We start from the raw sequence: 477,500 nt of genomic DNA, 5'->3' as shown, positions 1-477,500 counted from the left end.
GATTCAAACGTTCCACAACATGAGTCACGTCAGCCTATTACCTACCTGTACATTCTATAGATTCGAATACGTTCAATTATCATTAATTACTCTTTGATCTTATTTCATTGAAAAACTATTCGATCTAAATTATGTCAAGTATAACGATTCCAAGATATTCAAACAAATCCAGGATATAACTATTATCCGTGGAAAATATAAAATACGTAACGTTACAATGATATACGCATAGTTATAGAACAAGTTCGAAAAGTACATGCAACAATGATTTATAAAGCATCGCACATCTTTTCTCATAGATGCAAATCCCAACCGACCGACTTCACACCTTTCTTCTTTGTATCCTCTTAACAATGCATTTTATAACGGCTAGGCCATGAACCGAGTTGATTTTTAAGGAAGCTGTTTTCGCATCTAATGCGTCGAACAATTAATATTGAATAAGATCAAGTTTCGTTAATGGCTCTTTCTAAGGCTTGCATTCCTAATTATGATAATCGAAGAGTGTCCCATTATCTCTTAACAAATCACTGGGATAGGTTACTCATTCAACGATGACCTAATCGTTATTAATTACTTGAAGATCAAATGTAATCGTATTTGTAAGACGATTGATTCAAATCATACCTGTCTCCCTTGCAAAGACCAGAATCTTCAACGGCCCAATCAACGTAAAGACCAGGCATCTCGTCTCTTGGTCCAGCACCGAAACGAGGACTCTTTGGATCGGCACTGACTTCGACGGCATGTACGGTGACTTGCGTCGACCCGGAAATGCAGCTAAGATGATAGATTTGTAATAAGCGTGACAAATTCAACTCGAAGTGGTCTAAACCTAAATCTAAATTTGTCTCTCTCTCTCTCTCTCTCTCTCTCTCTCTCTATCTGTCCACCTCTACCTCTATCTCTATCCATCTATCTCTATCTCTGTCGAGTTACTCAAAAGATTACGATGTAAAATAAATAAAAGACAATGGGAAGGGGATAACAGTTGTTGCCTTACAGGATCTTTTCTAACAGCCTGTAGCTTGGTCGTTCGTAAAGTATTCATCATGCTGTCTCATCGTGTGCTGTGCGGAATGTAAAGGATGGAAATAAATTTCGCATAGGTCTTCGAGAGCAATTGCGTCACGAGACAAACGTACTGACGTATACCTAGGTAAAGGTAGATGATACGAAGAGACGAACCAACCTGTATATGGTATCATTTTTCCGTTTCTCTTGGGTTTCTGCCAATTCCAACGCCGTCTGAAGAGCCCTGCTCTCTTCCCGTAGAGTCAAAAGCTCGAGTTCTTCGCGACCTAGCCTGTATTCCAGTTCTGCTTGTTGTATGCGAACGTCGATGTTACTGAAATAGCAATCGAGGAGCGAACTTCAATTTTCTCGACTTACGGAAACGAACTTTTCTTGATGCTTTCTCCACGAGAAACACCTGATACGAGTTTCTATTTTCGTTCGTTGAACTTTAGACGTACTTGAAAGAATAAAAAAAGAGAAGGAAAGAAAAACGAAAAAAGCGAAAGAAAGAAATTTACGAAAATATTAACTCCATCGCCTTACTCGGTTATATCCAAACGTTCCAAAGCAAGTTTAAGATTCTTTATAGCCAATCTCTTGTTGTCTGCGTCACGTCTTAGCCTTTGAAGTCTTTCCTCGGTAGCTTTCCTGTCAGCCTCGGTCAAGGGTGGTGCAGCACCATTTCGCAAGGCTAGTCGGTTGCTCAAGCTATTGCACAATTGACCCTTCAACCTATAAAAAGAAGAAGAAGAAAAACGAAAAGAAAGAAAGCAGAAAAAAATAACAATGGACTCGATGCAGGATGAAAGGTTCTTTGTAAAAGGAAGAGAAGGAAGAAGTCCACTTACGTCTGTATAATATTTTCCTTATCGCGAAGGGCTACACGAAGGGCGTCGAGTTCTTTATAATGATCTTTATTACGGTGACCGACGGCAGACGTTATCCCACCAGCTAGACTACCACCCTTCTTTCTTCTTGGCGTTGTCGAAAGGGATACTTCGATGCTCGCCATCTGAACAGATCAAATATAACTCCGAGTTAGGATCTATCCCGATTTATGTTTACCGATGATTGATAAACGGACACTAAAGTTTATTTATTAATGCGCATTAAACTATATATGATTTTATAATTTTTAATAATAGCGTATCGTCAGACAAGTTTTTGTACTGTAGCGCGCGTATGTATATACGTATATCTGTAAGTATATAAATAATTATTATATATATATACGGATAAGTATTAAAAATAAAAAATATATTAACGATGAAAAGCTCCATGTAAAACTTTATGATGATAATAATAATAATAATAATCGGCGAAAGTTCATGCTATTATTTGTTCAAGGCTATAAAAAAGAAAAAAGAAAAACAAAATTTTCCATTTTCTCTTGGAAAGAAACGACGAGGAAACGTTCTCTCTCGAATCTCTTCCGTGATAGTAAAAGAGTCTCCCGTTGATGGTAATATCATTGTTCTGATTCTCTCATGCTTTTCTCCCCACCGTACCGAGAGTACGTTAGTTTCCGGGAAGCTTCAGAGACGGCCATTAGATATGGGAACCTGTGCACGCTTTCATGAAGGGAAAATAATACTCTCTCGATGCACCTACTATATATAAAAGTACATAGATACCTATTTATCCGACTTTCGTTACTACGAGATCTTTTCTGATCAAACTCGAAAAAAAATTGTCTCTGCTCGAGTTTATCTCCCCCCCTCTCTCTCTCTCTTCTTTGTTATCGTACATGCAATATCCGCCGATAAAGTTGTATAAACCAATATAAAATCTCTTTTACATCGTAAGAAATTTTGATATTAAAAAGAATCATAAAATAGATTCATCGAGATCACTTGAAAAACATTCCGAGCGAACTTTCGAACAAATATACTTTGACGAGAACTTTTCTTTGTATACCAACAATCGTTTAATTTTTCTCCGAACATAGTGTTTCATTACTTCATTTTTATATTCTTTCTGGAAACTTCCTTTTGACTTAAGAGAGAGAAAAAGAGATGAATTTTTTATTCGGTATATCTTACAAGGAAAAATGTTACTATTAGATCGAAATAATTTGTAAAATATTCCAAACGCATAGTCGATTTAATTCTTCGAAAATGAAAGGAACAAACGCTTAAAATAATAAATTCGATAAAGAAAATCATTAATATTAATTGACAAATTATCGTCTCAAAGGATAAAAGATAAGTCGAGCCAAACGAAATCAATTTTTTTTACAAATTCTACTTCATGAAATTGAGGGCATTCGAAGGTAACAAAGAAAAAACGAAACAAGAAAAATGAGAAAAAAAGAACTTTGAAAATGGAGACTACTGATATAGGACCTTAACACTTTCAAAGGAATAACAGCTTCGTAAGAGAGAGAGAGAAAGGGAGGGAAATAGAGTTGGGTGTACCTCAGCATTTTTATGACTGGTACCTGTTTCGCAAAAGAACTCAGAGGTACATCGAGCCGTCCCTGAGTAGGTGGTAACCACGAGGGAAGAACAAAAAGCCTGATCTTTTTGTAAAAATAATCGAAAGACAAAATCGAGAGAAAGTTAACGAGCGAAACTTAGGAATACTTAATGAATTAAGAATACCATATGTAGGCACTTGACGAATGAATTTTTATCTTTTTTTCTTTTACATTTTTAACAGATAATTAGAAAAATAAAAAGTTACAACTAGAGGGCAGGAGAAAAATGAACGTTGTTTGAAAAATCGTTGGTGTAGAAAATTAAGGGGAAAAAAAAAGTTATGCGATGGCGTATTCGACGCCATTGCGTATATAGTGATGCGGGTTCCCAAACGCGAGTCGGGCTTTCTTTGCGTCCCGCATCTGCATATAAATCACTGGTTGAACGGCCTTAAGATCTCCCGTGGGGGCTATCGCCGAACCGCCAATAAAAGCGGTCCATCGCCTTCGCCTTTACTTTTTTTTTTTGTTCATTTTTTGTTCATTCCTTTTCTTTCTCTTTTTCTTTTCTTTTCCTACCTCTTCCTTTATCCTCGAAGAAGAAGGAGGAGGAGGAGAAGCAGAAGAAGAGTTACACCTCGATCACGTTTTAAACGACAGTCGACTGTAAACAAACGGACGTGCACGTGTCCGTACGGTAAAACTCTCATCATTCTCATTGTCAAGACTAACGAGGGTAGAATCAGGAAATTCAACAAATTGCGACGATTATAAACTACTTACGACTTTTGCTTAATCAAACTTCCTCGATACTGAGACAAAAAAATTGAGAAAGGATTGAAATTTTTAAAGTTTTTTCTAACCCTTCAGTTATAATCAGAATTAGCATAAAGTTAGACAATTTGAATTATTGATAAATATTTGTCTATTCTTGATCGCGTATAATAGCTAATAAATATGTAAGAATTATAATGACGTGCTATTTAGAAAAAAGAAAAAAGCAAAAAAACATAAATATTGCGAGACCTATGACGAAAGTGCAAGAAAATTTTTTACACTCACCGTATCTCTCTCGACAGGCCGAACGGATTTTACCACTTAAAGTACAGAATTTACGAGCAAAAAAACTGGATAATTCGTTAAATACGTTCCACGTTCTTTGACAGTTCTTCTCGTGCGTACGTAAGTAGCTTGTACGGTTTGCTTCCGCGTTCGATAAGTTCACTCAAAGGGCTTAATCGCGAAATCCGGCTTCGATGAACTTTATGACGAATATATTACCTTCGCCTCCAAGGTCTCCAGTTGCGCCATTCTCGGCTCCAATAGTTGTTGCTGGGCACCGGTATTGGTATGTAGAGCGGTCTGAAAGAAAGTAGTTATTGTTGACGATAAATAATAGTTCCAACAGAGAGCGGGAAATTTACAAAAAATAGCAAGTGTAATCCGTAGCAATCCTGACAAGTGAGTAAAGCCAAGTAAGACTTTCAAAGAAAATAATTTAATTTAAACTATTGTTCGCTTCTCACCACAAATATCGAGCGAAAGTAAGAATGTTCAAAGACACACTTAGACAGACTATATGACTATAGTTAAAGAATTAGGTCAACGTGCAGGACGCGCGATGACCTTTCGCACTGTCCAACAAAACCAGTAACGAACGACGATTACGACGAGCCCTGATCCTTTCGAGAACGATATTAGATTCTTTTCTATTCCGCGTATCATATTTTTTTCAATCTCACAAAAGCATAGTAAAATAGATACGATTTAAAATCAATGTAATCCGCTTCGAAGGGAGCCTCCTTAAAGTGCATCCTCTGCTTCCACTAAGAAGATCAACGAGTTGTGATTCTCACAAATCCTTGTGATTCATCTACGCCCATATAGTATGCGCATAAGCATGTGTATACATGTGTGTGTGTATATATATATATATATATATATATATATATATATATATATACACACACACACACGAATACACGCACACATATATATAATATGCGACATATGCAGTGCCGTTTTCGTTACGAACCGTAAAATTGCATGGCAAGTCGACGTTTGTCCACGACTCCCCCTCCTTCATTGAAGTTTCTCACGGAAACAAGATAATGTCTACCTTTCGTATCTTTTCGTTAAATATCGTTCGACATACCTACCTTCGATGACAATTATAGGATCGATCTGTTAAGGCGACCTCCAATGTCGATACGTTGTTTCATTACACAGGAGAGACATGTACTCGTGCTTGCGAGTGCGTTCGCGTTTCGAGAACATAAAAGTAAAAGGAAAATATTATAACCGGCGGCTATCTTTACTCCGTTAACTCAGCTAAGTCGAGGTAAGTCTAACGATCGTTAGGGGAAATTAATTTAATTCGATTCGATTCGATTCGATTCGATTACGTGAGATTTATAATAAACGACGGACAAATGAAATTAATTTATTCGTGATTTCGCACAGGCAATCTCTCGTATAATAATCGAAAATGTGTACTTGTATGATTTTTCTATCGATATAATAAACTCTGACCGATTAAATCTTATAAATCACAATCGAATAAAAATATGTTCGTTCGATTGAACGGTAGACGTTTAAATGCTCGTTTTATTTTCAAGAGAAAAATATATTGTGTGTGTGTTCGTATATGTACGTGCGTGCTCGCACGATTTGCGAGCGTAGGATGTGAGAATGCACGCGTGCGAATGGTGCACGTAGGACGAGCATAAAAGCACGAGGAAGAGACGAAACTTTAATTCTGGAACAGACACAACAACGGAAGGAAACAAAATATGATAGTTGATAACGACGTAAAATATTCGCAATTGGTTTGAAAAATATTCCATTAAACAAACGGATGACGAGGTGTATGTGCGTATGTGTGTGACCACCAAACAAAAATGAAGCATTATCTTTGTCGTTTCTTTTTTTTTTTTCTTATTTTATCTTCGAACCAGATTTTCTCTCCGTAAATGGCTTTCATGCCACACTATTTCCTTTTATTCTCTACTCTAAAAACCGGTGCCTCCATTTTTTGGCCAGACCTTCCTTGGCTACACTCTATAATTATGATAACTACCTAAGGTCTTTCTATTAAATCGAGGAATTTGCGGACTCGGCAATTTTCGGTTCACGTGACTTTGAAAATTCGAAGGGCTGATGCAAGTTAACACGCTGATACAAAAAAAAACCGATTTTGCAGACGAATCCGTCTATTCGTTTAATATTTGTCGTCATTTCTTTTATAGATAAAAAATATAAGAAAATTCATAGAAAAACTTTGAAACTTTACTATTACTAAAAATGTTATATATCAAAAATAACGCGAATGCATCAGACTTTACTTATAATAATTATCTAACGATTTTCTTGTTGAAAGTTACATCAGCTTCGGTCGTCGCGCATAGTTTGGTGCATCTAACGATAATCATCACGCCTACGGCTCGAAACGATCGAAAGTAGTATTGTTCGCGCAACTTGGAAAATATCTTAGCACTCTTTCGCTTTATAACAAATACACGCGTATCGACAAATAATCGCATATAACATAGAACTCACCAATGAGACCGATCGTTGCTCCAGTTTAACACCACCGCGATCGTCTTTATCGTCGCCGCAATCCGTCGTGTAAAACAATACGCTTTTCTTCGAACCTCTGTAATGAAAACAAAAACAAAAAAAAAAGTATTTATCATAACAGAATAATCATTTAGTCTTAATAGTCCGTAGGATATCTCGTTAGGACACCGTTAACGCTCTAAGATCTTTGTTTATCTCGACGAGAGAATTTCGAAAACGATCGAAAGTCTTTAAAACATAAATCTTTTTAGAGTACGAGTTAGAGAAGATTAACGTTCACGAGCGTGTAACGCATAAATTGATACGATTATCGACTCGACGATGCGAACTCGATGACTTAACGCGATAAACTTTGATAAACTCGTTAATTTTCTGTAAGCTCCCACCTGGAGATGTTGACGAATTCGCGCCACGTAATACGATCGATATCCGAAACGAAATAAAAGAAATAAAAGGATGGAAATATAAAATTAGCAAAAGGGTCAAAGGTTAAAGACGAAGTACCGTCGAAAGACAAACGATGTCTATGCGTTTAAAGATAATCACACCTGAGTGCCTTCCCATTCCTGCTGAACGGTTGACGTTCGGCGAGCGTGGCTGGACCGGTGTAAACCCGGCTCTCGCTCATGGCGAAGATCTCTGCAACATCGCACCTCGTCTTCTTAATCGGCTCACGACGAGGACATCTGTAACCGAGAACCGAGTATATTCCCTCGAGACGAGTCGAGTCGAGTTTCAACCAAGGAATCTTACAATTTTTTTAACATTCGTCTTTACCTTTCAAACATGATCCAAGAAATGATTACTTTAGACACCTATATATGCCATTAATTTATATATATATGTGTATGTATGTATATATACATTAGTTCGCGCGACAATTATTTGATTTAAATCGATCAATCGTAATTTTGCTTTTATCGCGAGACGAAGAAAACTTAACTTTATACATTTTTGAAAACGTAAAACTATAACACACTGTAATACAGATAATACGAAGACGTCGATGGTTCTTGATAAGAACAATTTGATCGAGCATTGTTCGATTTTGTTCATCGCTAGTCGATATCGGAGATAGGCTCGATGTAAGACGCATTAATCATTAAATTGTACAATTGCATAGGTTTAGATAAATAGTAAGATAAAAAAAATATAGAATTAGTTACGTATCGACGAATAGAGATGATCCCATTTTCCAGGATGAGATCGATTCTATTCGGAGGATTTTCGCGAAGAGGAATTACACGGAGGGACCAATGAGAGACAGAGGAGCAGGATCAAGGAGACTGAAGAAGGAGAGATAGAGAGACGCTTCGACCCCGACCCCGACCCGTGGGCCCGAGAGAAGGCCCATTATTCGAGAGCGAGTGAGTGAGCGAGCGAGCGAGCGAGAGAGAGAGAGAGAGAGAGAGAGAGAGAGAGAGAGAGAGAGAGATGGAAGCACGAGGAAGGATAGGAAAAGAGAATGATAGAGGTTAAGCAAGGCGAGCGAAGAAGGCAAGAGGGCTTCCTCTCTTTTCTCATCCGGCTCTCTGATCGCCCACAGCAGCGAACGTATGTGTGCACAATGCGCGCGCGCGCGCACACACACATATGCATCTAGCAGAGATTTAACTTACATTAAACTCGCGCACCTCCCTTTTCCCATTGTTCCCCTCTTATGCGAGTTAACGTTCAATCTATACGTTAAACCGTCTGCGACAAAAATTCAAACCAATTTTTCTCTTTGTTTTTATTCGTCTTCTAAAAATATATAATTAATAATCGAGGAGGAAGAAATATATTTGATACGCGCGATTAATCAATGAATAAGTTAATGATTAAAAGAGATAAAAGAAAAGGGACGATGTGATATGTTTCGCTCGGCCTAGCGAACGAAGAGTTTGGAATTAAAGGGAACGCGTGCGAAGGGAAAATCTTTGAAATATTCTCTAACGGTCGAGTAACATCTGCCGACAGGTGCCTAGGGCGTTACGCTTAGCTGTGCAACCCCCTCAACGAAAGGTACGGAAACTTTTCGCCTCGTTGCGCATCGCGTTATTCCCACCGAAACTTTTCGTTTCGCGAGAGACCCTTGCAGCCACCCCGCCGTATACGATCGGGCATGATTCGTATCGCCATTTAACTCGAATATAAAATTATTAAAAGTACAAGGGACAACGGTGGTTCTCCTTCTCTCTCTCTCTCTCTTATAATCGCGAGATCAGAGTCCATTCCGTCTATTCCGATTAAAGCGATTAGCTCTACCTAGAAAGAAAGAAACTTTAAAACGGATAACGATCTCGGGTCGAGTAAACAGTATTCTAATCGATTCTTTGGATTCCTTCGACGATGTATATCGATATTTTCTCGAGAAGGAACGTATCGCTGCGAGTGCAAGTAGTAAAGCGTAAGCAAGTAAGGGATAAATTTGAAAAATAAAGCGATTCGAAGTTTATCGAAGCGATCCGGATCCGGTTTGCCAGTTTTGTGCTCCTCGAAACTCGACGTAAGAATATCGATGCGTCTACTCGTGCTTCGAACTCGGTTCGGTAGGCGATCGCCGAACGTCCAACCGCTATAAATTTCAAGGCGCTATCTTCGACGAGCCGACGCCACTGGTCTTCCCAGTATTTTTATTGGCCCTTTTCATTGGGATCGAGAAGATCCAGCGGTCGTTTATTTGCCCGTACGTTCGGCGTACGACGACAGCGACGTTCCTTTTCCGGGGTGAATCCGACCTTCGAAATTCGCATTATTCTTTGCGGAGTGAAAAGTGAGAAAGAGAGGAGGAAGAGATCGTAAACGATTTCTTTTATCAACGATCCTCCCCCTGTCTCGCGCTCGCTCCTCGATACGACTCCGAATCGAATAGCATCGAATCGCCCCAATCGCTTTCGTCGAGTTTGTCAAAGGTACCGAATAACGATATCATCTTAGAAGGGTTGAGCGCCTCGCCGGAGCGGTAAGACGCCATTAAAGCGGTAGCGCAGCCCTCTCCCGATCTTCGCGCTACCATCTCCCTCGAGCTTCATCCCGTCGTTCGCGATAAAAGAGAATCGTCGAGGAGGGCTCGCTCCCTCTCGGTAAGATGTCTCTCGTTCAAAAATTCTCCAACGTTCGAAGCATGCTCGAGCAGCAAGTAGCGGCGCTCTCTCTCGACGCTCGCCGCCCTTAATTCCTCCGATCTACGTTCCTCCTCGAACTCCCTCTCGATCCTACGAATTTCCTCGTCCCTTATCCTCCGACGTTCGGCGATCATTCGTTCGAGATCCTCGCGATATCTCAATAGCGCCCGTCTCTTGGCTTCGGCCGTTAATCGAAGAGTTCTCTCGTCTTGGGCCAGTCTCCTCGTGGTCTCCTCGGCGAATTCCCTGTCGCGACGTAGGAAGTTAAGCTTGCAGAGTTCCGTCAAGCTGATCTGTTCGTTCAAAGAGTCGAGCAGTTCCAGGCTCCTCCCGGACCTTGCGTTCCTCTCCTTCCGATCGTTGATCGCTCGGTCCAGCTCCATCTCCAGCAGGACGAGTTCCTCGAGGAGGAGTTCCCTCTCTCGCTTTCTCGCGTCCTCCTCGAGAATCGTAGAGAGCAGCGATGTAAGAACCCGTTCTCGTCGTTCCTCGTGCTCGCTCGCTCGGCTCCTCGCTTCGTTCGCCCTTCGTTCGATCTCCCGCGAATATCTCTCCCCGTCCCTCTTTATCCTCTCCTCCTCCTCCCTCTCGTTCGCCCTACGAATCTCCCTCAGCTCCGCGACCATCCTCCTCTCCTCCGCCCTCTCCGCGCGCAGTTCGAGTTTCCTCTCCAACGTCCTCGACTTCTCGCGCTCCTCCAACCTCCTCTCGACCTCCTCGAGGACCTCTCTCTCCCTTAGCCCTTCCTCCCTCCGTCTCTCTCGCTCCTCTTTCTTCCTCGCCTCTCTCTCCGCGAGCTCGCAGCTCGCGCGCTCTCTCTCCTCGGCGATCCTTCGAAGACGACGACGATCCTCCTCCTCCGACTCGATCGACGCGCGCAATCTATTTGCCTCCGTCTCCAAACGACCCTTTGCCATCTCCAAACTCCTCTCGGCTTCCTTCGAAGCGATCTGTAACTTCAACGACTTCTTCCAATAAGCTCGCTTCAGCTCGTCCTCCAAATTCGCGATCTCTTCCGCGTACTCGCGATTTCTCAAATTTGACGAAAGTAATCTTGCTCTTCCGTCCACCCGATCGTCTCTCTCCATCGTAAATATCGTGCGAAGAAGTTCGGATCAAAGAAAATTAGTAAATATTGTGCTAATCGGCGTATAGATCGAAGCTACTTTACGTGACCGTGTGTTTACGATTATTCTATTTGTTTACTTTCCACTCGTCGATGTAGGCACGAGTAACATTGCGAGGTTGTTCTGAAATCGAAAATTTGTCAAATTGTAGAAAAATCTGTAGCAGACGGGCCAATTCGAGAAAGCAATGCGTCCTCGTTCGAAAATGTTCTATTTCGCGCATTCTCACTCACGTCCGCCATTATTCCCTCCTACGCTGCGTCATTTGAATCGAACGTAATTCGCGCGCATTAACCAACCGTCGAAATGAAACGAGTAGCGAAGTGACAAAACTCGACGAGCGATAGAAAATCGTTAATTGTCGAATCGTACGATCAATGATGGTGCGAAGAAAGACGATGCTAACGAATTAAACAAAGATATCACTTACTTTTCATTCAAACGAAATCCAGCGAATCGACTGCGACATCTCCACCCTTTTCCATCTCCTTCTTCTCCTTGTTCCACAAAAATCTTCTCTGTTCTTGTCCGAATTCGCACTTCCTTCGAGGATCGTGACGGTCGATCACTCCTACTTGCTTATTTATTACATAAATCCAGTTGTAAATTACGTAAATCGAAATTCAGCTAACGCGCACGAACGTACGAGGCGATGGTTCGAAAGCGACTAACCGGCTTTCCTATCGCGCCGACGCTACGTAGTCACAGATGGCGCTTTACAATAAATATTGTCCAATCAAAAGCGAGTATTTAGACGAAACGACATTCGTATCTCTACCAATTTTTAGTGGGAATTACAAAGTTTCTTTCGAATGTCGCATTATTTTTTTTAACGAATCAAAAATATTATAAACATACGACACGCGCATTTTATTTAAATAGCTCAGCTACTTTTGTACTCAAACCAATATATTTTGTCATATATAACCAATAATTTTTTAATATTTCTATATCAAAAGTCAAAAAATATCTCTTTTCTACGTGTAAATGTGCCAAGATTTTTCTCATCTTCCCGCTACTTTTTAAGTTAATTTCTTTAACAAAAAATATTTACGATTTACATCTTCGGTATTACATATAACGCGTAATTATCGTGGAGATATTACAAAAACTGGGAATAAAAATATACGAAAGAATCTAAAACTAACGATTAGATTATCTTATTTATTTAATGATCATTGGCCTATATACAGAAAAAACAGGTACTTTGGTTACTCTCTGAGCAGCCATAAAAAAAGGTTTCATGATTGTTACCTGTTTTAACAAATAATGATGAGCTGTTACTAATGTAATCTCATAAATATATTTTTTTACTCGTAAATATCTTCTCTATCTGCAACATAACGCACTATAAGTCCAGGCGTTAATAATTTTTCCGCGTCCATATCAGGAATCTCAAATCCAAATTCGTCTTCTACAGCCATAATAACCTCTACATGATCCAAGGAATCAAGACCCAAATCATTTATAAAATGAGATTCCAAGCACAACTGTAATACAGACACAGTTCAGTAATAGATTCTACTAAATATGATATATATATATATATCGTTAAGTATGCAGATATTATGCATAACTGACATATAAAATAAATAAAATACAACTTAGTTTTCAATATGATCTTTGTTATATCTTATTCTATCAATACGATACCTTTATATTCTATATAATATGATACGACATGATATAATGTAATATATATATACACGTACATATATATATAAATGTTATTATATATAAAAGCAATATTAATATGTTGCCAATTTTTCTGATTAAACATAAAACTTATATGTACATGTCAGTGATGCACAAGCAGCACGACTCAAGCGAGGTACTAGCCAATTCTTTTTCCCAGGAAGTTATCTTCTAAGATATTTCTATAAATGCATCATTAATATTGTAACAAAAACTATATGGTACAAAAGTTATATCTTGTACCACTTGGTAATTCCAATTTATCTCGTAAAACGCGACCGTTTACAGAAATATCTTATTAACAAAATTTAAAGCATTACTTCTTATAGCAGACAGATACCTTCTTGGGATCAATTTTATCATACAAATTGAGTAATAAAAGCACCCGCTGACGAATTATATCAAGTGTTAATGGAGGCTTGGAGCTGTAGAGGCGCACCTGCTTGACTCGTAGCTCTTCTATATCCTGCAAAATAATGTCTTTTTACAGAATAAAATATTTTATAACCTTATCCGCAGTAACTTTGTCATAGGCACGAACTACTTGTAATACACGTTCTTCGATATCCTTCACTGTTGGCTTTGTCTTATATGTACGAACAAATCCAATTCTAACCTAAATATATTAAATATATTAAACGCTACGCATATAACCAAATTGCCCTTAATTTCAAAAGACATTATCTCTTAGATTTTTTAAAAGATTAACAAATTGTTTCTTCCTCGTGTATCAGATTGTATAAACTTAACTTACGAAGAATATAATCCAAAACACTCGAGAAAGAAAATATACAATAATTTTATTTATACATCGAAAAATCACTTGTGCGTACAAAGTATATGATACATGTAAAATGATATCTGATTTTTGAAAACTTTTTAAATCGTACGATTCTTATATAGGACAAAAGAGTAATGTTTGAAACAATGATAATGTTTCGTGACAGGCATATCTCGGAAAAAAATTTTCAAAATTTTAAGTTATATAATATATGTATTAAAACACGTATCAGATCAAATTATTGGAAAAGCTCGTAGGTTTTGTATAGTTATTACGAGTGTTTACCTGCGATATAAAAGGTACGACATGTTCTCTTGAACGGTTAAGTAATTTTCCGTAACATGTAAGTTGTCCGCTAACTCCACATAAATGCAACCGGACGACTGAATTTCTAAAGACACCGGTATTTCTCGATAAAAGACGTGCAATAGCATAGGACGCCATTTTCCTATTCGATGAATGAAAGGTAACCGGGCTCTACGAAGTTTATCTACAGTCAAAGATCAAATATGAAAGTGATATGCAATGACTGAAGAAAATTTGATTTGACGCGCTATCTAGCGGTACATTTTCAAAACCTTAATCGATTGAAACGTTGGTAACTATGTATATTATTAGAACTACGTGATTCAGAAAAAATTATGCGACTAAAGTCAGTCGATATTTTGTAATTTAGTACGGTTTAAATTCGATACGATCGATCTGTATAATTATTTGTATTTAATTATTGATAATTGTAAAGATAAATACATGTTATCGGATCATTAATCAATTAAGATTAAGATTAAATTATTAAGATGTAAAATAAACGCGTAAGAATTCTTTTAATTATGACGTAGATTCGTAAATAATGGCGGTATAAAATTGATGTCACTTAAATATATAAAATTCGTGAAATCTTGTTTAATGTTTAAAGTCAGTTACAAATATTTTATTTCCAATAATTACAAATCAGTTTTACGTACGTAGCAATTATAAGAGCACGATTCGTCCTTGTACTATATATTTCTTGTACTTATAAGCAGACAAATCTCTCTAATAACATTTTGACGATCAAATTTATTGATTTTCAAATACAAACTTGATAAAACTGTCAAATTATTTATATATTAAAGAATTTATTACTTTAATGGAAAAGAAATTTTATAAAAAATATTTTCTCCTAAAAAATCATTATTTTTGGGTAACAATTATAAGTTATACATCAAAACACAGTCATTCCTTAGAACGAAAACATTTTTAAATACACATTTGGAAGCCATATGCCGATGATGTATAAACGAACAAGCAATGAATCGTATACATTTATATATATTATGAAATAATTAAAATTATTTTACATTTTCCTTTTTACTCTGAGACGTAAAAATGAGAGACAATTTATAATTGATAATAAATAATAATAAATGAACTTATAATAATAAGCAAAAAATTAAATATTGTAATAAATATTTTTATTGGTGGTTTTACCACTAAAACGAAAAGTATCAATCCGTATATATTAGATGATTGTTTAAAATGTTATCTCTTTAACATAATACATAATAATTGTATATCTGGTCTCATTAGTAAATCAATGTGATAGATAATTTGATGTGTTTATACATTATGTCTAACTATTGTATTCTTGGGTTATTTAAATAAAATAAGTTTAGAAACGAAAATACGTTCAGCAGGGTACGCATTCTCCCTCTTTCCTAAAAGACTATGCAACAAAATCTACCACCTGTCTTAAGTAATACTGAATTTCGCTTTAAAAAAAATACTTATCTATAATACAATACGCGTTAGAAAAAGGAACACTCTCTTGATATTTTTGATGAATTTTGGAATAACGAGACGTATTAGAAAAATTAATATGAACAATTGCGTAGAAAAAATGTCCTGGGATTATTCACAAAATGACTTTTCATATTTTGAATATATAGAATACGTCATTCTCTATTTATGGGTAAGTAAAGAGGCACATTAATTAAGAGTTAACAATCGTTTGTATTTTTAACGCAACGAATAGTTTGGATAATATTATGTGTATAATGAATACAAGATGGAATTATGTGAGAATACGGAACTGAACTTTGCATTAATATATAATTATTTTTAAATAATTTTACACGAGAGAAGAAATTTTCCAACTTTCTTCCATTTTCGCATATCTTTCCTTAATAAAATTTTTCTATATCTGTTCAATCTTTGGAAAAAAAAAGAAAAAAAAAAGGAAAGAAAAAATGAGAAACGAAAAAAGATAGAAATTTTAGGAATATTTTTCATCCTCCGAGACGAAACAGACAGAAAAGAAAATAGCATCTGTGTCTCTACTACATATACACAACTGTTATAATTTATTTTAATTAAATTACCTTTTAAAAGAGTAATTACTTACAAAATAAAAATGCAGAAAAAAATTCAAAGTTCGTACCGCGCTCTCAATATTATCTTCATCCATTATTACATGTGTTTTTATCACCACATTAGTGCATTTTTTTTCTCTTTTTTTTTTTTTTTTCTTTTTTTTTCACATTCGGCAATAAGACAAAATTCATAGCATATGTTGTTTTGAACGATTCATTGGTAAAAACCATTTGTGACCGTGACCAAGTTAATGCGTAATAAATTTTGTATTATTACCTTGTCATATTCGTTGAAATATCTCATGCTATCCATCAATGTCTTTTTTTCTTTTTTCATTTTTTTACTTCTTTCTTTTTTATTTTTTTGTTTTTATTTTTTTTATTTTTTTTTTATTTTTTTTTTATTTTTATTTTTATTTTTTATTTTTATTTTTTTTTTGTTCAAGTGATAGATGCACGGAAATTTCAATTCCCTTCACTTCTCAATATTTTTTATAACATGAATGACCCCAGTATGCTTCTAGGCCCCATAAAAAAGCAAATTGGGGCACGAGAAAAATGTTTATCACTTTACCTATTTTTAACTTTGTATATTTTGACCACGAACACAATAACATTTTAATATATGACTCAAATCATACAGACATTTTTTACTTCAGTTCTTTTAAAAGTTTTATTATTTGTTTCATGGAAATGAACGCACTTCGATTGTTCTCTATAAATAAATTAAATAATATCATGAGGTAATAAGACATTTTTCCATTCATGATAATGAGAAAGCTAAGGAATCATTTGAAATTGTAAGGTTAGTATGCATAATCGAGTGACAGTTGATCCATGGGTTACCCTTCATGTTCTATGCTTCGTCTAAGCAAACCCATGAATCACCTATTTCTTCCAGATCTGCATATTGACCTAGAGCATGGCCGCATTTCATCTCAGAATTTATGAATTTCAATTTATTATTTCTACAATTTTTTTATGATCATAAACCAAATACAAAGTATTTGATAATTATATATCAGAATGAAAAGGGGTTTCCCTTCATCATACGGAAGTAAAAAGTTCATATGTACTGGAATCTTCCATTCCTTCGTTACTTTGACAAAAGTCGCGCGCGCGCGCGTGGTGTGTGTGTATTATATATTATATTATATTATATATATATATATACATATACATATATATATACATACATACGTATATATGATATATATATCTTTATTTTTGGACAAAGAAAAAAATTGGAAGAAAAAAGAAAAATACCACAAAAAGAAACCAAAAAAAAAAAAAAAGAAAAAGGAGAAAGCATTAAATTTAAGGACTGACTATAAATAATATCTTACCATACCTTTTTATCGCATAAAAAGGATAATATTATCATACCTCTAACACACAAAGAACACTTGCTATACAAATAATTAATATCCAAACAAAAAATATTCTCATGAATTATTTGATGCACTAAAACGAACATCAAAGAACTAACTAAATAAAATAAAATGTACACTTTTTAGTATGTTAATATAAAGTCAATCCGAAAATTTAATGACTTTATCAATATTTCTAAATATTTCACAGAATTATGTAGCAAGAATGTAAGATTGATAGCAAGATAAGTATCATATGAACCTTCTTAATTATTTTTGGCTACATATCTGGAGTATGACCATTTTAATTACATGGAGTAAATATTTTATTATTGGATCGTGGTTCTATCAATCAAATTCATGCGATATATTAGAATTTGTTGTTAGAACCAGAATCTTGATCAAGCACCAATAAATATTATTCGATTCATTGTACTAAATGTTTAAACTTGAAAAAAAGTCTACCTAATATAAATGATTCACTTTCTAACAGTATGTATTTGTTTGAAATTATTAAATTGAACATTTTCCAAAATTAAAAATCTTTCTATGTGATTCAAAGAATCTTACAAATATCGAAGAATCATATATGACCTCTCATACAACATCCCTAACAATATATAGAGGAGATTCACAAATAATACGGTCATCATTGAAATTTTGCGTGTAATACATCTTCAAGTTCAACGTAAGATAAGTGGGTACTTGTGAATTTTACCTTTGAAAAAATACACAATGACAAAACTTATCAGATCTACTAGCTTACTCAAAGAAACATTCTTCCTTATGCGATTTCTATTTAGTAAATAATATATTATATTACTGGTGCTTGAACACATCTTTATGCATATAAGGCACTGTAAAAGATATAAACTGTACTCTCTTACAAAAAACGCTAGAACTGTATGGCAATCGTTGATGTTTGCTAGGAGCAAGACGCGAATATCCGATGTCTATAAGAATAATATATACGACGTTTATATCATACAATTATGATCGAGATGGTTGCAGACAAAAATTTTCGAGGAAACTTTTGTTTCCTCGAAGACTTCTTGAAATGAGTATTTTTGTGGCGAATAACAAAACACCGTTAAATTTATTCCGGTAACGAAGAAAGTAAAAAACGAGAACGATGAGAATATAAAGTTATCAGGAAATTGACAAACAACTGATCACACTTACGAATTTACCAAACACAATGATCGTGTAACCAAACGATAATTCGACATATAATCGTTATTATTTTGACACTGCGTTTTGCGTAAATTTATAATACTCATGCGCGTATTCGTTCAAGAACGAAATATAATATGATAGATAGTATGAACTTTTTTTACAATGTATCTCGTCTCGCTCATGAATCACGTGTTAAAAAGTTACAACATCAGTTTTCTTTTACAGTGCCTCAAGGCAATAATATAAATTATCAATCCTACATATTTAATTCTTTAATTCCAGATAATTACTTATCGATATTTCCATCCATAATATTATTTTTGACCTGAATGCTAATGTGTATCCCATCTCCAGACGCACCTTTGTCCTTTTTGGGTTGTGAGTTAGAAGCATTATCAAGCCCTAACTTACTTAACGTGCGTAAAGCTGTTAGTGCTGCTTGATTACGACTCGCGTTCGCTGTTGGGCCATTACCATGACATACTTGCGGTGGATCTGTGCTCAGTGTTACAAGCGATAGATATTCCTTGTGTATCGATGCACCCTGCAAAGATTTTCGATATCGGATGACATTGCTATTTGACATTTTACGATAAGCTCAATAGAAGTTTCATACTTGTTTCGTTACCTTGGGGAAGTCACTAAATTCAACATTGAAATTAAATAATTGCGCTAAATATTTTAACTGATCTTTCGGAGATACTCCGGAATTTTGTTGTTGTCCACGTAACTCTTCGGCGATCACTTGAACGCTAGGTCCATTCCCTACTTTAGATTCTTGACCACCATCCACCAGTAGCAAGCCAGGTACCAGTTGACGTCCGATAGTACCTTAACGAATACAAAGAAAAAAAATATCTTTTATATACATCACAAAAGATATCCGATATTCTATTAATTTCGAAAAGAAAATTAATAGAATACAATCGATTGTAACTATATAAAAGTTAAAAGATATGACAAAATCGACAAAATTTACATCGTATTACTTTCAAAAAGATACAAATCTTTTTTACCTCCTACAGGATGACTCTGAGTTTCGTTCACTTGATCATCTTCGAGAAAAGTGACCTTTCTCGGTTTGGTCTCGGTATTTTCGGACTCTCCAGTTTTTATGGATGGTTTGGTTGGTTGTGGTTGCGGTTTGCTGTATCCTAATTTTGCTAAAAGAGCCTCGGCTGCGGCTCTTTTAGCTAATTTCTTATTAGGGCCGTATCCGCAAGCAGAGTGTTGTCCTGTCGTTACTTCTATTATAAATTCTCTACGTCGTGGGGCGCCCTTTTCCTCTATAAGATTATAAACGGGTTCTCTTTCGCGTTTCGCTTGTTGAATTTGAACAAGCCGTGAGACTGGATTAAGTTCATCTACAGCATCGGATTCGGCACGTGGATCTTGATAAACCTTTATCAAATTTCTTGATTTTTTCTTCGTTGCGGGAGGCTTACGTTTCACATTTGACAACCGATTTTGAACGTTCACGAGTAACGGTGGAAGACGCTTTAATTCTTCTAACATTAATTCCGCTGCACGTTTTTTTGAAACCTGAATAAAACATTTTTATCATTCATTTTTATAAAATTGTTTTAACGCGTCATACCAAGCATGCATACTTTTTTCGAAGATCCTTCTCCAACGGTAGACTTATCCTCCACAGTACACTTCGTCACGAATACACGAATATGAGGTTTACCACTTTCGGATATAACTTCGAAACTAACAGGCAGACCACGTTTCAATGCTGTCTCATGGACCAACGATACCGGACTTTTCAAATCGGCATTTGGATCATCGATTCCAGTTAATATTCCATTTCCATTTGTACAATTACTCGATACCTCTTCTGGTAATGGTAACTGACGTAATTGTTCTAATGCTCTTTTCGCCGCGTCATGTCGTGCTAATTGTCCTGTCACACCTCGGCCAGTGAACTCTCGCTCGCCAACCTACAAATTTCATACACGCTTTACTTGTATACTTGATACGCTTCGCATATGTCGTGTGAAAATGAAGTGAGATTCTGGTAATTTCAGAAATATATAAGTAAAAATGTTGTGCTTTTTTTCACCGGTATACCTTTAAAGTAACGATATACATTGCTGGAGTCTCTGTATGGTACCCATGATTAGGAGGCAAACTGGAATGTAATATTCGCGGATAGTTGGTGAATCCATATGTGACTACTGGCTGTAGACCTGCCGGAGGAGCTTGTCTAAAGGTGTAGACTGTAGGTTCTCCTCTCTTCATTGCCAACGCATTTAATTCTACCGTTGCCGGTACGTTTCCTTTAAACGAAGATAAAAAGAAACCGATAAGTTTAATAAAAACACACGATTGAAAAAATTCCTAATTAAAAATATACTTAGAAAACTTCTATGATCTCTGAGAATACACAAATATACGACTACCTGAACCAGGTGGACATTTCCCCGAATAACCGACTCTCATCGCTTTCGTAGGTTTTGGTGGAGGCTGTCTATACCAAGTCTTTCTTAATGCTTCAGCGGCCGCACTGTGTTGAGCCTTCTTTATGCTAGGTCCATCCGCCACGTATTCCTCTTCCCCAAGTTTTAACGTTACGGTAAATCTTTTTTTGTGCGCCGGTCCTTCTTCATTGGTCAGTCTATATTGATGTTGAATTTTATTAAATCGTGCTAACTCATTTAGCAAGCACATTGGTGTTTTTTCTTTCATGTTTGCCAAAGCTGGATTGTTCACATTGGCATGATTTTGCTGCGATGGACTATGATCCCTGGTTTCTCCGTTACCCTTGTTCGTAGGTGCTTTAGGTTGTTCCATGATTTGTTGCTGCTGCTGCTGCTGCTGCTGCTGTTGATGTTGCTGATGTTGTTGATGTTGTTGCTGTTGTTGCTGTTGGACATGTTGTTGTACTTGATTCTGTTGATTATTCTGTTGTTGCTGAAATTGCGTCGGTTGAATATTTGGGTTTTGAAGGGTCACGGAGACTGTGTTTGTCTGATCCTTTAAACTAACACTGACCATAGTACCTGGATAAAAGACTAAATATTACAAACAATGATTAACTCATTGAACCAAGAAGTTCTGATGGTTTGTTATACTATATTTATATGCAATAGCATATTTCATGTATAAGAAAGTGAATTTCACATAAAGAAAGTAAATAAATAAAAAAGAACACCTTTGAAACCTATATCAAATTATTATTCAAAGCTTACCATTGGAATTATGTGCATTCATACTCATCAACATTGGTTGTCGTGGATTTCCATGTGGTGGTCCATGGTGTTGCATGTGATGTAAATGTTGTTGATGGGGGGGCATGGGCAGTATTTGTTGATGTGGATTCCGATGCGGTATTGGATGCTGAGGCTGATGTAAAGGGGCCATACTTGCCTGCTGCATGGGGCGCATTGGTCCTCCCATTCTTTTAAAAATAATAAGTTATAAAAATTCAGGAAAATGTAAGGAAATAATGGACAACATTTAGAACTTATTTTATTTAAAAAATACTGGTAAATCATATATAATACAAATTATAATATTCATATATTTTTAAATAAAACAAACCAAAACTTATATCTATTCACTGTAATACCAACCTATTGTGATCTCTAAGTTGATTTTGCATTGAATGGTGTTGATGGCGTAACATCTTGTAAAAATCTACAAAAAAAGAAAGAAAAAGAAAAATAGAAAATATCAAATTATTGCTTTTCCAAATAGGAGTCAAAACAAAATGACACATTAAAAAATGAAAGAACTTGACAGAAAAAGAACTTCGAGTAATACACGAAGCGTTCGAGTATTTAATAGAAATAAAAATTAAACATACTGTATTTGAATGTCAGAGGAAATAAAGTTTAGATGGTGAAATAAAATAATAGAAATGATAAGTACTGTTTCGAGTCGTTTTTAAACCATTAACCGGTATCTCCCTCATTCAACGTGATTGTTCTTAAGTAAGCACCCACAATCGTATAATATAATGAACACGAAAATGATGCTCATAAATCACTCCCATTATTGCAATGACGCTAATCGTTTTAAACGCAATTTAATCTATAAATAAGTCAGTCGATAGACGTTGGGCTTGGCCCGGTTTTAACGAACACGGAAGTATACGATACGAAATTTCTTACCAAATATTTATTCTATTTCACGAAAATGATTTCGCTTGGATTAACAATGAAATATAGGTCGAAACAGACCGTGTTACTTTAGCGAACACTCCCAGGCCCTTTGCACAGCTATTGGCAAACAACAAAGAAAAGTAGTCTGTAGACTAAAATGCGGCCATTTTGATGTGAGACTGTCGACCAACGTTTCCTGACCCTTCATGACTAGAGACCGCCCCGCTTTACTGATTTTTACAATATCGATACTATCGTTCTCGTTCTCGTTCTCGTTCTCGTTCTCGTTCTTTAGAGTCGAACGAGAACTGGAACAGAACGAGATATTTATGAGGAAATAACCAATCACGCGCAAGGTATATTCGGCAAAATGGCGTCTCTTCCTAGATTATAACCTATCACGATACAGTATAGAAAATTTCATTTATTCGCGCTAATAAAACGTTTGATAATTACGATTAACATATTCTAATAAAAGTTAACATTGTTATTATCAAAAAATATTGCTATTGATAAGTAATTTCTTCTTTTTTCGTTAAAAGTAAATAAAAAAAAAAGAGAGGAAGAATTTTCTAAAACGAAATTTATCGATTCAAGTTCCCTTATCATTCTCAACAAATTTGAAGTTATATATTTAACGTTTCATTTAATCCTCGTATTATCGATACCTCTATTTATATTGTTATCCATAGCAAAGATTGTGTACCATAATAATTTTTTGTTAGATCAAACTATATCTTCACGACCAGAATAAAAAAGATCGTAGTTTCAAATTTTCCAAATTATTCAAGTAATTATTTCAATGATATTTATTTAGTGATTATCACACAAATTCAATTGATATTTTAAAAACTAATATATTTATGATTTTTTAATCATCATTCTTTCTATTGTGCCATTTAGAACTATTATTATGGTAAGAACAAATGCATTCTTCGAACGTCTCTCTGTATTGCTTTCTTTTTTTTTTTATATTCTCTTTTATAAACTTTAGTGTGTATTTAAAGATTCTTTCTTTCGAAAGTAATATGAAATAGTACAAAAAAATATTGAAAAAGGTCATACTTCGCGCGCGCGCCTGATGCTACGTGAGTCCATGATATACATTAAATGTATATGTGTGTCTATATATATATATATATATATATATATATATATATATAATACATATGTAATACATTGTAATATATATATATATATGCATGTATGTATACATATGTATTGTTTGCACGTAGATGAGGAAATCGATATAATCAAAATCAAGCTTTATGTTCTTTTGTTTATTCTTTTTTAAGCTTGTGTTCACCATTTTTTCTAAAATATAAACGTAAAAATGGAACGATCGTTTCATATTTATCTTATGTATGTATGTATATATATATACATACATATGCAATTATATTACATCATACTGTAAAACATACAATCTTTTAAATATCACGAGAAGAAACAATAACAAGCTTTCAATACATAGACAGACTTTGTAAAAACTTAATTGCAAAAAAATATATATGAAAGAAATCAATCTGGATGCGATGTAATAGGCACGTCAGTGCATTGAATGCAATAATATGGCAGTAATATTAATTTTGTAATATACTTTTTAATATTGCATTCAATTTATTATGCTGCTTGAAGCGTAAACGCTTTGTTATTTCAAGTTTAATGAATACAATGTTCATATTTTGTTTAAATTTTCTTTGCGGTATTGTGTCCCTGTTTTATATTGTTATCGACATAAAAATGAGTGGAGTACATCGTATAAAAAACAGTTCTTTCTGATAAAAAAGAAACAAAAAATTGTATAGGATTGTTTGTTAATTTAAGGAAGGGATGTCGTTTATCCAAAATATTTATGTATGGTTTAGAAGATTAAAAAATTGTTTAGAAATATAGTTCACTTACATCAAATCCTAATGTATCTAAATTTTCAATTTTTAAACAAAATATGATTACCTGATTCATTTTAAAAATGCTTAATCAAAAATAGTTTATAACTTTGGCAAAAAATGTTTGTAAAACATAAAATCAATTATGTAATCTACAAATATTTTCTATAGTTATTCAATTAACATATATCTTACAAAATCGCACTTTGTGTTTTATACATTTAATTTTAATACTAAATTGAATATTTTAATACTAAATTCATTTAGTTTGGAGCCAATAAGCGTTTAGCATCATTGTCTTTTAGACTCAGCTAGGCTCCATTATTTACAACTAATCTGTGGAATATTTAAATTTCTCAATCGTTCAATAAATAAAAGTTATTCTATGTAGTTTAAAGCTAAATGATTTACAAGTATCAAATCTATATACATATATCACATAGGACCCCCAAATCAATTCTCAGATTGATTATCTTACTTGAAGTTAAACTTTTTATAAAAAAAAGTCGCTAAACATCAATGATATGTCATGTTTTACTTATTTAATTTTTACCTTCTTCTATTCCAGAGAAATTCTACTATGTTTCTTCGCACTGTTAAAATTTCTAAGATTTTGGAAAGAGAGTAATTATTCAGATTTAAGTTAATACAAAATAAGATAATCATTCTGACAATGATTTTTCAATTAACTTATATAATATTTGGTCAAATTTCTATTATTTTATGTAAACTGTGTGTGATTGTGCTATTTTTAATAATTTTCACAAACAATTCACATGAGTTAATTTTCTCTAATCACATTAAAATGGAAACTATTAATAGAGTAATAAAATCAATAATAATTTAATTACATCATAAATAAGCTCGGACATTTAACGTTTGTCATTAGTTTACTAAATTTGGTAATCATCAAAGTTTTACATATATATTTACATCTTGCACATAAAGATAATGTAAAAATTTGTACAGTATTAATATATTGTACATACTCAGTTTTTTACTTACAAAATTTCTCTTATATGAAAGTCAAAACGCCATGATAACATTATTTAATTTTTTTTAAATATTAATAAACATTACACAATTTAAAAAGGATTTTCTATTTTACTTATGATCTTTCATTCGAATGCTTTTGCATTAGTAGCAGTTCTATGAAAGTGCTTCAATGCAAAGCAAATCGAATATAAATACATTCTTACTTCAATCTTTAATAACGTCAGGCACTATCAACCCTTTATGGAAAATGTTATAATACATTCCATTTTATAAATTATCTTTTGCTAGATGTAAAACTTATTCTTACAACAGTTTTTACGATAGCTACTCTGTCATATACATCGATGGTTTATACACATAGTAAATTTAGGTGAAATAGTTCATTCCAACAAAACGTTTCTACTTTCCATGATATTTTTAATTTAGCAAATTACATGATAAAATATGTACTAATCTTTGAATACAAAATATACACCTATGAAATCTCTGTTTGTAACAGAAGATATGCATTAAAGAGGAGAAAAGGCATAATAAACAAGAATAATCTCAAATTTTCTCTTTATAAATTTACAGAAATTAGATCTCACTTCAACTTTATAACATGAATAATTTATATAACAAAATCTACACAGTTCTTAAAACTGTGTCATGTTGGAGTTTCTTATGATATAGAATTCTTAATTATGATTTTATTTGAAAAATTATAGATTCAAACATATGAATCATAATCAGATAATAAATATAACTTTAGTTATATGATTTTTTTTCTGAATTTGATATGGGCTCTAAGGACTGTACAGCTGGTAGAATACCTTTATTTGTTTGATTTATGTCATATTTACAATTCTCATAGCAGATAAAAAAAAATTTTTACTTGACTATTAAGTCAGATCACAATTCAAATACTATACAAATAAGTATTTGTATAATATAATTGATCTTTAGACATTACTTTACACCTCGAATTGTCTTGCATGCCTGCATCCAAGACTATAAATTGAAAGAAAGTTTCGAGAAGTGTAGATTGCATTGAGAATTGTAAACTGGAGTATAAAATATAATTAATACGCCTACTTAAACGAACGTGTTCACGTAATTGATAACGTTACTGTACATTGCATTTTTTTTATCCAATAATCTACTAAAAGGAAATCATGTAATGTGCATTATGTTATTTCAAATCAATCAGATTTGTCCGACAAGAAATCTTAATGTCTTATTTATAAATTGCGTATATTTCTGTTCGTAATGTTGAAAAATCTGCAAATTCCAACTTTAGGAAGAATTTATTGTCATAATATAAGTATTTAATTATATACAGATAACAACAAAAAAACAAATTTTCTACCAACTGAACACTCATAAAATAAAAATATTAATTAAACGATATAAAAGAGTGGTATCTTCTTGGTTAACACCTAAAGTGCATTTATCAATAGAAATTGCTGCTACTATTCAAGCATTTTGCAATATTTATTTTTGAATATTACTAATCTTCTTCTTCTTTTCTTTTTTTTTTCTTTTTTTTTCTTTTTTTTTTTAAAGTTAAAAGTATGCACAGCATGTGCTTTATACTCTATTGACTTTTTTATAAGTCATTTCAAAAAGAGCTTCATGCCTTCTTTAAAACAATCCTTTTTTACAAGACGATTAATGCCTAGCTTATTTTTGTGGCACCATTGTGATTCACCTTGTGATTCACTGTCCAAACGTCTTCTTGTATAGTCTTAAGATATTCTTCTAATAGTGTAGCTAAATTACGTCTTTTAAAGCGTAACGATTCTTTAACAATGTCTTTCACAAATGCAAGTCGAATATCCAATGTTCCTTGAATTTGGTGCAGATGCGAAAATAATGTTGCGTGATCTGAAATAAGAAAACAGTTTGAATATAAGTGTATGCAAATATATATATACATAATTATGATTATTAAATTAGGAATTAACGACGCCGATATTATCGCACCCTCTCACGCATACACACAAAATAAAAATAAACTTACTTGTTCCCCGTCTTCGTACTTCTTTGTAAACAAGTTCTCTGACTGATAAATTGTGTCTTCTTATATCCTCTAATTCTTTTTTCGACAAGACCTTTTCTTTTTCTATCTTCGGTTCTCGTTTCTCTTCAACATGATTTGTCAATCTATCTTCAACTGCACTTTCAATTTTTACACTATTTTCGCTGCTATCGTTAGAAGGCAGTCTATTACTTTCCACATTAACAAGATCTATCCTTTCACTTTTAACATCACTTTTCAAGCTGTCAACATTATTAACTACAATTGGTGTTAAAGTAGGTGGACTATCCATATGATTATTAACGTGTTCGGCTGAAATAGCTTCAAAAATAGGTATTGTTGGCATTTCCGCAAGTCCGTTCACTAATTTTTCTTGTGAACTTGCACATGGTGTACTTGTTACATGACTTGCATTTATTAAATTTGGTGAAGTATTTAATTCAAAATTTGAGAGCACTTGATTTTTGGTTTCATCCATCCAAGGTATTGGAGAACTTGGAGGTGTATTAGCAGGAGAATATGAAGGTCTTCGTACGATTACATCTTTTGGAATAGGGCCTGGTTTTCTTTTATTTGGAGGTGGTCTTGGAATGGGTGTCCCTCCCCCATCTGAAGGTGGCAAAGAACGCTTTATACCACCTTTTGAAGTAGAAGATGTTGCTCCAACCATATCAATATCTGCTTCATCTACCATCATCCGCTTATCTATTTTAAAAGGATTACCTGGACATTCAAGGTAAAAATATTAATATTATTTCAAAGTAATCAATTAAATAATTAATAAAATAAGCATTTTAAGAGACTGAGTTTTCCAAAATTATTTACCAAACATATGTTGTCTAACAGGTACACTTTCAATCTCTCTTAAAGGTGGTGTCATCCTTTTTAAATATTCTTGATAATTTCCCATCTGTGCTAAAGGCATTGAATGAACATAATCGTCATCCAATAGTTTTGTGTGTAATAATCCAGGTTGCAAAAAATTCGCACGCATTCTCACAACTTGATCCAAAAGCGATTTTCTTGGTACATCAAAAGCATTACGGTAGCTCTGTGCACCACGCTGTTGTTGTTGATTTTTTACTAAACCAACTACAAATCCACCAAATTCATTTAATTGATCTCTAAGTCCTGTGAATTTGTCTTGCAACAAGGGATGTGATACCTGTAAAAAATATCTTATAATGCATTTTTAAACTAAACACACACACACGCGTTAATCAAAACGGATTATTATTAATGCATGACCTAATAAAGTAATACAAATAATTGATAATGTATATAAAATTCGTATATAAATCACTTACCAAATCTTTTTTTAATGGTGTTCTGGGAATAACTCTAACACCTTCCGTTATGGTAGTTGTACTAGAATTTGTTAAATTTTTGGTCATATTAGCAGCTGCAACTTGTTTGGAAATAACTTCGTTGCATAATCTATCAAACTCTATTTTAGCTTGATTTTTCAAGCGTTTTAAATAATTTAAAACACTATATGATAGGGAATTATCCATATTATCAGGTATTAGAGTTTGTGCTAGTGGGGTAGGTGCACCCATTCTAGTTAATGCTCTCCTTAATGACTGCAATTAAAAATCCAAAGAATATTTAAATATAAATTCAAATAAATAGAGTAAATAATCACACTCAATATATGAATTTTCTCTGTTCAAAAAGAATTTCATTTGGATACATAGAAAGAGTAACTTACTGCAGCATAATAAGTAGGCATGGTTCTCATATAATTTTGAAACTGTGTTCTCCATTCGTTTGTTGGTTTTAGCCTATGTACTTTAAATAATTCTTCCAATAAGGGTAGCAACACAGGATAATTATATGGCATAACGAATAAATTTACACAAGTTAAGTTTGTGCTTGCTTTCAAATATCCAAAGGGATGGCCAACCTCACTGGACTTATAAGAATTTGCTACAAATACTTGCCAACATATTGTTGGTTGTTTTCTGGCTAAAATGTACTGTGTTAGTGGGCTAGGTTCCAATTCATATTTGTCAAATGGTAGATTTTCTATCACCATTGGTTCTTGACTGGTACAGGTAAACTTGACATTGGGATGTGCAGATCTTGGTGGCAGTGAACTAGCACTTAAGTCTGGCCAAAAACTTTCTGGAATTGGCCAAAAGCCAACTGCAAATCCTTTCTGTGCCGAACGTGGAACATAAATCAATCTTCTACAAGAATGCCATGCTGTGTTTCCTGGTACTGTTGGGTTTGTAGAATACTGAGTTCGAGGACCATTGTTAGTATTATTTTCATCTTCGTTCTCATCTTCATCCTGATGTTGTACCTCATTAGAAAGCGGCGGAGGATCTGGCCCAATCTTTTCAAAATTTATTACTACGCCGGATTGAACTTTTTGTACTAACGAATCAATGCATTGCATCATCATTCTAAAGGATGTTATGCAGTATGAGCGACCTACAATTTATTGATTCAATTAATCACTTTAATACTACTTCTATAATCAATAATGAAAGAAAATAGTTTAGCTGTTATACCTCCAGTTACTTCACACATCGCATCTATTGGCGATGAATCACTTGCAACTAAACCCGTATCTCGTTCGACGGCCGGTGTTCCCGATAATCTTAACACCAAAGAAAATAGCCTTTGGTCCCATCTAAATGGTTCCTTTGTTAATTCTGATCCAGGTATAGGAGAATGCATTGGCAAAGTAAACTAGTAAAAAAACAATTTTATGTAAAAGTATAGCTACCAATTACAAATCTTAATTCACTAAAACTGAGAAAAAAATCCCGCGAATATAACCTTTGCATCAGCTGCACAATACATAGCAACTTACATCTTGATGTACTCCACTATTGGTCGTATATTTTCCACCATCTGTTATAACAACAATTACAGATGGTTCTAAATAAAACGGACATCTTCCTTGACCATACGTATCAATCCCAGTTTGCATCCGATTTATATTCAATACATCCAAAGCATGTTTTAATGCGGCACCTAAAGTCGTAAGGCCAACACATTGTAAGTTTTTCAATTCGTTCATAAAGGTCGCTAAATTTTCTTTCCAACCAGCCTAGAACAAATAAATACAATTCCATTAGACTCGTATTATGTAGTTTTTCGTAGTATAATATTCAAAATATTCGCGCGTAAATACTTCGATAAACAAAGTGAGAGGGCGCTAAAGACGCTTCCCCGCGGTAAAGCTGTCGCCGCACAGCATGCGGTACCCATAATGCAGCTCTTCCGCAACGGAAGGCGGAAGGTATGGTAGCAAGTGTGTATTTCTCGTTATTACTTCCCCACATAGCTATCAATTGTTCTTTCGTATAACAGAAAATGTGAGCGAGGTTATGTTTGAAAGCGAACCTTCATGCGGCATCATCTTATTGTTTAAAGGAATGCGATTATGAAAACCATAACGAGAATGTTCGGCAAAATGTAGTAGTAGAAGCGCCAGTAGTATGGAATCAGAAGAGTGGAGAAAGGGGGGGGGAAGAGACAGAGAGAGAGAGAAAGAGTAATATAGGTGGGTGAAAGAGAAAGAAGAGACGAGGGAGGGGGGGTGCGAGAAAGACAGAGAAACAGGGAACGTTAAGCAAGGAATACGACGTACCTTGATATTCTGGGGCGGATCTTCGAAGGTCAGGAGCATATAACGATCTCCGCGGCTCTCCGGTGATCTTTGTCGTACCTAGAAAAGTATTTCTGATTTACATGCAAGGAATAACAAAAATTTATCACGATGTAACACGCTGTTCTTTCTTTCTTTATTTCTCTCTCTTTCTCTCTCTCCCTCTCTCTCTCTCTCTCACTCCCTCTCTCTCTCTTTCTCTCTCTCTCTCTAACACACACACGAACGAAATGACGGAGACACTCGCGACAACTTAACGCCCGGTTAGGAAAGCTGTCTATCTAGCGTACCTTCACGAAAGTCTCCACTGCGCTCTTGGCTACATCCAAAAGCGTGGGCCGCCCGCCCAAATAAACCCTCTGATTCATGGAGGCCGATGTGTCGATCAAAAAGACTATTATGGTCATCTTCGCGAGGTGAACCCGCTCGTTCTCGAGGTCGTAACTGCGGCCCGAGAGACCTCCCGTAGTTGGAACTAGCTAGCTAGGAGCCCTACGACGGCGTGGCGCATAGCTGCTTCGACCATTGAACGCTTCTGAACACGCTCCGAAAAACTTCTCTTTTATCGTAACGGCGCTCGTTTGCTCTGTCTGTCTCTGTCTCTCTCTTTCTCTCTCTCTCTCTCTCTCTCTCTCTCTCTCTCTCGCACTCTATCTCCCACTCTTTCTCTCTCTCTCTCTCACTCTCTCTTTCTCCCTCCCACCCTTTCTCCCTCTCTCTCTCTCTCTCTCTCTTTGCTTCTCTCGCGTTGCGTGCTGTTTTCTACACCGATCCGATTTTGCTGCTACGCCGTACGAATCTGATTCTGATATTCTCTCAAATGTATGTTAGCGGTAGAAGTGCGGAATAGCAGCTGAAATACAGGCACCGGTCGCGGATTGCGAGTTGTGAATCGGACAGGTCTGTCTGCCAGCCTGTCCGCCTGGTCTTGTCTTCCTCATGCTTCCCCCACCCTTACTCTTTCACTCTCTATCTCTCTCCTTTGCAACCATACGTTTATCGTAAATCTCTCTTCTTCTAACTCCCCCTCCCTTTCACCATTTGCCCTCTCTCTCTTCCTCTCACTTTCTGTGTATCTATCTGCTTCTTTCTTGCTCGCAACGTGTTAATACTCACGCGCTCGATTCTATTTACTTCGTTTTACTCGCCGAAAAGCTATCGTAATTCTTTTTCTCACTCTTGTTGCTCGAACTTACATATGTCTATATATATATATCTTTTTTTTTATTCGTTTCTCTATTTTAATTAACTCTTTATCATGTTGTTTTGGTATTAAGATTGTGTATTGTGGCATAAAAAATTAAGTGTAAAAAAAGTAGCAATGATTCCACCAATAATATTTCAACATAAAAAATATTAACCAATATTAACTGTGTCTACAGTGATTGGTTGTTGCATATGTCGAGAAGTTGTCACAATTATCAGCGATTGATTATAAACAAATCATATGACTGCAATCAACAGAAACTTTGTAAATTGAAAACTCTACTGCTGTCATCTATATTCTTTCAACGACTCATCTTCCTTTGTTTCTCGATCTCATCATTGGCCTTTCAGCTTTTGTTTTATATTCTTTAATTCGTTTAAAATATTTTGTAAGGTCAAATACTTATAATTAGTAAAAATAATCAATATTTTATATAGAACTTTTAAATAAAAGAACAAGACAAAAAATTAAGGTTCAAAGGCCATCTTCCGAACTGAATATCAACCCATTTAAACCTGAATACAAAACTTCATTCGTTGCGAATCTAAAGTCTTATATTCTATGGCCGTTCAATTTGAATTTTTGCACGAACATTTAAATATGTGTAAATATATATATATATATATGGTATTTTTGTATCGAGTGAATTTGTGTAATATATTGTACAGCGTATTATAAAAACTTGAACAAAAATTGAACAATTGTTTACATTACCTTTAGATCAACTATTTAAACAATTTGTATTATGACGTACTGAGAATTCATAAAAAAATATAAATTGTAGTAAAATATATTTGCGATTGAAAATTATTCTTTCAATGTCAACTATAAAATCTATGAAAATTTTTTGTTTATTTAACAAAACAATTATTTGTAATTAACGAAACGATTACATACAATTACAAATAATAATACGATTAGATGGAATACTGCCTTTATTTTTCTGTCCTTTATTACCCCTTCAATTTATTGATCGAACGTTATATCACGAAAAGCATGCGCATATGTATTACACATATTCGTAAAGAAGGATGCCTTACAGAGATTTATACGTTTTCTTTAATTTTATTGCAATTTTTCACTGCATAAACGGTGAAATTTCTTTAAAAAAAAATGAGAAGCATGCCGATATCGCGAATAATTATGACACCTGTTTTGAAAGTTTCGACGTCCACACTAATAAAATCATTAAGACTGAAGATTCATGTGATCTTGGTGCAAAATATTTGAATGTATTGGACCTTGAATCCAGAGAAGACTGTTTTAAATACTGTTGTGATACAGATAAATGTGATGTCTTTATATTTGAAGAAAAAGTAAGTATCGATATTATTTACAATTTACTATTTGTTTATCAATTCATATTCAAAAGTATAATATTGCATTAATTGCTAGAAACCAGGAAGTTGTTACTTGTTTGAATGTGGACCACTTGAAGATTTCAAATGTAAATTTACCACTCATGTTAATTACACAAGTGCAGTACTTACCAATTACAATATACGCAATCATCCTCAATTGGAAGAAGAAATTCAAATTTCTCAACACGAACACGAGTTAAAATCATTAAGGTAAGTTATATTTAACGTATTAAAGTTTCATATACATATCATATAATTGTATATAGTTTGTATTCTATATTAAATATGACTGATTGAAGATGACCGTTATATATATCAGTTATTATAAACTTTACAGAAAACTTTCCAATATTCCACCAGTTCAATATGCTGTTACAGAACATAGTGTAAAGCCAAGTGTTGCTGTAACATCACGTCCAATTGTAACGACACCACCAGCTAAACAAGGTAATGTGTTTGATGTTTTAACGAAATATGAAATTTATAGTTATAATACTGGATTTTTGTTAATAAATATAGGTTGTAGTCACAATCAATACGAGTGTCGTTCGACTGGAGACTGTATAGCTATATACAATGTTTGCGACGGTATTCCGCAATGTACTGATGGTTCTGACGAAGCAGCAGACCTTGTATGTCCTACTGAAAAGCCGACTGTTCCACCTTCGGTAGTGATACAAAGACCATCCCCACAATTACCTTCTAATGTTATGAAGTATCAGCAAATGATCAATCAACACAAAAAAGTTTATCATCGTGGTTCAGAAAATAATCCACAGAGATGGGAATTATCACAACCGCAAAATCTTCTATACCCAGTACAAATGGAAAAAAGCTTTGGTTCACCAGCATATCAATGGGATTATCAACCATTATATGAACAAAACAAAGATTCCTATGTTCCAGGAAACTCTTATCATGGACAAAATAATTTTAATCCATATGATCGTAAGTATAAAATTAAAGATATCTAATGTTAGACTACAATTTACTAGCAATGTCGGATGTAATGTTATTATGTTAATATTGTATTTTGTTTCTAGAAAACCAGCCTCATAGTTTTAATCACAAAGGATCTAGTGTTATAGGAGAACCTGATGTAGACAGGTAATAAGAATAGAATCTAATTAATTTAATAAATTTTTTTAATGATTTGTAGACTCAATAGTTTGTGTTTTAGTAATGTTTACACAGATTCAAAGAATCCTTATCCATCACACTTTTTATTAACACCCAACAAAGGAATGTTGCAAGAGGCTCAAGTTCAGCTAGCACCGTCAATAACACCAAATCTTCCACAAAAATTGGACAACTACTTAAGTAAAGATACAAAGAATACAGTATCACCACCTTGTGAGGTCAGCTAATATTTTTCATATACAATATATTTATAACATTTATGTAATGTAACGTACTAATTATTTTAGACAGCGGTACAGCATACAGATACATTAATTAAAGATAAAGAGATTAAAGGTAAAGTAGATAAAAAGAAACAAGAAGAAACATCAAATATTAAAATAGATGAACATAGTACAGAAAAATCCCATACTATAAAAATTAACGTTTCCAAGCAAAATCGTGAACGTAAAAGTGAGTTAACAGGTATGAAAAAAGTTGTATATAAGTGTAAGAAGTAAATTGCATAAAAAATATGTTTGATTTTAACTGCAACTGTATATACATTTTGTAGATTATAAAAATATTATAATTTTGGAGACAAAAGAACATGAAAAAAGTTCTGTAGTTGCAGAACCACTTCGACAAGCAAATTCGACAAAACTTCTAAAACCAAAAAGTGCAGTAATTTCCTTGGTACTAGGAGTAATGACTTCACTTACTACTGTTGCATTAATAGCTTGTCGATTATGTCTAATAAAAAGACGTAAACACCGTGGACACGGACCTTATGCTCACGATCCTGATTATTTAGTTAATGGAATGTATCTTTAATTATATCAAAAGAATCCTACAGATAGCTCCCTGATCATATAGTGCTATTAACTTCCTAATATATAGTATTAATATTTATATAATGATAATAAATTTCATCAATTTCATTCGATGAATTTTCAATTTCAATGACGCGTATTGCAGTAAAAAATAAATCATTGTTGAATGAGAAGATTATAACAAATAAAATGTTTTACGCATAGTAATCGTATGTAATGTTATTTTTAAATGTTTCAATTTTATCTTGTACTTCTGAGAATGACGAATAGTAGACAATTTATTACATTTATGTGAAACAAATATAATTTTTTACAAATATAATTAGTATTACAAATATAATTAGTCAAGAAATTTAGTAAATCTTTATATTGAAATATTATTTTTTAATGTATTAACAAGACGACAATGTATGATAAATGATACAAAACATTCACTTTGATTCATATTTGTTAAATATTTCTGCATTACATACTGTTTATTACCTGAGCCATCTTATATTCAAACAGCACGAATCTTAAAATTATAGGACTAATAGTTATGCTGAATATTTTCTATTGTTATTGTACAAATGTTCTGTTATTTCTTTCTTTTTCTTTTCTGCTTTTTTTTTTTTTTTATTTTTTTTCTGAATATATCTTTGAAAACATAGGCCAATATGTTTAGGTGTAATCCATCGTTAATACAATATTGTAAATATATTATTTGCAAGCAAAGTGTCTAATCATGCATTATTTTACATAATGTTAGTTCCTTACATTTTAAATATACATGTCCATTATAAAAGAGATGTACATATATCGAGATTACTTTAATATATACTTTATATTAAAAAAAAAGGATATACTTTGGAAAAGTATCTGTGATATTCAAATAAGAATACAGTGCTTTATATAAACAGTGTTAAGATTACATTTATAATGTCATATCATTTTTATCTTTTTCTCATGATTACAACCATCCTGATTTGAAATTCGATAAGTGCTTGAATTTTTATCTATGCAAAGATTTAAAATATTTATTTAAAATACTTCAATATACTTGTTAAAATATTCAAGACAATCTATTGCATAAAAAACTATATTGCACTTATGTTTGTATGAGATGTATATCATACGTTTATTACCGGAGTATCAGACAAGGAATGAACGCGATTAAATCTACGATTTTTAAGGATTACCATTGCTTCTGCAAGATCGGCTCTTTTACTAAAAAAATCAACTATTGGTGGACCAGTTAATGCAGATGCTAGAAATTGTTCAATAGTTATTGACCAATCAGGATCTGAACAAGATGATGTACTAGGTGGATTTCCATTACGATCAGGCGACTATAAAAAAAGATTATTTTGAAAAATAAAAAAAATATATATATGAAAGACAATATAAAGAATATGAAAATATTTGGTATGGAACATGTTGTTTCAGTTACCGAAGATATGTGTTGTACAGCAGAAGCAGCTAATAATAAACTATCTTCAGATTCATCTCGACTAATATTTAATTTTTTTCCCACATCACCCAATTGTAGCAAAAGAGTACCTAGTAACAGTTTTAACAAGCATGTAACACTTAATTACAATGATTAAACATTACATATTAAAAAAGTAAAATAATAGTACCTATTGATGCTATACTGTGGTATGTTTCTTGTTCTTCTAATTGTGCTGGAAACATATCATAAAGTGTTTTCCATAATGCTATGAAGTGACGTTGAGACATTTTTGGCACCACTTTTAAATCTAAGGGACTATCTCTTGATGCAATCATAGAGCGTAAACTATCCATACTCTGTATTTCCCAGGACTGATCACCATGTTGACTGTTCATGCTTGTTGATCGTGATAATGTACCCACTGTTGGTTCTTCTGCTACACTGACCGGCATTTCTAAGGAAGCCACACTCTGTTCCATACTATCAAAAAAATCTGTTGCTTCTGCTGCTACTTCAGCTCCATCTAATCAGTATAATCGCTTATACTTTTACTACTATATATAATAATAGTTTTTCATTGACGATGTGCAATGAAAATTAATATTTACCTGAATGTGTGGGCGAGTCAAAATCAGCAGGTGTAAGAAGTGGTGGTAAGTGTAGAGTATAAAGAAGTTTCAACCTTTGTGTTTGATCAGCTGTTGCAGTCATCCCAATAGCTTGTACTAATTCTCGAAAATTTAGTAAACCATCACGATTACGGTCCATTAACTAAATGTATAATACTATTTACAGGTGTTCTCAAAATTTATAGTCACAAAATAATCACAAACTTACACGAAATAATCGAGCAGAAAGAGATTCAGCTTGTGTACATTTACCCCATGGCGATAAACCACCAAATAATATTCTAAATAACTCAAAGTCAATTTTATAAGCTTCGTATGGTGGTTGTGTAGGATCATATCTATCAGGTTCAGACTTTCGCTGGCTCATCAATTCTTCCCTCACTAATGCTAACAGTTCCTATGCACATTCGAATATATTCTATATATAATATATTCTATATGTATAATGAAATATTATATATTTGATTATATTAATTATTGTACATCAAAAAGTTATACCTGTAATTCCTCCATTGTCATATATTTATCTACAATAACACTTCTTATTACGTTTTTTTCTATTCCTTCTTCTAAACTTTGAACTACTCTAAGCCTATGTTTTAAGCGAAGCCTTTCAATTCCTCCAATAGTCAAGGAGCCATATCTTACATATGATTCATGTATTAATGTCTGGACAGATATACTCTATAAGAAAAACAAAACAAAAATATTTACACAATGCTTTCATTTTATTTTTATAATACAAATAAACTTACTCTATTAAGTGTAGCATTATCAACTGGTCTAGGAAGAATAGGACCTTCGTCATTATAAACACCTCCTAAATAATCTGTTAACAATTGCATAGCCTCCCCATCATCACGACAATTAAGGAGTTTATCTTGATTCCATTGTAGCACTGTTAATGCTATCTAGTACAAGAAGAAATACCTGTTTAGATCAAGTTATTTTTGTATATAATATATTCTACTATTGCTAGACAATGTTTATTTATAAAATCTGATAACATCAATTGTATTAAATAAAATTTGTTTTGATAATGAAGTTTACCTGGAAAATGACCTTAGCTCCATCATAAAAAAAACAATCCATAATATTTACAGCACTGCTTGTTGGCATTACACTTAAAAATATTGTTAAAAACCAAGAGAGTGATATGACTTTTATAAGTCCAAGATCTTGTAGTCTAGCATGCAGATCTGGTAAATATTCTGCAGCTAATTCTTCTAAGAGACCTTGATCGACGAGAGCACCAACGACACGTCGATCGTAATAATCAGGTAGTAAAGATTCACAAACGTTACACAACTGCCAAAAAGCAGATTCTTCTGAGCAGTATATTAAAAGAACTGAAGCTACTATATTCATAGCTTGACAGTATCCTATTGTACAAAAATGAACAAAATAATTATAAAAATTAAATATAATAAAATACAATAACAATATAGCAACGTTAATAATAATAATAATAATAACAATAAAAACAACAACAACAATAACAATAATAATAACCAATTTGTGGATTTCTCCATGCATAAGCAGATAATACCCTCCTTAAAGCACTGATACCAGTATCCGATTGAAATGCAGGATGTTCTGGTAAAGATCTATGCAAATCTCTCTCTATTTCTTCATTAGCTTGGCAAGATTTACCCAACGATTTATCAACCAAAGATTTATAAAGACCTGAATTGATTGCCATCTCATTTAATGCACCTAATACCAAAAGTCAGATCTTGCATTCACAAAAATTTTCTTAGTACTTTTATATTAAAGATGAATATATTTCTCATTACCAGAAAAAGTAAGCCAAACTTCTCCTCTTAAAGACTGTGGAATTCCTTGAATTACAAGCTTTGCCATTTCTACAGTTCGATACATCGTAATACCTCGTCCATATTCTGCAAAATGAAGTTCCCATTGCTTTTCCTTAGCTTCTTGTTTTAAAGCTGCTTCACTACTGAGTGGAGCTTTAAAAAGTGTCATTAATGGAGGTTGAGGTTTCCATGTTCCTACAAGCTTCATATCCTCAGAGTTATTCAAACTATTTGTTGAAGTGTTTTGCAAACTCAGGCTGCTACCACCTCTACATAAAAACAATTAAGCACTTGCACATATAATAAATATTATTTCTATTATTAAACATAATTTTGTGTGAACTTACAAATGCATTAATTTTGATTTAGCCAAAAGTTCAGATATTTTTTGAACTACAAAATCTCTGTCTTGAATCTGTGCAAATAAAAATGATGCACGTGCTGTAGTTACCAATATTGATTTATCTACAGAGGAAGATTGATTTTCTGCTGATTCAACAAGTCGTACTTCTCTCAAAGGTATGACTAAACTTACTAATTTTCTTACCTAAGAGATGATTAATGATATATGAAAACTTTTTATTAAAATTCATATTATTTCGTTTTAAATAGATATTTACCCTACTGTCAAAGCAGAGATAGTTTTGTGAGAGATATATTTTTCCCCAAACATATCTTTTGTTATACGGAGTCCACAAGGTTGCATCGATACTACCATCTAATTTTTCGCTTCCTGGTAGTCTAAATTGTAACCTGTACGCTTCTGAATGTGCTCGAGCATCAAGATCTCTTTTTAGGAACGATGGTTTCTTAGGTACGTTTTTACTAAAGACAAATAAATTTTATATTTAATAGTTATTAAAAAAAAATTATAACTGCATCAAAGTAACATAAATATACACACCTTAATTTATTCAATAGATCTCTGTCCTCATTGAAACCACTCTTTTCATCAATGAGCCTATGAAAAATTATGTATAGACTTGTACCAGTTTCACCTATAATGGATGGATAAAAGTTCGAAAAAGTACCTTTTCATGGCGATATTTGTAAGTTGTTCCATTAATGAATATGTCTCCGATTTGTGTAGAAACATAGAAAAGTAATGCTACAAAATGAAATAATAGATAAATGTTTGCAGCAGTGACATATCTTGCCGTGGTATATTAATTATTTTAAAATAACAATAACATGTAAATAGAACTTTTTACCTCTTTATTATCACGTGTTACGACACGTATACTATCTGGAATTAATATGGAATTTGTTTTACCCAATTCGATAATATCTGCCCATCTTATAACTAATTTTGTCTCTCTTGCTAGTATATAAGCATAAAAACACATATGATTTACAGACAGATATAGCCATCCTTGCCTAGGTATTCTAGATTTCCAATAACTATAAGAAAGAAACATGAAATTATTTAGTATTAAATTTGTAGTTTCACTAATTTAATATAAATACCTGCAAGAATAATAATTGACCAATTTGTCTTCTTTTTGTATATTAAATAACTGATGAAATTTGAAAGATACTGTCTTAAATGCTGCTGGATCTTCTTCTGCAAATAACATATCCCTTTTATTATATAAATATAGTTATAATAGTATTTATTTACTTATTTGTTTTAAATTATATATATACATACATTTAAAAATAATTAAAAAAAATATAGTATAATAATTTACCATCAGCAAATTGACAATCTGGAATATTATTTGCAATAACAGATTGAATTTTACAACAAACAAATTCTGTTATATCTTCTTCTGTATCAAACGATTGAAGTGTATCCATTAAATTCGAATGAAGCCATTCCCAATCTTGCAAAATTTCTTCATGAGTCAAAGAACATGATATTTCTATGAAGTAAAAGAGAAAATAAGTTTGTCAGATTTTCATACTACAATATAAATTGCCTTAAAACATTGTGTTCAACTTTTAATTTTAACATTTAACATATTACTTTTTATTAGAAAATAAGTCATTGTAATCATTTTTAATGGTATTAATTTATTAGAATAATATGTTACATATTTATATATAAACTCACAATATTTGTAATGTATGTTGCAAATAATGAATAATTTGTTATTAATTATTTTATTACCCCAATAAACTTCTGAGGATGGCGTTTGATGCAATATTCTAAATGGTGCTGGTTTGGTGTCAAATACACTGTCCAATGTTCCTACCAATATAGAAGTAAGGCCTTTTGTTTTCCCATGGCCTTTACGGCGTTGCAAAACAAAATATACCGTTGACTGTTCATTTACCCTATTAATAAATGAATCAATAATGTAATCATAATACAAAAAATGTAATACTAAGAAAAAGTTGATTTCATAAAATTTATATATTAGAAGTAAAATTCAATATGATTGAATAAAGTGAGTGATGTTAAAAACAAACGAACATTAAAATATTTGTTAAGTAAATGAACGAACAAGTAGAAACATGAAAGTAGCTACATCATTCGAAAAACGCGCTAATTTTTGTCCTCTCGAAATGTCAAGCACGCACTTTTATTAACACGTCAACTTTTTAGAATAACATCTGCCGCGTTAACGAGAAAATTTTATTTGTCTTGTTTAAATGAAACTTTCAGGATATCAATGTTTTTAGATTAAATATTTATCATATTTTTAAGTATAACAGAATTTTTATTGCGTTTGTACGATTTACGTTCGTACACATGTCATACATACACGTATGAACAATCGTATAGACGTATGCTAAAGAGGCTTATGCATGAAACGATAAAAATAAATACATATATCTTCGATATTATTTCGTAATCCAGATTGAATCATAAAAGATGTCAATTTCCAAATACAACATGGAACATAATGACAGAGAAGTCACAGTCGGACAGAGAAAAGAAACGATTTAGTTGAAAATGCAAAAGATCTGCTATCAGTTGTATTTGACATATATTATAAACAGCAAGTCCATCTTCAAGTGTAAAACATTAAAGTTTACCACAAAGCATTAGCCAGTAGAACCTCCTTTGGCTTTACCCACATAGCGACTGCTTATTCATCCAGTATAAATATGGCACTAAGGCCACGATCCTAAATGTTTTATCGTATATTAAACAAAAAAAAGTTTAAGCAATCTTATGAGCCTATTGTGTAAAAAAATTTGTCAAGAAGATAAACACCGATACACGAACTTCACAGCATTATCGTTTTACCACCACCACTCGCCATCGTCAGCTGCTGGTCTATGAATACATGAACGTATGTTTGGTCTGCTATGCCTGAAATGATCCATCGACAGTGTCGCCGCTCTTACGACGTTAAATGTTGTTGAAATACATTATCTATCTTTATTTTCTTTTTGTTCGAAATTCAGCCGCGAAAATTCATAATTAGTAGTTTTTAAATAATTTTATGTCCATGATAGTTCATACACTAATGCTAATTACGCTAATTTCAACGAATATATCGTTATTCATTACTTTATATATATATATACATATGTATATATATAATGTATATATATATATATATATATATATATATATATATGCAACGTCTAATGCAATAAATACAATAAAGAAAAATAAATGTTTTGTCAAGTATACAATCTTTTTCTTTTTTCTTTTTTGTTTATTGGAACTATTATTTTACAATACTATCATAATATTTTCTATAGTCTCAATCAATGTTTACAAATTAATATTAACATAATAATGCATCTACATTAACTCGATTTCTGTAATTTACTTTCGTTTTAATCATTTCGTATGTTCATAGATTTGAAAGTTATATCATCATTTCGTGAAATTATTCGCAAGTATAGATTTATCGATTGATATTCATTATTAGTGAGGTAAGCTCTAAAATACCGTGCCGGCAATCGGAGTTCATACATACAATATCCGCTACATTTCGTTCGAGAAAAGAAAATTCACCGAGGAAAAGATTTATTTTTAATAAAAATGTATGAATGTTAAGTGATCATACAAATCTACTTGTCTACATACGTACAATAAAAATGATTTTCTTTGATTGATTATCTATAGAGAGAATTATTTGAAAACGTGAGATTTTATAATGGAAAAAGGTTAGGTTACTTTTTCTATATTTGAGACGAAATTTTAATACCTACGATTGAACATATCTTTAAGTACATTCTTAAGAGAAAACACATATCTTAAAAGAAATTTCGGACAAAGAAATCTATAAGAATCATTAAATATGTTTAAAAACACATTCCAAAGTGGCTTCTTATCCATTTTGTATAGCATTGGTAGTAAACCATTACAAATATGGGATAAAAAAGTGAGAAATGGTCACATCAAAAGAATTACAGATAATGATATACAAAGTCTTGTATTAGAAATATTGGGCAGTAATGTGAGTACCACTTATATTACTTGTCCAGCAGATCCAAGGAAAACGTTAGGCATAAAATTGCCATTTCTGGTAATGATTATTAAAAACTTGAAAAAATATTTTACTTTTGAAGTTCAGGTAAAAACAATTGCAATATAAATCTTATGAGTTAAGATCATTCTAATATATATTTTTAAAAATATTTCTTATTTTAGGTTATAGATGATAAAAATGTACGACGTCGATTTCGTGCAAGTAATTATCAATCAACAACTAGAGTAAAACCATTTATATGCACTATGCCAATGAGATTGGACGATGGATGGAATCAAATACAGTTTAATTTAGCAGACTTCACTCGTAGAGCATATGGAACAAACTATGTAGAAACTTTAAGAGTTCAAATTCATGCAAATTGTCGAATACGTAGGGTATACTTTTCTGATAGATTATATTCCGAAGATGAATTACCAGCAGAATTTAAATTGTTTCTACCAATTCAAAATAAAGCAAAATGTTAAACACATTAGATAGATCTTTTTCAAAGTAGCATATTTTGCAGAACATTTTCATTTTCATAAAAAATTAACATGTGTTACAGCGACTCCAAATAGTGATGCTAATAAATATAATTATTTACAGAATATTGCTTATATTTTATTCATTTTCTCGTTGTTATTTACTCTGTTATATAATCTATATCCTAAATGAAATTAATATTGTAAAACCAAATTTCATACAATACTACACAATTCTATCAAATAAAAAATCGTAATCTTATTTAATTATTAAAAATACCTTGATATCACAATTTTAATCGACGCAATTTTGATGGAAGACAAAAGAAATCGTACGTACGATATGCACCTATAACGTAACAATAATTCAATGAGAACTCTTTAATCTTCTTAAAATCTAATAGAACTGAACAATATTATAAAACGAAATAAAAAATAAGAAAAGAGAAAAATTAAAATAAAAAATTATAAGTAATAATTATATGCAGCTCTTAAACGATACATTAAAATGAAAGAAGAGAAAAGGGTCCATTGGAAAGAGAGGAAGAGGGAGAAGCGACAGGGGAGAAGACGTACGTGGCGCGTGTATTAATTGCTAATTATTAAGTATTGATTTTTTTAAACGGGACATATCCGAGGGGGAGGCTGTTCGTTCGCGAATAACCGGGACTATTTTTCGCGCATAAGAGGAGGATGTCGGGTGGAGGTGAAGGGGAAGGGGTAAAGTACGCGAGGCGCTTCTGTTCGGCGTAGTGATACAAACTCGGCAAAATGGCGGGAAAGATTAGAACCCGGCGGAAAAATTTCGAAAATTCGGAGGGAAAATCGAGATGCACGAGATCATAGATCGCGTCAATGAACGAAGGATCGGATAAGGAAGATCAATGATAGAATAAGAAGTTCTCTCCTTAACGAATCGAAGAACCAAAATATGAAAAAGGTCAAAGTCGCGAATCAGATGGAAAATGGCGGACCAATTAAGAGAGCAGCCGCGTCGGTACATTTTATTCTTTATTTTCGCCGATAGTATATATCTATTCTCGAAAGGTGAATATCCCAGGGCAATGTAGGGAAGTAAAAAAGGTGATAACATGGATGAGAAGGAAAGGGGATGGAAAAGGAATGGAAGAGGCGGGTTTAATTGACGAAAGAGGAAATGCGAGATGGTTTTGACTTCGAACGCGTGCGTCGCGGCGCGGCGGCGAGAGAAATCCATAAATAAAACAATCGGTTATATACATATGTTTTTCAAATCGACGAATGCTATTATATATTTTGTATCGAGCACTCGTTTCGGAGGTAGACGCCGACGCCCGGCGCCGACGTCGTTTTTAACGCGTCGACGAGCCGCGTGCTGTTAGTAATCTCACCCAATCCGAGAGACTCATAAGTAAAAAAAAGGGAAAAGGAAAACGGGAAAAGAGAGGAAGAAAAAAAGGAGGATCGTTAGAATAATCAACCCTCTCTCTCTTTTGACGGGGGGGAGGTACGCGTTGGCACATCGTTAAGATGCAACGGTGAAAAACGTAACTGGTCGTCTTCCGGGGTTGAACGACTAACCGCGTCTTCCGAAGGAAAAAAAGAAAAAGAAAAGAGAAAAAAGAGCGAAACATACCAAATAAGATACTACGAGGGTGGGATAAGGGGGTGAAAAGGAAAGAGAGAAAGAGAGCGAGAAGAGAGAAAGCGAGAGAGAGAGAAAGAGAGAGAAAAAGAGAAAGAGAGAGAGAGAGAGAGAGAAAGAAAGAGAGAAAAAGAGATATGTTCGCTTTGCGGTGAGCACCACGCTTCGATATCTCGTCGCATCGTGCGGTGAGGGGAAGGATAGTAGTCTTTCCTTATAATTTCTTAGTGTCTTTATATTTTTTTCTTTTATTTTCTTTTTGAAATGGGTACAGCCGGTCGCGATTTCGAGCGCGATCGAGAAGACGGACTGCACTGTCGGATTTGTGCGTGCGACGTTAGTGGGAACGACGGTGTCAACATTTTCACCGAGGATGGTAGACGGCACTACCTGCAGACCAAAATACGCAAATATCTCTACATCTTGGTAAGTTGTGCGACCTTGCGAGGAAAAAAGTAACCGATCGAATCGGTCCAAAAGGCAACGAACCGAGGCTGAGTGCGTGTTATGTTATGTGTTACCGGGATCTTTTTCAAAATCTCGACCGCTGGACGCGCGCGCGTCTTGCCCACCAAGATAGTGCATAGTTGTGTGTACGATTCCCACGTGCGACTCGGTACATTCACGATCGGATGAACGTTCCAGTTCGTCTTGCTTTTTATTTTTCTATTTATTTATTTATTTATTATTATTATTTTTTTTTTTGTAAACCTTCTACGATCGGCAATCTTTTTTCTCGCTATTATCTTTTATCGAAATATGAAACAATATAAAACCTATTTTTAGTCATAAATAATCCTGGAAAATTTTACTTGACGATTTTTTGCCTTATGTCGGTACTGTCGATGCACCGGTACAACACTCGACGGAGATTCAAGTAGGCATTAGGAATGCGTTCGATCGTAATGATCGTTAATTATTGTTAATTATCGTTAATTATCGTTAATTAACAAATAAATAGTGCTATTTCTGTGATCGAATATGATAATCGGTATCATGATATTCGCAGAATAAAATGTATCGCTATAAAAATTAATAATAAATTAAAGATTTTTCCGGTAAATATTCTAAAATATACTAAAGTGATATGTATCCATTAATTCTCTAATTAATAATCATATTTCTGCAAAAACAATTAAAAGAGATAATATTTTGATATAAATTCTTAACGAGAGAAAAATTGCATTTATCTTTCGTAAAAAATTCATATTTCTTTTAATAATATTAAATAATGTATATTTATAAATACGAAAAATTAATCTGACAAATATTATTGCTCGTTGAATGAGCTTCATGGCAACCATTTTGTACAGTGCTGTAAAAGTGTTAAAAATTAGCATTTTATTGATTGCCATAAGTATAATGTACTGCATGCGCTGTATAAAGCGATGCGTCTATAAATATTTGAGAATGAAGCGGCGGCGTATTCAGATATGACGTCTATGAAATATTTTATGCAGAAAAAATAGAACATCGAATGTGTTTCAGATATTTATGATATTATATTAAAAGAAAAATACTTCATAACAAACTTTTAATTACGAATTCAATAAAAATTGATATTTTGAAAAAAATTCCTTTAGAAAAAAATTATTATTATAGTTTAGAAAAATGATAATTAATAGAATAAACATAAAATTTATATAATACTTAAAGATAATTCTTATTGCAAGTGAATTGGTAATTAAAAAATAAACAAAATATTTTCTTGTAAAAAAATAAATCAATTCTTTTTAATGAATTAAACCTTGTTTTCCCAATAAAATATTTTTATTCGCACAATTAATTTTGTTTGATATTGTTAAATAAGAGAAGAGTATACTACTTGATTTTTCTCAGGTATCCTCTGAAGATAAACTATCAAAGATGGTTTGTTTAACGTGCATCAAAAGATTGGAAGGAGTACATCGTTTTGCAATGATGGCATATCGTACACAAGAGAGATTAAGGTTACAGTTATATGAAAATTTGGGCAATATAAATTCTGTTCAAGACATGGAGGAACAAAATTTAAAGGATACACAAGAAAGTACTAAAAAAGTAGAAGACAGAGGATTATTGCATTCAATTCTTACAAAAGTATATATTTCAATTTATATTGCAACAGTTTTTTACTTGACTGTTTTATAACAAAAAGACTTTATTCTAGGGTGCCATAGAAATTTTAGCAGAAGGTGAACCACTTGGACCATCTGAATTATCCCATCTATCTGAAGAAGAAAAAAGTCATACTCCAAGTATGGAAGAAATGGAAGTCAAAGTAGATCCAATGTTATTTTTACAATGCGGTATGGAACAATCAGCTTCAGATATATCGGATACATCAGACCTTGAAGAAAGTGCAACCAGAACTCGTTCTCCTGAATTATCGAGTGTAACAAAGAAGTAAATAGTTGAAATTATTGCAGCATGAACAAATTAACATATAGATTTTTGTTAAATAAATTAATGAATTTTTAATTATAGAGATATAAAAATAGAAAAGGAAAAAACAAGAGAGTCTAATGACAATAAACTTAATGAAGAAACTGATGAAGATAATTTAAATACAACAAAACAATATGAATGTACAATATGTACACGATCCTTCATATCAGAGATTGGTTTACAAAATCATTTATGGTCGCATCTACCAAGAGAAAGATGCTTGGATGGAAAATCTGTTTTGAGATCGCAACAAGTTTATTCAACAAACGGTGTGCTGCATACAAATGTTGATAACAATTCATCTGCCAACTTCATTTGTCCAATTTGTAGTAAAAAGATTTCTACAAAAGGAAACTTGAAAGTACATTTAGAAACTCACAGGCCTAAAGGAAAATATGGGTGCGATATATGTGGCCGAATGTAAGTTTGGCATCAGTAGATATAATTTTATTAATCGCAAAGAAATTTCTTTATTGTATAACAAATATTAATTAAAATTGATTTTGTTTTAGTTTCAAAACACAATCGAATTTATGCAGGCATAAAGAATATCATGGTGAAATTAGATTTCCATGTAATGTTTGTGGAAGAGTTTATCCAACAAACTCAACTCTTCGAGCTCATAGTATAACACATTCGGACTTAAGACCACATGCTTGTCCTCTTTGTGATAAAACATTCAAAAGGAATCAGGATTTGAAATTTCATATAAATCAACATACTGGTGCAAGACCTTACCAATGTCCTTATTGTCCAAAAGCATTTGCCAGTTCTGGTAATTGTTTTTCACATCGTAAAAGAATGCATCCTCGAGAGGTACATAGAGATAGACAAAGGGCAGCAGATTTGATGAGATGAGCTGTAAGTAACCAAGACGAAGAGTGGAGTTTTAGCTGAATACAGTATTTGATAGAAACAATTGTATAAACTTTTTTTAGCTGTATTATACAGAAAAAAGAGCTTTACTTTTGAGATTAACGGTGCTAATCCACAAAGTGATGATAGTTTTATATGTTTTTATTCTTTTTAATTTTGAAGTTAAATATACTATTGCTAATGATGTTGATAATATACTTTATTACTCACAAAATATGTATTCTTGTTTGATGTAACAGAATATTATAAGTACACACAATTATTGATGAAAACAAAAATACTTCCGATAGTTGTAATTAATTTTGATTACTACATGCACAAGTAGGTTTGAAATTTCATAGCCAGTAGTAAAAATTAATGTTCCTTATATAGTTTCTTAAGTATATGTGCAGCATTGAATATAGAAAACATATTTTCATTGAAGTATATTAAAGACATTTTAAGATAGTATTCTAAATATATTTATGTTATATAATTATAAAGTGAATGACAATGAATTATGTTTCATTTTTATTTTAATATTCACTGCCAAATACACACACACACGCGCGTATGCATGCATACATGCATACATACGTGTATACATACGTACATATATAGATGTGTGTATATATATATATACATATATATATACATATATATATATACATAAATATATACATATATATGTATAAATTTATAATTACATTAGAACAGTTTTGAATAACGTTATAATTGATGTAATTATAAATGATAATATAGTATGTTTACACACTGATAGTATGTTGAATATGAACTAAGAATGTAGAAAAATAATAATAAATATACAATTTTCTCTTTATAGAGCTGTGATATGTTAATGATTTTTTATACTGGTTATGAAATTTACAACTTACTAGAAAGTAGATAAACACAAAAAAATTATATTACTTGAGAAGCATCTGACATAGTTACTGAATCTTACTGACAGTAACACAAGGTCTAAAATTAATGATAAAATAATATATTGAATCGTCCTTTATAAAAAAAGTAAGTTGTATGTAATCGAAATGATATAGTGGTTCTATAGGAATTTTATATATTGAGTATCTTAAAACTCATAATTAATCTTTGACAGATGAAAGAGGATAAAGTTTTAAAATGATAGTACTTTTACCTTAAAATATTTACCTCTTTCATCCGCTTAAAGATCAATTATCAGTTTTAGAAAACTCTATATATAATGTAAAATGTATAATGACCAAAGACGTTCGTGCAAATGAGAACTTTTTTGTAGCTTTCAACATATTTTTAGCACAATATAAACATTATCATAAATGTTAAGACTGTTTATAAAGAAAAATTTTGTGTCAAATTAGAATAATATAGGTTAGGGAAAAAAGCGAACAATGGCCACAACTACAAACTGTAACAATATAACAAATGAGTTTGATTATAAAACGATACAGTATTAAAAATAAAACAAAAAAGAAAAAAAAAGAAAAGAACAAATGATATAAAAGCTGTAGCTCATACATACACACGCAACACACACACCACATACGTACCGACATACACATATATAACAAACTATATTGTAATATTATTCTTATAAGTGGAATTGTAATTGAAAATAAATGTTAAATGAAGTCTGAGTAGTTCTAGGGAAAACATAGCGTATAAAAAGACTCGTGTAGAGCGTAAACTATACATAGTTTGTGCTTCCATATTATTATATATACACACACTTATGCATTATAGAAAGTAAAAAGAAATAATGTTTCTTTACAGTAGATCGGACTAATTATAAACATTGTACAATAATCGACACATTATCCAATACATATGAAACCAATACGAAATGAACTAAAATGTGTTGATTATTTATTTACAGAAACTTATAGCGTGACACATATAATATGTATTTTGCGATTACACTTTTTTGTGAACGCTTGCCATTGCGTAGTATTAGATTAAAATAATAGTCGTAATAAATATACATCAAAAATAATCAATTTTTGAGAGAACCAATGATCGTTGAATTAACACATCGGTCGGCATTAATGCATACTTAGTCGTTAGAAAATCAAAAATTGAATATTTTTTTAAACTATACTCGTACGTTCACATCGACACAAAAGATTCTTACAGATCAAATAAATATATACATACACGCACGCACTCACGCGCGCTCGCGCGCGCACACCACACACACACACACACACACAGAGCAGAGATACACACAAAAAATAGATAGAATTTCATTAGGAGTTAGTGCCATTTCAAAAGTGCCAGTAATACAGACAATTAATTTAGCGTTATTATACAGCAGACAAATACCAAATGATCATTTATAGAATTGAACAATGATTTAACACTATTGATAATACCATCTGTGACACAATAATAAACTGGTTGTATAAAATAAGCGTATTTATATAATTAATTGATTCCTATTAATTTGTTATATTTTTGAAGTGTTTTATCAAGTTGAGAGACGATGTTGAGCAACGTGACAATTACACACGCGTGTAATAATTTTTATGACATGATTATTCGTCGGGTATATATCGTATTATGAATCATGTACAAAGTAAATTGTATCTATTACAACATTATATTTACAAATTTACATCGCAAACGAATATATTTCTTATGGATTTAAATATTATAAGTAGTATCTATATCACTTGAAAGTAAACTATTTTTGTTCAAGGATATTTCTATTATATTACTTGAAAGATGTTCAACAATGGAGAATTATTCTGACCTCTTAATTTCCAATTCATAAAGAAATATACGAAAGAATATGATTAAGCGCTCGAAATATATTTAGCTCCATATTAGCTTGTTATCTAATCGAGTTTATGCAAACGAAAAATGAAGAATATATAAAGTATTATAGATAGACGTATTAAAATAATTTTTATGAGATATTAAATATAATAAATAACATAAATTTGCCATACCAATTTTATAATTGTTCGAATCATTAGTAAGAATTAATAAGATAGAAATGAAAAATTATGACAAGATATTATCCTCTGGCGATGCCATTTTGTTCGTACGAGTTCTTTTATTTGTAAATAACTACAGGTCATTGAACTAGAACGCTCTTTCTATTTTCAATCGGCCACATACTGATGACGCGTTAAGGCTGCTCCTACTTACGATCCATTTAACAAAATACACGATTGTTCTATAAATGAATTCTAGATGAATCTGTGTAATATAATGACTAAACTGCTTCGATTCCTTTTATTTTGTTCAATATATTAAGATCTCTTGGCAAATAAATCAGAAAAGAGAAATCTGTGAAAAAAAAGAAATACTCTTTAAGTTCGATGACTTCTATAAATGTGTAATGTGGGTAGATAACGTTTAAACGATTACGAGAGACGTATCTAAGAAATGTTAATAAACAGTAATGAAATGACTAATAATGAAATATCGCTTCGTATATCAAAAATATCTGTAAAAGTGAAGTAATGAAATTCTTACATAAATATGCATGCACATGCGATATTCAAAATCAGTGATATACAACATTCTGACGTAACAATTTAGTATTCAAACATTTCCGAAGGTTTTGTACACTTTGTTATTTACATGTGCGTTTTTGCGAGTAATAATATTACTCAAATTACAAAGATTTACGAAGTATTCGTTAAAGGCTTATTAAAATTTTTTTATTTAAATTTTTTTCTTTATAAACCCTTAAAAGATTATTTCTAAGATACAAATCATAGTATTATCAACAATTTTAAACCTTTATAAATTCTCGAAGAAATTGCACTTCTCTCAAAAACAATCTCTGATTTCGATTGTCTCTATTATGAATTAGTTTGCAGGAGGATCATACGATCTATATTATTTCATCCTGTGAATACTTTTCATTTCCACTGTATGCGGATTTTCCTCCTTCCATCGCATTTTCTATGTGTCAAGGAGAAGATAAAAGGAAAAATAAAAACTGTTGTAGAGCGGGCTAACGTTACATGCAAGGTCAAAGTTTAAAGCATCGTGTTGCCCCTAACGATAGGTGTTTAATCGAAACTATTCATCGCCGATCTCACCGGGTGGTACATGGTTATTATAAACGCCCCATACCACTTTCGTGTTATTCTAGATATACTGGAAAAAGTTTTTCTCGTTTCTGCGGCAAATAACAAACAAGATCAAGAAAAACAGAGAGAGGAAGAGGTGGAGATAGAACCGCAGTATTATTCGTCATGTGATCGGAGTCTATCTTTATGTATATGTATATATATATATATATAATATCAAGGAAATATATATCTGGTAACTTGATTTATTATATCCTTAGAATATAATTGCAAGAATTATGCGTATGATATGAAAGTTGAAATACGCTTCTTTTCTCTCCTAATAAATAGTCTGTTTAATAACAATTATGAGATCATTCTGAAGTTTATAAACAAACCAATAGAAAAGATAGATTTTTTCTATTTGTTTGTCTCTTCCCCCCTATCTCTCTTTCTCTCTTTCCCTCTCTCTCTCTCCCTCCCTCTCTCTCTCTTTCTCTCTCTCTCTCTCTCTCCCTCCCTCTCTCTCTCTCTCTTTCTCACTCTCTTTCTCTCTTGAAATACGACTAAAAAAAAGAATGAGTATGAATTTTTCTTTTATTAATAAATGAACATTATGTTTAACGTCTATAATAAAAGAGAATTTTGAAATTAAATGTAAACGCTACAACTGTAAATCTGTATGGATTAACTGCAAGAGCTCGCTATAATTAGAGATCTTATCTAAGAGACCTATGACGTAATGCGATGCGCGATGTGAAGAATTATTACGACGTAAAATTTTATATCATTTCGATAAAAACTACATGTGAAATATAATTGAAGCATAAAGAATATATATGTATATACATACAAACTCACATATTTCTACAATATAAATGCATTTTGCAATGTGTGTGCGTGCGTATATATATATATATATATATATATATATATATATATTATAATATATATATATATATATAATATATAAATATATATATATATAAAATTTCTTTTTTATGCATTTACATTATAAAAATAATTGGCGCCTCGAAATATTTAATATACTTAATATTTAATCGATTTAGCATTTTCTGCAATTTTTTGACGCCATATAGAAAAATATCTTTCAATTATTAATTAATTCGCTTTACTTCATACGTATTAGAGTTGTAACAAATGTTTATATGATAATTGTATCGATACTTGATATCGATCAAACTAAAATAAATTATGTCTGATTCGGTTCCAACATTAAATACGACTAAAATTTTCTGAACACGTGGCATGTTGTTTTTCATGTGCATATATATATATATATATATATACACACATATATCATATATGCATATATGACATGCACTTTGCTCGTACAATAAGTACTAAAAGAAATAGAAAGATAGAGAGAGAGAGAGAGAGAAAGAGAGAGAGAGAGAGAGGAAAAAATGTAAAAAATACAGATACATACAGGTATCGTTTCTTCTATAATTATGATGAACATTCATCCATAAAAACATTGATTGTAGATTGCATATAATACGTTGAAATACTTCATGTATTAAATATTTCATCAATTGACATAATAATTTTCTATTAAAAGTTACATCTTGCGAAGCATTAACCGCGAATTTTTAAATGATCAGTCATTTTTTTCTTTCAAGGTCACACTTTTTTCCATATTTTATTCTTAACTAATGATTAAAAGTGAAATGAAAAGTTCTCTGCTAATGTATAGATAGAATGTGAAATATTGTAGTTCCTCTCTAATACTAGCATACTAGTTACTGATAAGTCACTTCTAAACGAAAAAGAATATGTAAAGCAACGGGCATCATGACTTATTTAACAGCTGATTCGACGACTGGCGGAATAACAGGTCATGCATGTACCGTCTGAACGTCCTTCAAACGTTCCTATCGATTCTAAGAGGGTACGCGATCGTATATTACTGTGGACTTCTTTAAATCATGTCAGTTCGTCAGTAACCGTGAACGACTAAGTATTGTGCCGTGTACATTGTGTAATACTACTAATACTTATATTATTTGTTTGTTGAAGTATCACGTTAGTGAGAAAAAACAAATAAATAAATATATATATATACATAGATATATATAGATATACATATATATATATATATAAACGATATATATATAAAACGAAAAACGCACAAGAAATAGCAGACTGTCCAGATACAAAAGAAAATAAATTTTTCAAAATGATGTCAGATGACGACTGTAAAACATGGTGTCAATTACGGCAGAATGCTGTTGTTCAGCCTCTTTTGACAGGTATTTAAGTAGTCTGTTTTCATGAATAACATGATAAATAATCATTTAAAGCCGGTACTTACAAACTAACCTCCAAACTTTCTTCGTATGGATCATATTTCAATTTTGTTTATATAGTTAATTGAAATATTACGTTAATGATAGTAACTAAATAATTAAAAATTTTTATCTTTTTTGTCGTCTGCAATTTTTTTTTTTTATCAATCTTTTTTTCGGAATCGATGATGTACGATTTATTGGTGCAGTATATATTTTTCTCTTTTTTCTTTTTTTGATAAAGCCAGTACAGTTATTTTTATTATTAATATATACTATTACACAAAAATAGAATTAGAGTTAATATATAATCATTATATGTTAGCATATTTAGAAATAACTAAGATTTGTAAAAAAATAGTCTGCTCATTTTCTTATATTGCTTATAGATTACATAAAAGAATTAATAGTTAAATAATTTTTTAGATTTATATCAAATTACAATGGCATATGCTTATTGGAAAAGCGGTAAAATCAATGATTATGCTGTATTTGATTTATTTTTTCGAAAGAACCCTTTTCAAGGAGAATTTACAATTTTTGCTGGTCTAGAAGAATGTATTAAATTTCTGGAGAAATTTCAGTATTCAAACAGTGGTATATCTATACAGAAAATGTGTATAATAATGATTGATTTATTACAGAATATTTAGTTCTAATTATTTACTTATAATTTTATATTACAGATATCAAATATATAAAATCTACAATGCCAGCAACAGTAGATCCAGCTTTCTTTGATTATTTAAAAAATGTCAATCTAAATGACGTTACTATTTATGCAATGCAAGAAGGCTCTGTTACTTTTCCAAGGTTATTATTAATAATTTAGAAAAATGATTTGTAGAATTTACAATTTACATAAATTATATTGTATTCCTTGAAATAATTATGAATGACTTTAGAGATTTATTAATTTACTATATCTATTAAAGTACCAGATTCAGATACATGTATTAACATATATAGAATTCCATTGCTACGAGTTGAAGGACCATTAATAATAGTACAACTGTTGGAGACAACTTTACTAACATTGGTGAACTATGCAAGTTTGATGGCAACTAATGCAGCAAGATATCGGTTGGTTGCTGGGAAAAATATTACATTGTTAGAGTTTGGCCTTCGTAGAGCTCAAGGTCCAGATGGAGGATTAAGTGCATCTAAATACAGCTACGTTGGTTCGTCATATTCTTAATGTAATCTTATGATATAATACTGTTTTAAGAGAGTAAATTCGTAATTATAAAAAATAAAATCAATACACTGTCTTATTCTGCAATTGTACTAGATAATCAGAATGGTCCAAATCAATATTATAAAAAATAATTACATATAATATTAGTATTATTTATGTTATAGGTGGATTTGATGGTACCAGTAATGTATTAGCTGGAAAGTTATTTAATATTCCAGTGAGTGGAACTCATGCACATTCGTACATTACATCTTTTATAAGTATTGATGATTTAAAAGCCAAAGTGAGTATATATTAAATTAAATATTAGAATATTATTTATCATAAATATATTTATATAAGTGATACTAAAACCGCGACATTTTCATCAAATATTTCCAGACACTTGCTCATAAACAAACAGGAGAAGTTTTTGATCTTTTGGAGTTAGCATCAAAATATCGAGATGCTATTGCTGATGATATAGGAGGTATAGTGTCTGAAGCTTCGGATGGAGAATTAGCTGCCTTAATTAGCTATGCTATAGCTTTTCCAGAGAGATTTACAGCTCTTGTAGACACATATGATGTTAAAAGGTATGTACTGTTACTTATTATTATATTATTTTTAATTCTTTCTACATTTTCTAAATATAATTTTTTATTTTTATTGAGGAGCTTTTTTTTTTTCTTTTTTTTAATGGGACATGATCTGATATTCAATGCTGATTTTCTTTGATAATCTTATCATTAATATATGCATAATTTAGTTTGCTACTAATATTAATAAACTATTTAAAAAATTTATCATAATTATTTCTATCATAAAAATACAATGCAAATTAATATTTCACTAATATACTAAATTTAAAAAAAAATTAATGTACAAAAATAAAATATCTATATAAATTAATTGTAAATGTTAGTAATGACTTTACAAGTAAATATGTTAAGTATTTTAACTATGGATTACATGATTGTATTGTCATGTAACGTACATACTTATAATTTATAGATAATTATACTATACATAAAATATAAGTAATATTCTTAATAATAATTAAGTTAAATCTCTCAGTCTGTCTTGTAATGCTAAGAATTTATCAGGAATTTTTTGAAAGAAATAATACATGGATTATAGAATTTACATGTACATAGAATATATTTCTAATGATAACATGCTCTTATCTAATAGCATGATAACAAATATATACTGTATTTCGCAGTTATTCTAAATAAAAATTTTATACTTATTAAGAAAACATACATGTTTCTTAAGTAGTAGATAATCAAGCCTGTGTATTGCCAAAATAAAGATTATAGTAGGCATACACTATCATATTTGTTGCTGGCTAAGAAAAATGTATTTGTAGCATTGAAGCATCAGCCAAACAAAAGACCTTTATAACCAGCCTAAATGTAAAGAATAAGCTTCTAACTAAAGGATCCAGTGCATATACTCAAAATGGTGTGAAAAACAATATGCTTATATCAGAACCCACTTCGCATCACAAGAACGGCTTTTTAAGACGAGGCGAATTGGGTGAGCTCTATGTGAGGTACGATATACTCTCACTTGTCTGCTTTCTGAGATATAATGGTTTCATAATTATATCGATGAAATATTAAACGTTTTTTTAATAATAAAAATTTTAACGTTCATTAAGTTTGACTAAAGTCCTCATTTCTGTAAAGCAGACAAATTGAAAAATGATAATTCTTCATTGCATCCTACTGCTTTCATAATACAATCATTATGAAGCAAGCTTAACATGTTTTAATCAATGTAAAAGCTTTTTTATGGGATTTCATTATCATAACTTTGTGATCTTATATAGTGCCCTTCCCAATTCAGCCCCTTAAATCTTCCACTTCATTTTAAATAGCTGTAATGTATATATGTTTGCATGTGCAATTATATATAAGTCCTAATTGGGTTAATTGTTCTTATCGATTATTTACTTCACATTAATAATATGTTCTTTAACATATATGTGAATGTCTATTTTATTATTCTTCTATGTATTAGGAGTGGCATTTTAAATTTTTGTGCCGTTGCACTTGCCTTAAATGATTTGGATTATAAAGCTATTGGAATTCGTCTTGATAGCGGTGATTTGGCATACCTTAGTAATGCTACTAGAGATATCTTTGAAAAACTTGCTGTTAAATATAATATACCATGGTTTGCACAATTGACAATTGTTGCATCAAATGATATTAATGAAGAAACAATTATAAGTTTAAATGAACAGGTAAAACATGTAATGACAAAATTTTTTATATTAGCTTTTTATAATGGCTATTTCTAAACCAGGTTTTTTTAGTTTATATAAATGTTTTCATAGAGTCACAAAATTGACTGTTTTGGAATTGGTACGCATCTTGTAACATGTCAAAGGCAACCAGCATTAGGTTGCGTATATAAGATGGTTGAAATTAATGATCAACCAAGAATCAAGCTTAGTCAAGAAGTTGGTAAAATGAATATTCCTGGTAAAAAGAATGCATACAGATTATATGGTGCAGACGGATATGCATTGATTGACATATTGCAAAGATCAACTGAAGAAGCACCACAAATAAAACAGAAAGTTCTCTGTAGACATCCGTTTCAAGAATCAAAAAGAGCATATGTTATTCCAACACATGTAGAACCATTGCACAAAGTAAATATAATTTACATTAATATTCTATTTTTATATTATTGAAATGAATATTCTTAAATATGAAAAGAAATCTAAAATATTTGATATTAAAGGTTGCTATTATTTTATTTAAAGGTATATTGGAAAAATGGTAAACTCTGCGAACCTTTACCAACATTAATACAAATTAGAGATAGAGTACAAGAATCTCTTAAAACATTAAGAAATGATCATAAAAGAAATTTGAACCCTACACCGTATAAGGTAAAAAACATAAAAACGTGTATATGATATATAGATATTACAAGTAATAAACTATTTCATATATAATAATTTACAGGTGGCTGTTAGCGATAATCTGTATAGTTTTATACACAATTTGTGGTTGCAAAATGCACCTATCGGAGAACTTTCGTGAAGCTCTAGATATTTACTGAGTCTTAAATTGTTGAAAAATGAACGATGTTATCTATGATTCAAAAATATGTAAAAGTCATCCAAATTTTTGTGCGATACATTTTAAAAAAAATTTTTTAAATATTAGAGATATATTTTGTACTTCCACGAATTAGAATCACTGTTAGTTCTATAACAATACGAAATATCGTGCTACTTTGATAACATGTACAAATTCTTCGTATGTATATCTAATATTCTATTTATATTATTTTACATACACGCTTCAGTAAAATGCCTTGTTACAAATATTGCAACAATTTGTTACTTTGAGAATTTATGAACTCTTATAGAAATACAAGTAACGTTAATCTGTTTTATTTTTTGAAGGGCAAAGAGATACACATATATAGACACATAGGTATATATATATATATATATATATATATATATATATACATATACATATATATAAACTACTTAAATGCGTTTCTTATGACAAATGATTACTTATTAGTAGCGCATATAAATATATTTATGTTGTATAGTGAAAAAATTAATCATGTGATATAAATGTAAATATTGATTAGAAAATATTAAGCTTTCGGTAGCTAAATCAGATTAAATTTTGATAGTATTTTTTCAAGAAACAATATTTCTCTACCTTCATAGTTTAATTCACACCTACACACAAATTATATAAAAGTAAATTCCTATATATCATGATCACTGAGATATCACAATAATTCACATTTAGTTATAAAAAAATATATAATATTCCTCAATACCTTTAAGAAAGAATCACCAATAAAAATATTGATACTACAGAAAATAAGAAAATAATGGGTAAATTTAGGTATATTTTTAACGATAAGATAAGAATAAAAATAGGTTAGATCAGATGTTCCAAATGTTTTCGATAGGCCCACGAGAGGTATGCTTGCTGCGAAAAAGAGGAAGATAACTTCGAATGCGATGGTTGTTATCGTAGATAATTCTTTATCGGATGTACCGATTTCGCAATAAATTTACTGTATCTTGTGATCGCTTTACCCGGCTTTCTCATTATATACACACACACACACAGTTTTGACAAACATATAAAAATTTATTTGAATTAGCAAGTAAGAAAATAATTATTTAATTTTACATTACCGGTTAATAAATCTTTGAATGGCTTTTTGATCTTTAAATTTTGTATGGAATATTATTTTTTTGATTACAAATAGAAATTAATAAATTAAATTAGATATACAATCGCAAGTATATATGCATTGCGCATGCGTGTCTAAAATGTCTGTTTCAACCAATCATCGCTCTTTCAAATTTACGTAACACTGGAAATTATAACGAGGTTTTACCATTACGTTAATACAGATAATTAGCGTATATTTTCTAATGTAGAACTCTGAATTTTCTGTTCTTTTCACCAAGGGTGGCGAAAGATCGTGTTGAATAGTGATAATTCGGAACCAGAATTTTAAAGTAAATTTGTGGATCGCTGCATACAGCAACTTCACGTGATGAGATCTGTCTCGATATAACTTGTGATATATAGAAATTTAAATCTAGATTATATATATAACGCAAGTACTACCGGGCGAATGGCTGCATATTTCAGTGTATTTTCAATATCTTTTCTCTATTTCTAATTAAACATTAAATTATTTACATTTTATATCACTGAGTGTATTTCGATAGATAAACAGATTACATATAGAAAAATTCTGTTATTGTTTGTTAGAAGTACATCCTAAAAAATTTTATTTTTATTTATTCTTACATGTTCTTACTAATTCTTATTTACTATTTTCAGCTTAAATATCACATTTTCTATTGTACTTGTGCTCATTATATCAACGTATTTCAAAATTTTTAATATTTATTGGTGATTTTCTTTCTATTGTTTTTGCTATTATTTATTATACATATATTTTATATGTATGTATTCTACCCTATCATCGAATTAATGGTTACTTAAGTACTAGATATTTGTATAAATTTAACCTTTTTCGTCAATATCAGTCAAGAATTACAGCTGGATTCGTTGCTGACATAAACTATTATAAAACCACTGGTAATGAACGGTTTAAGGTATTATATATATTTAAATATTTGATTGAAAAATGATTTTCAATTGACAGATGTGTGATTACCCAGTACGAGATTTATCTGCACACACGTAACTAATAAGCAAACAACACAACTTAATATCACTCTTACCACTTCCGTACACACATACGAATAGAGTAAACTATGCCATAAACTAATGAAGTCATAGATCGAAAATTTTATCCCGTTCTATTCCACTGATAATGAACAGTTTAAGGTAACATATTCGTATATCTATTATCAGAAACTATAATTTTTGAAAATAATTAATAAATGATTATTTATATTTCTCTCCTTTATGTAAATATGTATAATATAATGAAACAATCGTACTTTTATAAAATTTGCTATAATTTATTGTTGTTATCTAATGAGAAATAATTTTATATTCAAATGTGCGATAATTTTTTAAGTACATCTAAAAAATTAATTTTTATAGATTGCATTTACAATAGTTGATTAACATACATTTTAATCATAGAAATATAATTTTGTTCATGAAAATGTTTATTTTTAGTTTTAGTTATAATTCTTATCTAGAGAGGCGTCGCAATCCCTCTCTGTTATAATGATAACACAGAACGGAATAAAATGTTCGATCTATGACTTAATTAGTTTATGGCACAGTTTACTCAATTTATTCGTATGTGTGTACGGAAGTGGCAAGAGTGATATTAAGTTGTGTTGTTTGCTTATTAGTTACGTGTGTGCAGATAAATCTCGTACTGGGTAATCATACATCTGTCAATTGAAAATCATTTTTCAATCAAATATTTAAATAAACAAGATATTAATTTTTGGTAATTATTTGTATATACATAGATATTATATCAATTACATTTAAACTCACATTAAGGAACATTCGTAAACACCGCATGTTATATTATGCTTTACTGACATATGTAAAAGTAAATCTTAATAATATATGATAATTTTATTAACAGATATGTGCATATATAAATAGAATAAAAATTATATAAAAAATATAATTTTGTTTTAACTTTACATTGAAATGGATTTTCTGATAAAGTACATTGTTTTCTTAAGTAAACATTTATTTATAAATTATTTTTACATGGGCATTCCAATATTATAAGATGAATAAAAAGAAATTTATATTTTACAGCAGCATAATGCGTCAATTAAAAGGTAAAACAAAAGAAACAAATAAGCAAAAGAAGGAACGCAAAAAGGAATTTCTTGAAAACAAGCAACGAATTTTTACAGTTGTTCTACCAACAATGGCTGCAATATTTATAATGATAGCCGCATATGTTTATATTAAAACTCGGCCAAAAGTAATAGAATATTAATTTACATTACTTTTGTTATGTATTATTAAAAAAGATTTATAACTTTAAAATTGCAAGGAAAGTTCCTGGAATTTGTTTCTATATGCAAAACAGTTTAACTGTGATCGTTATAAATCGAAAAACTAAAATATAAATGAAGAATATGATGTACTGCCTATATTATCAAAAAGATTTTATCATTAATATATGGTAGAATTATACATTATATATTAAATATTAATACCTTAGTTAAGAAAAATTATCAATCTGCTGAAAGTGATAAAATATTAATTAATACAATTATTGAATATGAAAGATTTTTTATCGAATGTATACTGTTTTAAATATTATGATACTATAATAAGACAGATATATCAAAATGCTTCTTTAATGAGTGTTTCATATCTTTGTTTCCTGTATTCTGCATGTTTTGGTACACGCATACACACACATGTTTAGTACAGAGAATAGATTGGCCTATAACATGGTGTACAGATATTAAATGTAATATACTGAATTATTGTACATGTTTGCACCATGTTAATAGCTTGTATCAGAATATATATTGTTGAAGCATACCATATCTTTGTGTGGGAAATTGCTTAAGATTAAATAAATTGTATCTAATAATTGATCTTACGAATTATCAAATGCAATTTATAGACAATTATTTTGTAAAACATTTAAGAAATAAACATGGGTCCAATATGATGAAAATATATTTTTGATATTCATATATCACTTAGTCATATATTTACCCTTTTTATCTATTTTATATTAATTGATTAAATTTAATAAAAAGAAAATTTATTATTAAATATATAAAAAATATAATTCTGATACTTTTTTTTTATTTAAAAATACAAACATTGATCGCGCGAGTAATATAGTATATATTGCTTTATGAAAGCTTTCAATTTTCGATTGTATATATTATTTAATAAAACATATTTCTCCAATTGAATAAATATTATAATTGTTATGTATAATTGTTTGTATAATGTGCGGAAAGTATTTTGTATTAAATTGAAATTTTGTTATGTGCGATAGCTTGTGATGTGCGCCAATGAAAAGTTGGCACGCACGAAATATGAGACTATCTATACAAACCACGTACACAGCCGAAGTTAGATTTGACACATTCCGGTGTTTTTAATAGTATAAGCCATATTTAATTATTTAAAGATGATATTGCGATCGGAGATAGTACCATTGTTCTTCCAAATATTATTAATAAGTTTATTTTCCCTAGGATTTACTACAGGTATATTTTAAAATTGATACTTTTTTGTAATTCATGCGAATGTGTAAATTTTAAGGTTATATTAATTGTAGAAATACGTACTTATGTTGCTAATATATTAGTTTAATTATTGTTTTTATACATTCAAAACATTGTATTGTAGCCAAAGGAACAAAATATGTAACATACGGATCTGTCCTTAAATTAATGAACGTTGACTTCAATCTCAGACTACATTCTCATGATATCAGATATGGAAGTGGTAGCGGGCAACAATCAGTGACAGGTATAGAAGTTAAAGAAGATGGTAATTCATACTGGCTTGTAAAAGCAGAATATGGAAAGCGATATACTCGTGGGTAATGAATAATAGTCATTAAAATTTTATGTTTAATATTAATTTAATATTAATTTAAGTTAACATTTTCAAAATAGTATAAAAAATTAATAACTTGTTTTTATACAATTTATCTATGTTTTAACAATAATAGGAAGCCAATTAAATGCGGGGATATAATTAGATTAGAGCATATTGCAACAAAAAAGAATTTACATTCTCACTTAGTTAATTCACCATTAAGTGGTAAACAAGAAATATCTGCCTATGGGGATTATGAAGGAGAAGGTGATAGTGGGGATAATTGGCAAATAGTATGTGAGACTGATTTTTGGGAAAGAGATGATATTGTCATGTTAAAGCATGTAGATACAAACGCGTACGTTTCTTATACTTGTTTCAAATTTTCATTTATTAATATATATTTTTTAATGGCTATTCAAATAATTTCCAAATACAGGTATTTATCCATTAGTGGTAGATCATACACCCATCTAGTTGGTCAAATGGAAGTAATTGGAGATTATTCTCCTGATAGTCGACACATAGAATGGAAAACTATGGAGGGCTTGTTCGTTCATCCAGCTGATTTCAAAGCACATCATTATGAACATACAGAGTTATAAATTTTCTTCATGTAGAAGTAATTTTTTTAAATAAATTAAGTAATCTATGCGTCAATAAGTAATACGAAGTTCTTATAGAATATGTTGCAGATATGATCCATTGTCTTATGATGTACAAAATCTATTGCTATTACAAAAAGATAAAAAAAAAAAATTTAATTATAAACACAATTGTAAATAATACTGATTTTATTATAGTTTGATGACCTAAGGAAAAAAAAACAAATATTCATTTTATATTTTCTTTTGCATTTAACATTTATAAAATTTCAAGGTAGTTTCTAATTGCGAAGGTTTATCGCAAAAGTTAATACTCGTACGGTTTATGTTATATACTCAATGTAGAGGTAATGTTTTCTGATTCTTTTTGCCTTTCTTATTAAGCAACATCCTTTTTTCTTTATTCTTGTCTAGTATAATTCTTATCTATCAAAGTATAAGCATGTTATATTTTTTCCTTTTTCTTTTTGTGATAAAAAGATGCAATATTATTTTTTACAAATTCGAATCATTTATTGGAAATATCCCTAATTCTAATATTAAAGTACTATGTTTACTATTTCTTAACGTAGTATTATTTCCTTTGTTATATTCAATATGTATACACAAATCACGTATACGTAATATACTGAGATTCTGATATTTACAATTCAATGTTACTTTCAATATTTGAGACGTAAGTTAACTTCGATTATATAAAATTATGCGAATTATGGATTATACAAATAGCATATTTAAATTTATCATTTTAATAATGTTTTTATTATTCTAATTATGATACAGTATGGAACCAATTAATATGTAATTTAGTTATATGGAATAATGTAAATATATAAATCGAAATAATCATTTTATCAAGACTTTATTTAGGTTCGATACTATAGGATATATTTATCAAAAATATAATTATCAAGAAAGAAAGACATTTCTAACGATAATCTTCACATTTATCATTGCATGTCCAATTATATTAAATTCTTAGGATTTTCTAAGAAGAATGATATTTTTGCTATTGCATGATTACACATAAAATGTTTCATAGAAATAATTTATCTTATCATTCCTATTTATATATGACGTACGTTAGATTTTCATTCTTATGTAAGTAAATTGTTAATTTAACGTAGTCTTCGATATTATGTTAAACTTTTCAAATTTTAACGGTCGTTAATCATTACTTTCGCTTTTTATATGTCACACGCATATAACCACGCATAATAAAAGAATCTATTCCAAGGACGTGAATAAAGAAATGCGAATAAAATAAATTTTTAAAAAAGGTAAGTGTATAATATATGAATATCATGTTTGGCACAATATTTCTATTACTTTTCAAATTATTTTATGTAGTATATCGATATCAATATTATATTTATACGCATTAATTTATGCGTCATGCTTTAAAGACAAAAGACGACGTGATATTAGTATCTACTGATGTTAGAAAAAGTCTCGTGATATTTTATTAAACATTACTTTAATATTTTTTTTAATAAAATATCCGAAGAAAGATAAATAGTAGAGAGATATATTTTATAATTATATATAAATATTCGTATGTGTCGCAGTATACAAGTTGCAGATCATCAACTCCTGTTAATTGTTCTCCAGCAGAGATAAGTTTAAGAAAATAAAATGGCCACCAAAGACAGTAACATTTCTAATTGGAAGGAATTGATAAGAAATTTTATGGTATTAACTTTTGTAGAGGAAGAACCAAATATTGATACTATATCATCAGAACAATCTGTTGCACCTTATTCCGAAATCATACAGCAACCTACGCATTGTAAAATAAAAGATGATTCTAACCTATATATACCTAATGATGTATATACAGAGATTAATAAACTTTTGCAGTGGCCAATGAACGTAAAGAACAAAATTCGTAAAAAGTGCAAAAAAAAAAACTATACTCATAATTTTGATACTACATACACAATAGAATTGTTTAAGATAGAAGAAAAAATATTTACTATTTCCAAAATGATAGAAATTATAATTATAAAAAGTTTTGAATTTTCATGCATATGCAAAAAAAATAAAATAAGATATTGTTTTTTTTGCAAACAAAGTGTACTTAATAATTTACAAAGATTTTATGAACATATACGTTCTTTTAATCATGTACAGAATCTTAAGAAAACGATATTAGACCACGAATGTCTTGATATAACAATAAAGTTTATGGAGGAAACCAATAAATATTGGAAATGTCACGAATGTGAAATATTATTATTAAAATATCACAAATCCGTGCATCAACGTGATAAAAATAAAAACTATAATAAAATATTTTTGAAATGTTATGAAGAATCCAAAAATCAACGTAACCATCTGATGAAAGAATTTGACAACTATTGGTATAATATTCAAACATATGCTTGTGTACCTTGTAAAGTACAATTTAAATTCAAATTAAATTTTTTAAACCATATTCATACCTCACATAATACTGAGCAAGATATTATATATGATTTTTGCATACCATGTGCAATATTATGGATAGTAAAGAAAGATAAATGTTGCTATTCATTTTCAATACATTGTGGTAATATTATGCATAAATTTTTAGTAAATAGTTCAGATTTTGTAATTGGAGAATTACCTTCGCGTGCAAAAGAATTACTTGAACATGTGGAAGAGACTACAGAAAACTTATTTTTATTATCAGAGACCATATTAAAATCTGACTTAACAAAGGAAAAATTGCTAAAACAATTAACATCTTTATTAAGTTCTGTATTCCCTAGATTAAAAATATATCCATTTGGATCCAGAATAACAGGCTTAGCCTTTGCAAGTAGTGATATAGATGTATTCATTGACTGTGGTAAATGTTTTTTTCTTTATGAGAAAATAAGTAATTAGTCATCTAAAAACCAAGAATGTTTGTTACAGAAGGGGATGCATATGAATACAATGAATGCGATAAATTCCCATCTTTAACATATTATATGGATATTATCAAAAAATGTTTACAAAATGACAAAGATATTTGGGATGTGCAAGAAATATTAAAAAAAACTAAAGTACCTATTATAAGATTAAGACATAGACAAACTGGATTACAATGTGATATTTCCTTTTCTAATGGCTTATCAGTTGAAAATACTAAATTAATTAAGTAAGTTTATCATAGGATATCACTTATTTAAATCTTTATTCATATTCTTACATAGTCTTTATTTTAGATCCATTAATGAAGCATGTCCATCATGTAGAAAATTAATTTTATTTGTTAAAAAGTGGCTATCTTGCTGTAGTTTACCTGGTCTTAATTGTATTACGAACTATGCTCTTACCTGGCTTGTTATATTTTATTTACAAATTCAGAAGTTTTTACCAAGCATTAATACTTTAATAAAGCGGAAAAATAAATCAAGACGTATTTCTGGTAAGACAATGTGATGAATTTATAGTTAACAAACGTAACTTTTTTTTATACCATATGTAGATAAATGACTATTGTTAGTTTCTTGTTTTAAAGTCTAGCTTTTTTATAGGTTGGGAAACTGGAGTCGACCATGAAATTCTTGATGTAGTTGTGAACAAATCTTTTATTCAACTACTAAGAGAATTTTTTATTTTTTATGGTCATTTTAATTATAGGGATTATGTTATTTGTCCATTGATTGGTGATACAGTGGAGAAAAAAAATTTCATAGATATTTTTACATTACCAGAAGCAATGGATCTTTACATAGAATATATTCAAAAATCAGTCAATAATGAAAGTTTTCGTATTGATTCTTCAATATGTATACAAGATCCATATGAGTTATCACATAATTTGACAAAAGCTGTAGCACCTATAACATTAAGAGCTTTCAAACAATATTGCAAACTGAGTGCAAATATTCTGGATAACATATTGTAACCATAATATGAAATATGAAAATATGTATCAGTTAATATTTCACATTATAGAGTAGATTATTATTAGGTATTATTTTATAAGCTAAGTTATAATCTTAAAAACATAAAGAAAATAATATTAATAGTTATACATTCTTAATAAATTTTCTTGCATGCAAAAAGAGTTAGTAATGAATGTTAAAGTTGGCATATATTTTTTACATTTGTAAAATATTTTACTATACAAATAAAAAATATTTTCTTATATGATATATGTTTTTATATAATTTTTATAAATAAGATGTAGACACACACAAACTTTTTTTTATAAAAAGAACATACATATAGGTATATATTCCTTGCATCATTATAGTAATAGATCAGTTGATTTTTTTAACATTTCATACATTGTTGCTGCAAAGAGAAATAATTAACCGTTTTAAAATGAGCACGTTTTAAAACGAAATCATTTTTATTTTTGGTCATAAAAAGTATACAAAAATCTAATAGATTTTTTATAATTAACTTTATAAAATAGAAAAATGTATACCTTAATTGACATGTAATATCTTGCAAAAAAAATAATAAAATATAAAACCTATTTGGCATAGTTTAAAAAGATTAAAATTCCAACATTTTATTAAAAGTAATCATCAAAATTCATATCATTAAAAAAAAATAAAGCTGTGTAAATACAAAATATAAGTAAAATAGTAAATTTGAAAAAGTAAATTATTATTGTATAATGTGTAGTATAAATGATTAAGATGAATCTGTTAATATTTCTGCACTTTTACTACAAAATATTCTGAAATTATTTAAGGTACTTTTTTTTACCATTACAGTAAGATTATCAGATAAATTAAATGGATCCTGTACACACATAGGCGATAGACAAAACAATTTTGGATTTTTTGTATTTTTAAGATATTGAACATATGGAGCCATATCATTTGGTAATAAAGTTAAATCTGTAAATATTTTCCTTTCTATTGTCTTCCCTAGTAATGGGCAAATTATTTTGCTTCTGTAATCAAATTCTGCATAGAATATAAAAAATCCCAAAAGGAGCTTTATAAAAGGAAATTCTGAAGTGTCTCTAGCACTAAATTTATATGATACTCCTGTTTGCCAGCCTATAAAAAAGAAATAAAAAAAAAATATAACATTGTACAATGAGTAACATATAAATAAAAAAATTACTTATTATCACATAATATCTATTATTAGAAAAACTTACCATCTATAAATTTTGATTTATTATTATCTTGAATGAGTTCGGTAACACTTGGCAATATCAACATTATTTGTAAATAGAAAATAATACACCAGGTTAATGCATAATTACTTATACAAGGAAATCCTGATAGACCGCAAAATGACAACCATTTTTTCAAAACCAAGATTAATTTACGACATGGTAAGTAAATCTCATTGAAATGTCTATAATAAAAATATAGATATTAAATTTGTACAATGGTACAAAAAGGTAATCATTTCTTCTTACTTGATCAAATTTGTACTTTCCACATCAAGACCATTTTTAAACGAAATTGTGCAATGTAATTGCATTGGTATATACCATACTTTCATGATAGTTGTTCTATCATCCAATATAATCTCATTTACATACCAAACTGATGGCTTTGATGAGAGGATACTATCAATTGTTTCAACTGTGGTTTCAAGTGAATAATTTTTCTTATGTACACTTGTCCCATTATATGTATTTACTATAAAAAATACATTCTTTATTGATTATTTTTTTAATTAAATTATTTTAAACATAAGTAATTTTTCATAGATCACTAAGTTTTATTAAATAATAAAACAATAATTTAAAATAAACTCACAGCAGTCAAGAAATATATTAATATCACTATCTGGAAGCCCTGAACCACAAATTCTAGATCCATATGGATAAGCTTTCACTACGTTAAAAGTTGATACTGTATCATTTTTTAAGCGTGTCAATATTTCATTTTCTTTGCTTTTATCTGCGATATAAGAAAACTTCAATAATTCTTCAACATTCTCTTCAACTGAGATCAAAAATCTTTCTGCTTCGGGTGGAAATTTATTTGTGACACAAGTTCCATACGAAATCATAAATTGATGTTTTGGTGTTTTACTATGGTTAGAATAAGATAAATTATTGCCATACCACAGAAGTGAACATGGAACACACGAATGGTAATTAGCATTGCTTGAATTCAAATGTATACCATTCTTATTCATATGTTTGGCAAAACATATTTCTGAAGAAAATTCTATTAAACAAATATCGCAATAATACTTGGTAGTATAATACCAATTATATTTTATAAATGTCAAAATATCATTATAAAATTTTGAGCATGTTTTTTTCCATTTGCAATAATATGATGCATGATCTTTCAACTCAATATGTTTTGATAATGATTCATCAATATTTCTTATCTCAGTATTACATAGCATACAAGTTACAAATTTGTCAATACTATCTTTATTGTCTTCATTAATAGAAGCAAATATAATGAACTCTTTGCGATCTTTTTTAATATTTATGTCAATTAAACGTATAAGATGTTCAATAGAAAAAATATGATCATAATATATTTGAAAATTATTAGATATATCTTTTTGACAAACTAAACAATAGATGTTGTTATTTTCTTTGAATATAGATAAATACACGCTTGATTTAATTTCTTTTGCTGTAAAAAAAATACATTCAGTGTCAAAACTACAAAATTCTGTTTTTTTTTCTTGTTTTGATAATTCTACAATAGGCTGTGTATGTTTATCTTGAAGTGTTTTATTCATCAATTTATTGTTTTGTAAAATGGTTTTTTTTAATTTGTTTACAATTTTTGTTTTATTAAATGCTATAGTCTGTGAAGATCCAGGACTTTGTATCTTTTTTTCTTCATTTGAAATATTTTTATCCGAATAATTACTTGTGCTTGTCAAATGTATAATTTTCGTTGGAGTTGCTTTTGTTTCATTTTGGTTTGCAAATTTATGTCTTAAACGTACATGTCGATTTAAGTGGCTTTTTATGGAGCCTTCATTAATCATAATAACATTACATTTATTGCAATATAAGCTATCGATGAAAACATAAATTTTATCAGTTTCAATTATCCAAATTAACTCTGTAGGTATTTTAAATAAACAATTTTCAATTGGTACTGTTTTTTTAAGTGGAATTATATTCTTAATTGTAAATGTTAATTTTTGTTGACAGTGGTATTTGCCGTTGATATGTTCTTTAAGATTTTTAGTCCAACCTGATATTTTCGTTTGACATATGAAACAATAAAAGAGCTTAGTTTCTAAATATATTATGCAATTAGATACAAAGCTTTCACATTTATTTAATATTTCTGGATTGTTTAAAAATACATCATCTACATTGTTAATTAAAGACATAAAAGTAGTATGTTTTTTATCATTTATATGAACAAGAATATCGTCCCAAGAGAATGGTTCATATATAACTGTACATAAAGAACAATAAAGTTGACCCTTATGAATTATTAGAAAATTTTCGAAATACCGTTTATATTTATCCTTAGGTTTGTACCAAGGGGTTAATTTGTGTGTTTTTGCATGATATGTTATCAATTCCCAAGTACCTGTAACTTGACAAATCTTACATTTTATTGTAATACTTTTTGTTATTTCAAAATATTTTATGAACATTTCCATTGCTTTAATATGACTCTCTTTGTTAACATGTTCTGCTGTTAAATGCTTTTCAGGGATAATTTGATTGCAAACGCGGCAAAGATATTTATTCGCTTTATTTACTTCGATGATTTCTTCAATATTTAAATACGTATTCGCAAGATTCTTTTCAGATTGTGCCATTTTATGCATATATGTATGACAATAGCCTTTGTATATCAAGCTGTGAAAATATACAGATGAAAGAGAATTGAAATATGTTATCTTAGTTGAAAATGTTATTTATATCTTTCTATTATTTATTTGAAAAAAAAAAGCTGAGATTGTTTGATATATAAAATCATTTTTCAGTTACCTATTAATTACGATTAATAATATATGTTGTAATCAAATAAAAGTCACTTTCGTTTATCACTCGTTCCTCAACGACAACGTGCAAAGATGCATATTGCAAAGACACATTTTTTTCTTAGTTACTACAGTTAGTTAACATAAAGTTATTACATTTATGGGAATTCCTCAAATTCATTTCTTGGAATCATGAAGGATTACTGACCGTATATATAAGTAAAAATTTAGATATATCACGTGATACATGTTTAAAATGGCGGAAAGAGTTTCTTGAAAGTCATTGATGGTCACTGTTCATTCTATTATAATATTTAAACATAGCAATCAACAAAAGTAAATATTAGTATGTTATTGCTTTTATGTCAATATATTAAAATTTTCTTATTCTACGTTTTCCATTTTCAAATAATTTATGTTTAGATCGAAACGCGTTCGAAATAGAAATATTTATATACTGTCACTTACATTGTTTTAATTTAAGAAAATGTTGCATGTATACTGTCTTGAATGAATCTTAGTTTCGTGTATATAAATTTGGTAAAGGTAAAGTATCTAAACAATATATGTAATTTGTAGAATTGTTTTTATTTTTTAACGAATTGTCAACCTTATCTGATAAAATATCTTGCTTCCATATATATTCCATTGCATATTCTTCTTTTGGCATACAAGATTTTTTACAAGTAAATATAACAAGTATCCCCCAATCTATAGAATTAATAACATCTTTGTAATTAAAGAAATTCAACAATTGAGGCATGATCTACAAAGAAATGAAGGTAGTTATAGATTATAAAATATTATACGATATGATGCGATACTGACCATCTTTGGAAGTTAACCTACTTGAAACTCAAATTGTCTTTCTGTACCGCACAGAGAACATTTTGGAACATCTTTAATTTTTGTATTACCTGAAATATACAAAATTTGTCCATTTCGTTCGTACCTAAAAATTAGAGAAACATTATATACTTATTTATAAAAATTATAAATATGTTTCAAGTATGATATACCTTAAGACTTGTTCTGGATTTTGCTCAATTCTTGTACGGAATAAGGCAAATACTTCATCTTCATCCGCATTGGCCATTTTTGATAAATCTTCTGTATCTTTCTCAGTTTGAAAGAATCCTGTTTCTTTAAGTTGTGTCATAGATTTGTATTTTGCCATTTCTTTTTCTTCTACTTCGCTACAATCCTCATCATCTTCGTTTGTATTTTCTTCGGTCTCTATTACTAGTTCGTATTCGGGAAAGAGAAAACTGTTACTTATATTCACATTATTACCACAATTATGTTTATGATACTGTTTCCAATCATAAATTTGATGATCACGACAACAATAATTTACAATTTTGCATTTTGAACAATGATTTGGTGCTGCAATTCCACAAACACAACAAGTTTTGCACCAAGTATCGATACCTATAAACAATTAAGTACAAATGTAATAAATATAATTGATTTACGAAATAAATAAATTTGATTAATAATATAATAATATTGTAGTAATATTATATTACTTTTTATACTTACTAATATCCGTTTTCCAGTTTTCTTCTTCTACGGGTGGTTCGGAAGGATAGAAGGGATTAAATCTATTTAGTTGGGAGCGCAAAACCTTTAAATTCCCATTTTCATTTGTTTTACAACAACTTGGATCTTTACATATAAATACATACAACGTTCTATGAAATGCATCATTATCTTCTTCGTATGGAGCATAAATTTGACATAGGAAAATACACGGACGTCTACAATATTCGCATTCAAGATCCTCCTTTCTAGGTATATTTTTTAAATTTAACCAGGCTGGTCTACCACCTACTTTACTTGGAAAAAATCTACTTTCCAATCGCCAAGGTTCACATTTTTCAACAAAACCTAAATCCACTGGCATTTTGTGAGTATGCTTTTAAAAAAAGTTATTTACAATAATTTCCTTTATCATAACACGATTTAACGCACGCCAAGTGGATATGAATCTTAGGTTAGGTCGTTACAAAATAATGTGCCATCTCACGTGAGAATTAAAAAGTTATATTAATTCGATCGATCGGTTAAGTAGATTTCGTTCGGTTCGCTTGTTTTTTTTTTATTTTTAACATAGGGAGTTCCTTTATTATCGGAATTGTGGCAAAGTAGGTAGTATAACAACCTAATAATTTATTGATTCTTAAACAAATATATACCGCACTTATAAATTCGGGTAGCTACATATTTTTATACGACTGTAGGAATATAACACGGTCAATACAGTCTGTATCATTTGTAATACGCGATAGCGATGAAATTTGAGTTTCACGCGAGCCGAATCATTCCGAAAGTGCACGAATTCGTACGAATGTCGGCTGATCAGCACTTGGTTATTTTTACCGCGTACGCGTAGCGAGCGTACATGCGAGAAGATGTTCCCTTGGATCGGTTTCTTGGATCATCTCTCCTTCGCGATAAGTGATACATAAAAAAGTGTGCAGAGTGAATCGATAAGTCTTGTGATATTTTTAAATCTTTATTATCCTTTCATCCCAGGACAAAGTATATTTTCTTCGAAGAACTTAAATCAAGAAGGTATCGAAGAAGTATCTTCGAAAATTTAAATTACGCGGGTAATTGCCGATCTTAAAAGGGAATCTAGATCAACGCGATATGCATTATACGCGAGTTTTCACGCGAAAGATTCTATTTCAAGCGCACGTGGACACACACAGATTTCATTGAAACGAACGAAATGACGTCGTCGCGTGCGAACGTCGACTCTCTCGTTAAAGAATACCGGGAACTTTTGGAGAAGAAAACGCATAATGTATGCGAATATCGCGATTGAGAAGGTCGAAAACGTCGACACGACGAAACAACGAGGACACAAGGGGAGAGAGAGACCGATCATATGGTCTAATTTTAATGCGAGTTGTTTTACCTTAGTGACCTAAAAATATCGGTGAAATTCGATTAGCCTAGAGCCTGCCGTCTTCCGCTGCCTGCGGCATGCGAGGAGCATCTAGCTAAGTATTTTTAGGAAAAACTCTTCCAACATTTTCACGAACGAAATCGTTTTACACTGGATATACATATATACGTATCAGTTGGCTCATCCTTTTGCTTTTACAGCCAACATAGTATCGATGACTTTCAAAGAGAATTCAATTTTCTGTATTCGATCGAACGAAATGCGTCGATCGATCGATCGCTCTTTTGCGAACTAATCCGGAAAGTTTTTTTTTTTTATACCTAAAAGGATGATAACGAGTTTTATGGGATAAAGCATTAACTTGTCGAAACTTTTCGAACCAAGCAGGTACGCGTTTATATGCATACGTGTGTGTTTATATATATATATATGTATATATATATGTGTATATATATATATGTATTTATAAATCATTTCAAAGATTTATGAACGTAGAAGAAAGTAATGGGAAGTAGGATAGAATCGTTATCGAGCATAATAAACGAGAGATCAGCGAAGACGGGAGTGTCGTCGTTGCTATCGTCGTCGTCGTCGTCGTCGTCGTCGTCGTCCTCGTCGTCCTCTTCGTCATCGTCGTCGTCGTCGTCGTCGTCGTCGTCGTCGTCGTCGTCATCGTCGTCATCGTCGTCGCCGTCGTCGTTAGAAGATAAGACCGTTTGTGGCGATTTCATGGGAAGAAAACGTGTATCAACAAAGGTGAAGAAAGAAGAGGCTGACGAAGAAATTAGGGTAAAATTTGATCATCAATTTCATTTTTCAAAATAGATAATTGTGTCCCGATTGGTATCCCGCTGTTTTTTTCTTTTTTTTTTTCGTTATATCAAAGTCAATTTCAGGCTGTATAATGTACATATATGCATGTACTATTTATCTGCATGTACTTTATTATTACGTATATCGCGATCGTCAAACTAGCGTTTGAAAAAGAACAGGAAATAGAGTCGTATCGAGATTCGAATGAAATTTATCGACAGATCAATCCATGCTCGATGATTTCTCATGGTTTTTAATCGACCTTCATCGTGTACAATGATTCTAATTTAACTCGAAATTTTTTTTGCCACGAAACGGTTCTAACGAAATGTTGAGATATTGAGATGTAACGAGATATTTAGAAAATAAAACGATACGGATAATAGCATTTCAAAAGAGAGATATACACACACACGTACACACACACACACACACGGAGTTACGTAGAGCGAAATTGCAATTTTGAAAAAGATTATGACAGCGAGGAAGCGCAAGGATGGTGGTAATATGTCGCTTTCATGGTTTCAAGCATCACGTTATCGAGTATACAGTGTCTCCTCGCGATACCTGTTCGTACAAAGATGAAACGGGGTATACATGGGAGAGAAGCAACGAGTTTCATGTTACTCTCCTTCGCCTGATTTATTCGAAATCATAATAGGTTGCAATACGACACCCACGGATCGGCTCTCATCATTATACCTTTCGCCTTGCGTATTCACCTGGTTGCAATGAATTTCTGCGTGAGATGGTTCTTGGAAAAGTATCGAAACGATACATCCGATACCGATACATCAAATGATGAGAGAAAGAGATAACTTTTGGGGTTGCGAATTTTCGTCGATATACTGTTACACTTAAATGCGTTCGAATTTTATTTCGAATATACGTAGACCAGGCGCGAATTACATAGATATAATTAATTCGAATTCGTTTAGAATTCCAAAATCCAAACGTTCGTGGAAATCATTAGCTACTATCGATCCCGCGCTAGTCGATAGACGTCTATGAAACTATTCGAATTGATCAGAGTACGAGCTTCAAAGCTGCAGCATCTTGACAAAGGAGAATGTACGAGCGATGCGTTCTTTCAAGCGAGATCCAATTTTTTTCTTTTTCTTCTCGTTAAGAATTATTTCGATCCATCGACTTGACATTGAAACGCAGCTCATGACGACTGTATGCGCATATATAGAGACGATTGTATCGATTCAGTTTTGGCACGACCGAATCGAAGAGCCGCATTAAACGAGGAAGAAAAAGGATAAAGAGAGAAGGAAAGGGGAAGCAAAAAGGAAAAAAGAAAAGAGAGAAAAGAGAAAAGAAAAAGGAAAAAAGAAAAGAAAGAAAGAAAAAAAAAAAAAACCGAGAGGAATCGCTAGGTCGGATCGCGTGTCGAGGTGAAATAAGTAGACTGGCTTTTACTTCGAAGCTTGGGACGGGACGACTAATGCCGGGCAGATAGAAGAAGAAATAGTAGTTAATCGATGTTTGTTAATCCGTGGCAAACGACCGGCCACACACAAAGTCCACGTCGATATGCCGATTGTGTTCGCGTGCACTGGGAAAGCGCACCTGCGTGCCAGACAGCGCGAGTACCATACTCCTACAACTTGATAATCGTCTGCTCTATCCTTCTTTCTACGATTCACGGTCTCCCGATGGATCGTTTCGCTTATTAAACGATATTCTGGGATCTGTCGGTACTGCAACAGTGATTTAAACGTCTACGTAGATATACCGTTATATCGATCCGTTTAATATTTAGGATCTGGTTAAATTTCGAAGGTCCTTTATCGATCGATTAGCGCCGATTTAATAATACCATCTCGTTATCATCATTTTCCCCTTATAACATCGAATATATTATGTAAAACAGATTGTATTGGATTCGCAAAGAGTTTCTATTAGAAGATGGTGTCGTATGACTCGTGATTCACGTGATTCGTTTCAAATCACCGTTTCTCTTTCGCGTTTTAAAGGAAATCTTGCAGAGAATCGTTCGTTGGTTCGTCGTTGGTTCGTCGTTGGTTCGTCGTTGGTTCGTCGTTGGTTCGTTCGTTCGTCGAACCTCGGCTGCGAAGGTTCAAGATTTATCGTAGCATATTACCTTCGCTCGACCGTACGATATACCAGCATAAGAAGTGTACGATGCACAGTGTAACTGAAACGAGTCGACTAATGGATTGATCCGCACGCCACGTGATATCCTCGATTTCGTATACCATATATGAACACAGATATACGCGCGTACATACATCGGAGTACATATGCGCGTACTGGTTATATTTATACCCCTCACCGGTACATGTAGATGGACGTATACATGCAGACCTCGGAGTATCACGTTCTGTTTCTCCGCGAAGCAATACGCGAGCGCACCGGTTTTCGGCAAGATAAATAAATAAATTCACCCTTTGTTTTTTTTCCCGTCCCTTTTTTTCCCGTTTCGAACCTAAGTCGGATCCTTAACGAGAATTCAGCGCGTTGGCGTATCTGCAACGCTTATATATACTATACGCGTTCTACCATTGTTTTTCCTTAACGAGGCGGATTTTAAATGAAACCAATTTGTTCGCGAGTATACTCACCGACGCGAGGAGGAATTTTAACGCGCCTCGGATTCGTGCGAATGCCCAGACACTTGTGCGATTTATTTATTTATTTTATTTCTCCGTTAAAGAGCCTTCCGAGATAGCGAACTAATGAATTAAAGAGATTTGTGGCGTCGATGATTAATCATACCGACGTTGATCCTTTTTTCCCTTTCTCTTTTCTTTTTCCAGGAATATGCAGCAACGGCAATGAGTGAATTGTTGGGATGGTATGGCTATGAGAAAGTCGATAGTGGCTACACCAGAGGCTTAAATCTTGATCACTTTGCACCCGTTGCAACTTCGAAACATCCCTTGCCTCAAATGGATCGACAGTTTATATTCAACGGGGCTTCGTCGAGATCGCCGATGGCGACGAATCATCAATCGGCCTTTTCTCATTCTCTACGAACGAAATTACCACCGTCGTATTATTCTAACGAAATTTCGAAGAGTCCCGATAAAGTTCCGGCGACTTCTTCCTTAGAAATCAAAACTGTACCATCTACCTCACGATTACCTTATCACAACGATTCGACTTCGAGTAGTCCAGGTGAATTATCGAAAATGTCGATGTGGAACTTTGATTAGAAAGTTAAATTTTCAAAAATCGAATATCGAACAAGACGTTCGTTCTCTTTCCTTTTCAAAATTAAAGAGAACGTTGAGTCGATCGAACGCAGGATGGGACGATTATGTCAAATCGGAAATCGTGCGCATCCACGCGAACCACGAGCTTCTCACGGAACGGTCCTGGCATGTAATTTTCTCGGCGTCGTGACATGTTACAGATGAAATGACGGACGTCGGACACAGAGTAATATCCTGTTCTTGGTGCGGACGAATCGGTGAGACGTGGGAACCGGGAAGAACGAATCCACTCTCTTGCGGAATGGTCAATGCTTTGGGACAATTTTGTAGCGAGGCATGTTTCGCCGCTGGCCGAAGAGCCGCTTTCAAGAGAGCTCGTACCTGCGATTGGTGCAGACACGTACGAAATCCGATCAGTTACGTCGATTTTCAGGTAAGACTTAACATCTGCTCGATTAACGTTTCAAGTAGCATTTCCGTTATTCCATTCGACCGAATTTCCTTTTTAGGACGGCGAAAGTCAGCTTCAATTTTGTAGCGACAAGTGCTTGAATCAATACAAGATGAACATATTTTGTCGAGAGACCGAGACTCACCTTGCCCTCCACGGACTCACCGCGATACCTTCGAGCGATTCTGGAAAGGGTGGTGGACTGATCACGCCTGAGCTTTGGCTTCGAAACTGTCAATCGCCTCGTAGTTCGACGGAGGAAATTCTGATCGTCGACGACGAATCGATCAGCAGGCTCTCGCCTTTGTCGTCTCAGAACGTCGAAGTCGATCGCAAAGAGTCCATCGATGTTGCGAAATCTGAAAATTTGTCTCTCAAGATAATAAGAAGAAATTCTTTTTGTACGCGAACAGACGTTAATACGACATCGAGGGCATTCATAAGAAAGATGGAGAACGCGGACGAAAAGATGAGCGAGGACGGCGAGAGTGTTCGCGAGACCATTAAGGAATCGTTGAAAGATCAAGAATATCAAAAGTATTATCATTGCGCGAACGATCGTATACATTGTAGGCTTCCTTATTCGGAGTCGAATTTGTTAAACCTGAGCCAATCGGGATCGTCTTTCGTGGATCATAACAAACAACGTATCATGGGAAGCGTGATGGACGGTGAATTGCACGACAGGCATCAGATCTATAAATCTGCTATCGAACAAAAAACTGATATACACGTGAAGGACGTGAAAGGATTGCGAGGGAGAGAATCCAGAAGCCGGGAAAATATTCGATACTCCCAGCAGAGAAAATTTCGTAAATCGTCCTCTTGGATTCCGGAGGCATCTTCCTCGCCGATACGATCGGAGGCGGCACCTTCGCCCGGCTCTTGTACCGACGAATCCAGGCAACGTAAATATCCCTCGGATCTCAGAATGTATACCGAAATGCCATCGGTTCATCCTGGTCAATCTCAATTATCGGCCCAGGCTCCGTCCTCGTCGTTGTTACCTCCCGTGACGATACTCGTCCCTTATCCGATACCGATACCAATTCCAGTTCCTATACCTATACCACTTCCCACATCGGTCTTTGCCAAATTTCTGACTGAGAAGAAGGAAACGTCGTTGAACAACACAGATTCCGATCGAAAGAGTTCTATCTCGGACAATTTAACGGATAGTGTTATCTCTACGACGGATCATACGACATCCGTGAAAACCAGTTCCCCGTCTACTCCCGCGGGACCAGACAAGTGTCACTTTACGGTGGTTTCTTCCAATAGCGACAGTGAACATTCTAGCGCGATATCGAGTAAAAACATCGTTTCGAAAAATTCTACGAGGTCATTGAGAAAAAAGAAACGCGTTAACGAGGATACAGAAAGTGCCGATCGTCAACCAAAGCGAAGAAGTAAATTTCTAACGACCTAGGAATTTTGCGCAGCGTTTAGACATTTTTATATTACTTCGATTCGTTTTGTCATTAAAGTAACTATTTTGACGATGACTCGTGGAGGTACTCAATTAGCGTACTTGTATGTAGCGTGTCCTTTCGTCGTTGTATTTTTTTTTTCTTTTCTTTTTTCTGGATCCTTTACTCTTTACATTATCTAGATCGAGATTTAATAGTCAGGAGAGACGCGTTAACTTGAATTATACGGGGATACTTAAGTGAACTGTTACAACTCAGTGGTAGGAATCAAATCGTTCCTTCTCGAGTTCCAGTTGCGCAATAAGGATAACACGTAATTTAATTTCGACCTCCATTCCATCAGATCGGTTATGGTATCGCACGACAACAAGTTTCTGTAAAAAAGGTAAACGGGGAAGAATATTAAAAATTTCTTTTTCCACATTTGACAAAGCTATCGTATCCAAAGACGTTAAGTTTACCTTACGACAGTGTAAGAAGACTCGCACTCGAGGAGCATACTGTTTTTATCGTGGGGTACTCTTTCTCTAGTGGTTTTAAACATAAGAGTACGAGGTTTGGCACAAAGCGACCTATCCACCACCTGTACCTCGTTGGAGGTGCAACAAGTCAAGTCGATGATGAACAACGGGGGCCTCGAATCTTGTTCCTGCGGGTAGTTCCAGAATTTTAAGAGACTCCCATCGAGAACGCACCATCGTCGATTCCATGCGGCAAATCCTCCGGCTTCGTTGCCGTGCGTCAAGAAACCTGCGTGAACGACCGATATCCGAATCTTACAAGAAAACTCGAGATCTATTATACCTTGCAAGATCGAATTCGAAGGTACCTGTGAAACAATGTTTAAATAAGATGTAGTCTTTAACGGTTAAGAGTTGATGTTTTCAACGTTAAATAAAGAATTCACCGATAATAGGGACCAAGGAGAAACTTCGTGTATATCTTGAAGCGTCAACTCGGCGTATCCCGAAGGTTCGAAGGACGTATCCCTGATGCTCGAACATTGTATCTCATTTTGCCTGAGTCGTGATCTCTCCGCTCTCCTCCATAAGTTAGTGGGCGAAGGACACGAAACGTTATTATTACAAGAATGTCCCTCCTTTTTATCGTAACTCGTGCTTCTTAATTGCAAGCTATAGACGTTGATTACGATCTTAAAGTTCGGACCGAGATTTGGTATGGTTATCGTGTCGGGAAAAGAAATTGTCGTTGGGCTTTCGATGGAATAATTCATAGCGATGGTTGCCCAGACCATTGACTCGTGTGTCACCGTCACGAGAAACCATTCGAATACGTCGGGAGTTTGACTTATCAAGCTTAAAACGTCTTCTTTGAGACGTAAACCGATGTTCGTGATATTAACTTCGCCTTGTTCGTATAGCTCAACGACGTTATCGTTCGGTCCATTGATCCGTTTAATTTCACTCAATACAGCCTGTTTCTTAAGAGTTGATAGAAGCAACAGTCGTTCCGACTCGATGTGTTGAGCACTATGTTGAAACGTTTTCATAGCGTTACATAAGTTCAACGCCTTGCTCGCTTGGTGTATCAACGTTTGTTGTATCTCGAGTTTCTGTAAGAGTTCTTGTATTTTGTCATTATAGTTTAAAATTATTATGGATTCGTCGGTTCGCCCTTCCTCGGTGTTGACGAACGTTCGTGATATCTAAAAAAGAACAAGTCATTTTTGTTATCTTCGAACGACATGAATATTAATTGATGCAATGGGTCCCCTTTTGATTGATATCAATGATCGCTTAGTTTTATAAAGAAATAGAAAGGAAACGAAATAAAAAAGAAATATGTATATATACGCACGAACACGGACACGCACGCGTTCTATTACTCTAGACGCAGGGGAAGTACAGATCCCTGTAAATAATAGTCTTCGCTGCGAGACGTCAACGATAATGTAAACTACTAGCGCCATTGGTGATCAAGTATTCGAACTAATTTTGCTATCGTGCCCCCGACATTAGGCAATATTCGTACACGCCTGTATGCAGGACGCGAAATTAAATTGCAAAGAAAAGTTTACGATACCCTTTTAATTCTTTGCGAAAGAGATCTGAACAATCTCGATTTCCTATTTATATTGCCTTGCGGAGGTGGTTCGCTTGCCAATAGTCTAGGATTATGAATTTGTCCCGTAGGAGGTGTTACGGGTTCCTCGATTCTATTTTGACATATATTTCCTTCGTATGAATTCGTCGTGGTATAAGCGATATAAGAAGTGGTAGAGAGTTCATTGCCAAGATCGTTGTCTAAAAATTTCTGCACCGACGGAACAATATTTTCCGTGAATTCCGAACTTTCACACGAATATTTATCATCGTTCTTCTCCTCCGTCACAAATTTTGACGAGACGATAGGCGTTATCGTTGAAATCGTACTCTGTACCGAAGACGGGGATACATTCTTTTTCGTAAGATCTATAGGAGAGGATTTTCTGGTGGATTCCAAGTTCGGCCTCATTCGTTTGGGTTTCTCTATTTTTTTATTTTTGTTAAATTTATTATTTCTAGAAACGGGAGTAGCTTGATACTGTGACATAGCCAAATCTATCGGGCATCCTTCGTCCAATTTTTCTTCGATACGTTCGGCATTGTGTGATACTATTTCGTTGGAAGTATCTCCGAAAGCTTTGTATTTATCAGGCACGCATTCCGTCAGTCCTTCGTCCCGAACGTTGGAATTGATCCGAAGATCGAGAGGTACTTTCGATTGGTCTATTGGATTAATTTTACATTCTAATTCCATATGTTCCTTCAGATCTTTGATCGCCTCATTCAGACGAGTATAGGGTGTTTCCTTTTTGGTCGTTTCATTCGTTTCAGTCGCCTCGTTTAAATTCTTGTCGGTTTTCAAAGATTTCTCATCGTTTTTGTTATCTTTACGTGTAATTTGCGATTTCTCTTTGACAAGGTCGACATTCGATTCCTCGCCCGGCAAAGCATCCTTCGTTATTCCTATTAATTGTGGAATGAAGATATTATACAATGGTACATCGTCATCGTATAATGTCGTTTCTATTTTTATGTCCCAATTTTGACATTTTTTTGTCATTATATCTCTCTTACATTCGTCTAGGAAAATTTTATTTTCTAGAAATTTACTTGGAATCGGGATATCCTTCGCATAATTTTCAGATTTTATGAGAATTTCCTTATTTAAACAGTCCAAAGCAGTACTAGACAGTCTGGTACATTTGTGTCTGAAACCTGGTTCATATATACATATGTAAAAAAATAAATAAATAAATAAACAACAATAGATTTTAAATGTACGGGATCGATAAGTATTAAAAAAATACGAGGCATTTAAAAAATGCGTACCTTTAAACCGATAGATACTTATTGCGTATAAAATGTTCATTTTTCTTCTTGGTTGTATCGCTGGCGATTCGAAGGACCCTTGTTTTTTTACATTAGCACGACATATAAAACGCTGCGAAACAAAAAGAAAAAACAATCGTCCCACAATCAAAATTATTCTAATGTTATTAATTTATTTTCGATTATTGACTTACGCGCATAAACGATTCTTCCGCGTTATCCATTGAATTTGACAAGACCATAATTCTGTAACAACGAACGAATGGTTCGTTCATTAACACATTACATTTTTATCATTATTCTTTTTTTATCTATTTAAAATTAATCTCATCTAATAAATTAATCTGATCTCTCTCCGCATCTTTTGAAAAAGCACAAATATAAACATCTGATTTACGTTCGTTCGTCTTATTGACACGATACAAACAGTATTGTCCTACATGACATTTCAACATAAATAGATCGTAATATTTCTCGTAATGTTACTACCGATTAAACTTTTTCTTAAATAAAATTAACAATGAAACTAATGATCTATATAAATTTGCACTATTTTTATACGTTGCTTAAATATAATTATGTATTTTAATACAACATTTACCTTATTTATTTTCGATCTCTTTTTCCAGATGATTTCAAATATTTGTAAACACGTGGAACTTGCGATAAATTAACGTTTAAATAATAAAATGTATTTCACCCATGTTTTTAATTAATTATGAATTTATCATCGTTTAAGTTATATTTCACCGTATCTTATTGAAAAGAGCATTGAAACGAATGCTTTAACTAATAGATAAATTCGTCCTTCACCGTCACTCTAGAAATGAAAACGATACACAGTTGAGGATAGGATATGGCATACTAATGATAAGAGAAGAATACCATCACTTAGGATTTTATAACTAGACACCGACTGTTTCAATAATTTTTACATTGTACACTGAGTGATCTCAGCAAATCTATTAAAGATAAATATAAGAATACTTTTGAAAGTACTTCTACAATAAGATTGCTTTTATATTTATACATTTATTTATATCTCCATTAATTGAATTAAACAACGTTTTTAAAAGAACAAGATAGTTTTAAGTAATCAATGTCAATGGTAATGGTAATCATGTGTAATTAACTCCATCTAGTATTAAAATTCCAAACTAGTTTTGAAAGTCGGCCCCCGACAATAGGCAAATTATGTATAGAAGCGTGTCAATAACGAGTTAGTCCCCGACGGTAGGCAAAGTATGTATAAAAGAGCGTTGTCGTGTAAACGCAAATGTGTATATCGATTTGTGACGTTTTATCTATTATTTGGAAACAAGTTTCGAGTTCGGTTAAATCAGGTTCCATTGATTATAATCTTTGATTTTGTGCATTTTCTATATCACATTTTATTCATATAATATGTAGAATAGATATATATATATTTTTTTATATGCATGCATGTATATATATATATATATATATATATGCATATATATATACACACAGACACACACACAAGAAACAGTAATACATAATTCCTATTTAATAGCATTTGAGTATTTTGCTAATTTAATACAACAAGTATATATGAGTGAAGAGTAGAACACACGGTTTGACTTACCGCACAGCGTATATTCATGCGGATACTCTCTTTCCTATGACTACGCGTTTAAATATATAAAAAAATTCTGTGCAAGGGTATATTAGGTACGTACATTAAATATACTAATAAATATAAAGTATCGCTGATAGCTTAAAAGATTACCGAGATACTTTGTACTCCGTAAAAGGAGACATCTTAACCTTACCTGAAAGATAATTGATAATAAAAGAAGAAGCGTGTTTACTATTGTTCCCTCATATATATGTGTGTATATGTATCCATATATGTTTATGCGTATATATGTATATGCATATAGACGCACATACACATACGTATATAAAGAAGAAATACTTTCTCATATAAACTAAAGCGTGTCCTTAACGTCTTTGAAAGTCGATGAATCGTACATATTATTATATATATTATCTCTGAAAATGAAATCTCTCAACTTTCTCTAATAATTAGTTCTGAGGTTAACTGTATGTATATATACTGGCGTTCATTACGTAAAAGGTTGTCTTTTAAATCTGGAACGAACGAATCGGTGCGACATCAAAAAGGAGCCTGTAGATTAATTGCACTGGTAAATGAAAGAAGATTCCTTTTCATTAGGTTACGTAATGGCGTCTCGTTACTCAATGCCGCGTACGTTCGATTATCTCTTATTGTTCGGATTTAGAGCACGCGTGGGCAAGATGTACTCATCTTTCGGACGCGCTATTCCATTCGCTTCCTCTTCCCTTTCACCCCTTCGTCCTAGAGCACGTTATTCCGTGCGTCATCGATCTTCCTTAAGACGTGCCAAATTTAGACAACCTCACGTATTAAACGCGCATCTTGCTTAAAAGGTGTATTATTTTCTCTATAAGTAAAATACGAGATTATTTAACTATCCGTTTAATATTGATATCCACCATTAGCAGCAGCATCACCGCCACTGCCAGAAGGATATCCACCATTACCACCACCACCACCAAATCCATTTGATGAGTAACCACCGTTACCACCGTTACCACCGTTGCCACCGCCGTTGTATCGTCCAAAGCCTCCTACGTAAAAGTAAGAAATTATCTATTATGATAAGGACTGATATATTATTTTGAACGAACAAAGTATCTCTCAAATTGTAGTAGTAAGTAAACCGTACCATTTCCACCGTTTCCTCCGTTACCGCCGGGACCACCGGAAGAATAGCCGCCGTTACCACCATTACCGCCAGGTCCGCCGGAGGGATAACCACCATTACCACCATTACCGCCAGGTCCACCGGAGGGATAGCCGCCACCGTTACCGCCAGGCCCACCGGAAGGATATCCTTCGGCGTTCGCTTCTCCCTCGTACCTAATTTGAGGCTTAAAGCCTTCTTGATCAGCTTCGTATTCAACTATTTGTTTTCTACCGTCAGGAAGCAAAACGTTAAATTCGCCTTGGGCACGATCGCCATCTCTGCTCTCCGTGTGTCCAAAGTCAGCTCCAGATTGATCGTCTTTTACTTCATACGAGAACTCGTACTTGGCAGGTTCCTAAAATAAAATTATATAACGATCGGTATGCTGAATGATCAGTAAATCAACGTAAATCAAAGATTCAACGCTCGGTTGATTTCTTTCTCATAAAATTTCAAGCTTACGTTACTTTCATCCTGTCCGTTGCCGTTGTAACCAGCTCCATTTCCTCCTCCATAGCCTCCATTACCTCCGTTAGAACCGCCAGCACCAGGGACACCGTAGGAAGAACTTGGTTGACCTCCACCGAATCCATTTCCACCTCCGGGAGCTCCGTAACTGCTAGAAGGCCTTCCGTTTCCAAATCCACCGCCGTTTCCACCTCCGGGTGCTCCGTAACTACTCGACGGCCTTCCATTGCCATTGCCTCCTCCGAATCCGTTGCCTCCGCCGAATCCGTTGCCTCCACCGAATCCGTTGCCTCCACCGGGTGCTCCGTAACTACTCGATGGTCTTCCATTGCCATTGCCTCCTCCGAATCCGTTTCCGTTAGCTCCTGGAGCGCCATAACTGCTAGAAGGCTTCCCGTTTCCTGAACCTCCACCAAATCCGTTGCCTCCACCGGGTGCTCCGTAGCTACTCGATGGTCTTCCATTGCCGTTCCCACCGAATCCGTTTCCGTTAGCTCCAGGAGCCCCATAACTGCTGGAAGGTCTCCCGTTTCCCGAACCTCCGCCAAATCCATTTCCACCGCCTCCAGGTGCTCCGTAACTACTTGACGGCCTTCCGTTGCCGTTGCCGTTGCCGTTGCCGTTGCCTCCACCGAATCCATTTCCACCTCCGGGAGCACCGTAGCTACTACTCGGTGGTCTTCCGTTACCCCTACCGTTTCCTCCGCCGTTTCCTCCGCCAAATCCTGGTGGACCGTATTCGCTGGAAGGTCCACCAAAACCACCTCCGTTTCCACCCTGACCACCATTTGCACCAGGAGGCAAGTAAGAGTTTACGGGAGGTTCTGGCCGTGCCAAAGCCAGACCTACGATGATGGTCGCTATCACAAACTACAACAACGGAATGGATATTTTATTATCGCTAATTTCAATCTAACAGAATAATGACATACTTGATCAATTACTTGGAGACAATACGAGAGACGTAAGCGGGATAATGTGAAAAATTTTAATGATACGTAGAAATAAGGTTCATCGAATCTTAGAAAAATAGCTATATCCATCTCTACGATATCGTCTATGTAGAAATTGTAAAAATGCTCTGTGGACGATCGCTTACCTTGAACATTTTTATGCTAACGTATAAATCCGTGTTGAACACGTACGGATCCGTGGAACAACGAGCTCGATGGAATATCTTTCGTTTTCCCCTTTTGGAGGAAAACGTTGAAGTCTTCTCAAGACTATTGACTTTTCCAAGGGTGCTTTAGCACGTCGATGCTCCTAAGGCTCTCCCTGAGAGAGAGCCTCTGTCAGGATGGGGTAGCGATGAGTGAATGACAAACTTTGGTCTCTAATCCGGTTTATATATACCGAGACTCATCCGCGTTTGTGGATCATGGTTTGGTGCAAGCGGCAAGATTTACAAGGAGAATCGGTATAACTATGTCACGGTGGTGTATCGGTGCTCGGTGACGGTGAAGAAGAGTGGGATTAAAGATGCGAACCAGGCAAGCAGCCTATGTCCTATATCTTATGGATTACGAATCCCGTATCGTATCGTTACCAATCGATCTTACATATTACGTCTGCTCCAAGATCGCTTCGTTTTATTCGGATAATCGAGCATTCGAATGCACATCGAGTGTTTCAAATGAAACACTTGTACAGTGAAACTTCGGCTCGTCTTCGTGCGCTTACAAAATATTAAAGATAAATAAAGAAAAATATTTACATATATTTGTATAAAATGTCAATAACTATAAAATATACTTTTTAACGTAGTGTCTTTAAGAGATTAATTAACTCAATGTTAACAATATCGTTAGCATTATTATTTGATAAAATGGACGCTGCGTTACGGAATATCTTTCGCACAAAAGAACGCGATTCGTAATTACATAAAATGTGTAATTTCTTTTTTTTTTTCCTTTTTCTTTTTTTTCAGGAGAAACATGTAACTTACGCGCTCAGTCACGCGAGATGAATCGTAAAAGAAATTGAGGGGAGAAAGCGCGACAGCATCCCACGAGATGTTTATGTACTCCGAAATATTGCACCACTTGAGATATCTCGATTACGGAAGTAATTATTAATACATCGATCGTCTACTCCCATCTTACTCTGCACGATCCTATTAAGTTATCCTTCAATCCTTCTTACAAGCGTTATTTTCAGCGATTTATAAAAGAAATTTACGGTAAATTGTGCGAACGATATTTCATAATAACGTTCATTTTAAAACATATGCGATATATCTAAATATATATAATATAATATATTTTTTTATAAGATCTAATAATTTAATTGTAAGACAAGGAAGCCCGGCGGAAGCCTCATTGAACTCAATATCCGGGATGGGCTTACAATATCTTCGTCATACGCTTACGCCCGAAGCATCGTTCAAGGGCTAAATCGTTTTTGGCAAGGAAGAAAGATCTTCCTTGCGTCTTGAAGGATTATTTCACAAGAGACGATGACCTTTGACTCCATGGACCATACGCAAGAAGGATTCACTTTCATAAAATAGATGTACGTCCAATTGAAATGGTTCGACTGTTAACTTTAAGATCCAAGTCACCTACTTTCGATTTAAGAGATCATTAAAGAGGAGGATGAACTCGATGCGTGTCGAATGCGGTAACAGAAGCGAAACATCGAAGCTCGATGTGCTAACAAGCAAGATTTCTTCTTCTACTTCTTCTTTTTCTTCCGTTTTCTTCGATTATTATAAATCAGATCGCTTCGAGTGTTATCATTGTCGAGACGATGCTCTCAAGCATGTACCTATGTCCGTCCCCCCTTTATATGCAATGTTTTTATGCAATCAGTGCTTCATGGTTGGTGGCAACGTAGGATGCTGCACGAGATAGGGATACATTATGCAAAGTTGCGTCATGGATTTATTGTAACAGTACTTTCATCGACTGTATAAGCGTGGAATAGTAGGATTCGTTGGTTTTTCTAATCGGTTCGACTTAATACTTGCCTATCTACAAATCATAATTTTTTTTCTATAAAAGTGATTTTTCATATATGCACGTATGCGTACTCCGTATCGCCGTTTCATTGGGTCATCCTATACTTTCATTCTAATTAGTATAATATCCTATCAAACATTGTATAGAGGTCTGTTTGGAGAAAATTCTATTTCTTCCTTGAATATATCGATCAATAGAAATCATATTATTTCCTTGTGATAACTACATATATATGCAAAGGTCATATCCAAGGGCCACGCAAATCGTTATTCGAAGATCCGTTTTCTGTCAGTTAAAATGCGGAATTCATCGGTTAAATTTGCCCGCATGTCCAAAGCGTTTCACCACTTCTACTTGATGTGTGAAAGTGTTGCAGGACTTGCGTCGAAAGATGTGCGCTCATACTACAGTTAGGCAATACTCTCTTCACCTGATCCAATTTACTGCCCCTACATCGATCTACAGCTGCCTCGAAGAATTGCAACATCTCGTGACGCTGACGATGCAATGCGGTTATACGGTGTATATCTGTATTATGAGATGACGTATTGTTTGTTAGAATAATTTTTTCTACTACATATAGGAGTTACATCATTTAAACGATTATCGACGAGATTGTGTAAATACCAATTTATTTACAATAGAATTTATAAAAAATTAATATTATAATGAACTCACATGTACGCCATAGTTACATGTAAAAGACATCTAAACGTAAAAGATACCTAATAAATTATGATCACAGATATTTTCATAAAAAGAAAAAAAAAAAAAAACTAACAAAATGAGCTAAGCTTGATCAGCAAGACTTTGATAAACGTACCTTTCTTTGTCAATATACGAAGATACCCATACGATACCTGAGTGCGTAGCGATATTAGATTATTGTTACATGCACTTCTGGATATTAATAGTATGAAAATATAATATTCAAATACGACACGGAGACATTTGAAATGTCTCGATGAAAGAATATTTTTCATCAGGCACACTAACATTTGTTGACTAGTAAGGCTGTTTCGTATATGAAACGAAACGCGACACTCGCAATAACTAACTCCTTTAGCTCAGATTCTTATTAGCTTGGTAACGTTTATATTATCGTTATGGAATAAAATCCGAATTGTACATCTTAGTACTTAAAAATATACTAAATTTTATTATCGCTCCCATCAAAGGCTCTATAAATATTTCTTCTTCGTTCGCCCACTCTTCGTCTGTTTCTAGTTGTAACAAGAGAATGAATGTATTGTGTTAAAACGTTAAAGGGTACATAATCTCAATGGTCTTAACGTTAATGGATGATACTTACTTGGTTTAACAGGTGCAGGCTTTGAAAACAAAGTCACGTGTTGTTTTTTCAATAACTTCTTCTCTAAACAGCCTAACTTAACCAGTATCTACAACAATAAAATTAAATGTTCATTTAATTAATGTTACGATTTTATAATTATCGTTCAATTCAATATTACGATATCACAATATTGAATTATCATTCAATTCGATATTACAATATTATGGTATTGAATGTCGTTTAAGCGACGACACACAAAAATGAATTTATTTATTAAATTAAGCATTTGACGAATACATATTATATTATCTACAATTGCTTATTTTATATCATTAAAATAAATATTCAAACCTCAACCAATTCGCGAGTATGGAACGGTTGTAAAGCTGGACTAAATCTATTTTGTACTTTGGCTAATATAACACCAGGATGTGTTAAACAATATGTTAAAACTGCTCCCAACATGCGATCCAGCACTCTACGATTTAAAACGCCATCTACGCGAATCCAGGGTTTCATGACTACCCTTATTTCCTCAGCAGTACTGAAATCATTAAAAGTGCATTTAACACACACACACACACACATGATTTTTTAACATGTACAATTAAATCTAAGTATATCTTTACTCCATAATTAATAATATCTCGTTTACTCTTACGTAAAATCTAATCTTTTGGCAGATGTATATACATCCTTTTGTGGAAGCAAAGATATTCTCTTTCTCTGTAATCTTTTTGCAGCACATGCATTTTGTTCCTTTTCACTCTCACCAGAGAGACCTATAATTGTAGCATTTTGATCTGCAGTACCATTATCAATTAAAGACGTCTTTTCTTCTTTTTCTTCCTTTTCAAAGTTATTAATCATTGTTACATCTTCACATATTGATGATTCCAATGAATTTTTATTATGATCAATATCATTATCTTTATTATCATCACTATTAATTTCACCAACAGTTTCACTTTCCGTTAAGTATATACTACCTTTAGGTATTGGTAAAAGTGACTCTCTTTCCAAACGAAAAATCTTATAAGAATGTATCAACCAAGGATTTGCATAATGGTGATGTATATATCGAGGCGTAGTTACACCAGAACGTAAAAACAAATAATTTTCAATTAAAAGAGAAACTATATCATACAGCTCATTTCCAAAGTCCTTTCGAAATTTTTGCTGAAATCATTTCGAGTTATAAATTATCATATCATCGCGTCATATGAACTTTTATTATTATATTAATAAATATTCTTACCATCAGTTCTTCCGAACTAGCTCCTATTTCTTTCTTTTCTCTCACAAATATATATATAGCATCAATTTTCGTCCAGTTATGTGATACTTTTCCTTGCATATTTTTCTTGAAATCGGTATATGAAGTATTGCTTTTCGGAAAAATTGCAAATTTATTTAATTCGTTTATGATTTCAGAGACAGTTTTTAATTTTAAAGGTAATATATCAAGCGGTACGGAATGGCTTTTAAAGTCTTCATAATCCTCACGATATTGTGCCTTTGATGATTCTAAGTAATAAAAAATTTTAAACATATTGACGACGAAATATTCGTGGGCGTGGTGACTATCAGTTACTGAGAGTTCATTCAGCTCCTCTCTTATTTTTAAAAGAGCTAATCTTGTATATCGTTTCTGAACGTCATTTGTGTCATCGACTTTGGCATTTGCATTTCCATAATTTTTATCCTCGGATGTACTACGTATTATATTACTTACACGAGTAAATGCATTATCGTATGTTTTTTTATATTCGATATTATTTTGACTCGCATTTTCTGGATTTACACTTTCATTTTCTGTAGACTTAGAGCTTTCAACTGAATTCTCATTCGAAGGCTCTGAATTTAATAAAGTAGCACTTTTAAAATTCCTTTCATCGAAATTAACTAGGCACTTATTTAAATGTGTTTGAATATTACTTTGCGTAACGTCGCTGGATGAATCTAATATGCTATATTGATTATCATCATAGATTTTAGCTTTCTTTGAAGTTGGTTCCATCGAATCTATTTCACGATTATCAGTATATAATTTTTTCTTTAAACATTTCCTTTGTGATTTTTCTTTATCCATAAACATATCAGACGAGGAGTCTGTTAAATTATCAAAATTCTCCAAATTGTTATCTAACTTTTCTCCGTCTGTATTGTTTAACGTGGCTCTAGTTATATTTTCAAAATTTGTTGCATTATTTTCTTCATTTAGATCTTTCATACTTAGATCTTCGTGGTGTAAGTTTTCAAAACATGAATTCGTAAGTTTATCTATTCCACTAAGTTTTAATCCAGAGTAACCATACTTAGCAACTTTTCTTTTTCCTTCAGGACAAGAATTGTGCCCGTCGTCGACATCATTATTTATAACTTCTTCAGGACTGGATGACTCGTTAGCGCGATGTTCAACAATTGTGTCTTTTTCAAATATTGAGATTTTATTGATGTTTTCTATAAAATTCTTCTTTTTATTTGAATTGTCTTTGAAATAATCTAAACCATCTAAAATATCTTTATATCTTTGTGCAATTCTGAAATAAGTTTCATCCTTTTCTGTTAATCTCTGATCTAATGTAATTACTTGATCTGGTATCGCAATATCGAAATCGAGCTTATCCTGTGCCATAAAATCATGTATCATGGCAACAACCCCACCAGTAACCGGAATAATTTCAATACCATTGGAAGAAGCGACATTTTCAAAAGTGTTACTTTTCTTTGACTTAGAATACCATTGAATAAGTTTGAAGAAAGCATCATACGATTCCTTATATAAATCATACGGCCATTTATTTTGAAACTTGTAAATATAATTGGTACTAAACTGATACTGTGAACTACTCATTGGCATATAATTGGCATACTTCTTCGTTAGACACATATCATTCTTTTTTATTGTAACCATTTGATCGGCCCTAATTTTGGCCATAGCGTTTCGCAAAAGAACCTCTGGATACTGTTGATACACTTTAAATAATTGGTACGCCCAAGATCTTTTATCTTTTCCAGAACACATTGAACTATGAATAACAGAATTAATTGTAGCAGAATGTATGTCGTTAATACATCGAATATCCTTAACAAAGCCCGGATTAAATGATTTAGTAGGGTATACCACTTTATAAAATATATTAAACTCTTGTACCGTTTTCGGTACAACGATAGGTTCGTTTGGCCCCATTTCTGAAATATCGTAATACTTTTTAGCTACGTAATCAACGAGATTTTTAAATATTTCAGCTATGCGTTTTTCATACGCGCAAGGATTCGGACATTCTTCTTTAATCTTCTCCGTGATACCACCAAATCGTTTATTAATGAAGAAATTTTGCCTTATCTCTTCTACTCCTAGAGTTACGCTATTAACTGTTTGTGGCTGTCTAAGCATATACAAAAGTCTTCTTTGACAAGCCCGGGATGTTTTATTATAAGAACTGAGAGAATAAGAGCGTAAAACATCTCTGACCATATTAAATGTTACCACTTGTTTTCGAGGATTTGGACACAGATACATCATGGCGACTTTACATACAAGTAATATATTATCTTCGTGTGGTTGCCAATCGACGCGCAATTTATGCATTAGTTGAAGCGCACGATAATCAATTTCATCATATTTCACACGTGATTTTTTTCCCTTCTTAGGTAAAACTCGTCTGATAAATGATTTCTGTTTTGACCTACGAAATGTTGTATATGTCTCGTGCTTTATGGATTTATTTGAAATTTCAGCAATTTTGTTTGATTGCGCTTTCTTTTTCAAATCAGTAGCACTTATAATAGTAGGTCCTGATACTTTCTTTAATCCAGAAAATTCGGTGAATTTGACAGGCGCTGCTTTTATTGTCGATAAATAAGCATCTCTCTTATATGTCATATTTTTATTTCCTACATTTTTTGTTGGTTGATGTCGCGCCATGTAATTGTTATTCCAATTCCAATTACGTTTCAAGTGTGCGAAAAATGCGGAATCGATACCAGCTGCACCTTTATGATCTCCAGGTACTTTACCAGTATCTAATTGTATAGCTTCTTCGGCAGAACGAGCTACTATCGTTTGTATCATGTCGCTCTTTTTACTCAAATCCTCTAATAATATATCTTTACCCTGAACTGCGAGCCTACCCCCTAGAGGAGTGTTAACACATATATTCCACATATCGTACCAATATTTTTCAACTATATACATTTCATTGAAATTATATTTTGTTACGGGGTACGTTTTTTCCTCAATTTTGTGATATCCAGGTGCGGACGAAGTTGTATCCATTAATTCACTTCGACGATTTACATAAAGAAATACCTGATCTTTTTCTTTTAATTTCTGCGGTCCGAACTGTATCAGTCCAATATAACATAATCTAGTCATGGTTTCATGAATATCAAATATATACTTTCGTGCATGTAGTAAAGTATTACGAATATTAATTGGAAGATCCTTTACTAAATAGTGTTTTCTGATAGGATGATTCGTATAATATTCCAAGCCTGATATAATAAATGGGACACTATGGACTTTTAAAAAAATTGATAGAGGAATGCGTAACAGAACATCACACATTAAAGTCCAACCTTTTGGCCAACCTGATATAACAAAGAATCGTGATATATTCATAAATCTTGCTCATAAAATCTTGCAAAGTCCTGCATACTTTGCGCTATTCTTACCATTATGTTTTGGTAAAGGTGGCATAAACATCTTCCATCCTACTTCTGTGGTATAAATTTTACTCATTTCTTGAGCCAAACTGTCGGTGATACTAAAATCATTAGCCCGCAACAGTTGTATTTGTTCATTTTTAGAAAGCGTTTCCTCTCCAGGATGTTCATAAACTAAATAATATAAAAGAACATGAAGTGCTTGCATACGGACAAATTTAGGACTATATCCAAGTCTTCGAGCTGCTTTCTAAAAGTACAAAATAAAGCATTTACGTGCCTTCGTAATTATAATTTTGAAGAAAGAATTACTGCATTCCATTTATTATTACATAAAAATACATTAACTTTAAAAACTTTTTTACTACATACCGGATCATATTTGGAAGTAGTTGGTATAGCCGATAGCTTTTTAGGTCTTTTATCATTTTTATTTGTATTGTCCAAATTATGTAAACGTGTCTTATCCATATTATTTTTGGGATTCGCTTTATTTTTTTGTGATCCCAATAAACAAAATTTAACTTTTGCTTGCTCTACAGCCGACTTTATTACCGTGTGATCTGTGTCAATATTGGGATCGCATATAAAAGTCAAGTGTTTTTCTCTACCATTAGCACTAAGGGTTAACTTTATATTTTTTACCAAATTATCTTTGGCTAATTTCTGCAATAACCTGATCAAAGATTTTTTGTCTATCTTCACATCATAACCTTCCTTATCTTCTTCACCATTTATCATCTGAAATAATTAATGTGAATTTTAACTTATGATCATCGTGCCATTGATTTGATATGACGTTTAACGTGTTTTATTGTTGTGATTTACCTTCATTAACTTAGTCATATCATCGATAACTTGGTGCTCCTTGACAGACTCGATAATCATATTTGCTCGCCTTAGTAATCTGTAAGTAATGTTAGATATACCTTTTTTCTCACTATTCTCAACGTCCTCCATGAAACCAAATATTTCATTAACTGGTTTACCAGTTCGCACCGGATTTTGCGCGACCAAGTTTGTTTGTATACTCTTATATATTGATACAGCTTTAAGATTATTCGAAATTTTAGATATAGCTGTGGAATGTTCAAAATTATCTTTTGTCTCTTCTGTTCTCCTTTCATCTTGTATTGCCTTTTCTTTATGTCTTTGCTCCTTTAAAAATTTTAAGTTTGCCATTTTTTCCGACATATTCAAGGACGTACATTTGTATCTAGTTTGAGATTTTGTAATACGATATTTCCAAAATATTTTACTGACAATATGAAATACTTTTCTTAATTCATCAATGTTAATACAATGTTTCTGCTCTTCGCTATGAGAATGTCCAATTGTATTGTTATCAATAATTGTGGGATAATTTACTTTTTCTATAGTTTTAACTTGATGCATATAAAATTCATTATTTTCTTTTTTCTGTAAATCCTCTTGTTTTGGTATAGCTTTATCGTTCTTATTTGAGATCTGCTTTGTAAGTTCTTTAATTTTGTATATCTCTTTTTGAAATTGCTTACTCATCATGCTACTTTTCTCAAACTTTTTAGATACATATTTCGTTACTCTTTGTCTACCTGCATCATTCATGTATGTTGCTACAATATTTACTTTCACTAAATTACGTAATATAGTTCTACATTGTAATTTTGTTAAACCCATATTTTTAGTTAAATTTCCTTGAGAAACACCATCACTATTGCTCTCCTCTATCACATTATTAGCTTGCTTGAGATAAGGAACATTGTATTTGTGATCAGAGATATCTAATTCTAAAATAAGATAATAGTAATTATTCCAAACATGGATGAAAAGAGATTTATAATATTTTTGAAAATACTTCTAAAATCTCATTTGTACCGAATTGTTCTTCATCTTCGTGTATTTCATCTTTATTCCATAGTTCAGCAATATCAATGTCAGGAGTTATCAGTTGTATTACCCTTATCATTTTTTCCTTCGACGGATCATTCTTCCGTTGCCATTCCTTAGGTTCTGCATTTGGATACAGAGTTCTATATGGTACCTTCTATTAATTAGTAATAAAGCTTAATTAAAAAAATATTCATTTTTAAAAAGATTATTATATAAAAATGAATATACATTAATAATAAAATATTTGAGTTATAATAAGTTTCACTTACCAGATCTGTTTTGACTACTTTTTGAAAAAAAGATGTTTTAACTAATTTTTGTATAGAATTTTCAATTTGCAATTTTTTCTTTATTTCTTCATATTCAGCAATATAATTGTCTTTCATCTTAAGTATCTCAATTACCTGTTCAGCCAAGAAAATGATTTTTGGTTTTCTTTCTACAAAGAATCGTGGTAGATGTAGTAAGCTACCACTACAACTGTGACCTGAACTTTTTTGATGATGCATCTGTTTTGTGATCAATTTGTGACGAAGTAAAAACTTTCTATGATAAAACAAGGTTCTAGGATCTTCTTTCAGCAAGCTAAGACTAAGTTTTCCCTGTGTTACTTCTCCATGATAGCGCGATCTTCCAACTCTTTCAAGAAAACAATAATGCATGATACTTAATTCCAATGTAGGACATATGTTATCACCCATTAATGCATACTCTCTTGCATTTTGAGATGCAACAATAACCAATCTTTGACCATATTCTGTTATCGCCTGCTCTAAAGTATAATTTCGGATATCTGTAATAATAACTTTACGAGTATAATACGTCGAGCAAGAACCTTTAATTCCAGCAGCTTGATCGTATATAGGGCAATGAGGATAAATGTCTTCTGGAACATCATCCTTAAAAAACAATGAACTTAGATATAAAACTAGATAAAATTGATAAAGATTGTGTTTATATCTACTTACTGGCTCAAGTATAATACCAAGATCTGGATCTACAAACTCGTAACGATCAAATATAACAAGTGGTTTTCTTGGCACTTCTAATTTGTAAAATGTAAATTCTTTAACTTTTACACATATAGACCATATTTGGATCATAAACGCTTGTGAAAATGGTAAAGAATCATTAAATCTATATGCCAAACGTAACCATAAAGCTGAAACAAGGAATAATTACTATTTTCTGCGTGTGTATGTATGTGTGTATGATGCATGCATGCGTGTGTTTGTGTATATATAAATGAAAAATATGTAAGCACAACATCGAAGAAATATTGATTTACCTTCTAAAGTAATACCATCCAAACCTTCCAATGCCACTTCATCTATCACAGAATCTATTAAATTAATGGGTGGAAATGATACCATATTGATTATGCCAGAGATTTGATTGAACGAATAAAAATATGTATTTTTTAAAGTCTACACACAATTAAGAATGTTATTATCCTTAATATTAATCCATGTAATATTCATTCAAAATATATATTGCAATTGAAATTGCAATGATTCGATTAAAAGTCAAAGAAATTCATTTTTAAAGTTTGTAAACTTGCGATCAATATAAAACGAAAAATAAAAAATAGAATAACTGTCGCGTTTCGACGGTCTTATGAATATAATTGATTATTTCACTTAATTAACGATATGACAATTAAAAAAAGAATTGACAAATAAACACATTGCACTATCTTTTGAATATAAATATATTCATCCTATTTCATATTTCCATTTAATATAAATTTCGTTAAATACTTTTAAAAATCAGTATCATTTCTACGTTCTGCAAGCCATTTGTTTACAAGTGCAATAGGCACGTGCATATTTAGTTTTAAGGCTGTACTCATTCACACGAAATTATGGCGAATCTCAATGACAAGATTATATCTTCTTGTTTTTCTTTTTTTCTATTAAAAAAGTGTCAAATCAAATATATTATATCTTATATGTCAAATAGATTATTACGTATGTACATCTACGCCCATTAATTCCTCATTTTGGGAGTTTACTGTCCATGTAGTCAAATTTACTTTTTCATCGGTTAATACGTTATTTCAACGTTCCGATTAGTTCAAATATTTCACCGTTAGATGGTGATTTAATACATAACTAAAGTGTCTACTCATATGATCACATAATCTATGTTTTATATCTATAAAAATTTAAAGAGCGCTATCTTCTTGTAATCGAATTTAATAATTAAAGTTTAAATTTTAAAAACAAATGTGATGAAATGTATTTTTATATGTATCATTTTTCTAATTAATTATCTTACTTGTTGTACCAAATAGGAAAATAATTCAAGAAGTTGTCTTACTTTTGTATACATTCGTAATGTCACTTTGAACATTATTACGTGTTATCGTACGTATAATTGATCCATGTCGGATACTGAATATTAAATTGAATAGAAAAAAAGGAAATGATATTAAAATGGATAAAGAAGAGAAAATATTATCCGGAAATATGTTGACGTACGTTTCTAGTGTAAAATCAAATTATTTAAAAAGAAACCTTATGTTATCTTAACCTTAGCAATCTTATATTTATTACATTTTGGAACACTTTTCTTTGTCTAATATTTTTAAGATCGACTAATGTGTATGTTTTTACATATTTTAATTAGGGCAGAGCAACTCATTCAAAATAAAGGTATTAAATATCAAACTTGGAAAGAATGGGAAGAATCCAGAAAAGTTTTACCCAAATTTGGGCAAAAACAATTTGAACCTAATAACTCTTGGTTAGAAAATATTCAAATTGAAAAGGGTATCAAGAATTGTAGAGATTTATTGAGTATCGAAAGGGTAGAACGTATTTCTCAATTAGCAGTTGCAGAATGGTTACCTGAAAGAAGAAAGGCACAAGTTATTAAAAAATCTGGTCAGGACTGGGGTAATTTTGGTATTGAAATAAATAAAACATTACTTTTGTTTCCTGAGGAGGCGTTACTTCTTCTAGAAATGGTATAGTAATCGATTGATATAAATCAATTAATCATTTCTATATGAAAAATAAATAGAAATAAAAAAATAATTTGAATTGATTGTATTTCAGAACTGTTTGGAGCTTACATGGAATGGTGTAGCGTTATCTATTCAGCAAGCGTATGAAATTTTAATAGATGATACAGAATGTACTTTAGAAGAATACAGAGTTTATAGTCAATTAACTCGCTACGGTTACCATATACAACGGTTTTATTACAAGGATTCGATAAAAAATATAATATCTGATGAATTTGTTTCTTTAAAAAAAAAAGTTATTGTGGAACCTAAGAAAGGTTTGCGTATGAGAGACTCTGAACAAAAAATGGATCATGACACAAGCAATCAACTTAAAGTACTTGATAATACTAAAGGAGAACTAAATGTGCTGAAAATAAATAGTAATGTACAGATTGATAAATCCACAAAGATTTTAAGTAATACAATTGAAGAAGATGTACAAAACATTATCGAAAACATTAAAAGTGCAATAGAATGTACAAGTAATTCTACATCTCTTATATCCGAATATTATAATGCAAAATTAGAAAATGATAATATAATGTCTAATTCTGCAAGTTTAAAGAACGATCAATCCAAATTAAATTCAACGCATGAAGAAACAATAAACAAAGTAAACAAAGGTGGTAACAGTAAAACCAATCGCAATTCAAATATTGAAATTATTTTCGAGGAGACCTTATCTGGCGAAGTAAAAGTCATGAAAGAACTTACTACTTGTTCAACGAAGAATAGCACTCCTGTACCAAAATGGCTAGATTCGCGTATACAACGTAATGTAAAATTACTCCCAAAGAGAACTGATATATTGGCAGTTAATAATAAATCTCTATCAGCAAATATTGATCAGAATAACTCTCTTAAGAGGAAAGAATTACTATCTTGTAGTAATGATTTAGAAAATAAGAAATCGAAATTAGAGGTATGATATCTATAGAAAACTCTTGCTAAAAGCAGAGGGATCATATGAATTATTTTCAAATAACTAAGACATGTTCTTATTAAAAATCACGTAAATTTTATTTTGAATAGGTGATTGAACTTTCTGATGATGAAATTCAGATAGTTGTTCCTACTCTAACAAGAATAGAGATGCTTGAGTTACTACCAAATATTGCTTCTCAATCAGTTATTATACAACAGATTTCACGTAACTATATACCTCATACAATAAAGCTTCATAAAGATATTTATCGGTATGAAACAAAAAGATTAAGAAGTTTATCAGAAATTGACAGTAAAATGCGCTCGAAACATTCTAAACAAAATTTACAAGAAATACCACATAGCTCTAGTACCAGTTCACAGGCTAGTAACAAAATTATACAAAGGAACTACTTTATTCCTCTACATAATCAAAGCATGCATACAAACATCTGTGATGTTGTTTTACGTGCATTGTATTTTACACAGTTAACACAATATTCAAGATTTGAATTTTTCCAGTTACCGAATAATAGATTACCATTTTACCGTCAAGCATACTGGCACAATAGAGGTACAATTATTCGAGAGAATCTGCATCGCAATAATTCTCATGCCTTCATGTTTGGAAATTTAAGACATTTCAGAACTTTTAGGAATACTGTACAACAAAACAGGTACTTTTTAATTAAAATATATCTAATAAGAAACATTATTTTCAACATATCTTACAATATAATTTTCAATTCATCGATTTATCATTTTTTCCTAGATCGGTCAATGCATCTGTGGCAAATGTTAGAAGTGAAAAGAATGAGTATCAATCATCATTCAAAGTTTTACCAAATGTCACTTCGTGGAAAGAGTTAAAGAAGAAATGGCACGATGAAAAAACAATTACTATAGATGACGAAGATTGTATTAATAACGAGAATTCTGAAATCACAGAAATAGAAATAGTTAAGAATCATATTGCTCCTCTTATTGGTCCGTATAATGTATCGAGTCTTACGGAAACTTATAACAAGCTTAGGATAATAAAAAATGCACCAGAAAAAATAGTTAGAAGAAAAAGAAGCGAATTGAAAATATCGTATAATGTTTACTCAAATACTCAACATTATAGAAAAGGCAATCCAGGCGAACCACTTTATCGTCTGGTTGTCATAAGGTATTATTTATTTTAAAATTCATTACAGACGCATTACTATATATAACAGACATATTATTATTATTTATTTTAGACAGAAAGAATGTCCATTTTTCGAGCCAGTAGAATTAAATCGTTTGCAACAAGATGCTAAAGGTACGGCGATAATGTTCGCCATTGTATCAATGTCAATTTCATATATTCAACCAGGTATTATTTCAATCCCATTCTTATCGTAATATATAATTAAGATACGCTATACTTATATAATGTTAACAATATATAGTAGATTTCAATAAATAAAAAAAAAGATCATTTTTGCATAATTTCTTCGAAAGATTGATTGTAAAATTTGTTGTTAGTAGTTATACCTTTCTCTCGTAAGATGACATCACGTACAAAAAATAATATAACGGATTGTTAATTCCTACCTTATCGATCTACCCTAGAAATGACTTAAAACAGGAAAACGCGAAATGATACAGTAGAGAGAATTTTTTATGTTTATGGATATAACTTGGAAACCGATATCTATATGAGAATCTGCCTTAAGACTGCGTGAGGTTTCATGGAAACATAAAAGGAGCACTGTTGAATTGAGATCTTAGGTTATACTAGATCGAACGATGTGATTTTGTATTAAAATTACATAAAGTGTTTGTAATAAATAATAAATAAATCAATGATATCTATAAAGAAGATAACGAAAAATGTTATAGGCAAATATCTTTCACGTTTTCATTATACGGAAACACGTAAAAAAAAATCCTTTAATACTGAGCTCACCATGTCGCCCATTCCAGCAGAAGTGCGCCTACAGGTCCATTGATTATTATTCATTTTGTTCATAACTCTAGTTATTGTTTTATTTTATTTCATTTTAACGAAGATTGTTGTACAATCTTTGTAGGTTTTAGGCTCTGGATCTGTGGCAGGAAGCACTTGTTTAATTTTAATCACGGATCATAACAGATATTTGTTCAATTGCGGTGAAGGGGTACAAAGATTATCAAGTGAATACAGAATTAAATTGAGCAAAGTACGGCGTATATTTATTACGTCTGCAATATGGAAAAATTTGGGTGGATTGCCAGGAGTAGTATTATCAATAACAAATATGAATGAAGAGTCAAAAACTGTATCTAATAACAATTTAAAAGTTACTTCTCCTGGAGAAACTAAACAAATGTTAAATATGTTGAAGGAATGTAACATTCTAAAAAAAATGAAAGTTTCTGTGGATGAATTGGATAAAATTACAGAATATAATGATAACGTGATGACCGTTTCGTGTATTCCAATATATCCGATTATGGATAATAAACATAAACATGTATCTGAAAAGATAACGGATAATGAAATAGATAATGATACTTGTCATATCAATAAAAAAAGAAAAAATAATGAAATTAGAATTGAGAAAAGAATGAAATCGTCAGAAAAAGATACTTTACCTGTGCTGTCCTATATTTGTAAATTAAACGACAGGCTAGGTACTCTATGTTTAGAGAAATGCCTTGATAAAGGCATAAAACCTGGTCCTATATTAGGACTACTTAAAAATGGTACAAATGTCACTTTAGATGATGGGACCATTGTAAAACATGAGGAAGTATGTCTTCCAAGTGAAAAGGGTTCAATATTTTTAGGTAATCATAACTTTTCATTTTTATTTACATTATTTTATTTATATTTACAATATCGTATATTTAATATAATTTAAATTTTGGTTACAGTTGTTGACTGTCCAAGTGAAAAATATTTAGATTCATTTGTAGATCAAACTGCTTTTGCAATGCATCAAAAAGGAGTTTCCAATAAGGATGATAAGCCATATTGTATAATACATTTTACACCACAGGAAATAATTGATAATGTAAAATATAAAAAATGGATGAATAAGTTCGATTCAAGTACTTATCATCTAATAATAAATGAAAACAACACTTGCTTGGGTAGTGAGGCAATATTCAAACAACAATATATGTTGAATGTATTACATCCTAAAATATTTCCTTCTTTGCAGTCGAATTGTTTTCAAAATAAGTTAAATGTAGAATGTCAGAATGTAAATACAGTAAGTAATAAAATTTAAAAAGATTTAATAACGATTTAATAAATGATCACTTGTACAAACAACAGTAATTAAGTATTTATCTGTTCATAGGAAGAAGAAAATAGTCCACAAATATATTATGCCAAAACATTACAAACTATTGAGTTGAGACCTAATAAGAAATTCGGTACGGAGAATACAATCTCAATTGATCAAAAAAGTTATATGGATGAACTATATAAAATAGATGATTTTCCTAAAATCCTGGAAGAACTTCACTCTAATATTGATGAACAAACAAAAATAGCACTTAATACGGACGAATATCCTAAATTTGTTATGTTAGGTACTGGATCTAGTATACCTAGTAAAATTAGGAATACAAGTGCTATTCTTGTGAGAATAAACGAAGATACTAGTATATTATTAGATTGTAGCGAAGGAACATTGTGTCAGATGGGACGTGTTTATGGTCTGACTGAATTAAATCATATCCTGACTACAATAAAGGTACATTAAGTATATTTATTTACTTTATCTTTCTTAGTTTTTATTGATAGTCAAAATGAGACTACTTTTTTAACATCTAATATCTAATTTATTCATATGAGATTGAATTTGAAAACTTTTTTAGGCAATTTATATTTCTCATATGCATGCGGATCATCATTTGGGTTTGATGGGGATAATATTAGCAAAAGCAAAAATCACAAAAGATCCTATTTTTGTATTAATACCAGACATTCTTCAGTCATGGTTAAATTATTGTTATGAATTTCATGAATCCATTAAGGATTCTGTTATATCAATATCAAATTATGATCTATTGGCCTTTAGACCTAATAGAACAAAAGTAATGACCCTTAAAAGAGATCTGTGTACAAAATTGAATATTAAGGCAATTGATACTGTCTTAGTAAGGCATTGCCATGACTCTTATGGAATTGGTTTGGTCTTTAATAATAATAAAAAAATTGTCTATAGGTAAGAACATTTTAATATGAAGAAGCATACTTAGTTTTAATATTAATAACATGTTTATAACATTTGTTCGTTATACGTTCTAGTGGTGATACTATGCCTTGTAATAGCATAATACAACTAGGTATGAATTGTGATTTACTTATTCATGAAGCAACTATGCAGGATGAATTATCAAGAGAAGCAATATTTAAAAAACATTCGACCATGTCCGAAGCCATCCAAATTGGCGAGAAAATGAATTCAGGTTTTACTTTATTAACACATTTTAGTCAAAGAAATACGAAATTACCAATCATTCCTGAAAATACCCATCTTGATCTAAGCAAAGTCGGTATAGCATATGATCACATGCACTTTAATTTGTTACAACTTAAATTTCTTTCTCTTTTACATCCCTGCCTAAAGACTATATTTCATAATTATATGATACTAACGGAAGAACGTATACTAAAAAAATTACAAACTAAAATCTAAAAAATTACAAGGATTAAGATCTAAAAAAGGATAAAATAAAATATTATCGTACACGATGAAATATTTTTCTAAATGCCTCATTGAATACCACATTGCCATTATTATTATTAACCCTTTTGGTATATAGTTGCTTGAATAGTTTCAATTTATATACAATATCGATATATTAACCTATCGAAAACATATTTCCTTATAAGTAAAAACAAGCTTTGTTGATGTAAAATGAAGTTTATAGTTTTCATGCTGTAATCCTTAAATACTCAGTATCATTCCTCCTCCGCATACCCCCAAACCTATTCTCCAAATTGACGCTTACCAGACAGACAATTTGTATATAATATATTCATTTATTGTATATATTAAATAGTTCTCCTATATAATAAGTTTTACAACAAAACAAGGGAAAAGTAATAACAGGGCTTTCTGTCATAGAACAAATATTTTCAGTCAATATAAAATTGTTTATTACATTCTTGTTAATAATTCTTAATAAAATTAGTAATTGTTTATGAGATTTTAGTTTAAAGTATCGATAGTTGCGTATAGTATTTAAAAAAAAAAATAAATAAAAAATAAAAAAAAAGTTAAAAAGAAATAAATCTGCACATTTGTAAAAATTCTACACAATGAATAGCAAAAATAGACACAATTTTTATATTGCGCAATGCATAGACAATTAAAAATACATGCTTATATAATATTCGTTCTTAATAAGTTTAAATTGATGACCAATGACGATAAGTAAGTCCTACATATTACATTTTACACTCATTTTTTACTCAAATGTATTCATCCAATTTAATTTCAATGTATTGCTATAAGATACAGATATTATACTTGTTAGCTTTAATAAAGAATTCAAAAAGTAGTGTCTTTTTTATGAAAGCTACACAAGTTTGTGCACGAGTAAATTCTTAGATGAAATTATAGATTTATAATTTTTAGAGGAATAATTTTCATATTATAAGATGAAACGCCATAAATTTTTATATAAATATTGAATTACTTATGGTCAATTTTAATATTAATTTTGAACTTACTCGATACTAAATAGATTAATCCTTAATTCGAGTTCAAATATATGCAAGTGAAAAAAAAAAAAGTAAATGATTGGGGTATTTTTCGTGAGAATTGACAATTTTTAAAAAAATAATAAGTATTATGAATGTAAAGTGTGTTATATAAAATGCATCACATTTTAGTGTTATAAACAAATATTTAATATTTTCAGTTTGAAATTGTTATTTTGGCTTATTAAGAAAGGGATATAATTTAGTATTCTTATATATATGCTTTTGGTAGAGAACAGTAGTAGAACAAAGATTGGTCTATGACCAATGTATGAATGTTCATACTGTTATACTTCCCTTAATTTAAATTATGGATAATCTATGCATATATGCTATTAAAAATGGAAAGCTGTATTAAAGATATCTTATAAATGACCCACAAAGAACATCCTCACTTTTAATACACGACTTTATCAAATATCAAATATGTATTGTCAATGTGCGTTGACGCAATTGAAATTATTTACTTTAGTGAAGCTTATTACGCGATAAATTGATTGTATAGTTTATATAAAATGAAGCATTGCGTATAAAAAAGCTCATAATAATGATTGGCTCATAATAATTCACAGTTAGTATAGCTGTCAGTCTTTGATTTTTGCAAATTTACGATATCTTTTTTTGTAGTTCCATGAAGATAATTCACCATCGATATGTCGTAAATTCGTTTTACGGTGAGGTTTACAAAACTGTTCTTGGTTAAGTACATAGTAGGAACAAAGTGTTTGTTCTTACGTTCCCATGTAAAAAATACGATGAGATATAATCACACCTGATGGATTATGTTTCTCCAAAACTAGCCACATTAAAATTCCCATTTTGTGGCAGAATCATAATCTGTTTCTCCTAAACGTAAAACACCATTTTTACCTGCGGTAAGATATCGACCATCAGTAGATTTAATGCAAAGACGAGATGGTTCGCGCATTTCCAAGTAAAAGCCATCGGATGGTACATCAGAATCCACAGTTACTCCCTCACTATCTGCATGCCAATATTTTCCATTTTGCCCTATACACACACACATATATATATAAAAAGAAGAAACATTTTATATTAAATCATCAAATCTTAGGAAACAAAATATTGGAATACAAATCAACTAATTCAAGAATGAATTATAATTATTTTCAATGCAATAAAGATAAAATCAAAATAGCATTACCTTTAAATCTAACAATATCACGTTCACATCGTTCGACGCGAATTGTCTCATAACTGGCTTTATTGCACTCAAGCTTGGGGCTAGTTGTACTTTTAGGGCCCACAAAGCCTTGCTCACATCGAAGTACTAAAACTGGTCTATTTATCAAATAGAAATAATATTTAGAAGCATCTGAATCACTTCCATTTGTAAGTTCAGCATTTGCATAAAGATGGCCAGAGCGTTTGGTAGCTACGAATTTGCCATTGTTAGCACGCAGTGCTACTGTGCCATCCTCTTGCCAAACAAGATCAAAAAGAGCATTTGAAGACTTTTTGTGATCAGCAGCTTGAATACCACCACCAGCTTCCAAACTCCAATAACGATCTTGCATGGTACGTACGTACCATCGTTTTGTAACGCGATCAAATTCTAGTTGGAATGTTTCATGACCAGAAATTTCATCTTGATTTGCAGTAACATCCACTCCTGAAATATTCGGAGATAAATAATATTAGATATATAGCAAATATATCTAAGTGTTGTTGCTTTTGAACAATTAAAACAAATGTCGTAATACCTTGCTTTACAGAAACATATCGCTGATTCAGAGCAGCAACAAAGGAAGCCTGTGGAAGAGACTCTTCCAAAGAAAAGAGTTCATCGCGTGTTACAGTTGTAGATCTAGACTTTAATACAGCTTTGCTTCCAATTGGTGCTAAGTATGCACCATTGATATCTCTGTAGTTATTAATATTAGTATTCAAATATTACTACATCCACATGGAGAAATATTTTTAAATGTATTATACAAACCTGAGAGCAAGTAATCCTGCATGAAATTCTGCTGCAAAGAGACAATCTCTGGTGCAACTATCTAATAATTTACCATCGCGTGCAAGATACTTATTATTGCAAGTATGAAGAGCATAATGTCCACCTTCTGATTTGACATGATCTCCATGATCATCATCATGATCTGCCATAGCTGCAGGACGAAATTCCAAAGTAAATAAAGTATCTTCACCCCATGGTACTGGGGCATCGACATGAATTTCATCTTGTGCTGCACTTAAGTGAGCAAAACGTTTTCTTCCAGCAGATCTAAGATTTACCTAAAGTAAAATATGAAAGGAAAAATGAAGAAAAATATTTTTACTTTCCAAAACATAATAAATGACAATCTATACCTGTGGTCTGGCAGCAAGGTGTACAAGCCAGTATTCTGCCTCACCAGGAGCTTTAGCTGTACATTTTAACTCATCTTGACTAGAGCCTAGAAAATAACCTCTCTGGATATTCTTTAGAGCCCAACGTCCGCTTCCTACGATTAATAAATATTTAAAGGATCTTGGTAAAAAGTATATATTATACCTTATCTTAGAAGAAATTAATGTACCATCAGAGGCCAGCTGTATTTGGAAAGCACAACCAGGATCATTAACATCTTCTGTTTCGCAAGTCACATTTCCAAACTGATCCACGGCTAAATACCGATCCAGATGAGAACGAAGAAATACTTGTTGATCGCTTCCTTCCAGAGTCCACAATTGTTTCTTTTTTAAGCTTGATCCATTGGCATTGATTTTGAAACCAAAAGTTTCAGCCGTGAGGTACTTGTATTTTCCATTAATCAATCCAACCTGATAAAATTGAAAAATATATTAATCGATCAAAGATTTCCTGGTCTATCAAATAAATATTTATCAAAGATCTATCAAACAAAGAGTATCTAGTATAAATATAAACCAAAAATTGGGAAGGGATATATATATATAGAGAGAGAGAGAGAGAGAGAGAGATAAAGAGAGAATCCTTGATTATAAATAAGTGGAGTATAAGAAGATAAGGTATAATGCCTACTGTCCATCCAGATTTTTCAACACCATTTTCAGGTCCCATATTCTCTGAACCGTTGCTCTGCATTGTTTTCAAGATTAGCAAAAGTTAAAATTACTAATTTGTTTGTTTTCCTCTAAAATTCTCCCTTTTACGAAATTGGTATGTCTCCAAACTGGAGTAGTCTTCAATACGAGATAAATCCTAAAATTAAAAAATTCTATTATTAATATTAAACATAATATTATTTTAAATCGTACGATTGATACATATATTTAATTTCATAAAAACACTTTGTAGAAATTTTGTTTAATTAATTCTCCACTCTCCAAGAAATTAATTTTTTTAAATCAATGCATATAATTTTACTTATCGAACATGAAACAATAAAAACAAATAGACGATCTAAACCGGTAGCGAAACTTTATCGATGTATTATACCTCGCAATGAGATGCTTTCTTTTTCAAGGTCATTTGAACAAATCTTGCTTTCGCATATCCCGTTTGAAATTGCGTGATATTAAAAAGATGAAAAATTCATGAAATGAGTTATAAATTGACCGTATCGAGAATACATCGCATATGTATAAATTTCTCATTAATTATATATTTCTCGTATTTAGTCAGTTTCATATTTATATAATTCATTCAAGAATGATATAATCGACCGAACGATTCCTTAATTATCCGAATTCTTATCCATTATGCGAGGATTAGCAAGGCATATAAAGTTTCTAAAAGAAGTTTTAGCGAAAACGGGACTTTAAAGCGAGGTGAGTGAACTGGACGCAGAATGAAGTATCCTGTGCGACCACCTGTGTACTCTAGTTTCTCGTCTGTTATGACTACGTAGGTAAACCCTATATACCAGAACCAGTCTTTCCGGCAGTAAATTCTTGAAAAATAAAGTACACGGAGTGTATACCGCAAGAGAGAAAATAACGTATACCAATTTGGCATATTTGTCATATAAAAGAAAAAAAAAATAAACAGAATAAAAATAATACGTCAAATTCAAATATCTTGACAATCAGATTACACGCTTGTGTGTTGCGTTACGTGGAGCCCCAACGATCTTTCAACACGCTTGGTCGCATAAGAATTCGCAATTGACGAGGAGCAATAGAAAAAAAAAAAGAACAGAGAGAGAAAAAAGAAAAGACCGGGAAAAATAGAAAGAAAAGAAGAAGGAAAACAATAGGACGAAACTCGAATAATGCTCAACGTTCTAGCGTAAAAGGAAACAAGGAAGGATCCCCGCCCTATCCCTTCCTTGTATATAGCAGGGCGTACAGCCAGCAGGTATTGATCCCAGCCATTCGACAGGACTATATTTCAATTCGTTCATCAATAGTTTCAATATATTCGTATTTAATCGTTCGTATTAAGACGGTCGATTGAAAATCGTTATGAACTTTTTAACGAATCTAAAGAGTGAAAGAAAAAAAAGCACATAGTGCCGTTTAAATTAATTCGATTCGACTCGAATTGTAATGTCATTATGATTATTGCGGTTCCCTGAGCCTCAACGTCTATTACGGTCATTAACCGATTTCAACGTGCCGTTCTACGCGTTACCGTTGATCAAGAGTAGGTTAACGTACGCATCTTACATTATGGCCGCGTTAAATAACATTTCCTCCTTCGACAGACGAGTTTATACGTGAATACGTACGCACATAAGTATGTTTGGAGCAATGATGCGCAAAGAGGAATCATCGAACGGTAGTTTCTCCGATTTACCATTTACTGTTAATCTTTGAACGTATGAGTATTCATGCTTGCGCACAGCCCCGTTCTCTTAATTAAACTAACAGAATCGAAGATTCAACTGATCGAGACACTCGTACATTGACAATTCGCTGACCGTTCATTCGATTCGGTTCAATTTAAACCTTAGTTATTAATATGATTCCGTCCAACTATAACGATATATGAAAACCGAATGACAAGGTCTTTTACAACAGTATTCGTTTTTTTACGAGATAAAATTTAGATTCCTTTCGTTAAGGGAGAATTTTTAATAAAGCGACAGATATATTCTTAGGAGCTACGACAACGCGTAGTGTATCATTAATTATAGAACGTTTCTTAAAACTATAAGTTATTAGTTGTAACGTCAAAAGCCGGTTCTCTCGTTTCAAGCGAGAAATTATATTCCGTTGGAAAGCGGAAATGAGAAAGACGGCAACACACGTTCATTGGGATGTGAAGGAAGACGCCAATCGCCCGTTCGCGTCAATGTTGAATTGTTGATTTAGGAAGTATGTACTCGAAAATCTAAAAAGCAAACAGTGTCAAGTTTATAAAAAGTCCATATTAATGATAACTTCGCAATATTTTGTAAATATTGTTAGCGATAGCGGTTTTGTTTTTTCTTCGAACGATTGCTCTCTCTCTCGGTTCGCACACAACTTTGATTTTCCTGCAATCACGACGATACGGTCGAATATATAATGCGCGATGGCGATAAAAAACCGCACGAGCCGCTCTCAGAAAAGACCATAATATGCTTCGTCAACATAATTATTATGGTTACTGCGACAAGTAACGTGCACTTTGCATTATGATTATCCCCTTTCGCTTTTTCTTTGTCCTCCATTAAGATTTATCGAGTAACAACAAACTACACGCTACTTATTGTTTTTGTTTTCGAATCTAAACACTTTTCCAATCAAGATTACGCCTAATTAAATAGTAATAATATTACACAAATAAGATTCAACATACGTTCATTCTAAATAATAAACACTAAACGCGCTTATATCGTCGATAAATATACTTGAAGATTATAGCGACAAATATTTATGTATAACAACGCAAAGATTCTTAAGATCTTAGTGATAGACAATGTGTGAGAAGAATAAGACATCGCACGAAGGTAGAGAAAAAAAAGAGAGCCAGAGACGAGAGGCAAGCAGGAGGAAGGCAGGAAGGCAGGAACTTCCGCCGGTAGTTGGAAGAACGTTTCGACCGGCCGGCCGGTCGGTCGGTCGACCGGCCGGCCCCACCCAGGCCCCAAGATTCGAGGAGGCGAGAAATGAGTCACTGAGAGCGGCTGCACCGAAGTCACGACCCCCGATCGTCCTCGAAATATAAAACACCCTTCGCGTCATCCCTCCTGCAAAGCTCGCTATGGCTATATCAGCTAAATATAGAGTGCAATGGATGTCTTGGTTAAACGCCAAGTGCCAAGACCTTCGATCTTCGTGCGTGCACGACCGCGTGTCTGTCTCTTCTTCGAAAGACCGACCCTGACCTCGAAACGTTCGACGAACTCTCGATGCGTCGTCTCTCTTACTACCTAACCGTTCGTCTATAATCGTCTTTGAAATAAAGAGAGAAGGAAGAAGAGGAGAAGAACCTTCCACCCTCCTGTACTTCCAGCGTCTACCATAAGCAAGCAAAGATGGTCGTGCGTTCTTTAAATTTGTAGTTCGTAAAAGGACGACGTTCGTAACGTCAAAGAGTTCTTCGCTCTCTAGAGATATCACTTTGTTCTTTGCTACTCACCACTCTCTCTCTCTCTCTCTCTCTCTCTCTCTCTCTCTCTCTCTCTCTCTCTCCCTCTTTCGTGGTACACTCTTTCAAGAAGATGTATGTACTCGAGATTTTAAGAGAAGATGTACGCGCGTGAAATAGTGAGAGGAGGAGAGAATAGAAAAGGAGAGAAAAAGAGATAGACAGACAGAAAGAAAGCCGACTTGGTAGGTATGTTTCGTACTCGACGAGAGTAAAAGGTACTCGTGAAAAAGAGAAAGAACACAACGACAACGACACACGCGACTCGACGCTCGTCGCGCTACTGAGGGCCGACGACCGGCCGACGAGCGTCGGTCCCGTACGACAGGATACTCGGCTATCGCCGTGAGCGCGTAGGGTGGGGGAGGCTTCGCTTGGTTCGAGACGAGGGGTTCGTTCGTTTTGCCTTGAGAGTGCCGAGGGTGCGCGCGCGGAGGAGGTGCGCGTACGTACAGTCGAGAATGCATCCGACTGTGCTCTCTCTCTCTCTCCCTCTCTCTCCCTCTCTCTCTCTCGTTCGCTTTGAAGCTGGTGAACTATGAAGCTGCGTTGGATCTACGATCACGCGCAATTTTCACGGAGCTCTCTCCTCCTGACGGTGTGCTCCCTCCACCGAAAGCTCCAGTACGGATCGATACGAACGCTGTCTCGTTACACCTACCCGTTATTAGTGGACCCGTAGTCCCTTTCGATCGAGTCCCTTGCTTTTTTCTTTCTACGGGAAGATTTAAGTTACGCAACGATAATGTTGTTGCAAGCTCGCGCGTGATCGATGAACGATGAACCAGGAAATTTGATACACGTCGACGACCGCCGATGACTTTCTTCCCTCCGGGAGAAATCATTATTAAACGTTCTTCTATCATTTCCATGGCTATTTGCGGTTCGCGGATAATGTCGATCTAAAATCAAAGTGATATTTTTATAATAAACGAGTATCCACCTTTCGGTGATAGAGTCTTACTAAATAATAGTAGTTATAAATATGAACGAACGTAAAGAATGTAGATGCTATGTCGTGTCCAATTAAGAAATGATCGCTAATTAGACTAAATAACTTAATAGTTTAATTTTATTTTGCTCGGGAAGCGTAAAAGTTTTCGAGCGTGTCTAATGAGCACCGTCTGTTCGTCTCGTAGGAAACAGTGCGTTTTCGAAATTTGCACGAATTTATTTTGTCCGTGATTTAGTTGAAACAATTTACAGTTACCTTTTTCTTTCTGACTGCACAGCAGATCGCACGATTATTCGACACGATTCCTGATTGTTTCCGTTTGCTTCCCTTGCCTGTGAGTTCTTTATTTTTATCAATTTACATTAATCACGAACAACGGTAGATTCGTTGAAATGATAGAACGAATCACGTATATCGAAGAAGATTCCTAAAGCTAGTCAGACACGATGAATTTCGTGTCGTCTACATTGTCTCCTCTTTATTAGGAAGACGAAAGGTTACTCTTTGAGAACTCGGAATCATTTTACATTTGTATCCACAGGAAATGCTCGAATTTCTATGAGCTCTGCAAATGTAACAGCGGTGCTCGTATCGCGAATTATCCAGTATTTCTGAAAAATAAATCCAATGTATTATATCGTTATATACGATTCATTTTTTTCTTTCTTTATGAATTTTCTTTAAGAATTGCATATTACAGATTAAACGTGTAAACAAATTGTATTGTACTTTTCTGAATATCCCACCGTTTGTAAAGTTTATTGTATCGAGAACAAGATAAACCATTAACCATATTTTTGCCGCAACGATGACGGATGAATTGATAAAACGAGTTGTCTTTTACGTTCTCGTTGATAGACGTTGCCAGATATGAACTCGCATGCTCGCGTTTAGCCAAGCATTTTCTGAGAAATAAGTACAATGAATTGAAACGAGAATTTCATTTCGTTCTAACCATTTTTCTTCCATGTGTATATGGTATATATATGTGTATACTTGTTTAGATGGAAATGTCTCTTTCCATATGCGGGAATTTCTTTGTTCTTCGCATTATGTCCAATTTGAACGATGAACCGCGTGGTTATTATATCGCAATCTTTTTTCTCAGAGGAAAGGCACGCTTCGGAAAATTTCCAATCAACCGTGGAGCCTTCGAAAGAGTGTTCTTCGTTTGTTCGCTTAGAAGTATGCTCAATCGATTCATCGATCGTTCTTTTATCTTCCATTAAATGTTTCACGTCCGAGCCTATTTCAAACGAGCATAATTATTAATAATTAAACGCTACATGACACATAGGATTACATAACTTCTAACGTCGATCCTATTGAAAGATACTTTGATTTTTTTCTTCAATCGAATGTATAAGAAATGATTAATAAAGAAGATAAAAAAAAGAAAATACGATCATAAACTTAATTCATTTAGCAATAGCCATAAATGTGATAACATTTAGTACGATATCTCGTTATGACTATTGTATCGTTTGAGGCAAGAGCTAAACAAATAAAAGACATGTAAAGACAACAGAACTTTGTGACTTAAATTTGCTGAATCAAAGTTAGAAAGTTAACAGTTACAAACTTCGTCAAGTAGTCTAACCTCTTTTCAAATTATCGCGCGAATCCGTCAATTGTTCCTCGGCGATAATCGGATTACTACTCCTTGACGTTTCCTCGATCCTCGAGATATCTTGCGATATTAATTTCGTCGTGTCTCCGGTTTCCCCATTTTCCTTCCTCTTAACTTCCTCAGGAAAAATTTTTAATTTGCCTTTCTCTCAATTCTAAGAAATTTATGATTGTGAAAATATTACCTTCTCGATTATTATCATCTAAAGAGAAATCCTCCTTCGATCTTTCCTTCTTTGATATTGTTCGATTAATTCCATTAATCGTGACATCGCTGTCTTTTTGATGACTTATTTTTGCAACAGACGTGGCTTCCGCAGATTCAACTCGTAAAATCGGCAAAGAAAATCGACGGTTTCGAGAAAGTATCTTCGTATTCGTTAGGACTTTAGTTTCGGTCACGTGACCGTTCTCTTTTTTATCAACGTATTTCTTGATCGTTTCTCGAGGTTCCATACATTGACTTCGAATATTAATTTGCAAATCTTGAGGTCTAAAATCCTGCAAAAGATCTACTCTTTCCTTACTCGTCCTAAATTCATTGAAATTACTTTCGAGGCTCGACAGTTTTGAATTCGAATTGATTCGATCTTGTGTATTGACCGTTACATTAGAATTTATCCTATCGTTTCCTACGTAAGTACATCTTCTCAATTTGCGAAGCGCTAAATTTTGAAGGCACACTTGAATCTTTTTAGGAAATTGTTCTTTCGATTTTACACTTTCCTCCATTTTTTTTTTTTTTTTTTTTTTTTTGGTAAGAAAGAATCGAAAATTTTACAATTTTTTAATATCGTTCGTCATGTATGATCAATTGGTACAACGGAATAAAAAAGAGATATTCTTACCAAAACATATGGTACTAATTAATTAGACTTCTGTGAAGGCACGTCTTGAATTAGGATTATCAAGATATATGATTTTCAAACAAAGATCGAAAAACGGAACTTGTGATATCGTGACTTCCTCCATGATTGAAAAATATCGAACGATAGATTGTAATCGATTGTGGGACGTCGAGAAGAAAATCGATTTTTCACTGATCGTTTTCGAGTACCACGAAATTTAAATTATTTTGCGTCTCATAAATTTTTATATAGACTTTGTTTGAATTAATGTTCATATCAATTCATTGTTATCTTATCAAAGCAATTAGCCAACTGATCGTTTCTTTTGTTTTATGTGCTCATTATTTTTTTCAGAATTGCACACTCTTTTGAAAATTGTGAAGGATGCTTCAGTAAATCTCACTCGCATCAACGATGCGATTCTGTGAGAAACGGAACATTTTAAATTGTATTCTATATTTGCTACGGACGTACATTCTAACAGCTTACTGACTCGTCTAAGAATAGGTGACTATAGGAGATTCAAGCGGAGTAGACCATGACCGTGACCGTGATCGTGACCGTGACCAAGCCGTCTACATAGTCGGTGCCATCCAATATTTATCAAAGATTTCAAGAAATTTTGTATTCTTGATTGATGATCCTTCGGCAAATATACTTTATTCTCATGGTGACAAATTTCAATAGCTAACGTCTTACAAAACAAAAAGTAAAAGAAAATAAATAATACAAGTGGTGTACGCATTTACAATATTTTTAGCATCTATTGGATAAATGAGCATTATTAGCGGAAAAAGTTACAAAAGTATTATTTTGGTTTGAGTTTAAGGATAGCTGTTGGGTCAAGCTAGTTTGAAAAGATGTCTGGAAGAAAAAGGTATAAAATGTATATTTAATATACAGCAACTATATTAACGATTACAATATATACTGCACCGCGTAATACAAATAAATACACATAATACACATGAGAGACAATAAGCTACTCGACTCTGCACTCATAATTTTCAAATCTTGCGACATATCGTAACACAATACGTTAGAAAATTATTTTAGTACGGCAGAAAGTAATAATGTGCAAATAGATCGTACGATGGCATTTTTACATGGAAAATATATTATTGAAATAATATTTAACAAGATATTCGTTATAACAGGGGTTTCTTTTCAATCGCATATCTCTGGAAACGCCTTTTAGATTTTGAACGTCCATAACTTTTTATCTATTGCAGCATTGGCTACTATGATTTTGTTTTGAGGTATAAAAGGTCTATTCTACATTGTTGATAATTATGTTACATAGGTTACGGATAATCTTAGCATATACAATGACGTTATTTAAAATGCTGCACAGTCTGTACTGAATGATCCATTGGATATAATCATTTTTACAATTATTAATGTCTGTAATGTGCGCTTTCCCTTGTGATGTCAACATTCTAATATTCTTTTGTATAAATAAACAACATATAAATGAACCACCCAAAAGCAACTCCAATTTAGCAGGCTTATAATAAAGATTATAATTTTCCATGGAAGCTCACAAACAGAAGGTTTATAATTCCAATACGTTCCAGTACGTTTTATCATATTTAACTATGATGCACTCATGATGTATAATTTTTATAAATATACACATACTACAATCAGATAATTATATCTGTATTCTTTCAAATGATCACTCAGACACAGAGCTATATAATCTCTTCGATAAACAAAGTTCACTAATATCGAATTTATATATATCGACTTATGCCCGATTTTATTTTTCTTTTCTTTCTTTTTTTTTTCATTTCACGTGTAATTTTAACTAGAGATACCTCATAAATAAAAATTTGGGAAAGCTTTTCGAATAGTAAAAGTATAAATCCCATTTTTATGCAATGTTAAATCCAAATATTAAGTATGTGTACACATAAACACCCTAAAAATCGCGCTATCCAAAATCCTTACAATGTTGTTTTTATCTCTCCTTTGTTTTCAATAGATAAATATCACCAGACCATTGTTGTATATTATTTAAATTATTCATTCACAAATTATATAATACTTTCCATTTTTAAATACTTTTGTGTTTGACACTTGTAGAATAATTTTAATTTACAATGCGGTATATTTTTCTACTGACCATTCATCACAAACACAATGACATCTACTTTGTGAGTCAAACATTTGTGAATAGCTGATTACAATGGGAAGTGAATGCTAAATAAATACCAATATATGTCACTCTCTTTTCTTATTACTTAGTATGTATAATTAATTCTTATGGTACCATGGACCACAACTCAAGATCATTCGAAACTCATCAAAGTATATATCTACGGTGGTATCCATTATTCTTATATTTATAATTGCGAATGATTGTAAAGTTAAAAATCGTTCTCTCGTGTTTTTTCTTTTGTTCTTTAATGGAATGACAAGGTAGATTTATTCCTTCCAATCTTTCTTAATTTCGAAAGACCATTCCCATTTCAGGTGTTCGTGTTTATCATCGTCAGTGAATAAAGAACTAACACTGTACGAACCTCGTGCCATAACTCCTGCAGGTGCATCTTCGGCAGGAGTGGTATAGGATTGTATTTCAGTTTTTGGAGGATATGATCCAACCATGTGTGTCATTTTATCCACTATAATAAAAGAAAAAAAGGAAAAATGAAAAGATATATAATATAACAAAATATAATAACTTCATATAAATGTAAACAGCCTTCCAACTTTTTTTTACCTGTGACTCCTATCAGTGAAAGCATATATAAATGAATAACACTAGTATCATTATGTATAAGTAATAAATATTTTTTAATAATTTGACAAAGTAATAAAGAACATACCTGGTACACCTAGGCGATAAGTTTTTTGCACATACTTTAATCCATGTACAATTTCACGTTGTACAATAAAATCGATTCTAATTCTGTAACTAACTCCTTCTTTGATAACAAAAGTTTGTTTCTTTAATTGTGATAAGTCACCAGACAAATCCAATTCCATATCAGGACGGTCTGCTACGCAAAGTGCTAATTTCTTAACTATTACTTTTCTAGGATCGTTGGGATCTATAAAAATATATTATAACTATATTATGTATCTCTAAGATATATTTTTCTTAAGGTACATATATATATATACATATATAACTACATACCCACAATTACCCCACCAGCTTTTGCCTCTCCTAACAGCGTTTCTTTATATTTTCTCAAACTTTCATCTTCCTTATCTGCTTCTAAAATTTGTTCAATCGTTTTTTCAGGAGGAGGTTTATAATTTGACTCAACTTCCAATTCATCCTCTACAGCATCCACATGATCGGTAGTAGCATCGGACATTGCTAACATTATAATAGAATATATTTATCAGAATGTAAAATTCTTAATTTTTGTGAAGCTTCATGCTAATAGTGTCTTCGCTAAATGTATATAAATGACTACTCATTAAAAGAAGGGATACTATAAAAAGATCCTTGAATTTAAGTAATCTATATGCGTTACATGTAAATGTATGTGTACATGCATATATACTCAAAAAATACACATACATAGACGAAATATATATCATGGAATCACCGAATATTTTTAGAATGCTTAAATTCGATCTTAAAGAACTAAGAAAGAAAATATGTATATCATTCGACTTTTCATATCTTGATGATGATCGTACCAATAATAATGATTAAAATGATAAAAGCCGAACAACTGCATCATAAAATAACAAACATTCTGAAATATATAAAAGAAATATAGAAATAGAAAATGAAAATAATGATAAAGAAAAAATGCAGATCAACTGTTTTGCTCGATTGATAAGCGTATACTCTATGGCAATATAGTTTTCCTGGAGAAAAATATATTCGAACTTCTAAATTCGAACAATTATACACTTACCGAATAGTTTGATTTTTTAACAAATGAAAAGCACTATAATTGATTTGTTTCCAAAAAAAAAGGCTATTTCGTATTAGCCACGAATATTAATCTTATTTGTTCTGCCCCTCTTCTCGCGAGCTTTGGGCTTTGGCAAGCGGAAGATACGAACAACATGGCGGCAACAGGAGGGCGGGTACTTCCTGTTGTCTTTTAGAAAGAGGTTATGTTTCTGTTCCAAGAGTATTAAGTTGGACAAAATTTGATAAAATCTTTATATAAGTTTACTTGTAAATAAAACCTAATTTAAGTATAATATAAAAAAACAATACTTTTTAAGTAAATCTTATATATTATAAATCAAAATACGTGTGCGCATATTCTATATGACCTTTCTTCCCTGAAGTGCCAGATTTTATTATTATGCATAAATCACATATATTTTTTAAACGTTAATCCTTGATAAAATTTAAGCAGTATTATACTTTCAATATATATTTAGTAAATATTTTTTAACGTTTCATGACAATGGTTTAAGAGTATTTGTATACCAGTTTGATTTCTAAAATTTGTTTGACAATTTTTTAACTTTTCAACCAACAATTCAGGATAAATTTTTGCCAACTGCATCAATACATCTAAAAGAGATATAATATAAATTATTTAAGAAGGGATATACATTAGAAGTTTTTATAAAGTATAATATTTACCTAATACAAAATCTTGAAACTTTGACTCTGGATCATCCAAGTGTATCAACACTGTTGTATACAGGACATCAATATAACTCTTACAAGACATTAAATTGTAATCTTTAGGAATAGTAGACCATATTTCTACAAGGGCCTCTAGAGCTGCCCACCTTATATCATCGCAACCATCATCTAATCTTTTCAATACAACTGCATATACTCTATGAATATGATCTTCTGTTATGCAGGACAACTTGTGTCCAATTGACATCATAAGACAAATAGCACGCAAAGAATAGAGTCTAGTTTTTCTTGCATTATCATCAACAAGCGTAATCAAAATAGGAATAACTCTTTCGAAAACAGATAAATAGTTTTCTACGGTAGAAAATATTGTGATATTACATTCGTTCGTTTCGTTGTTAATTTCTTCCTTTGCAATTGTAACAGAATCCTTAATATGTGTGGAAAGAGTGTCATTTTGTAAAAGAGCACATAAACATGAAATGGAAGCTGTACGCAAAGCTTCAGATATTCTACCTGCTGACCAAATAAGATTAGGGATAATGCATATTTCTAAAATTTGATTTACAAATTTATGAAAATCAACAATGCATTGGAGTGACTGCTTGTTGCATAACAAATATTCAGATAGTAATATTAAATATAACAATCTCAACTCCATGTCTGTATTTTTGCTCATAATATCCTGTAGTATTGGTAGTACAATACTCGTACAATGAGCAGCAGCGGTCGAAGCACGTATTAAGCATGTTCGAAATATTTGATGTTCTGGACTGTGAGCTGTCCATGAATCACAGTTATCACAAATTGACATTAGCATTACTTTCATATGATGGAGAAATACATCTTCTGTATCTTTTAACGATTCTATAGTTGCAAGCACACCGAATAATCGATCTGCTTCTTCGTGAATAAACTTCTCGGTACTCATAGCCAAACTAGTAAATATGACAGTAAATAAATTCTGAGAAATAAGGACACATTCCTGCAACATTAGTCTTCTATGATGTATCAATTATATAGAAATGAATGACAAGTTTCTGAAAAAAGTCAGACCTCGTTGCATACTGTTATAATGGAATTACAGCAAGATAAAAGTTGTTGCTGATAGATACTTTTCTTGCTGCGACAAATATGTGACTGTTGTAAAAAATTGCTGATTTTTTCTATATGAGGTAGAAGAATACTTTTTTCAGTACATCTTATGATAGCAGAAAATGCTCTTAGATGACCTGCCGTAGGTGAACTTTCCAATGTTGGCAATGCTAAATGGCAATAGATCTGTGGAGGTACAAAGTATCCTAAATATTCTGCTGCAATTTCTATATTATCCACAACTCTTTTATCTTCATCATTGCAAGCACTGTTAGAAAACACAATAATATTATAGTCGAATGAAAAAAATATTATGTTTTATGTTAAATCATATATATTAAATATACCTATATATCGCCGGTAACAATTTTTCTATATGCTGAGTTACATATTGTTCTATGTTAAGTATTAAGACACAAAGTAATTGTGCAGAACGAACTCTTATATCAGCCATCCAATCAGAAAGTTCACGTGTTATTCCATTTATAAGTTTGCATAAATTTTCTTGAGCAATAGTACGACATCCTAAGTTTGGTCTGGTAACTATAAAAAAAAAAAAATATTTCAATTAATATTAAGTTACACTATCGTATCTCCTATGCAAAATAAAAACATACTATTAGGTGGATAATGTTTTGGTTCCTCTGTAAGAAAATCCATTTTGTCTTTAAACTTTTCATCATTTTGATTTTCTTTCATATATAATTGACCTGCTTCATCCCACATTTTTGCTGCTGTAATGCGTATTGTTTCTATTTCGTCATGAAGACCCGTTAAAATAAGTGGAAGAATTTTGTGCCACCAGCTGTATCTATCTCTTAATTCAACAAGCCAATGTCCTGCTACTTCGACAACAGCTTTACGCAGTCATTAATTACAATGTATTATTATTGAAACAAATTATTATAAATAGTATATATATAATGGATTAGGATCTTACCTGCTCTAACAACTCCACTTTGATCGAACAGTCTTTCAGCTAAAGGTGTTGCAACTTCTTCCATAGATTTGCTATTACCATATTGAATCACATCGCCTATTGTTTTAACAGAAGCTACTCTGACTCTATAGTGTTGATGACTAAAATTACTTAAAATTGGCTTTATAAGAGTTTCAGAATAGGTATAAAAATGCCTAGGTACAATTTTTCCTAATTCTGATATACACTCGCAACTTTCTCTTTTAGCATTAGGATAATTATCCCTAACAGTTCTTGCAAGAATTCCTATTATTTCATCCATGTATACAGATATATGGTCTTTATATTTTAAAATAATGACTTTTAAGAGAGCAATACATTTTAGCCTTACTTCTTCTGACGGTTCTATATATTCTTCTGGACTTAAACGTCTTGACAACACCGGAATCACGTAGATAATATGCTTGTCATGTGGAGGCAACAAATTCAAAAACTTATTTAATATTTCTACAGCACGATCTCGACAAACTTCTGCTTGGTCATTTAACAATCTTATCAATGGTCTATTTAAATTCTCCCATATTTGTGATAAATCATCAGTATCCAGTATTTCTTGTCCTTCCAATATTGTTTTTATAATTTCATTTAAAGCATGCTTTCTCCTTTCCTTATTCTCAGCTTGTAATGACAAGCAAATTCTATTTATACCAGCTTCAGTTTCCAATGACATTTCTTTTAATGCTATCCTTTTATTTTTAATATCCTTATTAGTTTTTAATTCGGTACTCTTGTCAAAATTCACCTTTAAACTATGATTGAAAAAATATCAAATGAGGAACACAAATACAATCTCATATAGAGCAGTTATTGCCATGGTTACAGACATACATATTGAACTTCTGATTTCTCGACAGATACATATGTATTTTATCGTCTGTTGTGTAAAATTAATTCGATTCTTTAGATCGCTATTATATGTTAAACGCAAAATCTTAATTCAATAATAGACATTTATTCATTTTTGGATCTAGAATACATAATAATTTTTAAGAATGTAAAATTAATAACATCATTAAAATAAACATGGTATGACAAACATAAAAATACTGTTGTCTTTTACATAAGTCAATAATTGTTATGTTATTTTTATTACCATAATTTTTACTATGTTCATATCAAATATGTTTACTGTAAATTATAATATGCTCAAATAAAAAGTTATGATTTCATGGGTAAAATTATATAGTATTTTCGATCATGGATAACAAGTGAATTAGAAATTCGCTTAAGTTAAATGATGTAAGTTCAAAAATGTAAATTATGTTACATAGCATATCTTTTATCATTTATAATTACTGAGCTTTTATCAAATTTTAGAAATATCAAGTATAAGAAATAAACTTACATCTGTTGGTAATTAAAATATTTTATCCTTTTAAGAAATAATCTGTGAGTTATAAAAATAGTATGCACAATTAAGACATAGATATGTTTTATGTTATTTCAATACTGAATAATACGAAGAATTCAGCCACTTAATTGAAATTGGATTTTATGTTTGCTAAATTTAGATTTACTGTAAATAATACAAATATCAACATATTTTCAATCTTCTAATGTAACATTTTTAAACAAATAAGACATTGATTCTTTGTTGTGAATACGTCGAATAGCTTCAGCTAGTAAAATGCTTATATCAACAGTTTTGATTTTTGGACACTGCATTTTTTGTACATCATGAGGTACAGTGTTGGTCACAACAACCTGAGAAAAATATAAAAATCCAAAATATAAAAATTTTGTCACAGTGAACGTTATATCAATATATGATTCAACTTTGCTAAAATTAAATGTATAGGAACTCATTACCTCGTCAATTGGTGACTCTTCGATAAGTCTTGGAGCATCCGAACTAAGTAAGCCGTGAGTGGCTAATACATAAATTTTATTTGCACCTCTTTCCTTAAGTACTTCAGCCGCTGCTACATAGGACTGTACATCATCTATCATATCATCCTAATAAAATTATGATATACATTTAATTATATAAAAAATTAAGTACATACAAGTATTAATTTTTTAATATCGCCTTACCACCATAATGGCAATGCGTCCTCCCACATCTCCTACAACATTGATTGGAGGCTTTTCTTTGGCAGGATGCATAGGTACACCTACACCAACCTCCATTGTTCTTGAGGCTAGTGCTGGTGGAGAGTAACGTCCATCGTTCATATCTGATTCGGCTTCTCTTTGTTCTCCATGTATAACTGCTATTCCTAAACGCAATCTTTCTGCATAACTAGTTGCCTTTTTTGCACTTCCTGGATTTCTCGCAACGATTACAGAATTGTGATAATCAGGTATCTAATAATAACAGGAATATAAAATATAGAATATAGAATAACGTATGTCTAATAGTTATTGAACCAATATAAAAAGGAAGAATTAAGCTATATAAGAAATACTTGAATTAATAAAAGCTATACTTACAGACTCTTGAATATATTGTAATAAAAATGGACTGGCTCTTAAATTATCTACAGGAACATCGAAAAATCCTTGGATTTCTTTTTGATGCAAGTCCATAGTAATAATATGTGTTAAACCACTTTTGCATAACATCTTTGCTAGGAGTTTGGAAACTATGCAACCACGCTTACGCATCTTGCATTGTTTAGAATAAGGTAAATAAGGAATCACGCCAACAATATTTTTTGCTGATGACGTTTTACAGGCATATGCCATGATGAGGAGCTCCATTATATTATTATTAACATCTTTTGTACCAGTTTGAATTATATATAGATCTTTACCTCGTACAGAATCACTTATTTCAACCATAGTTTCACGGTTTGATTTATGGTATACGGAACATCCACCATGCTTTACGCCAAGACGACTTTAAATATAGAAGGTTCTTTAATGTAAACTTTAATGCAACAATTTTTATTTATCAAATTGTAAATAGAAGAACTCAACATGATCATTATTAATTTTTTGAATATATTTAACAGTCATAGAATGTTCATTAACCAATATGTTAAAACTATTTAATTAACCACAGAGAGAATACAATTATCTCTTACGTAAAAAGACGGAAATATAATTAAGATTTAAGTAGAACTTACTTGGCGATTAGATTAGCCAATTCTGGATGTGAATTACCCGCTATTAGAACGATATCCGAAGAAACTGGTTTGTCCATTTCAAAAGAAAATAATTCTCCTTTTTCTTAGGATTCACGTGAAAGTATTAAAATTTCTTTTTATATAAATTCAAATACGTCCGACCGTAGAAGATTATCATGCAGCTTCGAAGGATCGGAAATTGATTAAACATCTATAATAATATTATCTTAAATCGGTTTAGAACTACGCGCAAATTTCAATTGAATATGATGTTGCTCGTTATTCGATATTCGCTATCGGAATATAATTTATGTAATTATCATAGTTCGATTATTATATTAAATAAGAATCAAAGCGTATAAACACACTTAATTGTTCTAAGCTGCCTTTTTACCAATCGTCCGAAGAGCCGCTCACCGTCGCTCACTGGCGCAAGTTACGTAGAAGAGGTATAGTTGGTGCATCGGTGTTTCATGTGACAGAAGGGTAAAGCTCTGTAAATAATATGCGATAGAACATCCAACTGATAGGAAAGGAACTGTTTTTTCTATCACTTACATCCAAATTCAAAATTATGCGAGATGGAAATTTATTTTCTTTTGAAATTTAACGAACTTTTCCATGGATAAAGAAACGCCATTATTTTTCCCGCGTTTTTAACGCAACGTCTCTGTGTGGTGGTTTTAAACGAATGTTCAATTTCAAATTTCAAATTGGCGCCTTTTTTCACATACGAGCTTGCAGAGTTTAGCTTACAATCGATCGTGTATAGTGCAATTCTCCTACGTCAAAGCGCCACCGTAGGTCACCGTATGACATATGGAGCGGCCAATCTTTTTTATTACGCATTTGTCCGAAGTCGTTCATTTTCGGCGAAAGGGATAGAACAAAAGAGTATACGGTACGATTTGGCGGAGATACAAAATGGCATGTTCTTATGGGCGTGCAGTTCTACTTTCATGTCGACGTTCGATTTCTTACAGTACAAGATATTTAAAAGGTGGTAATCCATTTGAGTCTATTTTTCAATTAAAAAGTGATTATATTCTGTCCACTTAGATATCTTCAAATTACGTAATATATTCAGCATTCCTAAAGTACGAGCTTTACCGTCTTGTTCGACGAGAGTGCAGATATAGTACAATTTATTATTACAGAGTGTGCTGATTCGTTGGACCATGCAACAGGAATGGAAAAACGAGAATTACTTGCTAAAGCTGCTGGTGATGATGTAAGTTTTTACCACTTATATCACCTCCTTGTTGTATTAACTAATATTATATTATTATCTGAATTATTTGTACGAATGTTGTTTTGGATTATTCGCTATTAAAATTGTATTAATTATTATTTTGATATTTTTTGAAATACATTTAGTGGATCATTTATCGTATTTCCAGGATCCTTTTAACTTGAAAGTTACAAAACGGGGACCTGGTACAAAAGATTGTCCGAATCTGGTACCAAGTGCATTTAACAGTCGTATGGTTGGATGTATTTGCGAAGAAGATCAATCGCACATAAACTGGATGTGGTTACACGAAGGAACTCCACGACGTTGTGAATGCGGATATTGGTTTAAGCTTGTTGAAAAAGCTCCTCTTTAATAACGCGTGAGAACAAATTAGTGAACTGTTTAAAATATAGAATTAATATTATATTAGATAAATGGAAAGATAATAATTATTTATTGCCTATCCATATTTAATCTTTTTTGTTTGCGCGATGTAAACTTTTGTTAACGACATTGTACGATATGAGTAGCATGCATATTGTACTCATATATCATATATCATATATAAATACATGTATTGACTGTATACGTGTATTTTACCTACAATCATAGAAAATGCAGAATATACATACGTCATTGAAAGTGAAGATGTTAACGAAAATTTAATAAAAATTATGGAAAGTATCCCTCAATGCATTATAATTTAAATGTATTTATAAGAAAAAAATCATGTTTATGATTATTTGCACAGTGATTTACAAAAAAACTGCTTATTTCTATACGATATAAACAGACGTAGTTGTGTGTATATATATATATTCTCTAAAAATAAGTATTTTAATAACACATTCGTTTACATAAAAATTAGTTTATTACATTACACGTTTTCCTCTCTGAATTCTTGGCCGCCGAAAAAGTAAGACATGTGGTTCTGTCAAACACAATAGTCCTTATAATTCTTGAAAATTATTAATAAATTATATAATGTGTAATAAATATACTTATGCGTCTAAATAACATACCTGGACTATGCATCATATAATGAACCCACCTAGGACTTTGCTGAACGCCTAAATTACGCCATTCAGTTTCTGACATCAAGTGTGTTTTAGGTACATGCTTCGCTAAATCAATTGGAAGAATTACATGCCTACGAGTGAAACGGATTGTAAAATATTTTAAACGAATTAATGAAATAAACGTAGTATTACGATACATTGGATCAATGAAGTTAACCTGTACTCATAATTATCATCGGTGTATCTTTCGGAATACTGAATTTGATCGACAGGCATGTTTGTCATAAAAGTCGCTAAATTTTTTACTAAAAATATCAATTATGATAAAAGTGCACTGAACTTATTATTTAATAAACATCCGAATACATAATGCAGTAGGTAGCTCCCATTAACGTACTCTGTTTTGTTTACTATATGATTTGACAATAGATTTTTTTTGGTATTCAATAGAGAGATTTGAACTTATGGCGCGTTTCTATAAAATCTTTGATACATGTAATATTTTATATTTTTTAATATTAAAAAATATATGGCTTCATCATCGTTACTGATTTTTTTTTTTCTGTTATGCACTGTCGTCTTTTTATACGCAAAACATATTTATAAATCAACGTTATACGTGTGCTTAGATACAGTTACATGTTTTTATTGTGCAATGATAAGCCGTCGTTGGTCGTCAACATTGTGGATAGTTGTAAGGCTAAAAGCGTCTTTATTTATATTTTCAACTAATTCTTAAAGCTGGTAGATATTGAAAAAATCGAGTTAACAAAAAAAGTTAAATATTTTTTTAAATAATAATTATTATCAATATATAAAATATTTATTTTCTCTTGATTTTATTAAATATATTCATATATTTTTTGTATATGATTTTCTGCATTAAGAATATCCTGATGCAACGAACGTTTGTTACAGAAACATTAAAACATTAAAGTAGTACGTATAGTAGTACAATTATGAACAATTATAGTTTAAAGTTATAGTTCTTCGTACTTCTACAAAGAGAACATCTACATTCCATTCCAAGCAAAAATAACATGAGAGATCATTAAGTACATAGTTACTGTCATAGTGCTTGTAATCATCACAGGAAAGCCAACTCTGAAAAAAAAAAAAAAAACACTCGAAAGTCACATAATAATATTACTCGCGTCGGTTAAAAGATGTGCATTAGTTGGTGTATTAGCTACGTTTTTTTAACCATGTCGAACAATAATGTATTATAATATTAAGAAAAAATATTATATAATAATAGCTGATCGTAAGAAACGATTATTAAAAAAGAAGATTACTTTAAAAATTGCATAAAAGTGAATCTGTATCCATGCTGTTCAGCTACTCCTGCACAGACAACATTTGCAGTAGCTCCAATCAAAGTTCCATTTCCTGTAAATACCACAACCGTCCATTCAACCAAATAAATACCAGTAACATAATGAATAAGAAAATATATAATTAGAAATCTGCTTACCTCCCATGCAAGCACCAAAAGCTAATGCCCAAATTAAAGGTTGTAGAGGTAATCTAAGTTCATGATTTTTAGCTAAATTTATTGCAATTCTTACCATCATTGTGCTCAATGGTACATTATCGACAAATGCGCTTGCAAATGCTGATACCCACAAGATTAAAAGTATAGCTACAGCCAAACGAGATTCTTCATTAACAGATAGAATAATTTTTTCAGTTTGTTTTCCTATCCAGGCAATAAGACCCAAACGTGACAAAGCCTATGGTTATATCAAAATTAATTATAATACAAACTACTGCATAATAGTGCTACTTAATACTATTTTTTCTCTATTCTCACTTCCATAAGTATAAACAACGAAGCAAAGAATAACAAAGTGCTCCATTCGACTCTAGCCATTAGTCCATCCAAATCTTCACTATCTGCTAATATTAGTAACAAAAGTACACCTAATAATGCAGTCCAGCCTAATGATAAATTCATACCGGGTACACTATGAAGGAAGAATAACGTAATAACGAACACTAGTGTAAATCCTGACTTGACTAACAACCACTTGTCTCTTATGGGATACTAAAATATACAAATTTGATTAATTAGAAAATGATAATTTTAATATCTGCATTTGTCACGTGTAATGACGCCGATATACTTTTTCCTGTAGTTCTTCTAGCGTAGTTTTATACTTTTCAAAAGCAGCGCTACCAGTCATCAGCTTCTTTTTAAGTTGTGTAAGTAAGCGTTGTACTTTCTTTAATAAAGTTTCTCTTACTAAATTTTCATCTTTACTATAACTCGATAGGCTTGCCGCAGCTCTTTGCCAGATTGCTATCTCATGTCTAAGTTCCTAGAAAAATATATTTCATGTATAGAGAGATCAAAGAGTTTTTCAATAACACAAGGAAATATCTCTACCTGTACATCTTGTGGTTCATCGAAACTTAAAACTGCTTTATCACGAAAAATGAAACGCAATTGAGCATATACTACGATCAATACTAGTATCACACCAATGCTCATATGCAATGTAAACGTACTGAAATCTACTCCCTAATAACAAGTTAAACGATATGATAATGCAATCAGTACGATACATTATACTAACGATACTTACAGCATCAATAACATCACGATTAGAGGCAATGATAACATTTGGTGGGTCACCTACTGGTGTAATGGCACCACCTATGTTGGAATAAACTACCATTGCTGTTAATATAGGTACTGGATTTAATTCCATTACTTCACAGAGTCTGATCGTAACTGGAGTCATTAATAACACTGTTGTAACATTATCCAAAAACGATGAGATAAATGTGGTAAAGAAACATAAAGTATTCACTAATGGCCATAATTTACCTCCAGTTATCTAAAGATTATATTATCGATTATGGAAACATAAAAAAGAAAAGCGTATTTTTTAATATAGTTTATGTCATTATCGTACCCTGTAAGCATAAACGGCTAACCAATCGAATATTCCTGTTTCCGCGACAATAGCAACAAGAACCATCATGGAAAATAATAGTAGTAATGTATCTACATCAATCCAAGAAATTAATTCTGTCATATTTGGTCTCTAGTGATGTTAGAAAGAAAATAAAAAGTAGGAAAAAAAAAAGGATCGACGTTAAATAGATAAGTGTAATAGATACCTCATTAAATGCAGCTAATATTGCCACAGACATAGTTGATGCTAGCATCGCAGCCAAAGCTCTGTGGACGATCTAAAATAGTATAGAATAGACGCAATAAGTCCTCTTAGATATTAATGTTATTAGACGTATAAATTGTATACAATGGTTTTACCTCAAATACTATCAACACATATAGACCAAATAAAACGACCGCAGCGTACGGTATACCATCGTCCGTATTTATCGAAGATAAATCATAGGCAATCGAAAGTGGGAAACTATGTTCTAAATTTGTACGTAAATTTATAGATATTGCATTCTCTACCAATTCTTTATCAACATTATCTAATTCAAAGACTTTTTGATGCTTTTGATCAGGAAACAAATCCATTAAATTTTCTGGAAGTACGGGTAAAATCCAATAATCGCTTATATTCTGAAAATTATTTTAATACGTTATATTTTCGGGAATATTTATACTTTATATCAGTTGTTTATTTAAATGTTTTTTTTTTTATTAAAATAATATTCACACACGAATTACCTCTGAACGAACATTACATTCATGTAGACCAGTTGAATCATTATACTCGTTGATCGATAAGCTCAACCATATCGTTAAATGATGATTTGATAAATTTAAGTTAAGATCTTCTTTAATTGGAGGCAGTAACGAACCTTCTACTCTAATGCTGATCCGTTTACTCTCGACCAAACCTTGCAATTTATAATCTGATTGTAAATAAGTTTAAAGAAAGCCACAGCATTATAATTTATCTACAAAAAAAGAATCGATATAAAGATGGAATTTGTGTTTATTGTCATGAAAAAGGATACGTCGAATTTCGTTGCTGGGAATGGAAATCTGATGCATTTTTTCCACTTTCTCGTTCTTGACCATTAATATCACCTATAACGTTTCATATATATGTCGCAAGTAAAAATAATAAATGTTTGCTTGAAATGCTTACAGTAAATATTAGCCAACAACAAGAGAGAGCTATTAATTTGCTATAACGATAAAATGGCTTTTGTTTTTCATGCGTTTGGTCTTGGTCGTGCGTAATATCGTGCGTTCCATCCTCTTCGCAAATATTTTGTTGCGTTCTGATCGAGAAAAGATTTTTAAGCGATTTCCGTGCCAATAATAAGCTAAATTACAATTATAAAATAAATATAAACACCTTATGGGTGGCGCCGATTGTGTACCAAGAGACATATTTACTACTAAACAATCTCTCTTTGTATCGGAGCATCTAACAAACGTGGTGAATGAGTGATAAAACAAAAAAAAATATATATATATACACACACACACACACAATCGATTTGATATATTTAAATTCGTCAAGTTAGATATAAACCTTCTGTCGGTTTGATGAATCCTATCGTACTCTTTTTGAAAAATCGCTAAGCTAGGATCTAAACGAATTGCTTCGGGTAACTGACTCCAAACGCGTAGAACTTCGTCGGGAATTGGACCGAATATAACAGAGCTTGAAATGGAAGATGGTGTGCCTGAATAAAATAGGAAGAACAATTGTACCATTATCGCTTTCCAATGATATTTTTGTTCCATTATAATACCTGGTGTACCACGACTACATCTAGATCCTTTCCTCAGGAACATCGGAGTCCGTAAACCAGTCTCATCTTCGCTCGTATCATTCTGCGACATTGTTCCCAGTTAGAAAATTTATTTCGTCTACGACTATATCGACGATTCGTACGCTTGAGCCACTCTTGTGAAACAACTTTCTCGTACTCGAAGACGAGGAATAAGAACTGGTTTCATACTCTTTAATATTATCGTTAAAGGTCCTTCCTAGGTCGTACTTAAATGTCGCTACTCTCAACGGGAAATGTGTTTACAGTCGCTAATACGTTATTATTTCTATCGAATTATTATCGAGGCATGTATAAAAACAGGTAAGAATCAATACTATTGTTGTCAATCAAAATTACAAATGTAATACATGATAAGATAGGATCGAAAACTATACACAAGCGGACAAAGAATACACGGAGCATGGTAAAAACCATTACAAAAGTTTCGACGATCGATCGAAGATCCAAGTTTGAAAATATCCGACGTCACACATGTATAGAATTTTTTTCTACTTTTATATACACTTCGAGCGTATTATGTATACATATGTGCGCGCGGTTACGGTAAGCAACGAGTAATAAATTGCGACACAAACTTGTTATATTTAACTAGTATATACAAAATTGACAAAAATGTTTAAACATCAATTAGTTCCTTATCTATTACAATTTCAGGGCCCTCTTCGGTACCTTCCATCACAGCCACATTCTGAAATATATCTTGCATTCTGATAGCATTAAAATGATCCCGATCTCTGGTATAACGACAATAAAACCAATAAGCTATCGTTACATTGAAATACGTGGTCATTGCGCAATGCATAGCAAGCTTGGGCCGACTCGTAAATAAAAACGCTAACAATCCACCTCCGATGCCACTGGAGATACCGTATAAAAAACTATTTCTGAAGCAAGGAATTTCTGCGATATTGCGTCCAAAAATAATGACTGGCTTTCGGTCCTCTTCTCTCTGTACGATCGCAGCGGGAACACTCGAATCGTTTTGCATATTTTGGCAAGAGTTTCTCGCGTCGATGCAACGATCGAGCCAAGGTATATCGGATTAACCTTATATCTATGCAGATTATTTACCGGTGGTTAAAAATATCATCGAGATATGTGACACCGTTAAACGCCGTCCTCGAACGTCGGATTGCAATGTCACCTGAAATATATTTTCGATAAAAAATTAAACAAGCCATATTCTTGGCGATATAACGTAATACGTATAATTTATAACCATAAAACCATCGAGCCACTGATGCAAAGCATGTGCGAACCATGTAATTGTAATATCAATCGAGACGAGTAATCTTTCGAGCAATCGAAGGGAACTATTAATTGGGAACTTGTCCACCAGGGGGGCGTTACGATCGAGAAGTGCGATCGGTGCCCCACCTAGCGTCGATACGACGTATCGCATTTCGGAGCTTTTGGGTGACGGTGGCGAGTCTTACCGAGTTCCATCGAATAAAACCGAACGAAAACCGAGCTGAGCCGAATTGGAACGAGCGCGAGTGACATCACGACGCATGTCCCATACTATCGAATATATCCAAATGACAGGTGGTGTTCGGTCTGCTCGACTCTCGAAGGTACGATACGTAACGCGAATTGGCCGAGTGCGATAAATCCTTTCGATACTAACGAATCAAGGAGTTTGACATTAAGTCCGAAAGGATCTAAATCGAACGCTCCATGGTGTGGTGACATGTTGGCGGGATCGGTGCGTCGTTTGTAGCTGTTCTCGCGTTGAGTTTTATGATGCATACCACGAGTTCATACGGATCGCTACCCGGGAGATTCAATTGCGTGAGAAGAGGTGAGTAAACTTATCTACGAGCGATCCTCACGTTTAGTCTTACACATTACTGTGCAATCCTCGTGGTCTACGAGTTTTTCGTACGGATCGATCGAAAATAATGTCGCTTGCTCCTCGAATACCGTCAAATCTTTCGACAAAGCTCAAAAGAAAGAAGTGCTCCCGATGCGGCGGAGGGGTAGGAGGATGAGCAAGGCAATTCTTCTGTCTGTCCAATATAAAGAAGACCGACGACGAGAAGATATTCCTGTACTCGAGGAATCCTCTTGAACGAAGAGGAAACGCGTGACTTGCCATAGCAAAATCTTAACCACTCGTTACGAACGTAGACACACAAATGTCTTTCTTCTTTTCAGCATTTTTCAAAGAATCCTTCGCCAGCCGAGAGATCGAACAACACGGAGTTTCTTTTGTGTGAGTAAGGAAATACGGATTTGGCGTGACACGATGTATATAATACGGAAAATACGATGTAGGCGCGATTGCGGATAATCTACATATCTCTCTAATCGTACATGGTTTAAGGTGCATGTGTACAAGGATTTGGAAATTGATTTTTCATTACTTTCCTCTCGATGAAATCACATCCGAGATATACTTTTATTCTCTTTTTATCCTCCTCCTCTTCCTCTTCTTCTTCTTCTTCTTCTTCTTTTTCTTTCTTTTTGTTGTTCGTTACTTTCGCTTTTCGAATTGCAGAGGAGTGAATTTTCCGCACGAGTACGATATGGCACACAAGTTGCACTTGCTCGCACGTATACGAACGATGTACAAGTGGAGCAGTCACGAATTCGAAATCGACTTTTAACTCTCCTTTAATTGTCATTTTCTCTTATATACCATATATAATTTATTATTTAAAGAGATATAACGACGTAATAGTAATGATATAAAACTGTCACGTGGAAAATTACTGTTTTTCGTACAATTTCATTCGTTTATCGATTACGTACTACTATACAGACTTTTATCGATAAGTGCGGTACATCCATGAGCACGTACATCGATTAAACGTTTCCACTGATGCTAGTCGAATCAAAGTATCTTTCGATTTTGCCAGCTTGGCAAAAATTGAAGAGAGAAAGACAAGGAAAAGAGAATACAAAGTTGATTCGATAAATGAAAAATTTATATAGATTCGTGTGTGACTGTCGTAGTTAATCGATTTCACTTTTTGTACGAGCACGTTTACTTTATTATAGGTAAAACTGGTGATGGGTCCTAATTCTGCTGATCGTTGTTTTGACGATTGATGCGCTTAAATAATTCTCAGCATAACATCTTTTTACAGCTTGATAATCATCAATTAAAACTTTCTTCAATATCTCGACAATCGATATTCGTAATGAACATTCCTAAATAAAATTGATAATCTATTCGACTAGTGTAGTTAACTGGAGACTCTTGGCTATAAATTAACATACAAAGTACTGAGTGATGATGCTTTCCACGATGTTTCAAAAATAATCCTTTACTATCTATGACGTTTATTTCGTACATGCGGATAATAATTAGATGAAATTTCGTAAATTTAGATTGTGCTGGCTCCAAGTTGGCGATCTTACATGGGGCAATGCGTGTCGCGTAAGGCGGGCGCCGTCATCGCAGCATCCGGCCATCACGATTCGCCCTCCTATAGAATTATGGAGAAATCCGCGAAAATTCAGGTAAAAGCTCCACGATTCTATTCCTTTTTCTTTTTGTTTTATTCTTTTTTTTCCAGATAATTATCAAGATTTTTCAATCTTGAATAACCATGCACATATTAACGTTTAATAATCGTAAATTAGTTATTAATTTCTTCCCTTTTCCGTTGGAATCCTTTCTATTATCGTACGATCGTAGTCCTCCGTTCCCATTCACAATTTCTTTACCTATTGTCTCTCTCTCTCTCTCTCTCTCTCTCTCTCTCTCTCTCTCTCTCTCTCGATCATTTTGTTGACCTCAAATTGCGTTCGTCGACTCCACGCGAGGATTTCTCATACATTGCTTTCGCACGTTCCGCTCGCGATCGGTAAAAGGATCTTTTTATTGAACGTATCGCTTCTTCGTACCGGTACTTTCACGTGTACCGAACTGCGCTTTGGTGTTGCCGCTTAAGTAACGACGACCGCGAGTTCTGACTTCGAAAACCATAAAAAAGAGTTCTTTCTCCGAATTCAACATTTTCTTTTTTTTTTAGAGAAAAGCCTTTCCGAAACCTTTGCGCAAAAATAAATCGATCTTACGAGGTTTCAAAGACTCTACGGTTATCTACTTTAATCTCCAAAAACATTCTTGTAACGTTATGTAATATCCAAGTTATTCTTACTTTTCAGTTATACCCCATTCAGTAATTTTAAACATTGGCGTAAACGTCAGATCGTTTATCTTACGCGAATCAACCTTACTTTTTTACGAAAGTAGAAAGGAATCGTACAGGTTTAACGCCAAGAGACAGCCTCACGCTTCGTTTTATCATTCTCTTGTTGGTTCGATTCACAATCGTGAGAAACTTTCGCCATATTCGTCGATATTTTCTACCGTATTTGTTCAATTCGATGTCGGAAAACTTTGTTCTGTAAAAGTATAGTTTATCCAGATTTAATATCACATCGCGTTGACGCACGTTTGCACGTAGGAGGTCCATTCTACTATTACGTGTATCGTCACGACGTACGATATAACTAGGTATAACATAAATTTCTGTTATTACGAGTTACGTTAATGTTACGCCATTGAAATCGCGAATACACGTACTTGCATATATATCTCTATAAGAACGTGCATCTTAGGAATATGCGTGTTCTGTTCTCTCTGTAAATTATTCTCGAGAAGAAATATTTTTTCTTTCACGTTAAATTCATTCCTCGAAAAGTTAAACAAATTTCCAATGCAAACGGCGTCGTATCGGTTTGTCATTTTTTTTTATCTAGAAAAAAGCACGGAATGTGAATAAGAAACTTGTGGAGGAAATACCGATCCCGTAATTAAAATCTGGTTGGATAAGTCGCGAATTATAAGTTATGCCACTTGTGTCTAGCCCATGCTATTTAACTTCACGGCTCGTCTCAAGTTCCAAACGTACAAAACCATCGTATCGTGGTTCTCTCGTGTCGCGCGTGCCGTCGTGCGTGTCTGGTTTATTCGTCTCTATGTATGCGTATGTACTTCTATCGTGTACTGTGAAAAACACTTACGCGACGATTAATCGCATTAGATCATTTTATTCTTCATCGTTGGTTCGTCGTCAGATTGAAAAAAAAGGCGATTGCTTGTTATCTGACGAGTTTTTTTGTTTTAACAAAGACTTCCATGTCGATACAGAAGACAGTTTCGTTTCTTGATTTCTTTATTCGATCGAAAATAATAATGAAGTTTTGGTTAAAGTTCGTACAAATTCATGAGATGATTCGTTTTGTTAAAAATATTTTCTTCAATTAATTCCTCGCCCACGATGGATGCCACTTGAATGGAAACCGATCCCTATCTTCACCGAGTCCGTCTACTTTCCATTGTGTTCGTGTTATGCTCCCTGACTCTAGAATACCTGCCGGAAGCTGGAGAGAGAAAGGGAGAGAAACATAGTGTTGCCTGGGTTCGCTCGGTCTCGAGCAAGGTGCACACAAAACGACGAGTATACGTACGTACCTATATGTAGGCACATATCTACGATTGACCGCCCTTTTTCAACGCTCCAACGTCAGAAGGCAGAAAATTTAAAAATGTTAAAAGACCAAAAGATCATTTCTTTCTTTCGCGGTGTCGATATCGATCTTTTTTGTTTTTTTTTCTTTTCTTCAAACGGAAGGATCTTCGAGAGGCAAGATTGTTTCTTTCAAGATCATTCAAGACCGTACCCTTGACCTCGTACTTTGTCTTAATCCGTAAAAGGAAGGAATCGAGCGTGAAAAGAGCAGCGAGGTCGATGATGGCTAGCGTGCTCGCGCTCGTTACTACTACAGGGGAGATAAAATACAAGTCAGATAGCCTTTAATCTTTCGATTACATCGAGCAAATCATTTCAATATACATCTGTCGAGAGCGAGTATTTCGGATAGAACGATTTCTATGAAATTCTCTAGAATGCACGAGGAGAGCAGGGGAGAGAGAGAGAGAGAGAGAGAGAGAGAGAGAGACAGACAGATAGACAGAGAACTACGCGCGTCCCTTATGAAAAAGAATCACGGTAGCGAGGGTGGAGGGTGGGCGTCGAGTATAGAAATAGGCTGGTAGAGATACTAAGCGATCGTTACAGAGAGAAACAAGTGTCACTCCGGCCACCGTAAGATTCGAGATTCCGGGGACGAAGAATTAAAGAAGAAGACAAAATAAAAGGAAAAAAGAAGAAGTACGTCTTCGCACGTGCGAGTCCTAAGTATAGCACTAAAATCTAGAAGAGAGAGGGAAGTAAAAGAGATAGATAGATAGATAGATAGAGATAGAGAGAGAGAGAGAGAGAGAGAGAAGGAGAGAGAGAGTACACGGACACACCCGCAAAATCGAGTGCCCGACGTGTTCTCCACACTGGCAAAGACACTGTGCAGTGGCGTCGCGACGCCGGCGCAGTTTACCGGATCGATCCGGCGTCCGTTTCGTCCTAAGTTTTCTCTTTCCGACGTGAGAGAGAAGAGAATGCTGGAGTGAGAGGGACGGCAAACCAACAGCGGAGACGATAACGACCAACGCCGACGACGCCGACAACGCCGACGATACGACGACGACGACGACGACGACGAAGGAACAAGAAGGGAACGTGAAAATGTACGATAACAATAAGAATCATACCAATAACGACGACGACGAGGACGAGAAGCGTCTTCATCGTGCGACGTGATGCGTTCGCGAAGACGTAAGGAGAAGAAAGAGAGAGGATTGAATTAAGGGTAGTAAAAAAAGGTAGAGATACAGATAGAGATAGTAGAATTCGTTCATAGAAAAGGGATTAATCGTCTCGTAGAAGTCAACTTTTCTTCTCGACACACTAGCCGGTTAAAAATATTTTCCACTACATTGGCGTGGAATGACGTGATTGCTGCTCTAGGAAAAGACGAGTAAGAAATAGAAAAAGAGAAAGAGAGAGAGAGAGAGAGAGAGAGAGAGAGAAAGCGAGAGAGATATACAGATAACACGTTATTCGGTGTATCGATCGATCGTAAGACCGATCTTTGGAAAGTCTTGGAAACATCGAGTCATCGAAGATGGATTATCGGTGCGCCACCGGCACGAGATACGACGACGATGTCCTGGAGAACGAGAAAGGGTTGTTCGGAGCCACTGCGGTAAGGAGAAGCGCTCTTCCTATCAGCGTGTGTGTTCGTTTCGCTCTAAAAATATTAAAAATAAAACCAATAAAAAAAAAAAAAAAATCAAAGAAAAAAAAAACTACGTATTTCACAAATGTACACTTTGAGAATGTTGTGAGTGTGATAACGGAAAGAAGCGAGTCCATAAAATATTGAACGTTCATCGCACGTAATTCTTATGCGATTGCAATTCTTTATCTTCTTTTTTTTTGTTTCTTCACAGAGTGACTAATCGCGCTTAGCACGCATGCGCGACATTGCAATTCTAACTGTTATGTGCACGCTACACCAAGGTGATCGGTTTCTCCTGAAATAATTCTTTATTAATAACAAGAGAAACATAACATAAAAACATTCGTTTCGACGTGTTATCTAATCGTACAACAAAAAGAGTTGTTCGACGCAGTCCCCATCTCGATCGATAGTTCGAATATGACGACGCTTTTCACGATGGAGTCGTTTCAGTTTTCGATTACAAATACATACTTCACGAAATTCATGAGCTCCGGGAGAGGCACTCGGCAGAGACTTTCGTCTAGTTCGTCGAAACGAAGTCGCGAATGGTTGCTCTATTTCTGGAGTTTCTGTGTGGGGTTGACTCGTTTCCGTGACACGATTTTTTGGATAACTACTTTACACTTTGATAAAACGAACTAACACTACGGTTCTGTAAGCTTTGTCGATTACAATGCACGTACTCATCTGTATAAATCAGTTCGACCATTATCAGCGCCCTTAACACGAACGAACCGAATAAACTCCAATGTTCTAAAGTTACGTTGGCGTTTCGTTGGTTACATTTTCTATTTATTTTACCTTTAACCATATAAAATATAAAGAACTTTTTACGAAGGATCTCAAACTAATTTTTATCTAATAGGAAGAACATCATTTTCCATGCAATGCAAATTTTACGATCTCGAATCGACGCTTTCGTTTCAGAATGACAATAAGGGTGCATCGAAACGTGGCGCTCCGTGTACGCGGGGTACTGCAATGTCGTTCGGCTTTCGTAGAAGACCTACCACCGGAATCCCGATACCGATAACCAACTATACGACGGACCTAACGCTTTTACACCCACGATCCAAGTCAGCCGGTCCAGAGCAAACTCGTAGACGCGACGACGATGTTAATTACCAGGTCGTTCAAAACTCGTCGTCCGGAAGGTCGACGCCACGATTGGCACCGCCGAAAAAGGAAGCCACCGGCGTATCGACCAGAACAAATCGTTTTGGATACAGGCAAGCACAGGGCAGATACACAAATAAGGTCGGTGACATTTGCAATAGTCACACCGTTAGCCACTACAATCAGGAAAGATTTCAACAGCATCAACAACAGCACCACCACCACCATCACCAACAGCAACAACAACCGCAACAACAACAGCAACAACAACAGCAACAACAGCAACAACAACAACAACAACAGCAACAGCATCAGCAGCACGACAGTCACGTTCCTAAACAACAGAACAGAGTTGTACAGGTTTGGATCGTTTTTACTTGATCGATTTACTCGAGGATTTAATGACGGATAAAAAGCTCAAGATATTTTTTTTCCAAAGGTTTATAACGTAGCTACAGGATCGAAACTACGACCACCCTCGGCGCACAACAGCGGCAACAATAATGCCACCAACAGCGACGTCAATCGAAGAGTCTCTGGCATTCCTGAGTCGGTAACAAGGTATACGTTACACGCAAGCCATCTACCGCTTCCTCAGTACGCGGTAAGAATGAACGATACGAATTCGAAAACCGCAAAAACCGTCGCAAATCAAAGTAGAAAAATATCAACTGGTTCGAAGAGCTCGGCAAGCTCGAAGGAAGGCTCAGGTACAGAGGATTCCGGTGTGAGTAGCCATCAGAGTTGTCCGGGTGAAAGCGAAAGGGCCGAAGGTTACGATTATTTGGATGGCTCTGCGACAGGTAGAAGAGCGTTTGGTCGAGCTAGAAATTTAAAAATGGTAGTCAGTGGGAAGAGTTTCGACGTTAGAGACGTTGGGGATGACGACAGCACCGTCACCGAAATATCCGTTATACCGTTGCCAAAGTGCTTTGCGAGTCCTAATTTAAATACCGGCCTGGTACGTGAGAGAGCGACGCAGTATCAAAGAATCGTGAATAAGGACAACAGGTACACCAGTTCCATAACGTCGATGTCAACTACCTCCTCCGAGGGATACGACGAGGGCTTGGGCGAAGAGAAGGTTTACAAAGACAGATCTCGTACCGAGAAAATACCTTCCATTAAGTCGGACTTTAGTTTGCCTAGCTCGGACGATCCCGAATATGGTCACGGAGAAGCCATGGCGGACGAATACTCGTTGAGCTCGAGCGACGAGTGTCAACGTTCCAATTCGAACTCTACGCAGCACATAAAGACGATATCAGACGCGGCTAAGAACGGGAATTTACCGAAAAGTACTCTTCGTTCCGTGCTTCTTACAATCGAGGATCCTGCATTCGCAGCTGCTGCCGCTACCTCGACCGCGTTAATAGACGACGAAACATCGCCGGTTGATAGCCTTTTCGACAGTCCCACAGCCAGTATTACACAATCTGATGACAAAGTGTCGAAGAAGGAATGTATCATGGAACGATCTGGGAATACCATAGACGATGACAGTCCTGGTACTCCTACCAACGCCTCCAACTCGCTCAGTTTGTCAGAGGGAAAAGAATATTTCGACGATGAGATCGCCGATCAGCCTGGCTTGATATTTGACGATAATTCGGTCGTCGCGGTGGAGAATCAATCCGTGGCAATTAATCAAGTGGTCACGGAGAATAGTCACACGTTGGTCGAATCAATCGCTAAATCAAGTAAGATTTTAATCGTTATGATGTAACAAGGACGATGCAGCTGTTCAACCTTTCTTCGGCTACGAGCAATTGATACATCTTTCTTTTCGTTTTTAACAGATGTACAACCTGGAAAGAATTCAGGTATCAGTCCACTTCATGGAAAACGGATAAGTCGTGCTGGAAGCGTTGATACGTTATCTCCGTGTGAATCAATCGCTTCGGACGATTTGATGTTAGATTATGAACGCAGCGATGCGAGTTCCACCGAGGATACACATAATCGGTTAGCAATCGTAGATTGTATATCTTAACGAGATAAGTTTCAATCGTTCCTATTGCTCTAAATATCTTGTAATGTCTTTCCCCAGATTGGACTCCAATCCCGCATTGCACGAATTAGACGATGCTACCATACTTTCTGAATTGGAGCAACAAGGGGAGGAGGTGATGAGACAATGGACTTCGCTACTGGGCACGGCTCAACCTATGCAACAGCAAACTGCTAATTCAAATAGCGTAAACAATAATATCAACAACAGCACCTCGAACAACAACAATCATTCCTCTACGGAATCTGGGTGTGTATTCGCACTTTCGTTGGCTTCGTAGTTGGGCATTTAAGTGTTACCATTTGTTTGATTTTCTTTTTCTTCTTCTTTTCTTTCTAATAGTGTACTGTTTATCGATGTATGTTATTGTTGTTGGAGATGGGGCAGAGTAATTGCATCTGTAAGTAACACGTAACATTGATCCTGGGCTCATATCTCTTCCGACAATGATTCACGATTCACTAAAGAATTTATCGAAATTGTTCTTTTTTTTCTCACCGAGTGACGAATACGAGTAACACGTGGTCATTGCAGCAATTTACAAGTGTGTAGCACTTTGTACAGGATTGATTCTTTTATCATATATCCATATGTACAAAAGAGTTTCGTTTGCTTTACCCATTGATTGTCGTCCTATGGTTCGTGCGTGTTTTTCCGCTTTCGCCCTTTTGCAAAGTGTTCGATTGATTACACGTGAACGTCGTTTTGAAGTAAGACCGAAAGCATGTAACTCTCGCCGAGATTCGTTCTACCTTATTGCAGGGGAATCGTATAGCTTCGCAGAAACGATCATTCGTAAAAGTGCAGATCATTTTGTTCTTCTACCAGAAAATATTACAAGATATTTTCAAACAAGCAACGTACGATAACGTTTCTGTTCAATATATCGTTTGATTCAAAGGAAAGCTCGATGTGTGGCTTTTAACGAGCATTCTTGTATTTAGTCGATTAAGATTTTCTACGTGCTTTCTGTAAACATACCGATCGTTCATATCCTTCCATATACAGACCGTTTAAATGCGCATACGAGCCACAGCTAGTTTTATCCATATCGCTAAGAGGGGGAGCACTTGAAAGGAACTTGAGCTTTTTACGGTAGTCATTTGTATCGTCATTTATAGATAGTACAAATCTTCAAACGAATATTATCTATAGGTGTTAATCGATATCACGGCGATCAATCTTTTATCACATTTGAAACAAGGAGAGTGATTGTACCAGTATATCGTATATATATGCATACATATACATACATACATACATATATATATATATATATATAGCGTTGATCGAAAATGTTTGCTATTCGTAATGAAATTGTGTATCGTATGATTTGTAGTCACCTAACCACGTCTCTGCGAAGATCGACGTGACGTGTACGCAGTAAACGAGCAACCGAGAACGCTAAAAAGAAATATTAAAAGACAAATAAAGCGGCATGAATGCATAAAATTCGAAGGGCGGGCCGACGGTGAATTTCAGCGATAGTATTTTGTGTTCTAGCGCACTAGTAAAACGAGTGAAGCAATTACAAATCCCTGATGAGGACTGCGCTGGTGGGGACTATTACCAGCTGACATATCCTAACTAGCAATCGGAGTTCGCCGGGCCTCCTCTCTCGACAGCTAACAAAGCCGATGTAGAGCAGCAAAGTTCTCGATATTTCCCAGACGGGGAACGGCTTCAGACAGATACGGCCTGACGAGATACGTACGTGTGTTTAGAAGAGAGCGTAGTGAGAGGGATACGTAGTACGTGAATGAACATTAGGGGGGGGGGGGAGAATACGAGAAGATAAGAGAGAGAAAATACGGGAAAGCAAAGAAAAAATAGAGATGTCGAGCGAAACGAGAGGGAGGAAAGGAAACAAGAAAAAAATATATAGGGACGAAAGAGAGTAAAAGGAAAAATGAACAATAACAAAGAAAAAGAAAAAGAAGTGTCCTAAAAAAATTCGTACAAAGATACAAACAGTATACTATTCTTACACTATCGCTGATCAACCAGATACGATGATTGTAATAGTTTACGAGCGTTGCCACGGATCGTAAAGAACGCGGAGAATTATAACAAGATTTTTAGAAATATTTTTTGTAACGGCGCAAGTAATGAATGAAACTATTTACTTGCCAACGGCCTCGTAAATTGCTCCGTTGTTTTCGAATGAAATCGTTACATGACATTGATCACGTAATTATCGTAGTTGCGCCGTAAGAAGTTTGCAGATATTAGTAACATTTAAGCGATTAATCAGGTATGTCAAATTCGATCAGGTAAATTTTTAATTGTAAGTCATAATTTTAAAAGAACTTTATAATAATTATATATCATTCTCGTTCTTAAAATGTTCCTTACTAGCATTATCTTTCGATTACAGCTAAAATTTACACAGAATTGTGTATACAGCTGATATTCCCCTTATTTCTATTTTTAATCTTTTAATATATTAATTTGTTTAAATATACCTCTATATGTCGTGTGTTTGACATGCCTGCAATAAATGAATACGTACATAATATTGCCTTTTCTCGAGCGTTCTCATTCCGTGGTAATAGGCTTAGAGGGTTACTGATAAAATCTAAAGGAGAATAAGCTAGAGATTATTTTTCCAATTTCATACGTCCTTTTTGCCACGTCCGATAATTACTCGTCCTTTCTCGAGATCTCAATGATGGGCTAATCGTAAGATATAGACACACGATATGATATAGACATATATTATACGCATATATATATCTATATATATATATAGACTTTCGGTGTTTTCAAGGACTTTCGAGGTCTCTAATCAACCAGTAAAAATAATCTATGTAGCGTGTAGTTACTACTTTGTTTCTACCGTATCATTATATCGCTCTTATCGTGTATTATTGTAGCGCATGCGTGCATACGTATCTACGAAGAGATCGTTCGATCTTTATATATTCCAAAAAATAATCACATTGAACTATATAAATATAAATAGGAGCGATTCTGTAAGAACGATCGATCGGATTTCTCGAAGCTTCATTTAAATCTCGGTGCTTCCTTTCATCTCGTGAAAAAAGAAACGCAATCGTTATCTCGATTTATTCTCGAACTATAGTTCAGCGAAGGAAAAAACGCGATTAACTCTAATCTCACTGTTGCGATTATCCGCAGAGATATAAACGATTTCCAATTTAAGAATTTAGTTGTTTGATTGATAAACGAAAAGAATAATCGTTGCATAATATCGCTTCCTTATCGAGCTACGATTACGAGAATAATGAAATACTTTGAAATATTTTCAGGATCGTTGAATGACGTGCTCTTTTTAAGTTCAACGTAATAGCCCTACGTGCTTATTTTTCTTTTTCCTCGAACAGATCGGACACCAAGTCCGAATTCAATCAAATTATTGCATATACAAACATACATATATATATATATATAAATATACAAATATCACTATTATTGATTTAAAATATGACATTTATATATAAATGAATATTGCTTGTATCACTGATGCAACGCCAAAGGACCTCACTGATTATGATTAAAAGAAAATTAACTGTTCTCTAAACATTGTTCGTCCTAAAAACATTGCGAAATAATCTAGTCTTCGTATTAGAGTTTAGAAAGCAAGTGCCATAATAGGAAGCGTTAAAAAGCGTAACCTCTGAAGAAACCCAGAGTTTGAGAAAGACAGAGAGAAAAATAGATTTAGGTATACGTTTCCTTCGTGTTCCTAAACGATATTAGGGGAAACGTGTAAACTATTTTTCCTTAATTGATGTCCATGCTACTATTCTCTCGCAATAAAAATATGTCTATATACACAGGTTATTATGTCTACTATAATAAAATACGAGAGTTATTCTCGATATTATCGTCGCGAATATCGTGCCGTTCGCTCGAAGGAAATTGTTTATGTGGGAATCGTTATGTGAGAAAAATCAAAGACTAGAAGAAAGAAGATGAGTTCGAAGAAAAGAAAATCATGAATGGAAACGCGAAGACGAGATTCCACCATTTTTCGATACTATCTTCTACCAATGAAACGCTAAAAAGAAGAAGAAAATGAACAGTTAATCGAATTGGAAGAAAAAAGAAAACAGGACGAAAGAAAGAAATTAGAAATAAAAGAATGATTGAATTTATGAATCGAGCGATCGAATTAATGTTTTTTCGAATTTTGAGAAAGAGAAAGAAATAAAGTAACGAATTAAAATGAAATCTAAGGAAAATGGATTTCTCATTATTCTGGGCGAAAGTATAAGAAGGAAGTTAACGCGAGGGGAAAATTTCAAGAAGATTACAACGAGACGAGATCGTTTTCTTCTCCTCTTCTTCTTTTCCTCCTCGAAGAAAGGAAATGATCGTCTACGAAGAACGGGTAAATAATTTCTCATCAGCTACATATCTGCATTCGCCTCCTCCGTAACGAGTAATGACTATATGAATGTGATTTGTGCATTGTCCGGAAAGTCTTCTCTTCTTCCTCATGTGTGTGTATATATATGTGTATATATATATATATATATATATATATATATATATCATGTTTGAAGAATCTGCAAAACAAAAGAAAAAAAGGTTTTCTCTTTCGTTGCACCAATCGTATGGATCTTGCGCGAAAATAAAGATAATAAATATACATATACATACATATATACATACATACATACATACATACATATATATATATACATACACACATATATATATTGTATCTATATATATGTATCTATATGTATGTATATAATTCATAGACTTCCAGGATAATTGACGGAGAGTTAAAGGGACGATTCCAAAAAAAATTATTCAATTTCGAGTGATCGTCTACGATGGTAATTAATTAATCCTTGTTGTAATAGCTCGTTATTTAATCTCTTTGTTAACAAATATTATCTTCTTCTTCTTATATGCATGCACATATATATTATATATATATATATATGAAGTTTTTTCTTATTTCGAGTCGATTCACTGTTCGTCATTAATAAAGTTAACATGATAAAGAATTTAGTGAAAAGTTAGGTAAAGATTATACGTTGGGAAATACGATAAAGACGATAAAGTTCTGCATTGCTCTGCGATTCTTCCTTTTTCGCGCACGGAACTTCCTTTTTCTCTCCGCTTTATCTGGTTTTTATACGACGCTTATGGCATGGAATATCTAATATAATTCCGTTCGAGTTTACTTTACTATCGTAAAAACTACATTATTTAGTAAACTTGCTTCGTTTAATTGATTTTGATGTGCAAACATTTGTATATCCTTTGAAGAAAAACATCAAATTCATAAAAAGTAGAAGTAAAATGAACTAGATCTTCTTTTAGTATTTCTTTTTATTTTCTTCTTATTTTTATCGTTGTTCGACCAGTGATTACAATACTCTAAAAGCATGAGGTCTTCCCGTAATTTTTTTTCCCTGAATGTCATCCCGAATATATATATATATATATATATATATATATATATATATATATGTTGCATTTTTTATCTCATTGACACGACTTACAATAATGCCAATAGTTCCTAATTTCTATGCAACTAGAATGTTAATCTTGCGTATATTCACCTGCAACTGCAATCGTCGATTTCTTTATTTGACCACAGAGTCATCTTAAATTATTTTCAGATTTATAACGTTGGAAATTAACAAAAACAACGAAAAATTATTTTTGAAAGTCATCGACTCTATAAAAATTCCGAGAAATCAAGGGGCAACATTTTCGAAAATTACGAGTTTATTTCTTAATCAAAGAAATCATATCACGAATTGTAATGTAAATTGAACTTTCTCAAAAGCATTTCCTTTTTACGCATTTATGTTCGCACGTACAAAGAACGCGTTCGTTATGAACCGGTTTCTTCTTGTGCTAATAGCCTTGTCATTTTTATTCTTTTTTCCAAGAGTATAGTGATTTACTATGAAGAGACTTACTAAAATAAAGGACATATATATAATTATAATATTTCGTGAGCGTTTACGGTTCTTTTTGTTAATTATCTATGTCTTGATCTGTTATTAATTAAATCGCGATAAGAACGAATGTATCTTGAATAGATTTAAAAGAGCGAGCCTGAATTAGACCGTATAAAAAAAGTGCTTGTTCAACGAATTTCATAGTCATTTTGCTTTGCCATTTTTTGATATTCTGAAAAGCGTTGCACTTTTGTTTTATGAAATATTATCAGAAAAGTTGGGCGCTATTTTTCTATTGATTACCCTGCAATAAGTACATCGTACATAAGTATGTATGTTCGAATACATACATTTATTAAGTGGTTGAGTCATAACTTGTATTATTTCGTACTACGAAATGATTCATTAACCGACTTCACTTGCTGTGAAAGGATAAAATAAATGACTCGCACGTTCCGCTAACATTAAGAAACTTTTCCCAATTCATTTCATTTCGTTTTAATTTTGAAAGAGATTCAAGCGCGAAGGTTTTTTTATGTCTTTTCCAATTGCGAAACTCTATTTCGTGAGAAACGGTTACATCGATGAGGGAAATCGAAATGGCGGAAGTTACTTAAATAGGTAAGCATCGTAAAGACAATTGCTTACCTCCTATCTAGCTCTTTCATTACCAATCAGAGCGTTACCAGTTAGCGAACTCCGATCTCTTTCTACGGTTTGTTCTTTTAATTCTTTATCTTCTTCACAAACATTGACTTGTCTGGAAAATTAGCTCAATCAAATATATCTCATCAATATCTTGACTTATGCGAGGGATTAAATTTACTATCGACGTATAACTAGAGACATTAGCGCCTTTGTCAATGACGCTGTTTTGAATCAATGATTAGTTTAATCGGACATTGCTGCAATTAATCATAATACGTTGCAAATATGCTAGGTATTTTGTTTGTTTACAAGTACAAAAGAGTACGACATTTTTTCCTCAATAACTTTAGCGAATAAGGATGAAAAAATTAGAAAGTGTTGTACATTGATCGCTCGATTCCTAAACGGTGAAATTTAACGTATCGATATCATCGATCGATGAGTTTAAAAATTACCGAGTGACGAAAAAGTAAAAAAGTAAATAAAAATAAATAAAATCGATCTTCTCGGTCTAGCTTCAGCTTGGCTAACCCTTTGCACGCAGCTAGCTTGCCCTTCAGTTTGCCCTCTCTCCTCGATTAAAAAAGGGAGGGGATCCTTCCCTTTCTCTCCTTCACTAGCACAAACTCCCTGGATATCGAGCGAAACGCTGTATTTTCGCGGAACGCATGCGCCATTTTACGACGCGCAATCCTCTCTTCTTCTTCTTCTTTCTCCTCCTCTTGGAACTTTAACTGGCAGCCGACTAGTCTGTCGATCGTCGACGGACTAACATCGAAGGTCCTTCAAAAGTGTGTTCATCCTCTTCGAGGACATTCCCCGGAACGTGCTCGCTCGACCTTTGCTCGGCGTTTACTCTTCACGGCTTCTCTTACACATGTGTTTACGCGCGTGTATGTGCATGTGTGGACTCTTATCCGTACACGTGTCAAATCTCGCGCATTTTTCGCGCTTGCGAATGCTGACTCGCCAAGGAGACTTACTTCTTCGCCTATTCCTGTGATGCATCATCCTCGTGGAAATGTGAACGAAAGAAAAGAATGACGTGCAAGAACGTTTCGTCATCGGAAGATCGTTATGAAGTCGTATACCATCGTCGTTCGCAATGGAACAATGTCTACGACGAGAAAGAATTTCTAAATGTATAATATCGATTTGTTAGACGTTCGATGTCTCTCTCTCTCTCTCTCTCTCTTTCTTTCTCTCTCATTCTGAAAATAACTTGCCAAGGGGTTGAGAATAAATCAACGAAATTGTTCGTTCCTTTCTTTCACAGTGCAACATGGATTTCTATAGATCATGTTAATAAAAAGAAAACAACTGATTTCATTTAGTCTTCGATAACAATCGTCACCGATCGGACAAAAAATGTTGTTCTTCGTCTATGCACTCTGTCATTCTTCTAATTAAAAATTCGCGATTTTTTCAAATCAATAAATAAAGTAGCGCCTATCTTTACATTGGTAGTGATCTAACCAGTTTTGTATATCGTTTTATAGAGATACGCAAACGATATCTATGTCTAGCCACACGTTAACCACAAAATAAATTAGAAGTATCGTTGGATATCTTCTCTTCTGGATCTGGTTTTACGCGTTTCTCACGCTCGCAAGACGCAATTTAAGTATTCGAGCAGAGAGAAAGAGAGAGAGAGAGAGAGAAAGACAGAGAAAAATCTAACCGATAAAATAAAGTTATTTTATCGTGCACACGCGAACGAACGACGATGGCCTCTTCTCGTGTCTCATCGGGTGCTAAGAAACGAACAGTGCCATCGACGAGAATACGCGAGAACGATATCGGTGGTGGAACGTCGAATGGGAATTGCGAGGATGGTCGTGATTCCGGCTTGTCTTCGGAATGTTCGACACCGACGGGAGGTTCTCCGCCGCCTAGGCAACCAAAATCGAGTGATAATGTTATCACTACCACCACCACCACCAGTACTACTGCTACCACCACTACCGCCACGACTACCCCCACCGTACTTGTCCCAGTATCACGTGCTAAGTCAGAGTACGGCAGGTAGCTTTTTTCTCCTACACTCTCGCAAAGAGAGCACACATTTTTTATTGTACATAAATATTGTTCCTAAAAAACATTGTTGTGCTCTCCGACTATCAAATTTCATAATCTTGATAATTTTTTTTGACTTTTCTTTTAGTACGTAATAGCATGTAGTAACACGTCCATCTGATCTGTAATTATCCGTATTTTCAACGCTGCTTTTGCAAATTCGGAGGATTTATTCAAATTTTGTTTATACATATTATCTTCTTTTATTCTTTTTCTTTTTTCTCTTTAAGAAATATTATCGTACATTATTGAATATAAAAACGTTTTAGCGGAGAAATGATCAAGTATAAAATCGCAAGCATGTTGGTAGTTTATCCAAGTTTTCTATGTTGCAGCGAAATTTTGATCGTTCCTGCGTTTTATCCCACGTTTGCATGTTGCGAAGGTATCTTTTTGCACGAATATCAACATTACCTATAATTCCACTTCGCGAGAATTCTCACGATCGACTTAATTTTTGTAAGGTGTAACATTTTTTCAAATGGTTTCACTTCGTTTATTCGAGTTTTATAAAATATAATAATTTGATATCTCGATATAAAATAATGCAATATAAAATATAACGATCTCTCGAAAGAACACGATACGAGTGAATGATAAAAAATGATCGCTTACTTTGTAATTGATTTCAGAATCACAAATGGGAGAAATTCAAGATTATTGCGAAGCAGGTCTGGTGCAGAGTCTCCACGTTCGTTGGATAGCATTCGTAGTCGTCAGATACCAAGTCCTCTAAGAACACCAAGAAGTGTGAGTGTTTTGCCAAGACGAATAAAAAGTAAAAAGGAAGACGTAATAGCTCGGTTAGATCTATCTCGATATAATTTTGATTTTAGATTCCATCTCCCAGTTTCGACTCGAGCGACGACACAACCATCAGGATCGACCGTGCTACCTTTCAGTACATGTTTCAAGACATTGTCTCTCTTAAGACTATGCTCTTAAAACTAAAAAGAGTACTTCAGGAGGTACGATGGTTAACGTGGCCTTTTAATTTGTTTCCTTTTTTCTATCTAGCCTTTGCACGACTTGGTATTTAAAACAAAAATCGATCATTTCTCAACGTCGAATGTCTCTTTATTTTTTATGCTTTTGTTGTTGTTTTGTTTGTTTTTCGATTAACACTCCTTTTTTATTTTTCATTATTGTACGGTCATCCTTCATTTTACGTTTCAAGTCAGGAGAGAACAGTTTGACGAGGGTACGTTGCATTCGTTATGTCCTTATGTTCTTTTTTCTTTTTTTAAGTTAAACTCTATCGATAAGTCTGTATGTTTTATCACGTATTTTAATTAAAAATGTCAGATTATGATCTATATCAATTGATATATGACTTCGCGCGTTTTATTTTTCAGCCGGAGGCTCTCAACCCATTCGATAATACTGTAAAGGTCAGTAAAATATTTAACGCTAATATCGTTAATTGCCCAATAATAATTGTATTCACTATCGGTAAGCGATTTCCATGTCGTCTCATGTTATATACGCGTAGAATGGTCTCTTCTACACCCTGAACGAAGGTGGTACAGCGGATGTTAGCACGTCTCCAGGCAGCGGAGGAAGCAGTATCGCCGATGAGCTGACGGATTTACGTAGGCAGGTGGTCTTCTTGCAAGGTCAAGTAGAGGATAGAGATAGAACTATACAAATACTTCAGGTAAATTTTATACTATCTGATGTTTGTTTAACTTCATTGATACAAACAGAAAAATGTTCTACCGATTGGGTTTATATTACATTTCAGTTTCAAATGACAAAACTCAAAGCTTCAAACGGTGCAGACATGGAAAGTAATACTCCGTCAGCCAATTTTAATAAATCTTTACTCGTGGATATGTGCAATGCTGCCACACAAACCGAAAAGGTATATTTGTTTCTATTCATTGCGTGATGCAGAACGTAGTAATTAAATAATATCAGTTAATTAGTCACTTTTTAATATAGATACGACCAGTATCGGCAGGACCTTCGCTTCTGCAATCACTTCCCCAAGATAGCACAATAGGGCCTCTCGTCAGGTAAGAAGGTACTTTTATTTCCTCGCTGAGCGTAATTAATTATTTATATATTCGTAGTGACCAACAGGATTTCTTTTTTTAACTTCGATATGCTGTAAAAGAGATAAAAATAATAATTACTGATATTCGATATTGCCAACAACTTATTTCATTATATATACGACTTACTTCTAACGGAGCTACGATCTTTAACCGAGATCCATGGTAAACTAAATTATTATCAACTGTTAGTCTAAGCCCTTTGTTCTACTTTACATAAAGTCTTGTTACGTGCAAACATTCACTGTATTTATATTCGCGATTGATCGGATTGATACATATTCACGTGTGCTATATTTTTACCTCTTCTATTTGATATATCTAGATTGAAAAAGATAATCAAGTTGGTTACGCAACATAAAATCAAACGTATTCTAAGAACTGTTGTAACAACAATTAACAATAATAAAACAGCAATTTCCTATAAATTTTATAAAAGTAAATCACACTAGATTTTATTTATTATGTTATTGCTGTTCAATATTATAAACATCCACCAGACTATAAATTAAAAAATAATCGAGTTTTAATGTTAGAGATAGTGTTAATATTAAAACATATAAATATTAAAAACGTATAAAATAATGGTAAGATACAAAGGACGAATATACTTTTAATCCGCTTCAAAGTAATACATACTTTTCGTATATCCCTGCATTAAATGCATCATAAATAACATGTTATTATTGCTGCTCTGGTCACCTCATGCGGATGATTTCATGCGAACAGCTTCAGGATTGGGAAGGTAGAGTGCACCAGTCTATGTGATTTATTATTGGGATATTTACTTCTTTCTGCACTTAATGCCTTTATATTTGTGCATCTCTTCTATCTGAAAGCTATTTGTTTGATTACATAGTAATGATATTTCTGTTTGTGCTGCATGAAAATCCAATGTTATTTGTGACCCATGTATATATTTTTATTAACACATACATATATGTTTCAAGTACTTTATCATTTCCTCACATTTTATAGAACTTATACAAATGCAAAGTTGATAATACAAGATCTATAAAGGTTTCTTCTTTCGTGATCATTTCTATCATAAAATACATGATTGTGGTTGCTAGAAAATTGATAAATAAATCCTTATTTTTATATGGATAAATTTCACTTTATGAAAGTAATAAGTGCAAGTTTCTTAATTGAAAGATTAACGATATAATGTCTACAGCATGTATTATAAATAGATATATATACATTGTTTTTGGAAATACAAATATGTTAGATAATTTTTCCTCTATTTACTCCAATTGTAATGGATTTACACTTCATAATCTTTCATGCTGCAATAAATAGCCTTGCACGGTAAGTGTGAAAGGTAATATTGTTCTTAAAATTTAGTCACACGTCACACGTCACACCACACCACGCACACATACATACACACACACACACACACACCTTTTTCATTTTATTTGTTTTTTATAAACTCTTAATTTTATTTCTTTGGTACAAACTTATTTAAAAAGATTTTATTTTGTGCAGTTGGAGTGATTCATGGAATTGCCAACGTCCCTCATCACTAGGAGAGCTTAACCATTTTAGGAACCTACATAGATCAACCGACAATTCACAACACGTATTGAGACAGCAGCAATCACAAAGACAAATTGTTAAGACAAATGTGCGAAGAAATATCTCAAGGAAATCCCTTGAGCAAGAAAATAGTTAAGAATCCTACGTTTACTAATTTCGTCGAGTCGAATGACACATATACGTGCGGTAAAAGTAAAATGATGCAAAACCCACTTTATTTACAATAAGTAGCATGCTTATCGATGATATATGAAATCTTTTTCTGAATGAATCAATTTCTGAATTATATCGAAACGAATAGAATTTGTAATTATTTGATTGTTTCTGTACTAATTCTTTTTGCTTTTACCTCACGTTCATACATACTACTTTAAGTTTGCTAATGCAAAACAATGCAAATGGTAAAAATCCCATCTATTATCAGTTAAATAGATGCGTAAATAATACGTACAATAAATTGGCGTCCATTTCATGAATCACTGTTCTATTCGCGTTTAACTCCCACCATCTTTTTATTATATTTTAAATCTTGAAATCCATTTCTTGATTGGTGGTAATGGCTAATGGTCATTAGACAAGGTGCAAGTGACGAATTTTCGATTAATTGTATGTAATATAAATAGCCGTTTTACTACTTTTCAAGAGATACTGCTTAATTCTGCTTTATCTCATTTGTTCAAACTCAAGTATCACATACATAGCAATTCAATGTAATGCGATCTCAAACAGTATGCGTAACGTAATCAATATGGGATTGTATTGATTGAAAAATATATTATTTAGGAATTCATAATATTATTACAATGGTCTTGTCTCTTATTAATTAAATAGAATTTGAAGAAAAATTTAGGAGGTCATACGTTATGCAACTGTTTTTTTTTCTTTTTAATGTACAATCTTTGAGAAGAAATATTGATTTTATACGATTATTATACAGTCAGGGTATTATGTAAGTTTAAATTTATTGTTTTAATTTATTTCATCTCATTAACATAATTCTTGGTGCTATTTAACTGTATCGAATTATTAAGAGATTTCTTTAGGTTTTATGAAAATCTAAAGTTTTAGAGAGTAAAACATAATACATTATATAAGATTCTTTTGTTATAAAGAAGATACAAATTGATATAATTTATAACATCTCAAATGTAGTGCTACTTTAATCTATAAAATTATTATTGATTTTTATGTCTTTAAATAGGTAAACAAAAATTTGCCCATTATACAATTCTATATAAATAATTTATATATAATATATCGTAGGGCAATTTTTACAGATTTCATGCTAAAACAGTCAAATAGAGAAACAAGTTATTGGTAATCAAGTAAAAGTTATTAACATATTCGTAAATGTCTGCATACATATACATATATCTCTTAAAATATGTGTGTACAAGGCGAATTCTACCTAATATTTCGAAGTTATTTTCATGTAAATGTATTACATCTAGACTTACTAGAAATTGCAAAATTTGCTTACTGAAATAAAAGTATATATAGTTTTATTTGCTAAGAAAATACTTAACGATAACCTTTACGATTATTTTGAATTTTTATCATTTCAATTTACTTAACCCTTACAATCTAACGATTCGGCAACTGTCTTACACAAGATGACTCCGAACAGGTTATTATCTAATCCTTTTAAGACACGATTTATTTGTACCGAATTATTTTTAAGGCGAGCGAGTCTAACTTAATCGCTCCAACTAAATAAATGATAACCAGGAGTAAATATCGAATAATTAAAACAGATTTCTTACGTCCAAACGTTTGCTTAGACCCAAGTATCATACGACGAGGACGTATTATAATCAAGGTTAGAATCACCGTTGGTATGACATTACTTTTGACATTCTTTTTTGTAAAAAAAAAGAGGTTTCGTATAGTGGCGCCCCCTGGAACAACGGCACAGAAAAGAAACTCCTATTCCTATTACTGATTTTCATATAAATGCGAAGTATTTTGTTTCGGTAAAATAGACGATTGTTTCTTTTTTTTGGGTGTGTATTATGTACCACTAACATGATTATTTTTTTCGCGCGAAATCTCTCCACAAATCGAGCCTTCGATAATTTGGACAGGTGACCACTCAATACTGAAAATAAGACAACAATACAACAAGAAATACGAAGTGATTTTTCAGTTTCCTTTTTTTTTCGACCACCAATATCGTTTCTCTTTTTTCTTCTGCCTTATAATTCTATCATCAGTTCGTAATATTTATTTTTACTTTTATATATATATATATAAATAGAAGTAAAATTTATTTTATTCCAGTAATAAATGTTCAACTGTCCTTGCAAATAATAACGAAGAGTTAATGCGAGTACATTATTATATCACTCATTCTTTCGACATTCTATGCAAATTATTTCATTTTAGATATCACTTTTGCACTGGGGGCTCTTGGCTGCGCGCGACTTTAACAAAATTGGGCTTTTGATCGATTTCCACAGTTATTGAATTCGCATTAAATTCAGAGAGTGGTGTCTCCTTTCTTTCGAACGAATAGTAGAGGAAACTTCCACGAGCGTGATGACCGGAACACGCGTGAACGTTGCGGGCGAGAGATTAAATCCTACATCCGAAGACTACATTTTGATCTTTAAAATAAAACGAAATATAGATACGATCGATCGTGTCTCGAGATATCTGAAGATGATGGTGTACTCTTGTTGGTTAAGAAGGCTCCCGAAGCAAAAAGGCATCTCGGAATGAGAATTTAAAAATAGAATCTTACTGTGGTGTTACGAAATTGATGGATCATACTCATCACATCTAAACTATTAATTTATAAATATCTGCCATTTACAGAACCTCAAAATCTGGAAAAATTTTACAGATAATTCACTAAATGTATTCTAATGAAAATTAGCTTATGATAAAGTAGAGTTTATCAGCATGAGCAGCTAAAAGTATAGAGAGTGCTATTACCGGCTTTATACCTTTAACACAAGAGAATATTATTATTATTATTATTATTATTATTATTATTATTATTATAACTATTATTATTATAAAAAATAAATAAATAAAATAATTTCTAATGAACAACAAATAATTATTACCCAGATAAAACATTTCACTACACAGCAATCATATAGATAATTACAGTTGTTCATCAACCCTGATTTTATAAAGATTTGTACCAGCAATGAATTCATATCTAATTTTTTATTGATTTTGATGAACAAAGTTTCATTTCAAAGATGATGATTTACGTAAGATCTCTTTTTGAATTTATTAGAAAATTTTTATTTTTATGCATGAACTACTCTCCAAAAAAATAAAAAAAAAAAGCATTTTATGACACGATTTTTTCGAAGAACTACTAATATGTATAATTTATATAATACAGGTATATAATGTTGAAACAAATATAATAATAAATATATTAAGTAATAAAATAATCTATCTATATCTCCACTGAGATACAAGAAATAGAAAATATGAAAAATGGAAAAGATCATTATAGAACATAATAACTTTTAATTGAATTTAAATTGCAGCCATTAGCTCGACAGTACTTGCATTAATTAAATTAATCATATATTGCAAGTAATATCGATTTCCAGGTCTCACCACATGGAGGTTGCTGCATACGGAGACCCACGGGCTAAAGACTCTACTGTTACTATCAATTACTTTGGAATCATATAAAATCAATTTGGTATTATATAAAATCATTATTATAACATATTTAATAAAAATTATTACAAATTTGGAAAAAGAAAGAAAATCAATCGCGAAACGAATCAAAAATTTTTTTCTAATCAATCGTAATTAGACGAAAATTTATGAATCCGTTTAATATCGACCTACCTCCCCGGTAAAGAATAGAATCCTTTATACGGAATTCTATTCCCTTTAAACTAACGTGGATGTCCATTATGCTGAAATCAAAAATAAAATATTTTTGTTGCGTTACATATCTTATCATTTAACATATAATTCTGTACACAATTTCTTCATGTGATGTAAACAGCATAGATATCTGTGAACATAAAACATCTAAACCGTTTCATAAATAAACAATCGAAACAATATGCGAATTTCGTATAATAAATCAGCAGTCATCTGTGAACATAAAACATTCAAAACATTTTATAATTACATAAGAAATATTCGAAATAATGTGCAAATTTCATATAATAAATTAGCATTCTGTTGTTCACAGTCACCTGTAAACATACAACATTAGAAACATTTTATAATTAAACAAGAAGCATTCGAAATAATGTACAAATTTCATATAATAAATTAGCATTCTGCTGTTCAGTCACCTGTGAACATGAAACATCCAAAACATATTATAATTAAACAAGAAACAATTAAAATCAATGTGCATATTTTATATAATGGACAAGTAATCTGTGGACATAAGAAAGTAATAATTTTATTACTTTCTAAAAATAAAATATATTAAAATAAAAATTATTTTATACACGCATATACGTGCACACATACATATTTCATAAAGGAAAAGAACAACCAACGAAGAGTGGGATCGAATCTAGCCAACTTAGATGATATTTCCTGAAACAGAAATTAACTATGTTTAGTTAAAATTGTTTAATATTTCAATCGAAAAAAAAGGTTACAAACAATGTATTCTCCATTGTTTTTTATTTTTTTATTTTCTGATTCTTCATTCGTCATCAATAATTAATTAGATCTCCACATTATTGCTTTGTTTTAATTTTTTGTTAATTAAAACACCTGGGAAACCTGAAACAAAAATTTTGCATGATGAATTCATAATCTTTATCAATTTATTTTTATGTTATATACTATATGATAGTATGACAAATCTTGAAGGATTATTTTTAACACTGTTGTTTACCCACTGATATATAAAAGGATATTTTGCAATATATTTAATCTTGAAACGTGAAAATGACACCTTTCTGTAACAGAAAACTATATAAAAAGGCATATGTGGAAAGATAAAATTTTTATCTACAATCTATGGGCAAATATTTTCATAATCTTGATAATTTAATAAGTAAAAAAATTGTATACATATATATTTCGCCATAGATTGTAATGCCGAAAAAAAATAGAAAATAAAAAAAAAAATAAAGTATTAAAATGGCCATAAAATTGGCACTGAATATGTCGAATTCTCAATGCATTAGAAAATATGTTTTACATTTAAATAAAAATTTGAAATTATGAATGGATTTTATGTACAAATACATAGAAATATATAGAAACACATATAAAGATAGAATTGCATAATAAATTGGCAATTGTTTAATACAATTAAAATACATATTGTAAATAATTCAAGACACGTTATGAAAAAAAAAGAATTGTAAATATTTCACAATATTTAAGAATTAGGTCGCGTAAAAAAAAAAGAAAAGAGAAAAAGGGAAGAGAGCAAAAGTATACTGCACCTTGTGTCGTATTATAAAATACATACACAATTTTGTATACCGCCATAAACATATCCATAACGAGATTAAATATATATTTAATCAATAGATTACATATATCTTATATTATTACGTTTATACTAACGCGAAGTACGCAGTTACATCATGTGTCTGATGTACACATTTCATCGTCTATATATAAGACACCGTTCTATCTATTAAATTATAAAAAATATAGTAATACATTTTCACAATTTTAAAATCATATGGTTTATATATGTATATGAAATAATATGAAATATAAAATCTGAAAGAGGGAAAATAAGATTTTATATATATATGTATATATATATATATATATTACACATATTAAAGACAAAATAGCTTTAGTATATTCTTATATATTATTCTTATGAATTTATTTTATCGCTACTGCTTGCTTTAACAAATCCTAAATTCCCTAACTATATCAAATCTTATAGATTTTTAATCAGAATAATTAGAATCTATATAAGATGATGATTATATTCATACAAGTCATAAAATGACTCTTACAATAAACGAGCCATCCTACAACTTGTGATAAGACTATGTTGGCATTGGATAAAGTATATATATAAATATATAATCATCAAAAGTGAATGTACATAAAAAAGATAAAGAAAAAATTATTGATTTACTAATAATCATATAAAATATTTTAAATTATCCTGATATAAAAATCTACATGCTTGAGTATCCCAGGTGCATTCCTGAATGCAAACCTGTCCCTGAACTATTTTCGCTCACACTCCTGAGTGTGGTACAGCCTTTTTATTCGCTTCATTTATATACCAAGACATATGCACTTTTATTCCAAAAAATAATATTTCTCTAAAATATGTATAAACATTTGCTAATAATCTTTACATCATTCATTATATCTTCTTAACATTTCTTATGAAATTCATATATATAATCAAAATACTCCCTCTTTCTCTCTCTCTCTCATGTATATATTTATTAATTCTGTCATTTCATATTCATATGTTGATAATTTTGGAATAAGAATGTATACCCTCGACATATTTTATGCACTCCTGAGTGCTAGGCTGTTATTTTTGTATCATATCGCTCGCTTAGCAAGATTTATACATTTCTAATCAGAATGATTCAAAATTTCTTTTCGTTCATTTGCACACTACTTAAATATAAATAAGTTATTATATTAGGAAGAGTATAAAATATTCTTGATTTATTATTAAGTAATGTTAAAGAAATACTTTGAGGTAGGAATACTTTAAATACTTATTATATAATACTTTCATATGTGCATTTTCGTTTATGTATTTTTAATCATTCTGAATGAGAAATACATATCCTTACTATAATATGTTCATCTGCATTCCTGAATGCAGGTATGTACTTACTGCGAACTTATTATATATGCACTCCTGAGTGCAGGCAAGCCATTTCAACCGCTTTATTTATATACCAAGGCTTATGCATTTTTATTCCAAAAAATAATTATATTTCTCTCAGAAATATATAAACATATCTTTTTAATATTTCTTATGAAACTTTCGTACATATGATAAAAAAACTCCTTCTTCTCTCTCACTCCTCTCTCTCTCTCATATATATATATCCTTATTAATTCTCTCATTTCATATTCATTTGTACATAATTTTTGAATAAAAATGTATACCCTTGACATATTTTAATATGCACTCCTGAGTGCTGGCTGCCATTATGTCGCTTCATTCATCTAGTAAGACTTATACATTTCTTATACGCATGATTCAAATTTTCTTTTAATTCATTTGCACCATTTAAATATCATTTAATTATTATATATGAAATAAAATGAATTTCATTTATTATTAAAAAAGTTTAATATATTAAAAAAATATCACCAGAGATTGATGTACTTATATATTTCTTCATTAAGTAATTTTATTAGTGCATCCTTTTATTCATCTTTGATCATTCCGAATGTGAAATGTATATCCTTACTATAATTTGTTCATTTGCATTTCTGAATGCAATCATGTACTTACTGTGAATCTTTCTTATGCACTCCTGAGTGCAGGCAAGCCATTTCCATCGTTTCATTTATATACCAAGATTTATGCATTTTTATTCCAAAAAATGATTATATTTCTCTCAGAAATATATAAATATATCTTTTTAATATTTCTTATAAAACTTTCCTACATATGATAAAAAAACTCCCTTTTCTCTCTCACTCCTTTCTTTCTCATATATGTATATCCTTATTAATTCTCTCATTTCATATTCATTTGTACATAATTTTGGAATAAAAATGTATATCCTTGACATATTTTAATATGCACTCCTGAGTGCTGGCTGCCATTTATGTGTTTCATTCATCTAGCAAGGTTTATACATATTTCTTATCAGAATGATTCAAATTTCCTTTTAATTCATTTGTACCATTTAAATATCATTCAATTATTACATATGGAATAAAATGAAATTTCATTTACTTATTGACAGACAAGTTTAATATACTGAAAAAAAAAAAATTATCACCAGAGATGGACGTATTTTATATATTTCTTCGTTTAGTATCCTTATTAGCGCATTCATTCATTCACCTTTGATCATTCCGAATGTGAAATATATATCCTTACTATAATATGTTCATTTGCATTCCTGAATGCAATCATGTACTTACTGTGAACCTTTCATATGCACTCCTGAGTGCAGGCAAGCCATTTTATTCGTTTCATTTATATACCAAGACGTATACCTTTTTATTTCAAAAAATATTTATATTTCTTTTCAAATATGTATAAACATTTATTAATAATCTTTGTATCATTCATTATATTTTCTTATGAAACTTTCATATATATAATAAAAATACTTCCTCTTTCTCTCTCTTTCATATATATTTATTAAGTTCTTCATCTCATATTCATTTGTTGATAATTTTGAAATAAAAATGTATACCCTTGACATATTTTAATATGCACTCCTGAGTGCTGGCTGCCAATATATATATTCATCTGCATTCCTGAATGCAGGCATTTTGATTTGTCATCAAGTCTTGTAGATTTTTAATCAGAATAACCAAAATAAACAGAATAATCAGAATAATCAGATTAATCAGATTAATCAGAATAATCAGAATCATATTGCAACAAGATAATGAGGGTGAAGATGGGGATGATAACGATAATGATTACCACATAAGAGTCATTTTGCAACTCGTGGTAGAGCTGTGTTGACATTGAAATATGCATATATCTCGTATATATACATACACATTATGAAATTATGAACATGAAAGTGAAAAAAATATGATTAAAATATGATTATCCTGAATTAAAAATCAACATGCTTGGGTATCCAAATGCACTCCTGAGTGCAATGCTGCTGCAGGCCACGGATGTCCACACAATATTTAACGAGCGTGACTCTATTTTTATAAGTAAAAATCTACTTCAAGAAAAGATTCTACTGTAAAACTTTAAAATGGAAAGACTCGACTTTCATTTAAAAAGAAAAAAATGCAAAGACTCGACTTTAATTTAAAAAAGAAGATGCAATGACTCGATTTTAATTTAAAAAGAAAAATGCAAGGACTCGACTTTAATTTAAAATGAAAAGAGGGAGGGCTTGACTTTAACTAGGGAAAAAAAAATAAAAATAAAAATAGAAAATGCAAAGGGCTTGATTCTACTCTGAAATGAAAAACTGACTCTACTTTTAAAAAATACAATGACTCGACTTTACTTTAAGAAAAAATTGCAATGACTCAATTAATAACTAACTGCAAAAGCTTGACTTAAAAAAAAAAGAAAAAAAAAATCCAAATTTTCACGAACGCGAGTGCGGGATACGTAGCAAGGAGATGGAATGGTCCATCATCTCCATCCAGGAACAAACTACTACGAGCATAAGTGTCAACGTGGTAAAGGGTAAAAGGGGTTTTGATAAGACCACAAGCCATTAACGAAGGGTTCGACATATCGACCACCTTTGAAAAATGACTTGTAGTCGATAGTTGCCCTCTTGAGCCACAATAAGTGGGGGCCTCTTCAGCACACAGCCACTTCTTGCTTCGTGCCCTAACCACTGCATTGGAGCATTCCTTACGTGCGACGCAAGATAAGTTTACGCATCAAAAAACGCCCTACCGTTCGAAGCAACGCACCCACAAAGATTGACATACTGCAGTGGTTGCTACTACAAGAATGAAATCGTCCCTAAGCTAAACCGACCTAATCCCGACCTGATTTCACTTTACGCCACAAGACTCAAACCACTCGTGTAAACGCACGCATCAAACGAGACGCAATAGTCGCAAGCTAAGGGGTTGGGAAGTGAAAACACATTTTCGCACGCAGGTTTGTTCTGTTTTTTTCTTTTTTTTCTCTTTTTTTTCTTAACCTAACGAGCGGTAAGCGCTTGCGACGTAAAGTATCGATTTCTTCTAAATAGTATAACCACTGTAGTATGGCAAAATTCGCGAATGAATCACCCCAAACGGCACTGACGAGTCCCAACACGTATTCTCAACTGCGTTTTCTATTCTGCCTAGGTGCGTCTCGATTTTCTAACGATTTCTATTTATTTATTTATTTATCCGATTAAAAAAAATAAAAATAAAAAGTAAAAGTAAAATATTCGTATATAAATATTCGAACTAAACCGTAAAACTATCCTAGCCTGTGGACGATTAATGGACTCAAAGAATCCACCAACCGTACACAATAACACAGGCACATTTAATCGAATGCTCCAGCAGATATAATATTCGTTCTAATCGATGAACCTATTACATACTAACATTAACTCGTTGCACTTAGAAGATGGATATACTTTCGGTAAAATGTCAGGATCACAAGAATTGTAATACTTTCATTTTACTTATGCAGGTATAATTTATTTCTAAATAAGAAATATATAGATGATAAATATTTTAAGAATCGCGAAGTGCAAGAATTAATTTAAAACTAAGTATCGAACAAATTCAAAATCCTTTGCTAAGTTCAAAAGATATGGGATGTATCTGATGTTCTCATCGGGTGCAAAGTTTTTCGAACTGTTTGATACTGATATATCGCGCGATGCAAAGTGTCAGCAAAAAATGTAAGAAAAAAAAATTAAAAAAAAAAATACAAAAAGATAAAGTTCAGCCATGCTGAAAGATCGTAAAATTTGCTGAAACTTCACAAATCCCCGGAGAAAGGACTTCCCACTCCTGAGTTGGAATCGCATCCTTACCCGGTCCCTACCTACTTAAAATTAATTGAAACATTCGCTCAGAAAAGTATGCTACCTGCCTGCCTATGACCTATATTTAAAAAGTGCAAACATTCACACCAACACATACACTCCACGGTTCTCTCACACTCCACCAGGGTGCAAAAGCCTACACTAGAGAGCATGCCCCGGGGCACCTCCGACACCCTAGTTCAACCGCGTATTTTTTCTAATATATTGGGAGTACGTACCAGTTGCTGAAATCGACTGCCAAGGCTAATGATTATTGCATATATGACTAAAGCAAAAATACTAGTACATACTAGTATATATATGCATACTAGTAATATATACGAGTATTTAGAATTTTCCACAAAAATGTGGTAACTATTATGCAAACCGATATTAATATAATTATATGTTAGATATATCAGATATCTATTTAAAAGTTATCGCGGAACGATGTACAATGCACTTCCTAAAACGCACATACAAGTGCAAGGTACACCGTGCAATCACCAGCACAATGACAGCCGCTGAAAAGGAAACTTAAAACTAAATCCACACTGACTGTTTCTCACCCACACGAGTAACACCTGGGTTAAACGCATAGATGAGAACGCAGAAAGCATGGGGGGAGAAACGGGTATTAGTATATTAGTGCTGAAAATCCTGAGCTAAAAAATGATTAATTTATAATATATATATAAAAAAATATATAAAAATATATATATATAAAAAATCTAAGCGGACTGTGACTCTAGAGTCTCTTTGCACGTCTTATTAGCAAGAGCTCAAGCAAGGATGGATGATGGTAGGCGGTCACCACATATGAGTGTTACCACCACATATGGGTTTTACCACTAAAAGTGGTAAAAAAATAATAAGTGGCAAAAATAGTTTTGCAACCCCACCTGTATGCACCGCTTAAGGGCCTTTGAGCGACCCGCGGTAGGCAGTCGTTGACATGGAGGGATGAAATATGCACATAGCTCGTATATATGCATACGCATTATGCAGTTATGAAATTTCATTATTAAGAAATATATAATTTTAATAAAAAACCTCGGACGACTCCTTTCATTAAATGGCTGTTCTAATGAAAGAACGGGATTATAATCCACCACTTAACTGCCAGAATCTATCCGTCGCGGAAGGGGTTTGTCTTCTTGCTCATTTGTTGGTAAATCGATATTTAGAAATATCGAAGTAAATCGCGATTAAATGGATTAAGTACGAAGCAATGCATGTAACGTAAACCACGTTATATGCTTTATACGAAATCGGGTAAATGAATGCCCGATTTCATTACTAATATCGCGAGCAAAAACGAAGAGAGAGAAAAGTGCTAATAAACAGCACTGTAAATTAAACGACTTTGAAACAAGAAGACCCTGGCCTGATCTATATATATATAATAATAATAATAATAATAATAATAAAATATGCACAAGAAAATATCTAACTAAACATATAGGGACCACTCGTGAATAAAATCAAAGATTTTAATCACGGACACTTTTGCTCGTTTCGGACATGGGACGTCTGCGAATACAACCAGTAACCCGTGCCGATAAGGACCTTTCATCCTCGGCATGATGGGCACCAGAGGAACTTTAAATTTTTTCACTTACTACTTAAGAAGTTCTGCGATGGCTCCAAAACACTCGTCCCCCTCGTAGGAGGTCGAATGATGTCGTGAAGTTGATTGAAATTATCGTTGAATCGTTGAATTGTTGAATCGATGAATCTGTAATACAAAAAGGTACAAAAAAAGATTAATTATATGTTCCATATCGAACTAATATATTTATGAATGAATGAAAATGATTAAAAAGAAATATATGATTTAAACGACGAACAAGAAAAGTTACGATTGGAAGAAAGAAATATACTTACATGTAATTGTATCCAGATGAAGCTTTACGTTCGTCGGTAAAGATGAAGAGGATGAATTATTAAATTCACACTTTCGACCATTACAATATTTATCGCAACGCAATCCTCTTCCACCGAATAGGCCGAAAGTGTGTTAATTATTCTAACAACGCGGCGAACATATGATTTTAACAAGAATATAACATAAATTCTTGCTTTTGATTTTACTAACGCGACCGAGAAATAAACGGCGAACAACACTGACTCTAATTCGCGATTTTATTTTATGTTATTTTTAAAGCAACCTATTCGGTTGCAAAATAATCAAACTGTTTCGCACAAGCACTGACTCTAAGATCGCATTGCGCGCGATCTACAACTGAAGACCTGTTGAATAAAAATTGTTAAAGCAAGCTGTGGCGTTTACTTCTACAAATTAATACCATATTAAAAATTATATATTATATATTGAATATTAAAATAAATATTAACATAATATTAAATTAAATCTTAAATAATAAATATCATATATCATATATCATATTCAAATTATATGATCTAAAATTATGAACTTATATTACATCTTTTGTATGCTATAATAATTAAAAAAAAATATATTATTCAAAAGATGTAACTGCAAAACTTGTAAACTATATTAAAATAAATGAATATGTAAAAGCAAACGATCAAAATCGCGTTGTATCTATCGTTTAAAAATAGATATAATCGCGATATGGATATGTTCACAGAAGTATACTAATTGCGTGGATACCTATAAATCAGAATAGATATAGCATTAAATAAAACTAAACAAGGAGCAGTAAAATTGAAATTATAATATTTATAATATTAATTAAACGATTAAACGCATCTTGAAATTTTATTCTACTTTAATTTAACTTTTATTATACTTTAATTAAATTTTTATTATTCTCGGTGCTTCTCAATATTCTTTAAATTAAATATAAAATATTTTTTGAAAAATTTTTAATAAATTAAAATTTAATCAAAATTATTTTCTAATACACCGAACGTCAGCCTTTGGCCCGGTAGTGCGTACGTTGTATAATATAAAATATACGAACGTTCGCAATACCGATTTCCGAATCCCACCACAAGGAGGTAGCTGCGTATGGGGATCCATATAAAAATTGTTTAAAAAACATATAAAATCTTATATAATAAAAGTTCTGAATATAATAGTGCATAGAAACTTATAATAAGACTACTATAGAAGACATGAAGTCGTATAACATAATAGATAGTTCGTTAGAATTAATATCGAATTTGTTATATTAATTGAAATGAAATAAAAATATCTTAAAGATACACTTATTTGTGTACACTTACATATGAAGAGCAGGAGGTAGTATATGAAAACTGCTATCAAATGTGTAGGCGTCCAAACGAAATGATGAATATTATATTGCCATTATGACGAATAATAACCTGAAAATATTCAAACTATTATTAATATAGAATAAGATTGCGTATCTATATGTATAAACATGTTATATGTATCTATATTTATATATGTATATATGTGATTTACATTAAAAATTTTCCTAAAGTCTATAGATTATACGTGTAGGACGAAGAGTAATAGAAATTATAGGATAATTGCTATTAATTATTTTCAAGATTAATTAAATACGACGAATAAGAACTAGACAAAATCCGAAAAGATTATTAATAGAGAAAAAGATTAAGTAAATTTATATATATAAATCTGTCCACACATGTGTAAATGTAAGTCGGGTATTTAACATATAATGAAGTATATTGAAGTCCAATATGATATAAAATAAGATTAATAAATCGTAAATGATTAAATCAAGCTTATAAAATATTATATATAATATAAATGAGAAATTTTACGAACCAATATTAATAAAGCAGGAACGAGTCTGAACACGTCTGGATGGCTGCTGGTACAAACAAGAACTGCGAAGAGATGAACTAGGAAGATCGTCCTCTTGATCGTTCTTAGATTGTTTACACGTGTTATTGTCGATACTGCCTAAATACTACGCACAGAGCAGCGTATACAAAAACATGTATATAAATATACATATAGTAGTATATTATCACGTACGATTGTTTTTTCTTTCGTTGCTTGCCGGAGACTCATTACCAAGAATTATTTGGTAATTGGTGGGGGTATTTTAAAGCTATTATTTATATGCTATCTTTCGCTCTTTGTTTAGTTACATTAAAAATATTGAAAAAGAAAACTTTTCGTTGTAAACTGGTAAGACACGATCGTAATCGTAATCTGTAAAGAAATTGTAAACGAAATTTAATAAAACGCAATAGAATAACTATGAAATTATTAGATATCAAATGTATAAATTAACTTACCAATATTATTTCTTAAAAGAAGCGTATTAATTTCTCGATTATCTTCAATGATGCACTGACTCTATACGCGAATTTATTTTAAATATACTTTTATTTAAGCAACTAATTTAAATATAGAAATAAATAGTAACGACGTGAACAAACACTGACTCTAATACTTTGTAAGAAGTAAAAAGCTGAAACATACAACAAATTATAGAACAAAAAAACATAAAACATTTCCTATAAATCATTTCTGAAGGGAACACATTAGAAAATATATTATCTAAAAATCATAATGAATATCTTATACACAATGTAAGAATTCCTATACCATCCTATGAACTAATATAATTTCTATAATACTAAAATAATCGTGATAAAGTTAAAATAAAAAAGTTTTATAATAAAATGCGTAATTAAAACGAAATTAATCAATACGTTTGTCCGTACTCGTCCAAATGTTATATAGGAATAAAGATTTCTTTGGCCTTGAGAGAGAGTCGACACATAACTGTTTTTGTTTTGATCTCATTCGAGAGATTTCTTACAAAGAAACAAATGATGTTTTTTCCATGCCGTATGTTATCTATCTCTCTCTATTAAGCCTCGCTATATGTATTGAAATAAAATAAACTTACATGTCGTATCGAAGAGATGTATAGACTGATATATTCGACGCTCTGTATTGTAGAAATTCTTAGAAAACTGAAAGAAGTAAGATTATATTACTTTAGAAAAAGATTAAAAGTGTACGTAACTGTGTAGGGAATATCAGTGTTGTGTGTGTGCGTGTGTACGTATGATCGAACCCCCTCCACTTGTGTATGTGTGTGTATATATGTGTATGTGTATGATCGTATATGAAAATCGAATTTAATACAAAATATCAATCGATCACAACTATTAGCGCAATATTATTGATCAGAGCATCATTAAAAAGCGAGAGAAGTATCGATATTGTGAAAATAAAACAGGAAAATTGAAGAAAAAGTGCGATACAAGAGCTCTCCGAGAGGCTGATTTTATTTTCGTGAATATCTTTTAAACGCGATGATGCCCAGATTTGCCAACGCGGCCTCATAAAAATCGTGCGTTTAGCTATCGATTGATATATAGGAAGACGATGTACGTTAGAAAAATTTATTAATTACCTGTAATTATGCGGAGCGACGAAACACCGTGTACACTTGTCACTGCGTCTAAGATGGCGACTAGACCACTGGCAAGGAAGGAAAGTAGATCCTGTGACGTCATCACAGGTACAACGCTGGTAAAATCAAATATTACATTTTTCAATTAAAAATAATAAAAAATATAATAGAAATGCGTAAATAGTACGATATGGATGACAAATATAATTAATTCGAATTTTAAACATAGACAATAATTTTCTAATGAAATAATTAAATTTTCTAACGATATAGAAATATTAAATAGATACGCACTTGTATCACAAGTACCTATATTATCTCTATGCTTTATATATTACGCGCGAAATAATGAGCAATTTTTAAATCGAAGTAATTCGATGATTTGATGTATTTACACGTATATATATCTAATATATATGAGTCAAATGTATCTTCTAAGAATATGTAAAAAAATAATACTTCTTCGGACTTTTATTTACACATATCGAATAATTACGATCGTAATAATGTATCATGTGTCGATAATAACTGTATATAATCGAGAAAGCGCGACTATCGAGAAGAAAGGAAGAGAAGAAAGGAAGAAGAAATGATACATATGTAATATGTACTATAGAAAACTAATAAATTGAAATGTATATAAGCAATGCAATTAAACCACGAAAATATGTATTATTTTTAGACAGTACTAACCTATACAAATTCCAAGAACTGGACTGGCTTACAGATTTATATTATTGAGTAGAAAGTACCTGAATTCGAAACGAAAGCAGATGACAAAAAAAAAAGAAAGAAACAATACCGATATTTTTTCACACAGACAGTACACCCATGCAAATGAATGTCGAACTCGGCAAAACACTGACACATTCGTAAAAACCGTACATCCAATGCGCATATATATGTATTTATCTACGCACACATTCTTCGAAAAAACCGAGAATTCGATCGTATTATATACAATCACGGATTATGTTTACTCATCCTTCACAATTACTCAGGAAATACAAAGAAAGAAGTTGACTAACCGGCAGTAGACGTTGATCCTTCAAACAACGAACATCCTCTTGATTCCAGCACAGAAAAACGATGCACTAATACTGATTCTAATTCGATGCTCTACTGTTCTATCTCGTGAAATTCTTGAAAATCTGAAAAGTGTGAAATCTCAATTAATATAGGATACAATTAAAAGTGTATGTAAAGTGTATGTGAAAAAAGGAGAAGATTAGAAGAGTGATGTGTATATAAATGTGTAAAAAGTCCATCGTGTGCGTGTGTGTTTGTATATGAATATATATGAAAATTGAATATAATACGAAATATCGATCAATCATAATTATAAACGTAAAATTGTTGATCAGAGCATCATTAAAAAGCGAGAGAAGTATCGATATTGTGAAAATCAACTGGAAAAGTGAACAAAAATTCGACGCAATAGCTCTCCGGGAGATCAACGAAAGGCCGATTTTATTTTCGTGAATATCTTTTAAACGCCATAATATCTCGACTTGCAAACGCGGCCTCTTAAAAATCGCGTGTTTAACTATCGATTGGTATATAATAATCAGGTGTACGTTAGAAAAAATCTGCTAATTACCTATAATTAACGAGAGGGACGGGGCGACGTGTTTGCTTGATACAAACTGAAGCAGTAATGGCGTCGTTACAACGTGAACTAGTTAGTTAAGCTAGAAGCGGCACATGCATTTGCGTTATTTTAGAAATATAACGCACTAATAAATATATTAATTTTTCTTAATATTTTATTGAAATAATAGCACAGAATATAATATTCAATGGCAAAAAAATCATTGAGAATGGTTATCAAACATCTTAGTGTTTTCTGTAAGTCATAAAATTCCCGCCAAATGCGTAGATTCCCGCGTAATGTACCAACCTATGCTTCTTCTCTCTCCTACTTCGGAAGTCAAGAAATGACTAGGTAATAAATCGAATAATCAATGAATTTAATTTTCTATGATTAATATCTCTTCTAAATGTTCGGAAAGATATTTAATTATATTTGTCTATAGATTGTGCTATAAATACAAATTATTAAATAATTTCTATTCGAAAGTATTTATTATGTACTCGTTGGTAGGCAGAAGTTCTAATGGCTTTGAAACAAAAAGAAGCTGCAAGGAAGAAGAAATTGATCGGAATAAGGTAAGAAAAAACGGAGATTTAGTCTAGATTTTCGAACATTATTGAAATATATAAATTTTGAAAAGCATTAGGATATTAACCAATATCATATTTTGCAAAAATATCTCTTTTTCATCGCAAAATTTGCGAACAAAAATACTCTCACTCGTTGCTGTTACACAGATGCTGCACACATTGATACAAATCCATGGAATCGAGTGTAAAAACATTGGCTACAATCTGTAAAAATACTGACCTGTGTAAATTAGTACGCTTCATTCGTTATTTCGTAAAAAAATTCGTCCTTTTGATACAAAGGTAAGCACAAATACATACTTTTTCATTTCTTGGTACACATTTCCTATGTAGCTACTTAAGAATTTCGAATTAGTTTTTTTTTTATATTCCGATGAGTGAATATCGAGAATCTACCTTTCTAAAGGAGAAAGCTCAGAAATTAATATTTTCTATAATTTTACAATTGTTTAAATACTTTTCATGTATATTCATTACAAAAAAACTAATATATAAACAATAATACATTCGTTTAACAACACAAAGACCGTATCATACGAGAAACAAAATAATTTCAATTTAATATTTTAATACTTGGCAATTTTCGTCACAGCGTCATTGATTTCGTGTAACATACCATACACGACTTTTATTTACTTTGATTATTATTTCGTTAGTCTCCCTTTGTACGCCGACGAGTGCGCAACTCAATACTCGTAGACACACTCTCCGCAAGTAAAAGAGAAAAGTTAATGTAAGTACAATAATCGATCACTCCTTCATTCAATAATCTATACGATTTTTATCTTTGTAGAATGAAACGGAGTGGTGGGGATACTGGGCCACTTGGGGGAAATATAAGGCGGCCGCCTTTGGTAGTGGGTCCATTGATGCCACTAATTTCCACCATTCAAATCTCAATCCTCGTGGTACGCACGCCCCGCAAGTGAGAGAGAAGAGTTAATGTAAGACCATTAATCGATCACTCGTTCATTCAATAATTTATACGATTTCTATCTTTGTAGAATTAAACGGAGTGGTCGGGATACTGTACCACTTGGGGGAAATATAAGGCGGCCGCCTTTGGCATTGGGTCCATTCATGCCTCGAATTTCCATCATTCAAATCTCAATCCTTGCGGTACGCACGCTTCGAAAGTTAAAGAAAAGAGTAATGTAAGTAAATTAATCGATCACTCATTCATTCAATAATCTATACGATTTCTATCTTTGTAGAATTAAACGGAGTGGTGGGGATACTGGGCCACTTGGGGGAAATATAAGGCGGCCGCCTTTGGTAGTGGGTCCATTGATGCCACTAATTTCCACCATTCAAATCTCAATCCTCGTGGTACGCACGCCCCGCAAGTGAGAGAGAAGAGTTAATGTAAGACCATTAATCGATCACTCGTTCATTCAATAATTTATACGATTTCTATCTTTGTAGAATTAAACGGAGTGGTCGGGATACTGTACCACTTGGGGGAAATATAAGGCGGCCGCCTTTGGCATTGGGTCCATTCATGCCTCGAATTTCCATCATTCAAATCTCAATCCTTGCGGTACGCACGCTTCGAAAGTTAAAGAAAAGAGTAATGTAAGTAAATTAATCGATCACTCATTCATTCAATAATCTATACGATTTCTATCTTTGTAGAATTAAACGGAGTGGTGGGGATACTGGGCCACTTGGGGGAAATATAAGGCGGCCGCCTTTGGTAGTGGGTCCATTCATGCCACGAATTTCCACCACTCAAATCTCAATCCTCGTGGTAAGCACGCCCCGCAAGTAAGAGAGAAGAGTTAATGTAAGACCATTAATCGATCACTCCTTCATTCAATAATTTATACGATTTCTATCTTTGTAGAATTAAACGGAGTGGTGGGGATACTGGGCCACTTGGGGGAAATATAAGGCGGCCGCCTTTGGCATTGGGTCCATTCATGCCACGAATTTCCACCACTCAAATCTCAATCCTCGTGGTACGCACGCCCCGCAAGTAAGAGAGAAGAGTTAATGTAAGAACATTAATCGATCACTCGTTCATTCAATAATTTATACGATTTCTATCTTTGTAGAATTAAACGGAGTGGTGGGGATACTGGGCCACTTGGGGGAAATATAAGGCGGCCGCCTTTGGCATTGGGTCCATTCATGCCACGAATTTCCACCACTCAAATCTCAATCCTCGTGGTACGCACGCCCCGCAAGTAAGAGAGAAGAGTTAATGTAAGACCATTAATCGATCACTCCTTCATTCAATAATTTATACGATTTCTATCTTTGTAGAATTAAACGAAGTGGTGGGGATACTGGGCCACTTGGGGGAAATATAAGGCGGCCGCCTTTGGTAGTGGGTCCATTCATGCCACGAATTTCCACCACTCAAATCTCAATCCTCGTGGTACGCACGCCCCGCAAGTAAGAGAGAAGAGTTAATGTAAGACCATTAATCGATCACTCCTTCATTCAATAATTTATACGATTTCTATCTTTGTAGAATTAAACGGAGTGGTGGGGATACTGGGCCACTTGGGGGAAATATAAGGCGGCCGCCTTTGGCATTGGGTCCATTCATGCCACGAATTTCCACCACTCAAATCTCAATCCTCGTGGTACGCACGCCCCGCAAGTAAGAGAGAAGAGTTAATGTAAGACCATTAATCGATCACTCCTTCATTCAATAATTTATACGATTTCTATCTTTGTAGAATTAAACGAAGTGGTGGGGATACTGGGCCACTTGGGGGAAATATAAGGCGGCCGCCTTTGGTAGTGGGTCCATTCATGCCACGAATTTCCACCACTCAAATCTCAATCCTCGTGGTACGCACGCCCCGCAAGTAAGAGAGAAGAGTTAATGTAAGACCATTAATCGATCACTCCTTCATTCAATAATTTATACGATTTCTATCTTTGTAGAATTAAACGGAGTGGTGGGGATACTGGGCCACTTGGGGGAAATATAAGGCGGCCGCCTTTGGCATTGGGTCCATTCATGCCACGAATTTCCACCACTCAAATCTCAATCCTCGTGGTACGCACGCCCCGCAAGTAAGAGAGAAGAGTTAATGTAAGAACATTAATCGATCACTCGTTCATTCAATAATTTATACGATTTCTATCTTTGTAGAATTAAACGGAGTGGTGGGGATACTGGGCCACTTGGGGGAAATATAAGGCGGCCGCCTTTGGCATTGGGTCCATTCATGCCACGAATTTCCACCACTCAAATCTCAATCCTCGTGGTACGCACGCCCCGCAAGTAAGAGAGAAGAGTTGATGTAAGAACATTAATCGATCACTCGTTCATTCAATAATTTATACGATTTCTATCTTTGTAGAATTAAACGGAGTGGTGGGGATACTGTACCACTTGGGGGAAATATAAGGCGGCCGCCTTTGGCATTGGGTCCATTCATGCCTCGAATTTCCATCATTCAAATCTCAATCCTTGCGGTACGCACGCTCCGAAAGTTAAAGAAAAGAGTAATGTAAGTAAATTAATCGATCACTCATTCATTCAATAATCTATACGATTTCTATCTTTGTAGAATTAAACGGAGTGGTGGGGATACTGGGCCACTTGGGGGAAATATAAGGCGGCCGCCTTTGGTAGTGGGTCCATTCATGCCACGAATTTCCACCACTCAAATCTCAATCCTCGTGGTAAGCACGCCCCGCAAGTAAGAGAGAAGAGTTAATGTAAGACCATTAATCGATCACTCCTTCATTCAATAATTTATACGATTTCTATCTTTGTAGAATTAAACGGAGTGGTGGGGATACTGGGCCACTTGGGGGAAATATAAGGCGGCCGCCTTTGGCATTGGGTCCATTCATGCCACGAATTTCCACCACTCAAATCTCAATCCTCGTGGTACGCACGCCCCGCAAGTAAGAGAGAAGAGTTAATGTAAGAACATTAATCGATCACTCGTTCATTCAATAATTTATACGATTTCTATCTTTGTAGAATTAAACGAAGTGGTGGGGATACTGGGCCACTTGGGGGAAATATAAGGCGGCCGCCTTTGGTAGTGGGTCCATTCATGCCACGAATTTCCACCACTCAAATCTCAATCCTCGTGGTACGCACGCCCCGCAAGTAAGAGAGAAGAGTTAATGTAAGTAAATTAATCGATCACTCATTCATTCAATAATTTATACGATTTGTTTTGTTTTAGAACTACATCTTGAAATATTAACCTCCGGATGGCAGCATATTACAAGGTTTTATCTTATATTTCGGGTGGGACCCTTGGGAGGGGCCCAAGGGTGTGGGCCTCCGGGCGGGTTACTCTATCCATAACTTTTTCCTTTTCGTTTCCCTTTTATTCCTTTTTTGCTATAGGTTTTATCTTCGTGGAATCATCGCTGCGCGCAAACAAAACAAAATTGGCCCTGTGACTGTCTTTCACTACTTCGACGAGAGGAGGTTAGTGAAGCAGTGAGACTAAGAAACAATCCCTGGATGCCATAGAAGAGAGTACTGACGAAGATTTTACGCAAGTACAATGTTGTATAATTCTTATTTTCCACTTTCTATACTATTCTTTCTGTTTTAGATTTCCACTTTGCACTTCCCGGGACCTTGACAGTCCATCTCCATGGGGGACATAGAAATTTCCATAGGATGCCATAGGAGCGAGGAGTAACGAATAGTTAATACGAGTATACAAAAGATTATTGATTTTAGACTTAAATGCGAAGTGGGGATACATGCCGTCGAGAGACGACAACAAAGTCGGTGCTTTGACCGACCATAACAGTTACTAGTTCATTTGTGTTTTGGACTTCGACGAGAGAACTTGGAAATTTTCACAGACTGCCATAGGAGCGAGGAATAACGAAGATTTTACGCAAGTACAATGTTGTATCATTCTTATTTTCCACTTTCTATACTATTCTGTTTGTTTTAGATTTCTACTTTGCACTCTCGGAGGCCGTTGACAGTCTTTCTGCATGGGGGACATAGAAATTTCCATAGGATGCCATGGGAGCGAGGACTAACGAAGACTTTACGCAAGTACAATGTTGTATCGTTCTTATTTTCCACTTTCTATACTATTCTGTTTGTTTTAGATTTCTACTTTGCACTCTCGGAGGCCGTTGACCGTCTTCCTCCATGGGGGGCATAGAAATTTCCATAGGATGCCATGGGAGAGAGTATTAACGCATAGTTAATACGAGTATACAAAAGATTATTGATTTTAGACTTAAATGCGAAGTGGGGATACATGCCATCGAGAGACGACAACAAAGTCGGTGCTTTGACCGACCATAACAGTTACTAGTTCATTTGTGTTTTGGTCTTCGACGAGAGAACTTGGAAATTTTCACACACTGCCATAGGAGCGAGGACTAACGAAGATTTTACGCAAGTACAATGTTGTATCATTCTTGTTTTCCACTTTCTATACTTTCTTCTTTGTTTTAGATTTCCACTTTGCACTTCCGGGGCCGTTGATAGTTCTCCTCCATGGGGGACATAGAAATTTCCATAGGATGCCATGGGAGCGAGGACTAACGAAGATGTTACGCAAGTACAATGTTGTATGATCCTTATTTTCCACTTTCTATACTTTCTTCTTTGTTTTAGATTTCTACTTTGCACTCTCGGAGGCCGTTGACAGTCCTCCTCCATGGGGGACATAGAAATTTCCATAGGATGCCATGGGAGCGAGGACTAACGAAGACTTTACGCAAGTACAATGTTGTATCGTTCTTATTTTCCACTTTCTATACTATTCTTTCTGTTTTAGATTTCCACTTTGCACTTCCCGGGACCTTGACAGTCCATCTCCATGGGGGACATAGAAATTTCCATAGGATGCCATAGGAGCGAGGAGTAACGAATAGTTAATACGAGTATACAAAAGATTATTGATTTTAGACTTAAATGCGAAGTGGGGATACATGCCATCGAGAGACGACAACAAAGTCGGTGCTTTGACCGACCATAACAGTTACTAGTTCATTTGTGTTTTGGTCTTCGACGAGAGAACTTGGAAATTTTCACACACTGCCATAGGAGCGAGGACTAACGAAGATTTTACGCAAGTACAATGTTGTATGATTCTTATTTTCCACTTTCTATACTATTCTGTTTGTTCTAGATTTCCACTTTGCACTTCCGCGGCCGTTGACAGTCCTCCTCCATGGGGGACATAGAAATTTCCATAGGATGCCATGGGAGCGAGGACTAACGAAGACTTTACGCAAGTACAATGTTGTATCATTCTTATTTTCCACTTTCTATACTATTCTGTTTGTTTTAGATTTCCACTTTGCACTTCCGCGGCCGTTGACAGTTTTTCTCCATGGGGGACATAGAAATTTCCATAGGATGCCATAGGAGCGAGGACTAACGAAGACTTTACGCAAGTACAATGTTGTATCATTCTTATTTTCCACTTTCTATACTTTCTTCTTTGTTTTAGATTTCTACTTTGCACTCTCGGAGGCCGTTGACAGTCCTCCTCCATGGGGGACATAGAAATTTCCATAGGATGCCATGGGAGCGAGGACTAACGAAGATGTTACGCAAGTACAATGTTGTATGATCCTTATTTTCCACTTTCTATACTTTCTTCTTTGTTTTAGATTTCTACTTTGCACTCTCGGAGGCCGTTGACAGTCCTCCTCCATGGGGGACATAGAAATTTCCATAGGATGCCATGGGAGCGAGGACTAACGAAGACTTTACGCAAGTACAATGTTGTATCGTTCTTATTTTCCACTTTCTATACTATTCTTTCTGTTTTAGATTTCCACTTTGCACTTCCCGGGACCTTGACAGTCCATCTCCATGGGGGACATAGAAATTTCCATAGGATGCCATAGGAGCGAGGAGTAACGAATAGTTAATACGAGTATACAAAAGATTATTGATTTTAGACTTAAATGCGAAGTGGGGATACATGCCATCGAGAGACGACAACAAAGTCGGTGCTTTGACCGACCATAACAGTTACTAGTTCATTTGTGTTTTGGTCTTCGACGAGAGAACTTGGAAATTTTCACACACTGCCATAGGAGCGAGGACTAACGAAGATTTTACGCAAGTACAATGTTGTATGATTCTTATTTTCCACTTTCTATACTATTCTGTTTGTTCTAGATTTCCACTTTGCACTTCCGCGGCCGTTGACAGTCCTCCTCCATGGGGGACATAGAAATTTCCATAGGATGCCATGGGAGCGAGGACTAACGAAGACTTTACGCAAGTACAATGTTGTATCATTCTTATTTTCCACTTTCTATACTATTCTGTTTGTTTTAGATTTCCACTTTGCACTTCCGCGGCCGTTGACAGTTTTTCTCCATGGGGGACATAGAAATTTCCATAGGATGCCATAGGAGCGAGGACTAACGAAGACTTTACGCAAGTACAATGTTGTATCATTCTTATTTTCCACTTTCTATACTTTCTTCTTTGTTTTAGATTTCTACTTTGCACTCTCGGAGGCCGTTGACAGTCCTCCTCCATGGGGGACATAGAAATTTCCATAGGATGCCATGGGAGCGAGGACTAACGAAGATGTTACGCAAGTACAATGTTGTATGATCCTTATTTTCCACTTTCTATACTTTCTTCTTTGTTTTAGATTTCTACTTTGCACTCTCGGAGGCCGTTGACAGTCCTCCTCCATGGGGGACATAGAAATTTCCATAGGATGCCATGGGAGCGAGGACTAACGAAGACTTTACGCAAGTACAATGTTGTATCGTTCTTATTTTCCACTTTCTATACTATTCTTTCTGTTTTAGATTTCCACTTTGCACTTCCCGGGACCTTGACAGTCCATCTCCATGGGGGACATAGAAATTTCCATAGGATGCCATAGGAGCGAGGAGTAACGAATAGTTAATACGAGTATACAAAAGATTATTGATTTTAGACTTAAATGCGAAGTGGGGATACATGCCATCGAGAGACGACAACAAAGTCGGTGCTTTGACCGACCATAACAGTTACTAGTTCATTTGTGTTTTGGTCTTCGACGAGAGAACTTGGAAATTTTCACACACTGCCATAGGAGCGAGGACTAACGAAGATTTTACGCAAGTACAATGTTGTATCATTCTTGTTTTCCACTTTCTATACTTTCTTCTTTGTTTTAGATTTCCACTTTGCACTTCCGGGGCCGTTGATAGTTCTCCTCCATGGGGGACATAGAAATTTCCATAGGATGCCATGGGAGCGAGGACTAACGAAGATGTTACGCAAGTACAATGTTGTATGATCCTTATTTTCCACTTTCTATACTTTCTTCTTTGTTTTAGATTTCTACTTTGCACTCTCGGAGGCCGTTGACAGTCCTCCTCCATGGGGGACATAGAAATTTCCATAGGATGCCATGGGAGCGAGGACTAACGAAGACTTTACGCAAGTACAATGTTGTATCATTCTTATTTTCCACTTTCTATACTATTCTGTTTGTTTTAGATTTCCACTTTGCACTTCCGCGGCCGTTGACAGTTTTTCTCCATGGGGGACATAGAAATTTCCATAGGATGCCATAGGAGCGAGGACTAACGAAGACTTTACGCAAGTACAATGTTGTATCATTCTTATTTTCCACTTTCTATACTATTCTGTTTGTTCTAGATTTCCACTTTGCACTTCCGCGGCCGTTGACAGTCCTCCTCCATGGGGGACATAGAAATTTCCATAGGATGCCATGGGAGCGAGGACTAACGAAGATGTTACGCAAGTACAATGTTGTATCATTCTTATTTTCCACTTTCTATACTATTCTGTTTGTTTTAGATTTCCACTTTGCACTTCCGCGGCCGTTGACAGTTTTTCTCCATGGGGGACATAGAAATTTCCATAGGATGCCATAGGAGCGAGGACTAACGAAGACTTTACGCAAGTACAATGTTGTATCATTCTTATTTTCCACTTTCTATACTTTCTTCTTTGTTTTAGATTTCTACTTTGCACTCTCGGAGGCCGTTGACAGTCCTCCTCCATGGGGGACATAGAAATTTCCATAGGATGCCATGGGAGCGAGGACTAACGAAGATGTTACGCAAGTACAATGTTGTATGATCCTTATTTTCCACTTTCTATACTTTCTTCTTTGTTTTAGATTTCTACTTTGCACTCTCGGAGGCCGTTGACAGTCCTCCTCCATGGGGGACATAGAAATTTCCATAGGATGCCATGGGAGCGAGGACTAACGAAGATGTTACGCAAGTACAATGTTGTATGATCCTTATTTTCCACTTTCTATACTTTCTTCTTTGTTTTAGATTTCTACTTTGCACTCTCGGAGGCCGTTGACAGTCCTCCTCCATGGGGGACATAGAAATTTCCATAGGATGCCATGGGAGCGAGGACTAACGAAGATGTTACGCAAGTACAATGTTGTATGATCCTTATTTTCCACTTTCTATACTATTCTGTTTGTTTTAGATTTTCACTTTGCACTTCCGGGGTCGTTGACCGTCTTCCTCCATGGGGGGCATAGAAATTTCCATAGGATGCCATGGGAGAGAGTATTAACGCATAGTTAATACGAGTATACAAAAGATTATTGATTTTAGACTTAAATGCGAAGTGGGGATACATGCCATCGAGAGACGACAACAAAGTCGGTGCTTTGACCGACCATAACAGTTACTAGTTCATTTGTGTTTTGGACTTCGACGAGAGAACTTGGAAATTTTCACACACTGCCATAGGAGCGAGGACTAACGAAGATTTTACGCAAGTACAATGTTGTATGATTCTTATTTTCCACTTTCTATACTATTCTGTTTGTTCTAGATTTCCACTTTGCACTTCCGCGGCCGTTGACAGTCCTCCTCCATGGGGGACATAGAAATTTCCATAGGATGCCATGGGAGCGAGGACTAACGAAGATGTTACGCAAGTACAATGTTGTATCATTCTTATTTTCCACTTTCTATACTATTCTGTTTGTTTTAGATTTCCACTTTGCACTTCCGCGGCCGTTGACAGTTTTTCTCCATGGGGGACATAGAAATTTCCATAGGATGCCATAGGAGCGAGGACTAACGAAGACTTTACGCAAGTACAATGTTGTATCATTCTTATTTTCCACTTTCTATACTTTCTTCTTTGTTTTAGATTTCTACTTTGCACTCTCGGAGGCCGTTGACAGTCCTCCTCCATGGGGGACATAGAAATTTCCATAGGATGCCATGGGAGCGAGGACTAACGAAGATGTTACGCAAGTACAATGTTGTATGATCCTTATTTTCCACTTTCTATACTTTCTTCTTTGTTTTAGATTTCTACTTTGCACTCTCGGAGGCCGTTGACAGTCCTCCTCCATGGGGGACATAGAAATTTCCATAGGATGCCATGGGAGCGAGGACTAACGAAGATGTTACGCAAGTACAATGTTGTATGATCCTTATTTTCCACTTTCTATACTTTCTTCTTTGTTTTAGATTTCTACTTTGCACTCTCGGAGGCCGTTGACAGTCCTCCTCCATGGGGGACATAGAAATTTCCATAGGATGCCATGGGAGCGAGGACTAACGAAGATGTTACGCAAGTACAATGTTGTATGATCCTTATTTTCCACTTTCTATACTATTCTGTTTGTTTTAGATTTTCACTTTGCACTTCCGGGGTCGTTGACCGTCTTCCTCCATGGGGGGCATAGAAATTTCCATAGGATGCCATGGGAGAGAGTATTAACGCATAGTTAATACGAGTATACAAAAGATTATTGATTTTAGACTTAAATGCGAAGTGGGGATACATGCCATCGAGAGACGACAACAAAGTCGGTGCTTTGACCGACCATAACAGTTACTAGTTCATTTGTGTTTTGGACTTCGACGAGAGAACTTGGAAATTTTCACACACTGCCATAGGAGCGAGGACTAACGAAGATTTTACGCAAGTACAATGTTGTATGATTCTTATTTTCCACTTTCTATACTATTCTGTTTGTTCTAGATTTCCACTTTGCACTTCCGCGGCCGTTGACAGTCCTCCTCCATGGGGGACATAGAAATTTCCATAGGATGCCATGGGAGCGAGGACTAACGAAGATGTTACGCAAGTACAATGTTGTATCATTCTTATTTTCCACTTTCTATACTATTCTGTTTGTTTTAGATTTCCACTTTGCACTTCCGCGGCCGTTGACAGTTTTTCTCCATGGGGGACATAGAAATTTCCATAGGATGCCATAGGAGCGAGGACTAACGAAGACTTTACGCAAGTACAATGTTGTATCATTCTTATTTTCCACTTTCTATACTTTCTTCTTTGTTTTAGATTTCTACTTTGCACTCTCGGAGGCCGTTGACAGTCCTCCTCCATGGGGGACATAGAAATTTCCATAGGATGCCATGGGAGCGAGGACTAACGAAGATGTTACGCAAGTACAATGTTGTATGATCCTTATTTTCCACTTTCTATACTTTCTTCTTTGTTTTAGATTTCTACTTTGCACTCTCGGAGGCCGTTGACAGTCCTCCTCCATGGGGGACATAGAAATTTCCATAGGATGCCATGGGAGCGAGGACTAACGAAGATGTTACGCAAGTACAATGTTGTATGATCCTTATTTTCCACTTTCTATACTATTCTGTTTGTTTTAGATTTCCACTTTGCACTTCCGCGGCCGTTGACAGTCCTCCTCCATGGGGGACATAGAAATTTCCATAGGATGCCATGGGAGGGAGGACTAACGAAGATTTTACGCAAGTACAATGTTGTATCGTTCTTATTTTCCACTTTCTATACTATTCTGTTTGTTTTAGATTTCCACTTTGCACTTCCGCGGCCGTTGACAGTCCTCCTCCATGGGGGACGTAGAAATTTCCATAGGATGCCATGGGAGCGAGGACTAACGAAGATTTTACGCAAGTACAATGTTGTATGATTCTTATTTTCCACTTTCTATACTATTCTGTTTGTTTTAGATTTCCACTTTGCACTTCCGGGGCCCTTGACAGTCTTCCTCCATGGGGGACATAGAAATTTCCATAGGATGCCATAGGAGCGAGGACTAACGAAGATTTTACGCAAGTACAATTTTGTATCATTCTTATTTTCCACTTTCTATACTTTCTTCTTTGTTTTAGATTTCCACTTTGCACTTCCGGGGCCGTTGACAGTCTTTCTCCATGGGGGACATAGAAATTTCCATAGGATGCCATAGGAGCGAGGACTAACGAAGATTTTACGCAAGTACAATGTGTTACACTCACATTTTCGTATTTCTATACTGTTTCTTTTGTTATAAAGTACGTTCTGTGCTTTCCTAGGGTCTTGCAATCTATCTCCACGAGAGGACTTAGAAATTTTTGCATCTTTGGAGGACTTTGAAAATCTTTCTGCACGAGAGGACTTAGAAATTTTTGCATCTTTGGAGGACTTTGAAAATCTATCTCCACGAGAGGACTTTGAAATTTTCGCACCTTTGGGGATCTTTGAAAATCTATCTGCACGAGAGGACTTTGAAATTTTCGCACCTTTGGGGGACTTTAAAAATCTACCTGCACGAGAGGACTTAGAAATTTTCGCACCTTTGGGGATCTTTGAAAATCTATCTGCACGAGAGGACTTTGAAATTTTCGCACCTTTGGGGGACTTTAAAAATCTACCTCCACGAGAGTACTTAGAAATTTTCGCACCTTTGGGGGACTTTAAAAATCTACCTGCACGAGAGGACTTAGAAATTTTTGCATCTTTGGAGGACTTTGAAAATCTATCTCCACGAGAGGACTTAGAAATTTTCGCACCTTTGGGGATCTTTGAAAATCTATCTGCACGAGAGGACTTTGAAATTTTCGCACCTTTGGGGGACTTTAAAAATCTACCTCCACGAGAGTACTTAGAAATTTTCGCACCTTTGGGGGACTTTGAAAATCTATCTCCACGAGAGGACTTAGAAATTTTTGCATCTTTGGAGGACTTTGAAAATCTATCTGCACGAGAGGACTTAGAAATATTCGTACCTTTGAGGAACTTTAAAAATCTATCTCCATGTGTGGACTTAGAAATTTTCGCACCTTCGAGTGACTTTGATAATCTATCTCCACGAGTGGACTTAGAAATTTTCGCACGATGCCGAATTCGAGCGAGTATTAACGAAGACTTAAAGTAAGTATTTTTTTCTATCATATATTTGTTGAATCATTTTTACAGTTTTCATTATAACGATGATACTAATTATTTCGTTTGAATTTTTGTTTCAGAACCTCGTTGCAATCGCGCGCGTTGCAATGATGTAATCGAGTGTTAGTATCGCTAAAATAAATTTATCGCGAAGTAGAAGCAGTGTTTGTTCGTTCGCGTGTCGCGATTTAAACCATAAGTGTTTTTGCATAGACTGCGTGCAATGCAGTCCGTAGAGTCAGTGTTTGTTCGCGTAGTTTTTTTGATTTTTTAACAGTCGCACAGACTGTACTTATAATATATAGTAGAGTTGCGTTAAGTAAATTCAGTGACCGTTCGTTAATAAGTAACTACCGCGAATTAGAGTCAGTGCATCACTGAAGAGGATCTCGACCAACTTCGACGTCGACCTAACTCATTTTCAACCAACTACAAATCGTCCACCCTCAATTTCGACCTAAATCGCGGTCCAGTTTTTCGGAGCCATCGCAGAACTTCTCAAGTAGTAAGTTAATTTTGAAGTCCCTCCGATCACTCAATCGTGTCGAGGACGAAAGGTCCGAATCGGCACGAGTGATTGGTTGTAATTTTTAATAAAAGAGCATTGAGTGACCACTAGGAAATTTCTTTCGATTTTTCGTTTCAGGATGGTTTTCAAGTTTCCTTAGATTTATTGGTTTTCTTCCAAGTTTTAAAATAAGGGTAGTTAATTATGGTTTTCGAATGTTCTATAGTTGTTGGTTGGGCATGAAGCAAAGAAGAGACTATGTGTCAAGAGGGCAGCTATTGGATTGTTGTTTTATTTTGGAAGGTTCGACAGATTAGCCGAAATAGATATATTTTAATTTCTATGTGGTCACCCAAATTGCTCTTATGTAATAATAATTTTGATTTCAGAAACTCGGACGACGTAGCACTCCGTCTTTCATCCCACATTGGTACTCGTACGCGAATGGAATTATTACCTATAGTATTCAATTTTACTATTCAGGTCGACTTGTAAATTTTTATTTTCTTTATATTTTCTCTTTGCAAGTTTTCTTTCTAAAGTCTTCTGAATAAAAGTGCATATGGAATTGATAAAAATGCACCGAAATGCAAGGAAAGTTCTTTCTTTCCCGCGGTACGGGAAGAGAATATTCGTTTAGATTAGGATCGGAAGTGATACATTTTAATTCATTTTAAATTCAGAATTTTATTTTTCATAAGTAACACACACACACACACACACACACATATATATATATATATATGATGAGATGATTGCATACAATGTGAAGGACTGTATATACTAGTTTCAATATTGAAATTATTCCAAATTAATTGTTCCAGTTTAATTACTCTTCTCTCAAGCTTCTCTCGGGTGGGACTCTTGGGAGGGGCCCTTGGGTGTGGGCCTTTTGGCGGGCTACTTTCTCAGTATCTTCCAAAAAAGCTCTTTCCTCTTTTTATTTTTTTCTTCTTTTCTTTTTCGTTTAATCTTTTTCTGTTTCAGGTCAGATCATCGAGGAATGGATCATCGAGGGATGAATCATCGAAGGAGCGGTGAACGTGATATTCATATCTTGAATTATTATACTTTTGTATTTATTCTACATACTTCTGCATATTCTACTTATTATATTTCTATTTGTGTATAAGCAAGCATTTATTTATTATAGGCATATTTATTATATTCATTACATACATTTCTATCGATTATATATATTTCTATTTCTTCAAACGCATAGATATATAATAATTTAAAGGATTATCCGAGATTAAATACTCTACTTTCTCTCGATTTTGTTACTTTGATTTTTCTCGGGTGAAGGGATCTTCAAGATATTCATCCGTCGTTCCAAATTCTATCTTTCTTTCGCACTCTCGCACACATTCCCGGTTTCTTTTTTTCTTTTCTTTTTCTTTTTCTTCTTCTCATCTGCATTTACTCTCTCTCTTTTTCTGTTTCTAAATCATCGAGGGATCGATCATCGTGGGATGTTTACACGGAAGTTAATGGAACCTCGATGCATATAATTAATATTATATTCAGAGAGGGTATGTCTCCTTGCTTCCGTACGCGAATGATAGGGATAACATTCACGCGCGTGTCGGTCGTCACGCGCATGAATGTTCGCGGTCGCGAGATTATAAGTCCTACCGAGGACTTCGTTTTGATTTTTGAAATATAGACACGACCGGTCGTGTCTCGAGATGTCTGAAGCTGACGGTGTGGACGGTGGTGTTTTCTATCAGCAGGGTCTCGTTCATCTCCAGTTTTCCGATAAGTCAGAAACTCCCGAAGCGGAAAGACATCTCGAACGCGAATTTTAGAGTAGAGTCCCCGTTAGCCCGTGGGTCCCCAGATGCAGCAACCTCCAAGCGGTGGGACCTGGGTCGGTAGTACTTGCGATATAGTGAAATCTATGTTTAAATTATTTATAAAATCTATAATTAAATTATATATGTTATCTAAAATCTGTAACTAATATAATCCTATAGCGTAAGTACTACCGGGCGGATGGCTGCATATTTCAATGTTTTTCCAAAATCCCTCTTCTGTTTAATTTCAATTAGACGTTAACTCAATTACATATTAAATTGTTAATTATATTTTCACAGATAAAAAAATTGAACATATCAAAATTATAAATTAATTATTTAAGAAAACGCACAGAGAACTTTTCTATTACAATTGTGTTTGCTGTCAATTTTATTTATTCTTACATACTTTTATCAATTATAATTAATATATAATATATAATATATAAATAAAATTAATATATAAATATTTCTATTTACTATATTAATTACTTTTATTAACTGTTAATTAAAATTGTAAAATTATTAACTTATATTAGTCTCGGGTGGGACCCTTGGGAGGGGCCCTCGGGTGTGGGCCTTAGGCGGGTTTCGTTCTCTCACTAGCGAAAAATCAAACTCAATTATGGTACTTTGATTTTCGCCGAGTGACAAGATCTTCGAGATACACACCTATCGTTCGAAATTCTATTTTTCTCACGGACACATACGCAAATAATCTCAGTTTATTTTATTCTATTCCACTTCTTTTTTTTTCCTCTTTTCTATCTGTCTTTTTCTCATCTTTTTTAACCTTTTTCTGTTTCAGATTAGATCATCGAAGAACCAATCATCGAGGAAGCGATCATCGAGGGAACGATCATCGTGCAATTACATTCTTTCAGGGAACTTTTACAATATATGTCATTTTGCATATAATTTTACATATAATTTTTGTTCTTATATTTAATTTCTATTATCCTTTTAATTTTTGCTTTTTTGTATTAAACTTTTATTAAGTTTTTAATTTTTGTTTTTATATTTTAGATTTATAAACTTTTTAATTTTTGCTCTTACATTTAATTTTTATTACCTTTTTAATATTTGCTTTTATATTTAATTTTTATTATCTTTTTAATTTTGGATTTTATATTTAGCACTACTAATATTTTTTTTCTGTTTCAGATTAGGTGACCGAGGGACCGATCATCGTGAAATTAAATTTTTACAGGGAAGTTTTTCATATAATTTTATATTTAATTTTTGTTCTTAAATTTAATTTCTATTATACTTTTAATTTTTGCTTTTTTGTATTAAACTTTTATTAAGTTTTTAATTTTTGTTTTTATATTTTATATTCATTAACTTTTTAATTTTTGCTCTTACATTTAATTTTTATTATCTTTTTAATATTTGCTGTTATATTTAATTTTTATTATCTTTTTAATTTTGGATCTTATATTTAGCACTACTATCATTTTTTTTCTGTTTCAGATTAGGTGACCGAAAGACGGATCATCGTGGGATATTTACACGGAAGTTAATGGAACCTCTCTGCATATAATTCTTTTTATATGCAGGGAGGGTATGTCTCCTTGCTTCCGTACGCGAATGATAGAGAAAACACTCACGCGCGTGACGGCCGGCACGCGCGTGGGTGTTCGCGGACGCGAGATGAAGTCCTGCCGAGGACTACGTTTTGATTTTGAAATCGAAATATAGACACGACCGGTCGTGTCTCGAGATGTCTGAAGCCGACGGTGTGGACGGTGGAGCGATCTGTAAGCGGGGTTTTACACATCTCCAGTTTGCTGAGAAATCTGAAGCTCCCGAAGCGGAAGGCATCTCGGATCGTGGATTTTAGAGGAGAGTCCCCGTTAGCCCGCGGGTCTCCAATGCAGCAACCTCCACGCGGTGTGACCTGGGTCGGAAGTACTTGTTATATATCGAAATCTTATAAGGTGCAAGTATTTCCGAGCGAATGGCTGCATATTTCAAAATCTTTTCCAAAATCTTTTCCATATAATTCCAAATTAAAAGTCGAAGTTCGCACATTTTACATTCTTTATTACATCTTCCGTATATTCGGCAATAAGTACACAGTCATTTTTATTCATTGAAACGTAAAACTCTGTAATAATTGAGATAATTATTCCAGATTAATTATTGCAGTTCCTCTCGGGTGGGACCCATGAGTTGGGCTCATGGGCGTGGGCTTCTGTGCGGGTCTCCTTTCAGTATCGAAAAATCGTGCTCTATTTTCGTACTTTGGTTTTTCTCTTCTTTTCAATTCCATCTTTTTCACACGTACACGTGTTTCATTCCATCTTACAGACATTCTTTACTCTCCTTCTTTCCGAGTTCTGTCGGTTTAACATGCGCGCACGTTCCGGCTTCCTCTTTTTCTCTTTCTCTTTCTCTTCTTCTCTTCTTCACTGACTTCGATACATCGGCGTAGGTCCAGTGTATCGTCGAATGGTTTGTTTCATATTCGATTGTTAGACGCGAATACGGGTAAGATAGAAAGAACACTTGCGCGTGTGTCGGCGGGCACAGGCGTGGTGTTCCCGGGCGCGATTAAAAGTCCTACGATAATGGACTTCGTTTGATTGCTAAAAACGAATAAATGACCGGTCGTGATACGGTCACCGGATGACTGTAGAGTGAGACGGTCTATGTGCTACTGAGGAGGATGGTTTATGGCTATTTGTAAGGATGTTCAGTCCGTTGACTGACCCACCTTATATCTATAGTCACCTGAGTCCATGGTGAGGTGTATGCAACCCCGCGGGACCGCGAATTAGAGTAGAGTCACCGTTATTCTAGCACTCACGTGGATGTTCGGGCGCGATTAAAGTCCTACCGTGGACTTCGTTTTATTGTTCGATATACGAAAGGCACGAACGGTCGTGCTTAAAGGTGGGATGTGGGCATCCGAGGCTGACGGCCTCAACGTTATCCCCAGTAGGATACCGTTGCGGACTTGATGTCCCTGTTCGCTCATGTTGCCTCGCGAACACCGGGAACGCGTATTGTAGAGTAGAGTTACCGTTGTATTAACACCACGTGAGTGTTCGGGCGCGAATTAAGTGTCCTACCGTGGACTTAGATTTATTTGCTTGATATATAGATAAAATTACGCCGGTAATGCGTATTTTATAGTAGAGTCATTCGGACATTCACGTGATTGTCCGAACGCGATTAAAAGTCCTACCGGGGACTTCGTTTTATTTGTTCGGCGATTATTTGTTCACGCCGGTCTCGCGTATCTTAGAGAGTAGAGTCCCCGTTAGCTCGTGGGTCCCCAGATGCAGCAACCTCCAAGCGGTGGGACCTGGGTCGGTAATACTTGCGATATATCGAAATCTATGTCTTAATTATATTTAAAGTCTGTATCTAAAATATACATATAATTATAAAACGCAAGTACTACCGGGCGAATGGCTGCATATTTTTGTATTTTCCCAAATTCTCTTTTCTGCCCAAGTTCAATTAGACGTTAAATTAATTACATTTTAAACTGTCAGTTATATTTCCACAAATAAATAAGTTGAACAAATCAAAATTCTAAATTAATTTTCTAAGATGACGAACAGAAAACTTTTCTGTCGTTTTTATGTTCATTTATATTCCTATTTATTCTTAGTTACTTTTATTATTATATTTAATTGTTAGTTAAATTTGTTATATATTTTTATTAATTATTCTAATTATTTACTTGTAGTTATTATATTAATTATTTTTGTTAACTTTTCATTGTTGTTTGTCTCAGGTGCAACTCTTGGGAAGGGTCTTGCTGTTTGTACGTTTGGGCAGTTTATAGTTTCAGTATCTTTGCACTGCTGTTTTTCTCTTTTTCTTTCTTTACCACTTCTGTTTTTTCTTTTTCTCCTCCTCTTCTTTTTTAACTGTTTTTTAACCTTGCTTTTTTAACTGTTGCATATAGCACCAGGCAAATAGTTGCATATTTCAATGTTTTTTTAATAACGGAGGAATATTTTCTTTTAAAATCACATTGTGAAGTGGGGATAATTTTCTTTGTGAGTCGAAAACAAAATCGGACCTCTAACCGACTTTAACAGTTAGTTGTGCTTTGGAATTCGACGAGAGCACATGTCAATTTGCGCAGATGCCATTCCTGCCAGTATTAACGAACAGTTTATTCAAATACATAACAGCTTATTTCATCCTAGATTTAAATGCGAGGTGGGGATATTCGGGTTCGGGAGACGACAATAATGTCGGTCTTTCTTATACATCCTGGTTCAGTTGTGCATTGGACTTCGACGAGTGAACTTAGAAACTTTCGCACCGTTGGGGGACTTTGAAAATCTATCTCCATGTGTGGACTTAGAAATTTTCGCACCTTTGAGGAACTTTGAAAATCTATCTCCATGTGTGGACTTAGAAATTTTCGCACCTTTGAGGAACTTTGAAAATCTATCTCCATGTGTGGACTTAGAAATTTTCGCACCTTTGAGGAACTTTAAAAATCTATCTCCATGTGTGGACTTAGAAATTTTCGCACCTTTGAGGAACTTTAAAAATTTATCTCCATGTGTGGACTTAGAAATTTTCGCACCTTTGAGGGACTTTGAAAATCTATCTCCACGAGTGGACTTAGAAATTTTCGCACCTTTGAGGAACTTTAAAAATCCATCTCCATGTGTGGACTTAGAAATTTTCGCACCTTTGAGGAACTTTGAAAATCTATCTCCATGTGTGGACTTAGAAATTTTCGCACCTTTGAGGAACTTTAAAAATCCATCTCCATGTGTGGACTTAGAAATTTTCGCACCTTTAAGGAACTTTAAAAATCCATCTCCATCTCCATGTGTGGACTTAGAAATTTTCGCACCTTTGAGGAACTTTAAAAATCTATCTCCATGTGTGGACTTAGAAATTTTCGCACCTTTGAGGAACTTTAAAAATCTATCTCCATGTGTGGACTTAGATTTTTAAAGTCCCCCAAAGGTGCGAAAATTTTTATCTCCACGCGTGGACTTAGAAATTTCCGCACCTTTGAGGAACTTTGAATATCTATTTCCATGTGTGGACTTAGAAATTTTCGCACCTTTGAGGAACTTTAAAAATCCATCTCCATGTGTGGACTTAGAAATTTTCGCACCTTTGAGGAACTTTAAAAATCTATCTCCATGTGTGGACTTAGAAATTTTCGCACCTTTGAGGAACTTTAAAAATTTATCTCCATGTGTGGACTTAGAAATTTTCGCACCTTTGAGGGACTTTGAAAATCTATCTCCACGAGTGGACTTAGAAATTTTCGCACGATGCCGAATTCGAGCGAGTATTAACGAAGACTTAAAGTAAGTATATTTTGCTATCGTATATTTGTTTAATAATTTATACAGTTTTCATTATAACAATGATAATAATTATTTCGTTTGTATTTTTGTTTCAGAACCTCTTTGCAGTCGCGCGCGTTGCAATGATGTAATCGAGTGTTAGCATCGCTAAAATAAATTTATCGCGTAGTAGAAGCAGTGTTTGTTCGTTCGCGTTTCGCGATTTAAACCATAAGTGTTTTTGAATGGACTGCGCGCAATGCAGTTTTTAGAGTCAGTGTTTGTTCGCGTAGTTTTTTGATTTTTTAACAGTCGAACAGACTGTACTTATAAAATATAGTAGAGTTGCGTTAAGTAAATTCGGTGACCGTTCGTTAATAAGTAACTACCGCGAATTAGAGTCAGTGCATCACTGAAGAGGATCTCAACCAACTTCGATGTCGACCTACCTCATGTCTCAACCAACTACAAATCGTCCACCCTCAATTTCGACCTAAATCGCGGTGCAGTGTTTTGGAGCCTTCGCAGAACTTCTTAAGTGGTGAGTTAATTTTTAAGTCCCTCCGATCACTCAATCATGTCGAGGACGAAAGGTCCGAATCGGCACGAGTGATTGGTTGTAATTAATTAGTAGAAGAGCAATGAGTGACCACGAGTAAATTTCTTCGGAGATTTACTCGTGAATGGTTCGTTATTTTTTGATTTATTTATTAGATCAGGATAGAGTCTTCTTGCTTAAACGCGTTAACAATAATTATTTGAAATTTTAAATATTTGAATGCATTTTTAAATAATTTTGTCCCGCGAGAATAGTACAAAAATCGTGATATTCGTGAATTTTAATAATACATAAGCAAGAAGACATTCGCGATGGATAGTTTCTGGATTACAAGCGAGATTGTATAATTTATTTCCTAATAATTAGAATAATCGCTTGTAAGAAGGAGCGTCCAATGATTTTTCATTACATTTTTAGATAAAGATTAATCAATTTTATTAATAAAAGAAAAGTCTCAATAGAGTCATTGCTTTTGAAAGAGTAAAGTATAGTAGAGTCATTGCTTTTGAAAGAATAAAGTAGAGTAGAGAAAAGACAAAGAGACTTGTAAAATCACTACGCGTAGAACATAGAACAAGTTAATCGATTTTTAGCTTAGGATTTTCAGCAATTAGTATATTAATTCTCGTTTCTCTACCGATGCTTTCTCGATTTTTCGTTTCAGGATTGGTTTAGAGTTGCGTCAGATTTGTTAGTTTTCTTCGACGTTTTAGAATAAGAGATAGTTCTAGTTTCTTGGCGATAGTTGACGATAGTTCAAATGTTCTATAGTAGTTATTAGGGCACGAAGCAAAGAAGAGGCTATGTGCCGAAGAGGCCCCCACATATTGTGGCTCAAGAGGGCAACTATTAGGCTATAAAGTTATTTTCGAAGTTTCGACAGAACACTTCGAGAATAACTCTTAGTCATATTTTAATTATACCATGTTGTCACTCAAAACGCTCTGATATAATAATAATATAATTTTCAGAAACTAAGAAGATCTCTTCATTCCGTGTCCCATTTCACAATGCCATGCGTTTGCGAATAGAATTTTTACGTATTTTATACATTTTTATTACTAAAGTCGAGTAATAAATTTTTCCCATATTTCTTTTCTAAAGTTCAATTTAATCCGTAATTTTATTTTTATAAAATCAAGTTTTATATTAAAGTAATAATTTCGAAACGTATAAAATATGGCAATTGTGAGGACCACTGAAAGTGCATTGAATAAAAGTGCACATGGGAATGAAACAAGAACATTTAAATACATAGCATATTCTCGTTTCACTTTTACTGAAAGGATAACCAACAGGATTCCAGTATCACCCAGCGCATAGCTGCATACTTTAGATTAAACAATTATTTTAAATAGTTGATTAAACTGTTGATTAACTCCTGTATCATCTCTCGGGTGGGACCCTTGGGAGGGGCCCTCGGGTGTGGGCCTTAGGCGGGTTTCGTTCATTTACTAAAGAAAAATCGAATTCAATTATGATATTCTGATTTTTGTCGACTGAACCGACCTTCGAGATACAAACCCATCGTACGGAATTCTTTTTTCCTTTTTCTGTTTCTCTTTTCTTTTCCTATTTTCTTTATATCTCTTTCTCATTCTGTTTCATACTTTTTCTGTTTCAGGTTAGATCATCGAGGGACCGATCATCGAGGGACCGATCATCGTGAAATTAAATTTTTACAGGGAAGTTTTCATTTAATTTTATATTTAATTTTTGTTCTTATATTTAATTTCTATTATACTTTTAACTTTTGCTGTTTTGTATTTAACTTTTATTAAGTTTTTAATTTTTGTTTTTATATTTTAGATTCATTAACTTTTTAATTTTTGCTCTTACATTTAATTATTATTATCTTTTTAATATTTGCTTTTATATTTAATTTTTATTATCTTTTTAATTTTGCATCTTATATTTAGCACTACTATTATTTTTTTCTGTTTCAGATTAGGTGACCGAGGGACGGATCATCGTGGGATCTTTACACGGAAGTTAATGGAACCTGTCTGCATATAATTCTTATTATATGCAGGGAGGGTATGTCTCCTTGCTTCCGTACGCGAATGATAGAGAAAACACTCACGCGCGTGACGGCCGGCACGCGCGTGGGTGTTCGCGGACGCGAGATGAAGTCCTGCCGAGGACTACGTTTTGATTTTGAAATCGAAATATAGACACGACCGGTCGTGTCTCGAGATGTCTGAAGCCGACGGTGTGGACGGTGGAGCGATCTGTAAGCGGGGTTTTACACATCTCCAGTTTGCTGAGAAATCTGAAGCTCCCGAAGCGGAAAGGCATCTCGGATCGTGGATTTTAGAGTAGAGTCCTCGTTAGCCCGCGGGTCCCCACATGCAGCTACCTCCTAGCGGTGGGACCTGGGTCGGTAATACTTGCGATATATCAGAATCTGTGTCTTAATTATATTTAAAGTCTTTAACTAAATTACACATATAATTATAAAACGCAATTATTACCGGGCGAATGGCTGCATATTTCTATATTTTTGCAGTATTTCTCGTCTGTCTAAGTTCAATTAAACGTTAAATTGATTACATTATAAATTGATAGTTTTATTTCGACAGATAAATAAATTTCAATATAACAAAATTTTTAATTAATTTTCTAAGGGAAAGCACAGAAAACTTTTCTATCCCACTTATGTTAGCTATCGTTCGTATTTATCCCGACTTACTTTTATTACTTATATTCCTTAATAATTGTATACTTTTGATAATTACATTAATTGTATACTTTATGAATAGCTATTTTTAACATTTATTAAGTGATAGTCTCGGGTGGGACCCTTGGGAGGGGCCTTTGGGTGTGGGCCTTTAGGCGGGCTGCCGTCTCGGCATCTTTTAGGGCTCTTTTTCTCATTTTCTTTTCTTTTCTTTTCTTTCTATCCATGTCTTCTCTTTTCTTTTCTTCTTTCTCCGTTTCTGATGAAATGATGGAAAGATGAATCATCGTGAGACCCATCATCCTTACATTTATTTATTGAATTATTATCCATTTTTATTAATTATATACATTTAGATTCACTCTAAATTTTTAATAATGCTATATATTCCTATATTTCTTATTAATTATATGCATTTATATTCATTTATGCATTTCTATTTATTATATTTATTTCTGTTATATATATTTCTATTTATTATATTATTCTTTTCTGCTTTTTCTCTTTTCTGTTTCAGGTTAGATCACCGAGGGATCTACCATGGAGAAATTATATTTTTACAGGGAAATTATTGAATATAGATGGCTTTTTGCATATAGTTTTGCATGTAATTTTTACATGTTTATCTTTTCTTCTTTTATTCTTTTTCTGTTTCAGGTTAGGTGATCGAGGGACGGATCATCGTGGGATTCTTGCACGGGAGTTCATGGAACCTCCCTGCATATAATCTCTATTATATGCAGGGAGGGTATTTCCATGCTTCCGTACGCGTATGATAGGGAAAATACTCACGCGCCTGACGGCCGACACGCGTTCATCGCCCAAGGACCATGGAGGGATTTAGATTTTCATACGGGTGTTTAAAGAATCTTTCTACCTCAGGCGTAGAAAGATTTCTTTTCTCCCGTTCGGGTAAGATAGAAGGACACTCGTTTATGTCGGCTGGCATAGACGTTGGTGTTCTCGGGCGCGATTAAGTCCAAACTTGGCTCCAACGTACTCAACATACTCGCGTGAGTGTTTCCGGGATACTCGCGTAAGTATTTGTGAGTGCGGTAGGATTCAATTTTGGGTGCCGGCGTTTGTCGCGAAAGCACGACCGGTCGTGCTCAAGTGGTGATCGAAGCTTCCGATGTTGGATAGTTGAGCTATGCGTAAGTCGGTTCCCAAATGCGGAGACGCATGGGGCTGCAATTTTAGCGTTTGGAGGCTTGAATTCGTCGGGAGTGGAGGTCGCCCCGTTGCTTTGCCTTCTTGATAGTAGTAATAGTAGTAAAAAGTAGAGTCACCGTTAGTCCGTGGGTCTCCACTTGCAGCAACCTCCACGTGGTGGGACCTGGGTCGGCAGTACTTGTTGTTTATCGAAATTTTATAAGGTGCAAGTATTTCCGAGCGAATGGCTGCAAATTTTAAGATTTTTCTAAGATCTTTTCTAAGTAATTCCAAAATATATTTCACATTGCTTCTTACATCTTTCGTATATTTAGCAATGAGTTCACAGTCATTTCTATTCGTTGAAACGCATAGCTCTATAATATAATAATTAATCGAGATTATTTATTATGGTTTTTATCGGGTGGGTCCCATGAGTGGGGCTCATGGGCGTGGGCTTCTGTGCGGGTCTCCTTCTTTCTGCATCGAAAAATCGAGCTGGATTTTTGTACTGTGGTTTTCGTCGATCTTCTATGTTCATCTTTTCTTCCCAATTTCATCTTCCTCACACGTGCATGTGTTCCATTACATCTTACGGATATTCTTTTCTTTCTTTTCTTTTCTGCTTCATCCTTTTCACGTGTGCGCACGTTCTGACTTTCTTCTCTTGTCATTTCCTTCAGCTTTTCTTTCTTTCTCTTCTTCTTTTCCTCTTCTTCGCAAATCTCGATATATCCGCGCGGAATACGGGTAGGATAGAAAGAACACTAACACCTTTGTCGGCGGGCAGAGACGTGATGTTCTCGGGCGCGAATAAAAGTCCTACGGAAATGGGCTCCGTTTGATTGCTAAAACGAATTTATGACCGGTCGTGTGTCGGTTTATGTGCTGCCGAGTAGTATGGTTTGCTATCCGTAAGAGTGGACTGACCCTCCTCCTGTTAGCCGCCTGAATTCTCGGTTGTGCGTGGACGCCGCGAACGCGAATTTAGAGTAGAGTCACCGTTATTCTAACACTCACGGGAGTGTTCGGGCGCGATTAAAAGTCCTACCGGGGACTTCGTTTTATAGAACGCCGATTATTTGATCACGCCGGTCACGCGAATTTCAGAGTAGAGACCCCGTTAGTCCGTGGGTCTCCAACTGCAGCAACCTCCACGCGGTGGGACCTGGGTCGGAAGTACTTGCGTTTCGTCAAATCTTATGGTGTGCAAGTATTGCCGAGCGAATGGCTGCGTTCTCTAAGGCTTGTCTAAAATTTCTTCTATATAATTCCAAATTGAATATCGAAGTACGTACGTTCTAGATTCTTTCTTACACCTTCCGTATATTCGGCAGTAAATACGTAGTCATTTCTATTCATTGAAAGCCACAGCTGTGTAATAATTGAAATAATTATCCGAGAATAATTATCATAGTTTCTCTCGGGTGGGTCCCTTGGGATGGGCCCTTGGGCGTGGGCTTCTGTGCGGGTCTCCTTCTTTCTGTACCGAAAAATCCAGCTCGACTTCCGTACTCTGACATCGGTCCATTCATTTTCTCTTTTCTTTTGTTTTCTTTTCTTTTCTATGTCCATCTTTTCATTTCAATTTCATCGTTTTCACACATGCCTGTGTTTCATTATAACTTATACGGATATCCTTTCTATTCTTCTGAGTTTTATCATATTCACGTGCGCGCATGTCTCGGTTGTCTTTTCCTCTTTCTCTTCTTCGCGGTTTTCGATATATCGGCACAGGTCCGATGTATCGTCGAAAGGTTCGTTTCATAATCGATTGCTAGACGAGAATACGGGCAGGATAGGAAGAACACTCGCACCTGTGTCGGCGGGCACAGACGTGATGTTCTCGGGCGCGAATAAAAGTCCTACGGTAATGGACTTCGTTTGATTGCTAAACCGAATAATGACCGGTCGTGTGTCGGTTCGTGTGCTGCCGAGTGGTATGGATCTGCTATCCGTAAGCGTGGACTGACCCTCCTCCTGTTAGCCGCCTGAATTCTCGGTCGGTACGTGGACGCCGCGAACGCGAATTTAGAGTAGAGTCACCGTTATTATAACGCTCTCGGGAGTGTTCGGGCGCGATTAAAAGTCCTACCGGGGACTTCGTTTTATAGAACGCCGATTATTTGATCACGCCGGTCACGCGAACATTAGAGTAGAGTCCCCGTTAGCCCGTGGGTCCCCAAATGCAGCAACCTCCTAGCGGTGGGACCTGGGTCGGTAGTACTTATGATATATTAAAATCTATGTCTAAATTATATCAAAAATCTATAATTAAAATATATACGTAATTATATAGCGCAAGTACTACCGGGCGAATGGCTGCGTATTTCAATGTTTTTCCAAAATCTTTTCTGTCTAATATCAATTAGACGTTAAATTAATATCATTCTATATTATTAGTTATATTTCCACAGATAAATAAATTTCAATATAACAAAATTTTAAGTTAATTTTCTAAGAGAACCCATAAAAAACTTTTCCGTCCCGCTTATATTAGCTATTGTCCGTATTTATCCTGATTTACTTTTATTACTAATATACCATAATAATTATACAGTTTTGATAATTACATTAATTTTATATTTATACCTACTATATGAATACTCTTACGTTAGCTATCATTCGTATTTATCCTGATTTACTTTTATTACTTATATACCTAAATAATTGTATACTTTTGATAATTACATTAATTATATACTTTATGAATAGCTATTTTTAACATTTATTAATTGTTAGTTTCGGGTGGGACCCTTGGGAGGGGCCCTCGGGTGTGGGCCTTAGGCGGGTTTCGTTCTTTCACTAAAGAAAAATCGAATTCAATTATGAAATTCTGATTTTCGTCGATTGAACCGATCTGCGAGAGACAGACCAATCGTTTAGAATTCTACTTCTCTCACGCGTACATACGCAAATTTTCCCTTCTCTTTTCCTTTTTCTGTTTGTCTTTTCTTTTCCTATATTCTTTATATCTGTTTCTCATTCTGTTTCATACTTTTTCTGTTTCAGGTTAGATCATCGAGGGACCGATCATCGAGGGACCGATCATCGTGAAATTAAATTTTTACAGGGAAGTTTTTGCATATAATTTTATATTTAATTTTTGTTCTTATATTTAATTTCTATTATACTTTTAATTTTTGCTTTTTTGCATTTAATTTTATTACGTTTTTATTTTTTGTTTTTATATTTTAGATTTATTAACTTTTTCCTTTTTGCTCTTACATTTAATTATTATTATCTTTTTAATATTTGCTTTTATATTTAATTTTTATTATCTTTTTAATTTTGGATCTTATATTTAGCACTACTATTATTTTTTTTCTGTTTCAGATTAGGTGACCGAGGGACGGATCATCGTGGGATCTTTACACGGAAGTTAATGGAACCTCTCTGCATATAATTCTTATTATATGCAGGGAGGGTATGTCTCCTTGCTTCCGTACGCGAATGATAGAGAAAACACTCACGCGCGTGACGGCCGGCACGCGCGTGGGTGTTCGCGGACGCGAGATTAAGTCCTGCCGAGGACTACGTTTTGATTTTGAAATCGAAATATAGACACGACCGGTCGTGTCTCGAGATGTCTGAAGCCGACGGTGTGGACGGTGGAGCGATCTGTAAGCGGGGTTTTACACATCTCCAGTTTGCTGAGAAATCTGAAGCTCCCGAAGCGGAAAGGCATCTCGAACGCGGATTTTAGAGGAGAGTCCCCGTTAGCCCGCGGGTCTCCAATGCAGCAACCTCCACGCGGTGTGACCTGGGTCGGAAGTACTTGTTATATATCGAAATCTTATAAGGTGCAAGTATTTCCGAGCGAATGGCTGCAAATTTCAAGATTTTTCCAAAATCTTTCCTATGTATTTCCAAATTACATTTCACATTGTTTCTTACATCTTTAGCATATTCAGCAATGAGTTCACAGTCATTTTTATTCATTGATTCGCATAGGTATGTAATAATTGCAACAATTATTCAAGATAATTATTCCAGTTCCTCTCGGGTGGGTCCCATGAGTGGGGCTCATGGGCGCGGGCTTCTGTGCGGGTCTCCTTCTTTCAGTACGGAAAAATCGAACTCAGTTTTCTTACTCTGATTTAAATCGGGTGTAGCGATATTCTATGTCCATCTTTTCTTCGGAGTTCTATCGGTTTTACGTGCGCGCATGTTCCGGCTCTCTTTCTCCTCTTCTTTTCCTCTTCTTCGCGGATTTCGAAATGTCGGCGCAGGTCCGATATATCGTCGAATGGTTCGGTTCTTAATCCATCGTTAGACGCGAATACGGGTAAGATAGAAAGAGCACTCGCGCGTGTGTCGGCGGGCACAGGCGTGGTGTTCTCGGGCGCGAATAAAAGTCCTACGGTAATGGACTTCGTTTGATTGCTAAACCGAATAATGACCGGTCGTGTGTCGGTTCGTGTGCTGCCGAGTGGTATGGATCTGCTATCCGTAAGCGTGGACTGACCCTCCTCCTGTTAGCCGCCAGAATTCTCGGTTGGTACGTGGACGCCGCGAACGCGAATTTAGAGTAGAGTCACCGTTATTCTAACACTCACGGGAGTGTTCGGGCGCGATTAAAGGTCCTACCGGGGACTTCGTTTTATAGAACGCCGATTATTTGATCACGACGGTCACGCGAATTTCAGAGTAGAGACCCCGTTAGTCCGTGGGTCTCCAACTGCAGCAACCTCCACGCGGTGGGACCTGGGTCGGAAGTACTTGCGTTTCGTCAAATCTTATGGTGTGCAAGTATTGCCGAGCGAATGGCTGCGTTCTCTAAGACTTGTCTAAAATTTCTTCTATATAATTCCAAATTGAATATCGAAGTACGTACGTTCTAGATTCCTTCTTACACCTTCCATATATTCGGCATTAAATACGTAATCATTTCTATTCATTGAAAGCCACAGCTGTGTAATAATTGAAATAATATTCGAGAATAATTATCACAGTTTCTCTCGGGTGGGTCCCTTGGGATGGGCCCTTGGGCGTGGGCTTCTGTGCGGGTCTCCTTCCAGTATCGAAAAATCGTGCTCTATTTTCGTACTTTGGTTTCTCTCTTCTTTTCAATTCCATCTTTTTCACACGTACACGTGTTTCACTCCATCTTACTGATATTCTTTTCTCTCTTTCTTTCCGAGTTCTGTCGTTTTAACATGCGCGCACGTTCCGGCTTCCTTTTCTTCTCTTTCTCTTTCTCTTCTTCTCTTCTTCACTGACTTCGATACATCGGCGTAGGTCCAGTGTATCGTCGAATGGTTTGTTTCATATTCGATTGTTAGACGCGAATACGGGTAAGATAGAAAGAACACTTGCGCGTGTGTCGGCGGGCACAGGCGTGGTGTTCCCGGGCGCGATTAAAAGTCCTACGATAATGGACTTCGTTTGATTGCTAAAAACGAATAAATGACCGGTCGTGATACGGTCACCGGATGACTGTAGAGTGAGACGGTCTATGTGCTACTGAGGAGGATGGTTTATGGCTATTTGTAAGGATGTTCAGTCCGTTGACTGACCCACCTTATATCTATAGTCACCTGAGTCCATGGTGAGGTGTATGCAACCCCGCGGGACCGCGAATTAGAGTAGAGTCACCGTTATTCTAGCACTCACGTGGATGTTCGGGCGCGATTAAAGTCCTACCGTGGACTTCGTTTTATTGTTCGATATACGAAAGGCACGAACGGTCGTGCTTAAAGGTGGGATGTGGGCATCCGAGGCTGACGGCCTCAACGTTATCCCCAGTAGGATACCGTTGCGGACTTGATGTCCCTGTTCGCTCATGTTGCCTCGCGAACACCGGGAACGCGTATTGTAGAGTAGAGTTACCGTTGTATTAACACCACGTGAGTGTTCGGGCGCGAATTAAGTGTCCTACCGTGGACTTAGATTTATTTGCTTGATATATAGATAAAATTACGCCGGTAATGCGTATTTTATAGTAGAGTCATTCGGACATTCACGTGATTGTCCGAACGCGATTAAAAGTCCTACCGGGGACTTCGTTTTATTTGTTCGGCGATTATTTGTTCACGCCGGTCTCGCGTATCTTAGAGAGTAGAGTCCCCGTTAGCTCGTGGGTCCCCAGATGCAGCAACCTCCAAGCGGTGGGACCTGGGTCGGTAATACTTGCGATATATCGAAATCTATGTCTTAATTATATTTAAAGTCTGTATCTAAAATATACATATAATTATAAAACGCAAGTACTACCGGGCGAATGGCTGCATATTTTTGTATTTTCCCAAATTCTCTTTTCTGCCCAAGTTCAATTAGACGTTAAATTAATTACATTTTAAACTGTCAGTTATATTTCCACAAATAAATAAGTTGAACAAATCAAAATTCTAAATTAATTTTCTAAGATGACGAACAGAAAACTTTTCTGTCGTTTTTATGTTCATTTATATTCCTATTTATTCTTAGTTACTTTTATTATTATATTTAATTGTTAGTTAAATTTGTTATATATTTTTATTAATTATTCTAATTATTTACTTGTAGTTATTATATTAATTATTTTTGTTAACTTTTCATTGTTGTTTGTCTCAGGTGCAACTCTTGGGAAGGGTCTTGCTGTTTGTACGTTTGGGCAGTTTATAGTTTCAGTATCTTTGCACTGCTGTTTTTCTCTTTTTCTTTCTTTACCACTTCTGTTTTTTCTTTTTCTCCTCCTCTTCTTTTTTAACTGTTTTTTAACCTTGCTTTTTTAACTGTTGCATATAGCACCAGGCAAATAGTTGCATATTTCAATGTTTTTTTAATAACGGAGGAATATTTTCTTTTAAAATCACATTGTGAAGTGGGGATAATTTTCTTTGTGAGTCGAAAACAAAATCGGACCTCTAACCGACTTTAACAGTTAGTTGTGCTTTGGAATTCGACGAGAGCACATGTCAATTTGCGCAGATGCCATTCCTGCCAGTATTAACGAACAGTTTATTCAAATACATAACAGCTTATTTCATCCTAGATTTAAATGCGAGGTGGGGATATTCGGGTTCGGGAGACGACAATAATGTCGGTCTTTCTTATACATCCTGGTTCAGTTGTGCATTGGACTTCGACGAGTGAACTTAGAAACTTTCGCACCGTTGGGGGACTTTGAAAATCTATCTCCATGTGTGGACTTAGAAATTTTCGCACCTTTGAGGAACTTTGAAAATCTATCTCCATGTGTGGACTTAGAAATTTTCGCACCTTTGAGGAACTTTGAAAATCTATCTCCATGTGTGGACTTAGAAATTTTCGCACCTTTGAGGAACTTTGAAAATCTATCTCCATGTGTGGACTTAGAAATTTTCGCACCTTTGAGGAACTTTAAAAATCCATCTCCATGTGTGGACTTAGAAATTTTCGCACCTTTGAGGAACTTTAAAAATCCATCTCCATCTCCATGTGTGGACTTAGAAATTTTCGCACCTTTGAGGAACTTTAAAAATCTATCTCCATGTGTGGACTTAGAAATTTTCGCACCTTTGAGGAACTTTAAAAATCTATCTCCATGTGTGGACTTAGATTTTTAAAGTCCCCCAAAGGTGCGAAAATTTTTATCTCCACGCGTGGACTTAGAAATTTCCGCAGCTTTGAGGAACTTTGAATATCTATTTCCATGTGTGGACTTAGAAATTTTCCCACCTTTGAGGAACTTTAAAAATCCATCTCCATGTGTGGACTTAGAAATTTTCGCACCTTTGAGGAACTTTAAAAATCTATCTCCATGTGTGGACTTAGAAATTTTCGCACCTTTGAGGAACTTTAAAAATTTATCTCCATGTGTGGACTTAGAAATTTTCGCACCTTTGAGGGACTTTGAAAATCTATCTCCACGAGTGGACTTAGAAATTTTCGCACCTTTGAGGAACTTTAAAAATCCATCTCCATGTGTGGACTTAGAAATTTTCGCACCTTTGAGGAACTTTGAAAATCTATCTCCATGTGTGGACTTAGAAATTTTCGCACCTTTGAGGAACTTTAAAAATCCATCTCCATGTGTGGACTTAGAAATTTTCGCACCTTTAAGGAACTTTAAAAATCCATCTCCATCTCCATGTGTGGACTTAGAAATTTTCGCACCTTTGAGGAACTTTAAAAATCTATCTCCATGTGTGGACTTAGAAATTTTCGCACCTTTGAGGAACTTTAAAAATCTATCTCCATGTGTGGACTTAGATTTTTAAAGTCCCCCAAAGGTGCGAAAATTTTTATCTCCACGCGTGGACTTAGAAATTTCCGCACCTTTGAGGAACTTTGAATATCTATTTCCATGTGTGGACTTAGAAATTTTCGCACCTTTGAGGAACTTTAAAAATCCATCTCCATGTGTGGACTTAGAAATTTTCGCACCTTTGAGGAACTTTAAAAATCTATCTCCATGTGTGGACTTAGAAATTTTCGCACCTTTGAGGAACTTTAAAAATTTATCTCCATGTGTGGACTTAGAAATTTTCGCACCTTTGAGGGACTTTGAAAATCTATCTCCACGAGTGGACTTAGAAATTTTCGCACGATGCCGAATTCGAGCGAGTATTAACGAAGACTTAAAGTAAGTATATTTTGCTATCGTATATTTGTTTAATAATTTATACAGTTTTCATTATAACAATGATAATAATTATTTCGTTTGTATTTTTGTTTCAGAACCTCTTTGCAGTCGCGCGCGTTGCAATGATGTAATCGAGTGTTAGCATCGCTAAAATAAATTTATCGCGTAGTAGAAGCAGTGTTTGTTCGTTCGCGTTTCGCGATTTAAACCATAAGTGTTTTTGAATGGACTGCGCGCAATGCAGTTTTTAGAGTCAGTGTTTGTTCGCGTAGTTTTTTGATTTTTTAACAGTCGAACAGACTGTACTTATAAAATATAGTAGAGTTGCGTTAAGTAAATTCGGTGACCGTTCGTTAATAAGTAACTACCGCGAATTAGAGTCAGTGCATCACTGAAGAGGATCTCAACCAACTTCGATGTCGACCTACCTCATGTCTCAACCAACTACAAATCGTCCACCCTCAATTTCGACCTAAATCGCGGTGCAGTGTTTTGGAGCCTTCGCAGAACTTCTTAAGTGGTGAGTTAATTTTTAAGTCCCTCCGATCACTCAATCATGTCGAGGACGAAAGGTCCGAATCGGCACGAGTGATTGGTTGTAATTAATTAGTAGAAGAGCAATGAGTGACCACGAGTAAATTTCTTCGGAGATTTACTCGTGAATGGTTCGTTATTTTTTGATTTATTTATTAGATCAGGATAGAGTCTTCTTGCTTAAACGCGTTAACAATAATTATTTGAAATTTTAAATATTTGAATGCATTTTTAAATAATTTTGTCCCGCGAGAATAGTACAAAAATCGTGATATTCGTGAATTTTAATAATACATAAGCAAGAAGACATTCGCGATGGATAGTTTCTGGATTACAAGCGAGATTGTATAATTTATTTCCTAATAATTAGAATAATCGCTTGTAAGAAGGAGCGTCCAATGATTTTTCATTACATTTTTAGATAAAGATTAATCAATTTTATTAATAAAAGAAAAGTCTCAATAGAGTCATTGCTTTTGAAAGAGTAAAGTATAGTAGAGTCATTGCTTTTGAAAGAATAAAGTAGAGTAGAGAAAAGACAAAGAGACTTGTAAAATCACTACGCGTAGAACATAGAACAAGTTAATCGATTTTTAGCTTAGGATTTTCAGCAATTAGTATATTAATTCTCGTTTCTCTACCGATGCTTTCTCGATTTTTCGTTTCAGGATTGGTTTAGAGTTGCGTCAGATTTGTTAGTTTTCTTCGACGTTTTAGAATAAGAGATAGTTCTAGTTTCTTGGCGATAGTTGACGATAGTTCAAATGTTCTATAGTAGTTATTAGGGCACGAAGCAAAGAAGAGGCTATGTGCCGAAGAGGCCCCCACATATTGTGGCTCAAGAGGGCAACTATTAGGCTATAAAGTTATTTTCGAAGTTTCGACAGAACACTTCGAGAATAACTCTTAGTCATATTTTAATTATACCATGTTGTCACTCAAAACGCTCTGATATAATAATAATATAATTTTCAGAAACTAAGAAGATCTCTTCATTCCGTGTCCCATTTCACAATGCCATGCGTTTGCGAATAGAATTTTTACGTATTATATACATTTTTATTACTAAAGTCGAGTAATAAATTTTTCCCATATTTCTTTTCTAAAGTTCAATTTAATCCGTAATTTTATTTTTATAAAATCAAGTTTTATATTAAAGTAATAATTTCGAAACGTATAAAATATGGCAATTGTGAGGACCACTGAAAGTGCATTGAATAAAAGTGCACATGGGAATGAAACAAGAACATTTAAATACATAGCATATTCTCGTTTCACTTTTACAGCAAGGATACCCAACAGGTTTGCAGTATCACCCAGCGCATAGCTGCATACTTTAGATTAAACAATTATTTTAAATAGTTGATTAAACTGTTGATTAGCTCCTCTATCTTCTCTCGGGTGGGACCCTTGGGAGGGGCCCTCGGGTGTGGGCCTTAGGCGGGTTTCGTTCATTTACTAAAGAAAAATCTAATTCAATTATGATATTCTGATTTTCGTCGACTGAACCGATCTTCGAGATACACACCCATCGTTCTATTTTTCTCATGCGTACATACGCAAATTTTCACTTCGTTTTTCCTTTTTCTGTTTGTCTTTTCTTTTCCTATTTTCTTTATATCTCTTTCTCATTCTGTTTCATACTTTTTCTGTTTCAGGTTAGATCAACGAGGGACCGATCATCGAGGGACCGATCATCGTGAAATTAAATTTTTACAGGGAAGTTTCTGCATATAATTTTATATTTAATTTTTGTTCTTATATTTAATTTCTATTATACTTTTAATTTTTGCTGTTTTGTATTTAACTTTTATTAAGTTTTTAATTTTTGCTCTTACATTTACTTTTTATTATCTTTTTAATATTTGCTTTTATATTTAATTTTTATTATCTTTTTAATTTTGGATCTTATATTTAGCACTACTATTATTTTTTTTCTGTTTCAGATTAGGTGACCGAGGGACGGATCATCGTGGGATCTTTACACGGAAGTTAATGGAACCTCTCTGCATATAATTCTTATTATATGCAGGGAGGGTATGTCTCCTTGCTTCCGTACGCGAATGATAGAGAAAACACTCACGCGCGTGACGGCCGGCACGCGCGTGGGTGTTCGCGGACGCGAGATTAAGTCCTGCCGAGGACTACGTTTTGATTTTGAAATCGAAATATAGACACGACCGGTCGTGTCTCGAGATGTCTGAAGCCGACGGTGTGGACGGTGGAGCGATCTGTAAGCGGGGTTTTACACATCTCCAGTTTGCTGAGAAATCTGAAGCTCCCGAAGCGGAAAGGCATCTCGAACGCGGATTTTAGAGGAGAGTCCCCGTTAGCCCGCGGGTCTCCAATGCAGCAACCTCCACGCGGTGTGACCTGGGTCGGAAGTACTTGTTATATATCGAAATCTTATAAGGTGCAAGTATTTCCGAGCGAATGGCTGCAAATTTCAAGATTTTTCCAAAATCTTTCCTATGTATTTCCAAATTACATTTCACATTGTTTCTTACATCTTTAGCATATTCAGCAATGAGTTCACAGTCATTTTTATTCATTGATTCGCATAGGTATGTAATAATTGCAACAATTATTCAAGATAATTATTCCAGTTCCTCTCGGGTGGGTCCCATGAGTGGGGCTCATGGGCGCGGGCTTCTGTGCGGGTCTCCTTCTTTCAGTACGGAAAAATCGAACTCAGTTTTCTTACTCTGATTTAAATCGGGTGTAGCGATATTCTATGTCCATCTTTTCTTCGGAGTTCTATCGGTTTTACGTGCGCGCATGTTCCGGCTCTCTTTCTCCTCTTCTTTTCCTCTTCTTCGCGGATTTCGAAATGTCGGCGCAGGTCCGATATATCGTCGAATGGTTCGGTTCTTAATCCATCGTTAGACGCGAATACGGGTAAGATAGAAAGAGCACTCGCGCGTGTGTCGGCGGGCACAGGCGTGGTGTTCTCGGGCGCGAATAAAAGTCCTACGGTAATGGACTTCGTTTGATTGCTAAACCGAATAATGACCGGTCGTGTGTCGGTTCGTGTGCTGCCGAGTGGTATGGATCTGCTATCCGTAAGCGTGGACTGACCCTCCTCCTGTTAGCCGCCAGAATTCTCGGTTGGTACGTGGACGCCGCGAACGCGAATTTAGAGTAGAGTCACCGTTATTCTAACACTCACGGGAGTGTTCGGGCGCGATTAAAGGTCCTACCGGGGACTTCGTTTTATAGAACGCCGATTATTTGATCACGACGGTCACGCGAATTTCAGAGTAGAGACCCCGTTAGTCCGTGGGTCTCCAACTGCAGCAACCTCCACGCGGTGGGACCTGGGTCGGAAGTACTTGCGTTTCGTCAAATCTTATGGTGTGCAAGTATTGCCGAGCGAATGGCTGCGTTCTCTAAGACTTGTCTAAAATTTCTTCTATATAATTCCAAATTGAATATCGAAGTACGTACGTTCTAGATTCCTTCTTACACCTTCCATATATTCGGCATTAAATACGTAATCATTTCTATTCATTGAAAGCCACAGCTGTGTAATAATTGAAATAATATTCGAGAATAATTATCACAGTTTCTCTCGGGTGGGTCCCTTGGGATGGGCCCTTGGGCGTGGGCTTCTGTGCGGGTCTCCTTCCAGTATCGAAAAATCGTGCTCTATTTTCGTACTTTGGTTTCTCTCTTCTTTTCAATTCCATCTTTTTCACACGTACACGTGTTTCACTCCATCTTACTGATATTCTTTTCTCTCTTTCTTTCCGAGTTCTGTCGTTTTAACATGCGCGCACGTTCCGGCTTCCTTTTCTTCTCTTTCTCTTTCTCTTCTTCTCTTCTTCACTGACTTCGATACATCGGCGTAGGTCCAGTGTATCGTCGAATGGTTTGTTTCATATTCGATTGTTAGACGCGAATACGGGTAAGATAGAAAGAACACTTGCGCGTGTGTCGGCGGGCACAGGCGTGGTGTTCCCGGGCGCGATTAAAAGTCCTACGATAATGGACTTCGTTTGATTGCTAAAAACGAATAAATGACCGGTCGTGATACGGTCACCGGATGACTGTAGAGTGAGACGGTCTATGTGCTACTGAGGAGGATGGTTTATGGCTATTTGTAAGGATGTTCAGTCCGTTGACTGACCCACCTTATATCTATAGTCACCTGAGTCCATGGTGAGGTGTATGCAACCCCGCGGGACCGCGAATTAGAGTAGAGTCACCGTTATTCTAGCACTCACGTGGATGTTCGGGCGCGATTAAAGTCCTACCGTGGACTTCGTTTTATTGTTCGATATACGAAAGGCACGAACGGTCGTGCTTAAAGGTGGGATGTGGGCATCCGAGGCTGACGGCCTCAACGTTATCCCCAGTAGGATACCGTTGCGGACTTGATGTCCCTGTTCGCTCATGTTGCCTCGCGAACACCGGGAACGCGTATTGTAGAGTAGAGTTACCGTTGTATTAACACCACGTGAGTGTTCGGGCGCGAATTAAGTGTCCTACCGTGGACTTAGATTTATTTGCTTGATATATAGATAAAATTACGCCGGTAATGCGTATTTTATAGTAGAGTCATTCGGACATTCACGTGATTGTCCGAACGCGATTAAAAGTCCTACCGGGGACTTCGTTTTATTTGTTCGGCGATTATTTGTTCACGCCGGTCTCGCGTATCTTAGAGAGTAGAGTCCCCGTTAGCTCGTGGGTCCCCAGATGCAGCAACCTCCAAGCGGTGGGACCTGGGTCGGTAATACTTGCGATATATCGAAATCTATGTCTTAATTATATTTAAAGTCTGTATCTAAAATATACATATAATTATAAAACGCAAGTACTACCGGGCGAATGGCTGCATATTTTTGTATTTTCCCAAATTCTCTTTTCTGCCCAAGTTCAATTAGACGTTAAATTAATTACATTTTAAACTGTCAGTTATATTTCCACAAATAAATAAGTTGAACAAATCAAAATTCTAAATTAATTTTCTAAGATGACGAACAGAAAACTTTTCTGTCGTTTTTATGTTCATTTATATTCCTATTTATTCTTAGTTACTTTTATTATTATATTTAATTGTTAGTTAAATTTGTTATATATTTTTATTAATTATTCTAATTATTTACTTGTAGTTATTATATTAATTATTTTTGTTAACTTTTCATTGTTGTTTGTCTCAGGTGCAACTCTTGGGAAGGGTCTTGCTGTTTGTACGTTTGGGCAGTTTATAGTTTCAGTATCTTTGCACTGCTGTTTTTCTCTTTTTCTTTCTTTACCACTTCTGTTTTTTCTTTTTCTCCTCCTCTTCTTTTTTAACTGTTTTTTAACCTTGCTTTTTTAACTGTTGCATATAGCACCAGGCAAATAGTTGCATATTTCAATGTTTTTTTAATAACGGAGGAATATTTTCTTTTAAAATCACATTGTGAAGTGGGGATAATTTTCTTTGTGAGTCGAAAACAAAATCGGACCTCTAACCGACTTTAACAGTTAGTTGTGCTTTGGAATTCGACGAGAGCACATGTCAATTTGCGCAGATGCCATTCCTGCCAGTATTAACGAACAGTTTATTCAAATACATAACAGCTTATTTCATCCTAGATTTAAATGCGAGGTGGGGATATTCGGGTTCGGGAGACGACAATAATGTCGGTCTTTCTTATACATCCTGGTTCAGTTGTGCATTGGACTTCGACGAGTGAACTTAGAAACTTTCGCACCGTTGGGGGACTTTGAAAATCTATCTCCATGTGTGGACTTAGAAATTTTCGCACCTTTGAGGAACTTTGAAAATCTATCTCCATGTGTGGACTTAGAAATTTTCGCACCTTTGAGGAACTTTGAAAATCTATCTCCATGTGTGGACTTAGAAATTTTCGCACCTTTGAGGAACTTTGAAAATCTATCTCCATGTGTGGACTTAGAAATTTTCGCACCTTTGAGGAACTTTAAAAATCCATCTCCATGTGTGGACTTAGAAATTTTCGCACCTTTGAGGAACTTTAAAAATCCATCTCCATCTCCATGTGTGGACTTAGAAATTTTCGCACCTTTGAGGAACTTTAAAAATCTATCTCCATGTGTGGACTTAGAAATTTTCGCACCTTTGAGGAACTTTAAAAATCTATCTCCATGTGTGGACTTAGATTTTTAAAGTCCCCCAAAGGTGCGAAAATTTTTATCTCCACGCGTGGACTTAGAAATTTCCGCAGCTTTGAGGAACTTTGAATATCTATTTCCATGTGTGGACTTAGAAATTTTCCCACCTTTGAGGAACTTTAAAAATCCATCTCCATGTGTGGACTTAGAAATTTTCGCACCTTTGAGGAACTTTAAAAATCTATCTCCATGTGTGGACTTAGAAATTTTCGCACCTTTGAGGAACTTTAAAAATTTATCTCCATGTGTGGACTTAGAAATTTTCGCACCTTTGAGGGACTTTGAAAATCTATCTCCACGAGTGGACTTAGAAATTTTCGCACCTTTGAGGAACTTTAAAAATCCATCTCCATGTGTGGACTTAGAAATTTTCGCACCTTTGAGGAACTTTGAAAATCTATCTCCATGTGTGGACTTAGAAATTTTCGCACCTTTGAGGAACTTTAAAAATCCATCTCCATGTGTGGACTTAGAAATTTTCGCACCTTTAAGGAACTTTAAAAATCCATCTCCATCTCCATGTGTGGACTTAGAAATTTTCGCACCTTTGAGGAACTTTAAAAATCTATCTCCATGTGTGGACTTAGAAATTTTCGCACCTTTGAGGAACTTTAAAAATCTATCTCCATGTGTGGACTTAGATTTTTAAAGTCCCCCAAAGGTGCGAAAATTTTTATCTCCACGCGTGGACTTAGAAATTTCCGCACCTTTGAGGAACTTTGAATATCTATTTCCATGTGTGGACTTAGAAATTTTCGCACCTTTGAGGAACTTTAAAAATCCATCTCCATGTGTGGACTTAGAAATTTTCGCACCTTTGAGGAACTTTAAAAATCTATCTCCATGTGTGGACTTAGAAATTTTCGCACCTTTGAGGAACTTTAAAAATTTATCTCCATGTGTGGACTTAGAAATTTTCGCACCTTTGAGGGACTTTGAAAATCTATCTCCACGAGTGGACTTAGAAATTTTCGCACGATGCCGAATTCGAGCGAGTATTAACGAAGACTTAAAGTAAGTATATTTTGCTATCGTATATTTGTTTAATAATTTATACAGTTTTCATTATAACAATGATAATAATTATTTCGTTTGTATTTTTGTTTCAGAACCTCTTTGCAGTCGCGCGCGTTGCAATGATGTAATCGAGTGTTAGCATCGCTAAAATAAATTTATCGCGTAGTAGAAGCAGTGTTTGTTCGTTCGCGTTTCGCGATTTAAACCATAAGTGTTTTTGAATGGACTGCGCGCAATGCAGTTTTTAGAGTCAGTGTTTGTTCGCGTAGTTTTTTGATTTTTTAACAGTCGAACAGACTGTACTTATAAAATATAGTAGAGTTGCGTTAAGTAAATTCGGTGACCGTTCGTTAATAAGTAACTACCGCGAATTAGAGTCAGTGCATCACTGAAGAGGATCTCAACCAACTTCGATGTCGACCTACCTCATGTCTCAACCAACTACAAATCGTCCACCCTCAATTTCGACCTAAATCGCGGTGCAGTGTTTTGGAGCCTTCGCAGAACTTCTTAAGTGGTGAGTTAATTTTTAAGTCCCTCCGATCACTCAATCATGTCGAGGACGAAAGGTCCGAATCGGCACGAGTGATTGGTTGTAATTAATTAGTAGAAGAGCAATGAGTGACCACGAGTAAATTTCTTCGGAGATTTACTCGTGAATGGTTCGTTATTTTTTGATTTATTTATTAGATCAGGATAGAGTCTTCTTGCTTAAACGCGTTAACAATAATTATTTGAAATTTTAAATATTTGAATGCATTTTTAAATAATTTTGTCCCGCGAGAATAGTACAAAAATCGTGATATTCGTGAATTTTAATAATACATAAGCAAGAAGACATTCGCGATGGATAGTTTCTGGATTACAAGCGAGATTGTATAATTTATTTCCTAATAATTAGAATAATCGCTTGTAAGAAGGAGCGTCCAATGATTTTTCATTACATTTTTAGATAAAGATTAATCAATTTTATTAATAAAAGAAAAGTCTCAATAGAGTCATTGCTTTTGAAAGAGTAAAGTATAGTAGAGTCATTGCTTTTGAAAGAATAAAGTAGAGTAGAGAAAAGACAAAGAGACTTGTAAAATCACTACGCGTAGAACATAGAACAAGTTAATCGATTTTTAGCTTAGGATTTTCAGCAATTAGTATATTAATTCTCGTTTCTCTACCGATGCTTTCTCGATTTTTCGTTTCAGGATTGGTTTAGAGTTGCGTCAGATTTGTTAGTTTTCTTCGACGTTTTAGAATAAGAGATAGTTCTAGTTTCTTGGCGATAGTTGACGATAGTTCAAATGTTCTATAGTAGTTATTAGGGCACGAAGCAAAGAAGAGGCTATGTGCCGAAGAGGCCCCCACATATTGTGGCTCAAGAGGGCAACTATTAGGCTATAAAGTTATTTTCGAAGTTTCGACAGAACACTTCGAGAATAACTCTTAGTCATATTTTAATTATACCATGTTGTCACTCAAAACGCTCTGATATAATAATAATATAATTTTCAGAAACTAAGAAGATCTCTTCATTCCGTGTCCCATTTCACAATGCCATGCGTTTGCGAATAGAATTTTTACGTATTTTATACATTTTTATTACTAAAGTCGAGTAATAAATTTTTCCCATATTTCTTTTCTAAAGTTCAATTTAATCCGTAATTTTATTTTTATAAAATCAAGTTTTATATTAAAGTAATAATTTCGAAACGTATAAAATATGGCAATTGTGAGGACCACTGAAAGTGCATTGAATAAAAGTGCACATGGGAATGAAACAAGAACATTTAAATACATAGCATATTCTCGTTTCACTTTTACTGAAAGGATAACCAACAGGATTCCAGTATCACCCAGCGCATAGCTGCATACTTTAGATTAAACAATTATTTTAAATAGTTGATTAAACTGTTGATTAACTCCTGTATCATCTCTCGGGTGGGACCCTTGGGAGGGGCCCTCGGGTGTGGGCCTTAGGCGGGTTTCGTTCATTTACTAAAGAAAAATCGAATTCAATTATGATATTCTGATTTTTGTCGACTGAACCGACCTTCGAGATACAAACCCATCGTACGGAATTCTTTTTTCCTTTTTCTGTTTCTCTTTTCTTTTCCTATTTTCTTTATATCTCTTTCTCATTCTGTTTCATACTTTTTCTGTTTCAGGTTAGATCATCGAGGGACCGATCATCGAGGGACCGATCATCGTGAAATTAAATTTTTACAGGGAAGTTTTCATTTAATTTTATATTTAATTTTTGTTCTTATATTTAATTTCTATTATACTTTTAACTTTTGCTGTTTTGTATTTAACTTTTATTAAGTTTTTAATTTTTGTTTTTATATTTTAGATTCATTAACTTTTTAATTTTTGCTCTTACATTTAATTATTATTATCTTTTTAATATTTGCTTTTATATTTAATTTTTATTATCTTTTTAATTTTGCATCTTATATTTAGCACTACTATTATTTTTTTCTGTTTCAGATTAGGTGACCGAGGGACGGATCATCGTGGGATCTTTACACGGAAGTTAATGGAACCTGTCTGCATATAATTCTTATTATATGCAGGGAGGGTATGTCTCCTTGCTTCCGTACGCGAATGATAGAGAAAACACTCACGCGCGTGACGGCCGGCACGCGCGTGGGTGTTCGCGGACGCGAGATGAAGTCCTGCCGAGGACTACGTTTTGATTTTGAAATCGAAATATAGACACGACCGGTCGTGTCTCGAGATGTCTGAAGCCGACGGTGTGGACGGTGGAGCGATCTGTAAGCGGGGTTTTACACATCTCCAGTTTGCTGAGAAATCTGAAGCTCCCGAAGCGGAAAGGCATCTCGGATCGTGGATTTTAGAGTAGAGTCCTCGTTAGCCCGCGGGTCCCCACATGCAGCTACCTCCTAGCGGTGGGACCTGGGTCGGTAATACTTGCGATATATCAGAATCTGTGTCTTAATTATATTTAAAGTCTTTAACTAAATTACACATATAATTATAAAACGCAATTATTACCGGGCGAATGGCTGCATATTTCTATATTTTTGCAGTATTTCTCGTCTGTCTAAGTTCAATTAAACGTTAAATTGATTACATTATAAATTGATAGTTTTATTTCGACAGATAAATAAATTTCAATATAACAAAATTTTTAATTAATTTTCTAAGGGAAAGCACAGAAAACTTTTCTATCCCACTTATGTTAGCTATCGTTCGTATTTATCCCGACTTACTTTTATTACTTATATTCCTTAATAATTGTATACTTTTGATAATTACATTAATTGTATACTTTATGAATAGCTATTTTTAACATTTATTAAGTGATAGTCTCGGGTGGGACCCTTGGGAGGGGCCTTTGGGTGTGGGCCTTTAGGCGGGCTGCCGTCTCGGCATCTTTTAGGGCTCTTTTTCTCATTTTCTTTTCTTTTCTTTTCTTTCTATCCATGTCTTCTCTTTTCTTTTCTTCTTTCTCCGTTTCTGATGAAATGATGGAAAGATGAATCATCGTGAGACCCATCATCCTTACATTTATTTATTGAATTATTATCCATTTTTATTAATTATATACATTTAGATTCACTCTAAATTTTTAATAATGCTATATATTCCTATATTTCTTATTAATTATATGCATTTATATTCATTTATGCATTTCTATTTATTATATTTATTTCTGTTATATATATTTCTATTTATTATATTATTCTTTTCTGCTTTTTCTCTTTTCTGTTTCAGGTTAGATCACCGAGGGATCTACCATGGAGAAATTATATTTTTACAGGGAAATTATTGAATATAGATGGCTTTTTGCATATAGTTTTGCATGTAATTTTTACATGTTTATCTTTTCTTCTTTTATTCTTTTTCTGTTTCAGGTTAGGTGATCGAGGGACGGATCATCGTGGGATTCTTGCACGGGAGTTCATGGAACCTCCCTGCATATAATCTCTATTATATGCAGGGAGGGTATTTCCATGCTTCCGTACGCGTATGATAGGGAAAATACTCACGCGCCTGACGGCCGACACGCGTTCATCGCCCAAGGACCATGGAGAGATTTAGATTTTCATACGGGTGTTTAAAGAATCTTTCTACCTCAGGCGTAGAAAGATTTCTTTTCTCCCGTTCGGGTAAGATAGAAGGACACTCGTTTATGTCGGCTGGCATAGACGTTGGTGTTCTCGGGCGCGATTAAGTCCAAACTTGGCTCCAACGTACTCAACATACTCGCGTGAGTGTTTCCGGGATACTCGCGTAAGTATTTGTGAGTGCGGTAGGATTCAATTTTGGGTGCCGGCGTTTGTCGCGAAAGCACGACCGGTCGTGCTCAAGTGGTGATCGAAGCTTCCGATGTTGGATAGTTGAGCTATGCGTAAGTCGGTTCCCAAATGCGGAGACGCATGGGGCTGCAATTTTAGCGTTTGGAGGCTTGAATTCGTCGGGAGTGGAGGTCGCCCCGTTGCTTTGCCTTCTTGATAGTAGTAATAGTAGTAAAAAGTAGAGTCACCGTTAGTCCGTGGGTCTCCACTTGCAGCAACCTCCACGTGGTGGGACCTGGGTCGGCAGTACTTGTTGTTTATCGAAATTTTATAAGGTGCAAGTATTTCCGAGCGAATGGCTGCAAATTTTAAGATTTTTCTAAGATCTTTTCTAAGTAATTCCAAAATATATTTCACATTGCTTCTTACATCTTTCGTATATTTAGCAATGAGTTCACAGTCATTTCTATTCGTTGAAACGCATAGCTCTATAATATAATAATTAATCGAGATTATTTATTATGGTTTTTATCGGGTGGGTCCCATGAGTGGGGCTCATGGGCGTGGGCTTCTGTGCGGGTCTCCTTCTTTCTGCATCGAAAAATCGAGCTGGATTTTTGTACTGTGGTTTTCGTCGATCTTCTATGTTCATCTTTTCTTCCCAATTTCATCTTCCTCACACGTGCATGTGTTCCATTACATCTTACGGATATTCTTTTCTTTCTTTTCTTTTCTGCTTCATCCTTTTCACGTGTGCGCACGTTCTGACTTTCTTCTCTTGTCATTTCCTTCAGCTTTTCTTTCTTTCTCTTCTTCTTTTCCTCTTCTTCGCAAATCTCGATATATCCGCGCGGAATACGGGTAGGATAGAAAGAACACTAACACCTTTGTCGGCGGGCAGAGACGTGATGTTCTCGGGCGCGAATAAAAGTCCTACGGTAATGGGCTCCGTTTGATTGCTAAAACGAATTTATGACCGGTCGTGTGTCGGTTTATGTGCTGCCGAGTAGTATGGTTTGCTATCCGTAAGAGTGGACTGACCCTCCTCCTGTTAGCCGCCTGAATTCTCGGTTGTGCGTGGACGCCGCGAACGCGAATTTAGAGTAGAGTCACCGTTATTCTAACACTCACGGGAGTGTTCGGGCGCGATTAAAAGTCCTACCGGGGACTTCGTTTTATAGAACGCCGATTATTTGATCACGCCGGTCACGCGAATTTCAGAGTAGAGACCCCGTTAGTCCGTGGGTCTCCAACTGCAGCAACCTCCACGCGGTGGGACCTGGGTCGGAAGTACTTGCGTTTCGTCAAATCTTATGGTGTGCAAGTATTGCCGAGCGAATGGCTGCGTTCTCTAAGGCTTGTCTAAAATTTCTTCTATATAATTCCAAATTGAATATCGAAGTACGTACGTTCTAGATTCTTTCTTACACCTTCCGTATATTCGGCAGTAAATACGTAGTCATTTCTATTCATTGAAAGCCACAGCTGTGTAATAATTGAAATAATTATCCGAGAATAATTATCATAGTTTCTCTCGGGTGGGTCCCTTGGGATGGGCCCTTGGGCGTGGGCTTCTGTGCGGGTCTCCTTCTTTCTGTACCGAAAAATCCAGCTCGACTTCCGTACTCTGACATCGGTCCATTCATTTTCTCTTTTCTTTTGTTTTCTTTTCTTTTCTATGTCCATCTTTTCATTTCAATTTCATCGTTTTCACACATGCCTGTGTTTCATTATAACTTATACGGATATCCTTTCTATTCTTCTGAGTTTTATCATATTCACGTGCGCGCATGTCTCGGTTGTCTTTTCCTCTTTCTCTTCTTCGCGGTTTTCGATATATCGGCACAGGTCCGATGTATCGTCGAAAGGTTCGTTTCATAATCGATTGCTAGACGAGAATACGGGCAGGATAGGAAGAACACTCGCACCTGTGTCGGCGGGCACAGACGTGATGTTCTCGGGCGCGAATAAAAGTCCTACGGTAATGGACTTCGTTTGATTGCTAAACCGAATAATGACCGGTCGTGTGTCGGTTCGTGTGCTGCCGAGTGGTATGGATCTGCTATCCGTAAGCGTGGACTGACCCTCCTCCTGTTAGCCGCCTGAATTCTCGGTCGGTACGTGGACGCCGCGAACGCGAATTTAGAGTAGAGTCACCGTTATTATAACGCTCCCGGGAGTGTTCGGGCGCGATTAAAAGTCCTACCGGGGACTTCGTTTTATAGAACGCCGATTATTTGATCACGCCGGTCACGCGAACATTAGAGTAGAGTCCCCGTTAGCCCGTGGGTCCCCAAATGCAGCAACCTCCTAGCGGTGGGACCTGGGTCGGTAGTACTTATGATATATTAAAATCTATGTCTAAATTATATCAAAAATCTATAATTAAAATATATACGTAATTATATAGCGCAAGTACTACCGGGCGAATGGCTGCGTATTTCAATGTTTTTCCAAAATCTTTTCTGTCTAATATCAATTAGACGTTAAATTAATATCATTCTATATTATTAGTTATATTTCCACAGATAAATAAATTTCAATATAACAAAATTTTAAGTTAATTTTCTAAGAGAACCCATAAAAAACTTTTCCGTCCCGCTTATATTAGCTATTGTCCGTATTTATCCTGATTTACTTTTATTACTAATATACCATAATAATTATACAGTTTTGATAATTACATTAATTTTATATTTATACCTACTATATGAATACTCTTACGTTAGCTATCATTCGTATTTATCCTGATTTACTTTTATTACTTATATACCTAAATAATTGTATACTTTTGATAATTACATTAATTATATACTTTATGAATAGCTATTTTTAACATTTATTAATTGTTAGTTTCGGGTGGGACCCTTGGGAGGGGCCCTCGGGTGTGGGCCTTAGGCGGGTTTCGTTCTTTCACTAAAGAAAAATCGAATTCAATTATGAAATTCTGATTTTCGTCGATTGAACCGATCTGCGAGAGACAGACCAATCGTTTAGAATTCTACTTCTCTCACGCGTACATACGCAAATTTTCCCTTCTCTTTTCCTTTTTCTGTTTGTCTTTTCTTTTCCTATATTCTTTATATCTGTTTCTCATTCTGTTTCATACTTTTTCTGTTTCAGGTTAGATCATCGAGGGACCGATCATCGAGGGACCGATCATCGTGAAATTAAATTTTTACAGGGAAGTTTTTGCATATAATTTTATATTTAATTTTTGTTCTTATATTTAATTTCTATTATACTTTTAATTTTTGCTTTTTTGCATTTAATTTTATTACGTTTTTATTTTTTGTTTTTATATTTTAGATTTATTAACTTTTTCCTTTTTGCTCTTACATTTAATTATTATTATCTTTTTAATATTTGCTTTTATATTTAATTTTTATTATCTTTTTAATTTTGGATCTTATATTTAGCACTACTATTATTTTTTTTCTGTTTCAGATTAGGTGACCGAGGGACGGATCATCGTGGGATCTTTACACGGAAGTTAATGGAACCTCTCTGCATATAATTCTTATTATATGCAGGGAGGGTATGTCTCCTTGCTTCCGTACGCGAATGATAGAGAAAACACTCACGCGCGTGACGGCCGGCACGCGCGTGGGTGTTCGCGGACGCGAGATTAAGTCCTGCCGAGGACTACGTTTTGATTTTGAAATCGAAATATAGACACGACCGGTCGTGTCTCGAGATGTCTGAAGCCGACGGTGTGGACGGTGGAGCGATCTGTAAGCGGGGTTTTACACATCTCCAGTTTGCTGAGAAATCTGAAGCTCCCGAAGCGGAAAGGCATCTCGAACGCGGATTTTAGAGGAGAGTCCCCGTTAGCCCGCGGGTCTCCAATGCAGCAACCTCCACGCGGTGTGACCTGGGTCGGAAGTACTTGTTATATATCGAAATCTTATAAGGTGCAAGTATTTCCGAGCGAATGGCTGCAAATTTCAAGATTTTTCCAAAATCTTTCCTATGTATTTCCAAATTACATTTCACATTGTTTCTTACATCTTTAGCATATTCAGCAATGAGTTCACAGTCATTTTTATTCATTGATTCGCATAGGTATGTAATAATTGCAACAATTATTCAAGATAATTATTCCAGTTCCTCTCGGGTGGGTCCCATGAGTGGGGCTCATGGGCGCGGGCTTCTGTGCGGGTCTCCTTCTTTCAGTACGGAAAAATCGAACTCAGTTTTCTTACTCTGATTTAAATCGGGTGTAGCGATATTCTATGTCCATCTTTTCTTCGGAGTTCTATCGGTTTTACGTGCGCGCATGTTCCGGCTCTCTTTCTCCTCTTCTTTTCCTCTTCTTCGCGGATTTCGAAATGTCGGCGCAGGTCCGATATATCGTCGAATGGTTCGGTTCTTAATCCATCGTTAGACGCGAATACGGGTAAGATAGAAAGAGCACTCGCGCGTGTGTCGGCGGGCACAGGCGTGGTGTTCTCGGGCGCGAATAAAAGTCCTACGGTAATGGACTTCGTTTGATTGCTAAACCGAATAATGACCGGTCGTGTGTCGGTTCGTGTGCTGCCGAGTGGTATGGATCTGCTATCCGTAAGCGTGGACTGACCCTCCTCCTGTTAGCCGCCAGAATTCTCGGTTGGTACGTGGACGCCGCGAACGCGAATTTAGAGTAGAGTCACCGTTATTCTAACACTCACGGGAGTGTTCGGGCGCGATTAAAGGTCCTACCGGGGACTTCGTTTTATAGAACGCCGATTATTTGATCACGACGGTCACGCGAATTTCAGAGTAGAGACCCCGTTAGTCCGTGGGTCTCCAACTGCAGCAACCTCCACGCGGTGGGACCTGGGTCGGAAGTACTTGCGTTTCGTCAAATCTTATGGTGTGCAAGTATTGCCGAGCGAATGGCTGCGTTCTCTAAGACTTGTCTAAAATTTCTTCTATATAATTCCAAATTGAATATCGAAGTACGTACGTTCTAGATTCCTTCTTACACCTTCCATATATTCGGCATTAAATACGTAATCATTTCTATTCATTGAAAGCCACAGCTGTGTAATAATTGAAATAATATTCGAGAATAATTATCACAGTTTCTCTCGGGTGGGTCCCTTGGGATGGGCCCTTGGGCGTGGGCTTCTGTGCGGGTCTCCTTCCAGTATCGAAAAATCGTGCTCTATTTTCGTACTTTGGTTTCTCTCTTCTTTTCAATTCCATCTTTTTCACACGTACACGTGTTTCACTCCATCTTACTGATATTCTTTTCTCTCTTTCTTTCCGAGTTCTGTCGTTTTAACATGCGCGCACGTTCCGGCTTCCTTTTCTTCTCTTTCTCTTTCTCTTCTTCTCTTCTTCACTGACTTCGATACATCGGCGTAGGTCCAGTGTATCGTCGAATGGTTTGTTTCATATTCGATTGTTAGACGCGAATACGGGTAAGATAGAAAGAACACTTGCGCGTGTGTCGGCGGGCACAGGCGTGGTGTTCCCGGGCGCGATTAAAAGTCCTACGATAATGGACTTCGTTTGATTGCTAAAAACGAATAAATGACCGGTCGTGATACGGTCACCGGATGACTGTAGAGTGAGACGGTCTATGTGCTACTGAGGAGGATGGTTTATGGCTATTTGTAAGGATGTTCAGTCCGTTGACTGACCCACCTTATATCTATAGTCACCTGAGTCCATGGTGAGGTGTATGCAACCCCGCGGGACCGCGAATTAGAGTAGAGTCACCGTTATTCTAACACTCACGTGGATGTTCGGGCGCGATTAAAGGTCCTACCGTGGACCTCGTTTTATTGTTCGAAATACGAAAAGCACGGACGGTCGTGCTTAAAGGTGGGATGTGGGCATCCGAGGCTGACGGCCTCAACGTTATCCCCAGTAGGATACCGTTGCGGACTTGATGTCTCTGTTCGCTCATGTTGCCTCGCGAACACCGGGAACGCGTATTGTAGAGTAGAGTTACCGTTGTATTAACACCACGTGAGTGTTCGGGCGCGAATTAAGTGTCCTACCGTGGACTTAGATTTATTTGCTTGATATATAGATAAAATTACGCCGGTAATGCGTATTTTATAGTAGAGTCATTCGGACATTCACGTGATTGTCCGAACGCGATTAAAAGTCCTACCGGGGACTTCGTTTTATTTGTTCGGCGATTATTTGTTCACGCCGGTCTCGCGTATCTTAGAGAGTAGAGTCCCCGTTAGCTCGTGGGTCCCCAGATGCAGCAACCTCCAAGCGGTGGGACCTGGGTCGGTAATACTTGCGATATATCGAAATCTCTGTCTTAATTATATTTAAAGTCTGTATCTAAAATATACATATAATTATAAAACGCAAGTATTACCGGGCGAATGGCTGCATATTTTTATATTTTTACAATATCGCTCAAAGTTCAATTAAATGTTAAATCGATTACATTTTAAATTGTTAGTTATCTTTCCACAGATAAATAAATTTGAATATAATAAAATTCTTAATAAATTTTCTAGGAGAACGCATAGAAAGCTTTTCCGTCGCACTTAAGTTAGCTATCATTCGTATTTGTCCTTATTTACTTTTATTATTTACATACTTTTATTAATTGTATACTCTTGATAATTACATTAATTATATACTTTTATTTACTGTATGAATCATTTTTATTAACTTTTATTAATTATCAGTCTCGGGTGGGACCCTTGGGAGGGGCCTTTGGGTGTGGGCTTTTGGGCGGGCTGCCGTCTCGGCATCTTTTACTGCTCTTTTTCTCTTTTTCTTTCTTTCTCCTGTTTTCTTTTTCTTCTTCTCTTCTTCTTCAACTCTTTTTCTGTTTCAGGTTAAATGATCGACAAATGAATCATCGAGAGATGTACCATCGAGGAAGCGATAATCATAAAATTTATTTATTTAATTATCATACATATCTATTAATTATATACATTTAGATTCACCATAAATTTTTATTAATCCTATATATTGTTATTAATTATATGCATTTATATTTAGTTATGTATTTTTATTTATTATATATATTTCTGTTTATTATATATATTTCTATTTATTATATATATTTCTATTTATTATATGTATTTCTATTTATTATATTATTCTTTTCTCCTTTTTCTCTTCTTCTGTTTCAGGTTAGATAGTCGAGGGATCTACCATGCTGAAATTATATTTTTACATGGATGTTATTGAATATAAATGGCTTTTTGCATAGAACTTTCTATGTAATTTTTACATGTTTATCTTTTCTTCTTTTATTCTTTGTCTGTTTCAGGTTAGATGATCGAGGAACTGATCATCATAGGATTCTTACACGGGAGTTAAAGGAACCTCTCTGCATATAATCTTTATTATATGCAGGGAGGGTATGTCTCCTTGCTTCCGTACGCGAATGATAGGGAAACATTTATGCGCGTGACGGCCGGCATATCTTCATATTTCTTCTGACTGTTATTGCTGTTATGTTTTATATGTTATATTTTATATCTTACATCTTACGTATTCCTTCTCAAGTAATATCAAGTGAATGTATGTTTAATTATTTATGTATATTTAACTAGAAACAAAAAATATAAAATTAGTACAATTAACAAACACTTTTTAATTAATTTATCTTCAGAGAAATATAACCTACTACCATACAGTTTTTTCTTGCTTTTGACTAATCTATTACTATTTTTATTACTTACAAAAATCTTTATCACATAAATAACCTACGAAAGTTCATTTACCGATATAATTGGCGCATAGTGGAGAACAGTGTTTCCTTATTGCACTTTTAATTCATCGTTCGTCCACGCTTATTACAGTCGCATACTATACGAACGAAAATCGATAAGTATCGATAAAGCAAATTCCTTCTCGAGCAACTTCGAATTGATCGAAGCACCTCCTAGTGCTACTTTTAGGAAGCTCTGTCAACCAGCGTCGTGTTAAACAAGTCATATCTGTCACCATCTCTAAAAACGATTCTTCGTATTAAATTGTTAGAAAATATCGTTAATTTTAATAGTGCCATTGAAATCGTTCGTAGCTTGATTGTAATTAATAAACAATAAAAGTATTAAATTTACGCGTGTATAAAGTTAATTCTGTGTGAAATTCTATTACATTTCAGGACATACATTGTAATCTAACAAATAAAACAGTATAAATATTCCTCTTATAACCTTGTTTGTTATTAAATTTAAACTTAAGATGGAACTGTCGGAGAAAATAATGAATAATCTTACAAATATCAAAGATTTAAATATTTTATCTGAAGAGATTTTCGTGCAGGTTTTAGAAGCAGTAATTTTTAATTTAGGTAAAACTCCTGTAGACTCGAAAGGTAAAATATATACAAAATTATATTAAAAGTAAAAGTAGTACTTTACAATACACTTGAATTATACTGTGAAAATTTATATTAAAATAAAAGGTCAGTACAGCGTCAAAACCAACAGTTCAAAATTTGACATTGCCAAAAATGCCTTTGTCGACTTAAGTTGTCTTTTCGTTGAAGCTGCTAGACATGATGTCGATAAGGAAAGTTTAGAAAAATTTTTAAATACCGCATCAATTGTTAGTCACAGAACAGACAAACTATGTTATAGCTATGCAAATAATAAACAAGAGATTCAAATGCAATTGCAATTAATTGGAAATAATTTACCTCATATAGTAGACACCGATTGGCGTTTAAGTCATTCTATTAAGGTATATTATTGTTTTAAATTCTATTTATTTAACGTTTATGTGTTAATAAACATACTTGAGATATAAATAATAAATATAACAATGAGTATCTATATTTTTTAATTTACAGTATGGATTTCAAAGTTCTATTGGATCCTTTCAGTACCACGTACGATTTACTACAAAGGAACATGCAGAAATAAAATATGTGACATTTACATGTACATTGCAGCAATTACAGGAGTTGTTATGCAAAATTAAAGATGCCATAAGGCATCTAGAAAAAATTCCTAGTAATTAGTAGTAATTATTGTCTATGTATATATAAATATATATAATTATTTTAGCAAAAAAAAAATTATTTTTTTGTTTTGAATGTATTCATTTTGTATTACATAATTTATCAATCTGTTGTTAAAAAAGAAATCGTATTAATAAAGTTGAAAATTTATAAAAAATGTACATGCTAATTATTTGTATACATATATGGCAGAAAATTGGTCACATACATTTAATTAGTGTTAACAAAAAAAAAATTAATTTTTTAATACATCTCTCTTTTATTTAGCTATGTTTTTCATATTCTGCTTTTTGTCTTATATAACAAAATAAAAAAATGATATATTAAAATATTTTTATCAATACTGTAGTAAGATTATAATATTATAATGTATTTAAAGTAGAGGTTCAAGGATGTAATATATAAATTACAGAGAAAATATATATAGAGGTGCATTTAATTATATTTTCATATGAATAAGAAGAAAATCTTCTAATCCATGAAGTTTTATTAATGTAATCCTTGTTAATATATATTTATATATATATACATATATATATATATATATATATATATATATATATATATACATATAATAACTAATTAAAAATACATCATTCTCCGTTGGCCAAATATTTTTCTAAAAATTGATATTTTTTTGTCAGACAAAAAAAATACTATCATTACATTCTTACTTGTTAAATATATAATTATATTAATAATTAATATTTTTCCACTATCATATAATATATAACTTTTTAATCATAATACAATATGTACAAATAAAGCAGGGTATAACCCTGATCTAAAAAAAAGTGATCTTCCATTATTAAATTTCATTTGTAAACTTTGTCACCATGCACTTTCATCTCTTTTTAACATTCCTCCAATTTAATTTGGTATTCTATCATAAATGTGATCTCTTCAACCATTTTTGCAAAAAGGAGGAGGGTAGTAAAAGAGTATAATTTATATGTAATAAATTTTATGAAAGCATGGAAAAGCTTCCTTCTATAACGATATGGAGTTCCCTTTGTGTTAAAATGTTATAAAGATCACAGTATAGCATTGCAATCTAGTTTTTGTTTTCTTGTTATAACTGTCACATTTCTCTCAAATCATTTTTATTGTTCCATATCCGTTACTCAATATGAGATATGATAAGGCCTCTGACATTTCACTACATCTGCCAGTCTTCGAATATTTTTAAAACATTTCTCAACATATAAATATCTTTTTGAAGGATAGAATTAGAAAAATAAAATAATAATCATATTGCATGATATAATTAATCATTAGATTTCAAATAGAATTAATTACTATTGATATCAATTTATACTTTCAGGAAGTACATAAATTTTTGATAAAATTATGTTATTTAATCAATTAAGTGTTCGTTAATATTTTATTCTTATGAAGGTAGCATGTTTAGAAAAATTGATTTAAAAATATTCGATGCTGTTAATTACATAAATTTGTCAACCTATGATATAAAAATGCATTCTTTAGATAACATTATATTAGTTTAATCAAGTATATCTAACATTTCTATATTTATTATTTAATAGTCGCGTATATGTGAGCTCATCGTGTCTAATTTTCTGTGCGCATACCATTATCATCTATTTTTCACAATTATTCATTATCTTTGACTCTTCCTGAATTTTACTGGTAGTCATAATCATCATTTGCATTTAATAAAGTCACTAATACCTACAATGTGTAAAATAATGCACACTAAATGTTACAAATATATGGTATATAATGTAGATTCACCAACAAATCAACATGAACAATGTGTACTGAAATATAAACAAAATACATTATAACATAGATCTTTAATAAAATATCTCTTCAACTACATTATTTATAATTTTTGTATATGACATAAATATTATGTAAATTGCCTTCCTTAGTGAAAAATTATAAAAAATTATGAATAAATTTACGAAAAACAAAATCAATAAATTTTTACTTCCATTTTTACTGTATGTCTGCAATAAAATGAGATAGTGTATACAGAAACAGGCAAGGCTGAAGAACGGTAACATGTATTAAACAATATATTCAAGTTTAGTTGTTTCTATAAAATCTACTTTATTATGCATACACTTATGTGTATGCACTTGTATAACTGTTTTGTGATTAATGATGATGATGATGGTTATGATGATGATAATAATGTTGATATTGATGTTGATGATGATGATGACGATGATGATAATGATGATGATGATGATGATGATGATGATGATGATGATGATGATGATGATGATGATGATGATAATGATGATGACGATGACGACGACGACGGCGGTGGCGGCGACGACGACGACAATGATGGTGATAAAGACGACGTCAATAATAATAATCAGAATGAAAATGATAGTAATGCTCATGATAATTATTCGGTAATAACGCTCTGTTATATATGAATAGGTAAATGGTCGATAATTTGTGAACAAAAAGAATAATAATAAGAATAATGATGATAATAATAATAATATTAATATTATTAATAATAATAATAATAACAACAACAATAATATATACTATTCTCATCATTATTATTATTATTATTTATATATATATATATAATATTATTTTTATTATTAACACGTCCCCTTCATCTCTATGTACAAATATATACAGATGCCACATAGGCCTTTACGTCTTACAAAGGTTATATTACTGTGCAAATGGCGATAGCAGGTGCTTATTGTTTTATAGATAGATATATATTCAAAAATAATGATCATTCAAGCAATTGAAAAAAATGTCTTACCTATACAGCACAGAATTTTTAATAAACATGTTATATAATAACTGATTTAATTATTACTTTAAGTTAAACTATATTTTTACAGAAAATAAAGATACTAATTTCTTTTTATATATGTGTACATGTCTGAATAAATAGACATGACAAGTATAAGAATTATATCTACAACATAAAATGCCAAATATATATTTGGTTTAATATTCTTAAAATTTATATTTTTGTACATATAAAAATTAAAATAGTATTAATAATATTTTTAGAATATTACAAAATAAAACAATATGTTGTTTATTGTAATTTGATGTGCTGTGCAGGTAATATACTAAAGTGTTCTTAATGTAAGTGTTTATAACTACGAACGAAATAATGAAAATAAAAGCACTAAGCATGTACATACAAACTTACAATTTACATTATTTTAATACAATCCATTAAATATGAAATATTTGCAACTTTGAAAAATTCACCAACATCAAAAAGTGCATCTGCTTTCGCATAATTTTATCAGCAAGTTATTCATTTCTTTTTATCTAATAATGCCAACTTATGTAAAATAATTTAATTTTATATGTGTATCTTTATACATTATCTTTTCTAAAGTAATATAGTTATATGCTAATATTCAAAACAAAATATAAGCCATACATTGTTACATATTAATCAAAATTCTTTTACAAGCTTCAACTTTTATTTTAAGAATGCATTGTAAACAGTAAATTTAACATTCCATGACTAAACAATCTTAGAATCTTTACTATGAATGAAAATTTATTCCAATTTGAATAGTAACTATAAAAATCTAAATTGTGCAAAGATTGAAAATATAATCTACATTATATATTTTGCAAATGTATCAAAGTTTCATAATCATAGTAAAATGATTATGTATATATTGTGAAGTTTATCTTACGAAATCTCTTACAATCAAAAATAATAAAATTAATAGAATTACACTGAAACAATATTTTGATCGTTTTTTGTACAGGGCTAATAGTATAACAAAAATCAAATATATGTTATAAAATAATATACACTTTCGATAATACAAATAAGTGTATGCTACTGTACTACATTAGCATTGACAGTAAAATGAAGTATGGCTTATGAGTGGTGATGTTAAATTGAATCATTTCTATGAACAACTTGGTAGATTTTTTATAATAAACAGTATTTGCTATCAATAAAAGTAAAGCTACAGTAAATGATCATCTGTTTTTAACGCGTTCAGGCCTCGTGAATCACTAATGACTCATGCAATATGTTCATTATAATTGTTGAATAAATTATTTTTCATAATGGTTACAAAATTAGAAAAATGGAACATGTTAGAATAAGAAGCAACATAATTTTACTATATCATCTATTTAAATAAAGTTGCATCAGTTCTATTTAAACTTTCAATAGAATTCATTATCAAATCTGCCTAATTTACACACAATGCTCATTGCATGAAATTTGCTATAAATAGTTTGCAACTTATTTTTTCTAAGAAATAATCTTTCCATTATTATATTCTATCTGGTTGTTCATAGACATTAATTAACAAATTTTATTTGATAATATCAGAATCCCTGCATTATCCTTATGACTCAACTTTATTTTTTTGCACATCTGAATTGTTTGTTTGAACTTGTTCATTTACTTTTCCAACATCATCGGTCTTTGATTCATTATTTTCTATTTTTTTAGTTTTCTCAGTAGATACATTACCTTGTGAAACGCACTTAGTCGTTTCATTTTCTTCTTTAGGTACATTTGCTTCAGTCTGATTAGTAGATTCCTTTATCTTCTTACTGTCTATCATGTGTTCATTAATTTTATTTGCATTATCAAAATGATCAACTGTAATATCACCATTAACTTTTACAATTGTTTCTTGTTTTTCCATTTGTTTATGTATATCAGTTGCATCGGTATTATTTCTACAGTCCACGTTTGGATAGTGAATACTTTCTTTCTGGTTTAGAGTCACATCCATCTGATTATTACTATCTTGATGCTTTTGTTCAATAGAATCACTTATGTTTCTTATTTCTGATATCTGTTGAGATTTAACTTTTATAACACTATTCATAATATTCTGTTTACTTTGTGTTGTTAATGAAGTGCAACTAGATGTCACTGTAGAATTTTGTTTAGAATTCTGTGAATCTAATCCATCCACTCCACACGTTTTTGTGGAATTAGAAGAACTGTTTCTTGAAGTTCCACTTTTAGATAAATTAAAGGCATTGTGGTCTTGTTGCGTTACACCCTTAGGAAAATGCACTGTAACATTGTCTGCTGATGTGGTCACAGACGTTTGCGTATTTTCAGTTTTGCTTGGATTAAAGGAAGTCGATATGATACTGGGGGAAGAGGTTTTTGGTGACTTTGGTGATGACGAGTGCGTGCTCGGAGGAATTCTTTGCACTGTTGGAGGTTGTGACACAGGTGAATAACCAGTTGTTTGTGGTATATAACTTGTACGCTGATAAAGCTTATTTATAGTAGGTGGTAAACTACTATGAAAAGCACTAGGAGGAGGAATGCCAATAGGTGATCTTATCAATGGATTTGGAAATCCACTTGCATCAGGAAAAGGTGGAGGAAAATGTGAATATATTAACCTTGGATTTGTATTTGGTGTAGGGGATGGTATAAATGGATTAGTTGAAAGCATATTAACTGGTGAATTTCTTGGTGATATAGGTGAATTTGTATTCCTACACATCTCTCTTGAAAATGGAGTATTCTGATAACTACGTGCATTAGGTGAATAAGGTGGTGGAGAGACAATGGGAGAATTGGAAGTTGAAACAATTGGTGATAATGTTTTGGGATCAATTTTCATCATATTTAAACTAGTGCCTTTTGAGCTTGTCTGTTCTTTCTCTTTTGTCTCGTTTGTAATACCATACATCGGTTTCACACCTGATGCTGGATTACCTAAATATCGCGGCATATTTTTCATTTTAAAAATTTTTGCAGGCTTGGATGGAATGTGTTTACTTGTTCCTTCGGAAACAGCACTTTGTGTACTTTGCATTTCTTTTGTCTGATTTTTAACTGCAACATAATTATTTTTTGATAATGTAGGATTCCAAGATTTTGGTGGATCACGTAACGTTTTATATCCAGCCGATTGATTTTGTTTCTTAAGAGAAGAAATCTTTTGTGATCCATGGGATATTGGCACTGATGTAGATGTCGATGTTATTGGAGCCGTATTAGTATTGTCTTTAACAGTGGTATGAGTATTCTTACTTTCTGTGGGTATATTAGTATTAGGGCTAAATATTGGTACATTAGGAATATTTGGTATGTGTTTAACCGTTGATTCTGGAACAATTGCCGTTCCTTTCTTTGCTATTTTAAGTAAATCTGGAATATCTGATTTATTACGCCCTTCAGCCTTATTTTTTTCTTTGGAATTCTCTCCAATTTTTGCACAAATATCATTTATCTTAGAACCTGATGTACCAATCTTAGCGCAAATTTCGTTTAAGTTTGTGCCCTTTGCTATTACTTCATGCTTACGTACAAATGGTTTCATTAGCGATATTGGTATAGCATCCGGACAAGGTGGCACTGAATAAACCCCACTTATTTCAAAATTAGGTTTGGATAATTCTTGTCTTGCCATTGTTGTTGTTGTTGTACTTTGAGTGACATTAGAATAGCTATTTTTTAATGTAGTGGATATAGAATAAATACTCATAGATGGAGCTTGCATACTTATATGCGGTATGGAACATAGTTGATTATCTGATGGTGTGCAAGAAATATTCATACTTTCGCTACTTACAGGTAAAGACGTTAGTTTTTGAGTGGAACAAGCATTAGAGCTCTTTTGTGGACTTTTTAAAATCGTAGTATTCACTATATCCTGGACTGTATATGGAAACGTTAAAGTTGTTTGACTCGTTGCGGGTGTTGTTATATTATGATTAAGACATGTAGGGCTTTCATTTAATAACGTGTTGTTGTTATTCTGTACTTGTTGTACTTTCACATTCGCATTCGCGTTTGTTAGTTGACTTACTTCTACAGTAGACTCTATGGAAGACCGTTCTGAAGTATTTATCCTTTGGTCGAGTAAACTTAAAGCTTGTTGTACAGTGACTGCTGCATTTTGACTACACTGTGTCGACGTATTTTTCTCAGATGTTTCTTGCACATTAGAAACTGCAATTGCAGAAGAGGAAATTAATGAATTTGTATGTTGTGCCGTTGAGGACCCAGTTTGATTTTGTTGCACTATTGTATTTTGCGAAGTTGTCACTTTCGATACAGATATTGTAGTATTTGTTCGTGTTTTTGTATTATGATTATCCAGCAAATTCTTCATATCCATAGATGGTATTTGTTCTGATTGTTTTGTATCTAATTTTTTGTCACTATGCGAATACACCTTCTTTTCTTTTTTCTCTTTCTTTGAATATGTATTATTAATATGACTTACTTTTGGTTGAAACTGTAATTTCGCACTTAGTGCATCAATCTTTGATCCTGTGTTTACTGTTTTTACATCACTTTTCATATGAAACTTCTCACTTGTGCCTGTACTAATATTATTATTGATATTAATTACTGGCAATTCTTTACTTTCTACATCTACAGTATTAATATGGTCTGTTTCGTTTTTGCTTTCCTCTACTGGATTTGATGTTTTATGAACATGCACTGGACTTTTTTCTGCATGCGAAGGTGAAGTATGTATGTTATTATTCAATGTAGCATCATCCGTTTCTTGTACAGTTTTTACAGTTGTACTAATGTCTTGTGTATGTTTAAGGGTCTTCATCTCGGGGTTTACCCTTTGCGAATTATGAGTGGGAGCACAAGCAGCATTTAAAGAACTTGTCGAATCTGTTTCAGAAATAAGGTCACTTGCTGCAGTAGATGGAGAGTTTTTCAAATTCAAAAAAATATTAGAACTTTTTATAACATGCATGTCACTTTCTAGCATAGCCTGCGTTGTATCTTCGATAGTTTTATTACAAGTTAAATTTGTCAACAATGTTTCAGTTTTATGTGTAGTTTCAACAGTCGATATAATCCCTTCCAGGCCTACTTGATCTCTCACTTCTTCTATTCTTGTACTTCTCTTTAATCCTGAATTCGATATATCAGTAATACTCATCACACCTGCTTCAGATATTTTTAATTGAACTTCTTTCCATTCACGATTCAATTGTTGATTTTCTGCTTCTATATAATCTATTCCAGTGTTAATAAGCGACTTTTTATAGTTAATGTTATCCTCTGATAATTTTATTCGTTTTGGAGAAGATTCAAATATTCTGTAACTTAGATGTAATGGCACTTTCTGAAATTAACATATATATATATATATATATATATATACACAATATCTTTATTCAATTTATCATCATATTGTATCACACATACATAATTAAAATCTAAATAATTTGAATAATCAACAAACAATTACTCACCCGCCTCCAATGATAAATATACATGACATCCATTAATGTATAACTTCCATTCAATGGTTCCTCTTTATACATTATATCGACTCTATGTGCATCACGGAGTCCGTACTTAGCCCTGATTAATTTCTGTAAATGAAATACTGTTACTGCAGCTGGACAACGAAGATATCTACGTGGTAACAACTTTGCAACTGCTTCCTTGGTTATATTTGCATCACTAGTATCTTTTGACTGTGGATTAAAATATTGTAATGAAAGACTGAGAGATTCATCTGGTGAATATATGTGTGATTCTATAGGTTCTCCACGTGCTTCAGGAGACAGTACTTGACTTCGTTCTTCTGCATGCTTCGAATAAAATTCTCTTCTACATCGCATTTCGTCTAAAATATATTAATATATTTATAAATGTGTAAGTAAGTATAGATTCTTTTTATATTTCCATGCAAGTAATTAATAATCTTACTTTGATAGCAACCGGGTACAAGTTTATAAACAATATCCTGCAATGTGTAATCTGGTCTAATATTCAACAAAGGTTTACTTTTATGGACCTGCACTTCGCAAATTGGACAATATTTGTTATTCTCCAAATATTTTACTATGCAACTTCTACAAACTAAAACAAATATATAATACAAAAGTATTTATAATTATATTTAAAAAAATATGTATAATTATAATTAAATAAAACAAATAATCTATTGGAATATGTTAATAAAAAATCACTTACACGAGTGCAAGCATTCAATAATGGTGGTGGCATCAATGAAGTAACCACCGCATAATTTACATGTTAGTTGTTCGTTAAGTTTGGACAAACGTAATTTATGTCCACCACTCTGCCCTGACATTCTAAAAAGCATACAAGTATTTTGGAATTAATAATTATTAATCAATCATTAAAAATTATTTAACGTTGCTTTAATACAAATTTATAATATATTACTTCTTTTTGATAAAAACATATTAACGGTACCACAATAAATACAATAACAATTTATATTCTCTTGCAAGTCATATACATTTATTTAGAAATAAAATATAGGAATAATAATAACCTAAATATAACTTTGTCGAACAATATATTATATGATAAAAAGTAATGAATTATGTAAGTTTTTCTTATATAAATATATATCAGAATTATATTTTTCACGTATAACATACATAAAGATAAAATACCTACTTAAAGAGTAACTTATGAAATTCTGAACGTCCCTGAAGTGTTATGATTTACATATTGGTGTAACACAAAAGTGTCAATAATGTTAGACATAGCCTACATAATATTTTCATAAACATAATAATTGTAATATTACAGACAATTATGATTGTAAGTTTGTCTAATATTGAAAAAGATCTTACAATGTTTTGGAGAAATCTAGTCTAACACAGACTACGTTTTAATTTAAGCCAATAGCTGTGTCGATATAAAGTATCACGATTCAAATTATCTTTGAGGTCGCTCATGTAGAGAAACATTTGTACGGATTCAATAGACACAATTTCTTAGATTTTTATATTAACCAGTAATATTTGTTCTAAACTTACTTGACAAATGGGGCGAAAATCATCCGTTTTATTTGGTAATCGCCATTTGGCCTCAAAAGTCAGGAAAGCTGGGTCAAAAGACGGGGCACCTTCTCACGGATTGTCATTATGGTATCGCCCCAATAATATGATTTTCACATTATTCAGAGAGCACGTTCTTTTGCAAGATTTGTAAATATAAGGGCGCAAAACCCAATTCGATCAAGTTCAATGACATAAATTCATATTAAAGCAAGCCACAATGCCACTAAAAACTGCGCGTACGGCAGTAAAACAAAATGGCGGATAAACAATCATGTAAATGACATTTCTAAAAACATCGCAGTTATTGTCCAATTTAGTCGAAACTTAAAAATGGCTGTCGACATTTCATTATTACGATAGAAGTGTATTCTTTTCTTTAAATGTAAAATATAATTTTGCATCTTGTAATCGATGAGAGCAAAGGAATTTTATGACGATTAATCGAAATCTTAATAAACGCGTAAAAAAATTTCTCTTCGGTTGTGGCCATTTTATGGCGATTTTTCATGAGCGATAAAAATGCAAGCAATGCTTACGATTTCATTGGTAATTTTAAGAAACATTGTTATAAAAATTATCAATTCACGATTACGATTTATATAAGTGTTCGTAGATTGGTTATTACAGGCAAGTACGCGTAGGATCTTATTTTATCATTGGTTAATAAATTTTAAGAAACTCACTTTTATAGTTTAGAGAATTTAATTATATTAAATACTAATATATAACTTATGTTTCTACTATCTGCCACTTTGAGATATGCGTCATTATGGTATGTGTTCATCCTTTAAAGAGAACACTGCTATACTTACCGATTTAAAGATAAAGTTGTTAACTGTATTGTGTTCTTTAATGACAGTCTTTACAAGAACACTATTTTATAGTAAGTGTAACATATGTTAATATAAAAAAAAAAACGTAATGATCCAAATATATTGGAAAACGTAAGAAAAAGGATATTACAGTGAATTTCATATGCTCACTAGTTTCCTGGCGGTTATGATTGTCAAATCGTACATCAAATTTTCCGCTTATTTTACCTTTTTGTCATATATTTACATGTCAATATAATTTTTTATCATCGTGAAGAGTATTGACAAATTTGGATATTATACCATAATTTTCATTCAATAGAAAAGATCCAAAATCGTTTCACAACTTTATTATGCTAGTAGATTAATAATCATTATTACCTGTTAGTCCTATTTTCATCCATAAATATTTCATTGGTGAACCAATCATCAAAACTAATTGCCTGTTTGGATAATTTCATTCTGTTGCATGGTAATTAACTGCATAAGTATATATATATATATAAAAAATCATAAGATAATGACATATGATGCGTGATGCATTTTGTAAGTAAATAAATTAAAAAAGTAATTTAAAAGTACTAATAACAAAATTGTAATGTCATTTAAAGTTAAGTATTGAATATGAAAAAATTAATTTATTATATATTATATATTTATAGGACAAATCCATGGGCATATTGCATTTATTTACTCTTCTATAACTTGGCAACTTTTATATTTTTATTATAACATATAGCAAGTTTTTCTATAGAATTGCTATATGTATAACTCCTATGCAGTTTGGTGAATTATTCTAGTCAAATACAAAAATCAAGGATTATATAGAATTCTAAAAAAATATATAAGTATGTATAAGATATTTATAATATTATTTGTCAATGTATATTTTGTTTTATAATATATTTTATTAGGTATGGAGTGGTTGTTTGGAAAACGTATAACTCCTGAAGAAATGCTCAGGAAAAATCAACGAGCATTAAATAAAGCAATGCGTGATCTTGACAGAGAAAGAATGAGAATGGAACAGCAAGAAAAGAAAATTATAGTAGATATAAAAAAACTTGCAAAAGATGGACAGATGGTATAAATATTATAAAAGTTTTTAAAAGCTATGTTTTCGTAAAGTTAAGATAAACATTTATCACTGTTATATTATTATTAAATTTAATGTTCATAGGATGCTGTCAAAATCATGGCCAAGGATCTTGTTAGGACTAGACGATATGTAAAGAAGTTTATGTTAATGAAAGCAAATATACAGGCAGTTTCTTTAAAAATTCAGACATTACGTTCTCAAAACACTATGGCTCAAGCAATGAAAGGTGTTACGAAAGCAATGCAGAATATGAATAAGTACTAACATATTCCTATTGTGGTTATATAAATTATATATTCTAAAAAAGACTATTTTTGAAATTATTATAATTTACTTACAGACAATTAAATTTACCTCAAATACAAAAAATTTTACAAGAATTTGAAAAGCAATCTGAAATAATGGACATGAAGGAAGAAATAATGAATGATGCTATAGACGATGCAATGGAAGATGAAGGAGATGAGGAAGAAAGGTAATATCAAATTTAGATATTCTGTTCTTATTTACTAGAAATGATCTTATTACTATAAAAATAAGTTTAACATAACCCTGTAAATTAATATTGTTCAAAATAAAATGGGTATGTATTATCTACTTATTTATGGTTACAGCGATGCTGTTGTATCCCAAGTGCTAGATGAATTGGGTTTACAATTAACAGATCAATTGTCTGGCCTTCCTCAAGCTTCTGGTTCTTTAAGTATAGCAGGATCAAAAAAACCAGTTGCAGCTACTGCAGGAAATGACGACGGAGGAAATCTTGCAGATGCTGATGCTGATCTACAAGCAAGACTTGAAAATCTTCGTCGTGAATAAAAAGGGAAAGATAATTAATATTTATATATAAAATTATTTTAAGATTCACAAAATTATTTTTAAATATTACAATAGAATATATTTGATGCTTGTTCAAGTTATGCTTATGTATATTTCAAGTTTATATTTGTTTAGAAAGATTACACTTTTTCAAAAGCTCTTTAGTAATTTGATATATTTTACATAAAAACAATGTTATTTCTATATGATTATCTGTAGAAACACTGTGGCCTCAAGACCAAAAAGTAATGTTTAATATATAATAAAAGATACACTATCTTAAATGATTCTAATAAAATTAATAAAATTGCTTGGGAGGGGGAGGAGTTAAAAATAGAAAATTTCTTTTATAATAATAAGATTTATTTCTTTATAATAAGAGATATAATAATATCTATTAAATGAGAAAAATGAATCTTCTAAATAAATATTATTATTCGTGCAAATGAAACTTAATGATAGAAATTATGATAAAATTCAAAATGTGTTATATATGGAACAAATACTTTTTTGTATTTCATATTCTTGCACAAACTATTATTTTTAGTAATAAGAATTAAGAAAGTATTTTTTGAGAAACTTTTGAGAAAAATGTTTATTAATTATTTTTTACTTACCATTCTAAATCAAATACCTTTTGTAAGAAACATTTTTATTTATTATTCATTCATTAATTTAAGACCCATATTAACACAAATATTGGGAACTTCTATAAATATGTAATATCCAATGAAAAATATTTTCTAATAACCGTTCATATCTTTTACAATTGTTCTTAAATATATTGTGCAATAAATCTAAAAGATTTAATTCAAAAACGTTAAATAAATTGACTAAAATATTATCGACGTCATAACGTTTATTATAGAGAAAATGCTACACTGCGTTTCTTTGGAATAATGTAAGAAAGTGCATAATATTGAACAGCATAAAAGTGATGATCCGTTACTAGATTACAATTGTACAGTTCGTGTGTAAAAAAAATTATACATACTTTTTACATTTTTCGTATATCTTACCTCGGAGGTACGAATAAAGCAAGTTATGGGCAACAATATACGTACAACGAACTACAATATCGTATTTTTTAAACGAGTAAAGATTCGCACTTTATCCAATTACTTTCATAAGACAAAATTTGTTTACATCAAAATAATATAGTAGTAATCGATGCATAATCATAAACATAAATTATATGAAAGAAATATTGATGACAAATCTAAAACACGATGAACAGCATTATAAATATCAAATGGTAGGGCTTATGTCGTCCAAACATAAATATATGTTAAGATAATTCTTAGAATAAAAAAAAAAAAAACATGTACGGTGTATTTTATAAACCTACTCTGCCAAGTTAACCTGGAAGTAATACCTATATATAATTTTTCCTACTTAATGTAATATAATATAAGGTGAGATAGAAGCAAAACAAACAGTTAATTGAGAATATACAAATAACGTAATTGTTAAAACTGACATGAAAAAAATACCATTATTTATTGCTAATATAATTTAATCCTCAGATGGTATTGTGTTTCTATTTGTTATAGATACTGTATTGTCTAAGTGTAGTAATATAGAACAACAAAATTAAATGATACACCACAGATATCTCATATTTGCTAAGAATCCTTACTGCATTATGAATTAATAAGATATAGTAAATTCATTTGTTTCATTACTATATTTTCTATACATTTGAAGTTACTATCATTCATCAGACCTTATATCAATTATAAACAGAGATTACACAATATCAACTAAGGATTATTATTTTATCATTAGGAAAATATTGTGTTTATAAGAAAGAAATTGTTTTTTATATATTTGCAATAAAAGTGATGGTTCACCTATGCCCTATTATAATCATCATTAATACAGATACTCAACTCATTAGACAGTACTGATTTTACGATATTACCAAACAGGATACATCCAATATATTAACTCAATATCTTCCAGGTTAACCAAGGAATATCAACTACTATTTATACTTCCAAAATGTTATAATTCTTCACTACATCTCTCATACTTCAAGAACATGCTCACATTAATCATTCAGCCTGCCTATATAGACAAAGCTCAAGCACTTCATTCATATTTTATACTACTTATTCTAATACTTATATTTGTTTGTGAAACAATGTGACAATAAGCATTATTTACAAAATAACATCACACGACTCTTCTTGATATAAGCTATTTGATGACAGTTGACAATAATCAATTCTGCCTTCCTATTGAGAGTATGGTGATATTGTCTTGAAGTCTTAAATAACTTGTTTAAAAATATTGTGCTAAACTAGAATTACTAGTATAATTCTTCATATTATTGACACACGCCGTTCTTAATTCGTTAATGTCATTTTAAATTTTAAAGGAGTTAGTAAATCTCATTGACAATAAAATATTTTACATTATTATAATTGTACATTTTCATGATATTCTGCTAAACCACAAAACTACAATATTTTCATAAATTATTACATGTATCTAATGCACTAGTGGCAAAAGAAGATTCTTGTACCATACATATGTCGTATGTGGACCACAGTAGCTCCAAAACAGTTTTTTTTTGGAACTCGGTATAGTGTTTCAAAATGATAATACATATTTAACTTGCAGTTTCTGCATTCAATACATCACTGTGACACTGTGCAAAAGGAGAACGATTAGACTATTAAAAAGGTACATCATTCTGTTCTTCCTCTTATTACGAAATAGTTTGTAAAATATTTATATTACTGCTTCCTTCTTCTTCTTCCTCTTCTTCCTAAAACAGAAAACAACATAGCTTTATAGTTTAAACTAATATTTAATGATAATGATGATGATGACAATAATAATGTTGCTTTTTTTTAATATGTCATACATCTTTAAAGCATTGTAAAACATCCTCTGTAATAGAATTTACTTACTTCATCAAAACCAAAACATGTTTCCATTTCTTTTTGTAATTTTGGATCACTTTGTGTATTTTGAGACGAAGATTTGTTTGTGGTACACGATGTCACTGATTCAATTTTTAATTCGTGCATATCACTTTCATCTTCTTCAACCTCACAGCCATCTTCTCCAGTTGCACCTACCATACTATTTTCTTGACTCAAGGGATCTTGCATCACCAAATCTCCGTCTTCACTAGCTACCACAGCCATCTGCTACAAACATAAATGTATAAATGTATGTTTTATTATGTAATAATACTCGTATTGATAATAGCTAAAATATAAAAGCTATCCACCTGATCAGTGCCTTGATTGTCAGCTAATTGAATTACTTCTAATACAACATACTGTTGTCCATCACTTCCTTCTACTGCCATCATATCATCTTCATCTTCTTCCTCTTCATCTTCATAACCTTTAAGTTTAGAAGCTAAATCACCTGTTATCACAACATATGCCCGTGGATATTAGTCAATGATGTGTATCTACATCATATCGTAAGCGTCCTTGTAAAATAATGAACACATACATAATATATTCATTATAATCCTTCATATTTATATAAAATTTCATAGAATTTTTCATTATTTTAAAAAAACTAATATCATTGTACATGTCTAAATTAGGCGTTATTTTATAATCATGAAATTATGTATATGCTCATAAATAATTTAATACGAAATAAATTCAAACCTGATGCAAATTATCATACCTGTCATGACTTCAACTCGTTGACCATCGATAATTTGAATTTTCTTTTGTCGACCAATCTTAAGGGCTTGTTGTTTCTCTTGCAAAGATGATTCTGGATCATGAACGGCCATGTGTCGAATAAGATTTCCTTTGTGTCTGATAAAATAAATAATTGTATAATTCTCTTTCCTCTGCTTGTATAATGTAAAATATAAATACAAAAAAAATTATATCTCTCAAAAAAACATACCTAAAAGGTCTTTCACATTCAGGACACTGATGAGTTTTTTCTTGTGGCGGTGGAGGAACATAAGATGGATTATGATAAAGATTACAATGACGTTTGAGCAACTGCTTTTGTCTAAATGACTGAAAACAATGATCACATTGATATGGCTTCTGATCTGTATGGATCAGCATATGACTTTCTAAATGACGTGCGGAAATTGATGCATATGGACAAAGGTCACATTTGTAACATTTTTCTCCTTCATGTGTTTTACTATGTAACTTATAGCTATACCTACAACACAAAAATAAAATTTCTGGGTGTGATTGCTGAATTTCTATATTAATTTTTTATTTATTATAATCAAATAGCAAATAGTTAAAAAAAAAAAGAAAAAAAAAGAACAAAAAGAAAAGCAAAATTTTATTACTTACCTGTCGGGGAATGTTTTTCCACATCTTTTACATTTTAATGGTTTGTCCGAGGTATGCAATTTCTGCACATGAATTCTAAGATCAGTTTTCCTTCCGCAAGTTGCGGGACATAACTCGCATTGAAAAACAGGTTTGTCACCTACTACGAAATGTATGTTGTTACTTCTGTACATGAATAGTATGTTAACAAATAACAGAGAATGATACAAAATTAATATAAAATTAAGAAATAATATGAAATCAATATAAAATTAAAGAATAATATAAAATTAGATCAATCAAAGAAGAGTCATATTATTATAAACTAAAAAAATATTTCAGCACGTATTTACCATTATGAATTAACTTGTGTGCTTTTAAACTATTTGATTGTGTAAACCTGGCTTGACAAAAATCACACTCATATGGTTTTTCACCTGTATGTATACGAAGATGACGTTTTAATTTAAAGGTATCTGGACTTGCATATGTACAATGTGGACACTAGAAATAATTAAAGAAATTTTTTTAAAAGAATTAAATTTTTGAAACAGAAAAAAAAGAAACTGCAGAAAAATTACTGTCAACTATGCTTATACCTGATATGGGCGTTCTCCTGTATGACATCTTATATGTCGTTTTAATTTAGATAATTCGACTGAGGCATAGTCACATTCCTGACATTTATGTGGTTTTTCATGAGTATGCCTATATCGTACATGTCGTACGAGTTCACCTTAAAATAGAAAATTATGATATTCAATTTTTTGCTTGAAAATGAAGCTGATACAAAATTCATTTAAAAAGCATGACATACCAGATGTAGTGAATGCACTATCACAAAATTTGCAATGGTGGGGTTTGGTCCCAGTATGCGTATTAACATGATTTTGAAGGGAAGCCAAAGTTTTAAATCCCCTTTCACAAACACTACACTTATGTGGTCTTTCTTCTGAATGAGATTTCATATGTCGTGACAGCAAGTACCTATATATTAAATCATGTTTACAATTTTAAATAAATCATTTTATGTTTATATAATTTGAACTGAACGAGTTTTTTTTTTTTTTTTAACGTACCGTTTTGGACTGGTGTAATTACAGTAATTACACATATGTGCTTGAGTTACGGTTTGAGATTTCTTTGGAAGAAACTTAATTATTTTGGTTTTATCATCTTCTGCTTCTGATTCTACAGGAGCTTCATTATCCTCATTATCTTCAAAATCATAAACAGTTAAATCCTGTTCACCTTCTGCCTCCTCTACTTCTCCGGCTTCAACTTCGGCAGGTCTACTTTCTTTGTCCTCAGATTCTGGTTGTTGTACAATCAAAACATAACTCACTTCACCAGGATTTGTGTCGGATGGTACTATAGTAACAGTCTGATATGCATCCCCAGAATTAATTACAACTTGATTATTCCCATTATTTGATACTTGACCCTAAAGATATAGAAAGAAAGAAAAAATATATATATATGCTTATAAAATAAATATGAAAGTAAAAGTACAATAAATTTCTTACATCCTCATCTCCATCAACATTTTCTAATTCTTCTATCTCATGATATTGCTCTTCTTGAGTTACCTCACCCTCTTGGTGAACATCGCTTTCTTCAACTTCTTGAATTTGTACTTGTGTCATTACAGGGGTTTCATCGCTATTAGCCTGATAATAATATTGACCTGATTGATCGACAAAGTAAGTACCACCTTCTTCTCCACCTGATAATCCTTCTACTTGTTGCACTATAATCACAAACATATACATATATCTACATAATTCTTTTTACATATTCGCGATCGTCAAATATAATTTTGTAGTATCAACTAACACTGCACATGTTGTAGTTGTTCTTGTCCACCTTCTATTTCTTTATTAAACGTTTCGAGATAGGTTTGAATCTCTGTTACAGATTCCTGCCCCTCTTCCAATTTTATCGCTGCAACGTTACTCGTCATGATCATACCATTAATTTATACAATGGTATGTTTTCTTATAAGTCTGCAACATTAGTATACGAATATTTATTACTCATACTTGTGAACTGGAAGCATAAAGAAGCTCAAATTATATATAGAAGAACAGATGGAGTTATTATAAGAATAATCAAAATTTCTTATTTTAGCAACTGTTTATATAAATATTATAATAATTCTAGTAAAATATAAAATATCTAAGTAAAATATTCTTAATCGTATGATAATCTTGCGTATTAGATATACAATTAGATAGGAAATTGAAACATATCAATTGCATATTCGATTTTAACACGGAATAAGAAAAAAAATCAATAAGATAAAAGTATATTGTGTAGTCGGAATGCTATATTGTCTCATTAGAATTACTACAAATAAACGGCTTATCTAAAGACTGAAGATTTCGTATCATACGAATCTACAAGTAGATTGCACGAAATGCGCCAGAAATCATTTTTATGCCTTACATCCCACGACCCTCATCCCCGTTTGATCGCAAGGAAAGCATTGAGGGAAGCATACATCTATGAAATAAAGGAAAATAATAATCGATCACAAGAAAAAAAATAATGGAAGAACATGAAGCATGACGAGAACAAATGCCGCGATGATATATGTGAACGACTATATTATGTCGTCGTAAAAGGGAAACAAGAAAAGACACGGGAAAGAATGAAAATAACGCCGATAAGACGGTGCGATAAAACGCGAATCGTAGCAGTATTTTAAAATTAAAGGAAAATCAATAATCATGATAAGAAAAGGAGAAGGTGATTCGCGTAGGAGAGCGAAGAGAGCAAGAGGAGAGAGGGAGGGTGCGAGAGGGAGGAAGGGAGAGGGAAGGGGAGAGAGATAGAGAGAGGGCTGGTTCAACAATAATTTCGAAAGGTATCTCTTACAAGGACGAGAACATGTATTTCGTCGGGCGATCAAATGTGCGTCGTGGAATCGTAATTCCTCGACGATGACGGATCGCTCCATTTGTAGCAACGAGGAAACATAAAAGATAACTCGGGCGCGTGCGGGAGAGAAGAAAGAGGACGCCATGGACGAAATCGAGAGGTCGGAGGAGCGTCGAAGGGGTTCGGTGACGGAAAGGTTGCGCGCGATCGGTAGAGAAATGCGGTCGAGGATGGACCTGGGGGGAGCTCGTGATCGCGGCTTCTCGGTTCTCGACGTCGAGGACCCCGAAGTCGCGCATTCTGTCGGGGAGCTTTTAAGACAACGCGGTTGCTTTCGATTTCAGGACACAGGGGGCATTAACGACAAAAATTTCAGAAAATTATCACCGTCGGCGCTGTCATCAATATGGAGGACGCGACCGAGAGGAATACCTTCCGTACTGCTACGCGCTTGGCACAACTTACCCATTTCCCGCGTTTCTTTCGTTATCGGTGAACGTCGTCACTTACGAGCGTAATCTTGAACGTTCGAACGTACGAATAAATGAACTCGTCGAGCACGCGAAGCGTGGACATCCACGATAGCTGAAATATCGAAATATTCGCTTACCTCGTAAACTCGCGGTCGTTCGTGTGAGGGCGTTGTGTAAGATCCAGAGGGCAATATGGCTGATCGAACTACAAAGTGGTAAGGAAGGTTCAAATGCTGCGCGTTGGCAGCTGCGCGGTGGTACGCGTCACTCGTCGTGTTTACACCGGGCGACTGCTGCCACCATCACCACTACCAATGTTACCATCGTCACCGGTTCGACTATTTCCGGGCATCGAAACATTTCCAAATCACCTTTCGTTCTATGGGACGCAATCGCCTGAATTGCTATCCTCTTATCCAACGAATTCTTTCGATTAAAAAAATTCGTTGAATATGCGCTTTGAATATCGAAACGCGATTGAACCTTTAACAACGTTTTAGATGTGACGAGATCAACGTGTAATCGCCGAATGAAAAATGACGCCACGAAGAAAGAGCGGGAAGAAGTGAGCATTGCAGGGAGGGCACGTATTAGGTTATTGTAGATTCATTTGCAGTGTCGTAACGATACGTTTTTGAACGTTCTTTTGGGCGGGAAGTTTTAAAATTTGATCTCGCTTATAAAAATCATAGATATTGTACAGATATTATTTATAATAGTGTAACGTTTTTAAGACAGTTAATGACTTTACCTCGATGCAAATTATAACATGTTACATAAATAAATATAAATTATCGATGAAATGGAACGTATTGTTTTGAATCGGAAATATTCCAGGATTTTCGAATAGAGGTAAAAAAATGAGTTAGTTATCAGTTTACATTTGAAAAAACAAATGCGGTAATCGTGGCTAAATATTTGTACATCTACATATAATTCATTTTGAATGCTACCATTTTACAATGTATATATAATGTAAAATTTACAAAATATAATCAAAGTTATATAAAATTTACAAAAATAGCTTAGCTGTGATATTTTGGGAAGATAATATTAGGATGAATTTTATAACAAAGCTCACAATATTTATTGGTTAATGTCAAAAAATATGAAATGGGAAAAGTAAACGTATCGGACATAGTCAAAATTTGAGATAAATATAATTCTATAACAATGATCACTTCTTCTTTCTTTTTTTTCCTTTTTCTTTTTCTTTTATAGTAATCTAATAAGAATAACGATTTTTAGCAAAATGTATCCATGCCTAAATGCTTGAATTTTATAAAAACCATATCAAGAAATGGTCTCATACATTTTAGACTAGATTTCATACTTTAACGTATTTTATATACCACGATGAATATGGCAGTTTTCAAGATCAGCATTTTGTATATCGCTTCTTAAGATATATATAACTGCAATTGCCATTAAGACTGTCAATATTATAGAAAATATTTGCAGATATTTTAATTCTTTGTATAATTTGTTGCAATTTTCTTCCAAATGAATTACCTAAAATATTGCATGTAATATACAATTTGAAATACATATCCATAATGATAATGAATTAATTTTTATTCCATATACCTTAGAACAAAGTGTGTCTATTGTACGATTCTCTTCTATGGAACCAGATGATAATATAGAATATGTTTTCTGTACTTCATTGTTCTCATTTGCACCATCACAACATCTTAATCTGTGTTGCTCAGCAGGTTTGCCGGACTATACATGAATACACATAATATTTTATGTTATATAAAAAATGTACAACTACATTTTGTGCGTACCTTCCATATTGTCGTTAATTCTTGTGCGGTTGCAGCAGCATTTTTAACAGGAAGACACATTACCAGAAATCTATCGTTATTTGAGAGACCACGCAGATTGTATCCTGGTTGAAAAACGACTGTAACGCTGCACCGTTCGGAAGGAGATATAATACCTGAACTTGGTCTTACCCTAAATTTCTGTGGTGACGTAGTTTTAATCTAAAATATATAAAACATTTTTTAAATTATAAATAATTAATATACACGATAAATCGTTGGAAATAATAAAAAAATATTTAACTGTACTTTGTAAGATAAAGGCTTATCAGTTGTGACATTTTTTAATATAATTCTGCCAACGATTTCATTTCCTTCTTTGTTGAACGTAACTGCTTCTGGTTCAATTAAGAGCACTGGAAAAAGTAAGTTAAAAAATAAAATAAATTTCTTTTTATTACAATACAATATAATCTTATTGTATATAAATTTTATTACTGTAATTGTCTACATCTATAAATCATATGTACTTACATTGTTCTTCACTTACTTGATCTCCAAATCCACTAGGGGGTTGTTCCGTTAATGGAGAACTTTCAACGAAATGTACCTGCACGTGTAATTTGACAAAATTAAATAAATAATAAAGACAAATTAAAAATTATAAAATTATACTGTTCAATATATTTGAATAAAAAATACATACCTTTTTGTTATCAAGTTTGTTATTTATTGCATTTTCTGTACTTGTTCGTTCTTCCGAAACAAAAGTAAAGGTATAATCATTCGTACCGCCCCAATATTTAAGTATATCATTTGGATCCACAAAATCTTTTAAATTAGATTTATTAACAAATTTTATCTTTGGTATTGCTTTAGCAGGTAACCATGATTTAATTATCTTAAAAGCTGCGTTTAATACCCATGGCATTTCAAATATTATGATATAATTTAGGAAATTTGGATAATAAGATTTGAATAAACCAATCAAGTACTTTGTGAGTTCCATATCCATATTTGAAAGGCCAGTCTCTGCCATATCAAAAAAAATTGATATTTGATTTCCATTTCCTTCCCTGTAAATGTATATAATAGATTGATAAATGCATTTAATTATAAGTTATAATTATTGTATATTTATATTTAAAAAATTAATAACTTTTATTAATAAAAGATAAAATAAATTTACCTTTCTAATCTTTCAAACCAATAAATGATGCATCTCTGAAGTTCTCCAAAGTCCTTTGCTCCCTTAACATGCAGTTTAGATCTAACAATAAAAAGAGTTTTGCCATCTTTATCTTTACCATAACTAAAAATCACTCCTTCTTCTAGATAGTCTTTTTTGACATTATCCTCTGAAATATCTAGATGTTGATATCAGAAGATAATATTGATAAGTTATTACATTATTATTTGATTATTTGTTATAATAATTTTGATTACATATATGAAATTACTTTTAAAAGACTCTTATAAAAATATTATAACTATATTATTTGAATTAACCAAGTAATTCAAGGAATTGAATAAATTTAAGTTAAATATATAATACTTACCATTTGCACCAACTTTTCTTCTCCAAGTACAAGATTCCCAAAGCATAGATAAAGATTCTTGTAGATCATTTTCGTTATGTTCTAAGAATCTCTTCAACCAGTCATCATTATATTTTATTCTATCAATATCTGCCGGATGAAAACCTCCTATAATGTATAAAAATTAACACATATAACTATTATACACAATGTGCATTAACTGGTGCTAAAATAAACTGTTATGATGATAATAGGACATTCATTGCAAAAAGATTACTTCTTGCAATATTTTGATTTGTTATTTACTGGTGCACACTTACAATCAATTATTGTTATAAATTAGGATTACCTAACATACGCGCACGCACACACACACTTACGTGCGCGCGCGCGATAGACATAATAAAAAAGTATACAAATTATTTGTCTATAAATGAAAGCAATTTGATATACATACTAGGATCAGATGGTCCTTCTTCTTCCAATTTTTTAAAGAATTTTTCGCGAATCTCAACAATAAGTTCAGCACGCGTTTCCATCTTTGATTAAACCGATACTGTAAGATTACACTTTGACCGGCTTTAAATTATGACGATGAGGAAATAATTAATTATTCATTCATACGTCGAATCTTCTAGTTATAAATTGTACATATCCGTTGTCCTCGTAGTATTACTTTTATTAAAACTGGTGAAATATAAATATTACATATATTAAATGTCAATCGTATAAAATAAGATTGCAAAATTACTAAAAAAAGCGAATCAAATGATATTCGATATCCATTACTAATCTGTTGCATGAGACATAAAGTTAATATATCCAACAAACCGGTTTGAAATGAGATAGCATATCGAATTAATAACTGTCCTATCCTTTCACCAAGAATGCCGACTCTTTAATTATCATTAAAGATCACACGTGTAATTTCTATCGTAAACAAATATTCTGATTAGTTACGATAACCTACGCATCCAATTGCGAGTTCGTATTGCATAGTAACATCGAATGAAATATTTATTGTACTTTCTTATGGCGTCTCACATTTTGATTGACCAATGAGAAGTCTTTAGTTCTTTAGTAGAGTGCGCCACTTTAACTATGTTTTTAATTAAATTGAATTAAATTAAAAAATGTTATAGATAGAAGTAATCGATATAATTATTCAGATTTATTTTCATCCAAGATCCAATAGATTTTTAAACACAGAAGTATATATATATATATATACACATATACACACATACAAGAAGTAGAAACAGGGCTCAGTACCGTTCACATTCATTGATTGCCGTTTTCATTGGTAATGCGAACGAATTAAGATAAGAAAAATTAATAACAATTTAATAATAATTTAGTCTTAGGTACAAATTGATATCGCTCATAAATTCTACTATTTTCAAATATACACTATCATTAGGTATCATAATACTTTGCACTATTCTTTTTTTGCTATTTATATTGGTAGCTTAATGGAAATTGTGCCTCACACTATCATTTTTGCTTCTGCGCAATGTCGTTGTCATAAATGCAGAGTTGTTACTCCAGTAGAACAGTTGTTAGAAGTGTAAGCAATGAATATATTTCTAGCAAAGATATTAAAGATACTCTTAGATAATCGACACAAATGAATATTATTACCAAAATTTGTGTGCTTATAAAATATATGTAAAACGAACGATTTAAACTAAGAAGAATTTTGCAATTGCGTAGTTCGGAAATCATAACGATTTGCAAAATATCTTGTCTCTTCTCGTAAACTTAACAAAGACTACTTGTATATATAATTCGATAATATAAAAAACTAATAACTCCCTTAGAAAGAATGATCTTTAAAAAAAGTCTCACAAGTATAATTTAGTATTTTTCGATAGCATTTTTATAAAATGTTTACATGAAGAAGTATTTACAAAAATATGAGCAGGACATGGTGAAGTGTAGAAGATAGGAAAGAGGGATGAACAATGTAGCTCGATGAACTTTTTAATTGAGAGTACCCCGACACTGCGGAGCTCCACAAAGGCAGGGTATTTTGTCATCCTCCAATGGAAATTTGTAATCATAAGTTATTTCTTCGTTAACTCCTATCGGTTGTTTACTGTAGATTACAATTTTCTTTTGGCTTTCTATAGTAATCACCTTTGCGTAACAGTTTGGCTGGAAATGTTGAAAAACATGTCGATGATATGACAACGGTTAGAAGTAAAATATCTGTGTAACAAAAGCTGAATTTATTTGGAAATACTCACATTGCAACTGTGATTAATGAATCTTGCTAGGTTGCCACATTTTGTTGCATCAATGATCGTATCCAGATCAATACGGAATAGGTAAGAACTACCGATACCTGTAGCTTCGTATTGAGACTCCCTTAAATCGGCAACGACTGGTCTAACCATTTGTCCTACATATTCTATAACCATTTCATCTGCTGCAATTGGTTCCATAGCAAACAAGCCCCAATCATGAATGCCAGATTTTGCAAACTTCAATTGTTTTTTTCTGAACTGCAATGCAATAGTAACATAATGATACATATTTTTCTTCATAAAAAAAAAATATATGTATATAATAATAATAATAATAATAATAATAATAATAATAATTTTTTAATAAACGAAGCTTGATTTTCATACTTTTAATTGATTAAACTTAAGGAGATCACTGTCCGTGTCTATTCCAAATGCAGTTAATAGACGACGTTGATTACTTCGTGCTTCTCGCGACAAAGCTTGCATCTTACCAGTCAATGCTTTTGTATTACCCTTTTGACCATTTATTATGCCATCTCCTCCTGTATAAGTACCACCACTCTCTTCTACATCATCAGAACGTTGTATGCTTTGTGCATAATGATGCTGTATAACAGATGAAGATTAAATTTAATTATAATAATTAATTATAAATTAATATAGACAAACGATATAATGTTAATTTTAAAAATAATTCATTACTTTATGCTTTGCTTTCTCCCTTAGATCTACTTTATAGTATCCCTCAGTTCTAGCACTTCCAGTTGCATGTAATCTTAATTCATCTCGTTTTCTTCTCTTAGCTGGACTTGGTATGTCTGTTGCAGGATGATCAACCCAATGAGTATCGTTTAACCAATATCCTTGAGCATCGTCCGCTAGTAAAGCTTCATAACTTCTTCTTAAATATTCAACATCTTCTGCATCTATACCTCTGGTCAAGAATTCGTACAAAATACCCATTTCTGACATTAAATCTCTTTCCTTATATACTAATGGTGGTTCTTGGACATTCCTAGGGAATCTTTCATAAACATATTCATTTTGAATATTTTCTTTTTCCCCTTCATGATTCTGAAGATCGTGCATCTTTGAATATTTATTCAACTTTCGTTTTTCAACCTTATGTACTTTATCTTTTCCTTTCGTTAATTTAACAACCTTCGAGGGTTTCATCTTCACTGGTGGTGCATTCATACGTACAACAGGTTCCACGGGTTCTGGTGGTGCCGGTGGTAAGGAATATGAGTGTTCCATAAAGACCTGAGATGCTTGTGAACCAGGTGAGCTCGGGCTTTGTTGGCCGTTTAATCGAAGATCGACTTCCGCTTGGAATCTTAACCTTCTAATCTCAAGGCTTTCTTCTTCCGAATCTGTAGTAGGAATTTCACTAAACATTTCAATTTTTTCAGATTCTTTAAGAATAGGTTCATCATTTATATATTTGGCAGACATTGTTTGAAGAGCTCTAATAATATTAGGCTCAATAGGTCCTGGACTTCTATGTCGTATAATATTATCTTGCCCAGCCAATGTAATTAATGCTTCTGCAGCCGAACTTTCCATTTTTCTCATATCTTGTTGAATCTCTTCTTTCTGTGGTAACTTACCAATATATGTATTCATTTTCTGTTGCACATCCTGTTCTAATCTTGGTTTGTTCGCATTAACATCTATAGGCTTTAATGTTTCCAATTGCTGTTCCTCCATCTTATTTGTATAACTTTCACTCAATCTGTCATCTGTTTCTTTATCACTTTCATATTTTGCTGGAGAAGGCAGTGGACTCTCCTCATTATCTATTTGAGGAAACTCATTCGAATTTTGATCTTTTATTTTTATATCTGGTAGAGGAGTATCTCTGCCCGTTGGAGTAGGACAATCTAAAGATCTTTGAATTGCGAGTTCTGTTAATATATCTGGATCCTCGCTGTTGCAAGCCAAGGGACGATGATCGGACATGCGGCTATCCGTGTCTTGCTATAAATAAGATAAAGAGACAATAAATAAAGATTATATTTTTAAGTACTTAACATATTTTATGCATCTGTATTTACCTCATCTTCAAAGTTTTCTTCATCCGAACTTTCGCTTGAGCTGCTAGAAGATTCACTGGAACTAACTTCGTCGCTAGAACTTTCAGTAGATGAAGATGAAGATGAGGAAGAAGAGCCACTTGGAAGAGAAGAAACTGGTCTTTTAACTTTTTGTACTGGTGGTAGATCCAAATCACTATCACTTTCTATAATTTCAGTATCAATGTGATCCGATTGACGACTGTCTTCATCTTGCGGTAAAGGACTCGGAGCTTTAATTTTACGCTATTTAAAAAAATATAAATATCGTCATATACTTTGGGGGGGGGGGGGGGGGAAAACATTTATATCACATTGCTTACCCTAAATGAAGGCATCTTTGGCATACTGGCTCTGATACCCAAACCAAATCCATCATAATTGAGACCCAATGGCGTCCCTTGTTCCAAAAGTAATGAAAGTCCTTGTGGCTTTGAACTTTCTTCTTTAATGGTATTATTGATAACAGTAATGTCTCCTCCTTGATTTTGATTCTTTTCTGATTTTTTCTCATCCCACCAAACTTCGAATAACTTGAATGCAGTATTTTCTACCATTTTCTTATTAAAATCTTTTTTTAAAATTTGTTTCAATTCATTCACAACTCTGTTTAACACACCGTTGATGGTAGGACCCTAAATATAATACAATTCAGCATACACTTACAGAAATAGCTTAAGCTTAAGGAAATAAAACTAAACGAAATAAGAATAATAAAATGAAAAAAATAATTATATAACTTGCCTGTGGATTATCCTTAGTAATGTTATGATTTGCCATGGCTTGCAAGCGAGATTGGAAAGATGTATAATAACTTGTTCCTTGATGGCTACCGACTGTTCCTGACAAAGATGCTGTAGTAGGTTGATAATGACTTTGTAAGTAGGTTGTTCCATAAGGATAAGGATATTGGGTTGGTCTAGGCCAACTGTAAACATCTCCAGACGGATAATGACTTATATGACCAGGATAACCAGGTCCTGGATATAAGTGACTCGAAGGTTCCGGTTGAGCAATAACCTGTGTCATTAGATTGTTTTTTATTATTTTATAATTAGTTTAACGTTATTTCACAAAGACATTTACCTCTTCAATTTTTTCATCTCCCGAACTCAATGGACTCAGAGACATTCTATCATCATCGGGTGGTGGGGGAGGTGGTGGTTCTTTTGGTGGTTCTGGTTCAATTTCATCGGGTGCTGGACTGTAACTTCCAAGCAATGCTTCATCCTCGCTAGAACTAATAACACTACCTAATTCCTCATCAACAGAAAATTGATTTAGATTGTTTTCTCGTATTTTCCATCTTTCTTTGTTTTTTTCCATCATTTTTTCAAAACAAGATTTGTATGCCTCATGAGAGATAAATGGACTTGGAGGATCTGAAAGCATCTCGTTATCACCTTGTTGTGATTTTTTATCATCCTCAGAATCGCTGCCAAATTGTAAAAATGGAGGTGCCATTCCACCTGCCTTATCTTTCAATAACATTGCTATTCTTGTGTCTAAATCTAAAGTTTTACGAGTTTCAACAGGAGAATCTCTAGATGAATTTTTTATAATGTTTTGATTATCCTTTTCCTTTTTAGGAGTATGATGTTGACTTTTACTGCTAGAGCTTTTATTAGTAGGTGCTGTATTAGAACTTGGATTTTCCAAATTTGTTCCATGTTGACCAGGCCAAATGGATGCAGATGGATAACCGGCAGCTCCAGAATTATTACTCCACCACATACTTGAATTTTGTTGCATTGAAAGATTTTGTGATACATTCTGTGGCATATTAGCTAAATAGCTATTCGAAGGTTGATGGTGATAACCGCTATAATAAAAATCATAGTTGGCAGCTGGAGTAGAATTTTGAGAATAGTTGCTAGAATAATTTAATTCGCTAGGTGCCGTGCCATAACCTAAATCACTGCCGGTACTTCCGCTAGGTGTAGGATAATCCCTATACTTATTGTATCTTGAATTTTCAACATATGGATCTCTAACTTTTTCTACACTAGCAATTGTCTTCTTAGTACTTCTATAATCGTCTCTTTCTTCAGGCACAACTTTATCAATTGGTGTTTGCTTTTCTGGTTCAACATCACACTTTATTTCCTTTTCAACTTTTCTCTCTGGTTTCTTTTCCACAGTTAACTCCTCATAAATCTTTTTACATTCCTCTCCAAAAGCATCAAGAAATACTCTTAAAACCCTACCCATCACAGATGTATTGTTTAACTTTTCTACACAAGCTTTTGACGCTTTTGTAGTTTCAAAGACTACTCTTGCTATTCCAAGATGTTTATTAGTTACTGGATGGTAATATATAGTAAGTTCTTCTACGGCACCGAACTTTTGAACCATGTCCGTTAAAAATGTTTTATCAATATTGTCGTTCAAATGACAAAATGTTACCTCAAGCGGAGGAGGTTCCCCGCAATAATTAGAATCTATTTTAAATCTAGGTACAGGTAAGTCAAGTTGTTCTAGTCGAGTCCATATTCTTGTTAACTGGGATCTGGGATCCCGTGGTTGAACCACAGGATAAGTCGGATCTCCTGGGACTGTTCCATCGTATCTATATAATTTTGTAGCTCCCTTCACTAAGAATGGATCCACAAGTAATTTATAATTCCTTGGTTTTTGTGCTACTTGCGGTATAGATGCTTCCTTTTGAGAATGAGTTACGTGACCATGACTATGTTTCGATGATTGATTTGAATTTTGTGATGCACTCTGTGAATTGCCATGCGAATGGCGATGACGATGCGAGTGTGCATGCGAATGTCCATGTCCATGTCCATGTCTCTCCATTCCGTTCATTGCCTCCAAGCATCATCCATTCGTGTGAACCGCTATCACAAATATTTAAGCAAATTTTGATAACAACGTGTACTTAATATACTTAAATCATAGATTAAACGGGAAAACAGCGCCTGACTGTACTATTTGTCAAAATGGTATATGTAAAATTTCCACAGAAAGCTGTTTTAATCATATCAATTCACCACGATATACGTATCACGCACTCTCGTTTAATGGTAACATAATGTGCCAGTTGTTCTATTTAAAACCTAACTAAAAATTGGACATTAACTTGTATCACTTTAGAGCATTAATAGATTGCAAGTAACAATTAGCGAAATCACGAACCATTCACTTATCAACAATATAAAACTTGATTTGTATATTTATATTTAAAAACTCTTGGAACTCAATGTATTTAGCACAGTTATGACGCTTGCAACATCTGCACTAATTTTAAAAGATACGATATTTCTTTACTTTTTGAACACCTTGCGCGGGTCTCTTTTATTTTAAAAAAGAAAAGAAATGATCAATGCTTAGTTAACATTTAATATGTGTATCCTATAGGAAAACATCTCTTGCAGAAAAGTTTTGCGGTGACATCAGCGAAGATCGAATGATTCTTTTTTCGAAGGAAAGACGTACGTTGGCATTCACGATGAGACAAGATTTATTTTTCGCTCGTAAATTTACATCCAGCTCCTCTACGCTTTCATAAAATGCGGGGTCTCAAAATCAAAGTACGTAATTCGTGTGTCTCGATAACACATAACCTCAAAATTGTTCGGAGTATTTGGGCGATCGTTCTGTTGACGAGCAGCGTGGCAAACGGTATGTAATTTTTACAGTACTCGTTAGCTCTTTAATACGATTATTTCCATCGTTATTTATCGCAATATTACCAGCTTGCACAAGTTAAAAAAAGTCGTCGACTTATGAAGAAACAACAAAATCCTTCGAGGCTTATCGCGATATACTCTCCTTCACTTTTTTTCCTGGATCCGTCGTAATTCGTAAGCTCTGTCTTTTTCCTTCGATTTCCGAGATATATGTATGTCGTGTATGGTTGCGTTAGATCACGATACCGATATCCTCTCTCCCTTATTTAACTTCCCCGTCAACTTTCTTCTTTAAAAAACATAAAGTTTTATTGATACCTGCCCCACGGGCACGCACCAACGCGAAAATACCCACGAACTGTGTGTTGACTATTCACCGATGAGAAGCACTTCGCATCGCAACTTTATTTCAACCGACCTTCCATCGATCGTTCGATCGGTATTATTTCGTCGGTGTGAATTTCAGAATTTCATCCCTGAGACCCTAAAATGGATGGCTCCTGACAAAGAAAAATAATCTTTTCACGCGCTAAAGAAACGAGCCTATAACGTCTGATAAACCCGATCGTGGAACACTTTTGAGTGACGCCATCCTTGTCACATAAGAATCATTACAGAGCTTCCTAGTACGTTATCGAATATCACGATAGAACTTATTTCTATGTGCATAGACAATATCATTATTTCTTTCTAAATATCCTCTATTTACGTAGATATTTTCTTAAGAAAATCTCCTACGCGTTTCGACTCACGGTATATGCTATGTGAACCGAGAACGAGCACCCAAACGTTTTTTTTCCGATTTTTCATCATTCCATTATCACGAATTTCTGAATCGTGGAGAATAATACCTGAGAATTCCGTGTAAGGCTGGCATTTTGTTAATTTGCCAGGAGTCTGCATAGGTAATTAAATTCTGGCGCTGAATAATTGCTGAAAAACTTGTTGCCCGGTGATGTGTGGCATTTAATCCACGCATTGGTCAATTTCCGAGGACGAGAAAGAACTTACAGAAGTATTAACTATCCCATTGGCAAATCAGCTAACGCGCTTAAAAAGAAAATTGCGCGTTTTCATGCGCGAATACATACGCTATCTGTACTACGTGTATGTACTATGTAAACATACGTGTCTATTGTTTTCTGTATTTATGGGCCCCTGTGTACTTGTACTTACATTTTTTCTCTAAAACGGAAAGGAAGATCACTTAAAACCAATTACGGCATTCATCAATTTTTATCCTTGAACGCAATACCCAAGCCATGCTTGAATACGCTTCGTTACATATAAACCGATCGTACAATTGTTTTTTCTTTACTCGATTTCAATTAAATAAATAAAACTAAACTATATCTCCCTCTCCGATGTGTATGCCTTTCTATACGAACATTTACCTATAGTTGCTCGCATTGAATGTGATATTATTTCACGATCCTAGGTTTTCGATTGCACATTCCCGCTCCCCCCCCCCCCCCCCACATACACATTTATTCACGTATTTAATTAAACCAATATTTTCATGTAATACGTTTCTTTCGAATTCATTATTTTATTCATTATATTTTATTAGTATTTTATTTCTTACCGGTTATCATATAGCGACCAATCACGATTAATGTTTCAACAGATGTTCTTTGTTTTCGTTTGGAAAACTGATTTAGCGAACTTCAAAATTCGCCTTAACGAAGATGAGCTAACTTCGTGGTTAGCGAGCGACTGGATAAAATACCGATACGTTTGAACGTAGTTATTGGCTCTCATCGGTGGTAGTGGAGTACGTTCTGTGTAATTTGTTTAAAGTTTAAAGAAATATATCTCTTCTCAAAATATGTCTTTCATTCAGAATTTTATTGGAAATTTTCTACCAAAAGTTAAGGCTGACGAAGAAGACGAAGAGCTAGTAGATCCTCAAACGGTTCTCCGTGTGAGTTTTTAATTATTATGTAATACCGTTAACTTTTACATGTCAATTAATTTATAAAAATAGCGATAAATTTATTTTTTCAACGTGTAATCTTATATTTCTTTCTTCTTTCTTTTCTTTTCTTTCTTTTTTTCAATAATTTTTCGATAACAGTCTATTTCACGAAATTACTCTAACTCGTCCGTTTGTAAGAAGACGTCATAAAGTTTTTTTTATTGATATTCGATGCTCTTCAACTTTAAATTAACACATTAACGATTATATAGTAGCTAAACAAATAGATAGTAATTGTGGGTTCTATCCGTTTATGAACGTTACCGCTTCCTTATTATACTTTAATAACATTGTATATATTATAGGAGCAATGTTCAGCGAAGCACTGCGAAAAATTAAAAGAAATATTGAACACGTGTAACGATCGTGTTAATTCAAGAAAGCAAACCGAAGAAACATGCCTCGAAGAATTGGTAGACTATGTGCAATGCGTGGATCATTGCGTGGCTAAAACTCTTTTCAGCAAGTTGAAATGAACGAATGACAACTATTCTCGCAAATGTTATAGATTAATTCATGTAAGCATTGTATATATGATCCAATAATAGAAATAAAATGTAACTTATACAGGATGTATGTCATAATGAAATAATTATTTTTCTGTTTTGTATTTATAATTTGGAAATTGTTTTAACAAATTTTTACTATCAATAAAGTAGTACAATAAAAAGTACATATTAATGACATAGAATTACACAGACTTTTAGTTTAACATCTGTACTTTTAAAGGCAGATGGAATGACACTTGGTTCGTTTGTATGTTAATTTTGATTTATTATGATCCTTACTCATTCTGCTCCTATTTGTAATACATCAAAGCATACTGCACATACGCGTACCGGCTTGTTTAACCCAAATTTCAAAATGGGAACATCTTGACCTGAACATTTACTACATAGGATTCTCCCGCAGTGCCGACTACAATAAGAAAACGATAGTGTAATAAAAAGCTAAGGATACTTTCACGTTGTACCGATGAAGTAAGATAATTCTTACCAATGATGTTTACGCATGGTTATAGAAAACTTTGTGCCACACTCCAAACATAGATCTTTATCCGCCCATGGTGCTTCTTGCGTTAAAGAATCTAATAATCTGTACAACAATTGCTTTGTTGCAACTTGATAATTAAAAATTGTGATACCATCCTTGTTCATTGAACCGAGACAAGCCCCAGAGCGTACTAGTGTACGACATAAATTGCCATTACCTTTCATATAGGCAATTAACAGTGGTGTATTTCCATCTAAATCTGAAATGGAAGTATTCCAACAATGCTGTGCGTAGAAAAGGTATACGCGCGTAAGACTTAAAAATCAATTTAATCATTGATCTAAAATAAATTATTTTTACCAGCGTTATTGACCGGATATTGCGACATACACTCTAAAAAGAGTTCACATATAGTCGCAGCATTATCTCTTCCGCATCTAGCTAATTCGTGTAAAGGATTTCTGCCTTTAAGATTCACTGCTTCCGCATCCAAAGTACATTCTGTTAATAATGTTCTTACGACTGAAACATGACCTTCTCTAACGGCTACGTGTAATGCATTATCGCCATCTGCATTTACCGCATCAAAATTAATATTGTTCTAAAAGATTAAATATACGTATATAAACATAGATTTTTATAATATCTTTTGTATAAAACATGTTCGTAACGATTAATATAGTACTCGAGTCCTTTAAAATATTCACGAAAAATATATTTACATGCAATAGCGCAGACACAACTGTAGCGTGTCCAGCTTTTGCTGCAGCGTGTAGTGCAGTATTTCTATTTGCATCTGTATCGTTAACACGTGCTTCAGCTAAAATCAAACTTCGCACCAACATTTCATTTCCAGAAATGGCAGCAAGATGTAGCGGGGGCGTTTGTGTAACATCGTGTACTCTAGAATTTACATCTACCTAAAATAAATAAATTCAGATTTTGTATTAATCTATCCTTCTATATGTACATCATAATGTTACTATCGCAGTGGCAATAATCTTATTATCTCGTTGCATTCGTAAATAGCGTATATATACCTGTATAGAAAGTAAAAACAAAATGCTTTCCATATCTCCTTTTTGTATAGCAGTGTGTAAAAAGTTTCTTCCTTTATTATCATATTGTTCTGCAGCTTTTGGTAACCTTTCTAGTATTGCCTGTGCCGCTTTATTGTTACGAACAGTTAAAGCCGCCGCGAATGGTGTTAATCCCTTTTTATCTCTCTTATTCAAATCTATATTAGGATGACACAATAGTAATGATATTATTTGCGAATGTTGATTTTGTATCGCTACATGAACAGGAGTTTTTCCTTCTGCGTCACGTGTATTCACATCGGCTCCGTGTTCAATAAGAGTCTGAACAACTTGTTCAAGACCCCATTGGCAACACAAATGCAACGGAGTACACTCATCCTTCGCTTCATCCCCTCCAGTGCCATTTGGTCCTGGACGCCTAGGAGCGTTTAAATCGCAGCCACTATTCAAAGATCAATATTTAGTAATATTTAAGAAGTATCAGGAACAATGTTCCTGTGTTAATCTCATAAACAACACTTTCATATGCACGAGATACCTTCTTATGAGAAATTGTGCAATGTCTTCTTTATTTTCATCGATTGCTCTGTGCAATAAAGTTTGTAAACATCCATCCGGCCCAGGACCCCAGCAATCGGCATCTGCTCCATGTTTAACTAAAATAGAAGCAGTATCTTCTTGATCCGAATCCAGTGCATCCCATAATGGGCATCCTACTGACGTATCTACGCCCCGCCTACAAAGAGCTTCAACCACCTCGCTAAGTCTGCAGTGCACGCAAAGTTGCAACGGCGTCTCTCCATTAGCTGTCCTATTAATATACTCTTTAGTAAATATAAATATATTCCTTATTAATCTGTTACCGATGTCACTTACTTTGCATTCATCTCTGCATCATTTTCTAACAAAAAAATGGCCGTTGCTGAATCTTCCTTTAATATTGATTGATGTAACAATGTTAGTCCTTCTTCATTGCGCTGATTCACATCGGCTCCAGCTTTTATTAAAGCTAATACGATATCTTTGCCCTTCTTAAATGGAGCTTTTATCGCTAAGCTTAACGGCGTTTCTTTTGTTTTGTTTTTCAAATTTAATTGTAAATTTGCACCTTTAGTGTTCAATAATTCTTCTACAATGTCTAAATAAAAATGCGAAACTGCAATATGTATGGGTGCATCTTCGGTGGTGAGAGTGACCACGTCTGTCGGTATGCCATGTTGTAAAAGAACTTTTGTTAATTGTTTAGAACCGACTTTACAAGCTTCGTGTAAAATTGTGTAACCATCATTATTTGTTTTTGTTAAGCTATCTTTGCAATATTCGGTTAAGAACAAGGCAGCTTCCTCTTTATTTTCTCTGATTAAAACGTGTAAAAGAGTGTCACCTGTATCCTTATACACAGGATTAGGCGTTGCTTTTCTGAGTAAAAGTTCCTTAGCAAAATATGATTGGAATGGATCTATTTTCATTGCTAAACATAATGGAGTATCGTCTTTATTAGTTCTTGCATCCAAATTTATATTTTTGGATGTAACTAATAAATTAAATATCGGCTTGTTTTTCTCCGAGATACAACTATGTAATGCGGTCCTAAAAGATAAAGTAAATAAATTAAATTGATATAGACAATATTTAAGAATTCAATAGAGTAAATATACTACACGCATAATCTTTATTATTAATTACCATCCTCTGTGATCGTGCAAATTAGAATCTATTCCAGCTTGAAGTAATTTAGAAGCAACAGCTATAATATTTTCAGTGTCATGCTTTGTTACTAAATGCAATGCGGTGCATCCTTCAAATTCCTTGTAATCATCCAGATTTTTCATATTATCAGTAAATTTGATAGGTTCACATAATTTCTGAGTATTTCCACTGTTCTCTAATTGTTCAATGATGAATTGAGCAGAATACGAGTCACCTTTTAAAATAGCACTCTCAAGTAAAGAAAGACCTCTAGAATCTTTAGCTGTAAGATTTGCGCCATGTTCAACCAAGGTTCGTGCTAACGAGGGCTGACGTGCTTTCAAAGCTACTTCCAATGCTGTTTCTCCTTTCTGATCAACTACATTAACTGCTTTGGGAAGCTAAACAAATACATGGGAACATAAAATATATCACTCCATTTTCTTTTAAAAAAAATTTTCTGAAATATGATATTTTTTTAACTATTCAACTATTACATAGAATTATTTTCATCACGCTTATGATTTTGATCAAATTTTAAATGATAATAGGGATACAACGAAGATATTAAAGGAGAAAAGAAAAACCATTAATTTTATAATGAACGAGTCATTCGATTTGTTAATCATTAATCCAATTAAAATGATTAAGTAACTAATTGAAATTATCATATAATTATCAATGTCATATAATTAACGTTGGTTAAACAATAAAACTTTATTCGTCGATTACAATTGATAATTGAATATTTCAATATTAATCGTCAATCGTTAATTGAATTACCAACACTGTTAGGCGAAACGAATATATTGGAAAAGTTTGAGAACCACTGTTGGAGAGTAGTCATACAGGAATGCAGAATTGGTCACGGAGGAAGCGTAGAGATTACTTTCCGATATGAATACGCGACGATATACGGGCGAATCGAAAAGAATACGGAGATGATGTCGTAGTAAATGATACGGTTGTTTAACCAGTTGTTTCTCTGTATGTGCAAATTTAACTTAATTTTAAAGATAAAAATGTATAGGAAAGACACTATCTTGCGGTACAACAAATTAAGAAAATAAGTAAAGTAAATATCGATCTAGTGTATCTTGTGCACAAGCATGTATTGCTCATTTAATTCGTTTTAATCCGTTTTAATTCGTTTGAATTGGTGAACTTAAAAAGTGCAATTTCAAAGTGCATCGATACAAGTCAACATAACCGTAAAATAAAAAATCGAAAGAGTCGTGTTTTATGCCATTTTTTGAGTATAATATTTTAAAAATGCATCTGCTTTGACAATATTGATCGAGCATCGAATGAAATACAAAAGAACGTATGATAAAGTATTCGTTTTGAAACATACGAAATACATTCCCGTTTATTTTTTTTTAGCAAATGATAATTGTTTGCCACTGCGAATGATCCTATTTTATGTTCTGCTTAAAAAATATTTTTAAGATGCGAGTGGAAAGTTCGTTAATTCAATTAGTCATTATATTTTTATGTAAGTAGGATTTTCACGTACATTGTACTACATTTATCCCTATTGCAAAACACTGATATATTCATGAGAATACTAGACTACATAATAATTTGTGTGTTTGTAGATATTTTAAAAACAAAAGCAGAAGGCATTATGTGCTACCGTTGTGTAGCAGCATTTTCAGGATATGACAAATCCGAACAACTTTGTTCCCAATTTAATGGAAATAAAACGTTTCAAGTTTCTTGTCCTACGTCAACATTTTGTGTAAAAAAAACTATCTATTATAAATCACAAAGTATGTGTACTTATTAAAAAGGCAATATTAAAAGGGCAAGTAATTAAAAATTACTTTTAATGCTATTTGACACTGTTTCAGCATCCATGGTTAAAACGGTTCAAAGAGACTGTGCTACTCAAAAGTATTTATCTAAATCTTACGATCATGAGAAAAGAGAATGGTACGATACGGAAGAAGTAATAAAAACAGTTTATGAAGAGGGCTGCGCTACTGGCGAGGATAGAGGAGCAACTGGTAGACCACCCGAGTATTGCTACTGCAATTCCAATTTGTGTAATTTCTCTCCTTCAAATAAGACAGTAAATGCGACTACTGTCTCCCTATTGACGTTATTTTTGTTATTTGTTAAATTCTTACACGTTTAAGAGAAATGGTAATGGAATTTTATTGTTCAAAAGGCTAATGCAAATATTGTAATGCATATATAGGATAAAAATTTAAACATTGATTATACGCGAGGCATAATTTCAAAGAAAAATATCTACTATGAGATATATTCAATGCATTTCTTATCATGCAACAGTATTCAATGCAATGAATGCTTATATTCAAGAATGTACTTTTAATATTGTGTATTGTATTTATACAAATTTACATAAAAATAGATATTAATACTTTTGTGATATCATTATGTTTAAGGAAATATTTAAGTACAATAAAGAGAAGCAGAATCTCATATATCATGTTGAACAATTTAACAATAACAAAAAAAATTTAATCTCTATTAAGGATACTGTTTTATTTACAATTTGCATATTATTTAATATACTTCGCGATATATATTTCACCAGCGAATAAATTAATTTAACCTTTTATACAGCCGTTGCATATATTTTTATCACTCACCTCTTTCATTATGGCATATATTTCCTAATTTGCTATGCGGTACGCATAGTAGTTTCTTTACATTGAATGAATGGAAAGTAGTTAAATAAAAAAATGTTCCTTACCTCTGCATTATTTTCAACTAAATACAAAAATACAACGTCCTCCCTTATTAAACGAACTGCCGAATGTAAAGGGTATGTGCTTTTAGTTTGTAATAATTTATATAATAAAGAACCAGGCATCTCTTTGAAATCCTCTCCTGTTAGGTCTTCCTATAAATAAAATTTGGAACTTAATCATCATTCTCCACAGAAATACTTGACAAGAAGTCCTCTGTAGAAATACTTTACCTACCCAGTGCGCAGAGATCAAAGAACTACAGTGATCCCTGAGTTTTTGTACGCTCAATTCTTCGGCAGCTACGTACAATTGAACACAATCTTTAAGACCGACAATGCCGACCAGATACTTTTCACATTGCTCGACCAATTCTGATAATTGAAAAGTTGAAGCAGCCCTCATTAAGTCCAATGTCAAATTCTCTTGGGAAACCTTTCCTGTGTAAATCCATTTCAATAAAACTAATCCTACGCATGTATCTAAACTGCTCCAATCTGTAAAAGGTTTACCCTTTAGAATAATTCCTGAAAGATCGATTTAATCAATCATTCACGTTACCTAACACCGGTGTACCAGCAAGAATAGAATCACCAAAAAAGTCGCTACGAGCCGACAGTACAAATTTATGAGCTGGTATTTCTTGATCCGCTAATTTAATGGTAATATCACTGAAAACAAAAAATGCATAGTTCACATGCACGTAGTTGTGGAATCATTAATGATTCTTTTGACCTGTCATAGAACATATAAAATATTGATATACCTGTAGTTATGTTGATTGTATAAAGACGCCACTGTCGTTAAAAGCCGACCAACAAATCCATTTTCTTGTTTATTTGCAGTTGCAATGGCATATTCACGCTGTAATTCTGCATTTGCATTGTACAAATTGACATACTGTTCTCGCAATAAACACAAATGTTGTTGCCATTTTTGTGCCTCTGTAGTATCTTCTAAAATGCAAACGAAATATCTCCAGTATGTTAAGATCTCGTAAAAGCATACAAGTAGATTTCTAATATTATTTAAAAAATGTTTTCATAAACCCACCCATAATCTTCCGTGTAATTGTTTAAAATGACCTTAAACGTAGGGTAAATCTTTCGATCGACGGCATCCACAGGCCGCTATCTATGGAAGTTTGATTTTATAACGAATGTATAAAAAAGACTGTAAAACTTGATTTTGGAAAAAGACTATATACGACGACACAAACACTTGAAAAAAAAACGCGAGAAAGGGACAATTTATTAAATATCCGCCCACACTATTTACTGCATCTGTCAGTTGCATTCATCAGCGCAACTATCCGATAAACCTAATGCCACACGAATGATGGAAAAAGTTCCTATGTATCATCTATCTTTATAATGATAGATGATGATCTATTTGGGAAATCGATTATACGACGTTGATGGTATGGTCGAACCGTTATTAAAATATTTAACGTTATCGTACAGATTTTAATTCTTAAGTAATTCTTAGTCCAACATCATTATTGCTCTGCATTACTTCGAATTAAAATTAATTTATATACTCATATATAAATGAAGCTAAAATATAAAAGCAATCACAATTTTATTACTGTACGTCATCGTATTTACTATTGCAATTTTTTTTTTAATAAGAAGAAGGAAAATTATTGCACCATTAAGAGGAGATATTTACAATCTTGTGAACGCAGTACAATAGTTTGTTCATACTTTCAAAATTTTTTTCCGCAAATACTAACGCGCCATTTGTGAATAGGTGCGCATTTAAATCGTGGTAAAAACAGTTGATGAGATAATTTGAATCGAAGTACAAGCATCATTATCCAAGGAAAATAAACGATAAACGTTAAAGCATATAACCTCTCGTTCCTAATGGCTATCCATCGGATTTTGATGCCTTCGTACACGGTATTTTTAAAGAGAACTAATCAAAGATTTAAAGACGGTTGATTGAATTTTTAAATTTTATTATCCATTATGAAATAATGTGAAGTCGTAAAATAACGTCGAGCAAAATTGTTGCAATTATTAATAAATACTTCGCATTTTCGACGAAGTTTTGGCTCTTGAACAGTTAGCCATGTCACTTCTAAGAAAGACGATTTAAAAAATGGCGCCGGCGAATTTTTTTGATATAGGAGATAGTCGGTACCTCTTGGTCAGGAAGTTCTGTCATATTTTATGTTCAAGATAACCGCAGCTGGACTGCGACGTTTAGCAATGTCTGCGGTACAAAAATTCGAAGTTTTGTTTGTGTTGGGTGGGCCAGGTGCAGGTAAAGGTACGTTATGTCGTCTTTTATCCGAGAAGTATGGTTATGTTCACTTGTCGGCCGGCGATCTCTTGAGGGAGGAGAGAACCAAACCCGGTTCGGAATTCGGTGAGCTTATCGAAATTCATATTAAAAATGGGAGTATCGTTCCGGTGGAAATTACTTGTACTCTATTGGATCACGCCATGAAAATATCTAAGGCACCGAAAAAAAGATTTCTCATCGATGGTTTCCCACGAAACGAAGATAATTTAACTGGATGGGCCAAGGTATGCGTCTCATCATTTTATAAGAGTACCGAGGACTAGAGTTCGTCGCTAATGTCTGTTATATTTATTCTTTGCGACAGGCCATGTCTGACAAGGTGCTTTTGAAAGGAGTTTTATTCTGCGAATGTTCCAAAGAAGTCTGTACTCAGAGATGTCTCAATCGTGGAGCCAAAGGTAGCGGGCGTAGCGACGACAATGAAGAGACCCTTATAAAGAGGCACGAAATTTATATAAAAAATACATTGCCTATAATAGAACATTATGAAAAGCAAGGCCTGGTATATAAGTTCGATTCTATGAAAGCACCATTGGAAGTATTGAAAGATGTAGAAGAATTCTTACCTAGCATAGGATGGTAAATAAGACGACGAGCTATTATTATATGGGAAGAAATAACCGTACGGTCGATACTTTGTCTTAGTTACTGTATATCGATCATTGATTTTACAAGCCTTTGTTAATTAATAGTATTTCCCTTTATGAAGAAAGAAAATATGTGCTAGACATAGTATGAGAAAAAATTATATTACCCTTATACAGTATATTTTTATTAATTGGTATTTTGGGATTATTTTATCAGGATTATATTACAATCGCGTAATTGTAGAACGAACTGCTCGCTGTAGAAATTATGTGACCTTCATATAACATTCCTTGATGCGCATTATTGTAAAATTTTATCTGGGAGAGAATGTGGGAATAGGAGAAAAGTGTTTTGTTTAAATTGTTGACGATGATAAATAAGATCGAATAGAACTGTAAATTCTTTGATACTGAGTTGTATACACAAACAAGAGATATTGTTATAGTACATACACAAATGTTTTTAAAAGATGTTACCAGAATGCCAGGTATGAGACATACCGATATACCTATACACGATTGTGTAACGATGTAGCGTTGACACTCGCTGCTAAATAGGCAAATTATAAAAATGGGTATAGGAATTATATTATGGTGATCACAATTTAATAACGATTTCTTTTTCTTTTTTCTTTCTCTCTCTCTTTTTTTTTGTACGACCTCTAGGTAAACGACCGCCCGGAGCAACAAGTACGAAATAATTTTGGAAAAGGTGGGAAGATACGACGAGGCGAGAAGAGAAACGTCGTTTTTACTTTACGGTCGAACCGAAACCCTAGAACCCGTTAACAACTCTGAGACGTAAATCGAATTATATCGCGATATCGCGATAACCGAGCATGTTTTAACGTTCTCATTGATTTTATGATGAATATCAATCTCTCGAGAAGAGAAAAGAAAAACTATGTAAGAAGCGAATACCACGACGGGTGGACGAGTACGAAGGGCGGCCACGAGTGGCTCCTTACAGTTGCCCGTTCCTTTATATATGTATCCATCCTGTGTAATATGCATAAATTTCGAGCTCGACAATGGATATTGATATTGGCGACAACGCGATATTATCATTTTTCCAACGTGAACGATAGGACTTTCTTTGAGGTCGTTGTAATCGAAGCGTCGATAACCGAGATTTTCGTGCGTCATTCCAAGTAACTCCATAAAATTTTCACGTTTTTTTTTGTTCGCGTCCGGATTTCGAAACCAGTTTCTTTTTTTCTTTCCTTTTATCCACAACTTTCTCGTACTGTTCCGTTCGAAATTTCATGTCGCGCGTTCCTACACCAACCACCAACCGGCGACCCGCTTTCAATGGGTTCGTCGTCATCAAATTGTACCCACGAGATATAACAGAAACGCAGAACTTTGCCTCTTTCGATTTTCAGCTTCGATACTCGATCGACCTTTCGCACGACTCTTGCTTTTTTCCCCTTTTCTTTAATCTTCCGAATGACAGTCAAGCGTCGTATTTTTTAAAAGAAAATGTTGACAGGTCATAACGCGACGAGTTTCTTACGTACATAACGACGTACTTACTTGCATCGATGAATGCATTAAATCGTGCGCCTCATTAACAGGACGTTGACATTTACTCGAGTAAACATCGTCCTGAATCACCGATAACGTTGTTCCGCCTATCGATTAACGATAATACTTTTGTAATTTTTATCTCGTCCGATTAAGATCTCAAGTTTCTTCCTCGAGTACACATAAATCGAACAGTTTTATTTTACAAAAACAATATCGAGTAAGAAGAAGAAATGGAAGAAACGAAAGGAGGAAAACGTAGCTCGAAAAAGAGTGGAAGATAAAGAATTTTTCATTCTACACAATTTTCTTTTTTTTTTTTTTTCTATGAACGTTCAATCATCATCGAGCATAATCCTGGAAAATTGAAATTTTTTACTAGTCCTAACGTATCGTAAGAAATCAAATAAATAAAAAACGATCAGAGGAAGTTAATCTTTGATCGGAAATCGAATCAGGAAGGAGGATTATCGTCGATTTGGGAAAATGGTCAAATTCTTGTTCTCTCCGGTTCGAGAGAGTATCGGCAAGACCAAGACCAAGACCAAGACCAAGACCAAGACCAAGACCAAGACCAAGACCAAGACCAAGACCAAGACCAAGACCAAGACCAAGACCAAGACCAAGACCAAGATCAAGACCAAGACCAAGACCAAGACCAAGACCAAGACCAAGACCAAGACCAAGACCAAGACCAAGACCAAGACCAAGACCAAGACCAAGACCAAGATCAAGACCAAGATCAAGAGCGAGAGCAAGAGCGAGAGCAAGAGCGAGAGCAAGAACAAGAGTAGTAGGAGTAGCCGTCGGTAGTAGGTTCGTGTAAGAAGTGTAATCTTCGTTACATCGATAAGAGGAGACGCGATACCGTCGGTCGAGCCGAGGTCTCTTACGAGAGCCGAGTACTCCCCCGAAGCAGCAACTTGCTCCTCCTCGTTAGCTCGTCGTTGTCCAATATATAAGTGAACCGTCGATTGACAGTACGTACAGTCTACGTTTTGCCGTGTTTCTCTCGTTCATGCGGATTTACGCGCGCTCACATTGTAACGTTCACGCGACTATTTGATCGGTCGCTCGCGGTGGTTTTCTTCGACGGGCCGAAACAGTTTTTCGATTCTCGTCTATGATCCTCGAGTTCCATCGATTCAACTCCATTTGTATACGTAAGCTCGACGTACGCGGAAACGACAACGCTCGATGTTAAAATCCTTTGGAGAAATAAAAATGGGTGTCCTTCGACTGGCCAATCCTCGTCAATTCGCAAGATTATCTCCTTCGATCGATCTTCCTGTTTTTTTCTTCGCCTTTCTTATTTTTATTTTGACGGTAGCATCGAACGTACAAGCAGGTCCCTCGATCAAGCCAGAAACGATCCTTTTGAACGTTTTCACGCGACCCTTTAAGCCTACCAAATGGAGTACCGACAAGTGTCAGCGAGACAGCGCCATCTACTTGGAGGAACTCGCGCGTTATACACCGTGGGCTTTGAAGAGTGAGTAAATATAGTAAATTTTGAAAATGGCAGAGTTCGGTGCAGCGGCCGTTGTTCTACAGAGCGATCTAGAGAGATCATTGGTTTCGGATCGTCGAAAACGTATCGTTCTCGAAACAATACCGGTTTCTTCGTTCCATTCGTTCGTCGAGTCCGTTCGATCGAAAGACATTGGATAATAAGAAATGGTAACGAGGACGAAGGGAAAAGAGGCGACGAGCGAAATATTCAGACGATAATTGGATGTTATTAATTATCGTGAAATATCGATAGAAAAGGTAAGGTCCGTGTTAACGGAGAAAAGAGATGTGCTCGGAACGTACGTAAAGCGCACCGATCTGTGTAAGTTAACGCACGCGCCTTTACGCCTTTCCTTTTCCTTTTTCTTTCTTAATTTTCCGATAGATCCACGAGTGGAGCTCCGTGTTATCGTAAAGACGCGCACGCTGCCACGGTAAACGGCCGCTCGTTGCGGTTCTTTTTCTTCTCTCTTTACCATCGGCCTATCTCCTGATCGATGCTTCTACGAAAATCTATGATCATTTATCACGATCATTCTCGCGTAAGAAACAACTGGTATGTATATGAAACGGTTGTAATCGGTTTCTGCGTCAGCCGAGAAAACGAAGTGGGTCAATAAGAAGTAACTATGGTGCCGATGACCGTCCTTGTGTATCAGGGTTTATCTGTCTCACTCGATATTAGATAATCGATCGATTTCCCTTACAGCTCTCTCTCTCTCTCTCTCTCTCTCTCTCTCTCTCTCTCTCTCTTTCTCTTTCTCTTCTTAATTCTCAAAGCAATGAAGACGACATTCGAGCGTTTTAATTGTTCGTTTATTCTACAATCGGAATTTCTTTGATCGAGCTTGATGCGCATCGAAGCTCGATTACGAAAAGCGACCTTCGGGTGGTTACGTAACATCGAGATTACGCATCCATTTATTGAATGGTATTAACAGCCAAAAGATTATGCGGATTCCCAACTTTTTATATATTCCTTAATCGGTAAACTAACTTTGTAATTTCGAAAGAACGACAATACCAGCAATATCATCGTTTATTTTATTTTTGCATTTGTATCTTTGAACTTTACCGATAAAGTTTAAAGATATAAATCAAAGCGCACTTATCAATACGCGAATTGTAATGTAAATAAGGAAAGCGCTTCGCTTTGTCGTTTGAAATAGTTTCTCGCATGCATATTCGCCCGATACTCGATCACGTAACGACGTTAACTTATCGCTTGCGAAAACTTCATCGGTTCGGTTCGGAAATGTATCTGGCATTGAATCATCCTGATCGTACATGCACATTTATGTGTATATGCGCTTTACGTTGTTCGCGAATTCTTTGCTCGATGCACACGATGCTTTCTCACAATCGACGCGAGTCGAACGTATTGGGGACAGACGAATATTATAAAACGCTTTTCGATCGTCGTTACAACGTTGTAACCGGTTTTCAAGTTGTTGCGAATTTGGCATAGGATACATTGAAATATCAAGAAGCTTTAAGAAAAACTCTTTATCTCTTCGTTGCGATATTTTTCCAAATATTTATTAATCAACAATTTATTAATCGATTCTTCGAGTCGAATGAAATTGTTTTTACTTTACAATCGTGTTCGCTTCGAAAATCACTTTGACTCGTTTTCTTATTTTTTAGTGTACGACGCCTCTGTCAAAATCCCATCCGGTATCATTACTGGAAATTATAAACAGTTGGGCAATTACGACGAATGTCTGCAGGTTGAGAGCGATCACGGAATTTCCGGTCAGTCTTGTAGTGCCACCATACAATTCGAAGTAGCCGAGGATAATGGTGCATCCAGAGAATTAGACCTCGGTGACTTGCTCGTCAACGTCGCCGTCGCATCCGTAAGTTTTTCTTACATATAGAGAAATGTCCTCTTCCTCTTTCTGTCTCCCTCTCCGTCTCCTTTCGAAAATGTTTTCTATTCGTTCGCAAAAGTTGTTCCTATCGAACGATTTTGGTAATTTCGACGAGAGTATTTAATACATGTATTCCTACATATAGGAAGCAGAAGTGAAATACGACGGAATATAATAAAATGAGAGAGATCGCGCGAGTAATCTTACTCGATTGAGTAATCGATAATGTTTCAATAAATCATTCTTCGTGAACTCTTGGACGCGACCTTGCTAACTGCATCGTGTGTAATTTCAACGCGTGAACGTAAACACATAATAAAAAAAAAGTGTTCCTGCTTTTTGCACTTTTTTCTAAATTTTCTCAAACGCGGAGGGGAAGAGGGAGAGAGAGAGAGAGAGAGAGAGAGAGAAGAGAGCATAGGAAGAACACCCCAAGGCTTCGTTCAATCGACGATAGAGACGATGTAGAGTCGTTGCGTCCGTAAACACAATGAACTCCATGCTTCGAAGGTTCCTTTTGTTCTCGTCGCGAGCGAGTAAAAAATAACTATTTAATAACGCGCACTCGCACTCGCATCGAGTAACATTTAAATATCGTGCGTAAATTAAAACGAACATCGGTGCAACCTAGACCTTCGCATCGTGTGTTTACGTGACCATTTCTTTATCATATCACAACCAAGACCGTTTACTTTTATTTCTTCTTTTTTTCTCATCTTAGAATGCAACGAAATGGCGCTCGGGCAATACGATCATTTACGAATGGATGTGGTGCGTACCATCGAGTTGCAATCATTCGGAAGTACAAGAGTTCTTGGAAATCACATTGGATCCTTTAAAAGTCGAAGGTCGCGTCGATTTCGTGATAAACGTTCCAATCAAGTCTTGTCGTACTTTGAAAACCGAACAAACAACGTTCGATCCATCCGACTGGATTTACATGTAAATAGATAGACTATAGTCTTTACTCGTTGACCGTACCGATGGCTGATTTTTCATTTGATAAAATTACAGATCGATTCTCGTTATCTTTTCGTTGATCATTATCGCTAGCACAACTTTCGATATCGCACGTAGAGGACATTCGAGTTCATTGAATCCAAAAGGTGAGTCTTATCTTCCAATTACCGTTAATCGTTGTATTACGTTATGGCTCATATCTCTTTTTTTTTCCTTCCTTACTCCAAGCGAGATCTCACGTGTTTCTTCCAGGTAAAAAATATATTTTATTCAGCAGCTTCTCCTTTTATACGAATTGGAAGAATCTTTTCAATACCGACAGACATCAAGATTCCGTCGCATGTTTGGACGGATTGCGTTTTCTAAGTATATGCTGGATCATTTACGGTCATACTTATTACATGGAGGTCATGGGTATTAATATGGATCTGACGCAAGTACCAAAGGTGAGTTTAAGTTCGTCTAGGAATTATGAAAGAGAGAAGAAGAAACCGAATCCCGCATTGAGTTACTCGTAACGTTACCTCGATCGTTCCTCGAATTAGATGCACGAAAGTTGGAGTAAGATGTTGGTACTGAATGGAAACATGGTCACCGACACGTTTTTCCTTCTCAGCGGAGTTCTCCTTGCTTACACCGAAGTAATAAAAAAGGAAAAAAGTTCTAGCTGGAAGTTGGACGTTATAGGTCTTTACCTTCATCGCTATTCAAGGTATCGATACTTTGGTAGGAGTATATAGATGCTACGTAGTATAATGGTACATAGATAAGTTAAACGTGTGAAGTTTAAAAAGAAGTCAAAGAAAAAAAGAAATAGAAAAAGAAAAGAAAAGAAAAGAGAAGAGAAGAAAAGAAAAAGAAAACAAAAAAAGAACAAACAAAACAAAACAATACATTCTTTCGCGCAGGTTAACACCAGCGTACGCAATGATGATCGGCTTTTATGCTACTATATATAGCAAATTCGGAAGTGGTCCGCACTGGGACGTCTGGGTCGGTTCCAATCGAGATTATTGCCGTGATAATTGGTGGAGCAATCTTCTCTACGTTAACAACTACGTCAACGTTCCCGACATGGTAAATCGTCGAGTCTTAGCTCTACGAAAGAAAACCTTTTTCCTTTCTCAAGGATCGACTCTCGTTCAAAGCCTTATCAATATTTTAGTGCATGTCCCAATCATGGTATCTGGCGACGGACATGCAATTGATCTGGTTATCCCCGATCTTCCTTTACCCGATGCTCAAGCCAGCTCGAAGAATATTCTTTTGGATCGTCATTGGTTTTGCCTTTGTACTATCGATGCTCCTACCATTCGCCGTGACCTTTATCTATCGATATACAGCGACGATGTTCTATTACAAGGGACAAGAGGACATGGCCAACGTATTCTTGAACGTTTACACGAGAGTTTACACCAGAGCCGGGCCTTACATCATCGGCCTTGCACTTGGCTATCTATTGGCCAAAAGACGTTCTTACGATCTCAAATTACGTAAGGTAAGTGAACGTCTTTGCGCGATTTACGACGAATTCGATCAACGATTTAAATACGCGCGACATTGGTATAGCCCTATATAGTGTCCGGATGGTTGATCGCCATTGCTGTAGGACTGTCTGCCGTTCTTGGAGCACGAGAGATGTATTTCGATAAGCACCCCTACAACAGATTGGAGGCTAGCTTCTACGCTGGCATGCACAGACAAGCGTTCGCTCTTGCCGTCTCTTGGATCATATTCTCAAGCGTCTATGGATATGCAGGTAATCGTAGATCAAACCTGCTCATACGTAAAAGATGATTCACGTGATGTATAACGAGTCGGTCTAACGATAATTTCAAGTACAGTCATGTGAACAATCTTGACCGTAGAGCAATGAAAAGAAAGAATTACTACGATAGATGAATCGATTTGCGAAGGTCCGATCGGAGAATTCCTTTCTTGGCGGGGCTGGACACCTCTGAGCAGATTGACTTACAGCGCTTACCTTTGCCATTACGTCTTTCTATTATCCCGAGCCGGAAGTGTGCGCACCACCGGCGATTTAACGTCGATGAGCGTGGTAAGCATGTGCGATCTTCTGCGATTAATTTTATCATTAAAGAGAACGAACGAACTTACGGATAATCACGTAAACGTTCGATCAAACGATGTTACAGTCGACGGTTTAACAAATAGAATCGATCCTCCGTAAAGTCACGCGCAACTTCGAATCTGCTACTATATCATACTTATATCCGTATATATCCGTACTTTTAATATCCGCACTTTTTCTTTTTCTCCGGAGAAGATTAATTCGATGGTTTTTTTCAGATGTACGCTTTCCTCGGTAATCTATCCTTCACGATGGCGCTCTCCATACTCTGGAGTCTTTCCTTCGAGATACCCTTCATGATTCTGGATCGAACGTATCTCTCTCGCAAGAGGAAAACGAAGGACGATCGCGCGAAAGTGTTCGGTTCGACGGACTCGAAGAAGGAGATTTACAGGACGACCGAGGATTCCTCCTCGTCTACGGTGGCTGAGATCTACAAGAACGTTACGAATAGTGAAAACGTTCGTTCGACCTGTGACTCGGAGGAGACCGTCGATTATTACGTGATCGACGAAGAGGAAAGGAATAAAGGGGTGATCTCGTCCGAAGATAGGACGAAAGATGAAAACTGTGGTGATTGCATTTACGTTATCGGTGCTACCGAGCTCGACGACAACAGAAATTCGCTCGACAGATCTGACTTGGAGGAGGGACGAACTAGGACAGAACGGATATGATCTCTTCCAAGTTTCTTCTATATTTAATATTGTTTAATCCACGTTTCTTTTTAGTCGATAAAACGTTGACGTCTAACGAGACCAAGGTCAAGATACTACGTCCTCGTAACGTACCGCGTAACGAATAGTCGCCTCTTTGTCGCACGAGTCTTACGAACAAGTATGTCCTCTTTCACCGCGATATCTTAACATCGACAGTCCATCCCAGACTTATCGTTCTATCGATAAAATAATCTATAAGCAATTCGTTCTCGCGTATCGATAAATACAAAAATCCGCGATAAACCAAAATCCGTGCGCTTCGACGATATGCCTTTTAGGTTTGTATCTACAGTACTCCGAACGTCTCGTTAGTTTTAGCTAACTATCTCGCATTCGGATTAGACGAAGTAACAAACGTCAAGTGATAATCATTTAATCGTTTGCATCTACCTCTTTTCCGCGTCGTATACAGGAACATTTTAGAGTATGTACTTACTTACTTATTTAGACGCACAGGAAACAGCCGAACGTATTCGTGGCCCATATGAATGGACCCGACGAAGAATATAATACTTCCTTTAGTTTCTTTAAACTTTCCTTTCTTTAAACGCGTTATTCATTTACTTTCGAATACTATAGAATTTGACGTATTTATGAATAAAGATGATGTTTAGGCGTGCCACTTAAATGTCCCAATTTGTAAATACACTGTACAGTACTAGATAATTATTGTAATATACATCGTATGTGTAATCCGTTAGATCGAGCGCGATCGCACGTGCGAACGTTATTTCCAGTCCGTTCCGTCGAGACGCGCAGCGTCGTTTAAAAATAATCGATTGTTCCGTTCAAAGTGCACCTTGCCGAATGTTCTACTTTCGTTCGATTATTCTTTCGGGTCGATTAAAATAAAAAGAAAAAGAAAAGTATTCTCTTTACCTCTCTCCCTCAGTAAGATATATTCTTATTTTTACGTTCAACGAAACAAATCTTCGGCGTACTCGATAACGAATTTAAATGTCCGAATCGTCACCGAGGCTCCTCGGTTGTTTATTTAAGCCACCGTTTTCACGTCTCCCCTTTGACTCGCCGTTGACGACGAGTTTATCCTCTCTTCGGTGGAGGCTTAAGCGGACTAAAGTAAGTCGAGAAAATGACAATGCAAGGCTTGTCCTATTCGCGGAAGTAATCGATACGTCGAGAAAGTCTTTCGAAGATGATTTTCCGTGTTCTTTTTCGGTACGATTTTTTCGAACAGCTATCCCATTGTACGTTTCTTCTATCATTTCGTAATCTAGCAAGCGACGTGATCAAATAATAAGGAATGTTTTCGACGTCGGGAACATCTCGATTGAAAGAACAATCGAAGATCGAAAATCAAAAATCGCAAATCGAGTAACACGTACTATATATTATTTCTAACGATGACATTATTACGACGGAGGACCGTATAATGGAGCAAAGAAAATTCGATTCACTCGTAGGGGGTACGAAAGGGAAATGTTTCGGCACGCGCGGAAAACACCCTTGGGGTTAATGTTTACTTCGTGGGAAAAGAGAGGAGTCGCGTCGCCGATTTCTAAGATTATTTGGCAAAATATCGTAGCGTTATCCCACGACTTGATCGCCTTATAATCGAGCTCGAAGCTAAACGGACGATCGTAAAGACGTGTCTCGGTTAATGTCGAGGAGGCAGCGTCGCGTTTCCATTCGTAAATTGGATACGCGACTGGGTATCTGTCGTGGCGCGATCCAAACGCAACCCCCCGAAGGCACCCCGCAGCGACGGAATAGAAAGGGAGCGAATTTCAGGTTCGGTCGCGTTCTTTTCCTCTCTTCGTGGGTTACCGTCGACGTGTGGTCGACATCTGGGATGCTCGGGACACGTTTTTCCGCAATGAGAACGCAACTGTGACGAATCTCCGAGCCCGTAGAAAAGACGATCTCTCTCTCGAGTAGCATCATCCCCCTATCATTTCGTAGTCATTGCTGCGAAAGTAGTCACAGCGCTTGCTTAATGCGAGTCAAAGACGAACGTCTATTTTTTCTTTCCACGCGTTATTGGTACGGTCAATGAGTCCGAACGGCAACACGCTTCGGGGCTACGAAGAACGATTTAGCCTAAAGATTATCTTTCAGAGCTTTCTGCTCTTTTTCCTTTTTTTTCTTTTCCTTCCTTTTTTTCTTTCAATTCCTCTCATTCTTCCTTTTCTTTCTTTCTTTCTTTTTTTTTATCGAAAAGAAAAGGGAACCAGCAGCGGAGTCGAATAAAAGTTTCTCGTCAACCTGTACTCGTTCTTCTCGTGAGAAAGAGATTTTACAAAGCTAAAAGTATTTAGCTCTGTTCGAGCTCTATTCGAGAAAACTAATTCGTATGTCATCGCGTCGATATAGAAGAAAATGCTCGAAGAAGAAAAGTATCCGAACACTTAAACTTTCCCGCGATCCTTTAAGAAGCGCAACGAAGGATCATAGAAGAAAAGGCTAGATCCCTTCCTGCAAGATGGGTGCTCGGCTCTAGGCGCCAGTCTCTTTTTACCGAATTGCACGACCGACGGTGCATGACGATTTACGATTTTTCTTCGACTTCTTTCTATCGTTGCGCGACGAGTGGGAGAGAGAGAGAGAGAGAGAGGGAGACGACGAGTCTCTGACCGCGCTGACGTAGGTAGTTGAAAAGTCTCCTTCGTCCTCATGTGCAAACACTTGAGGCGCCTCACCCCCTCTCTCTTTTCTTTATAAGCGCCTCTTCGTCTTTTATCTCCTTCGCACCCATCACTACGAAAGATAATAAACTTTCTTCCTTTTTCGCAAAGCTATCGCGCGATAATAGACTTGGGATTCTTCGTACCTTCTTTAATGTTCAACGCTTAAACTACCAAGTTATTTTTGGACAATGTACATTAACTTATCAATTAAAATCTGAAACAAAGTATATAGTAGTATAATAGGGCGATTCGATCGTTTCTCTATTTTACATTTTAGAGAGACATTTTTTGTATATTTTCAAAGTAGTTATACGAAACGGTGGGCTAATTCGTTGACAGCGATTCGAAGGCGTCGCGTGACGATTTATTGACAATGATGTACCGTGACAGGCTCGGCGAGCTAGACTTTTTGCCATCTCGAGAGGCACTACCCTGGGAAAAAGACAGATAAAGCCACTTAAGGCTCCACCGAACTCGAAGCGAACGCCCGGTACATTCGTGTGCGGCGTACTCTCTATTTTCAGCTCTTTTTGCCGCTAATTAGAGCCATTCTAGAGCAGAACGGAATGAATTTTTATCGGCTTATTTCTCTCTCTCTCTCTCTCTCTCTCTCGAGCACTCACAGTCGTGAGGCGTACGCATCTCAAGCGCGATCCACTCTTCAAGTTTTCGACTAATCGTAGTCTAATTCTTCATTAGACGAGACCTTAAAATGCCTGCGAATAATAGTAACAAGGAAGAAAACGTTTGTTAGCTGATTAGAAAAAGAAATCCTATATTAACGTGCAAGAAATATAAAAAAAATACGCGTAACATTAACGTAAGGTGTGTCGAGTAATTATTCCTAAAAAATTCTTTTCCTTTTTTACGATCCGTAGGTAGTACCAAAGGTCTTGCGAGTGTCAGGAAGATTGTTTACGAATCAACGGGACTGAGAATTTACAAAGGAAGACAGATCGGGTCGTTAAAAAATGATTTAAGCACAGATCTTCTCGGAAGGAACTACTCCTTTTTTTTCTTCTTCTCCTCCTCCCACGTAGTATTGTGTTTATGTATCCGACACGTACGAAGACGCGTTACATTTTCGACTTTACATCGCATATCGTTTTCCTCTTTCTTAGCAGCTTCTTCGGCTACCGAAGAACCGTCGGTCGTCGGCGTTTCTTGTAATACGATACCTTTCAAATTTTTATTAACCCAAATTAGGGATACGTTAGCTCAAATACGTAACAACGAGCTACTGTGTATTCCTCGAGGCCGTAAGGATCGTCGTGTTTTTATTATTTTCGATACGATAGTATTTTGTCTCAAATTATAATAACGTAACATTCTTGTATGGTCGTCGATGATGATTATTCGTTACGGAAAAGTTCCGATTGTTACGAATTTCTAAGGTTCTTTCTAAGACGGCACGTGCGTAGAGAGCAGACACGATCCGTTCGTTTTATGAATGAACACCGGGTTACGACAGAACGAAAGAGAGATCGTAGTAAGCAAAATCCAAAAGGGAGAGAAGTCGGTGGCGGTGGCGGTGACGGTGACGGTGGTGGTAGTGGTGGTGGTGGCGGCGATGGTGGTGGTAGTAATAGTAGTAGTAGTAGCCTGGCCTTTCTTAACGAGCCTGCGGTGGCTCATGATATACAGAAGACACGTGCACGTAGCCGAGTATTTACATCCCCTTTGGTTCGTCGCACCGGAACGGAAGACCGAAACAGAAGGCTCAAGCTTTGAACGGAAGAAGAAGAAGAAGAAGAAGAAGAAGAAGAACCGAGTTAGCCTCTTCGATAACTGCTTCCTTCCTCGATGAACTCAGCTTTTGAGTTACTTTCAGAAATGATAATCCTCGTTTCCGTTTTGATCCAAGTTTTGATATACTTTTGGTATAGGAAATCATCTCTTATGGGAACTTACGAAAGATCTCTTTATACTAATATTAGCGTAAAGAGAAGGTTTAGAAGGGAAGAAAGAGAGAGAGAGAGAGAGAGAGAGAGAGATTTGTCGTTAAAAGAAATTAGGCGAGCTCTTGACGGGTCGACGATCAACACGCGAATGTATCTCCTTCGTTTGGTTTTGGTACAAGGACGGTGTCTTATTTACAACAATATTATTTCTCTCGGATTCATGTAGTAACAATTGTTTCGATTAGTTCGTCATAAAGATCGCGCGCTATGTTTTTTTCTCCTTTGGCTGCCTCTCAAATTTGTTTTCTCTCGACTTTCTCGATATCGAAGAGCAACAACATCGAGCCGACTACGTTCGCGTTTCTATAGAAGCCTCCATTAATACCCGGTAACGCAATAAACTATATTTAGGGGGCGGCATGGCGTACGCGCGGTATGATTTGATATCTCGTGAAACGCCACATGGCCCCCTGAATTTCTCCCTTCGCTTCTTGCCTCTCTGTTTCTCTCTCTCTCTCCCTCTCTCTCTCTCTCTCTCTCTCGATCTTTCTTTCACGAACTTTACCGTTTACTTCGGTCTCCTGACTCCTCCTCGGTTCTCCGTTAAGTAATTAATTTTTTAATCGACCGCCGAAGAAACGCGTTGTGATATCGACTACCTTTTTTTATCGCTAGCTCATGCACAAAAGAAAGAGAGACGTATATAAATCGATAAAAATTCCAAAACAGGAGTAGTTGAGCTCTTTTACGTTTCTCAAGTACGATTATTAACCAAGAGATCAAGGATCGAAACATCCGTTTTTTGTCAAATATTGTAGTTAAGGAGAGAGTTAGAATTGGGAGAGAGAAGGAAAAGGGAGAAGGAAGCACGTGTCATCGACGGAAAAATAAATAAATTTCGGTAGCTGTGCAGAGAGAAAGCACAGAAACACGAGCATCGAAAGAACGCGCGCGCGCGCGTGTGTGCGGGGAAAGAGAGAGAAAGAGAGAGAGCATGGTCGAACCTCCTGTTTGCGTCCATCGGTGCTGCTATTCGAGAAGAAGGAAAAAATGGCCTACTTAACGGCGAGAATAATAATTAGTCAAGGTGTCGACGTATCGTAGGACTTCCGGAAACGACGAGCCACGAGACCGGCACGCGTGCTTTGTGTATTCCTTTGATAAACATATTTTTCCCTAAATATTCTCCAACGTCATAGCAAACGAGCGACCTAATTATCAGTACGTTAAAATATTCATTGATCCTCCTAATTATCAGAGTCAAGTCGAGTCGATGCTAATAAATGCAACAACATTTATACGAATCAATGAGTTGTTTCGATAGTTGTCAATTAATTACATAGTGACGTGCGAAAGGAAAATTTCGTTTTCGGTTCTCGCAGGGAATGTAGGAGTGGAAAAAAGAACGTTGTAAATCATACTGGAATGGTTTCTGCGGTTTTCCAGAGCTGACGCGTACGGTGGGAGCGATTAGAAGCGATTAGAGGCGATTAGAGGTGTTCTGGATTGCGTCGCGGTAACGCAAAAGCTACTACGCACCCCTGAACCACAACTAGCTGCCTCTCGAGAAGCGAGAGTAAGAGCACCAGCCCCTTTTACACCCCCGGGAAAGCAGAGACCGAATCTCTCTCTCTCTCTCTCTCTCTCTCTCTCTAGCTCTTTCAAGGGGACCGCCGTTCCGATTGCTGCGAAAGAGCTGATTCGATTGTGCCACTCATTGTCGGCCCCTCCTTTGTCCCTCTTATCCAAACTATCACGATTATTGCTTTATTACTTAATTTAATGAATGATGGAAAGTAGGCGCCTACTTGGACGATTTATTTTCTCACTTATACTCGAGGCTTTTCCTGTGATCTTGATCAAAATGTCATATGTTCAGGCCAAGTTACGAGTTATGTTTTATGATTTTGGTCGAAGGTAAGCGTGGCAGCGGAGCATCAAAGAGACGAAAATTAATCGTCATATAAGTGCTCCTGCAATCTTTGCGGCATTTCCCTTTGACGGAATCTCGTGCTCTGTCAAGAAGCAGCTCCCTGCCACGGTCGGTCGACCACTCGACCAATCACTTTCTCCTCCTATCTTAGTATGGCTAAGTAAGTGTCTAAAAAAAGGATAAGTCTAAGTCGTGCTCGTCTGAGGTGTTCCGGAAGTTTGCGGGCCCGCTATGATGATAATAAGAAAAAGAAAAGACCAGCAAAAAAGAGAAAAAAAAATCTCGTCTCTAGACAAGAAATTCAATTTTTTGTTTCCTTTTAATCGTAGCGCCGTAACGAGAACGATCACGATCGTTCTAAATGCATCCACGAGTGCTATCTGTTATCTTTCGAAAATAAAAAGCCAGATGCCTTTGCCTATCGGCCAGGACTCATCCATTTCTTTTCCTCTTTCTTTTTTCTCTTTCGACTTTGCTGCGATCCGAACGTTAATAACAAAGCACTCGATCGGTTTTACGAAGAACAGTTACGAAACGACGACGCGGCGTAATTTCGATGATCGTTAAGGGATGATCCGAGGACAAATTCTTCTTCTTTTTGTTTTGTTCCTCGTTTTTTGTTTTTTGTTTTTCTTATAAAAAACGAAGGGCGGAAGTTGGCCTTATTTATGCGAGCAGGTTGTTCGCCCAACGAAACGGTCCCTCCGGGACTCTCGCTACCGGTCTCGGTGATAGCTAACCGGTCTCCTGACGAAACTCTTGTTTCTCCTTGCTTTTTTTCTTTAAAGGTCAACCACCCGCCAACGGATATGACGTTTAATTTGGTCATGAATAAGCGCGGAAGAAATTAGATCGATTCGAAATGATCCTTCGTCTCGATCGTTCGCAAATCCTTAAATCCTACCCGCCTAGGTCGCCGCCGTCGTCGTCGAAGACGAAAAGAGGCGCGCGCGCGCGCAGGGTGGAGGGCACGGACGTATCGCCCGTTCAATTTGCTAATTGAATCGGAAGCACGAGAGGCTACAGCTTGGCAGGCAGCATCTCGACAGGGAGAGAGACCCTCCGGAGGCGTAGACGAAACCGAGCTCCGCCCTTGCGATCCCACCCATGATCTCGTTCGCCAGACGACCTTGAGAGCTTTAGCTTCCATGTCGGTTGGCAGAGTAGTCGGTGATCATCCTTCTCAGTGACCCCGCGACTGCATCCGAAAGCGCATCATCGATTCGATGAAGCAACCATTCGCGAGAGAATGATATTCCGTATTCACTGATATTCCGTACGCCAACCAGACCCCTTCGTATACTGCGCGTTGGAACCTAATTCGCGAAACTGTGATAGATTCTTTTACCTTTGTCATCTTGTGAAATTACACTTTTGTTCAGCCTTGTGTGTGTCGTCGCCGAAAGATCGTGCAAGATCACGCGATCGCGATCGCGAAAATGCTCGGTGGATTCGACGCTCAATCGGACTATTATCCACAGTGGCATCAGCCGTGCAATTATGTCACACAGCTTCCTTACGGTACGTTTGACTTTTCACGATGATATCATTATCAGGAGTTTTCGTTTTCGTCTCATTTACCTAAGGAAAATGTCTCAATCCATGAACGTAATCGTTTGATCCTCCTCCAGGTCCACTCGGTGGTCCAGACTCGGACAACCAATCGACGTATTGGGGGGCGGATTCCGGTATCTCCGGTGGTAGTTCGGGCGCAGGAAGCCCGACGGCATCTACGCCACCTCTGATAGAAGAGATCGGCGTTCAGGATTCAAATTACTCGGCTCTTCAGCAATACGTGCATCCAAGCGCGAACGGTGCACAACATTACTCGGCTTTATTGTACCCTCAACAACAGCATCATCACCACCACCATCATCACCATCACCATCATCCGCAGCATCCTCATCATCAAGAGACGCATCATCAGCCGCAACAAGCGCAGCAGCAGCAGCAGCAACAGCAGCAGCAGCAGCAGCAGCAGCAGCAGCAGCAACAGCAGCACAATCAACGTAGAGGGGACGAATTTACGATGGCCGGTATCGGAGGTGCCGGTGGGTCAGCAGTTTCGTTAAATGGCGTCGGCGTCGGCGTCGGCGTCGGCGTCGGCGTCGGATCTCTTCAGCAACATCTTCAACATCAAGCTGTCAGGGAAGGCAACCCGATGGTCAGGCCTAAACGTCGAAATACTGCTAACAAAAAAGAGAGAAGACGTACTCAGAGCATTAACAACGCTTTCGCGGATCTAAGGGATTGCATTCCGAATGTACCGGCGGACACGAAGCTCTCGAAGATAAAAACGTTGAGGCTCGCTGCCTCGTACATCGGATATTTGATGGCCGTGTTGGAAAGCGACGAAAGCGAGGAGCCTCAAACTTTTCGCGCCGAGATACTGTCCAACGGTAGGAGAAACAAGAACGCTCAATCGAGTCAGGTGAGTTGGAATTTGAAACATAGATTCTTCCATTCCGATGAACTTAGACCGTTCGTCCAGCGAGAACGATCCTCTTAGAGCAAGTTAACGCTCTAACCAGCTAACTCGAAATGAGATTTATACTGCTCGTAAACGTTCGACTTGCTTGTCTCGACTAATTTGTTGCCTTCTCCCGACTTGTCACTAAATCTTCCGTGCACGATGATAGGACGAGGACGAGAGTTACCGTATTCCGCTGAATTCGTTCGCGTGCTCCTTCACTATTTTTTAACCTTTTCTGATCCGATGGAGCGAGAGTTGCGTACGTACTCTCGAGCGGCCGAGGACCTTTCTTCTTAAATCTCTCTCATAAAAGCTTTCGGTAAGCGTTACTCCAAACTAAACATTGGCCTCTTTAATCGGGGAGAGATTCCCCTCTACGATGCTCGGCCTTAAATCCATCGACGTGCCTCCGAGACGCGTCGAAAGAGAGAAAGAGAGAGACAGAGGGGTGGGGGAGAGGAGGGAGAGGAAAGAAAAAAATGTTCGTTGCATCAAATTCAAGTGGCTAATGTACGGTCGACTCGCGGATCCACAAGGTTTTTCTCTTCGCGTTAATCGTAGAAAAAAAAGAGAATCGGGATTCGCTCGAAATTATACGGAGCCGAGTCGAACGTTTCAACGAAAGATGAAGAAAACTCGTCGTTTTTATCGACGAATTCTTTTAATCCCAAACATTTTTTTGTTTCTCTCGAACGCGTCCACGTTCGAACTCGTGACCGTCGCCTCGGATCGTCCAATTGGCTCCATTAACTTAATACCGGCGCGTGGAAATATTTTTCTTTCGTCCCTACGCTTTGTGGTTTATCCAATTTTCCATCCGGCTGTACCACCCACGAAGAGCCTTCCCTTCGAATCGAATCCTACCGTTATTCGTGACCGCATCATCGATTCCATCGAAAGTTGCTTCCTTTTTCATTGAAATTCCTTACGCAAGCGAAGCGTGTGCGCCGGTCAGCTAACGCAACTGTCGTTCGAATTCGAGAACACTGTCATTTTTTGTTCTTTTCGTTTCTTGTACTTTCAGAGCGAGACGTGTTTGCAATCTATTTCGAACGTAGCGCACGAAGAATCGTCCAAGAGCAAAGGCCGAACGGGATGGCCGCAGCACATGTGGGCCCTGGAATTGAAGCAAGAATCGCCGACGAATCAAATGCAATAAATCAAAGACCGTCCCGATCGAAAAACTCATTATTTAACGTTCGACTTAGGACGGATTAAAAATTTATTTATAAACGATTATTGTAAAAACGAAAGAGATCTCTCGCGCGTTGTACATATTTCGCGTTTAAATTTATGTGTAAATAGAGAATGCTCGTTGCTTTTAGCTGCTCGTCGATTAAGTATCGTTGCAAGCAATGGAGAGAGGGAGAGAGAGAGAGAGAGGACAATAACGTTTGCGTCCTCCTGACGTTTCGAACGACTCTTTTAAGCGAGTTTAGATAAATACTTGATCTCTTTGAGAATCCTTTCTATTCTTAAGAATCCTCGCTCTTTGATTCGTTTGTAAAGTTTTGTATAAAGCACCGTTGATCCTTAAAGGCTATCATGGCTGTAATTTCACTCCATGAGAATTTTCTTAAAGAACGTAACCAAGCCCTGTACCAAAGACGATGTTCGCCTATTTATTCGGACCGTCAGAAATCTCGTCGACGTTATCGTGAAACATATCAGTTCCTTCGCATACTTTTCTATACCTAAACGTAAGAACGAAACAAAAGTTGATTCGGAATGATATTCGGTGATAGCTTTTAAGTCTTACAAATAAAAGTCTGTAAAAGATATCAATCGGCAATAATAAAAACGTCGTGTCACGAAAACTTCTATCGCAATTTCTTCCATCGCTCGCCACCTCGATTTCGTTTTTCAAAAGGGTGCACGCGCGACGCCTTCGCTAACTTTTGAGCCACACGTGTCCGCAAATGCAGGAAGTCGAGTTGCACTTTCTTCCAAAAATTTTTACGACGCAAACGTGCCTTCCACGAGCGTGCTGCACGCTGAGAAATCATTGTCCAAGACAGTCGGGTCTCGGGTTTCCTCGATATCCTGGCGCCACTACTTTGGCTCTGTCTCTTCGTCGCTCCGATAGGTCCCTGCTCCTCTCGTAAAAAAAAAAAAAAAGAAGAAGAAAACGAGAAACATGTTCCTCCGTCGACACGCAATAACGCAACGACCTTCGATCTCGATAACTTTGAGAAAATTGGACAAACTCGACACCCGAGTGTCCCTTTGCGGGGTCATTTTCGTATTCCCTACGTACGCGATCCAAGTACACACGTATTTACAAAATGAGTCATAATCTTTACGAACGCGAGATATCTCGCGTCGATCGTCCGTAACGCGTTAAGAGCAAGTCAAAGTGTCATCGTTATGAGTTATACTCGATTAAAAAGTATCGCATAACGATCTCTCTCGACGACTCGCTAGCTGGAGACTAAATATTTGCGGGCATCGAATCGAGCTCGTTCGTTGGCACGGAATCGACGGACATTGTGTCGAAGATTACGAGGAGTTCGCTTTGTAAATACGTCGACGGCCAAAGTCAAAGCGTAGTTTGTCGTTTGTTATTTATTTATTGCAATCGGTAAAAAGAACTTATCACGGCACCGTATCATCATCGTATATTTATTCCGATCTTCTTTCATCGACGCGTTACACGGATTTGAAAATGATACTTGCTATCGACATAGCCTCGATACGTTTCATTTAACGTCACCTAGATCGCTCGTGAGCGTTTTTTAATCGCGGGGAAGGAAAGAGCAGCAAAGAGATATATGCTAAGGAAGCCAATGGAAGGTGTTAAACGCAGGAGAGAAGGTGAATCTTTGTAAACTTGTGCTTTGACGAAGCCCAGAACACCTCCCGTAGTCGGACGTTGCGGTGTAAACACTCCTGCGTTACCTAAAGAACTTGGTTATTCTCGGTAGCATCCCGAAGTGATGCTGCCTGAGATAAGCAAAGCGCCTCCTCCGTGAATCCGTGAAAACGAAAGGGTCGGTGAAGGCTGATCGAGCTCGTGGAAAGATTAAGTTACGCTCTTTGAAAATCTTTTTATACATTACGATCGAACGATCCTTTAGTATCCGAATAGTTATTGGAATTTTCAATCGTCGTTGAGATCGTATCTCTCTATACCCTACTACCAGTTCATTCTCTCTATTGTTTGAACCCTTAGCATCCGGAACGATACGATCTTGCAGGACCTTGCAGACTGATTTTCTATCGTTTAATTAATCGACTCGCGATCGAATAGGCTTAATGGGAATGACATAATCGATACGATATGAGAATGTCTCGAATACGTTCTCGTCGAGCGATCTTCTCGGTCTGTAAAGAGAAAAAAAACGACGACAACAACAACAAGAATGACGACGACGACGACGACGACGACGACGACGACGACGACGACGACGACGACGACGACAGCACCAACAACAGCACCAAGCCGCGAACGTTTGTTTGCTTTGACGAGTATCAAAGTCCACGTACATGTATACGTATGCACGTAAGTGTAAGAAGCTGCGGAGCCACTTAAATCCCACCGAAAAAACGCATCGGTCCGCATGTGCGGAGGATCTTCTCCGATCGTGCGAGACGCGTCTTGGCCGTTCTATCGACGTGTATATTGTTTCAACCATGACAAAATATCGCGTCCTCTCGGAAGGGCTTCTCGGATTTCGTAGGAGAAAGAGTCGTAAACTCGACGAAGATGTCGCGAGACGAGAGCCGACGCTAAAGTATCGCTTGCGATACGTATTGTAACTCCGCGTAAAACAGAGAGAAAAAAAAAGATACGAGAAGAAAAGAAATGTAATCAAAGATACGAACAAAAGTGATTGCATTACGAAATATTTCCGTAGAGTCGCTCGTATGGAAAATAAAGAGAATAAAATAATAAGTAAATCCGTTTAACTCGACGACCTTTTTCGAAATGCCGCGGAGAAGCGAAGATCGGTCTCTTATATAGCAACGGGAAGAATCGATCCCGTCGATTCGCAAATTAAATTGGATAACCGAGAGATTTGCCCTTTGCTTTCGAATCGAGTAACGCGTTTCATTTATCGCGCCGTATGGGGTGCGACAAATGCGGGCGTTGGATCGACGAGGATCCATTTCATCGAGTTTCTAAGAAATCTGAAAACAGATATATTCGCGTTATTATATCGCAACGTTCTGTAAACGATATTGAAATTATTTCGTGGATCGGTTAAAATGATACAATCGGAAATAATTAAACGCGAACGTCCGAACGAATATCCATCGATCGTTTACGTTCGAGCGTAACGATCCCTCAAATTCGATAATTCTAAATCAATAAAAATTCTTCCTGAGAGTACAACAGATATATGCAGCAATAACGAGTACCGAGAACACGGAAGTGAGAGTGAAACGTGGGTAGGAGAGAGCTCAAAGGCGAGAAGGAAAGAGAAACGAATTCTCATTGCGTATGGAAGAGCGTAACTTTTGATTCAAATGGAGAGTAATCGCCACGACGCTCACCGAGATTACCCTCGTGGGATTGTTCGATATTCTCTCTCTTTATCTCTCTTAGCGCATTATTCCTCCGAGAAGATCGAGGAGGACGTAGAGGGTGAGGGCGAGGGCGATACCGTGACAACGCCCGGTGATACCTCGGGTCGACCCTATAAAACCTCAGGATCGCCGCCGTATCGGCACCAATTCGTTCCGAGAGCGTCTCGAGGAAACTTGGGCAAGGAACAACGTCCAACGCGGGAGGAAGAGATGATCGAATTCGTTGGTAAATTTCCCTGGACATCGAGGACCTTCTCTTATTCCTGCCTTCTCCTACTTTTCTTCTTCTTGACGTCCCGTACAACCGCGGAATATGGTAAGTTTCCTACGTTCCTTCTTCGTTGTTTTAATCATTTTTCAATCGGTGAGAGCGGAAGTAGCGACGAGTCGGACCTCGTCAGACTTGCCGAGCATGACGCGTCTTTAAAGTTCGAGATCGCTTTTTGGTTGTTTTTGGTTCTCCTTTCTTTGGAGGAGTCCTTTCAGTCAAGCTTTTCTTTTTTAGATTCGAGAGACCTAACGAGCATGTCGAACGAACGAACGCAGGACAACGATTTTCGTTCGTGTACCGGAGGGAAGTGCATAAAGAGGACTACGCAAGAGATGAGCAGCGGGATGTGGTTTGGACCGCGACTTGGAAAACGTCGAAAGTTCGAGGGTAGAACGGACATGGACACGGACTTGGAGACCGTCGGTAATGCTTTCGACGGTTCAGGTTGGACCATCGTCGCTTTACCAGGTAAACGAAAAAATTCGATCGAGGAAAATAGCTGAAACGAAGCTGATTATAATTCATTGATATTAAACGTAACGATTGGAAATTTATATTCGTGGATCGATCGGCAACAGGCGAGAAGGGACGGACGAGTAATCGAGTCAAGCTCGACCAAAAAGGAGACTACGACGCAGACGAACTTCCTCCCAAGTTCTTACTTTCGAAGGACTCGGAAAACGCACGAGACGAGGACGGGACGTTCTCAAGCGAACCATTTTCTTTGGCGATCGCTCGCGGTAATCGTAGAATCCCTATGACGATTTCATCGCGATTTGCCCATCGATCGCGCGTCCCGACGTTTTAGGGAAGAAACAAAGAATGGAAGATACCAGGCCATAGTAACTAAAACTTATACAGAACTTATACAGAAAGAGATTCAATTAAGCAACGTCTCACTGGAACCACATAAGAAATAAAGTATTCACGTTTGTTTGCAATCCTCCATTTATTTCATTTTGATCCTATCTCTCGAAGACGTCAAAAAATAATCACATCGAAACGCGATATTTATGTTCGCGTAGCACAGATAATAAAAAAAGGGGGCGTGTATTATTGCTCGAAGATATTATTGGTAGGAAAAGAAGGAAGGAAGGAAGGAAGGAAGGAAGGAAGGAAGAAAGAAAGAAGGAGGAGGACGGAGCACGGTGCATTTAGGGGTAATTCCTCGAGCAGCGCTCCGTACCGATGGGCCATGTGGTAACGTTAGATACAGCTCGTAATCATAAAACACGAAAACACCGGGAACGGATAGGAGATACGGAGTTAACCCATTACCTCGATTTATTTCGACGACGAATAAAAGCAACGAATCCAGTTAACATCTACGAATGTAAACTTGCGAGCGAAAACGATCGGTAAAAAACAAAATTTTCCGTCTACGAGATACATAAAAGAGACGTTCTCTCTATCCGATCCAATCGAACCGACTCAATGCGAAATGACAATTGAGTGATTCGTCCATCCTAATTATGGCAAAAGAATAAAAAGATCGAATCTCTACGTTCGTTTTTTCTTGTTTTCTTCCTCGTATACGTTGAGCGAAATTGAAGATTCGGGTCGTGCTCGGTTTTTTTGGCTTTTTTATTATTTATATATTCACAAACGTTACAACTTCCAGTTACGCGTACAAGATTCAAAATTCATTCATACGTCACGTATTATCGTCAGATTTAAACGCACGCACACCCACACGCATCGTTCGATCCACCGAGTCGATCTATGGTCGTTAACTGTTATTATTATTATCGTTTAAACTGCCTTTTCTAGCTTAATTTAATTTAACGCAGCATCTAAGTCTTATCGTTAAGTATGTTTATCGTATAACTATATGTACATGGCTGACATGACTATTAATTATCGTGAAACGAGGGATCGCAATTCGAGTCATATCTCGTAATAACAAATACGTACGCCTATGATCCGTTATTTCAATCATTGTATACGGGCTATGTTGTACCTACGTTTGAAAAAATATTTGAAAATTTCGCCAAACGTAAAGGTCGACAACAGTGTTTTTTCTCTTTTTCTAACAATTTTCTATACATTTTACTAACTAGCTCTCTTTCTCCGCCTGTTTATGGTTTCCCCGTCTTTTCTTTCTTTTTTCTTTTTTTCACTCGTCGCGAAACGTTTCCTACTATTCTCGTTCTTTCCTCGACTCTTTCTTTCTCTCTCACGCAAGCTGCATCAAGTATATTTTTTAATATTCTTCCCGCATTTTCGACAACACTGAAAATTGAAACGTGGAAGATGGTACGACCTGTTCGTGAGTATTCGCAAGTAAAATCTCGATTGAAGGCACAATTGCACGAACGAAAACCTGCTGCGCGTTTTACTTTATTTATTATTATTGTTTTTCTTTTCTTCGTTTACGATTAAACTTTATCTGCAAGTTTTCTTTGTCTTCTTCTTCCTCTTTACCGGATAGTGCATTGTTTCCGTTCTCGGAATACTGCGCGACATACGTTTATGCGAACTACTCTGTTCCCGTTGAATATTTAACAAAATTCTCACAACCACGAGTTGTCCGCGATTTATTTTGTTTATTTCCGTACGATTCTACGAAGGATCGAGAGGATAACGTTAATTCCGCGAGTCGAGCTTTACCGTTTATTTTCTTTTTCCTTCGATGATAACTCGCCGAAAAAAGTCAAATATTTATATCGTTATTTAACGAAATGCTAATTGACGTACACGTACAATTAATACGAATGAAATTAGAAAGAAGAAAATGATTTACTACCTATACACAAACATACTACTAAATGAGAGCAAGGAATCGATGAAGTAAAATACGATATATACAACGATAGAAAGTACGTAATAATGAGAGCAGAGAGAAGAAAAGTCGATGTAGGGTGGGGGAGAAGGGGAGGGGGGACAGTATCTGTACAAACTCAAGGCAGTTGATTCAAACGTTTTGCCGGAGATTCGTGACTTTGCTCTTATTTTTCTCCTTCCCTTCGCTTTTCGTACAAGTTAAATAAACAAATAGAGGTCGTCGTAATTTTCGCTCGGAGAGTGGCATCACCGCGAAATTAACTTTACACACTGAGACCGTATAAGTTCTCTATATAATGTGTGTATATTTGTGTATAATATTTATGCATTGTATGTACAGGCAACGGTACAAATTAACCGTATTATAGAAGGGTTGCCTGTATATATAATCATTTCTTTTCAGCAGTCTGCTTGTGTGTGTGTGTATGCGCACGCATTTCTTACACATTTTTTTATTTTATTTTTTTTTTGTTTTTATTAACCGTTAACCTCACCCTTTTCTTATATAATAATGCAAGCCTTAAGTGTAAAATTAAGACTTATTAGCAGCAAAACTAAATAACAATGTATACGTACGAGTCTGTGCATGTGACTCTGCGTCCTGTACGTAAATTTGTGTGTGTCGGCTCTGTATTTTAATATTTTTCTATATCATAGGAAGTCGCTTCTTCTTTTTCGATTTTTTTTGTAACACGAATCGCGATTGTGTGTGTGTGTGTGTGCTTGTTTTTACGGAAATATGTAGCTATTTACAAATGTACTATGTGTTACAAAATTATTCGTATTTTTTTTTTCTTTTTTTTTTTTATACCAGAGAAGAAGACGACCGTGCACCATTTGAAAATAATCCAATGCAAAAGATCTATTTTTCATATTACGATAGGCTCCCGCATTTCGCGGGAAAATATTTTTCATTTAATCTACAACGTTATATGTTATCGTAGATGTAACATATAGATATACGTTATATCTCGAAGGACGCTATAAAGTTTATTGGCTCAGATAAAATCATTTCTTCACCGACTTTTAAACGTAATCGTATGAATCTAATTCTAAAATCTTACATTTGTAGAACGTTGTCATTATCGTAATAGTATAGCGCGCCCGTGATAAGTTATTATTTCATTCGTTTAAAAATAAAACCAAATATCGCCGCTTATGAAATGGCAATTAAAGACTATGAAAGAAATATGTACATTACGAGCCATTCCTTTTTCATTCTTTTTATTCATTGATATTAAGTAGGTAATTATCAGTAGTTTGTGCTAGTTCACGTTTAATCCTTCATCCTTCATCGATGTGTGACTCTTATCGGTTGCTTTCGATTTTACATATTTTCATAATTTTTAAGCAAAAAGCCGATTGAAGATCGAAGAATAATTTTTTTTTTAGATATTTGCTAAAGTTATGCGAGGTTAATTTGTTGGAAGAAAATTGAAATGGAAAAAGAAAAATTATTACAGAATTTTTCCCTTCTCATCTCCTCTTGTCAAGTTCGCGAAGTGCTACCGAAAATCTATTATTTTTATCATTGCAAAAAGGAAGTATGCGTGTATTTGAGATATAAAAATATAAGAGATGCCTAAATGCTTTCTTTTTCCATCAAAATATAGCAAGCGTTTCGAAGAAATTAATCGTAATCGTGTTATAAGTAGTATTTAATAAATGCATCTCTTTTTCTTTATACATATACGATGCAGTATTTTCGACAGTGTTTATTATACCGGTTATAGTATACGATACGTGTGACTAGTGCGTTTCAACGAGAATAAGAAGGGCATGTTTAAACAATGAACGGATTTTCGCAGCATGCATAGTGTGTATCGTTCGTTCTATCTGCCATTTTATATATATACATACATGCATGCATGCGTGCATACATACATATATGTATACATATATAATTTTATTAATTTACGCATATACTTTACATATGTATTATGGTAAAATGCATAAAACGTAGGTAACTAAAATATTTTTCACTTTATCTTATCGGAAGATCAGAAAAGAGCAGTTAAAGAAAGTCAATCGAAAAGAAACGTTTGTCAATTATTACAAATTCCATTTCTATCGTATTCCGTAGTTTTCTCTCTCTAAAAAATGAAAAAAGAAAAAAAAGGTCTACAATATAAATCGATTTCGTCATTTTATCTCTTTCTGGCTACAATCGTACAACTCGATATTTACAAGAGCATTGTTCACGTTATACAAAACGAATCATCCGACCTTTTTAAATACCTTGACATCTTTAAATACCTGTTGCATCAATTTTTTTTAAACGACGAAACATTTTCAAGGCATTATCCAAATTGAAGATGATTCACTCTGCATACGAATACGCGTATATACAAATCTATCGTATCACTTTTATTAAACGGCACGAAATAAATAACAAGTAGATACTTTTAATGATGAACACGAAATCCATCACGGCGTTGAAGGTATGTAATATCATAGTTCTATGATTTTCTGCAAAAAACAGTTATTTCGTTACCTGAGGAACGTTTTTTTCTATCTTATCTTCTCTTTAAAAAACGAAGCGTTCGAACGAGTTCACGCGAAGCGCGTTATTTAATTTACCGTCCTGACTGTTTAACGATATTTCTTTTATCGGCAGTGATTCATATAGATCGTTTAGACGGTGAAATTTCTCTCTCTCTCTCTCTCTCTCTCTCTCTCTCTCTCTCTCTATCTATCTATCTGTCTCTTTCTCTCCGTGTGTACGCGTACGTACGACTATATAAAATTTACAAGTAAAATAGTCTGCACAAATGATAACAAATAGAAAAAAAAAAGTATTATGAGAAGAGGCGAACAGTCGTTATTATTTTATACATTTTTCCTATCTAATCCGATTAGAGTAATGGTAAGCTCTTTAGTATAACCTTAGTACTTTTGTACGTGTCTCGTGTGAACGACAAAAGGAATATTTCTTCTTTCAACACAAACAAACTTGTTCAACGACAAAGATGAAAGAACAAGAGACGTTTCGATGAGACCGGAAAAAAATTAGATATTGTATATTGTAGGCTCTATTGCACGAAATTCGACACACTTCTATAGCATGTTCGTTCGACGCAGTTTAGAATAATAATTCTCTTAGTACCTATAGGAAGAAATTGTGTGTGTATTTGGCAAATTTAAATATCATTTTTTTTCTACTTGCCTTTTTTGTAACTATATATATATATATAAAACCTTTCCTAGCAATTCTATTTACATCACGCTGTACACGCGAATTCTTAGGACGAACAAGAAAAAAAAGAAAAGAAAAAAAGATCGTATATAAATAGGAAACTTCTCCCGGGATATGCATTTTCAGTGCTTACTTGAAAAAAAAGAGGAAAAAAAACAGCGATTTCGATTGAAAACTAACAACTTTTCCCTTCTCCTTGTTTCATGCTGCCTTGATCAAAAACGTGTTGTTTTTACTCGGATCTTTACAACTTTCTCTCTCTCTCTCTCTCTCTCTCTTTCCTTTTTCATTTAACGACAATAATAATAATAATTATTATATATTCTTCATCATAAGCGGCATCGCGTAAGAACCAAAATTTTTTCCAATACGCACTATAAGTTAAATACAGTAAATCAAACTCGCATATAAAATCTAATTAATTGTCCTAATTTTCGTTATAGACTATCAGTTATAATAATAATAATAATAATAATAATAATATTACTCTGATAACTCCTCGATACATCTCCCCTTTTTCTTGCTGTATTTGTTATGATTAAGCAGCTTAGTTCTAGCATAATATTTCATTCATCTTCACATTGACCGTTACCGTTGTAGTACTGTTTGTAGCAACGACAGTAATAGTAGCAACAACAGCAGTAGTAATATTATTAGTATAGTAGTAATAGTAGCACTAGCAATAATAATAGCGATAGTAATAGTATCACCGTTCTTAAATATGTAGATACTACCACCGTATATGATGCTCGAGCGTCACAATTTCGATGAAACATTCATGAATCTCTGCGATCTCTTCTCTTTTGCTTCTTCTCCATCTTAGTTAATTATTTGTTGCTTTCCAAAATGGCATATGTTCGATAAATATGTACAAGCGAAAGTTTCACCGAAAGTGCAACGTTCGTTTATATTTATCAGCCCATCGATAATACTTTATTCGATCAAGGATTAAATTTGTCATTTAAATATTAAGTTGGCTTAACAACGAACAATCAAAGTTCTCATCCTAAGAATGTTTCTTTCGCCATTTCAAAATTAAAAAACGATAAACGTCGATGTAAAAATTTCGTTTATCATTTTAATTAATTGTTAAATGGTAACACGATACAATGGAAATATATAAGAGGATACATTAATTTGACTATAATCAGAACTTGAATTGCGTTAATCATTAATCCAATTAATGCGTAAATAACAAACATAATTGATTGTATGAAATATTGTCAGCGCTAATTATTAATGGCAGACGACATTCATTTAATTATCGTCTCGCCGATATTCATTAAATTATCTAATCGATATATGCCCATTATCATCGAATCTTAAGCCGCGCGAATCTTTAGTAAGCTTAGACCTTACACAATCGTATATGCACAATACACGACCATGCCACTAGCGAATAACTCTATTGATTTCTTTTATTTCTTTATTTTCCTTTTTTCTCCTCCTTCTGCTGCTTCAAAATGTTTCCTTTTATCGTTGCTGCTTGCTACTAAATTTGATTTTTTGTTTTCTTTTTTTTTGTTTTTGTTTTTTTTTTTTTCAATTTTCAACGCGTTAATCAGTCCGTAAAAGATCGATTTAAAAAGAAATTTTAGCTACTCATCCACCAAAGACAAATAATTATGCACGCAAGAGAATAAACAAAATGAGGATTTGGATCTTTCACAGAAACGGTTATGATTGGCTTTCTTACCAATCGATTTTTTCATTCGTTCTCACAGTTCCTCTAACGAAAGTCCTAAGGAATTAGTGGAATCGAGTAAAAATCTTTCACGCGATAACAGCTACGTCACTCTAAGCAAGGATTGAGAAATGGGTTAAATTATCATCTTAAAAGTTAAATAAAATTCTAGAAGATTTTCACGACTGACGACGTACCTTATAATTCGCACAATTCTCGGAGCAGGATGTTTCGCTGCGAGGAGCTTTGAAATACCGGTTTAAGGCTTAAGCATACGTCCCGACAACGACAATCGATCTTTCAATAGACGATACTTCTCGTGTTTACATCCTTGAACGATTTCTTTTGAGAACACCATTATCCCTCTCTCTCTCTCTCTCTCTCGTTCATCCTTTTCCAAGATCGCGAACGTTTTTACACGAGTCCATTTTAAACGACAGACTTTTCCTCACCTTGTCTCTTCTTCAATGTTTCCGCACAAAAACGATGTTTCGTAGGTGATGATACCAACGAGCGAATCACTTTTGATATACCGACAAACTCCCTTCGGCCTTACTCGTTACAGACTTCTGTTCGTTTTTGTTACTGGACTGATGTCTGGCAGTGACTTGAACCTTACTCGTCTCGTAAGACTTTGCGAGGGAACAAGAATTTTGTCTACTCCTCGGTTGTTGTTTACTGAGATCACGCTGACTACTCGACGAAGCCGAATCGTTCTTTCGTCTCGGATGTCCTATTCTTCCGGAACCGAAAGAACCGGCCCTACTACGAAAATGTGACACATTGACCGTGTCAACGCGTGTTTTTTGGTTGTTAGGAACGTCGGAATTAGACGTTGGTAGAGTGACCGTACTGGAACCACCCGAGAGCCGTCGAACTCTACTTATCGGAGAACCATCGGTACCACTGCCACTTCCACTTTCGGAAAGACTTCTGTTACGTCTTTTCGCTGCTTGTGCTCGGGCGTTTGTGGCGAATCCTTGGAGCATTTCGTTAATCTGAGGCTGTTTATAAACATTCATTGAGATTAGTCATCGTACGGGGGGATCGTACACGACGGAGGAAAAAAAAGATAAATATACCTCTACGACCCTGAAGTCTTCGATACTCTTGAATTTGGATAAATATTCTTGTAATTGCGGATCGATGTGAAGGTCGTCAGAGTTTTTGTAGTATTTCAAGAAGGCCCAGAACTTCTCCAGTCCGTATAATTGTCCTGTGGCGCATCGAACGAGAGACGATTAATCATCGATATTTCTATGATAGAGATTGCATGCTTCGATACGTAAGATGACGCTTTGTCGAGTTACGTCATTTTCCATAAAACACAAACTTGCACGGTGTTTAAGAAAAAATCACGACTCCTTTCGCTTTCGCACATCTTTACCATTTGGCTACGAACCGATCATCGTAACCAAACAACCTATTATGTGCAAGAACGTGACTTAACGATTGTGACAAAATCGATATCTCTACTCACCACTCTCATAATCGTATATCGTTTCGATTTGGAAGTCTTTGTACAACTGCGGTCTGAATTTCCTCTCCAAGCCGTAACTGTAAAATCTGAATAAACATTCCAATCCGTAACGGTAGCCCTCCAAGGCATCTTCTTTGGCTAGATTTCGGAATTCCTCGTACATCGTGCGATTGAAATTTTCTCGCAAGAAGAACGACCAGAAGCGGAAGAGCGTGTTCATTTCTTGGGATTGGCCGATACCTAATCTTTTGCGTTCTAAGATGAAAGAAAAATTTTCGTAATGAATAATGCAATGAATGATCCCAAAGGATTGCTACGTTCCGAGCGTAAGAGAAAAAATAGGCTTCAGATTAAAATTCTCTTCACCTTTGTCCCTCAGTCGGGAAAAGAAGACAAAATATAGAATGTTCATCATTTAGCGAATTCGTAGGAGTAAAGTTTAATCCTTAAATAAAGTTTCGTTCCATTCAAATTACCTTTCAAACAACGCGAGTGATATTTGTGATAGACTTGTTGAGTAAATCCATTTTCCTTCAACAAGGCGTGACTGGGATGCTGGAATATCGGCAAAGATTGGGGCGCGCTTCCGTAACTACTTGCCAGATAACTTTCACTGGGGCTCGTTCCAGCGCTACTTCTGTCATTCGTAAATATGAAAACGTATTAATAAGGAACATAGGTACGAGCCGTCAACGAGCCGTTAACAAGTAAATTCGTACCCCGTGGAGTAAGTACGTGGACGGTGTTCCCGAACATCCATTATCCAACCGACGTGATGTTCTACAGGAGGATTATTACTGTGACGAGTCTTTCGTTTACGCGGCGTTCGGGGATCGACCGATGGTTCGTCCTTGACCACCGCGAAGAATCTTGGAACGGTTCCACGTCTTCCACTTCTGCTATTTTTCGCTTTGTCGTTCCAACGATTCTTTTCGTTCTTTCTTTCCCTTTTACTGGGGCCTTCCGACGAGTTAGGAACCTAATTTGGAGCAAGAAACGACAATCAAGGGTCAAGGAGCCGTTACGCTCGATGGCTGCTTACTAAACGAGTTAAAAAAAGGGGGAAAAAAATATGTACTTGAACCGGAGGAGACTGCGAGATGTCCAAGTCCTCGACGGCAGACGGCGGAGGCGGAGGAACTTCGGGATTGGCTTTTCTTGGAGGCTTCGGTGCCATTTTCTCGAAGTCCTCTTGGCTGATGACGTTTACGGTTTTGTAATTGTTGATCGAAGACGACGAACCATACTGCAAATGTATGATATAACAATGACTCGTTAAAAACGACTCCGTGCATCGAACGAGAGACTGGACGTTTTAGCGCGATCATCGATACGTTACCCTTTGCCCATCCTTGTTCCACAGATCCTCTTCGTAATAATACAATCCGTCGTTGATAGCCTGTTCAAGATCTTGCGTCATCTTTACTCTCGTTGTCCAGTCGCCCGTACGATCGTGACCCTCGTGTTTAGGTATCCTCGACGAATTCGGAACAGTCATTTGCGTAACTATCAACAGCTTATTAACGTCCCTATCGGATAATTCATAGTCTTCGTCGTCCTCCGACCTAAAAATATTTCGTTCTCTCGAAACAATTGAACTTATAACTTAATCGCGAGCCCATCGTTATATCGTCGAAAGAACGATTCTCTCACCATTCGGAAAAAGCATTGTGTCGTCCAGTTGGTGGCGGTGTGTCCAATTCTTCGTCAAATTGGAAATCCAATTCTTCTCTTTCCTCGTTTTTATGAATGCCGGGCTTTTCCTTTTCTTCGGATTTTTCTTTGTGCGAATGTTTCACTCTCCTTTTTACCTGCCACACCGTGTGTCATATATAATACCGTGTCATGCCATATCACGCGAACGCAAACGCAACGACGTTCGCATAGAAGCTTGTATCAGGAAATTTGAATTACCTCTTTCCAGCTGTTATCGGACGGCGACGAAGGCGCTAGTGACTTCTCATCGTTGATTTGTACTTTCGGTGGGACACAATTCTCTGTGTGCGTTTTATCGTTCAAGGTTATCGACTCGCTGCTACTCGATTCATTGGTCGACAGTGGAGACAATTCGTTACTCGATGGTTCAGGAAGAACGGAATTTGGTATTTTGACTATTTCATCTTTTCTCGATAGACCGTTTTCTCGTTGTTGACTTACTTGTTTACTCAATGTGAGCTTGCTTGTCATGTCTACGGGTATAAATTCAGGCACGTCCGGATTCAAACTATCGCCCATAGAGGATGAGATACTCTCGGATTCGCTTATTCTTCCTATTGTCGATAGCAATTGGTAATTGGATTGGAGGATTCGAGGAACTGGGGGAACAGGAATCGACGATAAGGGTCTCGCAGCTGGATAAAATTCAACCTCGGATGTAGGATGCATTACTTCGTTTCGAGAGGATACCGATGCGTCGGACGAATCGGAATAAACGGGATTCCCAGCTGCATCCAGGATGGGCCACTTTAATGGATCGATCCTTGTTCTGACCTAAACACAGCGAATGAAGGATCGTTGCGATGAAACTGAGAGCGAGAGCGAGAGAGACAAAGTCCAAGCTACGGCGTCTTTGACAAGCTCGTGTAAGGAGGTCTACTTTCAAACCCCGTTCATTGGAACGGTGTCAGCGAATCCTCCCGAGTTTGTTCTAGCACGATAATTTCGTCCAATCGACTCGTAGCGTAATTGGATATCTTGCATTATTCGTGCACGATCTTGATGGATTCAATTTGGAAGAGAGAAAAAAGAAAATCTTACCTTGAATCCATCAACCAACTCCAATTTCTCCGATTCCGTTATAGCCTCGATCACCACAGACACATCGGTCGTCAAAGTTTGAACGCGATGAAAAGATGCGATCAACGTGATGGGCAAGAAACCCTGAGCATCCATTTTGCGTCTCAAAAAAAAGTCACGTAACAGATTCTCTTCGCTGAAGTAATACTCTCTAAAAAGGCAATCGTTTATGAAACTGTTCATCCATTTTGAAAAACATAAAAGAATCCTAAAGTGAAATTTACATTTGTTTTCTTATGCACTCTTTAAGCGTCGTTGTATCCATGTTGATGAAACTAGCATTACTAAAGTAAAACGTTCCCATGTATGGCATCATGTACGCTGGATCGAGTGGACCAAACTTTTGCATCTGCGAACGGAAATAATTATATGTCGTCGGACGTTTGAAAGTTTGATATAAAGGCGCTAAAGAGCAAAAAATAAATGTTAAGAAAGACCTTACCTGAGCATATTCCGTGGTATAATTGGAATAATCGTAATCGTGTCTATGTCTAAAGTTACCACGAGACATGCCGCCACGCCCACCACGTCCTCTGCCCCTAAAGCTTCGTCCACCTCGACCACCCCTAAAATTGTATCCTGGTCTATCGTATTCTCTATCTCGCCAGGTTTCTCCATCTTTAACGAGGTAACACGAAAACAAGAAAGATATAAATAGGACGTAAGCTACGAGCTAAAATTCACAACCATCTTCGAGATTTCATAGGGGACAAAAAAAACGAGACGGTGACCAACGTACATTCTTTAGGAGATCTTTGGAACGAGGGAAAAGTGCCAAGGGCCAAATACTCACTCACTCACTCACTCACTCACTCGATCACTCGATATTATGGAGAGCATGTCGAGTAAATAATCAAATGCATATACGTAGAAAGGATTACCTTCGTTATTTTTTTCTCTTTGGTGTTGATATTTTGGCGAGCGTTCTCTCTTGCCTCTATTTTTTGTTATATCTATATCAAACGGAACCCACTTTTGTTTGTTCACTGCGGAATCATAAATGAATGAAATTATTAAAAGAAAAAAAGAAAAAAAGGAAAAAGAGGAAAAGGAGAAAATTCGGATCCAATTAAACGTAATCCTAATGTTTACCTTTCTTTCTTTTTTCGCTACTGTCCGTGTGTTCGTCGCTGTCGTCCTGACATTGATTATGCTCTTTGTTTTCCTTTCCTTTACTCTCGATCGTATGTCCATTGCTTTCCTTCGAATTATTTTGCTCGGCAACACCATTTTGTTTCGGAGTTGTCACGGGTGTCTTCTTCTAAACCAGAACAGGCTTTGATATACATAAATACTGGGAAAAATTGCACGAAAAACGTGCTAAGGTATTCCAAAAAACAAATAATAGTGTTATATAACGAGTTGTACGAGCACGTTTGTTTATCAGAGAAAGCAGAATCGAATACTCCGATCGTATAAAGTGTCTCTTATTTTTTCTAGCAAAAAGTATACGCTCGCAGAATAGTATTATCTTTTCTGCGGGCTCTAGCTTTTTGCAAACCAACCAAGGTGTATTTCTAAATGAAATGTTCGTTAATGTAACTAAATATCGCAAGTCCATGTATAAAAAAAATTGAGAAAAGAAAAAAAAATATGCCTAACCTCTTGAGCTCCCAACGTTGGCCAATCTCCGATATCCGTGAAATCGCTCGCCTAAAAAAAACGGGGAAAAAAAATAAAAAAGATGAAAACAACGAATTATTACAATGTTCCTAAAACTACAATTCTCGTGTTTTAACAGCAGAAACATACCCTTTGGTTGACTTTTCTTCTATCCTTCAAAACTTTAACGATCGTTGGCTCGGCAGCGGTGGGAAGTCCATTTTCTAGGAGGGAAAAAAAACCGATTAAGCAAGTAAATATATAAAATAAAGGCATGGATTAACGGAGAAAAAACAAACGAACAAACAAAAAACTCATTGATTTAAAATACTCGAACACAAATGATGAAATAGTAGGAAATAACAAGTATTGAATTATTTCAGTAAGTATTGAGATAATAAGGAATTCGCCGAGTACATGATAAATACAACGTTAAAAGGGATGCTTTCTTGCTAACGCGTTATCGCCCTCGTCGACGAATAACGATTGACACGTGTTCGGAATATTAACAAGATTCCACTTGAATTATTACATTCTTATCGGCACAATTATAACTCGTTCCAAATTGTGACCTCGATTATCTCTCTCTCTCTCTCTCTCTCTCTCTCTCTCTCTCTCTCTCTCTCTATCGGCAACACGTGAACGTTTCTCGAATATTTTTATCTGTAACATCCCACGTCACGAAAGAACGAGAGAAATCCGCGTTCGAGTTGCCGACACCGTTCGAGTAGTGGTTTGACAATGAACATCGTTGCTCTATCTTTAGATTTTTCTTTTTTAACAATGCATATAGAGAGAATTTATCGCGCGCAAATTAAACGTAATCGCTTTGACTCTTCCGAATATGTTTTCGTACCGTCGATTCGTCGAAACAAGTTAAATGTCCCTAGTAAAACGAATCTCGTCGTTAATTATGTTTCGAATTTTGAATTTCCCTCTCGTGAAAGAGGGCGGCAATTTTTGAAAAACCAGCGAGAATCGCGATGGCAGGGAAGTGGGTGGTTGGGGTTCAGCGATCTCCCTCTATTCTGGTCTCTCTCTCAACTGACCATTTCTTGGCAACGTGACGCGTCTCGGCTTTTTATCCATGCCAAACCGGTTGAGTTCGTTTGGAGGACACACGCATCGGAGTGAGAGTGAGAGAGAGAGAGAGAGAGAGAGCCCGACGACGAGGACGATGGCACGTTGCCCTAAAACCCGAGCAGATCGCCACGCTGACAATGCTCGCGTCGACGCTGAAAACAATAAACAACGGCCCTAAATTGGAAAACAAGGAAGAAGAACCCTCTTCCCCGTCTCCGCGCCCTTCGTTAAAACGATAAAACGATTCCATCAAAAACGACGATAAGAAAAGACTCACTTCGGAGATTAGAATTTTCCTTCGGTTTGATCTTCATCGTGAAAACGTGGACGAACGATCTATTGAACCTGTTACGAAACGAAGGAAATAATCAAGGCCGAATCGAATGGTCGAAAAGGAAGGACGCACGACGACGCTTTTGACACCTTTCAAAATCGCGTCGCGAGCCGCGACCGATTTAACTCGCTCCTAGAAAATCAAATCGGATGTACAAGACGAGAGGGAGAGAGGGAGGGTACGAGGTGTACATTTCACGAAAGAGCACTTCTCGCGAGAATTGTCTCACAAGCCGACGATACTAAGATCGCAGTCCGAACAGCGTCCGTAACGTACTGATCGCTAGAGCTCGACCGAACGGTAGGAACGAAGCCCAAGAAGGAGAAGGGGAAAAGGTAAAACGGAAAGAGACGCTGCAAGATTTTTCGAGAGCAATAGGAACGCTCGAAATCGGTTCGCTGAATTTTCAAGCGAGAGCGCGCGATGCACTTGTCAAACGCTCGAGATCCACCTGAAAACTTACGTGTACCCGAGGAGTTACGAAACGCACGAGCCTCGTCGTTCCGCACGTATCTCGTCATCGTCGGCGATCAGAACGCGACGATCCCGCCGCAATTTTCGAGAATTTCCTTTCCGAAGAAAATGCAGAGAGAAGCTTTGGATTTAGCGATACGTTCGATCGCAATATTTCTTTCCTAAGTAAAGAGAAATATATGCGGTATATGTATAAGTAACGACTGAGAGAGATAACTTTATCGTTAGCTAAAAACCTTTCACACGAAGAAGAAATTTTTCCTCCTCGATCGTTCTTCTTCTTCTCTTTCCTACGATCGAATTACACACCCGGCACGTCGCGCGACAGAAAAGCGGGCGCGAAAAGTGGTTTGCGTAACGTGGAACGATATCGAGTTAAAATATGAAAAGTGGCGCTAATAATAACGACGATAAAGATAATAAAACATTTCTGCAGGAGCGCACGACGCAGAAGATCGTTGATACCGACTCGAATATCTTTATAACCCGAGGACGAAAAAGTTAGCCGAGTAATTCCTCGTAATAGAACGGCCTTTAAACGATCGAGCACTGGTCGATCGAACGAGACGATTGGTCGAACGCAAATCCGTTCGTACGTTTAAATGTACTTTCGAGCGCGTCCTTCTGGGAAGGTTCTTTTACGATTCTCCTTTTAATATTCGTTCTTTTTTAACGCGGTACACGAGGAGCACGACGTTCGTCAAGGCTGTTCCTCGGAAAGCTATCGTCGCCTTAACGTAATTCGTAAAATGCGAGTTTACGTTCCGGTCGTAATCGTGAGACAATAAAACGCGCCCGTTCGTTGGCGAATACGTTTTCTTTCCTCCCGGATCGAGGAAAGAAGGAAGGAAGGAGCAAAGAGAAAAAAGAAAATGCGGAAGGAACGGGGATCGTTATCTCGCAGGATCAGATCTCTATTTCTTCGAGGCTCAGAATCTTCGTAGGAAATCTTAAACGAGAATTCTCACGCGATACGATTAAAATCGAAAAGTAGGATATTTCACTGACCTTTCGATTCTATCTCCTGCCCGCGTCGGCCTTCTCTCTATCTCGAAACTGGTTTGCTTTCCTGTACTCTCACTTTCCGCGACACATTTTAACGGGGATCGAAGCAACGTTTGCCGAACACGTTCACGAGCCACGAACGTCGCCGAATCGAATCCAAGACCGACCAAACGTATGTCCGATCTGTCCATTTTGGCTGGAATTGATCTTGGGTACGTATCTCGTCGTTGCGAGCGGATATCGATCGGGGAGGAACGTCAGGAGAAGAGGATGAATAAATATGGAAGCTTCGAGAGAGGCCGAAGACGGAGAACGAGTCCAGAGCGTCGTTTGAAACGCGAACGATGCCGGCTAGAAAGAGACCGAGCGTCTGGAACGTGGCGTGTGCCGTAAACTACGTAACGTCGTTAGGCACGTCTCCGTAACTGCATTACGTGCGCACAGACTCTCTACCCCTCCCCTCCCCGCGCTCTCGCTCCGCTACCCGGTAAAAGTGTCAATGTCGTTGCCCTCCGCACGCAACTTGCACGTTCTCCTATCTCTCTTCTTCGCGATTCCAAGATCGCCTCGTCTCTTTCGATCGGAGATCGGGACGACGATCGACGATCCTACGCTACTGCGACTCGACGTATCTTCCATTCAGCGACGAAGATCGAACCTCGTCGTCGACTTTCCTTCGCGTTTGTCGAAACGTCCGACGAACGCGCATCGGGACTAGTTTTCGGAGCGTGTCTGTCACGTTTACCACGTACGTCGATCGAGATTTACAAAGTCATTGCCAAGAAGAGCACGAGAGCCCGGCCGATTCGATTCGTGCCTCCCGAATCATCCCCTTACTGTACGGCCGTATCGAGGAAAGGGGACCGGTATCGAACAAACAATCCGCGACATCGCAAAGTTTCGATGCCAGCCGTTTCGAGCGCGTATAGATTTTTGGTGGCGTGCGAAGGGGCGCGTAAGAGACGAGAGGAGAAAAAGCAAATTATATAAATTATAGAAAAGAGGCGACAACGTGTCGATTTCCATATCGCCGCCTGTCTACTTTCTTGCCACGTATACCGCATAGTCGTACGTTAACTCGAATAAACGAGCTACGATTGGATCTCTTTCAAGTACACTATTATCATTATCGGCTTATCAGATAGCTCTCCCGTAGCAATTAAACGTGCGCGAATTTTGGCGATCGTACTCGCTCGAACGGCTTCCTTTTCCTCCCGCGAAAGAACCACGTGGCAACAGGATTTTTTCCAAGGGGAAGAAAAAGGGTCGAGTTAGGCGCAAAAACGATCCTTAATATCGCTTATCGTTGGAATCGACGATAACCGCCGCGTTTCTCCGATTTATCCGAATCACCCGTTTTCCGCCGTCCCTTCAGCCTTCCGCGACGTTCGAAGACGCGCTTCTATTTTCATTGCAAGTTTCGCAACGCGAATAATGGAACGACGAGACACGCGCGCGCTTAGAATCACCGATATACAAAAGGCACTTTACAAACGTTCGAGTAATCGCCAAGTAATTGATCGCTCGTAAGATGACGACGCGTTTCCCATCAAGAAGCAACGATCCATCATACCCTCGAACATGGTTAAAAGTCGAGTTGCCTTCTTCGGAATCAGCTTTAAATCCATTGAACGTATATTTCAGGGCGCTCGATCGATTCGTAGGTTTGCCACATACGTTGGAGCAACGATCGCGACAATTGTCTAACGTTGACGGGACGATCACGAAATTTTATTTGAACGAGCAACAAACGCATAGATACGTTCTAGTACAGATGCAGGTCGCGTTCCAACGTGGATGCAAAAAACGAGCAAATATTTGATCCCTCTCGCGGTGCTCGGGAAAATGCCTCTTTGGTATCCAACGCGTAAACTCACCTACTGTTCCTTGTTGCAAGCGTTGCTGCTGAGGCTGCAACACTCTTTTCTCCTTTACGCTTGGTTTGTCCGTAGAGACCGCACTTGCGCTAGGTGCAGCCACCGGTTGCTGAACAGAAGATTGAAGAGGTTTCGTTTTAGTCCAAGGATTGACGGCTGGCAAAGGAGCCTCCACATACTTCACTGGAGCCAACGCTTGGACTTCGTTTTCCTCTCGAGTCTCCCTTTCTTTGATACCTTCCTTGTTATTAAGAACGTGTTCCATGCCGATCCTTTCGGTTCTGTCTCTCTCCTTCGTCGTCCTCTCTTTACTGTCGTCGCTAAGACCTCGCAGTCGATTTCTATGGTCGCGATGTCGATGACGCTCTCTGTGTTCTCTTTGTTGCTCCCTCAACTTTTCTTTTCTCCTAGCGCTCTTAGGAGCGACGGTTTGAAACTCTCCGTCGCTTCCCACATCCCCGTTGTTCAATTTTTCTTGTTCCGGTATCACCGTAGCGGACGCATCGGCTCGAGCTTTGGACTCTTGCGCGGTCTCCTTTCTCATGGAAGGTTTCTCCGACGCGTCCTTGCCAAGTTGGAATTCGTTCTGGCACCTGTCCGCTCCAAGTTGTTGCGGTTGCGTGGCTGTAGCGAATCGTCTCCCAGCTCTCTGATACGATTTACCCTTGGTAGGAAGATTTTGCGAGGAGACGATGCGTTCTTTAACGGTCGCGTTTGACTGACGAGCGGCGAATTGGCCGCCTATATTTTCCTTGTTGTTCCCCTTGCTCGAGGACACTACTCTGCCGGCAGTAGTCTCGTTCGAAGCTGCTTTCGGATTGACTACGCTGGCGTAGGACACCCCGGGGCCCTCCTCTCGCTCGGTACTTCCCTGAGCGCCGCTGCTGACCACCTTCGCCGCCATCTTGAATCGCACGCGCGGAGAGACAAAAACACGAGGCAACGGGGTGGTCCCACCTCCTCGATATGCTCCGTCTCTCTGCTGTCCGTCCGTCCGTCCGTCCCTCTCTTCCCTCTTATTCCCTCCGCTCCTGCTGCCCGTCCGTCCGTCCGTCCGTCCGTCTCTCTACGCGGGGTCTTCTCCTGCCCTCGATCCCTTCACGTTTCTCACTTCCGTTCAAAACTCGTCGAAACAACACTCGTTACTTTCCAACGGCGAAGGAACGTGAGATAACACGAGTACTCGCCGGTTTCATGAATGACTCACCGAACTTATCCTCTCGTTCGTACCGAAGAGAAAAGGCGAGAGCGAGAATCCTAACCACGAGCGTATCCGCGATCACTCAGGCCATCGACGAAGCGAGGAGCGTTAACGTCGTGCCGTGCCTCGAGCGCATGGTGGTATTCGGCCGGTGTGGAATATCGTTAGGAACGACGAGACACCCGCGCGCTCTAGCTTGCCTTTCCCCCACTCTCGCTCGCTCGCTCCCTCTCTCTCTCTCTCTCTCTGCCGTTCTATTCGTCGATTGTTAAATGTTGCACGCAGGGACGACACACACCCAACACCCCCACGCGGTTGCGGCCGTCGTTTTCTTCCTTGCTGTACGTCCGCTGTTATGCCGTGTAGTGTCGCGTCGCGTCGTACTTCTTCTCTTCCCGGTACGAGCTCGCGCACGCGCGTCCTCGGAACCTCCTCGCCAGACTTTTTCTCGACCGAGGCGAAAGTACTGCGGACGGAATGGGTACTGCCAGCACCGGTACGGTGTAGCCACGAGAGACGATTCGAGAATCCCTTCCTCTCTCTTTCCCCTTCCTCTACTCTAACCTTCCACCACGTGCCTTTTAAAATTCTCCTATATATCTGCTATATAATATTTTCTTTTTTCTACCCAAGGGATGTTTGCTTTCCTACGTACTCTGAAATGCACAACGTTGACTCGTAACCGTATTACGTTTTCAAAAGCAGGTATAATAAAGGAAAGGAAGAGAAAAAAGAGTGAATGAGAGAGAGAGATCTCGTTCGTATCCGAACCACGAGGTCTGCCGTACCTTGCGTTTCCTTCTGCTTGCTCGACGACGACGACGAACGATCGCTCTTCCTTCTTTTCGCTTGCACTTCTCTCCGAACGAGTCAAAATACGCCTTCGCGAGTACGTACCGTACGTGCCGAGACGAGTAACGAGTAGGGCAAAAGTAGTGCAACACCGGGAGACTCGTTTTATCTTCGAGAGGAATTTATCTTCTTTTATGGTTATACTTGTACGCCGTGCAACGTTTCTTCTCATTCGTCGTATCGCCGCCGTAGATTTGTTCCTCTTTGACTCGTGACGTCTAGCAACATCGTCGCAGCGTTGCGCTCTCGTGCATTACGTAAACACGGCGCATTTTCGACAATCCTTCTTCACAAGAAAGCAGTTCGCAAAACACATGTGGCCAACGATGCCTCCTGGCCTCTGAGCGAGCCGCTCGACGGACTTCCGGTTCGCTCGTAACCCGCCGCGCGGTGGCGTTGTCGGTTCTTCCTCTTTCGATTGTTCCGCGCGAAATTTCAAACGCAACTTTTCTCGGAAAAGAAAGGCGATATCTCGTACGTGCGAACGAAGGAAGAAAGGGCCAAAAGGAAAGAAATCGAGCTCCTTCGCGTATGCGACGGTGAAATCCACTGGCCAAGACGCAAACCTGATGATCGGACGAAATTGCCGTAAAGTAGTCTTTTATCGCAAAACTTCGACGCTTGGTGCGAGCAAAGAATTTCGAGTCGACGTGTATTTTTAACGTTTTTATTCTTTTCCTTTCCATAACAAGTATCGTAATTATATCGCAGCGTATGGCACCGATTACGTACGGAGAAAACATCTTACAACTTTTATCCCAGTGTAAACATGTATATTCTTATATAAATACGGCAGAGATGTAAAGTCCTGCCCGTTGAAAAAACTTGACAAAAAATACAATTCCATAACGCGGCATCGCCTCGTCGGAAGCGATTCCAACTACTCCATATATGATAAAACTAACGATTTGTCTAACCCACGATTCGATTTACATTAAAAATGTTTACGTTCGAAATGTTACGTCGCAACGCGTTTCCTGTAATATCGCATCTACGAAGATCCTTCCTCGTATCTTCGTAAACAGCATGATTTTTCAACGATGACTCTTTCAACGACGATCGTTCCCCTTGTTTCGAACTATTTCCTCTATCGTAAAAGTATCGCGTATCGTCAACTAACGTCCAGAGGATATTTCTTCAATGATCGCTGAAATGCCTCGGCGATCGTCGATCTAAAATAAATAAAAACGTCGATAAGCGACTCGTACACGCAAGTTCGAATCGATTTCGGATAGGATAAATTTATACCTGAAGACTTTTTGGTGAAGGAGGTATGCGCTCACGTGACCGGCGTCGATGTAGCGTATCTCAGCTCCGGGCCAAATTTTTTCCAAACTCATACAACTATCTCGCGGTACGTAAGCGTCGTCGCGCGCACAGACAGCTATAATGAGCTCCGTATCGACGGGAACTTCAAAATTTTTTAAGTGCGTGCACTCGTCCATTATACCGCGCATAAATTGCAAGGCTTCCCTCTCACGCCATTTGGCGTCTGAAAATAGTGGATGCTTCGGTACGGGTAATAAGCAAACACCTGTTGCCAAAGAAATCTCAATATTATCATGCTTCTGTGCATCTTTGCTCGAGAACAGGGGGGGCGATATTGGAACGTAATATTCCAAGGATCGGTTAATTAAATTCAATTAAACAACGTGCTAAGTAGGGTTATTTTAAAGAAATTGCAACTTACGACGAAATGTTCTTCGTATATACGTACTTGTATACTCGTAAGCAACTGCATACGCAACAAAATATAAAATAAAACAATACAACTTTATAATTATCTAAATCAATGGAAATAATGGTTGTTTGGTTAATATCGAAGATTAGGTCGAAGAGAAAGACGCTAAGGTTTCAAAGCAACGCACTTGCACGTTTCTTACCCTTGAGTGCCTCTAAATCGTTTGATTTGAATTTATTCGAAATAAGGTTCAGAGAAAACAATTTCGCCGCGGATTTTTCTTCGGCTACTTGACGCGTCAAGTCTTTGCCTTTCCTGTACGTATTCCCTGGACGATCGTTATCGATTTTCTTCTCAATTTTATTGTCGTTCGGTCCGCCGTTGTCAGCCGCAGTCGTCAGACCGTCACCCTCGTCGTTACTACTCTTTTCAAATTCGTTCTTTAATCTATTTATTCTGTTCATGCTGGCGGGATAATGTTTGGCGAAATGCTGCCCAGCCAAGAACGCTTCCTGCCAGAAGTGTCAAGAAGAAGATTAGTCGATCCAGCCGGTAGACGAAGAGGCAACATTCGAGGGAGGAGAGTAATCCTCGAAAGGATTGGGACTTACCTCTTGATCGATGACTTTCACCATTTTTGCGAGATCGTTTTGATAAATTTCGTTGGAGAAATATTGGCTCTCTAAGAGATTCCAGTTTATGGAAGCGCTCATCACGCCTTCCGTGAAAACTGGCGAGGCCGTCGACCAAGAGAGACACGGTACCAGAGCTATAGGTTTTGGCCAGTTCGTAGCGGCCAATGATGCCATCTGTTAATTTACGTGACAGACCATTATTCGCAAAAAAGAAATTGCTCTTACAGCGCCGTCGTATCGACAAGAATTATTGCGACGAAGGATACTAACGTGTCCGCCCATGGATAGACCTGTCAGACCCAACGGTCCGAATCCTTGTTGCTCGCACCAATTCAACAAAACAATGGATTCCATTATCAAGCAGCCACCCATAATGAATATGTCGCTGACATTATGTAGACTCGAACGTCTACGCAACGTCGGATGAAAGTTTCGATAAGAACGCCAACTACTCGCACAATTAACGAATAACTTTATCCAGTACAAACCTTGAAGAATCGATTTCTTACATTTGATCTTTCGGTTTTCTCAATCCATAAAACGGATTTTCCAGAAGTACAGAAGCGATTCCAGATTCTTTGAGCAACGGTTTGGCAATCAGGTTCCTCCGACGCCAAAAGAACTAATTTTGGAAGCGAGATATCGCGACAGGGGTTTTTATAGAACGACGTAACGGGGGAAGGAAGAAAAAGAAAGAGAAAAAAAAATAAAGAAAAGACGTCAAAGGTTTCCTCGTTCGAGGCAAAGCGATTAGTTAGTTGTCGATCTATAATGAAACCTACGTGATCTCCTGTACCAGCAAGATGCAAACAAATGGGTTTTACTTTGTACGAGTTCCATCCACGCGGCAAAATAACTTGGAAGTACGCAGTTTTGGTTTTCTCCGGCATCATTCCAGACAGGTATAAGTCGAAAGGCGAAGTGAAAGAACCTTCTATTACGTGGCAGTCCGACCATTGTTCGTCCTGTCGAAAGGAGATAAGAAAAAGAGGAAACGTTTCAAGGAGATTGACTAGAATTTCTACGCTATCGGTCTACGTGACGTACCTTTGTTATGTTTATTGGATAATTACGAGGTATGAGATTGTAACAGGTCTCTCGATTAGCTATGACCTTCCTAAACTCGAATATCCTGAAATAAGAAGACTCGGTAGAATCGTGATATCGTTGTGCGTGGCACTTGCCTTTGATCCGATGAAACTATCGTTGGACCACGGGCTCCATTTACGAACTTTACGTAACGCATGCGAACGAACTCTGATAAACGTTGTCGCGCCGAACGACGAGCGCGGCTTCGAAGGTTCACTTACCTTTTCAAATTCTGAGGGTTACCCCATCCCTTTGTAAAGAACTTTGTCAGAAGAATACTTCTATAAACGGCATCCAAACGACTCGGAGGCATCGTTACGAATCAATCGATATTCGTACGATCTATGATCGGATTCCGGTGGAAAGTAACTTCCACGAGGTTTAATGCAGATTCAAATCCATTTTTGTATTTTGACGATCGAAGATTTTAGCATCACGCCGAGCATGTTTGAGGAGGTTATTATTCGATTAAATGAACGGCATATCGCAATTTGCCCTATTTTTACCCTATCGTCCGAAAAATATTTTGAACGGATAGACCAATCAGAGGAGGCCAAAAAAAAAATGCGTACGTAGACGAAAGCTAAGTACGCGACGTGCGCCTCGTGCGCGATCGACGCGACCGTATCGACTCGTTCGATTCTCGTTTTATTCGCATGACAGACACGCACTCTCCGCGTCGCCCGTTACATTCGCGAAAAGGGATATCACTCCTCGAATCGATCGTTTTGAATCTCGTAGATGCGATTTCCGCGTGGCGGCATCGAAGACCGATCGCGTCGGCTACTTTACGGCGCTCGCGCAATCGAGGCACGCTCCGATTGGTCAAAAAATTGGATTTGATACTTGCCTTTTGATTGGTCGCACGCATGACAACGCGTGACGACGTGCCGTGCGGGGGGAGGGGGGTATCGACGATATCCGACGAACGAGAAATAGCAGCGATCGTTTCTCGCGCCAAGTCTCCGAGAGGTGGTCATTGATTTATTCATTTTCCAAGTTCGATACAAAATTTCTACTTTATTTTCCTCAATATTATCGCCAAGTAATCTTTCCTTTTTCCGAGGAACGCGTTAACGCGTTCGTCTTCGGATACGTACGTTTCATCGTTATATCGAATCAGCGTTACGCTCGACGTCATTTGCCAACGGAAACGTGCAGCGGCGAACTCATAGACTTTTTCTTCAATTCGGCGATCCTCGTGTCGTCGAAATCGAGGGCCTTGTCGAACGACGAGTTGAGAACTTCATTAACGAACGATCGTACAAAGGAATATTTCAGTCCGTATCGTAGAAAATATCTGAAAGAAAGGAAAGATGTGAATACGTAGGTCGTCCCATCGATATCGTAATCGTTGACCGTTCCGGCAAAGATCTATTTACTTGTGCAAGTAGTATTTGATACGTTGAGAATAAGTCAAGGAAGAGTAGAAGATCGGCATTTCGATGCCCACGATGTCGGCGATGCATAACACTATCGTCTCAAAGTTGCAAACGGTCGTGAAGTAGAGATTTCCTTCGACGACGCATCTCGTCATATGTTCCCATTGCGGCTCGAGTCGTTGAAGAGCAGGCTTCGCCAGTTCGTCGATGTACCATCGACAACGAGCTTTCACGTCATCCAAGCTTCCCCGACAAATGTTTATCCTCATCGAGAAGAAAGAAAAAGGGAATACGTTTCTCGCTCGATCGTCCCCACTCGGACACAATTATCGATATTCGATCGAGCTTTGTCGATCTTAAACGTCCCAAGCGTCTACAATAGCCTACACGTATTCGTTTCTCCAAGTCGTTAAATTTATCGAACTTTGATTGAAAACTCGATCTATCGAATCCATTAATTTTAATCGCAGGGACGCAATCGAGCTCTGTCCAACGTCATTTTAAAGGAGGAATTATGAACTCGGGAAGAGGAAGAGCGAGCATAGCCTTTGGAGATAATAGGTAGGAAATCCAATCTCTAGTCTAGGAAAAAGTATGAAATTATCGTGGCTCGGTATTAGAAAGCGAGGATCGTGTCGCGCCGGGTGGTCCAGCTCGGTCCGGGACCGATCGCTTTTCACCTCTGCGCGCGCATTCGTCAAATCGTCGTTTCGCTGAACGCGCGAAAGGATCGAAAAGGTTCAACTTACTCCTCGTCGATTCCCAAGAGATAACCGATGCACCTCCAAACGTAACAGAAATTATCGAGGTCCTCGTCTGTCTTCGGATAAATGCCAAAGTGATCGGGATAAAGTACGGGCAGGCCCATGAAGCCGAACAGAGTATAGGCCATCTCCGATTGATTGATTCTCTTTGCGTTCGCATTCGTGCGTAAATATTTCGATTGCTCCGCGTACAACTGAGCCGACGACGAGTCCGGAGGCAATATCGTCGAAAAGTCATCCGTTATGAATCGAAGGGCCGGGCAGTAAGGGTCTCTTATAGCACTCTTCGATTCCATCTCCTCCCAATCGAATCGATTGACTCTCGTGCTCGCATCGAGGTGCATCCTCTTGACCGTTTGAATATCTTTGTACGCCTTCGTACCTTCGCACCAAGGATCTTCCGTATACCAGTTGCGTACGCGTTGACCGGTCGACAAATATCTTGAACAATTATCGTTTCGTTACTTCACTCGATGATCTTCCCTTCAAAGGCAACGAACTCTTTTCGTTTCAAGATCCATGTCTCGAAGGTCCGCCCACCTCCGACACTTACCTTTTGAACGCTAGATAAGGCGTGTGAGATTTCCGCGTCGCTATTATGGATCTCAAACTGTCGTCATGGCACAACAAAAGGAACAGACCGTAGAGCTGCCCTAGGAAAAATCCTGCGATGTTGTCGCGAGCGAAACGCTGGCCCTTTCGAAACTTCTCTCTATCTAGCCAGTCCGGCTTTTCGGGAGACGACGGTCCATCGTGGTTACCGAGAAAATTTATAAAGTAAAGATTGCGTATATGTGTCTCCGAAAGAAGATTCAAACGTTTCCCAAAGATCCCTTCGAGTTCCTTTCGCGTTTCGTCGTAACTTCGCTCGGTGATCTTATTCCAAAAATCAACGTCGCCATACAACTCCTTCACCAACGATTCGAACTCCTCTCTCTCCTCCTCCTCGTCCTCCTCCTCGGTTTTCATCTTTTCGCGCACTCTTATCGCGTGTTGATCCGTTGCTCGACGTTACAGGACTGAACGATCGCTCGTCTATCAACCGTAATTTATCTCCTTTCCTTTTCTCGTGAAATATTTGAAAATGGAATCATCGTCGAAGACGACTCCTGATTGACCCAAAACGAACTAATTTATCTGTAAAGAATGTCAACATTGCATCGAGTCAGTTAGATTGCGTCAGGGTTCACGACAGATATGTCAATTGGCAATATTTCTATCCAGAAGAGAAAATTTGTTTGTATCCCGAATCTTTCGTCATTTATTGTATCATGTGTTTTCTTTAAATGTTATCGAAGCAGGAACCGTGGCCTCGTCGATTATTACCGCCTAAGATATCGAATGGAGTAGCTTTTCCGTAATGGTCGCGCGATCGCAGCGTAGTCTTCGAGAACGAGAGTACTCGTACGACCGTCGCATTACGTCGCATTAGTTTTTCGAACAAAGTCAAGGTGACCTTGGAACGTCGAATCGACGCGATAAGAAGCGACGGTGGCAAAGAGAATTGGAATTGGAAGAGCTATTACTTCTGACCGTTGCACGTTACAACCGGCCTTTTACCAATCGTCGTACTTACGACCACGAATGCGTTTTCAACAGTCACACTTTTCCCCCGCAAATCCTCGTAAATGCAATGGAAGCTTCAAGCGTATCTATTCTCGCGTCCGCGTTACGTTCGTAGGTGATCCTCGTACGAGTAAATTTAATTCTCTGGGCATCGATCGCTGCACTTGCAATTTTTTAAGCATGCGCCAAACCGTCCGAACCGTCTAGAATAGAATACTCTTCTTCGTTGGAAAGCATCTATCGTTGGAAGCATCCGAATGGAATTACATATCTAGCTTTAGATTCCACTCGTCGGTTTCGATTCTACCGTTCGTATCGGGTAGAAGGACAGGAAATTCAGGGCAAAATATTATTTAAATATTTTGCCCGCGTTAAACGATCCTTTCCGCGGAGGAAACCGATTCGAATTGGAGCAGGCGTCTCGATTCGCGAAAGAAACTTTCGTTCGCGAGCGGGCAACTAAGATCTTCCGACGTTTTACCGACCGATAAAGAATGGATCTTTTCGATATCGACGAGGTAGAGCCCTGCGATATCCGGCGTTGAAGCTTACCAACGGACGTTTCAAACCTTTGCTCAAATGTCAGCTCCGTCGATAAACCGTCGATCTCGAGATATTTCGCGAGATACATTATCGTCGCTCGATAAAATTGATCCGACGATCGCGAAACGCGTCCTTTCGCGATCAAAAAGATTCTTCGTCGTCGTCGTCGTCGTCGTCGTCGTAAATCACGTCGGATCGAAGCGACGTTGAAAGCATTCACGAGTTAATCGTAACTTTACGAAGGAGTCCCCATGGCCGAAATAGCTCAGTTGGGAGAGCGTTAGACTGAAGATCTAAATGTCCCCGGTTCGATCCCGGGTTTCGGCAACGCGCTCGCGCGGACTTTTTTTTTACCCCTCCTTTCTTTCTTCCGCTCGAGAGACGTTTCCTTTCCTGCTACTTTGTCCTGTACTTTTATTCGTTCTTCTGGCTCGTAAAATATAGCCGCGGGCGTTTAGATTTTAATTTGGACGTTACTTCGAAGAAGGCTGGTAAAGTGACGTCGGAGGACGTGGGAGGCGCAACGCGATTCGATTCGACGCGGCCATGTGCGCGCGCGCGTATCTATGCACACGCACACGTGTATCGACTTTCGCGAAAGAAGCGCGTACGATGGTACCGGAAATGCAGCCGCCTCATACATCTCCCATATATTTCCAAGGCGACAGTGGAGCTGAAATTTACGACGTACGCGTAACGCGCGGCCTTGGGAAGCCGGAACGGGAATAGCCTGCGCGTTTGACGTCGAGGGAAGTATCGATCCTTCCGCCGATGGACGAAGACACGACACGGTGCTGGAGAAGACGTCGGGTCGATCGCAATTCGACGACAACCTTTCGATCGAATCTCGAGGGATCGAGCTCGCTTCTTTTCGAACGGGGTGGTTTGAACCGCGCCCTTTCGATTGGTTCGTCGTCGCGCATGCGTGACTCTCTCGTTTCGCTTCTCTGCGCTCGTCGAGCTGTTTCGGTTCTTCGGTCCACTTGACAGTCGACAGTCGGAATTACGATAGAGGGGAAGTCGCGCTCGTTCGTTCTTCTCGCTCGATGAGAGACAACGCAAGGATGCGACGATCGGGCCGATCCTGAGAATTTCAGTCAGTTTTACTCTCCGACGGATCATCAGGCTCCCGGTGGATCGGAATTCCAGAGCGAGCAACGATCGCGATCGAGGAGCGATACGCGGAAGGAGAGCTCGCACTCGTGGGACGCATTCGATAGAACGTTGAGAGTCGTCGTTCGATCTTCGTATCCTTTCTTCCTCCTTCCCGTTTCCGTCGCGAAGAAGGAAGAAGGACCGAGAACGTGCTTCGCGACTCGTGCCTCTGCTCGACCTTAGTACCAGAGAGTCATTGTTTTCGTTCGCCCGCTCGCTCGAGAGAGACAGATTCCAAGAACAAGAAGAGAAGGCGCAGGAAGGAAGGAAAATCGCAAAATGACTACGTCGCGCGTTATCCTCCTCGTCCTTTATCTGCTTCGCCAAGCCGAACCTTCTCAAGCAAGTAAGTTTACGTCGTTGTTAAGCGGGACACCTGTAGTATACCTCGATCCACGAACACGCGGATCGCAACTTCGCGGCGTGCTCCTACTCGCGCGCGTCCTTTCCATTAAGCGTATAGATTCTCGTCGACGTCTCATCCGTTATCGTCTTAGCTGTTCGCGCGTAAAGTTCGCGACTCGATCGACGCGACGGAAATCTTTCTACGTGATTTCTCCTCTCTAAGGGCGCGAACGAAGCTCTCGGATCGCCTCTCCTCGCGTATCGTGGAACGCGTTCTCGTTAGCCTCGTCGAACAGACCGTACGAAATGCTAGCGATTCTCGTTCCGTGGGAAACGATCTCTTCTTATGGACGTCGGACGTGCGACGGAAGGATATTAAGAAGCGGTGGTGGAAGGACAGAGGTTCACGGAAACGCGATCTCTTTCCAAGGTCCGCCCGCCCCGATGCAATTCGATTCCGCTCTTTTGACTCGACGCGCGACGACTCGAGGCGATTCCCTTTCCCGATGTAACGATTAGCAACGACTACCGAAACGAGCAGCGCGCTAGATTCGAACGGAATTCGAAATCTCGGACGCGATGAATTTCCCGAGTCATCGGTTCGCTCGACTCCTTCCGAACGATCTCCCTTCTTCGCTCCTCGTAGGATCGAAAGGAACCTTTCGGTGGGGTGGGGGCGCGTTTGACGCTTTACTCGCGAAATTGGGTCGTGCCGCTCCACGGATTCGATCAAGTACCCGTTGAAAGACTCTCGTTTATCTTCCAACGAAAGAACCAAGTTTCGCCGATACGCGCGCCTGCGAAATTCAACGCTCGACGTTTGGACGACGACGACCTCGCCATTCGTAAGAATCGAGCTTAATCGCTCGGACTCGGTTAAGTCGAATCGTACGCGCTTCGTTCGTACTTCCCGCGAATTTCTCCTCTTCTCCTTTCGCGAATGATCGCTCTTAATCCCGTGAGCGTTCCTCGACGACGAACATCTCCCCCTCCTCTCTCTCTCTCCCTCTCTCCTTCGGAATCTTTTCTACGTTTAATCGCTAATATCGAAGCAACGAGTCCGGTCTTCCGTCCTATCCGATTACTCCTCCACGATACGAAATTCAGTCGATGAAAAAGAGATAATACTCGAAGCTATTACGTTCTGAGAATTTTCTTGAATGCCGTAAGCCACGGTGACGATCGAGAAAGATAGAAATTGCACGTAGACGGGCGCTCAGCCAAGGGGATTTGCGGATTAGTATCGTCCTCGTGTTCCTCCTCGAATAGAAAGACTGCGCGTCCCCGGACGGAAAATGAAGACTCTCCTTCGAAAGCTTTCGACGCTTCGTCCCCGTCTCATCTTTGATTCTCCCTGAATCGTTCGAAACGAGAGGAAGAAATAATAATCATCGATCGCTTACGCATTCGTTGATATAAACGAAACGTCCCGGTCCGTCGAGATGTTCCAAATAATTACGACTTTCGTACGGGGAAATCCGTAGCGAGCGCAAACTTTGATCGCAACGAATAGACATTTCCAAACGAATTGGTTTCGACGGTGAAAAGGCAGTTTGACGTACGTTTTACGTCTCGCGCAACGAGGAACCACGAGGAATAATGGAGCGAACGTCGTTCGAGCTGAGCGAGAAACGTACGTTTACCTACCACGTACCTACGTATACACGCGAGTCGTTACGCGCGTGGAAAATTGGATAGCACGTCGTACCGCAGAACGAATGAAGGCCGCGCTCGGCCCACGCGATTGGCTATCGAGGCGTGCACCCTTCGGCATATCAACCAATCGGGAAAGTGCTTTCGATGCGGCGGCCGGGAGAGGGGTCGGCGAAGGGCCAAGGTTCCTTCTACGATCTTTCGTCCTTCTCGTTGCTAACGCGTCGTAGGGCCGACTTTGAACAAATTATCGGGGGCGAATCGCGCGTTGGTCGGAAAATCGTAAACGGCAGAGAACGTTTGCCAACGTCGACGAGAACGATCTTGCGAACGCATATGCGTCGTGTGCGTCGTATGCGTCGCGTTCGCGATGGCGGACACATACCCGTTCGAGAATTCTCTTGATCGTTGCTGCGAACGACATTCTAATTGCACCGATTAGAAACGACGGAACGTCCTACGCGTATACCAACCAAACTACCGAGATATCCCTTTCGTCGAGTTTATTTTCCATTTCGTTCTAAGCGTAACTTCCTACCGACATGAGAATCCTTTCTCTTCGGGAATTTTATGCGCGACAGAAGATTCGATTTATCCGATAGCCAGCGCGCGATACGAACTCGTCGTTGTTAATTAAATCTCGGCCGTTAAACGGATAGTCCTGATTCCCTATTCACCGTTCCTGGTGGGAACGATAGGTATCTGGAGCGTCGCGCTCGCACGGACTCGATTCCTTTCCGAAACGAAAAGTACCGAGCTCGAGAAAGACCTTTTCCTATACTTTAAAACGACGTTATAAAAGAAATTTCCAAAAGACGCGAAACGGGGGGAGAGAGAGAGAGAGAAAATAAACGTTTAAACTCGTTAATTGTCATCCTTTCGACTTGTCCCAGTACTTTAAGTTCTTCGCAAGGAATTCTTCGTGTTACGTGCAATTTCCAAGTTCCTTTTGTCTCTCTTCGTCGGTTCGTGACGGAAGCATTTTTAATTAGGCTTCTGGATGCCCCAGGTGCTACCCGCCGTCTTCCATACACATACCTATTTACGTTAGTTGTACATACCCGTCGAAACGACTCTGAGATAACGCAGAGAGCTACCGTTTTCCACCCTATACGTTTCGAATATTACTTATCAACTTTACTCGTTTTTCGTTCAAAGGATTCGCGTCGTCATTTGTTAGTCAACGATCTCTCGATCTCCGTGCACATATTTATCTGCGCGTCTGGTATCTCTGTAGAAGCGATGGCGATATGAAAGAAGACGAAAGGAGAAGACGGGCAAAAGAACGAATAAATCGGCTTGATTTTTCGACTCTTCGTGACTCGAGAGAGAGAGAGAGAGAGAGAAATGAAAAGCACTCGTGCAAAACTCAAACAGGCACTCGATTGATCTCAAAGCTTGGCTTTAATCGGTCGATCGTGGTTGCCAATACGGTTATCGTCGATATCGTTTGTACGCGTAAAGAATAGCGAATGGGGAAAGGCAATGAAGTCACGGATGATGGACGTTTACCGGTGTTGCTCGTCGACAATAAATATCAAAAGTTGGGTGTCCCGATTAAACGTGGACCGCGCGTAGCTGAGCAACACCGTGAGGCGCTTGGCCATGAGCTTGACAGATCTGCTAGCTGATCGATATTTACTAGCAACGGCCATTGTTGCGAACGCTTCTCTCTCCTCCCTCCCGTTCTCGCTCTCTCTTTGTCTCTTTATCTATCTCCTTTCTCTTTCCATCTAATGTCACCTTTCATCGTCAACCATCGTCGTTTCCTTTCATCGTCGGATCTCGACGTCAATTTCTCCGTATTATTCAAAATTGTCTCCATCCTATGCATTCATCGGGCAAACCGATATTTCCGATGCTCGTAAGTATATCGGCGATTCTTCCGTCTCTCTCTCTCTCTCTCTCTCTCTGCATCCGTCTGACCACTCGTCGAACGAGCCATTTTACTTAAAAGTAGAGAGACGTAATGGGAAAATCGTGTCGTCCCTTTGCTCGCGATCGTTCCTCGTTGAATTCGAAAGTTATTAAAGGTCGCGTTTGAAAGTTGCGAAGAATTTATAGGAAGAGTTAATGAATTTTCTTTCAAAGGTAAATTTGCAAAGACCGAAAGTTTTTAAAGAAGGAAAAACGAAGAGGAGACGTTAAAAGTCGAGGAGATTTATCGAAAGTTTATGGATATTGTTCGACACGTTGAGTGGACAATTTATGTCCAATACAAATATCAATGACGCAGTTTAAGGCAGAGATCTTTGGATAAACGAGTAATTAAAAAGCAGCGTTCGAAAAGATAAAAATTTTATAATATTGCGCAAGGGGAAAAAACAAACGTGACTCGTTAATTAGCTGTGCAAATAAATGAAGAGAAACTTGCTCGTCTTTTTCGCTCGACGCATTGAAATTTAAATGAAATTCTTCGCGTTTGAATACGGATGCGTTATTACTTTTTATCAGGTGCTCGATAGATATAGGTTATATCGAATATTCGAGGAATTTTATTAATTACGGGATAATACGCGGCGATTTTTACGGCGATCGTTTCGATAAACGCTCCGGCTACTGCCTTAGCCGAGGAAAACGCGTATATTCGTACGTCTCGTTTCCGCGGACATTAAAATGTCGTGACATGTCTTTTTACGGGCATTAGTCGTACGAATAAAGGGATACATTCTTCGCACGTCGCGTTATAACGATTGTGAACTTTTTATCGAGACGTTCGCCATATCGAATGCGCCATTTTGAATCCTCTTTGTTCGACGTTGCATTCGAGCTAAAGGATTTACGAGGACCGGATAAGTAGTGCATACGGTTTTGTCCATGTAATTTATCCGCATACGTTTCGAGTCGAATCGAGAGACGATGTAAGCGTTGCATTTACGAGAGCGACACCGGAGTAAGTGGCACGTACGTAGCTGTCTTTTCTCTCTCCCTCTCCCGCCCCGCCCCCTCCCTCCTTTCTCGAAGCTAGACGATAGGGATAGAGTTGGCAGCACAGATCGATGCGACGATCCTTCGTCCGTTCTCTCGCTCCGAAGCGCGACACACGAGCGAAGGAACGCGCGCACCTATCCAAAGTCGTCTCCTTTTCTAAGCCACGTGAGATACGTGCGGCGCGTGTACGCGCGCCCGCGCAAACTACGCGTCCAACGAAAAAAATCATTCGGTATTACCCGTTTCCTTCGCGATTTTCTTTCTTGTCATATACTTATCGTCGTCTTTCTTCCCTCTACCATCCTTACCTTCATTATTGCGGAAAGGAAGCTTTCATCGTTGTTTCTCGTTGCAGTATCCGGCAGAGGTAACAGCCAGGTTCTTCTCGGAGAAGTCGACATCGCGGTTAGAGACGACGGTTCCGCCAGCGAGATCACCACGGAGGAGCCTTATTTGAAAAAATGTATCGTCGATGGGAACGCCTATTCGCACAGTCAGACGGTACCAACAAAATCTTTAATAATTCGTCTCGCGAGATCATTTTCCATCGTTGCTCTTTTCCTTTTTTCTTTCTTTTTTTCTTTTTTTTTTTTTTTTCGAACGATAATTCATCGGACTCCCGTTTAATTCGCAAAAGAAAACGAATCGAAAACTTTATCCGAAGCGTTTTGTTCTCAAAGGAAGATAAAAGCGAGAAGAAAGGTAAAGTTATTTGGCGCGACGCGCCAAGAGAACGAGCGAATGAAGCATAATATAGAGAACGTCTCCAACATGTCAGGATGGCCGAGCGGTCTAAGGCGCCAGACTCAAGGTTGATACCTTACCCGTTCGAAGCGGGTTCGAGGCTTCTGGTCCTCTCTGAGGGCGTGGGTTCGAATCCCACTTCTGACAAAATTTTTTTTTTTTCGTTTTATCATTATTTCCCATTCTCTATCGACTCGATACGTCGTATATTATCGAATGTAATTTTTTTCTTTTTTTATCGATCATTATATCTATTATATTAAATATCTCTCAAAGCGAAAGATAACGTGCCACGGAGGAGAGTTAAACTTTTCTCCTCGGTCCCTTGGGTCTATGATCTCTATCGATTCGTTTCTTTATACTTTGAAGATCGGTTAAATATCATTTCCTCGTACACGCGCGTTACGAGTTTTGAGAGACGAAGGACTTTTCCGGATAGTCCGTCAACGTCGCGAAAGCGATCTCTTCGTATCTAATAAATTCTGCTAATGGCAAAATTCGAAGCTACCGAAGTATCGGACTCGGACGAATAATAAATAGTCAGGAGCTTTCATGCCGATCGAGACGTATGCGTCTCGAGAGTAATAACGCGGGATTTTTGTGAAAATCCGTGTGTGCTTTCGGATCGTATGTACGTACGCGCACACAGAGTACGCATACGTAAATAGCCGGGCTAGTAGAAGTAATCCCCGTAGTCGCTACTAATTGAAATAGGATGTAGGCATACCCTTATCGGAAAATACCGACGTGGATCTTTGATAATGAATCTGGTAACGTAATAAATTAAATCGCAACCGTGCGCGGTTCGTCTTTGAACGAAAATTTTCTCGTAATTCGATTAATATAACGCGAGTACAAATCTGCACTATCTTCCTTTCGGCAGATTTTAATCGACGTTAATTAAGTTAATCTTTAGCGATCGACGATATCGTCTCGTTCGTACGTAGCATGAAAATTCATTAACATTTATTTGGAAATGCCGGCCCTCCTCCCTGCCCTTAATCTGCTTCAGCAAACAATGCCATTTTAATGCAAACACGGTACACGATATACGCCGACGAAATGAGGTCACGCGAGATTGTAATATCTCGGTTTTACGTATGTACATAAAGCGGCAAAAAACAATAATCTTTCGGTTAATAACGTAACTCCAGCTACCAGCGTCGCACTGGCTCACGCTTTGCCTTATGTTTTATTCATGAAACTCCCTTTTATTCTTAGGATTTATTCGTTGGATTTTTGTCTGCGCGCTCTCCCCCCCCCCCCCCCTTCCTCTCTCCGTTCGTTTCCGTGCGATAATTCTCCAACAATGGCCAAGTGAAATAGGCTTGAAAAGTTCGGACACGAGTGCGACGCGTTCAGAGTACGTCCTAAACTCGAAACTCGAAGAAACAGATTCCAAGGTTTCGAGCGAATTTGTTTCTCGGCTTACTTCGAGGAGGACCTTCTTTTGACCGGAGCTTTCGGTGGGTCGCTATATCGAAAAGTGGACAAAACATGTTCGTCGCTATCTCTCGGGTACGAACAAATCCAAGAAATACCAACTTGTGGAAAGTACGTAAAACGTCTTCCACTTTTTATTATTTCTCCTGTCTCTTCTCCTTCCAACGGCCTACTTTTTTCTCCTTTCTTTTTCTCTTTTAGAAAAGTACGAAAGACATGTATCTCTATCGATAGCCGTATGTTTTGTTCTAGTACGCGTTCTTTCGTCCGGCGAGCGGCAGTCCACCTGTTTATTTTCTTATTCGCTTTACACGTATCTTCGATCGTTTAATGACATCGATTAAAGCGTACTTGGCGATGCTTCGAGCATCTTGTACCCCTCGTATTCCGCCTGTGTAATCGCGCTGTTCGTGCGTCGGAAAGGTCAGGCGATACACGAACCGTCCTCGTAGAAGACAAGGTAAACGATGTACGCAACGTCCGACACGATTTTGACCGATTTTTTTGCAACTCGGATGCTTCGCGAAAGGATGGATTCGTAAAAGCATTCTCGTAAAAATAAATTATTCCCGTAAAATTGATATTACATGCATCTCCGTGCAACGAATATGCGACAGAGACGGGTAATGTCGCCTCGTGCTCCCGCGTCCAATTAGTAACGCAGCAAGTTTCGCCGCGCGCGAAAAGAGGTCGAAAGCTCCCCGGCAATGGCGCTCGTATGTCCTGTCGCAAGATACTTTCTTCCTCCTCCTCTTCTTTAAACGGTTATCGTCGAAACGCGTTTTATTCGCAACCTTTTCTTTTTGCGCTTTTATCTTTACAGAGCCGAGAGAGGAGAGAATTTATTTTACACGCTCGCATAACGTACATAGCAATCTAGAAATCAGATCACCCGTGAAAAATTCCTATTCGCATTATTGCGAACGGTTAAATGCCTGTGTCGTACGACGGAACGACGGTTTAATCATTTGACGAATTTACCGGTACTGATATCATTTCGGTTTCGAAATGCAGAAACGTTGGTTTCCAATTGGCCCGCGTAATAATAATACGGCTGAAGCTGGGTATTATGCAACTATTGCGGTCAGCGAGCTCGCGACAGAGAATTTGGATTTTCGCAATGTGAAAATGACGTTGATATCGAGCGCGTCTTCTCGACAAAGATCGCGCCTATAAAATAACAAAGATTATTTCAAATTTTATTTCACCACCGAAATAATCGCGTTTCGCGATATCGTGTCAATGGTAAATCGTGTTTCTTCGTCGCTCGAAGCTTTCCAATTTCGCGCAATGATCGCTGCCGCAAGAGATAACTGAAAACGGGTGAGAGAGTGAGAGAGGGGGGGGGGGGAGAGCGCGCGGCCGACGCCGACGGTTCGATACTTTGCAATCGACATTTATTACAAAAAAAGAAAGAAAGAAAAAAAGGGAAAAGCAAAAAGTGCAAAATGAAAAATGAAACGAAACCAAACGTGGATAAATAAAAGAGAATCTTTTGCCGTTTCAGATACCGTCATACGACGTCAACTCTCATTGCCTCTGCGTCGCCGGCGAGGTTTATTGTTGGTGGCAAAATTATAATCCGAGTACCGACTCCTCGATCGGTTCTGCCTCGTCATTATCGACGACGTTAGGAAGCAATTATACTCCGATGTTGGAAGTAAGCACGGACACTGCCGATAGTTCTGAAGCTTCTGGTGATTATCTTATCGAAGAAACTCTCGTCGGGCAATCACAAGGACGCGTCGAAATCAATTCGACGTACTCGACTACGCCGTCTGCTCCAACGACGTGCCTCGTCATGGGTACTTGAATTATTTTCTTTCGGAAGAACGTTCGTAAAGAAAATGACGAGATCGAACTTGATCGATCGATGATTCGTCGACGAGTACTGCGACCTTGAAACATACCTTTATTACCTTTATTCGAACGAAACGTTAAAGCTTCTCCTCTCGAACGTACGCGAAATACGTGGAACGTCCCGTTGAAAGATGCATTTAGCGCTAAAACTTGGAAGCTCTTTTTTTCTTTTCGAAAGAGGGAGAAAGCTCGTTGGCGGAGGCCGCGAAAAGGAATCAAGTGGACGAGGAAACGTACCAAAGACGTCTCTCTTTCTCTCTGATTGCAGGAAGGGAGTATCGAGAGGGCGAGGTACTGCCGCATTCGACCGGAAACTGCGTCGAATGCAGCTGCGGCTCGGAGGGTCGGGTCGAGTGTTCTCCTCGAGATTGCGTACCTCTAAGGCCTGAGTTACCGGTCGCACCGGATATACCCGAACCACCCGGCGCTGATTTCGAGGTCTTCGATTTGGCACGAGACCGAGGGATCGACGAGGGATTTTAATAAGATTCTTATTCCTTTTTTCTTCTTCCTCCTTCGTTTCCTTCACCTCTTTCCTTTTTCCACCGTCTATTCGTTCCAGCGAGTGTCGCGATGGCTCTGCTCGTTCCTTTACCAACGTCGTTAACCTTTTAACAAATTCGTTACCCGTCTATATCTCGTCGCTCTCGAAGCAACGATTCCCTTTGAAAAGAAAAGAAACAAAAAAAAACACGCAACGATCTTATCTCTTCTTTTGATTTAGAACAGAGTTCGCGTTCGCAATGGATCATACGGATCACCGCGAGACGAGTGATTCGAGAAAAGATTCGAGAAATCGGCGCCTTCTCTCAATCGAGAACGTGCCTTTCAATCTCTTGCATTTATCGATTTCTTTCTTTCTTTTCTTTTCCTTCTTTTCTTTCTTCTTCGCAGTAACGCCTAGCGTCGACTTTTTCTAAGACCCTTTACGACTCGTAACGATCAAGCGAGATCGTTACACATCCGACGTCTTTTCCAATTTCCACGAACTTCAATCACCTGTTGTTATTACTTTAGTCGGTCGTACCTAATTTTTCTTTGGCAAGAAAAAATGACGAAGGGCGCTTTGCAAAGTGACGGAAGACGTCCCCTGTTGGCAAAGATTTTTAAAACGACACCGAAAGAAAACGATACGACACCGAAGAAACGCCTTCCGTTACTTCGCATGGAAAGAGCTCTTCTCTTTCCAAATAGGAGACTTTCGGTACGTTTAGTGATTTTTCGAGGGATGTTTCCTGACCAAGTAGGAAAATATCTTTTGTAGGGAACGGCCTATGAACGTAATAAGAAGAAAAGGGAGAGGGAGAGAGAGAGAGAGAGAGAGAGAAGAAAACAAAGTAGGAAATCGGCCTACACGATATTAATCGAGAACGAATTTCGTCAGGTAGCTGAGCGAATACACTCGCGCTACGTGCAGAAAAGTCGACATAACTCTCATCTTTATGGATTACGCATTTGTCTTTATCTATTACTCGGATCGTCATACCTTAGACATTTTCTAGTCTAAACATATCGTAACTGTATCTTAGTTGTATCCAAAGTCATCATATCCTATTCATATTCTAGTCATAATCATAGATCACGCGATAACTTTAATTATATCGTATTTCCCTTGCCCGGGATGAGTGTAAAAAAATTATCGAATTAAGATACACGCAAGGCTATACGCACTTGAGTCCAACGAAGCAGTATTATCTATTTTTATATACGTATTTTATTTTTCAGTTCTATATTTTGATTCGATACTTTTCACGCGTACGATGCAATAGTCGCTGATCGGTGCCAGGGACTTTGATCGGTTTTGATCTCTCTTCGTTCTCTTCTTTTATCGAGAAGTATAAAAAAAGGCGGCATACGTTCGTCCGTACATAGTAGCTATAAGTTCCGACGAGGTTACATTATGTATCGCGTATAATAATTTTGGTGCTAACGATTCGACCCTTGTGAATCGTCGTCTCGTACTTGGCTACGATTCGATGAAACCTTGTAAAAATCTTTGCCATATAACGTCTATCGTTTATAAAATACAATAATCCGTGCTCGTATATAGCAGCATTTTCAAAATTCTCTCAAGTAGCGAAGCTGTTCTTGCTGTTTACAAGCGATTCCAATATGTTTTAGGGACACCCTGTATATATATATAAATCCATATGTAGGTATACGTATACGTACGATAGAAACCATACCCATTATAAAAGGAACCAAGTATCGAGATACGACCTACGCGTTACACACGCACACGCACGCACGCACGCACGCACGCGCACGCAGCACGCACGCACGCACGCACGCACGCACGCAGAGGTATTAAAATATATGTATATATACTTGCGAATAAATAGGCGTAGATAACTTTAGTTCGATAGAATTTGGATGTCGTATACTTTTTACAAATGAGTTTTTAGAGTATTTCGTTTGACCGTGTTGAGGATTGCTATCAAACGGTCCCTATTCCGCAAAGATTATTTAGAAGCAAGGAATCGTTCGTTGAAACTTTCGACGGTTTCGACGGCAAGGCACAGAAAATTTTCTTCCGAGCGTACGTGTGCGTTATATGCGCGCCTATGTGCACGTTATACGGACGTGCCTCCACACACGGATACGGCGAATCCTATGAAGAGTTAACGGACTACGCGTTGGAAAAGCTAATTGCGAAAGAAAATGGCCAGAAAAGGGGCTACGATTACGTAATATATTTAGGAACGACGGGAGAGAACATTACCTATAGGTAGTCGTATTATTAGGTAGACTCCAATGTGATATATACACGCGAAAGATAACTTTGTCTAAGAGTTTACAATACTTTTGAAAGGCCTGACCTTTCATCGGGCTCGTTAGGAAGAAACTTAGAAAACGTGGCGTGTACTACGAGTAACGAAAAAACCTCTGTATCCTTCGAGCGAAATTTTGGCCATGTCGCATTTTCTATTAAAACGACGAATATATCCATCGATCGTGCATTCCGATTGCTCGAAAACAAAGAAAGAAGAAAAGAAACGTTGTTTTTGCGAAACAACGATTGGAACGCGATAGGACCACTAACCAAAATGTTCTCGAATCGTACAGAATCAACGAATTAACTACATAGATCCGCGCATGCAACAACTTTGATTCTCGTTAGGATACTTTTATTCGACTATCTTTTAAATAACTTTAAAGACACGATGCTTCGCGTTGTCTCTGAGCTGTCTCCTTTGCCTTTATCAATCGTTGTCGTCGACGTTGCTTTCTTCCGTATCGTGATCCACGAAAGGTTAGTTCGTTGTAAACGCCTATTACGGATTTTAGACAATCCATATCTCTTGTTCCGCAAAGGCTCGATGAGAACAAGCATGAGGATTCGAGGAAAGGAGGGAGAGGAGGGATAGATAGATTTGTAATATAATTTAGTTGCGAATCGCGGTGACGTGCCACGGGACCATCGACGAGGAACGAAGGATGTCGCGCATTGATTTTCCGTTAGTTTTTATATTTAAGTAACGATCTCGTACGTCTTCCAACTTTCCCACACACAGTTATGTCCACCTTGACGTTCGTGGGATCTCCTGTCTTCTCAAAAACAAACGATTGTTGTTCGAATAAAGGAGAATCTTACGATCACGACTTTTTTCTTACCAAACTCTCTCGCATTCCTCTTTCGTACTCCTCGCAAGAATCTGGAAAAATCTTTTAAACGTTAAAAGCAAGTACTTTCGTTCGCGACTCGTTTCGGTCGATCTTTCAGCTTTCGTCTTAGCTCTTTGTTTTACAAGATGGAGCTAGTGACGGTGTCGAGATTCACAAAGATCGCCGGTAAATTTCTCATCGTGGAATATGTACGATTTTATCTTTTATACGTTTTTTCGTTTCCACTTACGCGTATCGCGTCCAAGCACCCAACGCGATACGTACATATATAAATGTATATATATAAATATATATATGTATATTAAGTATATATAAATATATATACGAATATATAGATATATATATATATACGTAAGTACGCATGTACGCGTCGACGTACGAAGGCATATACGCAGAAAATGCAAGCGGTTGGGCAGGGCGCGTCTGACGAGTTTATCAGCGATGTGCAGTTGTCACGAAGCGTTCTTATCGCTATACGGGATGCGTGTCGTCAAACGGTTAGTAAAAACTAAACTAATTTATGTACATTTTGTTCGTTATCGTTTCCTTAGGCGCGTGCGGCGTTCCGTTGGAAATTTCCCCAGCATGCGACAACGACATAACCTCTTTGTACGTTTTTTATGTTGCAGCGACATTGGCTTCCTTTAATTCACGTGGTTGGATATACAGCGATAACGCGAAAGGTTTGCAGCTGTTAGATAATGACTCGACAATATTTCTCGTGGGGATATGCAAATGTTTCATTTGTTTCACGAGTTATCGGCATCAGATGCGTATAATCGAGTTTCTGAAACATTTTTTCCGGTGTACTTGAAACGCCGGAAAGACTTAAATAGAGAAACATATAAATTGGCCAAAGGACTTTACGTTTGGAAAGAGCTCGGAACGCAGAGATGGAAGGAAGTCAAGAATCCTCTCCGTTCCGCAACCTTGTGGAATTGTACGACGGTTTGGAAAATTTGACGACGTGGCCTAGAGTGACACCTTTGAGAGAGTCGACCGAATACGTTTACGAAGGGCACGAGGTACGTTACTCTGGATCGAGATTGAAGAAAGTTGGCAAGGATAAAGCGCCAAGGACGTTGCTTTGTCACGACATGAAAGGCGGTTACCTGGAAGATAGGTAAGGCGGCTAAATTTTGAATCGTTTGATATGCTTTTAGTCGTCGCAGATTTAATGAAATCCCTTTGTGTCAATTGTCAGATTCATAAATGGCTCTAATTCGAACGAGGAGTATCTATTTTATCACTGGAGCGTCGTAGATACGTTCGTTTACTTCAGTCACTATTTTGTGACCATTCCACCTTACGGATGGATCAATGCAGCTCATAGCCACGGAGTAAAAGTGTTGGGTACGGTGATTACGGAGCATGCCGACGGTGGGGTCATTTGGAACCTAATTTTGCGGACCAAGGAAAGCGTGAAACGTTTCGCAAACGCGCTCGTTCACGTAGCAAAATTTTACAAGTTCGAGGGTTGGCTACTGAACGTTGAAAACGGTATTAAACCCGAAGAGATCGATAATCTCGTCTACTTTGTAAAGTATTTGAGCGATCGTATTCACGAAGAAATTGTTGGCTCCGAAGTGATATGGTACGACAGCGTGATCAACACCGGAGAATTGAAGTGGCAGGACGAACTTAACGAGAAAAATAAGTAAGAAAAATCGTCTTAATCGTGTCATTTTAACAGCCGTTAGTCGAATCAAGTTATTCTTTGTCGCAGGGACTTCTTCTTAAGTTGCGACGGAATATTTTTAAACTACAATTGGACGGACTCGCGGTTGATCAACAGTCGTAATCTCGCAAGAGATCTCGAACGAGACATTAAGGACGTTTACGTGGGCCTGGACGTTTGGGGCAGGGGCTGTCCTGGCGGCGGCGGTTTCAATTCTGCTCATGTAAATTGTCCAGTGAAAGGAATTTTCGTTTCTCGTTCGAGAAACGAAACTAAATAATCGAGGGAAGATGCGTTACGTTAGATATCTCTCTGTATTTTCAGGCACTCGAAAGGATACGGAAACAGAATCTATCGGTTGCCATTTTCGCTCCAGGTTGGACGCACGAATATTTCGGGCCCAAAACGTTCGGACAATTGGAGGACATGTTTTGGGCTCAACTCTTTCCTTTCCTATACGTTCATATTCCGATCTACGACAACGAAAGATTCAACACGTCCTTTTGTCGCGGCAGTGGCTCGGCCTACTATCGTCGCGGTATAGTGAGTGAAAACGCGAGTTGTCTCTCTCGCCTTAAGAGCAAAAGACTTTATCCATTCTCTTTTTGCAACCCAGACGCAGCACGAGGTGTTCGACGAGAAGCCGTTCTACAACTTGTCCATGCAAAAAGTGCAAATCTCCGTGGCCGTGCCGCTTTTGAAGATTTTGGGCTTCGCGGAAGAAAAGCCCGTTGACGACGACGACGACGACGACGACGAAAGCTCTTCGAAGAAAGAAGCTCTTTACGTCTACGAAACCGAAAAGAGTTACGTTCGGGTCTTGGGCAACGTGGCGAGTTTTCAACCAAAATCTTTACCCACGAGCGCGAATTATTTCGAATTTTGCAATGAATATTCGTACGAGGGAGGAGGCTGTCTTAAACTGATAACAGGGAATCCTCGCGAATACCACAGGTAAAATATCTTCTTCGCGTTGGATCCTTCGTGACGTACATTATTTCCACACGATCGACAGATTATTCCTGATATACGTCGAGTTCGACCAAAGCATTCAAGGATCCGTCGTTTACAAAGCAGAAGAAGCTAGCACGGGAACGAGCTCGACGATCGACGAACCTACCTTGTTATTGGCCAATGACTCGGGCACGAAGTCCATCGTGCCGTACGAGACGTTCGAGTTGAACGCGAGTTGGAGAAAGTGGTGAGTTTCGCGAAGAAAATAATAGCGCCGTGAACGATCCATCGACGATCCTTCGCTACTTTCAGCGTCTACCTGACCGACATGAGGACCGTCAACGAGATCGGAGTGAAGTTCTCCAGAGAGGGTAGTCGTTACTTGGGGGAGATCGTTTTGGAAGGGAAGCGTCGACGATACGACGGTGAGTTTTAGGATACGGCTAGGTGTTAAGATCACGCGCGACTTTGAGAAAAAGCACGCTCGACATTTTCCTCGACGTTCGACCTACGACGGTACGTGCCGACGATCTCCAATTTGTACGGGTTCGTTCAACTCCAGCTTATTAGCCGCGTTACAATGTCGATTCGCTCACGCTTGTTTACGGGAATCATAGGTGTGGCGCCTACGCGAAACGAACGGTACTCGCGGCCGCCGTACCCGCCGAACGAACGCGATACGCGCATATAAATACGCCGCGCATATGGCTGACTCGACGAGCCTTGACCCGCAACGAATTTTACATTCCTCGCCATTCCATCTGGATTCACGACGCTTTCGTCGTCGGAAAGTCATGCTCGAAACGAAGTCTTTGCGGGCGTACTCGTTTAGTTACTTGGGCAAGCGCGATTAAGCGTTGCGACACGGGGAAGCCTTGCGAAACTCGCGTTGCTACGAGGAGAGGAGTCGGTTAAACGTAGAAATCGCATCGCATTTCTCGTTCCTCCTTGGGTACGCGATTGAACTTGGGTCGCCTCGTTCGTTCGCCCGTCTCTTAGTTTTCGAGGAAGGAAGAGGAAACGTTCTCGAGCGGGCGGGTCGACGCTCGTAGAGAAACGGCGAGCGTTATCGATTCGTTGAGATTCCATGGGCGGGCGAGCCGACCCGAATCACGCCAGTCCCTGTCGCAAGATAGACCCGTCCTCGGTAATCGGAGAGTGTTCGAGGGGGCGCGGGGACTCGTTGACATTCCTGCGGTCGCTCGCTCGAGTTTTCGCGCGGCCCCGTTCGCGTTCTATCGATTCTCCCTCGCGCGATTGCGCCTATTTCGTTCGCCCGTTCGTCGTTTCATCGATCGCAAAGAACCCGTCCTACCTTTTACTTTTCGACGTATGCACTTTGCACGTACGCGCACGCGTCGTCCTTCCAGCGGCAGGGAAATGTAAACGAATCGAATCGAATCGAATCGTTTGCCGGTCGAAGCGAATTACGAACGAACGAAATTGAATGAAACTACTCGTCCGTGTGACCTATAGGAGACGACAAGTCGCGGAGCGATGAGAGATGCCGTTTCGCGCTCGTAGGATGAGATCGGAGCGTTTTCCTGCTTGGCCAAGGCGAGCCGGTTGGGCGTGTTACGGTGCAGAGACAAGGGCGAAGGTGCTCAAAGCGCCTGCCCACGAAGCTGGGAGAGAGGGAGAGAGACAAGTCGCGAGCCGGCGGACGAGGAAGCGTTTAGTCGTTCGATCCGTTCCAACGGGCCATTACGTTCCTCGATTTTGTAAACTCGATCTTGCACCTCTAGACGATGGAAAAGAATCTTTGCGATCGTCCCGGTCGGACGGGTCGCTCCACGTTCGCGTTCGATTTTCAGAAGAAAAAACCTCTTTCTCGAAGCGAGCCATCGGCGAATCGGGTTACGAGCGTAACGACGACCGTCGCAGTCACGTTTTACTTTCGCGGCGCCATGACGAGATACGGCGGGCCGTCGCTCGTAGGAACGTCGCGCGATGGAATGCAAACGTACGCGATCCATCGCGGGGAAGGAGGTCCGTTGGTCTTGCACAGGTAAGTTCGTTGGCCTACTCTCTTAACCGTTTCGATCGCGGCTTCACGGCTTCCTCCATTGACGCTCTCTCGCTCGCTCCGGCGATCCTTTCGAGATTCGCTGCCTTTTTGAGATATCTCTTTTCCTCGATCCCCGATCCCCGATCTTAGAGCACCTGTACGCGACGAATCGATATCGAAAGTAAATCCGACGGTGAAATTCCGTCGGCGGTTAACGTAACTCCTCGACTCTCCGTGACGTTTCTCTTCGCCCTTCCCCGTCGTTCGAGTCGTTTCCGTCACGCGCGTTCGTTCGCGATTAGAAACGCCGTCGCGATTGGGAATCGTTCGACTCTTCTTTCGTCTTTCGCGGTCGGTGGCTTTTCAAGAGAAAAGAGAGACCGAGAAAACGAGTTTGTTAACTTGGAAAGTTAACGGCATCGTTCGTTAAACGAAAAATTCACCGCTTTCCTTCGAGACCTCGTTGGAGCACCTCGATCGGGGTGGGTCGGGCTCGACCGTGGGAAAGAGGAGTTTTAGAATTTCAAGGTCGTTTTTCGTCGGGGGTAGCGTCTGTCGAATCGAGGCGAGGACTCTCGCGTAGAACTTTTTCGGCGAACGAGCAAGTTCGTGACGGTGCCACCACCGGAAAAGAGCCGCGAGGGAACGCGAGTTTGCTCGCGTACGTCCGAGCGTAGCCGCGAAGATAGCGACGCGTACCTGTCGGATTTCGACGGATACTTATGGATCGAAGGAAACTCGTCGGCACTCGCTTCTCGCTTTTTTACGAGGAAACGATCGAGATTCTGGAACGGCCGAGCGGAACGAATATCGCCACGGACTCGCCGGCGGACGTCGTCCTCTCCGTCTTTGTCGTCTCTGTCTCGTCGAAAGTCCGGTTAAAATATCGCACCGGATTTCCGAGAGGCGAACGTAGGAAGCGAAGCGAGACCCGTTAAACGCGCAACGAGGCTCACCGATGCCAGAGGAAACGGTGTCGCGCCGCGGATCGAGCATGGATTTCGCATCCGTCGATTCGCAAAAGCGATCGGTCGTCTCGCTTTTGAAAAGGTCGGATCATCTCGTCTCCGACTCGAGACGCTCGCTCGCCTGGTTCGCGATCGTTTCCCACGTCCGTCGGTTTCTAACGAGCGGCACTTTCCTTACCACCGAGCTAGCTCCAAGCGGGCTCTCCAGGTCCGCAAGAAAATGGCGACTCACGAAGGAACTTTCGCTCCTGGATGCATGCATCTGGATTCTCTTTTCCTTTCTCGGCCATGAATTTACGACGAAAATTTCTTTCGCTTTGGTTCGTTCCCTCCCGAGCCAGCAGCAAAGAATTCGGAAAAATCGAGGGAAATTGTCGAGTATCCTTCGCTTCTCCTGGAATCGATAAGTTGAAGTGTGCGCAAACTCGGGACGAACGATTCACGAGCGTCGGGGCGTTTGACCTCTCTTGCACGCCGCACTTGCGCATTTCTCTCGCGTAAGTCGGGCTTAGAAAGGCGGAGAAACCTCTGGAAGATCGGAGTTTGCGCGCAAAGGCTTCATCTCGCTCGCCGAGTATCGACGTGTACCGGCGGTTGGACGGTAACGAAGCTTCTGCCCTCCTCAGTCGCCATTTTCGCTGGAAACGAAAAGGTCTTGACTCTTTCCCTCTTCTTTCTCTCAGCGCGCATATTCAAGGGAGGCCTTCCGATTCCTCCGCTCGTTCGAGTTTATCGTTGAAGCCGTCGGGAAAGAAACCTCTTCCTCCCTGGCCGGTCATCGGTGGCCGGTTCGGAGGAATCCGCAGATCCTCCAGGCACCTGTGTTTATCGTCAGCTATGCGCGAGGAAGCAACGGCAGCGGTAGCGAAAGAGGAATAAGAAGAGAAAAAGTTCGAATTCGCCGCGGCCGGCTGCGGTTCGCGAGTCGGCGAACGGGAGATATGCTCTCCGACTTTGCTCTCGAGCGAGCGCGAGGCGACGCGAGCGTTATGGCTCTTTATCGCGAGAAGAAAACTTATTAGACGTGCGCGGGCTAATTGCGAGGAGGAAAGGCATCGCGCTCGAGCGAGCCCGACCGCGCCCGGCTCTCTGTAACCTGTTACGCGCGAGAGGCCGCCTAACGTTTTCCACGGGACGAACGAGCGCGCTATCGGATTTGATCCGAAATTTCATCCGGCGGAGGAAAGAGAGCCAAGGATCGATTCCTCGAAGGCAGGCACCTTTGGGAATCGTTCTTTCTTGGCTATCTTTCCGGACGAGCCTTGATCGAGTGGGCGACGGTGGAGGAGCAGATTCCGATTCGAAAACGTCCCAAACGAGCGCGTTACAATGGGCAAGGATAACCGCGTGGCTCGCGAATATAAAATCTCGCCGTGGCAGGTTGAAAAGGAGGGAAAGGTGAACGAAGACGGCGTCGTACGGTGTACGGCGAGCGGGAAAGCGGGATGGAAAGAGGAAGGGAAAAGAGAGAGGGAAAGGGAGAGAGACGTTTGGTACAACACTCGCGATTCCCCTGTTGCCTCTAAACGTTCCACAGTCACAGTACGGACGTGCGATCGATCGGTCGGCGATCGCTCGAGCGCGCGTGCTCCCCGAGTGTTCCCTTAAAAGTGTCCTTGATATCGCGCGACGTTGGACGAGACGACCCGAGCGACTTCGATCGATCTCCATTTTTCTAATTCCTCGAGCTCGGACCAACGAGGGATAGCTCGTCCCGCCGTCGTCCCCGCTCGACGGTCTTTTCCCGAAGGTTCGGAGGAATTTCCTCTTCTACGAAGAGTAGACTCGTGATTCAGGGTTCGTAAAGGAGGATCGACACGCTTCTTTCTTGCTTAATTTACAGATCGTTGCGAGTCGGCGGACTGTGCCAACCGGATCAGCGACTACACCGTGTCTATTGACCTTTCCCGAGCGAGCCAGCAACGCAACGAGTAATACCACGTCGATGTAAGAGTGAGATCGGGAAGGGAGAAAAACCGATAGAATCGAATTGCGAATCGCCGTCATCGCCGATTTCTCGAGTCGACGAATGGATATGTAAGCGAGAAGGCGCAAGACAGTCGAAAAGATCGATATAAGGGTGGGGCTGGGAGAAGATGAAGGAGAGGACGAACGACGCGACGATGGCCTTGGACTCGACCGTCAGGAGTCAGGACTCGAACGATTCGAACGAAACCAAGGACTCTAGCAACGTTGGCTCGAAGCCGGAAAGTTGTATGGAGTCGAAACATTCGAAGGAGATACTGATATCGGAGAAACGTCAGAAGCAACAGAGGCAACGTCACAGGCAGGAACGACGCGACGAGAACGAGGGAACGACGAAATTGGGAAACGCCGAGGCCAGGGACGATTCCAACCCTCTCATGTTCGCGTCCTGCGGACAATTGTTGCTCGGTAAGTTCGTCGAAGACGAGACCGATGGCTCCGAAGGTAGTTTTTTCATATTTATTTTCTCGACGATGATTCTCTTTACGATCGTTGCCGCGGCACGATCTCGGTTAATTCGATCGACGCGCTGATTACCGTCTTGACGATAGAAAAGAAAATATCCATTCGCGTGACACGCACGAGTTTCTACGTCGCGATGCTGTCGATCTTAAGTAGACTAGAAAAAAGAAAAACTCTTTAGAAAGAACCGACGCGCGCGCATACAGAAAATGGCGTAAAAGTGAAAACATTTCACTTAGAAAGTTATAATCGCACGCGTTAAGCCCGCATTAGGATCCGTAAGATCCGTAAACCGTGAAACATCGACGAGTATCGCGAGTTGGTGCATTTTCGTTCGTCGAAAGAAAGGACTCGTCCGACGGCGCGCGCATTCCTTCAGGTGTCGTCTTGGTCGTCTTTGGTGTCCTGGTATTGATCCATGGCGCTTCCTTGGGAGGATCGGGCGCAGGACTATGGGCTGGAGCAGGCGCATTGGTGGCCGGTGCCCTGGGCGTGGTAGCAGCTTTGGCGAGTTCATCCGGCAGGACGAACTATGGATTTTCGACGGCTCACTTGGCCTCCAGCTTGGTGGCTCTGGCGCTGTCAAACATGGCCGCCATCACGGCCCTTACGGCGGTCGTAAGGGACTCTCAAAGGACTCCGGAAGTTACTCTCTTGACCCTTCCCGTAAGGATCGCCGTTTCTTTCGAAGAGCTTCTCCTTTGGTATCTCCTTCCGTCGAGTCGCTCGAGCACCGATTAACGTTGAGCCGAACCCTTATCGATGACCTCCTTTTCCCCTCTTCCATCTTCCGTCCCGATTAACGCGGTAACTCGCGAGTTACTTCGACTACCGTCTTTGCTTACTCGCAAAGGAGACGATCGTCGGAGAAAGTTATCAATGCCAAGGCTAAAATGCGGTCATGAAGCACCATTATGGAATTTCAGAGATAGTCTCGCTGCTCCGATCACAAAATGGCTGTGCTCGAGACAAAATGGCAGCGAGACTCCGCGTCGAACTCCGGTTATCTCGATTGCTCTCGGAAGCGATATCGACGGAAGGATCTGTCGATTCGTGAAAGACGTCTTTCTGATCTCCTTCCTTTTTCTTTTTTTCTTCCTATCCCAGGGCGAAGAGAACAACGTGTTGGAGATGGAAGGTGGTTGGGCCGGTCTGTTAGCCAGCATCGGCTTGCTGATCGGCAGCGTCGCGGAACTGCTTATCTCGGGCTACACGTGCGTGACCCTAACGCCGAAACTCTGTAGCTGTCTGAGGTCGACGAGTCAGCCGGACGAGAACGATTGCGTGGACGGTCGGTTGAAGACTCGTAATATGGTGCAACAGTGGGTCGTCGCACAAAATCACGTGCCCAAGAATCAACCGATCTACGTCGTTCAGCCGGTGATGCCGGTCCATCCCTTGATTCGGGTAAGTCTCCTCCTCGAGAGTGTTCCAAGCATCGAAAACGGTCGTCGAGTTGCTTCTAGTAAAGGGTTCGGGTCCAAGTGTCAGCGACACGAGTAAAACTAGAAAGTTCGGACGTCGATCGCCGCGCGAGGGAAACTCTGGTCCCGTCGCAAGAGCCTCCGGCTATTTCGGCGCCTACATTTCGTTCCTCGTCCTCTCCGGCGATTCTCTCGCGCGGTCTTTTCCCAACGAGAACGAATGTCCCTTATTCATCCTTTGCTATTTTTCTCGTTGCAGTCACCGTACGGAGTACCTGCCGCACCAGGAAAGTATCCAGGATTCATCTCCGCAACGCCGATCGCTATACCGCCCGCACCTTACGGTCCAGTCTCCGTAATTTCACACGTCCCTTGTGCTCAGCGACCGCCGTCGCAAATGGTCAGCGTTGCTAAGTTCGTTTAAATGCATGCGTGTGCGCGTATTAAGGCCATACGCGTAGAATCGACGCGCGTTTGTACGACCCATCGTCTGTCGTTTGTCCCATAGATTCGGCTGAAGCAGAAGCGTCACGGTCAACCGGAACAAGAGGACACCGTCGAAAGGAAACGACCGTCGGAGGGGAAAAGCGAGTTGAAGAGAGTATCCTCGATCAGCGAGGACCAAGTTGACCTGGCTCAGACCTACACCGGCTTGGACAAAAAAATTTCCGAAGAATTTATCTCCATCGCAATGGATCCAGATAGAAAGTCCAAAGCTTCGAGTCATCACGGCAGCGAAGTCGGCGTCGCGAAGAACGCGCGAAACGTTACCGACTCGGCGTTACTCGTTTAAATCTCTTTCGTAACAGCGAGGCGCGTTCGACGATCGCGCGTCCGTTGGAAAGACGAGGGAAAGACCGGCCGAGAAGAGTTCCGACAGGAGGACGCGCAACCCAGACCACCAGCCTCTTAGACAGCGTCCCTCGTTGAGTTTGTGTCCTGGAATCGACCAAAAATCGTATCTTTTCGATCCGTGATCGTCGATCGACGAAAGAAGGCGATTCTGCTTCGGAGACTGCACGCTTTCGGAGAATCAAATTTTCCTTGAATTCGCTACGAATCGATACGTTCGACGAGTCGTTTGCAATTTTCGGCCTCTTACGAACCAAACGGTCGATGAACGTGGAATCGAACGAAGAAACGAACGACGCGCTCCAATTCGATTCCGTCGGTTGCTCCATTGTATTTTCTACTTGTACAGATATTCCTTCTCCTTTTTTAAGACGGGCGTGCAGTTTCCTGCAGCTCTCTCGTGTATATACGTTTGTGTCAACAGTGACGACCACGACGACGACGACGACGACGACGACGACGACGACGACGATGATGATGATAATAACAGCAATAACAATGATAATAATAATGACGACGACGACGACGACAATAATAACGGTGATAACGATTAACGACTGTACCGAATATGGCAATAAGAGTAACCACGATGGTATTAATGCAATAACGTTGATGAAATATATATTATCTACGACGAGGAAGAACGCGCGCATACGCGGGAAGCATGCGCGCACTTTTATATTTTTGCGTCAACGTCGTCGACGTTGTACGTTGCTAAATGTAATAAAATATATGGAGAAAGTTTGTAAAAAGGACTTTGCCGAAGACGATGGTATCTCGTTAGAAACGCTCGCCTCGAAGAATCGCACAGGTATCCTCGGAATTGGCGCATCTCTGATAATCGATGTAAAGGTCGTCGATGATGGACAAGTTTCGTTTGTAAATTCTCCGCTGCTCGTTCAATTCTCTGTCGAGATGTTTCTTCTCCCTTTGCAAGATCCGCGGTACCTGCAATTCCTGCGCCTTTCTTTCCTTGGCCAAGCACCGAAATTTTTCCAAATAAATTCTAAGCTTTGCGTTCTCTTCCTGCAAACGCGACAACTCTTTTTTGAGCCACTGTCCTCGTATGAAAACTTGATGAACGAGTTTATCCGTCGTATCGGGCTGCTCCTTCCTTTCTTGACGCTTCTAAACGACGTTAAAGCAAGCGCTCAATGTCGCGGTTACCAATCGCGAGTCTAACGCCGAAGGATTACCGTGACGATCAATTTCGAAAGTTTCTCCCTGTCTTTGCCGTCCGTCAACCAGTCGAAGTCGGGAGAGATCTCGTAGAGGCGTTTCTTGATTCTCGTTATTCTACGAGCCATCGTTTCGGACAAGGTTCGAAATCGTTCCTTGATGTCGCTTTGCGAGTGAATCATCACGTCCGCTTCGTCCTGTATCTGTGGATACGTACGTGTACGCGTCGGACCGCGTCCGTTAGCAACGATAGAAAGCAGTAAACTATACCCGTCGATCGATGGAATCTTCCACGATCTCTCGAAAATACTGCAAGTTCTTTTCGAAAGTTTCTCGAAGAGCCGCACCGCCGTCCTTCACGTGGTGCATCGCGTTGAAGACGAATTCCGCCGTGTTCCCTATGTCGCCGCAACGTACCCGCTGGATAACGTCCCGTATGCCGGTAACGTCGTTCTGTACGGATCAAAGATGTCACTTGCCTCTGGCGCTAGCAGCCTCGCAGAGTTCTCACGCATTTCTCGTTCGTTTACCACGGGTTCGAGTTGCCTCGCGAGACTTTTTCTCGTAGATGGCACTCTCTGCGGCGGGTCGAGAGCGCGGGAGGGAGAAGCCGGGGAGATCGTTCGAATTCGTCGTGAGCGGATCGTCGGATCGTCGGATCGTCGGATCGTCGGATCGTCGGATCGTCGGATCGCCGGATCGTCGGATCGTCGGATCGTAGGACGAAGGGATGTGGACACGTTAAAGGCAGATTAAACGGCATTAGATTCTATTCGATCGAAACGTACCAAAGTCGAGGAGGGGGCGGTCCGACATTTTTCGGAATAACGTTGGAATTCGGGCGTTTCCCCCAGGCAATCTTCCCCAAGCTCCATCGTTTCGACGCCGAGCATCGCCCGGGATCCTTCTCTCTCTCTCTCTCTCTCTCTCTCGTCTACCTCCTTCGAGCGTATCGAGGACAGCTTTTCGATCCGCGATCGTTCGACGGCAACGAGGAAAGGAAAAAGCGAGGAGCGCGCGCGTGCGGGATTTCGACGTGGATCTTCCTTCGAGAGATTCGCGCGCTCCTAGCCTTCCTCGAGTCGCCTCCTTTATCTTTTTTTCGATATCGAGAACGATCTCTCGAAACGCTCGACGTTTATTTTCATCGATGCCGGCGAAATCGATTCTTTTCTTTTTTTTTTCCCTTCCCTTCCCTTTCCTTTCTTTTCTTTCGACATTTTCTCCGACGAAGGAGCAACGCGTCCGCGACTCTTGCGCTCCGTGCGGACGGCGGCGGAATTCGTTTGATCTAATGCCGTTTAATCTGCCTTTAACGTGTCCACATCCCTTCGTCCTACGATCCGACGATCCGACGATCCGGCGATCCGACGATCCGGCGATCCGACGATCCGACGATCCGACGATCCGACTCGTGGAACTATCCGAAGGGATCGATCGAGACGGGTCGAGATGCAAGGATATAGGAGAACGTGCGCCGATTTCAACGTCGAGGCACGACGTTGCGATAAAATATATCCCCGTGTAATAGCTGCTCGATATAATGGGATATAATGGGGCCGTACAGCGCGGTAGACGCGAGGCGAGGCGTTATTTATGTATGGGAAACGCTTGGTCTACGGATATCGCGCGATCACGTGACCCTTTCGCAACGAGAATCGACTCGCTTCCTCGATAACGCGATCGCTGCTATTAACGGTCTTTTCGCCGAGAGAGCTTCTACGGAACCCGTTTCGATCTCGCCCGAAGGATCCGCCAAACGAATTCCCATCCGGCGACAACGAGTCCGATCGAAGCTTCGAACCGCGACCAACTTTCAACGGCGAATTTGTCCACGAGAAATTTATCGACCGTTCGTCGTCCGCACGCGGAACGACCCTCCTCTTGGTTTTCTCCTTCGATGTTCCCTGGCCGATCGCGCCTCGCGGCAAGGACCGGTGGTCGCGTGGTCGCTCGGCGGCAAGCACCTGTCTCGCGAACTGAACGTCCCGGTCTGCTCCGGGAGAGCGGCTGGCAGAAGGCTGTCAGCTGCGTGCGTCGGCAACGGCAGCTGACGACGAGCAGGCATCGTCGTTCCCCCGAGTTTTCCAACGCGTTTTCGAATCCCGATCTTAACGCAATCTCAGCCTCTCCCTTCCCTCTCTCTCTTTGTTTTACGATGTTTGGATAGATCAAATATACCGGAGAAACCGCGTCCGATCGGGGGTCGGTACAGCGGTATAAGTGCCTTCGATCGCTTAAAGCTACTAATATAACCAATGCTAGTGATACGATTACGGCTAGTGATGCTACTAGAGCTAGTAAAACGAGTAGATTAGATAAGATAGTAATAAACCACGGCTAGTAATGCAACTGAAAGTAATGGAAGAAATAGGCCTAGTAACCGAGCTAAATCTACGAAGGTAAATAGAGTTAATAACAAAACTAGGGTTACTAACGAAACGAAGAATAATAACAAAGTTAAAGCTACCGATGAAACTAAGCCTGATGACAAAAATAAAGTTATTAGTGCAACTAAAGCTAATAATAAAGCTAAAATTATTAATGCAATTAAAGCTAATAATAAAATTGAGACTACCAATTCAGCTAAGCCTAATAATAAAATTGGGAATATTAATGCAACTAAGGCTAATAATAAAACTGAGACCAATATTAAAACTGAGCCTAATAATAAAACTAAAGCTAATAATGAAACTATGCCTAACAAGAACATCATATATTCTGAACAACCCGACCCTAATATGCCAAGTACTTATATGAGAGCAGCTAGAATAAGTGATAGTATGCCTAGCAATTTTAAGGGTCGTAACAAAGTTGAAGTTAAGGATGTTCTTGTAGTAGGACAAGATATAGCTGAAGTTGGTGATCATATTCATCGGATAGCTTTAATTAACAATGGTATGAGGATAAAAGAAAGGACAACTAATGCTACACTTACTGATAAATTAGATAATAAAAATAACATTGATCCATCAGCGAAAACCAAAAACCAATTAAAAAATACCACCAACAATACAAACACCGATATTACAAAATATTATTCACAAACGAAAAACACAAACACCAATAATAATGTTCCGCGAACATACGACACGAAACGTTACAACAACTCTTCTACTGATGAAGGTGGAAGTTACTATAGCTATCTATTAGTCATTTTCGTCCTCATTTTGGGGCGATTATGGAGTTTTTGATCACTTTATAACGATTTCTTATATTATATATAGAAAATATTACAACTTCCACTTTCAACAGTAATTGTTATATATTATGGTTATAGATTATAAAAATATAAAATAAAATATATTTTGAGAGGTTTATTTACAAAATTTATTGTATGATTCATTCGTTCGTTCGTTCGTTCGTTCGTTCGTTCGTTCATCCATCCATCCCTTCCATTCATTCATTTATGTATTCATTCGTTTATTTATTTATTTATTCATTTATTTTTGTAAATTCAATATAAAAATAGGAGTAAATTAGATACTTCAATTTAGATACTCTCAATTCATTTTTACGCGTAAAGAGTTACATGTTGAAATAATTTATTATCAAATTAACATATAGCAATAGCGCTTGCTATTTTTAGATATTTTTGTTGTTGTTGTTGTTATCGGTCCATAAAAAGATTTATTCGTCAAAAGAGATTAGAAAATTTGAGTGTAATTCTTTTGAACGTCTGATGTCATCATATTAAAAATTGATACATTATCGCAGTAATTTTTAGTAATAGAATTTTGTCATTTTAATGTTTCTTTTTCTTTTTTTTTCTTTTTTTGTAGATCAATTGAAAAAATTTTTCAAATTAGGATAAATCGAATTCAAACGAAAATAGGAAAATTTATTTCTACGTTATTAATCATTTTTTTTTCTTTTACTTGTTTTTCATAATTAAAACATGACAACTGATCTGATATTTGGTCGCACTGATGCTGGGCTTATTTAAAAACCTAGTAAAGGATTTATTAATTAGAAGAGATTGATAGTATGAATACTATTTTTAAATGTTTCTCTCCCTTTCTCCCCCCTCCCTCTCCCCTATCCACTCACCCCCATGCCCATACCATCCCTCTCTTCCCTCTCTTTTTCTCTCTTTGATTCTTTAGTAAATAGTAAAAAATTTCCAAACTCGCAGATCTAACGTACGAATTTGTTCTATTTTCAAATCTATTAATAGATAAAGTATAAATGAAACGATAGAAAATATTTCGTGATCCGTACGCTGTGTTAAATATATAACATTTTTTTTGAAACTAATTTTTAAACGGACAAGAAAAATAAAGAAAAAAGAGAGAAAAGAAGACTAATTAAAACTATTAACCAACCATTTCAAGGCAATTAAACTTTAGAGAGCAAAAGATTAGATAAGCAGCATTTAAAAATATATCCATCTTTGCTATTTATATGGTTCGTAATAATAACTAAATACTTTTAATACCGGTGTTTTCTTTAGCTCTTTTGATTCGAAGCAGTTTACGACTAAAAGAGGCGGGTACGGTAACTATCCTGAAACATTCATGAAAGTGTAAACACAACGGGCAGTTTTTGTAGAGAGATACAGATCAGTTGTGGAAGACTTTCATTTAACTTTTAAATAGAAACGATAATTTTACGATAACAATTTTAATGTGCAATCTTTAAAAGAATTTTTTTCCTATACAGTAATAGTATAATATTTAAATCATAATATGCGTAAATCTTTTTTGTTTATCGTAGATGACATTTTCAATATTTGATTTTTTTAATGAAAATTCAATATGTTAACTCTACAATTTTTTTATAAATATCTCTTTTTCCTTTTTTCCGTTTCGTTAAAATTATATATATATATATATGTATATATACATTTCTTTTTACGAGGCGCGGACCCTCCTCCCCCCGAGGCGAGATCGTCCGTTCTTAGGCGAGAGATCTCGAAACGATACGATGCGAGAGATTTATAGCGGCGACGATCGATACGATGGTTTACCAACGATTGATTCGAGATCCTCCGATCCGTCTTATTCGCTTCGACGTCTTACAGCAGCCAAACTCGCCTACGCGTTGGCGCTGGTAACAGAGATTTAAAAAAAAGGGGGATACAAGGGGCTAGAGAGGCAGACACGTGACCGAGCGCGTGTTACAGCTGCACGTTCGTAGTTTGTAGCGGTTTCACCGTAACGGCTGCGGCCGCACCGTAGCAGCTTCAGTCCACGTTGAACCGTCGTTGGCGTACGTCGGCCACTCGGGAGTGGTCAGGACCGTGTACCGCTCTCTCTCTCTCTCTCGCGAGTCCTTCCGTCGATACGACGACGAGTATACGGTCGTTAACGAGGAAGGATCCCTCGATCGTCTTGGCGAGAGCGATTCATCCGTGCCCTCTCGACGCTCTTGCGATGATATTTTGAGGATCGCCGAAGAGAAGAGCGATATCCGAGGAAGAAATTAGCGAGACGATGCTATCAACGAGGGAATCGACGATCGCCTTGCTCGTCGTCTTCGCACTGATCCTATCCATCGACGTAAGTTCCAAAATATTTCCCGACCTATCGTTTCAGATTTCGTCTCTCGAATTTAACGTCGCACGAAGAGCGAAACGTACTTTGCATACCGACTATCCGACGAGCGGACGGACACAGGATGCAAGTTGCGTAAGGCGGAAACGATGATTCTTGACAATTACAACGCGATCGTTAATTTTCGCGTTAACCGACTCGCGCTATGAGACTTTTCGCTTCTTTTTCAGGCAAATTGCCTCCCGACGATAGGCTAGGGCGAACGAAAGGAGAGAGAAAAAGGAAAGAAACGAGAAATTAGAGCGATAAAGAGAGAGAAGAGAAAAAGAAATTCAAGCGATCTCATAGGAACGCTTCCTTTGGAGTCGCGAAGAGGCGAGATCGTTTGTTGGATAAGAGAGTGGTTCACATGAAACGCGCATCCCCGTGACGACAATAGGGTCGGAGCGCGAAGCCGAGGAGGGAGAGAGAAGGGTTGCGCGTCTTGAGGTCGAGCGAGAAAGATCAGGGCTGGTCAAAAGTCCGTGCGATTTGTACTAACGAAGCCTGCGACTCGTGGGAGCCGATTCTAGAAGTGGTAGTCGCTATATCCTGCTTCTCCTCGTGCCTCTTTGCATGTACTTTTCCATTCGTAGGCGAACGAGATAACTGGCCCCGGATTCGTTAAACTTTGACTTTCTGCCCGACTTCGAGTTTAAGCCTTCCAACGATTCCTTTCGTTCGGTCTCCGTGAAACGTAATAGCGTCGTCGAGGTAAATATCATCGTCGTTACCGTGACACGCGACGAAAACGCGAAAGACGCTTTTACTCGCAAAATTTTAATAATCGCAACGATTCTTATTTCAAATCCTTTGAAAGACCTCAAATTCGTTTAATTTTTTGCGCTCCGTTTCTTTTTTCTTTTCATTTTTTCAAACGCGGTATCTAACGACATACTACAACTTTTCCGGGTTAAGCTTGCCCCAGTTTAACCATTCACGTCGGAACAGTTTGAAAAATTAATTAAAAAGGAACTGCATCGAGGTGTTTGTTAAACGCCGCGAACGAGCGCCTCGTTTCGTTCGACGATAGAAATTTCTAAAGATTTATTTTTTTCTTTTTTTGGAGAAAATCAACATAAATTCTTTTTTCGGACGAGTACCGGCGCTTTTCATTACTCTCGTCTTACAAAGTCGAGAGCGCGAGAGTCGGAGTTTAATCGAGTACTAACCTACGTCGCCCGTCGTCCTTATTATCGTCATTTGTCGTCGTATCTCTTTACCTTCGCACAGGTTTTACGTAGGAAGATCGGTTAGGTCTGTTCGACGCACACCGGTTACTCCGCTCTTTGGAATTACTTTACCTCCCTAACGCGCGGCTCTTACAAAATCAAAGCCGAAATGCAAATGTTCTCTCGGGCTCTCGTTGCGAACGCTTGAAAAGCTTTTTTCTCGGTCTGACCTATATCGCGCCAGTCAAAGCTACGAAACTTCTTCCTTCTCTCTCTCCCTCTCTCTCTCTCCGCGTTTTCTTTCCCTCGCTCTTCGCTCCCGGCGAGTTACAAGTCACAGCTCGTCGAGATAAAGAGAAGCGCGCCTCTCGGCGCTCGGACGCGATTGCCAAATATATTTCGGCGTTTCGGACGCTTGTCCGATTCGCTCGGGAACTCGGTACTCCGTCGGGATCTGATCGAAAGCCCAGCGATCGCTTCGAAAGTTGTTGCGAATATGCGTAAAACGCACGCGCGTGTAGAGGCAGCAAGTCGAGAGCGATCGCGATTTCGTCGTTTCACGCGCGAGCGTACGTGCATTCGTCCGTCGTCCCTCGAAAAAACTCTGCGACTTCTGTCTCGGAAACGTTCGAATGATGGAGCGAGATGGATCGAAAAGTTGATCTTTGCCCGCGTAAAAGGAACAAAGGACGGAGAAGAAGAAAAGAGGATCTTAGCCCTTAGGTGGATCGATTTGCTGTGATTTATGATTTTTTATAGCAGACGAATTTCCCGCCCACTTCCTTTTTAAGCCGAGGGCTAAAACTCGGTATAGTAGGTATACGAGCGTGTACTCGTCGGGTACGTGGCGGTCGGGCTCGTTCGAGAAACAATGGGCCTGTACGAGTTTCGTAGATAATTATCGAAGCAGCTGCTACGGCATTCGTTCGACCCTCGAGCAAACGAACCATTTCGACTTTGACTCGCCGATAGCGCGTCCCCGCATAGCTCCATCGTTATTAAATCGTAGACGCGAGTCGTGCGATCGATTTCGAGAATCGGCGAAGATCGAGGATATCGGGACGATTCGCTTCAGTAAAAATTCCTCCTTTCTCACGCACTCGTCTCGACGGGTCTTTCGCTTCCGCGCGTCTCGCACGGTCGCTTTCGTCGAGAGGGATGCATCCCTTTTTCTTGCACGCGCCGGTGCATAAAGCGACGCGGGAGGGGAAAGGGGAAACTTTTCGCTTCTCGATGGCCCAACGTTCGCTCGTCGTTTCTTCTTTTACGGCCTGGGCAAGGAAACGACAGAAAAGGGGGAAAAAAAATAAAACACGCGCAGGAAGGTACAGGACGGCAGTCGCGACAATTACAGCTTCCGGTTTGTCCGCCGTGCCGGAAGTTTCTATTCATACTCGTCACTGCGAGCGCCGCGTTACTTCCGTTATCGTCGATACGGATTTGCAATCACGCTCGACTCGAGCCCTACCCTCTTTCTCTTCTTTCTCTCTCTCTCTCTCTCTCTCTCTCTCTCTCTCTCTCTTTCTCTCGCGTGCAAGGACGACCCTCGAGTACCGTATCGAGCGACGACGATTCATTCGTCGACGTATCGAGAGATTTATCGGTGGAAAGGAAAAAAAACGAAATTGTGTAAAGAGACGTTGTAACGTCCGTTTCGACAAGTACAGGAACGAAATTCTATTCCTCCTTTGACTTTTAAATGGGGTCGACGGAACGCTATAAAATCGCGCTTTTATCCTTTACGTCCGATCGCACTCCGAATAACAATTGAAAGCTCTCTTTCCGAGCTTCGACGTTCGAAAAACGAAATACGTATGCGCGATCGATCGGTGCTCGTGCATCGTTCTCTCTTCGTCGAAATAATCGTTCGATAAGGAAAAACACCGTCCTTCGATATCGATCGATCCGGCCTGACAAATTTTCCGTTCAATTTCGCTCGCGAATCGACAGGGTGGATCCTTACGCGCGTCGTAGCTCTCCTCTTCTCTCCTTCCTCCTCTTTCCCCGTAGAACTCGAGTTCCGAACGAGAAGCAGTCGGTGTTCGGTAAGACGATTCGCTCGACACGGTAGTGACCGTCGGCGCGTGCCAGAAACCGGCTGCCAACAGCTGCTACTAGCGAGCACATGCGCGCGTACGAGACCGTAGGGTCTACGTGAAATTACGTATTCAAGAATTGCGAAGAAACGAGAAAGGCAAAGAAATTTTATGTACGCTTGACAAGCCGTCATTAATATTTTCCTCCACGGTGGAACCGACGTTTTTCGTTTTATTACTCCCCCCCCCCCCCCCCAAAAAAAAAAGAAAGAAAAAGGAACGAAAGGTAACGAGGTTATACGACAGGAGATAGCAGGTGCGTTTAAATACCGAGAAACAAGACGGATTCGATGTACCTAGTCGTTTTTACGAAAAATGACCGCGTACGCGAGAGGGAGGCCGCTCTCGCGTTCTCGTCTTTAGGTATTTTCACATTTTCGTTGTATTTACGGAAACGAAGAGAAAGAAAGGCGCGCAAGGTGTTCGCCTCGAGTCAGGTGCTCTTTATACCCGTACACCTGTTCTCCAACGGTCGAATTTGAATACTAAATTTAGTCGGGGAAGGCTATCTCGAGGAAGATCGTATCTCGCTTCAACGTCTACAACGAATTACGATTGATATCCTTCCGGAATATATTTTTCCATTTCTTTTTCACTACTTTTTCCTTTTGATCTCCGCACGAGAAGGTCGCGTTTGTCAAGATTTACGGTGAAAAGCGTCGAAACTTTGTCGTCGAATTTTTCGTCGTACGACGACTCTACTCGATCGTTTTTCGTCGCGTACTTTTACCTCTCTCTCTCTCTCTCTCTCTCTCTCGGTGCCTCGTCGCTTCGCAAAGCATGCTGCTTCGACGGGGCGTCACGCGATACGAGTCGAATCGAAAGATCGTAGAATTCGTTGACGTCGAAAACATCGATAGACGTATGCTCGACGAAGACGATATCCGCGTATTAACCGTCTGTTGTCCCCTTCGATTCCAGGTGACCGATGGAAGACCTCGTATAAGGCATCACAAAGGGGGTACCCATTGCAGCAGATGCGGTCCAGGTTGGGGCGTAACGAGTCGATGCGTTCGTGGTCGCGACACCGAGTGCGCCAAGTGTCTACCTGGCACTTATAGTCCGCATCACAGCACACAGCCATGTTGGATTTGTTCGAGATGTGGCCCGGGTCTTTACGAAGCTCATTCCTGTACTTCCAAGACCGACACGGTCTGCGATTCCTGCCATCGAGCCGCTCCCGATAATCCGGATTATCTTAGGAAATGCAAAACTCGTGGAAACTTCTTTTTAGCGCCCGAAGATGCCGAGGACACTGCCGAGGAAAGTGTCTTGATAAATCAATCCGATCGAGTGTTTCATTTCGAGGAGAGACAGGAGATTCTCGAGAAGGACGTTGAAGCTGCTGGTTTCCTCGATGAACCTAACGACCAAAATGATTTCGTCGATTACGAGTCGTCCAAAACCATGCAAAGGCTTTGAATCGTTTAACGAAAAATAAAGGAAGGAGAACGAAGGGACGAAACGATCGACGAGTTCGATTCGTTCTCGTATACTAGTCAATTGGTTGGTCGGTGCGTGCCTGCTGCCTGCCTGCCTGCCTGCGTGCGTCGTCTATATGAGATTAACTAAAAAAAAACGCATCGATGTTTTTCCACGAAGGCCATTAACAAGGCACGCTTTGTATACAGCTCTTTTATTTTATTTAAGTACGTACAACAGTTGCGGTCGGTCGTATAAGAAAATTATACTACCAAATTGAGATGCGTACGCACCATACTTTCATCTTGTCTCGCTTCATTTCTTTAGATATTTCGTCTCGTCTTCTTTCTTTAATTAGGACGCTTGATCGCTGTTTAACCTCGCGTAGAAAGAACGTGCTGCGTGTATGCCATCCGCTTAAATACTGTGCGTACGTATATGTATATACATACATATAAACACACGGCACACCGAACGTCCAACTTGTGTATAGCTACGATGTTTATGATTTCAATGTATAACGCGCGAGCGCGTTGTGTACGTGCGTGTGTTTATACGGGCGCGCGTGCCTACGTTTTCACACGCGAGGCTCGCGAACTTTCTTTTCAATTATCTTTCCCTTCAAGCTTTTGGTTTCAAGCGGACGAATAGAGCTAAAAACGAATCCGTTTTTTCTCGAGTTGGATTTCATTGCGTTGCACGGCAAGGTATTACATCCTTCTTATAAAAAAAAAATGTAATTAAACATCCTTCTATAAATTATCCACAGAGCATCGCTTTGTCGCTTATAATCGAATATAAATTAAAGGCGCGTCGTTCGTGCTGGCACCATTTTTTATTTTTTTTTCCTTTGTGAACAAATTAAAGACGATGATTCCGACGAGCGCGAAAGAGTTCTTCGATCGAGCAATTACGAGGTGATTGCGATATCGTCGATGGGGTCTATGTATATATACATACTACCATGTATATATCGTTATTATTACGACGTGATATATATATCGAAAATACACGAGTGTCATAGAAGAAGGAAAGATGGACACGATCCAAGCGAAACGCTTCTTATTGCTCGTTCATGGGCATAGTTATTTCCTTTGTCGCAAATATCAAGCATCGTCATCGATGCGAGAAAAAAGAGCAGATGCACTAGATCGTAGTTTCTATTCCTATTTCATCGTTTCTTTTTTTTTTTCTTTTTTTTCTCGTTCATTTTTCTATCGTACATACGTACGCGAGATATTATTGCGTGCAGCGTCGCTCGAACATACTCTCGAGCGTTTCTTTCTTATTCGTTTGCTCGGTGATAAGAAGGGGAAGTAGCATACTTTCTTCCAAGAGATCGCACGAATACGCGAGTGTCCTCGTTGACAGAAAACGCATGGTGTTACGATCGCCAAGGTACTTCACATCGACTATGCCTATTATCTAATATGTGTTATCATCGTTATTTTATTTTTTTCGCTTAAAACATATTTCAATTTTAATCCTTTATACTACATACCTTGTATATTATAAATAGAGACCTTTTTCGATCCGCGTGTGTATGTATACGTATATGTGTATATACATATATATATATATATACACACACACACACACACACACATATATAATTATTAAGTAAACGTTTTTAAACAATCGTGACACGCTAGGTACGACATAGGAGACGACGCACGTACTATAATAAAAAGGAGAAGAAACGATAGATGAACGTTGTCATCGACTACTCAAACACGTCCGAATTTCGGCATATGCGAAGCGCGCGGATCTAATCGGATAAAGCTACGTAGAAAAATTCGTTGTTCCTATTTACAAAGACTCTGCACTTAAAAGAGAATAAAAATGAAAAAGGAAACGAAACGAGTCGATCGCGCGACGCGCAAAACAAATCGTACGTACGTGCTTGCTTGGTACGATTGTTTAATAATAAATGTTTTTTTTTGGCTTGCACGGAAGCGCTCGTAAACGTTAAACATTCATTCGCTGCGTAGCCAAAAATCATTGGTGCTTTGCAAGAGCATGACGGGTATTTTAGTACCCGTAGCTTTTACTTTATACACGACGAGTCTGTAAATGTAAATGTAAACGTACGATATTCTAATAATAATAGTAAGAGTAACAACAACAACAACAACAATAATAATAATAATAATAATGCGACGGACGTAAGACTCTAATCACGTCGTCGTCTTGCTTTCGTCTCTTTGCTAATTCATTCTTCGAAACACGAACGCGAGTTACCATTCACCTTGATTTTTAATATCGAGTCCTCGTAAATATAGTATATATATATATGTATATATAGGATTTTTAATGAAATATATTTTCGTTAATATTTTTCTTTTTTTCTTGTTAGCCTTCATAGTTTGGCGTACACCGCATTGGTCTGCTTCGTACAATAGAGTTTTTTCGTACTCTGTATCGTGGACCCATTTACGCTTTCGGAGTATTTGGCACGGCACGTTGATAATGCTCTCTCGATGTATAGATAGATAGATAGACGGATAGATCGAACGAATCGATCGATCGAACGATTCGAGGACGTCCGTCTCCATATTTTTCCTTTTCTTCGTTTCACTCGTGTCTGCGCATACTCTCTAACGCATTACGTATAGCATACGAGCTGGAGCAAATTATAAAAATGATGCAAAAAGAAGAAAAGTGTCGAAAAAAGATCGAAATAAACGTTTCTTCATTTTTTTCATTTCTTTTTTATACGATATATCATCGCCATCGTTATTATCATTATTATCGTTATCGTTATCATTAACGTCATATATCGTTCAGTAATATAAATCAATGGCGCCTTAGAAACAATATGTGTGCATATATATATATATATATAAAACTAAAAAATATAAAATAATCGAATATTACAATAAGCGTCTCGCGCTCGATATTCTTGTTCTTAGGAGAGATCCTCCGCTAGCAGTGCTTCAAAGAGGAATAGAAGACGGATTGGACTTTTAATGCTAAAGGAACCCTAAGGTCGTCTCCTCTTTTCGTCTTCTTTTTTTTCTTTTTTTTATTCTTTTTCATCGCACGAAGATTCGATTTGAAAATCTTTGTCGTAGCGATGAAAAAAGAAAGCACTGATTTTTCTACGTGCTCGTATTACGTGAATTAAAAAAAAAAAGAACGAAATATTTCTCTCGTATTTATATGGGGAGGGAATCTATCTATATATATATATATATATTGTATATACCCGCGAGCGCGAAATTTTCTTACGTACACGCACACGCACACGCACACACGCGCGCGGACAAACATGCATTCGACGAATAAAACATTTTACATATACGATTACTTCGATACATCGAATGAACGAGTCTACACTTTCAATTTCTGCATAATAAATGTATAGAAATGTTTCTTTTTTTTCACTTTCTTTTCTTCGTTTTCTGTCCGAAAAGCGAGAGGTACTTTTCTTTCGTTTTCGCGTTTTTGTCAATTATCTTCGATATTAAATAATCCATGACTGGCGATTAATCGTTCAGACTATTCTTTTCTCTGGTGCAGTACTTACTCCGTCCGAAAAAGAAAAAGAAGAATGAAAATGATAAAAGGAAGAAGTAGAAACGCTCGAAATTAGTAATGAGATTCTGCATGGATATATTTTACACATATATAACACATTGAATACTACTAATTGGAAGGATACGACGTATCCCGAATTTCGCAAAATACAATTTTAAATCTCTCAGTTTCATAAACGGACTTTCTTCCGTTTGTCCTTTTGCTTTTTTCTTTTTTTTTTTTTTAATCTCTTGTCGCAGTTAAGCTATCCGCAAGATCGCCTGTAATACTTATTGTCCACGAATATCCGTCGTTTACTTTTTCCTTGCACTTGTTTATCGTTCCTTTGCACTTGAAATCTAAATTTTTCTTTACAGGCTTTTGTCTTTCATTTTTTTTTCCTTTTTTTTTTCAACAAGACATTACTACGCGACGTGATACGTAAGAATGTAGGCATCTTTTCGATTCTGTAAAATTCGTAGACCCGACGATGAAACGCATTTAACCGAATAACTTTGACAATATATTATAAGTTAACATTCACATTCAACAGATATGTATGTATACCATTGTACAATAATGTGGACTTACGATTAAATAAAGAGAAAAAAATATAGGCAAAAGGCATTGAATGCCTTTGTACGAAAAGTACTAGGAGAAAAGAGGGGAAAACGTGAGTGTGAATACTAACGAAAAAGAAAAAAGAACAAAGAAACGAGAAAAAAAGAAAAGAAAAGAAAAGAAAAGAAAAGAAAAAAGAGAGAAGAAAGAAAAGAAAATTAAGTCGAGTGTCTCTCTCGAGGCTACGAGTACTGCGATCTACTGTGTCTCGCGAAAAGCAGCCGCATTAACGGATTGCTTCTAATTATTATAATGGAAATTACTTATTTACAATTGAATAGATCTTTACAATCATCTGGATTAATGATTATCGTCTTCCGTAAACTATATATCATGTCTCAACGCCGCTTAAAGCTGCTCTTTTCTTTTTTTCCCTTTTTCTTCTTTTCTCTCTTCTCTCGATAATATCGTTAACACGTACATATATATAGGTCACGCAACCCTTTGTATGCATAGAAGTGCATTGTAAATATCACCTGTACAATGTACACGCGCGCGTCCATTACATATGTTACTACTGAAATATACATCTCACGTAAAACTCGTTAAAATTAATTAAAGATCGATCTATAGTCATGCTTACATGGAAATTAACTAATTCATCAACGCTCGATTATTCGCCAAAAAGCTACGGCATCTTACGTTTCCGACAATCGTCATCAACGTCAACATGATCGTTATCCGTTTTCTGTATCACTTACGAATCAGGAGATTTACCAGACACGGATCTATCCCGCGCCATTAAATGGATAAAACGGAGACAGCGGAGGGAATTGTGGGAAGTAAGCGGAGAAAAACGAACCGATCGTAGGTATCTTTATCGTCGAGCTCCTTTAAACGCGGGAGAATATTGAAGCTGAATCGACCACTAATATCATGGAGCCCGCGGTAATCGGGCTAAAATCTAGCAATCGTTGCGCGCGACACGATCGCGCACAGCGATGAAAAAGAGATATAAAAAGAGAGAGGGAAGAAGCTCGGGAGAAATCGTAATGAGAAAGGAAAAGACCTTTACCGAGTGGACAGCGGACAATGGCACTTGTGACAAATGAGTGCGTGTGCTGTGAGAACCGATATGTTGCGTCAATGCCGTTACACGTATATCGAGGGATTATTCGGATTTCGTTCGATGCTCGCTATATAAAAAAAACGTACACACGCCGCGCGTACTCGTTTGTTCTGCACGGCACGAGTGTCACTCGCGCGCGCGCATACACACGCAGAGACACCCATCCATCCACGCACACACGCACGCGCGCACAGCAGTAGCAGACGGACAGACGGACAGACAGACAGACAGACAGGATACACATGGAAATGGTCGCTTTCCAAAAAAAAGAAATATGAAAAAACAAAAAAAAAAAAACAACAAAAATTGAAATTAGACACGGATGCGAATAATGATTACTTTCTTCCTTCTCTGCTGGTTGAAAATTCGGACCCAGAAAAGATTTCGAACGTTGGAGGAGAACGTTCACGACGAACCGACACGCGGTATTAGAAACTAAAGGTACATACGTTACGTCTGTGCCGGAATGCTGAGTCTAATAAGATGGAAACGTCGCGTAGAAACGATACACAAAGTATAATGATACTTGCGGCTTATATCATTTAACTTTCGTTTTGTCCTTTCCGACTTTGTTTTCTCTCGTTTATAGTAATCTTACGTCCTAACGCTAGGCTGTTTAGGAAACCCCGTTACTTATATATTTTTTTTTTCTTCTCTTTTACCCACCATCTTACTCGTTATCGTGCCATCAAATATCTCTTGAGAGCTCATCATTTTCCTCGCGTTGGCGATAGATATTATAGCAATCAAAGGTCTATCCGTAAGCTTGGGTACAACGCACGCTTCTTAACGATTAATTATCAGTATTTGCTTCTTCTGGCGTACGGCGCGAGAAACAGTACGGTGCTCTTCCCGCGACGTCGCCCATAAACCAGCTTCTTTCGTCGCTCATGCACGCCTGCTAGGCCTTATTAAAATTGGTCCACTAGCAGGTCACAGATCTCGACCGACATAGACTCTTTACTCGAACGTACGGTTAATCGGAACATCTGAAATCGTGCGAAACGTCTCGTTACTCGCGTATCGTACGTTACGTTTAAAAAAAAAAAAAAATGACCCGAGAAGAAATATTACCTGCGCCTGTTTATTGGGCTCAAGACGTAACAAGCATCCAACTTGCTGAGCTCTCATATGAACTATGCCCGCGCAAACGAAATTGTCGGGATTCGGATCGATCCCGTCCAACAATTGCATTCCAAATCCTTGCAATTTTGTACGGACCTGGGCCAAGTCCATCGGTTGTTGCGCTTTGAATATCTTTTGCGAGCGTTGTTGATTCGCCCTGAAAACGCAAAGAAAATGTTCGTTCATACGGATCGTACACGTATCTCGGCGTGTACATATTCCTCTATTTTTTTTCTTTCTTTCTTTTCGTCAGCCTACCCTCCGAGGTTCTTCCACCGTGCGAAGAAAGACTCTCCGTTCATCTCCGTCGGTTCGAAGAATTTGTTTATCGTTAATGGTAACTTCATCGTAATTTTCTGCGGTACGTTATTGTAAATAAAAGATATGAGCATACTGGGGGCATCTGAAAGATAGAAGCCAAATAAGTATCGGAGCCGTTGGGGGATAACGGAGCAACAGAGATCTACGCACCGCTGTAGTCGTCGATGCACTCGGCATTGATCATCTGTTGAATCTGCGCGCCAGCTTCCAGGACAGGATCGACGGGCTTAACTTGAACGGCCAACTTCGCTTGATTCTCCTCCGACCACGACAGCTGCGGTTGAAAACTATGCAACGCGTACTGAGTTTTGTTGCCGTAGAAAAGCCCAACGCGTCCTAGATTTTGCCGGAATTCGGATTTCACTCCGATTTGAATCAAATCGTTCTCGAAGAGCACCCCGTTGTTTTTACAAACGAATCTACGAGGCAATCGTGAGCACGTCATACATCGACCAAACGCAATACGACTACTTTTCACGAGGCAACTTACTTTTTAGGATTGTACATGTTTTGAGTACCGTTCGTCGCGCCAACTTTGTTCGGCATATTGTATATGTCACCCAGAACGTCCAAAAGGACGCCGGTATTGCTGGACGGCTGCGACGAAGGTGGCGTCGACAAGCCCAACAGATCCGCGGAGGTATTGTTCACGGCGGAAACCGCTGCGACGGACGGCGGTTCGGCGTGATGATTGGCGTTCGGCGCCGGGCTCTTGCTCTCCCTGATCTCGTTCTCCGGCACGCGGCCAGGTTTCTTCTTCTTCAGAACGGCGAGAATCGAGGACTCCCGTTCCGGGAACGCGGGCATTTCCTCCAATACGGTGGCCTGTCGAATTTCACGATATTTTTTTAGTGTCGCGCCTCAACGTGGACCGGTCGTCGTCGTCGTCATCTTTGAAACGTACCAAGACGTCCGTAGAGGCTATTATGCTCAATTGTAGATATTCGGAGGCCCTTTGCTGAAGCTCGGCGTCGGCGCTACGCAAGTTGCTGTGTTGCCTGAACACGTCCTGGATCTGGGTCCGTATCTCGGGGAAGAGATTGACGAACTTGATGTAGGTGGACAGTAGCAAAGCCCGCGTCATCGGAGAGCAGAGGTGATACTGAAAACCGATATCGTTGCGTTATCGGGGGAAGAAGCAAGAACAGGTGGAGCCACGGAAACACGTACTTTGGAATGTAACAGCTGAAATTGTACGGACGGGGACGATCGCTGATCGCCGGCGATGAGATTGCCGAATTCTCCCAAGATGTATCCGCCGACCTTGACCATGTTCTCGTGACACGCCGGCGCTTGCAGGGCCTGAAATTTGTCTTTGTGACGGATCAACGTCGCACAAACCGGACGGATTTGTCATCGACGACAAAGTCGTGTTCGATTTACCTCAAAAACGGTTTTAGCGGCGTATCCTTGCACGTCGTCTCTGTTAATTACGATCTGTATAACTCTATACCAGACTTCTTCCGAGACATAGTCGCCAGCTATCCTGATTAGATTTAGGATAACGTCAACGTACCAGGTATAATCGGTAGCATATTTCTCAGCTAAAATCGCTACCTTGAGAACCATTTCCTCTCTGATGGAATAATCCGCAGTCTCGAGGTAATTTAACATTTCTTGCACTATCTCTTCCGCGTTGCTCTTGTCGCACATGGCGTACAAGAGGTCCACCGCTTGCTGCCTCACGGACACGTCCTTTTCCATCTTCATCGACAATATGACCACCTCTTGGTGCTTCTTCACGGCCTCGTGAGAGAACTCCGACGTGGCTAAATGGCACATCGACTCGAGGGCCAAATAACGTAGGTTCGTTTCGCGATTTGACAAAAATTGGCCCAGCTGATTGCACGCGCGTACCAATAGATTCGGTTCGCTGTCGTTGTGAATAATTAGACTAATAGCCTCGAAGAGAACCGCGTTCTTTGCGTTAGAATGTTGTACTTTTTTGGATTTCGGTGGTTCTTGGGCCTTGTTCAATATGGTCTCCAGGCACTCGTTCAGTCTTCCTCTGATTCCTGGATCCTCGGCTAAACAGAGATGGTAACGTCCTCGTTAATACGTCGTACCGCGTAGAGCACGGTACACGGTTGAAATTAGGCGTCTTTATACCTGGCGGCGTGTAATTTTGCAACAATCTCAATAATTTTACCGACAGCCACGGTGCCGGCACGAAGTAGTAAGTGTAATCCTGCAGGTCCGTATAATTCGACGTAACGATCTGAAGCAAGAGAGAAAAGGGATTACTCGCCGCCTCGCGGGGGAAACCGCGAACCGACTTACGTACTCTGCTCAATCTGGAGACGGCCAGGCTGACGCAGCCCTTGTACTCGTCCGGATTCCTTTTGACGAGCGCGTCTATCAGCGATGCCGCCGCGGTCACGACCCCGAGATGCTGATCGTTCAAGAGATGCACTATGCGAGACGTCCATTCTCCGCTAGGAACGACGTCCGGGGCAGTGCGCAGCAATCGCAGCAGGCACAACGCTGCGCTTTGCTTGACCACGTCCATGGTATCCCTGAAAAAGTACCGACGAAAATGACGACGCTATTCGAGCGGCACGTAAACGACGAGTGCGATCTGTCAAGGTAAGAGGGAGACGTACCCAGAGACGAGTAACTTTGGTATCTCGTTCCCAAATGCCTCTGCCATCTCTTTGCTGCCGATATTGGCGATGCATTGCAGCGCAAGATTTACATGGATTGGATTGCGGGACGCAAGATCGTTCTTTATACTTTGGATTATCAATTTAATGAGATCGCTGTTGGTATTTACTAAAACTGATATAAAAAGATAACCCTGAAAATAATATGGAAATGTAGATCGAAAGTATCAATTAAACGCAATTTAGGTCTCCGTAAGGCGCGCGCATAGACGAACGGCTTGAAAAATACTTACGATTTGTTTCTCCGAATATTTGTTGGAGGAAAGCAAGTTAACCGCTTCCATGTGCCCAAAATCAATGTCGTGACCGAGCAGGAAAATGAACAGCAGCTTGCACACATATTTCTTCTTCTGATAGCCGTCGAGCGTCTTGTCTCCTTTGAACTTGCTACGTATATTTGCCAACTCCTTGTTTATTCTCTTGATTTCTGCTTCTTTGCTTTTACCTAAAAGAAGATAGTTACGTCTTGAGATCTCGAGACTCATACGACTGGGACTTGATCGAGCTCTGTACGACACCACGAACAGACATTCGGTCAGTCATGCCGCTCATGAGATCATCCAAAGGAACTACTCGTAAGCTACAACGGCATTAGGCAGTTTGGTTGCTCGTCGAAGAACCAGAACATGGATTGGTCGGACTCAACTTGGTTTGGACCGCGAAAGTCCTTTAGAATTTACAACGCCAGCTAAGCATGCAAGCGATCACTAGTTCAACCGGACGACAGAGCTAGGATCAACGCGCTGGTTCGTTTTTAGGGCATGCCACGTCGTTCCCAAACTTTATCAAAGTCTTCTGGCGCGTTTGCTTTCAAAACTAGAGCTATCAGCGAGATACTCCGGTATCTCCGTTATATCAGGACTCCGCCCCCTTGTCTCCACGCTTATTTCATACGTCATATAAATTTCAATGGCATCTGGTATCTAAACGAGCTAGTCGACAGAGACGGTCTTGGGAAGACCCGTCGAATTTTAATCTCTAACCGCGCGAGCAAAGCAGAGGGAACAGGAGGGACGAGTTGCTATCGCCGTCGCTTCTCTTGGACGACTCTTGGACGGTGAAAATATGCATTAATCGTACAACTCACAATTCCTAATGTCCGAAATAAAGACGGCTAAACCTCGCATGCCATCGCCTCTAACAGCCGGCATCTTGGCTCCTTTCGCTCGAACCACCTGTAAAGACAGAGCACCAATCGTATATCCCTCTTTCACCATACACCCGATGCCGAACGTCGACTCGATCGGTCTATCTTTCATTCGCTTGGCACGCGCATGAGAAATGTAAAGGACGCAAGGGACGGTAGACGAAAGAGCAAACTTTTAATCCGCTCTACGATACCAATTGACGCGAGAGCGATCGATCGAACGAAGCGTTGTCTGGCGAGGAAAGTCTTTGACGCGTTCGAGACGAAAGAATCGACGAGGAAAAGAATCAAAGTCGGATAATCGTCGCGCACGGTCGAACGCGTACTCCGTGGGAAGGAGAAAAGGAGCCGGTCGAAAATAATTTTGACAGCGCTATCGCTCTCGTCACGATCGCACGTACTCGATGAAAAGGATTGGCGCACAATGGGAGATATTCGTAAATCGTCGCGGGTATCGCCAAGACGAGGAGGAGGAGGAGGAGGAGGAGGAGGAGGAGGAGGAGGAGGAGCAGGGGAGGAGAAGGAAGAGACGAAGAAATTGTGTCGCGAATAAAGCACGCCGAGGAGGAGGAGGAGGAGGAGGAAAAAGAAAATATCGATCGAGCGAGGAACGGGGCAACGTTTCAAAGGGCAAGACGAATCGCACGCGAGCTGTCTTTTGCTTTGCGCGGAGTCTGACTCGCCGTACGGCAAAAAGGTGGTGCGCCTCGAGAAAGATCGCCGACGATGGTCCACCACGAGGACGATCGATCCGTCGGGTTCGAAGGAACGGTTCGATCTCGAAGAATACGTACCGATCTGGCTCAGGGACAGCGTTCGAGCGCGGCTCGGTCGCGAAGTGCACGGTGAGCGTGAAACTATTCGCGAGTCGGTGCCAAAGATTTCGTGGCTGTCGCCATTTGCAATCGTTCGCTAGTTGACGACGGCTGGACGGTAAAGAGCAACGCGCATGCGCCCTTGGACGGGCGCGAAAAAAGTTTCCTCTCGAAATCGTCGACGCGCGCCAACTCTCTCGTTGCTGGCGAATCGATCGGTCGATGGGACGTCGCGCAGCGTTGCTCGATCGATTTGCCGCCGCGGTATCGACGGTCCACGACCTCGAGTATAAACTCGGCCGAAAGAGTCTTTCTCCGACGGAGCGGCCTCGCAACGCCATACAGAAAACTTTAACAATTACGTGTAGAATCGTTTTATTCGTTTCATTCGTACAGATGAAAAAGTAACGACAAATAAAGTTTCCTAGGGACGACGAGTCGATTCAACCGGGACGCTGTGCCCGAAACTCGTTTACGTTCGATTCCGACGATATCCATTCAGTTGGCTTTGTCCTGTTGTATCTTTTGCAACAAAAGTTCTATTCTATCCTTCATAACGGGCTGACCCTTCTTGGTCCTCTTCGACAGCTTTTTGCACGCCTGCATTTTCTTCTCTTTGTACTTTCGCAAAGCTTCCTCCCTTTCGGCCTTTACCCTGAGCGTCTCCTCCTTCTTTCGCTCGTACTCTTTTCTCGCTACGTCGAAGAAACTCGGACTTTTCTTCGGGCCGCTGACACAACGAAGAAGCATTAAACGACGGATGACGCTACAAAGTTTGCGATCCTACCTCGTATCCGAGTTGCCCGAGCGTGTTTCTACCTTGGCCTCGGTTCCCTTTTGCCGGGCACATCGATCCTTGGGAATTTCTTTATAGTAACCACGTAGAACCGCTCGTTTCCTTCGCTCTTGCCATTGATCGACTATCGGAAATACAACGATACACCGATAATCGAATCAGAAGCTAACCTAAAAATAATTTACAATCGCCAATCGCGACGACGCGATACCACCCTCCTTACCCTTGTATCTGTTACTATACTTCTTTAACCTGTGCTTCCTCTTGTCAAACGCGTTCTTCTCGTTTTTCGACGTTCTCGAGTCGTTGTTGAACGTAGGCTTCCTCTCGACCTCGTTCTCGCGTCGCTTCATAATCGCGTCTAGGTTAAAAGCGTGCGTTTAATTCCATCTACGCGTTTCCCCCCGCCACTCGCGGTCGCAGGTAACGCCAACGGCCGGCAGAGGGCAGCGAGTACCCAGCAGCAAGGAGCGCCCCGAGCGGCGGCCGATCGAACCAGCCCGCTCCTTAGCCGCCCCATTCGTCGGAAGAGACTCCTATCGGGCATCGGTTGCGTTCCTCGCGACGCGTCCTTCGCGTTCGAGGGTTGTTATCGATCTTGGGAGTCGTCAGCCCTCGATTCGATTCGATTCGATTCGATTCGGCTCGATTCGATTCGATTCGATTCGATTCGATTCGACCAGACTCGTCCGTTCGTTTCATCGGTACGATGATTTTATCGGTAACGACGAAGCGATAACTCGACGTACGAGTGCTTCAAGTGGCAGTACTTTTGCACGTACGCGCTTTCGAAACTTTTTTGGAGGTTAAGGTACCAACGAAGGCGTTCTTGGCAACGATCCACGTTTCGCATTAGCACGCGCGCAAAGACGATAGTTTATAGCCAGAAACGACGAAGCAACGTCGCGATTGCGCAACGCGTCCGTTCGATCGTCGATTCGAACGTACGCGAATTTCTTCGCGGCATTGGCATCGATTTACTACACGCTCGTCGATTCGCGTAGATCGCGACCGATCGCGCGTCCCGATAGTCGAAGGGAGAGGTTCGAAGAAGGACGAATCGCCAAGGACGATAAGGTCGCGCGATCGTCGCTTCTATCGGCGGCTCGGAAACGTTGAAGATCTCGTTGGGCTTTGCTACGTCGAAGAAAGCGAGACGGTATCTTCTCGGTACGCGTCGAGAGTTATTATTAGCGGACAAAGTCCGACGATAGTATCCGAGGGCAGAGAGGCGTCCGAAGGAATTCTTTCGGCGCGGCTCTCTCCGTTCCTCGACGGTTCAATGTCGAGGATACGAGGAGGAAAGAAAATGGGTCGTCGGTTTCTCGAGCCTTGTCCCCCTCGATCGTGTAGGGTTCGCGTCGGAGAGACGAATTCGGGCAATTCGTGTTATTCGCGGTCTGGCCATATTAGGGACGTTGCGAGTCGTTCCATCGATCGACGAAACCCCCGCATGGATGACGTCAGGCCAGTCGAGTTCCCCCACGCAGAGAAAAAAGGCGAGTTCCTTCGAAGAGAGATCTCGCCCGTGCGTCGAAGGAGCGAGGAAGGGAGAGAAGAGAACCGGTTCGCGGCAGGTCTCTCGTTTCGAGCGATCCGTCCTCGTCGGATCGCAAGCTTCGAGGATTCCGACATTGACACGCTTCTCGTCGTCGGCCTTCCCTCCCTCCCGCCCCTCTCTCTCGGCCTCCGTCGCGACTTCGTCGCGCGCTCCTCCTATCCTCCCTCCCCCGAGTACTCTCGATACGCCGCGTAGACCCGAGCGGCCGATCGTCGCGAAAATCGAATCGAGCCCGATCGAGAGTCGTCTCGTCCGACGGGCGAGCTGCCAAGGAATTCGCGCGAAGGAAGAGCGACGTAAAGATATTTCACACGACGCATATTCCGAAAGAAATATTTTTATGCTCGAACGAATCGATTCGTTCCGGTACACGACCGCGTTTCCGTACCGGCCTTCTTCCAGTTCGCCACTCGCAGCCACGATCTCCGTCGAAGAAGGGAAGCGACCGTACTCGTACTAGTCCGGCGCTCGATCGCGGGGACCTGCCCACGAGTTCCGCGTATTCGTCGGCGCGTCGCGATCTCCAGGGGTCCGAGAAACTTTCGAACGAGAAATTCAAACGTCGAGCGCGTCGCGAGATATCGTCGATCGGTCGGACCGCGTGTCCGGAGAGCGACGATAACCGAGGGCGGGCGAGCGCGGCCGAGCGGGGCCGAACGTCCCGACGCTCTTGGCGTTAACTATTTAAGGAGGCGGGAGCGAGGCGCGCTCATTCCTAGACGAAACGTCGGAGAGTACGGTTCGAGACCTCTTTCCACCCGACGATCCTCGCTCGCGCGATTCGCGATCAAAGTTTATACACGTGTGCTCGCAAGAGGAGGCAGCGTCTTCCGAGTGGATCGGTGAGAGGCACGGCGAGAGAGCGAGAGAGAATACGAGTTTGTGTACGCAGAGAGCGGAAGAAACATGGCCGATAGTGGTATCAAGCGCAACATTCCCATCAAGTTGGGTGACTTTAGCGTCATCGACACCGAATTCTCCAACATAAGGGAACGCTTCGACGCCGAGATGAGGAAGATGGAGGACGAGATGTCGCGATTCCGCAGCGAGCTCATGAATCGCGAGAGCAATTTCTTTAAGAGCACCACCAGGTAAGTTTCCGTCGCGTACGACGTGTATTCTCTATCGCTCGCGTTCGCTTCGATGTAACTTTTAAGGATCTCTCTCTCTCTCTCTCTCTCTCTCTCTCTCGGCCGAGCGATGCTTCTTTCTCTTCTTTTTCGTGACGTACGAATATTTACCTTATCGGGACTGATCTAGGAAGGATCGGCGTCGTACCGGCGTCGTCGTCGTCGTCGTCGTCGTCGTCGCCACCGCCGACGCCGCCGCCGCCGCCGCCGCGTTAAAGTTCCCACGAGATTGGTCGGAATCGACGAGTTTTTCGGTTTTATAACGCTTTTTCGCCTTTCTACGTTCCGATCTACGACGTTCGTCTTTCTCTTTCTTCGCGAAGCTTACGTACGTCGTACGTCGCGGCTATTTTTAGAGCTTCCGTCACTGCATTCGAAGACGCAACCCGAACGCAGCCCCTCGGCTTTTCGTCCCTCGAATCTCGCGTCTACGTGCGAGAACGCGAGGAGGGGGACGGTGTACGGCGCGTACACGCGTACGGAAGGAGAGAGGAAAGAAGAAACGAATGGGAGACGCGCAACGGATGCCCTCTTCTGCTTTAAGGCGGATCGATATGCGCGACGCGAGCCGCTGACTTTCGGATCGTTCGTCGTCGATCGGCCAACGGACGATTACGAGTCGTCGAGCGAGATAAAAAGTGTACCGCTTCGCGATCGGCTACGGAAAAGGTTTACCTTTTCGAGCTTTACCACCGATTCCTTGGGTAGCGAGAACGCTCTAACGCGTTGACCGAGCCACGCGAAGGACGCGTTCGGCCCGCGTTGTTTCTTTTTTTTTCATCGAGCGTCGAAAGAAAATAGCGAAAAAGTCCCTGAGCTCGCAGGGCGGACGGAACGACGAATTTGTCACCTTTCGCGGGTCCCGGGCGTACTTGAAGAGCACTTCCGTCGTCGAATGCATCGTCCTCGCGAGACGGCTCCGATACTGAGGCCGCGCTCCTCGCCTCCTCGAGCTTGCTCGCGCGTCCTTGACACTCGCACGTTGCACGCTCGTTACAAATCTTCCCCCACTATCTCTTCGCACGGTCGGACCCGCTGCGCTCCGTATGTCGCGCGCAATAGTTTTAACGCGACATTTCGATTTTACGTACGCGCGCTCGCTCGCTCGCCGATCGACGATTTTCCCTTTGCCCCGAGGAGGTCCGGCAGATCATGACGTTCGCCCGTCGCGACGAGGATCTCTATCCTCCGAGGCACAAAACCGTCATCGAACTGCGGTACGTTGATTACGTTCTCTCCGCATCGTCTCTTGGAGACGACTCGAAAATACTCGCGTCCTATGGAACGACCTATCGTTTCCACGAGTATCGCGCCGTCCCGTGCCGCGGCTGGTCAGAGCTTTAGAAATCGATACCCGAGGGCTTAACGGCGTCGCTAGTTTCTTTCTTTCTTCTTTCTTTCTTTCTTTCCGTCTTTTTTCGCTCCCTCTCACGATCGCCTACGATTCGACGTAGAGTTTCAACTCGGAGAAAACAGAGTCGCGATCTTCGAAGCATTCGTGCGGCCCAAGTTCGTTAAAGTTTGCCAAAGTACTGACAACGTGTTCCGAATTCGCTTCCTTCACGCTTGAGCTTTCATTGACGAGCCGTCGGAAGTTAACTCGGGGCTTTTAACAATTACGCCACTCGAGCGACCATGCGCGATGCGTGCTTAAGAAAGATTAGCTCGCACGAACGGAGTCGATTCCCCCGCTCTTCTCCCGCCTCTATCTACCGTATGCATCGACGCGTTCCTCCCTCGCTTTTCCTCAATGAGAGAGCAATGCCTCCTTCTTACTTCACGTCGTATCCATCGCGAGAGATTATTTTGGAACGATCCGAAAAGGTCGTCGACGTCGAGCACCCGTGTTTCCTCCTGCTCGTTAACGCGAACCAAGCAGGGTGGAGTTCGTCACGTCCTACGCGCGTCGTCCGAAGCCTCGCACCACGGCCGTCTTCAAAGATGTATTTTAAGCCTCGAGGATACGTGCCTCTCGTCGAGAGAGAGATCGAACGAGTTTTCTCCGAGTACGGCGATGCTCGATCCTGATCGGTAAAAGCCGATCGCTGCTAATATCGATCGATATCGAAACGCGTCCTCGGCGTCGTCGCTTCTCCTATCGTATTTCGACAGAAAGATTAGATGCCAGATATCGTCAAAGACGATATCGTCGAAGGCTTTCGTGAGAGGTTGCAATAACGAGAGAAAGAGCGATAACCCGCAATAACTTGGCTACTGACAGTGAAACTCGAATAAAACCAAGACAAACCGAAAACTAACGCAGCAACGACGTTAACGGAGAGATCGAAACGATCGACGATAAACAAGACTGGCTATTAATCGATATCTCCTTCCTCCCCCTCCCCTTGTCCCCTCATTTCTATGCCCTTTGGCGCTCTCCCTCTCCCTCTCCCTCTCTCTCTCTCTCTCTCTCTCTCTTTCTTTCTTTCTCCATCCGTCTGAACTCTCCGCATTGGCACGTTGGTGACTAACGACGACAACGCAAAGTCGGCATCACACGAGCAGCAGCGAGCACAAAACGTCGACGACCTCGAAGACGGACGGTTGGGACAAGGCCGACCCTGCGGCATCGTCGGCACGATCGGCGTTCGATAACTTTAAAAGGTGACGCTGCTTGAGCGACGAATCGACCGCAACAGAAAAAAAAAACAGCACCGAGATACATCCACCCACGTGCATAAGACGTACTACGTGTATTACCCAGCCAATGAAAAAAGATAAAAAAAAAAAAAAAAGAAACCAATGTCGTCCCCGTTAGAAAGTGCACCACCGATTAGCCATTTTATGTCAGACGCACGCTCGCACGTAGACGCCTTCCTTCCTACGTCCCCGATTCCTCGTTTGTCCAAAGCTTGCTCGAAAACGTCAAGTAGAAAGTAGCGAACCCTCGAGTAATCACTAGATCGTCTTTTTAGTTTGTAATCGACGAATCGGAGTGCTGACTAATGGACTTTTTTAATAGCATGTTTCCAATTGCGTTTCGTCACGTTAGTGGTACCGCGTTTGGAATCGATTTAGCGATTCACAGCTCGTTCGTCGCGCTCTAGGAAAAATAAAAAAAGAAATTATTTTTCTTCCTCGTAGCACGAATCGCACGGCGATCGTACGTCGTCCATCTTCATCTTTATGTTTCTCCTCTCTCTCTCTCTCTCTCTCTCTCTATGTCTCATTTTCCCTTTTCGTTCTTCCCAGTGTACCACGTTGCATCATCGTAGCGAGGTAGAAAAATTCATTCGCTCGACGCGCGTCGAGTCGGTCGTTCGACTTTGGTAGCGAGCCGAACCGTTGGAAAAAATGAGAAACGAAAATTTCTCTCTCTCTCGCTCGCTACCCACGATCGTTGTTTCGCGATCGAATCGGTTGGACGGCCGACTCTGCGTCGTTCATCCTCCATCTCGTAAAACGAGATCGACGGAGCGATTGTATCTAATCGTGACTCGATTCGATCGATTTTCAGCACGACCACGCAACAGAGCAGCCAGAACAGCTCGCTGAGTCCTCAGCATGACTCGACTTGGCTGGACGGACTCAACAGTCCTCTTATTCAGGACGAGGGTGACAGTAAAATGTTGAAGCTACGATTCGACGTGTCGCAGTACACGCCGGAAGAGATCGTCGTCAAGACCGTGGACAACAAACTTTTGGTGAGTTCGGTTTGTCTCCTCGTTTCGTCCTTCTCTTCGCGTGAAAGAAGAAATTCCAAGAGCGATCGGCGAATAAGGTTTTAATCGCGACGAATCTCCGACGAAACGAAATTATTACGGCTGACTCATCGCGCATATCTCGTACGGCACGATGATTTGCGCAACTTGGCAAGATGCAAAACTGGTTCACGATTTTGCGCAACCGGCGCCGACTGCCCGTCAAAAAGTTACAACGGTTCTCGTAGATCGCGGCTCAACGCGAGACGATGTCGTCCGATTCCAACTCGAAAAATTCCTTCGTGCTTCGACTCGACGCTCGAAAAGTTTCGTTCGATGGAAGAGAAAACGAGATCGGCGTATACGCATCTCTCGGAGAGAATAACGGGCAGGAAGTGGCTGGTATTCGGAGGCTCTTTCGAGGCCTTTATGAGCGAGCTGGAACGTTCTAATTGATCCGATGACGTCACTTCCCGCTCGGATGTTTTATCTTCTGCATTAGGTGCAGAGATCGCACACGTCCAGCGAACGATACTTTTCCTTCTTTTCTCGTGCGTTCGATCGCGTGGTCGTCGGATTCGCAAAGATTCTCTCTCTCTCTCTCTCTCTCTCTCTCTCGTCATATTCGTTTCTCGAGATGCGCGCGTACTCGGCTCTCCTCTTCTTTGGCCAACGTTCGCGGGGGCTTGGACAAAAATAACCGCTACCAAAAATATATTTTATGCCAGCCGTCACGGCGGAGAACCAGGATAATATTCGGCCGTTACGAACGTTGCTCTAGAAAATCAGGAACGATCGATTTCGTTCTCCTTCCTTTCCTTCGTCGGCGTTAACTCTTTCTTCTTCCTTCGTCTTGGTCATTTCGCGTATTTCTTCTCGGTGCGTTACCTCGCGCGCCTTTGAATCCGTCGCCGTAAATATTTTTACGAGCGTTGAACGATCTGCGTCTCCTTTTCCGCGCGATAAGAACGAAAATACTTTTTTCCTTCTTTTATCGCGGATGCCGCGGCGTTTGATAAGATAATTACAACGAGATGATCGACGAGAAAATTACCTCGGGAAAGATGATTCGACGGGAATCGACCGAAAGAGAGAACGCGTCTTTCACGAACGAGTCAACGGGACGGCCGAAACGATTTTCTTGGAGAACGCGCCCGGCGAAGGACAAAAGAAAAAGAGGAGGCTGCTTTGGGAGAAATATGGCGCGATGCCGTTGTGCAAAGCCACGGTACAAGGTCGTTGCACCGCGTCGCTACTCGTCGAAAGCCACGTTGGAAAGGTCCTCCCGTTCCTGTCCTAGGAATTCCAATCGAAAGGTTGCGTTTCTATGCGTCTCGCTCGATCGTATCTTTTTACGCCGCTTGCGTCATCCGTCATCGAAGTTGATCGATTCCTTTTGTAAATGCAAACGAGCCCAGCCTCTTTTAGCTTCCTACCTGCTCGCATCGGTCAGAGCGAGAGAACGGCCGTCGGGAATCGATCTCGCGCGAAGCTCTGACCGATTTCACTCCTCTTCGCAAGGTGACTTACTTCCCTTTAAAGCGAAATATTCGTCCGCGTGTCAGGTCGGCTCTTCGATCGTGGCCAAGGACCGATTTATTCGGGCCGAGCGCGACCGCGACGGTCCTTAAAAGGGCCGATGCCGCTCCAAGGACGGCGTTACCGGATCGACCAGTCCACTCTTACTTCTACTTTACTAATTCGATTTAAATCGCTTCTACGCGATAGCGAAATTTCGAGAAAAGCGAAGCAACGTCGTAGGTCGATCGACGTGGAATTATCCAAGAAGCAACGGATAGAGAGACGGAAATATGCAAAGAGTGACTCGCGATGACTCATCCGATGATCCGTATTTAGTTACTTATGTAATTCCAACGCGTCTAAGACCGACGATTTATGTTACCGATCGCGATAGTCGAGGATAAATTATTTCTTTCTCCGCGAAACGTACGTCGCGCCCCGTCTCTCGAGCATTTTTATTCTTCCTCGATCGAACTCCGCCAGAACCTTCCATCGGATTCCTTTTCGCTAATTCCGCGTCACGAAACACCTGTGCGATAGTAACACACGCGCTTCCAAATAGAAACGCGAAAGCGCGGATGATCGAACGGTGGAACCTCTTGCGCAATACTCCTAGCATCCGCCGTGGTAAGACGATACTCGGAGCGGGGCAAGGCTCGGGATCCCGGAGGAGGTCGAGTTACCGGTCCCCTCGCTTCAGGGTTCCTCCGCGTTCTCTCTTGCCAGTCCGCGACTTCTGAGATTACGTACGCCGCGTCGTAGTCCGCGATCCTTGATCTTTCTCCCTCGGCGCGCACGAGTCCGTATCCGCAAAAAAATGTCGAGGAAGCGTCGAATTGTAATTACCCGACGATCGATGACTATACGCGGGACGAGATCGCTTTGCCGAAGCCGACGAGAATAGATCGAGTTGGGGAGAGTAAAATTTAAAAGTAGAACGTATTCGCGCGCGAAGGCAAGGTGAAGGCTGCGCTACTTGGCAACGAGAGGGTCCCCTTCGAGAACTCTGGCCGAGTCGACCGATTCTTTGGCGCCTTTTACATAACGCGATTTAAGCCGTCGCGCAACACCGATCCGCTGCTTACTTTGTTCTCTCGGCCGTATCCTGCACCTGCATTTTTTTCTATCCCTCCTTTGTAACCAAGACATTCGTTCTATCGTCGTCCGCGTCCTCGCCGAAGCGTACAACAATCTCGTCTAATCGAATTCTTTGGATCGACGCGGACAAAATCATTTCCCTTCTCGCTCTTCGGGACTCTGCGAAAAGGCGAATCGATCGAGACGACTAAAGAAACGCGCGTTTTCTAAATGCGTCGATGATGGCGCTTTCTCGACGTCGATCGCGACCGATGACATAATCAAAGATTCGCGAGATACGTTCTACTCGCGACATTTCCTTACAGAGACGAGTACTCTTAACGTTTTCTCTCCTATTCTCGAAGCAGCGATATCTCTGACGTCGCTCGAAGGATCGATTCTTCCTCTCCGTCGGAGTCCCTCCGACGCTCGAAGAGGAAGCGAGGGTTTCTGATATTTCTCGAAGGCGGATCAAAGTAGCAAGAAAGAAAAGAGAGCGAGCAGGAGCTGTTTCCTATCCACTCGCGTATATCGATTCGAGTAGGTCGGCTCGGGTCGCGTCGACTCGGGCCCCGTCGTCGTTTTCCACATCTTCCTCTCTCCGGGCTCCTTGTATCTTTCCATTCTTCGCCGTTACTCCCAACCGCCGTACAAAATGTACAACGCGTCAACTTTATTACTCTTCCGTCGTCTGTGCGTGCGTGCGTGCGTGCGGACGTTCGGTCCTTTATTTCGCTACACCCATCCGCAGATGCGAGATTTTCCATCTCCGAGATGGAACATGGTTCGTCGCTGCGGAGAAACTCGCTTAGCGTGTACTGACCTACACTCCTTTCGCGTAAGTGGATTCTAGGCGTAGTTGGTCGGCCAGCAAGAATGATTCATTGTCTCGACGCGAGCGACAAATAGGTCGACCATTCTTGCGAATCGTCTAGCCTTTCCCTACAAACTATTTATACCGCGCTTAACGACCATTATCACCCATAAAATAGAGAGAGAGAGAAAAAGAGAATTGGAAAGTGTAAAAAAAGGAAAGAAGAAATGTAGGTCAAAAGTCGTGTAGGCTTGTCGCTTTGCTTGGACGGACTAATAAAGCAAACATACTATGCAGTAACCTCTATTACCAATGTCACGCGAGTCAAACGCAAAAGCGCTTTGCATCGATCTACGTTGATAGAATACGTTTTTGACGAGACAATCGTATCTGATTCTAGGTTCACGCCAAGCACGAGGAGAAGACGGAAAGCAAATCCGTATACAGGGAATACAATCGAGAATTTTTGCTGCCGAAAGGAACCAATCCAGAGAGCATCAAGTCGTCCTTGAGCAAGGATGGTGTTCTAACCGTTGAGGCTCCTCTACCGGCTATCGGTTCGGGCGAAAAGCTAATTCCCATCGCGCATCAATAAAATTTCTCCGTCGCGTCCCCTTTCTCTCGCCAAGTTTCCTTAAGAAAAACAAAAAAAAAAAAAAGCTTTCTCACACAGCGAACAACGGAGAAGAAACGTTGCGAAAAGAAACGCTCATTCAGGTCGAGAGTAGCATATCGAGAGATCGTCCTTCCACCAAATATCCCGACACGATCAAAAGTCGTTCGACTCTTTCTTTTTTTTTTTTTTTTCCCAACGCCCTCTTCGTCAAGGATCGAGAAGAAAATTATTCGATTATAATACGGCTGTTAAATTTTTCTTCCACGATCCGCCGTCGTCACGTCGGAATCTTTTTCGAAGAATTTATAAAGATTTTCTAAAGAAAGAAATTCATTTACGCGAAAAGATATAAATGTGCGAAGATATGAAAAAATATATATAGAAAACGATATTACTGATTATATAACGATATACACGCGCACATACATATATATGGATGTTTGTAAAAAAAAAAAGAAAAAAAAATTTTTTTCCTTTCTACGCCTCTATAGGATTTTTTTCTTTGATACACGATGATATACACGCGATATTTGTAATACTCTGAGAAATGCGTAAATTGCTCCGCAATATGCAATGCTTTTGACAACGTCTCTCTCTTTCTTTTCTTTCTCTCTCTCTTTTTTTGGTTTTTCCCTTATCGCGTACGTAGGCACGTAACACCGCTTTGCAGAGCATCGGATACGTGTTGTTTTTTAGTTGCGCACCGTCATGGGCTTATACGTAAATCTTGCGGTTTATACGTGCAAACGAAAGATGATCCTTTGTATCGATAACTTATGTACTTGTCCTTAGTTTAGATGTACGTTAAAAAGACCGTAACAACGATGCTTGACGTAATTTAAGGTTCATTATGAGCATTATCGATTATTATTTATGAGTACGTTAATCGTCGAAGGAATTCTCACAATGTTCAAACTTGAATGCAAGAATACGAAAGTTTCGAATAAAAATAAAATTATTAAAAAAAGAATAAAAAACAAAAAAAAGAAAAAACGCACGACGAGAGCAGCGAGTGATATTTTTCCCTTTAACGTCTTTTATTTAACAAAATATTCTGTCGCTTTGTACAGAGAGTATTATTTGTATATGCGCATATAATTGAGTATATCGGTAGTACCATGGCGTACCACCGTTACAAAATCGTTACATCGCTTTCCTTTCCTTTTTTTGTTTCGTTCGTCCTTCGGTTGTTTTTGTTTGTTTCTTCTCTCTCTTTTTGCTTATTTTTCCTTTAAATAACACCTTAAGAAATACCTCGTAAAAAATAACAACATTAAAAAACGCGATAACGTTAAACGGAACGAGCACGGCAAGCGATTCGCTACCGAATATCGTCCCTTCGCAACTATCGCGATGGAAACGACGAGAGACGCCTTCCTCCGTTCACTTGATCGCATACTCTCTTCGTTCCGGCCATATCTAACGCTTAAAATTATATCTATCGGTAACAGCAACGACCTCCACACGGACGTGGACGATTCGAATTGACTTTCCCGTTTTCGCCTATACTCGTCGCTTTGATTAAAATGTACAGAGAATCCTACTTTTTCCTACTTTTTCGGCATAGATCACATCGATAGGAGATTTTTGACGTCGGGGCGCGATAAAAAGAAACGATAAAAAACACGAAGAAGAAGAAGAAAGTGGAAAGAACGACACGAGAGCTCGATGTCGAGCAACGACGACGGGCAGAACACGACGTTTGCCTTCCTCTCATACGCCCGGTATCTCGGCGGAAAATAGCGGCGCGTCGGCCGCCGTGAAGGTCGGCGATTTACCCTCCCTAGCGATGCGTAACGCCTGATGCACCGACACGGTGTCGAGCTCCTTTTGATTAGGCTTCTCGTTGTCGAGACATATGTCGACGGCCCTCTTACCAAAGGGCTCCAAGACTTTGACTCGGTAATCGACTATGGTCGAGACGGGATTGCCGGTTAACCTGAGGTGTTCCAAGCAGGGTAAGTGACCGATATTCTTGACCTCTTCGATCTTCTCGATACGATTGCAGCTGACGTCGAGACCTTCCAAGGAGTACAACTTGGAGAAGCTCGCGAGCGACGTTAATTTGTTTTGCGACAAGTCGATGTAGACCACGTAACCGAGTTTGGTGTGCAGATCGTCGGGCAAGGAGGTGAAATTATTCGACGCCAAGTAAATCTGAGACAACCTCGGTAACAACGTGACGTTCGATATCTCGGACAGAAGGTTGTTGTTCAGAACCAAAACTTCGATGTGAGGCATCAGCCTGATGGCCTCGTCTATGACCTCTATCCGATTGTCGCTGAGATCCAGATGAGTTACCTTTAGCCAGACGTGAGAATCGTTCGCGTTGTTTATGCTCTTGTGAACTTCCTCGCACATCGCCAGCTCGACGATATTGCGAAGCCTCGTGTTCGTCACTTTGAGAACTCTTACGGTATCGCGAAGGTTTCCCATGTTGTAGATCTTGTCAACGGGATATCGGTCGATGGTCAACTCCTCGACGTTCTTGAAGGTCGACAACTCGATCGACAGAGAGGAGGAATAGATGTTGCTACTTTTGTAAGTCTCGGTACTACCCACGACGGTGAGATTGCTCAGATGAGAGTTGAAGTCCAGAACGTGACTAAAGTCGTACTTCTTGTCGACCACCTCCATGACGGGGCAAGGCTGCTTCAACCTTTCGCTGATGGCGTACAACTGAAAAGGACGAGGAATCGTTATCGCTCTCTGTCCAAAGAGGTAGAAGGCGCTTCGCTCACCTGTATCGGGTCGAACTTGTAACTTTTGGAGCTTTGCAAGAAGCTGCAGCCTTCGGTGAACAGTTCCAGCGCCATGCTCTGCAGCAGAAAGAATATGTCGTAAACGTGCAGATCCAAGAAGACGGCCAGCTCCCTAGGCATGGCCTTCTTCAAGTAAGCGTAGACGGCGTTGAGATATATCTCCAAGCTGTGCCTGCGTTTCTCCACGAAGGCCTCGCACTTGTTACCGATGAGTTTCTTAGGAGGCAAGATGTCCTTCTCCACGCAGTGCTCGGACACCAGCTTCTCGTGGAGCTCGACGAAATCGTTGTACCTGCCAAAAAGGGGCCGACCGTTGAGAAGAAGACTTGGAAAGTACTCGCGCGGAAACGCAACGTCGAAGGCCTTACCTGTGCTTGACGGTCCACTTGACGGAAACGACCGTAACCTCGATGCTGTAATACGTGATACCGTCCAAAGTGTCGGCCGATGGTATCTTTATGCGAACGTTTTCCTGATTCAGGAGAAGGCAGGCCATTATATCCGACGCGTCGTCGTCCGACTATCGGCCTCGAGTCGGATCGTTGGCTATCGGTACGTCGTTCGTCGATCGCGAGAGGTTATCTTCGGGTGGTCGGGCGGACGAGTGTCGTTGTCGGGGCGAGGCCGTCGTCCGTTCCTTCGCGTTTAAAAGTTTCCGCATCGGCGTGGCATCGCGCTCTTCGATTCCTCTCCGTGCGACGACACTCGGTGGTCCCTTCGACGGCGAGGCTCCTCGATGCTCGCGAGTATCGAGTGTCCCGTGATCTCGCGTTTTAACGCATCTTTGACAGCTGTCGAGCGCCCCACTCTTACTTTCGTCGGGCCGTGCGTCATCGCGGCGGCCTCGCTCGAAATCGTCGCGTTCCTTCGAGTTTTATCGAAGGAACGATCGATAACCGCGGCCTCGCTCGGACGGAGGGCGCGCGAATCGAATCGATCGATACGCTCGATCGTCGGCTCTCGCGCGTGGCGAGAAAACCGTTGCTCGCGATGTATCGAGACGTCGGATCGACTCGGCTCGTTTCTTTCCTCCTCTCTTTCGACGGACGCGCTTTCTCGCCCGGACGTTTCCTCGTACGTCGATAACTCTCGCGTGAGCGCGAGATCGCTCGTCGTTCGTGGTCGGTTCTCTCGAACGTCGAAGATTGCGACCGGTGCTGCCATCTCGCGCTCGCCAAAACAATCCTCGTCGTTATGGCGAAAGAACAATCGTAATCAGTACTTTGGGAAAAGGTCGTTCGAATCGTCCGTAAGGCGTAAAGCGGAGACTGAAGCAGAGAGGACGGTCTCCCGTTATGAGATATGAGAAGCGCGATCGCGATCTCGTCGAGCGAGATCGGTAGCAAGTAAGTAAAACGTTAAGATTTTCTCTCGACCCGAAGCGAAAATTTCCGACGCGTTCGTTCTCGAATTCGAAGAATCGCTCTCGTTGCTTCCAGCGGCGGATCGTGGCGCGAACGAACGCGCCCATTCACGGCCGCGCGGCGGTTCTCGTTGGCGACAACCTGTTGTCGTGCATTGGCGTAGCGGTCGATCGCAAGGATATCGAGAACGCGGCTCGATCTACGACGAGGGTTCGAGTCGAACGCTTGGCAGGACTTTCTCCTGCTCGTGGCTCGTCTCTCTCTCTCTCTCTCTCGCTCGCTCGCTCGCTCGCTCGCCCGCTCCGTCCGAGATAGGACGTATCGGTCGAAGACGTTGGAACGCGATAAGAACGGATAGAGACGTGGTGGCTTCGAGTCGGTCTCGAAAGAGAGAGAGAGAGATCCGTCGAAAAAGTCTCGGCGTCGTCGACGCCACTGCCGTTCGCCGCGTTGGATGCTGCGTCAAGGAGGCAGCAATGGCGGCACTCGCTTACCTGGCTCTTGGTCGTTCCTCTCTCGGCTCTCCTCCTCGGTATCCCCCTCCACGGCGTCTCTCTCTCGGCTCTCCGCTCTCCCTCTCTCTCTCCCCCCGTCCCTCCGCGGGCTCGCAGCTATCGTCACGTTTCTCGGGGCTAACCGACGAACCTGTTGCCCGTTCTTTCTCCCCGTTCGACGGCAGTGTCGCGTCGACCTTAAGCCGGCCGAGCTATGCCGGGTCCGTCGCAGGTGCCAGAGGAAAACTCGGGCTTCTCCTACCGATAGGGGTACGAATCGGTTCGCGCGGGAGGCGCCGCTTTCCTTTCGCGCGCTCTCTCCTCGTCGATCGTAGCACGGGGTCCCGCGTAACGGTCTCGAGCGAGAAACGCTTCGAAGGAAAAGCAGGGATCGCGAACGAAGGAACTCGTCGGAGCTGACCTCGCCGATTCGCTTTTTCGCGAAGGAGATTCCGAAGGAGCGGGAGGACGAGGGGAGAGGGAGGGCTCGCGCGGGGAAGAAGATGGTGTCGCCGACGTTCGAGCACGCAGAAGCCGAGATCTCGGGAAAGGTGAGTGGCCCCCGTTCGCTCTCTCCTCCGCGGCGCCCTTCGTCCTTTCGAACCATCGAAAAACGATCTCAACTCGGAGGAACGTACTCGAGTAGACGCCGATCGGGTCGTTCCCTTCGAACGCGTCTGGTCGCGTTCCCGTTCGCTCGGAGGAGGAAGAGTAGGAAGCGTCCGCGGGTACTCGTTCGCACGACGAACCTCTCCCCCCGTGAGCGGTACTCCCCTCGAGCTCCGTTTAAATTTAACCTCCGTAAACGCTCGAGCGAGAGAGAATCAACTCCCTGGAATTCCTCTCTTCGTTCGACGTTCCTCGCGAGGAGACCCTAAGATCCTAACCTCGGGCGATCCGCGCGCGTGCAAGGGTCCCTTCCTCCTCTCTTCCTTCGACCTCTCGTGCGTCCGCCTCACGTCGGGCAGAGTTCGCTTTATCGGTCCGAGCGGACGTAAACTAATTCGAAAAAAGGGCGCTAAGACCGGAGCGAGTTCGGGATCGCGTTTTCCCTTTCCTCCATCCCTCGGCTTTTCCCGTCCATCGAGGCGTGCACGCTCGTTGTTGCCCCAGGCGTTATCGGTTATCGACTTTCCTCTCTACGTCGAGCGGTCTTTCTCTCTCGCGAATCGCCGCGAACCGATCTTGAAAGTTGTTCGCGAGGTACGAGCGAGACGCGTCGGGGTAGCAACGTTCGGCCGGACGAAACACCGCGTCTCTCTACCCAGCGCGACGAGATCGAACGTTTCCTTCGGATCCGCGATTCAGCGACGAGTCGTATCGCCCAAAGTGCGCTCCCTCTTATCGAGAGAACCGACGAGATATCGACGTTTATCTCGAAGAGTCGATCTATAGATCTATGGACCTTATCGGATCGCGCGATAAATCTTACTTTCGTTTTCGCGATAAAAGAGATTCGACGCTTCTGGACAACGTGATCGACGTCGAAGCGTCGTTGAACGGAGATCCGGATCGACGGTCGGACGACGATCTCGGAGGAGCGTCGTAGGTCGCGAGGGAAGGGCGAGTGGGAGTCGAGGAAGAGTGGGGAGCGCGGGAGCGCGGAACTTCCGCGATCCAGTTCCGCAGGAACTCTCGCCAAGCTCGGGTCTCCCTTTCGATCCGCTCGCGACGTACACCCGGTCTTTCTTTTATTCTCCGACGCCATCTTCGAGCAGATTTTTATCGACCCTCGTCCTTTCGTTTCGAGATATCTTCTTGGAGCAAACCTCGAGCGTTTAGCCGTAGCCCAGGCCAGCGGCGAGTCGCGGTTCGTTCGTCCGCTCGCTCGGTGAAAGCGAAAATTCATCCGTGCGCTCTCGCTGGCACCGCGTCTTTGCGTTTCCGATTACGCGCCTATGCGGTTCGCCTGTAAATCTTTTACGTACCGTCGACGAACAGCGATCGTACGCCCGCGTCGAGCCCGAATCCCCGAGGTCGCTCGACCGGATCGACTCTCGTTCCCGCAGCGCTGCTCGATGCCTCGGTCGAACTCGCGGGTGAGTCTTTCGAGCGTGTCGCCGTCGCGATACTGCCTTTCGCCGGACCACGAGTAATTCTACGAGCTTCGCCTTGCTCCTTCTTTTCGAGAGGAATGTCGGGAGATCGTTTCGAGCTTGCCTCGAAAGCTCGGTGATCGCGCAGGTACCAAACCAATTATTCGCCGCCTTCTTTCTCGTCCGAGTGTGTCGACTTTTGTCGCGGGGCGTAAATTTAAACGTGCACGCGCGGTAGGAAGAATCGACGGAGGTGTACGTTCGATGGACGAGCGTCGAAAAGGTTCCTCGTAGATTTATCGCGGAACGAGGGCGCTCTTGTACGAAAATCTCGTCGTCGAGTGGTACTCGCGAGAAAATTAGACGTCGTTTTCGTCTTCTCGAATGAAACCAATTGCCCCCTTCTCCCACCCTCGTCGGAGCCAACGAGGAGGACGCGAGCCCTTTAGAAGTTTTTTCTCTCTCGGGGAAAAGAGATTTCGTAAAACGGGGGCGGCTTCTGCCGGAAGAGAGGAACGCGTCCTTATCCTTCCGTCGGTTCCGCCGCCTCTCTCTCTCTCTCATTCCTTTTCCATCTTCTCTCCGCGGACCCTCAATTTCCTGATCTACGTGGCGAACTCGATCGCGTACTTGAGTTTTCCTCAAACTCGAGGATCCTAAACTTTGCGAGAACGATAAATCTCGATGGCTCGAGTCGCGCATCGACCGCGGAGGAACGATAACGGATCGTTCCATCGTTCTCTCGATCTCGGCTGGCTCGAAAAATTGCGCGCGTCCACGTACGTGGCAAAGCGTGAATGAAAGAGCAGATCCCCGGAGAAGGAGCGGGACGACGCTCGTCCTCTTTCTAACGCAAATGGTCGATGGAAGGAGAACCGTTATTTCTAGGTTTACGAGCGTACATGCCAGGACTTGGCGGCGATGCGAGGTCGCCGACGAGGATACGAATCGGTCAGGAGAAAGACCCTTGTGCTTGCGCGAGGACGCGAACGATGGCAACTTTCGTTCACGTCGATGGAAAAGGTGAAAATTGACCAACGCCTGCAAATCCGTATCCATCTGTAACTTGCCATACCCCTGGATTCGTTTTATTTCGATCGAGTCAACGGTACGCGGAGCGAAACGAGGTCTAGAGAGGCGCGCCGTACCGGTTGCCAGGGATCGAGCTCATTGTCAGAGAAACTTTCGCGCTTTCCGTGCCTACGCATGCTTCGCGTTCTTGCGCGTTACGTAAGGATCGATTTCGTTCGTATCGCCTTTTCTCTCTTTCTTTTTCTTGTCAACATCGCTTTTATCATCCCCATAAACGTTCGTCCTTCGAGATTCGCCGTCGAATCGTAGACGCTGCGAGAAAGTACGTACACGTCGATGCGTCCCACTAGTTTTTATTTTCAAACGGCAGTAGTAATAAAAGTTATCGTCGTCGTCGTCGTGATGCAGAATCGTGTCCAACGATCGATAAAACCCTTTATGGAGCACGACTCGAGATAAGGAAGGTTTACAAGTACCGTCGCGTTTCGCTCGCGTCTCCATTCGTGCGATATATTTGTTTGGAGAACCGTCGAGGGAAAAAGGAGCGAGAGGATCGGTATGCGTATCAATATTTTCTGGAGCGGTCTGACGATGCTCGCTACGATCGCGGCCTTCTGGGAGACGGGGAATCTCGCGACGGCCGTATCTCTGCCGATCGGAGACTCCAGTCGCGACGTTTACATCATCCTCCGTCCACGAAAGAAAAAGAAGTTTCGCATCGTCAAAATCAGGCCACGAAAAGCACTGCTCCACGAGATTTATCTGCCCTTATAAGCGTTTCCTCGTCCGCTCCAGAAAGGATCGACGCGCGGGGAGAGTGACGGAATCGCCGCGTCTCCCTTTTCTCTTCTTTTTCCTCACTTTGGAATTACGTTGCCGTTGCTGAAAGTGTCACGGACTCGACGTCGGAATATCTGCCAAAAAATATCCGGATACGAAGGCGGAAAGAAAAATCGTATCGTCGAAGAGCCGAACGCGAATCGATCCGTCCTACCTGCGTTCTACGAAACACGAATATCGACCGAGGGAAAAGGAATTCGATCGCGCGCTCGTCCGCGACCGCAATCGCTCCGTTTACCAGGTGGGAGAGGAGGAAGAGAGAAGCGGACCACGGACGCGTCTGGAGGATGACTTTGGAGAACGAGGAGAGAAACATTTTTCGTCGAATACAGGAAGAGAGAGACCAGTCTTCTTTTTTACCTTTTATATTCTTTTTTACCCGTGGAATCCTCCTAGATTATAATCGTCGATACGAGCGTGCATGCGTATACCTATACGCGGGAAGGCAACGTCTTACCTTGACCCAGCACTTCCGGCTTTCGCCTCGCGCAACTGGCTTTGCGTAAGCTGCTTGCCGCGATGCGTTTTATGTCTCTCTCTCTCTCTCTCTCGTCAGGTGCGCGTACACAAACAAACGCATCCGATGCGCTTACTCGCCTACTTTTATCGCCCATCTCGTTAAAATTATATCACAACGCGTCGTAAGAGCGCTCGAGACGGGGATCGGCTCGTGATCTAAAAACGAGAAAGCGAGACCGCCGAATCGATACGATAAAACCAACTCCCGTTCGCGCTGTATCCTTCGAGAATTCGAGGTCGCAACGTTGAGACGCAAATTTCATCCTTCCGTACGGTCGCCGATAACATCGGTCGCGTTGCAAACTCGTCGCGCGACGAGCGGGACAGGGAGAGAGAGAGAGAGAGAAACCCTCCGCTTCGATCCGGTCGGACGTGTTGCGAAACAGGTGCGAATTTCCGGTCGGATATTTATTAATTTCCGGTCTTTGCGATCCGCCCTCGTTTCCGCGTAGTAATTAAATCTCTGCCAAATTTACGTCGCGCGGACCGAGAGCCGGAGGGAAACGATTCGTTTTTCTTTTTTTTTTTCTTCTTTCTAAACGACCGACGAAAACGAACCTCCTTCCCTCTTTATCCCTCCTATTTACCGCCAACGAACGGACTCGGCGAATGATATTCGTAATACCATTCGATCCCGCAAACGGAACGTTTCTTCGTTGGGGCTGGATCCTCCTTTTTTATTTACTTTTTATCTTTATTTTCGGTACGAGCTTTGATCGTAGCCTTTGACGAAAGAACGAATCGTACGCTCTCGATAGCGGAGAGGAACGTTTCGTGGTGATGCGTTGGTGGATTTTTCTCTCTGGCAGATGGAACCATAAGTCGCGTGTCATCTTACGTACGTCGATCGTACGATTTCCGCGCGCAACCTTAAGGTTTCTCGTGGAAACCTTGCTACGCCCTACGAAAGAACGGCGACCGGGGTCTCTTCTCTCTCTCTCCCCTCCTCTTTAATTCCTTACCTTCCTCGTTTAATTCCCAAACGGTAAAACGCTCGGCCGCGATATCGCGAAAGGTCGAAGACGCGTCTCGCGTGGGAATTCGTTTTTCCTTGCGGCAACCATAGATCTCTACCGCGTACAATATCGCTTTTCCGTGTCAGCGACCGAGAGACGTCGATCTCGAGAACGAATTCGAACGGGCATTTTTCTGCGTTTCGAATACCGACAAATATTTTTACGTTTTGCTTTAAAAGCAGAAAGAAAGATCGGATTCGTTCAACGTTTCGTTTCTATGAAAAAACCGAGCATTTTTTACTTGCCAACTCGTTCCTTTTCTTTTCCTCCCTTCCTCTTTTAAAACTAGAGGGAGATCGCGTAAAATACGCTTTTCCCTGGAGGGAATCGAGTCGGTAGAAAAATTCCCGCGCGTCTGCCGCCGAGAGAGACGGATAAATGGATAGATAGACGGATGGGGAGAGCGAGAGCCCAGCTCGCGAAATAAATCGTCGTCCGGAGACAATTTCGCGTGGCCTAGCCGAGGAGTTTTCTGCTGCGAAACGGCGAGTACTTCCGACCGTGTAGACTTTACGAGGACGAGTTTCTTCTTTCACGCAAGAATTCGAGTACGTACACGGCGCGATCGCGTGCTCGAAATTGCCCGTAGGAACGAAAAGCGCCATGTGGGTGTATAGTCCTAGCTCGATACGACGCGCTCCTTCTCATGCAAACGCCGTCGTTCGCCTCTTTTCGTTTTTCTTTCTCTTTCCGAAAAGAAATCCAAATCTCTCCAGGGATCCTCTTGCGTATAAAGGCATTTCGTGGTTCGACCAAACGCGCTCCAACTCTCTTCGACGATGCGAGAACGAACGCGATTAGGCACGTCGCTTGGAACAGAAATCGTCAGAAAAGAATCGTCGAACAGAAAGAAAGGGCGGAGGAAGGGAGGAAAGAAAGAGAGTCGTCGACGCGAAGACGGACGCCCTTCTCCCCCTATCGAGTACTCGAAGGTAAGACAAGTCCCTTGGATCGCATCCTGGGACATTCCTCGATAGGGTCGTCTCCAGCGACGCTCGAAAGCTCGCTCATCGTCGGCCCGTCTTCTCTCCCTCTCTTCCCTTCTCCGCACTCTCACGGTCCTGTCGGCCGACACGCGTGGCACGAATATCTTTTAAAAACGCTTCGGCCGTTTCTCATCGAGAAGCTCGGACACGTTTCGGACATGTGCGCGACACACTTGGCTCTCGCCTGGCAATCCAGACGCAGCGATCGCTCTCCTTCGACGTTCGCCCTTTGACCTTTCTGCGCCCTTTGCTACGATTCGACGAATATTTCTCCCAACTACATTTTCTGACATCGATATATTTTCCGAATCACGAGTCGGATTTCTCCGTTCCCGCGTGCAAAGTCGTACGAAACAGCGGGCGGGTAATTATCGCAACCTTGTTGTTCGACGAGGTCGGAAAGAAGACAAAGAAAAGATGGAAAAAGCGTTCGACGAATCGGATCGTCGGGGGCTCCTGAAGTTTTTCTCGCGGAAGTCCTTTGTGTCGCGAACGATGGGAACGAAAGCTCGACGCCACGTCGCGCACCAAAATAAGAACGTTACATCTCCCGGACGCATCGCTCTTACGTTTCGCTTCGTTGGTTTTTTCTCTTTGGACGATGATCGACGGCCTCCGAGAAGGAGAGGAGAAGCGGAAATTTTGGACCGGACGAATTTTGGCGTCGCTGCCAAAGGATTCGAGCGAAAAGAGAAAAACGCGCGCACGCGGATGTGCCGGTTTCCTTCGCCTTTGCAGGAAAGAAATTTGGGAAATGGTATTCGCTCAGGTAGACGTTTCCGACGCTTTCGCTTGGTATTTACGGTTCGAGAGTTTCATCCGCAAGAGGTGGGGGAGAGAGGGGATGGACGACGCGCTCGCGGCTAGCGTCCGACGATCGAGACGAAGCATTTTCCGTCGATCGACAAATTCCTTGGCGATTTCCCTTTGGCCAAGGGGAAATTCGAAACTTGCTCGCTTTCGTTCGCTCTCTCTCTCTCGGCCGGTCGTTGCGCAAGATCCTGTCGGAGGCGACGAGACGTTTCGCGTAGCGTCACGTTTCACGGTAGACTCGTAATCGCATCGTCGAGATCGTTCGTTTTCGCCAGCTCCCTCGACGATACTCGAACTTCCGCTTTTAACGGCGATTATCACCGAGCGTTGCCGTCGAGCACGGAGGAAAAAGTAGCGGACAACGAGCTATTACGATACTTTTACGTTTCACTTGACGCAACGACCCGTAAGGACGACAACGAATAGGCGAGATAGTGCGGTCGATTTTCATCGAACGTTCATCGATCGAGAAGAGACGATCGCGAGCGCGAGAAAGAATCTACGTGACCATCGACAACTCGGAGTACGGTTAAGAGCGTAAGGGCTCGTGTCATCGGAGACGAGTCCATGGAGGGGCGCGGGAGAGGGAAGGACGACGCGACGAAAAGAACGCCGTCGACCTATGCCGTCTTGCGCCGTCGTGCGCGAAGCAGAGAGACGGGGAGAAACGGCGTCGGCGGCGGCGGCGGTGGTGGTGGTGGCCCTGGTCCGGTGGCGGTGGAAGTCACGGTGGTGGGAACGGATCGGAGCCGAAGCGTTACCGTCTCGTCAGTCGGCCCGGAAACGCGGAGAGTTCGTCCTCGATGCGCGCGCGCGCGCCTTCCCTCGCGAGGACTTTCTCGACACGTGACTCGTCCTTTTTATTTCTTTACTGGTCGCGAAGTGGGTGTACCGGTTCGACGAATGCGCGAGACCAACGCAAGGAGGGAGTAAACCCACGGGATTATAATTATAGAGAGTGCGTCGAAAGGGCAAGTGCGTCGATGTGTGCGTTCGCGTGCGTGCGCGCGCGAGAGAAAACCGGCCAAAGAATATTCTTTCGCGGTTACGAGAATGGTCAGCTTCAAGAGCAACAACGTGACCAGGTAACAACGACGAACGCGCGTCAACGCGTTCCGTTCGGACTTTGCACTCGATACAATTATCGCGTGGAAGGTGATAAAATCGGTACTCGCGTCGATCGTTGGATCGATCGATCGATCGATCGGTCGAAATTTCGCATTTTTTAATATCTCGGCTCTTCGTTCAACGCTTTCTTTATCCGACGTTTTTGCTCTTTATCCGTCCGTCATCGGTGTTAAGATTCTTCGACGTCGTCGCATCGCTCGAGCTCGACTTCCCTCGTCCCTGTCCTCTCGGCATCGTCATTCCGAGGCCCCGTGTGCTACGTGCGCCGTACGCGGTACCCACTCGCGTTTCAACCGCGTTCCAGCATTTCCCGAATGGCGTGCCTTCTACCACGGCGCGCTTGTCCTTTCTCCTCGCGTATCATCCTTCTGGCGATGCGTCGTACGCGGCAGGTGTACGATTATTCGGTGATTCATCCGTTCATCTCACGCGTCCCGCCCATTCCTCTTACTTTATTCCTCCAACGATCCTCGAGCTCCCTTCTTTATCGAACTGTGAGAGTTTATCCTTTCCCTCTTTCGGGAAAATCGGGCCTTTCGATCTCTCTCTCTCTCTCTCTCTCTCAAACTTCTTCGTCTTCGTTCGAAAGAGTCGTTCGTCTTCTTATCTCCTCGATAAACGATAAGCGAGAACCTCTCGTAGCCGAAGCATAGAGATTATTTTCGCTGCAGATAAGAACGACCCGACGTCGTGAAAGAGCCCCCTGTGACACTTCCGGTCTCACAGTCGGTTCCACTCTACGATTCGATGCGCGGTTGCGCTTTCCGTCTTTCCCACGTGACCGTTTTTCATCGTCGGTTAAGTACAAAGACAACGTCGTTCGTTGCAAAACGCTAACGAACGAATCTTTCGTTCGACGAACGTAAAGGTCGATCGGCCGTTAGACGGTTCCGCGTGCGGGTAAACAGGCAGATGGGATAATCGCTCTCTCTCTCTCTCTCTCTCTCGCAGGCAGGTGCGCTGACGACTTTCTTTCAACCCGTTGTCCGTGCCGTTAGCAAACGCTTTCGGAGATACCCTTTTCCGAATCCGACGTCCTCTTCTCGAGAATCTTCGCGAGAGGGAAAACGTGTGCGAGAGAAAACGCGTCGATATCAAAGATTTCTGCTTTATCTTCTACCGATACGAAGTCGCGTCTATCCGTTTCTTTTTCTCTTTTTCGACGGTCGATAAGGAAACGCTCCTTCGGCGATTTGGAATTTTCCAAGAGATTTCGTCAATTTCCATTCGTAATTTTCGAAAGGGCAAAACTGGATAGATTCGGTCTTCTCTCGCGATCCGAAGGAGCTCGTCGAAAGCGGATAAGTCGGAAATCTTTTTTATCAGCTTGCTCGAGGGGATCGGTAACGCGAAGAGCTATGGAAATCTCGATGGCACCTACGAATGTCCGATAAGTAAGCTCGCTGTTTTGGTCGTCGTTTCAGCGAGCAACCAACTTCGCATTGTCAGGTGGCTGGAGTTCGGCGGGCCTCACCGAATCATTTTCACGATCATCGATCTAGTCATTCGCACAGACATGAAGCGCTGTCGGTCGCGTATCGTTCTCCATCGTCCTTACGACCGTCGCTATCACCTTCGCTACCAGCACCATCGGCATCAGCAGCAGCAGCAGCATCGACGTCACCTCCGCCACCACCACCGCCACCGCCACCACCACCGTCGTCATCACCGTCGAGCGTCGATCCTACTACAACGGTGCAACGCGGTTGCGCCTTGCATTCGAGGTAGGTACCGCGTCGGGGCACGTTTACATTCCCTTCGTCTCGCTTCGGCCAACTGGCACGGTCCTTGCTTTCCCGTATTCCCATAGAATTCGATCGCGTCGATAGTAACGAGAAAGGAGTTTGGATTTGGAAGGAAACGAGACGAAACTTTCAGTAACGAGCACTCGAAAGTAGTTATACGGATAAGTCCTTTCCGCGGCGTCTTTAGCGAACCTTTCCAGGCCGAGCTAGTTATCGAAACTTTTAAACAGGAGTAAGCCGATAAGTAACGTCCATTAGCTGGCATTGTAAAAGTTTTGCTAAAAAGAGCTATATCGGTATATATATTTTCGGTCCTGCACTCTCTCCGAGGCGCATGCATCCTCGCCGCCCGATTTATTTATTGGACGATGGTTCGTTAAACGCCTCGTGCCGACGTACCGCGTACGTTTACGAACTTTTCCTTCGCCGATCGTTGGCCCGTGCGAAAGAGCCGTGGGAGGGTCGTAGCCGATGGCGACGATCGGCCTTTCATTCATCGCCGACGAGCCTTTCTCCCCTACCTTTCCACCCTCCGACGATTACGCTCGATCGAGTCTGCGATCGACTCGGTCGTTGTGCGCTTCGCCGAAAGGAAGCTCTCCCCTTGGAAGATCCTCTTTAAGGGGCAGCTACCTCTCCGAAACGCGAGCAAAGTGCCCCGTTAAGCGATAACCTCGCCTCCTCCTATTTTTTAACTAGACGCTTCATGCGTCGAGAAATTATCGCAAATCCCTTCGAAGCGGCTCTTGACAAATTTCGATCCTTTTCTCATCTTCTTATCATCCTTTCATACCAAGCGTAACGAGACTTATTTATCAGACGACGAAACGTCGAGCAACGTCGGAGTAATTATCGCGGATAAGGAAGTGGCATATCTCTTAGCATATTTTACACGCTTCTTGGAATACCGTTCGTAATTAGCACCGTAGTTACGAGGAGTTTCTAAAGTTTCTCGCAGCATTGCTCAAGACTGCTATTGAAACTCGACGTTATGAATATCCAAATTATTTGCAACGTGTTTCTGCGAACGTAGGAAATGGACGGATTCTCTTAAAATCGATCATCAAGAGCGCGCCGGGTATCCGCAGAGGGACGGGGAGGGACCAGAGCGAGAGGGGCGGAGAGAGAGAGGGAGAGGAAGAAACGCACGGACGGACGGGCGGACGGACGGACGGACGCGCTGATAACTCGAATCTCTAGCGAAGGAGGATACAGGAAGCAGGGATAATTTAATGCTCGTTTAATTCCCTTATCTCGATTCCCTGGGTGAGCCGCATAGTAGTGGTCGTTTTCTCTCCCTTTCTCCCCCTCTCCCTATCTCTTTCTCTCACTGTCACAAAGGGCATCAGCCTGACATCCAGAGAGAAGGCACCCGGGTGGTAAAGGACAATGCGCCGTCGGCAATTTCCAAGGGGGCGCCACGAGGGTTGGAACGTGCAAAGAGAGAGAGAGAGAGAGAGAGAGAGATGGAAGAGGGTTGGGGTCGTGGTAGGAGATCGGAACGGAGGGTGAAAGGCGCATGCCAGTTGTGCCCTCGACGCGTTACGAGCCGGCCAACCCCGGCATTTTCTTTTCTCCCGCACGCCCAAAAGTCTTCGCGAAGATCGTCGTCGTCGTCGTCGTCTTCGAACCTCGGTTTGGAATTCGCTACTCTTTTACCGGAACGTTCGTAACGAAGGATCGGTGAATCAAATTAGCGTGTGTCTTTGAAAATTTGTGTTTCGGAGCTCGGACGCCTTCGTACGGCCGTCGACCTTACGAACGATCCTTCAGGACGAAGAGAGCTAATTCGCTTGCGATTGCGATTGCGATTGCGATTGCGATTGCGATTTCGATTTCGATTTCGCTCGGTCCTCGATCAGAGTTCCATCGTTATCGATCTCGTCGTTGGAATCGAAAGAAAACCTTTCTCCTTCGGTGCGGTATTTTTGTCATTTTATGTACGTTGCCCGCAAGCTCGATGGTTTCGTCGTAGTAAGGTCAGGTTCTGAATTTTTTATAAGCGCCGATAGAGCGATCTTTTTTCGGACGACGACGAAGAAATAAGAGATTCGATGAGGAAAGAAGGAGAAGGGTGGCTGGCGTTAACGTATCGAGACGCTGAAAGTTTGCGAATCGATGAACTTGACGTGTCACGCCAAGTGACGCGAGCGTGCGAGTACTATAGGGAGAGGGAGAGAGACAGAGAGAGAGCAACGAACGAACGAACGAAATCAAAGGAACGAAGCGTTTCGCTCAAAGTTATGTCCGTGAATAGAGCTCGATCTCTTAGGAGGGTGTTTCTCCTCCTCCGACGCAAAGTTTTTCAATCGCGTCTTCCCTGCAACCCTCGTCGAACCTCCTAGACTTTGCTCTGGCCATTTCGCGTTTATACTCTTTCACCCTTTCCATCTACCACCATCTTTCTCTAAACCGTAATTTCAATCCTTTCCTATATACCTCCTTCGTATACTTTCTTCCCCTTCTTACTTCCCTCGTCTTCCTCTTTCGTTTCGTTCGTATTACCTATGCGCGTTAATTTTTGCTCGGCACGTTCTCGAAAAGTGGAGCTCGAGTTTTTGGCCTTTCAATCCTTTCATCCGATTCTTCTGATAATTCTCAAAGAATTCTACAAACGCGCTTTTAATCCCCTTCACTTCTTAATTTCACAATTATTTCTCGCTCCTCTAAATTCTTTCGGGAAAGAATTTACACGAATTTTCGAGAAAGGAAAGACGAGAAGGTCTTGACTACCTAGGACGCACGAGGATAAAATAAACGAGGAACGTAGGAGTTCGGGATGGGACGAGGGAGTGTTATGCAAGGGGATGCAGGGATACATCGTTGACCTTGTCGATCGTTCTCGCTCTTTCCCGGTTCGTTCTCGCGGTCTAGGGCGCTCGAAACCCACCATTCGTTCTCACCCTTCTCCTACTATATCGTTTTTATTCCGACTGCGCGTCTATCGTATAAGTCCGGATCAAAGACAATCTTTTTTCTCCTTGTTTTTCTTAAAGGGGACGACGCGTTAACGTTCTTTTGGTCGTTCGTCTCTCTCTCTCTCTCTCTCTCTCTCTCTCACTCTCGCGAAGCTCGGCCGACGAGTTTCTTCCCGATCGCATTTCTTTAAATGTACAATTTTCGCGATCGAATACTACCGTGTACGCCCGTGTCTTCGTTTTACAAGTAACGTACTCGTACATCATTTCCGACGTCGAAAGTTGGCTCGAAAGTTTTTGCCGACTGATCCGAGAATCGATTTCAATTTTGCACCCCGTACGCTGAGAATACGTAAGACGTAATAATATCTTATCGCCGCCGCGATCTACGACGCGTCGTATACGTGTACCGCCGCTGAAAGCCACGACGAAGGTCTTTGTGAATTACGTTACGAGGGCGAGGGGCGGAGGACGCGTATAATTTTGCGGTGGTCGTTACTAATACCGGGCTTACGCCGTTACGCGTCGATGTAAAGATTTAGGCGGTCACGTGGAACGAAAAGGTATTTTCCCTTAAAACTTACGTACCACCGTGAACCTTTTATATCTCGATAGAAGAGAAGAACTCGTCGGTTAGTTCGATAGAACGCGCAAAACCGATCCTTCGTTACGCACCTCGAGACGACAATATCGAAAGCTTGATACGTGGTATTTAGGCATCGACGGCGCGCGACGTAGGAAGCAATATCAATTTCGTTTTGCGAAAAATGCCGAGCAAAGTCGATACCTTTCGCGAAAGCTTTCGAGTAATTGCTCGTGGGAACACGTCGGTGTCCGTCAAGAAAAGGCGCGAGAAGCCGGAAGATGCGTCTTAAGCGATTCCGAAAATGTAACAACGACGAGGTCGCTCCCGTCAAAGGATCCGTCTTCCGTCTGGAGCGCGTCTGCTGTCGCACGACCAAGGGTCGATAGAGAGAGAGAGAGAGAGAGAGAGAAAGAACGGATAAAGAAGAAACTCCATCGTGGATTACCACGAAGCTTTCGTTCCATGTGTCGTCAAAAGCACGATCGGCAACATGTTCACGTGCCTCTGGAATTTCCTCGAATGGTAAGAAATCGTTTCGTCGATCGCTACTTGACAATGATTAAAAGCGCTGGAAAATAAAATCAAGCGAGATCTTCCCCGCCACCTTTCCGCCGTCTCGCGCGAAAAGCGAAAGGAAGATTTCTCGCGACGATCTCTTAGAAAATGTTTTCGTTCCTCTTAGAAAAGATTTCGCCTTGCCGGACAAAGGGAATACGTTTACGAGTTATAATTACGAATAATAATTCGTTCCAAGTGTCTATCTTATATTTATAAGTTCTTCGGGAACGCACGAGCTCTCGAGCGACGGCGGTGCGGGCTCGATTTTATCTTCGGTCAGGAGCTTTCGTCCTGAAAGTTTCTTCGATGAAGCGAAGGGAATGCCTCGAAACGTCGAGTCTCTGGGGCGAACGGACCTCGGTACTCGGTATAAAGTAGAAAACGATGTCACGCGCCAGCAGTCATTAACCCTTTCTTTTAAGAGCGAACGAAAATGGAGAAGGAATCTTTCGATCGTATATATTCCGAGCTGAGATCGATGACGAACGAGAGAAAAACTTTTGCGAGAAAGATTTTTCTCTTTTTCCTCCACTCCATCTCCGCAAGGTCGTTTACAAGGACGGGACGACTAAAGCGTTTCACACTTATCTCGAATAACGAAGCTTATTTGGGAAAGCGAATATCGATTCGTCGTTCGTTCCATCGGCGCCGTATTTGGACTCTTGGATGCTCGATGCATAACGATCTGACGTAAGCGTAGGCGTAGTAAAATTGGGAGAAGAAAGGGATGATATTCGCATTGTTCGTTTGCTTTTGCGTAACATCTTCGTTTGCTGCGAAGGGCACAGTGGGAGAATTCTTTCGTATTTTACTCCCCATCCCCTCCGCTCTCTTTCTCTCTCTTTCTCTTTCTTTGGTCGATTTAATCCCAGCAACGCTCGGCTACTCGCTCGCGGTCGCGAATCGAAGCACCGAGGCACGAATAACGAATGGGTTTTCTATTAATTTCGGTAATAGTTAAAGCGCGGATCTACGTTTCTTCTCCATCCGGTTATTCGTACAAATTGTTGCTACTATCGTAGAACCAATTTCCAAACCGTCGTTCGAGCTCTATTTCTCTCGTGGACAAGTAAATCATTCGGAAGACGCTTCTTGGTAATAGTCTCTTCGATAATAGCTCCTCGTCCCATCTACCATCCGAGTTTGGAATCGCATCTACATATGGTATTGATTTTAGCATCAAGGACCTGTCCTGCTGGCGGCACAAAGGACTATTTCTACCGTGTTACGTGTATGCATACGTGTGAAACAGCCACTCTTACTTGGGCTGCACAGACTGCATACATAGAGTAGGTACTCCTGTACATAGGCGACTCTCATGGTTTACCCATGTAAATCCTTGGAACTCGTTAGCACTTTGAGGGTGGGTCTGGGTACACGAGCTCGATTAAGATTTCACGTCTATCCTGATCTCATCGAAGAAATAAAACCATGAAGGATCAAGGAAGGAAATCGAATGGGAAAATTAAAAGGGGAATCGAAAGAAATCTAAAAGAGGGCAATCCGACGAAGGAAGGAGATAAATAAAAAGCGATTTACCAAAAAACGATCCTTACGCCTTCCGAAAGATTCTCCTAATCGTCGCAAGTCCGATAAAAATCCTCGATAAAAAGCTTTCGAATCGGCGAGCGTATCCGAGAGCCGAGAAGGAAGCGAAAGTCGAAAGAGAAGCTCGTTGGAGTTGGAGTAAGAAGGAAAGGAAGGCGTTATCGATTAAGACCTACTACGTACGTATCGGATATATATCGGCGTCTCGAAATAAGCCTTTGCTCCTCCTACGGCGTACTTGTCGCGAACCGAGAGAATCGTACGGATGGAAAGCTTCCGACGGCGAAAGTTCTCTCGTGCCTTTTTCTTTTTTCTCTTTTTTTTTCGCTCTCTTTCTTACCGGACGAGCTTGGACGACGAAAGCTTACGAGAAAGAAGTTCGCGCGATCAATGGATCCGAAAATCCCGGCGAATTTCTCCTCGAAATAAAAGAAGAAAGTATTTCTGGGCGCATTCGTCTCTTTCGACCCTCTCTCGAGTCTCTCCACTTCGACGACCGTTTCTCGTTTCTCGTTTCTCGTTTCTCCTTTTATCTTTATCCGTGTTTGTACTACGTTTCTTTGCGTATCCTATATCTTGCTCGCCTGGGTCTAGCCCGAGTTATGGATCTTTCGTGAACGCCGCGAAAAAAGGAAGTCAACGTCATAGAGAGGCGGCACGATCGCAGGCGGGATCGTATCCCTTCCTTCTTTTCTTTTTCTTTTCTTTTCTTTTTTTCTTTTTTCTTTTTTTTCCCTATTGCTTCATCGTCGACGAGGGCCCGACGCGACTCTCTCTCCTTCGCGTTATTACTTCCTTCCTGTTGGAAGAATCGCAACATTTTCTTTGACGATCCCGTCGTAGCGTCGCGAGTATTATCATTCGATCGGTGATCTTTATTATTCGAAGCTGCACGAACATCGATAACAGCCGTCTTTTGATATATCGAACTGATCATTGCTTTCGCTCTCTCGGCTTGAGCATACATCGGAATTCGCGTAATTAAATTTCCGGATGATTTAGGATGAAACGACGCGACGGGAGGTTGACCGATCGCGATCGAGATTAATTTTTGTCGCTGCGGGGATCGCCCAGGCCGAAACGAAAAGAGCCGGATGCGGTCTGACGTTTTTCGACGACAAAGTCATTAACGCGCAATGTTCAGGGTCGCGTCGATCAGATTTTCCTCGATTACCAAATCCACGAGTCTTTCTCGCACTTTGTCAAGATTTTTGTTAACGTGCTCGCGAGCTGGCTGCGACGTCGCAGTGATTCGCGCTCGCAAGTTTACGTATTCGTCGGTGTACACGTCGAAGCACGCTAAAGAGCCAAATCGTGGTGCATCGTGGCGCGTCGCGTCGTACCGACCTAATTTCTACCACTCTATCAGCGTCCTCGCTGCTGGAGAACTCGGATACCGATCGCCGAGGTATCGTGCCGAGTCCAGAGACGTCTTCGTCGGTATATTTTTTTTCCGTCTTCGAACGTACTCGCCTCGTTAGACATTTCCGCCGAGTCGTGTCTCGTTCGAACTATCCAAAATAACCTCGATCAGGATTTTCGATAGAATCCGACTACGCTGAGAGAGAGAGAGAGAGCGTATAAAACGCTTCTCTTCTTACTCGGATAGAACGCTCTTATTTTCCTCGATTTTTTATTTAAAAACGTTTACAATTTCGGAGTTTATACGAATACTTGCAATTTCGTTCGTTGCTTGGTTGATTTGACTTAGGTATAACGGAAAAGAACGATTACTCGGAAAATAAGCAAAGGTATGAAAGTAAAGTGGATTTCGTGTTAGCCCGTACGGTACGCTTTTATTTTCCTCGATTCCTCAATTCCCTTAGGAATGGAATTTCTCTAGGAGGAGCAACTTTACAACTAGTCGCCGCGTCGGATTACATTAGAGCCGGTAATACCGTAGAAAGGATTATTTAATGCGCTTAATTAAATTTATTCCCAACGCTTAATAAGAATGTTATTACACTCCGGTCCGTTGTTCCTCTCGCAAGCCCTTGATAAGGCTCTTTTACAGTACCATCGGGTATTATATTTTTTTCCCCTTTGATACGTTTCAAGCTAATCAACTTTCTTCTCGCTTGCCCATTTCTTTTCTTGCCAAATTTATTTATCAACATTTCCTAGCGTGTTTCAAACGGTACGATTTTCATACTTGGACGGATACTTTCTATTCTCGTGGAACGAGCCTCGAAGAGTCCGCTAGCTTTTTTCAATAGCATCAGCGTAAAAAAAAACTAAGTCACGTTCACAGCGCTTCTATTGTTGCAAAATAAGGTCGAAGCCGATGTGCACTTTAAGGTAAAAAAGGAAGGAGGAAAGGAACCAGCCCGTCTCGTTCTCGAGATAGCGGCTGAAAAATCTACTCGAGCGGACGCGACTAGCAAACTCGCTAAACTCGATTTTCTCTTCTTTCTCACTCATCAAGCGACGTCCGTTATTTATTCGTTTCAACGATTTCTCGTTTAGAACGGACGAGAGTCCATTTCGGTTCTGCCGACTGGAGATCGTTCGATCGAGCGTAAACATTTTTTAACGATTAAAAAACGACTTTAGATCGCGCCATTTTCGTCCTTGCAAAATCAAAATATGTCTGGTAGGTAACAATGGTCTCGGATATGGTCCACGACGCCACGGTCCTTACACGCGCCATACCTATGTATTTCCCTACGACAACTCGGAGACGACGCTCTTGCGTAAACATGTTACTCAATATTCTCGTAATACTCTTCACCCTACTGTAATCGCGAGAAACGTATTCATCGATTCCGTCTTTTCCTCTCTTGTTTCAGGCTCGAACACCCGGTGACCACGTCGACCCCCGGGATGGACGGCAAGAAGGTAGAAAAAAAATAGCGTCTGCGAAAAAGAGATCTTACGTGAAAGGACAAAAAAACACGTACACACGCGCGGTTCGTAGAGAATAAATTGGCGTATACAATCGTCTGGAATGCGTCTGGGTTGTTTTAATTTCTCTCGAAATATTTCTTTTAAATAAGACGCGAGCGCGAGCGCGCGCGCGTGCAAACTCCGTCGGTTACGATCGGGTTCGTTCGTTGCAGCGTTCGAGAAAATTTTGAAATCGATAGGGTAAACGCGATGCGGGGTTCCCGTGAATAGAGAACGGCACGGAAGAACGTATGCGATCTTGAAAGGGCATTGCATCGGGACGAATCCATATGTTGCGAGGAGGAGGAGCACGCGTTCGTTGGTCGGATCGATCGCGCGTGCCCATTGATCGCGTATTTACCTATGGGTTAAATGCGCGGATAATAGGGATGCTATGCGAAGCAAAGAAGGAGCACAAAGCAATGGTCCTGTAGTAGGACCATTCGATTACGGCACCGCGCATGTGGTCGCTTTCGAATGGAATCGAAAGCCTTCGGCACGACGGCGTCCGTACGGTTCGTCGCACGTTCTAACCACGCAACGTGCGGAGAAAACTCTCGGTTAATTCGCATCGGTCGCGGTTGATCCACGAGGGAGCTCGCGAATTTTAGAAATAGCAACGAATCGATTTTTTCGTCGGAACGATTAATATTGTTACGTTACCCCTTCCTTCCTTCCTTCCTTCCTTCTTTCTTTCTTCTCTCCGCCCCTTAGATCGTGCAAGCTACAACGGCGGTCGTAGCGGTGGGCCAGGTGCGCAACAAAAACAACGATGCCACGGGATTGGCGGCTTCCGTTTCCGGAATCCGTCGACGAAGCGGACCCCAAGGATTGCGATCGCCCGCCGCGAAAAGACCCTTATCGGCGCCGGTTGCTCTGCAAGGCTGGCTACACAAGCAGGGTTCCGAAGGGCTCATGCTTTGGAAGAAACGCTGGTTCGTCTTGTCGGAATATTGTCTCTTCTATTACAAAGGTCAGTCGCATTGCCAACTATCGTCGTTACTCATGAATACGACTACGTAGTCGTGACGTTTCGCCTTTTCTACCTTGCGCTGTTTCGCACCACTTCGTTTCCTTTATTTACCGATCCGGTGAGATATCTCTGAAGATTCCTTTGAAGCAAACGGGTTTCACCTCGGTAAGGTTCCGTAATCGGAGAGAGGTCTACGGGGACGCATGACGAGGCGATCGATGCAGAAACGCCGTTTGCATCTGTTAACTTTAGTTATATCGGATTCGACGAGCACTACTCTTAATTAGCGGCGTTTACGTCCCTCTCGACGAAGCGTCCTTTAACCGACAGAGAGGATCGACTCTCCGTACCAACGTAAGAATTGATCTCGTCGTGCGATCAACTTCGTTTCGGCTTCTTTTCAAGTTCTTAACGAGTCGAACGAGTCGTCCAAGATTGCCAAAGTCGAATCCCTTTTGAGAATTAACGATTTTTATTATTTCATCGCAAGACTCGACTCGAACGTTAAGCGCTGCTCGTATTAGACCTCTATCGAAACGTTAGCGTTCCCATTAGAGGAACTTTTCGTTGAGCTTTTTCTTTCTTTCTTTTTCCTTCCTTTTTTCCTCCTCTCTCTCTCTCTCTCTCTCTCTCTCTCTCTCTCTCTCTCTCTCTCTCTCTCTCTCTCTCTTCAAGCATTTGAGAAGCCCCTTTTCTTTTTGCATGCAGTAAAACCGCCCGGAGGTAGGATAAAATATTTGCCGGTAAAACTCGTACGCCACGAGATGGTTAGCTTGAAAAACCCTCCTAGATCTTTTGACGTCCGAGCTTTCGGATTTTAATTTCCAACTTTTCTTTTTCCCTTTCTCTTCCCGCCCCCTCTCCGCCACCGGAAAGAAGAAAAAGTCTTTTTCGCGCAACGTAGTTTTCCCTCTAGTCGACTATCCTGAAACACGAAATCCTTTCGCGTAGACGTGTCTACTCGCGTTACGTGGCAGATATCGATTGCAGTAGACATTGGAACGCGCAAATAGCAATCGTAAGATTCTTCTATCTATGGCTCTTTTTATCCCCCTTTTCTTCCGGGGCGTTCCTTCCTTTTTGGTTTTCACCATTTTCCATGGTTGGCGCGGACGCGGCGCCCAACGGTACTCGAATCTAGAATAAAGAGCACGTCGTTTAATAATGCACGTCCTAAAGAGAGCCTCCATTTTTCCCCTTCCACGTCGCGTCGGTTCGTCCGCGAGTTCTATTCTTCGGGCGATCGATATTTTTATACGAACCTCGCCGTAGGTCCAGAGGAAGAGAAACTCCTGGGGTCGATACTCCTGCCTTCGTATAGGGTTACCGTTTGCAGACCCGAAGACAAGGTCAACAGGAAGTTCGCCTTCAAGGCTGAGCACGCGAACATGAGGACTTACCACTTTGCTGCGGAGAACCGTGAAAGCATGAATCAATGGGTGAACGCGCTCACTCTGGCGACCCTCCTGCAGGATCCCAGTCCGTAAGTGTACCACCTCTCCAGGTTATTCCGCTCGAATGATCGATCAAGCTGGACCGGTGAAGAGCTGCGTCTGTAAAATCTGCGTCGTGTCGCGAATTGTACAAATTTTTTTTCGGACATCGCGAACACACCGAAATACTCGAACCGCGTGCAATCGAAATGATAAAATTTCTGATGTTCGCTTCTTTTTTATCCCGAACGAGAGCTACGTATCGTTCGACTTATTTCAACGTATCGATAACGTACTCGGCTCGTTCCGACAGGAGTATCAGAGTATACTCTTTTAGAATATACGCAAGTTCGCAAGTGATTGCGGTCTAACCGTCTGACGTCGCGCTCGTTAGCCAGTTTGACAAAGTTCTGCTTCGCAAAATCCGTTCTTCGGTTCGACCGCTTCGAAGAGGTCGAGACGACGGACGTACTCGCCTGGCCGTATCTCTATGCCTACTTAGAAAAGGACCGAATGGTCTCTTTGGACGCTTAAAGTCGATCATACGTAAGACTCTTCATCGATATTTTCTCCTTCCACGACAAGAAATATAATCAGACGTTTACGTTTCAGCGGAAGGGGCGAAGCTGCCGTGGTCATAGAGATAGCGGGACAACCGGATGGCGAACGAAGCGCTAGACCAAGCGTATCTTCGATCTCTTCCGTATTGAATCAAAGTGCCGACGACAGCGATTCCGGATTTCACGGTTTTCTGTCTCGAGACGATCCCAGTCACGCGTCCAACAACAATTCCAGTCCTAACAGCGTCAACACTGCCTCTTTTCCGAATCTTAGTGGGAGCAACGGTAACGGTAATGCCGCTTCCAACGCTAACAACAACAACAATCTAAAGGACGTTCAGCACGTACCCAATGGTTGGCTACAACAGTCTCCTCAATACGGTCAATCAGGCTCGTCGCAACATCAACACTCGCAGTACTGTTTCTCCGAACATTCTGTTTCTCAGCAAATACAACAAGGTCATTCTCATCAGCATCAAGCGATGCTGCATCAGCCACATCAGAATGTCCCTCAGGTTTATCAGCACAAGCACGTCGTTCAGCAGCAGCAGCAGCAGCAGCAGCAACAACAACAACAGCAGCAGCAGCAGCAACAGCAACAACAACAGCAGCAGCAACAACAACAACAACTGATCAACGTGCAAGCTGTTCAATCCACGCCTCGAAAATTTGGCCAGCCCATATACGCCAACGCACCGCCGAAACCTAGGAGGCTAACCGACGGATCCAACGAGTATTCCACTCCCTCCCCTGAGCCAGGTTATCGAAGATCTCCTGTCTCGCCGGACGTTACCCTGACTAGCAAAAGTCCCATATCCGATTACGACAGGAACAGCATCATTTATGCCACCGGAATGAGTCAACCGTCGCAACAAAGTTTAAGGACGGACAAGTCTGGTTTGAATTACGGTTATTGCCAAGTGCAATCGACCGAAAGACGTACGCCTGACACTTACGGACGAAGCGCGAAGCCTAGACCGAACAGGGGAAACGGTGACTACGAGGAGGTCTACGGTATACCTCAGCTTTATCAGAGACCAGCCGGACCTGTTGTTGGATATACCAAGGGAAATGCACCAGCTCCTATACCTATCCCGACTTACGCGCAACATCAGCAGATGCATCATCAACAACAGCAGCAGCAGCAGCAGCAGCAGCAGCAGCCACAAATTCATTCGCCAGTAACCCCGCCCAACGGTACCGACACTCCACTTCCTTCAATCGCATTTTAAAACTTTAACGAGCCTTCTTTCGACCTATCTCATATCACATTTCATATAACCGCGTCTAGTTTTACATATTTTCTTCTCAGTTCCCATAATAAGACAACCAATGGCCCATCAACTACCACCGCCTCGACCTCACAGTGCCGATTTTCTCGAGTACGAAGCAACAAGGCGACCTCAACAACAAAACCATTCGCAAAACGAAGTTTCTTCGAGTCAACAGAAACGTCCCCAAAGGCCTAAGTCGAGTCTAGACATAATGAACCCATCGGATGCGACCAACGATGGTTATTATTATTCCGAAGAAAGGTTGGTACGATTAACGAGATGAGAAATCTCTTTGTAAGCTTCGATCAGAAAACATCGCACAACAAACATTTTCGCGCATTGTTCTAACCAGATACGCTGCGCAAATGCGTCAATCGGCGGTGTATCTCCATCAAACGCCTCAGCATCATCAACAACAAAGAAACCAATCGCTGTCGCGAGCCACCGTGCCATCAAAGATAACGACGGTTCATGACAGAAACGGCGACGTCAGAATGATGGCTACTTTGCCCGACTCTTCTTGTTCCACTTTTAGACATCGTTTGCAACGAGAGCATGCTCATCCGCATCAGCATAATATACCTACTCAAACGTTGCAAAGACATAACGAGTGAGTTGCGCTATCAGCAAGTATTGTAATATCACGTCACGCAGTATACGCTAGAATTTCGCTGAAACGAGCTAATGGAAATCCAATTTGTCTATTTAGAAATGTACTCCGCTAGATGTTATCATTGACGTGCGCGCGCTCTCGTTTCTATCCAGGTTGTCCAACAACGACGCAAAGCTGAGAAGATCTTTACGCGAGAAGGTCTACGAGTCGAGTGCTCGCAATGCATCGACCCGCGAGCACGAATCGTCGTTGAATTGGAACAGATCTTCCTCTCATTCTAATCACGGAGTTAACATGGCACAGTCGTGTCAGTCCGCTCACAGTGGAGCCAAACGATGGGTCGAACAGCAGCAGCAACAATTTTATAGATCCGCGTCGGCACGTTTGCCAAGGTCCCGCCATCCTGCCGCTTTGGACCAAGACGAGGATGATTACGGTGGAGGACGATCTTCCGCGGAACAAGATACTCGCGATGGCGAACGGAAGATTCAACAGGTTTGCGCAATTGACTTAATAACAGATAGTAATACCTGCTTTTTCAACGCCGACGTAATCTGGAAAGCTTGATGCGACGATCGTTGCAGCGAGAAGAGTCGATGAAGCGTTTACTGGAGTGGAAACAACGTATGCTACAATCTCCCCTAACGCGGAAACCATCGGGATCGTTGAATCGGAGCAGAGCGCAGAACGAGCTATCGAATTATTATAAACAGCAAGCTCTTCTAGACCTGGCAGCTCACGAAGCTTCGATAACAGAGGCTCGTCATTCGCGGAGAAAGGAGGACAGTCACAGGTCTCACGTTAGAAGTAAAAGTTCCGACGGTCGCAGAACCGTCACTTCTGTGTCACGTTACAACAGTTACTCGAGCGACGACGAAGGTAGGTACACTTCTCCAGAACTTATTATTTGATCGCATACCGTGGCCACGTCATTGTCGACGTATCGAGGGAACCAATTTAGTCCCTTTTCACCGAGTGCGAATCATTTTCAATAGCACTCGCACTCGTAAAAATCCCTCGAGTACGTCGCAATCGCGAGGTTTCTTTAATCGTTGGTAGAATAGATCATCGTAACACTTCGCGCTGAGATTATCTGCGGATTCTAACACCTAATATTCAATCGCTTTAACACACAATTTATAATTTACTCGTTTCGCGCTCGTAAACGAGTAGGCGAGTGGTCGAGTCTCTCGAGTGCTAAATTAGAAGCATATAACCGCATTTTATACGTCTAGCGCATTTTACGTCGCTCCACATAGATCCACGAGCTTGGTTCGAACAAATCCTCGTGTTGACTAATACATATCCGTGTAATTATCTCGCGAAGAAAAAACGTTTTGGTTGTACGCGTGCTATAGAGGAATGTTGAACCTCCGACGATTGGGTTATCCCAATTTCGTGGATTTCAAAAATTTCCCTACTCCTCGCGCATCTTGTTCTCGCTTTTCTATTTCTATCGATGGTGTACAGCGTGTCTCTGTAAAAGCACGAAGCGAGACTAACGGAATACCGGATCCCGCAAGATTCAAAAGGGCGCACAAACAAGAAGCAAAAGCATTTCCTTGCGGTCCGCGGGGCTCCTTCTCTTTGCTAAGTCAAGGCTCATTGGTGAATGGTAAATGGTGATTGCTGAATGACGAGTGGCGAATGCCGAGTGCCGAATGATTAACAAATTAATACTATAGTCACTTCCACGCCGTATGAACTTGTTCTCTCTCTCTCTCCCTCTCTCTCTCTCTCTCTCTCTCTCTCTCTCTCTCTCTCTCTCTCTCTCTAGCCATCTAGCTATCTTGATGCTATGTATGGGGGATCGGCATGGCATGCGAGAGGATTGACTAACAACATTAACGATTCGTGGTTCTCGTATCGAAAGTTGTAAACGCTGGCGCAAGTTTAACAGGCATTTTTTCGAATCGATTGTCAAAGTCGTACGCATACATATCTCATCATTGGCAATTGTCAGTTCGGTAATTAAGTTTGGCCATTAATTTTCAACTTTTTCTAATAATAATAATAATACCTACCGTCTGATCCAATGAAACGATATCTCGAGACAATGATTCAGAAGGAAAGAGCTTCGTTAACCCTGCTTCAAGTTCGTTGGTGGGTAGTTTGGAAGGGTGTCTAACCTTGAGAAGGGAGTTGCTCGTCTTATCATGTATTACGAGTATCACTCGCAAGTAACGGACATGCGTTCGTGTGTTTCTTTGTAACGGACAATTCAGAGATGGGAGACGTTCGAAGAAAGCGAACGCGCAGACCCTCGCATGCAGGAAGGAGCCCCCGGCATGCCGGTGACGATCGTTCGTCCACGTCGACTACCCAAGAGAACGGCAAAGCGATCCAAGGAAGCGTACGTACGAACGTTCCAGCGATTTCATCGACGCAGTTGGGACAGACGAGTATTCGATCGGGCAACGAGAGCAAAGTACGTTTCAACGCCAAGACCGCCCCAGCGAGCCCTTCGAGTATACCACCGGACGCCGGTTACGAGGAAATAAGTTTCCCGCCGACGTCAAGGGAGACTCGTACGGACGCGTACTTGGTCGCGTCCGAAAACGTTCGATGTGGTAAAACGGCGGAACGGCGCCTCGAACGTGGACATTTCAACGAGGTTCAGCGCAAGCTGAATCAGACGACGTTGTCGAAAAAGTCAAGTGGTATATTGAAGTCTTCTAGCATATACGAGATCGAGGAACGATCAACGGTAAAGGCCGCGACGGGCAACGTCGAAGGGAGTAGTAGCAATCCGAACGAGTACGTGCCCGTGGACGCATGGGCCTCCGTTCACAAGTGCGTTCAATGGGATTCCAACGGGGACAAGGACAAGGTGGAATGGGGCGATTCCAATATCGACGAGAGCAAACTCATAAAGGAATTCTCTTATCAGTATATAAAACCCAAACAGGCCGAGCAAGGTTGCGGAAAAGCGGTGGACGATCGGTTGTTAAATATGATCGAATCTGCGAATCTCGTTCGATCGAGGATAAGATCGTTCGAATCGAACGCGGAAAACGGTAGTCCCGTAAAGGAGACGCTCACCATGCAGGAGGCGTTGAAAGTTTCGCCCGTCGAGACGTCCGTCGAGGCGCACGTTTCGAGATTGGACTCGTCGAGAAAGGCATCGTCGATCATTCGCAGCTTCGCTTTGGGTGACAATGCGAGAGGAGGCGACGATTCCAACGTCTCCCCCGTGGGGAGGGACGGACACGCGAAGCAAGCATCCACCGACAGCAACAAGTCGGTCAAAGATCTCTTGGCGGATTTCGAACGAAAGTCCCAACAGATTCATCGCAGATTGGAGGAACGCGAGGAACGATCGGAGGTCAGGCATCGGGGAGTTTTCAGCGACACGGAAACCCTTCTCTACGACACGGGGAGCGACCTCGATCAACGAGACAAGAGCGAGGAACGCGAGGAGGAACGACAACGGGCCGAGACGGAGCTGCTAGGGACGTTGCTCCCGGATCGATCGAACGAGCTGGAGGCGTATTTGGGCACGTTGAAGAAGAAGAGATCTCTGGGTCAGACGAGACAGAGGCGCGACGAATCGCCTGGCGATTCCGAGGAAGGACCGGAAGGCGGGGAGTCGTCGGCCCGGCGTCGAACCGACGGGAATTCGTTTCGCGCCAAGAGAATACGCGAATCTGGCGTCGCGACCAATACGGGATATCCGTTGGCGCACGAGGACGTTAGATTTCCCGTCGAGGACGGCGACCGCGTCGTCACCGGAGGCGGTTCGTCGAGGCAAGAGGATCTAATCCCGGAAGAACATTATCTTCCGATGTCTCCTAGAAAAGCTATTTTGGATCCGAACGAGGACGACAGGCCCAATCCGAAAATGATGGAGAGTCTTTTCGCGAATCTGGAGCACGAGGAGAGCTCGTACGTCGAGATGGCGCAGAACAATGGAACCCATTCGCTCTTGGCTCCGAGCAAGGAGACTAACGACGATCGGGATTCCGGCGATTACTCGACCTTGGACGCTTCGCACTACGAATTCGTCTGCGTTTCCGACAGTAAGATGGAACCGGTTTACATGGAAGTGAGCCAGCTGTCGGAGAAGGAAGATGGAAGGGAGGACGACGGGATCTCGTCCAAGACGTTGAAGCTGCGAAAGAACGAGGAAATCGGGCGCAACGGGACGAGATCGGATCTCCCGGACATTCTGACGGCTCTGAAGTCCGACAGTTCCGACGCCGACGACGAGTCGTCCAAGGATTTCGACTCGATAGACGCACCGAGACACCCGCGATTTAGCCTCTCGGACACCTTCCGACCTGCCTCCTATTATCTGGGCGCCAGTCGAACGATGATAGCCGAGTTGCACGATTCCTCCGACAGCGAGCTCGTCTCCCCGCCTCCCATCCCTACCTCGCCGCCACCGTTGGAGGACTTGGATTCCTTGCAAGAGATGCAAGATCCGTTGGAGGTTAAGAAGGTTGCGTCGCCTCAGGTACCCGTAACCAAGGAAAGCGTCCCGAGCGTCGATTCCCCGAAGTCGTGGAACAGGTCGGATCACGGAGAGCGAGATCAGAGATCGCCGTCGAGGCTGTCCGAGATGTCAGGGACCATTAGTTCGACCTTTCGAGACAGCAGGATGTCGTTGGAGAGCGCGAGCGGTAGCGATTCGGTGTCGGTCGAGCTTAGAAGTCCGGAAGAGGAGGCGGCGAGGCACAGGCAACTGAAGAGGAGACCCGTCAGCGACGAGGTTTGCGAGGTTTTGGACAGTCTCGACGAATTGGAATCCATCGGGAGTCGTTTCGAGCTCGACGGTACCAGCATCGATCTCGATCGTTATCTCGAGGAATTGCAAGCGCGCGACGCCTTTAACGTGGACCTCTACGCTAAGGATTTGAGTTACAACAGTATTTATGGTTTCAACGAGAACATGTTGGTCGTCGACAAGCTACAAAAGACCACTTGTCAAGATCTTTCGAGAAAAACGAAAACGTTCGATTTCGGACAGCCCCTTCGTTACGACAACGGGAACAAGATCGGCTCGGCCAGTAGCCTGCCGTCTATGAGAGTTTGCGACGTACCACCTACGCCGTCCCACCAACACTCGCAGTCGTACACGGGTGACGCTCATTACGAGAACGTATCGAGTTTCTCTCCTTTGAGAAACTCGCCTAGCGCACGTTCGAACGCGAGCGAGCAGCGACGGTCGCGAGACGATAGGGTTGCGCTCGCGGACGAGGACAGGCCGACGGAGTCACGCCACAGCAGAGACTCGAGTTGCTCGTTGACCGGTCAGAGAGCCGTCGACGGGCGATCCTCTTCGACTCGCTCGATCGCCTTCGAGTCCCCCTCTCGAACGCGTTCCCCTGGAAACGATCTCGTCCAAAGCCCATCGCGGACGGCCGATAACACTCCGCCGTACGGCGAGCAAAAGTCGTCGAATCGTTATCCAAACGTTCCGACCGATCACAGATCGCCTACTATCCCCGATCACGTACAACCTCCGTCTCCGACGGCGACGCCGCCGCCGCCGCCGCCGCCGCCGCCGCTGCCGCCGCCGACGACGACGACGACGACGACGTCGATTAAATCCAATTCCTATTTATCGTATCTGAACGGTCCCGAGCAACGCGTTCAAGGCGAACAGCCAGGAGCGCCGTACTATTACTCGGACCTTCGCGGCAGCGTAGGTAACAGCAACAGCAACAACGAGAAACCGTCTATCCTTCACGGTGGTCACGTCTCGAGGCTACCGCAGTTGAATAACCAAAGAGACGATGCGTCGGCAATGAACAAGAGGAACGACATCGGTCGTATAGTGAATCCGATAGCCAGGCAAGTGCCCAGACAGATTCAAGTCGAAGGTATCGACGAGGCTAGACGCATAGCCGCGGAACTGAGGAAAAGCACGTGTCGCTTGTTGAACGACAACAAAGTCGACTTGGTGGATAAAAGAAATTTCTACGAAGCCGATACCCTTCGAAGGGTGAAATCGAACGATCCTCTACCGGACTTGTCCTTGCCGGAGGTTAGTACGAGGAATCTCTATCCCCACGGTTTGCGGGATAAGAGCGGCGGGGCCCGTTCGAACGCGACCGACGACGCGCCGTCGGACGAGACGCCTCTCCACGTTCAAGCTTCGCATCGAAGGTCTAGATCGTTGGAGGGACTTTTGGACGACGTTGGCCTTCAGAATCTGGTCGAACAAAGAAACCGGGCGAACCGTTTGTTAGCCTTGTCGACTAGGCAAGCCGAGGAACGTGCGCGAAACGTTTCCACTCCCGTAGACGATTGCTCGCAAGATGCTACTTTGAACGATTTCAACGTTTTGGATCCTTGGGAACAGGACTCCCTTTGGCGCGAGAATCTTCGTAGGGCGAGTTTACGGAATGCCAGATCGTTGGACAACTTGGAGAATCAGGACGCTAGATCGCCGGCGGCAGGTTCCTCTTCCTGTTCCGATGGCAAAACTCGTCCCAAGATCACGCGAGGTGCGACTTACGTGAACGACAGCGTAGCGATGCGAAACGACAACGATTCTTCGTCGACTTTGGACAGACCGCGAGTCAAGCGAAGAATCAACAACAAGTCCGAAGAGCTTGCCGTTCTCGAGACTCGCGAACCGACGAATCCTCCTCTCGACGATGCTTACGACTCTTACGACGCTTGGAATTCTCGGAACGCGCAAGTATATCGAAAGGAATGTCCCGTTACCGAGGAGCAAGACGGTCATTTTTTAGCGGAAGGCAACCTTCCCTCGACGAGAGCAACGGCGGGGGACCTGCGTCCTTCGGGGGCTTGTCGCGCGGCGAGTCGCGTCGCGAATTCCGCCACGAGTTCAGCCTCGTTCGAGTTAGATCGCGAAAAGTTGCGACAATGGGACCTACTGTCGAGCGCCTGCTTGCTCCAGGAACAGCAACAAAGTACTACGACGACAGTGGGGTCGGGGCGAGGGTTGCCAACTGCCGATCGGCTCGGACGCGTCATCGATTCGAAGAACGTGCCCGTGACTACTATCGTTTCGGCGACGACGACGACGACGACGACGACGACGACGACGACGACGACGACGACGACGACGACGACGACGACGACGACGACGACGACGACGACGACGACCGCGACGCCCACGACGACGAACGACAATATCGGCGACGCGATCATCGCGGAGGCATTGAAGATTACGATATCGGAAAAGATCGATAATAAGAGCGATCCAACGTCGTTTCTCAACGAACGTCATCGAAGTTCGACGGCTTCCTTGGAGGCATCAAAAAGACGAGAAGCGATCGAGACGAAAGACTCGCGTAACCGGGCTGCAGGTGAGTGGCTCATCAAGACCGGTGCTGCCTTCGGAAAGTGACGCGTGGGGCCTGGGTCGTGTTCCAAATTCGATTCTCGAACGTTTTAACGTATATCGTATTTTCGTCTTTCGTCTCGATTCGATTTTTGGCCTTTTTTCGTACCTCCCACCCCTCCCCTTGCGTCTTGTATTTGTCATTAAATGTATGTACCTGCGTTCTCGCGATTTTTCTGACTCTTCGCACGACCGCGTTCCAACTTGCATACCGAGGCCCCTTCCTATTTCTGGGCTAGACGTTTGTAAATCGATGACGTGTCCTTTCGATGATCATAATCTCGTAAAGACCGGCTTTACGATCGGTGCGAGTTGGAACACGGCCTATCGAGGGCGAATGACGTCACGTAGACTGTAATTTGCGCTAATCCAATTACCACCTATCTCTCTCTCTCTCTCTCTCCCCCCTCCCTCCCACTGTCTCTTCCCTCTTGTCTTTTTCGACGCGAAACCGTATTTCGTCGCGACAAATATTACCCCATCATCTCATTTACGAATTCTAATTTTCCCAGATAGAAAAGGGGAAAATATCTTTCCTGGTTTAGCTATTTTGCGTTCGAAGCGAGACAATAAGATCTTTCTTTATCTTTATCTTCTTTCCTTTCCATGGTAATTTGTAGCAATTTTGGTAACGGGGAAAGAAATTTGCGCAGGCAAATCACTCTTTGCGCGACCACGAGCGTCAACGATTTGTTTTTAGACGCGGTTGAACGCCTTGAACGAATTGAAAGTTATGTAAGGCTCTAACTAATTACGCTTCATTTAACGCATCGTGACGTCTGAACACGATATACGTACACATATAGGATAATGTTATTTATAGTTTACAAAGCGATGATTTAACTTAAATTTTAAAACGATGTACATAAATCTACTATATAGTACCACATGCGGATGTATACTTAAACGAGACGAAAGAAAAGAAACGAAAAGAAATGAAAATTTGTAGAAACGAAGATAATAATCGAAACACTTGTGTAACACCGGAGACTTCCTTTCTCAGCGAGACACTCGCTCTAACTGCGACGAGAGTGAGGGAGGCAGAGAGAGAGAGAGAGAGAGAGAGAGAGAGTCGAATCGTTTTATTACAGACGGAATCATAGATAGAGTCAAAGTCACGCGCGTAACGACTTTTATTAAAGCATCGTTGCGCGTGCGTCATGCGTCCGGTTAACGCGCAAAGAAAGGTAAGTTTTCTTCTTCGCGATAGAAAAAGCTCTCGACGTCGAATAAAGTACCTAGTATGGTCACGTTTCCATATTAAATCTTGCAGAAATTCTGACAAAAAGTAAGGAAAGAAAGTGGCTGTGCAAGTAACGCGGTTGACATTATTTTCGTTCTCTCGTTCGAGAGAGAGAGAGAGAGAGGACCGAAGGATCGGTTTAAAGGGAAGATCCAGCTCGCGTCTAACAAGTCCGTTCACCCTGCATGGAGCGCGTTGGGTAGAGCCTTGTGCCGCCCAAAAATAAGGTGATTAAATTCGTAGCTGGTTCTACCTCTCGGCCTTCTCTCCTCATACATTCTTTCGCACGCGTCGAAGAAAGAAGGAGCAAGTTCTCTGGCCGCTATCCAAACGGGTTCGAGGATGCTGCTGCTCGAAGGCCGAGAAAGAGGTTATGTCCTCTCTGCGTTGGAGGGGGAAACAACGAAATCTCGAAACATTCGTTGGACCATATTCCGAAGATGGAAGTACAATTAGCAGTATTATTATTACGAAAGGTTAAGTATTTCCTGTGGAGCGCTTAATCTTTAAAACGAATAGTCGAGGATAACTAGTTGAAAATAAACGTCGACGAAGTATCGTTGGTGCATCGGAAAAAGAAATCGTTAGCTCGGGAAAAGAAAATGGTATCGAATTGATTTTCCTTGGACGAAAATTCATACCCACGAGTGTGCCTAGAGAAAGATTTTGCAATTCACGCAGACTCTCCGTCACGCGTCGTTTTCACGATTAAATTTCACGCTTTCCGAGTTATTCGAGAGTACTTTTTGCAGGGTACTGCTACTACGGGCTACCACTCGAGAGCTCTTAGGTTTTATTTAAAATAAACATTTATAAGAACCGTTAGACCGTTGGAACGACGATTAGTATATTTCGTTGGACCCAAGTTGCGCGTCATGCTGCGACGGACGAGAGACAACAGTAAGGCTGCACTACGTTTACGATGACGTTTCCTCGAGTTACGAGTCAACGAGTTGCGCGTTGTTTTTGGCCCTGCCATACTCGACCTTCAAGCTCTTGATATATTTTTACGCGAAACGCCACGAGTCTTGATCTCCGACGCATTTATATCCTCAACGTTCTCTGGAGAATGCCTTTGCCTTTGTTTATTTTTTCTTGATGCTTTCAACTTTTTCGATATAGTTATAGCGGCGTTTACCGTTAAGCCACGTTCGTCGCGTGCAAGCGTTACATGATTTCAAGATATTCGGTTAAAGGAGAAAAGAAGAAAGAACAAGTTGATTTATAAATCGCTAACGAGGGTAGGAAAAGTGCAGCCCGTTTACAACGGAGACACGTCGTTAGAACGAGAAGAGGGAGAGAGAGAGAGAAAGAGATGGAGAGGTTGGTCGAGTGGTCCTTGAATCTTTCTTTCCATCTTTCTCTCTCGCTCTCTTGGCACAACGCGCGCGCGCATGCACGACGCACGCACGCACGCACGCACAAATAAACACACGCGAGAAGCTTACGACGTACGTACGTAGGGACGTGCTCGGTCGGTTGTGTCGTCGTCGTCGTCGTCGTCGTCGTCGTCGTCGTGGTCGTGGCTGCACGTTCCTTGCCGCTCACTACTTACGTCAGTCAGTGTCAGTCAGCCGGTGGCGCTCCGCGTGTTTGGACGCGCCTCTCGATCTCTTCGTGGATCATTGGATCTCGTATTTGTGTTAAAAGATCAAAAGTCTCGAAAAAAAGAAAAAGAAAAGAAAAGGGAACGTGCCAATCTTAAAATTTGCAAAGAAACGATGGTTGATATAAAGAGAAACGTGATGATGATTTTTCCGAAAATTCACGCCGGCGATTCGTTAAAAAGGCCGACGAGTATCGATCCGTGCTCGTTTTAAAGGTTCTCCGCGAAATCGCGATGCTATTATATCGTTCTCGTGGTAGCGAGTATTCATGGCGAAGTTTGCCAATCGTTAAAAACGAAAAGAAGAAACTGGAGAGAGGAGCCTCCTCGTGTCCTCTCCTAAGCAAATGATTCTCTCGCGTGAGAAGGAAGAAGCGCCGAGTGTTGTTTTACGCCTCGTACCGTCTTTGTGCTCCTATTTGCCCGTACTTATCGGCAGGAGATTCGCGACGACGAGGAAAAGGAGGAAGGTATCTTGACGAAATATCGGGATAAGTGGTGCGTCGAAAAGAGAAAAGAATAACAAGAGAAAATAAACAAGTGAGAAAGAGAGAGAGAGAAGATGGGTGGAAAGGTTGGACTGATTTGTGGAAGCTGCTGGTCCGGCAAATACAGTACGTATATGTGTACCCGAATTTTCTTTCGTTTTTCTCATGTTCTTCATTACGTATGAAATAATATCTTATGTAAGTAGGCTAGATTATCGATTACCTCGATACTTACGATCGTAATTATTCGACTCGACGATCGAGATACGAAAGGTTAATTTAGTTGGTTCTTTCTCTCATTAGACCTGTTAGAAAACGATACGTTCGTACTACGGTCTGTTTATCGAAAAGAAGAAGTCACGGATCGAGTCCCAAAAAGTCGAGAATCGGTTTCGTTCTAAACGACGCGCGTAAATCGATGAAGATCGTCGAGCGTTCGAGTAAACAAAGATTAGATTCGCTCTGAAAACAATCCGAAGGAAGTAGTGCGCAGTTAACGAAAATTCCATGCTACGTCATCGTTATTTCTCTCTCTCTCTCTCTCTCTCTCTCTCTCCTTTTTCCCCGCCCTTCGCTTTAGTTCATTTTGGACAGAACTACGACAACGAGCAGAAACGCGTCGAGCGTCAGCGATCGAAAGGAGATGCACGAAAAAACATTGTATAAAAAAAACGGCGTAGAGTACTTTCTGGTTAAAGCCTATCTGGAATGGTGCCAGAATGATCGTTGCTCAAAGCTACTCTCACATGGGCAAAGGATATCGATCGGGAGGAACGCGTACGAGTATTCGAAATCAGAATTTCTCTCGTACAGAATGCGTTTCGAAAAGGATTAGCCTCCGGTCGATAACACTGTGCCGTTGCCGTTGCCGTTGCTCTTGCTCTTGCTCTTGCTCGTTCATCAGCCTTCGCTGCTCGAAACCCCGTCAAAACGCATAAGGGTTCTTTTATTTTGCGTTCGAAACTACACTTTTGCAACACTTTGTTCGGTTCAAAACGATAGGCTCGAGATCTCTCCGATAATCTCATCCCACTTATCACCGTTCTGTTACACTTCATCGGCTTATCCTACTTGTGGGTTCGAGTGCGGAACGATTCGTCGAATTTGACGAGGAGAGTGAATCGGGTTCGATAAACGAGCATTATTCGTTCTCCGTGACGAGTCGTTGCCCTCTTCTCTTGGAATAATTCGATCGAACGAACGTTGCGGCAGCAACGTTTACCGTCTTTGATTCTCTAATTACCTTTTGCATTCTCCTATCGTCGAGCTTCAAAGAGCGAGAGAGCGAGAGAGAGGGAGGGAGAGCGGGAGCGAATGTCGTGCACTCATAGATATACTCGACGTGCAAGCCGGTCGAGCGAACGAGCGAACGAGCGAACGAGTAGATACCGTTACCCGCGGCACAACGCATTCACGACCGTCGTTCGATCGTCGCTCGATCCTCGACGCGCCTTCCTTTGCTCAACGTTTCGTCGTCCTTCGTCCTTTTTCTTTATCCAGACATTTTCGAAGCTTTAGTATTCGTTACCAGTAAGGTATATATACCTATGTGGAACAATAGTATGCTCAAAATCGTCCGAGAAGTCGTTCGAGAAATCGTCCGAGAAATCGTTCGAGAAAACGAGGAGTCTGCAAGAAGTGGATGAACTCGTTTGCGGGTCAAGTCGTCGCTGCACCTGCGATTTAATCGGTGAGTTCAGTGTTTGCTCCGAATGTTCGATACGATTCAAACGAGAAAACAGCAGAGGCGTCGAACGCGTATCAACGAATTAGAGCAAACTTCGTCTACTACTATTTCTTGCACAACAGGATTCGGTTAGCTCGCGTTCGAGGATGATCGAAATTAATGTTTAATATAATCTCTACCACGTAGAATCGTTGTTGGCGAATATGCGGAATTAACGGAGAAATGCGAACGGAAATGATCGAACAATAGACTAATGGGAGATAAAGGGAGCATTGAAAACACGTCGATCAATTAATTTCGCAGAGTGGACGCATTCTAACGCGTATCCGGACCTACTACCTAACAACCAACACGCACATTTTATCGTTCGTGCGGAGCGGCTTGGAATCCTCTCGTTGAACGAATATCAATGCGGCGAGTCTCGTTCGTGCTTGTAATATCCGATATTCGATTCGACCAAGTAGCGACCAACTTCCAAGCTCGAACGATCTTGACCATTACCGCGATTTGTCCTATTTTGAGCTCTCCCTCCCTCTCGCTCTCCCTCTCTTCCTCATTTAAATTTGTCAATAATGCAAACAAATATTTCGTTCGCTGTCTACATGAAAAATAAGATATAGTTAGGCAGAGAGAGGGGAGACCGGAAGATTGTAAAAAAGGAAGAGCCGTTTCCCTTAACGGATCGGTGAGAAAGACCGTGTGTCCAGTGTTTTCCCTTTTCAAAGGATCTTTTCAAGGCGTACAATAAAAGAAAGCGAACGTGTTCTCGGTATGGAAAGCTCGTTTAATTACCGTCTACGAGAAGCGCGTGTGGCCTCTCCATTCAATTCCATCTCGCTCGACGAGATGACGTTGCGCATTCCCCGACTAGCGATTTTTTATTTTTTTTTTACATTTTTCACGTTTTTCCATACGTCGTACGCGACGGAATCGAATCGATAATGAGATATGAAAAGTCTTGGAATGGCATATACGTACGCGCGATGCACGAAACGAGGTACAACACGTTGCTGAGCACGAAGTCGATTCGAAATAGATTTACGTAGTTCGGGGTAAAATGGAAATTGGTCACACGCGCTCGGACCTGTCGAAAATATGTTGGTCTATCGATCGTGACGTGACAAAAATTTGATTTTTTCTCTCCCTTTCCCTCTCTTCCTCTTTCCCGTCACGTCATCTACGATCGCTCACGTTCCGAGAAGTACGTCATAGAAATGCCGATCCTCGAGCGGAACTGTGCCGATCGAGCCTCTTTTCTTTCTAAGGCCACACACATTTTTCCCCCGTCCTCGCATAAGCGTGTGATATTGAGTCATTACGGAAGTTTACAATGCTTCGTTAAAGGGGAAAGCGCGTGCGCACACATACGCACCGAGGTTGACGTAGTAGGTACCGCTTTATAAAACGTAGCCTCGAGTCATACTCAAGTATCACGTTCCCGCGAAAACGTTTTGCTCTTATTTTATTATCTTGCTTTTGTTTTTTTTTTAACATTTACCTCCCACAAATTCTCTTTCGGTCGAAAGTCGAAATGAGTTGAAGTACGACGATGAAAGATATTTAACGAGTTTGCAGTTCGGAGTAAATTTCACGACGCTTCCATTGTGTCAAAACGAAAATACTATTTTCTTATGCTCTATTTTCTTTTTTTTTTTTTCTCACTTTGTATCGGACAAATTCTTGAAAAAAATGCGGTCAAATAAAAATTCCAATGGAAGGCCTTAAGAATGGACGTAAGTAAAGGTAGGTAGGTAGGTTCTAAAATGTAGTTTAGATAAAAAAGCACCTAAAACTATAATAAATTAATGGTCTCCTCTCTCTCAAATTGCACGATTCACATCGTAGGTAGACATATCGTCGAATAGTAAATGCGTGCACATATTTATCGATAGAAAGTTTTTTAAAACGTATAAAGGAGAGAGAGAGAGAGAGAGAGAAATAAAAAGATTACATCGAAGGAGTCTTACTCGAGTCAGCCAACCTACTTGATCACTACAGATACCGCTACTTGGCATCCAATCGACGCTCTTCTCTTCTCTCTCTCTCTCTCCCCTCCCCAGCTCCACCGTCGTCTAAGCTCGATTATTACCACGCTGTCGTAAGCACGGTCCTAAGATTACAGAAAACAGTCACATCTCTCTTGGCAAAGTGAGTCAGAGAGAGAGAGAGAGATGCAAGTAGAAAATGTCGGTAATGACGATGCAACGCTAAAAGATCATGCCAATGTGAAATGAAGTGGTAGGTCTCTCTCTCCATTGCAATAGCGACCATTTAAGTATTCATATAACGGGTGACACTCGAAGCGACTCAGAAATTGCCGAGAAAATGTGAAATCGCGTTCTTTCATTTTCTTTCTTTTTTGATTAGTTTACTTTCTTCTTTTTTCATAACAACGACACGAATCTTTTTCTCGTTCCTCTTATATCCGACGAAAGTATATAACTCGAACGCGAAAAGTATAAAATGGATTGGAACTTTTCTCCCGTTATTTTTCATCGGTTCGGTCGATTGGTCGGTCGGTTCATGGTCTAGCCAGCGAACGCAGAATTTCTACTTTTCCTCGAAGGAGTACATTGACGGAGTTATGATACCCCGTTTATCGCAATGGCGCACCTGTTACTCGCACTCCGCATATTTCTGCGCAATTTTATCTAACGTCGAGAGAAAAGTGAGAATCTTTGAATGTTTCTCAAGAAATTGTTTCAAAAAATGATGTGTATTGGGTTAATTTTTTATTAAAATAATGATTCTTCTATCGTAAGAAAGAGAATTCTTCGATTTGTAGCTAATAATAGCTTTGACTTTACTCGTGCATACATTTCTCCCTCCCTCCCTCCCTCCCTCTCTCTCTCTCTCTCTCTCTCTCTCGTTTTCTCCTTTCACCCGTTAGTTTCGATAGTCCAGCAATACAAAGATAGAGAGGCAGAGCGACGAAAGAGAAACGAAGCTGCCGTTAGGGGAAGAACAAAAAGAGAAAACCAACATTCTCCCTGATCACCGCGGCACAGCAACAGGTCGTGGACGATACAAATGACCATGAATGTACGTTTCCGTTACCGTTTTACCTCCGATGTATCGATAGTATTGTATCACCAATCTATTTTCGTTCGCCTTTACCAAACTTTGTTCTTCCATTTATCTATATGCCCTGCGACGTTCCGTCCTTTCTCTCTCTCTCTCTCTCTGTGTCTGTGTGTGCGTGCGCGCGCATTTCTTTTTTACGGAACGAAGAACGCCGAGCAAAATTGGGGAAAATATTTGTCGAGAGGAAATACAATACGTGTGTACAAATATAAAACGTGACGTAAAAATACGTCTACTCGCTCGAAATAAAATACGAACGGATATCGCGAACCGATATAATCTCGCTTCGATAGATCGAGTTTAATTTGACGGAAAACGTTATAATTTCACGGTAGACGAGACCGTGTGCTCCCGAACAATATATACATGTGTATGCATATTATTAATTAGCGTTATTCTGCCATTTCATTAACATGAAGTAGGTAGAATAATTGAATCGCGGAAGCGAAGGATAATTAAACAAAACTTTATTATTTCGTTATTGTCGAGCGAGTATAGAACATGGAAGCTCTTAGACTCGTAAATAATTTGAATTGTTTCGTGTAACGGCGATAGCTGTTTGCTCCCTTTTGGTTTCGTTTCTTCTTTTCCTCCTCTCGTAGACTGCCGATCTCGTTCTTCGACCTTGGTCATTGTCGATTAAACGACATAGAATCGTTTCTGTCACGAGTCGAATTGTACCGTAAAGGGTTAATGGCCCTTAAAAAAAGTCTGCCCTCGACGATCATCCGACAATGTTCTTCTCCCGTACGTCCTGTGCTTACACGCGTATCGTAGATAGACGTTCTTTCTTCGTTCGTCGACGTGGTCGTTCGTACATCGCATAGTTTGAATATAAATGAAAGCAACGACACCCTATATACATAATACTGCGCTGAGACATAACGGTCTCTGTCAGATACCTTGATCTTTTCTGCAACGGTGCCAAGTGGAACGCCTATATTTACCGACACACGTGCGGTAATACGTTCGATTATGAATACGAAATACCATGAGCGATTAAACGAAGGACTTTTTTCGAATATCGCCCGAGCCCACGCTCCCCGCTCGACCTATTGTTATTCCAGGATGGATGTGCGTGTTGTTTCTGAAAATAAGAAAAAGAATAAAATAAAAAAAAGAAAAAGCGAAGGAAGATGTTTCGATCGAGAGAATGAAAAGAAGCGTCGAAGTATCGTATATAAGTGGATCGCATCGGTATTACCATCGCACCGATTTGATCCTTCATGTATTTGGAATAGTACGTCTTACGCGTTAGGACGTGTTCGCGAGTAACCCAGAAAACGAAAGGCTGGTACAAAAGAGAGAGGAGGCGAGCGAGAGACATTGGAAACGATGAAACTCCCGTGGAACGCGCGTCGAAGTAAAAGGACTTCGAACCCGTTAGCTTCATCGGGTTTTCGGTATTATCGAGGGATTGCCGCATTGCGAGTCGAGTCCGCGTGCACAGGTGGTGCGTGCAGCCTCGTTAAAGAACAAAAAGAGCAGTCACGATCGTGAACCTATCTGTGTCACGCGCGCGCGCGCGCGCCCGCCTGGGTCCAGAAGCACGACTACGATCGAGAGAGATCCTTTACGTAACCGATGACCCGCTTTCCGGAACGTATAGAGTTAATTGCACGCGATAAATTGTCCTTTCCCGTCTCCTCCCTTGAACACGAGCTTGTCCGTTCTTCGCAGATTACCTTCCATTTCGTTCTGACCACGCTTTTCCGGCCAACTACCCACCTCCGTCTAAAAAACGTTCGGTAGTTGCTCGATTTATTCGATATAATCGGATCGGTTGGCGACCCACTGCTCGGGGAGCTTTCCTCGCTTTTCTCACCTGGACGGTCTCTCGAGTCTCTTAATTTCTCTCGCGGTAAAGAAACAAATCGAACGTTTCAAATATTCCTTTATACTTGACTAAAAGAGAGATCGAAGTCATAAATTTATTTCAATCGTTTCAAAATATATCGTGCGATCCCTATCTCGAGATTTTTAATCGTCCTTGTTCTTCGCAGCATCCGGATCTGGATCGGTAATAGGAAGAGATCCACTTCCGCCGAGAGCAGTTAGCACGTCTCATTTGCCCGAAAGAACTCTGACTCAGCCACCAGCTGTGGAATCAACGTTGTCATCGACTTTACCATTGCCGCGAAACACCGGTGGTCATCGTCAGCAACATCTCCCTATTCATCGATCGAGCCCGCAAGAGCAGCAGCATCAGCAACAACAACAGCAGCAACAGCAGCAGCAGCAGCAAGAACAACAACAAGTGCAGCAGCAACAACAACGACTGCAGGCAGAATCAAAAATTTTACGGGCCTCCAGTAACGGGGATATCGGAACTAGCCTAGCACAGTACGTATTCTTTCTCATCGAAGACAGTCGCGATTCCAGAGGGGAAAAAAAGAGAGAGAAAGAGAGAGAGAAAAAAGTTGTCTGGGTTCAAAATATAAAAAAAAAGTCTGAGAAAGAAGAAGGGGCCGAGAGAGGAAACAAAGTTGCATGAATTTTATACGAAAGGAACGAAAACTAAATAGTTTTGTATCGAAAAATTGTAGATCCGAATGTAAACGCTTTCCGACGCGAACTATCGCATTCGCCTGAACGAGGAAATTGAGATTAGTCGTGATGATTTAATCGGCATCGAAGCTCGACATTCGCCAAACGATTGGTAATTGGCGGCTCGATAATCGCCGTTATGAATCACGAACGATCGTGTTATCGATAGAGAAATAGGTATGGTTTTAGATCGAAGGAGTGCACCGATCGAATCGTCCGACCGCGAATTGGTATTTTAATGAAATTCCTATCTAACGAAGCATGCTCCGATTAGTTAGAAGCATATCTCATAAATTCGATTGTAATTTGAAAGGATACTTACCATCAACTCGATTCCAAGCAAAGTATTAAAAACGAAATAAATGTAATCTGCTGCGTGTAAATGATCGTAGGAAAAAGAAATTTTTTCAACTCTTTGCAGAATCAGCAACAATGAGATGAGAAATCTAAAAATGTCATCACCGAATGGTCATCCGACCCAGAGACTGCACTCGTCCAGCGGACATTTGAGAGTAATGGATTTGAGCGATCATCGAATTTCGAGCGATAACGAGATTCAAGTTCACAGTCCGAGTAAGTTCGAACAAATGTAGTTGGTACGACATATCTTCCACGAGTTACTTTTTCATTTTTTGACTCGACAGGAGGAAAGGCATATATCTACTCGATCGTTTCGAGTGTTTTGCAAGAATCGATTCTGAAAAAAGAAAATCGATAGCTTTCCCCGATCGCCATTTTCTTCGTGCTATTTCTCTTTCTTTTTCTTCTTCTTACTTTTTTGTTTTTTTTTTTTTTTTCTTTTACTTATCTTTTTTTTTTCGTTCTCTTGGCTGCATCCGTCGACCGATATCGAGGCTATCTTCCATAAGAATACACATTGGATTCGCTTTAATCGAAGAGAAAGCCATTTTCATCTTCTGTGTTGCGGTCACATCTTCTTTTACATTTCTGTCCTTGCAACTGCATACGAGTGCCATCAAAACTATTACCGATTTTCTCTTCGTTACAGCGTTGGGCGTTTCTAAATCGCCAAGCAATTTTCGCTGGCACGAAGTCGCGTTTCATTTATTTTCTCGTTTAACGAGTACCACTCGGTATTAAATCCCTCTGTAATAAAGAATGCTGGACAAACAAGCAGAACAGAAAGTCTGCTTACGATCGAGCTATTAAACTTCACCGGTCGGAGACAGATAGAAGAAAGAAAATATATCTTTATTTGCGATATGATCGAATTAAATGGAAGAAATCCTCTAATTTTTTTTCTCTTCTGCCCGGTAATATAAGAAAAAGTATAATATTAATGTAATAATGTATAGAGAGCAAATGGATATTCGATAAATTTACTTGAGAATAAATTTAATTTGATAAAGTTAATCGAGAATGTTCTTTTACAGTCGAAAGAAAAGTCATCGGCCCGATTGGTATGGACGTGGATCGAGGTGGAGGCGGTGGTAGTGGGGTAAACATCAGAGGGAATCAACGGATACGCGAGAGCACGGAACTACTTCACAAAAGGGTGAGTAAACTCGCTCAGTCAAAATTTGTTCAAACCTAGAGGAGACGTTCGATTTTTATTGGCATGGCAGCAGAGCATGGAAAGATTCCAGAATAACCGTGAAAACGCCTTCATCGTCGACATGTGCACACACACACACACACACACACACACACACTTGTATTCCTTCTCTCCTATGGCACTCTCTCATTACGTTTCATCGATCGAGCGTAGCCTCCTGCATTATCGTCCGAGCATGTAAATCCCATTAGTTCGATTAATTAAAATCTTGTCTCGAGCGGCGTCGTAGTATGATACGCACGCGCACCCATCACCTACGCGTACGTTTCTGTACGTGTGCGTGTGCATGCGCGTGCGATTCAAAATTAATATCGTATATATCCACGGGTCCTCATCAAATTGAAAATTTATCACACGTTAATGTCCCCGAGGAAACTGTCAGCCGGTAAAATTTCCCGATAAATAATGCGGGAGTTGATCTCCGACGCGATAAAGTTTGGAAAAAACAGAAATCCGACCTTTGAGTTTTAATAAAATATTAATGTGTATGTATTCGTAGTACACTCACTGAATCACATATACGTAGATACTCGACGCGTTCACTTTCGAATCATCCTCATTGCTGTTTTTTGATGGAATCGTTTGAAATTAAGAAAGAAACAAAAGAGAAAAAAGAAAAAACACTGGCATGCACCGACATAGACATTTCGCACGCACGAAATAGAAAAAGTGAATGAATGAATGAATGAATTACAAGGAGAATCGAATCGCACGTTCGTTCTCGGCATATGCCCGAGTGGTCGGGTAAGATCGCTGCTGAGCGTCTAGGAGAAAAAATTCCCTTTAGAAAATAGAATTCATACGGAAGAAGAGAAGGTGCTCGAGTAAAAAGGGTCAAAAAGAAGGACACGGAAAGAGAATGGAACAAGAAAAATTTCTCCTTGTCCCCTCTCTCTCTCTCTCTCTGTGTATATATATATATATATATATATATATATATATATATATAGCTCACTCGCTATAAACAAAACGAAAGAGAGAAAGACGAGAAGGAGATTAAGAGAATCAAGGGCCAAGATCCTTCGGTCCTGCATACGCTTAGGATTGGTCAGCAAGGGCACCGTGCAGGGGAACCGTGCAAACGAACGCGTTAAGGCGCGTTCACAAGGATCCAAATAATTCGATGAACCAAAGAGAGAAAGTTCATCGAAACAAAGAAGATACGTTTACGCGCGAGACATGATCTTGCAGCATTGGATTTTTCTTTTTTTAAATTTTTAATCGACTTCTCGAAAAAGGGATCTAAGAACGTCATTGCAATAAACGGAAGAAAGCAAGGCAGGATTTATCGATAAGAATCGATCGGTGCAAGTTTATATGTAATAATTAAAGTAAACAATTGATCGATAAACGCGAAGAAAATATGTCGATAGTTATGCTTGACAAAAAATGATATACGATTAGAGAGAAGTAAGAAAAATAGAATTTTCAGGCCGGTGGGATCGGTCGGATCTTTCAGTTTTTCGACGTAGAAGAAAGTCGACTGCGGCCATGACAAGCGCGAGGTCGATGTGATCTGCAAAAAGTAGAAAAGAACGTTGGCCACGGTCCCTCGAAGCAAGAACGCGAATCGTACAATGGCTGGATTAGAGGATGCTCTTGCCGTGTCCTGTCCCTTTCTAAATACGAACGTTATCGTGCGGCTACGAGCCCGACGAGTTTCTCGTTAGCCCTTGCTCAAACTCCCTATCAATTTTCTTACGAATTTGTATAATTCCGAGTATATCGAAACTTTCTCCGAGAGAGAGAGGGGGGGAGAGAGAGATGGTGGGGGTAATAGTGGCGTCTGGCGGAGGGATAAAGATTCCGTTTACGTAGTACATTGTACCGCGGTAAAGTCGGTGAAGAGAGTCGAGGCGAGTCGAGCCGAGTAACCGATCAGAACGGGCACGACGCCAGTCTTCCTTCCAAAGGCTTCCAACCTTTCAACTCGTCAGAGCGTTATCCACGAAGCGCAGTCTCTCGTGCGAGCGCACGCTAGAGTTATTTCCCGAGAGTTTGTGTTATTGGGCCCATCTATTCACCAAACTTGATTCGTCCGATCGTGAGTAGCCCATGCAAACGTATAAATAGCTTGTGAACGAGAAAAGTGTGTGCATTTGATGAATAGACTTGTGTGCTTTGTGTCTAATCGTTTGATTATGTTCAATGTTGTTCCAACTAAATTTTGGTTATGCATAAAGTAACTTTTCGATAAATACTGATCGACCTTACGTCAGCACCAGTAGATCGATCGATTCCTATTAATTGATTGCCTTCGCTGGAATGAAATAGCAAAGTATCAAATGGGATATCGTTTGAGTTTTCTACTCCGACAGATTTTCTGTGATTCAAATTTTCGATTTATCGTTTGGAATGCTTCCTTTAGGAATTTCGCGATCGGTTGAGAGACACTGCAACGAGGCGACGCTCCAAGTCGAATAACCGCGATCGAAAGGAAGGTGGAGGACCAGTTTGCCGATGCATTTCGATTTCTTCCTTCCACGAATACATACTTTCGTATCTCAGTAATGTCTTAAAGTTCATCGATTAAAGTTAATGCGTTAGGCGTTACACTTTGATACCATAGAAATAATTCTCATTAAAATTCTTTGTCTTCTTTAACGAGTAAAATTACCTGCTATCGATCGATGAAAGATCTCAACAAATGAATCCTCTTTACCCCACATCAATTGCCATACAGCGTTAAAACTCTCTCCTGCTCTAACGAAATTTTTGAAATCGATAAATCCAACGTACAAAATAAGAATCTTCTCTCCAACCGTGCCAATAAAATTGACTAGCCAGAGCATAGGGATTTCGATTGATGAATTGTTAAAGTAAAGACAATTGCATGTCCTCTCGAACAGAGCAACGTTAATTTGGCCCACCAAAGGATAACAGCTAGTGGTTCACCGACAGCACCGACGGCAACGGCGACGGCGACGGCGACGGCGACGGCGACGGCAACGGCAACGGCGACGGCGACGCCAACGTCAACGTCGACGTCGGCGTCGACGCCGACGCCGACGATCACGCCAACACCAACTCCAACTCCAACGTTAACTCCAACGCTAACACCCACACAGATTGGAACGAATGATCTTGTTCGGGTCTCTGCTGGTGAACTCCTCGGAAGGACGCACGAAGAACTGGTTCTGTTGCTTATTCAACTACGTAGGCAGAACGCGACCCTTCTCAAGGCCATGGACAATTGTAACATGGAAATTGAGGCTCAGGTCCGATAAGATCCATTTTCATCCCCGATCGATCAAGACCGAGTTTTAAAGTTCATTTGCTGAGGTCTTTCATGAAATAGCTTTCAGCATTTTTGATGATTGTGCTTAAACACGTTTGATTCGTTAGAGAATCGTTCCAACTTGTTGTATTTTCCATTTTGATATATCTGCCTGTTGCATAAAAAGCACGCGAGTGAAGTTTGAACGATCGTTCGATATTGGCGCAAGCAACAGTTTCTTTGCTGTTTGCTCGTCTTGTTTCATAGCCTCCCATCTTCCTGCGAAAAATGACGTGCTTACTTGTTGTGTTGTAAGGAATATCGTATTTCAATGTCGGCCTTGGAAGCGTCAGAACGACAGTAGACTCTTGACCGTCGCCGAGGCGCATAGGTTTCCAACTTTGATAGGGACAACGTTGTATTCCACGATCAAATGTTTCTCAATAAGAGACACGGACGTGTTCGAATCCATTTTCTAAACCTATTTTTAAATTGACTTACGAACGGGACTTTATTTATTCGCGAATTAACAAGTTTTTCTCTTCTTTGGCATAGGCAAGATTGACAGATTTGGACACACCAAGGCGTTTGGAGAATCTTCAAAAACTCGAAGAGTTAAAGAGACACCTAATGGATCTTGAAAAACAGGTAAAATAAGATAAAGTGTGGGAAAGAACGAAAGAGAAACATTTTTTAAAACGTCAAATTTCGAAGTTGACGTTGAAATCTTTCACGAATCTAGACGAGCTAATAAAGCCTTTTTTTGTTGATGATCAGTACGAGAAAGGGAAGCCTCTGATAAATCTCGTCGACAACATGGTCAAGCTCGGCTCTTTATACAATCGTAATACTGCCAATGGAAGTAGCAGCATAACCGCTTCTCGTAACGATTTATTCCAAGAGAACACGAAAAATCATCGCGATCGTTTGGAATTTAATCAAAGAGTACAAGAGCAACGTTTGCTGGCTGAAGAACGCAGAGATTGGAATAGACTCAGTCCGGATCATGGACAATTGCAGGTAATCAGCAAAAGTTCACGTCTGATCGACGAAACGAATAATACCAAGACTTTTCTTTCGTTAGAGAGCATTCGGAAATGCTACAGAAGATCTCACCTAAATTGTTAATTTAAAATAATCGATAGAGATGATCGATTCGTCCGATTAATCAAACGAACATCGAGGCGAACCATAAAATATTTTTATTCGAGTTTTAGTTTGAATTTAATGAGATAGATGAAGTGATGTGGCTAAGAGAGAACAGAGTATGACTATTCAATGTGTGCGAGTTGTCTTTTTTTTATTTCTCGTCCAACTTATATCTTCTCGTTGAAACGCGATATGCAACCTCAATGATCGGTCAGGCTTCAAGGCTCACACTCGATATTACCTTCGTGTCGTAGGCCAAGGTGCAGCAGTTGTACAAACTGGACCGATTACTCCAAGAAGAGTCAGGTACCCTTCATAGCCTTCAGCAGGACAAGGTTCGTAATACGATTTATTTATTTATACCCTATTCGACTCGTTAACCATGCATCAATTCTTAAAGAAATATCAAAAAACATGAAACGTACTTTATCCCTTTGCGTTGATAATTGGTCTACTTTGTATGCATTTCCTTTAAGGTTAATTCCAATCAGATTTATTTTCCATTAATTCTACTATCACGTATACCCCGTGAGAGATCAATGACAGTTCTATCTGCCAATCTGTGCGTGCGCGTATATACCTACTGCCGACTGTTATAAATGTTGTGACCTCTCTCACGTAGGAGATTCTAGAAAAAGCTCTCGGAGGCTTGCGAGACAAATTGCAAGGCAGCAGAAGCAACTTGATTGAAGCAGAACGCTACAGAAAGCAACAACTTTTATTGGAACGCGAATTGAGCAGAGTCAGAGTACTGTTGGCACACAATTCCAAGGTAAAATATTCGGAAAAACGTCCGTGATTGGAAAATGTCATTCCTCGTGTGACCGATTGGGAGAGCTTCGATGATCAAATTTGGGCTTTTCGATGGTGCGATCGTGATCGAATTATCATATCGAATGATTCGTTTGTTTGAGAATCGCATTGTGACGCGCGTACATAGAACAGGGACGAGTTTGTTGAAACGATTAAACGTTGGATTCGTTGTTTCCAGGTAAAGCCGGTATTCTCAGGTCAGGTAAATGGAATATTTACAAAGCCAATACGTTTGAGTTTCGTTGAATCGTATCTTCTTTAATTTCGACATTGTCCTTCTCATCGTCGTTTTCATCGTTGTTACATCTAGATGCTTCGTTACTTCTTTTTCCTTTTCTCTCTGCCTCCCTCCCTCCCTCCCTCCCTCCCACCCTTCCTTCCTTCCTTCCTTTCTTGCTTTCTCTCTTTTCGTTCCTTTTTGTTTCTTTTATTTCCTTCTTACCTGTCATACTTGCAGAAGACAAACACATTTTTCATTCCTTTTTCAGAAACTGGAAGAGACTGTAGCGGAAAATGCCAGATTGGAGCAAGATTTGGTAGTCCTAAGGCAAAAATTGCAAGCCTCTAGAAGATACGCTGGTAATATGACTAGAGACCCATCGGGTACAACGGCTCCTTTGGAAACGGAATTGAGAAGAGTTCAACAATTGGTCGGTGATCTTCAAAGGCAAAGAAAAGAGCTCAGTGTTCAGGTTCAGCAGCTAACCGAAAAGTCTCATAGTTTGGTACAACAAATTCGGCCACAATCATCTCCTGGTATAATATTCTTCTTCAACTTTTTCTAACATTTTCAGAGAAAGTCTCCGCGCTCTGTCGCATTGGACGTATTAACCGTCTACGTAATTATATAATTACAGCTCCGCCTGTTCATCATTCAAAGAAACGCACTCAAAACTCTTGGTTGGAAACCGATTTAGATTCCGGGATTACTCTCGATCATGGCCTTGGCTCACCGGTGAGCCCGTCGCTATTATCCTCGGCACATGGAAAACAAAGCTTGGAGAGCCCTTATCGTCGATACGCGTCACCAACGCAACACAAGAAGTCACCTTCGCCAAATCGGCAACACGTCGAACAACCATCTCTACAAAGCTCGCATAACCATATCTCGACCTTGTCACCCCAGTTACGGGAACAAATACAGCAGCATCAATTGAAGCAACAATTGTTGAAGGATCAAATGCAGGGGAAGGGCAGTTTGATGCAGATTAATGTTTCCCCGTTGTACGTCAATACCGAGCCAAGAATTCAAGGTAAAGAAAAAATAAATAAATGAATAAATGAAATAGAAAAATTCGATCGATAGGATGATATTGAGTATCGCCCATGATATATAACGAGAATGCAATTGAATCATCGTTTTACGCACGCTCGTAGATACGAGCAGAAGCAACGAGAACGGCGTGAACCAAACAAACGGTGGACCGAACGTTTTGCCGGAATACATTCCACCACCGCCGATTCATCCTTTTAACGAAGAAACTTCTTTAACGAACGACAATTACAAGCAAAATGAAGATAACAAATTTGCAGGTACGTCGATGCTCGTTCAATATCTATACCGACGGACATCTTTCAATGAAAGATGTTTAAAAATCTTTAAGAGAAAATAATGAGTTTCGAATCATTAGGCTTGTTGCACAATCGAGAGAAGCAAGAAATAAAGACCGTCAGGATCGTTAAACGGGAATCCGAGAGACGTCAGAGAGATCGAGGAGATAGAACTGGTAATATTGGAATTCCATTAACGAACGGACTTCAGGCGCCAGGCGGGGCGAAAAGGTTGTCCGACGATGACGTTGCTGGTACACAGAAATTCGAAGTAAGGCGCGGCATAAATGATCGAGACTTTACACAAATATTTGTTCTTCCAATTAATCGACGATTCCTCGATTCCTGCTATTCGCATATTCCGCGTGATTTCAGAAAGCCCAGTTGGGTAAAGTCGTTGAAGAAGCACCGATCGTTCACGCTCAAAGTACCGTACACCTGACCGAGCTCGACGACGTACAATTCCAAAGAAGCATGTCTCTTCCACGAGGATTTGGTGGTCAGCGACATCAGCCGAGTGTTCATCATGTTCCTGTTGCTCCACCACCTCGCAGCGACAGCATGCATGCTCTTAGAACGATCATGATGCGAAGACACAAAGTTAAGGTAAACTCAAATTACTTGGATACGTTCTTTCCTCGAATCCTTGTTCAGATTCAATGGACGCGTCCAACTATCCAATCAATACGTCTTAGTCGTATACGTTTCGTTTCGTTTTCTTTTTTTTTCGTTTTTTTCTGTTTTCTTCTTCTTTCGCGCCTATCCCACGTCCCGATGTCATGGCGTAAATCCATTTTGGTTCTTTTACCTTACGTTCGTTCTGTTTCTGATATGATCACTGCAGTTTGAAAATCACGACGGAAGCTCCGATAGCACATTGTCACCGTACATCGATAGCCCTACGTCGAGTTCGCAGATGCCAATTAGCTCGTCAAACTACTCCACGAGTCCACCTTACAGTCCAAGCCATCAGAATTATCATTCTGGACAATCGACATCGAGGGGATTCAATCAACAACAACAACAACAACAACGATACTACTCGCCGCATCCGCAGTACGGACAATACGAGAATTCTACGTCATTCGCGAAAAACTCAATAGCATTGAGCCCAGAACCGGTCTCTCTTAACAATCTCGGTGGCGTACCTCCAGACAGACCGACATTTGGGTCGATCGTTAATGCGAATAGCGCCTCGGATTCCCCACAATTGTCGCCAGTGTTCAAGAGCGAGGCTGCAAAGCAGATCATTAAAGAGATGACTGAGAGAAAAGTCGACGGACCCAGAAGAAGACAGGTTCCTAAAGAAAAGAGAAGACACTACACCGTTTCTAGTAGCAAACCCGTTCTAGATCTCGAGGACAGCTTCTCCAGGATGGTACCTGACGTTTATTTTATTTCTTATTTCATTCTTTCGTCTCCTTACTAGGCTTCATCGCTCCATCCAATTCCGCTAGCTTTCGGTCTCACGCTTATCTTCGCTCTTCTTCTATCTTTCGTTTGTTTATCAAGTCGCGTTAACTCGCGAAACTGAATAATCTTATTTTCGGGTGTGCCAGGGCATGGGTAGAGCAAGAGACGACTTGGACATGGAACAAGCTCTCAGACCTAGGATCAATGCTCCGGACGTCGTAAGATCGACTTTGAGTCACAAAGAGCTGAAATATAATGAGAGTACGATCGATCAACTGTTGGGTACTCCGAATAAGATCGTCATTCCTGAACGTTATATTCCTGAACAGGTAACTGCCAAGATATTTGAACTCGTGTGAACTTGTACGATTGATTATGTGCGAGTATAAATGAATTATAATATCATAATATTGCAACCTTTCATTTGCATATCGTTCAGACGCCAGAATTAACGGCGGAAGAACAAGAGCATCGTTTGAAGAAAGCGGAGGCCATAAGGAAGATGCTTTCTGAAACGACTGTCACTGCACCCGATGGAACTGGTAAGATGTACATATATTTCTATTATTCCACTCGATTCTTATCGACGAATACCATTTATTCCTCTACGCTCTATTAACTTTTCCTGTTTATACCTTCAGACGACGACATCGACCTCGATAAGTCGGACACGTTGAAAAGAAAAGTAGTCGAGGAGAAACGACAGAGAGAACACATTCTTCAACTCAATCAAATTCTTGCGAAGCAAGTGATGGAGAAAAGTAAAATGGTGGCCGGTACGTCGGCGATCTCTTCGATTCGTAAAGAATTTGAACGATCTTATTTGGAGATGTTTTTGCATGGTCTCACAATCATCCTTCCTTTATTTTTCTTTTTTTTCTGTTTTTCTTCTTTTTCTCCGAACCAGCTGTGTGATTAGCATGACCAATAATCGGTCTTTTTTTTTCTTTTTTTCCTTTTTTTCTTTCTTTTTTTTTTTTTTTTGTATCGAATTATTCGATATACGAATGCGAAACTTTTTTCCCGGTCACAGTCGATTAGCACGTTTCTTTTCATACGTTCATTTCTCATGAATAATTATCAAAGCATCGTCTTTAGATACGAACTCGCATGGCCTTATCCTTACTCTCGGATATACGACTCGGTATAACTGAGAGAGAGAGAAAGAGAGAGAGAGAGAGAGAGAGAGAGTATTTCGATATTATCTGTTTTTCTTTTCCTTTATTTAACTTTACTATAATTTTTTTCTCACTCTTTTTTGTTTTTTGTTTTTAATACGTAGCGAGTGTTTTTTGGATTGTTTGTGCTGTGTGTAGGTAACCAGGCGCACTGACAGACATGCTTTCTCGATTCTCCCCACGTAGGACACGCACTCCTTCACGTTTATCGGTTTTCAGGTTTGTTCATATTTTTCCCTCTAACTCTTTCATCGTCTTCATTTTTCTTTCATTTGTTTTCTTTTTTTTTTTTCTTTCTTCTCCCTTTTTTTCTTTCATTTTTAATCATTTTGTTTTAACAGCTTTGTACGTCGTTCGTTCGTTGCTTTCACAGCGTGAATCTTCCAAAAATGATCGTTCGTCGATCACTGACCGGATCTTTTTGTCGTCGACAGTCAAGGCACTGGCTACGCTTCCATTGAAGACTGAGTCGAGTATAGACGACGAAGACCTCTCACCCGTCACGCCGTTGCCCCTCTATCAGCAAAGAGAAAACTATTACTCCTAAACGCATCTGGGTGAAAAATCTGGATATATCGTTTCTTTATGCTCGCAACGGTAAAGCAAATGGAGAATTTTTGCTCGTGAATGAAGAGGAGAAAAAAAAAGAGGAAGTGAATGAAAGAAAGAAGAAGAAAAAGAAGATGTAGAGGAAACAGATGCACAATCATTATACTACTGCCAATGAAACGCGCGAAACGAAGAAAGAACATCGTTACGATGGAAATTATGAGAAAATACAATACATAAAAAGGGAAAAGAAAACTAATGGCTGAGCGAGATCGTGCGACGATCGAATGAAATGTGCTTTCTATCTTTTTCTTTTTTTTTCTATGTTTTGATTTATTTCTTTAATTATATTAATATAGAAAATGATCGTGTCGATGTACGAAACACCATTGAAATATGTAATTTAGAATATCGATATGGGACCGCGGCGAAATAATAGCTATGAAATAAATAAGGGAAAAATAATAAGATGCGTACGTCGAACGAGCTTTTCGGCGAGCTTAGATAATTAGCAATAATCGTAGATATTAAGGTACAATAATCGCACAACGTTCTTCTCTTTGGGAATAAATCGGAAAGAGACATTTGTAGTTGCCATAAAAATATATACTCGTATATTGAATTTCACGTGAGATTCTTCAATGAGGAAAATGTTTCATTTCGAATCGAACATCGTTGCGTTCGTTCATATCTACCCCACCCTCGAATCGATCGTACAAATCGAATTGATTTTTTCGTTTGCGACAGAGCACTTAGTATAATTAAAAATAATATTCCAAGAAAAAGAAACCGATAAAACGGAGTGCCAAAAGTCAGTGCGATTAAAGCGCGGGTGCTACGACACTATAGTCAATTACAGATGAATCGTAATTGCGTTAGCGCAGAAACAAAAAATCATTGGCGAAGACATTTGAATAATAAAAAAAAACATATGTCGAGCCTCCCTCTGCCAAGGTTCTTTTTATAAGCGCGTTACTGTAATACTGTGTGTGTGTGTGTGTGTGTGCGTGTGCGTGCGCGTGCGCGCGCATAGAGAGATACATTATCTATAAATACATATAGACGCATACACTTTTTCTGTGCGAACAGAAATGTATTATTATTACGCGACTGTACATAAGATGATTAATAGATACGCAAGTGCGTAGGAAAAATAAGAAAGATAAGAAAAGAAAGGCCCCTTGGAAAGTACGGCCCTAAATTTGGAAAAAAGAACAAAAAGATGTTCCTTCGTCGATGTGCTGACCTTCCGTCGACGTTGACGGATATTCGCGAGTTTTATCGTCTGGTTAAATGACACTTTAACAGATACATGCATATGTTAAATCGACGGGTGCGCGACTTCTTATGTTACGTATGTATTACACGTAAGGTAGCCGAGATCCTTATCGTTGGACTCGTTAAATAGTCATTGCGTCAAACGCGGTATACGAGAAGCGAAACATGTGTATCTAATTACCGTGACCGCAAAAAAAAAAAAACAAATCACTGTTATTGTTATATCGATGAAATAAAATTAATACGATGAACAACTTATCATCTTCTCTATAATCTTATCTTTCGCTCCATTCGCGATAACGATAGCGATATAACAAAACAAAGGCATCGAGGACTATCAAGCACGTTACTCGATCGAGCGAAAAAATAGAAAATACTATCTAATCTAACGCATATACGTGCCCGCTATTGAATAAGATCGATGATAATCGAGAACGTTAAGACGATTAGTCGTCTTAACATCTACCTCAACGCATCTCTTTTGAGATTAAAACTAAAGGATCTTATTTTTCGTACCTCGGCAAATTAAAATTAGAAATCGAGGAATACGCGTTTCGGTCGTTTGCACCGAAAACTGGTATTCTATCGACTAAAAGTTTATATCACCCCCCGGTAGAAAAAGACGTGGATAAATGTCTGAAATAACTCGAGAAGGCATGCTTACAAATTGTAGAATCTTGAGTCGGTGTTTAAACACTCGATTAGAAGACAGCTTAAGAGACGGGCCAGTGTTCTTTCTTCGTAAAAAATCAATCGTACGATCGATCGTTGTTTTTTTTCAACTTTTAACATATGCCTCGCATCATTTCAAACAGCTCGAACGCTTTACGCGTCCCTTCCAAGATTCTCGACAATTTAGCAAATTTGAGAGGACTTGAGTTCGTTTGGAACGAACCATGTGCGATAACGTACCAAATGCCATTGTGCGGTAGTGTGCTAAATAAGCTGTAAGTAAATAAAAGAGAAAAAAGCGTTTGATTTTTAGTTTGAGCGTATATTAAATGTTGAAAATATTTCCATAGATGTCATCGCGCGCGCGTGCACAAATCCGAAACGGAAGAGGAAGAAAAATAGCACCAAGGAGAGACATTGTGAAAAGTTCGAAGGACGGATTCGATCTCGCATGAGTCTTCAGAAGCGTGCCTTTCGGTCTTCCCGTCGTTGCGTCTCCTCGTTGTTGACGGGAGGCAGAGGGTCGACGAACTAGCCAATCGTACGCGAGCCCGTGCACCTGAATTCTAATGAGGGCCCACCTGGGTATATATGAGCTTAACCACCGCATCGAGCACGATTTTTCTTCGACTATCCGGTCACCACAAAGGTGAGTCTTAATTTTATTCCTCTATCGAACGAATTCTGGCCTTCGCCTCTCGTATTGCTTCTTCTGTATCTCTTCTTTCTTTCTTCCCTTCTACCCTTCCTTCCTTCCTTCGTTTTACGATCGATTGAAAAACATTCTCCTCTCCGAAAATATTCATGTCGAGGCCAATGTGCTCGAAGCCGGTCTAGCGAGCGAGTCAAAAAATGCATCGAAGAACGCTGCATGATATTGTATGCAAATCGATAGACTAACTCGTAGGCGCATCGTTGGGACGAAACATTAACGAATAAATCGTACGTATGTGAGTGAACGTCCGTCACTTCGTTATAAATAAAATCGTTTAAATTCGATGAGAGATCGTACGAAATTCGAGGGTATCGTCCGAAGCATCGTCGCGCAAATTTTTTCAAAATCTTGGATCGGATCTCGGCCACGAATCGGTTTACGAGATGTCGCGGGTAGGGGTGTCGAGCGGGCTGTTGGGAGAGGGAGAGAGAGAAGGAGAAGAGAATTTCTACCGGTGCGACGTCCGACGTGCTCCACTCCCATATTTTCTTTCTTCCTTTTCTCTCCTGTCTTCCGTTCGAACGAAGGTCGGATGAGCCAGGAGAGGGTGCGCCCCCGCGACAAATTTTTGACACTTGGCAAATTCGCCGCACTTAGTTTCGTACTTGGTTAGATAAAAGAAAACGAAATCGTTTCATTGAAGTTTATCGACGATCCGACCGTCTACCAGCAGCTTTTCTATTGTCTTGTCCTTTTTGTATTCTACGTACAACGAGCACAAACAGAAGTCAAACGAAACGATGCATCGCGCATTTTAATTCGCACAAAGTGCACAGACGGAAATCAATGTATGCCTCGACAAAAAGAAGATAGACAGAGAGAAGACATTTCTTCTTCGGTAATCACGTCGCTGCGTCGCGGCCACCGCGATGTTCGTCTCAACCACGCGGATTATTATTGTCCCTGCGAACAACAGAGCCAAGGACGGTCTTTGATCTTCCTTTTGAGTTCCCTTTGTTCGCGATCGGTGTCTCCTCAAAACGATCTTTTTTTTCTTTCTACAAAAGAGGAGTTCTCTTTTGGTAAAGAGTATATATACTTGGATATTTACATTGTAAAACAATTCGAGACGCAGTCTCGAGAGCAGACGTATTAACGTCATCGTTTCTTCGACGAAATTTATCGTCGGAAAAGGAACGAAAAAAATTCGAGTACCTCCTTGACGTTCGTTATTGAACGGTGATTTCCTCGGTTACGTTTTTCCCCTCGGAACGCCTTTCGAAGTCCTTTCTTAGGATTACCTGCTCGTTGATTTGGCCTGGACTCGTCTTCGTGTCCTATCGAAGAGGTATAAAAAAAAAAAAAAAAAACAGAAAGAAAAAGAGAGGAGAGAGAGAGAGAGACAATACGGGCAAGTCTACGAAGACGATGACTCACGATTTGCCATACACCGAACAATCTACGACAACCGATATTCATCTTTTTCGTATCAAACAAAGATTTATTACCGTTTGAATCGAGCGAAGATTAAAGAACGATCGGAATTGTCGTTCGATGCCGTAGTACGTTAACCTCGAATTGAGTTAAGATTCCTCGTTAGTTATGTTAGTTTCCTCTCGCATTCCTCCTCGGAGATCAGACGTTACGGTAAATGCTAGAATCCTGAGTGTGAAAGACTCGTCGATCGTCACCGATCTTCACGATTCTTCTGTGTTATACACGTGTACATACGTATGCACACGCGTGTGTGCGTGTGTCCCTACCGGGTAAACCGGTCGGTCATTTTAGATCGTTCCCGCCGCTTGCCGTGGCACTCGGATAAAGCAAAGATAACTTGCCCCCGCTGGATCTTTTTTTCCAAAATTAAACCGACCAATCGCACATAGTCGAGGAAGATCCACCGTTCGCGAGATCCAGAGAGGCGCCTCGATCATCGTTCGAGAAAGACGTTTGCCGTTCCTGTCGTCGGCTCGAAGCATATTTGAATCGGTCGTCGAGATTGAGTGCGCATAAGTGTTTCCTTGCTTCCTTTTAAATGCATTCCAATCTAGATTCTCGACAAGGTATAAGATTCGATCGTGTAGTGCTCACTCATAATTCACTCTTTATTAAAATTTCCATAAACCTTCGTATTTGTAATCGAGTACTGGCAATAAATCTCAATACACTTGATCTATCATATCGTCACGAGTGAATAGCGAGCAAATGGAACATTAACGAAATCTCACCACAAGTAATTAATTCAATTATTTCACCCGTTGACTCATCGATCATTAATTTTTTTTTGTCTAGCTTCGAAAATGACGTTCTCGACGATGAAACTCTTATTTTCCCTTTCCATTTTCTTAGTCTGTTTGGTCTACGCATCGGCGGGTAAGTATTCATTTTTATATGTCGCATTCTAGATAAGATTAAAATGTAATGCTTAATATCGAAGAAATCGAGATCTCCCGTTCGATATGTATCAATCTATACAAATCTTGATATTTCTTTGAATCAGATAGGGACGCCAGAGTTGTTTGTTACTTCAGCAACTGGGCGATATATCGACCTGGCGTTGGAAGTTACGGCATCGGCGATATCCCAGGGGAATTATGTACACACGTGATCTATTCCTTCATCGGTGTGAGCAATGTCACCTGGGAGGTACTCGTCTTGGACGAGGAACTCGACGTTCGGAAGGGCGGCTTTAAGAATTTCACCCAACTCAGACAGAAGTATCCTCATCTGAAAACTGAAGTCGCGGTTGGCGGTTGGGGCGAAGGTGGCAAGAAGTATAGCAACCTCGTTACGGTGAAACAACGCAGAGATACTTTCATCAAGAGCGTCGTTGGCAAGTTCCTTCTTAAATTAATCGATTCTCTTTTAATTCGTGATCATGCTTTCTAGCTCGGGCAAGAGCTTCGAGAAATTTGGCATGCTGTACGAACGTTACTACACCGTATAGTTCCCTTTATGATCTTCTTTTGAAATTATTCGTTCCTATTGCAGAATTCATGTACAAATACGAGTTCGACGGTTTCGATCTCGACTGGGAGTACCCTAGTGCCACGGACAGAGGTGGCAAATTCTCCGATAAGGACAATTTCTTCTACTTCGTTGAAGAACTTAAACGTGCTTTCGATAAAGAAGGAAAAGGCTGGGAGATCACAATGGCCGTACCTATGGCCAAGTTCCGTCTCGACGAAGGTTATCACGTTCCAGAATTCTGCCAGTGAGTGATTCTGCCTCGCTTTAGTTCCCTCGCCAATAAATCCATCTACATCGTTATCCTCGTACTCAGGAACCTCGACGCGATTCACATTATGTCTTATGATCTTCGTGGAAATTGGGCTGGATTTGCCGATGTCCATAGTCCTCTTTACAAGAGACCCCACGACAGTTACGCTTATGAAAAACTCAATGTGGTAGGTATACCGCGTTGATACGTTTCGTATGTACGACGATTTTTCATACGTAGGGCGCATGAAAGAAAGACGATTGTTCTATCGCGGTCACCACCCTTTATATGTATACAGCACGATGGGCTTCTGCTTTGGGAAGACAAAGGGTGTCCAGCCAAAAAATTGGTCGTCGGTGTGCCTTTGTACGGTCGTACGTTCACGCTTGCGCGTGGTAACACAAATTACAATCCAGGAACCTACATAAACAAGGAAGCGGGTGGTGGTGATCCTGGCCCGTATACACAGGCTAAGGGATTTTTGGCATACTACGAGGTAATTTTTCACAATATTACATAAGCAACGCATTTACGTATCAATATTCCAACAACCTTTGTTTCTTTCGTATAAGAGACCCGCATAATAAGACATTTTTATCGTATCGCGAACGTATCGCGACTTCCGTATTGTTTAGATCTGTACGGAAGTGAATAATCCTAAATCAGGATGGACAAAGAAATACGACTCCATTGGGAAGGTACCTTATGCTTACAAGGGTAAATATACTTTTGCAAGAAAGATACAAATCCGTGAAGAGACAAGCAAGTTTCGTGCAAGACGGACGATTACAAACTTTTTCTTTGCGTAGAAACACAGTGGGTTGGTTATGAGGATGCTGACAGTATTAAGATAAAGATGGACTTTATTAGGGAAAAAAGGTATGCCGGTGCTATGGTTTGGGCAATAGATATGGACGACTTCGCCGGTCTCTGCGGAGAAAAGAATCCTCTCATGAAAGTAATTTACGATGGCATGAAGGGATACAAAGTCCCTAAGAAAGAACATCACTCTACGCCTACCGTAAGCGAATATGGATTTAAAAACGTAGAAAATTAGATGTAATGATATCGTGTTTTATTTTGCGCTTAGCCTGATTGGGCAAGACCACCAAGTACGACATCTTCCACGGTAGGATCTATATCCACGAGGGACACTGAGGAAACGACTCGCCCAACTGTGCCAGTAAATCCAGGCTCCTCTTCTAAACCACCGGTCGATGATAACGTTGTTTGCAAAGGCGAAGAATACATTCCCTCGAAGAATTGCGCTATGGTACGTATAGTTTATTTTTTGCAATGATTCAAACGTTAGCGTCATTAAAAAAGATGAATTAATGACGTCCAAAATCCTTTTTCGCACTGAATGCGAACGTTATGAATTTTTAAAGGGGGGGGGGGGGGGGGGGAAGAAAGAAATGCAGACGATCTTCCTATCTGACTCTATCTCTATTTCGACTGCCCACTACCGCCCACTTTCCTCTTTTTCTTCGCGTCCACTACTCTTGCCTAGATCCTTCATTACATTCATTGATTACTTCCAAAATTACTATAGTTCCTAGTACTATTTTTCCTATCTATCGTATACTTTATATCTTTTTCCAGTACTATCGATGTGTCTTCGGAAGTCCGCAAAGGCTCCAATGTCAACATGGTTTGGTCTTCCACACTAGCATGCATGTTTGTGTCTGGCCTCAAAACGCCGACCGCGAAGAGTGCAGAAGTCAATAAATAAATCGATGATATTTTAGTATGAACATAAGAAATTAAACTCTTTTGTATAAAGGGGGTGGGAGAAGGGGGGAAAGAAAGAAATACCTATCGAATAATAAATTTTTTACGCGTATTCCTATCTCCTCGTAGAAATAGCATTGATACATTTTATGGAACAATTCGTTAGCGCTTATAACTATGGTACTGACAATGACACGATCGTACGTTACGAAAAGTCCATTTAAACGATTAGAACGGGAACGTTCGAACCGCGGCTCAAGAAAACAAGTGTCATGCCCTATACGAACGTCTTGAGCTTTTCTCGCGGTAGCTTCTTTTGCGCGACGATCGCCCAAAAACATAATTCTTTCGTGGATAAAAGGCACCGACGTCGCAGTTGCGCGACTGGCACGATCGAAGCGACGTACGGAACTACGACGGACGACGTTTCATAGAATATACGAAATCATGCCGAATATGTTCTCGCGAAGATAGAGTGCGATTAAAGAGAAAAAAAAAGAACAAAAAATAAATAAATAAATAAGGAATGAAAAAATTTCATTACTCGTATACATTTACTTACTACAAACATTTCATTTTTCTATTCCAAGAGAATTCCTCTTCGCTCAATGTGGACGAGACAAACAAAATGGTTGGACACTCATGGATTAGAATAAAGGTTCTTGATCAAATTTAAATTGCATAATGTACATGACCTCGAAGAGAACAAGCTAGAGGTTAAACGCGTCATATCATATTATAGAGAATAAATTCTGATCTCGCTCACTTCAAGTTACTTCGACTCGCCACTGCCTGATAACAAAAATGGCGCACATGATGGCGAGATCGAGACTTGGACTATTTGCATTTAAATATAATAATCGAGTGAAATCGCGAATTTTAGTACCCTTAAAGTATCAACGATTGTGTTTCCATACAAACTGGATATTGGATGGTATGCAATTTATAGAGAAATATCGTATTTATATGAAGTATTACCACGAGGTTAAGATTATCAAGCAAATTTTTAGTAAATTAATTCTTATCAAGGAAAACATTGTGCGCGTTGGACGAGAATTCGAGTCTGTTAGATGCACATGTTTTTCTTTAAAAATTTGGCTAAATACATTTTTATACCCCCAAGAGTGATATTACCATTACATAGTTATGATTATGCAATCCAATCAGAACTGTCAAGAATATATTTAAAAGTTTATTTTTAATTATTTAATTTAACTGTTCTTATACTTGTAGCAAAGGGCAAGGAATTATTGATGCCGTCGTTATCGCCAACCATGGAAACTGGCACAATCGTTAAATGGTTGAAGAAGGAAGGTGACAAAATTAGTCCTGGAGATGCAATTGCCGATATTCAAACCGATAAAGCGGTGATGGCTATGGAGGTAGAAGACGAATTAATCCTTGCAAAAATTCTTGTAAGAACACTTGATTTATCTTTCGATATCTATATTCTACGTAGATCTTTTAAAGAAATTTTTTTTCATACATTCTTTGTCATCAGGTGCCCGAAGGAACCAAAGATATTAAAATAGGAACATTGATCGCTCTTACCGTAGAAGAAGGCGAGGATTGGAAATCTGTAGAAATGCCTGATGCTCCTGCGGCTCCTGCGGCTCCTGCCAAACCCACCGCTCCGACACCTTCCGCTCCTGCTCCATCGTTAAGTCAACCGACTGCGCCACCCCCACCAGGACAGTAAGTAAAAACCAAGATAAAATATAATTTCAAATAGATGTAATGAAGGTATATTCGTGAAAGAAGAAAAGAGGAAAGGTACGATTTTTGAAGAGCCACAAAACGTATTGCAAAGTATTTCTCTTTCAGGCAAAATGTTCCCATGCCTGCGCTTTCTCCAACCATGTCAACAGGTACAATTGTAAAGTGGTTAAAGAAGGAAGGCGATGAAATACAACCGGGAGATGCGATAGCCGAGATACAAACTGACAAAGCGGTAATGACTTTTGAAATGGAAGATGAGGTTGTACTCGCAAAGATTTTGGTAAGTAAACCTAGAAAAGAAAGTGCTGTTCTTATTTATAGCGTAACGTCTTTTCTCCGTTTACGTACTTAATTTTTTATAATAGGCACCCGAAGGTAGTCAAGTGGACGTGGGTCAATTAATTGCTGTTACAGTCGAGAAGGGAATGGATTGGAAACAAGCTGTCATTCCACAAGTGCTTAAGGTTACTCCAAGCGTTGCCCCTGCAGTTGCAAAGCCCGACGAAAAGGGACAGTGTGTATTATGATTTAATATATTTTCAAGTGTAGAAAATACATATTACTTTGGTTTGATACGTATCTATACACGTACGTATGTTCATTATTTGTATATAGGGTATACGGATTAGCAGTCAAGCTGTTGCTAGAGGAATATGGTTTAGATCCTAATTCTATCAAGGGCACTGGTCGTCCTAATCGAATTCTTAAAAGTGACGTGCTAACATACATACAAGCAAATAATATAAAAAAGGTTCAACTTAAAGCTGGTGAATATTTTTTTAAACTGCACTTGTCATCCTTCTTTAAGGAAGCGAAATGTATTTACCATTTCTACTTTTTATTTATACCTCGTAGCTGCCCCACCAAAGGTCGAAGAAGTTAAAAAGTCACCTCCTACGGTACCGGGTCGTCCATCAGCTTACGAAGATATACCCGTATCGAATATTCGAAGTGTTATCGCGAAACGTCTTGGAGAGTCTAAAGTATTTTTCGCTCGAGCATATTTTATATACATCTTGTTTTTTTGCATCAAATCAATCTTTCATGTGCTAAAAAATAAGTTTTTTACTCTTTACAGTCGAATATACCTCACTCTTACTCGACCATTGACATCAAGATTAACAAACTGCTCGAGATCCGAAATCAATTAAAGCAGGATGGTATAAATGTATCGGTCAATGACTTTATCACGAAAGCTGTAGCTCATGCGCTTGTCGAATGTCCCGGAATCAACACCTTATATACGAACGATAAAGTAAGCGTACACTCAACAATCCTGCACAGTTGAAGATAATAATAAACATTTATAAAAATGCACAATGTGCTTTTAGATTGTGCGTTCTCCAAACGTAGATATTTCTATAGCAGTTGCGTCTCCTACGGGTCTTATTACGCCGATCGTATTTGATGCGCCGTCTAAAAGTTTAGTAAACATTTCTACGATCATCAAAGAATTAGCTGGAAAGGCAAAAGCTGGAACTTTAAAGCCACATGAATTTCAAGGAGGATCCTTTACGTAAGAATAAAGAAAAGATGAATTTATAACGAAAGATATCCTAATATAAAGGATATCCTAAATTTATTTGGAAATTTGCTCTTTCTAGAATATCCAATTTGGGAATGTTTGGTATTAAAGAATTTTCCGCCATTATAAATCCTCCGCAAACTGCAATCCTTGCTGTTGGAACAGGACGCCCGGAACTGAGTAACTTTATAAAAGGACAAAAAAGAAAATTAAGTTAACGACACGTAACGATAATGATAACGTTATATGTTCTTTTAGGTGATTCTTTGGAAGCTATCACCAAGATGATGACAACATTATCATATGATAGACGTGCCATTGCTGAGGATGATGCAGCTGACTTTTTAGCAGTACTGAGAGCTATGTTAGAGGATCCAGCTTTTCTTGCTATTGGAAAAATCCAAGCATTAAGACATATGAACGATTGAACACGGTAATAGTTATCTTCATTTAATTATCACTTGATATATACCATCAAACGTTTACATATAATTTTTTTTCTTTTTCTTAGCAATGTACATATAGTAAGGAAAGGAGGACGATGATAAGATTTACAAACGTGTTGCATAAATTTGTAGTAACTTTCAGTAAAATTCGAGTATGAATAAGTGATCGTTGATATAAGTTGATGCCGTGGTGTCATATCTGAGCTATATTCGAGAAAATATAATTTTACATAGTCTACCGTTTCGATCTTATCACCTGCTAGTCACCAAAAGGTTTTAAACCTTGTGATATAATCATCAAAGAAGAAGTTTAATGATAGTCGTATTTACTGCCAAGTAAAGTACAATGATACATTAAATGAAAACTTTTAGTTACAATAATTGTAGGTAACTTCATATAGAAGATCAAAAAACACGAGATTTCAAGAGATTGACATTAAATTTTATATATTTAAAAAATTGCGATGTGTGCGCGGTAATCATTGTAACTCGGCATTTATAATTTCATTGTTTCTTTTCTAAATCTGCTCAAAATGAGAAAACTGACAAACATAATGATATTTAATGGGTTTACTATATGCAGCTTTGTATATTAGTAATTGTGTTTCATATAATAAATTGCTTTTTATGCTCTCTGTGTGTATGTGTGTGCGTACATACGTACATACGTACATAGCACGTATACATACGTAACATAGAGTACGTACACATTGGTACATGCATACATCACAAAAAAGCACGCGCGCAATATCACACCCCGTTGATAAGAAATATATGTAATACCGTTGTATGTTTGAAATAATTAAAGTATAGATAATGGTGTTAACATGCAATAAGAATACCATATAAATAGGTTTTAACGGTATTACAAGTGTTTTACCCTTCTCGTTATAAAACAAGGAGAAGTATGTAAAATTTATGCATATGCGTGGACTTAAATTATAATTTATATTTAACAAATATCATTGGCATAATGTTAACACGAAACCATTGTCTTATATTGTAAATAAAATATTTATTGTTTAATATTTCTTTTCTTAGATGTATTACTATTTTTATAGTAAACTATATACAAAAATATCTGTCACATTAATTCGATTATTAGTTTACGCACGTGATCGATATCACCTATACAAGTTTATACAATATATATGCATCGATGCAATAGACGCACAATGGGAACAATGTTTCCTTATTGCACTTGTAATTCAGATTTTGTCCACAACTATCACTGAAATTACACATGCTACGAACGAAAGGTATAGAACGACCTCAAACAATTTTTAACAATTAACACCGGAAGGAAATGGAGGATAGGATAAAGCATGATTACTGAAAAATTCTATAATTATAGTTTCAATGAAAAATGGACAATCTTATGATATTTATTTGATTAAAATGCATAAACATTAATAAAATTCTGTAATGACACATCTATTCATTCGTTTAAGGCATAAACTCAAAAGTTTGCAATTTTCTTAAACTTTCTAAAGTACAAATAATTCTAAATATAAAATACGAAAGATAAACAACCAGGGAATGGTTGTAGGTAAACCATTTGGTCCTTCATATCCGGCAGTATTAATATAATTATGTTAGAATATAAATTCCTCCTTCTCTACAGAGAGAAAGATCAATGAATAATAGCATGGAAATAAATTCAACAATTTATTTATCACAGTCGTGATTTTTATTGAAGTTTAATACTTAAATTTCTATCTCTGATCATTAGATATTGATTAGACCGATCATTAGTATAATTTTATTATAAAATTGATATATCCTTATAAATATTATCGATACGCGTTACTTATATGTACACAATTATATTATAAAACTTATAAGAATAGGATATATTTGGTTGAGCGATATTATACTCGCCGTGGATAAAAATATTTTTCCAAAAAACGAGCGTATTATCGAGTATGAAAAAATTCTATAAAACTAGTAATATATGCTTGTGTATAACTTTTCAAAAGTACACCCATATTAAGCAGTACTATTTAATTGTACTATTTAATACTCAGTTAATAATACATCCATATAATTGCAATGTTAAACTGCATTTCAATTATTCACAGAATGTAATGTATCTCCTTTTAATTGAAATGCTCCTCCTGTATCTTCAAACGTTATACGCTAGAGGATAAAAATAATTGCACTTTGTATCTTGTAATTGAAAAATGTGCAAAGCAAATATTAACAAAAAAAAAATTAACACTCATCTTTATATGTGCACGTTTCACTATTGTGGAAGTATTCTTAACATAAGTACAATAATTCTTTATGATATGAAATAATATATGTTATCTGTGCCTTTGATATATTAAAAAATAACGGTTTATAACATAAAATATAAATTCAAATATATTTGAATATATAAAATGTAGTGTTAAATATAATCAATATTCGAAATGACATTATATTAATATACACATAAGCACAATTTTAAGTGTTTTTTTTTTTTCTTTTTTTTTTTTTTTATTTATATTTTTATCTTCTTTTTTTTATTTATTTATTTATTTTTTATTTTTTCTTTCCTTTTTTCTCTCTTTTCTTTAAATGGCAGATTATGTATGTAATATATTTATATCTAAATTAAAGAATACATTATAATTGATAAAATGCTATGTCGCCACACCATATATGTATATGCACATGTGTATATTGCACATAAAAGAAACTTCATAGTCTCATGTTTGTAAATAACATTTTTCAAAAGAAAAGACAATAATACATTATAAACATTATGAAGTATAAAATATTTGTTATTAAAATTCATGTATTCCTATTGCATTCCACAATTCATCACTCTTAAACCCAAATGCTGGATTTTATTGACATCCATAATACTGTTTTTCGTATTATCATTTTTTCTATTAAGCCAGATTTAAAACGATATATATATATATAAATGACATATATATATATATATATAAAACTGTCAATAGTAATGGTAAACAATTTTTGCATTAATAATTTTTTAATGTTCCCATTAAGAAAAAAAATGTTATATCTAGTGCCTATGAAAATCATTTGTTAAAATAATTAGAAGCAACATTGTGCTTAACTCGAAATTATAAAAATATTAGTTGTGTTACAATTATTCAATTATACACTTTATGGAGAATTCTTTGCGCAGCTTGTATCAATGGCGTTAATGTAGTTAATTCTGCACAATTATCTAAGAATGGATGAGAAAGCAACTCATCTGCGGTTGCTCTTTCATCCACTTCCACAGCAAGGCACCTTTCTAAAAAGTTCTGAAACGTAGGACTAAGCGATTCCCATCTTGGAATGGAAGGTTTGCCAATAGCAGCAATTAAGTATAATGCTCTTAGTGCCGTTTCTTTCATATAAGGTGGCTCACCTTCGATCATCTCTATAGCCATTATGCCAAGAGACCAAATGTCGACTTTCTTTCCATACTGTTTTCTTGTCACTACTTCTGGTGCCATCCAATAAGGAGAACCCACCATAGTTTGTCTCTTTTCATCACCATTAATATTGGCACAAAAACCAAAATCTGTTACTTTCACAGCTCCATTCATGCCCAGAAGCACATTATCTGACTTTATATCTCGATGAATGATACCCCTCTTATGTAGAAAACTTATTGCTTTCAAAACCTCTCTACAAACGGCGGCTATTTGTGCCTCCTTCATAACAGTCTCGGTAACAACGTCCGTAAGAGGTCCACCTTCTAATAATTCCATGACTACCCACAAATGATAATCTAAAAGATATGCATCTAAGAAATTAACTAAATTAGGATGTTGAAATTCTTTAAGAACTTTGATTTCGGTTAATATCAGTTCTTTTTTTGGTTGCTTAGATAAGTCAATATCCTTTATGGCTACTTTCTGATTACTTTCAAGATCCACTGCTACAAATACGGTACCGGAAGCACCAGCACCGACTTCCTTACTTCTGTCAAATTTAAGAGTAGGATTATCTCTTTGACAAATAGATCTAAGTTCGTCGAATATCTCTTGGTCACTTAGTTTCACACAATTATAATCCGTTTTTCTACGTAACACAGGACTTTCTTCCGCTTTTATTTTATAATCTTGTTCTTCCTCCTCTTTCTCTATTTCTTCTTGAAGTAAACTATCATCCTCGATATTGTAAACTTTAAGATCTTCAAGAATTTCTGTCAACGTCTTTTCAATCCTATCGTTCCTATCTATGATATTTTTTGATGCTGGCTTTGGCACTTTATTGACTTTAGGTGGAAGTTCAGGCAAAGGTCGTACTTGACTATCGGTAGAGCTAGCAGAATTGGAACTATCCGAGTCCCCCGACTGATATTTCTTACTCAAGATCTTATCGATTTCTTCCGATTCTTCCTCTATAAGATTCTCGGTGACAAGTGCTTTAAACACTTTCTCCTGCGGTTTACGCTTAATGGAGTAATTGTAAAACTTGATCGCTTGAAGTGCTGCCGCAGGATGTTCGTCTTGTTCAGACTTTGATATTTGCGTGTTGAGAAATCGTATCCAAGGAAGCGGTAGGCCCTCCAACTGACCAGTTTCAGCATTTTTACTAACGTGAAATTGATGGGAGACGTTCGTAGGCAAGCCTATTTCCGCAACTGTTTCCACATTGCAACTTTTCTTCTTTGAAAAAAACTTGGTTATGTTTAGGCTCATTTTCGCGCGAAATTCCGCGCTCTTTCAGAGTTTTTCCCTTATTTTCTCAAAGTATTGTCAATCGTATTAAGGGATCGGTAAGCTAATACTAAAGGGCGATAATCCTTTCGATCCAGATTATCATTGTATCTTTCACAAGTAACGTCACTTCTTTACCCGATATCTTCACTCGTATCAACTTGTCTTTCTTCTACTCGATTCGCTCCGCCCGAATTTTTCTGCGATCAATGTTACCATCGAACGAACGCGCGGTTACCCTAGGTTATTTACCTAGTTATATTCGATGAGATCCAAAATTAAATTTAATTAGATTCAATTAATTAAATTAATTAAATTAAATTAAATTAAAGCTTTTACTCGTGACCTTCCTTATTAGTATTTATGCATAAGATTTCGTTGTTTCTTCTCCTTTCTTTTTTTCAAACTTTTACCGATAACAAAGCCTCTAGAAACATTTGATTCAACGAAAGAAATATCGAAAAGTGTGAGAATAAAAAATGTTCGATTAATTATACTTTCGAAATTGTTGATGTTCCTGTTGAGACAATTCGTCGGATAAAATTCTTCGAATTTTGGACATGGTAGAAATCGGCATTACGTTGTCGTCATTCCATTTCCGCGTGATAACGATTTTTTCTTCGTGCCTCGTACCTCGCTGTAAGAGACGATAGAGCTACGGTTATCGAGAAACGCGTTTCATAATCGGATGAAAATCCAAAAGAACTTGGTCAAACGGCACTTTATACTGCGCCAAATGATGTTACTAACGCGATATTCTCGAAAGATTAGCTAAAGCAGTCGTGTCGATACAACGTGCATATGTATGTGCATATGCATGCAGATAATTACATATAGTACGAAGTATTTAATGTCGTTACTTTAATTTTTTGTAACCTTTTTTACAGTTGCAAAAAAACACGATAAAATTACTCGATCCTCTGTTAACTGTCTTTCACGAATACACATGTATCCGAAGGAGGAAAGGTTGCCTTTGAAACCATGGTCGCAATTTTAAAATAAGTTACAGAATCTCAGACGTACGCGTCCGAAAGGCGGAAGAAATAACAAGTGTGACAAGGACAACTCGACGGTATACACGTTTTTCGAAGGAAAAGAGAAAATAAAAAGTAATCTAGTAGCAAGTAATGTACCATGCGATAAGGAGATCGAGTGCTCTTTTTTATTTTTTAATAATTAAAGCGAGTAATTAAACGTTATTATTATCGTTGGGTTCCTTTTTACAAAAGGAAAACTTCGTTTACTCTCATCGTGAAGAAACGATCGAAAGGAAATTGATAACTCGTTATTCATCCTTGAAACGAGCACGCTTCGAGGCCGCCATATTGGTTTTAGCAACAACATTTCTTCCTGTGTGAACTTGGCCGTGGCCGTACACCTGCGGACAAAAATGGCCGATTATATTCGTAGTAGTGTCATTTTGTAAGCAGTTGTAAGCAGTCGCAACGCTGCGTGGATTCGAGTACGTTTCGGGACGTGTGAGAAGACGTATACGAGAGGAGACTTAGGCGTAGACGTCAGTGTCACAGGGTGCAAAGCTTTTCGTCTGCGCGCGAGTGTGCGCTTGCGTGGGTGCTGCGTGTTTAACGCGCGCGTATGTCGTGTGTATGCGTGTGCGAGACTTGTGTGTATGTATGTATGTACGTATGTGCGTGTCTATGGTAGTTCGAGAATTGTTCATTGTTAAAAAAAAGGGAGATATTTTTTGTCTTTACGGCCTTTTCTTTTTACGTGAAGATCAATCGATCGTGTTGAGGACCGTCCGAACAAATTGTCTATACAAATCTGTAACGTCAACGAAATAAATAATGGCGAATCTGAGACAGACACCGCTAACGTGCAGCGGACATACGAGGCCCGTCGTACATCTTGCCTTCTCCGATGTCACGGAATCTGGATATTATCTCATTTCAGCGTGCAAAGGTAATTTCGAATCGAAGCGTTCTATTTGGACGATCCATTTTGATAACAGTCATCAAATTCTTTTCTCTTTTTTTCTCTTTTTACAATCACAATCGTCTCGATCACCTTGGCCCAGTTCCGTGCGTAGAGTACCATGGTTACGCCGGACGACTTCTCAATGTTTTACGCCGGATCTCGATCCAATTAAGACTTCTTACATTTCTCTTCGTTTAGAGATTTTATGTTTTTCTTTTATTTCCTTTTTTATATCCATGATCACCCGATTATGTTTGAATTGCTTCAGATGGTAAGCCAATGTTACGACAGGGTGACACAGGAGATTGGATCGGAACATTTGAAGGGCACAAAGGAGCAGTATGGGGTGTTGCTTTGAACCCACAGGCTACAAGAGCGGCAACCGGTGCTGCAGACTTTAATGCAAAAGTTTGGGATGCCATTAAAGGGGAGGAGGTTTATTCTTTTCAACACAATCACATAGTCAAATCGGTCAATTTTAGCTCCGATTCAAATTACTTATGCACCGGCTCTAACGAGAAGCTGGTGCGTATCTATGATCTCAATCAGCCTGAAGCGGCTCCACAGGTAGGAACGGGTCCTATGCTCTATCTTAAAATGAAATTATAAAGCTGCAAATGACACGACATTATCTTCTTCTAGATTTTCTCAGGTCATACCAGTGGAATTAGGCACGTTACTTTCTTCAAGGACAATACTGCATTGGTTTCTTGCGCCGATGACAAAACGTTAAGAGTTTGGGATAGAAACAGTGGTCAAGAAACAAAGAGGTTAGACTTCCCTGCTATCCCAAATTCTATGGAAGTATCTAAGGATGGCAATATCATCACGACGACTCATTCCAACATTGTTACTTTTTGGGACAGTAAAGAGTATGTTTATCTTACTTAATTAGTCTGTGATAAAAAACATTTCTATCGTGTATTTTTGGTACGTGTTTCAAGGTTTATGCGATCATCTACTATATTTTACCAATGGTTTACATGCGCATGACTTTAAGTTCAATTAATTTCCTTGTCATGTATTTGTAAATTCATTACTAATGCGTCAGTTCACCTTGGCCTGATAGAAAGTATTTCCTGCATATAAATTAAATATCGCGTTTCTTGATGTGTATGACAGCCTACTTTTATCTTCTTTCTTCTTTCTTGTTTTTCATTTCGTTTTCCTAAAACATTGAATTTGAAAACGAGTGCTTTGCAACAACATTTCACTGATACGTCATTGTCTTCTCTTTTTTAGATTAACTAAAATACGTGACTTCACAGTGCCTACCCAAGCGAACAGTGCCAGCTTACATCCCGACTGTAGTATTTTTGTATGCGGCGGTGAAGATTTAAAAATGTATAAATTCGATTACAGCACGGGTGCAGAAATAGGTATGTATTTATTGTAAAATTAACACTGTAGCTTTTCTCATTAAATTTTGCTAAATTCATATACATTTTTTATCGCATAGAATCATTCAAAGGACATTTTGGACCAGTACACTGCGTACGATTTTCGCCGGACGGAGAACTTTATGCCAGTGGTTCGGAAGATGGAACTTTGAGATTGTGGCAAACAACAGTCGGCAAAACTTATGGATTGTGGCGTTGCGTTGAGCAAGCACCGACTATTCAAGAAAACTCTACTGTTCTTAATAACAAACAAGAAGTTCCTGCCAGCTAAATGCACCTTTCTATTATAGAACCTACGATGACGACCTTGCGAAACGAGAACAAAGGCAAAATGTTAAGGAAAATCAACAAGAAAAAAAAAAGAATCTCTTATCCTGGAAAGTGTATCAAAAATTTTTTTCATCTGTAATTTACCATCAAAGTATATTTTGTAAATAATGCATTTCTGGTGAGGTTCCGTATTTTAGCGAGTCTTCGGATTTTCTGATCTTCCAAAAAAGACTAAATGAAAAGAAAAGGACCAAACTTTTATAGTTTATCGATTTATGGAGACGCGGGACATTCATTGATATTTATTATAACAGAAAACCGAAGGAGAGAAAAGAAAGAGGACATTTACTAACGTTGTACAAGTGTCATTATTGCAATGTCACAAAATTAGATAGTGGTGTAATACGGAAAACAAAGGAGGATTAAATAACTCGATTATGCGTTGTTATTTCATAATAACCATTTGTATATAACACAATAATTACCTACATAGAAAACCATGATACGAGTTAAAATGGCAACACAAAGATTCATTATTTTGATAAGTTTTACAATGTAGGAAATTAATTTTTTTTAAATTGTTTCAGTCGACGAGTATTCATTGTTTGATTGTTTTCAATGATCGTACTTTAGAAAATTCCAAGCAATTATTAAATCATATTTTACTAAAAGTAGATTAAAAAATATTTGTGCATAAAATTAAGTCAATACTACACTTTCGTAGATTTTGCTACACATTACCGAACGTATAAACGTTTCATTATGAAACATTAGACGAAAAATTAAATTAGATAGGTGCATTATTTTATCATATTGCACTTGAGCTACCATGGTTGAAGATGAAATTGGACTCAAAGTTGAAACTTAATTACGATGATATATCTTTATCGTAGGAAACAGCTTCTTTCACAACCATCCATCTTCTGGGTTTGATCGGAATAATGTTATGTTTTTATATGCGTATGTACGAATAATCGAATGATATATTTCTTGAGAACAATCAAATACGTTGTCAAGCCAGCTCCTTAATCTTGTAAAATCTTTTATTCGTACAAAAAGTACTCCCACGCATGCACGCACGCATGTATACGATATATAACAATTTTATTATATAATTATCAATATTAATACAAAGATATTGTATTGTATATATATATTCTTTTTTACATGTGCTTTTGCCAGTACTTTCTAAATTATTCGAACAGTACATCATATATATACGCATAGATATATACATTTGCAATAAAATTTTATAACGCTCCATAGCTTTTAGTTGTCCTACTTTTCAAGAATTGGTAATTCGTTTTTACGAGTTGATGAGGGAAAGCAGTATCTTATACTAATACTAATACTAATACTAAACTCTCTCTCTCTCTCTCTCTCTCTCTCTCTCTTTCTCTCCCTATTAAAAGCCTCCCTTTACGATTAATAACAGATGGACTTACAGGTATGTGCGTGCAGAGTTGTTACATTAATATTATTTCTACCGTACTGCACAGTTCCTTCGATTTGCAACTCTTGAAAATCTTCTTGATTGGTTAAAAATCGGCACCTTGGGCGTACATTACTAAACAGATACGTACTTGTGAATCGGCAGTAGACAGTTTTGTGCGTTAATAGGTTCATACGAAACCTAGAGTGTTCTTATTCATTCGGACCATTATTTACAACTTTAGCGCCACCTATAGCGTTTCAGCAATCACTTAGCGTATTCGGGCATCGTCGAGCATCTTTGCGAACTCTTGAACTACGAATTCTATCGTCAACTAAACATCGTTAGAAATTTATGTGCGCAGTAAACGATCATAAATATCATAAATTATCTATATTTCAACCTTTAATTTTTACTAAATACATAATTACAATTAATCATTTATATTTTTATAAAACGTAAATATATTACACAGAACACGTTTAATATTTTTTAAATTAATTCTCACTATAAAAGTTTTTTTCTTTTTATTGATAATCTTTATCAATTTTTAAGATGTAGATTATCAATAAAAAGAAAAAATTCAACAAGTATAATATCGTGCTTCCATCTTCCTCTATAAATTACACTGCACAATTGACGTAATGCGCGACGGTTCATCAAATCTCCTTTTTCTTTCGCTGAATTCGATATTTTGAATTATTTTGTAGCAAGTATCGTAACCTCGTTATTTGTAGATAATTAGAAGATTTTATCTAACGTACATGTTTATTTTATGTACAAATCGAATGCCGAAAACGCGATTTTCGCACGTGAATATTCGCTAGTTGTGATATCGTTTCGTTTAAAAAATATTCGTAAAAATAAAATCTATGGACGCTTTCTATTTCGAATTATCTTGTCTTATTATTGGCAGTATCGGTACTTCTTTCATTTTTTAACGATGTATCAATTAATAATTTGCCATTAATTATATTTCATATATCATATTTCGTATTACATTTGATTTTCGAATATACACGCGCACGCACGCACGCACGCACGCACGCACGCACGCACGCACACACACACACACACACACACATCTATGTATACTTCGTATATGGTTATCCCCTATACACACACGCAATTAATTTTATGTACTACTCATCAATGTCACATTTTTTAGGCTTCCAAAAATTGTACGTGCTGGAAAAGAACGGCAAACGGATAGAGAAAACAATTATATATAGATATATACACGAAGCAGTTTTACATCGCATCAACTTATTAGATAGGAAATCGTCCTAGGATATCGTACCTAGACAATTATTTTACGTTTTAATATTATAGCCTTATATTTCATAGTTATATTTCAATATTATAGCCTTCGATGATATACGGAATAGCAAGTGTATATTTGTCGCCAGATTCTTTAGCAACAAAAAAATTATTATTTCGAAGCTCTGGGAAAAGTTTAAAGAACCGTAATAAAGCGTTATGAATATCCCTTGCAACTTGAGTTTCATTATTAGTATAGCCTTTATCATTCCTAACGAAGTTATATCCAGCATCAATCGGATTATTAACGTAAATTAAGTTAAGAGAAATACTCCAGGAATACTTACGCGCTGCAAGCGTTGTTAAAATTATGCCTTGTCTAGATAAAGCACGTCCAGACAGCTGCCGAGAGGAAGGAATACTGCGACTAACGCGTTGTACGGACGACGAATGGAGAGAAGTCATGCCAAGGTCGATCTCTCCGATCGTCCCTCGTTTATTTACAAATACTTCTCACTACAAGATTTTCCAAATTCTCCGAATTCTATACATGTATATATACACACGTGGTAACAACAATTTATCACGCTCGACCGGTTTTTCTTTCGTTGTTTGCCGGAAACAATAGGTAGAGGAACCTTTAAGCTATTATCTATATGCTAATGTTATCTTTCTCTTTCTACGAAGAGCCTCTTGTATGTATTCAAAAACAGAGAGACAAACTTACGTGCGCGTAACGAGACTTTGCTATAACGACGATTTAAACGTTTAAAATTAACCTTATCCTTTACTTTCATGCACGAATTATCGTCGAGAAAACATAATTTTTTCACACGATTTTTTCAAACAAAACGAAGCGTGTATTCGAAAGTTCGGAAGAATCATATTCTCACTCGAAGCGATCTCGTTCGTCAAAATCGTTAAAAAATTATACCTGTATTTATCGTTGGCGTAAACCAACATAAAACAACGAGCGATGGACTGTCAACAAAAACGGACCTTTCAACGAATCGGATGGTTACTCTCTCTCTTTCTAAAAGCAGAAACTTCAAAATCAATACTTTCCTCGTACGAACATTGAAAATAATATACATTTATATGAAAAATAATCGTACGCGGGCGCACGAACATTTTTCTTACAAATATATTTTCACGTTTACGAGCTTTATTTCTACAGATATCAAATCGAAATTTGATTTGATGCAGCAAGATATCCGTTTAGATAGTTTTTAATTTCGTACATCATATTTTTAACGTTTCCATATTATTATACAAACAGATCGAAACAACAAACACGTGGGGAAGCCATTGTAAAGATGACGTAACGCGTACGCGGGACGGTCCATAGCTTCCTTCCTGCCGCTTAATCCGCCATTCCGAATTAGTTCGTGGCACGCGTCGCAACCGAGCTTCGTCCTCTCGTTAATTGCAGTTAATTAGAATATTTTATCCAACGTACGCTCTAATTTTGTATATCGATCGAACGTCGAAAACGCTATTTCCACGGGTGAATTTATTAACATCGATCACGCTCAACTACGAAATATATTCTGCTGCGTTCCTTAACCTAACAACCATACAAGCCATCGTTATTTTCGATTATACAATGGAAGAACTACGACGTTCGCATTTTCGTCATCAATTTTACTTATTTACAATGAGAAATGATGTTGGACACACGACAACGACGACTGGTAAGCATTAGTTGAAAAACATTGTTATTTATTATCGTTGCAATCTTTACGTGAACGTTTAGTTATACAGGCGTCAAATCGAAATGATTAATTCTCACAGTTCGGTATAGCAAGATATCCGTTTAGATAGTTTTTAACTTCGTATATCATATTTTTAACGTTCCGATATTTTCATACAAATAGATCGAAACTTTACAAGCACGTGGGGAAGCCATTGGAAAGATGACGTAATATGTACGTACGACGGTCCACATCTTTCTTGCTGCCGCTTACTCCGCCATTCTGAATTATTTCGTGGCGTTTGTCGCAAGCCAGCTTCGTCCTCTCGTTGACTGCAGGTAATTAGAATATTTTATTTAACGTGCGTCATTATTTTATATAGCGATTGAATGCAGAAAACACGATTTGAGCGGATAAAATTTGTTAACACCGATCGCGCTCAACTGCGAATTGTAAATTATCGTCCTACCTTCCTTAACCTAACATAAACGTGTAAACAATCGTTCTTTGCGGTTATACAATAGAAGAGCTACGACTTTCGGATTTTCGTCATCAATTTTACTTATTTACAATAATAAATGGTGTTCGACATATAACGACGACTGGTAAGCGTTAGTTGAAAAAGATTATTATTTCTCGTCGCAATAGTCGCTACATGAACGTTTAGTTATACAGGCGTCAAATTGAAACGAATAATTTTTACAGTTTGGTGTAACAAGATATCCGTTTAGATAGTTTTTAACTTCGTATATCATATTTTTAACGTTTCGATATTCTCATACAAATAGATCGAAACAACGAACACGCGGGGAAGCCATTGGAAAGATGACGTAACGCGTACGCGCGACGGTCCATAGCTTCCTTCCTGCCGCCTAATCCGCCATTCCAAATCGTTTCGTGGCACGCGTCGCAACAGAGCTTCGTCCGTTCGTTAATTGCAGTTAATTAGAATAGTTTATTCAACGTGTACCATTATTTTACATACCGATCGAACGTCGAAAAAGCGATATCCGCGGGTAAATTTATTAACATCGATCACGCTCGACTACGAAATATAACTTATTCTACCGCGTTCCTTAACCTAACAACCGTACAAGCCATCGTTACTTTTGATTATAGAATGGGAGAGGTACGACGTCTGGATTTTCGTCTTCAATTTTACTTATTTACAATGAGAAATGGTGTTGGACACACGACGACGAGTGGTAAGCATTAGTCGAAAAAGGTTCTTATTTATTATCGCTGTAATCCTTACTCGAACATTTTATCAAATCGTAACGATTAATTTTCATAATTTTATGTAGCAAGATATCCGTTTCGATAGTTTTTAACTTCGTATATCATATTTTTAACGTTTTGATATTTCTATACAAATAGATCGAAACAACAAGCACGTGGGGAAGCCATTGCAAAGCTGACGTAACGCGCATGCTCGACGATACAGTTTCCTTGTTGCCGCTTAATCCGCCATTCTGAATCAGTTCGTGGCACGTGTCCCAACCAAGCTTCGTCCTCTCGTTAATTGCAGGTAATTAAAATATTTTATTTAACGTGCACTATTATTTTATATACCGATCGAATGCCGAAAACGCGATTTTTCCGATAAAATTTGTTAACATCGGTCGCGCCCAACTGCGAATCGTAAATTGTACCGCGTTCCTTAACCTAACATAACCATATAAGCAATCGTTATTTACGATCGTACAACGGAAGAGCTACGACGTTCGCATTTTCCTCATCAATTTTACTTATTTACAATAATAAATGGTGTACGACACACAACGACGACTGGTAAGCGTTAGTTGAAAAAGATTATTTTTTATCGTCGCAATAGTCTCTACATGAACGTTTAGTTATACAGGCGTCAAATTGAAACGAATAATTTTTACAGTTTGGTGTAACAAGATATCCGTTTAGATAGTTTTTAATTTCGTATATCATATTTTTAACGTTTCGATATTCTCATACAAATAGATCGAAACAACAAACACGCGGGGAAGCCATTGGAATGATGACGTAACGCGTACGCGCGACGGTCCATAGATTCCTTCCTGCCGCTTAATCCGCCATTCTAAATTGTCTCGTGCCAAGCGTTGCACTCGAGCTTCGTCCTCTCGTTAATTAGAATTATTAGTTAATTAGAATATTTTATCTAACGTTCACTCAGATTTTATATAGCGACGAATACCAAAAATGCGATTTCCGCGAGTGAATTTATTAATAACGATCACGCACAATTGCGAAATATAACTTATTCTACTGCGTTCCTTAACCTAACATAATCATCTAAGCCATCGTTCTTTCGATTATAGGATGGAAGAGGTACGATGTTCGGATTATCAATTTTACTTACGTACGATAAGAAGTGATATTCGATACAGGACGACGAGTGGTGCGCAGTAGTTAAAAAATATTGCTATTGTCACTGTAATCTTTTTGGGAACGTTTAGTTAATTCTATATTTACCTTTTCAGGGCGTAGATTCTGTAAATTTGTTCGTCAGCGTTAACAACACAGTGTGGCCCATGTTCCTAGAAAGAAGCAAGATTGATTTGGCTAGAGTTCAACAAAGTAGACGTCTTCCGTTTAAGTTTATACATTCATTCTTCGATTAAGCAGTGTTCTTTCAGCGAAACTTCTTTTAGTAATTTGCCGTCAGAGTATATTTTTTGTTCGATTGTACATTTTTTGGGAAGTGCGTTTTATATACGTGGAATAGTTGATAATTCGGAATTCATTCAAATTGATTAACGTTGATGTAACATTATTTCTTTAATTTTACATTAGTGGATTCTACATGGATTCTTTCAACCTTCATCGTCGTCATGTGATTAATAATCGACATCATCAGGATAGGGAGGAGTTGTGCACGGTCGTCACCGCGCAGTTGAATCTTTCTAGACGCAACCCACTTTTTATCGAGCACTTGTTTATGGTCGAGATTTGTCTCGTACCATTTTCTGTGCATTTACGCTGGTTGCTCTGCCTTCGTCCAGCATTATAAAATAACCGAGGACATTCTACTCTCCTCCTTATTTTTTAGACCTGCTTCAGATGTCGTTAATTGATCTCACGTCGAGGACGATCGATGGGAAAATCTATGTACGCGAACGCGCTTAATCTACATTATTTTAACGAGTCGTCGTCCGTCTTGGAATATCACTGCGAAATAAAAATTGTAGACTTTTCGTTGATAGTACATGACAGAACGAATACTGCTTAAATCACGGAGTGGATGTATCATTCGACGGATCGTTTCCTGATTGCTGTAATGCGGTTGACAGTTCTTTAGCCGTAAGATATTTTTGAATTATTCATACTTTTACTGCAGCTGTATTTCGTTTTGTATTCAACAGTTTATTTTATTGTGGGTTTCTCAGAAAACCGATCTTCTTGATTTCATTCTTTTTTTTTCTTTTTTTCGACCATTAATAGTGCAGACCTGCGTTCTACTTAGATATGATCTTAGAAGAAATTCTACAAGATATTATATAGTAATGATCTAGGAGAAATATGTAATTGCATGCAGGCTTATGTACATTTTCCTTAAAAATATAGTTTTCACGCTTAGGAGCTTTATTTTGAGAGATATTAAACTGAAAAATTTATATCATATTTTTAATATTCCGATATTTTCGTACAAATGGATCGAAATGTTACAAGCACGTGGGGAAGCCATTGCAAAGGTGACGTAATGCGCAAGTGCGGCGGTCCACAGCTCCCTTGCTGCCTCAGAATCCACCATTTTGAATAATTATTGGCACGTGTTACGACCAAGCTTTTTTCTCTCGTTGATTGCAGGTAATTGGAATATTTTATTTAACGTACACTCCTATGTTATATACCGCTAGAATATCGAAAACAATTTTCGCTGGTAAATTTATTAACATCGATCACGCTCAATTACGAAATATAACATATTTTACTACGTTCCTTAACGTAACATAACCATCTAAGTCATCGTTACTTTCAATTATAGAATGGAAGAGGTATGACGTCCAGATTTTCGTCATCAATTTTACTTATTTACAATAATAAATGGTGTTCGACACACAACGACTGGTAAGCGTTAGTTGAAAAAAATAGTTATTTATTGTCACTATAATATTTTCGAGAACGTTTACTTAATTCTATATCTACTTTTTCAGGATGTAGACGTGATTTCTTTCGTTATTGTTGACATTACATCGTGGCTAGTTTTCTTAAAAATAAGCAAGATGAATTTAGTTACATTCGAACAGAATTGACATCTTGACAGTACGAACGCTACTTAAATCGTGGAAGGAAGCGTTCCTTGATCTAACAACCAGCTAAGGAATCATTATTTTCGATGATAGAAAGAAAGAAGTATGAAGTTCAAAATTTTCGTCATCAGTTTTACTTATCTATGATAAGCAATGGTATTGGACACAGGACGACAACTGATAAGCAATAGTTGACATATATTATTATTTATTTTCACGTTACCCTTTACGATAACGTTTAGCTAATTCTACATTTATTTTTTCAGGGTATAGGCATTGCGATTTCGTCCGTTATTGTTAACAATGCATCGTGGCCCGTGTTCCTTGAAATAAGCATGGTGAATTTAGTTACAGTCGAACAGAATTGACATCTGTTTACACATTCATTCTTCGATTAAACAGTGTTCTATTAACGATACTTTTACATCGGAGTATATTTTTCTTCCGATTACATTTTTCATTTAATATACATCGAGTAGCTGATAATTCAAAGTTTATTCAAGTTGGATAACGTTATCGTAACTTCATTCCTTTAATCGATGAAAAAATCTATGTAAGCGAACGCGTCTTAAATAACACTATTTCAACGAATCATATGGTCTCTCTTGAAATATCGCTGCGAAATAGAAACGATAGGCTTTTCGTCGATAGTATACGACAGAACGAACACTGCTTAAATCGAAATATATGTGTTAATTGGGTCGTGGATTCCCGGATAGCAGTTCCTAAGTATCACGCTCGTTAGAGCAAGATGGTTCTTTATTCTCTTGTCTGATAAGGAATACTTAACATTTTGATATTTTTATTATAACACTATTTTTATTAACTTTGTTAATTTTTTTTTTTTTTCTTTTAGGAAGCCTATGTTGTAATTTCGTTCTACTGTTTGGATACGGATAAAAGAACAATTCAACGCTCTAGTTGGAAATGGTCTTTGTAAAATTGCGACTCACGGTTAGCATTGTTTAATGATATTTTAGTATTTTTTATCGCCATGTACTTTATTATAGGTCTCAATACTGCATTTTTATTATTTTCCTAAAATAGGAAAGCCTCCTTCCTCTAGGATCTATCATGAATATGAAGATGAGAGAGGAAAGAAAAGGAGCCAGGAAGATGCGATGGAAGCAATAACGAAGGATGGAATCTTGAAGAATCTTCCATTGGGTTAAAATCAGCAAGAAAACAACGCTTCCTTCATTTTACCGAACCGAAAGAAGACTCGCCTCTCCTTCGTGCGTATTGCTTCTTTAAATCTGCTTAAGCTCCAACGTTCTACGTAATTCTCGGCGATTTTGCGCACCCCTAAGCGTTTCTGCGTGACACCCTAAGCGATCCTGCGATACCCTGAGCATTTCTGCGATACCCTGAGCGTTTCTGCGACACCCTGAGCGTTTCTGCGACACCCCGAGCGTTTCTGCGACACCCCGAGCGTTTCTGCGACACCCCGAGCGTTTCTGCGACACCCCGAGCGTTTCTGCGACACCCCGAGCGTTTCTGCGACACCCCGAGCGTTTCTGCGACACCCCGAGCGTTTCTGCGACACCCCGAGCGTTTCTGCGACACCCCGAGCGTTTCTGCGACACCCCGAGCGTTTCTGCGACACCCCGAGCGTTTCTGCGACACCCCGAGCGTTTCTGCGACACTACCTTGAGCGTACCTTGGATACCCTAAGCGATCTTGCATGATACCCTGAGCGTTTCTGCGACACCCTCAGCGTACCTGTGCAATCCCTAACGTCGTATTCTGTTCAATTCTCAGCGTTTTGCGTAACCACCAGCATTTCAAACGATTCCCCTGCTTTAGTCTTGCGCATAATTGCGATGTTTTACGAAAAATTACAAGATAGAAACAAATTTGTTAGAATCATTGTTATAATATTGTTGGAGTTTATAGAGCGTTGAAAAAATGAAACTTCAATTGGAAGGTAGTACATCAGTTGATTTTTTCTTTCCGGAATGTTAACATAAAATTGTTTTATACTTCACAAGATATTACGTGCGGTGCAACGTTTAAGCGGTTGTATTATTGTTTAAATCTTATTTTATATCGACCAATCGTATATTATAGATTCTTTAAATAATTGTAAAGTGATAGAAAGCATACATAAACTTGGGTGCGTTAAGAAAACTATTATTTAAGTATAATTTTATATCGAACAAACGTATATTGTAAACCGTTTAAATAATTGTATAGTGATAAGAAGCGTATATAAACAATGGTGCGTTGAGAAAAATATTTAAATATAATTTTAACTCGAGTAAACGTATAGTATAGAATGTTCAAATAATTAGTTAAACTAATAGAAAGTATACATAAATTCTGATGCGTTGAGAGAATTATCGTTTAATTATAATTTTATACCGAACAAACGTATATTGTAAAATTGTTTAAATAATTGTAAAGTGATAGAAAGCATACATAAATTTGATGCGTTAAGAGAATTTTAGACCACCGTTGGGCGAATCGAAAACCGTCGTCCAGTATTTATCCGTAACAACAAACATCTTTTTAGACAATTCTTAGGATATCGCGTGACCCCAGCTTCGCGAATAATTGAAATGCTCATATACTAAAAAAGAAAAAATATTTTTATCATTGTAATAAGAAAGCGTCGAAAAAAAAGGAAGGCAGTATGTAAGCAGATTTCTGTTCTGCGAAACGTTCGATTAAAATTATTTTCTACGTACTACGAGCGGTATAAAGCTTGAGCGGCGGGGTTGTATTCTGTAAATATTAGTTTGATACTACCGAGCGTACATATGTAGCGTACATTGCTTAAATGATTGTAAAACGACAAAAAATAAAAATGATCTAGGTTTAGCGCGGTTCAACGCGGTCCAACGCGTGTACCGGAAATTTTAGGGCATGGTAGAGCGTTTCAACTACCGTGAATCCATTCGTGCGTAATTAAGCGTGTTGCGTAATTCCGAACAGATTGGCGTAACCCTTAGAAATATTGCGTAAACCCCTAACCCTTATTTAGGTAAATTCTCTGGCTCTGCCAGACGCAACGCAGCGATTTCGCCCACTACGTGGTTTGGCGTAAGTATCCATTTGGCAAGGTATGGTTTTTTTTTACACGTAAGTCCTATCGATTTTTCGCAACGTCCGACGTGGACACCCAGAGTTTTGTCTTTTTCAGGTTATCTGCAACCTCGGAGTTATTTATTTACCTACATACTATCGAGATTACTGAAGCGATGGTATTTTTTTTGCATAATGTTAAGGGCATTGCGTCGTTTTGAACGAATGCGCGTAATCAGTAGTTTCTTTTTTTTTTTTGTATGAAGCCCACCGTATCTATATAATCCTTACAAATTTTGTGTAAACCTTTGCGTGTATTCAGCCGAACTTCTGTGGTCTAACTTCGGTGTAATCCAGACGCGACCCAACGATTTGCAGTAAGTATTTTTCTCACTTAATGCCTTTATGTTCGTTCCGTAATTCTACGCGTGTTGCGTAAATTGCATAGTATCTGCAACCCGCAGCTCATTTTCCTAGGTACCAGCGAAGTTATTTAAACTGCGGCATTTTTTTTTCATAGTTCGGGATATTTTCGTTTTATCCGAAGAATCCGCGTTTTTATATAGCCTAACGTCTCTGTGTAAACCATGGCGTGTATTTAGCTTCATTTTAGCGTGTCTACTTAACTCTAACGTTTCCACATTATCACTTAGTTATCGACCATATTTTTTTTTTTTAACGTGATCTCTATTCGTCGCGTAATTCTTCGCGTATATAGTAATTTGGAGGGTATTTAGAGCCCTAGCTTATTTTCCATGATACTGGATGGGTTACTTACGCGACAGAATATTTGCATAGTCCCAGGGGTACTTCCGATGAATCGTTGCAATGTCCAACTTCTTTACAACGCCAAGCGATTTTGCGAAACCTTTGCACGATTTGAAAGCCCTAGTGTAACGTAGCGTAACGTATTTTTACATAACGATCCCGAGATTTGTCGAAAGTACTTTTTTCTTTTTTCATAATGCTTGTCGGAGGTTTTTCTTTTTGACATTCTTAACAGCTGCGTTATTCGTAGAATACTCTAAGCAGCTTATTTTCGTAGATACTAGCTAGGTTATTGAAACGACAGCATTTTTCTTTTTTCTTTTTTATAATTCGTAGGGCACTCGTTAGATCCGACGAATCTGCGTAAATACTAGGGTTTTACTCGTAGATGACCGTGTACTTTCATGTGTATCTGCAACTATCAGCTTATTAATCGAAGATATTACCGAGGTTATATGATCGACTGCATTTATTTTGCATAATCTGTGGGGCACTCGCGTTATTTCCGAAGAATCTGCGTAAATACTAGGGTTTTCAGGAAATGCAGCGTTTCTGTGTAATCCTTGTAGATTTGGCGTCGGTAATAGGGCGTATTTAGGTAGCCTCCGAGAATGCGGCGTAATCCGATTGTTTCCGCGTTACCACCCTGTGATTTCGCGTAAGTACTTGCATTTATACGTAATACTTGTGTAAATTCCTGTCGGTTTTCGATAACTCGTGGATGACCGTGTAGTTCCCGTGTATTTACAACTGTCGGCTTATTAATCGAAGATATTACCGAGGTTATATGATCGACTGCATTTTTTTTTTTGCATAATCTGTGGGGCACTCGCGTTATTTCCGACGAATCTGCGTAAATACTAGGGTTTTCAGGAAATGCAGCGTTTCTGTGCAATCCTTGTAGATTTGGCGTCGGTAATAGGGCGTATTAGGTAGCCTCCGAGAATGCGGCGTAATCCGATTGTTTCCGCGTTACCACCCTGTGATTTCGCGTAAGTACTTGCATTTATACGTAATACTTGTGTAAATTCCTGTCGGTTTTCGATAACTCGTGGATGACCGTGTAGTTCCCGTGTATTTACAACTGTCGGCTTATTAATCGAAGATATTACCGAGGTTATGTGATCGACTGCATTTTTTTTTGCATAATCTGTGGGGCACTCGCGTTATTTCCGAAGAATCTGCGTAAATACTAGGGTTTTCAGGAAATGCAGCGTTTCTGTGTAATCCTTGTAGATTTGGCGTCGGTAATAGGGCGTATTTAGGTAGCCTCGGAGAATGCGGCGTAATCCGATTGTTTCCGCATTACCACCCTGTGATTTCGCGTAAGTACTTGCCTTTGTACGTAATACTTGTGTAAATTCCTGTCGGTTTTCGATAACTCGTAGATGACCGTGTAGTTCCCGTGTATTTACAACTGTCGGCTTATTAATCGAAGATATTACCGAGGTTATATGATCGACTGCATTTTTTTTTTTTGCATAATCTGAGGGGCACTCGCGTTATTTCCGACGAATCTGCGTAAATACTAGGGTTTTCAGGAAATGCAGCGTTTCTGTGTAATCCTTGTAGATTTGGCGTCGGTAATAGGGCGTATTTAGGTGGCCTCCGAGAATGCGGCGTAATCTGATTCTTTCCGCATTACCACCCTGTGATTTCGCGTAAGTACTTGCCTTTGTACGTAATACTTGTGTAAATTCCTGTCGGTTTTCGATAACTCGTAGATGACCGTGTAGTTCCCGTGTATTTACAACTGTCGGCTTATTAATCGAAGATATTACCGAGGTTATTTTATCGACTGCATTTTTTTTTTGCATAATCCGCGGGGCACTCGTTATATCCGACGAATTTGCGTAACTACTAGCATTTTCATAAAGTCCGGCATTTCTGCGTAACCTACAGATTTTACAAAAATCTAAGTACGCAATCTACAGCGTGGGACATAACCCCACTGTCTTCGCTTTACCATCCGGTGATTAGAAGTATTTGTCCGTTTTCTTTTTAGGTAATCCCTCGGTTTTTCAATAATTCCTAACGTACCGACGTAGTTCCTAGGTTTATCAGCAATACCCAGGTTATTTTCTTAGATACTAGCGAGGTTACTTAAACGATATTTTTGTCCTCCGAGCTTTCTCCGTAATATCATTTTTTTCCGCATAACCATCTCGTGATTTCGCTCAAGTATATTGTTTTTCCGTAATGGATGTCGATTTTTCCTAACTCCTAGATGACCGTGTAATTTCCAGGATATCTGTAACGATCAGCTTATTAATTCTAGATATTAACGAGGTTATTTAGTCGATAGCATTTTTGAATAGTCCCTGAGGCGGTTGCATTATTTACGTAGACTATACGAACTACCAGCATCTTTATAAAGCTCATCGTTTCTGGGTAACCCTTACAGATTTTGGCTTATCCGACTGGCGATTTGAAGTAAGTATTTGTGCTTTATTTTTTATTCTTATGTAATATCTGTCTTCAATAATTACTAATATACCGACGTAATTTCTAGGTTATCCGTCGTACCCATCTTATTTCCCTAGATTCTAGAGAGGTTACTTAAACGACAACATCGTTGCATAATCCCAGGGGCATATTCGTTATTTCCTACGAATCAAGTAACGACCAGCGTCTTCATAAAGTGCAGCATTTCTGTATATCCTCATAGATTTGTCGTCAATCCTAGAACGTATTTAGGTGGCCTCCGAGCGTCAGGCGTAACGTCATAGTGTCCGCATAAGCGAATAAATTTGTTTTTACCTAACGCTTGTCAAAATGCTTGTCAATTTTGCATAATTCCTAGATGTCCGTGTAATTTCCACGGTATCTTCATCCACCAACTTACTAATCCTAGATATTAACGTAGTTATTTAATAAACAGCAATTAGCATAGTCCGTGGGGCGTTTGCGTTATTATCGAAAAATCGGCGTAACCACCAGCATTTCCATAAAGCTCGTTTCTATGTAACCCTTACAAATTTTGCAAAAATTCTAGTACGTATTATGGTGGTTTACAGTGGTTCGACGTAATTCCACAGTAATCGCATAAAAACCATTCAGTGATATGAAGTAATTATTTTTCTTATGTTCCTCTCTCTTAGGTAATCGATTGGTTTTTCCTGTTTATCTGTAATGCCCAGCTTATTTTTCTAAATATTACGTAGAATCGATAAATGACAACATATTTGCATAATCCCAGGGGCACCGCCATATGGGTGTGAACGTAAGTGTGTACGTACGAATGAGAGCGTAGAGTGCCTCTACCGGCCATTTTCTAAAACAGGTAGCAGGCCTCCGTAATATCCGTGTAATCACTCTCAGACTGATTTTAGTGTCTAATATTTGTTTCATTTTATTGTATACTATTTGCCTGATTTTATTGTATAATATTTGTCTCATTTTAATATATACTATTTGTTTAATTTTATTGCATGATATTTGTGTGATTTTATTATATAATATTAAACAGAGGAGAAACTATAAGTAGACATCAGAATTTGAATGTTTGTGATTGATCATTTATACGACGCCTTTGAATAATCGTCTAAAAAGAAAACGGTTACATCAAGCCTGCGTCTTTATTGAATAAGAGACACGACTGAGCTTCGATGACATTCCGCCTGCAGTACGTCTGATTTGCGTTCAGTATTCTATCAGACTTCCTTCTGTTTCATGTTAAATTATGCGGCATAAGCTGTGGAAAGATTGTAAAAGAGACGTATAAGAACTGTATGAGAGTTGTGCAAAAGTTGTGTGAGATGTCCAAAATGTGTGTAAAAGTTGTGTGAGACTTACATAAAAGGTGCGTACAACTTGTGAGAAAATTCTATAAAAGTTGTAGAAAAAGTATTATCTGAAGGTTGTGTCTGAGGTTGTGTCTGAGGTTGTGTCTGAAGGTTGTGTTTGAAGGTTGGGTCTGAGGTTGTGTCTGCAGGTTGTGTCTGAAGGTAGTGTCTGAAGGTTGGGTCTGAGGTTGCGTCTGAAGGTTGTGTCCGAAGGTTGCGTCCGAAGGTTGGGTCTGAGGTTGGGTCTGCAGGTTGTGTCTGAAGGTAGTGTCTGAAGGTTGGGTCTGAGGTTGCGTCTGAAGGTTGTGTCCGAAGGTTGCGTCCGAAGGTTGTGTCTGAGGTTGCGTCTGAAGGTTGTGTCTGCAGGTTGTGTCTGAAGGTTGTGTCCGAGGTTGCGTCTGAAGGTTGTGTCCGAGGTTGCGTCTGAAGGTTGTGTCTGAAGGTTGTGTCTGAAGGTTGTGTCTGAAGGTTGTGTCTGAAGGTTGTGTCCGAGGTTGTGTCTGAAGGTTGTGTCTGAAGGTTGTGTCCGAGGTTGTGTCCGAGGTTGTGTCTGAAGGTTGTGTCCGAGGTTGTGTCTGAAGGTTGTGTCCGAGGTTGTGACTGAAGGTTGTGTCCGAGGTTATGACTGAAGGTTGTGTCCGGGGTTGTGTCCGAGGTTGTGACTGAAGGTTTCCTCTGCAGGTTGGGTTGCGTCTGGGTTGCGTCTGGGTTGCGTCTGGGTTGCGTCTGGGTTGCGTCTGGGTTGCGTCTGGGTTGCGTCTGGGTTGCGTCTGGGTTGCGTCTGGGTTGCGTCTGGGTTGCGTCTGGGTTGCGTCTGGGTTGCGTCTGGGTTGCGTCTGGGTTGCGTCTGGGTTGCGTCTGGGTTGCGTCTGGGTTGCGTCTGGGTTGCGTCTGGGTTGCGTCTGGGTTGCGTCTGGGTTGCGTCTGGGTTGCGTCTGGGTTGCGTCTGGGTTGCGTCTGGGTTGCGTCTGGGTTGCGTCTGGGTTGCGTCTGGGTTGCGTCTGGGTTGCGTCTGGGTTGCGTCTGGGTTGCGTCTGGGTTGCGTCTGGGTTGCGTCTGGGTTGCGTCTGGGTTGCGTCTGGGTTGCGTCTGGGTTGCGTCTGGGTTGCGTCTGGGTTGCGTCTGGGTTGCGTCTGGGTTGCGTCTGGGTTGCGTCTGGGTTGCGTCTGGGTTGCGTCTGGGTTGCGTCTGGGTTGCGTCTGGGTTGCGTCTGGGTTGCGTCTGGGTTGCGTCTGGGTTGCGTCTGGGTTGCGTCTGGGTTGCGTCTGGGTTGCGTCTGGGTTGCGTCTGGGTTGCGTCTGGGTTGCGTCTGGGTTGCGTCTGGGTTGCGTCTGGGTTGCGTCTGGGTTGCGTCTGGGTTGCGTCTGGGTTGCGTCTGGGTTGCGTCTGGGTTGCGTCTGGGTTGCGTCTGGGTTGCGTCTGGGTTGCGTCTGGGTTGCGTCTGGGTTGCGTCTGGGTTGCGTCTGGGTTGCGTCTGGGTTGCGTCTGGGTTGCGTCTGGGTTGCGTCTGGGTTGCGTCTGGGTTGCGTCTGGGTTGCGTCTGGGTTGCGTCTGGGTTGCGTCTGGGTTGCGTCTGGGTTGCGTCTGGGTTGCGTCTGGGTTGCGTCTGGGTTGCGTCTGGGTTGCGTCTGGGTTGCGTCTGGGTTGCGTCTGGGTTGCGTCTGGGTTGCGTCTGGGTTGCGTCTGGGTTGCGTCTGGGTTGCGTCTGGGTTGCGTCTGGGTTGCGTCTGGGTTGCGTCTGGGTTGCGTCTGGGTTGCGTCTGGGTTGCGTCTGGGTTGCGTCTGGGTTGCGTCTGGGTTGCGTCTGGGTTGCGTCTGGGTTGCGTCTGGGTTGCGTCTGGGTTGCGTCTGGGTTGCGTCTGGGTTGCGTCTGGGTTGCGTCTGGGTTGCGTCTGGGTTGCGTCTGGGTTGCGTCTGGGTTGCGTCTGGGTTGCGTCTGGGTTGCGTCTGGGTTGCGTCTGGGTTGCGTCTGGGTTGCGTCTGGGTTGCGTCTGGGTTGCGTCTGGGTTGCGTCTGGGTTGCGTCTGGGTTGCGTCTGGGTTGCGTC

At 38.2% G+C, this 477,500-nt stretch overlaps 58 protein-coding genes, 6 long non-coding RNA genes and 2 other non-coding genes across 204 annotated transcripts in view; 36 read left to right on the top strand and 30 right to left on the bottom strand.

The window, feature by feature from the left end:
* LOC127068959 (uncharacterized) overlaps positions 1 to 12,097 on the bottom strand; it is a 14,280-nt gene extending 2,183 nt beyond the window's left edge. Inside the window, exons 1-8 of one of the 4 annotated variants that reach the window (XM_051005441.1) lie at positions 11,680 to 12,097; positions 7,564 to 7,701; positions 6,995 to 7,091; positions 4,718 to 4,798; positions 1,866 to 2,029; positions 1,561 to 1,749; positions 1,193 to 1,348; positions 628 to 780 (exon numbers count right to left, since the gene is read on the bottom strand). In XM_051005441.1, coding sequence (XP_050861398.1) covers positions 628 to 780; positions 1,193 to 1,348; positions 1,561 to 1,749; positions 1,866 to 2,029; positions 4,718 to 4,798; positions 6,995 to 7,091; positions 7,564 to 7,643 — 920 coding nt within the window. In that variant the 5' untranslated portion in view covers positions 7,644 to 7,701; positions 11,680 to 12,097. Of the gene's footprint in view, positions 1 to 627; positions 781 to 1,192; positions 1,349 to 1,560; positions 1,750 to 1,865; positions 2,030 to 4,717; positions 4,799 to 6,994; positions 7,092 to 7,563; positions 7,702 to 7,792; positions 7,938 to 8,181; positions 8,314 to 11,679 lie in introns of those variants that run through there. The other 3 variants (XM_051005439.1, XM_051005440.1, XM_051005442.1) reach the window with 3 other exon arrangements.
* On the bottom strand, positions 10,023 to 17,013 carry LOC127069187 (trichohyalin-like). Its single transcript, XM_051005963.1, is given in 8 exon segments — positions 10,023 to 11,238; positions 11,329 to 11,372; positions 12,599 to 12,739; positions 13,285 to 13,410; positions 13,453 to 13,560; positions 16,294 to 16,549; positions 16,731 to 16,791; positions 16,965 to 17,013. Coding segments are annotated over 8 exon segments (1,998 nt in total). The 3' UTR covers positions 10,023 to 10,025.
* LOC127068978 (acyl carrier protein, mitochondrial-like) lies at positions 12,394 to 14,226 on the bottom strand. 2 transcript variants are annotated; one of them, XM_051005501.1, is made up of 3 exons: positions 14,011 to 14,226; positions 13,285 to 13,410; positions 12,394 to 12,739 (listed from the first exon to the last, which is right to left on the bottom strand). In XM_051005501.1, exons 1-3 carry the CDS (start codon positions 14,167 to 14,169, stop codon positions 12,560 to 12,562), a joined length of 465 nt encoding a protein of 154 aa, XP_050861458.1. In that variant the 5' UTR covers positions 14,170 to 14,226; the 3' UTR covers positions 12,394 to 12,559. The 2 variants fall into 2 exon arrangements, with proteins under 2 accessions (XP_050861458.1, XP_050861459.1); XM_051005502.1 differs by lacking the exon at positions 13,285 to 13,410 and adding an exon at positions 13,453 to 13,560 and having other exon boundaries at positions 14,011 to 14,225.
* On the bottom strand, positions 16,429 to 22,972 carry LOC127068954 (double-stranded RNA-binding protein Staufen homolog 2). 7 transcript variants are annotated; one of them, XM_051005427.1, is made up of 9 exons: positions 22,810 to 22,972; positions 22,201 to 22,264; positions 21,817 to 22,025; positions 21,025 to 21,639; positions 20,696 to 20,904; positions 20,233 to 20,565; positions 19,639 to 20,164; positions 19,239 to 19,453; positions 16,429 to 19,166 (listed from the first exon to the last, which is right to left on the bottom strand). In XM_051005427.1, the coding sequence occupies exons 2-9, from the start codon at positions 22,251 to 22,253 to the stop codon at positions 18,909 to 18,911; spliced, it is 2,418 nt and encodes an 805-aa protein (XP_050861384.1). In that variant the 5' UTR covers positions 22,254 to 22,264; positions 22,810 to 22,972; the 3' UTR covers positions 16,429 to 18,908. The 7 variants fall into 7 exon arrangements, with proteins under 7 accessions (XP_050861384.1, XP_050861385.1, XP_050861383.1 ...); XM_051005428.1 differs by having other exon boundaries at positions 21,028 to 21,639; positions 22,741 to 22,963; XM_051005426.1 differs by having other exon boundaries at positions 22,741 to 22,962.
* A 1,796-nt stretch (positions 22,973 to 24,768) lies between these two features.
* On the bottom strand, positions 24,769 to 32,396 carry LOC127068948 (integrator complex subunit 6). Its single transcript, XM_051005403.1, has 9 exons — positions 31,552 to 32,396; positions 31,244 to 31,321; positions 30,461 to 30,700; positions 30,156 to 30,336; positions 29,348 to 30,075; positions 28,944 to 29,219; positions 28,462 to 28,801; positions 27,619 to 28,359; positions 24,769 to 27,482 (listed from the first exon to the last, which is right to left on the bottom strand). Exons 1-9 carry the CDS (start codon positions 31,666 to 31,668, stop codon positions 27,274 to 27,276), a joined length of 2,910 nt encoding a protein of 969 aa, XP_050861360.1. The 5' UTR covers positions 31,669 to 32,396; the 3' UTR covers positions 24,769 to 27,273.
* A 1,058-nt stretch (positions 32,397 to 33,454) lies between these two features.
* Positions 33,455 to 35,988, top strand: LOC127068964 (uncharacterized). Its single transcript, XM_051005457.1, has 8 exons — positions 33,455 to 33,784; positions 33,864 to 34,039; positions 34,167 to 34,276; positions 34,349 to 34,777; positions 34,873 to 34,936; positions 35,010 to 35,187; positions 35,257 to 35,434; positions 35,523 to 35,988. Exons 1-8 carry the CDS (start codon positions 33,500 to 33,502, stop codon positions 35,780 to 35,782), a joined length of 1,680 nt encoding a protein of 559 aa, XP_050861414.1. The 5' UTR covers positions 33,455 to 33,499; the 3' UTR covers positions 35,783 to 35,988.
* LOC127068945 (TBC1 domain family member 9) lies at positions 34,957 to 49,433 on the bottom strand. 2 transcript variants are annotated; one of them, XM_051005389.1, is made up of 19 exons: positions 49,313 to 49,433; positions 41,773 to 41,939; positions 41,351 to 41,524; positions 41,127 to 41,223; positions 40,871 to 41,060; positions 40,691 to 40,767; positions 40,564 to 40,620; positions 40,280 to 40,484; positions 40,007 to 40,206; positions 39,639 to 39,928; positions 39,355 to 39,558; positions 38,893 to 39,224; positions 38,598 to 38,753; positions 38,341 to 38,526; positions 38,051 to 38,239; positions 37,822 to 37,984; positions 37,401 to 37,736; positions 37,211 to 37,320; positions 34,957 to 37,109 (listed from the first exon to the last, which is right to left on the bottom strand). In XM_051005389.1, exons 3-19 carry the CDS (start codon positions 41,457 to 41,459, stop codon positions 36,891 to 36,893), a joined length of 3,120 nt encoding a protein of 1,039 aa, XP_050861346.1. In that variant the 5' UTR covers positions 41,460 to 41,524; positions 41,773 to 41,939; positions 49,313 to 49,433; the 3' UTR covers positions 34,957 to 36,890. The 2 variants fall into 2 exon arrangements, with proteins under 2 accessions (XP_050861346.1, XP_050861344.1); XM_051005387.1 differs by lacking the exon at positions 49,313 to 49,433 and adding an exon at positions 42,645 to 42,889.
* On the top strand, positions 43,251 to 44,649 carry LOC127068977 (cilia- and flagella-associated protein 20). The gene is made up of 2 exons (XM_051005500.1): positions 43,251 to 44,143; positions 44,221 to 44,649. Exons 1-2 carry the CDS (start codon positions 43,868 to 43,870, stop codon positions 44,524 to 44,526), a joined length of 582 nt encoding a protein of 193 aa, XP_050861457.1. The 5' UTR covers positions 43,251 to 43,867; the 3' UTR covers positions 44,527 to 44,649.
* LOC127068969 (zinc finger imprinted 3-like) lies at positions 45,604 to 50,920 on the top strand. 4 transcript variants are annotated; one of them, XM_051005479.1, is made up of 5 exons: positions 45,604 to 46,573; positions 47,987 to 48,226; positions 48,297 to 48,532; positions 48,614 to 48,994; positions 49,087 to 50,920. In XM_051005479.1, exons 1-5 carry the CDS (start codon positions 46,412 to 46,414, stop codon positions 49,430 to 49,432), a joined length of 1,365 nt encoding a protein of 454 aa, XP_050861436.1. In that variant the 5' UTR covers positions 45,604 to 46,411; the 3' UTR covers positions 49,433 to 50,920. The 4 variants fall into 4 exon arrangements, with proteins under 4 accessions (XP_050861436.1, XP_050861437.1, XP_050861438.1 ...); XM_051005480.1 differs by lacking the exon at positions 45,604 to 46,573 and adding an exon at positions 46,597 to 47,024; XM_051005481.1 differs by lacking the exon at positions 45,604 to 46,573 and adding an exon at positions 47,045 to 47,205.
* Positions 50,921 to 55,294: 4,374 nt separating this feature from the next.
* Positions 55,295 to 61,035, top strand: LOC127068963 (nicotinate phosphoribosyltransferase). Of its 7 annotated transcripts, none has more exons than XM_051005448.1 (11): positions 55,300 to 55,727; positions 56,190 to 56,360; positions 56,450 to 56,576; positions 56,733 to 56,944; positions 57,126 to 57,244; positions 57,343 to 57,536; positions 58,313 to 58,498; positions 58,969 to 59,203; positions 59,288 to 59,608; positions 59,723 to 59,851; positions 59,928 to 61,035. In XM_051005448.1, exons 1-11 carry the CDS (start codon positions 55,655 to 55,657, stop codon positions 60,003 to 60,005), a joined length of 1,845 nt encoding a protein of 614 aa, XP_050861405.1. In that variant the 5' UTR covers positions 55,300 to 55,654; the 3' UTR covers positions 60,006 to 61,035. The 7 variants fall into 7 exon arrangements, with proteins under 7 accessions (XP_050861413.1, XP_050861409.1, XP_050861405.1 ...); XM_051005449.1 differs by having other exon boundaries at positions 55,304 to 55,727; positions 58,969 to 59,194; XM_051005456.1 differs by lacking the exon at positions 56,190 to 56,360 and having other exon boundaries at positions 55,295 to 55,727; positions 56,699 to 56,944.
* Positions 61,036 to 62,559: 1,524 nt separating this feature from the next.
* LOC127068982 (single-pass membrane and coiled-coil domain-containing protein 4 homolog) lies at positions 62,560 to 64,108 on the top strand. Of its 3 annotated transcripts, XM_051005509.1 has the most exons (3): positions 62,560 to 62,895; positions 63,040 to 63,141; positions 63,222 to 64,108. In XM_051005509.1, exon 3 carries the CDS (start codon positions 63,229 to 63,231, stop codon positions 63,406 to 63,408), a length of 180 nt encoding a protein of 59 aa, XP_050861466.1. In that variant the 5' UTR covers positions 62,560 to 62,895; positions 63,040 to 63,141; positions 63,222 to 63,228; the 3' UTR covers positions 63,409 to 64,108. The 3 variants fall into 3 exon arrangements, with proteins under 3 accessions (XP_050861466.1, XP_050861465.1, XP_050861464.1); XM_051005508.1 differs by lacking the exon at positions 63,040 to 63,141 and having other exon boundaries at positions 62,564 to 62,895; positions 63,225 to 64,108; XM_051005507.1 differs by lacking the exon at positions 63,040 to 63,141 and having other exon boundaries at positions 62,627 to 62,895.
* A 259-nt stretch (positions 64,109 to 64,367) lies between these two features.
* On the top strand, positions 64,368 to 65,774 carry LOC127068975 (stromal cell-derived factor 2). Its single transcript, XM_051005498.1, has 4 exons — positions 64,368 to 64,651; positions 64,794 to 64,989; positions 65,122 to 65,346; positions 65,428 to 65,774. Exons 1-4 carry the CDS (start codon positions 64,573 to 64,575, stop codon positions 65,591 to 65,593), a joined length of 666 nt encoding a protein of 221 aa, XP_050861455.1. The 5' UTR covers positions 64,368 to 64,572; the 3' UTR covers positions 65,594 to 65,774.
* A 906-nt stretch (positions 65,775 to 66,680) lies between these two features.
* Positions 66,681 to 69,635, top strand: LOC127068960 (uncharacterized). Of its 3 annotated transcripts, none has more exons than XM_051005445.1 (5): positions 66,681 to 66,873; positions 67,162 to 68,426; positions 68,498 to 68,720; positions 68,788 to 68,990; positions 69,100 to 69,635. In XM_051005445.1, the coding sequence occupies exons 2-5, from the start codon at positions 67,229 to 67,231 to the stop codon at positions 69,471 to 69,473; spliced, it is 1,998 nt and encodes a 665-aa protein (XP_050861402.1). In that variant the 5' UTR covers positions 66,681 to 66,873; positions 67,162 to 67,228; the 3' UTR covers positions 69,474 to 69,635. The 3 variants fall into 3 exon arrangements, with proteins under 3 accessions (XP_050861402.1, XP_050861400.1, XP_050861401.1); XM_051005443.1 differs by having other exon boundaries at positions 66,684 to 66,873; positions 68,495 to 68,720; XM_051005444.1 differs by lacking the exon at positions 66,681 to 66,873 and having other exon boundaries at positions 66,894 to 68,426; positions 68,495 to 68,720.
* A 234-nt stretch (positions 69,636 to 69,869) lies between these two features.
* LOC127068949 (programmed cell death protein 2-like) lies at positions 69,870 to 75,511 on the bottom strand. Of its 4 annotated transcripts, XM_051005406.1 has the most exons (6): positions 75,160 to 75,511; positions 75,014 to 75,075; positions 74,491 to 74,902; positions 74,321 to 74,423; positions 73,479 to 74,237; positions 73,163 to 73,346 (listed from the first exon to the last, which is right to left on the bottom strand). In XM_051005406.1, exons 1-5 carry the CDS (start codon positions 75,375 to 75,377, stop codon positions 73,989 to 73,991), a joined length of 1,044 nt encoding a protein of 347 aa, XP_050861363.1. In that variant the 5' UTR covers positions 75,378 to 75,511; the 3' UTR covers positions 73,163 to 73,346; positions 73,479 to 73,988. The 4 variants fall into 4 exon arrangements, with proteins under 4 accessions (XP_050861361.1, XP_050861363.1, XP_050861362.1 ...); XM_051005404.1 differs by lacking the exons at positions 74,321 to 74,423; positions 74,491 to 74,902; positions 75,014 to 75,075; positions 75,160 to 75,511 and adding exons at positions 69,870 to 70,587; positions 70,692 to 70,894; positions 70,959 to 71,184 and having other exon boundaries at positions 71,305 to 73,346; positions 73,479 to 73,946; XM_051005405.1 differs by having other exon boundaries at positions 75,014 to 75,511.
* Positions 75,512 to 75,855: 344 nt separating this feature from the next.
* On the top strand, positions 75,856 to 82,342 carry LOC127068958 (sine oculis-binding protein homolog). 3 transcript variants are annotated; one of them, XM_051005437.1, is made up of 5 exons: positions 75,856 to 76,775; positions 76,870 to 77,177; positions 79,988 to 80,348; positions 80,587 to 80,819; positions 80,896 to 82,342. In XM_051005437.1, exons 2-5 carry the CDS (start codon positions 76,893 to 76,895, stop codon positions 82,264 to 82,266), a joined length of 2,250 nt encoding a protein of 749 aa, XP_050861394.1. In that variant the 5' UTR covers positions 75,856 to 76,775; positions 76,870 to 76,892; the 3' UTR covers positions 82,267 to 82,342. The 3 variants fall into 3 exon arrangements, with proteins under 3 accessions (XP_050861394.1, XP_050861392.1, XP_050861395.1); XM_051005435.1 differs by having other exon boundaries at positions 75,856 to 77,177; XM_051005438.1 differs by lacking the exon at positions 76,870 to 77,177 and having other exon boundaries at positions 75,859 to 76,048.
* Positions 82,343 to 82,490: 148 nt separating this feature from the next.
* Positions 82,491 to 86,937, bottom strand: LOC127068950 (anillin-like). Of its 3 annotated transcripts, XM_051005411.1 has the most exons (8): positions 86,520 to 86,937; positions 86,204 to 86,422; positions 85,797 to 85,848; positions 85,603 to 85,714; positions 84,311 to 85,488; positions 83,175 to 83,933; positions 82,729 to 83,096; positions 82,491 to 82,641 (listed from the first exon to the last, which is right to left on the bottom strand). In XM_051005411.1, exons 3-8 carry the CDS (start codon positions 85,842 to 85,844, stop codon positions 82,515 to 82,517), a joined length of 2,592 nt encoding a protein of 863 aa, XP_050861368.1. In that variant the 5' UTR covers positions 85,845 to 85,848; positions 86,204 to 86,422; positions 86,520 to 86,937; the 3' UTR covers positions 82,491 to 82,514. The 3 variants fall into 3 exon arrangements, with proteins under 3 accessions (XP_050861368.1, XP_050861367.1, XP_050861366.1); XM_051005410.1 differs by lacking the exon at positions 86,520 to 86,937 and having other exon boundaries at positions 86,204 to 86,452; XM_051005409.1 differs by lacking the exons at positions 86,204 to 86,422; positions 86,520 to 86,937 and having other exon boundaries at positions 85,797 to 85,933.
* Positions 86,938 to 87,196: 259 nt separating this feature from the next.
* LOC127068983 (uncharacterized) lies at positions 87,197 to 88,489 on the top strand. The gene is made up of 3 exons (XR_007783261.1): positions 87,197 to 87,294; positions 88,111 to 88,249; positions 88,321 to 88,489. It is a non-coding gene; the product is annotated as an uncharacterized LOC127068983 (long non-coding RNA).
* On the bottom strand, positions 87,287 to 90,517 carry LOC127068966 (pro-resilin). The gene is made up of 4 exons (XM_051005469.1): positions 89,926 to 90,517; positions 88,821 to 89,696; positions 88,338 to 88,713; positions 87,287 to 88,239 (listed from the first exon to the last, which is right to left on the bottom strand). The coding sequence occupies exons 1-4, from the start codon at positions 89,932 to 89,934 to the stop codon at positions 88,088 to 88,090; spliced, it is 1,413 nt and encodes a 470-aa protein (XP_050861426.1). The 5' UTR covers positions 89,935 to 90,517; the 3' UTR covers positions 87,287 to 88,087.
* A 47-nt stretch (positions 90,518 to 90,564) lies between these two features.
* LOC127068944 (general transcription factor 3C polypeptide 1) lies at positions 90,565 to 101,673 on the bottom strand. The gene is made up of 12 exons (XM_051005386.1): positions 100,912 to 101,673; positions 100,592 to 100,785; positions 99,893 to 100,522; positions 99,609 to 99,777; positions 98,580 to 99,520; positions 98,124 to 98,492; positions 97,761 to 98,001; positions 94,339 to 97,676; positions 93,742 to 94,259; positions 93,432 to 93,624; positions 93,099 to 93,186; positions 90,565 to 93,009 (listed from the first exon to the last, which is right to left on the bottom strand). Exons 1-12 carry the CDS (start codon positions 100,994 to 100,996, stop codon positions 92,891 to 92,893), a joined length of 6,885 nt encoding a protein of 2,294 aa, XP_050861343.1. The 5' UTR covers positions 100,997 to 101,673; the 3' UTR covers positions 90,565 to 92,890.
* Positions 101,674 to 101,776: 103 nt separating this feature from the next.
* Positions 101,777 to 105,036, top strand: LOC127068956 (uncharacterized). Its single transcript, XM_051005433.1, has 6 exons — positions 101,777 to 102,102; positions 102,255 to 102,594; positions 102,686 to 103,558; positions 103,669 to 104,237; positions 104,333 to 104,731; positions 104,805 to 105,036. Exons 1-6 carry the CDS (start codon positions 102,062 to 102,064, stop codon positions 104,947 to 104,949), a joined length of 2,367 nt encoding a protein of 788 aa, XP_050861390.1. The 5' UTR covers positions 101,777 to 102,061; the 3' UTR covers positions 104,950 to 105,036.
* Positions 105,037 to 105,166: 130 nt separating this feature from the next.
* LOC127068957 (ribonuclease Z, mitochondrial) lies at positions 105,167 to 108,494 on the top strand. The gene is made up of 6 exons (XM_051005434.1): positions 105,167 to 105,530; positions 105,621 to 106,359; positions 106,447 to 106,787; positions 106,878 to 107,276; positions 107,401 to 107,750; positions 107,834 to 108,494. Exons 1-6 carry the CDS (start codon positions 105,393 to 105,395, stop codon positions 108,222 to 108,224), a joined length of 2,358 nt encoding a protein of 785 aa, XP_050861391.1. The 5' UTR covers positions 105,167 to 105,392; the 3' UTR covers positions 108,225 to 108,494.
* A 579-nt stretch (positions 108,495 to 109,073) lies between these two features.
* Positions 109,074 to 119,592, bottom strand: LOC127068965 (protein singed). Of its 11 annotated transcripts, none has more exons than XM_051005459.1 (10): positions 118,569 to 118,712; positions 118,355 to 118,498; positions 116,461 to 118,000; positions 112,302 to 114,557; positions 111,838 to 112,081; positions 111,629 to 111,762; positions 111,255 to 111,553; positions 111,019 to 111,179; positions 110,460 to 110,927; positions 109,074 to 110,305 (listed from the first exon to the last, which is right to left on the bottom strand). In XM_051005459.1, the coding sequence occupies exons 4-10, from the start codon at positions 112,362 to 112,364 to the stop codon at positions 110,100 to 110,102; spliced, it is 1,575 nt and encodes a 524-aa protein (XP_050861416.1). In that variant the 5' UTR covers positions 112,365 to 114,557; positions 116,461 to 118,000; positions 118,355 to 118,498; positions 118,569 to 118,712; the 3' UTR covers positions 109,074 to 110,099. The 11 variants fall into 11 exon arrangements, 10 of the variants coding, with proteins under 10 accessions (XP_050861416.1, XP_050861423.1, XP_050861419.1 ...); XM_051005466.1 differs by lacking the exon at positions 118,569 to 118,712 and having other exon boundaries at positions 112,302 to 112,481; positions 114,474 to 114,557; positions 118,355 to 118,493; XM_051005462.1 differs by lacking the exon at positions 118,569 to 118,712 and having other exon boundaries at positions 116,461 to 116,701; positions 117,010 to 118,000; positions 118,355 to 118,493.
* Positions 118,903 to 121,065, top strand: LOC127068984 (uncharacterized). Its single transcript, XR_007783262.1, has 2 exons — positions 118,903 to 119,019; positions 119,586 to 121,065. It is a non-coding gene; the product is annotated as an uncharacterized LOC127068984 (long non-coding RNA).
* LOC127068976 (rho GDP-dissociation inhibitor 2) lies at positions 120,095 to 123,278 on the bottom strand. The gene is made up of 4 exons (XM_051005499.1): positions 123,119 to 123,278; positions 122,380 to 122,565; positions 122,066 to 122,290; positions 120,095 to 121,861 (listed from the first exon to the last, which is right to left on the bottom strand). The coding sequence occupies exons 2-4, from the start codon at positions 122,561 to 122,563 to the stop codon at positions 121,662 to 121,664; spliced, it is 609 nt and encodes a 202-aa protein (XP_050861456.1). The 5' UTR covers positions 122,564 to 122,565; positions 123,119 to 123,278; the 3' UTR covers positions 120,095 to 121,661.
* Positions 123,197 to 126,908, bottom strand: LOC127068953 (dynein axonemal assembly factor 5). Of its 2 annotated transcripts, XR_007783259.1 has the most exons (7): positions 125,849 to 126,908; positions 125,526 to 125,765; positions 125,256 to 125,451; positions 124,870 to 125,176; positions 123,808 to 124,798; positions 123,489 to 123,735; positions 123,197 to 123,329 (listed from the first exon to the last, which is right to left on the bottom strand). XR_007783259.1 is itself a non-coding variant. In XM_051005425.1 (6 exons), exons 1-6 carry the CDS (start codon positions 126,555 to 126,557, stop codon positions 123,596 to 123,598), a joined length of 2,583 nt encoding a protein of 860 aa, XP_050861382.1. In that variant the 5' UTR covers positions 126,558 to 126,908; the 3' UTR covers positions 123,408 to 123,595. The 2 variants fall into 2 exon arrangements, 1 of the variants encoding a protein (XP_050861382.1); XM_051005425.1 differs by lacking the exon at positions 123,197 to 123,329 and having other exon boundaries at positions 123,408 to 123,735.
* A 341-nt stretch (positions 126,909 to 127,249) lies between these two features.
* On the bottom strand, positions 127,250 to 129,452 carry LOC127068972 (phosphoribosyl pyrophosphate synthase-associated protein 2). 2 transcript variants are annotated; one of them, XM_051005489.1, is made up of 6 exons: positions 129,327 to 129,452; positions 128,959 to 129,169; positions 128,321 to 128,729; positions 127,922 to 128,194; positions 127,697 to 127,843; positions 127,250 to 127,591 (listed from the first exon to the last, which is right to left on the bottom strand). In XM_051005489.1, the coding sequence occupies exons 2-6, from the start codon at positions 129,033 to 129,035 to the stop codon at positions 127,433 to 127,435; spliced, it is 1,065 nt and encodes a 354-aa protein (XP_050861446.1). In that variant the 5' UTR covers positions 129,036 to 129,169; positions 129,327 to 129,452; the 3' UTR covers positions 127,250 to 127,432. The 2 variants fall into 2 exon arrangements, with proteins under 2 accessions (XP_050861446.1, XP_050861445.1); XM_051005488.1 differs by having other exon boundaries at positions 128,959 to 129,406.
* Positions 129,453 to 129,790: 338 nt separating this feature from the next.
* LOC127068980 (cytochrome c oxidase subunit 5B, mitochondrial-like) lies at positions 129,791 to 130,876 on the top strand. Its single transcript, XM_051005505.1, has 3 exons — positions 129,791 to 129,958; positions 130,116 to 130,189; positions 130,359 to 130,876. Exons 1-3 carry the CDS (start codon positions 129,883 to 129,885, stop codon positions 130,563 to 130,565), a joined length of 357 nt encoding a protein of 118 aa, XP_050861462.1. The 5' UTR covers positions 129,791 to 129,882; the 3' UTR covers positions 130,566 to 130,876.
* A 168-nt stretch (positions 130,877 to 131,044) lies between these two features.
* On the bottom strand, positions 131,045 to 131,577 carry LOC127068981 (cyclin-dependent kinases regulatory subunit 1-like). Its single transcript, XM_051005506.1, has 3 exons — positions 131,429 to 131,577; positions 131,215 to 131,342; positions 131,045 to 131,123 (listed from the first exon to the last, which is right to left on the bottom strand). Exons 1-3 carry the CDS (start codon positions 131,494 to 131,496, stop codon positions 131,065 to 131,067), a joined length of 255 nt encoding a protein of 84 aa, XP_050861463.1. The 5' UTR covers positions 131,497 to 131,577; the 3' UTR covers positions 131,045 to 131,064.
* LOC127068951 (P protein) lies at positions 131,045 to 137,239 on the bottom strand. Of its 12 annotated transcripts, XM_051005418.1 has the most exons (19): positions 137,171 to 137,239; positions 137,023 to 137,095; positions 135,910 to 135,991; positions 135,507 to 135,840; positions 135,294 to 135,429; positions 135,160 to 135,232; positions 134,867 to 135,054; positions 134,495 to 134,758; positions 134,341 to 134,412; positions 134,133 to 134,264; positions 133,800 to 134,054; positions 133,601 to 133,735; positions 133,338 to 133,532; positions 133,025 to 133,258; positions 132,686 to 132,944; positions 132,507 to 132,600; positions 131,409 to 132,315; positions 131,215 to 131,316; positions 131,045 to 131,123 (listed from the first exon to the last, which is right to left on the bottom strand). In XM_051005418.1, the coding sequence occupies exons 3-17, from the start codon at positions 135,950 to 135,952 to the stop codon at positions 132,225 to 132,227; spliced, it is 2,505 nt and encodes an 834-aa protein (XP_050861375.1). In that variant the 5' UTR covers positions 135,953 to 135,991; positions 137,023 to 137,095; positions 137,171 to 137,239; the 3' UTR covers positions 131,045 to 131,123; positions 131,215 to 131,316; positions 131,409 to 132,224. The 12 variants fall into 12 exon arrangements, with proteins under 12 accessions (XP_050861375.1, XP_050861371.1, XP_050861376.1 ...); XM_051005414.1 differs by having other exon boundaries at positions 135,507 to 135,991; XM_051005419.1 differs by lacking the exons at positions 137,023 to 137,095; positions 137,171 to 137,239 and having other exon boundaries at positions 135,507 to 135,578; positions 135,687 to 135,840; positions 135,910 to 136,356.
* LOC127068979 (cytochrome c oxidase assembly protein COX20, mitochondrial) lies at positions 136,510 to 137,023 on the bottom strand. Its single transcript, XM_051005504.1, has one exon. It carries the CDS (start codon positions 136,937 to 136,939, stop codon positions 136,568 to 136,570), a length of 372 nt encoding a protein of 123 aa, XP_050861461.1. The 5' UTR covers positions 136,940 to 137,023; the 3' UTR covers positions 136,510 to 136,567.
* Positions 137,240 to 137,470: 231 nt separating the features above from the next.
* On the top strand, positions 137,471 to 159,901 carry LOC127068947 (putative mediator of RNA polymerase II transcription subunit 26). Of its 10 annotated transcripts, none has more exons than XM_051005397.1 (16): positions 137,473 to 137,752; positions 139,288 to 139,419; positions 143,980 to 144,528; positions 144,608 to 145,868; positions 145,968 to 146,133; positions 146,219 to 146,428; positions 155,430 to 155,547; positions 155,634 to 155,765; positions 155,975 to 155,998; positions 156,153 to 156,188; positions 156,290 to 156,454; positions 156,542 to 156,661; positions 156,742 to 156,815; positions 157,584 to 157,599; positions 158,157 to 158,178; positions 158,346 to 158,534. In XM_051005397.1, exons 2-16 carry the CDS (start codon positions 139,318 to 139,320, stop codon positions 158,384 to 158,386), a joined length of 3,036 nt encoding a protein of 1,011 aa, XP_050861354.1. In that variant the 5' UTR covers positions 137,473 to 137,752; positions 139,288 to 139,317; the 3' UTR covers positions 158,387 to 158,534. The 10 variants fall into 10 exon arrangements, with proteins under 10 accessions (XP_050861359.1, XP_050861358.1, XP_050861353.1 ...); XM_051005399.1 differs by having other exon boundaries at positions 158,157 to 158,165; positions 158,346 to 158,489; XM_051005393.1 differs by lacking the exons at positions 157,584 to 157,599; positions 158,157 to 158,178 and adding an exon at positions 138,109 to 138,166 and having other exon boundaries at positions 158,346 to 159,901.
* A 70,114-nt stretch (positions 159,902 to 230,015) lies between these two features.
* On the top strand, positions 230,016 to 231,276 carry LOC127068881 (COMM domain-containing protein 3). 4 transcript variants are annotated; one of them, XM_051005252.1, is made up of 4 exons: positions 230,016 to 230,140; positions 230,218 to 230,430; positions 230,521 to 230,798; positions 230,908 to 231,256. In XM_051005252.1, the coding sequence occupies exons 2-4, from the start codon at positions 230,298 to 230,300 to the stop codon at positions 231,076 to 231,078; spliced, it is 582 nt and encodes a 193-aa protein (XP_050861209.1). In that variant the 5' UTR covers positions 230,016 to 230,140; positions 230,218 to 230,297; the 3' UTR covers positions 231,079 to 231,256. The 4 variants fall into 4 exon arrangements, with proteins under 4 accessions (XP_050861209.1, XP_050861208.1, XP_050861210.1 ...); XM_051005251.1 differs by having other exon boundaries at positions 230,023 to 230,125; XM_051005253.1 differs by having other exon boundaries at positions 230,049 to 230,430; positions 230,605 to 230,798; positions 230,908 to 231,276.
* A 523-nt stretch (positions 231,277 to 231,799) lies between these two features.
* On the bottom strand, positions 231,800 to 241,336 carry LOC127068859 (mucin-17-like). Its single transcript, XM_051005184.1, has 5 exons — positions 240,832 to 241,336; positions 240,011 to 240,132; positions 239,744 to 239,896; positions 239,281 to 239,660; positions 231,800 to 239,150 (listed from the first exon to the last, which is right to left on the bottom strand). The coding sequence occupies exons 1-5, from the start codon at positions 240,852 to 240,854 to the stop codon at positions 235,422 to 235,424; spliced, it is 4,407 nt and encodes a 1,468-aa protein (XP_050861141.1). The 5' UTR covers positions 240,855 to 241,336; the 3' UTR covers positions 231,800 to 235,421.
* Positions 241,337 to 241,573: 237 nt separating this feature from the next.
* LOC127068879 (charged multivesicular body protein 2a) lies at positions 241,574 to 245,849 on the top strand. Of its 3 annotated transcripts, none has more exons than XM_051005246.1 (6): positions 241,574 to 241,738; positions 242,330 to 242,515; positions 242,582 to 242,751; positions 242,848 to 243,023; positions 243,107 to 243,241; positions 243,381 to 245,849. In XM_051005246.1, exons 3-6 carry the CDS (start codon positions 242,584 to 242,586, stop codon positions 243,583 to 243,585), a joined length of 684 nt encoding a protein of 227 aa, XP_050861203.1. In that variant the 5' UTR covers positions 241,574 to 241,738; positions 242,330 to 242,515; positions 242,582 to 242,583; the 3' UTR covers positions 243,586 to 245,849. The 3 variants fall into 3 exon arrangements, with proteins under 3 accessions (XP_050861203.1, XP_050861204.1, XP_050861205.1); XM_051005247.1 differs by having other exon boundaries at positions 241,586 to 241,799; XM_051005248.1 differs by lacking the exon at positions 241,574 to 241,738 and adding an exon at positions 241,834 to 242,139.
* A 147-nt stretch (positions 245,850 to 245,996) lies between these two features.
* Positions 245,997 to 251,733, bottom strand: LOC127068865 (transcriptional repressor CTCFL). Of its 9 annotated transcripts, none has more exons than XM_051005200.1 (13): positions 251,365 to 251,733; positions 249,708 to 249,877; positions 249,398 to 249,621; positions 248,951 to 249,315; positions 248,689 to 248,858; positions 248,471 to 248,607; positions 248,225 to 248,375; positions 247,893 to 248,034; positions 247,480 to 247,752; positions 247,249 to 247,385; positions 246,833 to 246,975; positions 246,507 to 246,749; positions 245,997 to 246,361 (listed from the first exon to the last, which is right to left on the bottom strand). In XM_051005200.1, exons 2-13 carry the CDS (start codon positions 249,838 to 249,840, stop codon positions 246,302 to 246,304), a joined length of 2,178 nt encoding a protein of 725 aa, XP_050861157.1. In that variant the 5' UTR covers positions 249,841 to 249,877; positions 251,365 to 251,733; the 3' UTR covers positions 245,997 to 246,301. The 9 variants fall into 9 exon arrangements, with proteins under 9 accessions (XP_050861157.1, XP_050861161.1, XP_050861163.1 ...); XM_051005204.1 differs by having other exon boundaries at positions 246,507 to 246,746; XM_051005206.1 differs by having other exon boundaries at positions 246,833 to 246,951.
* LOC127068889 (uncharacterized) lies at positions 251,294 to 252,888 on the top strand. Its single transcript, XR_007783249.1, has 2 exons — positions 251,294 to 251,442; positions 251,728 to 252,888. It is a non-coding gene; the product is annotated as an uncharacterized LOC127068889 (long non-coding RNA).
* LOC127068871 (motile sperm domain-containing protein 2-like) lies at positions 252,291 to 255,555 on the bottom strand. The gene is made up of 10 exons (XM_051005233.1): positions 255,366 to 255,555; positions 254,992 to 255,221; positions 254,556 to 254,702; positions 254,186 to 254,363; positions 253,703 to 254,072; positions 253,531 to 253,606; positions 253,306 to 253,412; positions 253,018 to 253,218; positions 252,815 to 252,952; positions 252,291 to 252,739 (listed from the first exon to the last, which is right to left on the bottom strand). Exons 2-10 carry the CDS (start codon positions 255,071 to 255,073, stop codon positions 252,572 to 252,574), a joined length of 1,467 nt encoding a protein of 488 aa, XP_050861190.1. The 5' UTR covers positions 255,074 to 255,221; positions 255,366 to 255,555; the 3' UTR covers positions 252,291 to 252,571.
* Positions 255,556 to 256,387: 832 nt separating this feature from the next.
* LOC127068858 (histone-lysine N-methyltransferase SETD1) lies at positions 256,388 to 263,962 on the bottom strand. 2 transcript variants are annotated; one of them, XM_051005182.1, is made up of 9 exons: positions 263,351 to 263,962; positions 259,948 to 261,707; positions 259,606 to 259,881; positions 259,185 to 259,496; positions 258,844 to 259,107; positions 257,489 to 258,766; positions 257,171 to 257,392; positions 256,784 to 257,041; positions 256,388 to 256,691 (listed from the first exon to the last, which is right to left on the bottom strand). In XM_051005182.1, the coding sequence occupies exons 2-9, from the start codon at positions 261,673 to 261,675 to the stop codon at positions 256,518 to 256,520; spliced, it is 4,512 nt and encodes a 1,503-aa protein (XP_050861139.1). In that variant the 5' UTR covers positions 261,676 to 261,707; positions 263,351 to 263,962; the 3' UTR covers positions 256,388 to 256,517. The 2 variants fall into 2 exon arrangements, with proteins under 2 accessions (XP_050861139.1, XP_050861138.1); XM_051005181.1 differs by lacking the exon at positions 263,351 to 263,962 and having other exon boundaries at positions 259,948 to 263,333.
* LOC127068890 (uncharacterized) lies at positions 256,726 to 258,819 on the top strand. The gene is made up of 2 exons (XR_007783250.1): positions 256,726 to 256,864; positions 258,638 to 258,819. It is a non-coding gene; the product is annotated as an uncharacterized LOC127068890 (long non-coding RNA).
* A 177-nt stretch (positions 263,963 to 264,139) lies between the features above and the next one.
* On the top strand, positions 264,140 to 265,049 carry LOC127068886 (cytochrome b-c1 complex subunit 6, mitochondrial-like). Its single transcript, XM_051005260.1, has 2 exons — positions 264,140 to 264,423; positions 264,783 to 265,049. Exons 1-2 carry the CDS (start codon positions 264,328 to 264,330, stop codon positions 264,951 to 264,953), a joined length of 267 nt encoding a protein of 88 aa, XP_050861217.1. The 5' UTR covers positions 264,140 to 264,327; the 3' UTR covers positions 264,954 to 265,049.
* Positions 265,050 to 265,051: 2 nt separating this feature from the next.
* LOC127068861 (rabankyrin-5) lies at positions 265,052 to 272,249 on the bottom strand. The gene is made up of 13 exons (XM_051005190.1): positions 271,973 to 272,249; positions 271,686 to 271,875; positions 271,481 to 271,590; positions 271,157 to 271,416; positions 270,925 to 271,074; positions 268,197 to 268,600; positions 267,387 to 268,100; positions 267,049 to 267,321; positions 266,511 to 266,952; positions 266,193 to 266,390; positions 265,831 to 266,071; positions 265,474 to 265,729; positions 265,052 to 265,395 (listed from the first exon to the last, which is right to left on the bottom strand). The coding sequence occupies exons 1-13, from the start codon at positions 271,974 to 271,976 to the stop codon at positions 265,266 to 265,268; spliced, it is 3,372 nt and encodes a 1,123-aa protein (XP_050861147.1). The 5' UTR covers positions 271,977 to 272,249; the 3' UTR covers positions 265,052 to 265,265.
* LOC127068884 (uncharacterized) lies at positions 268,978 to 270,652 on the top strand. Of its 3 annotated transcripts, none has more exons than XM_051005257.1 (4): positions 268,978 to 269,186; positions 269,583 to 269,694; positions 269,798 to 269,971; positions 270,053 to 270,652. In XM_051005257.1, exons 2-4 carry the CDS (start codon positions 269,622 to 269,624, stop codon positions 270,337 to 270,339), a joined length of 534 nt encoding a protein of 177 aa, XP_050861214.1. In that variant the 5' UTR covers positions 268,978 to 269,186; positions 269,583 to 269,621; the 3' UTR covers positions 270,340 to 270,652. The 3 variants fall into 3 exon arrangements, with proteins under 3 accessions (XP_050861214.1, XP_050861213.1, XP_050861212.1); XM_051005256.1 differs by having other exon boundaries at positions 268,979 to 269,274; XM_051005255.1 differs by having other exon boundaries at positions 268,979 to 269,694.
* A 497-nt stretch (positions 272,250 to 272,746) lies between the features above and the next one.
* On the top strand, positions 272,747 to 274,431 carry LOC127068880 (UMP-CMP kinase 2). Its single transcript, XM_051005249.1, has 2 exons — positions 272,747 to 273,456; positions 273,537 to 274,431. The coding sequence occupies exons 1-2, from the start codon at positions 273,097 to 273,099 to the stop codon at positions 273,813 to 273,815; spliced, it is 639 nt and encodes a 212-aa protein (XP_050861206.1). The 5' UTR covers positions 272,747 to 273,096; the 3' UTR covers positions 273,816 to 274,431.
* A 1,927-nt stretch (positions 274,432 to 276,358) lies between these two features.
* On the top strand, positions 276,359 to 283,369 carry LOC127068864 (O-acyltransferase like protein-like). The gene is made up of 11 exons (XM_051005199.1): positions 276,359 to 276,838; positions 278,506 to 278,717; positions 279,454 to 279,674; positions 279,747 to 279,838; positions 279,945 to 280,138; positions 280,238 to 280,404; positions 280,601 to 280,769; positions 280,858 to 281,190; positions 281,262 to 281,451; positions 281,609 to 281,751; positions 282,003 to 283,369. Exons 1-11 carry the CDS (start codon positions 276,544 to 276,546, stop codon positions 282,459 to 282,461), a joined length of 2,475 nt encoding a protein of 824 aa, XP_050861156.1. The 5' UTR covers positions 276,359 to 276,543; the 3' UTR covers positions 282,462 to 283,369.
* Positions 283,370 to 288,133: 4,764 nt separating this feature from the next.
* On the top strand, positions 288,134 to 293,532 carry LOC127068874 (heart- and neural crest derivatives-expressed protein 1-like). Its single transcript, XM_051005238.1, has 3 exons — positions 288,134 to 290,506; positions 290,617 to 291,416; positions 292,483 to 293,532. Exons 1-3 carry the CDS (start codon positions 290,425 to 290,427, stop codon positions 292,615 to 292,617), a joined length of 1,017 nt encoding a protein of 338 aa, XP_050861195.1. The 5' UTR covers positions 288,134 to 290,424; the 3' UTR covers positions 292,618 to 293,532.
* A 2,209-nt stretch (positions 293,533 to 295,741) lies between these two features.
* Positions 295,742 to 297,693, top strand: LOC127068876 (PBAN-type neuropeptides-like). Its single transcript, XM_051005240.1, has 3 exons — positions 295,742 to 296,304; positions 296,494 to 296,727; positions 296,838 to 297,693. Exons 1-3 carry the CDS (start codon positions 295,929 to 295,931, stop codon positions 297,065 to 297,067), a joined length of 840 nt encoding a protein of 279 aa, XP_050861197.1. The 5' UTR covers positions 295,742 to 295,928; the 3' UTR covers positions 297,068 to 297,693.
* Positions 297,694 to 297,825: 132 nt separating this feature from the next.
* On the bottom strand, positions 297,826 to 316,991 carry LOC127068860 (la-related protein 1). Of its 5 annotated transcripts, XM_051005185.1 has the most exons (18): positions 316,564 to 316,991; positions 314,575 to 316,431; positions 309,952 to 310,025; positions 309,802 to 309,852; positions 309,292 to 309,460; positions 309,081 to 309,185; positions 308,642 to 308,817; positions 308,424 to 308,548; positions 308,161 to 308,350; positions 307,318 to 307,893; positions 307,057 to 307,214; positions 306,743 to 306,968; positions 306,482 to 306,649; positions 306,123 to 306,382; positions 305,880 to 306,040; positions 305,404 to 305,658; positions 305,006 to 305,139; positions 297,826 to 304,927 (listed from the first exon to the last, which is right to left on the bottom strand). In XM_051005185.1, the coding sequence occupies exons 2-18, from the start codon at positions 315,476 to 315,478 to the stop codon at positions 304,442 to 304,444; spliced, it is 4,218 nt and encodes a 1,405-aa protein (XP_050861142.1). In that variant the 5' UTR covers positions 315,479 to 316,431; positions 316,564 to 316,991; the 3' UTR covers positions 297,826 to 304,441. The 5 variants fall into 5 exon arrangements, with proteins under 5 accessions (XP_050861142.1, XP_050861143.1, XP_050861144.1 ...); XM_051005186.1 differs by having other exon boundaries at positions 309,292 to 309,457; positions 314,575 to 316,991; XM_051005187.1 differs by lacking the exons at positions 314,575 to 316,431; positions 316,564 to 316,991 and adding an exon at positions 311,682 to 312,676.
* Positions 316,992 to 317,280: 289 nt separating this feature from the next.
* On the bottom strand, positions 317,281 to 320,831 carry LOC127068870 (protein ABHD18). 11 transcript variants are annotated; one of them, XM_051005220.1, is made up of 10 exons: positions 320,254 to 320,830; positions 319,991 to 320,075; positions 319,726 to 319,908; positions 319,453 to 319,565; positions 319,214 to 319,352; positions 318,920 to 319,117; positions 318,496 to 318,820; positions 318,318 to 318,362; positions 317,876 to 318,161; positions 317,281 to 317,799 (listed from the first exon to the last, which is right to left on the bottom strand). In XM_051005220.1, the coding sequence occupies exons 1-10, from the start codon at positions 320,343 to 320,345 to the stop codon at positions 317,739 to 317,741; spliced, it is 1,527 nt and encodes a 508-aa protein (XP_050861177.1). In that variant the 5' UTR covers positions 320,346 to 320,830; the 3' UTR covers positions 317,281 to 317,738. The 11 variants fall into 11 exon arrangements, with proteins under 11 accessions (XP_050861177.1, XP_050861180.1, XP_050861178.1 ...); XM_051005223.1 differs by having other exon boundaries at positions 317,876 to 318,119; XM_051005221.1 differs by having other exon boundaries at positions 318,511 to 318,820.
* A 201-nt stretch (positions 320,832 to 321,032) lies between these two features.
* LOC127068873 (uncharacterized) lies at positions 321,033 to 324,169 on the bottom strand. Of its 2 annotated transcripts, XM_051005236.1 has the most exons (5): positions 323,755 to 324,169; positions 322,732 to 323,315; positions 322,164 to 322,619; positions 321,415 to 321,678; positions 321,033 to 321,332 (listed from the first exon to the last, which is right to left on the bottom strand). In XM_051005236.1, exons 2-5 carry the CDS (start codon positions 323,145 to 323,147, stop codon positions 321,170 to 321,172), a joined length of 1,299 nt encoding a protein of 432 aa, XP_050861193.1. In that variant the 5' UTR covers positions 323,148 to 323,315; positions 323,755 to 324,169; the 3' UTR covers positions 321,033 to 321,169. The 2 variants fall into 2 exon arrangements, with proteins under 2 accessions (XP_050861193.1, XP_050861192.1); XM_051005235.1 differs by having other exon boundaries at positions 322,732 to 324,169.
* Positions 324,170 to 324,541: 372 nt separating this feature from the next.
* Trnaf-gaa (transfer RNA phenylalanine (anticodon GAA)) lies at positions 324,542 to 324,614 on the top strand. Its single transcript has one exon. It is a non-coding gene; the product is annotated as a tRNA-Phe (tRNA).
* A 151-nt stretch (positions 324,615 to 324,765) lies between these two features.
* LOC127068877 (uncharacterized) lies at positions 324,766 to 335,112 on the top strand. Its single transcript, XM_051005241.1, has 4 exons — positions 324,766 to 325,788; positions 330,727 to 330,872; positions 334,066 to 334,363; positions 334,687 to 335,112. The coding sequence occupies exons 1-4, from the start codon at positions 325,722 to 325,724 to the stop codon at positions 334,899 to 334,901; spliced, it is 726 nt and encodes a 241-aa protein (XP_050861198.1). The 5' UTR covers positions 324,766 to 325,721; the 3' UTR covers positions 334,902 to 335,112.
* Positions 331,145 to 331,262, top strand: Trnal-caa (transfer RNA leucine (anticodon CAA)). The gene is made up of 2 exons: positions 331,145 to 331,182; positions 331,218 to 331,262. It is a non-coding gene; the product is annotated as a tRNA-Leu (tRNA).
* A 154-nt stretch (positions 335,113 to 335,266) lies between the features above and the next one.
* LOC127068866 (cytosolic endo-beta-N-acetylglucosaminidase-like) lies at positions 335,267 to 349,132 on the top strand. Of its 3 annotated transcripts, XM_051005210.1 has the most exons (9): positions 335,267 to 338,542; positions 338,675 to 339,168; positions 339,250 to 339,702; positions 339,772 to 339,946; positions 340,048 to 340,266; positions 340,340 to 340,677; positions 340,739 to 340,924; positions 340,990 to 341,102; positions 345,497 to 345,746. In XM_051005210.1, the coding sequence occupies exons 2-9, from the start codon at positions 338,939 to 338,941 to the stop codon at positions 345,586 to 345,588; spliced, it is 1,806 nt and encodes a 601-aa protein (XP_050861167.1). In that variant the 5' UTR covers positions 335,267 to 338,542; positions 338,675 to 338,938; the 3' UTR covers positions 345,589 to 345,746. The 3 variants fall into 3 exon arrangements, with proteins under 3 accessions (XP_050861167.1, XP_050861168.1, XP_050861169.1); XM_051005211.1 differs by lacking the exons at positions 335,267 to 338,542; positions 338,675 to 339,168; positions 339,250 to 339,702; ... (3 more) ...; positions 340,739 to 340,924; positions 340,990 to 341,102 and adding exons at positions 341,151 to 342,685; positions 346,481 to 346,767; positions 347,209 to 347,508; positions 347,785 to 347,925; positions 348,034 to 349,132 and having other exon boundaries at positions 345,497 to 346,047; XM_051005212.1 differs by lacking the exons at positions 335,267 to 338,542; positions 338,675 to 339,168; positions 339,250 to 339,702; ... (3 more) ...; positions 340,739 to 340,924; positions 340,990 to 341,102 and adding exons at positions 342,720 to 345,403; positions 346,481 to 346,767; positions 347,209 to 347,508; positions 347,785 to 347,925; positions 348,034 to 349,132 and having other exon boundaries at positions 345,497 to 346,047.
* A 2,682-nt stretch (positions 349,133 to 351,814) lies between these two features.
* Positions 351,815 to 352,750, top strand: LOC127068994 (putative uncharacterized protein DDB_G0282133). Its single transcript, XM_051005536.1, has 2 exons — positions 351,815 to 351,856; positions 351,959 to 352,750. The coding sequence occupies exons 1-2, from the start codon at positions 351,815 to 351,817 to the stop codon at positions 352,748 to 352,750; spliced, it is 834 nt and encodes a 277-aa protein (XP_050861493.1).
* Positions 352,751 to 354,627: 1,877 nt separating this feature from the next.
* On the top strand, positions 354,628 to 365,369 carry LOC127068882 (tumor necrosis factor receptor superfamily member 4-like). The gene is made up of 2 exons (XM_051005254.1): positions 354,628 to 355,057; positions 359,280 to 365,369. Exons 1-2 carry the CDS (start codon positions 354,992 to 354,994, stop codon positions 359,778 to 359,780), a joined length of 567 nt encoding a protein of 188 aa, XP_050861211.1. The 5' UTR covers positions 354,628 to 354,991; the 3' UTR covers positions 359,781 to 365,369.
* Positions 363,372 to 375,522, bottom strand: LOC127068862 (AP-2 complex subunit alpha). 7 transcript variants are annotated; one of them, XM_051005192.1, is made up of 14 exons: positions 375,398 to 375,522; positions 370,186 to 370,273; positions 369,332 to 369,543; positions 369,039 to 369,232; positions 368,720 to 368,951; positions 368,545 to 368,653; positions 367,819 to 368,462; positions 367,606 to 367,737; positions 367,340 to 367,537; positions 366,926 to 367,260; positions 366,586 to 366,854; positions 366,373 to 366,517; positions 366,064 to 366,271; positions 363,372 to 365,978 (listed from the first exon to the last, which is right to left on the bottom strand). In XM_051005192.1, exons 1-14 carry the CDS (start codon positions 375,446 to 375,448, stop codon positions 365,901 to 365,903), a joined length of 2,895 nt encoding a protein of 964 aa, XP_050861149.1. In that variant the 5' UTR covers positions 375,449 to 375,522; the 3' UTR covers positions 363,372 to 365,900. The 7 variants fall into 7 exon arrangements, with proteins under 7 accessions (XP_050861149.1, XP_050861152.1, XP_050861151.1 ...); XM_051005195.1 differs by lacking the exon at positions 375,398 to 375,522 and adding an exon at positions 375,223 to 375,362; XM_051005194.1 differs by lacking the exon at positions 375,398 to 375,522 and adding an exon at positions 374,659 to 374,801.
* Positions 371,419 to 372,266, bottom strand: LOC127068885 (thyroid transcription factor 1-associated protein 26 homolog). The gene is made up of 3 exons (XM_051005258.1): positions 372,080 to 372,266; positions 371,848 to 371,980; positions 371,419 to 371,790 (listed from the first exon to the last, which is right to left on the bottom strand). Exons 1-3 carry the CDS (start codon positions 372,207 to 372,209, stop codon positions 371,559 to 371,561), a joined length of 495 nt encoding a protein of 164 aa, XP_050861215.1. The 5' UTR covers positions 372,210 to 372,266; the 3' UTR covers positions 371,419 to 371,558.
* LOC127068878 (heat shock protein beta-1) lies at positions 374,135 to 383,221 on the top strand. Of its 3 annotated transcripts, none has more exons than XM_051005242.1 (4): positions 374,135 to 374,508; positions 377,035 to 377,151; positions 378,005 to 378,191; positions 382,001 to 383,221. In XM_051005242.1, exons 1-4 carry the CDS (start codon positions 374,324 to 374,326, stop codon positions 382,193 to 382,195), a joined length of 684 nt encoding a protein of 227 aa, XP_050861199.1. In that variant the 5' UTR covers positions 374,135 to 374,323; the 3' UTR covers positions 382,196 to 383,221. The 3 variants fall into 3 exon arrangements, with proteins under 3 accessions (XP_050861199.1, XP_050861200.1, XP_050861201.1); XM_051005244.1 differs by lacking the exon at positions 374,135 to 374,508 and adding an exon at positions 375,628 to 375,764; XM_051005243.1 differs by lacking the exon at positions 377,035 to 377,151 and having other exon boundaries at positions 374,143 to 374,508.
* LOC127068872 (nischarin-like) lies at positions 382,000 to 385,768 on the bottom strand. The gene is made up of 3 exons (XM_051005234.1): positions 385,347 to 385,768; positions 384,958 to 385,270; positions 382,000 to 384,895 (listed from the first exon to the last, which is right to left on the bottom strand). Exons 1-3 carry the CDS (start codon positions 385,472 to 385,474, stop codon positions 383,930 to 383,932), a joined length of 1,407 nt encoding a protein of 468 aa, XP_050861191.1. The 5' UTR covers positions 385,475 to 385,768; the 3' UTR covers positions 382,000 to 383,929.
* Positions 385,769 to 386,043: 275 nt separating this feature from the next.
* On the top strand, positions 386,044 to 441,255 carry LOC127068856 (uncharacterized). 17 transcript variants are annotated; one of them, XR_007783230.1, is made up of 31 exons: positions 386,044 to 386,324; positions 396,631 to 396,930; positions 405,351 to 405,399; positions 406,162 to 406,420; positions 407,693 to 407,903; positions 408,466 to 409,610; positions 409,726 to 409,948; positions 410,040 to 410,297; positions 410,453 to 410,795; positions 410,885 to 411,179; positions 412,526 to 417,583; positions 427,730 to 428,069; positions 428,695 to 428,846; positions 429,668 to 429,789; positions 432,699 to 433,067; positions 433,622 to 433,714; positions 433,844 to 434,086; positions 434,470 to 434,550; positions 434,838 to 434,987; positions 435,207 to 435,230; positions 435,517 to 435,784; positions 435,886 to 436,281; positions 436,406 to 436,561; positions 436,660 to 436,850; positions 436,955 to 437,185; positions 437,424 to 437,957; positions 438,139 to 438,321; positions 438,432 to 438,534; positions 438,634 to 438,768; positions 439,309 to 439,389; positions 439,605 to 441,255. XR_007783230.1 is itself a non-coding variant. In XM_051005169.1 (30 exons), the coding sequence occupies exons 1-30, from the start codon at positions 386,281 to 386,283 to the stop codon at positions 439,715 to 439,717; spliced, it is 12,069 nt and encodes a 4,022-aa protein (XP_050861126.1). In that variant the 5' UTR covers positions 386,044 to 386,280; the 3' UTR covers positions 439,718 to 441,255. The 17 variants fall into 17 exon arrangements, 14 of the variants coding, with proteins under 14 accessions (XP_050861126.1, XP_050861123.1, XP_050861128.1 ...); XR_007783232.1 differs by having other exon boundaries at positions 439,544 to 439,688; XR_007783231.1 differs by having other exon boundaries at positions 439,512 to 439,660.
* On the bottom strand, positions 426,177 to 447,940 carry LOC127068891 (uncharacterized). The gene is made up of 2 exons (XR_007783251.1): positions 447,838 to 447,940; positions 426,177 to 426,813 (listed from the first exon to the last, which is right to left on the bottom strand). It is a non-coding gene; the product is annotated as an uncharacterized LOC127068891 (long non-coding RNA).
* Positions 441,522 to 447,815, top strand: LOC127068868 (endochitinase). 3 transcript variants are annotated; one of them, XM_051005215.1, is made up of 11 exons: positions 441,522 to 441,944; positions 442,020 to 442,318; positions 444,617 to 444,697; positions 444,825 to 445,157; positions 445,316 to 445,538; positions 445,608 to 445,731; positions 445,843 to 446,040; positions 446,180 to 446,261; positions 446,354 to 446,565; positions 446,635 to 446,817; positions 447,147 to 447,815. In XM_051005215.1, the coding sequence occupies exons 2-11, from the start codon at positions 442,261 to 442,263 to the stop codon at positions 447,270 to 447,272; spliced, it is 1,620 nt and encodes a 539-aa protein (XP_050861172.1). In that variant the 5' UTR covers positions 441,522 to 441,944; positions 442,020 to 442,260; the 3' UTR covers positions 447,273 to 447,815. The 3 variants fall into 3 exon arrangements, with proteins under 3 accessions (XP_050861172.1, XP_050861173.1, XP_050861175.1); XM_051005216.1 differs by lacking the exons at positions 441,522 to 441,944; positions 442,020 to 442,318 and adding an exon at positions 444,119 to 444,387; XM_051005218.1 differs by lacking the exons at positions 441,522 to 441,944; positions 442,020 to 442,318 and adding an exon at positions 444,420 to 444,557.
* LOC127068867 (dihydrolipoyllysine-residue acetyltransferase component of pyruvate dehydrogenase complex, mitochondrial-like) lies at positions 447,789 to 451,993 on the top strand. 2 transcript variants are annotated; one of them, XM_051005214.1, is made up of 12 exons: positions 447,789 to 447,933; positions 448,509 to 448,690; positions 448,777 to 448,970; positions 449,100 to 449,274; positions 449,360 to 449,508; positions 449,610 to 449,761; positions 449,850 to 449,977; positions 450,073 to 450,249; positions 450,326 to 450,510; positions 450,599 to 450,699; positions 450,778 to 450,952; positions 451,031 to 451,993. In XM_051005214.1, exons 2-11 carry the CDS (start codon positions 448,529 to 448,531, stop codon positions 450,945 to 450,947), a joined length of 1,593 nt encoding a protein of 530 aa, XP_050861171.1. In that variant the 5' UTR covers positions 447,789 to 447,933; positions 448,509 to 448,528; the 3' UTR covers positions 450,948 to 450,952; positions 451,031 to 451,993. The 2 variants fall into 2 exon arrangements, with proteins under 2 accessions (XP_050861171.1, XP_050861170.1); XM_051005213.1 differs by lacking the exon at positions 447,789 to 447,933 and adding an exon at positions 448,042 to 448,209.
* A 138-nt stretch (positions 451,994 to 452,131) lies between these two features.
* Positions 452,132 to 456,213, bottom strand: LOC127068869 (serine/threonine-protein kinase PAK 1). Its single transcript, XM_051005219.1, has one exon. The coding sequence runs from the start codon at positions 455,615 to 455,617 to the stop codon at positions 454,073 to 454,075; it is 1,545 nt and encodes a 514-aa protein (XP_050861176.1). The 5' UTR covers positions 455,618 to 456,213; the 3' UTR covers positions 452,132 to 454,072.
* Positions 456,214 to 457,011: 798 nt separating this feature from the next.
* LOC127068875 (serine-threonine kinase receptor-associated protein) lies at positions 457,012 to 459,678 on the top strand. Its single transcript, XM_051005239.1, has 5 exons — positions 457,012 to 457,558; positions 457,842 to 458,140; positions 458,216 to 458,445; positions 458,816 to 458,952; positions 459,033 to 459,678. Exons 1-5 carry the CDS (start codon positions 457,444 to 457,446, stop codon positions 459,242 to 459,244), a joined length of 993 nt encoding a protein of 330 aa, XP_050861196.1. The 5' UTR covers positions 457,012 to 457,443; the 3' UTR covers positions 459,245 to 459,678.
* A 3,596-nt stretch (positions 459,679 to 463,274) lies between these two features.
* On the top strand, positions 463,275 to 475,923 carry LOC127068887 (uncharacterized). Of its 16 annotated transcripts, none has more exons than XR_007783247.1 (13): positions 463,276 to 463,629; positions 463,813 to 463,967; positions 464,749 to 464,834; positions 465,007 to 465,157; positions 465,942 to 466,021; positions 466,104 to 466,923; positions 467,293 to 467,430; positions 467,609 to 467,691; positions 467,778 to 468,029; positions 468,140 to 468,827; positions 468,921 to 472,784; positions 473,118 to 475,679; positions 475,782 to 475,796. It is a non-coding gene; the product is annotated as an uncharacterized LOC127068887 (long non-coding RNA). The 16 variants fall into 16 exon arrangements; XR_007783235.1 differs by adding an exon at positions 475,909 to 475,923 and having other exon boundaries at positions 463,277 to 463,629; positions 467,778 to 468,827; positions 475,782 to 475,857; XR_007783233.1 differs by having other exon boundaries at positions 463,278 to 463,629; positions 467,778 to 468,063.
* Positions 475,924 to 477,500: the final 1,577 nt, after the last annotated feature.

The sequence above is a fragment of the Vespula vulgaris genome, chromosome 14 (assembly GCF_905475345.1).
Source record: "Vespula vulgaris chromosome 14, iyVesVulg1.1, whole genome shotgun sequence".
NCBI classification, from domain to species: domain Eukaryota; kingdom Metazoa; phylum Arthropoda; class Insecta; order Hymenoptera; family Vespidae; genus Vespula; species Vespula vulgaris.
This window is presented reverse-complemented; position numbering and strand designations above follow the sequence as displayed.

What these genes read in the sequence shown, in the direction of transcription:
- LOC127068871 (XM_051005233.1), bottom strand. Translation starts at nt 255,073, where the DNA reads ATGGAAACGCGTGCTGAACTTATTGTTGAGATTCGCGAAAAATTCTTT. An exon ending in ACAAACTTGATAACAAAAAG is followed by an intron (nt 253,607 to 253,702) that starts GTATGTATTTTT and finishes TTACACGTGCAG; the next exon opens with GTACATTTCGTTGAAAGTTC. An exon ending in ATAAGCCTTTATCTTACAAA is followed by an intron (nt 253,219 to 253,305) that starts GTACAGTTAAAT and finishes TATATATTTTAG; the next exon opens with ATTAAAACTACGTCACCACA.
- LOC127068975 (XM_051005498.1), top strand. Translation starts at nt 64,573, where the DNA reads ATGATATTGCGATCGGAGATAGTACCATTGTTCTTCCAAATATTATTA. An exon ending in TTCCCTAGGATTTACTACAG is followed by an intron (nt 64,652 to 64,793) that starts GTATATTTTAAA and finishes ATTGTATTGTAG; the next exon opens with CCAAAGGAACAAAATATGTA. An exon ending in GGAAAGCGATATACTCGTGG is followed by an intron (nt 64,990 to 65,121) that starts GTAATGAATAAT and finishes TAACAATAATAG; the next exon opens with GAAGCCAATTAAATGCGGGG.
- LOC127068963 (XM_051005448.1), top strand. Translation starts at nt 55,655, where the DNA reads ATGATGTCAGATGACGACTGTAAAACATGGTGTCAATTACGGCAGAAT. An exon ending in ATCTAAATACAGCTACGTTG is followed by an intron (nt 56,945 to 57,125) that starts GTTCGTCATATT and finishes TTTATGTTATAG; the next exon opens with GTGGATTTGATGGTACCAGT. An exon ending in TTGGGTGAGCTCTATGTGAG is followed by an intron (nt 58,499 to 58,968) that starts GTACGATATACT and finishes TCTATGTATTAG; the next exon opens with GAGTGGCATTTTAAATTTTT.
- LOC127068876 (XM_051005240.1), top strand. Translation starts at nt 295,929, where the DNA reads ATGGAGAGTAATCGCCACGACGCTCACCGAGATTACCCTCGTGGGATT. An exon ending in CCGTACAACCGCGGAATATG is followed by an intron (nt 296,305 to 296,493) that starts GTAAGTTTCCTA and finishes TTTCTTTTTTAG; the next exon opens with ATTCGAGAGACCTAACGAGC. An exon ending in GACCATCGTCGCTTTACCAG is followed by an intron (nt 296,728 to 296,837) that starts GTAAACGAAAAA and finishes GATCGGCAACAG; the next exon opens with GCGAGAAGGGACGGACGAGT.
- LOC127068957 (XM_051005434.1), top strand. Translation starts at nt 105,393, where the DNA reads ATGATATCTATAAAGAAGATAACGAAAAATGTTATAGGCAAATATCTT. An exon ending in ATATCCTGACTACAATAAAG is followed by an intron (nt 107,277 to 107,400) that starts GTACATTAAGTA and finishes AAACTTTTTTAG; the next exon opens with GCAATTTATATTTCTCATAT. An exon ending in AATAAAAAAATTGTCTATAG is followed by an intron (nt 107,751 to 107,833) that starts GTAAGAACATTT and finishes TATACGTTCTAG; the next exon opens with TGGTGATACTATGCCTTGTA.
- LOC127068960 (XM_051005443.1), top strand. Translation starts at nt 67,229, where the DNA reads ATGGCCACCAAAGACAGTAACATTTCTAATTGGAAGGAATTGATAAGA. An exon ending in AGATGTATTCATTGACTGTG is followed by an intron (nt 68,427 to 68,494) that starts GTAAATGTTTTT and finishes TGTTTGTTACAG; the next exon opens with AAGGGGATGCATATGAATAC. An exon ending in TAAATCAAGACGTATTTCTG is followed by an intron (nt 68,991 to 69,099) that starts GTAAGACAATGT and finishes GCTTTTTTATAG; the next exon opens with GTTGGGAAACTGGAGTCGAC.
- LOC127068953 (XM_051005425.1), bottom strand. Translation starts at nt 126,557, where the DNA reads ATGTCATTGGAAACTGAAGCTGGTATAAATAGAATTTGCTTGTCATTA. An exon ending in TTGTTACCGGCGATATATAG is followed by an intron (nt 125,177 to 125,255) that starts GTATATTTAATA and finishes GTTTTCTAACAG; the next exon opens with TGCTTGCAATGATGAAGATA. An exon ending in GTTTCAAGATTTTGTATTAG is followed by an intron (nt 123,736 to 123,807) that starts GTAAATATTATA and finishes TATCTCTTTTAG; the next exon opens with ATGTATTGATGCAGTTGGCA.
- LOC127068866 (XM_051005210.1), top strand. Translation starts at nt 338,939, where the DNA reads ATGGAAGGAAGTCAAGAATCCTCTCCGTTCCGCAACCTTGTGGAATTG. An exon ending in GGCGGTTACCTGGAAGATAG is followed by an intron (nt 339,169 to 339,249) that starts GTAAGGCGGCTA and finishes GTCAATTGTCAG; the next exon opens with ATTCATAAATGGCTCTAATT. An exon ending in AATCCTCGCGAATACCACAG is followed by an intron (nt 340,678 to 340,738) that starts GTAAAATATCTT and finishes CACGATCGACAG; the next exon opens with ATTATTCCTGATATACGTCG.
- LOC127068858 (XM_051005182.1), bottom strand. Translation starts at nt 261,675, where the DNA reads ATGAACGGAATGGAGAGACATGGACATGGACATGGACATTCGCATGCA. An exon ending in TTACTAAGGATAATCCACAG is followed by an intron (nt 259,497 to 259,605) that starts GCAAGTTATATA and finishes TATTATATTTAG; the next exon opens with GGTCCTACCATCAACGGTGT. An exon ending in TCATTAATCACAGTTGCAAT is followed by an intron (nt 256,692 to 256,783) that starts GTGAGTATTTCC and finishes CAACATTTCCAG; the next exon opens with CCAAACTGTTACGCAAAGGT.
- LOC127068861 (XM_051005190.1), bottom strand. An exon ending in CTTTGATCTCTGCGCACTGG is followed by an intron (nt 271,075 to 271,156) that starts GTAGGTAAAGTA and finishes TTTTATTTATAG; the next exon opens with GAAGACCTAACAGGAGAGGA. An exon ending in TTGCACGATCACAGAGGATG is followed by an intron (nt 268,101 to 268,196) that starts GTAATTAATAAT and finishes TTTATCTTTTAG; the next exon opens with GACCGCATTACATAGTTGTA.
- LOC127068868 (XM_051005215.1), top strand. Translation starts at nt 442,261, where the DNA reads ATGAGCTTAACCACCGCATCGAGCACGATTTTTCTTCGACTATCCGGT. An exon ending in ACTATCCGGTCACCACAAAG is followed by an intron (nt 442,319 to 444,616) that starts GTGAGTCTTAAT and finishes TTTTTTGTCTAG; the next exon opens with CTTCGAAAATGACGTTCTCG. An exon ending in GATTTTTGGCATACTACGAG is followed by an intron (nt 446,041 to 446,179) that starts GTAATTTTTCAC and finishes CGTATTGTTTAG; the next exon opens with ATCTGTACGGAAGTGAATAA.
- LOC127068882 (XM_051005254.1), top strand. Translation starts at nt 354,992, where the DNA reads ATGCTATCAACGAGGGAATCGACGATCGCCTTGCTCGTCGTCTTCGCA. An exon ending in CACTGATCCTATCCATCGAC is followed by an intron (nt 355,058 to 359,279) that starts GTAAGTTCCAAA and finishes CTTCGATTCCAG; the next exon opens with GTGACCGATGGAAGACCTCG.
- LOC127068874 (XM_051005238.1), top strand. Translation starts at nt 290,425, where the DNA reads ATGCTCGGTGGATTCGACGCTCAATCGGACTATTATCCACAGTGGCAT. An exon ending in TGTCACACAGCTTCCTTACG is followed by an intron (nt 290,507 to 290,616) that starts GTACGTTTGACT and finishes ATCCTCCTCCAG; the next exon opens with GTCCACTCGGTGGTCCAGAC. An exon ending in AGAACGCTCAATCGAGTCAG is followed by an intron (nt 291,417 to 292,482) that starts GTGAGTTGGAAT and finishes TTGTACTTTCAG; the next exon opens with AGCGAGACGTGTTTGCAATC.
- LOC127068875 (XM_051005239.1), top strand. Translation starts at nt 457,444, where the DNA reads ATGGCGAATCTGAGACAGACACCGCTAACGTGCAGCGGACATACGAGG. An exon ending in AGCCTGAAGCGGCTCCACAG is followed by an intron (nt 458,141 to 458,215) that starts GTAGGAACGGGT and finishes ATCTTCTTCTAG; the next exon opens with ATTTTCTCAGGTCATACCAG. An exon ending in CAGCACGGGTGCAGAAATAG is followed by an intron (nt 458,953 to 459,032) that starts GTATGTATTTAT and finishes TTTATCGCATAG; the next exon opens with AATCATTCAAAGGACATTTT.
- LOC127068877 (XM_051005241.1), top strand. Translation starts at nt 325,722, where the DNA reads ATGACTACGTCGCGCGTTATCCTCCTCGTCCTTTATCTGCTTCGCCAA. An exon ending in AGCCGAACCTTCTCAAGCAA is followed by an intron (nt 325,789 to 330,726) that starts GTAAGTTTACGT and finishes TTCTCGTTGCAG; the next exon opens with TATCCGGCAGAGGTAACAGC. An exon ending in CCTATTCGCACAGTCAGACG is followed by an intron (nt 330,873 to 334,065) that starts GTACCAACAAAA and finishes TTGCCGTTTCAG; the next exon opens with ATACCGTCATACGACGTCAA.
- LOC127068949 (XM_051005404.1), bottom strand. Translation starts at nt 73,315, where the DNA reads ATGCATAAAATGGCACAATCTGAAAAGAATCTTGCGAATACGTATTTA. An exon ending in TAATATATTTCTTGACTGCT is followed by an intron (nt 71,185 to 71,304) that starts GTGAGTTTATTT and finishes TATTTTTTATAG; the next exon opens with TAAATACATATAATGGGACA. An exon ending in GAAAGTACAAATTTGATCAA is followed by an intron (nt 70,895 to 70,958) that starts GTAAGAAGAAAT and finishes TTTTTATTATAG; the next exon opens with ACATTTCAATGAGATTTACT.
- LOC127068981 (XM_051005506.1), bottom strand. Translation starts at nt 131,496, where the DNA reads ATGACAAACATGCCTGTCGATCAAATTCAGTATTCCGAAAGATACACC. An exon ending in GATGATAATTATGAGTACAG is followed by an intron (nt 131,343 to 131,428) that starts GTTAACTTCATT and finishes TTTCACTCGTAG; the next exon opens with GCATGTAATTCTTCCAATTG. An exon ending in TTATATGATGCATAGTCCAG is followed by an intron (nt 131,124 to 131,214) that starts GTATGTTATTTA and finishes TGTGTTTGACAG; the next exon opens with AACCACATGTCTTACTTTTT.
- LOC127068956 (XM_051005433.1), top strand. Translation starts at nt 102,062, where the DNA reads ATGGATAAAGAAGAGAAAATATTATCCGGAAATATGTTGAC. An exon ending in TTATCCGGAAATATGTTGAC is followed by an intron (nt 102,103 to 102,254) that starts GTACGTTTCTAG and finishes TATTTTAATTAG; the next exon opens with GGCAGAGCAACTCATTCAAA. An exon ending in ATAAGAAATCGAAATTAGAG is followed by an intron (nt 103,559 to 103,668) that starts GTATGATATCTA and finishes TATTTTGAATAG; the next exon opens with GTGATTGAACTTTCTGATGA.
- LOC127068966 (XM_051005469.1), bottom strand. An exon ending in ACGGACAGGATGAAAGTAAC is followed by an intron (nt 88,714 to 88,820) that starts GTAAGCTTGAAA and finishes ATTTTATTTTAG; the next exon opens with GAACCTGCCAAGTACGAGTT. An exon ending in CGGAGGAAACGGTGGAAATG is followed by an intron (nt 88,240 to 88,337) that starts GTACGGTTTACT and finishes ACTTTTACGTAG; the next exon opens with GAGGCTTTGGACGATACAAC.
- LOC127068864 (XM_051005199.1), top strand. Translation starts at nt 276,544, where the DNA reads ATGTTAAAATCCTTTGGAGAAATAAAAATGGGTGTCCTTCGACTGGCC. An exon ending in GAGTTCATTGAATCCAAAAG is followed by an intron (nt 279,839 to 279,944) that starts GTGAGTCTTATC and finishes TGTTTCTTCCAG; the next exon opens with GTAAAAAATATATTTTATTC. An exon ending in ATCTGACGCAAGTACCAAAG is followed by an intron (nt 280,139 to 280,237) that starts GTGAGTTTAAGT and finishes TCCTCGAATTAG; the next exon opens with ATGCACGAAAGTTGGAGTAA.
- LOC127068881 (XM_051005252.1), top strand. Translation starts at nt 230,298, where the DNA reads ATGGAACTGTCGGAGAAAATAATGAATAATCTTACAAATATCAAAGAT. An exon ending in AACTCCTGTAGACTCGAAAG is followed by an intron (nt 230,431 to 230,520) that starts GTAAAATATATA and finishes TTAAAATAAAAG; the next exon opens with GTCAGTACAGCGTCAAAACC. An exon ending in GTTTAAGTCATTCTATTAAG is followed by an intron (nt 230,799 to 230,907) that starts GTATATTATTGT and finishes TTTAATTTACAG; the next exon opens with TATGGATTTCAAAGTTCTAT.
- LOC127068951 (XM_051005412.1), bottom strand. Translation starts at nt 136,000, where the DNA reads ATGTCGCAGAATGATACGAGCGAAGATGAGACTGGTTTACGGACTCCG. An exon ending in ATGTGTTGATAGTATTTGAG is followed by an intron (nt 134,413 to 134,494) that starts GTAAAACCATTG and finishes ATACTATTTTAG; the next exon opens with ATCGTCCACAGAGCTTTGGC. An exon ending in ATGAACCACAAGATGTACAG is followed by an intron (nt 133,533 to 133,600) that starts GTAGAGATATTT and finishes ATATTTTTCTAG; the next exon opens with GAACTTAGACATGAGATAGC.
- LOC127068948 (XM_051005403.1), bottom strand. Translation starts at nt 31,668, where the DNA reads ATGACCATAATAGTCTTTTTGATCGACACATCGGCCTCCATGAATCAG. An exon ending in GATGTGTGAAGTAACTGGAG is followed by an intron (nt 30,076 to 30,155) that starts GTATAACAGCTA and finishes AATAAATTGTAG; the next exon opens with GTCGCTCATACTGCATAACA. An exon ending in TGTTAGACAACATATGTTTG is followed by an intron (nt 28,360 to 28,461) that starts GTAAATAATTTT and finishes TTGAATGTCCAG; the next exon opens with GTAATCCTTTTAAAATAGAT.
- LOC127068950 (XM_051005409.1), bottom strand. Translation starts at nt 85,877, where the DNA reads ATGAACGAACCATTCGTTCGTTGTTACAGAATTATGGTCTTGTCAAAT. An exon ending in TTTCGCAAAGAATTAAAAGG is followed by an intron (nt 83,934 to 84,310) that starts GTATCGTAAACT and finishes GTTCTTTTTTAG; the next exon opens with ATATCACGAACGTTCGTCAA. An exon ending in CTCCTTGGTCCCTATTATCG is followed by an intron (nt 83,097 to 83,174) that starts GTGAATTCTTTA and finishes ATTGTTTCACAG; the next exon opens with GTACCTTCGAATTCGATCTT.
- LOC127068977 (XM_051005500.1), top strand. Translation starts at nt 43,868, where the DNA reads ATGTTTAAAAACACATTCCAAAGTGGCTTCTTATCCATTTTGTATAGC. An exon ending in ATTTTACTTTTGAAGTTCAG is followed by an intron (nt 44,144 to 44,220) that starts GTAAAAACAATT and finishes TTCTTATTTTAG; the next exon opens with GTTATAGATGATAAAAATGT.
- LOC127068880 (XM_051005249.1), top strand. Translation starts at nt 273,097, where the DNA reads ATGTTCAAGATAACCGCAGCTGGACTGCGACGTTTAGCAATGTCTGCG. An exon ending in ATTTAACTGGATGGGCCAAG is followed by an intron (nt 273,457 to 273,536) that starts GTATGCGTCTCA and finishes TCTTTGCGACAG; the next exon opens with GCCATGTCTGACAAGGTGCT.
- LOC127068879 (XM_051005246.1), top strand. Translation starts at nt 242,584, where the DNA reads ATGGAGTGGTTGTTTGGAAAACGTATAACTCCTGAAGAAATGCTCAGG. An exon ending in TTGCAAAAGATGGACAGATG is followed by an intron (nt 242,752 to 242,847) that starts GTATAAATATTA and finishes TAATGTTCATAG; the next exon opens with GATGCTGTCAAAATCATGGC. An exon ending in GAAGGAGATGAGGAAGAAAG is followed by an intron (nt 243,242 to 243,380) that starts GTAATATCAAAT and finishes TTATGGTTACAG; the next exon opens with CGATGCTGTTGTATCCCAAG.
- LOC127068978 (XM_051005501.1), bottom strand. Translation starts at nt 14,169, where the DNA reads ATGGCGTCCTATGCTATTGCACGTCTTTTATCGAGAAATACCGGTGTC. An exon ending in TCGTACCTTTTATATCGCAG is followed by an intron (nt 13,411 to 14,010) that starts GTAAACACTCGT and finishes ATTATTTTGCAG; the next exon opens with GATATAGAAGAGCTACGAGT. An exon ending in ATAAAATTGATCCCAAGAAG is followed by an intron (nt 12,740 to 13,284) that starts GTATCTGTCTGC and finishes TCTGTATTACAG; the next exon opens with TTGTGCTTGGAATCTCATTT.
- LOC127068869 (XM_051005219.1), bottom strand. Translation starts at nt 455,617, where the DNA reads ATGAGCCTAAACATAACCAAGTTTTTTTCAAAGAAGAAAAGTTGCAAT.
- LOC127068878 (XM_051005242.1), top strand. Translation starts at nt 374,324, where the DNA reads ATGGCCGATAGTGGTATCAAGCGCAACATTCCCATCAAGTTGGGTGAC. An exon ending in TTCTTTAAGAGCACCACCAG is followed by an intron (nt 374,509 to 377,034) that starts GTAAGTTTCCGT and finishes GACAACGCAAAG; the next exon opens with TCGGCATCACACGAGCAGCA. An exon ending in GCGTTCGATAACTTTAAAAG is followed by an intron (nt 377,152 to 378,004) that starts GTGACGCTGCTT and finishes ATCGATTTTCAG; the next exon opens with CACGACCACGCAACAGAGCA.
- LOC127068965 (XM_051005459.1), bottom strand. Translation starts at nt 112,364, where the DNA reads ATGCAGAGCAACGGTTCAGAGAATATGGGACCTGAAAATGGTGTTGAA. An exon ending in AATACAGCTGGCCTCTGATG is followed by an intron (nt 111,763 to 111,837) that starts GTACATTAATTT and finishes TATTAATCGTAG; the next exon opens with GAAGCGGACGTTGGGCTCTA. An exon ending in ACCTTGCTGCCAGACCACAG is followed by an intron (nt 111,554 to 111,628) that starts GTATAGATTGTC and finishes ATTTTACTTTAG; the next exon opens with GTAAATCTTAGATCTGCTGG.
- LOC127068870 (XM_051005220.1), bottom strand. Translation starts at nt 320,345, where the DNA reads ATGCCTCCGAGTCGTTTGGATGCCGTTTATAGAAGTATTCTTCTGACA. An exon ending in AACCCTCAGAATTTGAAAAG is followed by an intron (nt 320,076 to 320,253) that starts GTAAGTGAACCT and finishes TTCTTATTTCAG; the next exon opens with GATATTCGAGTTTAGGAAGG. An exon ending in GTCTATCCATGGGCGGACAC is followed by an intron (nt 319,118 to 319,213) that starts GTTAGTATCCTT and finishes GTAAATTAACAG; the next exon opens with ATGGCATCATTGGCCGCTAC.
- LOC127068884 (XM_051005257.1), top strand. Translation starts at nt 269,622, where the DNA reads ATGTTCTGCTTAAAAAATATTTTTAAGATGCGAGTGGAAAGTTCGTTA. An exon ending in ATTAGTCATTATATTTTTAT is followed by an intron (nt 269,695 to 269,797) that starts GTAAGTAGGATT and finishes GTGTGTTTGTAG; the next exon opens with ATATTTTAAAAACAAAAGCA. An exon ending in TATCTATTATAAATCACAAA is followed by an intron (nt 269,972 to 270,052) that starts GTATGTGTACTT and finishes ACACTGTTTCAG; the next exon opens with CATCCATGGTTAAAACGGTT.
- LOC127068886 (XM_051005260.1), top strand. Translation starts at nt 264,328, where the DNA reads ATGTCTTTCATTCAGAATTTTATTGGAAATTTTCTACCAAAAGTTAAG. An exon ending in ATCCTCAAACGGTTCTCCGT is followed by an intron (nt 264,424 to 264,782) that starts GTGAGTTTTTAA and finishes TATATATTATAG; the next exon opens with GAGCAATGTTCAGCGAAGCA.
- LOC127068859 (XM_051005184.1), bottom strand. Translation starts at nt 240,854, where the DNA reads ATGATTTTCGCCCCATTTGTCAA. An exon ending in ATTTTCGCCCCATTTGTCAA is followed by an intron (nt 240,133 to 240,831) that starts GTAAGTTTAGAA and finishes TATGCTTTTTAG; the next exon opens with AATGTCAGGGCAGAGTGGTG. An exon ending in TATTGAATGCTTGCACTCGT is followed by an intron (nt 239,897 to 240,010) that starts GTAAGTGATTTT and finishes TATTTGTTTTAG; the next exon opens with TTTGTAGAAGTTGCATAGTA.
- LOC127068873 (XM_051005235.1), bottom strand. Translation starts at nt 323,147, where the DNA reads ATGAAAACCGAGGAGGAGGACGAGGAGGAGGAGAGAGAGGAGTTCGAA. An exon ending in CTCTTGGGAATCGACGAGGA is followed by an intron (nt 321,679 to 322,163) that starts GTAAGTTGAACC and finishes CTTCTCGATGAG; the next exon opens with GATAAACATTTGTCGGGGAA. An exon ending in ATCAAATACTACTTGCACAA is followed by an intron (nt 321,333 to 321,414) that starts GTAAATAGATCT and finishes CCTTTCTTTCAG; the next exon opens with ATATTTTCTACGATACGGAC.
- LOC127068979 (XM_051005504.1), bottom strand. Translation starts at nt 136,939, where the DNA reads ATGCAAAACGATTCGAGTGTTCCCGCTGCGATCGTACAGAGAGAAGAG.
- LOC127068860 (XM_051005185.1), bottom strand. Translation starts at nt 315,478, where the DNA reads ATGGCGGCGAAGGTGGTCAGCAGCGGCGCTCAGGGAAGTACCGAGCGA. An exon ending in CTTGCAACAAGGAACAGTAG is followed by an intron (nt 310,026 to 314,574) that starts GTGAGTTTACGC and finishes TTTCCCTCCTAG; the next exon opens with AAAATGGACTTCCCACCGCT. An exon ending in AAGACTTCAGGGTCGTAGAG is followed by an intron (nt 304,928 to 305,005) that starts GTATATTTATCT and finishes GTTTATAAACAG; the next exon opens with CCTCAGATTAACGAAATGCT.
- LOC127068867 (XM_051005213.1), top strand. Translation starts at nt 448,080, where the DNA reads ATGGCGCACATGATGGCGAGATCGAGACTTGGACTATTTGCATTTAAA. An exon ending in GCGCCACCCCCACCAGGACA is followed by an intron (nt 448,971 to 449,099) that starts GTAAGTAAAAAC and finishes TTTCTCTTTCAG; the next exon opens with GCAAAATGTTCCCATGCCTG. An exon ending in TTGTACTCGCAAAGATTTTG is followed by an intron (nt 449,275 to 449,359) that starts GTAAGTAAACCT and finishes TTTTTATAATAG; the next exon opens with GCACCCGAAGGTAGTCAAGT.
- LOC127068969 (XM_051005479.1), top strand. Translation starts at nt 46,412, where the DNA reads ATGGGTACAGCCGGTCGCGATTTCGAGCGCGATCGAGAAGACGGACTG. An exon ending in TTATCGAGTGTAACAAAGAA is followed by an intron (nt 48,533 to 48,613) that starts GTAAATAGTTGA and finishes TTTTAATTATAG; the next exon opens with AGATATAAAAATAGAAAAGG. An exon ending in TGCGATATATGTGGCCGAAT is followed by an intron (nt 48,995 to 49,086) that starts GTAAGTTTGGCA and finishes ATTTTGTTTTAG; the next exon opens with TTTCAAAACACAATCGAATT.
- LOC127068872 (XM_051005234.1), bottom strand. Translation starts at nt 385,474, where the DNA reads ATGGCCTGCCTTCTCCTGAATCAGGAAAACGTTCGCATAAAGATACCA. An exon ending in AAGTGGACCGTCAAGCACAG is followed by an intron (nt 385,271 to 385,346) that starts GTAAGGCCTTCG and finishes CCTTTTTGGCAG; the next exon opens with GTACAACGATTTCGTCGAGC. An exon ending in ACAAGTTCGACCCGATACAG is followed by an intron (nt 384,896 to 384,957) that starts GTGAGCGAAGCG and finishes CGTCCTTTTCAG; the next exon opens with TTGTACGCCATCAGCGAAAG.
- LOC127068994 (XM_051005536.1), top strand. Translation starts at nt 351,815, where the DNA reads ATGCTAGTGATACGATTACGGCTAGTGATGCTACTAGAGCTA. An exon ending in TAGTGATGCTACTAGAGCTA is followed by an intron (nt 351,857 to 351,958) that starts GTAAAACGAGTA and finishes AAATCTACGAAG; the next exon opens with GTAAATAGAGTTAATAACAA.
- LOC127068958 (XM_051005437.1), top strand. Translation starts at nt 76,893, where the DNA reads ATGGGAAGTAGGATAGAATCGTTATCGAGCATAATAAACGAGAGATCA. An exon ending in AGGCTGACGAAGAAATTAGG is followed by an intron (nt 77,178 to 79,987) that starts GTAAAATTTGAT and finishes TTCTTTTTCCAG; the next exon opens with GAATATGCAGCAACGGCAAT. An exon ending in TCAGTTACGTCGATTTTCAG is followed by an intron (nt 80,820 to 80,895) that starts GTAAGACTTAAC and finishes TTTCCTTTTTAG; the next exon opens with GACGGCGAAAGTCAGCTTCA.
- LOC127068964 (XM_051005457.1), top strand. Translation starts at nt 33,500, where the DNA reads ATGCCTTACAGAGATTTATACGTTTTCTTTAATTTTATTGCAATTTTT. An exon ending in CACGAGTTAAAATCATTAAG is followed by an intron (nt 34,040 to 34,166) that starts GTAAGTTATATT and finishes TAAACTTTACAG; the next exon opens with AAAACTTTCCAATATTCCAC. An exon ending in GGAGAACCTGATGTAGACAG is followed by an intron (nt 34,937 to 35,009) that starts GTAATAAGAATA and finishes TTTGTGTTTTAG; the next exon opens with TAATGTTTACACAGATTCAA.
- LOC127068944 (XM_051005386.1), bottom strand. Translation starts at nt 100,996, where the DNA reads ATGGTATCATTTCCACCCATTAATTTAATAGATTCTGTGATAGATGAA. An exon ending in CTACTTCCAAATATGATCCG is followed by an intron (nt 98,002 to 98,123) that starts GTATGTAGTAAA and finishes TTGTACTTTTAG; the next exon opens with AAAGCAGCTCGAAGACTTGG. An exon ending in GCCAAAAGATTAGATTTTAC is followed by an intron (nt 93,625 to 93,741) that starts GTAAGAGTAAAC and finishes TAATGATTTCAG; the next exon opens with TACTGCTGAGGAAATAAGGG.
- LOC127068945 (XM_051005387.1), bottom strand. Translation starts at nt 42,688, where the DNA reads ATGTGGGTAAAGCCAAAGGAGGTTCTACTGGCTAATGCTTTGTG. An exon ending in TAACACGTGATAATAAAGAG is followed by an intron (nt 40,768 to 40,870) that starts GTAAAAAGTTCT and finishes TTCATTTTGTAG; the next exon opens with CATTACTTTTCTATGTTTCT. An exon ending in GAGCTAAGGTCATTTTCCAG is followed by an intron (nt 38,754 to 38,892) that starts GTAAACTTCATT and finishes TTCTTGTACTAG; the next exon opens with ATAGCATTAACAGTGCTACA.
- LOC127068980 (XM_051005505.1), top strand. Translation starts at nt 129,883, where the DNA reads ATGGCATGTTCTTATGGGCGTGCAGTTCTACTTTCATGTCGACGTTCG. An exon ending in CAGTACAAGATATTTAAAAG is followed by an intron (nt 129,959 to 130,115) that starts GTGGTAATCCAT and finishes TTATTATTACAG; the next exon opens with AGTGTGCTGATTCGTTGGAC. An exon ending in CTAAAGCTGCTGGTGATGAT is followed by an intron (nt 130,190 to 130,358) that starts GTAAGTTTTTAC and finishes TCGTATTTCCAG; the next exon opens with GATCCTTTTAACTTGAAAGT.
- LOC127068976 (XM_051005499.1), bottom strand. Translation starts at nt 122,563, where the DNA reads ATGTCCGATGCTACTACCGATCATGTGGATGCTGTAGAGGATGAATTG. An exon ending in AGCTGGTGGGGTAATTGTGG is followed by an intron (nt 122,291 to 122,379) that starts GTATGTAGTTAT and finishes ATATTTTTATAG; the next exon opens with ATCCCAACGATCCTAGAAAA. An exon ending in TTATCGCCTAGGTGTACCAG is followed by an intron (nt 121,862 to 122,065) that starts GTATGTTCTTTA and finishes CTTTTATTATAG; the next exon opens with TGGATAAAATGACACACATG.
- LOC127068954 (XM_051005427.1), bottom strand. Translation starts at nt 22,253, where the DNA reads ATGTTACGCCATCAACACCATTCAATGCAAAATCAACTTAGAGATCAC. An exon ending in CAACTTAGAGATCACAATAG is followed by an intron (nt 22,026 to 22,200) that starts GTTGGTATTACA and finishes TATTTTTAAAAG; the next exon opens with AATGGGAGGACCAATGCGCC. An exon ending in ATGTCCACCTGGTTCAGGTA is followed by an intron (nt 20,905 to 21,024) that starts GTCGTATATTTG and finishes CTTCGTTTAAAG; the next exon opens with GAAACGTACCGGCAACGGTA.
- LOC127068972 (XM_051005489.1), bottom strand. Translation starts at nt 129,035, where the DNA reads ATGGACAAACCAGTTTCTTCGGATATCGTTCTAATAGCGGGTAATTCA. An exon ending in TTGGCTAATCTAATCGCCAA is followed by an intron (nt 128,730 to 128,958) that starts GTAAGTTCTACT and finishes CTATATTTAAAG; the next exon opens with TCGTCTTGGCGTAAAGCATG. An exon ending in TACAATATATTCAAGAGTCT is followed by an intron (nt 128,195 to 128,320) that starts GTAAGTATAGCT and finishes TGTTATTATTAG; the next exon opens with ATACCTGATTATCACAATTC.
- LOC127068862 (XM_051005191.1), bottom strand. Translation starts at nt 370,357, where the DNA reads ATGAAAGATAGACCGATCGAGTCGACGTTCGGCATCGGGTGTATGGTG. An exon ending in TATTTCGGACATTAGGAATT is followed by an intron (nt 369,544 to 370,185) that starts GTGAGTTGTACG and finishes ATCTTCTTTTAG; the next exon opens with GTAAAAGCAAAGAAGCAGAA. An exon ending in CGGTGGAAGAACCTCGGAGG is followed by an intron (nt 366,272 to 366,372) that starts GTAGGCTGACGA and finishes TTGCGTTTTCAG; the next exon opens with GGCGAATCAACAACGCTCGC.
- LOC127068885 (XM_051005258.1), bottom strand. Translation starts at nt 372,209, where the DNA reads ATGAAGCGACGCGAGAACGAGGTCGAGAGGAAGCCTACGTTCAACAAC. An exon ending in GTATAGTAACAGATACAAGG is followed by an intron (nt 371,981 to 372,079) that starts GTAAGGAGGGTG and finishes TATTTCCGATAG; the next exon opens with TCGATCAATGGCAAGAGCGA. An exon ending in TCGGGCAACTCGGATACGAG is followed by an intron (nt 371,791 to 371,847) that starts GTAGGATCGCAA and finishes TCGTTGTGTCAG; the next exon opens with CGGCCCGAAGAAAAGTCCGA.
- LOC127068947 (XM_051005392.1), top strand. Translation starts at nt 139,318, where the DNA reads ATGGGGCAATGCGTGTCGCGTAAGGCGGGCGCCGTCATCGCAGCATCC. An exon ending in CTCTAAGAACACCAAGAAGT is followed by an intron (nt 155,548 to 155,633) that starts GTGAGTGTTTTG and finishes TTTTGATTTTAG; the next exon opens with ATTCCATCTCCCAGTTTCGA. An exon ending in TAAAAAGAGTACTTCAGGAG is followed by an intron (nt 155,766 to 155,974) that starts GTACGATGGTTA and finishes TTACGTTTCAAG; the next exon opens with TCAGGAGAGAACAGTTTGAC.
- LOC127068982 (XM_051005509.1), top strand. Translation starts at nt 63,229, where the DNA reads ATGCGTCAATTAAAAGGTAAAACAAAAGAAACAAATAAGCAAAAGAAG.
- LOC127068856 (XM_051005166.1), top strand. Translation starts at nt 386,281, where the DNA reads ATGAGAAGCGCGATCGCGATCTCGTCGAGCGAGATCGGTAGCAA. An exon ending in ACGTTGCAAAGACATAACGA is followed by an intron (nt 410,298 to 410,452) that starts GTGAGTTGCGCT and finishes GTTTCTATCCAG; the next exon opens with GTTGTCCAACAACGACGCAA. An exon ending in TAATGGATCTTGAAAAACAG is followed by an intron (nt 433,715 to 433,843) that starts GTAAAATAAGAT and finishes GTTGATGATCAG; the next exon opens with TACGAGAAAGGGAAGCCTCT.
- LOC127068865 (XM_051005200.1), bottom strand. Translation starts at nt 249,840, where the DNA reads ATGATCATGACGAGTAACGTTGCAGCGATAAAATTGGAAGAGGGGCAG. An exon ending in AATTACACCAGTCCAAAACG is followed by an intron (nt 248,859 to 248,950) that starts GTACGTTAAAAA and finishes TTTAATATATAG; the next exon opens with GTACTTGCTGTCACGACATA. An exon ending in GAATGTGAAAGACCTTTTAG is followed by an intron (nt 247,386 to 247,479) that starts GTATGTTTTTTT and finishes TTATTTTATCAG; the next exon opens with ACACAAAGGAAATCTTATTC.